Source organism: Callospermophilus lateralis, chromosome 13 (assembly GCF_048772815.1).
Source record: "Callospermophilus lateralis isolate mCalLat2 chromosome 13, mCalLat2.hap1, whole genome shotgun sequence".
Taxonomy (NCBI): domain Eukaryota; kingdom Metazoa; phylum Chordata; class Mammalia; order Rodentia; family Sciuridae; genus Callospermophilus; species Callospermophilus lateralis.
The window spans coordinates 31,017,497-31,540,803 of NC_135317.1; the positions used below are offsets into that span (position 1 = coordinate 31,017,497).

At 35.5% G+C, this 523,307-nt stretch overlaps 1 protein-coding gene and 2 pseudogenes across 1 annotated transcript; 1 reads left to right on the top strand and 2 right to left on the bottom strand.

Annotated features, from left to right (window-relative positions):
* Positions 1 to 10,470: 10,470 nt before the first annotated feature.
* On the bottom strand, positions 10,471 to 422,123 carry Gpr158 (G protein-coupled receptor 158). The gene is made up of 11 exons (XM_076832133.1): positions 421,222 to 422,123; positions 395,210 to 395,315; positions 208,529 to 208,631; positions 194,437 to 194,660; positions 156,648 to 156,716; positions 74,922 to 75,031; positions 41,763 to 42,001; positions 20,459 to 20,597; positions 16,183 to 16,288; positions 12,799 to 12,945; positions 10,471 to 11,943 (listed from the first exon to the last, which is right to left on the bottom strand). Exons 1-11 carry the CDS (start codon positions 422,121 to 422,123, stop codon positions 10,471 to 10,473), a joined length of 3,618 nt encoding a protein of 1,205 aa, XP_076688248.1.
* Positions 258,454 to 258,840, bottom strand: LOC143379374 (Golgi apparatus membrane protein TVP23 homolog B pseudogene; annotated as a pseudogene).
* Positions 350,863 to 351,635, top strand: LOC143379589 (WW domain-binding protein 2 pseudogene; annotated as a pseudogene).
* Positions 422,124 to 523,307: the final 101,184 nt, after the last annotated feature.

Consider the following 523,307-nt stretch of genomic DNA (forward strand, 5'->3'; position numbering starts at 1 on the left):
CTCCATTTTTTTCTGCTTAGAAAGCAGCCAATTTTTTTTCTGAGCTTATTAATTTCTTACAGTATTTTGTTAAATTCCCTGTCAGTGATTTACCAACTCATCATTCTAACCTTCCCTTTTCTCAGTTTGTCTTAAGACACCGCTCATTAAGGACATTGTTTACCTTCCAAATTTATTATAAACAACAGTTATTACTAAGTATTTTGCCACTAATAATGTCAACTTCTAGTTAGAATTTTCTTGATACCCATTGCTAGTGTTAAATGCTGCATTTTTCTTGTTGTTCTTATAGCAGTACCTCATTTCTTGGCACCAATTTCTGATTCAGTCAGCTTTCTTTAGGTGTAGTACAAATAACTCATGGATCTCAATCTCTTGCAATGAAAAAGGCTCATCTCTCATTCTTGTTACAGGATGCTTGCAATGTGCCAGCAACACTGTTTATCTCTGTTCCAAGTGTCATCTTGATTGGGATCCAGGCTAAAGGAGTATCCTCGACAAGGAACACAAATATCAGTGAACTCAGTTTGAACCCGTGTATGCCCTAGCCTTGGAGGAAAGCAAATATTCAGATGGTCTTTTCCCAATAGTTGATTTTCTAATTTCATAGATTTATATTGTGATGGAGAGAACAGAACTATCAAAGTTTTTGCTCAGAAAGACATAGTATATGTCACTTCTGATCACATTTCATTGTTTAAAGCAAGTTACATGGGCAATCCATGTGACAGGAAATATATCCACCATCAGTGAGGCACTGTAAGTCATGAAGCAATGGGAAGGCATAGGACTTCCAAGGAGGACAGCAGATAGTTGGGAACAATAATGCAATCTCCTATGACCATATATGGTCATACCCCCCATGAAATTTTTGATAAAATAGAAATTAGGAATTCAAACATTTTCTATTTAAATACAAAGGATGAGATTTAAAAGTAGGGTTTATTTTGTATTGGAGAAAACAATGCTGGTTCATTGGAAAAGAACCATCTGCAACACACAGTTCTAAAGAAAAAAGTCCCCTTAGATTTACTGAACAAAATAGTACAGAAATGTTACTTCACATGCACTATTCAAATTAAAATAAAATGAAAAATCTTTTTGATCATCTAGGAAACAAAGTATTGAAAGGAAGGATTTATGGCTGAGGGACCAGTAAATACTGGTGTGTTTATGAATTAGGATGAAGTTCTCCTTCAAGTGACAAAAGCCAAGTAAGTGGCTTTCAAAAGTACAGGCTTATATTTCTCTAATCAATTCAAAATATTCAGGAAAATGATTCAGGAGAGGTATGGTGATAAGGAACCGGGATCCTTCTATTTTGTTTTCTGTTATCCTCAATGAACACATTTCAGATCAGGTACAAGGTGCCTATGAGAACTCCACTGCAAGGAATAAAAATAGGCAGAATAATCGGCACGCTTGTTTACCATTAAGACACTTCTAAAGTCACATAAAACATTCTGCTTATACCTTATTAAGAGAACTTAGTCAATTGGCTATATCTAGCACAAAAAGAGGCTGTGAACCATAGAATTTATTCTAGGACACTCTTTGTTCTCCTTAATGTTCCAGGATTAAATTACCAAGAAGTTAAAATAATAATGGTAAAATCCACAGTCCCTGCCAACAAGTCCAATGGGAACATACAAAATATAATTTAAAACCCCCAAATCATTTAAAATTAAGAGGACTTGGTTGGTCTTTTCATTTTACAATGTTTTTTCCAGTTTGAGAGCAACGATTGTTTGAGGCTGAAAATATAGTTTCATGTCACTAGATTTACCCAGCTGCCTATAATATGGACTTGGAATGCAAGTCTCTTTCCTTCAGTGGAAGGCTACTCAAATCACGTTATATGTGGTAACACCTAAGCTGCTGTCTGAGATACACTGAACCCTTACTGACCTAGGATCAAGTTGGGTCCATTCATGTTTTTGTCACCTCTTTGCCTAATTTTATCCCTGCCCTCTTCCTTCTTTTGCCATTAGCTGTTCTTGTACAGTCTGCTAATACCATCCTTAGATATCCATTTCCTTTAAGACAAAGAGTGAACTTCCTGGGCACAACACTGCTCCTTCCAAACAGTCTATTGGAAGAGTTCATAAAGTTAAACCTCAGATCACTAGCATCTCTTTCAAATTCATGCCAATGTTGGCTGGGGTGGTGACTCAGTGGTAGAGTGCTTTGTTTAGCATGGGCAAGGCCCTGAGTTCAATCCCATTACTACAAAAAAAGTAACAAAAAATCAAAATTCATGCCAATGCTAATGCTGATATTATGTGTGTTCTGGTCCCGGGCCAAATAGTCTAGAAGCTTAAGTTTCATTACCTTCAACTGGAAACTAGGATGGAATTTCAAAACAAGAAAAAAACTTTCATTCTAATTTAATTTTCATATATCAGGTGGCTGCTACAAATATTTATAGAGAACAAAACTCACTACTTACACAAGGCAGGCTTTCAGCAGATCCATTCCCAATATTTTACCTATTCTTTGTGATCAAAGAATAAATAAAAATTTCTTAAGTTAAGCATAGTTTTAGGAAACAGCAGGTAATAACCACTTCAGAAATATAATACAAAGGGACCATGATGCATTTGTGTGAATAATTCAACTGGGGGAAAAGTTGTTCTTTTAATGTATAGAGAAGTAATGGTATGTAATGAATACCTGTAAAATGAGCTGAAACCTAGGAAAACTAAAGCATTTTTAAATTGGTACGCTCCTTTTCATGTTTAAATAAAGAAAGTTGCAAACAATAATGTGGAGAATACAAAATGTAGTACATTATTTGGGTTATTTAGGATATTTATGATTAGTCACAATGGTCTGTTCTCCAAATTACAATTAAGTACAACATCAAAGGAGAATATGATTGGGCAGGGTAGCATCTTTCATACAAAATTTACTTTCTCTAGATTAATTATCCATAAACTTTCCTACATAGTTAAACTTTATACTTATTATATTTGATTTCCTTAACTTTTAAGACTGAAAAAATTTTATTTAAAGGTTGGTCTTCCAAAAATATTTTGACCCAACTTTCAATATTATATGGAGTACTCTAAGACTGACTTCTGCTCGAAAAAGCAAAACTATTGATTCTTAGCAAAGACTAAGTCATAGTGAGAAATTCAGCAAAGAGGATCTGGAAAGCAAACTGCTGTCGGCTTCTGATTCAGGCCTGAGCCTGGCTTCATTTTGCTTCTGAAATACTTTCCCACAACTTTTTTTCCAGAACCTCAGGCAATTCTATATCTTAATAAAAATATATAAAATTCAACGGGGACTGAAGGCTATTCATCATTCTCTGCTCTTTTTCATGTGTGTGATATATTTCTTTAACTTATTTAAATTTTTCCAAATGTTTACTAGGTGTGAAGGAGTTGCTTAGCTGTATTCATTCTAGCAAAGCAATTTAACCTGAATTTCTCTCTTCTCTCTCTCTCTCTCTCTCTCTCACACACACACACTCACACACACACTCACACACACACACACACACACACACACACAAACACTCACACCTGCGCATGCACTTGTGATCTTAGTCATAGAACTACAAGGGTCCTGAGATGCCATCTCATTCAAACCTGATTGTTCAGGTAAAAAATGTAAAATGGGAAGTTAAGACTTTCTCAAACAAAATGCATCCCATTACTTCTCTATACATTACTCTTTGATATCAGCAGCAATTACCACAATTTTTACATATTATAAAATAGGTATGAAATACCTCCTAATATAACCTTTTAAGATTTGTTTTACAACTTGTTCCTATGTGAATTTAAATTTGTTTCATGTGTTTTTTAACTTAATCATTAAAATGTCTAGAAATATAACAAAAGCAAGTAGTTGCTAAAGAAAGAGAAGGCATGCTTTGTTTTGGCTTTTCCATGCTTCCTGGATCCCTAACCTTTTGGGAAGGTGCACAACTGCAGGTGACTGCAGAGGTAGGATTCTTTCAGAGTTGAGAAATAGATGTTTTCTTGCATCTTTACAAGGGGCTGTAAAAAGCGATGTTGCCTATGTGTATTTGAATAAAGCCTTAGTTTCCAGAAATTGGTTCTGAGACAGACTTGTTTGTATTCAAGTGGTTCTGAAGCTGAGGTTTGGAACTTGGGGTTCCTTAATAAACTTTTTTTCCCCCAGTTTTCTCATGTGCCAGGAACAAAAGGCTACTCTCCAACTTTGCTTCAATCCTTATTTATTTACATTTTTCTGATACAAGATTTGTCCTGAGAATAATAATAAATCCAATGTTCTTTATTTATTGTGTGTAACAAGTATTTTAAGAAGCAGAGGGATGAACTCATAAATTATTAATAATTTATGAATAAATAATTCGTAATAATTCATTAAATTATTCACCATACCTTTTTATAGCTACAAGTCTTAAGAAAATGTTTTTATAATATTTTAATATGTTATATGGTAAATTTTGATGTCTTTATATAATTTTCCAATTACCAACCAGTTGTATGTGTATATATATTTACATGTAACCTATATATTTCAGTCCCCCCATGGAATACATATAATATATGCATGCATATCATGACTACTTCTACATAACATTCTGTATAACAAAGTTATAAACATATTGATGAGAAATTCAAGTTAAATATATTATTTGTTCAAACTAAATGTCTCATTTTTTAGAAATATGTGACAGCCTAGCATGAGAATATATCTTTATGTAGACGTTTTATATAGTCCTAGTCAATGCTTTAGAAAATGCTTTAGTCAATTTTTCTAGAAAATGTTCTAATAACTAAGATCAAGTTCCTATAGCTTCAATAAATATTTCTTAGACATATGAAAATATATTTTATAGCTCTGAAAAACTAGGCTATGGCTTAAACCTTAGACTTCTCCCTTATGAAGGCAAATCAACACTTATAAAACAGGAGAGTTACAATTAATGTAGACATAATCTGTGGATTTTCCAGGAACTTCCAGAATTGATATGGAAGACCAGTTAATGTTCAACATTTTAGAAATGCTACAGTAAGAATCTCTTTCTCTTTAAGCATATTTTAAGAAATGAATAATAATCAATAATTGCAATTTAGAAAATATTTATTGAACTCATAGAAAAGCACACTACATGAGACTGGGGACATATCAATGAATGAGACAATTTCTTGCTGTCAAGGAGCTCTTGGTTTAGGAACTACTTGAGAGGAGTATGTAACTCAATTTCAAGCTAATGCAGTAATGGATTTTAAAGCAAGTTTCTGTGGTGTGCCCAATGGAATCCTTCTGAGTTGGGGCACTGGGAAAAGCTCCATAGAGGTAGCAGGGGCATTTGTGTTGCTCCATAAATATGGCAAACAAATAAACATCCCAGAGGTTGCTCAGGATCTGCTGTTGTCCAGATGTGATTTTTAATACTGCACTTTTACTCTCAACAGTTTTCTTTGTATGATAAAATATATGATCACTCTTGTATTGAAGTAGACATAGATGCTGATAGGGAGAGGAGGGGAGAGTTTCAAGTGAACCAAAGAGCAAATACAAAAGACATGGAAGGATGAAATCCCTGGGACTGTCTGGAGAAAGCTGTATAATCTTCTTCTTGTATGCATAAAAGAGGGCATCACCCCCCTTCCTGTTGCTGATTGTATTAAAATAGGAGTATGTTCTATGAGAACTCGCATGAACCTTTTATTTGTGCTTATTTTTCTTTCTAGGAAGATGACTACTGTGTAGTATAGATCTTTCCCATTTTTATATCTCATTTTCCATTTCTATTTAATCAGATAGTTTGTTTCTGGCAATCTATTATTTTTACATCACAAGAATAGAGAGGGAAATTATAAACCAATTCTTACATTTCATTATCTGCCTTCTAACCAGTTAACACTAAATTAGAACATTCAAATTGCTTGAACTTGGCCCTTATGCTTTCCTAGAAACAAATGTTTGAAGAGAAAATAGCCCAAATTGAACAAATATTATTTTTGTCTTCATAACTATTCAGGGAAAAAGAATATGGAATATGCTGAAATAAAGAAAATCTTAACTTTGCATTGTTTTGAACAGTAGGTTTACATTATTACTTTTTGTATGATAAAGTAAATTTCTGGTAGATTTATTTCTCTTAGGCATTTTTAACAAAAAGGTTCTAAATTTAGAACCAAGACAATGACTAGCACTATGAATATGTATGAAAAATACAGAGATCAACTGAACAATTCGACCAGTAACTGAAAATCCTGTATCTTCCTCCTCACAGAAGAACCTACAGCAGACTTAACTTTCATGCTTTGTTAATCCCCAAATAATTTTGTGTTAGCCCTTTCAGGGTGTTCAAAGAGCTGTAGCCACAGATTCTACAAGAGTTCTATTCATCGGGTGCACGCAATATAAACAGATGGGAAACAGCAATGGCTATGCTTCATTTAAGGAAACGGGTGCAGGGATTAGGTAGGGATGGCAGCTCCCTCCTCCTCCCTCTTTTCATTCCTGTTTCTGTTTCTGGAGATGCTTTGGAAAACTACCATTTCCAGATAGGCACTGAAGTCCATACTGCAACGCACCCTTGTGGCTCTTTCCTTTCCCAGCCCAGTTTAGTTTCAAGGCTTCCCCTAGCATGAACCTGGGCTCCTATTCTACATATTTCTCATAAGCAGATGGGATGAGGTATGTCTTCAGAGAGGGTTTTTAACTTTTGAAATAAGCCAAAATGTCAACAAACATGATAGTTGTCATTAATTATCTAAGTATTCTGATTTTTCTCACATCACAAAAGTATCACAAAATAGTAAACTTGTTAGAAGATGTGATTTTGAAGAAGTAAACAGCAATCTTTCCCTTTCGCCCTTAGGCTTCCTTACTGTGACTGTCATGCTAGTATTCTAACTAGCTGAGTTACTTCTAGTGTCTTTCCATTTCAATACATTTCTGGGATGCTCCCAAAATGATCCTTGTAATACACAACTTGATTATGCCTCTGTTGAAAGCTTTTTGATAGCGGCCAGTATGATGGCATGAAGTTTCAATTAACCGAAGCCTGGCAAGCAAGGCTGGGTACAGTCATCTTTAGCCTTATGTGCTCCCCTTCATACCTGATGCCTTTGCAGAATTTAATCCCAGTGAACATGAACTCCCTGACTCTTTGACTAACTCATGCTCATCTGTGTATTATCCTACCAGGTACTGGATACTTTTATGGGTCTGAATGTTCTTGGAGGTCTCATTTTTCTTTGTATCATCATTGCTTAACAGAATGCCTGCTATGTTTGCAGAATAAGCCACTACCACCACCACCAACAAAAAGTCAGCCGAATTAGTTCCTATTTGGGCAGAACTTTCTTAAATCAATACCACTAGTCCTAATGGATTTTAATGGTGCCAAATGATTACCTGTATGTTTGAGACCACATTTGGCTAATCACCTGTTTCTCTAGATAGGCAAGATAAGGCAATATGTGCCTCAGGGTACCCAAACCAAAGATCTATGTGGAATTCTTTCTAAAGTGAGTTGGGTAAAATAAATTTACTTTCTGACAGATGAACACACAAATCACCATAAATCACTTTCATATAAATATGTTTTATTGCAGAGAAGTTATAATTATTTACATGCTGCAACACATCACGACATAAATTTACCAAATATCTCATGGTGGGATGCTGTAGGTTTCAGATAATAGCTTCAGAAGAAAGAACCACAGATTAAGTGAAGAGACTTACAGCTTTGTTGACGCTACAACTCTCAGTTGCTAAATGCTAGAAGTCAAAGGCAGTGTTTTTTCAGTCCTACCTGTCATCACTTGCATGCAGAAACCTAGGAAGCAAATACAAGAGAACTGTCGAGTGTCAAATCCATATTGCCACCAAAGTTTACAATGGATTATAATTCATGTCGTAAAGCATTTAATTCTTGCATAAAATATACAGTTCTATTAAGATTGATATAAATCTACTTATTTATAAACCCTGGCATAAAAACAAGGACAGGATGCAGCCTGCACATGCATTGAGAAGGACAACCTAACAAATGTTTGTGAGACACTAATAGTGTTTATTCACTTTCTTATTGTAATCAGCCTGGGAAAATATCCTCCAGAATTGTAAATTTCAACTTCTCTTGGTGATTAATAATGGCAATGAAACTCTAGGAAAGACCCTAGGCATTTTCACCATTCTATGCTGGTAGAGAATAATCTATGGTCTGTAGAATGTCATTAAGGTATAATTTGGCAAGTTTTCATTAAGCCATGTGTCTAGCAGGATCATCCTGAAGTGCAATAAAAGTCACTGCTTAATTCTCAAAAGTGAATCAAATGCTAAGAAATCTCAGACGTAAGTGAAACATGTATGTGAGTCTAGAAACTCAAAACCAAGTTCACAAATAAACCTTAAAGTAGTATTCTAGGAACTTCAAGAAGGTAGGAAGATTGGGTGACTAAAAAGGAAGGGATGAAAGAAAGAAATGAAGGCAACACTTTAAAATAGAATTTCTATAGCTCTTCGTACCTACCCCACCAACCTGAGTATTGCACAAAGCAAGCAAATGGGTGAGGGAGATTCACACACAGCTTTGTAAAAGGGCCACGAGCTCGCATACTCTTGAATGAAATCACTGAGAAAATGTTGATGGTGGACACAGAGAATTCTGTTTTTACCTTCTGCTGCAGATAAAATTCTCTAAGAAAAGCCCTAAATCCACCTTCTGACTCCTTTTTCCCATCTTTTAACCTCCTAGCATGTTTCCCTTGCTGCTTATGATATGGAAAGCAATTATTTAGGTTGGAAATATCCTGGCCAAATAAGCAATTGATACTTCAGTGTTTAGAGTGAGAGAAAGCAAAGTCTGGGCTCTATTTTTAAGTGATTCACCTTTAAATAAAATGAGACTGAGCTTTGGAATCTCACTGCATGATCACATCAGTAGGGTGAAGTCAGCAGCTTAGGATTTTCATGCGAAGAGATCAGTGTGGAATGCAGTAAGTTTTGTAAGATATGCTTTGCAGGCTGTTTTGCCTTGCAAATAATATTAGGCTTTTCATTTTGAGTAAGGTGGCTTGCAAGGGCAATTTGCAGGACTCGAAGGTTTCTAGAATGAAGAATCCATACCACCTTATGATCTTTGAATAAATCAGGCTATAAAACCTCTTTGGGATTTGAGCCCAGCAAGTTCTACCTCTAGTTGAAGCAATGAATAAAATTTTATGAGAATAAATAGTTTAAGGTAATTTAAAATATATTTTCAGTATGCATAATAAAATATATCCATATAATGATATTGATGCTATCATTAATTTTTCTCTTTAAAAAAATAATCCCTTGAAAGTGCTATTAGGAGCTATCGTTCTGTCTTCACTTTGAAGGCAAATTTCCTGGATCTATGTGTATTAATGCTATAATTCTCATCATTCCTAGAGTCTTCCCTTTCCAGTGGTAATAATAATGCACAGTATATTTTTCTCACTCTTAGCTTCTTCCTTAGGAAATGTTGCTAAGTATGAAATACTGAAAGAGTAAAAAGGACAAGTAATTGGAATGACTCTGACTTTGAACAAACAATGGATAAGTTGTCCTTAACTTATTGAGACATGACTAAGTAGGACCACTTGATCTCCAATAATAATAAACCTTCTAAGTCCTAACAAGTGCAAAATAAGTAACTCAACTTGTATAAAAAACCCTGATTAAGACTATATAACAAACCATGATGTGAAATAATAGTCAAATCCAAATTCACAATATATAAACCACAGCCCAAACTAAAGGTTTTTATCATAACTCTTATGGCTTCTTAAGCCAGAGAAAGCTTACTGTACTTCAAGAATCAACTAAAGTTGATAGCAGGTATTCTGTAAGTTGCAATAACAATTGAGTAGCTGCAGATTGCATAAATGTGTTGTGTCACATAATATCAAAATTATTTGCAAAAATTATACAATCTGGAATGCTTGAATATGAGACACAACAATGTACTGAAACATACATTTTAATAAAATGAGAGCAATCATTAATATAAAAGGTATTTTTGGGATGCATTAAGTTAGCAGTGCTATCAAGGTTAAATAGGTAAAGTAAGGTCTTTTCAGTCAGCTACTTAGAATTTGACATATATATCTATCTAAAACTTTCTCCTCTTTGCCAAAATCATACATCTTCTGTCTCCTTGCTCATCTTGCTTAGGATCTTCAAAGTCCCATGAGGAAAGATGGATTGGAGTAGATGTTGAGGGCATTCCCTTAAACGTGCTGAAATGAAAAAATTTTCTTAGTTTACCAGGGGAGGACTCTCTTCTGCTGAAGGCTGACTTCTGCATTGTGACATTCTGGACCTGTCCTAGTCGTCTTCAGCCCTTGCCTTTCACCTCCCCTCAATATCTGTCATATTTCCCTTGACTGACAAAATACTCTGGGAATTTTTGATTCTTAGATCTTCTGTCTTATATCACATTGGGATTTACTTCTTTCTTTTCTTCCTGGGGATACTACCTCATTATTTTCGAGGCCCAGCTATCTTATTTGCACTCAAAGCAGAAGAGGCTGGTAAAGTTACACTTCTTTCAGTATTTAGTTGACTGGGGGCCTCAAACTCCCAAGGACACACCTCAGCTCGTGATGTTAACGGTTGTTGGGAGTTTTTACTTGAGTTACAGGAACCAGGTGCATTTTCCACAGAGAAAGATGTCTTTTCCTGGTCTCGCATTTGGTTGAGATTTTCATTCTCTATTTTTGAAGCCATGACTTTGGGGGGCAGTTCCTCGTATTGCCCAGCACGCACAGTGGCTGCATGGTGCTGACCTCCATTCTCATCTTTGGCTCTCCCTGGGAGAACCGTAGTCTTGGAAATCAAATGTTTTTCATCTTCAAAAAAAGACTGATCTTGGCTTTCCCAAGGGCACACCTCGGCCTTATCTATGCTCTTCTGACTTGATTGCTGACAGCCTTCAGCTGCCTTAGGCTTGTGGTGGGCTTTCTCCTTCAAGGAAAATGTTGGATTTTTTTCCATTTCAGAAGCCGCGATAGACACGTGTTTTTGAGCTTTTGTTTCTGAAGGCACAGGACCAGAGGTCAGGTCATAAATCTCCCACGGGCACACTTCCCCAATGTCAAAGTTGCCCTTCATCTGGGTGGTGCCTGGGCTCAGGTCAGAACTGGCAGTAGTGGGATTAATCCTTTGTTGTTTCATAATCCCAGATTTCTGAGGCTTTCTCGGTTCCTCCAAATGATTGGAGTTTGGGGGGACAGAATCTTTAGTCTCCATGTTATCTGAATTTGAGCACTTCCTGTTTGTCTCTTTATCTTTTGGCAGAGGTTTCTGAGATTTAGCACGTTCTTCTACACTTGATGTTTGGGTTTTCCCAGCTAATCCAAGAGTCTTCTCCTTGGCACTTGCTATGACACTAAGAGACTTTTGTAACATAGATGTTCGTGGGTGCCCAGGCTTCTTCTCTGAGCTGAGGTTGTGAGCACTTGCTGACTTACACACCAAAGGCACTGACTCTGTAGACTCGGCCTCACTGTCTTCTTTCAGTTTTTGTGTTAGTTTTTTACTTGAAAGAGATTCCAGTGTGGAATTTTCTGTAGCCTCCTCTTCTTGGTTTTCTGTTGGTAGGCTATTGGACTCTTCTGGTTGGTCTCTGACATGGTCATAAGTGCTGTGGGATTTCTTGAGTGAGAAGACTCTGTTTTTCAGGGACTCCTCCTTGGGTTTCCCTGTATTACCTGAAGGCTCTGGTGGGTTCTTCCTGACGAGGGCTGTACTTTTGGCCGTGCTGTGGTCTGCCATGTCCTTGTCCTCTTTGGAACACTGTCTGCTGACAGTCTCTGGAATCTCAGTGATGCGCCTCATGATGGAACGGCCTAAGCCCTTCTTCGAGCACCGCTTTTTCTGGAGGTGGGGATTATTTGTAATCATCTTCTTCCTTTTATATATTTCTAACTGGGCATATAGTTTCTTTAGCTCATCCTGCCAAAACAAGAGCAAATTCAAAAAAAGTATTCAATGGAGTGTTTTTGCCAATTTCACTGAATGGTATTAGAAGTCAATAAGCTTAAGTTCTTTAGGGAAATTGCTCTACAACTTTTGTTAACATCTGTGCTTATCAATTTTCTCCTCATTTCTACCTTCTAATTATTTTGTGTTTTGTTTTACATAAAATTTGAACTTTAAGACGTGAACTCATGAATTCTACCCTTGCTTCACAGAGCAAGGATTTTGAACTTTCAATTTGTGTGGACAAAGCTGAGCCAGGACCATAAGAAAATACAACATACTATCTACTACTGATGAGTCATACTCCAGAATAATATTGGAAGCACAATATTGCCATTTGATGAAGTTCTATGTGATGCTAGATTAGCTTTAAGGGTCAACAGTTCATAGACTGCTAAAGGGCACCTTCTTCCTTCAGATGCTGATATGTTATCACATATCATTTTAAATAATCCAGTTCAGTTTCTCTGGTCACAGGTATATCCTACTTTTCCATTAGCAGGTTGTTATAAACTAATATTATAGAACATGGATAATCAGTTCTTCATCATGACTGCCTATAAGTCACGTCAAAAATATAAAATTTTCCCAGGCTACTGTAAGAGTTGAAATAGCATATACTTTCCAATTATACATGTTATCACTGAATTACCTCTGCATTTGATGTCTTCAGTTCACAAATATGCATTCTTTCTCTCTAATGCTGTGTACACCAACATGAGCACAGGCACACATGTACAAGCACACACCAATCCACACACATTTGCCTGTATCAATGGGATTAAATGGGCCTACTCTGAAACAGGAAAGAAGATAGGCCAGCATTACCCGAATGTCCTCTGGATCCAAGCTGTGCTCACTCCAGGCTGAATTGATACTGCTGTTCAGGTAGGATCCAGATCGGCCCATGTCTAGCTCATCTTCATATGCTTCTGTAGCAATATCATCGCGTGGATTATTGCTTGAATGTGAAAACTGTAATAGATATTCAATATAAACTTTAGGCATTAACCCACTGTAGACATAGCACAATAATTGTCTAAAGGTACTAATATGAACAGCGTTTCTTCAGTTTGATAAATTCATTCACTAAACACTTTCCAATGATTTGCTGCTATATTTTGTTTTGCTTTCCATGTTACATGCTGGTGCTCTCAGTGAGGCAATATTAGCACTTGGCTCCCTCTCTTGACTCCAAGTTCCACCCTTGTTTATTTCCTAGGCTTCCAGTATTGACCTATATTATAAATAAAAATATAATAAGTAGAAGAAAATATAAATAAGTAGAAGAATCCAAAGAAATGTTGCCTAAGAGGAGAAATGTAGATTCACTAGCAGGTGGATGGCAGGGTTTTTTGGTTGATTTTTTGGGAATTTTTTTTTTTTTTTTTTTTTTGAGCAGTGAGGTCTCCTGTGTTTGTCATTTTGCTTCACTTAGGTGAGGATTTATTTCATCTATGGCCATAAATCATACTAGTAACAGGGATGTGACTTTCAGTATTCTACATATAGGCTCAAAAAAGTTACTTTCAAAATAAACAGGATATCTGACTCCAGTTTCAATTCTGTCATCAATGAAATGTAGAAGAAGACATGAGATCACTTTGGATCCTCTTGGCCTAAAGAGTTCTGGAGTGAATGGTATCTAAGTATAAATGCAAATATTCACTGAAATTAACACATTTTTCCTCAAGCTCACTATTATTCTCAAGTACCTCCTTCTTTGTATTTTAATTATTTTCATATGATTTTTTTTTTTTTTTACTTCATGTGCTTGTTTCTAAGTGCAAAAATCAGGAAGAATGAGTAGGGTAAAGGATGGAAAGAAGAAAGAAGAATCAAAGCAATGTAGCCACACATAAACAATATGTAAAATAAGGAACAGTTATGTAAAAACTATTTGCTGAAAATAAAATAATAGCTCAGAGAACATGAATTCTCTTCTAGCTTATTATTGGTTCAAATATTCTTTCCAAAAACTAACATTGGGGATATAGTGATAACTTAGTGTCAACTAGCATGGTGAAAATGTATCTGAAATACATGTGAAACAGCAATTGTTGGCTTAAGTCATAATTCAAGTTTTGTAACTGGAACTGACTCAGAAATGGAGACTTTCCTTCCCTCTTCTGTCTACCTTTGTGAGACTCACAGGCTTGATGAACTTGGGCTCTAAATGATGAATATGATGGCATCCAAAGTCTCATGGGATACTATCTAAACCAGCTGGAGACTGTTTATAAGAATGGACTGTTTTTTCTTGAGCAAAACCTTGGAGACAGTCATGAGTTCAAGAAACAGCACCAAGGGTTACAGAGGTTAGGGATGTAAATCGGTGGTAGAGGATATGCTTAGAATGTGCTAGGCCCCAGCACCTCCCCCGACCAAAAAATAGTTGTTTGTCAAATATATGCACTTCCTGCTGTGTATATTTTTTCCTTAGGACTTTATCCATTTATCTTGTTTGTTAATCTTGTCTGTCCCCCAATTCTGCCTCCTGAATATAAGTTCCATGAGAACACATACTTTTATCTGTTCATTATTCTTATTATAAGGATATAGAACAGTGCCTACCAAAGCCCCTCAATATATTAAATTTGTCTTTTTATTGATATATAATTCACATATTAAAGTTTACAATTTTAAAGTATATAATTGTTTGTTAGTGTGTTCACAGGTTGTACAACCATCATCAATCACTATTTAATCCCAGAATATTTTCAACACACCCAAAGAAGCCTTACACTCATTAAGTTATTACTCTATTCCCCTTCTCCCTGCTGTGGCCACCACTGGTCTACTTCTTGTCTCTACAGATTTTCCTATTCTGGACATTTAACATAAATGGGATCATATTATAGGTGGCTTTCTGAGTCTGGCTTATTAATCTGCCATAATGTTTTTAAGGTTTGTCAAAGTTGTAGCATGTGTCAGTATTTCATTTCATTTCTTTTTATTGATAAATAATATTCCATTGTATGGATATACCATATTTTACTTATACATTTATCAGTTGATGGAAATTTGGGTTGTTTCTATCTTTAGGGTTATGAATAATGCTGCTATAAACATTCATATGCAAGGTTCTTGTATGAACATATGTTTTCAATTCTCTTTCAAGTTCAATAACTATTTATTGAATGAATACTCTGAATATCCATCCATCTAATAGATATATAATAATATGCAAAGTATTGAAATGCTAATTTAACAATAACATTAAGATAAATTATAGTAGCAGACTAATACATGAAACTGTGTCTAGTTAATGTAAGTCAAGTAGGGAATAAAATAGGTATTTTGTTCTGTTTATAACTGGCCTTTGCAATGTGGCTAAATGTAACATTTTAGTTAATTGTGAGAACTGATAAAAAGTCTACAATGAAAGACAAACTACAACTCTGGTTTTAGCTGTGCTAATGTTATATTGTACATTACCGAGAAAACATATAATGTTCTATTATTGTGTTTCTATGTGCATAAAAGAGAAAAATAATGGTATTTCTCTAATTTTTATAATATATCTTCTCACAAAACTCCAAGATTTTATTTTATTCCAAGTAGCTTTACTGCTATCATGTCATAGATATGGAAACTGAAACAAAGAGATCAAAAGAAAATAAAAGAGATCTTGACTAGCATTATAACACACAGCTAGTTTATGGTGTAGTGTAAGTTCAGAATTCCTGTTGTCAGAGTTCTGGCCCATTTTTTCCCCCCACCTCATTATGCTGTCTGGATGAGATTTGTCAGAATCTATCATTATTGAGATTCTTCTATACATAATCTTATATTTATTTCCATTTAAACAAAATCTCTAAATGTTTTAAACACAATACTTCTCTGAATATGAATCTAAAGAGGAAGGATTCTTAGAATAGTTATTTAAAAATATGATCTTGATGTTATAGCTACAATGAAAGCCATTTAACCATAATAATTAAAACAAAAGTAGAAATCAAAATATTTGGAAAGGGATGATAAATTTTGGTATAAATTAAGGCATTTAAAATTACTTAAAATGTTTTATGACTCTAAAATGAAAACATACCCAGTTTCTAAAGGAGTTTAAAAAAAAAACTATTTTTACAGTACCCAGCAAATTTCCATGCTTCCCTTTGTCTGTGTGGTGAGATATTTTTAAAAGAAACAACAACTCCATGCTTTTTTAAAATAGTTGTCTTGCAAGAAAATAAAATGTTAGAAGAATACCTTTGGAATCAAAAGCAACCCGATGGTGACTGTCACAGTCAAATGAGTATGTGCAAAATATAGCATCAACATCCAATCAGACTGAAGTCTTGAGGCAAGAACAAATCTGAAATGATAATTATTCAAGTCAGCAATCCAAAATTAAGATTTCTCCTTAAAATACTAGGATATTTGCAAAATCTTTTGCTCAGTTTAGTTTTAAAAAGAAAATAAAACTGTGTTTTTTTACTGTTTCTTTAGCATTATCTTTTCATCAGAGGAAGAATAAAGGTTTGAGTAACCTTTACTGAATTAATAAGATATAAACACTATTTATTATTTGAAATTAATCAGAAAGAATATATACGTACATATGTGCTGCACATTTACCAAGATTATTATTGTATATGTAAGTTGACTCTGCAAAACTAGAACAATAAATAGACATGAATTGAAAAGAAGAGTAGGTTACAAACTGGAGGTTTCAAGCAAATTTGAGTTATAGCACACATTCCAAATAAGTCCTGATTCTAATATTATAAGTTAAAAACATTAACTAGCATTAAGGTAAAAAAGAGTGGATAGTTATGTGTCTTTGTGAGTGATCCCAAAAGTTTGAATAAGGCAATGAAAAATTAACATACTAATGGTAGGTAAGATAAACTTTTAAAGTAAAATTTTTAGTTGTTTTAAATTGTCATATTGTCCTAAATAATTTAAAGTGTATTATTTAATTATCATTTTACTGAGAAATTTGTAAAGCTATGTTCTGATTCAGAGAGGAGGAATTCAGTACCAAGGTCTACTCTAGTAATTTTAGATTATTTTTGTAAATTAATAGGTTCACCAAAGCTGTGTTTTAATGACTCATCCTTATGTAGAAACCAAGAGTTACTTTGTAAGTTTTTAAAAATTACATTCAAATGTTATACTATCTACTATTAATCCATGAAATCTAAACATGGGATTTTACTGCTTTGAATTTAGAGAATTAGAATTTTGTTTCAATGATATACATCATCAAATTTGAAAAGTAAAGAGCCTATGAAAATGCTCATGATATCATAACCACAAAAAAATTTATATGATTGGCAAAAAGGGGAAGAAACTAACTTTTATATCTGCATTATATCACACTCAGGACAATTTTATTAATTAAATTAATATTATTAATATTTAAAACAACATTGTTCTTAAGGGGATTTATTCCTTATTTTTACCTTCTCCTCACCTTTTAGAACATCATACTAAAATGGAAGTACAAAAATTATCCAAAATGAGGAGTTATTTTCCAAGGTTTTTGGAGATGTAAACAAAACAAACTTGTAATATATATAGAAGTGCAAAATGCTATGTTATCTCATATATCATTAGAAAATTTTTTCTTGATTACCACCTAATTCCTTTTTGAGACCAGTGGCCTTACATTACACATGCTTTCAATATGACTTAACATTCTCTTTGTTCATGGATGATATACTTTTTTCTTGGTTATTTTTACTTATACATGACATATTTTTGACACAGTTTGTTTTTATGGGTTATGTGAGTTTTTTATAAGCATTAAAATAGGGTCATCATACTTAGAAACAAGTCATACTCTCTGAAGCTTGTAAGAATATAAGATATATATATATACACACATATATACATATATATAAAATGATGATTGTATATATTTTAAGCTAAAATAGTGAATTTTCAAAAAAATAATTGAAATATACTGACAATAATTACCTTCAAATTAATCAGCTTTAAATTACTGCAGTTATAAGTAGAAATACCTTGAGAAAAATCAGGTTTTGCAGTAGTTAAAAATAAGCAAAGGAGTAGAATGTACTGGGAAAATGGTCTTCTGTACTTTTACACTTAGTTCTTTGACATTAGCCTCTTTTTGTGTAATTTGACAATTTAGTAAGAATGCAAGTAAATCTATATATAATATGTAGTTGTTTTATATATATATATATATATATATATATATATATATATATATATATACATACATACATACACACACACACATATACACACATATAATCTTATATTTTACACAGACAAGAAAGAAGACATATTAATAGAGAATATCTTTTCTGATGTTGGAAGCCTTATTTAATATTATTTCATTCAAGAAAATTAACAAAATAAAAAAAATTTACTGAAATAGGCCCAGTTGGTTTAAATTATTATTATGTTATTGCTTCTTACTTTTGTAACTATAGCATGTATGAATTAAATCCATGCGTAAATATGATAGTGTGCATACTGCATACTTGATTTCTTTAATTATCATTGCCTATTACTTGCTTCCTACCCACTTCACCCCAAATCAATGTTTTTCAGATTTACTGAGTTAAAATATGATTTAAATTCCTTGGTCCTTTATGGCTATAAAATACTACATTATTATAAATATAGGCATAAATATAAAAACATCTAAAATTTGCATACTAATATGTTAATAGTACATATCTGTAGATGGCCCAACTAAGAGGTTTACTTTTAAACTTTATTGTATGATTTTTTGTGTGTAATGACCATCTATTATCATTTTACTAAACTTAAAAAATATATATTTAAGGCATAATTTACCTTGCCTATTTTTGAAAGGACCTGGGCCAGTTTACAGTTTGACATTCACTGAAAAAAAAATTGATAGTGAAAACTGAATAGAGTACATCTAAAGTATAAAAGGATACCTATGTAACTGATTTGAACAAATTCAACTTGGGCAATTAATTTAATGTGGGGCAAAAGTGGAATACACTTTGTACTGCATAGTCACATGCTGATAGTAGAAGACATTTAAACTTATTGGGAATAATGTCTTCTCTCAGGTTTGTAAATATTCAGATGATGGTTAAATCTTGAAACATGTGCTTGACATTCTGGAAACAAAGTACAAAAAAACAGCTTCACTTGGAAAATAGTCTTTATCTTGGAGAAATGCAAAGTATATTGGAGATCTGGGGCTGTGACATGATGTCTTCTGGTGCTCCCTACATTCTGGACCAAGGGCATCCGTTTTCAGATGCTGAAACTCTAGGAAGACCATTCCTCCCATTGTGTCTTTATGATCTCATATTTTCATTCACATCCTTTTTCCATCTTCTAATCTCTTTCTCTCCTCTGTTTCTCTTTACTCTCTCTTGAGAGAGGTAAGTCAAAGCTAGGAACCCAGTTTCTCTGATTCCTGTTTCCAGGATAGTCAGATCACAGACATCTCTCTCTCTCTCTCTCTCTCTCTCTTTTTTTTACTGAAAATTTTAAGAAGCATAGCCTGTGCCTCCTGGCATCATGTATCCCTACAGGTGCTAGTTAGTATTTTTCTGACTGACTAAAGTGATAAATAAGCATTCTGGGAAATGCGCACAAGTCCACATCTCCTGCCCCCAACCTGACTCCCATTCTCACTGATTTCTAGGGACATCTGAATTCCATCAAAGGAGATGAAATCAAAGAAAAGGGATTTTTCTCTTTCCACTGAGGGCCAAGACATTCAAAGTTTCTAATAATTTTCTTAAGTGCATCCTAGCTTTCAATATCTGTCAGGCATTAATCTGAATGACATTTTTTTGTTGCTTTTCAAATAACAGGATTATTTTTGTTGTTGTTCCATCCTCAGATTTTCATTTCATTTTCAAACATAAAGTAAGGGAAAATTCTCAGAAGATAAGTCATTTTGCTCACTTCATTATATGCCATTTTCACCTTTCTTCATATTCATCTGCTATAGAGAATGCATAACAAAGAGAAGAGCCCTGGAGTATACACTTTTAACCAAGAAAGTCATGGCTAAAATGTGGTTATGACAGAACCCAAATTGCATACAATAACCCAGAGGATAGACAATTTTTTTCATTTGTTTTGAATTCAGTAGAATTCACACATAAATTGTCTATTTAACTGTTAGGATTTTGAGAATATAAACCATTATATGAAATATGAATAAAAACAGTTGGGTTATCCATATCTGCTTTATAATTATATGTTCATTGCTTTATATGTTCATAACAAATAATATTATATATACACAATATTCTATAAGTGGTTTAACATAATGCAATATCATTGAGTTAACCTTCAAAATAAACAAAGGGAAAAAAGCAATATCAGAGGGAATAGAGTAAAAACAAAACTATTCATTTGCCATTACAGGAACAAATTAGTCAACTTATAAAACACCACCCTTCCTAAATCTTTCCATTATTCATTTTATCCAATTTTTCTATTTAAATTAAACTGCAACATATCAGAAAAATAAAACAGTCATTTACTAGCTCTACAGATCACTTGCCTAATTGTATGGAATATAGCAGAGATAATGAGCTCATTGTGAACGGCAACAGCCATATAGCGTGGCTCATGAAATGCTGATGGGACTGTCCGCACTGCATAGCAGAGATAAACACCCCACAAGAGGAATAAAAATTCAGCTGTGAGAAGAACAAACAAACAATTTTCCATTAGTTTCACAGGTGAACAAAAATATAAGTTCTTTAGCATGCATTTTGTCTGTCACAAAAACATAAATTTAGAAATAGATGCTTGCAAAGTATCGTTTATATGTAAATACAGATACTATTTATTTACTTATAAATTTTATTTAATATACAGTTCTTTTCAAAGGTATACTTTGTCATTGTTATAACAGCATTTGAATTCTCAGTTTTGTTTTTGCTGATATCCGTATTTTTCCTAAAACATGTGTAAAATAATTTTTCTTATCCCCATCCTATGTTTAGGATGTTCATGGAGGATCTTGGTCTTAAGAAAATTATCAAGGCAAAAAAAAAAAAAACCCAAGAACAACAACAAAAAATCCTTTGTAATATGTTTATATAAAGCTCCTAGAAATTTAAGTTTTTATTGCACTGTGCCCAGTTCAGCAAGTAAAAATATCCATTGCCAGAAATGTGAGAACATAGGTTGCTAAACATTCAGTGGCATATTTTATAAATGAAACATTGTTTCTTTACATATGACAGAAATCATATCTTTTATGGGTGGAGTGCTGGAAGATTTAGTAAAATTCACAATCACCTTGTTTGATCACTGAAGCCAGAAGAAATAGGCAGAGGATGGCAGCTAAGAATAAGGACTTCAAAATCATACTAGATGTTATGTCTGAACCTAGCTCTACCCTAACTTAATTTGATTAATCCTAGGTGATTTACTTAACCTCTGTGGTCACAGTTACTTCATTGGAAAATGAAGAAAATAAAAGTAAGTACATACCTCCTAGGATTATTTGTTAATTAAATAAAAAAATTCAGATAAAGCAACATACTTTCTGACACATAGTAGTTGTTAAATGGTTCTTATTATTAAACTTCTCATTTGACTTTTTTTCAAACTAAGCATTGCAATAATTTTTAAAACCAGTAAGTTTTAAAACCTATTTTACCTCAGTGAAACAACCATGTTGGAAGATAAAATCTGAATACTAAGTTACGTTCTAATTTGGACAAAATATCTCACCAAAGACATTACTTACATGTAGCCTTCTTGCATACTAAAATTCTGATCAAAACACTGATTGTTCATCTAAAAACCAAGATTTTATCTGCCAACATTTCAACATGTTTCTACTATTATTTAAACATTAGGAAGTGTCCCAAGTATTGATAATCAAGCTACTCAAAACCAAAAGCCAAAGCAGGGGGTGGAGTGGACACTTCACTTGAAACTCTCCATGAGATGTAGCATCATTCCAAATAATTCACTATGGTGAGCACAGGCCATATGAGGTGAATGTTGTTTCCAGTTGAGCTCTAATGGGTTGAATGAAGAAAATCAGCAAATTGCATTCAGATACAATTTGCTTTTCCAACTCAGTCTGTGGCACCACTTTTGCCTTCTGTAACTAGGTTTGAAATCTCAGAGCTACCTTTCACTTCTATGTTTCTTTTGTTTCTCTCTCTCTCTCTCTTTGTCATTCTTCATATTTATTGATTTATCTCAAGGAATACAATTCTAATCTTTGTCTAAGTCCCTATCAGTTCACTTCTTATTTGTTGAAATTATTTTACAAGGGCCCTCTATAGCTGGCTTCACCCTGTACTAATCTGTTCATCATAATAACAACAAGTTCATTTTTCTTAAACTCCATTTTGATCATATCAGGGTTTCTCCAAATCTCTGACTATTCATTTGGGTTAACCCAATCTCCATTAGAAGGTTTATTCAGATGTCAGTACAAGGCTGGAAATAATTTCTCTCCCCAAAGAAAGACTCTAAGGGGGTTCCTGTTCAGGCATACATGTTGTTACTTATAAGACTTTCTTGCTACCCAGGGTTCATGTTAGTTCCTCATATTACTTGCCTTTATCCTTTTTTACTTATATATTTGTTAGATCCTGACTTCTTGTTTCTCTGAGCCTCAGCCTTTTGTGAGGCATCCATTACATCTTTATTCAGAAATCTTCAAAGGCTTGATATTATTGTTTTACAAATCCCTCATCCTGGCATTTGTAACTCTCCACATGACTTCACACTATATATTTAACATGATCTCCCAGTACTCCCCAACATAAACACTTTGAGCTAACCTATGATGTCTCATTGTTTGCTAAATACTCCAAAGATTGGTCTTACCTATGAGCCATGGCTCACACTACTTCTCCCCCTGAAAATTTTCTCTTAACTCCATTTCCAAATCTTAGTCAATTTTTTAATGTCCAAACTCAAGTTTTACCTCACAAGCTGCCTAGAATGGCTATAACCTACACTGAATTTTCTTTCCACTAATCTCTCTCTTTCTTTTTAACTATCTATACAACACAAAGCAGAGAATAAGGCCATATAATGTATAACTGGGAGAAAATTTTTCAGGGGTTGGGTCTTATTAGTCAACACCCTCCTTGAACCACCTCACCCAATTATGACCTCTTTCAGGGCAAGAACTGAGTTTCCAGTGATTTTTTTTTTCCTCCCTTGGCCTACACAGGTATAACATGGAGCCCAAATAGATAAGTCTTAATAACTGTTTGTTGAACTGAATGACTCTGATGTTAATTTCATGTTTGAATAACCAGAGATATAGATGTAATGTAACCTTGCCACTCCATATAACATTACAGGGCTGCTGAAGCAAAATAAGTAGGAAGCTGTTAGACTGAAGTCATTGCTTCACCTGGAAGGCTCATGGACCCTTACATAAGCAAACTGAAACAGTTTAGCAGCATTCCTTGTAGCTGATTAAATTTGAATTGAACTTCAGCCAATAACAGAGAGCTAATTAGCCGATTCATTCTATAATGTGGGCCCTCCTTTCCAACCATACCCAACACCTAGCTATAGCAAATAAAGTAGTTTTTAAAAAATTTGTTTCTGTGTTTTGTTCTATGCTCAGACTGCTGTTGTGAAACCCACAATGTCCTTTCAATTTGGGTACTTCCTGATTCATGAATCATTCTTTGCTCAAATAAATTCTTTAAATTTTATTTTTGTCTCTTATGTTTTGTGTAACCAGACTAAAAATGACCTAAAGATGATGCTGGCATTATTACTAACATGACAACCTCTATTTAATGACACACAATAAGTATGGGGTACTGTGTTTGGTAGAAAAGAATGATGAAGGCAAAAAACTATTAAGAAACAGTGCTGGGCCATACGGCCCACACCAGCCCCCGCGGGACCCAGGCTCACAGTAGGTGGGGAGACCACCCCTCCACTGGTGAGCCTAGCCTCTGGCACAGGACTATCCCTTCCGACCAGTGGACTATGGGGGGAGGTTGAGCCCTGTGGCCCAGATCCACCCAAACCAGCCTGTGTGGGGCCCAGGCTCACAGTAGGCTCAGGTCCACCCCTCTCTCCGGGAGAAAGACACCCCAGGGCCTAGCCTCAATAGAAAGCATAACCAACAGACTAGATCACTTGGAAGAAAGAATGTCAGATAATGAAGACAAAGTATACAATCTGGAAAATAAAGTTGATCACACAGTGAAGATGGTAAGAAACAATGAACAAAACATCCAAGAATTATGAAACAGCATCAAAAGACTAAATCTGAGTTATTGGGATAGAGGAAGGCACAGAGTTTCAAACCAAAGGAATTCACAATCTCGTCAATGAGATAATATAAAAAAAATTTCCCAAGCATGAAGAATGAATTGGAAAACCAAATACATGAGACTTACAGGACACCAGATGTACAACAGATCTACACCAAGGCACATTATAATGAAAATGCCTAGCATACAGAATAAAGATAGAATCTTAAAAGCCGCAAGAGAGAGGAATCAGATTGCATATAGGGGGAGACCAATTCGTATCTCAGCAGATTTTTCAACCCAGACCCTCAAAGCCAGGAGATCGTGGAACAATATATACCAAGCCTGAAAGAAAATGGATGCCAACCAAGAATCTTATATCCAACAAAACTAAGCTTTAGATTTGATGATGAAATAAAAACTTCCATGATAAATAAAAGTTAAAAGAATTTACAACTAGAAAGCCTGCACTAAAGAACATCCTCAGCAAAATATTCCAAGAAGAGGAAATGAAAAAAAATGATAAAAATCAACAGAGGGAGGGATTACACTAAAGGAAAATCTAATCAGAGTAGAAACAAAGTCACATTAAATACCAAAAATAAACAAAAATGTCTGGGAATACAAATCATGTCTCAGTAAGAGTATATGGTCTATTTTAGAGAAGGATCCATGTGCTGCTGAGAAGAAAGTATATTCTCTCACTTTTAGGCCTGAATCTTAATGGCCTAAACTCACCAATCAAAAGACATAGACTAGCAGATTGAATAAAAAATAAGATCCAACAATATGCTGCCTCCAAGAGACTCATCTCATAGAAAAAGACATCCACAGACTGAAGGTGAAAGGCTTGGAAAAATCATACCACTCACATGGACTGCAGAAGCAAGCAGGGATTTCCATCCTTATATCAGATAAAATAGACTTCAAGCTAAAGTCAATCAAAAAGGACAAAGAAGTACACTATACACTTTTCAAGGGAACCATACACCAACAAGATTTAACAATTATAAATATATATGCTACAAACAATGGAGTGTCTATGTTCATCAAACAAACTCTTCTCAAGTTCAAGAGTCAAATAGAACACAATAGAATAATTTTGGGTGACTTTAACACACCTCTTTCATCACTAGATAGATGTTCTAAACAAAAGCTGCACAAAGAAACTATAGAACTCAATAATACACTCAATAACTTAGACTTAACTGACATATATAGAATATTTCATCCTTCAAAGAGAGAATATACTTTCTTTTTAGCAGATAGATCCTTCTCTAAAATAGACCATATACTATGCCACAAAGCAACTTTTAGAAAATATAAAGAAGTAGAGATACTACCCTGCATTCTATCAGATCATAATGGAATGAAATTAGAAATCAATGATAAAATAAGAAATAAAAGCCACTCCAACACATGGATACTAAATAATATGCTATTGAATAAACAATGTGTTGCAGTAGACATCAAGAGGAGATTCAAAAATTTTTAGAGGTGAATGAGAACACAAATACAACATATTGAAATCTCTGGGACACTATAAAAGCAGTTCTAAGAGGAAAGTTCATTGCATGGAGTTCATTCCTTAAAAGAAGAAAAGTCAAAAAAATAAATGACTTAACATTACATCTCAAAGCCCTAGGAAAAAAAGAATAAATCAACACCAAAAGCAGAACTCAAAAAATAATTAAAATCAGAGCTGAAATCAATGAAATTGAAACAAAAGAAACAATTGAAAAAATTGACAGAACAAAAATTGGTTCTTTAAAAAAATAAATAAAATTGACAGACCCTTCGCCATGCTAATGAAGACAAGGAGAGAGAAAGCTCAAATTACTAAAATATGTGATGAAAAAGGAAATATCACAACAGATATTACAGAAATACAGAAGATAATTAGAAATTATTTTGAAAACTTGTACTCCAATAAAATAGAAAATATCCAAGGCATCGATAAATTTCTAGAGTCATATAATTTACCCAAATTGAATCAGGATGATATATATAAGTTAAACAGATCAATTTCAAATGACAAAATAGAAGATGCTATCAAAAGTCTACCGGATGGATACACAGCCAAGGCCTACAAGACCTTTAAAGAAGAACTAATACCAATACTCTTTAATTTATTTTAGGAAATAGAAAAAGAGGGAGCACTTCCAAACTCATTTTATGAGGCCAATATCCCCTGATTTCAAACCAGGCAAAGACATATCAAAAAAAAGAAAACCAATATCTCTAATGAACATAGATGCAAAAATTCTCAATAAAATTCTGACAAATTGAATACAAAAACATATCAAAAAGATCATGCACCATGATCAAGTGGGATTCATCCCAGTGATGCAAGGTTGGTTCAACATACGGAAATCAATAAATGTAATTCATCACATCAATAGACTTAAAGAGGGCTGGGGATGTGGCTCAAGCGGTAACGCGCTCGCATGGCATGTGCGGGGTGCTGGGTTCGATCCTCAGCACCACATAAAATAAAGATGTTGTGTCCGACGAAAACTGAAAAATAAATATCAAAAAAATTCTCTCTCTCTCTCTCTCTCTCTCTCAAAAATAGACTTAAAGATAAAAATCATATGATTATCTCAATAGATGCAGAAAAAGCATTTGACAAAACACAGCACCCCTTCATGTTCAAAACATTAGAAAAACTAGGGATAACAGGAACATATCTCAACATTATAAAGGCTATCTATGCTAAGCTCCAGGCTAATTTATCATTCTAAGTGGAGAAAAATTGAAAGCATTTCCTCTAAAAATTGGAACAAGACAGAGATGCTCTCTTTCACCACTTCAATTTAACATAGTTCTTGAAACACTGGCCAGAGCAATTGGACAGATGAAAGAAATTAAAGGGATACACACAGGAAAAGAAGAACTAAAATTGGCACCATTTGCTGATGATATGATTCTGTACCTAGAAGACCCTAAAAGTTCCACCAGAAAACTTTTAGAAATAGTAAATGAATTCAGCAAAGTAGCAGGATATAAAACCAACACCCATAAATCAAAGGCATTTCTGTATATCAGTGACAAATCCTCAGAAAGGGAAATGAGGAAAACTACCCCACTTACAATTGCCTCAAAAAATAAAATACTTTGGAATCAACTTAATGAAAGAGGTAAAAGATCTATATAAAGAAAATTACAGAACCCTAAAGAAAGAAGTCAAAGAAGATCTTAGAAGATGGAAAGATCTACCTTGCTCTTGGATAGGCAGAATTAATATTATCAAAATGACCATACTAACAAAAGCATTATACAGATTTAATGCAATTCCAATCAAAATCCCAATGACATTCCTCATAGAAATAGAAAAAGCAGTCATGAAATTCATCTGGAAAAATAATAGACCCAGAATAACTAAAGCAATCCTTAGCACAAAGAGTGAAGCAGGTGGCATCACTATACCAGATCTTAAGCTATACTGCAGAGGAAAAGTAATAAAAACAGCATGGCATTGGCACCAAAACAGAATGGTAGACCAATGGTACAAAATAGAGGACACATATATTAACCCCCCAAAATTACAATTATCTTATATTAGACAAAGGTGTCAAAAAATGCATTGGAGAAAGATAGCCTCTTCAACGAATTGTTCTGGGAAATTGGAAATCCACGTGCAACAAAATAAAATTAAACCTCTATCTCTCACCATGCACAAAACTCAACTCAAAATGAATCAAAGACTTAGGAATTAAACCAGAGACACTGTGTCTAATAGAAGAAAAAGTAGGTCCTAATCTCCATCGTGTGGGATGAGGCCCCAACCTCCTTAATAAGATTCCTTTGGCACAGGAATTAAAATCAAGAATCAATATATGGGATGGACTCAAACTAAAAAGTTTCTTCTCAGCAAGAGAAACAATCTGTGAGGTGAATAGAGAGCCTACATCTTGGGAACAAATCTTTACCCCTCACACATCAGATAGAGCTCTAATCTCTAGGGTATATAAAGAACTCAGAAAGCTAAACACCAAAAAATAAATAACCCAATTAATAAATGGGCCAAGGGCCTGAATAGACACTTCTCAGAAGATGATATACAATCAATCAATAAATATATGAAAAAATGTTTACCATCACTAGCAATTAGAGAAATGCAAATCAAAACTACTCTAAATTTCATCTCTCTCCAGTCACAATGGCAGCTGTTATGTATTATGTATGTGTTGGCGAGGATGTGGGGGAAAAGGTAGACTCATACACTGCTAATGGGACTGCAAATTGGTGCAGCCAATATGGAGAGTAGTATGGAGATTTCTTGGAAAATTGGGAATGGAACCACCATTTGACTCAGCTATCCCTCTCCTGGGTCTATACCCAAAGGACTTAAAAACAGCATACTATAGGGACACAGCCACATCAAATTTATAGCAGCACAATTCATAATAGCTAAACTGTGCAACCAACCTAGATGCCCTTCAGTAGATGAATGGATAAAAAAATGTGGCATATATACACAATGGAATATTACTCAGCAATAAAAGAGAATAATATCATGACATTTGCCAGTAAGTGGATGGAGTTAGAGAAGATAATGCTCAGTGAACTTAGCCAATCCCAAATAACCAAATGCTAAATGTTTTCTCTGATATAATGAGGCTGATTCATAGTGGGGTAGGGAGAGGGAGCATGGGAGGAATAGACTAACTTTAGATAGGGCAGAGGGGTTGGAGTGGAAGGGATGGGGCATAGGGTTAGAAATGATGGTGGAATGCAATGGACATCATTATCCAAAGTACATGTATAAAGACGCGAATTGGTGTGAATATACTTTGTATATAAGCGGAGATATGAAAATTCATTCTCTATATGTGTAATAAGAATTGTAATTCATTCTGCTGTCACATATAAATAAAAAAAGACTAATTATAAAAAAGTAAAAGAAACAGTGCTGGGGCCAGTCAAGGTGGTACACACCTGTAATTGCCAGTTCAAAGCCAGCCTCAGCAAAAGTAAGATGCTAAGCAACTCAGTGAGACCCTGTCTCTAAATAAAATACAAAACAGGGCTAGAGATATGACTCAATGGTCCAGTGCCACTGAGTTCAATCGTTGGTACTGCGCCCCTCAAAAAGAAACAGTACTGGGGAATGATATTGGCTAAATTATATTATTACATTGTGTGAATGTACAAATACCTAACAACAAATACCATCAATTTGTACAACTATAATGCACCAATAAAAAATGTGGAAAAAAAACCAATGGCACAAAACATATGCTGCAGTTAAAGGATTTACAAGTAGCTGCATTATAAGAACAGTATCTTCTACTAGTTATTGCAGTGTTTATATGTTACACCAAAGATTCAAAAAAGGAAAGTTGTTATCAGGTTAATCAGTGTGCCACAATGGGGGATTATATTTAAAACTATAAGACAAAATAATATTTCTCATAATAGCTAAGCTGAACATTAAAATCATTTCATTAACAATATCAATAATATGCTCTCACTGAAAAACAATTTATTATTCAAAGTACCAATTAAACTAAATATGATATATAAAATTGCTTAGAAAAAAATCAGTTTCATATAATTAACTTCAGACTAACACTGCAATTAGTAAAGAAAATATGTAGATGTTACCAAATTTTGCAGTGTTTTTATGTGGGAGTTGAAATATGTGTTATACTTCTGCTTTGTAAAACGATTTTGATGGGAGGCATGAGTATAGTTAAAAAGGGAATTGCATTTATATTTAAAGATTCAAATAAGGCTTTTAGAAAACCAAGGTATTTTATTTTTAATCTATAAGAGATATAAGTTTAAAAGTTAACTACCATAGCCTTTTAAAAATTAATATACCATAATGAAAGTAATTTCAAGTTATTTTTTCCAAAGGCCTGGGGCAAGCAAAGAAAATGACCCAGCTCTGTGATCTTAAACCACCCACAAGGGTCAAGATGAGAACAACTACAAAGTACAAAAGATGCTCAAACTGTGGAGACCTTGTTAAGCCATGTTGCACAACTACAAAGTACAAAAGATGCTCAAACTGTGGAGACCTTGTTAAGCCATGTTGCACAGGCATTTTGTATTAATAACAGTTTATCCTCTTTATCCTCTTAAAATTATTTTAAGATAGCATAAAAAATACATAATTGACAAAACATTCACATTTTATTTCCCTCTTCTTTTTTTCCCTCTAAATCCTATCAACTTAGAAAATTCATGAACAGAGTAAAACATTATTTATGATTCTGAAGCCAGATTTAAAGTTAGGTAGTCAATGTAGTTAGGTAAATCGGGTCTAATACTGAGTGAAATCTAAAATGGAGGCCATGCTGAGAATGATTCCAGGAAACACAGGACAACTCATGGAATGTTAATGAAGTCCTGAGAAAAGCCCTAGGCTCAAAGCCCATCCCAAAGAAGTATTAATAAACAGCCCCCAGCAAACTTGAAGGTGCTAACTCAGAAGTCCTTCCTGCTCAGACTACTTCTTTGGCCCACCTGTGTCCCAGCCCTCGGGCCCTCCAACCTACATTCCATCACCAAAACTATAAAAAGGGGAAACAACCGCACTTCCACGGATTCCACCTCTTGGGTCCCCTTCTTCCTCCGGGAGAAGTCTTTTCTGCTGTCCTTTAATAAACTTCTAATTTCTACTCTGACCTTGCCTCGGCGTGCTTCTTTGGTGTTATTCTTCAACATTGGGGAAGCAAGAACTCATCACCGGTCAACAGTGGTAACAATTCCACCCAAGATAGTCTATTTTCTTTTCATAGAGTGGACAGCTCAAAGGTTTTCATTAAGTATTAAATTGAATAACTTCAATACTCCTTGAGAAGATCTTGAATTCCAGACTTTTAGGACTAAATAGGTACATGGAAGCTTATATTCTGGCTGCCTATTTGCCTCTTCTTTGCTTAAAATAAGGACAATAATGAGGTTACATGAATTAAAAAATGTAAATGATATTTGATAGAATTTTAAAGTTAGAAGTGACTTCATTTGAGCATGTCATGAGGAGGACATTTTTGCAAATGTATATGGTGGGGAAAGGGGTGGTTAGTGAGATGCAGTTACTCTGCTGGCTGTTTATTCAGTTTTGGCATAGAGAAGTACATGGAAAAGGTGAACTTGCAATATATTTCACCACTAGGACAATGGTGGTCAAATATCTATTCATTTTTCAGCTTTTTGGAAGCAGGGAAACACAAGGGATGGTCAGAGTTGGGCTTCAAGACTTGCCTGTGGAGAAGCTCATCCCCTCCAGTTGGACTTGCTCAATGAGGAGCAGAACAGGGCCTAGAACCCTTGTCTCCTGGTTCTTGGCTAATGTTCCCTAAATTTGATGTCCTTGGGCTGAGGGCTTTTCTTTTCTTTTCCCTTCCCTTCTTCCCTCCCTTCCTTCCTTCCTTCCTTCCTTCCTTCCTTCCTTCCTTCCTTCCTTCCTTCCTTCCTTCCTTCCCACTCTTTCCCTCCCTCCATCCCTTCCTTCTTTCCTTCTTCCTTCTATTACTAACAGAGGCACAGATGAAACCTTGGGAGAATTTTTCCAAGCAGCAATTGTTTGTAATTTAAACTAATATGTTAATTAGAAGTGAATAGTCTGTGGTAGTAAGAGTTCTACTTGAAAGTGCTTTTTTGTCTCCTCAGTTGATTTGATTGCATAGTTAACATCTGTTAGATGTACCAGGAACTGTGCTAAATGTATTCTGTACATTATCAATATTTGTGAAGGTTTTATTATAGAACTTTTAACTGCTTTTAAAAGGAGGGAAATAGAATTCTGAATGCTAAAATTTCAAACTTGGATCAGAGAAATTTATGGGAATACTGAGACTGTAAATCAGATGGTGACCTGGCTATTCTATTCTCTTACCCACTCATTGCTAGATAACTCTCTGAGGCAAGACTGCTGTGAATAGGCACACATTTTTAGGTTCACTTTTCTTTGATGCTTCTCTTCACGTATTTCTATAACTTGGACCAAGTTTTTTCCCCACAGACACTACTGCATTTTAAGTAGTAAGTATAGAGAAAATAGGCTTTTATCTTTCTTTCTGACATATACATTTAGAATTTTAAAAGATTGATATGGGGTGACAGAACGTTCACAAAATCCAGAGACTTCAGTCTTAAAGAAGTGCCAAGCTCACAAAGACAAGGGAAATTGCATGGTAAAGGAAGGAGACCCTCATTGTTATACAAAATTACATATAAGAGGAAGTGAGGGGAAAGGGGAAAAAAACAAGAGAGAGAAATGAATTACAGTAGATGTAGTAAGGAGAGAAGATGGGAGGGGAGGGGAGGGGAGGGAAGCGGAGGAGAGGGAAAGGGAAGGGAGGGGGGATAGTAGAGGATAGGAAAGGCAGCAGAATACAACATACACTAGTATGGCAGTAGGTAAAAAAGTGGATGTGTAACCGATGTGAATCTGCAATATGTATATCGGGTAAAAATGGGAGTTCATAATCTGCTTTAATCAAATATATGAAATATGACATGTCAAGAACTTTGTAATGTTTTGAACAACTAATAATAAAAAAAAAATAAGATAACAGATCCTCAGGCAATAAGGTCAAGGTCTTTCATTTCCCCATCCCTGCTATGTACACAAACATTATTATTTGGGTAGGGAGCAAAATTTGGAATTACTTACTATGATTTACAAATGTACTTTAATTTCTGATCTTTTATGAAAGCCTAACAGCATTGACAATTTATTTGCCTTTGCCTGGATTATATCACTAAAAATTCACAAATAGCTTTTCAACAGTTAATTTGAGTATTTTTTGAATGACTGTAGTGAGGGTTGTTATTAATTTATTTATTTACATTCTAACTCTATAGGAAAATGTTTCATTTTTTTGAGATGGGGTTATTTGAATGATGCTAAAGGGCAAACAGAAAGAATAAATTAGTTTATTTTATACCTTAATTTTTTACCTCCAGCACCATCTTTTTCTCTTTTGGAAGTTAAAGAAAGTTTACCTTCCTTAGAAGTTAGCATAATTTTGCAGCTAAAATCGTTGAGACTATTTAGTGATTTAGGTTTGGATTAGGATATTGCTTGACTACTGAATAATTTTAATGAGGTCATTAAAAAAATCTGCTGTTTTTTTGGCCAATGGTTTCTTTCTTATTAAAGTTATCCCAAGGTTTGACTACTACTGGGAATGGTTTTGGTGAGCTGAAAAAGGGAAGACCTTCAAATCTTCTATTCCTACATATTAAACCTCTTCTCAAAGGAAATGATAGTGCCAGATTCTTCTCTTTAGTATTAGTGCAGAAATCAGAATGGGTAGGGATATAACACCACGTTGGAACTTACAGTAACTTGAATTAACACTTTGTTATTTCAACTGATATTTCTTTCAACACAAGGAAAAGGACCACTCAAATCTTTCTGACAACCATGTTAATATATGGGTTATCTCTGTTCAAGCAACAAAAGATTTCCTTCTTCTTCTTTTTCACCTTTAAAATCCTAGGGTTTCACAGGGATTTGTGCTATAGTATCGATCTAAAAGGTTGCCCAAAGGTCCTGAGTTCAAGGCTTGGTGGCCAGCCTGTGGCACTATTAGTAGGTGGTAGAATCTTTAAGGGGCAGGGTCTAGTGGGAGGATTTAGTCACTGTGCTCATGCCCTAGAAGGGAACTGTGGCACTGGAGTTATATCCCAAGACAATCTCAACAATTATGTCAGGATTTCATTAACTTCCAAAATTAAAGTAATTATAAATTATTCTTTCTTTCTGTACTTTAGTATTATATAACTGATTACTCCTTAAAGAAGTAGAATATTTTTCAGAAGAGGTGATATATAAGTAAAAAAATAACCCCCACATTGATTGTTTTGAAAGCAAATAAGCAAGCCCTTGATAGTTTCTAATTATGTAGCCCAAGCCAAAGCAAACTCTTAGAGAGGTCAGGCTTTCACCCTTTGAATGAAAATTTTTAAAGTATTTAAAAAATAGTAAAAGTAATGCAGCATAGATGAAGGCATAGGGTACATTAGAATACAATACAATAAAATGTATGCAATGAACCTTAATCAAGAGCATTAAGACAAATGAAGTCTAATATATTTTCCTCGATACTCATTAAATGGTACTTCTTTCACATCTCACCTGTCTTAATGTCACCTAATCTTCTAGATAATTAAGTGTTTAAATCCTTAGAAACAATAGCTATTTCAGAATTTCCCTCACAACACAGTAAAAGAGTTACTATAGTTGTCTCAGTTCCTTCTAAACATTGGCATATGGCTAATTAAATTACTGAATACCATGTCTGTGACATGTATTTAAAATATTATGCCAGGAGGGAGGAGTACAAAGAAGAACATGTCAATGAAAATGAAATAAAGATCATATTTTCTGTAGTGAAAAATATTCTATGTAAAATTCACAGTAACTAGTATTTTTGAACAGTGGGATAATCCATGTCAGAATTCACTAAGAGCACAAATATTTTAAAATTCTCAAATGAAATGTATATCCAAGCCTCTCACTCCTGTTCAATTATTGCTTAGATTTCTCTCTACATCTTTCTTTCCAACTTGGTGAAGACAATTTGTAACAAGGGTTGTCACACTCTAAGGAATTTCCAAGACTGTAAGACAGCTTAGGCATTGATGGAGTTAATTTATAACAGGGCCTTTGTCAGGGAATAATTATTATAACATAAAAATGCTGTTGAGAAGAGCTAGGCCATATTAGTGAGATGTAAAACTAGAATAACAGAAGATAGCAGATGATAAAGAGCAGCCTACACAGAGCATGCTGTCTATACTCTTGAGCTAGGTTAGAAAATCAGTAAAAACAGCTTTAGTCTCACTTATGTTCCATTTCATCGCATTTTATTATCATTACCTAACTTCCAGAAGAAACTGAAAACTTAGGCAAGTTCAGTGGCTGCGTAAATTTGCACTCAAGTCTGACAGATTTAGCCACGAAGTAGAAGTTATAAGTATTCTTGACATTATCATCTATTAGTCACTTTTTTTGCAGTTGATTTATTTATTATAGGTAAAGTAAAAATGTTCTCACTTATTCTAATTTTTCTTGGTTACTGGAACTATTTCAGATCTTCAATATGTTCTAAATGTGGAATAGAAATTGAGTGCCATCCAACTACATATACCAAAGTTTAAAGTCCATTATATTACCACCTCTGCTATTCATGTATCCAAGTCTGAAAGCATTGTATTGGAGGATAGTGCCCAGGATATCTAAATGTCAGTGTGAAAACATGCCTCTAGGAGGGAAATCATAAAGGTTAGTTCAGGCTCGAGAAGTCAATGCTACTCGCTTGTCTGTAGTAGTAGTTAGGAAACTCATAGGGAATAATGTTATGACTTCTTAATATGATGAATTTTAATGCTATTGTGAAAAATTCTGAACATGAACAATTGACTGTCAAGTTATTGCTATATTTAGAAAAATATCTGGCAATCCTACTAGCTACATTTTTCAAAATAAGTATAACTTGGGACTTTTTTTCATTAATTTAGGAAAACATTTCCAAGTTTCAGCTCCTTCATCTATGGCACAGCTCTTTCAACAGAAGCACATAAATTGTATTCTACTTCAATATTTGCAATTATACTTTATAATAATTTTCATATTATAACTTTCATTTACCATGCCAAGTTTGTATCAATCTATTATGTGGATTGTTATGGAAATCAAGGTAGAGTTTCAAAAAAATAGTTGGGGATTGCCAATTTATACAAATTGCTCAAAAATACCTCCCAAAATTTATCATTAAAATAAAATGGAGGACAATTGTCTTAACTTCTAAGTTTTTAGATTTAATGAATTTCTTTATCTTTGTCTAATTCTCACAATATAAAATACCTAAAGAGGAAGCTGAGCTCATTTTTTTGTTCTTCTAGTAAATATTTATCAAGAGTCTACAACTGACAGATAATGTGTTAGGTGTCAGGGATACAGAGTGAAGCATTTAACAATGAAATGTTCACATATCTAGGTTGGGAGAGGAAATAGGGATGAGCTAATGGAGGGATACTTTGTTTTGCCTTTAGTAGTACTCTACAGAAAATATATTTAAATGTACTTAAAAATCAAAGTCCTGAATCAAATAATAAGTACTACATTATTATTTGAGATACAAATAATTCTCAAAGAAGTATGCAGTTTAACTCTTAATAGAAATTCTAATTTGATCTAGAAATACTTTGGAACATACAAATTTTAAAATTCTCTTTCTACCATGTAAATATTTTTTAAAAATAAAACTGAGTACTTTAAAATGCTTCTCACATTGTCCAAGATCCATCTGTCTTCCACAGTTGCAGCATTTATATCCTTATTTGCTTTCCATTAAAGCTTATCTCACAAGTTTTTATACAGGACAATGATTTTTGAAAATTATAAACAGACATAAATAACAATAGGATTCTGAAAGTAATTTTTCCCTTCTATGTTTCTAATCACTTCCTCAAAGAGAAATTGAAGCTCATAGAGACTCAGAAAATTTTCCAAGTTGTTTCCTCTACCTCCCTATTTCTTTCTAAAATACTGTGGTAGGAAAATCATGCATATGAGCAGTTCTGGAATATCTGTATGCAATAAAGCAAAAACAGAAAGGACCATTCTTTATTTTTATGATCTACATTTTTTTTTTGTAGTGGGGATTGATCCTAGGACCACTTAAGCACTGATCTACATCTCGAGCCCTTTTAATATTTTTCTTTAGAGGCAGGGTCTTACTGAGTTGCCTAGGGCCTTACTAAATTGCCGGATCTGGCTATGAACTTGCGATCCTCCTGCTTCAGCCTCCTGAGCTACTGGGATTACAGGCATGCACCATTGTGTCAGGCTTATGATCTACATTTCTAACTAGAGCTCTACTTCAGTGGAAAAAGGAGCATTTTGCTCTTCCAGTCATTTATTTTGTACTAATAAATCACATCATTTTATATAGGTAAAGCTAACTCAAATGCAAGCTTGTTAATATATTTTCCTCCCCTCTCTCCTTCCTCCCTTCTCCCTTCCTTTCCCTCTTCAATTAACTCCTGAAACTAATGTGAGTCTACACAACTTCTTGGTGATGATTTCCCACAGCCTCAAGGTAAAACCCATCTCCTGCCTCTCCACAGCCCCTACTTTACATAAAAACATTTCTGCACAAAATTGGAGAAAAAAATTTATCTTTCAGTACAGATTTTCAAGCTGACTGAAGATATATAAATTTATTCTTATATGACAATCTCTGAATATTAAAAAAAATCTAATGGTAAACAGCTACTTTAAGAAACTGGTATGTAGAACTAAAAAAGAGGCTTTTGCTACACATTGGAAAACATCAAGTTAAGAGAGATTAGATGTAGAATATCATTATGTTACATGCTGAAAGAGAAATACATGAAAATTAATATAGGATAGTGTAAAAAAAACATAGCAGCCGGGTATGGTGGCACACACCTGTAATCCCAGTGGCTCAGGAGACCGGGGCAGGAGGATTGCAACTTCAAAGCCAGCCTCAGCAACTTAGTGAGGCTCTACGTAACTTAGCAAGACCCTGTCTCAAAATAAAAAATAAAAAGGACTGGGGATGTGGTTCAATGGTTAAGTGCCCTGGGTTCAATCCTCAGTACCAAAAAAAAAAAAAAAATTACAGCAACCTCCTGGCTCATATTTTCGACAGTCCTAAATCGACAGGACAAAGACATGATGGGGAGATAATGAAAACATCACTACCCCACAATTTAACTTCCTCTTGCTTCTAGGTCCCTGTACCCTTATCACTAAAGTCTTGTTTTTCTGAGATCCCAGTGTTATCACCTAACACCTTTGGGAGTACTGCTTGAATTCCTGTCTCTCAAGTCTTGCTACTTCTGCCTAATTCCTAAAGTCATGACCTATACTCTGGCTCCATCATTCATCTCTTTTAGTTTCTCTAACCTTCTTACCTGAATGGAGGCCTGGTTCTGGCTAAGGAGCTGAATTCACTGCAACCCTCTCAAGCTGTGCATCTTCATTCTGTCCTGAGTGACCTCCCTCAGGAATGGGAAGTAGGATCAGTCCCCCTTGCTCTCTAGGTATGCTTTCCCAGAATTATCCAGAATTAATGTATAAAAAAATACCCATTGCTTTTCTAGTTCCCTCCTCACTAGTGGAAAAAATTGCTACTTATTTAAGTTTTTTTCTCTGAAGGAGGGCAGAATTTAGTGGACATATACTTATGCACTGCTTAATGTTTGGGATGCATTCTGAGAAATGTGCTAGGCAATTCTGTCATTGTGTGAACATCATGAAGTGTACTTACACAAACCTACATGGATAGGTCAGTCACTTGATGTGGCATCAAGAGACTCAGTAAAAATGAGATGCATAGAACTGTTTCTCAAGCAACACAGCATACTGTTTTGCAATAAACTTTAAGTATAAGGAGCATATTCTAAAATAACAATGAAAAGTATTTTAAGTAAATACATAACACAGTAGCAGTCATTTATGATCACTATCAAATTTTAGCTTCTGTACATAGTGGTATATGGCAAATGACTGGCAGTAGATGATGTCTGTTCATACAAGCATCCCTATAAACACATGAGTCATGTGCTGAACCATGATGTATGATGGTTACTACATCAGTAGGTAATAAAATTTCAGCTCCATTATAATCTTATGGGATCACCATTGAATATACAGACTGCCATTAACCCAAACATTATTATGTGGCATGTGACTGTACAAATGAATTTGTTATGTGATACTGAATAGCTATTGTATGAGTGGTAGTTAAGCAAATGAGTTAGGAACATTGTGGTCAGAATGGAATTCTTCAGTGATTGTGGAAGTAGGAGAGCTTAAGATGGCAAAAAGGTTATATAAAGTAGGAGAGATCACTGGAAATCAAGGGATTAAAGTATTGGTTGAGAGTGGCACAGGTTTAGATGTCTACTAAGATCATGTGTGGGAGAAAAGATATGAGTAAGTATGGATATAGGAAAATTTCCAGATACATAGGCAAGAATTTTAAGATCTGATGGCTCTTTTTTATTTCTTTTTCAAGCAGAGGTCATCTGCAAAGAGAAAAAGAAACATGGACAATTTGGAGGAAAGACATGAGACGTGAAATAATAATTATAAGAATGTTCCAGTGGTCCTTCATCGGGGGATCTGTAAGAATGTTATGAAACAGCCAGAGTTGAACTGAGATTAGTGATCATTATATTCCATGAAGTTCATCTGATTACTTCCTTGGAGTAAGTGTTTCTATGTGTTAGAAAACTGTGAGATTCACCCGAGTGCTTATTTAGCACAGATTGCTGAGCTCTAGGTCCCAGAGCATCTGACTGAGAAAGTCTGGAATGTGGCCCCAAACTACATTTCTAGTAAGTTCCCAGGTGATGCTGCTCATGGGGCCATGCTTTCAGGATCAGTTTTTAAAGCTTTCTCCCTGTAATAATTCCATCCCACACTCTAGATTTGGTACATTTGTCTTTTTAAAAAAACACATTCTTAAAAAATAAAAAAAACAAAAACAAAAACAAAAAACACATTCTGAAAGCAATCAAGATTGAATTTACTGATACCTCATATCACTTTCCTGGTTTTCTAAATTCCTTTTAAATATTTTTAATAAACAGCCATCTAGCATTATTACAATGTATTTCAACTCTTTTCTACTAAGACATTTCCTTCATGTTTCATATAATTCCCACCCACCTCCATCTGCCACAATTCCTATCAAATGGAATGTTCTTTGCACCTCTTTATAATAGCCTAAATATTACCCATGGCTCAAGGAGCTTCTTTATAAAGATTCCTTGATTTTGGTCCAAACTCTTGCCTTCCTTAATTGAACTATTAATGCATCAAGAGTTTTTGACACCTAATTTTGCTTCTTAATAATTTGTAACAAACCTTATTTATTTACATTAACCAATGGTAAGTGACTTGATGAAAGAAAACATTGTATATTAACATTTAAACATTGTATATTTCCACAAAAGTGTTCAACACAGCACTAGAAGAACTATAGGTACTCAGTGAATCTTGTTAATGGTATATACTTCTTAATTTTCAATAAAGTTTATATAAGAGGAATTACAGAATGTTGTCAATTTTATATTCCTACATATGTCTACATATAGAAATATATACACTCTTCAGAGAGCAATATAAACTTTAAAAAGTTCTTGACATCTTAAAGCCAATGTGTAAAAAATGCTAGGTAGATAGGTCATACTATCTGCTTGTTTGTGTTATTTTGAGTTTTCTTTTTAATAAAATAGCAGAAACTAGTGGACTTATCTTTATAGCAATATAAGAAAATGACTTTTCTTACTTTGGCTAACTTGCACCAAAAAGTATAAAATAAGGAGTCAGAGGCTTCTACCAAGTAGAAATTTTATATTAATTGATTTATTTTCATGTTAAGACTAAACTCAAATCAGAATTGCTTCCTACCTTACTTTCTGCTTTATTTTCTGAAAGCCATATTGTTCAAGATACATTAATAAAGTAAATATATTGTAATTATAACCATTCCCTTTATATGCCCACATTACTAAATTATTAGAGATTCAGGTTCATAGAATCTATGAATAAAATATTCAAAATATTCTAAAATATTTTGCCCAGAAAAATATTCTACATTTGAATTGTAATCTAATAAATATATATTTTATTAGGTATGTTTGTTTCTAATGTTAGTATTTTCTAAGTGTTGATGGACCTTTATTTATTTTTATATGGTGCTAAGAATTGAGCTTAGTGCCTCACAAATGCTAGGCAAGCACTCTGCCACTGAACCACAACCCCAGCCCCTGTATTTTTTGTGTATTACCCTCAAAATTAAATACTGTTCTATGTTTATTGAGGGAACAACAACAAAATAATAAAGAATTTTCTTTTATTATTTGTTTTTTGTATCTCCGTATTGTATATCTCTGTATTGTATTTCTATTATTTTTTTAAAAATTGGAGTGCCAGAAAAGTAACCTGTATTTTTAACCTAAGTTTTGATGTGGTTCTTCTACATTCTCCAGTTTCTCTGCCACATACCACCGCCAACCCCACCCAGTAGCATGGCTTGATCTTTGTGTAATACTGAATCTCTAGAGAACAACTGATAAATTTTCTTTAGAGATAAACTTGGAAAGAATAATAAATCTGAAGTTTTGAAGAGGCAATCTCTTCACAAAAAGTACTCTATATACCAAATCTGATATAACACAGGACTAAAAGTATAGAAAAATATTGACATGCTTCTTATTTTTCCTTCCAACTAAACACATAAGTCAAGATAATAACAATTAGTAATCAAAATGGAGGCCAATTGATAAGATGGAAAACAGAAAATTTGTTTGCACACAAAAGTTGCCTTTATTCACAGTAGTTCTCAATTCTGATTTACCTGATTACTTTTTTTTTTCAACAAAGCTATATACCTTTGAAAAAGAATGGAAACTTCTGGAAAAAGTTTGTATTCCATAAGTCATCAGGCTCATTTTCATAATTTTGTTCAACCAAGACCATATTGGGTAAAATTTCTTTATGTTTCATGAAAATATTTGGCAAAGCTATAAAGAAGTCAATTTTAATCCTACTAAAAAAAAGGACAAGACAATCACATGGAACCAGTTATCACATACCAACTGCTGTCATGTAATCCCAGCGGTCAATGAGGCACATATTGAAGATGAGGTGATCAGATGTTTGCCCCTGGCCAATAAGTGAAATCTGCTTCTCCAAATTCTGGCATACTGATGAAGTCCAGCCAATGAGAAACCAGAATACTACCAAGAGTATTACTGCCAGCATCTTCATGACCCGGCCACCAGTCATGTATGGAATTCGTTGTGCAGTTCGTGAAAGAAACACCTTCAAAACCCTAGAAACACAGAAGATCAAATGTGAAAGTAAACCTAACAGAAAGTAAAACTCTAAAATAAAATATCTTATTTTTCTATCTAAAATTTAAAACCACCAAAACTAAAGTATACGAAGTTTAAACATGAGAAAAAACAGAAATACTTTGTTCATATTTTTATTTCATTTTAGTTTACCTTCCAATAGTTGAACAAATATATTCATTAGAAGCCATTGGTCAACAAATTCATATCTGATGGAATTCTTTTGAACTTGTCTTATTATTTCAAGAAAAATTCTGAAGACTTAGAAAAATCTGTAGAAAAACATTACCAAAATAACAGGGTTTCTGAAGGATCAAAAAATAGTTCTGAAAGTAAGTAGTTAGCTTTTAAATATTATATTAAGTCAAATTCTTCCTTGAACCAATTATTTGTTTTCATAAAAGAATATCATCATTTTTGATTACAAGATGGTGGATTAGAGGAGAACTCGTTACGTGACTCCCAGTTGGTGGACAGATGTTCCCCTTCATAGGAGCCCTCATCCATGAATTTAAACTTCATGGAGCTTGTGACAGGATTATAAACAGGGGCTGGTCACAAAAACAGTCCAGAATGTGAGAAACCCCGAGTTGCTCCATGAGTGGAAACCAGCCAGTGGAACTGAACGCTGCCAGCAGAATTAATGGAATTGAATTCTGAGGAGTGCTGGCAACTTAGAGACACAGAGTTTCGGATCCTTTGGAGATAGAATGCTCCAGACTCCCAGTCGCATCTCCATGGGACATTGGACCAAGGACTGAAGTTTGGACTTAGTGAAGAAACAACCCAGTTTCCTCCCCCTCACCGGACACCCGGTGTGGAAACGGGCAGTCGCCATCTTGGAAAATCTACCTCTTCAGCTTTGGGTGGATCTCACGGACAGCGAGATTAGCGACAGATCAACGGTGATGACTTGGTGAGTGCCCAACAAAGAGCGTTCAGCTGATCATGAGCACGGGGTGACCAGGGCGCCACACGCCCAGACTGAACCCAGGGCTGTGGAGAGGAGTCCCAGTGACTGGGGCCTGGCGAGCAGGAGAAGTGAGGGGGGATAGAGACCTGGAACAACCCAAAGAGATGGGGATTGGAGAGGGCCTGGCAGGGGAGGGAGAGCTGCCCCACATGGATTGCTTCCTACATCCTGAGGGCAGAGACTCAACCTGGAATGCACAATGCCATCTACTGGTAAAGAAGAAAACAAAACTCTAAGAGTACATTTTTTTTCTTTCACTTTCTTCTTCTTTTTACTTCTCTTCCCCCTTCTCTTCCCCTCCCAACCTTCCAAGCGTTACTATTTCAACTACATGTAATTTACTAAATGCAAAAAGGTGAACATTTATATGCTTCTTATAGTCCCCCCAAGTACTTAGATACCCCAAAATACTCCTGTCTATTCTTCTGTTAATAACCCCCTTCATTAGCACTCTACTCCAAAGTAGCAAAGATATATTAACCCCCATATCCTCACATCTTTCATCCTAAACATAAAGTCCTATGTCCAACCTTCAATTCTCTATACGCCACCAGAACCTGTATGCCTTTTATGAAGCTAATGAATTTACTTTAAATTACAATTGAACCCAACATCTATAGACATTATCTCCCATCACAAAGGAGAGACCTCAGAGCTATACAAAAACAACACAAATTTATAGGAGTAAATAATAACACAGCAGTCACACAGAGATGGAAAGAAACATGAGCATCATGAAAAAAAAAAAGGCGGGGGGAAAGGAACACAAACAATACAGGACAACTCAACAATAGAGGAGTTGTTAGCTCCAGCAGAAAAAATGTCAAATAAAGATTTCAAGATATACATGTTTCAGTTGATCTGGAGTCTCAAGGAAGACTTAGACAGCAAATGCAGACAATGAAAAATCACTTTGACAATGAATTTCATAAACAAATCCAAGAAGCAAATAAGATCAACTCTACAGAGAGATAGAGGTTATACAAAAATACCAACAGAAATCCTGGAAATGAAGGAAATTATAAACCAAATTAAAAACTCAAGTGAGAGTATCACCAATAGAGTAGAACAATTAGAAGTCAGATCAACAGACAATGAAGACAAAATATATCATCTCAAAAAGAGCCTAAACAACTCAAAAAAGCTGATAAGAAACCATGAGCAGAACATCCAAGAAATCTGGGATACCATATAAAGACCAAATTTAAGAGTCATTGGGATAGAGCAAGGTATAGAGGCCCAAACCAAAGAAATGAGCAATATATTCAATGAAATAATTTAGAAAACTTTCCAGACATGAAGAATGAAATGGAAATCCAAATCCTAGAATCCTACAGGATGCTGAATGTACAAAATCACAAGAGACCCACACCAAGACACATTATAATGAAAATGTCCAACATACAGAACACAGAGCGAATTTTAAAAGCTACAAGGGAAAGGAGGCAGATTACATTTAGGGGTAAACCAATTAGATTAACGGCTGATTTTTCATCACAGACACTGAAAGCTAGAAGATCCTGTTACAACGTATTTCAAATGCAAAAAGATAATGGGTTCCAACCAAGAATCTTGTATCCAGCAAAATTAAGCTTCAGTTTTGACAATGAAATAAAAACCTTCCACCATAAACAAAAGTTAAAAGAATTCGCAGCTAGAAAACCGGCTCTGCAAAGCATCTTGGGCAAAACATTACATGAAGAGGAAATGAAAAACAACAATGAAAATCAACAGTGGGAAGTAGTACAGTAAGGAGTAAAACTAATCAAAGAGGAAAAATAATCAAGTTAAATAACAAAAATAAACAAACATGGCTGGAAGTACAAACCATATCTCAAAAGTAACCCTAAATGTTAATGGCTTAATCTTGCCAATGAAAACACATAGGCTAATAGACTGGATTTTAAAAAAAGATCTAACAATATGCTGCCTACAGACTCATCTGTTAGGAAAAGACGTACACAGACTGAAGGTGAAAGTTGGGAAAAATCATACCACTCACATGGACCTCGGAAGCAAGCAGGGGTGTCCATAATCATATTAAAAAAAATACACTCAAGCCAAAGTTAATCCAAAGAGAAAAAGAAGGACACTACATACTGCTAAAAGGAACCATTCACCAACAAGATATAACAATCATTAATAAATATGCCCCAAACAATGGTGCAGCTATGTTTATCAAACAAACTCTTCTCAAGTTCAAGAGACAAATTGACCACAACACAATAATCATGGGTAACACACCTCTCTAACCACTGGACAGATCTTCCAAACAAAAGTTGAATAAAAAAAATATAGATCTCAATAACACAATTAATAACTTAGATTTAATTGACATATACAGAATATATCAACCAAAATCAAGTGGATATACTTTTTTCTCAGCAGCACATGGATCCTTCTCCAAAATAGACCATATATTATGTCATAGGGCAACTCTTAGCAAACATAAAGGAGTAGAGATATTACCATGCATTTTATCCAATAATAATGGAATGAAATTGGAAATCAATGATAAAATAAGGAAGAAAAATTCCTACATCACTTGGAGAATGAGAAATATGCTACTGAATGAACAATGGGTTACAAAAGACATCAAGGAGGAACACAGACACAACACATCAAAATCTATGGGACACTATGAAAGCTGTACTAAGAGGAAAATTCATTGCATGGAGTTCATTCTTCAAAAAAAAAAAAAAAGAAAGAAAGAAAGAAAGAAATAGCCAACAAATAAATGATCTCACACTACATCTCAAAGCCCTAGAAAAAGAAGAGCAAGTCAGCAGCAAATGCAGTAGAAGGTAAGAAATAACTAAAATCAGAGCTGAAATCAATGAAATTGAAAAAATTGATGAATCTAAAAGTTGGTTCTTTGAAAAAATAAATAAGATTGACAGACCCTTAGCCAAGCTAACGAGAAGAAGAAGAGAGAGAACCCAAATAACTAGCATATGGGATGAAAAAGGCAATATTACAACAGACACTACAGAAATACAGAAGATAATTAGAAATTATTTTGAAACCTTATACTCCAATATAATAGAAGATGGAGAAGGCATTGATAAATTCTTTAAGTCATATGATTTTCCCAGATTGAGTCAGGAAGATATACACAACTTAAACAGACCAACATCATGTGAGGAAACAGAAGAAGCAATCAAAAGATTATCAATCAAGAAAAGCCCAGGACCGGATGGATATTCAGCCAAGTTTTACAAGACCTTTAAAGAAAAACTAATATCAATACTCTTCAATCTATTTCAGGAAATAGAAAAAGAGGGAGTACTTCCAAATTCATTCTATGAGGCCAATATTACCCTGATTCCATAACCACACAAAGACTCTTCAAAGAAAAAAAATTTCAGACTAATATCTCTAATGAACATAGATGCAAAAATCCTCAATAAAATTCTGGCAAATAGGATGCAAAAGCATATCAAAAAGATCGTGCACCATGATCAAGCGGGTTTTATCCCTGGGATGCAAGGCTGGTTTAACATACAGAAATCAATAAATGTAATTCACCACATCAATAGACTTAAAGATAAGAACCATATGATCATCTCGATAGACGCAGAAAAAGCATTCGACAAAATACAGCATCCCTTTATGTTTAAAACACTAGAAAAACTAGGGATAAAAGGAACTTAATTCAACATTGTAAAAGCTATTTATGCTAAGCCTCAGGCCAGCATCATTCTAAATGGAGAAAAATTGAAGGCATTCCCTCTAAAATCTGGAAAAAGACAGGGATGTCCTCTCTTACCACTTCTATTCAACATAGTTCTTGAAACACTAGCCAGAACAATTAGACAGATGAAAGAAATTAAAGGCATAAATATAGGAAAAGAAGAACTTAAACTAGCACTATTTGTTGATGATATGATCCTATACCTAGCAGACCCAAAAAGTTCTACCAAGAAACTTCTAGAACTAGTAAACGAATTCAGCAAAGTGGCAGAATATAAAATCAACACCCATAAATCAAAGGCATTCTTGTATATCAGTGACAAATCCTCTGAAATGGAAATGAGGAAAACTACCCCATTCACAATATCCTCAAAAAATATAAAATACTTGGGTATCAATTTAACAAAAGAGGTGAAAGATCTATACAATGAAAACTATATAACCCTAAAGAGAGAAATAGAAGAAGACCTTAGAAGATGGAAAGATATACCTTACTCATGGATAGGCAGAATTAATATTATTAAAATGGCCATATTACCAAAAGCACTCTACAGATTCAATGCGATTCTGATCAAAATCCCAATGGCATTCCTCACAGAAATAGAAAAAGCAATTATGAAATTCATCTGTAAAATAAGAGGTCCAGAATAGCTAAAGCAATTCTAAGCAGGAAGAGTTAAACAGGTGGTATCATTAAACCAGATCTTAAACTATACATCAGAGCAATAGTAACAAAAACAGCATGGTACTGGCACCAAAACAGACTGGTAGACCAATGGTACAGAATAGAGGACACAGAGACTAACCCACAGAATTACAGCTACCTTATATTAGACAAAGGTGCTGAAACCATGCAATGGAGAAAGGATAGCATCTTCAACAAATGGTGCTGGGAGAACTGGAAATCCAAATGCAACAAAATGAAATTGAATCCCTATCTCTCACCATGCACAAAAGTTAACTCAAAATGGATCAAGGATCTAGTAATCAAACCAGAGACTCTGCATCTAATGGAAGAAAAAGTAGGCCCTAATCTCCAACACATGGGGTTAGGCCCCAAGTTCCTTAATAAGACGCTTAATTCTTATAGCATAAGAATTAAAACCAAGAGTCAACAAATGGGACGAATTCAAACTAAAATGTTTGTTTTTTTTTTTTTCTCAGCAAGAGAAATAAAATGTGAAGTGAATAGGGAGCCTACATCATGGGAACAAATTTTTACCCCTCACACATCAGATAGAGCTCTAATCTCTAGGATATACAAAGAACTCAAAAAGTTAAACAACAAAAAAACAAATAACCCAATCAACAAATGGGTCAAGGACCTGAACAGACACTTCTCAGAAGAGGATATACAATCAATCAACAAATACATGAAAAAATGCTCACCATCTCTAGCAATCAGAGAAATGCAAATTAAAACTACTCTAAGATACCATCTCACTCCAGTAAGAATGGCAGCCATTATGAAGTCAAACAAGTGCTAGCGAGGGAAAAAGGTACACTCATACATTGCTGGTGGGACTGCAAATTGGTGCAGCCAATTTGGAAAGCAGTATAGAGATTCCTTGGAAAACTGGGAATGGAACCACCATTTGACCCAGCTATTCCTCTTCTTGGACTATACTCAAAAGACCTAAAAACGGCATACTACAGGGACACAACCACATCAATGTTTATAGCAGCACAATTCACAATAGCTAGATTGTGGAGCCAGCCTAAATGTCCTTCAATGGATGAATAGACAAAAAAAATGTGGCATTTATACACAATGGAATATTACTCAGCACTAAAAAAATAACAAGATCATGGCATTTTCAGGGAAATGGATGGCATTAGAGCAGATTATGCTAAGTGAAGTTAGCCAATCCCCAAAAAAGCAAATGCTGAATGTCTTCTCTGATATAAGGGAGAGATAGGGAGGAAGAGCATGAGAAGAAAACTACCTCTAGATAGGGAAGAGAGGTGGGAGGAAAAAGGAGAGAGAAGGGGAATTGCATGGAAGAGGGAAGGAGACTCACTTCATTATACAGAATTCAGGTATGACGATGTGAGGGAAAAAAAAAGAAGTGGGTCACATTAGATTCGTATAGAGAAGTGATGGGAGGGGAGGGGAGGTGAAGGGTGGAATGGAAGGACAGCAGAATAAAATAGACATTATTATTGCTGTGGGTATATATGTGACTGCATGACCAATGTGATTCTGCAACCTGTACACTCAGAAAAATGAGAAATTATATCCCACCTGATTCAAATGTATGATATGTCAAGATCATTGTACTGTCATGTGTAACTAATTAAAACAAATAAAAAAAAGAAAAAGAAAAAAAGAAAATAAAGTTTTCCATAACTCTAAAAAAATAATATCATCAAAAGTATTTTCTGGACAAAATTCCACAGTCATTTTATCACATTACCAAAAATAATAATAAATAATTATAAAAACAATGAGGGATATTTAAACACTAGGTAAATTGCATAATATCATTACATTAATGAAGGAGATTTGGATGATATAAGAAATGTGATTTTTAAAAATTTGGAGTATTTTCTGTATATATGACTCAAACTGCCAGTGTTAAGAACTATTGGATTAAATGGTATGTTAGAATTGTTCCTCATTTAAATATTGTGGAAAGTAAAAATCCAACCTTATTATAGGAATCCTCTATCTAGTTCATTCTTCACTTTCATCCATAGAATATTCTCAGTTGATTTTAACTCTTTACCAGCATTCTGACATTTTTTTCACAAAATTTTGGTTTAACATAAATCAACATATAGGAATAGTCCATAAACTTATAAATCTAGGAAGATTTTACATTCAGATTTCTTCCAAAACAATTTTTAGATTCTTATTCCTATTTAAAGAACACACACATCAGGAATCCAATGTAACCACTACAACACAGTGTAGCAGATAATGCATTTTGGTGACTTAGGCTAAGAAAGAGAACAACAAAATCTAAATATCAGACCCATAGTCAAAGAAGAGGCCTTATTTCAAAAAGAGTGGTAAATTATTACATAATGCCTTTTTGTTTAACCAACCTTATAAATGACCAGATATTGACCAAATATTACTCCTAATTATTTTGGATAAGAAGTCTTTCATTGTAAATTAGCAGATCAAAAGACTCAAAAGAACTCCACAAAAAATGGCAGAAATAATTTGGAAAATTAATATTTTTGCAAGTTCCAGTATTATTTCTGCAGGAGCATGTTTCACCAGGCATGCATCACTGTGAACATATAATCATTTCTGGTTATAACTGGATGAGTTCTAAATTGGGAATGACTAGGGCTCTCAACAGAGAAAACCTGACCTATTTTTCTGGTCTTCTATAATTTATCTAGGGAAAAAATACTATTACAAATTCTATCTTTACCTTTAATTAGAATATCTATAGGATAATTATAATGAAGAAATAATAACAATCATGCATTAGCTATCTAGGCAACAAGGGAGGCATAAGATATGATTCTTATCTTCTAGAAGCTTAAAATCTAACTCAAAATAAGTCTGAAATTGCTAATATATGAAACAGCACATAGTACATGTTGTATGTAGCTAGTAAGTCTACTACCCTAATAGAACATGTGGTATTTCATCTGAACCTTGATAGACATCAATGCATAGAAATGGGAGAAAATAAACAAGGTAGGAGGTATTCTGGTTGAAGGCAATCACAAAGTATAAGCAGAAAAATATAAGTTTTCTTTGGGGATGGTGGGTAGAACTGCTTGGAAGGAGGAGTTTGATCCCTGATATATAGGAACTCTCAGGGAGTTTCAAGTTATACAAGGAATTTTTATAAGGTTGAAAAACCACTGCCTTAGGGAAAAGTAGTTATTATCTACATTTTATTTCTATGGCAAAATGTAAAAAATAAATCATTTTCTGGCACTTGAAGATTTTTATAATCCTCACTGAAACACTAAAACTCAGTTAGTAGTGAGTTCATTAAATAACTATTTCCTTAATCAAATGAACTTTGATTGCAGAGTGAATCTATAAGATCTAATTTTGGTAATCTTTAAATCAAGAAATTTCACTTCTAAATTATCAGAAATGTTGATGTTTCCCACATGACCCTTTGGGTATTTATTGTACATCCTGAGAATTCAAGATTGCCATATATCCTATAATCTCATCTCCAGAGATGTAAAAGCAAAGCTAAGCCCAAGCCATCATGAGTCTCCCATTATTGATTTTACTGGCTCTCAAATAATAGGAAGTATTATACAAGTATGTATTTAAACCTATGTATTTCAGTATATTGGTTTTTGTAACATGGCATAAGATGCACTTTTCTAGCACTACCTTAAAGTAAAATGAGAACCTTCTGCTATACCTTAAAATATATGAGCACTTGTTAGTTTATACAAGCTCACTCCTAGAATCCATATTCTAAAAAAGAATACTTATACATGTGTTTTTATGAACTACAGCTGTAAAAAGAAATACAGTCATTAAACTTCCAATGTAGATGACCTTTCCACTATTTTTTTCAAAGGTAAATCTTTAGGAAACCATCTGTTCAGAAGACTAACTATTTCTGAAGAAGCATATATGAGAAGACTGCTAGATAGTTCCAGAATTTATTATGAAGGCATATTTAAAGTATAATTTTAGCTGTCATTGTTAATAATAGATAAATTCATGGAAATCATGCTGAAATAATGAAGAAAATGGGCAATTCAAGAATTGTCTATCACTATACTTATCTGCCACTACTTTCTCACTTCTTACAAATTTCTGGTTTGAACTCATATGACTTCACTGTTAGAACTTGTACTAAGTTATTAATTAACTTATGAATATGCAATTGGTACTATTCACTCCTTATTTTATGTGATCTCTCTCCAGCTTTTGGCATGATTGAAGTGCACAGCTTCCTCTGTGTCACATTATCGTGAATTTCTTCCTGTCAGCTCTTTTTTAGTTTCTATTGCAGATTCCTCTTCCTCAGACTTCCCTTTAAATGGCAGTGTTTTTCAAGGATCTCCTAAATGTCACAATTTCTATTCTTATTCTCTATGTCACACCTAAACAACTCCATCTGTTACCACATTTCATTTGCTAACTATTTGTCAATAAGTCTCAAATCTATATCATCAGTTCAGATTAGTCTCCTGAGCCCAATATCTATATACTCAATGGTCTATTGGACATGAGCAGGCCCCCAAATAAAATCAGTCCTCTTTCCATTCTGCCCACTTTCAACCCATCTTGCTCTGTTACCCATCTTAGTGAACAATACTACCTAACTGCACAAAGTAAAAACCTAAGAATGAACTTTGATTTTTTTCCTCACCCACATTCCAGCAATAAAAAAAATCATCAATAATTTAATTTCTATGTCTTAATAATCTTTCAAATTCTATTTCTTCCATCCTCACTGTCACTATATAAATCCTGGCCACTACCTTTTTCCTATGGTACCACTTGCATATGCATAAGTTAATTAATAATCTAAGTACAAGTCCTAACAGTGAAGTCATATGAGTTCTAACCAGAAATGTGTAAGAAGTGAAAAAGCAGTAGCAGATTAGTATAGTGATAGACAATTCTTGGATTGCCCTTACTGGTCTTGCCTACCCACCTTTAGTGCATATTCTGTGCTGAAGCCACATGATCCTTCCATATTGTACTCTGATCATGTTGCTCCCATGTTTACAATTCTTCCATGTGTATTAACCCAAATCATAGGTGCCTCTGTCCTATGTAAAAGGCTTTTTAAGAATTTTTAATTGATTTTAAGAAAAAAAGAGAATGGAATGCATTATAATTCTTATTACACATATACAGCACAATTTTTCATATCTCTCGTTGTATACAAAGTATCTTGACACCAATTTGTGTCTTCATACATGTACTTTGGATAATAATGTCCATCACATTCCACCATCCTTGCTAACCCCCTGCCCCCGCTCTCCCCTCCCACCCTTCTTCCCTATCTAGAGTTTGTCTAGTCCTCCCATGCTCCCCCTCCCTCCCCACTATAGCCAACCCCCAAAAAACAAATGCCAAATGTTTTCTCTGATATAAGAAGGCTGACTCATGTAAAAGGCTTTTAAATGTGGGTTCTTATTCACCATGGTAGCCTCATCTCTCACTAATTTCTCCTTCCCATAGTCCTTCAGATCCCTCTGGATTACATGCAGGCATTGTCTATCTGAATCTTTGCTCCCATCTTCCTCACTGCTGCTCTTCCAAACAATACAAACATAAGGTTCAGCTATCTCCTATTTATCCCTTCATATCTCAGTTTAAATGTATTTGTTCTCTAACTCATGGTTCCCAAATCAGTAGCACCAATATCATTTGGAAACTTGTTAGAAATGAGAGTTCTTAGATCCCATAGAGATATACTGATTCAGAAAGTCGAGGGAGGACTAACCATCTATTTTAACAAACCCTCTAAGTAATTATGTCAAAGGTTTAAGTTTAATAATTGCTGCTGCAGACTGTTTTTTCCTAAAATAGGTATAGGTGCCTTTCCAATAGGCTGCTCTAGTCTGCTAGATAGGTTTTTGAGTTTTCATTATGTTGGCACCAGAATTTAAAGCTGCTAGTGAGTTTTCCATTTTCAGAAAATTTGCATTTGTTTGTAATTTTATAGCATCTCTTTTCTTTATAAAAAAGGAATGAATATATACATCTTTGAGTCATCCCATTTATTAATTTAATTGGAATAATCCTAACATTCTTTAGTTCTCTATTTGAGTCAAGTCTTATTTATCTTCCTACCTTCATAGAAACTCAATAAATTCTTGTTATAAAAGTTTTGAGGAGATAGGTACCTATTATGAATGTAAAGCCATCTGATTCTTGACAAAAAAAGCCTGGAGAGTAAACTGTACAAAAAGGGTTTCAGGTTGCTGCCTGTCATTCTGTTTTCAATAGTGACAAGTTCCCCCATACATCAACACTTTCATCAATTTTTCAAAATATTATTTTCAGAAGTAAACTAAAAATACTTTTTGGTCACTGAATGGATTTTAGGCAAGCATTACAAAGTATAGGCATCACCTGGACAGAAATAGATTTTAGACATTTTTCAGACATGTAGTTCAACAAGACTATTTTGATATACTGTTACTGCTATTATAAGAAAGAAAAGTCACAACTGGGTCTCTCAAATATGTATATTTTTACCAATTTTAGTGATCTACTCAAGTTTTCATATTACACATTGTTTTTCTTTTCTTCTCACCATATAGTAGGTAGATAGAATAAAAAGGAATGATGAAAAAGAAAGGAAAGAAGAAAGTAAGGAAGGGAGGGAGAGTTGGTTAAGTTGTAATACTGTTATAGGTTAAATCTTAGATGGTTAGACCTGGAAGAAATATTGGGAGTATCTGTTCTGATCCTATTTAAAAAAGGAAAGAACTATGAAGCTTAGCCGGGGGGTCATTTATCCAAAGTTATAGTCAGTGAGTAGCGGAATCACTACAAAATGATCCTCTTACTCTTATGTGAGTACTTTTTTCAATTATTTTACCAAAAGAGAAATATTAGCTGGTTTAGAAACATATTATCTTTTAAAAACACACAAATCTGCTTCTCCAAAATTGCCACATTTCCAATACTTTTCCAAGTACTTTTCTCTGTAATCCAGATGCTCAGTCTTGATTACCATCCCTTTTATCTAAACTGATTCAAACCTCACTTGTCTTTGTATATGGTTCAAGAATGCCACAAAATGGGAAATGAAAAAAAGAATGGAAAATCTGAATAAAGTTTAAGACACCTGTGGTATAGCATCAATCATACCAACATATGCACAATATAGGAGTCTCATGAATATAGAAGAAAGAAAAGGGTCTGGGAAAAAGTCTGAAAAAATAATGGCCAACACACACATCATCATCATCAACAACAAAATCCTAGCAATAAATCTAACCAAATAATTGAAGATTTCTATTGTTAAAATTATAAAACAATGGAGAAAGAAATTGAAGACACCAGAAGATGGAAAGACCTCCCATGTTCATGGATAGGCAGAATTAATATTGTATAAATGGAAATATTACAAAAGTAATCTACAAATTCAATACAATCCCCATTAAAATATCAATGACATTTTTCACAGAAATATAAAAAAATCTTAAAACTCATATGAAAGAATAAAACAACCCAGATTAGCAAAAACAATTTTGAGTAAAAAGACCAATACTGAAGGCATCACAATACTGAATTTCTGCCGCAGTCTGGCTGGGCACAATTCAGGAGCCACTTGTCAAAAGAAACTAACTTTATTTTTAGAACCACATACGCCAAACAAAACAGCTCCTCAGGAAAAAACCCTCAGAGCCCAACTGCCACCACCGGCTTCCCACAAGCCACTTCCTCCACCACCAGCCTCTCCACCTCCCACAATCCTCCTGCTCTTGAGGCCGATTGGCTGGGTCGCATGGGCAGAGCCAAAAAAGTCCCCCAATGAGCAGCTCCGTGGCCTCAAAGGGCAGGGAAACAGCCCAATGAGCATCATCGCAGAGGAGCCAATCAGCTAGACGTTGCTGGAGCCGCTGTGAGCCAATCATCAGCTGGCAGTCTGAAAGGGCGGGGAAACAGCTCTATGAGCATCTCCAATGAGCATCACCGCAAAGGAGCCAATCAGCTAGATGTTGCTGGGGCCGCTGTGAGTCAATCATCAGCTGCCAGTCTGAAAGTTTGCTGGGGCCCCTTTGGCTGTGGCTCTCAACATCTCCCCCTCTCTGTTTAAACAACAAGCATGTGGCTTAGGAACCGTGCCTGCCTTAGGTTGTCCAATAGTACATATGGTCCTTACCCGTTATCTTAGGTTGGTACCATTGTAATTGGATCTTACCCGTCACTGACTACTGGTCCAGTATACAGCCACACCTGTGTAGAGGTCTTTGTACCAGCGGGGGGGGGGGGTGAGGTTCTTTGCCTCACCTCTGTTGGCCCCCAAATTTTAGCTGAATGATCATGACAAGCAGAAGGGAGGAAGATACACCAAGCCAATTGACGGCTCCTTTTGGAGCTATAGTAACTGAAACAGCATGAACCTGGCATAAAAACAGACACATGGACCAGTGGAATATAAAACAGTGGCAAACCCACACAGACACAGTTATCTGCTCCTTTATAAAAGTTTCAAAAATATTTTTGAGAAAAGAGACTTTTTAACAAGTGATGAAGGGCAACTGTATATTCATATGTAGAAGAATGAAATTAGATCCCTATCTTTCATCCTGCACAAAAGTCAAATCAAAATGGATCAAAGACCTAGAATTTAGACCAAAAACTCTATAGCTGCTAGAATAAAGCATAGGGTCAACACTCGGGCATATAAGATCAGGCAACAACTTACTTGGAAGGACTCCTAAAGCTCAGGAAATAAAATCAAGAATTAATAAATGGGGGCTGGGATTGTGGCTCAGTGGTAGAGTGCTTGCCTAGCATGTGTGAGGCACTGGATTCGATCCTCACCAACACATAAATGTAAAATAAAGATATTGTGTCCACCCAAAACTAAAAAATAATTTTTAAAAAAGCAAATGGGACCATTTAAAAAAAGAATTAATAAATGGGATGGCATCAAATTAAGATGGTCTGAACAGCAAAAGAGTGTAAAGAGAGAACCTATAAATCTAAGAAAATTTTTGCCTGATATTCTTCTGAGAGAGGATTAACAAGCAGAATACATAAAGAATGCAAAGGGCTTAACCAACAAAAATGGGCAAAAAAGACATTTCTCAAAAGAAGAAATACAAATGATCAACACATATATGAAAAATGTTCAACATCTCTAGCGGTTAGGGAAATACAAATCAACACTGAGATTTCATTTTATTACAAATAATAAAAGCTGCTGAGGATGTGGTGAAAATGGAACTCTTACACATTATTGGTAGAATTGCAAGTTAGTATAACTGTGTAAATCAGTATGGAGATTCCTCAAAAGACTAGGAATGGAACCACCAAATGACCCAGCTATAACATTGCTTTGTATTTATCCAAAAGAATTCAAGTCAGCATATTGTAGAAATCCATGCATATCCATGTTTATAGCAGTTCATTTCAGAAAAGCCAATTTACAGAAACATCCAAGTTGTCCCATCAACAGATGAATGGATTAAAAAATGTGGTATGGGGTTTTATTCAGACATATAGAAGTATAAAATTATGTCCTCTTCAGGAAAATGGATGGAACTGGAGAACATCAGAACATCATGTTAAGTGAAATAAACCAGCCTCAGAAAGTCAAGGGTCATGTGTTTTTTCTCATTTATGGAAGCTGCAGCGAAAAAAGGAGACAAAAAGGGGACCTTGTGAAAATAGAAGGAAGTCCCCTACTGTAGAGGAAGGGAATTAAGGAAAGGGAGAAAAGAAATGGGTGTTATTGGGGAGTGATATTGAACAAATTATGTTATATGCATGTATAAATATCTCATAATGAATTCCACTATTACTAATAAATATAATGTGCCAATAAAATTTCTAAAAAATTTAAATTCCTTCTAAGAACACCACCACCACAAAACTAAAAAAATAATAAGAGAAAAAAAACAGTGGCTATAACAGCTTAAATTTGAGGATGGACATAAATCTACACAACAACCTAGAATCCCATAGGTGGTTAAAATTCTCCTTTAATTATGCAGAAGAAATTAACAGATTTTTAAAATTTGTTTAAATCGAAGGAGTTTGTCTCTAGTGAACATGCCCTCCAAGGAATGGTAAAGGGAATCCTTGAGGTTGAAATTAAAGACTACTACACAGAAAATCAAACTCACATGAATAAATGAAGATCACTGGTAAAGGTAACTCAGTAAATAGAAAAGTCAGTACTAACGTACTTGAGGTTTGTAATTCCTCTTCTTTCCTTTATCCAAGATAACTGCATAAAACAAGTATAAATTATACTGATAAGCACACAATACTTAAGAATATAATTTGCAATGTAAAAGGAGAGAACAGAGCTATTTTGGAGGAAAGTTTCTACATACTATTGAAATTGGTGTTAGCTTGAATTAGATTTTTATTCATTTAGGGTATTAATTGTAATTCCCAGGGCTACCACCAAGAAAATAACTAACACAAATAACAATAAAACAAAGAGAAGGGAACCAAAATTATATACTATACAATATTGATTTACCACAAATGTAGGCAGTAATAGAAGAACTGAGGAACAAAAAAATACAAGATTAAAAACAGATTACAAAATGGAAGAAGTCCTTCTTTGTGAGTAATTACATTAAATGTAAACTTATTAAACTCTCCAATTAAAATGTAGAGATGGCAGAATGAATTAAAAAATTCTACCATCTATTATATAAGAGAGTCACTTTAAATCCAAAGAAACAGGTTAAAAGTAAAAGAAAGGCAAAAAATATGCCATGCAAATAGTTACCAAAGAAGAGTAATTAGGATAGCTATATTATTAGACAAGATAAACTTATAGATAGTATTTGTTAAGAGAGACAAAGATTGATATTGTATAATTATAAGTGTCAATCCATCAAGAAGCCAAACAATTATATATACATATGCATCAAACATCAGAGATCCATAATATTTGAAGAAAATTCTAACAGAGTTGAAGAGAAAAATTGTTCAATTAAAACTGAAATTGGAGACTTCAATATTCTGCTTTCAATAATGGATTGAACATCTATACAGAGAATCAATAATAAAACAAAGGAGTTAGATGACATTATAAACCAACTAGATATGATATGTAGAACATTTCACTCGACTGTAGAATACAGTCTTAAGAGCACATGGAACTTTACCAAGAATACCTTAGGCCACCAGTCTGAATAAGTTTATAAACACTAAAATCATGTAAAGTACCTTATCTGATCACAGTGGACTGGATTCGAAATCAGTAACAAAAGAAGAGTGAAAAACTCATAAATATATGGAAATTGAACTAAACACCCTTAACCAGTGAGTTAAGGAAGAAGTAACAAGGGAAATTAGAAAATAATTTGAGATAAATAAAAATGAAAACAATATTTCAAAACTTAGGGCTTTCAGCAAATGCAGTAATGGGAAAATTTATAATTGCAAATACCTATATAAAATAATAAAAAAGAAATAAAATCAATAATCTAAGCTCCTACTGTAAGGAAATTTTAAAAAGTGAAGAGCAAACTAAACACAAAGCAAGGTAAAGGAAATAAATAATGTTAGAATGAAAAATGTAAAATAATACAATCAACAAATGTAAGTCAAAAGATCAACAAAACGGACAAACATTTAGTTGGAATGAACATTGTGTAATCCTGGAGGAAATTTGAAAGTATAAAAATGGCTTATTCCCTTAAATAGAGGTCAGTGATGCTAACTGACCTCAAATCAGAACAATTTTATTTTAACTCAGCATAAACACTTGTTTCTTAAATCACATCTTTGAAGATATATCCGTTGTCACAACATTGCAGATCATTGAGAGCATTTGGGTGCTTGTGCTGCAAACATGCTTAGTTTTGAAAAGTATGGCACCAAGTTTACTGATAAACAGATTTAAATGTAGAAACTACTGGTCCCTCCTCATTGCTCTTGCAGCTCTAACTTATTACAGAAAAATATTTCAAACAATATGCAGATGCTCAATTTTTCTGAAGATCAAGAAGAAATCTGATTAGGAATCATATGCTTGTTCCTTTTCTTATAAACAGAATAATTATGAATAGTAGAACCATTGTCTGCCAAGTACCTATCAGAATATGTTCGATCTTATATTTCAATTATTTAGCATTGTTTAACCAGAAGGAAGATATTAAATTACATTTTTATTCCAGGATTATATATTTTTAAAATTTAGCCTTTTTCTATTTAATATAATGTTTAGGTATATAGCAATGAGATTTCAGATGAAACTATAAAACAAACTCATTACAGATGCCTAATAGCATCATTATTTAAATAAACAATTTAATCACAAGTTCAAAAGAGAAGGATCACTAATTGCATGGCTTTGTAGACTGTGTTAAATGAAAAATTCCTTAGACCAACTAAATTTAGTCAAGTTTATTTGAATAAAACAAAAACAAAAAAAAGATTCGCAAATCGTGCAGCTCCCAGAACTAGAGCAGGTTTTGAAAACTTAAACCAACAAAGCAATCAGACAGCATTTATAGGAAAACAGAAGTGGGGCATAGAAAGCATCTTAATTGGCTACAGCTTAGTCAATCAGCCAGGTAACTGGTTACAGCTTACCCAGTTATTTACCGTTTACTTGGCTAACTGGCTACAAGTCCTTCTACAACCAGTCAAGCTCAGTTACTGTGATTAAATTCCATATTGGTTTGGTCTGTTGGGCCCAGTGAAGGTGCTCAGTCCAAACTCATGGCCTCCCACAAAATATTAAGCAATAAAGACACTTAAAATTACACCATTTTAATGCTAATAGTTAAATCTTGATTTATTACTTATAATTAAAGATTTAGTTTTGCAATGTGAAAAAAAGCCTTTTCCTAGAAATAGAAATTAATCACACATAGTATGTCCCGGGGATATCATAAAGGAAACCTTTTAAAATCTGTTTTCTTTTTAATCAAGATTGCCCAGATTAGGGTGTGTTAGAAATGATAATAGCAAAAGCTGTTTCTCTTTCCAAGAACAATTTAAACTTAATAAGACCTGTGGCTTTTCCTTTTCAGTCTTTTTTGACATACATTTATAGAAAAGGAATGGTGTCAGATGATAGGAGACTACAAAAAGATAACAAAATTCTTTGCAAATATGAGGTCACCATTTCTATTTTATTTTTTATTGATGCATTATAATCATAAGTAATAGGGAGATACATTATGCCACATTTGCACATGTATATAATTTGATTAATTACATTTCCCTATTGAACACGTGTGATCATTTACAAAAACTACTTTTTAAAGAATAGTTATACATTAGTATCTTTAACCTGTTTTTAGATGTTAGTCCTTTATAAAAGAAATGTTTAAAAGTAGTATTTTTAAAAACCCTAAAGAAATCTTTGTTTTCACGTTAACATTAACCCACAGTAAAATACACAATATTTATTAGCCAGCAAACAGAGCCTGCAACCACAGATATAGTTTAGAAGGTAACAGTGTTAATACATAACCATTGTTGGGTTATTAATGTTGCTAAAGAAGAACTTTCAGTTGTCAATAAAACTTGGAAATTAATTTAATGCTGTTGTGATTGCTCTTATGGTTGTTGTGCTATTTAATTTTTTATACTTTGTCTCACTACTAGATTTTATTAAATTTTATTTAAATTTCTTTGTAGATCCCAAAGTGCCTTCTACCTTACCTTGCCTATTATAAATCATTAGTGTTATAAATTAAAACAAAGATGAATCTATTTTTTACATGTAAATTGATTCCTCCATTAAAACTATATCATATGGTCAAAATATAAAATTAGAAAATCAGAAACAAAAAATGAAATGAAAAACACAGTTATATATAAACAGCATTTAGTTGAATTTTATTCTCTAGCATTTTTTCTATACAAATATAAAATATTTTATAATATTAGGATTATAGTATATAATCATATTTTGCTTTGTTCCATATGTGATATCTAAGCATTGTTGAATAAAATTCTGTATTTGTAAAGGTCATGATCTTTGATAGCACACAACCATTTAATCAAACGATTTCCATGTTTTATGCCACTTTTATGCTTTCTTTAGATTTGAGAAATTTAAAAAATTCAGTTTTTAAAAAGCTCTTAATACATTGTACTAAATATAGATAGAGTGCTGATTAACACTCCCTCCCCCAGGATACTATTAGTGTCTTACCTCACTGGATACTTACTAATATTGAAAATTATAATTTTTTTAAAAAATACTCTGTTTTAATTACTAGTTTCATTGGATATCTTTTCAATTTAGGCCATTTACATATTTTCTTTGGAAAACTGTCAATTCTAATTTTTAAAATTATTTTTTGTCCTTTAGTTGTTGAGTTATAATTCTTTATGTATTCTAGATGTCAGACCCTTTTTAGATACAATTTGCAGATATAGTCTTTCATTCTGTGAATTTTCTTTTTACTTTTTTGATAGTGTTTTTTGATGCACAAAATTTAAAATTTTGAAGGCCAATTTTTCCCTCATTGCTTGTGCTTTTGCTATCATCCCAAAGTTATGAATATTTATGCCTGTTTTCTTCCGAGAGTTTTACAGTTTTAGTTCTTACATTTAGTTCTTCTATTCATCTGGAATCAATTTTTGTATATGGTGTGAAGTAGAGGGACAACTTTGTTCTTTCATCTGGGCTATCTGGCTGCCCCTTTATGTGGATACCAAAATTTGCAATAGCATTACTGAAAAGACTATCTTTTCTTCACTGAATTTCTTAGCAGCCTTTTTATAAAAAAAGTCAGTTGACCATAAGCTTACAGGTTTAGTTCTTGATGCTCAATTCTATTCTATTGATTTGTATTTCTTTTCTTATTCCAATACCACACTCCCTTGCTTGTGGTAGCTTTGGAGCAAAATTTGAAATCAGGAAGTGTGAGCCCTCCAACTTTGTTCTTCTTTTTAAAGATTGTTTTAGCTATTTTAGGTTCAATTTCAGGTAAACTTGTTAATTTCTGCAAAAATGATAGCTATTTTTTAATAGTAATTATATTGAATCAATTTAGGTAGTATTGCAATCTTAACAATACTAAGTTTTCCAAACCACTAACAAGGATGTCTTTCCATTTATTTAGAACTTAATTTCTTTCAACAATATTTTATAGTTTTCGGTGTACCTGTCTCATAGTTCAGTGTTAATTTCTACAAATTTATTATTATACTATTCTAAATTTAATTTTTCTTTGAGTTTCAGTTTGTGTATTGCTAGTATAGAGAAATAGAATCGATTTTTATATATTGATCTTTTATAAGTTTGGTAAACTCATTTATTAGTGCTAGTAGTTTTTCAGTGCATTCTTTATGATTTTCTCTATAATAAGATCATGTCATCTGCAAATAGAGATAGGTTTACTTCTTCCTTCCATCTCTAATATTGGCTATTTCTTTTTTGTGGCCTAAATGCTCAAGCAAAATCTTTTAAGACAATGTTGAATGTTGAATAAAGTGGCAAGAACATTCTCATCTTGTTCCTGATCTTAAGGGATAAGACTCTGTCCTTCATTATTAAATATGATGTCAGCTATGGGGTTTTGTGTGGATGGGTTTTAGCAAGTGTTGTTAAGTTCCCTTACATTCCCAGTTTGTTGAATTTTTTTCAAATCATGAGAGTGTGTTGAAATTGTCAAATTCTTTTTATCCATCATATGGGATTTATCTTTTATTATATTCTCTATTACATTGATATTTTGAAAATTGGATCATTATTGCACTGCTGGGCTAAATCCTACTTAGTCATAATATATAATCCTTTTTAGAGGTTCCTGGGTTCTGTTTGCTAATTTTTTGTTGAAGTTTTATATCAACATTAATAAGGAATATGGGTTTATAGCTTTATTAAATTTTGATATATTTATCTGGTTTTGATTCATGAAGAACTGGTGTTAAGTCTTTGTTATAATGCATTGGTGAAGTTATTTAGTCTTTGGATTTTTTGGTGGTAAACTTTTTGATTACTAATTCAATGTCTTCTCTTATTACAGATGTTTAGTTTCTGTTTCTTCTTGAATCACTGTTCATAGTTTGTCTTTCCAGGAATATTTATAATAGTTGTACTTCCATTATTAAATTCTTTATCGATACAACTCTGATATTTTCCACTGGATATGTGCAGGTTCTGGGTGAAGGGCAGCAGAGTGGTCTGAGGCCAAGTGAACTGCTGCCACATTGGAAGGATCAATAATGTATCAATCCTCAAACATTATAAGGACCTGACTCTGGGTCTAGGTAATAGGACAGGTGGCAGCTGCCGGCTATTTAATCTTGGTTTTTATTTCATTTTTATTGGTACATTGTAATTATACTTAATAGTGGAACTCAAATATGTCATATTTGTACATGCACACAATATAATTTGATCAGTCTCATTCCCCAATACTTTCCTTTCCCTCCACTTCTCCCTTCTCCTGATTCAATTGCTGTAATCTACTTATCTCCTTTCTATTATTATTTTTTCAATTAACACATTATAATTATATATAAAGACAGGATTCATTATAGTTTATCTGCACATGGACAGAGCATAATTTGGTAGGTTTCATTCCCTAGTACTTCCCCATGCTCCCTCTTCCCCTTGATCTCCTTTTACTCTACTGGTCTCCCTCTATTTTCATGAGATCCCACTTTTTTAATTCATTTTTTCCCTTTCTTTCTCTCTCTAATTTCCACACATGAAAGAAAACATCCCACCCTTTACTTTATGAATCTGGATTATTTCACTTAGCATAAGTTCTCTAGTTCTATCCATTTTCCAGCAAATGATATAATTTCATTCTTTTTTATGGCTGAGTAAAACTCTACCATGTATATACACACCACATTTTATTTATCCATCTGTTGACAGGCACTTATGCTGGCTCCATAACTTGCCGCAGGGAATTATGCTGCTATAAACATTGGTATGAAGGAGTTAGTTTGATTGATTTTAATTGTTGATTTTAATTCTTTTGGATAAATACCAAGGAGAGGGAATACTGGGTCAAACATTGGTTCTAGTCCCAGTCTTTTGAGGAATGTCAATACCACTTTCCAACATGGTTGTACTAATTGCTGTCCAACCAACAATGTGTAAGTGTACATTTCCCCCTACATCCTTGTCAACAATTATTGTTATTTGTATACTCAATGATTGCCATTATAACTAGAGTGAGATAAAATCTCAGTTTAGTTTTGATTTACATTTCCCTGATTTTTGAGGATGTTGAACATTTTTTCATATATTTGTTGGCCATTTGAATATCTTCTTTTGAAAAATGTCTCTAGATCATTTGCCCATTTATTGATTGGGTTATTTGTTGCTGGGTTTTTTTTGGTATTAAGTTTTTTGAGTTCTTTATATATTCTGGATATTTATCCCCTGTCAGAAGAATATCTAGCAAGCTGGTGCAAGCCTATAATCCCAGCAACTCGGGAGACTAAGGCAGGAGGATCACAAGTTCAAAGCCAGTCTCTACAACTTAGTGAGACCCTGTCTCAAAATAAAAAATAAAAAGGACTGGTGATGTGGGTTTGTGGTAAAGTGTCCCTGGGTTCAATCCACAATAGAAAGAAAGAAAGAAAGAGAGAGAGAGAGAGAGAGAGGGAGGGAGGGAGGAAGGAAGGAAAAAAGAAGCTAGCAGAGATTTTCTCCCATTGTGTAGGTTCTTTTTCATCCTATTGTTTCCTTTGCTGTGCAGAAGCTTTTTAATTTGATACCAACCCACTTATTCATCTTTGATTTTTATTTTTACTTCCTGAGCTTTATGAGTCTTATTTAGGAAGTTGGTGCCTATGTTGGAGTGTTGAGTCTAAGTTTTCTTCTAGCAGTTGCAGTTTCTGATATAATTCCTAGGTCTTTGATCCACTTTGAGTTGATTTTTATGCTGGGTGAGAGATAGGGATCTTGTGTCATTCTTCTACATATAGACATCCAGTTTTCCCAGCACCATTTGTTAAAAATGCTATCTTTTCTCCAACATATATTTTGGCACCTTTGTTGAGGTAAACAAGATTGATAAACCCTTAGCCAAATTAACCACAAGAAGGAGAGAAAAGACCAAATCAACACAATTAGCGATGAAAAAGTGATACCACCAGACATTTCTCAAATTTGACTGGGGACTATTTTGAAATTTTATATTCAAGTAAATTGGAAAATTTAGATGATATTGACAGATTTCTAAATGCATGTGACCTGCCCAAATTGAAGCAAGAGAATACAGAAAATGTAAATAGACTAATATCAAGCAATAAGATTTAAGCAGCAATTAAAAAATAAAAAGAAAAGAGAAACCTTTCAACAAAGAAATGGCTAAGACTAGATGGATTCTCAACTGCCTTCTGCCAAATCTTTAAAGAACAACAAATGCCAATCCTCCTCAAATTATTCCATAAAATAGAAAGAGAGGAATTCCCAGATTTATTCTATGAAGCTAGTAGCATCCTGTTCCCCAAACCAGATAAAAACACAGCAAGGAAAGAAATAACCTTGGCTTTTAAAGAAGACTTGCTCCCCTTTTCTTTGCTGCATGAATGAATTAATCTTCATTTTCAATTATTCTCTTATCTTCTTCACATAAGGAAAATATTTTCACTATAGAACATACAAAATTTGGATATAGAGTTGCTAACAAAGAGTATCAGGACAATAAAAATTTTAAAGCTATAGTATGAGAAGTATGAATCCTGTATTACAGGATTTGTTTTCATTTTCAAGTTGGTTAGAATACACATACACACACAGTAAGTTAAAATCATAACCTAAGTAACAAAAATCTCATATTTCAAAATTTCATATTTCAAACATGATACATAGTCAATAAACTACATATTCTTTATATATATATATATATATACCTTTATTTTATTTATTTATTTTTATGTGGTGCTGAAGATCGAACCCAAGACCTCACATGTGCTAGACGAGTGCTCTACCACTGAGGCACAACTCCAGACCCTAAACTGCACATTCTAATGAAAGACTTTTTTCCTATACTTAGGAAATTACAGCATCTGTATAAACATTTTTAAAAATGGAAGCTCACAATTGAAAGACTGAGCATAGATGTTATAAAATAAAGTGCATAAAAAATCTAAGATACATGTTATATAACAAAGGAAGTAGGACATCTGAAATTAGACAGAATAAATAAAGTTTTAAGTCTCAGTTTTCTGGGTGAGTTACATTCCTATTTTATTCATATCTGATAGTAATTTGTCCTGAAAGAAAGAACAATTAAAATGAATTTTGCTTCCATTTTATTTTACTAAAAATTCTTAGTTTCTGAAAGTGACATAAGTAGAGTGACACAATTAATACTAGCATTAGATCATTCAGCTGGGGTCCTGCAACACTGTGGACAGACAGTGTGATAAGAAGTCACTGGAGGGAGCAGAATAGGGAGGAATGAGTAGAGGGAATTATCTTCTGACTGAAGTTTTTAAAATTAAAAACTCTTTGAAGCTTAGGAGGTTTCTTTCCATGGCTCCTGTGGGAACCATTCATAATAGCTAGCTGTGTACAGGTCCTCAGGGACACAGACTAAGGTAGCTCCAGATAGATTGCAAATATGCCACACAGAATAGATGAGTACAGAAAGAGGTGAGAGAGGCTTGCTTGCTTATTGCTCATGTCTTCATGGTCCTCACTTCTGTTACAAACTTTCAAACCTATGAGTGATGAGAATGACAAAACGTACGGTCTGAAAAGCTAAGGTATCTAACTACACAGAGTTTCTGAGAATTACCTAGAAACATGATAGCACATGAATAGTCTATGCACTAAGGTGAGTTTCTTTGATATATGCCACACCAATACTTCCTTAATTAATGAAATTACAAAGTAAATTTATATTTGTTAAGAACCAAATGACTTTTGATATTTCCTGTGTCATTAAATATGATTTAAAATAATAAAAGTGTCTCCAGTGAGGCTGTCTAAATCTTAACCTCAGAAAGTCCACAGTGGCACTTAATGAATTATTAAACAGGAAAAGAGAAAGTCAAGTCATTCACAAAATTGTTTTTTAAATATTTCTAAAATGCCAGTATCAGAGTTCTGAAACATCAATTTAATACTTTATTCTTTAAAAATCTGTATTAATCATGCCATTTTTTCCTAAGACATCTAGTAATTTTTTAGTATATGAGAAACACAGGTGCATGAGGAAAGTCTCAGGTATTTTCCAATTTGCCCCTGAAGCTAAGTAACTTTCTTTAGCTTTGGAACTTTGTCAACTTCCTGAGAAAGTTCAAACAGTGTACTCACTGACTGGAAGAAAGACCTTCCTCAGAAGCATGAATCCCTTTTCTCTCTCCCTCTCTTTCTCTCTCTCTCTCTCTTTAAATTTGTTGTTTTTACATATACTTGACAGTAGAGTGTATTTGACATATTATACATACATGGAGTATAACCATTCCAATTAGGATCCTCATTCTGTGGTTGTACATACACTGGTCATATATTCATATATTATTAGCAAAGGAAAGTTATGTCTGATTCATTCTGTTGTCTTTCCTATTCCCATCCCCCTTCCTTTTCCTTTATTCCACTTTGTCTGATGCTATGAACTTAATTCTTCCCCTCCCTACCTTCCCTTGTTGTAGGTTAACAACCACATATCAGAGAGAACATTTGGCCTTTGGTTTTTTGGGGACTGGCTTATTTTACTTAGCATATTATCCAATTCCATACATTTACATGCAATGAATCCCTATTCTCTAGTGAACAATGTGGCTCTTTAGAAAAGTCGCTATGAGTAATTTTACGTCTGAAGGTATTCTTCATCTCAGAGTAGGCAGCCAGTAAAGAAGAGAAACCACAGTGAGCTCAGCAAAATGGGTGGCCAGGAATCTACAATTTCTAGTCAAAATACAATGTCCATAGGTATGTGTCTGAAAGATAAATTATGTTGTACTGTTTTGGCTGAGGTTGGCAACTGCCAACCTTAGCAGAAAACTGCCCCTGGGTTCAATCCCCAGTACTCCCACAAAACAAAACAAAACAAAACAAATACTATGGGTCAAGACAGGTCATGATGGGTCATGACTTGGGACCTTGCTATGGTTTGAGTATTATTTGAGCATGTCCCCCAAAGTTTCATGTCTTGGAATCTAGGTCCCCAGTGAAGTTATGTGGAATATATGGAACCTAGTGGGAGTCCTAAGGTCATTGGGGTGCTGCCTTTAGGAAGTTTTAAAGAAGTTCTCATGGGACCCAGAGTTATTTCTGAGAGAGTGTTGTTATTAAAAGAATAAGTCTGGCCCCATGTAGCTCTCGGGTTTGAGATGTGATGTCCTATGCCCCGAGGCTCTTGCCAGTAGTGGCACTATGCTGTTTGAACTTTCATCCTCCAAAACTGTGAGACAAATTAATTCCTTTTCTATATAAAGTTAGCCTGCCCCAGATATTTTGTTACAGTAACAGACTAATAAAAATTTTAAACACCATTCATGTATGTGCAGGGGTAAATGTAAGCAGACTTTTAGAAGAGTGTTATGGATTCCCATAGGCATTTTCCTAGTCACCTAAGAATCAATGCTATTATTTTGCAGCTTTCATAAATGAGGGCTAACAATGGTCTGTAAAGGCAGATCAATCTATCCTTAGTCAATAAGGTAAAGTAATGGCACTTCTGGCATTTGCTAAAGCTTCATTTAAAATTCTCTGCCACCTATAGTTGTTACAAGTTAAGCTAAAAGAGACAATCTTTAATATATTACAAGCTCTTGCCTTTTCTAGATTGCTACACACTTGCCTTTTTAAAAATTTAAGTTATCTGACTATATTTCATGTGTCCTTAGAAGAATACATACAACAAATATAAATATCTTCCTTTCACTTTTTAAAATTTACTAGGAATGAAATAAAACATATAAAAAATAAGCCTTCCCACAAACTGTAAATATTTGGTGCTAATGAGCACAGCAGAGAAAACTGCTACGGGTTGTACCCAGAGCAAGGAGAGCTGAATAATGCATGAAGTGACAAATCCCAGTCCAGAGCCAGAAAAATGCTTTTCATAGCTTGCTTAAATATTCATCTTAAACACAGTACAACAACAACAAGAAAAGTCCTTTGTTTTCTCTTGACTAGCCTAAGAAAAAGGAAAAGCTAATGTGTTTTCAGAAACGTTATTATAGGGAAAAGAAAATATTTTTTTCCAGCATTGTTTTTAAATTTTCCCCATCCCCTTTCATTTAAATCATTTCCTTATGTTGCCTTCTGAAGGTATCCTGTCTTATTTGAGCCTAGACTGAGATTTTAAAAACAGAAAGACAAACAAAACAAAACAAACAAACAAACAAAACTCCACCACCACCAACAACAAAAACAAACTAGCTTAACAGGTATCCATGGACTGGACGTGTTAGATGTCTGTTTAGATGTTTAGACCCACCTGATATCATTCATGTACCAAATCAAATTTATCTCTGGTAACAGAAACAAACACCTTCTATAAATGAATCTTCTTTGTTTTTGCCTATTTCAGTTCTTTTTTCCCTCTTATTATTGATACTGAACTAGCAAAAACTAATTCCATTCTTCTCTCTTTCTTTCTCTAAAGAGGTACAGTTTCAGGTTCAAATAAACTGAATTGCATGGATGGCCTGCCAATAAGGGAGACTGTTGTCTAGAGAAAATGAAAGGGCATAATAAAAATAACTAAAAGTCCGTCTGGGGCTGGGGATGTGGCTCAGTGGTAGAGTGTGTGCTTGACCTGTGTAAGGCCCTGGATTCAATCCCCATAACTCTAAATAAATAAACCAATCAACAAATAAAATTTGGTTTGCTTTTGATCATCCCGAATACTGGTGATTCTAAATTATGTCAGTGCTAAAATACTCTTCCAAGAATGGACAGAACATTCCACCCCAACCTGACCTCAACTTTGCACACCTTTGTGTTGTATTGTATTAACATTCAGAGGGCTTTTTCCTTTGGATTGTTAGGACAGTCTTTGGCTGTATGGCCGCAAATGTGGGAAGAGACCACCAGAGGGAAAAATCAGATGTTTGATAAAAGTAAATGCTGGGGATATAGTTCAGTTGGTAGAGTGCTTGCCTTGTATACACAAGGCCCTGCGTTCAATTCCCAGCACCACCAAAATAAATAAATAAATAAATAATTAATTAATTAAAAAAGTAAATGCTTTTAAGTTTCCATTCCAGACTAAACATTACCATTTCCAAAGATACAACAAGATCCTATATCTTCTTCATGTTTGTTTTAGTTTTCAATGCTCTAGAAATTCTATGAACACTGTAATCGATCAGTGCCACACCAGGTGACAGAGAAAGAAATGTTCAAGATTTCCACTAATGCTTGAGAGAAATGCTGGAATAAAACAAAAATTCACACCTTTCTTGCCAATTTAAGGAACTCTAACAATTATTTTATATATTTATACTCATACTTTTCTTATAATTTTCTGTGTAGAGGGATATGACTTAATTTTACTTTTAAAAAATCTTGAAATGAAAAATGAAATTCCTGTGAAAATGGACTATGGCATTCAAGAGATATTACCCCTTAGCCAAGGCTACTTTGATAACTTACTGTGGATCAGGTCCTCCTACAACTTGATTCTGTAATTTTCCCTTTAATTCTCTGACCTTTCCCACATCCTTCCAGTAAATTCCTTTAATGTTTAATGTCAGTTCCTGTGGTTCGCAACCCTCAATTCCAAACTGATATATTTATGTACATTCAAGTTATATTTAATATTTCCAACTTTTCAAGTGAGATATTAAACCATTTTATAGATAAGAAGGCTAATTCTCAGACGTTAATTTATTCTTGCTAGTATAAATAGGTAATGATAGAAATGAAATTCAAATTTGGTTTGTCAAGATTTATCTATTTCTTCTTTATATTTATCTTCATCATCTTTAGATGTCCTTTATTCAGAAGGACTCCTCAGGAATACCAACCAAGAATATACCTTGTGGCTCCATTTACTAGAACCATCCACCCATTCGTTTATTAAAAAAAAAAAACCTGAATACATAATATGGGCAAAGTAAAGCCTAATACAAAGCTGGCTTAGCCAGTCCTTCCTTCAAGTTACTCATGTTTTTTTGGGATGCTGATTGTTCAGTTTACTGACAAACAATATTATAACCTGCTAAATTTAAGCAATGTGTAAAATAAAATCCAGAATATAATAGTAAAGCCATATGGTTCATAACAGGATAAGAATAATTCAGCTCATTAAATTAGAAATAGTTTCCAGGCAATTTAAGCCTTTAGTGGAGTAATTGTTCACTGCAATGACTTTTAGACCCACATAGAGAAAAAATAGTTTTAGTTCCAGTCTTTAAAATGAACAAAAAAGATGATGAAGTAATCCAGTTTCTCAAATTCCACCCTTAAAATTATCTGTGAACCAGTTAGTATTTTCTTTAAATCAGTTTCTATTTGTTTTAAAATATTTTTTAAAACTTTATATTATCTTAAAGAAAAAACAATAGATAACAATTTTTGTAAATGAAAAATAACTATAAAAATATAGAGAGTAAAACAAAAATAATGAATCTTAAAAAAAAAGCAAGTCACAATGAAAAGCTCTGAGCCTGAAGCCTGATCTGCTCTTTGTTCCAATATCAACTATCAGACAGGTATTAATATGTACTAGTTATGTCTTTCTCCTGGAAATAATAAAAATGATTGAAAGAGAATCAGAATAGAAGTAATTTTACCACTTTATCATTCAGTGGTATTTTATGCTGTGTTCAAATTCTACCAAATGTCCTTCACACAAAACAGAGTTATGTGTTCCAGACATTTGGGGACACAATGATGTAGCACACAGTAATTCAGGGAATATGAATATATTATGTGTGGTGAACACTATGAGAAGTGGTGCCAAGTTGCATCTGACATTTTCATTCATTCACCCATCCATTAATGTTTTTAAATTTGTTCTAATTAGTTATACATGACACAAGAATGCATTTTGACAAATCATACATAAATAGACTAACTTTTCATTCTTCTGATAGTACATGGTGTAGAGTTACACCAGTGGTGTAATCATGCATGCACATGGGTGATAATGTCTGATTAATTCTACAATCAATCCTTCCTACTTCTTTACCCTCTCCCCTCCCTTCACTCCCCTCTTTCTAATCAAAAGTAACCTCTATTCTTCCCTACCCACCCGCTTAGTGTGAATTAGTATCTGCCTGTCAGAGAAAACATTTGGCCTTGGTTCTTTGGGATTGGCTTATTTTGCTTAGCATGATGCTTTCTAGCTCCATCAATTTATCAGCAAATGCCATAATTTCATCCCTGTTTGAGGCTGAATAATATACCACTGTGTATATATACCACATTTTCTTTATCCAGTCCTCTCTTGAAGGGTACCTAGGTTGGTTCCATACTTCAGCTATTGTGAGTTGAGCTGCTATAAACATTGATGTGGCTGTGTCAATGTAATATGCTGATTTTAAATCCTTTGGATATATACTGAGGAAGTGCAATAGCTTGGTCAAATGGTGGTTCTATACCAAGTTTTCTGAGGAATCTCCATACTGTTTTCCACAATGATCATATCAATTTATAGTCCCACCAGCAGTGAATGTGTGTACCTTTTTCCTCACGTTCTTGCCAACATTTATTGTTGCTTGTATTCTTGATAATTGCCATTCTGACTGGGGTGAGATAAAATCTTATTGTATTTTCTATTTGCATTCTCTAATTGCTAGAGATGTTCAACAGTTTTTCATACATTTGTTGGCCATTTGTATTTCTTCTTCTGTGAAGTATATGTTCAGATCCTTAGCTCATTTGTTGACTGGGTTATTTGCTTTTTTGGTGTTAAGTGTTTTGAGTCCTTTATGTACCCTGGAGATTAATGCTCTGAGGTGCTTGTGGTAAAGATTTTCTCATATTCTGTAGGCACTCTCTTTACCTTGTTGATTGTTTCCTTTGCTGAGAAGCAGCTTTTTAGTTTTAAATACCTTTCATGTATCAGTCTGTCATTGTGCTGAGTGCTTGGAGTTCATTGGTAAGACTCTCAAGGAGAAGGTAAATTAGTGAAGAAGAGAAATAATTAAGAAAACTATAGAGCTGTAAAAAGTATTACAATAGACACTAAGCATTAGACTAGTAGGGTAAGAAGTAATTTTCAAAACACAGAAGTGTACCTATTCTTTCAGCATTTCTAGAAGGGTTACAGTATACTAAATGCTGTCATTGATTTCTTATCTTCTTTAGTGAGTATCAGTTGAAATAGCTATCATATAAAGAATGGGAAATCTGGAAGGCACTTGAAGTGCAGAAGGACATAGCAGCAAAGTATGCTGTAATGTGGAACAAATGAGGGAAAGCCAGAAAGAACATTTTAGATCATCCAAGCCTCTCCTTTATAAGATAGGCCTTGATTTCCTAGATATGAAGCCAAATTCAGATTTAAATTGGATCATCTCAAAGTCATTCCAATATTCTTTGCAATTTACCGTGTATATAACAAAGAAATTTTGAGTCAAGAATATTCATATTTGTTCCAAAAAGATAATTTGGAGTATTCCCAGTAATTAAGTATGGAAAAGAAGAAAAGGAAGGAAGGAAGGAAGGAAGGGAGGGAGGGAGGGGAAATAAAGAGAGAGAAGGAGAGAGGAGAAGAGGAAGGAGAGTTAGAAAGGGAAGGGAGGGAGAGAGAAAAAGGAAAGGAAAAGAAACAGATTCTTATGTGGTATAATTATCATATTTTTAAAGGTTGAAAGGGTAGACATTTAAAAACAAATGTGTTATGTTTATGAAGCATATTATGACATCTAAAATAAACCATTGTATAATACAGACTCATATTCGAAGACTTTTACTGAGAAACACTATTACCAAATTAGCATGAATGGCTTACTATGGTTACCAAAAAAGTTTAAAGATAATTCATACAAGAGTTTTCTCTATATGGTTACAGTTTATTCCTACTGAAGAATTCTTTCTCCTGTGTTTTTTGGCACAACATCACTAAGATTTTCTTTAAACTTGGAAACAGGAGGCAAGAAAAAAGTCTTCAATAATTTCAAGCCAACCCTTGCCACTGTGGACAGGTAGTTTGTTTTATTGCCTCATTCTTAGTATATTTAGTTTTGAAAACAAGTCTAAAGAAATTTATGGTATTCTTCATTGTCAAGGTTGATAATCACTGAAACATATTAGTTAAGGATGAAAACCAAGAAATTAACTTTGCTCATAGAATTGATCAGCAGGATTACCCTGGAACATGGAAATTGGGAATGGAGGACAATAGTTCTTGTCAAACAAGCATATAGCTCAATTCTCTCAAACAGGATTCCATGGTAACTCAGACATGAATCATCATTTCAGCTGTATTGTCTTTGTATTCCTTCCTGTTTTTAGCTAGTAAATACTATTTAACATTATAATTTTTTTAGAACTAACCCTTTCCATAATTGTTGACATTTTACTAAAGCATCAAAGAGTTCTGTTATATTAAAAATTTCCCTAGAGACTTTAAAGCAATTGCTTTGAAATTGAAAAATACATATCATCTTGCATATCTAAATTCTTGAAATTAAACCATCGAAGAGGCCAATCCAGCTATCATTACATGCAAAATCAAATAATCTGATCTTTCCATAGAAGTGAAAGACTAATAAAATATACCTGTGAAGCTTGAGAGTGACTGTTCCATAAACAGTGGCAAAACCAAGAAGACGGACCCATCTTAGGAGAATACAGCGAAATGTACTTGGCTCGAAATACAAAATAACAACCTGTAGGATAAGAACACAAAGAAAGAAAACTTCAGGATCAGCTGATGACCCACAGACTAAAGTAAGTATTTCATAACCTGATGTTTTGTATACCTGAAGTTTATATAAGCACACACTTATTTGAATAATTCTTTAAAATGATACTTTAATCACTCATTGTCTAGGTTGAAAGACTACAGTCTCTACTTCAAATTGTTTCTTTTTACCTTAAAATAAAATATAAATTCTTTATATGCAACACTGAGGAGTTTCTATTAACTATTTCTATGTCTCTAGTAGTCCAAACTTAACCCTTTTTACTTCCCAACATAGGCAAGCTAGGTGACCCCTATTGCCATTCTCCACCACAGCCTTGTTTATTCCCACCTACAATACCTTTCTGATCTCTGAGGTAGCCCTAAGATTCCTAAGATCACCCCAGACTGCACTCCCTATAAATAATCCCTCATTCCATTGTTACTTTTTTTCTTCTTCATTTGAACTCCTGGGGATCAAAACTAGGGCTTTGTGCATGCTAAGCAAGCACTACCAATGAGCTACATCCTCAGGCCTTATATTCATTTTATTTTGAGACAGGGTCTCACTAAATTGGTCAGGTGGGCCTTGAACTGCTCTTGCCTCAACTTTCTGGGTAGCTGGGATTACAGGAATAGCCAGCTCATTTTTACTTCATATTATTTTGGTCCATTAATTCACAAACTCCTTGCTTCTCTTACTCCAGAATTTTCATTCAACAAGTAATAATTAAACATTTTGAGCATTGTGGTATGTGTTGCTGACACAAGATCCAAAGGCTAATTAGGAGTGAAAAGAAATGTAAATAGGGATTTGAATTAAAGTAACATAGTTACTGTGGTAAATATCTGTACAGTTCCAGTAGGATTATTAAGGAGTGAGTGGCTCATTCTAAGTGATGGTGGGGCATGGGGCATCCAAAAGATATTTGCAAGGCATTCTATCACCTTTCATATACTGCTGTTTGATTTTCAGCAAGGTCTTGTAAACTAAGAATTGGTTTGACCATGCCTAAAGAGCTCTGTGTAGCATTAAAGGATTAATGCTGTTGAAAAATGCAGATTTGTGTTATTCTGGTAGAGCAGCTGGCCTGAACTGATTCTGTTGAAATCAAGACCATTACAACAGAAAATACAGCCACTGCCAAAACCCTATTGTTGTTGTTGTTGTTTGTACCAGAGACATGCATTCCTGGGGCCATACATACACACATATGTCTGTTATTGTTGTTTGTTTGTTTGTACCAGAGACATGCATTCCTGGGGCCATATATACACACATATATGTCTGCTGTTGTTGTTTGTTTGTACCAAAGACATGCATTCCTGAACACAGTACATTAATTTTCCAATTCACTAGTTATTGTAAAGATACAGATCAAGATTTGTCTTCAGAATTTTTCAGAAAAATGTTTAAATTTGGCAAAATTTCAAAAAATAATATAAACCCCCTTCTTTTATTATTTTCACAAAACAGGTTAAGTTTCTATAAATTTATATTCTGTTTTAGCTCATAGATTTCAGACTTGTCTCTATAAATTTGTATTATATTTTAGACTTATTTAATTAGCACAAGAATCTAACACTAATTATGAGTTCTGAAAAGCAAGCTCTATTATTTATTAAGGAACCAAAGCTGAAAAATGGAAAGAAAACTTAAGAGGAAAACAAATAGAGAAACCTTGGGGAGTATACATGTTCCTTTTTTATGCCTGGGAGAAATACAGATTAGAGTCTAGGAATCTAAAATATAGAACACATAAAATCTCAAAATTTTCATCTAGCTATGGCTTTAGAAATAATTCTAGAACAGAGGACTCCTGAGACTGCAAAAATCCTGGGAGTCATTGTAAAACTTACCATTATACAGTAAGCTAACTCTGAATGAGTAAATGAATGAGAAAAGGTGAATAATTATAATGCAGAATTCTGCATACTTTTTAAATTTAAATAAAGAATTACTCCTCTACTGTTTGGGAACTACTGATACACTTTCAAAATTTTACCTCAGAAATGAAGAACTTGAGGGCTTGTTACTATAAGGGAAGACTGAGTTAGAAATAAATGAAATAATGAGCCATTTTTTAAAGCATCCATGGATGAAGTATACATTTAAAAAGTCATAGGAAATGAAATCCTAGTGAACTTAACAAAATGTATTATTAAAAAGAATTCAGTAAATAATGAACAGGAATTTGTGCTTTGGGTGTACAGAGGCAATGTGGATGGTCTTAGTTCTATTCTTTATTAATTGTGTGACTTTCACAAATTACTTAACATTGCCTCAGATGACTCATTTGTAAGCAGACAAAAAATTAATAATACTACATTCTGGGATTGTTTATGTTTAAATGCAATCATGTGGGGTAAGAAAACAGTGCATGGTACTTTGAATATTCAATAGCATTGGCTAATGTTATTAAGAGGGTTGATATATTTATTCTTTGTTCCAAAGTTACCATATTGATTATAGTATAATTTTACCCCATTATTTTAATGAATTATTTTATTTTTTGTGGGGAGGACCAAGGATTGAACTCATGGGTGCTGAGCTACATCCCAAGCTCTTTTTTTTTCAATAGTCTAAAATAGTTTTAATGGTATTATTAGTTATGTTAAATATTCATACATATATTCACATTTTATAAATATAAATTTTTACAATTGTAAAATATTCCATTGATTAGACCAGCTATAATTAAGCAACATTCTATTAATGAACTTTTAAGCTCTTTGCTCTAGTAAATAATCCCTTTAATTAATACATTGTTGTATATGTTCATTTAAATACTTATAAATAGTTTGTTTTATATTTCCTATTGTTTAAAATGTGCAAAAATTTCATATTTCTTATCTTAGAGGTTTTGGTTATTGACATTTATTTCAATATAAACATCAGGTTTAAAATAATTTTCTTTGTTAATTCATTTCAGATTTGACATTTGTTATCTATTATTTTCCCATTAAATTCTTTTCCCATAGAATTATTTTTTATGGTTATTCTTCTTTATTCTTTTTTTTGGTTGTTCAAAACATTACAAAGCTCTTGACATATCATATTTCATACATTAGAGTCAAGTGGGTTATGAACTCCCATTTTTACCCCAAATACAGATTGCAGAATCACATCGGTTACACATCCACATTTTTACATAATGCCATATTAATAACTGTTGTATTCTGCTGCTGGGAGCCATCAGCCAAGTAGGTATGACAAATTCCTTGCCAGCTTACTCCCATGCTGTCTAGTGGAAGGACTTCTGAAAGGTGACCTTGCTCAAGGACCAGGGCAGGATCCGTGTTTAGGGTGTTCCCCCTTTACAATAGGGCAGTTTAGCATAATAGGAGATTAGGGTGTTCCCCCTTTAGAATAGGGCGTATCCTGCTGCTGAGTTCCTCTTGAGTGCTTAGGGTCAGACAGTATATTTTGGGAGACAGAAGCCCATGTGGAGTGGATTTGGGCAGAGAGTGGATTTGGGAGAGAGTGGATTTGAGCAGAGAATGTGGATTCCCCCAGAGCGTGTTTGTAGAAGGCCGGTGTGAGTTCGGGAATAAAGAATTGCTGTTTGAATCTACAAGCTGTGTGGAGACTCGTGATTTGTGCCCAGCCAGAGACTGCGGCATTCTGCTACCTTTCCTATCCTCTACTATCCCCAATCCCCTCCCCTCCCATCTTCTCTCTCTACCCCATCTATTGTAATTCATTTCTCTCCTTGTTTTTTTCCCCATTCCCCTCACAGCCTCTTATATGTAATTTTGTATAACAATGAGGGTCTCCTTCCATTTCCATGCAATTTCCCTTTTCTCTCCCTTTCCCTCCCACCTCATGTCTCTGTTAAATGTTAATCTTTTCCTCCTGCTCTTCCTCCCTGCTCTGTTCTTAGTTGCTCTCAATATATCAAAGAAGACATTTGGCATTTGATTTTTAGGGATTGGCTAGCTTCACTTAGCATAATCTGCTCTAGTGCCATCCATTTCCCTGCAAATTCCATGATTTTGTCATTTTTTAGTGCTGCGTAATACTCCATGGTGTATAAATGCCACATTTTTTTATCCATTCATCTATTGAAGGGCATCTGGGTTGGTTCCACATTCTAGCTATTGTGAATTATGCTGCTGTGAACATCGATGTGGCAGTATCCCTGTAGTACGCTCTTTTAAGGTCTTTAGGGAATAGTCCGAGAAGGGCAATAGATGGGTCAAATGGTGGTTCCATTCCCAGCTTTCCCAGGAATCTCCATACTGCTTTCCAAATTGGCCACATCAATTTGCAGTCCCACCAGAAATGTACAAGAGTACCTTTTTCCCCACATCCTTGCCAGCACTTGTTGTTGACTTCAGAATGGCTGCCAATCTTACTGAAGTGAGATGGTATCTTAGGGTGGTTTTGATTTGCAGTTCTCTGACTGCTAGAGATGGTGAGCATTTTTTCATGTACTTGTTGATTGATTGTATGTCCTCCTCTGAAAAGTGTCTGTTCAGGTCCTTGGCCCATTTGTTGATTGGGTTATTTGTTAACTTATTGTCTAATTTTTTGAGTTCTTTGTATACTCTGGATATTAGGGCTCTATCTGAAGTGTGAGGAGTAAAAATTTGTTCCCATGATGTAGGCTCCCTATTTACCTCTCTTATTGTTTCTCTTGCTGAGAAAAAACTTTTTAGTTTAAGTAAGTCCCATTTGTTGATTCTTGTTATTAACTCTTGTGCTATGGATGTTCTATTAAGGAATTTGGAGCCCGACCCCACAATATGTAGATCGGAGCCAACTTTTTCTTCTATCAGACCCAGAGTCTCTGATTTGATATCAAGCTCCTTGATCCATTTTGAGTTAACTTTTGTGCATGGTGAGAGGAGGGGATTCAGTTTCATTTTGTTGCATATGGATTTCCAGTTTTCCCAACACCATTTGTTGAAGATGCTATCCTTCCTCCATTGCATGCTTTTAGCCCCTTTATCAAATATAAGATAGTTGTAACTTTGTGGATTGGTCTCTGTGTCCTCTATTCTGTACCATTGGTCCACCCGCCTGTTTTGGTACCAGTACCATGCTGTTTTTGTTACTATTGCTCTGTAATAAAGTTTGAAATCTGTATCGCTATACCGCCTGAATCACACTTCCTGCTTAGAATTGCTTTTGCTATTCTGGGTCTTTTATTTTTCCATATGAATTTCATGAATGCTTTATCTATTTTTACAAGAAATGCTGTTGGGATTTTGATTGGCATTGCATTAAACCTATAGAGGACTTTTGGTAATATCGCCATTTTGATGATGTTAGTTCTGCCTATCCATGAACAGGGTATATTTTTCCATCTTCTAAGATCTTCTTCTATTTCTCTCTTTAGGGTTCTTTAGTTTTTATTGTATAAATCTTTCACCTCTTTTGTTAGGTTGATTCCCAAGTATTTTATTTTTTTTGAGGATATTGTGAATGGAGTGTTTTTCCTCATTTCCGTTCAGAAGTTTTGTCGCTGATATACAGAAATGCCTTTGATTTATGCGTGTTGATTTTATATCCTGCCACTTTGCTGAATTCATTTATTAGTTCTGGTAGTTTTTTTGTAGACGCTTTTGGGTCTTCTAGGTATAGAATCATGTCGTCCACAAATAGTGATAATTTAAGTTCTTCTTTTCTTATTTTTATGCCTTTAATTTCTTTTGTCTGTCTAATTGCTCTGGCCAGTGTTTCGAGAACTATATTGAATAGAAGTGGTGATAGAGGGCATCCCTGTCTTGTTCCAGATTTTAGAGGGAATGCCTTCAATTTTTCTCCATTCAGAATGATGCTAGCCTGAGGCTTAGCATAGATAGCTTTTACAATGTTGAGGTAAGTTCCTGTTATCCCTACTTTTTCTAATGTTTTGAACATAAATGGATGCTGTACTTTGTCAAATGCTGTTTCTGCATCTATTGAGATGATATTATGGTTCTTATCTTTAAGTCTATTGATGTGGTGAATAACATTTATTGATTTCCGTATATTGAACCAGCCTTGCATCCCAGGGATGAATCCTACTTGATCATGGTGCACAATTTTTTTGATGCGTTTTTGTATCCGATTCCCCAGAATTTTATTGAGGATTTTTGCATCTTGGTTCATTAGTGATGTTGGTCTGTAGTTTTCTTTCTTTGAGGTGTCTTTGTCTGATTTCGGAATCAGGTTGATGTTGGCCTCATAGAATGAATTTGGAAGAGCTCCCTCTTTTTCTATTTCCTGAAATAACTTGAAAAGTATTGGTACTAATTCTTCTTTAAAGGTTTTGTAAAACTCCGCTGTATACCCATCCGGTCCTGGGCTTTTCTTGGTTGGTAGTCTTTTGATTGTTTCTTCTATTTCATCCATTGATATTGGTCTGTTCAAATTGTGTCTATCCTCCTGACTCAGTCTGGGCAAATCATATGACTTAAGAAATTTATCAATGTCTTCACTATCTTCTATTTTATTGGAATATAGGTTTTCAAAATAATTTCTAATTGTCTTCTGTACTTCTGTAGCATCTGTTGTGATATTGCCTTTTTCATCCCGTATGTTAGTAATTTGAGTTCTCTCTCTTCTTCTCTTCGTTAGCATGGCTAAGGGTCTGTCAATCTTATTTATTTTTTCGAAGAACCAACTTTTAGTTTTGTTAATTTTTTCAATAGTTTCTTTTGTTTTAAAAAATTTCGTTGATTTCCGCTCTGATTTTAATTATTTCTTGCCTTCTGCTACATTTGCTGTTGTTTTGCTCTTCCTTTTCTAGGGCTTTGAGATGAAGTGTGAGCTCATTTATTTGTTGTTTTTTTCTTTTTCTGAGGAATGACCTCCAGGCGATGAATTTACCTCTTAAAACTGCTTTCATTGTGTCCCATAGATTCCGATATGTTGTGTCTGTATTTTCATTTATCTCTAAGAATTTTTTGATTTCCTCCTTTATGTCTTCTGTAACCCATTTATCATTCAATAACATATTGTTCATTTTCCATGTGATGTAGGATTTTTCCTTCCTTCTTTTATCATTGATTTCCAGTTTCATTCCATTATGATCAGATAAAATGCATGGTATTATCTCCACCCCTTTATATTTACTGAGGGTTGCCCTATGAAGTAATATATGGTCTGTTTTTGAGAAGAATCCATGTGCTGCTGAGAAAAAAGTATATCCACTTGATGATGGTTGATATATTCTATATATGTCAGTTAAGTCTAGGTTATTGATTGTGATATTGAGATCTATAGTTTCTTTATTCAACTTTTGTTTGGAGGATCTGTCCAATGGTGAGAGAAGTGTGTTGAAGTCACCCATAATTATTGTGTTGTGGTCTATTTGAATCTTGAACTTGAGGAGAATTTGTTTTATGAACGTCACAGCACCATTATTTGGTGCATAAATATTTATAATTGTTATGTCTTGTTGGTGAATGGTTCCTTTTAACAGTATATAATGTCCTTCCTTATCCCTTTTGATTAACTTAGTCTTGAAGTCTATTTTATTCGATATGAGGATAGCCACCCCTGCTTGCTTATGAGGACCGTGTGTGTGGTATATTTTTTCCCAATCTTTCACCTTCAGCCTGTGTATGTCTTTTCCAATCAGATGTGTCTCCTGGAGGCAGCATATTGTTGGATTTGTTTTTTTAATCCATGTTACCAGCCTATGTCGCTTTATTGGAGAGTTTAAGCCATTAACGTTTAGAGTTACTATTGATATATGGCTTGTACTTCCAGCCATGTTAGATTATATATATATATATATATATATATATATATATATATATATATATATATATATATTTTTTTTTTTTTAATTTAGTTTGTTTCTCCATGATTAGCTTTCCCCCACCCTCTGTCTTTACTGAGGCACTTCCCACTGATGGTTTTGGTTATTGTTTTTCATTTCTTCCTCATGTAGTGTTTTGCTCAAGATGCTTTGCAATGCTGGTTTTCTGACTGCAAATTCTTTTAACTTTTGTTTATCATGAAAGATTTTTATTTCGTTGTCATACCTGAAGCTTAATTTTGCTGGATACAGAATTCTTGGTTGGAATCCACTGTCTTTCAGTGTTTGAAATACGGTGTTCCAGGATCTTCTCGCTTTCAGCGTCTGTGATGAAAAATCCGTTGTTAACCTTATTGGTTTACCCCTGAATGTAATCTGCCTCCTTTCTCTTGTAGCTTTTAGTATTTTCTCTTTGTTCTGTATATTGGATATCTTCATAACAATGTGTCTTGGCATTGGTCTACTGTGATTTTGTATGCTCAGTGTCCTGTATGCATCTACAATTTGTATATCCGTTTCCTTTTTTATTTCTGGAAAGTTTTCTGTAATTATTTCATTCAGCAGGTTACTCATTCCCTTGGTTTGAACCTCTATACCTTCCTCTATCCCAATGACTCTTAAGTTTGTTTTTTTTTATGTTATCCCATATGTCTTGGATGCTTTTCTCGTGATTTTTTACCAGCCTTTCTGAGTTGGCTAGACTCTTTTCAAGATAATATATTTTGTCTTCATTATCTGATGTTCTGGCTTCCACTTGCTCCACTCTGTTAGTGATACTCTCATTTGAGTTTGTAAATTGGTTTATAGTTTCCTTCATTTCTAGAATTATTGTTTGATTTTTTTTATAATCTCTATCTCCTGATAAATATGCTTAACTTCTTCTTTTATCTGTTTATGTAATTCATTTTCAATGTGTTCTTTCACTGTTTGAATTTGATGTCTCATATCCTCTTTTTTTTAATTAATTTTTATTGTTGGTTGTTCAAACATTACATAGTTCTTGATACATCATATTCTCTTTAAGGTTCCATTCCATCTGTCTAAGGTATTCCTTGAGTTCTTTATTTGACCATTTTTTTTTTCTGATGACTCTAGGTCCTCCTGAATATTTAGGCTGTCCTGCATTGTTTGTACTCCTTTTCTTCCTTGCTTTTTCATGCTGCTCATGTTACTTCTTGTTCTGTTTGACTGCTGAGTTACTGTTTACTCCTATTAATGTATTTGATGCTTGGGAGGAAAGGTATTAGAAGGGAAGGGAAGAAGTCACTAAAGAGAATGAGAGTAAGCAGGTAGAATTCAAGGAAGGCGGAATAAGAAAATTGAAAAGAAATGAAAAGACAAAAGATTAAAAATAGAAAATAAAAAAAGAAAAAATAATAAAAAAATAAAAATTAAAGTTTAAAAAAAATTTTAAAAATTAAAAAAATTTAAAAAACAACAAAAAAATGAAAATGAAAAAAAAAACCCAAATTTTTTAAAAAAAATTAATAAATGCAGTCTTACAGTTTGATTAACTTCTCTTCCAGTAGGTGGAGCTGTGCCCACCGGGCCAAGTTTCTCCTCTCAATACGCGGGAACCAATCACTGTGCAGCAGCTCCTCCTTCCAGACTGGGCGGGTCTCCAATCCTGAGTGCCTAGGGCCTTCTCTTGTGTCTAGTCACTTCCCCACTTTTCCTCAAGCCAGGCCCCGCTCACCAGTGACGCTCATGACAATACTGGCTACACGCCAGGTCTGCTGCTCCTGGGAGCCCTGTTTTCATGAACTCCTGGGCACACTCTCACTATTTGCCATTCCCTCAGACCCTAAGTTTGTAGAGCTTGGGGCTGAGAACCCTTAGTGAATTTTGCTAGACCTCCGGTAGCCACGCCCCCAGTAGCTGGTGCAAGAGACCTCAGTTGTCAGCACTGGTGGGAGCGGTAGCTGGGAGTTACGCGCCGTGGTCCTGGGCCACTCCTGATTCCCTCGGTCTGGCTATTGCGCTCATGGGAGAGCTGGGAGGGGCCCTTAAGGTTTCCCCGCTGTGTGGTGAGGGAAGGCTAGGGGATTACACACCTGTCGCCACTGGTTTCAATGAAGTTATCTCCTCTGCCACATTCTGGTGACATCAGTTCTCTGCCATGGTGGTATTCCATGCAAATGGCGACAGTTCGTTCCCTTTGCCCGGTGACCAATGCAACGGGTGGGTCCTGACTGTCTCTCCCAAACCCCATTTCAATCCTGTGGCCTCTGCCTATGAAGGCTCAGTTGGCATTAACCTCTGTAGGTTCAGAAGGGCCGACCAGTTGTTTCAGCGGGTTCATTTAGTGCTGAGTCACAGCAGTTTGTCTGCGAGAAGTGGGCGAATGGGAGCTTGAATTCAGCCAATCCGGGCTCGGTGTGTGTTCTGAGAGGCTCAGACTGTTCGCCCCAGATCCACTTCAGCTCAGCATTGCCTAGTGATCCTGAGCAAACAACATTTAGACGGTTTACGATTCCCTATGCCCACGCAGCTGAAGAGGTCAGAGACTTGATCTCTCCGCGCCCGCCGCCATGTTGGATCTCCCCCTTGTTTTGTTTTTGACTTTGAGAGAGGGTCTCACTAAGTTGCACAGGAAAAACTGATTAGGGTTCACTAATCATTGTGATTCTAGTTCTAATTATAAGTTTTGATATTTACCTTGTGTAGGGAAGTAAAGGATTTGGAAGCCACAAAAAATATGATATGGATTAGATACTCAAATTAGTTATAATTTAGTAGAGTAGATATTACATGTAAATGATGAAAATAATGATATGATCATGCTAAATGTTTACATAGTATTTAATGTATGCTAGGCACAAAAAATTTTTACATATATGTAATCACTTCATCCTCACAACACTTATAAATTAGGGACATTTATTTTACAGAATTGAGGAATGAAAAATTTAAGAGATATCCCCAGGTCTCACAGCTAGGAAGTGTCAGAGACAGGATTTGAATGGAGGTGGTTTGACTCCAGAGTTCATTCTCTTAAGAAAACTAGGTGACTCTGTCTCTCAAAAGGGCTCTATTAGCAGGGAAGGTGACCAATGTCATTATCCTGTGAACAGTAGTGTAAGAATTTTAGAGGAGGGGAAAATTACTTTCAGAAAAAACTAATGAAGTTCTACTAGGAAGGATGACATCTGAGTAAGAACCTGAGGAGGAACAGATTTAAGTTTGTAGGTAAACAGGAAAGAAGGAGGGAATCCAAAACAAAATATGTTGTGGGACAGTTCCAGAGTGTGGAGAGTACGGTTACAGTCAGGACATAAAGAGGAATACTAGAAATAAAGCTATAAAATAGAGATGAGGCTAGATAAGTGTAAGCACTAATAGGGTGAGGAATTTATTTTATTCCATGAACATGAAATTTTATTTATTCCACGAGCAAAAGACACACCACTAAAATTTTTTGAATTAAGATCAGAAGTGTGCACCAAGGAATTCATCCATCAGTAGCATGTCAAAAAATTAGTTGGGCAATGGAAAAGGAAGAGACTGAATGTGAGAGAACAGATGCAGATGGGAGGAAAAAAACAAAAGGACGTGAGTTCATTATCTTCCTACCAAACTTTCTTTTCCCTATCTTATTGCAGTGTTCTTCATATTAGTCCCCAAATGTAAACTGATGGGACATTTCTGATTACCTCACTGTCCTGCTTAAAACCTTTCAGTGGCTCTCTGCATTCTTAGGGAAAAGTCAATATTATTTAAGATGGCTGGCAAGGCCCTTCACAATTGAATCCAGCTCATCTTAACTGCATCATTACTTTCCACCCATGCAAGCCCTCCAATTTTTCCATATGCAGTCTCTTTTGACTGTGTGTGTGCTTTATATAACTCTAGAAAGAGAAGGGCCTTTCCATGGCTTAGCATATAATCCCTACTTCTTAATCCTCTCTTCCCTCTGTCAGGTTGCAGGCTATGTGGCAGCCATATTCATCTTGTCCACTTCTGTGACACTGGTGCTAATGGAGTCCTCACATGCAGAAAAGTCTCAATAAATGTTTGTTGAGTGAAAGAAAAAAATATAAAGCTACAGGAAAAAGTACAGCTGGCTGTAACTAATGTTGTACAATTGGAAATTCAATCCTTCATGGGACCAGAAGAAAGAAAATGCTGACTGAAGATTACATTGGGCAGCTCATTATTTGTGGAGGCAAAAGAGAACCAAATGTCATAGATATGTGAAGAATTTTTAAGTCTGGGTGACTGAGAGGAGGATGGAAAAAGAAAGGAAGCATAAATCTGAGGAAATTATAATACTTCTACCTAGAAATTTCCCCACCTCATCCTTCCTATCTCACCTAGGGTTGGCATCTCAGCTCTCCTCACATCCCACAGACTTAAGTTAGATCTCTATCTTGTTTGCATGTTATTTACTCTCATTGAATACTAAGTTTGCTTTCATTGCACTCACCAACTCTATTTTGAAATAATTCTATCTGTAATTCATTTTTAACAGGTCTCCTGAGCTGGTTTATAAAAAACATAAGGGAAGGAACTATAACTATATTATTCAAAATTGCATGCCCATTCCCTCGTATAATACTTGGTAATGATAGATAACTAATATATGCATGCGGAAGCAATGAGATTTTTTTAAAAAACAAAAGAAAGAAAGGAGAAAGAAGCAAGAAGAGGAGAAAGATTAAGTTCACTTTTTGATATACTAATGATATAAATTACCTAGAGGATCCAATTCCTATTTATTTTATAGTGGTTAATATACTGTATAATTAGAAAAAACAAAGCCCAATGTGAAAATACAATGTTTCAGGTATTTCAAACCCTGATATTTAACTTCTCATTGTTCAACAACATATGTAAACATAGTCTAACAAGATTATTATAAAACACATAACCTTTCCCAAAACTCAAGTTAATAACATTTCATAACAGACTTTGGTAGGAGGAGAGATGGAGGAAAACTAAGCCACTAATTTGAAAAATCTTTGAATGATGATGATTCTATTGATATTATACTGATAACTGTTATTTTTATGTTACAATAATAATAGCTACTGCTATGGCTTTAATGTCCCCTCTAAAACTCATGTTGAAATTTAATTTTCATTGCAACAGTATTAAGATGTAGGGTCTTTAAAATGTGATAAGGGCTCTGCCCCATGATTGGATTAAGGCCATTATGGCAGGAGTGGAATAGTTATCAAGGAAGTTTTCTCCTGATTAACAGGACAAATTTGGTCTGAGTTTTCTCTGACTTGCCAATGCTTGCTTTCCTTTCAGCCTGGTATGACACAGCATGATGCCAGTGTTATGCTTTTGGCTTCCCAGCATCCAAAATTATGAGCCACATAAAATTCTACTGTTTATAAATAATCTAGTCTGTGGTATTCTATTACAGCATCAGAAAATGAATCCAGACATTTAATCACACTCATATTGATCACTAATCTAGACATGTTACTTATGTTTATGGTCTAAACGTACACTTATTACCTTTATCTTAAAGAAAAAGAAACCAAATTTTGATGGAGTTAACTAATTTTACCCTGATTGTTATTGTTAAAATAGTTTTAAAACCAGAATGCATAAAGTTTCTGTACTGGAAGTCCTGCTGAAGACATAATTTCAAATTATATAGTCCAAGGTAATACTATCTCCATATTCTTTCCAATACCAGGGACTAATGATAAATATAAAGACATTGTATCATATGTATAGAAAGCAGGATATGTGTACCACCCAGTTCATTGGGTAACTTAAGGACTGAAAAGCATGTATAACTACTGTTGGAAGACTGTACATAGAGTATAAATTATAGGTGCTGTAGAATAAGACATCCTAAATAAAGGAGATAGGTAAAAAAATAAAGAGATACATTCAGGGTCAGCAGCAGAAGTTGTCATATCAAATGCATCAATTTTTCTTGAATATAACTTCTTAGTAACTTGCTACAATTTCCCCAGAAGTTTGGTGCTTCTACTCTCTTTGAAAGTAAGGCTAAAGTGTGAAAGCCTAATGTAGCTCTTTGTAAGTACTTGGTTCTTAATTATAGCAATTGTTTTCAGATACTTACAAAATCAGTTGGCTGATTTTAGTGGTGGGTTACATTAGGCATTGAGTTTTTTCTTTCTTTTATTGATTCTTCTTAGTTATATATGACAGTAGAGTCCACTTTGATAAAATTATACAATAAGGAAAAATATCTTATTCTAATTAGGACCCCATTCTTGTTGGGTGGGCATGATGGTGAGATTCACTTGGGTGTTCATATGTGTACACAGGAATATTAAGTTAGATTTATTCTACTGTCTTTCTATTCCTATCCTCCTTCCTTCCTTTTAATCCTCTTTGTCTAATCTACTGAAATTCTCTTCTTCCCCTCCCCCCCTTTATTGTGGTTTAGCTTCCAAATATCAACAAAAACATTCAATCTTTTGGTTTGGGGGGGATTGGCTTATTTTACTTAGCATGAAAGTCTCCAGATCCATCTATTTACTGGCAAATGTCATAAACTCATTCTTAATTATGGCTGAGTAATATTCCATTGTCTATATATACCACAATTTCTTTATCCATTAATTTGTTGATAAGCATCTAGCTTGGCTCCATTGTTTAGCTATTGTGAACTGTGCTGCTATAAACATTGATATGGCTATGTACTGTAGTATGCTGATTAAATCTTTTGGCTATATGCTGAGGGATAATTGGGTCAAATGGTGTTTCCATTCCACATTTTCTTAGGAATCGCTATACTGCTTTCCAGAGGGATTGTACCAATATGCAGTTCCACCAGCAATGTACAAGTGTACCTTTCCCCCACACCCTCACCAACATTAATTGTTATTTGTATTCTTGATAATTGCCATTCTGACTGGAGCAAGATGAAATCTCTATGTAGTTTTGATTTGCAATTCTCTAATTGCTAGTGATGTTGAACATTTTTTTCATATATTTGTTGATCACTTGTATATATTATTTTGAGAAGTGTTTGTTAAGTTCCTTTATTTATTGATTGATTGAGCTATTTGGGTTTTTTGGTGATAAGGTTTTTGAGTTTTTAGGCATTAAGTTTTTAAAAGTATTACTGTGGTGGAGATGGCCTTCCAAGCTTTGCCCTCATGTACTAGCAGATCTGCATTGATTGTTTTCCTATTTCATCAAATGTAATTTTTCACGTTTCAAAGTCTGCTTGATTGCCTACTCTCTTTGGATACTGAACACAGCTAATGACTGCAGAGATAACCACAAAGGAAAATACTATTAAGTAGACTTCTCAAATATGCACAAAGTAGAATTTTTAAACAGAATAACGGTTTTTGAAAGTATAGACATAGCATCAGAGACAAAACTACTGTCTGCTCAGCACAAATAACTCAACACTCAAAACTTTAAAAAGAAGAATGCTTGGGAGGTTCAATGGTCAGAACAGCATAGTCCCAAGCTGTTCCCAAAGCTCTTGGAGTAAAAGGCTGAAGCTCTTGTTTTAGATCTGATATTTTAAGAATCTGAGCAAAAGTGTTGAACACAGCAATTCTACTTTTTTAACCTGGCTTCTCAAGTGCTATTTGCTTCAGTTCAGTGAAACTGGTTGTGAATTAAATCACTTTAACGGGTGAATGAGGTATTATATGCTTTGGAATTTCTGTTAGTGGGTTTGTGAGAACAGTTTTTATTTATTTAAAAAAACTACTGGGTAGTAGGACACACAGTATTGATGCAGGTGGCAGGATTTTCATTGATAAAGCTGTACTTTGGTATGGATTTGAAGGACTTCAGGTGCTTTAAGGACTCTTGTACCATATCTATAATCCCCTTCTGCTTCTATAAGGAAAAGGCCTGCTGGTCAAATATTTTCCACAACTGCTTATTCCTCTTAAGTTTGCTATGCTGCCCATAACCAATAATGAACAAGTAAAGAATTACACATTTAATCTTTGTGGAGTTCAATCTACAACGTAACACTTGGAAATATCTAAGATTAAAACCTTATTTTTAATCTATGCAGGTTGACTGTCTTCTGAAGTACAAGTTTGGAAATGAGTAATTTCAGCAGAACTATTACATTATATTTTTAGGTAAAAATGTTTTTAAAGGACCTTTATTCAAAGCCCTTCGGTATGTGTATTTTTTTCTATGAAACAATATAGCAGGGTGGAAAGAAAAGGTATGCTGGGAGGGTGATGAAAGAAAGCACGGGTCCCCTTCCTGTCTCAGTTTCCCCTCTTGCAACAAAGAAAGGCACTCCACAGAAATGGCCCTTCCTAACAAACAAAATAACATGACTATTTTTGTTTTAAACTTTTACAATTTCTCAGTTTACATGTTCAAAGGTAATAATACTTTGGTCAAGAATAAAGTATTATGTCATTCTTAACAAACAGGTCCTCAAAAATATGAATAAATATGAGAAAGTTCTTGAGGTTTACATTGAAAAACAAGGAACACATGAAAATATATAAAGTATATGGTGTGATATTTGTTATGCTTATATATACTCATACATACTCATATGTATATGTGAGTATACAGACACACCCACACACACACACACGTGCACATAAATGAAAGTACACATATACTCTGCTTATTATCCTTAACGCCCTTAATTTATTCCAGAAAACAAAGCAAGATGGGCTATATGTAAAGGCTTATAGGGAAAATATATTGTATTTTTTATTCCTCTTAAAAATTGCATACAAAAATTATGTTTTCCATAATTACCCAAAGAGTAAAACAACATAAATGTAAACTATGGCTCTGCTTCCTGTTGTTTCTTCTGATGCTCTTATGAGCAAATTGCATATTCCTCTGAAAGAGAAATACACATTAGTGAAGAGAATGGTGAATACTGTGATCCAAGAATAACACTTAAAACTACACTTTTTGTTTTGTCATTAAAATTGGTAGATACTTACTCAAAACTTTACTGTAAATGTATATTAAGAAAGTATTAACTTAGAATAATATAAACATAAATGTTATAAATGTAAGATATGTATAGATGTGTGTATATCTATGCATATCTCACTTTGTTGACAGTATTGACAATATCACTTTGGATACAATATTAGGTATGCACTCATGCCTATTTTACAACTTTCAATCAGAAAAAAAGGTAAACTTAAAAAAAAGAGAAACAACTTCAATTCCTATAACAAATGCCCAATAAATGGGAAGTAACATTTATATGATGATGCTGTCAAACAAGTATAAGATCTTAAACTTTAGGACATAGATGATTTTGTTAGGTACCACAAGTGAAGGCTGAAATAGCTAAATAAATTTAAAGGCCTTAGAAATAACAGAAATATGACTAGCATAATAGAATAATTCCTGGGAATTACTTCGTTTTTGGTTTGAAGGAATATGTAGTGAGGCAGCACCTCTGTATGTTATTGTACAGTATATGCATGGCACAATCAGAAAGGCTCCCTGAATACATTGTCTGCTTTAGATTCATTACAAGCATTTTTCTGATAAACGATAATAAAATAGTTTAAGGAAGGGGTGCAGTTTGGACTGGAAGTGGTGCTGCTGTGTGGCTATGGAGCTCTCATCTCTCTGCCATAAAAGGGCTTAGAACAGTGCTTCTAAAACATTCATGTACCAATGAATCACTTGGAAATCTCATTAGAATGCAAACTGTGTTTCAGTTGATTTGGCATGAAGCCTAAGATTCTGCATTTCTGACAACATATCAGAGGTTGCTGATCCTACTGGTCCTGGGACCATAGTTTCAATAGCAAAGGCTGGCTGGAGTAGGTAAAATAAAAAGAGTGAAGCCAGAAAAAAGCATAGTATAACTGAATCTTTCAGTTTGTTCTATGCAGATAATGGGAACATAAATTTAAACCTTTGAATCTCCTGAAATGCTAAAAATGGTATTAAGTCTTTAAGCTAAAATCATGGGAAGTTAGGTGAAAGATCTCTCTCTTGGGAAATGGACACATTCAGAAACAAATATGTTCTGAATATAATCAATGATTTTCTGTTTTTTTTTTTTTTTTTTTTTTTTGTAATGAACAAAAAGAAAACAACGAAACATTAGAAGGGAGTTGATCAATAAGAGTGGCAATGAAGGGCTATTAGAAACTAGGAGATTTTATAACACTTTGTTCAGAATACAAAATATTTGCAACACACATTTTTAAAAGCCTTGTTTTGATTGATGACAGAATGATATACCTGGTTTAGAGCTAAACAAATACAGAGAGAGAGAATGAATTAATTAGCTTAAGAAAAATAACTATAAAGGAGACAAAAGAAGAAATTTGATTCAAGAAAACTCAAAGAAAGTCAATCTATAAAATAATGCAAATATATGATTTATTTAGCAGTCAGGAGAAGGGGAAGGGGTCTACAGTCTAATGCAGTGGATGAAACAAGGAATTTGGAGTTAGTTGCCCAAAATTCTAGTCTAGACTCTACCACTAAAAGGACAGAGGAATGGGACAAATCCCTTAAGTTCTCTGGCCTTCAGTTTCTCCAACAATTTAATAAAGATACATTGTCTGTAGAAGCACTTAATAAACAATAGAACAATGGAGAAATGCAAGTTTTATTACTATCATATGAGAATTACTTTTGATATTTGTCACATTTGAACTAACAATCTATTTTGTCTTCTGCTGTATCCTCAAATACCAACAGAAAAGAAGATTCTGAATGTGGTAGAGCTGAGAATGGAGTGTATAGGGAAAGAAACAAACAAGGCAAACTGAGCTTCCTTAAATCAGAAGCAGAGCTATTAACATGATGGTAAAAGCAGGGGAACTGGGTGTGTTTTGTTATTCATACATAACAAATTACCATAAACTCAGTGGCTTAAAACAATACTATTTCTTATCACAATTTCAGTGGGTCTGTAGTCCAAGCAATGTCTGTCTCAGGGTGTCTCCTGAGACTGCAATCAAGCTATTGCTCCAGGCTGTGGTTTCATCCAATCTCCTTTCAGGATCATACATTTGTTTTGGGGGTTCCACTCCCTAAGAGCTGGGGAACCAAAGCCATTCATCCTTGCTGGTTGTTGGCTGGTGATTGCTCATAGTTCCTTGTCAGGTGGACCCTTCCAATATGACAGCTTGCTTCATCAAAGCCAGAGAGTCTGATAACAAAATGGAATTCATAATCTTTTACAACTTCACTGTGGAGGTAACAATTTTCTCAGTGTTGATATGTTTTATTGATTAGAAACTGGTACAGTCAATATGGAAAGCAGTATGGAGATTCCTGGAAATCTGGAAATGCAATCACCATTTGACCCAGCTATCCCTCTCCTCAGACTATATCCAAAAGACCTAAAAACAGCATACTACAGGGACACAGCCACATCAATGTTTATAGCAGCACAATTCACAATAGCTAAACTGTGGAGCCAACCTAGATGCCCTTCGGTGGATGAATGGATAAAAAAAATGTGACATATATACACAATGGAGTTTTACTCAGCAATAAAAGAGAATAAAATCATGGCATTTTCAGGTAAATAAATGGTGTTGGAGAAGATAATGATAAGTAAAGTTAGCCAATCCCCAAAAAACAAATGCCTAATGTTTTCTCTGATATAAGGAGGCTGACTCAGGAGTGGGGTAGGGAGGAGGAGCATGGGAGGATTAGATGAACTCTAGATAGGGAAGAGGGGTGGGAGGGGAAGGGAGGGTGAAGGGGATTAGCAAGAATGATGGAATGAGGTGCACATCATTATTTAAAGTACATGTATGAAGACTTTACATATTTTATATACAAACAGAGATATGAAAAATTATGGTATATATGTGTAATAAGAATTGTAATGCAAAAAAACAACCAAAGTACATGTATAAAGGCATAAATTGGCGTGAACATACTTTACATACAAAGATATGAGAAACTGTGCTCTATATGTGTAATAAGAATTGTAATGCATTCTGCTGTCATGTATTTAAAAAAATAAAATCAATAAAACTAAAAAAAAAAGAAAGAAAGAAACTGTTATGCCCAGGATTTAGTGTTTTCCCTATTGGGTTTCAGTCTTGCTTTGGTTCTGTCTCTCCTTATTATTTCCCTATTCATTTCTTTTGGAATGGAAATGTTTGCCCTGTGTCATAGTATCTTGGAAATATGTAAATTTTCTTTTGTTTTTTACAGGGGCTAGCAGGTGAGTTTGCCTAGAGTCTCAGAGGAGATTTTGTACTTGGACTTTTGAGCAATGCTGGAACACTTAAGACTCTGAAAACTCCTGGAGCTAAACTGAATGTATTTTTGCCTTATGAGATTGGTATGAATGAGCTTTGGAGGGTTCAAGGGTGTGATTCTATGGCTTGGATCTGAAATATCCCCCAGGAGCTCATGTGTTAAAGGCTTGATTCCCAACACTATTGGGAGATAGCAGAAACTTTAAGAGAAGATCCTAGTGGCAGGGCTCTTAGTCACTGAGGTCATGACTTTGAAAATTATAGTAGGACCCTAGAACCTTGTTTTCCTTTCTCTTTCAAACCCAAGCCATAAGGTATGCAGCTTTGCTACACTAGATGCTCTCCATCAGGGCATGCTGCCTCCTCACAGACCCAAAAGCAAAAGGGCCAAGTAACCATGGATTAAAATCTCCAGAATGGTAAGCCAAAATAAAACTTCCCTCTGTATAAGTTGATTACCTTGGGTATTTTGTTAAAGCAGTGAAAAGCATACTAACAAGTATTATTATCCCCATTTTACTTATAGGGAAACTGAGACATAGCTAAGTTCGGGAATTTATACAAGGTCACATGGCTAAAATATGGGAGAGCTGGGTTTTACACTTGGACTGAGTGTAGGGCCTGAGGTCATTATAACTTCACTTTATTGCCTATCATTATATACAAAAGGTAAAAATACAAAGGTAAATGTGGTGGTCTTGTTGGAGGCTGGATGTTCTAGAATGCCTGGTGCCTTAGAACTATGGCCAAAATGTTCAGTGTAGTGAGCAAGGAGGGGTTGACTGAATAATATGTAAAAAATAATATGTAGAATAATATGGTAAAAAATAATGTTCAAGTTAAAAGAAATGAAAAATATAATTAAAGAGTGAGTTTAACAAGTGGGTAAATGAATGCTTTTAAAAAGACTAAAAAGAAGAGAAAAATGTGAAAGGGAAGGGTGACATCTCAGAGACAGAACTACTGAGTCGGAAAGATGTAAAGATGCAGTCACAAACATGGAAAAAATAAAAGCCAGAAACCAATTCAGTGACATTCGACTCTGAACATCAGAACCACCTACGGCAGTTTTAAAATATACGGAAATCCAGGTTACACTCATGGAAACTCTGAATTTAGTAAGGCCAAGAGATTAACTGAATAATCAAAATCTGGGACTGGGGTTGTAGCTCAGTGGTAGAGTGCTCACCTTGCATGTGGAAGGCAAAGGGTTCAATCCTTAGCACCACATAAAAGTAAAGGTGTTGTGTCCACTACAACTAAAAACATTTAAAAAAAATTCTGTCTCTTTCTCTCACCCCACTCCCCACCTCTTCCTCCTCCTGCATCTTCTTGCTTCACTTACCCTCCTTCCCTCCCTCCCTTCTTTCCTCCTTCCTTTCCTGCTTCTAAGGATCCACAGGTGTTTTTAATTTAACAAGGGCTAAGGGCTGAAGTACCAACTTACAGCCCAGAAGCAAGTCATATGTGCAACTAGGATAGCTGGAGTTCAGACTAAGCCTAGGAAAGGGAAAGGAAAATGTCTGAGAACTACTAAACTGCAGCAGGAATTCTATTTCTAGAAAAATGTCTTAAATACACACTTATGCAAAATATACAAAGATGTACACCCAAAAATATTCACTAAAACACTTTGTAAGAGCATAAACAGTGAAATTATTTTCCACTAATAAGGGACAGTTTAAATATAGTAATTCATATTACATCCATAAAATGGAAAACCCTGAAATTTTAAATAATTAAGAAGATCTGATTCTGTTGTTGTGAAAACATCTTTAAGAGAAATAGTTAAATAATAATAAAATTGCAGAGAAATATTAAAATCTGACTGTATCAAAAGGAATTCCTGGAGAATATTCAATAGACTATTAAGACTGTTTATTCCTGGGTAGGTGAACTGGGGATTGAGGAGGCAGGCAGGGAGAAGATTTTTACTTTTTAACTAATGTGCTCTGGTACTAATTGATATTTTTAACATGAAAATATATCACTCTTATTATAAAGGAATTAAAATGCATGAAAGGATTTTCAATTGATTCATTGTTATCACTATAAATGCCTGGTTCTTAAAATGGGGTATGGAGGATGATTTCTAAGGATTGGGTAGGAGAGAGCAAAATGTAAAAAATACCATGGGTAATAATTATGAGGTGACATTATGTGGAGGGGGCAAGATACAGAAAATTACTCAAGAGAATCTAGAGAATCTCAAGAACTTTAGACCTCAATGAGCAACAGAATTCCTCAAAAGAGTTGAAGTACATAACAGTTAGAGAAGGAAGAAAAATGATGAACAGACACAATATACAAAAAATGATTATAGGAAAAAGCTCTTTTGAAGTCCAGAACAGAATACAAAAGGATTCTGACCCTTAGATCACTCCTGTCCCTAACAATGGACTCTGTTCAGCTTAGTATTATGGTCATTCTTTTCACTGATAGAAAACAACAACTATCTTTCCACTTAGAGTCCAAAGATTTATATCAATGCTCCTCATTCCCAATTCAGGTAAAGAAAATGTACAAAACATATAATACAATAGGTTCCATAAACTACAACTTAAACTAAAAATCTAAAATGTAATGCAAACTATAGTCACAACCTAGGCTAGAATTGGCCTGGTAGTCATATTTCTCCTTCTATGGAGAAGTTACCATTGCCGGTATTAACTATCAATACCATGGGCAAAAATAAGAATATACAGTTGACCCTCCTATCTGAGGCTTCCATATTGCAGATTCAATCAACTGCTGATCAAAAACATTTTCTAAAAAATTGCATCAGAGGCTGACAGGTATAGCTCAGTGATAGTGCTTGGTTAGCATCTGAATGGCCTGGTGTTTGATTCCCAGAATTAACAAAAATTACATCTGTAATGTTATATATATATCTTTTTCACTTACCATTATCACTAAACAATGCAGCATAACAAGTATTTATATTGTTATTAGATATTATAAGCAATCTAGTGATGATTTAAAGCATACAGGAGGATGTGCATAGGTTATGCAAATACTATACCATTTTATATAAGGGACTTGAGTATCTGCATCAACTTTTGGTATCCATGGGGGGTCATGGAATGAATCCCAGTAAATACATAGGTATGACTATACTTCTTGAGAAGCAAGATAGGATAGTGGAGAGATTATAGGATTTGTGGACACAAGGAACTGCTCTGCCATTTACTAAATGTGTGACTTTGAGCCATTCATTCTAGCTATCTCCTTCTACACCTAGAAAATTCAATTAATAATGCTCCCTTCTCTCCTTCCTCAAGATGAGTAAAAGAAGCACTAGTGTAATTAGAGTTGGTATAATCATTTATCCTCTATTCTTTAAATATCAACATAAAACCCCTTTTATTCTTGCTTAAAGTGAACATCAGATGATTCTATCAGACCCTCATAAATTCTCTCAGTGGCAAATTAACATAAATGATATAAAATTCCTGTGATGAGGGAGTTCTTTGCCAGCTCCCTCAGTCTAATTGTCTCATCCCTTGTAAGAGGACACATTCTTATTACTCAGCTAAAATAAAAGGGGCTCAAAATAATTGTCTAACTGTAGGTTGCCATAAATGCTCTTCAGAATTTCTCAGTAAGCTATAACAAATGGATTTTCTTTAATCCTCTATTTCTGGTTTTCAGAAGACAGTTCTTTTAACACATAAGAATGGCCAATAATAAAAAATAACATGTATGTAGGGTTTTTGTTGTTTATTACATATTTTATTTTCTTTTGTTCCTAAGCCGTGATGCTTAGGAGGTTAAGTGACTGATCCATGATGACATAGCTTAAAGATATAAAAGGTGGAATTATCATAAATTGTCAACATTTTCAGAGAAGGTTTTCTCTTTTTTAATAATGCATATTATTTGTTCACCATAAGTTGCATTGCCTTATTGGCAAAAGTCAAATTACTAATTGCTCCACAACCCAAGATTTTAAGATAAGCACGATTCATATAGTTAAACTATTTTTCTACACTTAGACAAAGATTTTCTTCCTTTAAAATTCACTCATTCAATAGGTCCCCCTCCCTTTCATGTCTCTATAAGCCAAATTCTAAGGGACTTCTTGTCCACAGAAGAATGTGCTTTCTGTCATCTTCTTTCTTTAATTCCTGCCACTCTCTTCTGCAATTCAATGCACCCTAACTTAATTTCTCTACTACTTTTATTCCATTGTCTTTCAACGTTGATTGTCCTCTGTGATTTATACCTTTGGTCATATCTTGGATCTTGATATTACCTGGAAAAGTGCTGCCCCATATGAACATATAATCTAGATAATTCTATGTCTATCTTTGTGCCATTATTCCTAGAGAATTCTCCCCCCACAACACACTTTTTTTCCCCCAGCAAATTCCCTGCTCATTATTCCAGAAGGTTGATCTAGGAAGTAGAACCAAAGTCCACTGCACAAACCAGGGAAACTATTGAAAGTGAAAGGTCAGGCCAAGTTCCTAATGGCTAAGAATGAAGAAGTCCATTTTAAGAGTGGCTTTTCTCCAAAAGGCAGTCAGTAAAACTAGCAACAATAAGATTCCTGCTTTTCCTTGAACTGCATATCAATCTTCACCAATAAGTTATGGTGGTATTAATATGCTTTACCACAATTTCTTCATATTGCATTTGTATTGGTAATCCTTCCTTGATGTTTTTATTTTCTATTTGTGCATGCTAGTAAAAGAACACAACACAGTTGAAGGCAACAGTTAAGTAGCCAGACAAAATTCCAGGATAGCTAGCTATCTTCCCCTCCCTGCAACCAAAGACTTTCTAAAGATGCCTTCTGATGAGCAGAAACCTTTAACTTCCATGAATTCAAAATTATTCACTTTATATTTTATGTTCAGTAATTTGTGTGTCTTCCCAAAGAAACTGTTGCCTAACCCCAAGGGGTCATCATTTTTCCCCACACTTTTATCCAGTTGTTTCATCACCATTTGTTAAAAAGACTTTCCTTGTTGAATTACTTTGAAGTCTGTCTAAAAAGTCAGTGGATTTTATATGTGTGGGTCTCTTTCAGGCTGCTTTATTTTGTCCCATTGATCTATTAATCTACCCTCAGAACAATTAACATTGTGTTGAATCCTGTAGCTTTAGAGTTACTCTTGAAATCTGACAATATACATTCTTTATCTGTGTTACTTTTTAAGTATTGATTTCGCTAGTCTAGATCCTTTTTCATACAAATTTTAGAATCAGTTTGTCAATTACTCCAGGTAAAGTCTATTGGGGTTTTGATTACAACTGTCATAATACCGATTTGGAAAGAATTGACATCTTTTAATTCATACCTATCATATGTTTCTCCATTTATTTAGATTTTCTCTATCTTTTCTCTGCAATATCTTTTTTTCAGTGTACATATTTTTCAGTGTACATATCTTGTAGTTTTCAGTGTACATATATTGCACATTTTTAACAACTTTATCTCCAAGTATTAGTGCTTTAAGATACTATATGTGTAATATTAAAGATATAACTTTCTATTAGTTTTCTACTGTCTATAGGAATACTTGATTTTTGTATGTTGACTTTGTATCTTACAACTTTGACAAATTCACTTATTCTATTGTAGATTTTTCAGATATTTTGTATAAACAATTATGTTGTCTGTAAATAAAAATATTTTAATAATTTTGGGGGTATACTAGGATTGAACTCAGGGGTGCTTTGCCACTGAGCTACATCCTTGGCCCTTTTTTATTTTTTTGAGACAGGGTCTCCTTAAATTTCTAAGGCTGGCCTGGAACTTGCAATCCTCCTGCCTCTGTCTCCCAAGTAACTGGGATTATAGGTGTGTGCCACCAGCTCAGGTTTTTGTATACTGTACTGGGGATTAAACCCAGGGACACTTCATTATTGAGCCAAATCCTCAGCACTTTTTTTTTTTTTTTTTTGAGACATAGACTCACCATGTTGCCCAGGCTGGCCCCAAAGGAGTGATCCTTCATCCCCAACATCCTCAGTCTCTGGGATTACAGGTATGTACCACTGTACCCAGTTATTTTAATACTTCTTTCTCAATTTGTAGTCTTTTATTTATTTTTCTTACCTTATTCCCCCAGTAAGACCTCCAGTATGATATTTAATAGAAATAGTTTGAACTAATATTCATTTATTTTCAATCTTAGGAAAAGTTTACGTTATATCACTATAAATGGATTTTAGATAAATGTTCTTTATCATACTGAGGAAGAGTCCTCCTGTTCCTTGTTAACTGAGAGGTGATTTTTAATTATAGATGGATTTTGAATTTAAACCAAATGCTTGTCTGTATCTATTAGAATAGTTATATGAATTTTCCCCCTTATCACTGTAGTGAATTATATTATTTACTTTTTAAAAATAATATTAATCTAACCTTAAATCACTGGGTAAATATCACTTGGCCACTTTGTGTTATCATCTTTATATACTTCTAGATCAAATTTGCTAAACATTTTGCTAAGAATTTTGAATCTCCATAAGGGATATTGTTTGTTAATTTTGTGTTCTTAAAATACATTGATCATGTTTTGGTGACAGAGTGTGGTGATATAAATTGATACTAGGATATGACAAACAATGAGTTGGAAATAGCTGCCTCTTCCTCTATTTTTTTGAGTTATACAACCGTGATAGTATTTCTTCCTTAAATGTAATTTAAATGGGCAAAGACAACTTAGTTTATATTTTTTTCTGGAAATTTTTTAATTTATAAATTTATTTATTTAATACAAATGTGCTTACTTAGATTTTAGAAAAAAAATCAACAAATAAATGACCTCACACTACATCTCAAAGCCCTAGAAAAAGAAGAACAAATCAGCAGTAAAAGCAGTAGAAGGCAAAAAATAATTAAAATTAGAGCTGAAATCAATGAAATCGAAACAAAAGAATCAATTGAAAAAATTGACAAAACAAAAAGTTGGTTTTTTGAAAAAATAAACAGAACTGACAGACCCTTAGCCACACTAATGAAGAGAAGGAGAGAACTCAAATTACCAGCATACATGACGAAAAAGATAATATCATAACAGAGACTACAGAAATACACAGGATAATTAGAAATTATTTTGAAAACTTATACTCCAATAAAATAGAAGACATTGAAGACATCAACAAATTTTTTAAGTCTCATGATTTGCCCAGATTGAATCAGGAAGATATACACAATTTAAACAGACTAATATAAAGTGATGAAATAGAAGACGCCATCAGAAGCTTACCAACCAAGAAAAGCCCAGGACTGGATGGATACAGAGCCACATTCTACAAGACCTTTAAAGAAGGACTAATAACAATACTCTACAATTTATTTCAGGAAATAGAAAAAGAGGCAGCACTTCCAAACTTATTCTATGAGGCCAATATCACGTTGATCCCCAAACCAGGCAAAGACATATCAAATAAAGAAAACTTCAGACCAATATCTCTAATGAACATAGATTTTTCTATCTCATCTTCTGTTAATTTTGGTAAATTGTATTTTTCAAAGAATTTGTACATTTCATCTAAGTTGTGTAACTTGGAATAAGGTTTTATTGTAAAGTTGCCTTATTATCCTTTCAATGTCTATAGTACCTCTAATGATAGCTTATTTTATTCCTGATATTATAATTTATATACCCTTTTTGTTATCTGTCAGTCTTGCTAGGGGATTAGCAATATTATAATTTTAAAAATACAAGTGTTTTTTAGTTTCTTTGTTGTTTCACTTCTAAGAGGTTCTTATCTTTATTATTCTCTTAGTTCTACTTTTGGACTTGATCTACTCTTTCTCTACATTTTTAAGGTAGAATCAGAATTCATACTTAACATTAGCATTTAATTCTATAAAATCCCTAGAAGCACTGTTTTGACTGAATCCTACTAATTTTGATATCATGTATTTTTCATTATCATTCTATTTGAAATATTTTTTAATCTCCATTATGATTCTCATGTTACCATCTTGCCACTATTTCATTTTTGTCCAGGGGCTGGCACTAGGCACAAGGAGCAGATGAATTAGCACAAGCATTCAGAATTATCTCACTGAATCAAGAGGCCTGAACAAAAGACCCCTGAAATTTTATAAACCAGTGGATAGGGGCAGGGCTAGGAATGGCACAGTACCAGTACTGAATCAGAGTAAATGAAATGTCTTCAAGTTTTTCTGATCAGGAGACATTATGGTTGTTTAGAAATTTTTAAATTTCCAATAATTTGATGCCTTTATAGCTAACATATTATTTGATGCCAATGTAATTCTAATTGAAATCATAGAATTAACTTATAATTTTCATTATAAGATTTATTGAGATTTATTTTGTGGCACACTATATGGTGATCTGGCTGAACATTTCATGTGTACTTTAAAAGAATGTGTGTTGTTCTGCTGTTGGGTATAATATGCTAAAAATGTCAGGTATGTAACTGGGCACAGTGGTGCATACCTGTAATCCCAGTGGCTCAAGAGGCTGAGGCAGGATGATCACAAGTTCAAAACCAGACTCAGCAACTTAGCAAGGTTTTGAGTGACTTAGTGAGACCCTGTTTCAAATAAAAAATTTAAAAAAGGGGGCTAGGGATGTTGCTAAGTGATTAGGAACCAATGGGTTCAATCTCCAGTATAATTATATACATATATATTTAAAGTATATCTATCAATCAATATATATATACACACATATATATCTCAGTTACATCAACTGTTTTCAAATCTTATACATCACTATTGTTTTTAGTATATTTGTATTTTTTGTATTATTTATTATTGAGATAGGGCTATAGAAATCTCTAACTTGGTTAAAAATCTATTGTTTAAAATTATCAATTTTTATTTTATGCATTTGAAGTTGTTATTATTTATAAAATATTTAGATTTATCATGGCTTCCTGATGATATTTCAAGTGTAACCACAGGCAATTAGAAAGGGTTTCTGGCAAACCTTGTGAGAGAAATGTGCCCTCCCTGCCCTAGACTTGATGCATACTCTTGATGGACTACAGACATAAAAGGACCAGCTCCATGGCCAGCTAACCTGTTAACATATTATTCTGAGCATAGATACCTCCCTCCTGAGGTCTCCTGATCAGAGAAACTTGAAGACATTTCCTTCACTCCAATTCTGTACTTGGTACTGTGCCATTCCTAGCCCTGCCCTTATCCACTGGGTGTACAAAATTTCAGGGGTCTTTTTGTTCAGGCCTCTTGATTCAGTGAGACAATTCCCCATGCTTGTGCTAATCCATCTGCTCCTTGTGCCTAGTGCCACCTTTGGACAAAAATGAAATAGTGGGAAGATGGTACTTTCCTGGTACTTTCTCTGTGTTGGCCTCTTGCTTATATTAAGTGATTAAAGGCTTGACTGTCATATTTTGTCTTGTTGCCTTAATAACCTACCCTGAACCCTGGAAGTTCCACTTGTCCATCCACTTCAACTCAGTTCTAAAGAGTCTTCTTCACTACCATTTTTTGAAATTAAAAAAATACAAAAATTTAATAGCCAATTTCTCACCATGCAAATTAACACTGTGTGTATGTGTGTGTGTGTGTGTGTGTGTGTATGGATTTAAATATATGTATATATACACAAATATATATATATATATATATATATATATATATATATATATTTATACACACACACACACACACACACACACACACACATATATATATATATATATATATTTTAAATTCATTATTACTTGGGATTTTAAAATAAAACTTTACAATTAATAAATAAATAAAACACAATTCCACTGTCTTCTACCCTCTCTAGAGGCAAGCACTAAAATGAATTTGATGTATAATATCCAAGACATGTCTTTCTACTCTTTTTCCATTTATATGAATCTATAAATAACATATAATCTTTATTTTGTAAGCTTTAGAGTTTATGTAGAAGAGTCAGGTGCCATAGTGCATGCCTGTAGTCCCAGCTATTTTGGAGGCAAAAGCATTAGGATAACCTGAGCCCAGGAGTTGGAGACTAGCCAGATTCCATTTCAAAATAAATAAAATAAAATATGTATATAAGTAGTAAATTGTGTATTAACCTTCTTCAATTTATTTTTCTATCTTTTTAGTGCATTAAATGAAATAGATCTAATTTCCTTCAAGACAGCATTTAACCTAGATCCCTTGTTTCATCATTCATTTCCTCCAACATTCAAAATTCATTAGTAAAGCCAAGGAGAACTTGATTAAAGTTGGCATTATTGTCAGCAGGGATACAAGGAAAAATGGACTGTTACTCTTGAATCTCTTTTTGAAAAAGCCTATAATTTCTTTGAAAACAACACTCAAATATATTTCTACATTTTTTCCTTTTCCTTTTCTTTCTTTCTTTTTTTTTTACATTTCTACATCTTGAATAGTGATGGATTTGTTACATATTTTGACCATGCCAAGCTCTGGCCTCCTACTTGAGGTAACAGTATTGACAGGAACTAATTGAAAGTATTCATTTGAATATATCTGGACATTTTCCTAAAACTGAAAGACATGAGAAGGGTTTCTGAAACTACCTATGCTAATTCTCTCATCTTATAAAGTTACTAATACCCCAAAGCCTAATTTATTAGGCTAATTTATTAGCTCTCTAAGAGATACATTTTCAATTCTCCTTTGAACTATTATATCAAATAATGGTGTATTCATAAATATAGTTGAGTTGATGGTCCCATTGAAATTCCTCTTCTTTATTACTAATAGAGCTCTGATGTTATTCAATTGGAAAGGCAGTTATCTGAAATAAAATGAAATGAAATCTAGTATCTAATTTTAAAAATTAAAGTGAAGTTGAAGACCAAAATGGTCACAAAAATACTACCTGTATTCCTTGTTTGACCCAGGAATTTGGGTCAAAATTTGTAACTGCAATTATCCTGTTTATTCATACTTTAAAAGAAGCTTACCTTATTAAGTTTCATATGAAGTATAAATTTAATATTTTAGGTCTTTTCTTACTAAATATTCAAATCAATGCCTTGAGTTACAGTATTCACATTGGAGTCCCAGATTGCTGAAATTATAAATATTTGAATACTTTAGTGAGTCAAAGAAACTTCAGAACTTCCCTCTTCCTCCTTTGCCATAAAGAGAAATTAACTGATGACTCTGGAGTTTTTCCTTAAAATAATGTCTCTGAGTGATTACTGTCATTTCAGATAATTATTGCAATATCATTAGAGTCATAAGAGATTTTCCCTGATAGAGCATATTTTTTCTTCTTTTATTATATATAAATTGCTTTGAAAAGTGCTATAAACCTATTTCCATAGACAGATGTATAATTTTTTTTGTAGAATCTGTGAAACACAAACATGGCATGGATTTCTTTGTTTAAATATTTGTTTAGTTGTAGGTGGACACAATACCTTTATTTTTATTTATACATATGTGGTGCTGAGGATCCAACCTAGCACCTCACATGTACTAGGCGTGCACTCTACAGCTGAGCCACAACCCCAGTCTGAATTTCTGGAATTATACAAAACATAACATGAAATTTACTATTTTGTAGCACATATTTTAGGCTGTCAGTTGCTTAGGTTCTATGGCTAGTATTAAAGAAATATAAATGGCCTTAAGTTTGTGCACTTTCTGGTTCTCTCTTCTTTCTGAATGATGAGACTTTTTAAAGGGTGCCTAAACAGTGTAGTTTTTATTAGAATCCTTTATAAATCTCTGTCTGTCTCTTTCCAGGCAATGGTAAAATTATCCATATATTCCCTCTTAATATTAGGAATGACCTTATGACTTTCAGTCAGAAGATATAAAAGCAAGTGTGTGCTTTGTCAAGTCTCCTTTCCATCTGTCCCCATAGCTAGCAATGTCCATTTATTTGCCTAGGTCCCAGAATGAGGACAGTAAGCATATAGATAAGAGCCAGGCTGACCTATAATGGATGCATGGCATGAACCAGAAACAAAAGTTCTTATTTTAAACCACTTGAGTTTTGTGCTGTTACCACATCCTCAAATAATAATACATAAAGTCTGAACTTTGAGTATTAGAGTACATAATTTTATGATAACCAATATGTAGCAAAAGTTAAGTTGAAAGAACTAATCATCCTGTATTTTTCTAGCTACTCCTAAGTAGCCCAATTGAGGCACACTATTAGAGTGCTACATGCTGCATTGATGGGACCCTTAGAGATTTTGCTGAATGGCATTTTAGTGGCATGTTTTCATCCCTCACTGATAACTGTTTTAGGAAACACCCCTAAGAAACTCATTTCTACATTTGTTGGAATAACATAAAAATCCAACAGAGCTGTCTCTTCACGAGAATCTCTGGGATTCAGTCTGGAGAACACATATGCTAAATGTGATTTGTTTTTATCTCAGGCAAGCTTTAAATCATGTAACTATGTTTCCACTTTGTGCTAGCTGTTATGAAGTTCCAAGTCAAATTTGTGGTTCATTTCTGGCCAAGTTATGAAACCATAAAACCATATGGGATACATTTAAGAGACTAACTAGTTATAATCATTTTTTCCTATAAAATTCCTTTTGATTTCTATACTTAATTGCTATGTTTTACTATCTGAACTACTTTTGCTATTTTTTCCAGAGAGGGAGAGGGAGAGGGAGAGGGAGAGGGAGAGAGAGAGAGAGAGAGAGAGAGAGAGAGAGAGAGAGAGAGAGAGAGAGAGAATTTTTTTAATATTTATTTTTTAGTTTTTGGTGGACACAACATCTTTATTTTATTTTTTATGTGGTGCTGAGGATCAAACCCAGCACTCCGTGCATGCCAGGTGAGCGCACTACTGCTTGAGCCACATCCCCAGTCCTGCTATTTTTTTCTGTAGTTATCTCTATGACCTGTTTGAAAATCCTTTTTTTTGCATTTTATAATTTCTGAATTATTTTAGTTTTGGGGGACAGATTTCAGTGTTTTTCAAAATGCTTGTTTTATGTATATCACAGAATAAAAATGAAATCAGTTAGTCATCAGTGTAACTCATTTTTGTTGATATACTTTCAGTGACACAGCATCACCTATATTTTAAAATGTCATAGAATAAACCATATTTTGAAAGTGATATACTATATACATAGCCTGTAAATTTCTATTGCTTCACAAAAATAGAATAGGATGTTTCAAAAATTACCTTCTTCCTTTATACGTTTATATACTTCTTTAAGTCATCCCACTGTTTGGTTAGATTATGACTCTATCAATGGATATCCACCACTTAAGAATGATTTGGAACCCACTTTATGGAGAGCAGTTTTTTGAATGTTGTCTGCTTGACTATAACTTCATGAGGCTTCATAAAATGTCACCTTTGAAGGCAATGCTAATGGAAGGCATAATTCCCTTAATGCTATTATTTAAAGCATAAGGCAAGTATAAATGGCTTATTTGTCAGAAGACAATTTGAGATTTGCCTGCAGTTTATGATGAGGAGTTATTCTACATGCTTAGAATGCTAGGCTTAGAAACAAAGTAGCAAGGACACTTGAATCTGGTTGAATCTGGAAGAATCTTTAGAACTTATCTCACATATTTCCTTTACTTAAAAATGAAAAGCAAAGAACAAATAAATACATAGAGGTGGGCTATAGATGTTATTGTCACCATCAAAATAAGCACAATTGTTGATACAATATCTATTATTTGTTAGCTTCACACATATCATTTAATCTTCATATAAATCCTATGATGTAGATACTATTACTATTCCCATTTTATCATTAAGAAAAGTGAGACATATAAAAATTAAATAATTTTCCTATGATTGTACAGTTAGTAAGTGGTGGGGTGGAATTTAGTTCTGAATTTAGTTTATTTTAGAGTTGATGCTCTCAACTCCACACTTAACCATCTGTAAATCACATAGATAATGGTTAACTGGAACCAAGACTCAGGTTTCCAATCCAGTGCACATATTACATGTGATAGTATAAAAACTTTCCCATTAAAGGATAAAATATTTGAATATTTTAGAGTTAGAATATTCAGCTATGATAACATGTTGAGTCAGTAAAAAAAATTCACACTCCTTTATGTAGGAAGTGATATGTTAAAGTACAAGGTCTTCAATGATGTGGTAACTCAGGGAAGACCTTTCTCAGGATGTCTCAGTGGGAAGGCCCTCTAAGGCAGCAGACTGGAGACCTACATTTGTTGGTCTTGGCTCTACAGGTGATAGGATAGCTAAAGATATCTCATAGATAATGTATTACAAAATAGTGTTCACCACATGGAAGCTGGTCAAGGTCTAAGAGGTAAGGAACCAAACAAGTAAGAGACTGGCTCCAAGCTTAGGCTACAGGTATATCCTTTAGAGATTAGTGAAGATCAGAGCAAGTTATATAGGAAGGCTCATGAGTTTTAGTAAAAGGCATGGGTATTTGGTCAGTAATTCTGTCATACTCTCATTATTCAGTCATTCACTCATTGATTTATTCTATAAGTATTTGAATTCATGGGATTGGCATTGTGCTAAACAAAGGATAATCAATTAATAAATAAATAATGTAGTCTCTGAACTCATGGAATTGAACCCAAATGAAGAAGAGAGGCCTTAATGGGAAGTACTAGATCACAGGGAGTATGCTCTGAAAGGGAACATCCTCTCTTCCTCAGCTCATGATCTGAGTGGTTTTGCTCCACCAGACATTCCCACCATGATGTGCTGTCTTGGCATAGGCCCAAAGCTACAGGACAATTAACCATGGACTGGAACTTCGAAAACCACAGCCAAAGTCAATCTTTTCATCTGATAAGTTAATTATCTTGGGTATTTTGTTAGTGATAAAACACTAATAAACATACAAATGTTCTTAGGAAACAATCTTATAAATACAATAGCACCTATGCGAAGGGGGTACATGCAAGAAATAGAAAATATAAATGTAACTCAAAGTCTTTCCTTGATTGAAATTTACAATCTATTTCCTTGGCAATAGAGGTGGTCTTGCCTATAGAACATGTCCTTGGAGGTTACTATCTCTTGGCTTCTTAGTTTGCCCACTGTACTTTTTTTGCAGGCTAGTTTGCCAATATTTAAAACCTACTAACTATAGGGCATCTCTGCTCAGCAAAGACAGTGAAAATAATCCAGCTTATTTCTAGTATACCAGACTTCACTGTGGCTCCACACTAACCATCAGTCACAGTGCTGGTACCAGGGCAACTCCCTATATATGGTTCTAAATTACTGCATCCCTCAGGGCTCTGGTTGAATCTTACAGTTACCTTGGTTCACTTTATTTAGGATAACCTACATAAAGGTTCTGACAAATGGTAGGGGCTCAATGCATAGTAGTTTTCTCTCCTAGCAAAGGTCCTGGGGACTCTAAATTATTGTGGAAACACCCTGGCTGAATCTAATCTGCTTTGCAATCAATCTAGGTAGTTACGACTGATATGAGGTTATATAAGCCTATCTCTGTCTCAGAGGAAGCTTAAAATAGTATCATATTCAGACATTCCTGGTTTGGGACTATCCTAGGCTGGATTGTCACACTTCAAGAACCAGGAATCAGAGCCAGTAATCTCCCCAGGAACAGGGCATGTTTCATAGCAGCAGATTTGCCTTGAGGCAGAAGCTTTCAAGAACTCAGGAATGACTGGTACTTGGGTGTATGCAGGGAGACATTGTTTACAAATGCTAGCAATGGCAAGTGTAGGGAGAGCAACGTCAAAATATGAGATGGAAAGAAGTCAGGAACTGATCTTGGAATTCAAATTCGGGTGTTGCTATTCATTAATCATGAAAACTGGGCAGTCTTATTTTATAGTATAGGTTCTGTCTACTAAAAACTAAAATAGGAAGAACTATGATTTCCCTATTTCAGAGGTTATTAGGAAAATTTATCAAGTACAATCACTGGCCTAATCTTCAGGTTCAAATCTGATATCCTAGGGCTACTGAATAGGGAACCTGCATTCATAAGTCTCTCAGTGCACCCTGACCAAAGCCACATTTCCAAGACTGTTCTACTTGGAGCGTGACCCAAACCACAACAGTTCTCAGACTGTTTCCCACCAGGCTCTGTATACTCATTCAACAAATAGATTCTACATGCCTACTATCTGCCAAGCCAGTATCTGGGACACTGATCAAGAAAGTATGACTCTGCCCTAGTGCAAATTGTGCTTAATTTAGTAAGTGAGATATAGTAAATAAATGAGTATAAAGATATTATTTCAAATGATCATAGGTTCAATAACAGGAAACAACAGCAGAGGTATTTGTAAGCTGGTCAGGAAAGGTCTGTTGGGAAAAGTATAAATGGCAGTTGCACCCCAGAGAAAAACCCCAACATGGCGCCTAATGACCTTCTCTTCCTACTTTCCCCTTTTTCTCATTGGCGCGAAAAGTTCCCGCAGTGTGAACTCTTCCTGCAGGCGCCAATTTCAAATCTTGCTGGCGGGGAACCTTAGCCCCAATAAGAACTAATTCCTGGGCTCCAGAGCTGATATCTGGAAGAACTTTCCAATAAATGGGTGGCCTGCCATTTATCTAAGCCCTGCCATCTCCCCTTAGATCTATACAAGCACACAGCCTTTTGCCATAAAATTGGAATTCTCCCGGCGAAGTGTCTTTACGTGGAGGATTCTTTCATTCTGGTGCCGTTTCTTGGATATGGGTGAGCTCTATCTAACAAGAACCCTATCCCCAGCTCCGTGGAGACACTCCGCCCTGGTCCGCTCTTTCAGATGCTGGCTCCCTGCACTCACCACTGATCTGGTTTAGGTAAGTTCCCCCTTCCCGGCTCACCAACTCCCTTCGGGATTATAGCAGGAACTGTGACTGTGATCGTCTGGCACACTCCTGACCCTCGGTAGGGAGGAGGGAACCCACCCCACTAAGACCTTCACTGGCTGCAGTGGACCCTCTGGCAATCTGCTTCCCTTTGGGGCGTGAGGCTTCTGGGTTTACGCGAGAGGCTCTCTGGTATTTTTTCCTCCTCCACAGGACCTGTGTCCTGCCAGAGTCACGTCCTGCGGGAGCTGCGTCCCGCCAAAGCTGTGTTCAGCCGGAGCTGCGCTCTGCCGGAGCTGGAGCTCTGTTCCTTTCATTCCTGACTCTTTTCACTGTAGTCAAAAACTTTCCTTACGTCAGGTTGCCCGTGGCTCCGACCCTATTGGGTCTCACAGATCGCACTTCACTGGTGACAATCGGGTAGTGCCCTCTGTATTTCCTCACAACAGCCGGTCATTTTGGGGACGCCCACTTGACCCCCGTTCACCCTGAGCTTCCAGGAAGCCATTCTGGCCCGGGTTTTCCCTTTGTCTCTCTCTCTTACTCTTATTCTCTCTCCCTCCCTCTCTCCCTCCCTCCCTCTCTCTCTCTCTCTCTCTCTCTGCCATCTCTCCCTGTGACTATGGATGCCTCTTCGTCTGTACCTGAAGCCTCACCTCTCAAATGTCTAATAAAAAATCTGGCCACACTCTCCCTCACACCAGACATTAAGCCCAAACTTCTGATCAAATTCTGTACCCAAGACTGGCCTACATATCCACTGGATAATGGCAATCATTGGCCTCCAGAAGGCTCATTAGATCCAAATCTCCTCCGGGACCTTTTTAACTATTGCCAGCACCTAAAAAAGTGGAGGGAGATTCCCTGCGTTGAAGGTTTTAGCCTTCTCGCACAGCACCCTGCTCTCTGCTCCTCCTGTTCTCCCTCTCAAGTCCTCCTTGCTTGAAAACCCCTCCCTTCCCCTACTTCTACTCCTGACTTCGCAGATTCTTCCTCATTCGAGCCAGCAGATGAACCCACACCTTATCCCCCAGCCCCATCTGCCCCTTCTCTCCCGCTATACCCTCCACTTCCTCCGCCTGATTCCATGGATCCTCAGCTTTCCGTTTCCTCTCCCTCCCCTCCGCCCTCTTCTGCCTGCTCCACCTCCTCCTCCGCAGAGACATCCTCTTCCCCTCCCTCTTCTTCCTGTCTGCCACCGACTGCCTCTTTCGGTCCTCCTGTTACCAGGTCTAAGGGACTTCTTCCCACCCCCAAGACAATCGCACCCCTTCGTGAAGTAGCTGGTCCCGAGGGTGTCATCAGAGTCCACGTGCCCTTCTCCATGTCGGACATTACTCAGCTAGAGAGGAAGTTAGGCTCATTCACCACTGACCCCACCACTTACATTCGGGAGTTTCAATGGGTCCTCCAAGCATATAGCCTCACTCATCATGACATCTACATGCTCTTGGCCAATACACTTCTCCTTGAGGAAAGGCGACGGTTCTGGGAGCTAGCCCAAGCCCATGCTGTTGAATCATAGGACAAATCCCAACCACCCCATAGGCCCTCATGCTGTCCCAGAGCAGGATCCTCTATGGGATTACAACACCCCTGGAGGCTTACAGTCTCATGACCTTTTTGTATCCTGCCTCTTGGCGGGCCTGTAGGAGGCTACCCACAAGGCCGTTAATTTTCAAAAGGTGCAGGAGGTCATTCAAAAGAAGGAAGAAACATCTTCAGAATTCCTGGATACACTAACCAAGGCCCTCCAACAGTACACAAACCTCGACCCAGAAACCCCTGATGGCCGTCATGTCTTAATGACATATTTCCTGGCCCAAAGCTACCCTGACATTAAAGCCAAGCTTAAGAAGCTTGAACAGGGCCCTGCTACTCCTCAGACCGAAATCCTCACAGTCGCTTTCAAGGTTTTCCATGGTAGAGAGGACGGAAGCGAATGCCGCAGGCAGAGGGCTGAAAACGCCAAATTCCAAATGTTGGCCCAGGTCATTTAGAGAAGGTCATCACCACACTGTCCTAATAAGACAGCTCCAGGAGCTTGCTTCAAATGTGGTAAGGAGGGACATTGGGCCAGGGCTTGTCCTTCGCCAAGGACACCCTCCACCCCGTGCCCAAAATGCCACCAAAGAGGGCACTGGGGGGAAGACTGCCCAACAACCCAGAGGGGAGGTTGGTCAGCCGCCCCGCAACCCCAGCCTCTCCTGGGCTTGGAGAGGAGGATTGACGGAGCCCTGGGCCTTCCCTCCCGAATATTACCATCAAGAAGCAAGAGCCTAGGGTCACCTTCCTGGTAGATGGACACTTCATTACCTTCCTCTTGGATACTGGTGCCGCTTTTTTGGTCTTGAGGGAGTATTGGGGTCCTACCACACCCTCAAAAACTCCTATTATCCGGGTAGAAGGTAAACAGATTTTCCCTCGAAACCCCCCCCGCCTTATCATGTTATATGCAGGGATCCCTTTTGTCCTTTATACACTCCTTCCTTGTTATGAGCCACTGCCCCATTCCCCTTCTGGGAAGGGACATACTCTCACTATTGAAGGTCACCATTCACATATCACCCTCCATCTCCCCGCCTCTCATTTCCTCATGATGATCCTAGGGACAAATACACCTCTATCATGCACCCTCCAACGACTATCTAAACCAGTTAATCCTGAGGTTTGGGACACAACTACACCCTCTATGGCTAAATGCAGTCCTATTCATATTGCCTTACGAGACCCTTCAAGATATATTAGTCAACCACAATATCCACTCACAACCACAGCCCTCCTCGGATTAGAACCCATCATCCAGGATATGTTAGGAAAGGGGTATCTTAGGCCTACACACTCTCCTTCCAACACCCCTATTCTGGCAGTTAAGAAACCTAACGGGTCCTACAGGCTGGTTCAAGACTTTCGCCTTGTCAACTCCTCTGTGGTCCCCATCCACCCGCTAGTGCCCAACCCCTACACCTCCTCTCTCAGATCCCTGCTACTACTACCCACTTCTCAGTTCTAGATTTAAAGGATGCCTTCTTTTCTATTCCCTTGTCCTCAGAATCTCAGGATATCTTTGCTTTTTCGCGGACTGATCCTCGCACCCGCCATTCTCGTCAGCTTACCTGTACCGTCCTCCCGCAGGGATGCAGGGATAGTCCCCGTTTCTTTGGCCAAGTTCTTGCCCAGGACCTCACATCCTTTCACCCCACCTGTCCTGACTCTACTCTCCTTCAATATGTTGATGGCCTTCTTCTATGTAGTCCCTCTTGGGAACACTCTCAATTCCACACCGCCCAGCTTCTTAATTTCCTAGTGGATAAGGGAATATAGGGTGTCTCCCCACAAGGCCCAGGTTTCCCAGTCTACTGTCACCTACCTTTGTTTTTGCCTTGCACTGGGGAAAAAGGAAATAAACTGGATAGGAGGCAACTCCTCTCTAATCTTCCAGTGCCTCATACGAAAGCCGAAATACTGTCATTCCTAAGACTAGCAGGTTATTTTATGGCCTGGATCCCAAATTATTCTCTTCTAGCCAAACCCCTGTATGACCTAGCAAAGGGAACCCCTGGTGAATCTCTTGCCTCCTCCCCCTGCTACACTTCCGCAGACTTCAGCAACTCCTCTTAAAGGCACCTGCCCTTCACCTTCCCGATCTTTCAAGACCATTTCATCTATATGTCCATGAAAAAAGGGGGCAAGCACTTGGGGTCTTAGGTCAAAACATTTGCACCTGTGGCATATTTGTTCAAGCAACTAGACCCTACCATCCATGGGTGGGCCCCTTGCTTAAGAGCTCTGGCTGCTGGACAAATTTTACACAAAGAAACCTCTAAGCTGACTTTCAGGGCCCTTTAGTTATCCACTCCCCACATCATTTGAAGGATCTTTTAACTTATAAGGGCCTTCAAACCCTTCCTCCATCCAGAGTCCTGTCGCTCCTCACTTCCTTTCTGGAAAACCCCAATATTACGTTCCTCCCCTGCCCTGCACTGAACCCTGCCTCACTGCTCCTAACGACCCCCACACCTGACACACTAGCTCATAATTGCTTGGAAACCTTGGATGATTTCCTCCCCTGTCATTCTTCCATTTCTGAGGGACCACTCACCAAGCCTGACCTTATCTGGTTCACTGACGGCAGTTCCTTTAGGCAGAATGGTACTCATTACTCTGGATATGCTGTAGTTTTGGCCACTGAGATTATAGAGGTCAAAGCTCTGCCTTCAGGAACTACCAACCAACAGGCCGAACTTGTAGCGGCCACTCGTGCCTGCCTTCTAGCACAGGGCAAATCCCTCACCCTTTATACTGACTCAAAATATGTCTTCCATACTCTATTATCCCACGCTGCAATATGGAAGGAGCGAGGCCTCCTTACCACCAAAGGTAATGCGGTCACTAATTCAGCTCTTATAACCAATTTGATAGAGGCCTCCCACTTACCCACCCAGTTGGGGGTTGTCCATTGTAGGTCCCATCAGAAGGATGGCTCTCTTATCACTGAGGGCAACACCAAAGCTGACCAGGTGGCAGGGATGGCTGTTACCACTTCCAATTATGATCCCCCTGGGGGACATATAATGGCCACTTTAGACTGTCCATCTGAAGCCCTTACTTCTTCCAGTAAGAACAAGGATCTTTTCGAGATCCTCCATACTCTATTCCATTCCAATTCTCAGTCTTTGATCCTCTTTTTACAGAGTTTCTTCTTCCTTACCCCCTCTGACAAAGTCATGCTACAGAATATAGTCTCTAATTGTCAGATCTGTCAGCAGACCAACCCTCATAGTCCTTTAAGGCCTAAACCATTTCCCTCCTACCAGGCCCAGGGACATATTCCTGCTGCTGACTGGCAGGTAGATTTCACCAACATGCCTGCAGTACGGCGCACTAAATACCTCCTTGTCTTTGTGGACACTTTCTCTGGTTGGGTTGAAGCATTTCCCACTTCCAATAAAAAGGCTTCCACTGTAGCTTCAATCTTACTGACAGATATATCCCCAGGTTTGGTATGCCCACTTCCCTACAATCCAACAGTGACCCTGAGTTTATTTCTAGGATCACACAAAAGGTCTCTCAAGCCCTCTCCTTCAAGTGTCATTTCCACTCTCCATATTGCCCCCAGGCTTCAGGGAAAGTGGAAAGGGTAAATCGGACTCTGAAGGAAGTCCTCACCAAATTGACAATGGAATTAAACTTAGACTGGGTCAAACTCCTTCCCTTGAATTTGCTTGGAATCAGAGCTCTCCCTAAGAAACCATCTTTACTGTCTCCCTTTGAGATAATGTATGGAAGACCTCTTATACCCCCTGGGTTGGTCGTTTCACAAGGGCCTCTCACCCGAGATTTGTCTTTGCCTCTCTTGTTTCACCTCCGCTCGGAACTCTGGAAATATCAGGACTGGCTTCTTGCGGACCCAGACTCCTCTCCAAACACTCCTTCCTTAACACCTGGGAGTTTAGTCTATTATAATACCCCAGAGGAGAAAAGGCCTCTTGCCCCAAAATGGGAAGGCCCTTATCCTGTCATTCTTTGTACCCCCACTGCCACCAAACTCTCCTTACCAGACAACCATCTCACCCCCTGGATTCACATTTCTAGGTTGAAGCCATATCACCAGGAGGCCCCACCTGCTGACGACAGGACCACCCCAGAGGAACTCCAAGAGTCACCTCCTGAACCTCCCCTTTACTCCTGCTCTCTACACCCATCTCACCCCTTTAAGTTGTGGCTCACACGGTGTTCCCCGCAGCCCAATTCCTCTTAAAGAAGGCACAATGAGCTTTCCCAACATCCTAGTCTTCTCTGTTTGTTTCTTGTGCTCTGCTTGTTTTCTGTGCTCTGTCAAGACTGGTCTTTACCCTCTTCTCCTACCATGTACCAATTCACTCTTCGGGAACGATACTCAAAACATGGCATGCAGAACGTCCGCATAGTGGATGTAAGTACTTGCTTCATCCACAACTGCACCTCTATTTCCCTAAAATTGTCACCTTCTAGGACCTTCATTCCTGGTAGCTAGAATTGGCCTTTCATTTGCTTCCTTTTTGATCAAACCAAAGACTATTGCCATTGGTGGCCTGAGATATATAATGGGTACCTCTATTGGTCATGCAGGCTCCATGATGAACGCGGTAGCTATTCTTACCACTCACTTGGCTGAAGTGTGGACTTCCAGTTACCTAAAATGGCATAAGGGCTCTTCATCCAATAACAATGGATGGTATACTTTAGATGTACCTGACCCCAAGGCCAAATGTTGGGACTATGTTGAGTTTGCTGTCTATGCTTGGACAACCTCAGCCAGACCCACAGGGTGGATGACTGTTGACTGCTCCCTGATAACGCCACCTAAGGCAACCATCCAGGTAATCAAACACATCAAGGAGTCAGAATCAAAACTTCAAGATCTTATCCATAGCCCATCCAAAGAGGATTCAGAGCCTTCAACCCCTTCAGGCCCCCCTCCCACATGGCTCAATTTGCTACACCAAACTCTTCGATTATTAAACTCCACCCCTCTTTCTGTGCCTACTTCTCAGTGCTTCCTCTGTGCTTCACTTAGTCGTCCACTTCTAGCAGCAGTCCCATTAGCGGCAGGAAATATTTCAGCAAAAACCTACAATTTCTCTAAGAAAGGACAACTCCTACATGTGGCACGTATCCCACTATGGGAAAGTTATTCCACCAATACTTCATTTCCTTTCATCTGTTTCCATCTGCCAACAATGAATCCTTTACCCATTTGTTCCTTGAGCTATAGCACCCCATCAAGCCCTGCATTTATGCAACCTAGACATTTCCTCTGGTGTAACGGGTCTTTAAGTACCTCAACGATCAATGTCTCTGGCACCTGTTTCTTGGTTACTGTAGTTCCTCAGCTGTCTTTGTATACTCCCACCGAATTCCGACAGTTGGCCCTACCTTCCTGCACCCGTAGGGCAGTCTTTCTGCCAGTTCTGGTAGGCCTCACGTTAACATCCTCAGTGGCGAGTCTTGGACTCTCTGATGGAGCTATAGGTCATACTCTATGGGCATCCAATGACCTTCAACAAAAACTGCAAGAAGCGCTCGGTACCACTGCTGAGTCTCTGGGCTCCTTGCAGTGGCAGGTTACTTCATTGGCACAAGTGGCTTTACAGAACCGAAGGGCTATTGATCTCCTCACTGCAGAAAAAGGGGGTACATGCCTGTTCCTCAGAAAGGAATGTTGCTATTATGTTAATGAGTCTGGGCTAATAGAAAAGAATGTTGTTAAATTGCAGGAATTATTGACCCAATAGCTCAAACCCACCTCCTCTAATCCCATAACGGGGTTCTTCCAATCCTCTCTCGCCACGTACTTGCTACCTCTCTTGGGGCCCCTTATTGGGATACTCCTTTTTTGCATTCTCTTGCCCTGCATAATGAAGTTCCTTCAAACCCAATTGCAGAAAATTTCTAATCAAACTTTCAACTAGCTTCTGCTTAGGCACTACCAGTCTCTGATGACCGATGAACCCCCAACATCTTCAAGAGAACAGCTCACTCAGTGCTGAAGTTCACTACGAGGCATGATGGAATGCAATGGACATCAGACAGTGGGAGACAACGAGCCCGGAGAACCTCTTAATCTGCCACCCTGGATTCATGAGTCTTTGTGTCCTTTTCAGCCCCCTCATGGTCCTTGGCCTCTTCTCTGTCAGTCCCCCAACATGGAACTTCTGCCCAAAACTGACCTTTGCTTTAATTTTTATCTTCATCCTGTTTTTGTTCGCTCTGATCTTATTCAGGTGCTGGTGACGCCATGTCAAGGCAACGCTTCCAGTATTTCCTAGAGTCTCTGTTACAGGACCAATGGCTGATACCAACAATCTCCTCCATCCAGGACTGGTTCTATGCCATTGACGACTTGTGGCTTCAGGGAACCTTCATAGACTTCACCCCTATGGAAGTAGCTGTCTATAGCCACTGGGTTTTATTTCTGGCTGCCATGATATCCTCAGACCTGGCCCCCAAACATTCCTCCACTTCCCTTTCTAGGCCCCACGCCGCCCCCACACAGCAGGAAGCAGCCGGATCTGACCAACTACGCCCCAATTCCTAAGAAAACAAAAAGGGAGGAATGTTGGGAAAAGTATAAACGGCAGCCGCACCCCAGAGAAAAACCCCAACATGGCGCCTAACGACCTTCTCTTCCTATTTTCCCCTTTTTCTCACTGGCGCGAAAAGTTCCCGCCATGTGAACTCTCTCCACCGGTGCCAATTTCAAATCTCACTGGCGGGGAACCTTAGCCCCAATAAGAACTAATTCCTGGGCTCCGGAGCTGATATCTGGAAGAACTTTCCAATAAATGGGTGGTCTGCCATTTATCTAAGCCCTGCCATCTCCCCTTAGATCTATATAAGCACACAGCCTTTTGCAATAAAATTGTCTTTGCATGGAGGATTCTTTCAAGGTCCCTCTAAAGAAAGTGGCATTTATACTATGACTTCAAGGATGAGCAAGAAGGACCCATTGCCTCTATAGTGAGTCTGTGTGATTCAGCATCCCTTTATTAGTTGGCATTGATCCCTAAATGCTTTCCCAACAATTCTCTACCCACAGCTGCCTTTGACTTTTTATGTTCCATGCTTTGATCTGTGGAACTTTTCCTGTCCAGCTTGGCCACAACAGGTCTGTGACCCTGCTCTTCCCTGTGCCCCTTTCTGGATTCTACTTCCTACCAGAAATTAACTTCATAAAGCATCCAGCCATTTATGAACATGTTAGATTGATAGCAATGCATATTGTATAATTTTCAATCTCAAAAGCACATTTCTCCAAAATGTAATTTGTTTGGATGCCAAACACAGCTGGAGACCTCCAAGAAAACTGTTTTCAGAGGAATAAAATGTCCAAATGATTCCCAAATTAATTTGATCTTACACAGCAGCCTATTTTTTTCTCTCGTTCTTATGTCTTGCAGCAGTTTAATTTATATGCCAGTAAGCTGCCATGTGCAAGAACTTTGCAACTGTAAATCCTGTTCAGTTATCAGTAACTTCATGAAGTCTAGACCTCACTTAAATTTAAATATAAACATTTTCCTCAAAATAAGCTCAACCAGTTCTACAGGTCAGCAAAGAAAAAACAAAATCTGCTAGAATGAATTGTTTAATTCCAAACAAATAAACAAACAGTTGATTATTTAGTTAATATTGCTCATATAAAATCAACGTGTAAAGGTTGTGTCACATTCCAGAGTAATTTAATAAAAGGACCTTCTTTCTTTAAGGATTTCAAAATGATAGAAATTCAATCCATGCTTTCATTTCCCTTTTATTTCTTTCTTTTTCTCTTCTTTTCTTTCTTTTTTTTTTTTGGTCAAGGGGCAGGTAGTGATTCCCACATGATTTGAAAAGTTGAAGTAAACCATCAAATTAAAAGCAAATATCATTCTAAAAGCCAATGAAGGTCTCACACCAGTGCTTTTTTCCATATTTACCTGCACTACATAGAGATACTAATTTTATAAAATAGAGGTTTTCCAAAGAAGTTCACAGCTCTCAGCAAACCAAATTCAATTAAAGTGATGATTGTCACAGACCATAAGCTCAATTATTATCCAGGTAAAGGGCAAGAATTCAAACACATGTCTCTCTCACATCTTCCTTTGATAACAACACGGTATTTGTCATCAAGTTATTATGTAATTAAAAAGAAAAATCACAAATGTTTAACCTGAGAATAATTGATTCTTTCTTTTAAGAAAAATCTGGTTAATCAAATCAGTGAAGGCAACATCTGTTGGGCTCAAAGGCTATTCCTTGTACTTAAAATAAAATCGAAATTCCTTTGTGTCCACCAAGGTCCTACATAATTTAGCTACTGTCTACCTCTCTAATCTCATTGCTGCAGCTCCAAGAACACTGGCCCTTTTGTCCATCCCCAAATATGTCAAAACCTACTCCAGCCTTGGGAAGTATTCTTTTTGCCTAGAATGCTGTTGCTATAAATGTTCACAAAAACAATTCCTTCTCTTCATTTATATCTCATATCACATGCCACCTCTGCAGAGTGGTTTTATTCATTTTTCCATGTTTTTACTGATGCACTATAGTTGTACATAATGATGGGATTTATTGTTACATATTTGTACATGTACACAATATAACAATATAATTTGGCCAATATCATTCCCTAGTATTTTTTGTTTCTCTCTCCTCCTCTCCCACTGATGGCTTTCTTCTACTCTATTGATTCCCCTTTGATTTTTATCAGACTCCCTCACAGACATTTCTTTTCCTTTTTTTCTCTCTAGCTTCCACATATAAAACACATGACTTTTGACTGAGTTTGTCTTATTTCACTTAACATAATATTCTCAAATTCCATCCATTTTCCTGCAAATGACATAATTTTATTTTTCTTTATGACTGAATAAAACTCAATTTTGTGTGATACCACATGTTCTTTATCCTTTCATCCATGGATGGACATCTAGGCTAGTTCCATAGTTTGTCTTTTACGGTTGCATCAATACACTGCCCCCCTCCTCCTCCATATGAATTATTCCTTTGTTACTTAATTTTGTTTCCTCTAATATAAGTTCCGTGAAAGCAGGAATCTCTAGCTAAATCTTCAAAAAGCAAATGGGTAATTAGTTTAGACTATAGGAAATACACAAAGGCAAGGAATAAATAACACATGATCTTCAAAGAACAAGAAGGAATACCCTGGGCTCTTGGATAACTGAGATCAACATATCATTTTTCATAGAAAGATATCCCAGGGTGGATGGATATCAGTTGTTCTTCTGAAAGGTGGGCTGAGAATTCATTGGGTGACATTACAAAGTGAATTGTAAGTCTTGGGTATTGAATATCTTAGCCTATCATACTTCAGTGAAACTCTCTTTTCACTGAATCATAATGAATTTCTTCCTACACCCTGAAATTGAATCTATCATTGGTTAAACAGAACTCTTCCAAATTTTACTAAAATCAGAAAACTTTGAGAAAAAGATAAATGAAATGCGTAACTTTTGTCAGATTGCTGCTAAATCAACATTCAGATTAGAATGAAAGTAATTTCATGTTTCTTCTCTCCACACTTAACCAGATTCCTCAAAATTCAACTATATTCTTTCAAGTACAAAAAAAAATCTTAGTCATCCTTGAAGGTCTTTTTAGATAATGAGAAGAAAATCATTCTCAGATTCTAGGGCCATCCTCAGGCCCTGCAAGTTTCCAGAGTTTCTAAAACCCTCAAACAAATGAATCATTGCTCTCCATCAGGATGTGATGCATTTTGACATGAATCTGACAATTCTGCCCACCAATACCTACCTGATAACATTTCCACCTTTCCCAAACAGTATCAGTTCTAAAGCAAGGCAACTCTATTTACTTCCCACATAGTTCCGAGTTCAAAATAGTTTACTTTCCAGATGAAAGATTGTGAGAGAGTTATTAGTCATATATAAAACTTAATTTTTGTCAAACTGTAACCTAAAATCTAGGCACAGAAAGCCCAGGTTTACTAATATTATAATATTAGAAGCTGGACATTGAGCTAGCCCCACTATTATGTAAATGCCTATGGCTTTACCTTCAACATATTACAGAAGTAGTTCTCAACTTTGGGTGCATGTTAGAATAGAATCATCTGGAGACATTTGTAAATGTGCATTCCCTGGTGAAATGTCTGACCAAGTTTGAGAATCACTGCTATACAGAAATATCTGTATTTAGAATGAAGCTTGTCTTATAGGCTTCCTTTGAAACTCTGTATATAATGAATGAGTACATTTATATACAACACACACACACACACACACACACACACACACACACACAGACACACACAAGCACATACATACACAGAGGAGAATCTATGCTGAAAGAAACCTGGGACAGTGGTTACTTTGGCTTGTTGCAACTGGAAGGGAATTGGGGGGATTTAAGGAAGTTGGTAGCATTCTAATTTGGTTACACAGGTGTGTTGTTCACATAAAAATTAATCAAGCTACACATTATAGTATGTGTACTTTCAACAAAATTAATTTTTTCAAGGGAAGAGTAAATGAAGTAGGATTTATTTAAGTGAGAAGAGAGAACCCTCACAATGTGGGAGGGGATCTGAAAAAGAGGAAAATCCTCAAAATAAATTTTTAAAGCAAAAATAGACTTCCTTTTTCTTTTTAAAACTTACTTCCTTTTCATTGTCCAAATCAATGTTTTAAAATACTGATTTTCAAAATGCTAAAATGGCTCAAGATTAAATAAAGTCACATTTAAACATTAAAAACCAGCAATGTTAAATTAATTGGACAGGGTTTAGTGATATTGCTAATATTAAAATGGTAATTTCTTTATGACATATTTAAGAGACATTAAAAAACTATCTTTTGGCATAATTGTTCATCAAAAAAATAGAAGTTAATGTTTTTTCCTTCCTTTTTTTATTTTCATAGTACTCATAAAAATATAATTTTACATGTTTATAGCCCCTCCCCATTTGGATCAAAACTCCATGAGGGCAGGGATATTTACCTATATAACATATAATATTTGTTCAGTAAGTATTTGGTGGATGAATAAAGGAATGAAAAAAATGACTGAATAACTAGTACAAAAGCTCTCTTCTTAAGGCTCTTGTTATGGCTTGGATTTAAGGTATCCCTCAAAAGTTATGTGTTGATGAAAAAGGTAAAACAATTATGAGAGCTATAACCTAATTTATAAATTAATCCATTTGATTGATTAGTGACTTGAAATGACTACTTAGAGAGTGGTAACTGTAGGCAAATAGGGTGTGGCTGGAGGAGGTAGGTCAATGGGATTATATCCTTGTGGATTGTATGTTGTCCCTGGCTCCTCAAGTACTTGAGAAAATTCATTCCCCTCCCACCAACTACATGAGTTGAGCATATTTTTCTACCAAACCATTCCACCATGATGTTCTGCCTCACCTTGAGTCTCAATGGAGTGAGACTTCTGAGATCATCAGCCCAAATACAACTTTTATGCCTATAAATTCTTCTTGTCAGGTATTTTGGTTACAGCAATAAAAAAATTGACTATAAGAAATTGGTATCAAGAAGTGGGGTCTTCATTGTGACTATGCTGATTGTGTGGTTTAGAAGCCTTTGGAACTGGTTTGCATGAGGAATTTGGAAAAGTTTTGAGATGTAGGCTGGAGAAGGTTATAATGTTGTATGCAGAACTTCATGGGAAATTTTGGTGGGAGGTCAGAAGAGCAGAATGCCAAAAGGAAGGCAGACAGTAAAGATTGAGCTTCTGAGGTTTTATAGTGTAATGAGGTCTTTATTGGAAATTAGACTAAAGGACATCTACGTTATACTCTGACAAAGAAGTTGTATATATTTTTCTCATATCCCAAGACTTTCTTAATTTAAAGAAATTAATTTAAAGGGCTTAGTTTAAAGATGATGGACTAATTTATCTGACAGAGGAAATTTCAAGGCAGTGCAGAATTGAGGTGATGGCATGGGTGTTGGGGGCAGGTTTTAGCCAGGTTTACTGTGAGAACCAGGGACAAAAAGTAGAGAAAAAGAAGTGAAAAACTTGCAATTTGGCCAGACTTCTCTACACCTAAATTTGGGGCCAAAAATTGTGGTTGTTGAAGAGATTATAACCACTAAGGAGATACACAGATACCATAGGAAAGTTTCCTGAAGGGTATTTTAGGAATCAGTAAGAACACATCCATGATAGACTCCAGGTTGTAACAACAAAACTCATTTTGAGAAGAGACCTTGGTAGCACTCTGCTCTCACAGGAGAACTTAGAAAGTTGCTTTCCTGGACTTTCATTCACCATACTCAGTTACTAAGGCACTCAGAGGCAGCTGCAGCTATAGCCATGTACTGAGGGGGCCCAGCTACTCTTTGAGGTGGTAGTTGACCCTGGTGTCATCTACATGGTGCTGGTTCTATAGGAATACAGGATGTTAGAGTTAAGAGGTCACAGAAGCTTCCACTGAGATTTCAAAGAAAGGCATGAGAAGCCAAGCAGAGTATAGCAGTGTCAGAATCCTTGCAGGTAGACCCTGAGTGAGTGATGAATGAAGCTATGAAAATGAAGCCAAAGCTGAAATGGAGACTCCCAAGTTTAAGAGATGCTAGTAACATGAGATATCTGCCAAGAAAAGCTGTTTGAGAGGTAGTTTGGGCTGCAACCAGAGAAGCTGAAGGGACAGGGAAGCCCAAATCCTTTGGAGAATACATCTTGCTGCTATGTGCTCTAGATGCTGAATGTAAAGCTATAGGACCTAATGTTTGCCCAGCTAGGTTTTGGTCTTGCTTTAATCTCATCCTTTTTTTCTATGCCCCCTTTTATTCCTGTTAGAATGCAAATTTTTACTCTGTACCATAATGTATTGTATCATTGCAGGGGTTCACAGCCAAGAATTTGCCCTGAATCTCAACGGAGATCTGGACTTGGACTTCCAACAATGCTGTAATTGTTAAGACTGGGGATTCCCAGAGATGGATGAAATGCATTTCCTACTGCGAGATGGACTTGAGTTCTTGGGGGCCAGAAGTAGAATGTTATGGTTTGAATATGAAGTGTCCCTAAAGGCTCCTATGTTAATGAGGAAGATGAAATGATCAGATTATAAGAATTCTAACCTAATCAGTTGACTGATTCATTTTACTAATGATTTGAAAGAACTACTGTACTGGGTGGTAACTGTAGGCATGTGGGGTATGGCTGGAGGAGGTGGGTTATAGGAGGCACGCCCTTGGGGGTTTTATCTTGTCCCCGGCTCCTCAAGTGCTCCCCCCTCAGTGCTTATGGTTTTTGACTTGTCTTATTTTTTCATTTGGTTGAATGTCCCTTTAGTGTAGATTCTCCCTTTATTGGTTTTCACTTTTTTTTCATTTCATCCTCATGGAATATTTTGTTGAGAATGCTCTGTAGTGTAGGCTTTATAGTTGTGAATCTTTTAATTTTTGTTTATCATGGAATGTTTTAATTTCATCTTCAAATCTGAAACTTAATTTTGCTGGATATAAAATTCATGGTTGGCATCTGTTTTCTTTCAGAGCTTGAAATACATTATTCTAGGACCTCCTAGTTTTGAGGGTCTGGGTTGAGAAATCAGTTGAGATCCAAATTGGTTTCCTCTATAAGTAATTTGAATTTTTTCTCTCAGAGCCTTTAAGATTTTATCTTTATTCTTTGTGTTAGTCATTCTTATTATAATGCGTCTTGGTATGGGTCTGCTGTAATTTTGTACATTTGGGGTCCTGGAAGACTCTTGTATTTGATTTTCCATTCCATCCTTTGGGTTTGGGAATTTTTCTGCTATTATATCATTGAAAAAAATGTGCATTCCTTTGGTTTGTATCTCTGCTCCTTCATCTATTCCAATAATTCTTAAATTTGGTCTTTTCATGTTATCTGATAATTTTTGGCTGTTCTGTTCATGGTTTCTTACCATCTTCTCTGCATGTTCAACTCTACTTTCAAGATTATGTATTTTGTCTTCATTGTCTGAGGTTCTATCTTCCAAGCTGTCTAGTCTATTGGTGGTACTTTCTATTGAATTTATAATTTGGTTTACTAATTCCTTCATTTCAAGGATTTTTGCTTTTTTTTTATGATCTCTCTTTATTGAAGTACTCTTTCATTTCCTGTATTTTTTCTTTGATTTCACTCCTTATACTATTCTTTACTTCACATATAAGTTTAACTACATACAATATTAGCTCCTTCTTGGACATTTCTTCTACTGTGTTATCAGTGCCTTCTGTTGTTGAAGCATCTTGGTTTGTTTGGGGCATTTAATTCCCTTGCTTTTTCTTGTTGTTAGTGTGTTTTCCTGTTTAAAAGTATGGCTCTAAGGCAGTATAAATTCTACCCTATACACCTACAGCATCCCTGAATGTTTCCAGCACTTCACCTTTACTGGTGAGACCAATATCAACAGCAACCAGTGTACACAATATAAAGCCTTAAACCTAATAGCTCCCACTAAGGCATCTACTGCTTTCTTGCATTAAACCAAAATGATGAATTCAATAACTGTCTATAGTACAAACAGAATATTTGTCAAAACTATTTGCAATTTCAAATGGTGGATGAGAGAACAGAGGTAATATAGTATGCAATATTTGCAAGGGAGGAAGAGAGAAGCTAGAAGTAAAAATTCACAGGAAGAGTAGAAGAGAAGCTGACAGAGATTGGCTGTTGACTGGAGAAAAGTTGGAAGAAAATCCAAGAAAATAGATGAGAGAGAGGAAGAATATGAACAAAGAGAAAAAATTAAAGACATAAGAACACAACAAAAATGCAAAACACCATTCATATATCATTGTCCTCCCCACACTGATACATAAAAAACATCCTGTTCCAAATATGATAGAGAGATTAGTAAATCAAAAAATAAAATAAAATAAATCTTGTTGGAAAGTTGAACTGTCTCTGTCTGTGTTCAACAGTTTCTCAGCCCTGTCTCTGACATCTCTAAGGCTCACCAAAACCAGATCAGTCCTTGAAAACCCAGTCTCTATCCCACTGATTTGGGCTTCAGATACCTCAGGCTCAGCCATTCCGCAGTCCCAAGATCCAATGATGCTCCTACTTGCAGAGAGAACACCAGGGATACACTCATGCAAAGGAGCAACCCTGATGAAGCAAGACAAGGACCACCAGCACTCTCAGCAGGAAGACCCCAGGCTCCTCCAAACTTTCAGGCACCCTCACACTGGACCTGCATGTCCCAGCTGGAGTCCACAGACAGAGGTGTTTGTGGTGGTAAACCTGCTGGCATCCAGGCCCTGGTTGGTGTCCCAAAATGGGTGCAGCCACATGCAACCAAACCTGGAGTCTCCCCTGAAGTAGTCCTCTAGGCTGTGGTAGCAGCAGTAGTGGCAGTGGTTGTTGGCAGCAGGCAACAAGTCAGTAGTAGCAATGGCTGCAGCGGCAGCTGCACCTGCAGCTGTGGGGACGGTGTTACCAGGAGATCTCTAGGGATAAGCAGTAGTATAGGCTTCAGTTCATCCAGGGCAGCAGTTTCTTCTGTGGCAGCAGAACCCAGAAAATAGACCTCCAGGCAATCTCAGGCTGGCAGCAGCAGAATCAGAGGAGCAGCAATGGCGGCAGCAGTGCAGCTATATCGGCTTTTGTGTTCATATATATAATATACATGTATAATATATATTCTTCTTTTTAACATTTATTTATACTAACTAGCTATATATGACAGCAGAATGCATTTGATTCAACACAATTGCAGCATGTTTTTATTTTTCTCTGATGACTTTACTTTTCTCTGGTTGACATGATGTAGTGTCACATCATATGTGCAATCATTCATGTACCTAGGGTAATGATATCCATCTCATTCCTCCATCTTTCCTGCCCCCATGTACCCTCCCTCCCCTCTCCTACTTTGCCCAATCAAAGTTCCTGCATTTTTTCCCATGCATTCCCCCTCCCCATTATGGATCAGCATCTACTTATCAGAAAGAACAATTGACCTTTGGTTTTTAGGAACTGGCTTACTTTGCTTAGCATCATATTCTCTTAACTCCCTTCATTTTCCTGCAAATGACATAATTTTATTAATGCTGAGTAATATTCCATTATGTATATGTACCACATACAAAAGTTATATTATATCTGCTTTTGTGGTATATTTTTAAAGGATTTAAATCTCATAGGTTGTAATTTACAATTAATGTAAACATCACAGGCAGTCATTTATGAACTTCTAAGAAAAAACTTTAGCACACAAGCAAAAAACTACAAAATTACCTCATCTATGTTGTTGACTCCAAATGATTCAGATCTGACTAAACTGTCACAAAATACATATTTTCACAGCCTTGAGATTCAGATAGTAAGTTTTATTACAGACATTTAATTCACTAGTTTAAATGGTTAACATTGAATAATACCTCAAAACAGATGACAAAAGTCTATGGCAGATGAGATCACCAAAAAATCTGCTCCATCAGATACTGCAAGAATGTCTAATTAAAACTATGACCTACTCTGTTATCCAGTCAATGAGGGTTGTCCCCAGATGTTCTGAAAGGTTAAGAACTTAATTTTTTAAAAAAATTTAAAGCCCCCTAACCAAACTGTCCTTTAGAGTGAATTCAGCCTCCAGCAAACTCTTTAAAAAATAATAATTATTTCAGAGAATAGCATATCTTCTAAGAGTAACATTTACAGAGAGTAGCATGAGCTTATTGGATAGGTTCAGAGATAAATTCAACTAGAAGAGAATGGTAATCCACCATATGAAAGGGAGACGGGATTGAATGAATAATGTTGAAATCAGACCAGAGAGGACCAGGCAGAATACAAGGCTCTTGTGGCAACTGTGCTTAAGGAGGCCCTATGTTAGGGGACCACTAGAAATTTAGCTCTTCAGCACTGATGGAACAAAGGCATTTATGATTCAACAATGAATTTGCCCCTGTCCTGTCCTGCCAACCTCTCTCTGTGTGAAAGCATTATGTATCAATAATGTTTTAAACATCTCATGGAAAATATGGCTTTCTCTTAAGCTACAGTTCTGTACACAAAGATTTCTCTTTGTGAATGCTATGTTTTACTAAAACTCAATTATTTTAAAATATTTTAAACAGGGAAATATTACAAAGCTCAGCTCTTCATGCTTTTCTTTGGTTTCCAAAATTTCTAAAGTGAACATATATTTACTTTATTGGTACATGAGGATCCCCCCTAAATTATTACTATGAACATAATAAAATGTGTCTATTTATAAAAAAACTGAGTCTTTCTCTAAAGTATATATTTTGGAGTTGCATGCTATATGTATTTTATGTATGTATGTGTGTGTATATATATATATATAATGTATTTTAATTAGTGTAAGTACAGATAATTTTCGTTAGAGAATGGCTCTGCATACACGCACAAATGAGAATTCCAATTCCGCTTTAGGTTTCCACACATCTCCAAAGTTGATACATTCATGTGAAATAGTATCTCCACTTAAATTTGTATTTCCTTACTTGCACTGAGGTTGAACATTTCTTATTTTTCATACTGCCCAATTGGGTTTCCTCTTCTGAAAATTTTTCTTTGATATATTTTGTATTTCTTCACATTAAAATTTTGCATTTTGAAAATAAAATCTTGCCTTTATGGGTTTTTTCTTTCCACATATTAGTTTAGAAATATGTTTAAGATCACAAAGATAGTCTTATATTTTCAACTAACAGTTTAATGTTTTTTATTAGCAGGGACTGAATTAAAGAACACTTAACCACTGAGCCAAATCCCCAGCCCTTTTTGCACTTTATTTGGAGACATGGTCTCACTGAGTTGCTTAGGACCTTACTAAGTTGCTGAGGCTGGCTTTGAACTTGCAATCCTCCTGCCTTAAACTCCCTAGCCACTGGGATTACAGGTGTGTACCACAATACCTGGCAATAGTTTATTTTTTAATTTTCATTTTGTAGCTCAGATTTATGTGTAATGTTTGTTTGTTGTGTGAGGTAAGATCTGATTTTATTTCTCCACATATAGGTCCTCGTTTCAACAGCATTCACTGAAGAATGTATCCTTTTTCCACTCTTATGTTACATTGTGAATATATCAAGATCCTATATAGCCATATGTTAAAGACAGAAGAAGAAAGAAAAGGTGTTGAAGGGAGCCACAGTCCAAGGAAATTTTCTCCAGGGAACATAAAGTTCAAAGCTAAGACCTTAAAGATATTAAGAAGTTCAACAGATGAAGAGGGTAGTGGGCAGATAGCAGTTAGGTAAAATGGATCATTATTCAAAGGGGAATTCTAGTATGAAACTCTTGTATTCTTTTGAAAACTCAATATTTCATTCATTGTTATATAATTATGAATATAATTTGTACATGAATTCTCAGAATACAAATATTCTCAATGCTCTTAAAATTCCTATCATCACTGTAGGCTCTGTGAAATGTGGCAGTACCAGTTCCTTTGCAGGTTGAAGGAAAGACTGAATGTAAATTGAAGGATGAACATATATGATAAGAACCATCACTTGCCAAAAGTCAGTCCTAGTCATGGTTTAGATGAGATTTCTATAGTTTTAGAAGGAAAACTTTCTTAAGTTTCTTTAGCAACTTCTCCTACTGCACACAGCTCTGATTTCTTGTAAGCAGAAGTTTCTTGTTCCATTTGAAAAATAATCTGGAAAAAATTTTTGTTCTACTATTTTCACTTCTAATTAGGATTTCAGGCACAAGGAAAGGTTTACTCTCTTTTCCCTCTTCTAAACATATTGTTATAAATTAAAATTAGCAATTTGTAAAAAATATTATCTTGAAATAAAACAAAATCCATGGCAAGGGGAATGAAGCACAAGTAAAACCGTTTTTTTAAACACAGATTTAGCATACTCTGCTTAGTGTGCCTACACTATAGCTTAAAATAACTTCTACAGGTTTTTAAGGCACTGAAATCACTGCACCCTAAAAGGAATTAGGCTGTCACCAGGAAAAAAAACCTACATAAGAAAATACATCTTAGGTGAGTTCCTCTTTAGTAGTTATCTAATAGCCTCATAGATTAAATAAAGCCTTTTCTTTTATGCCTGAATCACATCTATTGCATAATTACTTTCTTTCCAAGCAAGTGAAAGAAACAAGAAAGGAGAACTATATAAAGAATACAATTAATAATGATAGGCAGTTTTTCATGAAACAAAGTCTGTAATATGAGTTACATAATCAGTACCTCAGCAACCTTATTCCCCACCCCCCAAAAAAAGTAATGGCCAAGTAGAGGCAGAGATAGAACTTCTTTATCTTCTTTTCCTTTTTATAAAGATAACACATATGTATTATAGAAATACATGAAATACAAAAATTAGAAAAAAAATTTAAAAAACACTTGCATGGCAGAGATAGTTATCTAATAATATGCATAATTCTCACCTCTGTTATGAAAAGAATCCCAGTTTTTCAGGTGGGTGTACATACCTAGATATTTCCGGGTGGCGCTTTAAGCTAGGAGTGACCTTGTGATTAAATGCTAATGAGATTAAATGGAAGAGAAGTACAGTATTCACTCCACCTTTGACCCTTCTTCCTGCCTCTTCCTTGGAAAATGGGTGATTAAAGGGAAAATGGTTGGAGGGTTAAAGGGAATGGAAGTCATTCAACATTTCTGTCACTGTGAAGTAGGTAATCCACTTCCAGACTTCCTTTATTTTTTCTATTATTATTTTTTTAATTATTATTATTTTTATTTGTTCTACTTAGTTGTACATGACAGCAGAGTGCATTTCAATTCATCATACACAAATGGAGCACAACACTTCAGTTTTCTGGTAGTACACAGTGTAGAGATACACCATATGTACAATCATACATATACCTAGGGTAATGATGCCCACCTCATTCCACCATCTTTCCTACCTCCATAACCCCTCCCCACCCTTCCCTTTGCCCAATCCAAAGTTCCTCCATTCTTCCCATGCCCTCCCCACCCCATCACAGATCAACATCCACTAATCAGTGAAAACATTTGGCCTTTAGTTTTTTGGGATTCTCTTACTTTGCACAATATTCTCCAAATCAATCATTTACCTGCAAATGCCATTATTTTATTCTCTGTTAATGCCGAGAAGTATTCCATTGTGTATATATACCACAGTTTCTTAATCCATTCATCTATTGATGGGCATCTAGGTTGGTTCCACAGTTTAGCTATTGTGAATTCAGCTTCTATAAACATTGGTGTGGCTATGTCACTATAGTATGCTTATTTTAAGTCCTTTGGTTAGAGACGGAGGAGTAACATAGCTGGGTAAAATATGGTCCTATTCCAAGTTTTCTGAGGAATCTCCACATTGCTTTCCAAAGTGGTTGCACCAATTTGCAGTCCCACCAGCAATGTATGAGTGTACCTTTTCCCCCACATCTTCTTCCACACTTATTATTGCTTGTATTCTTGACTGGGGTGAGATGAAAATCTTAGAGTAGTTTTCATCTGCATTTCTCTAATTACTAACAATGTTGAACACTCTTTTTATATGTTTGCTGATTGCTTGTATATCTTCTTCTGAGAAGTGTCTATTAAGTTCCTTAGCCCATTTATTGATTGGTTTGTTTGTTTTTTTGGTATTAAGACTTTTGAGTTCTTGAAGATTAGTGCTCTATCTGATGTGTGTGTGGTGAAAATTTGCTCTCATACCATAGGCTCTCTCTTCACCTTAATGATTGTTTCCTTTGCTGAGAAGAAGCTTTTCAGTTTGAATCCATCTTATTTATTGATTCTTGATTTTATTTCTTGTGTTTTAGGAGTCTTGTTATGGAACTAGGGGCCTAATCTGACATGATGAAGATTTGGACCTACTTTTTCTTCTATCAGGCAAAGGGTCTCTGTTCTAATTCCTAGGGCTTTGATCTACTTTGAGTTGAGTTTTGTGCATAGTGAGAGACAGAGGTTTAATTTCATTTTGCTATATATGGATTTCCAGTTTATCCAGTACCTTGTTGAAGAGACTATCCTTTCTCCAATGTATATTTTTGGTGCCTTTGTCTAGTATGACATAACTGTATTCATGTGGTTTGGTCTCTGTGTCTTCTATTCTGTACCATTGGTCTACATGTCCAGACTTCCTTTTATGGAAAGAAAAGAAGGGAGGGGAGGGGAGTGGGGATAGTAGGGGATAGGAAAAGCAGCAGAATACAACAGTCACTAATATGGCATTATGTAAAATTGTGAATGTGTAACTGATGTGATTCTGCAATTTGTATTTGGGGTAAAAATGGGAGTTCATAACTCACTTTAATCAAATGTATGAAAGATGATATGTCATGAGCTTTGTAATGTTTTGAACAACCAATAAAAAAATTAAAATAAAAGTAAAAAAAAAAGAATTTTGGCTTCCATTCTTGGTACAAGCAAACAGTCCTAACTGTAATCTAATCCTAAACTACCATTTAATAATTATTTTTTATTTCTAATGTTTAAGGTTTTAAATAATCACAATGATGCACTTCCTCTTTAATTTGTTTTTAAAAATGTTAGTTCATTAATTTATTTATTTTATACTGGACTATACAAGAGGCTTCCTTAATTTAAAGGCTTCCTTAATTTAATTCTTTTGAATTAAGGTTATAACTAGGCATAAGAAGAAGGAAGCTTTCATTTTCCTTGTTAAAACTTTCAATATCAGAGGCAGAAAATCAAACCATGTACTGAAAGGCCAGGAAGTAGTTTCTATGAATAAACTGGGTCAGGTAGGCATATGAAAAATTACATGGAATATATATGCACATTCCTCATTGGGAGAGCCACTATGCTATTCTAACAGAGGATTGGCATCAAGGGACTGAGAGCCAGGTATTTATAGCCAATGAAGAAAGTGTTTTTTTTTATGTAACTTTTCCTAATGTTTACATGATATTGGCAAGTAATTAGGGAAAAATAATCCCTATATAGGATACAGAATTTCTCTGAAGCACTTATAAATATACTACAGTGAATCTCCATATAACATACAATCAAAATCACAAAACTCTAAAGCTTCATAAAATAGGTACTATAATCAAACTAAAAAGCTTCTTCACAGCAAATGAAACAATCAAAAACATGAAGAGAGAGCCTACAAAATGGGAGAAAATTTTTGCCACCTGCACTCAGATAGAGCATTAATATCTAAGATACATAAAGAACTAAAAAAGGGCTGGGGATGTGGCTCAAGTAGTAGCGCGCTTGCCTGGCATGCGTGCGGCCGGATTCGATCCTCAGCACCACATACAAACAAAGATGTTGTGTCTGCCGATAACTAAAAAAATAAATATTAAAAGATTCTTTCTCTCTCGCTCTCTCTCTCTCTCTTTAAAAAAAAAAAGAACTAAACACACACACACACACACACACACACACACACCAAAAAAGCCAAATATCCCAATTAATAAATGGGAAACAGAACTGAACAGAAACTTCACAAAAGAAGAAATACAAATGGTCAACAAAAATATGAAAAAATGTTCAACATCTCTAGCAATTAAAGAAATGCAAACTAAAACTACACTGAGATTTTTCATCTCACTCCTGTCAGAACTGAAATTATCAAGAACACAAGTAACAATAATGTTGGTGAGAATGTGGTGAAAATGTACAGTCCCATTGCTGGTGGGACTGCATATTGGTACAACCACTACGGAAAGCAGTATGAAGATTCCTCAGAAAACTTGGAATATAATCACCATTTGAAGGACACCTAGGTTGGTTCCACAGCTTCAGATATACCCAAGGGACTTAAAAACTGCATATTTCAGTGACACAGCCACATCAATATTTATAGCATCTCAATTCACAATAACTAAGCTATTGGGCCAATCCCTAAAATCAAAGGCCAAATGTTCTGATAAATGTGTGCTAATACATAACAAGGCAGGAAATGGAAGAACAGAAAAAAGTTCAGTAGATTTGATAAGTGGGAATCAAAGGAAGGGCAAGGGGACAGCAATAGGAAAAACAATGGAATGAATCTGACTTAATTTTCCTATGTACATATATAAATACAGCGAATCTCCACATCATGTACAAGCACAAGACAGGAATCCTAATTAGAATAAGATGTACTCCATGTTTGTATAAATATGTCTAAGTATATTGTCATGAGTAACTAAAAAGAACAAGTAAAAAAAAAATAGGTGCTATAAAACAGGAGTTGTTTGTTTTTATCTTAAAAGAAGATTATATTGAAAATGTAGCTTTGGCTATTAGAATGTCCTAGAGCTTTATGGTGGCTCTAGTTAAACTGGGAATGATCTAAACTATATGCTTAATTCAATTTTTTGATGATTGTTGTGATAGGCATAATAATAACATCCAAAGATATTTACATTTTAATCCCAGGAAGGTATGGATATATTATATCTTGATCCCTATTTTAAAAAGGGATTAAAAAGAAAAGATTGCTAACTATCAGAAAGAAATAGCCTAAAGATGAAGCCAAAGTGCTCAGATTCACTTCATTTGCTCTGAATTTTTTCCCTTTTCTAAGGTATGAATGGAAAATTTCCATTTATCTATTTTTTTCAATATGCTTTCCTGGTAATTTATATTTATAGTATAAAGACCCCAGACCTATGATACATTGAAATAAATTAATTAAACAAATAAAACAAACAACTGTTCCTTCTCCTCACATAATAAGAAAAGTGTTGCTCTTGGCAAAAAGGTTTTCAAAGTGGTTGCAGAACTATGGACCATGTGCATTAGTATCCCTTTGGAACTTCAAAGGAAAGCAAATTCTCCAATCTGTCCCAGACCCACTGAATCAGAAATTCAGGGCTAATTTCCAGAAAGCTCTGTGTTCTAAAACTCCTGGGTGATTCTGATGCTTTCTAGGGATGAAGAACTGCCACTTTAAGATATGCTACTTTATTAACACTTATACAAACTGTAAAATGTGTCAGGCAGTATTCTAAGCATTTTACATACACAAAATCATTTAATTGCCTATAATGTTTTATTATTGCCTATAAGCTTTTATTATTCCCAATTATGGACAAGGAAATGGAGTTTTAATGACTAACTTAAGCTAATAAATGGCAGTTGTAATCAATCTTTATAATCTAAATTTGTAACCTCTATACTATTAAACACAAGATTGATCAGTCAAGTAAATAACAGATTTTGTTCACTAGTAGTATCTTAAACTTCTCAGAAAACAATGGCTTGAGTACATTTTACTCATACATTTCTATAAATAATTAAGTAACAATTCTAGTTTTAATAGCCTATATTTAGTTATTTGATTCTGTCAGAGCCTTTTACATCATGAGACAGCAACCTTTTTATTTTATTAATGCTCTGCATTGTTGACACATATTCCTTACTTACAGGTACCTGGAAAAACATTGAATTCTTAATGATACACATCGGGGGGATCCAAGATATACAGACAATAACATCTACAATGAAATTAGGATATATAATGTGTTATTACTAGATGGAAACCCAATAAATGTCAGCCATAATTATCATAAAGCTAATTCCTATTGTTACTTGTAATGGTAGGATAAACATAAGATAAAATCCAGCAGAAGACAGTTAACACTGTAGCAGAGAAACAAAAGTTATACTACTTAGTTGTTCTGAAATACTTTCTCTCTAAATTTGTAACAGTGTTGATAGGGAGATCACCTCCTCCCTCCTCCACTTTATCTTCTCCTTCCTCCTCCATGAAGTTCAGCCCATTGAATGCATGACTTAATTTTTCAATGTTTTTACAAAGACACCATTAGAGTTTTTCTAGAACTGAATCATAGATTCATTTCTCTCAAATAGAAAGAGGAAGAAATAAAATCTACTTTCCTTAAGGAAGAAATGAGAAGAAACCTAAAGATAAATGCCCTTCCTCAAAACCAAGGTTTACAGAGTGAAAAAAATGCCATTTATACACTTACTTAATAATGGGATGCCTTGCCAACTTTTGGTGTTCAACTTTTACCTTAAACATTCTATTTAAAGAAGTGGAAGAAGAAAGTGAAATAAGAGAGCAAAAGGTCAACCAAGGGAAAAAAATATCTAGTACCACCCAGTAATATCAAGAGCAACCACAGAGACTGGGATATTATTTAATCCATTTCCACAAGTTAAACATTTAATATATATTTGTTCTTATTAGTTATACATAATAGTAAAATGTATTTTGACATATTACACATATATGAAATATAACTTCTCATTGTTCTGGTTGTATACAATGTAGAATTACATTGGTTGTGTAATCATATATGCACATAGGATAGTAATGTCTCATTCATTCTACTATTTTTCCTAATCCTATCTGCCTTCCCTTCCCTTCATTTCCCTTTGTCTAATCCAATGAACTTCTATTCTTCCTTACTCCCACCCCTTATTGTGAATTAGCATCCATGTATTAGCACAAACATTCGGCCTTTGGCTTTTTGGGACTGGCTTATTTCACTTAGTATGATATTCTCCAGCTCCATCCATTTACTGACAAATGCCATAATTTCATTCTTCTTTATGGCTGAGTAATATTCCATTATATATATCTATATTTTCTTTCTTTCTTTTCTTTATTTTTATATTTTATTTAGAGACAGGGTCTCACTGAGTTGCTTAGTACCTCACCATTGCTGAGGCTGGCTTTGAACTCATGATCCTCCTGCCTCAGCCTCCCGAGGAGGTGAGGATTACAGGTGTGTGCCCCCCTGCCCAGCTATGTACATTTTCTTTATCCATTCTTCTGTTGAAGGGCACCTAGGTTAGTTCCATAGCTTAGCTATTATGAATTGAGCTGCTATAACACTGATGTGGCTGCATGCCTTTAGAATGCTAATTTCAAGTCCTTTGGATATATACCAAGGAGTGAGACAACTGGGTCAAATAGTGGTTCCATTCCAAGTTTTCTGATGAATCTCCATACTGATTTCCAGAGGGGTTGCTCCAATTTGCAGTCCCATCAGCAATGTACCCTTTTCCCCACATTTTATATTCTGAATACAAGCAACAGTAAGTATTCTTGGTAATTGTCATTCTGATTGGAGTGAGATGGAATTTCAGTGTAGTTTCAATTTGCATTTATCTAATTGCTAGGAATGTTGAACATTTTTTTTCATATTTTTGTTGACCATTCATATTTCTTCTTCTGTGAAGTGTCTGTTCTGTTTCTTTGCCCATTTAATGATTAGATTATTTGCTTTTGGGGGTGTGTGTGTATGTGGGGAGGGAGTGTTAAGTTTTGTGAGTTATTTATATATCCTAGAGATTAATGCTCTGAGGTGCAGGTGGCAAAGATTTTCTCCCATTTTGTAGGCTCTCTCTTCACATTCTTGATTGTCTCCTTTACTGTAAAAAAGCTTTTTAGTTTGACACCATCTCATTTATTGATTCATGTTTTACTTCTTATACTCTTTTACTTCTTAAACTTATACTTTAGGAGTACTGTTGAGGAATTTGGTTCCTAAGCTGACATGATGGAGATTTTGGCCTACTTTTATTTTTTCTAGTAGGTGCAGGGACTCTGGTCTAATGCCTAGGTCCTTGATCCACTTTTGAGTTTTGTGCAATATGAGAGATAGGGGTCTAATTCCATTTTGCTATAAATGGATTTCCAGTTTTTCTGGCACCATTTGTTGAAGAAACTACCTTTTTACTCCAATATATGTTTATGGCACCTTTGTCTAATATTAAATAACTATTTATGTGAGTTTGTCTCTGTGTCTTATAGTCTGAACCACTGGTCTACATGTCTGCTTTGGTGCCAATACATGCTATTTTTGTTACTTTAGGTCTACAGTATAATTTAAAGTCTGGTATTGTGATGCCTGTTGCTTCACTTTTCTCCCTGAGGATGGCTTTGGCTATTCTGGCCCTCTTATATTTTTAAATGAATTTTATGACTGCTTTTTCAATTTCTATGAAGAACATCATTAGAGCCTTAATAGGAATTGCATTAAATCTGTATAGTGCTTTTGGTAGTAAGGCCATTTTGACAATATTAATTCTGCCTATCCAAGAATATGGGAGATCTTTCCATATTCCAAGTTCTTCTTCAATTTCTTTCTTTAGTGTTCTGTAGTTTTCATTGTAAAAGGTTTTTCAACCTCTTTTGTTACATTGATTCCCAAATATTTTATTTGGGGGGGCGCTATTATACATGCTATAGTTTTCCTAATTTCTCTTTCAGTTGATTCATCATTGATGTATAGGAATGAAATTGAGTTATGGGTGTTAATTTTATATTCTGATACTTTTCTGAATATATTTATGAGTTCTGGTGTAGTTTTTTTGTTTGGTTTTTCAATATGTAATCATGTTATAAGCAAATAGGGATAGTTTGAGCTATTCCTTTCCTATTTATATCTCTTTAATTTCTTTCTTCTAATTGCCCTGGATACTGTTTCCAGGATTATGTTGACTAGAAGTGGTAAAAGAGGGTATCCTTGTCTTGTTCCAGTTTTTAGAAAGAAAGTTCTCATTTTTTCTCCATTTAGAATGATGTTGGCCTTGGGTTTAACATATATAGCTTTTACAATGTTGAGGTATGTTCCTACTATCCCTGGTTTTTCTAGTGCTATGAACATAAAGGGTGTTGTAATTTGTCAAGTGCTTTTTCTGCTCTATTCAGATAATCATAGGATTCTTTTCCTTAGGTCAGCTGATATGATGAATTAAGTTTATTGATTTCTGTATGTTAAACCAACCTTGCATCCCTGGGATGAACCCACTTGTTCATGGTACACTACCTTTTTAATATGTTTTTGATGCAATTTGCCAGAATTTTATTCAGAATTTTTGCATCTATGTTCATCTGGGATATTGGTCTGGAGTTCTATTTTCTTGATGTGTGTTTATCCGGTTTTGGTATCAGATGATACTGGCTTCATATAATGAGTTTGGAAATGTTCCCTCCTTGTCTATTTCATGTAATAATTTAAGGAGCATTGGTGTTAATTATTGTTTGAAGGCATTGTAGAACATGGCTGAAAATCCAGCTGGTCCTGAGTTTTTCTTAGTGGGTAGGCTACTGATGGTTTCTTCAATTTCATTTCATTCAATTTCACATGTTTAAATTGTGTATGTCCTCCTGATCCAATATGGGTAGATCATATGTCTCTAAAAATTTGTCGATGTCATCAAGATTTTCTATTTTATTGGAGTATAAATTTTCAAAATAGTTTCTGGTTATCATATGTACTTCAGTAGTGTGTATCAAGATATTTCCTTTTTTTGAGATAATGCTTTCTTTTTTTATTTTTATTTAAAAAAATTTTTTATTAGTTACACATGACAGTACAATGATCTTGACATATCATACATTTGAATCAAATGGGGTAGAGTTAAAACCAAGAATCAACAAATGGGATGAATTCAAACTAAAAAGTTTTTTTATCAGCAAGAGAAATAATATGTGAGGTAAATAGGGAGCCTACGTCCTGGGAACAAATTTTTACCCCTCACACATCATTTGAGCTCTAATCTCTAGAGTATACAAAGAACTCAAAAAAGTTAAACAACAAAAATAAATAAATAACCCAATCAATAAATGGGCCAAGGACCTGAACAGACACTTCTCCGAAGAGCATATACAATCAATCAACAAATATACGAAAAAATGCTCATCATCTCTAGCAATCAGAGAAATGCAAATTAAAACTACTCTAAGATACCATCTCACTCCAGTAAGAATGACAGCCATTGTGAAGTCAAACAACAAGTGCTGGCAGGGATGTGGGAAAAAAAGTACACTCATGCATTGCTGGTGGGACTGCAAATTAGTGCAGCCAATTTGGAAAGCAGTATGGAGATTCCTTGGAAAGCTGGGAATGGAACCACCATTTGACCCAGTTATTCCCCTTCTCGGACTATACCCAAATTACCCAAAAAGAGCATACTACAGGGAAACAGCCACTCAATGTTTGTAGCAATACAATTCACAATAGCTAGACTGTGGAACCAACCTAGATATTTCCTTTTTTATCATGATTTTAGTCATTTGAGTAGTGTCTCTTTCTCTTCATTAGCTTGGCTAAGGGTTTATCTATTTTATTTATTTTTTCAAAGAATCAACATTTCTCTTTTGTCAATTTTTTGAATTGTTTCTTTTATTTATATTTCATTGATTCCAGTTCTGATTTTAATTATTTCATGTATTCTACTGCTTTTGGTGTTGATTTGTTCTTTTTCTAGGGCTTTGAGATGTAATATTAGGTCATTTATTCATTATTTTTCTCTTCTTTTAATGAATGATTTAAATGCAATAAACTTTTCTCTTAGCACTGCCTTCATAGTGTACCAGAGATTTTGATATGTTGTGTCACTATTTTCATTAACTTCTAAGTATTTTTTATTTCATCCTTGATTTCTTTTACTATCCATTCATCACTTAATAGCATATTATTTAGTCTCCAGGTATTAAGAGTAGCTTCTATTTTTTTATTTTATCATTGATTTCTAATTTAACTCAATTATAATCTAATAGAAAGCAAGGCATTTTACCTATTTTTTGTATTTGCTAAATTTGCTTTGTGGCATAAGATATGGTCTAATTTAGAGAAGGATCCATGTGCTGCTGAGAAGAAAGTGTATTGAATCTTTGATAAATGAAAATATTCCATTTATGTCTGTTAAATCTAGATATTTATTGTGTTATTTAGTTCTATAGTTTCTTTGTTTAATTTTTGTTTGGGGGGGTCTATCCAGTGGTGAGAGAGGTGTGTTAAAGCCACCCATTATTATTGTGTTGTGGTCTATTTGATTCTTGAACTTGGGAAGTTTATTTGATGTACATAGGTGCTACATTGTTCAGGGCACTAATATTTACAGTTGTTATGGCTTGTTGATATATAATTCCTTTAAGACAAATGAAATGCCCTTCATTTACCCTTATGATTAACATTGGTTTGACGTCTACTTTATCTGATATGAGGATAGAAACCCCTGCTTGTTTTGAGATCCATGTGAGCAATATGTTTTTTCCCCATCCTTTCACCTTCAATCTGTGGATGTTTTGCCTATGAGGTGAGTCTCGTGGAGACAGCATTTTGTTGGGTTTTGGTTTTGAATCCAACTTGCCAGTCTGTGTCTTTTGATTGATTTATGTCATTTATGTTCACAATTATTACTGAGGTCTAACTTTTATTCCCAGTCTTTTTGGTTTATTTATGATTTTAAGTTGAATTGTTTCCTCCTTTGATTGAATATTCCTTTATTGTATTTCCTCCATTTTCTAGTTTTCATTTTTATTTTCATTTCATCTTCATAGAATGTTTTGCTAAGAATGTTCTGTAGTACAGGCCTTCTAGTTGTGAATTCTCTTAACTTTATCATGGAAGGTTTTATTTCACCTTTAAATATGAAGCTTAATTTTGCTGGATATAATATTCTTGGTTTGCATGCAATTTTTTTTCAGAGCTTGGTATATATTATTCCAAGTCCTCCCTGCTTTGAGGGTCCAGGTTGAGAAATCAGTTGAGATCCGAATTGGTTTCCCTCTAAATATAATTTCACATTTTTCTCTGGCAGCCTTTAATATTCTATGTTTATTCTTTATTTTAGGTATTTTCCTTAATGCGAATATGTTATAATTTTGTATATCTGGGGTCCTGTTGGCCTCCTGCATTTAATTTTCCATTTCATTCTTCAGATTTGGAAAAATTTCTGATATTATTTCTCTGAATAAACTATGCATTTTTTTGGTTTGTATCTCTGTGCCTTCATCTATCCTGATAAATCTTAAATTTGATCTTTTCGTGGAGAAGATTATTTCTTGGAAGTTCTATTTATGGTCTCTTAATATCTTCTTTCCATGGTAAACTTTACTTTCAAGATTACATATTTTGTCATCATTGACTGAAACTCTGTCTTCTGAGTGGTCGTGTTTTCCACTGGATTTTTAATTGGTTTTATTGATTCCTTCATTTCAAAAATTTCTGCTTGATTTCTCTTCTGAATCTCTCTCTTTATTGAAGTGCTCTTTCACCTCCTGAATTTTCTCTGATCTCAGTCCTTACATCGTCCTTTACCTCACATATCAGTTTTACTATGTACATGGTAAACTCCTTCTCTGACATGTCTTCCACTGTGATATCAATGGATTTGATTATTGGAGAATCTTGGTTTGTTTGGGGTGATTTGTTCCCTTGTTTATTCATGTTGTGTTTCTACCCATCTAGCCATGTGCATCCAAGGCAGTACAGTTTCTACCCTGTAGACTTATTCTGTGCCTGGATGTTTCCAGCACCTGGCCATTAAGGGGAAGACAAGTAATAACAATAACCAATGCAAACAATATATAGCCTTAAACCAATAGCTCCCACTAAGGTGTCCTCAGTTGTTTATTTGTTGCAATAAACACAAATAATATGTTCAGTTATTACCTACAATAAAAACAATAAGTTTGCAAAAGAGTTTATAATATCAAATGGTGGACAAAGAACAGAAGTGGTGTTGGATTTGATGTTTATGAGTAAGGAGGAGAGAAAATAGAAGTCAAAAAGGAAGAGTGAAAGAGGGAATAATACAGGTTGGTTTTTAGCTGGAGAAAGAGAAAGAAAATTGAAGGAAACATAAGTGTGAAAAAAATAGATATAAAGTAAAAATTTTTTAAAAAAATAAAATAGAAAAAAGTAAAAATACAAGACAAAACTGAAATATACTAGTCAGACATCCTAGTCCTCAATAAATTGATGCATGAAAAAATAATTGGTTTCAAAAATGATAGAAATGTGAGAGAAAAAAAGAAAGGAAAAAGATCTTGAAGAAAAGTTGAACAATTGGGCTGGGGATGTGACTGAAGCGGTAGCGCGTTCGCCTAGCATGTGTGGAGCACTGGGTTCGATCCTCAGCACCACATAAAAATAAAAGATGTTGTGTCCACCGAGAACTAAAAATATAAATATTTTTTTAAAAATTCTCTCTCTCTCTTTAAAAAAAATTGAACAATTGTTTCAACTAGAGCTGAAAAGATTCTCAGCAGCTTGTGGGGTTTTCTGGAATCTGAGGCTTGCTCTACCCTCAGCATGGGGTTACTAGAGTGAGAGGGTTGATCCTGGAGGCAAAACTCATGGAGATGGGAGTTTAGGCTTAGGTATGCTCCAGTCTCTTTGCTAAATGCCGTTTGGTCTGAAGATTTTAAATTAGGGCTCCTCTAGGGCCTAGCAATTGCTGGTCCATGCTGGAAGACTACACCCCAGGAATCTCCCTGTATTCTACTTGTATGGTGTAGGAGCCATTTCTTAGCCTACTATGCCACCTGTGAACCCCATGATTCCTGGTCTCTAATTCAGTTTCCAAACTCAATCTCTCCCACCCCTGCCCATTTGATTTCCAAGTCTGGAACCTCTCTTCCAACCAGTCTGCAAGCAGTGGATTGGAGGGTGATGGGGAAGTCATGTGGGTTTCCTGTAATTACACAGTATTCCCCTGTGTACACTTCTCTCCATATTGATTTTCTTCTGATTACTTAGGTACATTCTCTATCATGAAGTGTGGATTTGTCCAGCTTGTTTTTTGAGCCAGACTTGGGTCTTCCAGAAATTGACTCTTCCAGATGCTGGACTCAGCACTGTGGCTGTAAAATGGTTTCTTTCACTGTCTTCTGCATGCAGGGAGAGATGGAGTCTTCTTTTCCATTCAAGAATATTGTGCAGTGAACATTACTGTTTCAGTTGACAGTGATTCTGATCTCTAGACTCTCCATACCTTGACATGCCTCAGTCCTCCCAATGATGGGGATTCCCTTAATTCCCTTTATGCTTTACTGTATTTATGGAGGGAATGTTCTAGCTCATTCACCCAGCCTCTGCCATAGCTGTCACACTGGGGATTTACTCCTTATTTTATTGTATTCAATCACCTGCCTCCCCAGTCTGTTTTGAGTGGCCAGTATTAAATTCCAGTAAGTGCCCCCTAATTGTTGTTAATTTACCCACCTTGTTGAAAAGCTGCCTGTTTGCTTTGCCATCTCTATTCAACCATCTTCTGGTCTCCTCAGATTAAAATTTTTAGTTAAAATTGTATCCGAATTCATGTCATAGATCAATTGAATTTCAGTCCTCAATATCTGCTCTGACTATTCACATAGATCAGAATAATTCAATAATGTCAAGGTTCAATTTGCTTTATTACAGTTTTACAATAGCCTACATAACTAACTAACTGTAACAGTGATTGCTTCTGAAGAGGACATGGGTCCAAACATATCTGAATAGGAACTGAATAAGACTTGACGAACAGTTCCATCATATGGAGCTACTCTTCTATTACAGATAGTCATTCTTCTATTCAGGGTATAATAGTTTAGGGAGAAATAGGAAGGCAAATATAATTTATAGCATAGAAACACAAAGTGTGGGAAATCACTGCCAAATATTAGAAAGTTGTAGTTTGCTCATAAGTGCTTCAAACCTCAACTACACTGAGATACCACCTGACTCTAATGTAAAACCCTAATAAAATAAAAAAATAAAAGAAATAGCCCCAAATTGTAATTTTTGGAGACATCCCAAGTTCTAACTTTTGCCTCATTCCAGGTTTTCACCTTATGTTTATGGAAGTGTCTTGGTAGATCTTTCATTCCTTTTACAATAAACAAACTGTTCTGATATAATTCACTTCCTATTCACTGGTCTCACATGCTTTTGACTATTTAGGGGCTTCCTTAAGGACAATATTCATTTCTCTCCTCCCCATCATAATTTTCCTTCTCTATGAGGCCATTCTATAGCTATGCAAACATGTTATTTTTCTCATCTTAAAAAACATTCCCAGTCCATATTTATTACAAAACCTCTGGAAAGATTTGTTTCTACTTGCTGTCTCCCTTTTTTATCTCCTCCAGTTCCTTGGAATCATAGTAAGACTTCCATCACGTATCACCATGACGAAACTGCTCTGGTCAGGGTCACCTCAACATTATCAAATTCAGTGAAAATTCTTATTGCCCATCTGACAAGATTAATCAGCAAGGCCTGAAGGAACTTACCACTCCCTCCTTCTTGAAACACACATGTACTTAAATTGGTCCTTCCACTTCCTTGACAGCACATTCCCAATTTCCTTTGCTGGATCCTTTTCACATTCTATGCCTCTAATAATTAGATAATCTCAGAATTTCAAATAATGGATTCATTAGTTGACCAATAGATAAAAGTTAGAAATGGAAATATTAATTCATTGTGATATACTAGTCTTCTACCTACCCGTCAGTTTAAGAATATTTGAGCCAATTAGGTAAAATTTCCCCTCATGTCCTTCTTTGATCTCATTCTCTTCTCTTCCTTCTTCATCCTTAATTTTGTTTGTCAACCACTTGCCTTCTTATAATTTACCTCAAAAGCTTATATTTTTCTTTTCCTCCTTCTCCCCTCTCTCTCTCTCTCTCTCTCTCTCTCTCTCTCTCACACACACACACACACACACACACACACACACAAATTTTACTCTATATAAATGAAATAATATATTACCTGAAATATTATGGGATTTTTAGAATGTATCCCTTAAGGCAAACATTATAGGTATATGTTATATTATCAAAGTCAAAGTTAAGTTGAAAGTAGGATTTGGATTAGGACAAGAATGTATATTTGAATTAACCATATTTATAGTATCCCTCTCTTAGTCCATTCAGGCTGCTATTACAAAATAATATAATTTGGGGGGAGGCTTATAAACTAAACAGTTGTCACAAATCAATAAACAGAATATTATTTCTCACAGTTCTGGAGATGTATAATTATTTATATGTCTTGGGCCTACATGGGAAAATTCAAGATGTATTTTTATCAGCAAGGGAAAAATATAACCATTGAAAAAAGAGACAAAAAGAGTACTTGCCATGTTTTGCCCATGAGCAAAGACATTAACTGAAAAACTATAGCAAGGGAATTAGAAATGAATGAATATTTTACTCTCTTCAGAATTTTTCATGAGAGCTAAAACATTCTGGTTATGACATTGCTGCAGAGACATCATTTATTTCAACAAAAACCATCTGACTGTCAAATTCTCTATCATTGCCAAGCCACCATATCTCCTCATTTGTTCCTAAGAAGACAATCTCAATATCATTCATGATGTTTTCAGTCTACTGCCAAATTGTGATATTTCTGCTTCCACATTATGGCTAAATCTGTCTCCATTTGGTCCTATTAGGAATTCTTTGCAATTGTGTAGTTTATTCTCACATTAATGTCACAAATATTGTTTATTTTAAAATAATGATTTTCTTAACTTCCTTTAAGTATAAAGTTGACATCTGAGCAAATATTTAAAGAAGATGAGAAAGTTAGTCATGGAGATGGATAGGTTAAGTCTACTTTCAGAAAAAGAAACAACCCATATCAAGGCCACAGGGTGGCAAGTTACAAATCTGTTGAAGGAAGAACAAGGACATAATGTGGCAGAATGAGCAAGACAAAGGGTGATGGTGTTGGAAGAGAAAGAGGCCAAGAAGGGCTAGATCATGCCGGATTTTATATAATATTTCAACAAAGACATAGAGAAGATGAGGAAGTTGTTACATAGATATAGAAAGAACAACGTAGGCAAGACAACAGTCTAGGCAAGGGTTTAACAGTGGGAGTGTGCCTTTTCTGATCAAGAACTGTGAAAAAGGTAAACAGGCCATGTAGCTCTTTTAGATCTTTAGATTTTATTCTGAATGAAATAAGGAGCTACTGAAGGGTATTGAGCAAGATTAACACTATCTGCCTTAAATTTTAAGAGAGATTTCTGACTGCTATATTGAGAAGAGCATTAAGAGGCCAAGAATGAAAAACAAGGAGACTAGTTAGAAGACTATTAATATTCAATGATGATGACTCACACCAGGGTGATAACAATGCAATGAGGTGGTAGGTTCTGGATATGTTTTGAAGGTAGAATCAACAGGATTCCCTAAGAGACTGAATATAAGATATAGTAGAGAGAAGGAAGTCTACAATGACTAATGATTTTGACCTGGACTGGAAGGATGCAATTACTACCAACTGGTACTAGATAGAGCAGGTTAGACAGTGGTAGTGGTAGTAGGTGGAATTAGTAGTTAAGTTTTAGATGTATTGAGTCTAAAATGTTTATAAGACTCCATGTAGATATTTTGAAGAGGTAGATGCACACATAAGTGTAAAATTGAGGCAAAATATTTGCACTGGAGATTTAATTTGGGTGTTGACATGAGAGAACATATTGAGCTATGAGAATGGATGAGATCACTAAGAGAAAAAGGACCAACACTGAATTGCAGTTGCACCAAAATGAAGGAAGAGGCTGAGAGATGTTACATTCTATTTCAAGAACTCAGCAAGAAGCATTGTTCCATCCCAGAAATGGTGACTTATTTGCTGAAAAACTAAATTTAGGGAATGGGAATTTAAAAGTAAACAAATGGATTTTCCTGTAGGAACACAGTGTCATCCCAGATTGACAAGAGATTTAGAGACATGTTACCTTTGTTGATGTACCTCAGTGGCACACTAGTCAAGAAGACAGTCAAAACTAAAGTGTGATGAAGGAGGAAGTCAAAACGCCAAATTATAATATGTCCCAAGAATCTGGGCTTCACATGATTTTGAAATGAAGAAGTAGACTATTTCAACCTATTTCTCCTACAGCTGTCCACACGATTTTTCATAAAATAGACACTCATTGAGATGGCTATATTTTTTTAAAAAAAATAGAAAATAACAAGTACTGTTGAAGAGGTAGAAAAGTAGAAAACTTTGTGTTGTTAGTGGAAATGTAAAATGGTGTGACCATTTTTGAAAACAGTTTGGCACTTTCTTAAAAAGTTAAACATAGAATTAACATATGAGCCAAGAATTCCCCTCCTAGGCATATACCAAAGCAGACACCAAAGCAGATACTTATATACCAATGTTTATAGCAGCATAGAGTGAATGCCTATAATTTTATATTACTTCATTATTCATATAGGCTTAACTTTCTTAAACCAGGCTTTCTGTCTTTTCTCAGTTCCCCCATGTGATCAGTCTAGGTATCAGTCTCATGTAACTGCCTTCTGATGATCACCTCCCTATGTAACTGGTAAATTCAATCTACTTGATTCACCTCACTGGTCCCATACCCCATGTAGAAAATACAGAGACTAGCAGAGGGCTGCAAAGTTCACTTTCAATCACAGCATGACACCATACAATGCATATGTGCATGCTCTATACCCAACAAACATAACTCCCAATTGGAAGCCTTCTTGGATAATTCCCAGGACCCCAATAAATGCTTTAGAACCCTAGGTGTATCTCAGGCACCCTGTGACAGTACCATCAGCCCTCAGCAGTATTTCTCTTCTCTTGTGTACCTGTGTAAAAAACTGCTTGTACTTCATGTTTTTATTATGCTTCCTTGGGTGTCACACCAAGTGGCACACCTTAAATTAATTTTATCCCCATGAAGAATTTTCAAGACAGTGGCTATTTTGTCAGGAATCAACTGCATATGGGTCAGAAAAGAACCACAAAGGTATCTTCCAATAAAAACAAACTTCATATGAGAAAGACATCCTGTCAGGCACATAGGCATTAGATGGTCCACCAGGGTAAAAGACTATCCCCTGCAAGACACAGTGTAAACATCCATGACCAATTATTCTGAAGTCCCATAAGGATAGGGCAGGGTTAAATTTCATATCCACTCTGTACAGAAAAATACAACACAGCATTATTCACAAAAGACAAAAGATAAAAAAAGCTCAAGTATTCATTAATGGATGAATCATAAACAAAATGTGGTTTATACAGTTATGAGCATCATAAAACTTTTTCAGTCAATGACAGATCATATAAACTATAGAGTTCCATTAGATTATATCATCTAGTGATATAATAGTTGTCTTTATTGATGTAAGTACACTCTGATTTATGTAACATGATAAATTTGCTAACAATGCATTTCTCAGAATGCATCCATTCCATCATTAAGCAACACATGATTGTACATATATAATGAAAAATTATTCAGGCATAAAAAGGAATGAAATTATGATGAATGGAAGCAACATGGATAAATCTTAAGAACATTACACCAAATGAAATAAGCCAGAGACAAAAACACAAATCTTGTATGATGCCACTCACATATGGTACCTGAAATAGGCAAATTCATGGAGGCATCAAAGATGGGGATAAGGAAGCAGAATAAGAAGTTACTGTGTAACGGATACAGAGTTTCAGTTCAGGATACTTTAAAAGTTCTGGAAATAGATAGTGGTGATGATTGTACAACATTGTCAATGTACCTAAGTCATAGAATTATACTTTTCAAAATTGTTAAAATGGTCAAGTTTTGTCTTATGTCTATTTTACCACAATAAAAAAATAAATAAAAATCAGAAAGGAAACAGTATAGACTCTGGTTAATACCAAGGGTGACGCAGTAGAAGAGCTTACAATAAAATATAATTATCCAGAAAAAAACAGATAAAGCCTCAAATAAATAATTCCCACAGTCCCAAAGACATTACAAAAAATATGTTCCCTCAGACAAAGAAGCACAAAGAAAGATATAATATAGAAGAGAGAAAGGAGAGAGGGGACAGTGGTGGTGGGGGGAGAAAGCAAAAAATAAATAAAGATAAGATTAGAAAAAGAGAAAGAGAAAAAATTGTGCCAAGAGGAGAAAATGAAAATAAATAAAAATATTAATGAGATTTTAAGAATATCAGAATCAACTCAAGCAGAATTAATACAACTGAAAATACTGTAAATGTCATGGAATAAAAACTTGAAGAAAACACACAAAACAAGATAGGAAAAAGACAAAGATATACAATAACCAGAAAGTTTCTTAACATCACACTCTTCAAACTCACTTGAAGGAGGTGGTCTAGATCTCTGATGTACTCTGTTTCCAATGTTTTATGTGGTATTGCTGAACTTCTCTAGCAATTTGGGAATTAAGACTCTCTTATTCTTACACTTTTCACACTATCTTGTCATAAAACAACTATCTCATACAATTGTGTTCACAACAGCATTGTTATGCTCATTAAGTTATTTAACTTTCCAATTTCTTTCTTTTTTTTTTTTTGCTCAGCATTGATTTAAATAGAGCTAAAAAGCACTAAGTTAGATGTATTCTACATCAGCTTAAAAACCTACCTATAAAAATAGGAATTTCCTACTCTATGATCATCAATCTCAGAACAGAATGGCTACCATTTTTCTCTAACAAGAAACAGGACTTTATGGAAAAAAGGCTGACTCCAAGACTGGGAGAAGGAAAGGATAAAATGAGTCTGTAATATCTCATTGCACTAGGAGGTGGGAAAGTGCTCAAAGAATGGTGGGATCATATGAAAAAGATTCAGGATGCAGTTTGAAGGGGCTATCATTGGCCAAATTTGGATACTTTAAATATCACAACAAACAATAATAGGAATGGATTAAACATTTAACTGTTAACTATGTTCTCATTTAACTACATTATCATGGTCTCATTCTCTTGTTCTCCTTATGAGTTATCAATTTTCTGTCCTTTCTTTTCTAAGCTTTATGCCTGGGAACAATATCCTCACATTTTTCCTTTGCATCTGGATGATATATTCTCCTCGGGATGGGCTTTCTTTATGCTGGAGATTTTTTATAAATCCTAGTTTTAGGCTTTGGGATCATCATAGAAAAAAGATGGTATCTTGACTGACTTAAGTTTCATGCTCCTGAAACCAAGTTGATAATACATTGAAACACTTTTTATAGGTAAAATAGTTGAACATTGAAAACTTCAGATAGTTCAACAACATGGTTCATCCAAGCTTATATGAATTTTACACTGGATTTTAGGGCTACTTTGAGTTATTATAAATTCCCCTGCTCCGTCTTCTGTACTTCTCATTTCCTTGGAGACCTAATGGGCAATGGTGACCAAGGGGCAGAACATAGGGCTCCCTGGTTCTCTGTTGATGCCATTTGAATCAATACTCTCTGTGCAAGGTATGACCACAGTGAAGACAGAAGTAGATGAGGAATTAAGAGACTAGATTCTATTCTTGGCTCTCTCATTACCTAACTGAGAAAAATTGGATGGATGGTAACTTCTTATAGCCTCTCTTCTTTCATTTGCAAAATACAGAATTTGAAAAAAAGATCACTGTGTTAGATGTCCCTTCTAGTTCTAATATTTTTCAGGGTTTTGTTTTTTTTTTAATAGTACCAGGGTTGGGGAGCAACCTGAAAATAAGTATTGTAGCCATTCAGTTCTAAGATAAATTTGCTTCCATTGTGAGATATAGATGTCCTTTATAGATAAGCACATCAATCAACCAAATAAGCAATGCTGCCAATAATTATGATACCAATAATTGTTTCATTAATTCATAAAAAGTCTTTTATATAATTTTATAAAAAATATACACTCTTTTTAAAGTTCTTTTTTTATAAATTATGCAGAAATTTTAGGTGATTGTGAATATTAACCACTAGTCCATAAATTTGTGGACTGTGAATCATGAGACTCATTTTGAGAATCTGTAAGAAAACATTTTAAATGCTTCAGCTTTCTGCTACCAATTATAACAATGCTAAATTTAGTCAGATTTTGGTTTGTCCTCATCTGCACAATGATGATAATCTCTAATTTGGACTTTCCAATATAAGAACTGTTATGAAATCATCTGTAGTCTAAGATTGCTTAGAAAAGGCAAAAATATCCTTAATTCTTGCAAATCTGAACAACAATATGCAGCATAAAAAGAATAAATAGTTCATTGCATAACAGTGGAACAGTGAATATTCCCAAAGCCTCCTTCCATGGAGTTACCCAGCCCTAAATAAAAAATCTATTTTATTCAATTATGCTTTATTTTGAAAAACTGTAATCCTTTCAGTAAGACCTTCATGAAAATTTCTGGGATTGTCCACAATAGGAACTCAGAAAATCAATAAGATTTTTAACAAATAAAAAAGTTATTGGTCACATTTATATGACCAAAGATTAGGCCTTTTGGTGATTCAGGTTGAGCAACTCTAATCCAAAAATCTGAAATCTGAAATGTTTTGAAATTAGTTTTGGATTTCAGAGCATTTCAGGTTTTGTATTTTCAGATTATAGATGTTCAGCTGGTGCAGTCTATTCAAATATTCCAAGATCAAAATCTCTGAAATCTGAAACACTTCTGACTTCAGGGTTACTCAACTTGTATTTGGTTTACTTGATCACCCTCCACATTTAACTAAATACTCTTCTTTCTTACAGCAACACTCTAGTCACAAGGTGTGAACTTCTTTTCTGCAAATCCAGGGAAGACAGTGTATCCTGATCCAATGACCAGATTAGTCTTGTCAACAATGCTTTCTATAAGTACACCCATGCATGTAGCCGAAGACTTCAATGTCAGTTACCAAAACAGCATTACCAATATCTCATGTAAAATAAAATCATTCTCCTTTTCAGACTCAATCAATACTACATTTAATCTCTCATCTCCCCGACCCATATTTTATGCTATATCCAAATCTTTCTTAAATAATTTGTTCTCTTCTGTCTTCAGAGCATGAATACTAACTTAATTATAAACAAGGGTATAGAGTATACACTTGGAAGCTATCCATTAGAATCTTAAGAAGTTAAAAAAAGAGTTTATTTTAGAAAAGATGAAATAGGTAGCTAATTAAACATGAAGTCAGCAGGATAAAATATCCTAATGTTCCTAGAAGCAGAATTTGTTTGGTAAGCCTCCTTCCCTGTTTTCTGAAGTTAGATAAGATCATCAAATGAAAGAAAATTAATAAAACTATAAGGATAGAGTCCTCAGGCACTCAAGTATTGAGGTAGGAAAGAAGATAATAATCAACAAAAAAGGCCAAGATGGAGGAGCAAGTGAAGTAAGTGGAAGAAGAACGTGATGTCCTGGCAGCCTTATCATTTCCTCTATACCACTCTTCTTTCTTCAACTGATGTCTTAATTCCTAGACTTGGTTAGGTGTCTTTCCTAAGTGCCTCTGCAGAATTCAGCTATGACTCTTAAAATTTGTCACATTGTATTATAATTGTACTGACTCATTTCTGCCTGTAAATTGTAAGCTTCTTGAAAGAAGAAATCAAGTTTATCTTGCTCAAAGAATATTCCCAGAAATTATCACAGTGCTTAGCCAACAGTAACTGCTGGACACAAGTTGGTTGAACTGAATTAGTAAAATCAGTACTTATCTTATGATTGCAGACAAGGTAATGCTGTGTTAAAATGTGTCTACTATGATACCTAAGGCACTAATAGCACACATTTATTTCATTATGTTCATTAAATTTTTATACTTGTTTTTCCATAGGGAATTTTCTAGCATTAACTAGTTGGTGTGTTTTAAAGTGTTGATTTAGATAAAGGGGAGGAAGAAGGAAATTGATACTTAGGACATGTGTGTGTGTGTGTGTGTGTGTGTGTGTGTTGGGAGTGGTTTCTTTTTTTGGTACCAGGGATAGAACCTGGGGGTACTCAACCACTGAGCTACATCCCCAGCCCTTTTTTGTATTTTATTTAGAGACAGGGACTCACTAAGTTGCTTAGGGCCTTGCTAAGTTGCTGAGGCTGGCTTTGAACTTCTGATCCTCCTGTCTCAATCTTCCAAGCTGCTGAGATTACAGGCATGCACAATCATGGAACTTATGGTACATATTAAGCCTTATACAAAATATGCCTTTCATATATTATCTTACTTAAACATTTAATTTTCCTCACAAACATGAAATAAAAGTATAAGTAGTTCCATTTTAGGAGAGGAAACTAAGCTTTATAAATGATAAGTGACTTGTCTAAGGTCACCCAAATGTTAAGTCAGGATATAAATATCTGTAAAGCTCTTAGTAATACGTATGGGTATCTGCATATAAATAAGGAATTTACAGCATATGTGTATATAAGTATATACATATGTGTGTGGACATATGCCAAAAATATTATTTATGTATAATATATGCATTATATATTATATATTTGTAGATATTTATGTATAATATATGCACATTTATACATAAACAATACACATATACATTTGTATGTGTGTGCATGTGTGAACACACATTGTTACAATTTGAATCTAAAATTGTTCACCCCAGAGCTCATATGTTAGGCACTATAGCAATTTCAAGAGTTAAAAGACTGGATTATCAGAGCTGTAACCTCATCAATGGGTTAATCCATTTTATAAATTAATAATGTGAATGGACTACTGAATTGTGACTGTAGGTAAGTAAGGCATGGATGTAGAAAGAAGGTCACTAGGTCCTTGGACCATATCTCTTCCTAGCTCATGCTTCTGCCTCCAAGCTGCCATGATTGAACAGCTTTCCTCTGCCATGCTCTTCCCTCCTGAGATTCTGCCTCATCTTGGGTTCAGAGTAATGGAATCAGCTAACAATGGACTGAGACTTCTGAAATCATGAGCTTCAAGTAATCTTTTCTTCCTGTAAGCCATTCTTTTTAGGTATATTGGTCACCACAATGAAAAGCTGAGTAATAAACACACATAAAATACCTGCACAAGAAAAAAATGGCTACTTTTAAAATATAATTGTTACTTACCGGAAAGTATAGAAGCAGAGACCCAAAAAGGATTGTTTCCAACAGGATAAGGCCCGATGCTCTGATGCTCTATAAAACATAATAAAAATGTCATTGTTAAGTTTTTAGACATGAAAAAATTTACTCTATTTTGAAAATGCCCCATCCATTAGAACAACATTTATGGGTGAAAATTATATAAATAAATGACAATTATCTAGCAGTCAAGTGGATAAATAATAGAAACATGCAAAACAACTATGAAAGTGATGATAGATTAATGATGCTGCCACTGACTTCATGGGATTTCATTCTATAAATTTGAATCACTGAATAGACTAATCAGCTTATAACACTGCTTTGATAATTATTTTAATCCAAGAAATTCATACACACAGATATTATCTATATTTCTGAAATATCAGCCACAAGTACATATCAACTGCCAACCCTGAACCACTTGAAAAATACCCACAGTATAGTTTTGGTGGATAAACAAGCACATACATAAGGTCTTAAAATCTAAATGGTACATCTCCCACAATGGTTAATATAGAATTCCCCCAAATCACTAGTATGGCTCCAATTTGAATAATATGAATCACATTAAATAACCTAAGTATCTCACATGGTGTACAAAATTCAAAAGACTTAATTTTCAAATAAACTCTCCTGAATTTTTGTTTAGTTTTCTAAACATAAATATGTATAATGACCTTAAGATACTTGTTAAATTCCTGTAACAAAATGCTTAGAATTGAAACAAGATATAAAATACCAAAGTTAATCTTATCTCTTAATAACAAATTTTGCTTCAATGAATTCAAGTATCAATACAGAGTAAATACATTGATTAAGAATATAAACACAATAACAGGTCATTCTGGGACCTGTTATTGTTTTCATTTAATGCAATATAAAAGGTATACACAAATGTCATCTCATACAAATATCTCAACAGGAAAATTACTTGAGGTAATAACAATTGATTTTGCAACAATAAAAATACTATAGAGTCAAAACATGAGAATATATTATATATTGAACAAACAACCTCTGATAGTGTGTTTTACCCATAAAAATGCTTCATGTAATCCCTCATAGGACTCAGAATTTTTACTATTTTAAAATTTGAGAGTGAGAAACTAGTTTAATCAGTGAACAGACTTGATTATTCAAGTGCTTATTGATATTAGTCACATTAGCTAGTAGATATTTCAATGAAAAGAAAATTTCTATCTATAAGTATTTAAGTGAGTTTTGACTGGCAGAATTTCTAAAATGGCAAATTGTGTTTGCAAAGTATATCTAATTATGAACACTCTATGGCTTGTGTTTTAAAGTTTCAAAACAATGATACTAAGACTGAAAATCCACAATATTATATAAAACTGCTTATAAAATATCCTATGCAATATTGATTAAACACAGGGTCATGAAAAAGAGCTGCAGGGTGTAGTGGAAAATATGGACTTTTGGAGTTAAATCCATCTCAGTATGAATTATGAAGCAACCACTTTAGGCAGCACTAAACTTCAATTGTCTTACCCATAGAATGAGTATTCTAATATTTACTTAATTAAATCTGACAGGATTATTAAGCACAAAGTATACAAAATGGCTACCATCATGCCTAGTTCTTAATAAGTACATATATATTCTTTAAGTCAGAAAGCAACATCAGGATGATGAATCTAAAAACTACAAAAGTCCATGTTGCTAGCTGTCAAAATGTTTCATGCTGGAATCCAAAATGACCAGAGAAGAGCCCAAAACCTGGAAGGGACCCAGCAGTTTCTTCTCTGAGTTATGGATGTGCTGTGTGATACAGTGGTTTCTTCCATCCTGCAGCAGTTTCTGATAGTTTCAGAGCCTGTAGGCTCTGTATCTGTGTTAACAGCCATCAATACCATATAACAACAGCACTAATAGTGCATGATTTTGTATATGTTCTCAGAGTAAATAACCTGTTCTCCTTTTCAACTGGAAATGTGGAGAACTCTTAACATTTGCTTAACCTTGCTCCTGGCTCAACAGAGCAGACCATAATTTCAGTTTATAAATTAGAACTCAGACAAGCTATTTCATAATCAAATGTAAGGTATATCATAAACCTATACTTTTTGCTTTCACAATATTCCTTGGCATAGCTGGCTTCATGGCCTCACAGATTGAGCAAGAAGCCTTTAATAAGTGGGACTCAAGGACACAGAAGAGGCCTCATGTTCTTCAAAATATTTTCACCACTGTCTCACCGGGTATTAGAAGTTCTTTTAACTATAACAAAGTCTTTTTTTTTATAGCTGGTGCCAAGGATTAATGTAAGTTGTTTTAAATTTAATTGAAGAAGAATAGAAAGAATAAGAAACACTAGCAGTGTGTATGGAAAAGAGGAAGAATTGGAATATGAAGAAGGATGAGGGAAATAATGAGCAAAAATAACAGAGGTCAAGAAAAAATGTCATTTTTTTCAGTTTGCTGAAATAGAAATGATGGCATGGAACTATTTTTAACTAGAGTTATTAAATGGGAAACACTTGAAAAACTTTCTTGAAAGATGATCAACAATATATACTATGATACTATTTATGTAAAATATACATAAAATTATACTATACATTGTGTGTGTGTGTGTGTGTGTGTGTGTGTGTGTGTGTGTGTAAACAAAGGTTTAGAGGACGTATACTAAGCTGATAATGGTTTCTTCTGGAGAAGAGAACATATTTGGGTTTTAGATCTTCTAAACCTAGAAATACTTTAATTTCTCTGAAACAGCTTATAGTTATACATTTTTGTTCAACATATTTTTAATAAATCAATTTTTAAAAACTAGAATGTGTAGGGGGGCCTGGGAGGGTTGTGGCTCAGCTGTACAGTGCTTACCTCGCACAGGTGAGGCACTGGGTTCGATCCTCAGCACCACATAAAAATAAACAAAGGTATTGTGTTCATCTACAACTAAAAAAACTTAAAATGTGTCAACTCAACTGTTAGAAAATTTTACCATTATGTACTATGGATGCAAAAAGTCTAAATCTTTCTTTCAAGTAATATTTTAATATCAAATTTTATTTGTTTTAATGAATAAAAATTATCAATTATTGTATTCCAATTCTGTCAGATGAATGTAAAACTGGGGAGTTAATGTTGAGTCTAACTCTCTGGTTTAGCATACACAGAACCTAATATAATTTCAGTTTTATGCTACAGGTGAGCATATTTTACCTCACTCCATTCCCACCCCACCTTCCCCACTTCTTAAACTTTCAGGGATGACTTATAAAGATTTATAAGACAGATGTCAAACCTGTAGAACAAAGAAAAGGTTAATCATAATATCCTAATTCTATCAAATTATGTCAAGGTCAATTTGTAAATTCCATAATCCTTTCATACAAACTATGGAAGAACAAGATGAAGCACAGATGTAGTTTCCATAAGATTTGCCCAGGATATTACCTCCCAAAGGAAGCTAAGTCACTGGAAGTAATAAAATGAGAATGCTGAAGGCTGAATTTTTTAAAATAATTAAAATGGTTTCTTATTATTTCCCTGATTCTAAAGGAACTAACTACTTCATTTATAACTATTAAGCATTTTTAATCTCTGGGGAAATTAATGTATATCTTGCTAAAGCATTGCAGCTGCTTTTGATTGTAGCTGACTTGACCTTGTAGCATTTTAACTTTATTTCTACTACAAAAGAAATCTCAAAGCATGAATACATTTTTACATAGTTGAAACTCAAAATCTAAAAGAAAATGTGAGAGCAATGGAATTTTATTTTGAAAGGGATAAACTATCATTGATTTAGGTGTTAAACAAAGACACTATCAATTTATATCATTTTCATAAAGAATAAGACACACTAGCAGGAAATGACTCATGAGGTATAGTTTTTATTTTAAATATTTCTATAAAGAAATCCATGGACAGAGAGATTTCTGATGAAACCTGATAAACACCTGGAAGTATATAATATAGATTAGAAACCGAGTGTAAAATGTGATGCTGAAGAGTTTCTTAACATTGAGAGGTATGGGGACACTGTTTTTCAATAATTTTAATAATTATATATAGATAGGAATAGACTACATCCAGTATGAAAGAATGCATGCAGTTCATTTATCTTACGAACTGTCATGAAAAAAAGAAAACTCAAAATTTAGAGAAATTTATCAAGGAACAATTGTCAAAAATGTGATCAGTTAAAGTCAGTTTTAGATTTTCAGAAAATTTTTCAAACATTAAAATGGGGGCTGTATAAAAAAAACAGAAAGATGTGGTCTGGACAGAAACTCTCCATGTGTAATATAAGTAATTCAGAGAACTATAAATTCATGGACTAAAACACACAGACTTTATATCTAGATGGTTTGTATTATGGTTTGCAGATGCGATGTCCCCTAAAAGCTAAGATATGAGACAATGAAAGAATTTTCAGTGGTAAAATGATTAGATTATGAGAGGTTTAGCTACTCAGTAGATTCATCCATTAATACAGATTAACTGGGAAACTGTATGTAGGTAGGTATAGTTTGTTCTCGGTGAGTAGAGCTCTCTCTGTTGCCATATACTGGCTGCTTGCCACCTCCAAAGGCTTCCTCCATGAGGTTCTGCCTCATCTACCTCATCTCTGGGACCAGAGCTACAGGTCAGCTCACCATGGACAGAACCTCTGAAATCATGAGCCAAAATAAGCTTTTCCTCTTCTTGACAGATCTTTTAGTAGCAGCAGCAACAACAACAACAAAAAGTTTGTAACCTCAGCATTAATCGTTCATTAGCTTCATGTCCTTGGGCAAGTTGCATAACTTTCTGAGATTTAGCTTCTTTGACAATAAAATGGGTATACGATGCCCAGCTTTGTAGTACTATTGTGAAGATTGATAAGAACAGACCATCAGTGTTAGTTTTGCATAAATTTTTCATGTGCAAATATAGAAAGTGAGGTCAACTGGGTATATAAGCTTAGTCAGCTGCAGAGTGACAGATTCCAGGAAAACTATTATCACAGCTGTTGATTCCCAATGCTGTTTCCTTGGAACATACAATTTGACCCTCAGTGGTTTTGTTCTTACCCAAAACAAACAAACAAACAAACAAACAAAACAGGACAATATGGAATTACATAATTACACAACCAGGTAACACTACTAAGCATTTAAAAAATAAACTACCAGTAAGGGTTTGATTTCAGATTCTATTAAAAATTTACTAAAATTGCTAATATTTTTAAGTAAAAGACACATTGCTTTAACTAAATATTCTTTCTCATTTCTAAGACTTTACCATAAAATCCATGTTTATGACATGATAATTTATTTATTATTGAGGAGTTTTAAGACCTTTTGAAAAGTTCACCCAAAAATACAGTCCAAAGTAACATATATATAGTTTCATGTTCTTGAAAACAGTTCAGGACACTAAATGAAGAGGAAAAACCAATGATTTTGTATACATGCGAAATTAGAAATAACAATCATTCATTGTTACTTATGATTTATCATACGGCTGGGAAAACACTTTTCATGGCAATAATTTTTTTTGCAGAATTAATATGAGATGTTTGCCAATCGGCTCTGCTTTGTTTCATATAATGTGAACACTTAAGATGCTCTCCCAGGTCTCACTTGATTTTAGAACTCAAAATTTATGACTCACTACAGTTTCAGAGATGCAGAATAACTCAGATGCATGAGAGGGAATGTTTTAGATAACTTTCATTCATCTATATCCCTAGTCTTCATGCCCAAAGCAACTAATCACCAAACAACAACTCTTATCCTTCTTAATTCTCAGCCTCTTTTCCCTTTTAATATGCCACTAGAATACCTTCTAAAACTGTGAAGGATCATGTCCTATTTGTCCTCATGTTTCCATGGGTTCTCTGCAAAAATATGCAGATTTAGCTGCTATTTTTCTAAAATTTATTTGGAATCTTCAATTCCCTTTTTCTTTCAATATAGCTAAATATAGCAACTCATTTTGCATAGACTGGAAATAAATTCTTTGAATGTCAAAAAAAACATACAGAAGTGAATGATGTAGACTAAAATACCACATAAAGCAATCTTGCCTTGGGAAAAATTACTTTATATCCTTAAAAAAGTGACATGAAATTACTGAAACACACTAAGTAATTAGCCTAGATTTCTATTATTCATTAAAAAACTGATATTAACTGATACATTTTTCAAATAAAAAGTATAAAATGACAAAAAAAAGAACCTTCCTCATAAAAAATCCTAACGGAATGAATGTAATCAAAATACAAAATAATATTATTTTAAAATTTGTCATTAATGAGATAAAATACTTTGATCACTTTTTCAAAATATCAATATTTGCTACATTGAGATAACTCAAATATTATTTAGTTGACATCATTCATTTTAAAAACTTAAATGTATTTTATATTAAAGAAATATAAGAAATTTCACAAAGTATTCATTTTCATGTATTTCTAAGTATTAATAGATTTATATAATTTTTCTTTATTAACATTGTTTAATTTCATATTTATTAAAATTTGGTATGCTGAATTTTTTAATTCCTGTATATAACTATTTTGAAATGCTATTGTTCATAAAGCTCACCAATTGTTTGTTGATCAGTATCAACATGTTCTTAGACTTCTTAAACAGGAAAAAAATTGTAAAAGTGGAAACAGAATTTCTTAGTACTGTTAAGCTTGTCTTTAACACATGATCCATCCTCTGCAGCATGTTTGGAAATGTATGGAATAACAGAAAAAGTACAAAACAGAAAAACGTTTCATATTTAAGATACTTGGAGATGGCCTAACTATTCTAGGACTTGTTTATTAATCTTACTTTAAGCTTTTATTATAATCCTTATTTTATACATGTAACAAAAAGTTTTATTCTATTAAGACATTTACAAATAATCAGACATGATAAGAACTTCAGTGACATAGTCAATAAATGATTCAATAAGGCATAGTAAATGCTCAACTATTGGCAAGAAGAGTAAACAGTTCAGAAACTTAAAATAGCATAATATCTGACAGGTAATCAACAAAGTTGGATTCTAAAGGGTGTGGGGGAAAAACTTTTTTAGACACAAAGGTGATGAACAAAGGATTTCAAAACTGAATCTTTGAAATAGTTTGAGAATTTCTAGATTACATGGAACAAGTTGGATACTGACTTGCCTCAAACTTAAGAGCATTAAGTACCATCAAGTGGGCATTATAGAATTTAGTCCATATTGAGTGTGTCATTCTTAAAATTGTTAATCAAAATACAAGTGAAAAAGAAATATTAATTAATTAACATCCTGTTTGTATCCTGTTAATATTTTTGTTGTCAACTCTAGCCATTTATTTCATTAAATCATTGTTTCAGATAGACTTTATGTTTATCATCAAATTATAATGTTTATAATTAGATTATTATCTTGATGATATTTTAAAGTTTTATTTCTTATATCCATGGAAATGGTTTAGGAAAGACTTTCAAATAATTAATTCATGAGTTTTAATTAAATAATAACTGCTACCCCTTCTCTACAGAATTGAAAAAGGTCACACTAGCTGATGGATGTTTTAATTCGTTTTCTTTCTTTGTCACGGATTCTTTGTTTTAATACTATTTTATTCATTAGGACAGATTATCAACTCAAAAAGACATAAGACATAAGTGAAATAATTGTGTGTAGAGAAATTAGACAGTAGAGAAATTTGACAATAGAGAATTAGGACAATGTATAAAAAACTAAAATTACAATGTAATCTAACTTCAGAAAACAGGGAAGGAGGCTTACCAAACAAATTCTGCTTCTAGGAACATTAGGATATTTTATCCTGCTGACTTCATGTTTAATTAGCTACCTATTTCATCTTTTCTAAAATAAACTCTTTTTTTAACTTCTTAAGATTCTAATGGATAGCTTCCAAGTGTATACTCTATACCCTTGTTTATAATTAAGTTAGTATTCATGCTCTGAAGACAGAAGAGAACAAATTATTTAAGAAAGATTTGGATATAGCATAAAATATGGGTCGGGGAGATGAGAGATTAAATGTAGTATTGATTGAGTCTGAAAAGGAGAATGATTTTATTTTACATGAGATATTGGTAATGCTGTTTTGGTAACTGACATTGAAGTCTTCGGCTACATGCATGGGTGTACTTATAGAAAGCATTGTTGACAAGACTAATCTGGTCATTGGATCAGGATACACTGTCTTCCCTGGATTTGCAGAAAAGAAGTTCACACCTTGTGACTAGAGTGTTGCTGTAAGAAAGAAGAGTATTTAGTTAAATGTGGAGGGTGATCAAGTAAACCAAATACAAGTTGAGTAACCCTGAAGTCAGAAGTGTTTCAGATTTCAGAGATTTTGATCTTGGAATATTTGAATAGACTTTACCAGCTGAACATCTATAATCTGAAAATACAAAACCTGAAATGCTCTGAAATCCAAAACTAATTTCAAAACATTTCAGATTTCAGATTTTTGGATTAGAGTTGCTCAACCTGAATCACCAAAAGGCCTAATCTTTGGTCATATAAATGTGACCAATAACTTTTTTATTTGTTAAAAATCTTATTGATTTTCTGAGTTCCTATTGTGGACAATCCCAGAAATTTTCATGAAGGTCTTACTGAAAGGATTACAGTTTTTCAAAATAAAGCATAATTGAATAAAATAGATTTTTTATTTAGGGCTGGGTAACTCCATGGAAGGAGGCTTTGGGGATATTCACTATTCCACTGTTATGCAATGAACTAGTTATTCTTTTTATGCTGCATATTTTTGTTCAGATTTGCAAGAATCTTTCTCATTTCTAAGACTTTACCATAAAATCCATGTTTATGACATGATAATTTATTTATTATTGAGGAGTTTTAAGATCTTTTGAAAAGTTCACCCAAAAATACAGTCCAAAGTAACATATATATAGTTTCATGTTCTTGAAAACAGTTCAGAACACTAAATGAAGAGGAAAAACCAATGATTTTGTATACATGTGAAATTAGAAATAACAATCATTCATTGTTACTTATGATTTATCATACGGCTGGGAAAACACTTTTCATGGCAATAATTTTTTTTGCAGAATTAATATGAGATGTTTGCCAATCGGCTCTGCTTTGTTTCATATAATGTGAACACTTAAGATGCTCTCCCAGGTCTCGCTTGATTTTAGAACTCAAAATTTATGACTCACTACAGTTTCAGAGATGCAGAATAACTCAGATGCATGAGAGGGAATGTTTTGGATAACTTTCATTCATCTATATCCCTAGTCTTCATGCTCAAAGCAACTAATCACCAAACAACAACTCTTATCCTTCTTAATCCTCAACCCTTTTTCCCTTTTAATATGCCACTAGAATACCTTCTAAAACTGTGAAGGATCATGTCCTATTTGTCCTCATGTTTCCATGGGTTATTTTACCTGTTGTTAAATAAAAGAACACAATAAGTCATACCCTTGTAACTAAAAGGTGTTAGTGATTGGCAATACCTAAATAGTTGTCCTCCCAGGTTGAACTTGGTAAACAAAATAGACAACATTTAAAATGTAAGAGTGACCATCTTTATCTCTTTTGATTAACTTTGGCTTGAATTCTACTTTATTTGATACGAGAATGGAAATCCCTCCTTGCTTCCGCAGTCCATGTGAGTGATATGATTTGTCCCAACATTTTACCTTCAGTCTGTGTATGTCTTTTCCTATCAGATAGTCTCTGGTAGGCAGCATATTATTGGGTCTTTTTTTTTAATCCAGTCTACTAGCCTATGTCTTTTGATTGGTGAGTTTAAGCCATTAACATTCAGGGTTATTATTGAGACTCATCAATGTATTTCCAGCCACATTTGTTTATTTTTGTTACTTAACTTGACTTGATTTTCTTCTTTGATTAGTTTTTCCTTTAGGGTACCTACCTCCCACTGCTGATTTTCATTGCTGTCTTTTATTTCCTCTTCATGGAATATTTTGCCAAGGATGTTTTGTAATCCTGGTTTTCTAGCTATAAATTCTTTTAACTTTCATATATCATGGAAGATTTTTATTTCATCTTCAAATATAAAGCTTAATTTTTATGGATACAAGATTCTTGGTTGGCACCCATTTTCTTTCAGAGCTTGATATATGTTGTTCCAGGATCTTCTAGCTTTCAGGGTCTATGTTGAAAACTCTACTGTTATCCTAATTGGTTTTCCCCTATATTTAGGCTGATTCCTTTCTCTCAATGCTTTTAAAATTCTCTCCTTATTCTGTATGTTGGGCATTTTTATTATAATGTGCCTTGGTACAGATCTGTTGTGATTTTGTACATTTGGTGTCCTTTAGGCATCTTGAATTTGGATTTCCAATTCATTCTTCATGTTTGGAAAGTTTTCTGATATTATTTCATTGAATAGATTGTTTATTCCTTGGTTTAGACCTCTATGCCTTCCTCTATCCCAATAACTCTTAAATTTGGTCTTTTTACGCTATCCCATATTTCTTAAATGTTCTGCTTGTTTGACCCAGCTATCCCTCTCCTCGGTCTATACCCAAAAGACTTAAAACCAGCATACTACAGGGACACAGCTACATCAATGTTTATAGCACCACAATTCACAATAGCTAAACGGTGGAGCCAACCTAGATGCCCTTCAGTGGATGAATGGATAAAAAAATGTAGCATATACACACAATGGAATTTTACTCAGCAATAAAATATAACAAAATCATGGCATTTGCAGGTAAATGGATGGCATTGGAGAAGACAATGCTAAGTGAAGTTAGCTAATCCCCAAAACACAAATGCTGAATGTTTTCTCTGATATAAGAAGGCTGACTGTATTGGGGTAGGGAGGGGAAGCATGGGAGGAATAGATGAATTCTAGATGAGGCAGAGGGGTAGGATACAAAATGAGTGGGCAGGGGATTAGCAAGGATGGTGGAATGTGATGAACATCATTATCCTAAGCACCTGTATGAAGACATGAATTGGTGTCAACATACTTTATATACAACCAGAGATATGAAAAATTGTGCTGCATATGTGTAATAAGAATTGTAATGCATTTTGCTGTCATTTATTTTTTAAAAAATCAATAAAAAATAAATAAAATGTAAGAGTGAGGAGAAGGATTCAAAATGGTGGATTAGAGAAGGTTGCTTCCCTGGTTGCTCTCAGCATGAAACCAAGTATTCAGACAGGCAAGAAGATCTGAAGGATGTCTGGATACAGAGAGATCACAGGCCCCACCCAACTAAACAGAAAGGTGTCCTGCACAACATTATTTTGTGGGAAAAAAAGCTCCATCTCTCTTGGCTACTAGGGAAATCAGAAGAAGGAACTATATTTTAGCTCCAGTGTCAGGGAACAGAAGCTGGGGAAAATGAATCCCGACAACTGTGCCTAAGCTGAAAAACAGTTTTGCAAACCCATACCACACAGAATAGTGTGTGCCTAAGTGATCAGGAAAAAATCAAGCATTGAAAGGGGTTTACAAAGGGAAAAACTGATGGAGGAAACATGCTTGGCTTCCCCCCTTTTGTTCCAGAATGACTCCTTGAAAGATTTACTGGGAGAGTCATGCCTGGCTGGGAAAGACAAGCTTGGCTAGAATTCAAAAGGGGAGCAGAGAAATTGATTGAGTACATAACCCGAACCCAAAAGTCTAAACACAAAGTTCAGAATGACTAAGGGGGAAAAGAATTGGACCCTCCACTTCATGAGTGAAACCTAGAGGTTTTTCTGGGGGATGGTCTCCCAGCCATGGTCCAGCAACAACCCAGCCTGGGAGGTATGCTGATTTAAAATGTTTAGACCAATATGCCACTCAAAGAAGTGCCTAAACTTTCCCCAGGAGTCTTGCCTACAGGATTTCCCTTCATACTTCAGCAATCCCACCTAACACATGTGAGAAGGGAAGCCAAAAATCTTTTAAAATTCAACAGAAACAATTATTTAACTTTTCATCAAGAACCTTTTTTTTCTTCTCCTTCTCCTTCTCCAACTCCATCACCATCTCCATCTGACTCTATGTTCAGTTGTGACCTTAATGGTTCATGGACAAGCATATTCATATCAGTTTCTTTTTTCTTCATTCCTAGCATTTTTTGAAGGCAGTTATTTCTCATCAATTAGTATTATGAAGACTAAGATGTTTGATTGGAATATTATCAGTTTTGTTCTTGTGCTCTTTTACTTGTTTTTTAAATTATTTTTTTAAAAATTTTATACACTTTTTTTCTCTCATATCTTTCCCTTGATTCTCTTTCTCTCTTTTCCTCTGTTAATAGCCAATCTTTATTGATTATAACTCTTCCTATTTTACTTTTATTTTCTCTTCTCTTTCCTCACAATCATCACATCCTACATTACTTATTTTCTATCCCTGTTCACAATTTAAAATGTAAACGCTTAAGTAAGCTTTCTGTTTTTATTATGGGCAATAACTGATCACATCCTTTGTTTATTGTGACAATTAACATAATAGATTCCAAAGCAGAAACTATTTGGTTTAATGCTGTAAAAATTGTTGTATTGGCTTTTGTTATTATCTGTCTCCCCTAAACTGTGAAGTACTGGAAACTTTCAGGAACACTGTAATTTCACAGGGAAAAAAACTCTACTCAAGTAGAGTCAAAACCATAATGTTAAATGAGAAGATACACAAACAACATGAAAAAAGCAAGGGAAAAAACTGCCCAAAACAAACCAATATAATTCAATAAAAGAATCCATTGAGACCATGGTAGAAGAAATATCATCAAAGGAGTATAGAATGTACATAGTTAAATTGATCTGCAAGGAAAGATGATGTAAGGAGTAACTTTGGGGAGAAAATACAGGCAGCAAAAGATCCCTTATTACAGAGAGAGAGATTCTGAAAAAAAAATACAGAAATACTCAAAACAAACAAACAAAAATTAATAAGCCAAATTAAAAATTCATTGAAAAGCATCTATACTAAATACAGACTAGAACACTTAAAAGACAAAAGATATAATTTTGAAAATAAAGTTGACCATGAAGAAAAGATACTAAGAGACCATGAACAAAACATCCAAGAAATATGGAACAACATGAAAAGACCAAACTTAGGAATTATTATGATAGAAAAAATCTTGGAGATACAAAACAAAGGAATGCATAATATTTTCAAAGAAATCATATCTGAAAATTTCCCAAATCTTAATAATGAAATGGAAAATCAAGTACAGGAGGCATACAGGGCCCCAAATATACAAAATTATAACAGACCCACACTAAGGTACATTATTATGAAAATGCCCAACATACAGAATAAGAATAGAATTTTAAAGCTTGCCAGAAAAACATGACCATTCACATTTATAGGGAAACCAATCAAGATCTCAGCCAATTTCTCAACTCAGACCCTCAAAGCTAGAGGTCTTGGAATAATATGTATATCAAGTTCTGAAAGAAAATGGTTGCCAAACAAGAATACAAAACAGCAAAACTAAGCTTCAGAATTGACAATGAAATAAAAACCTTTTGTGATAAGCAAAAAATAAAGAATTCACAAGAAAGCCTACACTAGAAAACATGCTCAATATTTCATGAAAAATAAAAGTGAGAACTAGCAAAGGAAGGAACTACACTTAGAAGAATAGTCAATTAAATGGGGAACTAATTCAAATTAAAAACCAGATATAAATCAAAATGACAGGAAATAAAATTCATATCTTAATAATAACATTGAATTTAAATGGCTTAAACTCATCAATCAAAAGACAAGGACTGGCAGATTGAATTAAAAAATAAGACCCGACAATATGCTGTCTCCAAGAGACTCACCTCAAAGGCAAAAACATCCACAGACTAAAGGTAAAAGAATGTGAAAAATCCTCAGAAAAGAAAAAAACTTTGGAATCAATCAAACAAAAGAAGTGAAAGACCTGTACAATGAAACGTACAGAACACTAAATAATGAAATAGAAGACAACATTAGGAGATGGAAAGTTCTCCCATGCCTTTATTGTTAGGTAGTATTAATAACATCAAAATGGCCATACCACCAGAAGTGCTATACAGATTTAATGCAATTCCTACTAAAATTCCAATGATGTTCTTCATAGAAATAGAAAAAGCAGTCATGAAATTCATTTGGGGAAAAAAAAGCCCAGAATAGCCAAAGCAATTCTCAGTGAGAAAAGTGAAGCAGAAGGTATAACAATACCAGACCTTAACTTATACTGTAGAGCTACAATAACAAAAACAGCATGATATAATACTGGCACCAAAGCAGACATGTAGACGAATGGTACAGAATAGAAGACACAAAGACAAACCCACATGACTACAGTTATCTCATCCTAGATAAAGGTGCCATAAACATACATTGGAGTAAGATAGCCTCTTCAACAAATGATACTGGGAAAACTGGAAATCCATATATGATAGAAAAAAATTTAATCCCTCTCTCTCACACTGCACAAAAATCAACGTAATGTGATTCAAGGACCTAGGCACTAGACCAGAGACCCTGTGCATACTAGAAGAAAATGTAGAACCAACTCTCCCTCATGTAGCCTTAGGAAAAGATCTCCTCAACAAGACTCCAAAAACCAAGAAGTAAAATCAAGAATCAATAAATTAGATGAATTCAAATTAAAAAGCTTCTTCACAGCAAAGGAAACAACCAAGAATATAAAGAGAGAATTTACAGAATTGGAGAAAATCTTTCCCATGTGTACTTCAGAGAGATTATTAATCTCCAAAGAACTCAAAAACTTAACACCAGAAAAAACAAAAATCCAATCAATATATGGGCTAAGGTACTGAACAGGAACTACTCAGAGGAAGAAATACAATCAATCAACAAATACATGAAAATATATTCAACATCTCTAACAATTAGAGAAATGCAAATTAAAACTGTACTGATAGAAGATGATCCATCTCACTCCAGTCAGAATGGCGATTATCAAGAATACAAGTAATAATAAATGTTGGTGAGGATGTAGGGGAAAAGGTTCACTCATACATTGCCAGTGGGAATGCAAATTGGTGTAGCCACTATGGAAAGCAGTATGGAGATTCCTCAGAAAAACTGGAATGGAACCACCATTTGACCCAGTTATCCCACTCCTTGGAATATATCCAAAGGACTTAAAATCAGCATTCAAAAGGCATGCAGTTGTATAAATGTTTACAGCAGCTCAATTAACAATAGCTAAGATATGAAACCAACCTAGGTGCACTTCAACAGAAGAATGGATAAAGAAAATGTACATTTACACAATGGAATATCACTCATCCATAAAGAACAATGAATATATGGCATTTACTGGTAAATGGATGAAACTGGAGACTATCATGCTAAGTGAAATAAGTCAATCCCAAAAAAACCAAAGGCTGAATGTTCTCTCTGATATGTGAATGCTGACACATAGTAAGGGGTGGGGAGAATGGAGAACAGAAGTTCATAGGATTAGACAAAGGGGAAAAAGGGAAGAGAGGGCATACGGGAATAGGAAAGATAGTAGAATGAATTGGACAGAATTTTTATGTACATATATGAATATATGAAACTTTTAATCATGTACAACCATAAGGATATGATACTAATTAAAATAAGTTATATCTTTAATTTACTCTCTATTTTTCTGTTATGGTTTCTTTTAAATTATCATTATTTTTCTAACTTTTACTTCATTTAAAAAACATTCTTCAGATTTTTTTTCTCTCAATTCTTTCTTCCTTTACCCTTTTTATTTCTATGTGTAGAATTTCTCCCTTCTTTGTCCACTTTTTAGTTTCTTATCTACTTTTATTATTCTCTCTCTCTCTCTCCACCCCTTCCCCCCTCTTCCTACCTGCCTCCTCCCTTCTCCCCTGCTCCACATTCTCTCTCTTCCTGAGCTGGGCATTAAATCCAGAATCTTATTTATGTACACTGGGCAGGTGGCTCTGTCTTTGAGCTACACTCCCAAGTTTGTTGAGAGAAATAAGCCCGCTCTTGCCACAACTCAATCTCACTCATTCCTGGAAGTCACTTCTACTTAAAGGAGGGCCATAAACTTGCAGGTGTTTCAGATCCTCCACCAGAGTTACAGCAGACAATATCAGAATCCTGAGTAACAACCAATTTCAACTGTGCCTGTGGAAACCACCACAACCTAATGCAGCTTCCACTCCCATTATAATAGTAACCACTGACACTACACCTCACATACTCTGCAGTCTACACCATCCCAACCTGGATTACCAGAGGGACTCCACTATTGTGAGACCTACAAAGAAAGTGAATACTCAGGCTCCAATACAGTACATTGTGTCAAAAAATACAAATCACAGTTAGAGAAGCCACAGAAAGATTACACTATAATGTTCAATTGGAGTTAAACTTCACCCTACATAACAAACCAATACCCAAAGTTATATCATCCAAAGAAGGCATCATTAAGAAGATTCTCATATTAAAATTGAGGCAAAATCTTCCCCCAAACATACACAAATCTCAGCATAGAAACATAAGCAATATTAAAAAACAAGGCAATTTGATGTTTTAAAAAATTAATAAATCTTTGTAACAGATTCCAAAGATACTTAAGAGAATGAAAGCTGAATAAAGAATTTAAAACAATAGTTTTTTAAAAATAATGAATTTAAAGAGAATACAGAAAAACAATTGAAGAATAAAGGAAGACAATGCAGGATATTAATAAGAAATTCAGTAAGGAGATGAAGAATTTGAAAAAGCAGAAATCTTGGGAATAAAATTCTCAATAAATCAGATTAAACAGCAACAACAGACTTGAAAGCCTTACTGACAGACTAGATCAAGTGGAAAAAGGAATATCAGGGTTTAAAGACAGGCTTATGAATTATCACATATATACAGTAATAAAGAAGAAAATAAGAAAAAATTGAACAGAACATATAAGAGCTGTGGGACTCTCTTATAAGAACAAACTTAAATATAATTGGAATATATGAGGGAGAAGAGCTACAAAGTAAAGGCATGGAAAACCTATTCAGTGAAATAATAGCAGAAAATTTTCCAAATCTTGGAAAAGACATGGACATCCAGGTACAGGAGGAATTTAAAAACCTCAAATAAACTTAATCAGAAAAGAACCTCTCCACAATAGATTTTAGTTAAATTGCCGACAAAGAAAGAATATTAAAAGCTGGAAGAGAGAAATGCCGAGTCACAGATAAAGGCAAATCCGTCAAAATAACAGCGGATCTGAAAAGAAATCCTGAAGGCCAGGAGGGCATCAAATGATACATTTAAAGTCCAAAAAGGAAATAAACACCAACCTGTATTACTATATCAAGTAAAGTTATCATTCAAAATTAAAGAAGAAATAAAGACCCTATAAGATAAGCATGAGTAAGGGAATTCATGACCACTACAGCAACATTACAAAAAATATTTTAGGAAATTCTATACCCAGAGGAAGAAAAATAAAAATTATACTCATGAGAGAACAAGAAAGAATAAATCTCATTAGCATAGTAAATAAGCAAATGAGAAGTAGGAAAAATTAAAACATCATTTATACAAAAAACTATCAAACCTCTACAATGAATAAGAGGGGGGAAATTAATAGAGTATTCAAAACAAGTAGAAGAAACACAAGAAAATGATGGGAAAAAGTACATATCTTTAGTAATAATACTGAATGTAAATGATCTTAATTCTCTAATTAAAAGATACAGATAGGCTGACTGGATTAAAAAACAGGACCCAACAATCACTGCTTATAAGAAACTTGCCTATTAGCAAAGACATACACAGACTGAAAGTGAAAGAATGGAAAAGGATATTCTAAGCAAGTGGAATTTAAAAGCAAGCATGAGTAGCTCTACTCATATTTGACAAAATTGTCATTGTGTCAAAATCAGAAGACACAAAGATGCTCACTACATATTGATAAAAGGAACAATTAATTATAAACATAAATGCAGCAACTGTGAGAGCACCCAATTTTATAAAACAAACACTACTAAACATTAAGGGATAGACAGACCCCAAGACAATGTGACTTCAATATCCCATTCTCATACAATTCATTCAGACCAAAAAAAATCAACAAAGAAAGATCAAACAGATCAAATGAGTTTAACAAACTTCTACAGAATATTTCATCCAATAGCTGAAGAATCTACATACTTCTCATCAACACATGGATCTTTTTTTTTTCAAAAAAGATCACATTAGACAATAAAGCAAGTTTTAACCAAAAAAAATTTTTAATGAAATAATTTCTTGCATCTTATTAGATTATGAAAGAATGGACTAGAAATCAACAGCAAGAAAAACTATAGAAATGATAAAATATCTGGAAATTGAAAAATATACTTTTTGAATAAATAGTAAGTCATTGAAAAATGGAGGGGGGATAAAATATTCCTAGAATAAAATAAAAATGGAAACACAATGTACCAGAACCTGTGAGATTCAGCAATAAAAAAGGCAATTCTAAGAGGGAATATATGAGTAGCTACATTAAAAAAAAACAGAGATAACAAATAAGTAACAATAACAATGCTTCATCTCAAGTCTCAGAAAACAAGAACAAACTAAATGCAAAATTATTAGAAGAAAATAAATGATAAGCATAAGGCAGAAATAAGTTAGAGAATAGAAACCAATATAAAAGACCAATTAAAAAAGGAGTTGGTTGTTTGAAAAGTTAAACAAAATTGACAAACCCTAGCTAAACTAACAGAGGGGTGGGGGTAGGGGTGGGGGATTGAAATAAATAAAATTAGAGGTTAAAGCAGGACACTATTTCAAAACAGATACCACTGAAATTCATAGGCTCATTAGAGAACACTTTGAAAAAATGATACGATAGGAAATTGGAAAATCTAGAAGAAATGAACAAATTTCTTTCTGCAAAGAAAAGAAAAAAGTCCAGGACTGTATGGATTCACTGCTGAATTTTACCAAATTTTTAAAAAGAAATAATACATGGTCTTTAAAACTTTCCCTAAAATAGAAAGGAAACAAACAATTCCAAACTCATTCTATGAAGCCAGTAATACCCTGCTACCAAAGTCTGGTAAGGATATGACAAAAAAGTAAACTATAGAACAATATTCTTGATGAACAACAAGACAAAAATCCTTGATGAAATACTTGAAAATCAAATTTAACAGAAAAGCCATATTAAAAAGATCACGTATCATGATCAAGTTGGTTGTATTCCATGGATGCAAGTATGATTTAACATGCCAATCAATAAATGGAATAGAGAACATAAATGGACTTAACAATAAAAATCATAGGATATATCAACAGATGTAGATAAATAATTGTACAAAATTCAATATTCCTTCTTGGTAAAATACCTGAATATATTAAGCACTGAAGAATCATACCTCAACATAAAAAGGTAAGCCCACAGGCAATATCATACTGAATATGTAGCGGGGAACCCTGAAAGCATTTCTGCTAAAATCAGGAACAAGACAAGGGTGTCCAATCTTTCAACTCCAATCCAACATAATTCTTGAAATTTTAGAGTTATCTGACAAGAGAAAGAAAGAAAATGATCCAAAAAGGAGAAGTCAAATTACCCCTGTTTTCAGATGAATTGATTTTTATTTTTTGCAGCCCTAGAAGGGAGACCAACCTAATTGTGCTTCAGTTCTACAAATGCACTGACAACTCAGTGTTGGGCTGCCCAACTCACCCTGTTCCTCACAGTTGCCTATTTCCATTTTCCTCCCCAACCTCATCTGGCTAACTTTAGCTTACTCAGGTTTCAGTTTCATTGACTTCTTACACAATCAAAGCTGTTTGTTTTTTGATTGCTCCCTATAATATCAGGCAAAGTGTCAGACACAGTTTTAAAAAAGACTGTGTGTGTGTGTGTGTGTGTGTGTGTGTGTGTGTGTGTGTGAGAGAGAGAGAGAGAGAGAGAGATTTTATTTGTTTTCTTTACTTATTCTCAGCCTATTTAGTTTTATTTCTTTTAGAAATTTAAGATTTTACTGATATTTATGAAAACATAAATCAGAGAACCACATATGCATAAAAAATCAAGAAATTAACAAAAATAAGCTCAGAGTATCCACAGTCTGTGAGAACCTAGGAGTACCATAAATACATAGCATTTTTTATGACCTTTCAGTTCATAAGTCACTCTCCCAACCACAGATAATGCCTTTAATCCAAAGGGCATCATAAAAACAAATAAACCAACAAAGAATCCATTTGCTATTATTAAAACTAACAAAATATTGTTGGATTAATCTTCTCTTAGATGCTGATTTAAATATCACTATAATACAAAAGGTTTGCACATGTCTTATGGCTGTTGTAGAAAAACTGTTGTATTCATTTGCTGTTGAATGTTCAAATCAATTCATGTCAGAATCTGTTCATATCACCTGGTTGTTTACAACTGCTTTTGGCAGACACAATTTTACAGTAACTTAATACAATAAGCAATAGTCTAGAATTTGATTTGAGTATTTCAACCATGGAATAATTAAATTGAATGTTTCTTGTTTAATTAAAATGAGCATAATTGTACATGTAGTCATTAATATGAATAGATCATATACTAGACAAATACAAGAAGTTCTATAATAAAAAGCTACAGATAAAATACAATCTGAAGAGGATAAAATAGAAAAGTCATTAAACAGACTGGATTCACTAATGTTGAATCAATTCATAACCTATCTAAATTATTTTCAAACTCTATTTTTACTCTGCTTTTACAAGACAAGAACTCTCCCATCATGGGCCTGTGGTCTGAAAAGTACATATTGGGAAGGCTGTTTTCAGACTTGTAAAATTTACAAAGATTTTGTGATTTCCTGACTCACATAGATCTATAAATAGAACTGAATACTTATTTCAGCATTAGTTCTGATACCAGCATAATAAATAAAATCAGCACAAATGGACATGAAAATTATTTGATTACTTTTTATTACCGAATCTTAAAATACAAATTCCTTAAGTAATACAAATTTTTCAATAAAATCTGAGTACAGGGTCTTACAGTTCACCCCTCTTCTCCACATCCATTCCCTGGGGCATGTTTTTCCTTTCCAATAGCATCAGTTAATACTCTGCCATGTAACTCAAATCTAACTCTAGTTCTGACCTCTCTTCTGAGTGCCAGTCCTAACTCCACAAACTAGAGGTCCATGAATGACATAAACTTAGCCTGTCTAAAATCAAATACATGTTTATTCATTGACATGTATTCCTTTCAAATACCCTCTCTTGGTTAATGGCTTCACAACTCATGTAGAAAATAATATTATAAACTTGATGGTCATCCTAGTCTCTCCTCATTCTCTGTCATCATCATTGCTAATATAATGTCATTTCCACTTCCTACTGGTCTTTGGAAATCATTTGCTTTCTTCTATTTCTAGTGTTGCTGCCTTAAATCATGTTTTTAATAAATTTTCTTGGAAATAATTCTAACAAATCTATAAGTGGTCTCTATACTTTTAGTTTCACACATTCTAAGCCATCTTCCACATTCAGTCAGAGAGATTTCTGCCAAATACAAATGTAACCACGTTGTTTCCCTTCATGAATCACTTGGATGTTCTCCTATATATAAATCCCAGTTTCATAGGTTAGCATTAAAGCTCTCCATATTCTATCCCTTACTAACCTTTACACCCTCATCAAGCAATCCACAGCTACATGCTGTGCTCCATCCACAGCCATTCTTTGAATATATTGTACTCTTTTTAATCCCAAGAACTTTATAAATGCTGTTATCTTATCTATAAAATTCCTACATATCTTTGAGAGTTTCAAAACTCACTTTTTCTGGAAGACATTCCTGATATTTCCATTTAGAATAAAAAGTTACTTTCTCTGTATATCCATTCCGATCTATTGTCTCACTTATTTTTAATGTGTTTATGTTTAACTCTTTCACGAGTCACCTGGAGCTGCTTGAAAATACCTCACAAAAAGTAGAGAATGGATTCCTGTTACATTTATAAAAGGTTTTGTATTCCATCTCAAGCTTGCACATTAGCTATGGTATAGATATAGGCTGCCTCCAAACAGTTATTAATACCAACATATCATAAACTGGATGAAGAATGTAAGAGGTTTTAGGGTGACTATTTAGATATAGTGAAGTGGAGGACCCCCCTTGAGAAGTTTAATGATCTGGAGCTTTTCAGTAGTGGACCAGAAGCATCCATTATGTTTTTCTAGGGAAATCTTTATCAACATCTCTAGCAATTAGAGAAATTCAAATTAAAACTGCACTGTGAAAATATCTCACTCCAGTCAGAGTGGCAATTATCAAAAATACAAGTAATAATAAATGTTATAAAGGATGTGGGGGAAAAGATTCACTGGTGGAAATACAAATTTGTACAACCACTATGGAAAGCAGTATGGATATTCCTAGGAAAACTTGCAATCAAACCACCATTTGACCCAGTTATCCCATTCCTTGCTATATTCCCAAAGAACTTAAAATGAACATACCACATTGACACAGCCATATCAATGTTTATAGCCGCTTAATTCACAATAGCTAAGCTATGGTACAAACTTAGGTGCCCTTCACAGAAGAATGTATAGAGAAAATGTGATATATACACACAATGGACTATTACTCCGCCATAAAGAATAATGAAATTATGGCACTTGATGGTAAATGGACAGAACTGGAAACTAATCATGCTAAGTGAAATAAGTCAATCCCCAAAAAACCAAAGGCCAAATGTTCTCCTTCATATGTGGATGCTAACATATAATAAGGGTGTTGGGAGGGAAGAATAGAAGTTCATTGGATTAGACAGAGGGATTAAGGGAAGAGAGAGGGGATGGGAATAGGAGAGACAGTAGAATGAATCAGATATAACTTTCCTATATTCATATATGAATACACAAGCAGTGTAACTCCATATCATGTACAACTGCAAGAATAGGGTCATAATTAGAATGAGTTCTGCTCCTTGAATGTATAATATGTCAAAATACACTCTATTGTCATGTTTATCTAAAAAGAACAAACAAAATTAATTAATTTAATTAAATTTTTTAAAAGTATGCTAGTGTAAAATTCAATAATTCAATTTCTTATAGAAGAAATTTCCTTCTGGACATAAAAGAAAGAATCAACTTTGGGAATTGGAATCAAGTGATGACATCATTCCCCATGAGGGGAATTTTTTCAATTCTTTTAAACACACACACACACACACACACACACACAGAGTTTTTGTACTCACAGAGCATTCAGTTTTGGGGGAAAGACATACATCATAGACTGAGATAGAGGAAGTTTTTCTAAATCTGTGGTTCTCAACCACTGGAAGTAATTTGTTCCCATCAAGAGATATTTGACAATGCATCTAGTGGATAGATTCTAAGTGGTTGAAGCCTGGAATACTACTTATATCTCTCCAGAACAAAGCTCTTCAGAGGACAGCTCTAGTCCACTGTGAATGGTGCAGATGTTTAAGAAACCTTGCTCTACAGGAAAACTCTCCAAAACTGCAATGGGACATAGAGAAGAAATCTGACCAGCACTGAGGGATTAGGACAGGCTTTATTGATGCTGGTAGATAAACTGAGATTTGGAATATGTAAAGGAGTAAAAGGAGGAGATGATTAGGTGGAATGGAAATAAGAAAAGCAACAACATTCCAAATAAAGAACTAGCAGATATCCAATCCCAGGATATCTTACAAGTAAAAGAAGGGCATAGCTGGAGTAAAAAGAAGAAAGGGGAAGGAAGTGAGAGTTGAAGTTGTAATGATAACCATTGCCAATCATGTTGGTTTTTTCTTCTAAATGTGGTTTTGGATACAGCAGTTAAAAATCATCATAGGGTTTTGGAAAAAAGGAACTGGTATTAAATGATGAAAACTGATTTTATAAAAGATCCAGGTGTGGGCTGGGATATGGCTCAAGTGGTAATGCACTCGCCTGGCATGGGTGGGGCACTGGGTTCTATCCTTAGCACCACATAAAAATAAAAAAAATAAAGATGTTGTGTCCACCGAAAACTAAAAAGTAAATATTAAAAATTCTCTCTCTCTCTCTCTCTAAAAAAAAAAAAGACCCAGTGTGGTAAAGGAGATGTGGATGAATACAGGAAGATACTATAACAATCTAGGAAAGAGCTCTTGGACTACAGTGATGGCAGAGGAGAGAGAGAGAAGTGGATCAATTTGAAAGTACAAAATTGACAGGACTTTGTGTTTGATTGGTTGTAGAGAATGAAGAAAGAGTAGAGTCAAAAATTATACTGTGGTTCTTACTCCCAGATATATGGTAAGGTGATCCCTGACTCACAAAAGAGTGAAAGCAGAGTAAATTTTACAAAAATCCACACACTAATTTTAAACATACTGATGTACTGATATACAAACAAAGATATCAATTAGGCAGTTGAGGATATGGGTCTGGAACACAGAGGTATCTGTGGTTGCCCAGGCAGAGAAAACAGAAGAAAGGGCATTGGGTTCAATTGAACTTGAGCAACCTCTATCATTTAGATGTGATTCTCATCTGCTTTTGTTATGTCATGTCTTTTTGTTATTTCCTGTATTTCTCTCACTGGTCAACCATTAGTGTTTGCCTTCTGCATTACTGGTTAATTTGTTACTGTCCATTACTGCTCATTTACTTTTAGTCAAATATTCCTCTGTTTGCTTATTTGTGTAAAATAAAAAATAAAAAGTCCACAAAAGTCCTTTCTGGCTTGTGCAGAGTTAACTGTTTCTCTTAGTCACTTCATACTGCTAACATCCAGAGCAGTTCAATAAAGGACTTTCTTCCACATTTGATTTCTTTTAGAAACAGATTTCACATTCCTGCCCTCTCTAAATTCATAGATATTTTAAAATAAATTTCCTTTATAGCTATTTTTTATGGTCTGAGTTAAACAGCTCACAAATTTAATTTCACCAAGGGAGTTCTGAACTGAATGGTGCCCCTTCTCTCTCCGTTCATGCTCCATTGTCCCTGAAATTCACAATCTTCAAGGAACATAACTTTCCTTGATTTTACTTCTCCCTGACCAGGAAAAGCCAAAAATATTCATTAACTATGATAGCCACAAGTTTTAGTATTTATATAACTGTGACAAGCACAAGATCAATAAAGAAAAGTCTCATTTCTGTTACCCTAGATAAGAAATACAGATTTGGGGGGTTTACATCCAGCCATAGAAAAGGACATAAAAGATTATTTTCAAGATTATAGATTAATGGTTACCAATCCTGGAGGTATTTCACAAATAACTGTGATAATTTAAAAATTACACAAGCATGGATATTGTATTTTGAAACTCATTTGTAAGGTTTGAGAAGGGTTCTACTCATCTTAATTTTAAAAAGATTCATCTGGAATTGATTGTCTATTAGATTTAACTAAGACCTACCCAACACAAGAATATGAGGAATAATTGTCACCTACCAGCAGTGAGTGTCTAATAATAGGGTCTAAATAGGCCAAGTAGTCTCTATCAGTCAGAAGGGTGTGGACCATGGAAAGAATTCAAAAGCAGAAGGGGAAAATTTCAAATCACAAGATCCCATAATAGAAAAACTGTTTATCTTGGCATTGCCAGCACATACTATTCTAATCACTAACTGAATCATGTAAAGAGATACTTTTAAATAGAAGCAGATAGCCAGGGTACAGCAACAGAACCATGACCTTAGTGAAGTATTTGTATATGCTCAGTTAAGGAGAGCACTGAGTAGGAAGAGAAAATTCTATAGAAGTCTAAAAAAGAGTCCTGAAGCTCAAACAAAAAGGTAAACAAATAGTAAATATGGATAATCATAGCCTTCATAGTAATTATGAATTAAATTTCTACTGCCATAAAACAATAAGGATTATGGCTTTTTAAATTGGTTTTAAGATTTTGCTATTACTAATCATCTTGCTTCCTATTCTTCTTACTTTTCATAAGGAAAATGGCTGAATAGTTTAGAAATGAGAATATGAATTCTCTAACCTATTTTAAATGTGGTCCTTACAATGGTTAATTTAAATTGTCAACTTTTGGATTAAGAGATGCCAAGGATTAAGAGAGTTATGGAAGTGTCAGTGAGGGTGTGTCCAGGAATGACTGGCATGTGGAATGGCCAACTGAAATGGAGATCCTCCCTAACCATGGGCATCACCAACCAATAGGATGATGGCTTGGATGGAATAAAAGTTGGAATAACAAAGAAGCAGTGGCAGATGGAAGCTCAATTCTCTTGATGGTTGTTGATTGCTGCTGTAATCATTGTTGGATTCTTGCTTCTTCAGTCTTCCAAAGCAGACTTTAACAGTGATTCTCCAGAAGACTAGGGTAGCACCGTTGGTCCCTCGTTTTCTGGAGCTTTAGTCTCTTAGACTGTGCAGCTACTGGTTCTCTCAGCTCTCCAGCCTGCACATGGTCATTGTGGACTATCCAGGTTCTGGTTTCATAAGTCAACCTAATAAGTCCCCTTTTTATAATTATACTTCCTGTTGATTCTGTTCCTCTAGAGAACCCTAATATTGTCCTAGAGCTAAAAAGTTACTGAATTACTATAATGTCAAAATAACCATATCTGAATATTATATTCTGAAGTAGAAAATAATATATTCTGTTTAAAATCTCTCAGCAGTATCAAAAATATTATTATAATTAAATTTAGAAATTTTTAAGGTGAAATGATTTAAAAAGTGGAAGATCATGAGAATGGGTAAATACACTTTAAAGAAATTTTAATTTCTCAAAAATTCTGCACTTTTCCAGGATGTTTGTAAATGAAAAATAGTCACTTTGCTAATTAGCATTACAAAGATAATTAAAGTTTCAGAGACTTTGCAAAGTAAGATTAAAAAGTCAGTGAGAATGCTCTTCTCTTGAACTCAAATTTTTTCATGTGAGCTTGGTCTTCTTCCAAATGAAACACTTATCCTACTATGGATAATTAAAAGGGAAAATGGAAACCCATGTTCAGCTTCCACAAATGTCAATTAGCAATCAATTAATGGAGCTATTGTTTGAGAAACTTGTTTTCTCTTTTACTGGCTATTTGGCTACTATAAAGGAACCCAGCTGAAGGCATGGTCAATACTATTTTTTCTTGAAATAACCTAACCATACATCTCAGAGTAAACCAGAGTTCAATTCAGTCTGAAGATGGTGGCTCAGGTTCATGTGCTCAGTCAGTGTTCAGTCCATTTCTTTTCTCTGATCTATGATGAAGAGATACCCAAGAGGTAATCTGGAGGAAGAGCTCGTATCTACAATTGAGGTGAAACCCCAGAGAAATCTCCCTCTTAAATATTGCAGAGAAGAAAACCCATCAAGAAGAGGCACAACTTTTGCACTCAGGAAATCAGATTATATAATTATAAGTATATAAAGCATGCTTTTTATGGACTTGGAAGGGAAGGGTAAGACAGATCCCTAGATTCATGACAGATATCACTAAAAATCTCCAACGGAAAGGAAGCCTTAGAGCCCTGTGATTTTAACTGGTTGAAGAGTGAAAGCTAGAAGACAAAAAACACTTCAGATCCCAAACAATCTTGGGAAACAGTATGAATGATCTCTTCAACCCTTCAAAGGATGGCTTATGACCAGTGTTTGAGAAACACTGATACAAGAAATTAGTAAGAGACTTCAGAATGCACATGGACAAAATGCACTGTATATCACCAGTGAATGCTTAGCACCAAGAAGCAAGGTACTGAGACCAACAGCTTAATGGTAGAACGCTTGCCTTGCATGTGTGTGGCAATGGGTTCAATCCTCAGCACACATAAAAATAAATAAATAAATAGATAAATAAAGAAGATGGAAATTGAACTAGGAAACTTATAGTATTTTCAGAGAGATGACACTTTTTTAGGCTTTCCAGGATGCTGTCTGAATTGTAACTATTCAACTCTATCATTTGAGTATGAACTCAGAGACAGAGAAAACATGCAGAAAAACACAGAGAAAAAGCAAGTGTGGTTGTATTGCAATTAAACTTTAGGAACACTGGCATTTGAATTTCATATCATTTTCACATGTCGTGAAACATTCTTCTTCTTTTCATGACTTTTCAAAATAGAAAGCAATACACAATTTGCTTATCTCTGCTATATTGGAAAATATGACTTAAGAAATAAAGCCCTGGCTTTACTTTTAATGAGGATGAACCTAAGTACAGCTATACTCTGAGCTCCTATGACAGCATTGGCTCAAGATGCCATGCAGTTATAATACTTGTACTGAAGAATTATAAAATATGCTCTTTTCATTGAATTTGCAGGATATTTTTTATTTAATTATGAGTAAATTGGTTAACAGACTGACCTCAGGAGTATTGTTAGGCATCAATTTTTTTCATTTTTAACTGAAGATGATAATTACTGTTATTTCTTTTCCTCCTAGGGATTCCTCTAAAATTAATTAATGGTCACACATTTTAATGCTGGAAATGTACTGAGCAAACTTGAAGAGTGAACATTTTCAAATTTGCTTTAAGAAAAAACATAGGGGCATAAAGCAAAATGCCACTTGCAAAATATTTGCAATTCCTTAGAGGATAACCATTTAGTTAATATAATTACCTATATTAATACTTTCTGTCTTTACTTCCTCTTAACAGAACTTACTTTCCTTCCTTTCCTCTGTGCTTTCCAACTTGCCCTGGGTCCTCAGCAATCCCTTTATGTGCACTTGGACTTCCCCTTTCCTTCCCACAGTGGCTATACCAAATTTTCAATAGTTTTCTCAAGTCTCTATCACACTTTAACCAAGAACACTCAGTAAATTACCTTGTGTCAAATTCCAGTCAAAAAATTTAAGCTCAAATTTCTTTTACTTTGTTGTTTCAACACAAAATTATGAGTATCTGCCCAATCAGCATCATTGCTTCTATAATCACAAATGAAGTACAGATCTTCTGTCCAAAATAAATAGCTTCACCTGTACTCAGAATAATATTCCCTTCTGCTGTTCATGGATCCTTGCTGTTTATTATTCCATGTTTCCCTTATATTTTTCAACCTGCTCTTCTCCTTTCCTAACAATTTATTATTATTATTTTCTATCTTTAAAGATAAACAAAACTCCGTGAACCCTCACTCTGTTGTTTGGCCCATTAGATCATGCCCTCTAGCTGCTTACCCTAGCAGATAGAGAGAAAGCATATATTTGCATTCTTTACCTTTCTATCTCCAATCTGCCTCTGAGTTCACTGAAATCAGACTTCTGCTCCTATTAGTGCTCAGAAATGGCTCAGACAAAAGTTTTCAATAACTCCATAATCAAACTAATAGATGCAATGCCATTTGGAATTTACTGTAAATTGTGTATAAGGGCATGACCTAATTTTTCTATATGAATAGGCAATTGCTTCTGCACTATTAAATGTGATCCAAATAAAAATCTCAATCTAATAGAATTCTAAATTTAACCTGTTTTTTTCCAAATATTATATGGAAAAGACTAAAAATATACAAGATATTTTTGAACATCAAGACTATGAGCTACCAAATACTTTAGTCCCAGTAACAACATAATAATTAAAACAGTGTGGTATGACCACAGCAATGCACTATTTTAGGCCTTGCTCTTCTTGATTGCTCTGCATCATCTGTTATGTTAACAACTCCCTCTGTTTTGGATCTCTTTCTCCTTCCTTGTCTTAGTAGGGTTGGCTCATACTTTTCATTCCTCCATCTCACTGGCCCTTATTTTCTTCTATCTATTCCAAAGATTACTTAAAATGTCCTTTTTATCCAAAAATTCCATCTGGTAAAGCTCAGAATTTTTTGTTTTTAACTACTATCACTGTCTAGTCAACATGCTATTTCTCTGCTTCTTCCCAAAAGGAAAGATTTGGGCACGTGTTTTTTCTACTTTCTCAAACATTATATAAAAATGCATGGCTAAGGTTAACAATAACCTCTATGTTGCCAAATCCACTGCATCTTTTCCACCTTCATTGTATTCCATCACTCAGTAGTAACCAGCACAGTTGGCTGTTCTCTACTTTTAAACACTCTCCTCTCCTAAATTTTGTAATAAAAAAATAATCCAGCTTCCCTGTCATCTCTTCGGCTACTCCTCAAATATTCAAAGGGTTCTTACATTCTACTTTACTTTAGAACATTAAAGAGTTCACTCCTATGTGTTTCTTCTAGTTTTCTCTTTTCTATATTTCCTCTGTGGATAATCTCATTCCCTATTACAGCTTAAATTCCTCTATTTAAAGTATTCTGACTTGTAATTTGTAGTTCTATCCCCTCCTCCACTGTGCACTGGCTTGTGTATCTAAACGGCATTCATTCCACTTTGATTTCTCATAGGCAGGTTAACCCTCAGGGTTCACAGATAAACTAGAGGAGGCTCAGGTAAGGGTAAATTTCAGATAAACAATAAATAATGCTTGAGTGTCAGCCCTGTGTAACATTTTGCACACATTTATACTAAAACTTTATTCATTGTTTATGTGAAATTTCAATATAACTTAGAATCTGGTATTTCCATTTGTGAAGTTTGTCAAGCTTAGCTAAACTTAAAATGCCTAAAATGGAACTTCTGATTTTTCCTTCTCCCATTCTTCAAACAACTCTCTTCCCTGTTTCCTATCTTCCTAATTTTACTAAATAATACTATTCTTCACCCAGTTCCCCACACTATAAACCTCGGGGAATCAAACTTGATCTTTCTTTTCTTCCTTACCTCCTACATCAAATTCATCACCAAATTTTGTCAGTTCTATCTTCAAGTCTACCTCAAATTTAGCCACTCTTCCCTATTCATATTGATGCCACTGCCTCCACCAAGACCTCTCCAAACTACCTCTCCAAACTCACTCCTAGCCAATCTCCCACTCTTCATCTCCTCTATCCATGATGGCCTCTAGAATTCTCCAAGCTTCTTCACATTTTGGCACCATCAGAGATGTGGCTTTCCCTTTCTGGAACACTAGTCTCCCACCACTATTATTCTCTCTCCCCAACCTGGTTATCCTTGAGAGCTCAGATTAAATTTTGTCACTCAGAGAAGTCCTTGGAAACAACCACACCTGAATAAATTTCCTCTTGCTCTATTATTCTCTCCAGTTCTACTGTGCTTTCTCTACTTTCATTATTTTCCTCACAGCACTTACCACTATATACATAAGTGGTAAGATATATATAGATCTATCTATCTATCTATCTATACACACATACACAGATATAAAAATGTATGTATGTATAAATATATATATATATATATACACACACATATATGTGTGTGTGTATGTGCGTGTGTATTCACATTTCCCTATTAGACTCTGAACTTCTCATTCGCAAGCCAGTATCTTTTTTGAAAATCTGCTAAATAATAATGAACAAATGTTTAATGAACACATTAATTGGTAATTGTGCAAAGTCCTTTGCTTACATAATATTTGATGGACTTAAAAAATCAACATGCTAGGAATTTGGAAAAAAACACCAATTATTTCTCATAATATTTTTTAAATAGCAGGCAAATTACTATAACTAGTACATTAATTTTTAAAGCTATTTTTAACCTACTTAATAAATAACTGGCTTTATAAATAAACATAAGTAAATGCAAGTGCCTCAAGAGAACCTGGTAATTGAGGTCTGGTAATAATTAAGTATTTTATATCTCTGAAGACATATACAAATATGTTACAATCACTTTAGATGCTCTTCATAATTCATAATTAGCATTGCTGCCACCAGATGGAGTAGAAGGTTATTTAAATGATGTTTCTTAGGCAGCACACAAAGAAAGAGGTTCCTTCTTGTATTTTTTCTATTCTTCTTCTTATCTTATTTACCCTTACTACCACTCTTACATTCAGATACTTAAACACACACACACACACACAAAAAAAAAATTATTATATAATTTGTTCCTTGGGTTAAGGGGTTAAGAATGCCATTAAATTAAAAAATGTGCAAAACAGAAATAAGCAGAGCCAATGAACTTATAAAGTCATAAGCTGGGAGTGTGGAAGAACTTAATTTATTTATTTTATTAGTGGGTATATTATGAATGAATTGGGACATTTAAGGATTTTTTAGTTATTAATATATAATTTTTATTTTTTCAACTTAGTTGTATATGACAGCAGAATGCATTTTAATTCATCGTACACAAATGGAATGCAACATTTCAATTCTCTGGTCATACTCAGTATAGATATGCACCAATTGTGCAATCATACATGTATCTAGGATAATGATGTCCATCTCATTTAAGTTTTGATGAGGCAGAATATAGAGAAAGAAGGAATCATGCCCATCTACAGTTTACATTACTATAATTGGGCAGGGTTGGCTGGGTCTATTTGCTTTAAAATTTAAGATCAAATGGCACTGTAACATATGAGAACATAGTACAGTACAGTAGCTAAAAGATATAATAAGTTGTAAAGTCAAACAAATTTGAGTGCCAATTCTAACTTCCCCAAGTAACATTGACCAGTTTCTTAAGATAATTTGCTTTGATTTATTCAAATGTAAAATGAGGATAATACCCAACTTAAATGGTGGCCATAAGAATTCCAGAACTTCAAAGTCATTCAATATCACATGATACTATTTCATTTTGATCATAGCCTGATATATTCTTCTTTATTGCCTGTTATCACTAGCCCCACATTGGAATAGAAACTCCTTAAGGGTCCAGCCCTTGTTTATCCTGTTCATTTTTGTATTCCAAATATAGGTAATTCTTCTAAAGCACTTAGTAGATGCTCAGAAGATGATGAATGGGAGGAAGATATGAAGGAAGGTAGGTGCCAGTCTGACTGGGCACAAATCACAAGCCACTCAAGCAGGAACAAACTTTATTTCCAGACTCCACCAGCACACTCCACATGCTCCCCGGGAACTCTCCCAACGCCACCCATGCGGCCCCCAGGAACACCACACACCATCTGGAACTCCCTCCACTGGGCTGCAAGCATTCACTCTCAGAACCCCCGAGAGAACTCAACGGGAACTCCAAAGTAGCTGGCGCCCAAGGCAGACAGTAAAGGTCTAATATACAATTGAATACACAGCCTGTTTCAATTCAGCATCATCTAGTCACAGCAATTATACACAGCTTAACTTAATATCATCATCTTAATGGCTGCCTCGCAACCAATACTTCTGGCAAAATGCCAGGGGCCATTCCAACTCGCTGTGGCTCTCAGCAGGTAGGCAGAAAGAGATGTAGGGAAAAGAATAAGAAAAGGGAAGGATAAAAACTAGAAAGTGTCATACACAATACCTAGAAAGTTAAATTTCAATAAGTGGTGGAAATGTTTTAGTGAAGTGGATGATTTAGTACTACTTTAAAACCATTTCACCCATCACTTAGTATTTTACAAGATCACATTTATGAGCTATATATTTAAATATATGAATGACCTAACACAGTTTTGAAGATGCAATTGTTCTCAGTTTGTACTATCAATAGTGCTACAATGAACATGTATGCATATATGTATATATTTGTAAGATTTTCTGCATATATATAATTTCTTCAGTGCAGACATCTGGTATTTTAGTAAAACTACTCTGAATTTTTAAACTTATTACTCATATGCCAAATTTCATCCAACCATTCTAGCCAATTTAAAACAACAATCAACAATGGATGGTAGTATCTACTTCCTAAAAACTTTATAAACATAGAAAATTATTTTTATAAAAATATATGTCATTTCTTAAATTTGGAATTCTTAATTATGCATGGAAATACAGAATTTTTATATTTCTTTTTTATAATTTTCTAAGTAATAATTTTACACATTTTTATTGGTTTTTTTTTATATAATTGATTCCTAAGAGGAGTTTTGTTGTTGTTGTTTTAGTTTGTTTTTAAATAAAGGATGATAATCCTTTACTATTACATGTCTCAAACAATTTATCCAATTTGCCTTTTAATTTTTTAAAGGTATAATTCTAAAGTTTACCATTTATAATTCAAATGCCCAGTGACCACAGAAAGCAGACATTCCTGATCACTAAAAAAGTACTTTAAAGGAAAGTTAACCTACAAATGAGCTAAATAATTTCTGCAACTCTGAAATGCGGCTGAAGAACTAAGCTCTATTTTAAACTCTTAAAATTTTTTCTTGTTGACTAAATACATCAAGGAGTACATATTGTAAGGGGGGATTAGAAACCATGTTTTTTTAAAGATAAATATGGGCAGTGGCAGTGGTTGCACAACATGGTTGCATTTAATGCCACTGAAGTATATAAATAAAAATGGTTAAAATGATAAAATTTAGATATTTTACCATAATTAAGAAGTGATCTATCTATATTTTATAAAAATAGGCATTAGGGCATCATAATTAGCCTAGTAGAATTTCATTAAAAAGTCAGTTAAAACATCTTATTTCTGACTCCCAAATTGTCATTGTTATTAACTCCCTTGTCAATTTCTAATTTAAAAAAAGAACTATTACATAAATATCATTGAAGATGTAGCATAGTGGTAGAACACACCTGAATTCAATTCCTTAAACCACCCCCTAAAAAAAAAGTTTGCTATACTACTGTACATTACTAGAAGAGGAATTGCTGAGTCATATCATAATACAACTTTTTGAGGGACTGCCAAAACTATTTTCCAAATGGCTGTACTATTTCACATGAAATGGCAATGAATGAAATTTTTAGTTTCTCCATATCCTCAACACTTGTTACCAGGATTTTTGTATTATTTATTTTGTGCTATGCTAGCTGGTATTATGGGCTTTATTTGCATATTATTAATGACTAATGCTGACCATCTTTTCATATGTACACTTACTTGTATTTTCTTAGTAGCAATATCTATTCATATTCTTTGCCCGTTTTTAAATTGGTTTTGCCTTTTTATTGTTTAGTTATAAACATTTTTCATATATTCTGGATACTATTATAAATATTTTCTGCCATTCTATGGATTACCTTTCTGCTTTCTTAATAGTGTCCTTTGATCCCCAAAGTTTTCAATTTTCATGAAGTTCAGTTTATCTATTGACTCTTTGGTCATTGTGCTTTTGATGTCATATCTAAAAATCACTACCTAGTTCAGGGTTCTGAAGATTTATGCCTATGTTTTCTTGGAAGAAAAGTTTATTAGTTTTGGCTCTTTCATTCAAGTCTATATTCCATTCCTACTTAATTTTTTTATATGGTGTGTTATCCTAATATTAGAGGCATGACAACTAGGCAAAGAGAGGCTAAGCAATTTTCTCAAAGCCTCACAAATGCAAGAGACTGAGACAGGATTCCAATCTAAATGATGTGGTGGCAGAGTCTACAAACTGACTCACAATTGCTATGTTAATATATTACAACCAGACCTTTGTTCTTTTGTCAAAATAGATGAGTTAATAAATTAAGCAGTGTTTGTTCTTTTACTTGTGAGTGAGAATGTAGTGGAAAATGCCTAGGGAGATATCAATACTACTCCAAAAAGGGTCCTTAGGTTTCTGCTTTAACCAAAGTAACATTGCAAAGACACATAAAAATTATAAAAGGCAAAACCAAAGTTTACATGCTATAAATCTACAAACTCTATACTAGAAATGTTTTATAGTTTTTACAATTAATCCATTGCTTTCAGTAAATTAAATTACAAGAGAAAATGGCATGAAACATTTCCTTTTCTCAATATACAAGATCTATGTTCATTGATTTTATTAACTTACTAATAAGTTACTAAACTTATTATATTACATTCTGTGAAACTGTGTCTTTAAAATGTGACCATCTTCAAACTATAATGTCTATCTATTCTTACTAGTTTGTATCTCTAGAAATTTCACTGAAATGGTTTATAAGGATATCTATTCTAATAATAGCTCTTGTTTGGTCAATAACCTGCCATTTCTCATGATGGTTCAGGGAATATTCAAATTATTAATAACTTTGGCAATGTTAACATAAACATAGATTAAGACTTGTTTTTTCCAGAATTTTCTATTACAGGTTTCTTTTTTTAATATTTATTTTTCAGTTTTAGGTGAACACAATATCTTTATTTCATTTTTATGTGGTGCTGAGAATCGAACCCAGTGCCTCACTCACACCAGGCGAGCGCACTACCACTTGAGTCATATCCCTAGCCCCACAGGTTTCTAATATTCAATATAAAATTCTATCTACCTTGTATCACTGATTCATTTAGCACAAGTCATTAATGATTAAAATCAACTAATATTCACAAAGAATTGTGTGTTATACACTATGTAAATGAATTCATTATGTCAGAGACATTTCAGAGCAGTTCATTAAATATATCTTCTCTGCCACCAACTGTTTTTTTAAACAATTTCATCTAGAATAGAGTATTTATATATTTCCTGATTCCATTTGCCTACTTTTTCATTATATATACAATTTAATAAGGTTTGTTGCAAAAGAAAAATATATTAGTTAAATGAAGACCAACTTGCCTATTTGCACTTTCTTGCTGACTCAAAACTAGATTTTAATTTGTGCTGCATGCTGCTGTTAATGAAACTGTCTATTTAAAATAACTCTTGAAGTCTATAACATTAACATGATGGATACATTCTCCTACAATCTTAACAGAGCCTTTTTTAAAAAAAAGTTAACTTGAGACTTTGTAACACCATTCTTAGAAGGTTGTTTTCTTTTTAAAATTTCTAACTGGAACATTTTATAATTTTGATAAACTCTATAATCTAAACCAATATGTACAACTTTGCCAACATAAAAAAGTCATTTGAGCTCAGAAAAGGCTGAAACTTCAAGCTTAATTTTCTTCCTAATAGCTCCTATAACTTTGTATTATCACCAGAACCACAAATTCTACAATACTGGCTACATATAATCTGTTGGTGACCATTGAGGAAAGCTCTCCAGAAACCTCTACCTTGAATATTTTATTATTTTATTTATTATAATAATAAATAATATTTATTACTTCATTCACCCCTAACTGAGAAGCACAGAATGCTTCTACTACTCTGACGTCTCAGAACAGGACCAAAGCAAGTCACTTGAATATGTACTTCATACAAATATGTACTTCATACAAATATGCAATTATTTGTATGATTCACACATTCTAAGGAATTAATAAAACTAATATTAGAAAGTTGAACAATAACCTTCTATCAAATTTGGTTGTCTTAATATAATCAAAGTATAAATATGTTCTAAAATACTGATATGTGAGTGTGTATTTTAAAAAATCATTTCAAAACATGTTAAATGATGATCATTTTAATGTTTTGTTTTGAATTGAAATTATTGAACGTAGACTATATATTCTGAAAATAAACACAAAGAAATGAAATTGTTTGTGTATCAAATAAATAAAATAATGTTACTGAAGAATAAGAAAAAAAAGTAAGTTCTTCCCAGGATCACTATTATCCTATAAACCAAATACAAGGTCATGAATACATTTTTCAGAGTATAATGTATTCAAAAATTGTTGAGTCCTTTACTATCTTAAAAAATGACTAAGAGAAATAAAAGAAATATTTAAAAAATAACAAGTCTTCTATATATGAAAAAAACTAACAATACATTGAGTATAGGTAGAACAAGTTCCCGTCAAGAACAAACAGAGATGTAAAGGAGAATGCTTCAATGCAATGAAGCACTAGAGCCACATGCTAAATGTTGGTGTTGGGAGCAGGAGGATGGGATGTCAATAAAACAAAATATTAAAGTACCATGTTATTAACCATTATTTTTCTTTGGGAGCTAAAGAATATACTTTTCATGCTCTAATTCAATCCTATTATAGAAACATTTTTCTGCTTAGCAGAGAAGTAACTGAGATTGGAAATTCAATTCGCAAAAAAATAGAAGTAACTTTGTACAAAGAAGGAAGATCATAACCAGGGTACCTGGGTTTACCTTTGCTTTGCGAAAGTGGTAGACCACCATCATGCTGATGAAGTCAAGCAGCATACACAGGGCTTGGAAGGAGATGATGGCAAGTCGCAAATACTTATCCTCCTGGACAAAGCATGGGCTGTCATCAGCACAGTAGGGGCAGCCCTCTCTGCAGGGTAAGCAGACATGGGCTTCTTCTGATACATCTTTTGTACTTCCTGAAAAATGATGATCTGGACCCCTTCCTGAAAGTTCCAAATAAAACCATAGTGTTATTTGCACCTCTGAGGTAGGTGAGACAGAGTACAATGTCAAAACACATCTTTGCCTCTTTATTCCTGTTACCATTTATTATAGACCTTTTGTCAACTCTCCTGCTGGGAGAGAGACTTATTTTGCTTTTGAACTCAAAATTCTTTTGATCCCTTTGATTTTAAAATTGTCATTCAGAGTAATTGAGAAAAATTAGCAAAAATGGGAACAAAACTCCTTGAGGGCAGAGAACTGTCTACTAAGTCTCTTATATCATCATCTACCACTCACCACATAATGATACTCCCTAAAGCACAAATCATATTCTATACATATTCATGAAAGAATTAACTAGAAGAATGACAAGAAAGTTGATGTATTTTATGTGCCAAATAAATATACTTAGCACTTTTTAAACTTTTTTACCTAGATGGCACAGAATCCAAATGAGGTTTTGATTGCATCTTAATTTGTCAGGGATCTAATCTACCAAGTTCATTAGATCTAAATTGAATAAAATTGTACTTAAACAACAGTTGTTGAGTGTGCAATTGCCTAATGATGGTTCATCCTTTGGACAGAATGCAATCCATACTTAAAAATTATCATGTTATTTCACACTTCCATAGGATATTTCCATGCTATGCACTAAGTGCAGCTTTTGAGCCTCCATTTAATTTTAGATTATTCGTAAGTTACTAAATGTAAGTTAACTCTGAAGGCCACTATCTAAATGTTATCTTTAATTACTGAATTGACTTTAGCACCAACAAATGTCCAACTAATAACACATACTAAAATACTCAACTATTTCCAACTAGGAACTCAACATAAAAGATGTTAGTGAACATGTACATAGTCCAGTATACAATACAACTCTGTTTACTTAGGAATTTGGGGGAAATGTTCTTCTGGTTAAGAGTGTTTTGATAACCAAGTTTAGCAGAAAGTTTTTATTTCTTTAAACCTTTTTTTTTGAGGGGGGCACATATTAGAGATTGAACCCAGAGTGATTAAACACTGAACCACATACCCAACCCCTTTTTACATTTTATTTTGAGACAAGATCTCACTAAGTTGCTTAGGACCTCGTTAAATTGCTAAGGCTGGCTTTGAACTTGTGATACTTCTCCCTCAGACTCCCAAGTCACTGTGATTACAGGATTCTATGCCTGGCCTATTTCTTTAAATTCTTGTTAAAGAAATCTTTCTAAAATATATTTGTCGGGCTGGGGATGTGGCTCAAGCGGTAGCGCGCTCATCTGGCATGCGTGCGGCCCGGGTTCGATCCTCAGCACCACATACAAAGATGTTGTGTCCGCCGAAGACTAGAAAATAAATATTGAAAAATTCTCTCTCTCTCTCTCTCTCTCTCCCTCCCTCCCTCCCTCCCACTCTCTCTTTAAAAAAAATAAAATAAAATATATTTGTCTATTTTTGATCAGTAAATACAGTTAAAAAAGTATAGTTGAATATTTCTTTGATGATTCAGAATATATTACTATTTAAGGCTCACTACTCTGTTACACAGTGAAAAGTCTAGGATTTTAGTGCCAAGTAGACATGGTTCCCATCCTTAGAGAACTCTGACATTAAACAACTCACTGGGCCACTTTGGATTTTAGTTAACTTATTGATGAAATATTAATTACTTTTGAGATTAAGTGAGATTATTTATGTAAATTGTAATGACTGGCTTTTTAGTCTCTTATCTAGAAAAGGTAGATACAAAGAGGAATTGGGAATTCAGCAATACCTTAAAGAAAGCTATTATTCAGAAAACAAGGAAAGTAGAAGAAAGAAGTAAGGTGTGGAAGGCTGAATGAGTATGCTAAATTCCATTTCAGACAAATTAAGTTTGAGGTCCAACTCATAGTCTAGTAGAAATAATTTAAAAAGTGAGAAATAATTCAAGACTGGATTGTAGGAACCAGATCAGTGACACAGAAAGAGCCTACAGAAAGATCCAGGAGTGGATGAGATAATGGTTGGGGAATGTGAAGAGGATGACACTTGAAATAAAAGTATTTACAATGTCAACACAGAAAACTGAGACTTCCTGGATAATGTTGGAATGCAATCAAATATGATGACTGGGAAAAGGCTAGTAGAGAGTTAAGGATCTTATCCTTTGTTGATCTTTAAGATGGTACATTCCAAAGACTGGTAGGGATTGTAATTAAATTTTCAGGGTTTAAAGAGTAAATAAGTAATAAGATAGACTATTATTTCAATAAATGCTCAATTGAATGAAAAAAAAATAAGAAAAGCTTGTGGTTACTAGGAATAAAGATGGTATAAAAATAGAGTTTGGCTTTTTTTTCCTAACCAAGTGAAATTTGAATACAATGGTAGTCAGCAAAAGAAACCATGACAAAGTTGGGGCAGATATGGGAAGACTACAAAGAAAGAACGTGAGATATTAAGATTGAATATAATCAAGAATACAATTGGAGAAATTAACTCAAATACTTTATCTCTTTTAAAACTGGATAGTATAGGTAAATTCATGATTTTCAGAAGTTTTTTCTTTATTTTTTAAGCTTTTATGCTTTCTGCATAGAGTGGAATTGGTTAGCAAACTATTTTGAAGTAGAGAAAAAATGTGGAAGTCATTCTTATAAAGTCTTATATTTCTCAACAGAGCATATAAGAATGTATTGAAAGTGAGGAAGACCAATTTTTAGGTTGAAGACATGAAAGTCTCAGGTAGCAATATAAGATTACTTGTTGGATAACTTGACAGGTAAAGAATCCAGTTAGGGTAAGAAGGTCTGACTTACAAGGAAACTTCATCAAGATAGTTATTGTAATTTATACAATGATAAGTAGCACAGAAACAAATGGAAAGTATAGAATCAACTGAAGAGAGAGAATAAAGAGGGCTGAACAATGACAGTGTACTAGGATTATTCTCATGTGACTGGAAAAAAAAGTGTTCAAAAGTATGAGTAAAAAAGAGAAGAAGGGAAATCCAACACAAGGCTAATGGAGCTGCAACCTTCACCCTCCTAGGGCAGCTGGTGCTCAAACCTCCAGAAGCCTTCTGAATCTGAGACATTCATTGGGATGAAGTGGATAATAGTTCTCTACCATCAACCTTGCTCATTAATTATGGATCCTGGAGTCATTAACTGCCCCCTCATTTCTAGTACTCATGAGTCTAGAGTACCTCCACGCATCCTATACCATGACTTCAGAAGTGCCACACAGCTGAAAACGAGAAGCATGTTTTGGGGTTCCAGTCTGAGAAATGGCACAAACAAGCACATTTAAAGTCATTCAAAAGTAAAGTAATGGCATTCAAAACATTCATGAAATAGTCATAGCAATGGTTAGAGTTAAAAGGAGAGCCAAACAAGATTCGAAGTGATGAAAAGCAGGTATCTAACGCTAGTATAAACTTGAGGAATAACAGGTCACACACATCTGAAGCTAAGACGTATGAGAGCCTGAGGTATTGAGAAAACATGGAGTTAACTTCGGTACCCACTGCATAACCATGGAGGTGAATACAGAGATTACTGTGCTAAACAAGACAGAGTGGTACTGGATTCACCCACTGAGTATCAGGAGGTACGGAGCAACAAGCAAGGTCAGAGATTAGGAGATGATAAAGTATGAACTCTGAGATGCAGATTTGGGAGGCAGAGGTTGGGATTTCCTCTTCTAGCTAAGATGAAAAAAAAAAGAAGATTAAATTTACCTTCCCATCAGAAACTACCAAAACCAATGAACAGAATATTGAAATGTGATGGCTTTTTCAGACACTGGACAACAGTATTAAAAGACAATGATTCCTAATGTGCAAACACACTTCAAACAATCCAGCTCCCAAAAGTGAAATCAGAAAAAGTTAAATTAATAAAGAAAAAGTATCTATCTATTGTTTGTGTAAGAACCTTTCTTAATCCAATCTTCAGTTTCTTTCTTCAGCTAACTAGAATAATATTTTCTCTTTGACTTAAGAACCTCCTGGCTACATTCAAGCCAAACATTTTATACTATTGACTTTTATTATAAATGAAACTGGAACTTAACCTAAAGTGGTAAACTCCCAGATGGGATAAGGAGAGACCATTTAGTACCTTGACTTGCTCAAACCTGAAAATTAGAGCAGGACATTAACTGATTAGCATATTTGAATTGTTAGTTTTATAGCATGACTACGGTATATTATCATAGTCTCATAACTACTTATGACAAGTCCTTCATCTCTGTAAAATTTTGTGATCATTTTTAGCCAATGAAAATTTGAAAGTTCCTTTTGGTTCAGTACCAAATTTGTGTTCTATTTCCAATAAATCTAAAAACATCTAATTTTCTCCAACTTTTTTCATAATCATTATTTTATTTTCCCTCAATTTCCTATCTTTGTTATTCTGCTGTACCATATATATTTTCATAAGGCACTTCAAAACATTTTTTGGAAGAGGTAGGAGATTAAATATTACCATAAACTGTGCAGTATTTGATAAAACAAAAATTCTTACTCAACAATTTTTTGAATGCTAGATTATATGTAAAGTACTGATTTAGTGAGCTAGATCAATGAGCAAAGAAAATTCTCTGCTTATATGGAATCTGTTTTAGTAGGAAAAAAACAGACACATGACATAGCAGTCCATAAAATAGGCAAAAAAAGATCATATGTCAAAACTCAGGTGTGTTGGAAGGAAAAAAAGGTGAGGTGAATCAAACATGCTAGCAGTGGGAGTCACAATTTTGAAGAAAGTGGGTAGGGTAGGTTCCATTCTAGAAGTGATATTTAGGCAAAGATTTAAAGAAAACAATGAAGTTAGCCACATTGTCTTGTAAGTGAAGAGAATCACAGCAAAGGAGTACAGGATAAACTAAGGTGGAAGCATACCTTACATGTGAAAGGATGTGCAGAGACTCGTGGAGTGAAAGCAGAGTACACGTGGGGTAGAGTAGTAGAAAATAAGGTCAGAGAAATAACAGAAACAGATTGTTCAGTGCACTGTGAACCACATAGGAACTTAGATTCTGCTCTCCGTAAAAAATAAAATAAAATAAAAGAGCTACAGCAGGATTTTGGATAGAGAAGTAAAATGACATGCTTTATGTTGTTTAAGGATTTCTTTGGTTGTATAGAGAATATACTACAGAGGGCAAGGTAGAAGCAGTAAGCTTCAAAACTTGATGATGATTCAGACCACAGTGTAGCAGTAAAAACAAAAACAAAAAAAAAAAAAGGCTGAATTCAGAAGTAGTTTTAAGGTGGAATCAACAAGAATTTCTGATGAATTGTCTACCGTGAAGAGTCAAAGATGAATGTAAGGTGTCCAATGAAAAAGTGTAGAGTGAAGTAATCATCAACCAAGATGGGGGAAATGCATATGAAGAAGGTTTTCTAGAAGATACTGGAAGACCATCTAAGTTCAATCTTAACATATCAGTTTAGGAATGTGTACTGGATATCCAAATTATGATGTCAAAAGGCATTTTGATATGCAAATTTGGGGCTGGGGAGAAAAGTCTGTATTGAAGATAAATATCTAAAGGTCAGAGCTATGAGACTGGATAAGATCACCAAGAGAATGAGTATAGATAGTAAAGACATAGGGCCCTCCAATTTTAATGCTAAACAAAATTTTCAACCAACCAAAACTGTTCCTAACCATACCTCATATTTTAAAAGAGGCATTGCAATATTCTATTGTAAACTGTAAATGCAAAAAGTGTTAACAGAACAAGGAATGTTCTCATAATTTAATTGTAATTTGCTACTAGCAAAGAGCTAAAACTGTTATCTTGATCAAGGTCCTGTGCAAAGGGGGCCTTCAATATGAACTCAGACATAGATATTTGATTTGGGAAGTGATACCTAACACAGAAGTAAAGGGTCAGATAGAGTGAGAGAGAATAAGGGAAGGCAATAAAAAGGGTAGATTATTGAGCTGAATATCACTGTGGTTAATGAGGGCTCAATCCTCCTGGGTCCCCTCTAAAAATGGCATACGATGCCCCTCAGATTTATCTCTCTAAAAACATCAACAAATTACTAGAAACATACAACCTATCCAAACTGAATCAGGAGGACACACACAATTTAAACACATCAATTTCAAGCAATGAAATCGAAGACACCATCAAAAGCCTACCAACTAAGAAAAGCCCAAAACTAGATGAATGCTCAACTGAGTTCCACAAGACCTTCAAAGAAGAATTAACACTAATACTCCTCAAATTATTCCATGAAATAGAAAAGGAGAGAACCCTTTCAAACTCATTCTATGAAGCTGTTATCATCCTGATGCCAAAATCAGACAAAGACACATCAAGGAAAGAAAACTTCAGACCACTATCCCTGATGAACATAGATGCAAAAATTCTCAAAAAAATCCTGGCAAATATCATACAAAAAATATTAAAAAGATAGTTCACCATGATCAAGTAGGACTCATCCCAAGGATGCAAGACTGATTCAACATACAGAAATCAATAAACGTAACTTTCACATCAACAGACTTACAGACAAGAATCATATAGGTGGATAAAAAACATTTGACAAAATAAAGCACCCCTTCATATTCAAAACACTATAAAACCTAGGGATAGTAGGAAATACCTCAACATTGTAAAAGATATATATGCTAAACCCAAGGCAAACATTATTCTAAATGGAGAAAAATTGAAAGCATTCCCTCTAAAAACTGGAACAAGACAATGTCCTCTTTCACCACTTCTATTCAACATTGTTCTTGAAACCTTAGCCAGAGCAATTAGAATAAATAAATTAAAGGAAAAATAGGAAAAGAAGAACTCAAACTCTCACTATTTGCTGATGACATAATCCTATATTTTGAAAATCCAAAAAATTGAACAAGAAAACTTCTAGAACTAATCATTGAATTCAGCAAAATAGCAGTATATAAAACAAACATCCATAAATCAAACATGTTCCTATACATGAGAAATGAATCTACTGAAGGAGAAATTGGGAAGATTTACCCCATTCACAATAGCCTCAAAAAAATACTTTAGACTCAGTCTAACAAAAGAGTGCAAGACCTCTACAATGAAAACTACAGCACACTAAAAAAAGAAATTGAAGAAGGCCTTAGAAGATGGAAAGATCTCCCATCTTTGAATATTGTCAAAATGGCTATATTACCAAAAGCATTATACAGATTTAATGCAATTCCTATTAAAATCCCAGTGACATTCTTCATTCATAGGAATAGAAAAAGCAGTCATAAAATTCATTTGGAAAAATAGGAGACCCAGAGTAGCCAAAGCAATCCTTAGCAAGAAGAGTGAAGCAGGTAGCATCAAAATACCAGAACTTAAACTATACTACAGAGCAATAGTAACAAAACAACATGATATTGGCACCAAAACAGACTGGTAGACCAATGGTATAAAATAGAAGACACAGAGACAAACCCACATAAATATAGTTATCCTATACTAGACCAAGGTGCTATAAACATACATTGGAGAAAAGATAGCCTCTTCAACATACGGTGCTGGGAAAACTGAAAACTCATACGTAGCAAAATGAAATTAGACCTCTATCTCTCACCCTGCACAAAACACAACTCACAATAGATCAAAGACTTAGCCACTAGAACAGAGACCTTACACCTAATAGAAGAAAAAGTAGGCCCAAATCTCCGCCAAGTCAGCTTAGGAACTGACTTTCTTAACAAGGCTACTAAAGCACAAGAAGTAAAATCAAGAACCAATAAATGGGATGGATTCAAACTAAAAAGCTTCTTCTTAGCAAAGGAAATAATCAATAATGTGATGAGAGAACCTACAAAATGGGAGAAAAATTTTACTATATGCACCTTATATAGAGCATTAATCTCCAATATATATACAACTCAAAACATTGAGTACCAAAAAAACACACAAACAAATAACCTAATCAATAAATGGGCTAAGGAACTGAACAGATATTTCACAGAAGAAGAAATATGAATGGGCAACAAAAATATGAAAAAAAAAAAACACTCAACCTCTCTGGCAATTAGAGAAATGCAAGCCAAAATTACTCTAAGATTTCATCTCACTCTGGTCATAATAGCAATTATCAAGAATACAAGCAACAAGACTCCTTTGGCACAAGAATTAAATCAAGAATTAATAAATAGGATGGACTCAAACTAAAAAGTTTCTTTTCAGCAAAAGAAACAATCTGTGAGGTGAACAGAGAGCCTACATCCTGGGAGGAAATTTTTACCCCTCACACATCAGATACAGCACTAATCTCTAGGGCATATAGAGAACTCAAAAAGCTAAACACCTCAAAAACAATAACCCAGTCAACAAATGGGCTAAGGACCTGAACAGTCACTTCTCAGAAGACGATATACAATCAATCAACAAATATATGAAAAAATGCTTATCATCATTAGTAATTAGAGAAATGCAAATCAAAACCACTCTAAGATTTCATCTCACTCCAGTCAGAATGGCAGTCATTATGCATACAAACAACAATAGTTGTTGTCGAGGATGTGAGGGAAAAAGGTACACTCATACACTGCTGGTGGGACTGCAAACTGGTGCAGCCAATTTGGAAGGCGGTATGGAGATTTCTTAGAAAATTAGGAATGGAACCACCATTTGACCCAGCTACCCCTCCCCTCAGTTTATACCCAAAGCATACTACAGGGACACAGCCACATCAATGTTTATAGCAGCACAATTCACAATAGCTAAACTGAACCAACCTAGATGCCCTTTAGTAGATAAATGGATAAAAAAAAAAGTGGCATATACACAATGGAATATTACTCAGCAATAAAAGAGAATAAAATCGTGCATTTGTGGGTAAATGGATGGAGTTAGAGAAGATAATGCTAAGTGAAATTAGCCAATCCAAAATAACCAAATGCCAAATGTTTTCTTTGATGTAAGGAATCTGATTCATAGTGCGACAGAGAGAGGAAGCATGGGAGGAATAGACAAACTCTAGATAGAACAGAGGGCTTGGAGGGGAAGTGAGGGGGCATGGAGTTATAAATGATGGTGGCATGTGATGATCATTATTATTCAAAGTACATGTATGAAGACACTAATTGGTGTGAATATAATTTGTATACAACCAGAAATATGTAAAATTGTGCTCTATATGTGTAATAAGAATTGTAATACATTCTGCTGTCATATGTAAATAAAAAAAGAATACAAGCAACAATAAATGTTGGCAAGGATGTTGGGAAAAAGGTACACTCATACATTGCTAGTGGAGCTGCAATTGGTGTAATCACTCTGGAAAGCAGTATGGAGATTCTTCAAAAAAATTGGAATGAAATCATTTGACCCAGCTATCGAACTCCTCCATATATACCCAAAGTCCTTAAAATCAACATTCTACAGTCACACTGCCACATCAATGTTTATAGCAGTTCAATTCATAGTAGCTAACCTAGGGAACCAACTAAGGTGCCCTTCAATGGATGAATGGATAAAGGAAATGTGATATATGTATGTATGTATGTGTATATATATATATATATATATATATATATATATATATATATACACTCAGCCTTAAAGAAGAATGAAATTGTGGCATTTACAGGTAAATGGATGGAGCTGGCATGCTAAACAAAATAAGTGAATCCTAAAGAACCAAAAGTTGAATATTTTCTGATATGTGGATGCTAATTCACGATAAAGGGACTTCTGGGGAAGAATAGAGGTACTTTGTATGAGACAGAGGGGAGTGAAGGAAAGGGAGGGGTCTGGGGGTAGGAAGGGTAGCAGAATGAATCAGACATTAATACCCTATGTGCATATATGACTACACAACCAGTATAATTCTACATCATGTACAGTCAGAAGAAATTATATTCCTTTTATATATAAAGTGTCAAAATGCATTCTATTGTCATGTAAACTATTTAAAAGAAATTAAAAATAAAAAATGAAATGTTTTTAAAATCTCTAATTAGATTTTTACTTTTTTCTTCTACCATATGACTTTTATCAATGGAAATGGAGTTGGTGAAGTAAAGATTGTCATTTTTAGCTATGGGTCCTTTGTAAGTTGGAATTTACCTGAAAATATATACAAGTTGAAGTCAACCCAAAAGACAAAAGAAATAAGACCAAAGTATTGGTAATATGTCCACAGAAAAGAGAAAAAAGTTTCACTGAATACAGAAATCATATTCAGATAGATGAATTTGGAAATTATGAGACTGTCACAAGCTTGTATTTTATCAATGTGAAAATAGACAAACTGGATTTGAAGAGACAGCTGTATATCAGTACTTGGTTATTTTGAAATCCTGCTACTTTCCAGGTGTCAGATTCTATTAACTCACATATGACTACCAGTTTCAAGAGAGATGTCAGGAACAGGGTCTCTGGGCTCTCAGCACAATTTCACATCATGTCACTTGAACATATCCCTGTTGGTCTTTATAAGCCCTTACTATGAGCCGAGATCTAAAATAAAGATTTTTTAAAATTGTTTCACATTTTAACAAGATTTTTAAAAAGCAAATTTACATATTCTCTTACAGACTTAGCTCCTCCTTCCAAAGGGGATACAAATTATTAAAGATATGAGACATTGGTCTTTTTCTAGATTTGCAACTATAAATTGAGTAAATTTAATCCTGTGTAGTCTGTTTTCTGTGACTAATTTCCTCCTGTTGCCTCTTAATTCCCAAACCTTCTTTCTTCCTCTTGCCCTTCTCAATATTTGAGATACAGTACCAATGACCAATAGGGCTTAACATTATCTTCACACATATCATTAATGTTTTATTACATGCATTTATTTATATGTTTATAGGTTATTGTTAAATATTCATTTATTTAACATCATCTATTGAATACTAATTATATGCCATGAACTGTGCTAGCAGTTGTCCACACGCTATCTTATATTTGGGTCTCCAATGCCTTCTTTACCTTTGGCCCCAGGGCTACATATGGTCATTCTTTACTTCATAATTATCTCCTCAAGAAAGTATGAAAGTAACTACCCATAAAATTTGCCTGGATATTATAATTAAAAGACTTAAATACAGGAACATGTAATAAACTGTAAGAATAAACTACAAACATAAAAAAGAATATTTGCATTGCTCTTGGTTGATGATCCTGGTGATTTTAAGGTCATCTTCCTGTATTCTTTCTTAAGGACAAGGAATGATTAATGTTGGATTTTCATGCAAACTGACAAGTCATCAGGAAAGATATATTTAGTCAAAGAGCATTTCACTGGCTTCAAATGATAACAATAGCTAGCTTCCTACTCTGTCACTGAGTAAGGTCAGTCGTGGTTAAGCAAGCACTGCAAAGCTAAATCAAAACTATCCTCATCTTCTGAAAACTAGCCTATTTCTCATGGCTGCAATATGTACAACTTGAGAGTTAGACTTAAGCAAAAAAGCAGCCTTTATTCTTAGAGAATGCGTCCAGTTTTAAAAAAACAAAACTGACTTTTAAAATAAGGAAGAAAGTAGGAGTGTGCAAATTAAATAAAGATAAGTTGTTAAAGGTTAACCAGTTTCTCCTGGCAGTGTTATAAGCAAATGATATAGTCATTCTCTAGTTCTACAATATTTAGATGTTTTATTTCAGTCACATAGTGGGAGCTGAGAACAAATGTGGGTAAACCAAACACAAAATACCTTCACAGAACATAAGCTAAAAATCTATTCCCTTAATCCTTCAGTGTTTAATCATGTTATATCTTGACCATAAATGTGAAGAATGTCAAAGTAAATCTGATATTTACATGGTTTGGTACACATACACAGAAAACAACCAATCAGAAAACACATAATCATGCCATTTGTGTGGTTCCTATGGCTTCATAATAAATTCCCAGAAATTTAGAAGATTAAAATATCTATTTGTTGTTTCCTAGTCTCTGTTTCTATAACTCTGGTCATAATGTAACTGGGTTCTCAGCTGAGAGTCTCACCAAGCTAGACTCAAGATTTTGGTTAGGCTGCATTCTCAAGGGGAGCTCAGGGTCTTCTTCCAAGTACATTCAGATAATTAAAACAATTTAGTTCCTTGTGATTGTGGAACTGAGGTTCTTCTTTCCTTGCTGACCATCATTGGGTTTTGCCACCCTCAAGTCCCCAGCCACACAGTCCCCTCACAGTAAGAAGCCATACTTCTTCAAAGCTAATAGGAAAAAAATCTTTTTTTTCCTTCTTTCCTTCCTCCCTCCAATTTTTCCTCCCTCATGAAACAATTGACTCTCATATGATACAGTGTAATCAATCATAAAAGCTACTGTACCTTGGCTTCTGCTCTATAACACAGCCCTCTGCCAGGAAGTGCTTATTCCATTGTACTCACAGGTCCCACCCACATTTAAAGAGAGGGGATTATGTATTGCATGTGGAAACAGAAATTTGAAGCCATCTTAAAGTTCTGCCTATAGTCACTACTCAGTCAAAAATCTAAAATACACAATTGAGGAAGAGAGAAAGATATCCCTTACCTCCAGAACCTAGAAGTTAATGTAAATAGTTTAAAGACCAAGAATAGTGTTTTCTAAGAGAGAGAAAGCAATCTATTAATAATCCTATAGTATTTACTAAAATTCCCAGAGGAAGATGCTCAGGGCTCAGACTCAATGGACCCTTTGAATTATGCCTAGTAGAGATGCATGTTCCTATGTATACTAATAATAGGGCTGGCAAAAATTAATGGATAACTGCATAAGAGATATGTCCCAGTTGTAGCAACCCCAAAACATAACTTCCCATGAAACCAGTCCCTTTTTACCACTAAACTCCTCTTTGCTAGTTATTATATCTAATATCTGGCTGCAAGCTAGTATAACAACATTCCATTTTCTACCAAAAAGAATAAAATTGAGTATTTAATTATAATACTGATGTCTTCTGGATTAGTAATAAAGTAATCAGATGACCATGCTTTGATTCTGCAGTTATCATCGCACTAGGAATGTGAATGGCCTATAAATGTGATGGAACATTTTCTCCTTTGGTTAGGTGACATTACATGGCAAAGTGATAGGGCAAGGATTCCCATGATTATAGTTTGGTCTCAGCAGGGAAGGTGACAATTCTTTTAGTAGCTTTGAAGAAGTAAGCAGCTACATTATAAGAAGTCCAGATGGCTAGGACTTATTGCAACTTTCAGGGGCTAAGACATACCCCAAGCAGATATTTAATCTGAAAGTTGGGACCGCTGACCTCAGGTCTACAGTAGCAAGGAACTTAATTCTTCCAACATCTGAAAGAGCCTCAGAGGAGTTCCTTTCCCAGGTGACACCTTCATTTTGGCCTGGTAAGCCTGAATAGAGGGTCTAGCTAACCCATGAGTAGGAACCTGAACCATGAAAACATGAGAAATGATACCCCATTTGATTCAAATGTATGAAATGCCAAGATCATTGTACTGTCATGTGTAACTAATAAAAATAAATAAATAAATAAAAAACAAACAAACAAACAAACAAAAAGGAACCAAGAAAACTGTAGGATACAAACAACTCGTGTTGCTTTAAGCTGCTTTACCATGTGGTAACTTTTCATGAGGTATAGAAAACTAACACATGAGCAAACAAATAAATAAACTGGCAAAATTAATTTTAGATAATCTCTGAAATAACACTTCTATAACTAAATCCCAATTGATTTTACCCAATAGATACATTATTTCCAGGCTTTTAAAATGTTTGGAAACTGAAATAAGGACCTATTTTTATGGTACTCCAAAACAAATGATAAGCCAAAGGTCAAACTCTTTAAGTGATGAGAAAAAACCAAATCAATTGGGGAACTAACATATAACTCCAACAAGGTTAAAAATAAATCTGAATAACCATGATATATGTTATGCATGTACTTATATATGCACAAAAACAAGGAGTACTTACTCTGAAAGTTGTTCACCGAGAAGATACGAGGATGATAGAATCCTGCTTTGCAAATGCACTGATAGGCTCCAAGGACAAATCCTAGGCCTTTAATTGGCATGCACTGTGAAAAAGAAAAGAAAGCAATGTAATTGAGCATAGTTTATTTCACAGATATCCATCATTCCAAATGCTAACAGAACTAACACATTTTCCAGACATTAAATATCTCTTTTTTGAACCTTTATTTTAGGTTTGTTTGCCAACAGACATGTTTTTTAGAAGTAGTGTAGCAAATTGAGTTTTCTTTCTAAATATACTCCATTACAGATGCAATTGCTATACATCTTTAACTTATTCAGTTGCCACAGAAATTACTAGACATAGTTTTTGTTTTTAATGCACCAATATCATCTTGTTGCTTTAAGAAATATTCACAAAACACATAAGAATATTTTAAGTAAATTCATACTAAACATTTCTGTCAAAGTAGACAGGAAGAGAGATAGGAGACATGGAAATTGCTTTTATGAATTAAATATTAATCAAATTTCATACTTAGATCAAAATAACACAAACTGATGAAACAAAACAAGTAAAATTTAAGTTGAAAATATAGAAAAGAAAAATACAGATAAATTAATGATCCTAATGGTTTGGGGTCCAAAATCTATTTCACAGATATATGTTCTACATTGATATAAAATAAGAAAAACCATGATAAACTTTGTCATACAAATAGACATTTCTCCAAAATGTAATCTTGTCTTCTTTCAAGAATTTCACTTAATCCAGGTACAATTGAGTTTAGCATACTCACTGTTGCTACACTCAATTACAGAAACAAGGAATAACCACTATTTAAATATAAAGACTACATCAGTAAAATGGGGGTTTCAAGAGTTTAATCAACATTCAATTAAAACTTCTTTCCTGATATTTCCCTTCCAACCCTTTTCCTTTATGCCATTATAATTTATTAAAGGAACTTAGAATATAATAGATTTAAAAGTTATAAAATAGTCCCAATACAGAGGCCCTTGAGACAAATGTTTTAATAAAATTTTTCTATATACTTGAACATTGTGTTTTCTAAGTTTTTTTTTTTTTTTTAACTACACGACAGCAGTGGAAACCATTACAATTCTTATTACACATATGGGCACTATTTTTCATATCTCTGTATATAAAGTATGTTCATGCCAATTTAAGCCTTTATATGTGTACTTTGCTTTTTTGGTATTACAAATATAAATACACATATATACCACAATTTTTGTACCTTTGTTTGTATATAAAGTATGTTGACACCCAATTCAGGTCTTCATACATGTACTTTGGATAATGATATCCATCACATTCCACCATCCTTGCTAATCCCCTGCCCCTCTCTTTCCCTCCCAGCCCTCTTCCCTATCTAGAATTCATCTAATCCTCCCATGCTCTCCCTCCCTACCCCACTATGAGTCAACCTCCTTATACCAAGAAAACATTTGGCATTTGTTTTTTTGGATTGCTTCACTTAGCATTATCTTCTTCCAACACCATCCATTTTGCAAATGCCATGATTTTGTTCTTTTTTTAATGATGATTAAAATTTCATGTGTATATATGCCACATTTTTTATCCATTCATCCAATGAAGGACATCTAAGTTGGCTCCACAATTTATTTATTGTGAATTGTGCTGCTATATACACTGATGTGGCTGTGTCCCTGTAGCATGCTGTTTTAAGTCCTTTGGGTATATATTCTGAGGACAGGAATAGCTGAGTCAAATGGTGGTTCCATTCACAGATTTCCAAGGAATCTCCAAACAGCTTTCCAAATTGGCTGCACCAATTTGCAGTCCCAACAGCAATGTATGAATGTACCTTTTCCCCCACATCCTCGCCAACACTTATTGTTGTTTGTCTTCATAATAGCTGCCATTCTGACTGTAGTAAGATGATATCTTAAGTGTGGTTTTGATTTGCATTTCTCTGATTGCTAGAAATGATGAGCATTTTATCATATATTTGTTGATTGATTGTATATCGTCTTCTGAGAAGTGTCTGTTTAGGTCCTTAGCCCATTTGTTGACTGGGTTATTGTTTTTGTGGTGTTTAGCTTTTTGAGTTCTTTATATACCTAGAGATTAGTGCTCTATCTGATGTGTTAGGGGTAAAAATTTGCTCCCAGGATGTAGGCTCTCTATTTACCTCACAGATTGTTTCTTTTGCTGAAAAGAAACTTTTTAGTTTGATTCCATCCCATTTATTGAGTCTTAGTTTTACTTCTTGTGCTATAGGAGTCTTATTAAGGAAGTTGGGGCCTAATCCCATATGATGAAGATAAGGGCCTACTTTTTCTTCTATTAGACACAGAGTCTCTGGTTTAATTCCTAGGTCCTTGATCCATTTTGAGTTAAGTTTATGCATGGTGGAGATAAGGGTTTAATTTCACTTTGTTGCATATGGATTTCCAGTTTTCCCAGCACCAGTTGTTGAAGATGCTATCTTTTCTTCAGTGCATGTTTTTGACACCTTTGTGTAATATAAGATAATTGAAATTTTGTGGGTTAATTTAAATAATAATTTTATAATGTAAGCTCAAATGATAAGCATTCAGGTTAATATCACATATCATGAAAACTCCAGCAAATAAAAAAAAATTTATACAAAGTAACTAGTTAATGCTTATTCTAAAATCAGAAGTGCAGCAAGAAATCTTGGAAAAAATAACTTTTTAAAGGACCTTCTTGAGTATCTTATTTCATGAATACTGTTTTTTTTAACCCAATACACACTTATATTCAATTACATCTTATATTTAAAAACATGGTTCTTGCCAGAGCAAAATGAAATGGCAGATGAGAACCTGTTAATTCAACTAACTTAGCAAGTATTTACAAAACAATTGCTGTATACCTAGAGCATTCCTGCACAATCTAATTGAAATACAAAACATTCTGTTTATAAAGATCAAGGTATACAAGAGGTCAAATCATATTTTTGAACTAAAAAATAAATAAAACGGCAGAGACAATTACAACATTTACTTTGGATAAGTACTAATATTATGGAAAAGCATATTATTTGTAGTCAGTAAGAAAAGGTAGATTTGAGTTCTGACTTTATCACTTTCTAAGCATGTAAATTTAGTAATTTAGGCTTGTTCTCTTTAATTTCTATGAGACTTTTTTTTAATTTGTAAGAATTTCTTAATCAGAGTCAAATATAGTTTGAAGGTAAAGCTATCAAGATATCCTAGGGTAGAAGAGGAATAGAAAAACAAAGGATGACACCAAGATTTTTACCCAGCACAACCATAAGAATGGAATTAACATAAACTGATCTGTGAAAGACTGCAAGTGGTATGGATTGGGGTAAAAATCAGAAGTTCAGTTTTGCAAATATGAAGGGTGAAGGTGTATATTTGAAATTTAATTCTAATCTCAGATATGGAGCTTGATAAACTGATATGACATTTAGGAGAGACATCTAGGCTGTATAATTTGGAAATCATTTGCATAAAATTGATAGATAAAACTGACATACTACAGGAAGTGAAGGAAATAGGACCAAAGATAGAAGAGAAATCCACCTGTGACACTGGTCAATTCCCTGGTCACCCAAGTTTGATTCATCTGATTGGGCTAATGAGGCATGTATCTACAACCACCCTCATCACTCCATGTATATCCCTCCTGAAGTTCCTTTCTAGGTCAAAGAAACAATCTTCCCCAATAGAGGAAAGCCATTCCATAGTCAAAGGTACACAAGTAGCTGTACTTCTCTATGAGAAGTATATCCAGGTATTCTAAGAGTTACTAAGGATACATTAGAGGACATTAAATATTTTGCTTCACTGGAATTTGGAAGTTAATATGCTTTCATTAAAATTGCACTAATTTCCTCATGATATGACTCAATGCAACAACAGTGACTCAGTCAAGAATTTTAAATGTTTAGGTAAAATCGACAGTTAATTGAAATTTAAACTGATTCTAGAGCTGACATAAAACTGAAGGTTAAAAAAACAATATAGTTGATTAGGTAAACATTGCCAAATAAAAAGTCCCTTGAAGTTAAAAAGAAAACTTTCCTAATTTTATTATGGAAAACAGCAAAATAGATATTCATTACGTTGAACTTTTTGTTTTAATCCTTTTTTTTCCCACAGTGCTGGGGACTACACAGGCTACACAAGCACTCCACCACTGAACTACAATCCCAGTCTTGTTTCATTCTTAAAATTATCTTAATCTCAAAGGAAAGAAAAAACTCTTAGTCAATTAAAATCAATAAAAGTGCATCATCCTTCTATTGTACTTCCTTTGCCTCTAAAATGGTGGGGTCTTCATGGAACCTGATGTCCTGTTGCTTACATACAGTTGCCTGGAATAGAAATTGACCTATGATTATAAATTTGGAATCAACTTTCTATGCTTTATATCTACAACCCCCATTCCTTACCATCAAATCCCTACTACCTCCCAACCAAAATTACACATTTTCAAGAATCGGAAATTAACATAGTCTAGCTTTTTAAAACTGTTTTAAAAGTCCCCTTTTGGGGCTGATTTTTATAATTTTTTCCTTTTTGGTTTTCTAATATAAACAGAGATCTTCAGTTAATACAAAAACTTCAGAATTTTATTCTAACATTCATTTAAGATCTTTAAATATTCATTATATTAATTATAGGCATTAAAGTCTAAAAATAAAAGTCAAAGGAAGCAGAGATGGAAAAGCAGCACTTCTTTCTCCACAAGGGTAGCTTTTACATAAGTGGCCTTTGATAAACATTGAAATTTCTATATTAAGAGTTATAGTACCCCCATGAGAGAGGAAGATGAATACAATATAAGACACCCTCTTTAATAACTCTTACCAAGCCATATGCAGAGATTTACTATACAGAATTCTTGAGAGTCCACCACCAAATTCAGGTTTCTAGAAGTAGACTAGATCCAAATGAATAAGAGATGATGGTCAAGAGATCAGATTAAAATGTATAAATTCCCAGAAAAATATAACTTACCAATATTCAATCATATAAAAATGAAAAATCTGAATAGACCTATAACTAGTAAAGAGATTGAATCAGTAATCAAAAACCTCCCAACCAAAAAAGTTCACAGAACCAGATGATTTCACATCAGAATTCTATAAAACACTTAAAGAATAAATATAAATTGGTTGTTTCTATACACTAACAAAGAACATTCTGAAGGGAAGGGAAATCTTTAAAACAATCCAATTTATAATAACCTCGAAAGTATAAAATACTTAGAAATAAAACTAACAAAGGAGATGAAGAATTATAAACTGAAAACTATAAAACATTGCTCTATGATCAAACGAGTATAGGACTGGCACAAAGATAAATATATAGTCCAGTGGAATAAAATAGAAGTCCAAAAAAAAACTTTTCACATATAATGTGATCTTTGGCAAGACCACGCAATGGAGACAGGACAGTCTCTTCAATAAATGGTACTGGGAAAACTGGATACTTACAAGCAAAAGAATGAAGTTGAACTTTTACCTAATGCCATATAAAAAACTTAACTCAAAATTAAAAGAAAACTGGGTGAATGGCAGAAAGAGAAATAGAGGGAAGAGAGCAGGTGGAAGGGAGAGAGAAGGAGCAGAGGTTCTGGGTCTGAATTAGAATAAGATATATTCCATGTTTGTATAATTATGTTAAAATAAATTCCACTGTCATATATAACTAAAAACAACCAATAAAAAAGGAGACCTAAACATAAGAACTAAAGCCACAAACTTCTGGAAGAAAACTACAGGAAAAGTTTCATGATATCAGATTTGAGAATGAGTATGTGTGTGTGTGTGTGTGTGTGTGTGTGTGTGTGTGTGTCTTGTGTATGTGTGTGTGTGTGTGTGTATCTCCAAAACTACAGCCAAAAAAAAAAGCCAAAAATAGACAATAGGACTACATCAAACTCAAAAACTTCTGTGCATCAAAGAAAACAATCAATAGAATGAAAAGGCAACCTACAGAATGACAAAATATTTGCAAGCTATCTATATTATAACAAATATCTAAAAGATATATAAAAACTCGGTATTAAAAATTAAATAATACAAATCTACAATTAAGTTAAAAAATGGGCAAAAACTTAGAAATTTCTCCAAAGAAGATAAACAAGTGGCCAACAAGCAGATGAAAAGATGTCTAACATCACCAATCATAAGAGAAATGCAAATCAAAATTACAAAGAGGTATCACTTCACATTGATCAGAAATGCTACTATCAAAAAATAAATGTTTTTGAAGATATGGATAAATTGGAACCCTTGTGAACTCTTGGCAGGAACATAAAATACTGTTACCACTATGGAAAACAGTAAAAATATTCCGTTCAATATTAAAAATAGAATTATCTTTGCAATATCATTTCTGGACCCAAAAGAATTCAAATAGAATCTTGAAGAGGTGTTTGCCAACCTATGCTCACAGAGATACTACTCACAATATCCATCAATAGGTGAACAGATAAATAAAATATAGTACATGGACACAATGAAATATTATTCAGGTTTTGAAGGAAGGCAAGATCCTATAATTTTCTACAACATGGAGGAAACTTGAGGACATTATGCTAAGTGAAATAAGCCTGTCATGAAAAAGACAAATACTGTCTGATTCCACTTATATGTATATCTAAAATAAACTCATCAATGGAAATTTTTTTTTAAAAAAAGTGGTTATCAGGGACCAAGAGGAAGGGAAATGAGGAGGTTTTCAATGGTTATAGAGCTTCAATTTTGTAAGATGAAAAATATCTAGAGTTTTGTTATACAATATTGTGAATACAGTTAATGCCAATTACTATACAGTTGAATAGATTAAGATTATGTGCTTTTTACCACAATTAAACATTTAAAAGAATAGTTTATAACAAAATGGGCCTTTCCCTCAACCATGTATATGTAATCATTACAGTTCATATTGTAATTGGCTGATATAACTCACCTCACATATTATAAACTGTCAACTCTTGGTTCTTAACAAAATTGCAGAGCAAAACCTGGCCAGCCTGTCACTCATAAAGATTTTTGCATGGATGTACTACTGAGCAATGGAATAGCTTAAAAAAAGATATATATATATAAAAATATAGGGGAAGTCAAGTTTAGCATTTAACATAAATAATACTTGTGCCTAAAAAATCACAAACTAATTTGGAGTAAAAGGAGAAGATAAAATGCAAATACAATAAAATTTTACATAATTAAAAATTCTCCAGAAATGGACCTTAAATGTGTTTTTTCTTAATGTTTTGTTTTGGAATCTTCCTAAAATATAAACACTATGCATAAAACTATTACACTGAATAGGTAGTAAATTATGCTGAAACAACTAATGCCCCCTGGGAGCTACAGAAGATTTACATCTATTTTCTTATACACTAACTAGCCCAGACTGTTGTACTTTGGGGGTTCTTATGTTGTTTTATTGCTTTTTCCTATTTATTTTGAGCTACTAACTGTCATATATGAATCCTAAAGCACGGATTTTTACCTCTGTAAGTGCTTTTCCCCTGCTTTTATTTAAAAAAAAAAAAGATTAGGAGTTGAGAGGCCAGGTCCTACTCCATTCCCCATACACACTGGCCTCAAACTTGTAATCCTCCCACTTTAGCTTTCAGAGTAGCTGGGATTACAGGCATGTAAGCAAAGATTATTAATTTAAGTACATATATATATGAGATGTAATTTAGGGAATATAATTAAGCCCTAAACCTGTTACAAACTGTTGCAAAATTTAAAAATAAAAATCTTCCTTTCGCGTGCAGATTTCTCCAACTTAGCGGGTAGAAAATGAATTTTTCTTTTGAGGCATAATAGTGGATTGTTTCTTTACCTGAATTTCCTGGAAATAGAACCCCTCTGAGTCTCAGGTGAAACATGAGACCTCTTTGCAGATGCATAGTCCCAAACCAAATCAATCAAAACAGCAAATAATGCCTTTGCTCTGCTTTGATAGAAGACTTATCTATCAAAGACTTATCTTATCTAACTCCACAAAATTTCCCGGTTGAATTTACTGAACCTTATTCTTAAAGCAGATGGCAATACCACAAAAGTATGAAGAAAGATATAAAGCTTGACATTGGCAAGATGAAGTAGTTACAAAGTTTTCTATATTTCAACAACAGCAGTTTTTATTTGTTTTTAGTCCTTTGTTAACTTCTGAAGAAATACTGTAAAATATTGAATCTGCCAACTTGGAAATGGGTTTGAGGGGACTTGTTACTAAAAAAGATCAATTATTATTAACATCCAGTGGCTTCCTACAACTATTGGAAAACTTATTAGAGCAAAAGGAAAACACCCAAACAGAAAAAATCTAAAAGGCCTTCAGGCAATGTTAAGGCACACATCACCCATATATTTCATCAAACCATCTTCCAGCAAAACAAGTACTCATGAATAACAAATAACACAGTATTTCACCAGGGAAGAAAGGACTACATTTAATCTTTATTATTCAGAAGCTGCAGAAACCCAGTTTAAAAGGTGTGATCAAGTGGGGCAGGGTTGGAGGGCAAAGGAAATATTTTCTTTTTTGATATAGTTCAACTTAAAAAAGAAACTGTTTTCTATTATTCATTTTTGAAATGTCCCTGTTACAGTCAGCTATCACAAAACAGGGTTCAAGGACAATAACAGAGCATCTGGCACAGACACATTACGCCTGCAAACTTCACCCTTACTGATGCAGCAAGATGCTTTGCGGGGGATTAAACCGACTCAGGAAAATGTCAAAATTGCATATCACAGTGAGGAAACCCAATTTTCTAGACCCTCCCACAGAAATTGTCGCAGAGATTCAATAGATGGAAATTCTTGATATATTTAATATTTTGAAAAGATGAAACACAACCCTCAACTGAAGTATAAACTTTCCATGATTCATCTATGCTCTACCTTAGACACCTCATACTCCCTTTGGTTGTATTTCATAAATACTGGGGACACCCTTGCGTTCTTGACTTAATTTAACTTTTGCTTACAGAACTCCATTGTACAACATTTGTAATGAAAACAAAGAACAAATTTATGGTCTGGCTCTCAGAGAGCATGTAATCTTTAAGCACAATAGCAAAATCAGAGGTGTTCTGGCTGTACTTCACCCTATTCATAACTAAAGCTTCAGGTAGACTAAGCAGTCAGTCTTTAAATACTTCTCTAGAATAAATTGTTTTTAAAATACAAAATGCTACAACTGACAATAATTTTCTATACATCATTAAGAGTGACCTTATTTTTCTTTTTTACTTACTCCTAATTCCATGTAAGACTACATGAGAAAGTTCTTATTACGAAAGTTCAAGTAATAAAGTTTAAGTCTGTGGTTCACACATATTGAAAAATGATTTGGTAGTGTTTAGATAGTTAAAATAAATATGTCTTATAACCATGAAACTCACTCTAAAACAGTCACAATGTCTGTTAACTGAAAAACTACATCAAATTGCAACATAACTTAAAGCATGAGAAAATAAATACACTATAGTTTAGGCATTAAATTTAGATGAATCCATGGAAACATCAAGAAAAAAAGGCAAATTGTCTAAGAATACAAATGATTTCAGTTTTATAATGCTCAACAATATGTAAAGCTTTTACAAAGGACTATTAAAGAAATATACATATGGGAAAATATAAAGAATGAAAATAACCAGCATATAATTTAGGGTAATGATTACCTTTTGGTTGGGAGACATAGGGGAAGAGTGAGGGTAAAATACAGAGTGGGTTTCTGAGGTACTTATAACAGTCTATTTCTTAAGTTGCATAGTAGGTACAATTTGGGCAATGTCCCCAAATCTCAGCACAGTCCCTACTATTTAATATGCAAAATTAGGAAGAAGGAAGGAAACTAAGTTTAGCTTCTGGCTATGACACAAAAGATTTCAGCAAGCTGAGGTTTCCACAAAAGAATGAGAAAAAAGGAGGAAGGAAGGGAGGGAGGGAGAGAGGGAGGGAGGGAGGAACAAAACAAATGACACCTATATAGAGGCATAAGAGAGATGTCAATGAAGCCAGAATTGAGGGATCAAAATCCAAGAAAGTAAAGCAGAACACAGAAGAGTTCTGCATTTTGTATTTCTATATCATATACTTAGGATTGTGTGCCTTTATGTAATGTTTTATATTTCAATAAGGACACTAAAATGAACTAACATTTTCTCCTGTCCCCCACCCCCCGAGTAAGTCCTTTATCTTTTGCCTATCATATAAATTCTGTTTTTTATTATTATGACTCATTTCAAAGAATCAAAACATTCTATTTTGGGTGAGAAAAATGAGATCTAGGTGCTGACATTGAAGGTGAAAATAATTGTATTAAAATTATGTAAAATTCAGAATATATTTGTATGCACTAAATATACTTGGCTGTCTCTCAAGTATTTAGAAACTGAATAAACATTTGCATTTCCCTAGTGAAACTTTGGAGAGGTTTTCAATAGTAATTAGCAAATCAGCTAAATAATATAGGGCATAGGGCTAACCCAAAAAGCAGGAACTACACTGCCTATTAAATGCTAAATCAAAACTAAATGCTATATTGCCAAACGATACAGAGATTTTCTTTAATTATGGGTAGAAAATAAAATATTTGGAAAGAAAATCATTTTAATTGGTATAATTGCTATCATTCTCAGATGAAAATATATGACTTTTTAAGAAAAAACAGTATATCTTGCTATTATAGAAAAAAATTCAGCATGCCTAAATGTCCTTAGTTCACTACCAAAATACCAAAAAAAAAATATAGAAAAAATAAAATTTAATATATGAAACTGTTTTCAAGTAGTTTAGGAAAATATGATTTTATGGAAACAGTTGAAATATCAGTTACAAGACTTTGTTACATGCTGTTCTAAATAATCTCTATGGCATAACACATTCAATGTCCTGCACACATTTTTTCAGTAATAGAATTTTAATATGCTCTGCCTTATCTGTTATTCTAAGCCTAATTCTGACCAACAAAACCAAATATACAAATGGAAGTATAATAAATTAAAGGGAAAGTAGGTGTCTTAGTGTTTATGATATCTGTAAGTGGTAAAATCACCTTAGACAGTTACCCTGGACTTTAAGAAGATAGACTTGTAAAGGCAGAAATAAATATTATCATGTTAAAATACATTATACAATTAAAATATATACAAACATTATCCAATTAAAATATATTTGAGTGTGGGAATTCACTCAAAAGTATCATTCAAGATACAGAATCATGAAAAAATCATTTTAAGTAACACGAAAGATAATAAGAATGAGCACTAATAGCCAAAAATTTTTATTCTCATTTCCTTTTAAGGATATCTATTGCTATGGTCAGAGATAGATAAAAATATAGATATTTAAGGATATTGCGAATGGAGTGGTTGTCCTCATTTCCATTTCAGAGGATTTGTCACTGATATACAGGAATGCCTTTGATTTATGCGTGTTGATTTTATATCCTGCCACTTTGCTGAATTCATTTACTAGCTCTAGAAGTTTCTCGGTAGAACCTTTTGGGTCTTCTAGGTATAGGATCATGTCATCCACAAATAGTGCTAATTTAAGTTCTTCTTTTCCTATCTTTATGCCTTTAATTTCTTTTGTCTGTCTAATTGCTCTGGCCAGTGTTTCCAGAACTATGTTGAACAGAAGTGGTGAGAGAGAGAGCAACCCTGTCTTGTTCCAGATTTTAGAGGGAATGCCTTCAGTTTTTCTCCATTTAGAATGATGCTAGCCTGAGGCTTAGCATAAATAGCTTTTACAATGTTGAGGTAAGTTCCTGTTATCCCTAGTTCTTCCAGTGTTTTAAACATAAAGGGATGCTGTACTTTGTTGAATGCTTTTTCTGCGTCTATCAAGATGATCATATGGTTCTTATCTTTAAGTCTATTGATGTGGTGAATTACGTTTATTGATTTCCGTATATTGAACCATCCTTGCATCCCAGGGATGAATCCTACTTGATCATGGTGCATGATCTTTTTGGTATGTTTTTGTGTCCGATTTGCCAGAATTTTATTGAGGATTTTTGCATATATGTTCATTAGAGATATTGGTCTGTAGTTTTCTTTCTTTGAAGTGTCTTTGTCTGGTTTAGGAATCAGGGCGATGTTGGCCTCGTAGAATAAACTTGGAAGTACTCCCTCTTTTTCTATTTCCTGAAATAGGTTGAACAATAAGTATTGGTATTAGTTCTTCTTTAAATGTTTTGCAAAACTCTGCTGTATCTGGTCCTGGGCTGAATAAGCACTAGCAGCCAAAAATTTTATTCTCATTTCCTTTTAAAGATGTCTGTTGCTATGGTCAGAGATAGATAAAAAGATAGAAGGCATACACTGCATTTCACCAAAGCATTTTACATGGTTTATTTTTAAATTTAAAAATTCATGTAGAAATAGATAAAACAATTTGAGGTTCAATGATGATACAATATAGTTCTGATTTGTTCTGGACATTCTTTTCTAATGTGTTTAGCAATGATTTATTTATTTATTTATTTATTTTTAAGAGAGAGAGAGAGAATTTTTTTAATATTTATTTTTTAGTTATCGGCAGACACAACATCTTTGTTTGTATGTGGTGCTGAGGATCGAACCCGGGCCGCACACATGCCAGGCGAGTGTGCTACCGCTTGAGCCACATCCCCAGTCCTAACAATGATTTAGATGAAGCATTGAGAGGATAGTTTTGGAGAATTAGTGATTAGGAGCATGAACTCTGGAATAATACATACTTACATTTAAGATCCAAAAATACTACTTAAAAATGGTATCTGGAAAAATTACTTAATCTTTTAAAAAATCCTAGTTTCCTTACCTATCATAAAACTTTTTCATTTTACAAAAAGAAAGGGAAAGAAAAGAAATTTATATATATTAGTGCTCATTATATGCTAGCCATTATATTAAGGACTTTACAAATATGAATTCATGTAATATTCATAGCAGTTCAGTAAGTATATGTTATTACTTATAATCATTCTCATTTAATAGATGAGGAAATAGAGAAGTAAGTTGTCGCAGGCCACACATCTAACAAGTAGTGAAGTAAGGTTTAATATAGATAAACAGAATGCCCAGGCATGAGTGCTCATCACAATTATCATTATTGGAGTTATAATGAAATATTAGATGAAAAAAAGCAGAATTTCAAAGGACTTCCACCAGTTAGTTAGAACAAGATACAATTTAACATAAAAGTATGAGTACTATGATTGGATCTGCAAAAACCAATCACATATGTTACAAAGTTATGGTATGGCTTGCTAAGAGCCACAGCCAATTAATATGATGCATGGCATTTTTGATTGAAAGGTGATGCCAGCTAGCCATTGAGATGATATGATTATGTTAAAAATTACATTCATATGGATACCAGACTCCTGCTGTTCACCTCGGCCTGCTGCGGGACTCCTAGAGAGTTCCCATTGGTTGGGAAAGTGCAGTAGGAGGGAATTCTGGGGGAGGAACTTGCTCTGGGGTTCCAGGAGGAGACCGGGAGAACGCCGCGTGTGTGGATCGGCAATCTTCCCAGGCGCGTACGGGGTATTGGCGGCTATTTCAAAAATAAAGTTTGTTCCTGCTTGAGTGGCTCGTGATCTTGTGCCCAGCCAGACTGCGGCAATTGGTGGCCCATACGAGGAACGCCTGAAGCTTGGAGGTGAGTAAAATTGCTCGCCCCTGAGGGAAGGCGACAGAATGGGTGACCATTTCAAAAAACAATGTGTTGTTGTTTTGATTTATTTTGTTTTTGTTTCAAGCTGCCTATCCCTATAATTTTCTCAGGCAAACTGGGAAAAATGGTTGGCTCAAGGTTTGAAGTTGTTCGGCCCTGAGAAAGAGAAAATTGATACAACTATTCTTTGCTCCATTTTTGTTTCATTTTGTTTTGGTTTTGTTTTACGTTATCTTATTGGGTTGCGTTACCTTTATAGTAGATTAGAAACTAGTAAAAAACAAACCGAAAAACTGTTAAGTAAATTATTAGAGGTCCAGACTGTGGTAGAAAACATGTCAGGTCAAGCAAAAGAAAAGGTCTCTCGAGCTAGTCAGACAGAGGAAAATTTGAAGAAAGCAAGCTTAGAGGAAAAACAATCACCAGGCAGGGAATTACAACAGGAGGCTGCTACTAACTCCGTTCTATCACCAGAGGGCGTAATTCAACCAACAGCTCCACCTACAGCTGAGCGGTCCTCAACTCCCATAGTTGATGAACAAAATCCTGAGGCAGGATCCCAAATATTAGCATGCCCTGTACTTGAGCAGGCAGGAGGGCAACAAATTCACCGTGCTTTAGATTTCAAAACAGTGAAGCAATTAAAGGAGGCTGTAACAACTTATGGCCCGCAAGCACCCTTCACCATAAGTATGGTCGAATCTATTACCAACTTGGACATGACACCAGCAGATTGGGCTAACATGTGTCGATCTGTGCTAAATGGAGGACAATATTTGTTATGGAAGGTTGCCAATGAGGAATTTTGCACGGAGACAGCTAGGCGAAATGCAGCAGCCGGTTACCTTCAAAGAAATCTAGAAATGTTGTTAGGAAAGGGACCTTATGAGGGTCAACAGCAACAAATTGAATATGATCCTGGTGTATACGCACAAATTGCTGTAGATGCAGTTAGGGCATGGAAAACTTTTCAGGGGCATGGATATTTACAAGGACAGTTATCTAAGGTAATACAAGGAACTAATGAACCTTACGCTGAATTTGTAGATAGGCTTATTCAGACAGCTTCTAGAATATTTGGAGATACAGAACAGGCAATGCCATTTATAAAACTGGCTTATGACCAAACAAATCGTTGGTGCAGAGAGGTCATTAGACCATGGAAACATGAAGATTTAAACACATATATTAAATTATGTAGAGACATAATGAACAAGGGCAAGTCTTAGCAGCAGTACAACAGGCTTTAGATGCCAGGCCAAAAACATGCTACAATTGTGATCAAACAGGACATTTTAAAAGGAGTTGCCCCATAGGAGGAGGGTTTAACAAAGCTAGGTATCAAAGGAATAGAATACCAGGTATTTGCCCACGATGCCATAGAGGGAGACATTGGGCTAATGAATGCCGTTCTCAAACCACCATAGAGGGCACTCCGTTATCAAAAAACGGACAAGGACCAAGTGTTTACCCATGATATTGTGGAGAAAGGCATCAGGCTCCACTGCCAAAAAACGGACTGGAGGGCCCAATGCTCCGGGGCCCAAAACCACAAATATACGGGGCAATGGAGGAACCCAGCAGCACCATCAAGCTAGTGCTCAGGACACATTATCCATTAAATCCCTCATCAGACAAACTAGTGGGAGCGCAGGGTTGGACATCTGTGCCTCTGCAAGAGCAGTACTAACTCCAGAGATGGGAGTTCAAATCATTCCCACAGGAGTAAAAGGACCTCTTCCCCAAGGAACAGTAGGCTTATTATTGGGACGCAGTTCTTCTACACTAAAAAGACTTATGATAAGTCCCGGGGTAATTGATCCCGATTATGAAGGTGAAATAAAAATTATAGCTAGTTCTCCAAGAGGTATATCAGTAATTTCACCAGGAGATAGAATAGCACAGTTATTAATAGTACTCAGCCTACATGATAAATTTTCCAGGCGTACTGTAGAAAGAGGTACCAGGGGATTGGGCTCCACAGGTGTAGACTGGGCTATGCTGTCTTTAAATTTAGATTCTCGCCCCATGCTAAAACTAAATATTCAAGGACATGAATTTAATGGGCTGCTGGACACAGGTGCTGACCTCAGCATCATATCTCGTGAAGAATGGCCAAAACATTGACCATTACAACAAGCCACTCAAACGCTTCGAGGCCTAGGAGTGGCGACTAATCCCCATAGAAGTGCAATGGTATTAGATTGGAAGGATCCTGAAGGATGTGAAGGAACTATACAGCCCTATGTATTGGATCATCTTCCTATAAATTTATGGGGACGAGATGTCCTAGATCAATTAGGTTTGACATTAACAAATAACATCAGTCCTAACGTGCCCACTACTAGGGCAAGACAAGGCTTAAGGAAAGAAAAAAAATTAAGAGAACAAGAACAAGGTATGACAGCACCAATTCAAATAGATCAAGAAATAAATAGACATGGATTGGGTTTTCAAAAAGGGCCACTGAGACAATCAAAATTACTTGGAAATCAGACAGACCAGTGTGGGTTCCTCAGTGGCCCCTGACTAAAGAAAAGATACAAGTAGCCCATGACCTGGTCAAACAACAATTAGCGGAGGACATATACAACCTTCCATATCTCCCCATAATACTCCCATTTTTGTCATTAAAAAGAAATCCAGTAAATGGAGATTATTAAAAGATGTAAGAGCCATTAATAATGAGATGGTTATTATGGGACCTGCTCAATCAGGGATTCCCCAATTGTCTGCTTTGCCAAAAACCTGGTATGTTTTAGCTATAGATATTAAAGATTGTTTTTTTTAATTCCAATTCATCCTGAGGATAGTCCACATTTTGCATTTACTATCCCTGCACTAAATCATGAAGGTCCTCATCAGAGATATGAATGGAAAGTACTCCCTCAGGGGATGGCTAATAGTCCAACTATGTGTCAAATTTATGTTAGCAAAGCAATCCAGCCACTTAGAAATCAAAATCCTGAACTACAAATATTTCACTATATGGATGATATGTTATTGGCACATAAAGATAAAAACACATTGCTAGAATGTTATGCCACACTTACAAATTTATTAAAAAGTTATAATCTAGAGATAGCAATAGATAAAGTACAATTAAATCTTCCAATTAATTATTTAGGAGTTCTGTTATCCTCAACCATGGTCCATCCACCAAAAATTCAAATACGAGTAGATCAACTCAAATCACTTAATGACTTTCAAAAGTTATTGGGAGACATAAATTGGATAAGGCCTTATCTAGGCATACCAATAGGAGAGCTAGGACCTTTATTTGATATCCTAAAAGGTCCATCAGATCCAAATTCACCCCGCATGTTAACGCCTGAAGCAATAAAGGCATCAAAAAGCATTGAAACATATATGGAAAATATGCACTTGGATAGAATTGATATAAGTTTGCCTTTATTATTTATTGTACTACCAACAAAAAATATTCCTACAGGAGTATTTTGGCAAGAAGGTCCATTATTGTGGATACATTTATCTTATTCTCCTAATACTATTCTTACTAGATATCCTGAGGCTGTAGGACAATTAATACTCAAAGGAATAAAAGCAGCAAAGGGAGTATTTGGGATTTCTGCCAATAAAATTATTACTCCATATACTATGGATCAAATTGATAAGTCAGCTAATCAGTTAAATACTTGGGCAATAATCATGTGTAAATCTAATGTTTCATTTGATAATCACTTACCATCTAATCCTTTGTTGTCTTTTTGGTCTAAGCATCCTGTAGTTTTTCCAAAAATGACAAGAAAGACCCCTATCATGAATGCTCCAAATATATTCACTGATGGGTCAAATAATGGTACAGCAGCAGTAGTTACCCCTGATCAAACTTTTACATTTTTAGTACCCAAACAATCAGCTCAAAAGGTAGAGCTTAATGCAGTATTACAAGCTTTTATGATGTTTAAAAATTCTGTATTTAATTTATTTTCTGATAGTCAGTATGTAGTTAATGCTATAGTATCCCTTGAAGATGCTGGTAGGATTTCCCCTTCTTCTACTGTTTTCTCTTTGTTTTCCACTATACAAAGTCTAATCTGGGACAGAAAAGATCCATTCATTATAGGACATATCAGGGCACATACAGGATTGCCTGGAGCCCTTAGTTTGGGCAATGAATTAGCAGATAAATCTACACATGATATACATATTTTCTCCACAATAGAAGAAGCTATAAATTTTCATAAAAGGTTCCATGTCAATGCTAATACTTTACAAAAGCATTTTAAAATAACTAAAGAACAAGCCAGACATATAATAAAACAATGTCAAAATTGTGTGACATTTTACCACAAGTTAATCTTGGAGTCAATCCTAGAGGACTGATACCTAACCATATTTGGCAGATGGACGTCACACACTTGCCAGAATTTGGAAAATTAAAATATTTGCATGTTACAGTTGATACTTCTTCCAGATTTTTGATGGGCTCCCTTCATGCCGGAGAAAAAACTAAAGATGTTATAGCTCATTGCTTACAAAATTTTGCCACTGTGGGCGTTCCAAAACAGTTAAAAACAGATAATGGTCCTGGTTATGCTTCTACCTCTTTTAAACAATTTTGCTCATCATTTGGCATTACTCACATAACAGGAATTCCATACAATCCACAGGGACAAGGCATAGTTGAAAGAGCTCATCAAACTATTAAAATGTACTTATTAAAACAAAAGGAGGGAATTGGAAAGGGGTATATATCCCCCAAAGATAAACTTAAAATAACCCTTTTTACTCTAAACTTTTTAAATTTGGATTCATCAGGGCTTAGTGCTGCGGAAAGACATTTGAATCCAAAAAATGTACATAAGCCTAAGGTACTTTGGAAGGATATTCTAACAGGACAATGGAAAGGTCCTGACCCAGTGATTGTCTGGAGTCGGGGCTCTGTTTGTGTTTTTCCACAGGGAGAAGAGCAGCCGATTTGGATTCCAGAGAGGTTAACTAAAACAATTTCTACAAACCAAAAAGAAGATGATTCGACTGAAATCCATAACAGCTGATATCCAGAACTCCAGCTTGGCTATTCTTACATCTGCGACAGTGATTAACCAGGATGCTTTTTTCAATATCTATTTTATTATTGCTTTTTCCCACATCATAAAGTTCTATTTTATTTTTGAGCTCATACAGACCTAGGTTAATGTTTTTCTGATCAGTTTTATTTTTTGACTGTGGAGTTTTTAACATTGCAATGGAGATTTCACCTAGATAAAGCTACAAGGCCTTTACTATTGTCTTATGTGTTGTATGTTACGTGTGCATACTTCTGTTTTGTGTTGTATGTCTGTATGTGCATATGTCCATATATCATACATGAGGAGCGCTCATGAATATGGATCCAAATTTTTTTATTATTCACGTGATTTTAATGGTTTAATTTAAATTGGGTAAACAGCTGGTGAAGATTGTTTTAATATGTGTACAAATAAGCCGGTTAACAGATCTGTTTGTTTACTTTCACCTTTCCTTTTCATTATATTTAATAATTCTGTTCAGGATAATGTAAATTGTTCTAAAAAATGTTTTCTTAGTACCTGTTGAAATGTTACATTTTTTTTAACATCATTGTCAGAATTCCTATTTTCATCCCAGTGCCGGTAAAGACAAAGATGAAACCAAACTACAACTTCTTCAATAATTATCACAACAAACTGTATAAACTGATACATCAATGAATAATAACTCAACAAGTAATGCTCAATCAATGAGTCGATTTATCTTGGGAGGAAATGGACATATTGATAGATTCCTCCGCTTTGAACTGCTTACAGAACTTGCCTGGACTATGTATCACTTGTATGCACTGTGATCTATCTGTTGATGCAGCGAATTATGGTAATGCTGGAGTATCTTTGCTGATGTGTCACCAGTGATACAATTTTTCCTAAGGAGCCGTCAATTGATTTGGTGTCGTGGCATTTCTGTATCCTCCTCCCTTCTACTAGTGATGGTCTAATTTTGGGGGCCAACAGTGGTGAGGCAAAGAACCTCACCCCCCCATTGGCACCAAGACCAAATCTGGGGGCCAACAGAGGTGAGGCAAAGAACCTCACCCCCCCACTGGTGCATAGGCCTGTACACAAGTATGGCTATATGCTGGACTGGTAGTCAGTGACGGGTATGATCCAATTGCAGTGGTATCAACCTAAGACAGGAGGCTGATGCTTAAAGGTCAGTTTTCCGATGACGGGTAAGAACCATATGTTGAATTGGACAAACCTAACAGGCACGGTCCCTAGCCACATTGCTTGTTGCTTAATTAAACAGAAGGGGGGAGATGCTAAGAGCCACAGCCAATTAATATGATGCATGGCATTTTTGATTGAAAGGTGATGCCAGCTAGCCATTGAGATGATATGATTATGTTAAAAATTACATTCATATGGATACCGGACTCCTGCTGTTCACCTCGGCCTGCTGCGGGACTCCTGGAGAGTTCCCATTGGTTGGGAAAGTGCAGTAGGAGGGAATTCCGGGGGAGGAACTTGCTCTGGGGTTCTGGGAGGAGACCGGGAGAATGCCGCATATGTGGATTGGCAATCTTCCAGGCGCGTACAGGGTATTGGTGGCTATTTCAAAAATAAAGTTTGTTCCTGCTTGAGTGGCTCGTGATCTTGTGCCCAGACAGACTGCGGGAATGGCTACCATAAAAAAAAGTAAAAGAAACTCTGGCTGTACTGATAGGAACAAAATAATACAGAATTAATAATCAATAACAAATTAATTCTTTATTTCAGCCTTCAGAACCTCAGTTTAAAGAGACTATAACCAGGCATAGTGGTGCATGTCTATAATCCCAGCAACTCAGAAGGATAAGATAGGAAATCTCAAATTTGAGGACAGCTTCAGTAAATTAGTAAGGCCCTCAGCAACATAGTGAGACCCTGTCTCAAAACAAACAAACAAAAGACTGGGGATGTAGCTCAGTGGCACACTGTCCCTGGGTTAAATCCCTATAAAAACATTAATTAATTCATTATAAAAATGCACAGCCTATAATCAAATGGAGGAGATACAAAAGAATAATTAAAAATATGATTCAATAATATGTTTAGACAATATATGTGCTCTAGATTTAAATAAAAATAGGTTGAAAGCAAAGGGACAGAAAAAAAAAAGTGTATCATTAAATTAGTAACCAAAAGAGAATTGGTATGGTTATACTAACAGACAACATATAACAACAAAAAAAAATTGTGACAAGAGACAAAGAAGGATAATTGACAAAGATTTTAGAAAGTTGATCTCATAAACTAATAAATTCAGCAGAATATAAAATCAACACAAAAATTTGTTGCTTTTCTATACACTAACAATGAGCAGAGATATAATTTTACAAAACATTTCATTGATAAGAACATCAGAAAGAGAAAAATACTAAGGAATAAATATAACCAAGTAGGTTAAAGATTTGTATGCTTAAAACAATAAAACTTTGCTGAAAGAAATGAAAGAGGATGCAAATAAAAGAAAAACCATTCCATGTACATGAATTAGAAAATCAAATTTGTTTAAATTCACATTATTATCCAAAGCAACCTATAGATTCAACACAATCCCTACTTTTTATTACAGAATAGAGTTATATATAGTAGTTATATATAGTAGTTGGGTTCATCTCAACAAATTCCTATATGCATGGAATTAAATTTCAGTTCATGTTCCTCCCTTTTCTTTCACTCCTTCCTCCACTGATCTTCCTTTTGCTTATCTATTTATTTATTTTTGTACAATCCCTATTTTTTAAATGAAAATTTATGCAGAAGCAGAAAAATTCATGCTAAAAATTTGCATGAAATCTCAAGGGAACCCAAATAGTCAAAAGAATTTTGAAAAAGAGCAAATCTGGAAGACTCCATCTTTCTAATTTCAAAATAAATCACAAAGTCTCAGTAATAAAAACAATGTGGTACTGGCATAAAGACAGACATACAGTCCAATGGGACAGACTGAGAGTCCAGAAATTAACTCTCACATAATGGATAAATATTCTTCAAAATGGGTTACAAAAACACAAATTGGAAAGGACAGTTTTACAATGAATGGCACTGGAAAAATTGAATTTCCATACACAAAAGAATGACATTGGACACTTACATATATGAAAGTTAACTTGAAGCTATTAAATATAAAACCTAACTCCTAACCGAAAGCATGAAAAAGCACTCTGACATTAGGCATCCAGAATTACAACAAATGAAACCAAAAATAGATAAATCGAACTGCACTGAACTTAATTTTTTTTTTTGTTTTTATTTTTGGTCCCGGGCATTGAATTTGACACACTCAACCACTGAACCACATCCACAGCCCTATTTTGTATTTTATTTAGAGGCAGGGAGGGTCTCACTGAGTTACTCAGAGCCTCAATAAGTTGCCGAGGCTGCCTTTGAACTTGCGATCCTCCTGCCTCAGCCTCCCAAGTCACTGTGATTACAGGCATGCACTACCACGCCCAGTTTGAACTTAAAATTTTTTATCAAAGAACATCATCAAGTTTTTTTTTCAAGATGATGGAATAGAGGAGGTAGTTTTCCTTGATGCTCAGTGGCATAAAACCAAGAAAGCAGACCAGTAGCTTCTCTGAAAGGTAGGTGAACAAAAAAAGTGTGTGTGGGGGTCTATACTTGAATTTAAAACTTCATATTCAAAGAAGTCTGGAGACACAGGAGATTGGATATGATATAAGGGGAAAACATTCCCAGCACAGCTGCTACCATAGCTGGGCTGGAAGCACCAGCCAGAGTGGTCTCTCCAAGTGGTCTCTCCCATAGTGGAGGGATAAGGGAATTAAAGAAACTTGCATTTTTCAGAGGCTCATGGTGTGTCTTGGTATGCAACATTTGGAGATCAAGGACATTTCCCAACAAACCTGAAAGATGTGCTGCATAATGGCTGCAGAGGGGGGTGGGGGTGGGGAATCAGGCGGAGAAGCCACCAGAAGTGCATGGAGGGCAAAGGAAGAAAGTATTTTGCAGCCGCAGCATAGAGGCTGGCAGCTGAGGGAGCACATTCCTGGAAAACCCAAGTTTGGCCAGAAATACAGACCCAGTAAACACACACAGCACAATAAATGTGTGTTTAAGTGGCCAAGAGAAAATCAAACATGGAGAGAGGTTTACACAGGGGACAATCAGTCATGGAAACCCACCAGGCTCTACCCTCCAATTCAGCTGCTTGCAGGACCAGCTGGGAGAGACACATCTGGCCTGGAACTCAGAAGAATGGGGACAGGAGATTGTTTGGAGAATGAATCTGATATCAGGAAACATGGGGGTCCACAGGTGATGTAGGGGACTAAGAATTTGGCTCCCCCACCACACAAGTGGAACCCAGAGAAGACCCCTGGGGTACAGTCTTCCAGAGTTGCCCACAAATACTGGGCACTAGAGGTATGCTGATTTAAATCTCCAAGGTTTCAGGGATAAGCTGGGCCCACCTAAGCCTAAACCCTTTCTCTAGGAATTCTACCAGATTACTGCTCTGGCTCCAACAATTCAGAGAATACAGCATCATGCTCCAGATACCACCACCTAAAACCACTGAGAAGAGCAGCTGAGATATATTCAACTCCAACAGAAAGAATTCTTTAATTCATGATCAAGATTTTTTTTCTTCCTCCCTCTCCCCCATTTTTTAAACTTTTTTCCTCTGTTTAACTGTGACCTTAAGAGTACGTGCACACTTATACATTTTCAAATGTTTTCTTTTTCTCATTTCTAGCATTTTTGAAGCAGGTTATTTTTCATGTATTAGGTTTTTTGTAAATTAGGATGTTTGATTAATATATTTTATTTTTGTCTTTTTTTGTGTTTTTTTTAATTTTTACTTCATATACATATTTTTTCTCCTACCTGTTTCCCTTGAGTCTCTCTTTTTTCTGCTAACACCAGTGTCTATTGTTCTTTCATACTTCCTTTATTTTTTTTATTTCTATCTTCTCTCCTCTTCCCTCATAATCGTCACATCCTATATCACTTCTGTTCTCTCTCTGTCCATCATTTGAAATTGTAAACCATTTTGCAAACTTGCTGTTTCTATTAAGGCAATAACTGAATATATAATTTCTGTTTATTGTAATAATTAACATTGTAGACATCACAGTAGAAACTTCTTGGTTTAATGATGTATATTGTTTGCATTGGGTTTTGTTATTATTTGTCTCCCCCTAAACAGTGAGATACTGGAAATCTTTAGGAACACAGTGAGTCCACAGAGTAGAAAAATCTTCTGCCTGAGATCCATATGGTTAGATGGGTAGACACAAAAACAACATGAAAAAGCAAGGTAACAAATCACCCCAAACAAACCAAAACTCTCCAATAACAGAATCCATCAATACCACAGTGGAGAGAATATCAAAGAAGGGGTTTCAAATGTGCATACTTAAAATGATCTGCAAAGGATGATATAAGGAATGAAATCAGAGAAAAAAACACAGGAAGGGAAAGATCACTTCAATAAAGAGGCAGAGATTCTGGAAAAAAAATCCTCAAAATGAAGAAAACAATAAACCAAATTAAAAATTCAATAGAAAGCATCACCAACAGAACAGACCACTTGGAAGATAGAACCTCACGTAATAAAGACAAAATATACACATTTGAAAACAGAGTTGACCATGGAAAGATGTTAAAAAGGCATGAGAAGAAAAAATACTTTTGAACTCATTTTATAAGGCCAATATTGTACTTATACCAAAAACAAAGACAACACAAGAAAAACACAGACCAATAGCCATTAATATTGCGACACAACAGTCCTCAATAAAATACACAAAATTAAATCTTGTAATACATAAAAAGATTTTATGCCATAAACATGTGCTATTTATCCAAGGAATATCAGGTGGGTTCAACTTATGAAAATCAACTGTGTAACACACCACAGTAATAAAAGCAGAGACCCCATGATCTTATCAATAGATATGGAAAAGGCATCTGACAAAATTCAATTTTATGATAAAAACAAAAAAAAAACACTCTAGAAATAGAAACTTTCTTAACCTGATAAAGGGCATCTACTATAAACCCCCATAATGTTTAATGATGATTTACATTTCCCCCTAAGATCAGAAACTATAAGGATTTCCACTATCACTACATCTATTGCACATTGTACTAAGTTCTACACATAGTTACTAGGAAAGAAAAGGAAAGAAAAAAGAAAAGTGACAGGAAAAAATGAGTCAGAGCAAGAGCAAGAGGAGAGGGAGGAGGGAGAGAAAGAGGGAATGAGAAAAGAAAGGAAAGGAAAGGAAAGGAAAGTCAGCATGACCAAAAAGGACATAATCCCCTATATAGAAAATCCTAGAGAAGCCACACAAGAAACTACTAGGAGATTTAAAACATAAAAATAAAAAAGAATCCACTACAATAGCATCAAAAAGAATAAAACACTGAGAAATAAATTTAGCAAAAGAAGTTCAAAACATGTACTCTGAAAAATCAGAATTCACAGTTGAAAAAAAATAGAAGACGTAAATGAATGGAATAGTTACTCAAGAACTGGAATATTTGACATCCTTTCTCTTCTTTGTTTTTCCTTTTCTTTTCTTCTCCCCACTCTCCACAATGCTGGTAATCAAGCCCAGCACTTTAGGCACTCTAGGCAAGTGTTCTATCCTTTGGCTACATCCTCAGCCCTGAAATACTCATTCTTACAATGGCAATACTACCCAAATTAATCTACAGAATAGATGCAATCCATATCAAAATCCCAACTAAACTTTTGCAGAACAAGCTAATTTTTTTAAAGATTTTTTTAAAGATGAACACAATATCTTTATTTATTTAATTTTTTAATGTGGTGCTGAGGATCAAGCCCAGTGCCTCACATGTGCAAGGCAAGCACTCTACTGCTGAGCTATAACCCCAGCCCCAGAACAAGCTAATTTTAAAATTCATAAGAAAGTGCAAATGAGCTTGAATTGTCAAAACAATACTGGAAAAGTGGAAGACTCATATGTCTAAATTTCAAAACTTACTACAAAGCTATAATAATTGAGATAGTGTGAAGTAGATACAGTGTCACAGCCTATAATCCCAGCATCTGGGGCTGAGGCAGGAGGATCGCAAATTCAAAGGCAACCTGGGCAATTTAGCAAGGCCCTAAGCAATTTAGCGAGGTGCTGTCTCAAAATAACAAATAAAAAGGGATAGGGATGTGGCTCAGTGATTGAGCACCCCTGGTTCAATCACCAGTATCAAAAATAAATAAAGAAATAAAAATAGTGTGGGACTAGCATATAAATAGATATATATGAGTCAATGGAATACAATTAAGAACCAAGAAATAATCCTTTATATTTTTAGTCAATTGATTTTTTTACTTGAGTGCCAAATAATTAAAAGAGAGAAAGGACAGTCTACCAACAAATGATTTCTGTGACAATTGTGTATCAACATACAAAAGAATGTATTATTCATACTACACGCCAGATACAAAAATTAATTAAAATTGAATCAAACACCTAATATAAGAGCTAGAACTGGAAATCTCTGAAGAAACCATGAGATTTTTTCATGACCTTGAATTTGGAAATGAGTTCTTCAATATACCACTAAAGCAATAAAGACCAAAAGAAAAAATATATTAGATTTCATCAAATGTAAAATTTTTGTAATTCAAAAACACCATCAAGAAAGTGAAAAGACATCTGAGCACAGTGGTGAATGCCTGTTATCCTAGTGACTCAGGAGGCTGAGGCAGGAGGATCGTGAATTCAAAGTCTGCCTCAGTAGAAGTGAGGCGCTAAGCAACCCAGTGAGACTGTCCCTAAATAAAAATACAAAATAGGGCTGGGGATGTGGCTCAGTGGTCAAGTGCCCCCCAAAAATGAAAAGACAGCTCAGACTGTGACCAAATATTTGCAAATCATATATATGACAAGGGAATTTTATCTAGAATATACAAAATTCTGGCAACCCAAAAACAATAAGAAAATAACTCAGTGCAAAGAATTGGCAAAAGATCTGAATAAGCATTCTCCAAAAGACATACAATGATCCAAAAATTACATGAAAAGATGCTAAACCTCAGCAGTCACTAGGAAAATTCAAATCAAAACCACAATAACATACCATATTGTATCTGCTAGGATTACTACAATCAAAGGCAAAGGCAATGAAAATGTTGGAAAGAATGTAGAAAAATTGATATCTTCATAAACTGATGGTAGGAAGGTAATAGATCCTCTGTGGAAAAAATTTTGAGAGTTATTCAAATAATTAAACATAGAGTTACCATATGATCAAGCAATTCCTCTACTCGGTACCTGCCTAACAGATCTGAAAGCACATATTTACACTAAAACTTTTACATGATTGTAAATAGTTGTATCATTCATATTAGCCAAAAGTAAAAACTGTCTAAATGTTTATTATCCTATAAGTTGGTAAGCAAAATAGGATGTAAATATGGCATATATATTATACAATACAATGGAACACAAATTGGCCATAAGAAGAAATGAAAATCTGATAACATTCTACAACATGGATACTTTCTAAATGAAATTAGCCAAATATAAAATACCATATATCCTATGATTCTGTTTACATGAAACACCTAAAATACATGAAACACATAAATCCCCAGAAACAGAAAGTAAAAAATTTCTTTCAGAATGCTAGGGAAAGGAGTCTGGGAAATGACTGTTAATGGATAAAGGATTTCCTTTGGAGGTTACGAGAATGTTTTGGAATTAGATAGTTGTAATGACTTTACAACTCTATAAATATACCAAAATCGTCTATTCAGTTGCATTCTTCTAAAAGATTTAAAAATAAATTCAAAGAAAAGAAATAAAAGAATAACCAAGATGATATCATACCAATTAGATTAGAAGAAACCAGAAATACTTTGGCCAGAGAAAAGCAAAGCCTCATTAAAGACATGAATGCTATCTAAATACTTTAAAACCATACTAAGATATGAGTATCTGAATTGTATAGATACAATAATATATTTTCAAATAATCCCCAACAATGTTATATAAATAAGCAAAAACAGTCCTATGTTATCTACTCTTTGGAACATCAGGCTGACCATTAGACCTAAACCCACCCACACTCAAATTCTGACATATCCAACTGCTTTAAATATTGCCCATATTTTAGAAGCTGCCTGCTTTTATACCCAGAAAAACTATACTAATACCTACTATCTATATATAAAACAACCACTCTTTCCATTTGGCAGAGACATTGTGTTCCACTTCCCCTCTCAGGCAATCTAAGAGTCATCCAAAGAAAACATGGGCATTCTCGCCACCTGTTGGTCATGGCTTTGATTGGTCCCTAAATCCTTCAACTTACCACAAAGACATTACTAATTTTGATTGAAACCACATTTTGAATCAAAAATAATTTCTAATAGTACAAGATAGCTGTGTTAGCTTTCTGTCATTGTGACAAATTCCTGAAATAAACTACTTAGCAGGAGAAAATATTTATTTTGGCTCATGGTTTCAGAGGTTTCAGTCCATGATCACCGGGCCCTGTTGCTTTGTGTGTGTGCTGAGGCAACATATCATGGTGGGTAGCACATGACAGAGGAAACTACTTACCTCTTGGTAGATAGGAAGCACAAGAGAGAGAAGAAAGGATCAGAGTCCTAATATCACTTTAAGAGCACACCCCCATGATCTAGTTTCATTAGGCCCTCCCTCTTAAAAGTTCCACCACCTCCCAATAATGTGGCTAGATGGCAATCATGCCTTTAATAATCTTTGGGGGACACTTCAGATCCAAACTATAACAAGGATCAAATATAAATATGCAGTGAATTCTCTGTCTTTGTAAGTATTATCCTTGAGTAGACAACAACTTCTCAAAGATGATCTAAAAAAGAGACAGAAACCAGATAAATGGTTGTAAACAGAAAAATGTTGGTATAGTGATCAATCTGATTTTTAAATTCTAGAAAATAATCCATGAGCAAATTATTTTACTGGTTTAGACCACTTATCTCCACAGTATATCCAAATAATTTAATATAATATTAAATTATTGAGTTAAATAATATTTAAATTATTTAACTCAATAATATAACTCAAGTCAACTTACTTTCCTATTGTAAAATTAGGGAGGAAGGTATAATATCTGAAAAATGATAATAACCTTCCTGACTTTTACCCTATTAGTTGTAAATTGCTGAATATTATTACATGTTGCTATAAAAATACTAAACTTTATATGGAAAATGTAGTGGTGATTTCTAAAAATTTTTATTAGGATTCCAATAGTAATAGGTAAATACTACTTTTGCTAGGAAAAGTATACTACAATCTTTTAAATAAACAAATGATAAGCTGTAAATGTTAAACAAATTTTTTTCTTTTTTTAGAGAAAAAGAGAGAGAGAATTTTAATATTTTATTTTTTAGTTTTCGGCAGACACAACATCTTTGTATGTGGTGCTGAGGATCAAACCTGGGTCACATGCATGCCAGGCGAGCGCGCTACCACTTGAGCCACATCCCCAGCCCAATTTTTTTCTTACTTAAAATGATGAATTAACAAAATTTAGGTTTAGGACCAGAAAACAAAAGTGATCATTATGATCATTTTTTTAAATTTTTTTTTTTTTTGAGAGAGAGAGAGAGAATTTTTTAATATTTATTTTTTAGTTTTCGGTGGATACAACATCTTTATTTTTTATTTTTATGTGGTGCTGAGGATCGAACCCAGTGCCCCGTGCATGCCAGGAGAATGTGCTACCGCTTAAGTCACATCCCCAGTCTCTAATTTCTTTTTAATATTTATTTTTTAGGTGTAGATGGACACAACACAATGCCTATATTTTTATGTGGAGCTGAGGATCGAACCCAAGTCCCGCCCGTGCTAGGCAAGCACGCCACCACTGAGCCACAATCCCAGCCCATGGTCATTTTTTTAAACAAAATAGCTGGTAAATATTTGCTGCAAATCTTAACATAAAAATAGCAAGATAAAGGAAACATTTATTTTCATAAAGATATATAACTAGCCTCCTAGAATAAAGCCTAGTTTCCTTTTGAAACTGATGCCAAATATTCAGATATTTCACAAGAAAAATTATTTTATTGACTTAAAATTTATTGCTTAATAGACCCCAAAAGATTAAGTGAACTCTCGTAAATGATTGCTTTAACTTTTTTTAAACCTTCTCTTGACTAGAAAATTCCATGGCTTAGTAGTGGTGAAGATAATTCACCTCCAATCTCACAATTTTATTAAAAATATATTTTTGAAAATCTAGTGATTTAAAGCAGAAAATATGGTCTCCACTTATGCTAGATTTATAATTCTAACTAGGTTAAATCTACCTTACAAAATTGAGATGTATGAAATAATCATTTTAAAGTACTTTTTAAATGCCAAGTGCTCCATAAATATTAAATACTAAGCTTAAGCACTACAAAAATTAACTATTTAATGAAAGATTGGATTTTCTTAGAAAACAAAGTATTCACAGCCAAAATCTATTTTCCCTAAATTACAGATAATTGTAGTTATTACTGTAGTGGGATAGCTTCATGACTGTGGCATGCTTGGTGGCTAGGAAGTTTCTGTGCAACAACACAGAATGTATGACTACTAGGAAGTTTCTATGTAAAACACAGAATGCCTGGCTGCTGGGAAAACTTCTGTGCAAAGAAACAGGATGCCTGGCTGCTGTAGCAATGTCCTTCATGAGGTGGCCCTGTGTTAGAGTCTTACCAGCCTCAACCTTGATCTCAGGCACACAGCTCCTGGCAATAAAGAAACTCTTGTTACACAACTACAATGTTTCCCTGAGCCTAAACCTGCCCACGTAACAGTAACTTTATATAATGGACTTTCTTGAGAGCTACATAAAGCTCCTAACATTGCATATTGCAACTTAGTATGTAACTAAGGAATAAGCTGCATAATGTTGCTAAGTCTGTAACCTGCCTAGTAATACAATGAAAAATCCGTACTAATGATGTCAATTACCTAAAGTAACCTATAGATATAAATAAAGCTTGGCAGCATGGCCCCTCTGCCATTCTTATTTTTAGGTCATTTTTAAAATTTATATATGATAGCAGAATGCATTATAATTCTTATTACATATATAGAGCACAGTTTTTCATATCTCTGGTTGTATACATAGTATATTCACACCAATTTGTGTCTTCATACATGTACTTTGGATAGTAATGATCGTCACATTCCACCATCATTAATTATCCCATGCTCCCTCCCTTCCCCTCCAACCCCTCTGCCCTATCTAGAGTTTGTCTATTATTCCCATGCTCTCACCCCCATCCCACTATGAATCAGCCTCCTTATATCAAAGAAAACATTCGGCATTTGGTTTTTTGGGATTGGCTAACTTCACTTAGCATTATCTTTTCCAACTGCATCAATTTACTTGCAAATGCCATGATTTTACTCTCTTTTATTGCTGAGTAATATTTCATTGTGTATATATGCCACATTTTTGATCCATTCATCCACTGAAGGGCATCTAGTTTGGTTCCACAGTTTAGCTATTGTGAATTGTGTTGCTATAAACATTAATGTAGTTGTATCCTTGTAGTATGCTATTTTAAGTCCTTTGGGGATAGACCCAGGAGAGGGATAGCTAGGTCAAATGGTGGTTCCATTCCCAATTTTCCAGGAAATCTCCATACTGCTTTCCATATTGGCTGCACCAATTTGCAGTCCCACCAGCAATGTATGAGTGTACCTTTTCCCCCACATCCTCGTCAACACTTATTGTTGTTTGTATGCATATTGGCTGCCATTCTGACTGGAGTGAGATGATATCTTAGAGTGGTTTTGATTTGCATTTCTCTAATTGCTAGTGATGATGAACATTTTTTCATGTATTTGTTGATTGATAGTACATCATCTTCTGTCATCTTTCTTTCCTGCCTCTGCATTTTGTCTCTGTGTCTCCTTTTTATTTTCTTTACATATTACCAGTCTTATATAATTTTAACAAGGTTGTTTAACTGTAGAACTAATAGGTATAATCATAGCAACATTCTAATATTAAGGATGTCAAGAAATTTAAGCAAAGTTGCAGAATATTAGCCTTAAAATAACCACTTCTATATGTCATCTCTTTTATATTTTTATGCATTTCTCTGAGTATATATTTAATTCTATTATATGCTTATGATAACCTTGCTAAATACCAAGAAACTAAGGGCAAAATTGGGGAAATAATATAGAATAATTGTTCAATGCATATCCTGATGCATATATCCCTAAAACAAGTTTAAGGAAAATAATAAGAGACACAGAATCAGCCAATTAGCAAAGCCACATTTGCCATTTATTCTTATAATTATAAATTTATTAAAATAATGTTAACATATTAAGTATTAAAATAATTAAATATTAGAATCTTACACTCTAAAAGACTCTAGAAATTGAGAAACTGCTTTAAAGTAAGAATGAATGCCAAGAATTATCCCATGATTTTGCAAGAATTTCTTTAACTGCTCATTTTTAATTACTACCTCAAAGATTATCTTTTTTATCTGAAATAATCTGAAAAGTGCTCTACTGAGTGTAGAATATTGCTGAGCTTGCTCTGAAGCTCATGTATTAATTTTCCATTTACAAAACTGATGGCTTTAACCTTACCCTATCAGTTCTACTGGAGTAGTATTCAAAATATTAACGACCAGTCTGGCATGGATAGCAAACTATCAGATTGATTGTTGGTCATAGTACTAGAAAACCCCTTCAGATTAAGTCCTCTTTTAGTTAAGGAGGTCCAGGATTTCTAATAGCACTGGGATTAGTGAAGCAGGTATTAGAACAGTTCTGAGCAGTAACCATGTACCTACATTTAAAATTATTGGTGTGGCAGCACTAATGTACCAAGGCTAAGATATCACCCTTAACACAAGAAATTCTCCATCTGATGCAGATGAAAAGTAGAAATTCAAATGCAAAAAGATAGCTACCTTTACTCCCACATCCCTGCCCATCCTTTTAAAGGATACTATTTGGTCCAAGTAGGGGAAACCTGACTCTTCTCACTTTTATTATATCCAGTATTGTCTGATTTCAGTGTTTTACCATATATCCCACAACAGGCATTCCCACCCTCCACTGAGGGCCCTAGAACAACTTAATATGAAAATGAAGTCATTTCCTTGCTACCACCACCACCCCACTGCCTTCTGCTGAAACTGTCACACATTTGACTTAACCCTCCCTCCCTAGGTCTGTCTGAGTTAAAGACTTCTTAAAGGGGGTCGTGTCTTCATTTCATGTTAGATTTCCTATTTACAAGAAAGAAAAGTAAATTTTAAACAAAATCCCAAGAATACCCACCCTTCACAGATATATCTTACATTTAAGAAAGACTGAAAGTGAGAAAACAGGTAGGAGGTCTGCTCTTCTCTGTAAACTAACAACTTCCTTCTCAGGTTAAAAACAATTGGCTATTTTCTTTTAGCATTTTTGCTGAATTTTCAATATAATCCTTATACTGATTTTAACTAATTTATAATATACGCATTTAGGCTGGGAATAACTGAGGACCAAACATCTTGTATAAATAAATGAATGGATCATTCAATTAATGAATGAATAAGAAAATTAAAGTTCAGGAAATAAAAATAATATGATGAGTGTGTGTGTGTATGTTTTTTTTTCATATAGGAGGTTGAGGAAAGAACAGGAGAAGAATTCTCACAAAGGTAGAAGGACTCACAAACTGATACCTTTATCTTTACTGTCCAACATAAAAGTCTGAGTCTAAAACAATCATCCTGTCTCCAAGGTAACTAAATATCAGAAAATACTTAAGAAATAGAAAGTACAACCTCCCTCCTTATGTACTTCTCCCTGGAGAATGAAGATAGGAAAAGCTCTATTTCCTTACCTTCTTCACCATCCCCACTAGTTCTGATCCTGGCCCTAATCCTTTTCAAATTAGTATACAAAATTGACTAATGGGCCAAGTCAAGAAAGTGGTGTTGTGGGGGGATCCAACATGGCGGCAGGCAGAGAGGCTGCACTTTTAATGCACTCCCAGTGATGGGGTCATAAAGTCACAAGGATAACTCTTGGATTCTACCAACGGAGATTCTCCTAGCAAAATTCCACTGAAGAGAGACCGCCCGGGAGCTACTAGGATTTTTTTGAAGCGTCTGTGTGACCCGGACGAGTGGGACCCTGCCACTAGACGCGGAGTTCCAGATCAACCAGCCACAGTCCGTGCACCGCAGGCACAGCTGCAGATCCGTCCACCCGCCCGCAGCCAAAGTGACTGGGTCCTGCAGACGCCAAGACACAGCTTGGCAGGAAGAAGTCTTTAGCCAAGCCTCCACGAGCCAGGAGCTGAGATGAACCGGGCCGGACCAGTCCCACCCCTCCCCTCGGACACTCCGGCAAGGAGCCTGGGGCCCGCCATAGCAGAGAGGTGACGTCATCGGAGTTCGGCCGGCGGAATTCCTTCCCAGCAGAATCCACTTTAGCAGGTGCGTGACTCCACATACTGATACAAGCAGCCAGGAAACTTCATTGACTTCTCAGGGGTCGTGTCCGTAAGGAAGCAGAGGAGATCCCAGACCCCAAGGCCCCGATATCACCAGCGGTGACCCCCAAGGTCTTAGCCGCCAGTTTACCACAGCACTGGGGCTTAATAGGGACACGCGGTGGGGCTGCAAGTGTAACTAGATCTCTGGAGAATCACTTCTGGGGAACAGGACCTGGATGGCAGGCTAACAGGAGGAAGGGGGTTAAGAGCTAGAGAAGTGAAATGGCTCTGGACTGACAAGTCTGAGAGACCCCCAGGAGATGCCCTACAGAGATAGCTCTCGGCAGGTAGAGAGCAGACGCTCCGCTTGGAGGGCACAGCTCCGCCTACTGGAAGAGAAGAAGGTGGATCTCTAAGACTTTAATTTTGTTGTTGTTGTTGTTGCTGTTGTCGATATTTTTTTTCTCTCCTTCTTCTCTCCCTGTTCCTTTCCCCCCTTTTCCTTCTCTCTTTCTATCCCATTTCAAGTTTTATTGTTCTTTTCATTCCCCTCTAATCTATCTCTCCCTCTATCCTTTTTTCTTTTTAACAGCACCTTCATTCCCCTACCCCCCAACTCTCATCCCAAGCATTACATCTTCCATTACGTATAATTGTCTAAATGCAAATAGGTGAATGTCTCGAGGCTGTCTATAAGACTCCTAAATACCTAGCTACTACCAACACCCTGATCCAATTGCCTGGTAGTATCCACCTTCAGTGGAGCAATCTTCTAAAGTAGCCAAGACATACTAACCATCGTACCACCAGAGCACCCAACCTAAACATATAGTCCTAAGAACAAACAGCAAATCATTATATGCATACAGAACCTAGAAGCCTTATATGAATTGAATGAATCAGCTTTAAAGTACAACAAAGCCCAACATTTCTAGGCATAATCTCCCACCACAAAAGAGAGACAACAGAGATATACAAAGCCAAAACAAATGTATAGGAGAAAGCAGTTACAAAGCAGTCAAACAGAGCTGGAAAGCAACGTGAACAATATGAAAAAACAAGGGAAAAAAGGGTTACAAACAATGCAGGACAATCTAAATATACAGGAGGACCTAGAAGAATCAGAAACATGGACAGGGAAAGAAATCAAGGCATACCTAATTCAGATGGAACGGAATATTAGAGAAGACATGAGACAAGCATTGAAAGTATATTTTGAAGAGGAACTAACCACACAAATTCAATCCGCAAAGAATGAGCTTTATCAGGAGATAGAGGTGTTAAAAAAAAATCAAGTTGTAATCATAGAAATGCAAGAAACCGTAAATCAGATTAAAAGCGCTAATGAGAATATTACAAACAGACTAGATCAAGTAGAAGTCAGAACATCAGATAATGAAGACAAAGTTTATCAACTTGACAAGAATATAGTCAACACAGAAAAGATGCTGAAATCTCACGAGCAATCTATCCAAGAGACATGGGATCTCATCAAAAGACCAAATTTGAGAGTCATTGGGATAGAAGAAGGCACAGAGAATCAGTCCAAAGGAATGGATAGCTTACTAAATGAGATAATACTAGAAAACCTCCCAGAGATGAAAGATGGAATGGATTGCCAAATCCTGGAAGCTTACAGGACCCCAAACATCTAAAACCATAATAGACCAACTCCAAGACACATAATTATGAAGATAGCTAACATACAGGACAAGGAGAGAATACTAAAAGCTACGAGAGAAAGGAGGCAGATTACATTTAGGGGTAAACCAATTAGGTTAATGACTGATTTTTCTTCACAGACTTTGAAAGCGAAAAGATCCTGGAACAATGTATTTCAAATACTGAAAAATAATGGATTCCAACCAAGAATACTGTATCCAGCAAAACTAAGCTTCAGATTTGACAACGAAATTAAAATATTTCACGATAAACAAAAGCTAAAAGAATTCACAGCCAGAAAACCAGCACTGCAAAGCACTTTGAGCAAAATATTACAAGAAGAGGAATTGAAAAATAGCGCCCAAAACTAACAGTGGGAGGTATCTCAGTAAAGGGGAAGAAAAATAACCAAAGAGGGAAAACTAGCCAATCTAAAATAAATAAATAAACAAACATGACTGGAAGTACAAACCATATTTCAATTGTAACCTTAAATGTTAATGGCTTAAATTCACCAATCAAGAGACATAGGCTAGTAACCTGGATTAAAAAAACAAATCCAACAATATGCTGCCTTCAGGAGACTCATATGATAGGAAAAGACATACACAGACTGAAGGTGAAAGGTTGGGAAAAATCATACCACTCACATGGCCATCGGAAGCAAGCAGGAGTGGCCACTCTCATATCGAATAAAGTCAACTTCAAACCTAAGGTAATCAAAAGGGATAAAGAAGGACACTATATACTGTTAAAAGGAACCATCCACCATCAAGACATAACAATTATCAATTTGTATGCACCAAACAATGGTGCTGCAACGTTCATAAAACAAACTCTCCTCAAGTTCAAGAGTCAAATAGACCACAACACAATAATTATGGGGGACTTCAACACACCACTCTCGCCATTGGACAGATCCTCTAGACAAAAGCTGAACAAAGAAACTATAAAACTCAATAACACAATCAATAACCGAGACTTAACCGACATATATAGAATATATCAACCATCATCAAGTGGATACACATTCTTCTCAGCAGCACATGGATCCTACTCAAAGATAGACCATATATTATGCCATAGGGCGACTCTCAGTAAATATAAAGGTGTGGAGATAATACCATGCACCATATCTGACCATAATGGAATGAAACTGGAAATCAATGATAAAAGAAGAAATGAAAAATCCTGCATCACCTGGAAAATGAACAATATGTTACTGAATGATCAATGGGTTACAGAAGATATAAAGGAGGAAATCAAAAAATTCCTAGAGATAAACAACAATACAGACACAACATACCGGAATCTATGGGACACAATGAAAGCAGTTTTAAGAGGGAAATTCATTTCCTGGAGTTCATTCCTCAAAAAAAGAAAAAACCAACAAATAAATGAACTCACACTACATCTTAAAACCTTAGAAAAGGAAGAGCAAAACAACAGCAAATATAGCAGAAGACAAGAAATAATTAAAATCAGAGCAGAAATCAACGAAATTGAAACAAAAAAAAACCATTGAAAAAATTGATAAAACTAAAAGTTGGTTCTTTGAAAAAATAAATAAGATCGACAGACCCTTAGCCATGCTAATGAAGAGAAGAAGAGAGAGAACGCAAATTACCAACATATGGAATGAAAAAGGCAATATCACAACAGACACTACAGAAATACAGAAGATAATTAAAAAGTATTTTGAAACCCTATATTCCAATAAAATAGAAGATAGTGAAGATATCGATAAATTTCTTAAGTCATATGATCAGCCCAGATTGAGTCAGGAAGACACACACAATTTAAACAGACCAATAACAAAAGAAGAAATTGAAGAGGCCATCAAAAGACTACCAACTAAGAAAAGCCCAGGACCAGATGGGTATACAGCAGAGTTTTACAAAACCTTCAAAGAAGAATTAATACCAATACTTTTCAAGCTATTTCAAGAAATAGAAAAAGAAGGAGCTCTTCCAAATTCATTCTATGAGGCCAACATAACCCTGATCCCAAAACCAGACAAAGACACTTCAAAGAAAGAAAACTATAGACCAAAATCTCTAATGAACTTAGATGCAAAAATTCTCAATAAAATCCTGGCGAATCGAATGCAAAAGCATATCAAAAAAATTGTGCACCATGATCAAGTAGGATTCATCCCTGGGATGCAAGGCTGGTTCAATATACGGAAATCAATAAATGTTATTCACCACATCAATAGACTTAAAGATAAGAACCATATGATCATCTCGATAGATGCAGAAAAAGCATTTGACAAAGTAGAGCATCCCTTTATGTTCAAAACACTAGAAAAACTAGGGATAACAGGAACTTACCTCAACATTGTAAAAGCTATATATGCTAAGCCTCAGGCTAACATCATTCTAAATGGAGAAAAACTGAAGGCATTCCCTCTAAAATCTGGAACTAGACACGGATGCCCTCTCTCACCACTTCTATTCAATTTAGTTCTTGAAGTACTAGCCAGAGCAATTAGACAGACAAAAGAAATTAAAGGCATAAAAATAGGAAAAGAAGAACTTAAATTATCGCTATTTGCGGATGACATGATAATATACTTAACAGACCCAAAAGGGTCTACAAAGAAACTGCTAGAGTTAATAAATGAATTCAGCAAAGTGGCAGGATACAAAATCAACACGCATAAATCAAAGGCATTCCTGTATATCAGCAACAAAACTTCTGAAATGGAAATGAGGAAAACCATTCCATTCACAATATTCTCAAAAAAAATAAAATACTTGGGAATCAACCTAACAAAAGAGGTGAAAGATTTATACAATGAAAACTAAAGAACCCTAAAGAGAGAGATAGAAGAAGATCTTAGAAGATGGAAAAATGTACCCTGTTCATGGATAGGCAGAACTAACATTATCAAAATGGCGATATTATCCAAAGTTCTCTACAGGTTTAATGCGATGCCAATCAAAATTCCAATGGCATTTCTTGTAGAAATAGATAAAGCAATCATGAAATTCATATGGAATAACAAAAGACCCAGAATAGCAAAAACAATTCTAAGCAGGAAGTGTGAATCTGGAGGTACAGCAATACCAGAGTTCAAACTGTACTACAAAGCAATAGTAACAAAAACAGCGTGGTACTGGTATCAAAACAGGCAGGTGGATCAATGGTACAGAATAGAGGACACAGAAACCAATCCACAAAATTACAAATTTCTTATATTTGATAAAGGGGCTAAAAACATGCAATGGAGGAAGGATAGCATCTTCAACAAATGGTGCTAGGAAAATTGGAAATCCATATGCAACAAAATGAAACTGAATCCCTTTCTCTCGCCATGCACAAAAGTTAACTCAAAATGGATCAAGGAGCTTGATATCAAAGCAGAGACCCTGCACCTGATAGAAGAAAAAGTTGGCTCCAATCTACATATTGTGGGGTCAGGCTCCAAATTCCTTAATAGGACGCCCATAGCCCAAGAGTTAATAACAAGAATAAACAAATGGGACTTACTTAAACTAAAAAGTTTTTTCTCAGCAAGAGAAACAATAAGAGAAGTAAATAGGGAGCCTGGGAACAAATCTTTACTCCTCACACTTCAGATAGACCCCTAATTTTCAGAATATACAAAGAACTCAAAAAATTAAACAATAAGATAACAAATAACCCAATCAACAAATGGGCCAAGGACCTGAACAGACACTTCTCAGAAGAGGACATACAATCAATTAATAAGTACATGAAAAAATGCTCACCATCTCTAGCAGTCAGAGAAATGCAAATCAAAACCACCCTAAGATACCATCTCACTCCAGTAAGATTGGCAGCCATTAGGAAGTCAAACAACAATAAGTGCTGGCGAGGATGTGGGGAAAAGGGTACACTTGTACATTGCTGGTGGGACTGCAAATTGGTGCGGCCAATATGGAAAGCAGTATGGAGATTCCTGGGAAAGCTGGGAATGGAACCACCATTTGACCCAGCTATCGCCCTCCTCGAACTATTCCCTGAGGACCTTAAAAGAGCATACTATAGGGATACTGCCACATCAATGATCATAGCAGCACAATTCACAATAGCTAGACTGTGGAACCAACCTAGATGCCCTTCAATAGATGAATGGATAAAAAAAAATGTGGCATCTATACACAATGGAGTATTATGCAGCACTAAAAAATGACAAAATCATGGAATTTGCAGGGAAATGGATGGCATTAGAGCAGATTATGCTAAGTGAAGCTAGCCAATCCTTAAAAAACAAATGCCAAATATCTTCTTTGATTTAAGGAGAGCAACTAAGAACTGAACAGGGGGAAAGAGCATGAGGAAATGATTAACATTAAACTGAGACGAGTGATGGGAGGGAAAGGGAGAGAGAAGGGAAATTGCATGGAAACGGAAGGAAACCCTCATCGTTATACGAAATCACATATATGAGGTTGTGAGGGGAAAGGGGGGGGAAGGGAGAGAACGAAACAACAACAGATGAGGTAGAGAGGGAAGATGGGAGGGGAGGGGAGGGGGTATAGTAGGGGATAGGAAAGTCAGCGGAATACAACAGTCACTAATATGGCATTATGTAAACATTGTGAATGTGTAACTGATGTGATTCTGCAATTTGTATTTGGGGTAAAAATGGAAATGCATAACTCACTTGAATCAAATGTATGAAAGATGAAAAAAATAAAAAAAATAAAAAATAAATAAAAAATAAAAAAAAGAAAGTGGTGTTGTCACCTTATATCAGAGAAAACATTTGGCATTTATTTTGGGGGGATTGGCTAACTTCACTTAGCATTATTTTCTCCAATGCCATTCATTTACCTACAAATGCCCTGATTTTATTCTCTTTTATTGCTGAGTAAATTCCATTGTGTATATATGCCACATTTTTTTAATCCATTCATCTACTGAGGGGCATCTAGATTGGTTCCACAGTTTAGCTATTGTGAATTGTGCTGCTATAAACATTGATGTGGCTGTATTCCTGTAATATGCTGTTCTTAAGTCCTTGGGGTGTAGACCGAGGAGAGGGATAGCTGGGTCAAATGGTGGTTCCATTCCCTATTTTCCAGGAAATCTCCATACTGCTTTCCATATTGGCTGCACCAATTTGCAGTCCCACCAGCAATGTATGAGAGTACATTTTCCCCCACATCCTCGCCAACACTTATTGTTGTTTGCATGCATAGTAGCTGACATTCTGACTGGAGTGAGATGAAATCTTAGAGTAATTTTGATTTGCATTTCTCTGATATAAGGTGACAGACCCATAATGGAATAGGGAGGAGGAGCATGGGAGGAATAGACAAACTTTAGATAGGGCAGAGGGATGGGAGGGGAAAGGAGGGGGCAGGGGGTTAATGATGGTAGAATGTGATAGACATCATTATCCAAAGTAAATGTAAGAAGACATAAATTGGTGTGAACATACTTTATATACAGAGATATGAAAAATTGTGCTCTATATGTGTAATAAGAATTATAATGCATTCCACTGTCATGTATTTAAAAAATAAAATCAATTAAATATAAAAAAATAAAAGTAAAAAAAGAATCATCAAAAAAACTGGGAAGTAAAGTGATATAGCCATAGCTATCAACCAAATCTTATCAAAGAGAAACATAATTGTTTTTGTAAAACAGAAAACATTTCTAGTTATACCTCTGAAAATAAATTGATTCCCATGTGACTTTTTCAATTTATTGATTTGTGACTATCAATCCGATAGAAACCTATTTTTAAGGTGAGGAAGGAGTGAGGGAAGAGGGTTTTCAGGTTAAAGTTTATTTTGTATACAACAATCCTTAACTTAAAAAAGTTTGTCAACAGGCTACCTAGGACTTTCAGACCTATTTTGCAAAGTATATGTTAAACTTGACACTATATCAATTATATTTAGTTATTATTTGCATATATATGTAAGTGGTATAATAAATTACAATAATTAAGTATGTTAAAAAAAAAGAAGTGGTATTGTATCTTTACAAATACACCTCCAATACTATGTTCACATGTAAAGAGCAGGTTTGAGAAAAATGCAGGGTCAGGAGAAGATAGCAATTCAGAGGAATTTTGACTAATCTAGATAAAGACTTTAACAATGTATGCTAGCTAGGAAACGAGGCCCAAGGGTCATTATAATCCATTTCTCTAGAAGGTTTCTTCTGATGATATATCTGCCAAAAAATCTTATAACTATTATTCCATTTTCTTTAAAAATATTTATTTTTATTAAAAAGTATGAACTTCTGAATATTCATCATGCATACATAGTCACTAAGAAAAAAAAAATCAGCTCTCTGTGACCTACTGGTCTAAGTTAGATAAACCCAACCCAATTAAAATATACCTATTCTAATCATTTTTTCATCAGCCAAGCCTAGATGTAGTTCACTAGTCAAAGATGGAAATTCAGTCCCTATCACCTTATTTCACCTCTTCATTTCATTATATTCAACTTTTTTTTGCCACCATGATAAGTCAAACTACTTCCACAGGGCAAGAGAGACAAATTTCCACCATGTTATTCCATTAACAGAATTTCCAAATGAGTTAGGCAAGTATAGCTTCCCTTTATTAAAAAATGTCACCATCTTGACTCCACTGAACACTGAGGTAGCTCCACTTACTGTAGGCTGAAAAATGCCATCCCTAAAGATTTCTATATCTTTATTTTGAAACCTTGGATATTTTACTTTACTTAGCAAAAGGGATTTCATGGATGTGATTGAGTTAAATATCTTGAGATGGGAAGTTTAACCTAAATTATCTACATGGGCCAAATATAATCACAACAGTCTTTTGAAGTGAGGCAGGAGGGTCAAAGACGGGGAAGAAAGTGTGACAAGAGTCAGAATGACACCAGCAAGTCAGTGAGCCAAGGAATGTGGGCAGCCCATAAAAGGTAGAAAAAGACAAGGCAACAGGTTCTTCCCAAGAATCTCCAGAAGTAACCAGTCCAACTATCACCTTGTCTTTACTCCAATAAGATGGATTGAAGAATTCTGATCTCCAGTACAGTAAGATAATAAGTACACGTTATCTTAAGTCTCCAAATTTGGATAATCAGTTAAAGCAGCCATAGTAACTATTTCTTCACAGACAATTAGAATTAGGTTGTAAATGGTAAAATAAACAACAGAGTTCAGATTATTAGATTTTCTTGACACTCTAAAAAAGAATTTAACATTCTGTAAATTAAACAACTGCCGGACTATAGTGAATCTTCAAAGCAAGTTTCTGGTGGCCTGAACAATTTGTTATTGAACCTTCTGCTTTTTTATAAATCACATGTGTTTTCCCAACTCTAACTTGAATCTCCTTCTGATAAGGAAAATGTACACTGGATTAAAGAATGGGAAACTTGGAAGCTATTATGTTGCTTTGATTTCCCAGCCTGTAAAATAAGGAAAGGCCTTATTAAGCTGTTTTATAAGCTGATGTGGAAACCATAGGGAAAGCCCATATTAGCAAATAAATTTCAATTTTCTACAAGAGAACCATTGCTAATAATGATGTTTTAAAAAGGAAAAATAAAAGAGAAGAAACAAGCAGATTTATAATATCATCAGAACATTTGCATTATACCTTCTTGAGCTGCTCTCTCTCTCCAGGCTTCATGGGCAAATCCTTTACTTCTTTACTTTGTAATATTTTAATATCAATCTGGCTTATGTTTAAACTTAATATTTATAAAAATACAAATGATTATATTATAGGATTAATAGGAATATGAATATTTTTCAGGCTTAGGTTTGGGGTTCCTATGGGTACTCTTATTACCTTTTTTGCAAGAGGTCAAAGTACTCCAAAGACTTGGTTAACTTTTGTTTTATTATTGATGTCATAAATCTTGTAGAGAATCTTGCTACTCAGTAAGATGGGCCAGAAAGGGGCCTCCATCAGAAGGAAGCTTAGAGCTCCCACTGGTCAACAAGTAGGAGGGTCCTTTTGTCTCTGTTGGCAGAATATTGCCTGAAAGGACCACTGAGGGAACAGATTAGATGTTCTACTGTAGCAATAAATGACAGATGCAATCTGTCCTTAGTTGGTAAATGAACTTCTCTGTTCTGAATGTTTGTGTCCCTTCAAATTCATACATTAAAAGTCTAAACCTCCAAGATGGTAATATTAAGAGGTGGGTCTCTTGGGAAGTGATTAGGTCACAGGGCAAAGTCTTCATGAATGGGAAAAGTATCCTTATAAAAGAGACTCCAAAATGCTGGGAATTTATCTCAGGGGTAGAGCACTTACCTAGCATGTACAAGGCCTTAGATTTAATCCCCAGCCCTACAAAAGAGGGAGACAGACAGAGAAAGACTCCAGAGAGCTGCCTTGCAACTTCTATCATGTGAGTTAGAGCAAGAAGTCACCAGAAAGTGGATCCTCACCAGACACTGAATCTTTTTGATCCTTGATCTTAAACTTCCTAGAATCCATAACTATGAGAAATAATTTTTATAAGCTACCCATTCTGTATATTTTATTATAGTAGCTTGAGTTGATTTGGGGACAGACACTGGCTTCCCTCTCAACATGGAGCCAAGTATAATAATGGCATTCATTTCAGAAAATACAGCTACATTACCTGGATATAATAGTTACAAATAAAAACAGCATTCTTGTGTTCGATAATGAAGCAAATGCATCATGTTTGGACATTTAATTTTTTTAATATAAAGAATTTGTACTGTTTTATTCAGGAATGAAACAAAACAGCAGATGGAGTCTGAGGTTCTTTAATGAGTTAAGATAAGTTCAAGAGATTTATTGTATCCCATGAAAACTAAACTTTAATATACTGTATACTTAAAATTTGCTAAGAGGTAAATTTTAAGTGTTCTTACCACAAAAAGACAAGTATGCAAAGTAACACATATGGTGATTAGCTAGATTTAGCCATTCACAATATGTACATACATCAAAACATCATGTGTACCATATAGTGCTTAATTAAAATTTTAGCACATGTGAGGCACTGAGTTCAAGCCTCAGCACCACATAAAAATAAATAAGATAAAAATATTGTATACATCCTTAAAAAATCTTTAAAAAATTTAATTTTAAAAAAATCAAGATAATAAGTTCTTAATATGATCATTAGCCCCAAACCAAAAAAAAATAAACATTGCTAGTGAATTTTTCATGTCCTCAGAATTTGGGATCTATTTGAATTTAATGTTGCATAATATGAAGAATGCACTCAGTTAACAGAAGCTTTAAAGCAGTGAATCCTGAGGAATGTCTCTTCTGAGACATCAAGCCAGAGATACAGAAAGTACTATTAACCCCAAATAGGATAAAAATAAATAAAACAACATGTATATGATATACATATGTATGTATTAGTACAATGTATTAAAGCCAAATTAAAAGACAAAACTTTTGAAGAGTCCAGAGAAAGGAGCACTATCTAAGATGTTACAGCAAGACTGAGAGTTTACTATTTTATTAGATAGCATGGAAGCCAGAAGATAACATAATGACATCTCAAAATGCCAAAAGAAAGTAAGTGCTGGCTTAGCATGTTATATCCTTCATAGTTCATTTGAAACAAACTCGTTTTCAGATAAGCAATGACAAAAAAATTTCTCAGCATCAGAGAAGTACTTTTAGAAAAATATTAGTGTGTATTTTTCAGGCCAAAGCTGAAGCTACAGGAAAAAACAAGGAATAGAAAGGTTAAATATGAGTAAATATAAATGGATATTGGCTATAAAAATCAATAATAATAATCATATTGTGTTAAAATATGCTAGAACATAAGTTGGTAGAGGAGTAGAGGAATTAATTATGTATTTTAATGTCTGTGTGTTGTCTGGGAATAGAATAATATTTCAATTTTGATAAGTGAACAATAAACAGTATCTCTAGGGAAATCTCTATGGAAACATCCAAAGTAATTGTAAAAGAATAAATAACTATGGAGTAAATAGATAGGAAAAATGAAATAGTAATAAATAATGAATCCAAAAAAAGGGAATCAAGGAAAGAAAGAAGAAGAAATATATATATATATATACACATATATGTATATATATACATATATATGTGTGTGTGTGTGTATGTGTGTGTATGTGTGTGTGTATGTATATATCTTTTAAGGATTTATGTGTTGTAGGACTGCCCATCACAGTGTCTGGGCCACCTTATTACCAGCATTAGAAATCGCTTTATTATCTTTCTTGGGCATACACCAACTGGTCATTTCCTCCCCCACTCGTAAGATATTATTTTTAGTATTTTTCCCCAAAGTCTTTTTAAGCCTGACACCACACTGAAAAGTCTGGGCCAGTCTTTCACAGCATTTATCCAAAGTTCAGTCCATTTTGAAAAAAAAAACAAGAACAAATAAAAATCCAAGAATATGAAGGAACCATTTTTCTGACCCACCCCCTAAGTGGCTTCACCTTTCTATTGCTTCACAATCAGCTGCACTGTATTGAAAGAGTTCCTGGCAATTATAGCTCTTAGTTTATTTTCCCTTCCAGCATCTCTGGAGATACAAATTAAGCATAGCTTTGTAAAACCAAGCATACACGTCTGTCTGAGAATGACTTATTTTATTCCTTAGGTAATAACCATATAATTTAGGGTGCTAAATTACTCACAAAATTCTTATTTCTTCCAGTTCACTTTTATCATTAAACCGTGACATTTGTATACTCTGTCTGGTTCTTTAAATTCAGAAAGGAGCATTTTTTTAAAGCTTAGATGCTAGGTAGCCATGATATTCCATGTTTGATGTCAATCCTGATTGTTTTGCATCATCGCCTGGCTATGCCCTACACCTTTTTCTCTTTATTTTTTTCTTTTTAGTTATACATGACAGTAGAGTATATTTTGACATATTAATAAAAACATGAAACATGTTGTTCTAACTAGAATTCCAGTCTTGTGGTTGTACATATGTGGAGATTCACTGTGATGTATTTATGTATGTACATAGGAAAGTTAAGTCAGATTCATTCCACTTCTTCCTCCCTTCCCTTCATTCCCTTTTGCCTAATCTACTGAATTTCTGTTCTTTCCCTTGCCAACCCTTTATTGTGAGTTACCTTCCACATATCAGGAAACCTTTGGTTTGGGGGGACTGGCTTATTCATTTAGCATAATAGTCTCCAGATCCATCCATTTCCTGGGAAATGTCATAAAGTCATTCTTAATGGCTGAGCAATACTCCATTGTGTATATACACCACATTTTCTTTACCATTCATCTGTTGAAGAGGCACCTAGATTATTCCATAGCTTAGCTATTATGAATTGAGCTGCTATAAACATTGTTGTGGCTGCATCATTGTAGTATGCAGTTTTTAAGTCCTTTTGGTATACTGAGGAGTAGGAAAACTGAGTTAAATGGTGATTCCATTCCAAGTTTTCTAAGGAATCTCCATACTGCTACCTAGATTGGTTGTATCAATTTACAGTCCTATCATCAATGTATGGGTATATCTTTTCCCCCACATCCTCACTGACACTGTTACTTTTATTCTTGATAATTGCCATTCTGACTGGAGTAAGATGAAATCTCAATGTAGTTTTAATTTGCATTTCTCAAGCTGCTAGCAGATTTTGAAATTTTTTTTCATATATTTGTTGACCATTGAACATTTGTGCTTCTTCTGTGAAGTGCTTGTTCAGCTCCTCTGCCCATTTATTAACTGGGTTATTCAAGGTTTTTGTTCTGTTTGTTTTTTGGTGTGTGTGTGTGTGTGTGTGTGTGTGTGTGTGTGTGTGTGTATTTTAGTTCTTTATATATCCTGGAAATCAATGCTTTATCTGAGGTGTAGGGAGCAAAGATTTTTCTCCTATACTGTAGGCTCTCTCTTCATGCTAGATTGTTTCCTTTTCTGTGAAGAAGCTTTCTTGTTTGATACCATCCAATTTATTGATTCTTGGCTTTATTTATAATTCTTGTTTTTAGCTCTGTCATCTCTTGCCTTCTTACTTTCTATCGGAATAACTTGATATTCTTTCTCTGTAATAACCCACAAATCTGTGTTTTTCTGACTGTCTTTTTGACTCTTACTTACCTCTACTGTTGTTTTTTAAAGGAAAAGTAATTTAGCTTTGCTGTAAAATTTTGGGAAAGCACAGAAAATTACTACAGAAAAAAGTACCTGAATCTTGAGAGAATCACTTAAAATTCTTGGTGTGTATATAGTCTTGGGGAAAATGTAATCCTTTCTTGTGCTTCAGACATTTATTCTGTTTCTGGAATGCATCCTTTTTTGCTTATAGTTATATAGGAATAATGATTACTACCTTTTTCTTTCAAGCCTGTGTTGTTCATAAATTATAATGCAAAACTGAAAACTTTTTTCCCAAAAAAACTCATATACTCTGTTACAAGACTGGTGATTTTGCATACATTTTGTTCTAATGCTTCACAGAAGCTCAATTCTTCCCATTAAGAGATATACCTGCTGCCATTGTCATCCATAGGGGGTTTACTGAGGATAAATGGGGTCTCCAGGATTCTTTACTAAAGGAATTGTATCTTGTTAGGTCTTCTGATAGATAAAACTTGTCAAATCAACTAAAGCAACAAATCCCTAACATGAGCCAATGAAACTTTGATCCAATGACTAGCAAACTTCCTGCTTCCTATTCCAGGAGTGTGAGATTTAGATCTTATTGTTATAGAAATGAATGTAAGATGTCTTGGCAGCTCCTCTTAATATGCTCAGGTATTAAAAATGAATACCGTTAGCCTCTTTAAGCCATCACTAAATATTCAAAATTTCCAAAATTTAATGTTCAGGGATTTTCAGAGGTAAAGAACATTTTTTCCCAACTAAAACAAAACATCTTTAAAAATATTTTAACGATGTACAAATATATTTACAACATAACCTGCTAGTTAAAAGACTCAAACAAAGTTGGCAGTTTCTACAACATAATTTATAGATACCTAAAATAGTTTGCACATTATTTTTGTTTACAGTTACATATATTGCTGTGTTTTATTAATATTGTCTGATTTACAATATCCCCATTATAGCAAGAAAAAATAAAGTCATAAAATAAAATGTCTTTTAGGCATTTATTATGCCAAGTATTTAAATGAATAATATTAATTTAATAATAAAAGGTAAATTGTATTAGCCCAAAGACCACTGAAGAGTTTCCAGGAAGTCCAAAATAAAATCTAGTTATCCTTTCTATGAAATAAATAGAATAGCAGCAATCCCTGGGTATCCCTTAAACATAAACTATGAAGATTCCATTTATATTAATTAGGCTTTATGTAAATGATTTGCTATAGTATAAAATAAATGACAATTTGAGAAACTAGTTAGCACTACCAGCCTGAATTTGGTTTTCACCTGGGCATGTCTAAGGTAAGCAATTTTAACATGAAGTGTATATTTAAAATTAACAATTTTTTCTAACTTGTCTAATGCATACACAAGTCAAGTACTTACTCTTAACCATGAACTCAAACTTGTTTCTGAAAATTATGTACAGAATTGGTATGTAAACACAAAGATCTTTGAGATACACTAAGAGTATCCTATGGGCTAGGATGTGGCTCAAGCGGTAGTGTGCTCGCCTGGCATGTGCGCAGCCAGGGGTTCGATCCTCAGCACCACATACAAACAAAGATGTTGTATCCGCCAAAAATAAATATTAAAATTCTCTCTCTCTCTCTCTCTCTCTCTCTTTTAAAAAAAGAGCATCCTATGTTCTGTGGATCAAAATGCAAACATCTCTGTGAAATATATATATATATATATATATATATATATATTCACACACACACACACATACACACACACATATATACATATACATATATACACACACACACATTTATATATATAACACATTATTTTGGAATATATTGATACATTACTATATATATACATACATATATCATAAAATAAATTCTGACAATGTTTCTAATGACATCATAATTCCCAGCCCCAACAACTAGAGAAAGAAAATAAAAACTTTGTTTAAAAAGAAAACAGTTTCATATTAAGTTTTTAAGTGAAAAAACAAAGACAACAATCCTCTTTGCAACTGGACTCAACTCTAACAGTTCATAATCAACAATCTCTTTAGCCATTCCCCAATGTCACAGAATACTCAAACTTTCTCTCTATTCAAGAAGTCTGATCATCTCCAGTGTTTTGTTTTAAAAACTGCTTTCCAGGATATAAAATAGCCATGCTGGTTAAATTCCTCTATCTGCCCACTTTGCACCTGATATAACCATACAGGTTGGCACCCTACAGCACCACACCCATGATAACCACAGCCAACCACTTCACTCTGAAGGAAAAGAGAGCATTAAAGGCAAATTTCACCCACAGTACTGGATAGGCAGTCAGTCCTAAAAAAAGGATTCTTGATTCAGCCTCTGAAACAGTTTTATTCTGCTAAGGAGTTGTCTTCCTGGACTCAAATACCCAATGACTCTTTCCAGCCTCATCAATATGATTCTACCACTGAAGGCCAACCATCAGTCTACCTGTGGCATTCTTCACTGCCCAAAATATGGTCTATTTTAGAAAATATTCCATGTGCAGCTAAGAATAAAGTGTATTTAGTCGCTGATTGATGAAATATTCTATATATTCTATTAAGTATAAATTCTTAATTGTATTTTTTTTAGTTCTGTAACTTCTTTATTTAATTTTCATTTGGATGATCTGTCCACTGAAAAAAGAGGCATGTTAAAATCACCCAATATTATTGTGTTGTAATCTATTTGATTCTGGATATTGAGAAGGGTTTGTTTGATGTACGTAGATGTTTCATTGTTTGGGGCACAGATATTTACAACTGTTATTTTGTTGTTGTTGTATGACTCCCTTAAGTAGTATGAAATGGCCTTATTTGTCTCTTCTGCTTCACTTTCACTTAAAGACCACTTTATCAGATACGAGAATAGAAACCCCTGCTTGTTTATGAGATCTATGTGAATGATAGGACTTTCCCCATCCTTTCACCTTCAGTTTGTGGATGTCTTTGCCCATGAGGTGAGTCTCTTGGAGATAGCAAATTGTTGGGTCTTGTTTATTAATCCAATCTGCCAGCCTGTCCTTTGAATGATGAGTTGAGTCCATTAACAGTGTTATTATTGAGAGATTATTTTTATTTCTTGTCATTTTTATTTATTAGATTCTCCTTCAATATACTATTCCTCTAGTGTAGTTTCACCATCTGCTAGTTTTCATTTGTTTTATCCATTTCTTCTTCATGAAATATTAATTGAGTATGTTTTGTAGTGCCAGCTTTCTAGTTGTGAATTCTTTTAACTTTTTTTAATTGTGAAAGGTTTTAATCTCATCTTCAAATCTAAAACTCAATTTTTCTGGATATAGTATTCTTAGTTAGCATCCATTTTCTTTCAGAGCTTGGTATATATTATTCTAAGATCTCCTAGCATTTAGGGTCTGAGGCAGAAAATCAGCTGAGATCCGACAGGCTTAATCTCTAAATATGACCCATCATTTTTCTCTAGCCACTTTTAAAATTCTGTCCTTATTCTGTATGTTAGGCATTTCCATAACAATGTGCCTAGGAGTGGGTCTGTTGTAATTTTGTATATTTGGAGAACTTTATGCTTCCTATATTTGATTTTCCATTTCATTCTTAATATTTGGGAAATTTTCTATTATTACATTATTGAAAATTTTGTATATTCCTCTAATTTGTACTTCAGAGCCTTAATCTACCCCTATGAATCTTATATTTGGCCTTTTAAATGTTACCCCATATTTCTTAAAAATTCTGTTCATTATCTCTTAACATATTTTCTCCATGATCAACTTTATTTTCAAGATTGTGTACTTTGTATTTGTTGCCTGAAAAATCTATCTTCCAAATGGTCTAGTGTATTGGGGATGCTTTCCACTGAAGTTTTAATTTTGTTATTGATTCCTTCATTTTGAGAATTTCTAATTGATTCTTCTTCAGAACTTCTATTTCCTTATTAAAGTGATCTTTCATTTCTTGTGTTTTTGCTCTAATTTCACTCTTTACATCACCTTTTATCTCATAGATGAGTTTAACTATAAACTTTCTACATTCCTCTTCTGACACTTCTTTCACTGAAGTATCACTGTAGTCTACTATGAAGTCATTCTTGTTTGTTTGGAATAGTTTGTTCCTTGCTTTTTGTTTTTTTGTACCAGCGATTGAACTCTGGGACACTCAACCACTGAACCACATCTCCAGCCCTATTTTGTATTTTATTTAGAGACAGGGTCTCACTGAGTTGCTTAGCTCCTCACTTTTGCTGAGGCTGGCTTTGAACTTGAAATTCTCCTGCTTCAGCCTCCTGAGCTGCTGGGATTACAGGCATGTGCCACCATACCTGGCCCCCTGCTTTTTTATATTGTTTGTGTGTCTACCCATCTATCAAAATGGATCTAAAGTAGCAGAGCTTCCATTCTGCAAGCTTTTTAGTAATCCTGTAGGTTTCATGTGCTTCACAGATTAGAGGATAGCCAAATAATTGCAACCAACTGTGCGTACAATATGTAGAACTAAATTACTTAATTCCTATTATGACACAGTGTTAATTGTCAAAATAAACAGAAATGGTAGGCTCAGCAGTTTCTATCAGTAAAGAGAATAGTAATTAATCATGAATTATGTGTGGCATAAAATCAAACAGTAGGTATTATCTGTGACCTTTCTTGTATTAATTGTTGCTATAGCATTAGTGATGGGGTCTGGCATTTTATAAACCAATTAGTGTTAAGAGAAGTTAAGAACAGAGTTAATTAAGAGGAAAGGAGAAGATATTGGAGGGTAGAAAATGGTTTATAGTTTTAAGAGGTGAATAGGCCAGATGCAGAGATGATGTGAGATGAGCTGTCTATGAAGCAAAAGGAGAAAAATAGAAGTAAAAGAATTAAAGGAAGAGTAAAAAAACAATAGAGTTTGGATATTAGTTGGAGAAAAAGGGGAAAGAGAAACAAGGGGAAACAGAGTCATAAAACAGGTTGAATACAATATCAATCCAATCCAACATATACTAATCAAAAATCCTAACCCTTGAAAACAGTGTAAGGAAAAATAATTACTTTCAAGAAATGCTAGACATTAGAAACCAGAAACAAATATAAAATATGTGTGTGTTTAAATGTCTATTATATATGAATCAGTACACATTTAAAAACAAAAAACACAGAATAGTAAGAATAGTCAATGAGAGAATATACTCAATGTCTGTGCCAAACTCCTTCTCTTTATCGGCTTCCCTTCTCAGCAGAATGGTAAGGGGGAGTGAAGAGAGTGCTGTCAGCTCCACTTCCAGGATACAGATGCCACTAGGTTATGTAAGATGAGTTTGTGGAAATGAAGCTCCCAGAGGTGGGGATTATTGCCCCAGGTGTTTTATTGCATGGGGAGTTATCAGGTGTTTTTTAATCAATGCACCTTTAGGACTGTACTCCCGGAGTCTCCCCAGGCTCAACTCATAGGAAGGATGAGCCATTTCTTTGCTACTTCTGTAGTTTGCAGAGAATGCCCTTTCTGGCATCCCCATGTCTGCTCCAATCTCTATTATTCCTCCCTGTTCAGATTCTCAAGCCACTGCCACTGGTCTTACACACTGCCAGATTCAAGGGAGGTGAGAGAAATGGGCTTCCTCCAGCCTATCCAACCTGTATTACCCATAGGCAAAATACTCTCCATAACAGAAATTGTCCTGATTTTCTAACTCAGATGAATTTTACTTACACCAATAAGAAACAGAAATTGTCCTGATCTAGATTCAATCTAGATCCCATGGCTGGAAACTACTGGATTCATGTATTGGACTCACTCCCAAATTCACAGACCTAAGTTCCTGGTCTGAGTTGGTGCCACTTTAGTGCACAAGTCCCCCAAAGGGATCCAGCTTCAGCTCCTTGTGCACAACTGGCAGACCTGGGGTCTTTTGTGCACCAGCTTAGTGAGCCAGCCCAGAGCACACTGCCCCTCTGATCTCAGGATTCTCTATGCCAAGACTGTCTGCAGCACTTTTCAGCCCTTTCTGATCCTCTGTATTAATTTCCCCTACTCTTAGCAGGAGCTCAGCTCCAATTTTGTTCCTTTTCTTTGTCTGATGCATCCCAAATTTACCAGTCTCCAAGGCTCTCTATCCAATATTGATTATCGGTGAAGTCCCTTTTCCACCCACCTCACAGAGAAGCAGTATTCCTACTGCTTGAGTCCTGTATCATGGAGCTGTGAGAAATGCCTCTTCCCACTATTCTGCCATCTTGTTCTCTACTATTTTTTTGGTGCAAATTAATAAGCTCATCTTATAATTTCTATTGAAATATAAAGTCCCAAGAATTATAAAAACAATTTTGAAAAGAACAAAATTGGAGAGGTTACATAACACATTGTTAAAACTGTGATGTATAATGACTGAAAAATAGACAAACTATACAATATAGAATTCAGACATCAATCAACAGATTAAATTTATAAAAAAGCTTCCCCAGTAAAATAGTGGTATTAATGCAATATGTGTAGAAATAATGTAGTTTTACCACCATTTCACACACATATAATAATCTATCCCAGGTGGATCAAATAATAAAGTTTCTAAAGATAAAAAATCTTTACAAACTTAGAGTAGGCAAAGACTTTTTAAGTCACAACACAAAAACAGTAATTATAAAGGAAAACACTAATAAGGTGGAGACCATTGAAATTAAAAGCTTTATTTTTCAACAAAAATCTTATAGAATGAGTAGATATTTCAATACATATATCTGACAGAGAATATATACCAGCATATATAATAAATGCCTATAAATCATAATAAAAATAAAAGATTTTTTTTTTAAAAATCAAGGCTTAAATATGCCCAAATGACTAACAAACATATAACAAATGTTTAAAAGTTATTAGGGAAACGCAAAATGAAATCAAAGTGAGATAACACTACACATCAGATAGGCCAAAGTTAAAATTAAAAATATTATGTTTTCATGATGTGGAACAAAATTTGCATTCGTATATTATTGACAGAAGTTTATATCAAATATTTTCCCACCTATGACTCAGCAATCCCATACTTAAGTATATATTTTAAAAAATATATAAATATAAAAATTAAAAGGCGTATGAAAATATTCATAGCTTTATTACTCATAGTAAAAACTCAAATGTCCTTTGTAAGGACTGGATAAATTCTGGTATATTTGTAAAAAATACTATATGTAAATGAAATAAACTAATATTGTTATGCACAGCATAAATGAATCTCATATTTCAAATTGTTAAGCATAAGAAGCCAGACACAAAGTGTGCATGTTATGTGACTCAAAAAGATAACATTCAAAAACAGAAAAGTTATTGTATGGTGTTAGAAAAGTGGTTACCCTGGAAGGAATCGTATAGACTGTGAGAAGCATAAGGAAGACTTCTGGAAACGCAACGATATTCTATATCATACACACATACACACACATACACACATATGTTATATATATGTAATGTATATATTCTATGTATATACATATATATATATATATAAATGATAGCTTACATAGATGTGCTCATGTTATAAAAGCTCGTCAAGTATCAACACAATTTATAACTGCATATGTCAGCTAAATTTATGTCAGTATATGTCATTCTTAAATTTTAAAAGTTAAAAAATGCTGTCAAAATTCCCCTAAGATAACACTATACAAAGTGGTTCTTTTTCTGTTTAAGAAATAATTGTCAAATGTTGCTATATCTTTAGAAAATATATTCTGTTTAAAAAATTTAAGCTGTAACAGAACCCTGAAGAGTTGGGAGTTACTTATTTTTCCATTTGCATAATTCTCAACATGATATAATAAGAACACAAAAAATGTACAGTGAATAATATCACTTAGGATTCTTTTAGCTGTATCAGAAAACCCTAACTCAGATGAATTACATACACCAATAAGGAGTTTATTCATCTTACAAAAGAATTCAAGAGGTTGGCATTTCCAAGGGTGATTAATTCAGTATCTTAGCACCATCTTCAAGGACCCAATTTTGTTTCATCTTACTGGTTTGCTATTTTCATCAGTAAGTTTTGTCTTGAAGCTTAATACTTAGTGAAAATGTCTTCAACAGTTCCCAGCATCACACTCTCACAATAGTGTCCATATGCAGAAAAGGAGGCCTTTTATATTATAGAGCAAATTCCCTTCAGCAGCCTTTCCCTCGTGCCTCATTAGCTACAGTTGTATAACATGTCCCTGCTCAAATCAATTATAGGCAAGGGGAATACTGCATCAAATTATATAAAATCTATCAGAATCTAACCCCAAGGTGCTAGGAAAAAGTAGATATCTGAATAGAATTAGAATTCCACTAACAAGAAAGAAGGGCAGAGAGATGGTTGTTGGAAAGGCAACCAAAGCTTGTGTTACCACAAACAAGTAAATCATAATAAAGGAAGCATAAATGGTTCTTTGCTATCATTCATAATATTTGCAATGCTATTAATTCTAAGATTTTTTTGTTCCATTATATGTGCATCTTACAAGAACTATATAGAATTTTTTAAATGTAAAATTTAAGAAAAAAGATTGGCTTTCCACATTTTTGTCTTATTGTTATAAGTAACAATTTAACCACAGAGATTCACTTTTCATTATGTTCTAAATACTTGCCAGTTTAAACTTTTAATTAAATACAACTCCATTATCTCTGTCTTGTACAATAATAGTACTCTGACAATTAAGATCTTCACATTTGATAATAATGATAACAATGGGAGCTATTTTCTATCAGGTGCTTACTGTATACTGACACTATTTTCAGCATTTAAAATGTAAAAAACTCTTTCTGAACTTTCATACTAAATATTTTAGGTGCTATTGTTGCCTCCCTTTGTATCAAAGATGAAATAGAAGCACAGAAAGGGTCTTTAAATTTCTCAAGGTCACACCACTAATAAATAGTGGAGTCATTGAACTATATTTGGGATTGGGGATTTTAAAAATTATTAAAAGGACATTCAATATGATCAAGTGGTTCCTGGTATATCTCACTAGGAATTTAGAATGCAATGACATAGTCACAGAGAAGCAAATATTACACAACGGAGGTACTAGATAATCATAAACTATAAGAAAATGATTACATTGTTCTATAAATGTCAAGAGAGAAAAACAAAATCTGCAACTCCCCTGGCAGCAAGAGAAAGGAATTATCTAGATAGGAGGGCTGGTAATGGACAAAGCACTAATAACAATAGTAAACTATGGCCTTTGGGAAAATTCCATGGGTCCATAAAGCAATTAGCAGAAGTAATATTTTTATATAACATATTAGTCATGGAGCATTAGTTACTGTGTTAAGATATGCTAGCTCTGATTCCTAAATAAAGTTTAAAAGTCAATATATTATTTATAAAAACAATATTCCATCTCTTGTAACAGCAACAAAAGGAACTGTTATTGCATCTCCTTATAACTCTAGAAATTCCTATGCAAAAAGCTATTATTAATGAAATATTAATAACAAGAATATAGTTGCATTTTTGGCATCTGACCAAGTTTAAGCCATTAGTAAATCACGTAGTTATGCCAAAAAATCCAAGTATAGCACCCATTTGTTCTCTCCCTTTTCAGTAACTCAAAAGTTTGTGTTGGATAATTCCAGAAACAAAGGACTCTGTAAACTACACTTATATCCTAAATATACACTTATATCCTAAATATACACTTAAATCCTAAATAAGTAAATTATTTGAAACACTTGAGTCTTCCCACTATCCTAAAGATATGTGCAATATTATTTCTAAAAGTAAATATAGAGAAAATTATTATAAGAAAAAAAGATTTGCCTTCACCTTTTCCCTTTAGCCAGCTGTTCACCAGGAGATCCTTCTGTCCTCACCTTTTCTTGAGACTGCATTGATTCTTGCCCATTCCTTGATTTGCACATTAACAATGAAAATACATTTGAAAGGACTTTGACTTTCTTTTTTTTAATGGGAAAAAAATAATTTTAGGATAGAAATATCAAACAGATAAATGCAATGAGATGAGTAAAAAATATTATTTTTATTTCTCTTGTACTTCCCTTTTCACATTTTGTATCACATTTTATTCTCACAAGAACTTTAAGAGGTAGTAAAGGAGGTAATATTTACAGTACTTTATAAGGATAACAAGATCACAGAGAAATTGAATGCCTGAGGTGACCAGGATACGTAGTGACAATCATAACTGAAATCTAGTCCTCAAGTTTTTCCCATTTAGACCTTGGTTCCTTCAGATATACTTTCTTTTTTGAGTGGTACTGGGGATTGAACTCAGGGGCACTCAACTTCTGAGCCACATCCCCAGCCCTATTTTGTATTTTTTTTTAATTTAGAGACAGTTCACTGGCTTTGAACTCACAATACTCCTATTTCAGCTTCCTGAGCCACTGGGATTACAAGTGTGTGACACCGTACCCAAAAAGATATCATACTTTCTAGCTTTGCTTGCATACTATGAAAGAAATTGGACTGCTTATTTAAAAATAAAACTGACCTGTTACAACAGTTCTTGACTTCTCTGGACTCCTCATGTCAATTCTGTTGCCAAATGCACTGAAGCTTCACAATGACAGAATACTGAGCAAAGTGGAATAGGGATAGGGTATGTTTCCAATAGGACAAAATTGATAATTATGGATTTTTGAGGAAATAATAATAGAATTACTTTCTGTTTGGGGTTTTTATCTTAATAACTCTTCTAAATTTGACTCATGATATAATATCTATTTAAACTCATAAAAGTGATTTGCTATCCACAAAGTGATTAGTTGAATACGTATCTCTTGGGGATTTTATTACAATTACTATATATGCCAAAAGTTGAAATAAGTCTTTCACTTCTTGTCATTTTATACAGGTTGCCTACTAATATTTCTAATAATTTCATCTTAGTTTTTTTATAAATTAAAATATTCTTTTGATTTTCAGTAGGAAACCACTCTTTTTCCAATTTTTCACAAATAGATTAATTACATTTTCTCTAAAAGAATCATATTTTTTCTTTTTTATTGTTTTTCTTTTTTTATACATGACAATAGATTTGATTTGGCACAATTATAAAAGTATAGAATATTATTTCTTCTAATTCAGTTCATAGTACTTCCCCTCCCCTTCCCTTCCCTCTACTCTACTGACCTTTCTGCTATTTACTTATGGTTATTTTTTTAATTAGTACCTTGTGTATATACATGATGGATAGATTCACTGTGGTACATTAATATGTCTGCATACATAGGAGTGTTAGGTCAGATTCATTCCATTGTGTTTTCCTATCCCATCCTTCCTCCCTTCCCTTCATTCCCCTTTGGCTTTAGGGACTGGTTTATTTCACTTAGCATGATAGCTTCTAGTTCCATAAAGGAATCATATTTAATCTATAATATATGGCCTTCAGAAATAAAGTAATACATGAAGAATTCTGACTAAATTAGAGTGGGGAGACTGCTTATGGATTGTCTATATTTGGCCTAGGACACTTGAAATTAAACTCAAATGAAATCAGAGAAGACGCTCTGATTTCCATCTATCAAAACTCCAGAAAATAATTTGACATTAGGATGACATGGTAGTATCTTCTCTCAGAAAAAATGAATCAATATATTCTTTAAGAATTAATAATCATATATATATATATGATTATTAATTCTTAAAGAATATATATATATATATCTTCTGTTTATATGTACAGCTGATATGTTTTTGGTGTCTTCTCATTTGGGCAGATATTTAGAAACTAGTGAACAATGGTTCTTTTTCTCTTGAATGAAAATCCATTTTGTCATCTGGTCTCCCTTTTCCATTATATCGTGTCCCATAACTTATTATAGTAGGACAAGTATTTTATTACAGCACTCACATTGAGGATGTGCTCTACAACTAAAATTAAGAAAAATCCCTTAAATCTACCTTAAAGTCATTGTATAGATATGTATATATCATACTGAATGGTTATTCTTTTTACATATTAAATCTGAGAACACTGAAAATACCTTAAAAATGAAGCAAGATAAAGGCCATCATATTTTTTTTAAAAAAATGTAGGCATTTGAATGTTTTGCTTTTAATATAACTACTAAATGCCTAATAGGCACTGGGTAGAAATTTCTAATTTTTTCTGCTTACCTGCAGTGTTTGTTTCATTCCCTTTGGATACTAGGCCTCTGTAACCTCAAATAATTTTTATTTTTATAGGAACCAAAAGAAAGGGAAAAGCCAAATACGGAAAATTTATGTGCTAATGCTTAGCTTAAAAATAAATGAAGCTCAATATTCTTTGCATGCCTCTTGGCTGTAATGGCCCTATGATCCTGTGGATCTTAAGAAAATGAAGTTTCTTTCCAGAAGCTTTCTCTAAACTTGGTCTTAAATGCTCAGTTCATCCTCTATAGACCAGCCAATTTCAAACAAAAATTAGAAACTCAGCTCTTCCATCTTCCCCCTGTTGCTCCGACTCATTTATTTCCTAATGCTGACACTGGGGGAACCTAAAATATATATGAATATTCTTGATAAGGAGAATAACTATTCTTCCTTCATGGTGAATAGATGTTGTTTCTAGGTTTAGCAATTGATATTTTAAGTTATAAGGAGAGATCCTAAATATTGTAAATGAAATTAACACAAACTTGGAATGTTCTCTTTGAAGTTAAGCAGGCTTATTATTTAACATTAAAGGAATCTGGCAAATAGCATACAAAAACGTATTTAAAAGATAGTGTACCATGACCAAGTAGGGTTCATCACAAGGATGCAAAGTTGGTTCAACATATGGAAATAAATAAATATCATTCATAACATCAACGGACTTAAAGACAAGAATCACATGATTATGTCAATAGATGCAGAAAAAGCATTTGAGAAAATATAGCATCCTTTCATGTTCAAAACACTAGAAAAACTAGATACAGTAGGAAAATACAGCAACATATATGCTAAACCCAAGGCCAACATCATTCCAAATGGAGAAAAATTGAAAGCATTCCCTCTAAAGACTGGAAGAAGACAACGATGCCCTCTTTCACCACTTCTATTTAACATCATCCTAAAAATTCTAGACAGAGCAATTAGATGAAAAAAATTTAAAGGGATATGAATAGGAAAAGAACTCAAACTATCCCTATTTGCTGATGACATAATTCTATATTTAAAAGACCAAATAAACTCCACCAGAAAACTTCTAGAATTCACAAATGAATTCAGCAAAGTAGTAGGATATAAAATTAACGCCCATAATTCCTATACATCAGTGATGAATCAACTGAGAAATTTTTTAAAAACTAGCCAATTCACAATAGCCTCAAAAAAAATAACATACTTGGGAATCAATCTAAAAAAGAGTAGAAAAACCTCTATTATGAAAACTACAGAACACTAAAGAAAGAAGTTGAAGACGACCTTGGAAGATGGAAAGATACCCCATGCTCTTGGATAGACAGAGTTAATATTGTCAAAATGGCCATACTACCAAAAGTGTTATACAGATTTAATGCAATTCCTACTAAAATTCCAATTATTTTCTTCATGGAAATAGAAAAGGCAGTCATAAAATTAATTTGAAAAAATAAGGCCCAGAATAGCCAAAATGATCTTCAACAAGAAAAGTGAAACAGGAAGCATGACAATACCAAAATTAAAATTATACTACCGAGCTGAAGTAACCAAAACACCATGGTATTGGCACCAAAACAGACATGAAGACCAATGGTACATAATAGAAGACACAGAGACAGACCCACATAAATAATTATCTCATCCTAGACAAAGGTACCATGAACATACATTGGAGTAAAGATAACCTCTTCAACAATTGGTGCTGGGAAAACTGGAAACCCATATGTAGCAAAATGAAATTAGACCCCTATCTCCCACCCTGCACAAAAATGATCTCATAGTGGATGAAGAACTTAGGCACTAGAACAGAGTTCCTGCACCTAACAGAAGACAAAGTAGGCCCAAATCTTCACCACATCAGCTTAGGAACCAAATTCCTCAACAAGACTCCTAAAGCACAGAAGTAAAATGAAGAATCATTACAAGGGATAGTATCAAACTAAAAAGTTTCTTTACAGCAAAGGAAACAAACAAGAACATGAAGAGAGAGGCCTACAGAATGGAAGAAAATCTTTTTCACCTGCACCTCAGAGCATTAATCTCCAGGGTATATAAAGAATTAAACACAATCTCTCTCTCCTCTCTCTCTCTCTCTCTCTCTCTCTCTCTCTCTCTCTCTCTCTCACACACACACACACACACACACACACACACACACCCCAATTAATAAATGTGCAAAGGAACTGAACAGACACTTCACAGAAAAGAAATATGAATGGTCAACAAATACATGAAAAATGTTCATATCCCTAGCATTTAGAGTAATGAAAATTAAAACTACACTGAGATTTCATCTCACTCCAGTCAGGATGGCAGTTATCAAGAATACAAGCAACAATAAGTGTTGGTGAGAATGTGGAGGGAAAGGTATATTCATACACTGTTGGGACTGCAAATTGGTCCAACCATTATGGAAAACAGTATGGAGATTCCTCAGAAAACTTGGAATGGAACCACCATTTAACCCAGCTATCCCACTCCCAGGTTTATAACCAAAGGACTTAAAATCAGCATACTATAGTGATGTAGCCACATCAATGTTTACAGCAGCTCAATTCACAATATCTAAACTATGGAACCAACCTGCATGCCCTTGAACAGATAAATTGATAAAGAGAATGTGGTATATATAAACAATGGAATATTTATCAGCCATAAAGAAGAATGAAATTATGGTATTTTCTGGCAAATGGATGGAGCTGGAGAATATCATGGTTAGCAAAATAAGCCAATCCCAAAGAACCAAAGGCCAAATGTTTTCTCTGATAGGTGGATGCTAATTCACAATAAAGGAGAAGGTGGCCAGGAAAGAAGAGAGGTACTTTGGGTTAGACAGAGGTGAGTGAAGGGAAGAGAGGCGGTCTGGGGGTTGGAATGGCAGTAGAATGAATCAGGCATTATTACCCTATGTGCATATATGATTGCACAACCTGTGTAACCTACACCATGTAAAACCTGAAGAATGAGAATTTACACTCCATTTATGTATGATGTGCCAAAATGCCACTAGAGTAGCAGCAATTTTCTGATTTATTTTAAGAAACCAGCCTTTGTGGACTATTCATTTCATTTAGGAAAGAAATAACAAGACTAAATTCAATGGGACATTCTATGATTTCCAACCCTATAGTGATGAGATAAAATGCATGGTTTTTATATAATATTAAGTAGCACTCAGATTTCAAAACACATAAGCCATAATTTTCTAATGTTCATATCTCAATTTGCAATTAAAATTTTTGCATATTCTCTTTTGAACAGGGTTATATTATGTGATAACATAATAGAAGTTGGGCCTAAAAGGGAATTTCATCTGTTAAATGTTGTGAAATTAGCTATTTTTTAATTAAAAAGTTTATGCATATACCTCCTCAGCCCAGCTCCTCAACATCTTTCAATTTATAGATCCTTTCAAAGTTGACTAAGCACACACAGAATATAACTACAAATGGGAATATGCTGTACATACTGTTCTGTATATTCCTTTTGTTGTTGTTGTTTTAAAAGTATATTTTGGAAGCTATTATTTTAAAAAATTAAGTTAAAGGAAAAATGAAAAAGAAAGAGCATAATATTACAGAAGAAACAATGAAATGAAAGTCAGAAGGCATGGCTAACTTTCTCCAGGTCAAGAACTACAATCCTTGGTAACTTCTGTGTCCCAAGTGCCTATCAAACACAATGCCTTGCTTCTATGGCTTTCCAATAAACATTTACTAAACTCAGATGAGTTTTGCGCCATTTTCCTCTCTAAGCCTCAATTTCTTTATAATAAAGAGACAGGACAGGGGGTATTTAAATAAATTTTCAGCTCTAATTTTTAGTAGATCTCATTCTAAGTAAATCAACATTGTAGGCTAAAAACTGAAAAAGTACCCTAATTCTATCTAGAGAAACACCATCCATTTCACCAAGTTGGTAGACTTCACCAGTTTTGTCATTTCCTGTCTTAAACAAATTCTGGTTTTGCTAAAGTTAATTCACCAACATAATCTGGTCAGTTAATGTAGGTCATGGCTCCCAAACCTGTCAGCAAATCGGAATCATTGGGAACCTATTTTCCTTCCAAAATTCACTGAATCAAAATATCCAGGGAAAGTTATCCAGAAATGTGTTTTCAAAAAGGCCCTCAGGTGATTCTGATAAATTCATTCTTTGAATATTTATGTTTAAAGCCACACAATTATATGGTATGGAGTCTTTTCTTCTTAGATGTCATATATTAACAAAATACTTTTTATTATTTATCATGTTTTTCCCTGTTGGACTCCACTTTTTATTTATTCTTCTGTTTTTCCTTTTCTTGGGTCATTGGTAATGTTTCAAACATACAAAATAGATCAAAATACTAAACTCCCATGTATCCTTCAACAAAAATTATATCTTTCCCAGTTTTAATCTATACTGTCACTCCTGCATGTTAGAAGGAACAATGAAATGAAAATCAGAAAGCATGGCTAAGTTTCTCCAGGTCAAGAACTATAATTCTTAGTAATTATTATTCATATGTAGAAGAATGAAACTAGATCTCTTTCACCCTGCACAAAAGTTAACACAGAATGAATTCAAAGACTTTTGTATCAAGTCTCAGAGCAAAGGATCTTCTTTGTCTCCTGATAAGATGAGTTATTTCCAAAATAATCTCATGTCCTAACACTGTGAAGAATGAAGCTTACATGATCCAAAACAAAACAAAACAGAGCCTAAGATGAGACAGGCCACATATACTAATGAAACCATAGATAGTTCTGGCAATTTCTCTTCACAGCCACTGATATCTTTTTTTTTTTTTTTTTTTTTTTTTGGTTGTTCAAAACCCTACAAAGCTCTTGACATATCATATTTCATACATTAGCATACATTAGCTTCAAGTGAGTTATGAACTCCCTTTTTTACCCCAAGTACAGATTGCAGAATCACATGGGTTACACATCCACATTTTTACATAATACCATAATAGTAACTGTTGTATTCTGCTACCTTTCCTATCCTCTACTATCCCCCCTCCCCTCCCCTCCCATCTTCTCTCTCTACCCCCTATACTGTAATTCATTTCTCACCTTGTTTATTTTTCTATTCCACTTACAACCTCTTATATGTAATTTAGTATAACAATGAGGGTCTCCCTCCGTTTCCATGCAATTCCCCTTTTCTCTCCCTTTCCCTCCCACCTCATGTCTCTGTTTAATGTTAATCTTTTCTTCCTGCTCTTCCTCCCTGTTTTATTCTTAGTTGCTCTCATTATATCAAAGATGACATTTGGTATTTGTTTTTTAGGGATTGGCTAGCTTCACTAAGCATAATCTGCTCTAGTGCCACCCATTTCCCTGCAAATTCCAAGATTTTGTCATTTTTTAGTGCTGCGTAATACTCCATGGTGTATAGATGCCACATTTTTTTAATCCATTCATCCATTGAAGGGCATCTGGGTTGGTTCCACAATCTAGCTATTGTAAATTGTGCTGCTATGAACATCGATGTGGCAGTATCCCTGTAATACGCTCTTTTAAGGTCTTCAGGGAATAGTCCGAGAAGGGCAATAGCTGGGTCAAATGGTGGTTCCATTCCCAGCTTTCCCAGGAATCTCCATACTGCTTTCCAAATTGGCCGCACCAATTTGCAGCCCCACCAGCAATGTACAAGAGAACCCTTTTCCCCACATCCTCGCCAGCACTTGTTGTTGTTTGATTTCATAATGGCTGCCAATCTTACTGGAGTGAGATGGTATCTTAGGGTGGTTTTGATTTGCATTTCTCTGACTGCTAGAGATGATGAGCACTTTTTCATGTACTTGTTGATTGATTGTATGTCCTCCTCTGAGAAGTTTCTGTTCAGGTCCTTGGCCCATTTGTTGACTGGGTTATTTGTTATCTTATTGTCTAATTTTTTGAGTTCTTTGTATATTCTGGATATTAGGGCTCTATCTGATGTGTGAGGAGTAAATATTTGTTCCCATGATGTAGGCTCCCTATTTACTTCTCTTATTGTTTCTCTTGCTGTGAAAAAACTTTTTAGTTTAAGTAAGTCCCATTTGTTGATTCTTGCTATTAACTCTTGTGCTATGGGTGTCCTATTAAGGAATTTGGAGCCCGACCCCTCAGTTTCATTTTGTTGCATATGGATTTCCAGTTTTCCCAACACCATTTGTTGAAGATGCTATCCTTCCTCCATTGCATGTTTTTAGCCCCTTTATCAAATATAAGATAGTTGTAACTTTGTGGATTGGTCTCTGTGTCCTCTATTCTGTACCATTGGTCCACCCGCCTGTTTTGGTACCAGTACCATGCTGTCTTTGTTACTATTGCTCTGTAATATAGTTTGAAATCTGGTATCGCTATACCGCCTGATTCGCACTTCCTGCTTAGAATTGCTTTTGCTATTCTGGGTCTTTTATTTTTCCATATGAATTTCATGATTGCTTTATCTATTTCTACAAGCAATGCCTTTGGGATTTTGATTGGCATTGCATTAAACCTATATAGAACTTTTGGTAATATCGCCATTTTGATGATGTTAGTTCTGCCTATCCATGAACAGGGTATATTTTTCCATCTTCTAAGATCTTCTTCTACTTCTCTCTTTAGGGTTCTGTAGTTTTCATTGTATAAATCTTTCACCTCTTTTGTTAGGTTGATTCCCAAGTATTTTATTTTTTTTGAGGATATTGTGAATGGAGTGGTTTTCCTCATTTCCATTTCAGAAGTTTTGTTGCTGATATACAGGAATACCTTTGATTTATGTGTGTTGATTTTATAACCTGCTACTTTGCTGAATTCATTTATTAGTTCTAGTAGTTTTTTTGTAGACCCTTTTGGGTCTTCTAGGTATAAAATCATGTCATCCGCAAATAATGATAATTTAAGTTCTTCTTTTCCAATTTTTATGCCTTTAATTTCTTTTGTCTGTCTAATTGCTCTGGCCAGTGTTTCAAGAACTATATTGAATAGAAGTGGTGATAGAGGGCATCCCTGTCTTGTTCCAGATTTTAGAGGGAATGCCTTCAATTTTTCTCCATTCAGAATGATGCTAGCCTGAGGCTTAGCATAGACAGCTTTTACAATGTCAAGGTAATTTCCTGTTATCCCTAGTTTTTCTAATGTTTTGAACATAAAGGGATGCTGTATTTTGTCGAATGCTTTTTCTGCGTCTATCGAGATGATCATATGGTTCTTATCTTTAAGTCTATTGATGTGGTGAATAACATTTATTGATTTCCATATATTGAACCATCCTTGCATCCCAGGGATGAATCCTACTTGATCATGGTGCACAATTTTTTTGATGTGCCTTTGTATCCGATTCGCCAGAATTTTATTGAGGATTTTTGCATCTAGGTTCATCAGGGATATTGGTCTGTAATTTTCTTTCTTTGAGGTGTCTTTGTCTGGTTTCGGAATCAACGTGATGTTGGCCTCATAGAATGAATTTGGAAGAGCTCCCTCTTTTTCTATTTCCTGAAATAACTTGAAAAGTATTGGTATTAATTCTTCTTTAAAAGTTTTGTAAAACTCCGCTGTATACCCATCCGGTCCTGGGCTTTTCTTGGTGGGTAGTCTCTTGATTGCTTCTTCAATTTCCTCCATTGATATTGGTCTGTTCAAATTGTGTGTATCCTCCTGACTCAGTCTGGGCAAATCATATGTCTTAAGAAATTTATCGATGTCTTCACTATCTTCTATTTTATTGGAATATAGGTTTTCAAAATAATTTCTAATTGTCTTCTGTATTTCTGTAGCATCTGTTGTGATATTGCCTTTTTCATCCCGTATGTTAGTAATTTGAGTTCTCTCTCTTCTTCTCTTCGTTAGCATGGCTAAGGGTCTGTCAATCTTGTTTATTTTTTCGAAGAACCAACTTTTAGTTTTGTTGATTTTTTCAATAGTTTCTTTTGTTTCAATTTCGTTGATTTCCGCTCTGATTTTAATTATTTCTTGCCTTCTTCTGCATTTGCTGTTGTTTTGTTCTTCCTTTTCCAGGGCTTTGAGATGAAGTGTGAGCTCATTTATTTGTTGGTTTTTCTTTTTTTTGAGGAATGACCTCCAGGCGATGAATTTCCCTCTTAAAACTGCTTTCATTGTGTCCCATAGATTCCTATAAGTTGTGTCTGTATTTTCATTTATCTCTAAGAATTTTTTGATTTCCTCCTTTATGTCTTCTGTAACCCATTGATCATTCAGTAACATATTGTTCATTTTCCATGTGATATAGGATTTTCCCATCCTTCTTTTATCATTGATTTCCAGTTTCATTCCATTATGATCAGATAAAATGCATGGTATTATCTCCACCCCTTTATATTTACTGAGGTTTGCCCTATGGCATAATATATGGTCTATTTTTGAGAAGGATCCATGTGCTGCTGAGAAAAAAGTATATCCACTTGATGATGGTTGATATATTCTATATACGTCAGTTAAGTCTAGGTTATTGATTGTGTTATTTAGATCTATAGTTTCTTTATTCAACTTTTGTTTGGAGGATCTGTCCAATGGTGAGAGAGGTGTGTTGAAGTCACCCATAATTATTGTATTGTGGTCTATTTGATTCTTGAACTTGAGGAGAATTTGTTTTATGAACGTCGCAGCACCATTATTTGGTGCATAAATATTGATAATTGTTATGTCTTGTTGGTGAATGGTACCTTTTAACAGTATATAATGGCCTTCCTTATCCCTTTGGATTAACTTAGTCTTGAAGTCGATTTTGTTCGATATGAGGATGGCCACACCTGCTTGTTTGCGAGGACCGTGTGCATGGTATATTTTTTCCCAACCTTTCACCTTCAGCCTGTGTATGTCTTTTCCTGTCAGATGTGTCTCCTGGAGGCAGCATATTGTTGGATTTGTTTTTTTAATCCATGCTACTAGTCTATGTCGCTTTATTGGAGAGTTTAAACCATTAATGTTTAGAGTTACTATTGCTATATGGTTTGTACTTCCATCCATGTTTGATTATTTGTCTCTCTCTTTTTTTTTTTTTGAAATTTAGTTTATTTCTCCATGATTAGCTTTCCCCCCTCCGTCAGTCTTTACTGGGGCACTTCCCACTGTTGGCTTTGGTTATTGTTTCTCATTTCTTCCTCGTGTAGTGTTTTGCCCAAGATATTCTGCAATGCTGGTTTTCTGGCTGCAAATTCTTTTAGCTTTTGTTTATCATGAAAGATTTTTATTTCGTTGTCGTACCTGAAGCTTAATTTTGCTGGATACAGAATTCTTGGTTGGCATCCATTGTCTTTCAGTGTTTGAAATACGTTGTTCCAGGATCTTCTCGCTTTCAGTGTCTGAGATGAAAAATCCGCTGTTAACCTTATTGGTTTACCCCTGAATGTAATCTGCCTCCTTTCTCTTGTAGCTTTTAATATTTTCTCTTTGTTCTGTATATTGGATATCTTCATAACAATGTGTCTTGGCGTTGGTCTACTTTGATTTTGTATGCTCGGTGTTCTGTATGCATCTACAATTTGTATATCTGTTTCCTTTTTTATTTCTGGAAAGTTTTCTGTAATTATTTCATGTAGTAGATTACACATTCCCTTGGTTTGAATCTCTGTGCCTTCCTCTATCCCAATCACTCTTAAATTTGGTTTTTTAATGTTATCACATATCTCTTGGATGCTTCTCTCGTGATTTTTAACCAGCCTATCAGAGTTGGCTAGACTCTTTTCAAGATGATATATTTTGTCTTCATTATCTGACGTTCTGGCTTCTACTTGCTCCACTCTGTTAGTGATACTCTCATTTGAGTTTTTAATTTGGTTTATAAGTTCCTTCATTTCTAAGATTATTGTCTGATTCTTTTTTATAATCTCTATCTCCTGATAAAGATGCTTAACTTCTTCTTTTATCTGTTTTTGTAATTCGTTCTCAATGTGTTCTTTTGCTGCTTGAATTTGCTGTCTCGTATCCTCTTTAAGGTTCCATTCCATCTGTCTAAGGTATTCCTTGAGGTCTTTATATGACCATTTTTCTGATGAATCTATATTCTCCTGGGTATTTAGGCCTTCCTGCATTGTTTGTACTCCTTTCCTTCCTTGCTTTTTCATATTGCTTCTTGTTCTGTTTGACTACTGAGTTGTTGATTACTCCTATAAATTTATTTGCTGCTTGGGAGGAAAGGTATTATAGGGGGAGGGAATAAGTCACCAAGGAGAATGAGAGTAAGCAGGCAGAATTCAAGGAAGGGGGAATATGAGAATTGAAAATAAATGCAAAGACAGAAGAAGAGAGAGAGAAAGGAATCAGAAAATTAAAAAGAATTAAAAAGAAATCATAATTGCAATAATAAAAATGAAAATTAGTATTAAAAAATAAGATAAAATGAATTAATAAAAATTTGGGGAAAACAACAACAAAAACAAAACAAAACCAATAAAAAAAAATTTAATACATGCAGTCTTTTAGACTCATCAATTCAGATTGTTAACTACAATTCTGGTATGAGAGAGATCATCCATAGTGTGAATAAAACAGGAGTCCAGAGAAAAGAAAAAAAAAAAAAAAATGCAGTCTTAGAGTTCGATTCACTATTCTTCCAGTAGGTGGAGCTGTGCCCACCGGGCCACGCTTCTCCTCTCAGTAGGCGGGAGCCAATTGCTGTGCATCAGCTCTTCCTCCTGGACTGGGCGGGTCTCTAATCCTGAGTGCACCGGTGAAGCTCACCACAATATTGGCTACACACAAGTCTGCTGTTCCTGTGAGCCCTGTTTTCAAGAGCGCCTGGGCACATTCTCCCTGTTTGCCATTCCCTTGGACCCTAAGTTTGTAGAGCTTGGGGCTGAGAACCCCCAGCGAATTTGCTTGCCCTCTGGTAGCCACGCCCCTGGAAGCTGGTGCAAGAGACCTCAGTTGTCAGCACTGGTGATAGCGGTAGCCGGAATTCCGCACAGCGGGTCACGCGCGCCACTCCTGATTCCCCGTGCAAGAGCCGGGCGGGCGGGGCCTTTAGCAGCGCCCGGCAGGGGTTGGGGGTTGGGGTGGTTGTTTCCAGTGCCGAACCGCCAAAGGCGGCTCACAGAGCTGGGAAGGCAGGACCCAGCCTTCCATATGCTCGCTGCAATGTGTGAGCAGCGGTTTTTCGGCTGAGCCGGCGGGACCGCGCCCCAGTGGGAGCTGTTTACACGAGTGCGGCGGGGCAGGGGTGGGGGGTGGGGGGTGGGGGTCGTTGTTCACAGCGCCGAGCCGGCGGGGTGGGGAGGGGGTGATCGGAGGGGGTGGTCGTTTGCAGCGCCGAACCGCCTCTGCGCTAGGCCGGCTGGGGCCCAAGCAGGCTGTGGCCTTTTGTAAGTACGCTGCAAAGTGTGGGCAGCAGCAGGGGTTCAGCGTTGGCCGTGAGTTTCTGCTGAGTTTCACTCGCTGAGATTCACTCGTCTGGGACAAAGTGACCCCTCTAATAGACTTACTAATTCCTGGCAGGTCTCCTTTCAGCGGAATTTTGCTAGAAGTCCCTCAGCAGGCCGCATGCAGGTGAATTAATGGTCCTCTCTGCTCCCGTTCCTGCGGAGGCATTGAAAGTGCTGCCTCCTTGCCGGCAGCCATGTTGGGTCCCCCGCCACTGATATCTTAAAGCAAAAGTTATTCCCTGCCACATCCTTTAAAAGATCTGAAAACAGTATTTTACTCAGAAGAGATAACATACTGTTTTTTAATGGCATTTATTATTCTATTTAGTATAATTTGGTCTATTTATTATAATAGGACCAAAAAATGTATGTGATAATTGTGATGTCCTTTTAATATGAAAGAACACTCCTTTTTATGCTTCTGGGTTCTCTTCTCTTTGATTAAAACAGTGGTGTTCTTTTAAAATACTAATGTTAATCCCCTGCCTTCTCCCTTCCCTTCCTCCCCTCTTCCCTTTCTAGAATTCATCACATCATCATCCAAAGTATATGTATGAAGTCATGAATTCAGTGTCAACCTACTTTATATACAGAGATATGAAAAATTGTGGTATATATGTTTAATAAGAATTATAATGCAAAAAAAACCAAAGTACATATATAAAGATGTGAATTGGCATGAACATACTTTATATACAAAGATATGAAAAATTGTGCTCTATATGTGTAAAAAGAATTGTAATGCATTCTGCTGTTGTATATTTAAAAAAATAAAATCAAAGATAAAAAAAGAAAGCTGAGTAACACATTTATAATACTTAATACAATGTAAATATTATTATATTATCCTATTTAAACAATGACAAGAAAAAGATGCTTGCATATGTTTTTACAGACACAATATGTTTCTGAATATTGTCCTTCTCCCAGTTGGTTGAATTCATGAATATGAAACCCCAAGGATGTAGAAACCATGGATATGGAAGGCAGACTATACTTCTTTTTGCTGAGTCTGTATGCACCAAACAACTTTCTGATAACTAGTCAGATTTCTTGGTATGTTGATTACAGGAAGGGAGTGACTTTGCTAGCGATCATTAGTATTTCAGTGAATGGAAAGGTATAATTTCTACCAGCACTTTTAAATATATATTTTACTGTGGTACAATTAACACAGAATGAAATACACATTATCTTAAATGTTCGTTTGATGAGTTTTGACAACTGTATTATACTAGGTAACCACCACTTGAAACAATATACAGAACCTTTTCTATCCTTAAGATCCCTTGAACTCTTATCTTGCTGTCTCTTATAATCACTTAAGTTTCTAAAACCTTAGTATTGTCTTAGATTTCATATAAATAAAATTGTACAGTATGTAAAAAAAACAAATCCTGTGACATTGAAAAATCAAAAATCAAAAAATAATGTTAAAAATGATGCTGGAAAAACTGAATACCCTATGTAGAAAAATGAAACTAGATCCCTATTTTTAACCCTGCACAAAAATCAACTCAAAATGTATAAAACACTAGATGTATTAGACCAGAAATGTTGTAACTGCTAAAAGAAACTAAAAAGGGTCAACACGCCATCATATTGGTGCAGGCACCAACTTTCTTAATAAGACCCCTAAAGCTCAAGGAATAAAATCAAGAATCAATAAGTAAGATCCCAACAAATTAAAAAGCTTCTTCATAGCAAAGGAAATCATTGAAGAGTGTGAAAAGAAAGCTTACAGAATAGGAAAATCTTGGCCAGCTGCTCCTCTGACAAGGAATTAATATCCAGAATATATAAGGAACACAAAAATTTAACACCAAAAAAAAACAAATATTCAATAAATGTGCAAAAGAACTAGGCAAACACTTCTTAAAAGAGGAAACACAAATGACTAGCAAATACATGAAAAAATGTCCAATATTTCTAGCAATAAGGGAAATGGAAATCTAAACTACACTAAGATTTCATCTCATTCCAATTTAAAAGGCAATCATCAAGAATACAATAATAATAAATGCTGACAAGGATGTAGGGGAAAATATACAATTATACATTGTTGGTGGGACTGCAAATTAGTACAACCACTCTGTAAAGCAAGGAAAACTAGGAATGCAACCACCATATGATCCAGTTATCCTACTCCTTGGTTATTAACCAAAAAAAAAAAAAAAAAAAACCAAATCAGCATAGAGCCACTTCAATACTTCAATGTTTATAGCAGCACAATTCATAATAGTCAAACTATAGAATCAGCCCAGATGCCCATAAATAGATGAATATATTAAGAAAATGTGTTCTTTATACACAGGGAAATTTTACTCAGTCATAAAGAATCAAATTAAGATATTTGCCAGTAAATGAATAGAAATGGAGAACATCATGCTAAATAAAATAAGTCAGACTAAGAAAATCAAGAATGTTTTCTCTCATAAATGGAAGCTACAGCAAAATAAGAGGAAGGAGTGGGATTAGATATCATAAAGATAGAGAAATAATCAATGGAGTAGAAAAGGACATTGAGAGGAAAGAGGAACGGAAAATGGGAGAAAATGTGAAATGAATTTTAAAAATCATGTTATATGCACATATAAATATACTACAGAGAATTTCATCTTTATGTACATGTATAAAATGTCAATAAAAAATAATTAACAAATAAATAAATAAAAGAAAGGAAGATCAGTAGAGTAGAGAAAGGAGAATGGAGTGGGGAGGAGGTGGGGGGAAAGAGGACTGAAATGGAGTAAATCAAATGCCTTGCATATATGATTTTGTCAAAATGAGTTCAACTACTATGTATAACTATATTGTCCTAATTTTAAAAGCTAATGTTAAATCCTGAACAATTCAGATACCAATTACTCAAACTGCAACAATTTGCCATTGCATCACTTTGTTTTCATCTATGAAGTGGAAAAGGTTTTCTTAATAAAGGGTCAAAAAGTAACACTGAACCCCCAATAACACAGACCATAGACTGTTTAGTAAACACTACTAAGTTCTAACTCCTAAAAACAATCAGATCAGTTTCAAAAAGCTACAAATACTATATGGTATCTGTAGAGTAGTCTAATATTCTTTGATTTGGATCTCTATCATATGGCTACTTATTAAACTGTCAAAAGAGCAGAAATACTGTTATACCTCCCGAAACTTATGACCCCTTATGATTAAATTTTAATATAGGTAACTTTGTTTCGGTGCTTTTCTGGAAACCATAAAAAATCTGGTCTCGATGAATGTGAGTCATTACTGTTAAGGACAATTATAAAAAGAGGTGAAGTGCTGAAAACTGAAAAAAAGAAGTAAAATGGTAATTTCTCTGAAAGAAAAATTAAGAAAGGTAAAGGGAATAAACAAACATGTTACACAACCTTACATGTGTTAGAAAAGAGACACAGTGGGATTTTGGGGCTATAATAACAAATTCAAAGCATAATCTTGAATTTTCTTTGGCAGGTAAGGCAATAGAAATAAAATGCATCTTAGTGAACACTACAGTGCATATTATCTACAACAAAGTAAAACAAATTTATAAGCATTTTAATCCAACTACCAAGCAGAATGATGCTAAAACATTTTCTATTTTTATTTTTATTTTTTATTTTTATTTTTTAAAGAGAGAGCGAGGAGAGAGAGAGAGAGAGAATTTTTTTTTAATATTTATTTTTTAGTTTTCGGCGGACACATCTTTGTTTGTATGTGGTGCTGAGGATCGAACCCGGGCCGCACACATGCCAGGTGAGCACGCTACTGCTTGAGCCACATCCCCAGCCCCCTAAAACATTTTCAGTAGCTAGAGATAGTAAGTAAAAAAAAAAATTGTCCCATGTGGAACTATTACGAAGATGTATAAAATGCCATACATGTTATTTTTCTTTTTTCTTTTTTTATTAGCTACACATGACATTACAGTGATCTTGGCAATTCATACATTTGAATCATTGGGATATAATTTCTCATTTTTCTGATTGTACAGATTGCAGAATCACACTGGTCATAGTCACCTATGTACATACAGCAATCATAATGTCTATTCTATTCTGCTGCCCTTCCTATCAACCCTACCTCTCCCCTCCCCTCCCATCATTTCTCTCTATCCAATCTAATGTGACACACTTTTTTTTCTTTTTCCCCTCACAACATAATACATGTATTCTGTATAACGATGAGGGTCTCCTTCCATCTTCCGTGCAACTCCCCCTCTCCCTCTTTTTCCCTCCCACCTCTCTTCCCTATTTAGTGGTAGTCTTCTTCTCATGCTCTTCCTCCATATCCCATTTTGAGTCACCCTCCTTATATCAGAGAAGACATTCAGCTTTTGTTTTTTAGGGATTGACTAACTTCACTTAGCATAATCTGCTCTAATGCCATCCATTTCCCTGCAAATGCCATGTATTTTTCTTTAGTGTAATACTGTAATTATTTCATTTCTGTTGACAAACTCAATATAAAGCTTTCACTGGCTTGCTGAAAACAGTGGTTCCTAAATCATTATTGATTATATTATCAATATATTCTTCAACGTTTCCAGAAAACTAAAGAAAATATTCCAACCAAAAAACATTAGATGATAAATATTTGCACAGTAGAACATATACTAATTGAGGTACTCTCTCTTTGGGACCTTCATTTCAATTACCAAGTACCAAGGGTTGTCACAGGTTTCTAGGATCATAAATTTGAAGGTTCTTTGGTATCAAACACCAATTCCTATCTATACATATTTCTCTTTTTTCATTGGTAAGACAGGAAATTGTACCTCCTTATTCAAGTAATTCCAAGTGACCTAATTCTCAGACCCAATACACTCACCAAATGATAGAAACAAATTGTGTCTACTTTAGCATTAATTTTAGGACATACTGTTAACACTGCCATTCTTGAAATCTTTGTTTTTACTATTAGAAAATAGCTTCCCTGGCAACCAAACTATTATTAGTTAAGTTAGAGCAGTATAATCACAACATGTATCCACAAGATTTTATGTAACAACTTCATATAAACTTCTAAAAATTTTTGAAAAGATTATAATCACTTTACTAAATGTAGTCATGATAAGATTTAATATTCTAAGTCAAATCATTTTGAAAGTTCAATGTGTTCTTCATTCTTACCTTGGCTTTGTTTTAATCATTTTGCCACTCTCAACTTTTTAGTTAAAAAAGTTAAACCCAGGGCTGGGGATGTGGCTCAAGCGGTAGTGCGCTCTCCTGGCATGTGTGTGACCCAGGTTCAATCCTCAGCACCACATACAAACAAAGATGTTGTGTCCGCTGAAAACTGGATGATAAGTATTAAAAATTCTCTCTCAAAAAAAAAAAGTTAAACCCAATAGTTAAAAATGAAGAACACAAATAATTAACTATCTCATCAATAATAATAATTACAAAAGTCAATGTGTTGATTTGAATTTGGCTAGTGACTCATTGCCCCTGCCTTCCATCTCTAAGAATTAGAAATCCCAAATACCCTTCTGAATGCAATTCTAGCCACAGATGGAAGGAGAGTTTTTATTTCACTTGGGAATTGAGAAAGTGAAGTCATTCCAAAATGGGAGCGAACAGAGCGAGTCCAGTGAGCAGCATTTAATTCAATGGTTCCCTTGGGAGGTACTTCATTTGCTGGTGCACTCCTACAGCAGAAATGCTGCTTAGTATAGCAATGTTTCAGCCATTTGTGAGGAATTATGTTAGCAAGTACTAAGGCCATGGGAAAACTGAAGAAGTCAATGGAGTCAGGTTTTTCAAGTGACCCCAAATACAGATTTCAGAATAACTGTTTTTAAAAATGTGCACAGGTTTGGGCTGGGGATGTGGCTCAAGCGGTAGCACACTCGTCTGGCATGCATGAGACCCGGGTTCGATCCTCAGCACCACATACAAACAAAGATGTAAACTAAAACTAAAAAATAAATTTTAAAATTCTCTCTCTCCTCTCTCTCCTCTCTCTCTTTCTCTCCTCTCTTTAAAAAGAAATGTGCACAGGTGAATAAGGTAGAATGGTATTAAGATACTTAGAGAGGTTTTTCTTCATACCACATTTGTTAAGGTATGAATGACAAATAAAAACTGTTTATGTTTACCGTATACAAAGTAATATTTTGATATACATTGTATAATTAGTTAATTGTAGAGATTGTAGAATCAGTCAAATTAACTAACAAATTCATTGCCTTACATACAAATTTTTGTGGTGAGAACAATTAAGATCTACTCTCTTAACAATTTTCAAGTATATAATACTATTAGCTACGGTCACCGTGATATACAGCAGACCTCTAAAATTTACTTATCCTGTGTAACTGAAACTTTACACACTGTTTTAGTCAGCTTTTTCACTGCCATGTCCAAAAGACTTGACAAGAAGAATTTTAGCAGTGGAAAGTTTATTTGGCACTCATGGCTGCAGAGGTCTCAGTCCACTGCTCTGGGCCAGAGGTGAGGCAGCCTGGCAGAAGAGTATGGTAGAGGAAAGCAGATATAGCCACCAGGAAACAGAGAGAGACTAAGCTTGGATCACCAGGGACAAATACATACCCTAAAGGTGTGCCCCAAATGATCTATGTCCTCCAGCCACACCCTACCTGCCTACAGTTACCACCCAGCTATGAGTGGATTATGGATAGATTCTCATAACCTAATCATTTCACCTCTAAACTTTTTTACATTGTCACACATGAACTTTTGAAGGACACCACATATCTAAACTATAACATTCATTTTGTCCAACATTTCTGCCATATCCCCAGCCCCTGGCAACTACCATTCTATTCTCTGTTAACTATGATTTCAACTTTTTAAAGATTCTACATATAAAGGAAATCATGAATAGGAGGGGAAACAATCAATGAAATGGGAAAAGATATTTACAAAACATATATCTGATAGGATATTAATATCCAAAATATATAAAGAACTCAACTCAGTGGAAAGAAAACAAGTGACTGATTAAAAGGTAAGCAAAAGACCTGAACAAATAATTCTCAAAAGGCAACATTAAAATGATCAATAGTATTTAAAAAAATGTTCAGCATCATTAATTATCTTGGAAATGTAAATTAAATCCAAAATAAGATATCCCAATTAAGATGACTATTTTTAAAGAAACAGATATGGGAGAAAAGGATCCCTGATACATTGTTGGTGCAAATGTGAATCAGAATAGACATTATAGAAAAAAACAGTTTGAAGGTTCCTCAAAAACCTAGAAATAGAATTAAAATATGATCCAGCAACTCCACTTTCCAAGGGAAACAAAATCAGTATGACAAAGAGAATTCTGTGTTGCCATGTTCACTACAACATTATTCTAAATAGCCAAGAAATTAAATCAATCATAAGTGTCCAATGGATTAATAATGTGGTTCTGTGTGTGTGTACACATGCATACATGTACATATATATGTAACTTACATGTATGTATATGCATATATATAAATGTATGTATATATGTATAGCATATATTTTATGCATACATAACATATATGTACAACATATGTATAAAGTGTATACATGTATACAAAAACACAAAAACAATAGTACAATACTATTCAGCTCAGCCTTAAGAAAGAAGAAAACTCTGTTATTTGTGACAACATGGATGATCTCAGAGTATATTATGCTAGGTGAAATTAAGTCAAACAAGGACTGTATTTCACATTTTTAATGAATAAAATAAATGTTAAATGTCCATTACAGTTAAGTTCTTTCCCTCTCCTCATCTCTTTCATTTTTGGCTTTTCCTCTGCTTATGCATACTTGCTACATGAAAATTACAGGAAAGAATAGAACAAAAATATATATAAATCAAACCCATCCTCGCCTGTACACTTATTGTCTGTCTCTATTTATTTTTCTCCATAGTACTTACCATCCTGTGACATATGATACATTTTATGTTATTTATTGTCTGTCTTTTCCTAAAATAAGATATATTCCAAGAGCAGGGGTTCTTTACTTCTTTTTTATGTTAGTTCAATGCCAGGATTAGAACAGTGCCTGGCACAAGTATGCACTAAATAGAAAACAGATGTGTTGACTAAACAAGCATTTGTTTACTGAAAGTGACATTATGGTGGAAGAAGAAAATTAAGATTTCAAGAGTATAAAAATAAGAGTGGGAAGTCCTGGCCATAATTAGCTCTAGGGAAGGCAATGAAATCTGTGAAAATGTATCTTTAGTATTCCTCCATTCTCTTATAGGCCATTACATTCCCTTCAGCTTTAGCTATTCCTTACCTAAGTGCCTAGTACCCAGGACCTACTCATGAGGTTGATGATGATCAATAGCATTTAATAAGTGCCCATTCTGTCCTGGCACTCCAATAAACATTTTATATATTTATATAATTGTCACAACAATCCTATATGGTCAGAATTTTATATTTGTATAAGAAAAGCCTGTATTTTGTATATAATTGTGTTAATGTGAAGAGTCATTGAGTTAATATATATTAAGTAATTAGAAGAGTAACTGAATATAAGTGCTATAGCAGTATTTGCTTCTTCAATCATTGCTATTATCATTATTTTATTTCCATTTTTGTGATGTGGAATTGAAACTCAGAGTGGTTGCTCAGTTGAAAAACAATACACAGTTTGGAATCAGAGAATCTGGATTATGACACATATCAGTATGGTTCCCTGTTCATAATTTCTTTACTATATGACATTTATGTTAGTTGACTGTTCAAACTATTGACCTAAGGTTACTATCAAGTCCACCCACTCACTGGAATAACCCATGTTCTAACATTATATAACCAGAACTACTCACATCAAAGTACACTAGCCCATGAATTTTCCTTCAAAATGCTGACCTTTGCTGATTAAAAAAAAAAAAAAAAACACCAATCTGAGTTAACGTTCTACATGTGATAATGTTTCATTTACATTCTTTTCTAATAAGGCACTTTGTCTTCATCTAGCCTTTCCAAAATTGTTTTCCATAAAACAGTACTTCTACAGGGCTCCTGGAAAAGTTGCCCTAGACAACTAACTTTGAAAAACAATGAGGTAAATATTTTTCTAAAAGAATCACAAAATATCCTTGTATTTTCAAGTTTGGAGAAGTCCAGGTAAAGAAATCAATCTTTGTTTAGACCGGTATTTTTCATGTATTTGACCAAAAAAAAAATCCTTAGAGAGAAAGACTTTTGCTACTCCAAAAGGACTTTTTATGAAATATCTTAATCTAATGAAATATATTTGATGATGAGAAAAATCAGACTATAAGGAGACATTTTGTTTGTAAGGAGTTTATTTTCATGGTATACCAGGTTTCAGTAAATCTACTCATGATCAAGGATGATACTACAATGTACTGTCACATACCTCATTCATTCATTGTAATAAGAGGAAACAGGACCAGTGTAGTTAAGTTACTTTCATGTAATTTTAAGTTACAAAATACTTTCAAGATGGTGTTTGAAAATTAGGAAACTGATATTTTGTTTCTGGTTTTAACATTATTTGAAGCAGAGAAAATCAAACTCCCTATTCTTCCATTTTTTTCCCTGAAGAGTGATTTATCTCCTGCTCTTTACACAGACTGTTTTTTTAATATTTATTTTTTTAGTTTTAGGTGAATACAATATTTTTATTTTACATTTATGTGGTGCTGAGGATCGAACCCAGTGCCTCATGCATGCTAGGTGAACACTCTACCACTGAGCCACAATCCCAGTCCCCACAGAATTGTTTTAAGTTTAAAACTTTTTAAATTAATCACAAATTAAAAGAAGATGTGCAAGTTCAATATACAAAATTTTATCCTGAACCATTTGAGCAAACCTTACCATTGAAATGCTCTATCATACCTGAATATTTTACTATATATCTTCTACAAAGAAGGACATTTTCCTGCGTAAATTCAATACAACCATAAAATCAGAAAACTACTATTGCTACCAAATAATACTTATACCCCATTAATTTCATCATTTGTCTCCATAATTTTTATCATAGCAAAATAAATTAGTTCAGAGTCACATGTTGCTATGTCTTACAGAACCACTTCATTCTGTAAGAGTTATTTAGTTTTTCTTTAACATTTATAAGATTTGACTTTTTTTGAAGACTATAGTTATTTTGGAGTATGTAACTCAATTTGGATTTATTTGATGTTTTCCTATGACAAATTCAGCTGTGCAGTGTTTTGCTTTAGATATGAGGTATCCCCCAAAAGCTCATGTGTGAAAAAATACAAAAACGTTCAGAGGTGCTCTGCTTCTGATCATCATGTGAACTGCTTCCCTCTGCCACACTCTTCCACCATAACTTACTACCTCACCTGGAGCCCCAAGGAATGGAGCTGTCTATGAAACCTTTGAAACCATGGTTGTTCTGTCACCAAATGAAAACTCAGAAGAATGTATGGCTTACTTTTGGGTTTCAGAGGGGCCCATGGAAACTATAAGACATAAAATATACTATTGATTCAAAATTAAAATGTCCAATTCCAATTCCTATCTATTCAGAAGATATAAGAAGTTGAAAAGAATGTTGCTCCCACTTTAACAGAAAAATCTTAAAAAGTAGAATTGTATACAACAGGATTTATCTTCAGCCTGTCAGAGAGCAGAGTCACAGAGCAATAAACTAGCCAAAAACTTAAGGGAAGACAGCATTTCAAGTAAAATTAAGAAGTTTTTTGAATCCAAAGATAACATCACTAATATGAAAAGACTCATGTATGAAAACATGAATGGTGTAACTCTATTTTGTGTACAACCAGAGACATGAAAAATTGTGCTCTACATGTGTACAATGACATTTATGTTAGTTGAAATGTATTCTGCTGTCATATATAACAAATTAGAATAAATTTTTAAAAAGAATATGAAAAGATAAGCCATTGACTAGGAGAAAAAAAACAACTTGTGTACAGAATATGTAAAGAATACACAAATAAATAAGAAAAAAAACAGATAACCCAGGTGGAAAATGGCAAAAGATTTAATCATACATTCTACAAAAGAAATAACCAACTGGATAATATATGAAAAGATGCACAAAGTCTTTAGTCTAAATGGAATGAAAACCATAATGAGTCACTAAATGATATAAAATTAAGAACTGTCAATGCCAATATTGGTGAAGACGTGAATCAAATGAAAGTGGTTGTGAATTTTTATAACCATTTTGGTAAAGTACTTTGACAATATTCTCCAAAGCTAAATACACTGGAACTTTATGATTCAGCAATTTTGCTCCTATCTACCCAATAGAAATTAGCACATAGGTTCACCAAAAGACAAGTTCAAGAATGTTCATAGCACTATTATCACAATAGAGAAAATCTATAAATAGTGAAAAATTTTACTAAGAGGAAAACATAAATAAACTGTGAAATATAATACAATGAAATACTAGATAAGAAAGAACAAATGATGGTAACATGAAACACATGATGAGCACAAGCATAAAGGCATGTATATTGTAGGATTTGATTTATATGAAGTTCTGGACCAGACAAAAATCTATGCTGATGAGGTCAGAAGGGTGGTTATAGGTGGGGATATTATTTACTGAGAAGGACCATGATGGAGACTTCTGACTGCAGGAAACATTCTGTATCTTAATCTTGGGTGTTTCTTTGGAGATATATGTAAATAAACTTCGAATAGCATAGTTAAGTACTACACACTTTTCCACATATATGTTTACCTCAATGCAAAATAATACAAAGAAAACATTACCTATAGAATATCTCTAGGGTTAATCATAATATGAGCAGAATGAAAACAAACAAGATTAAGAGGACTTGCCATGGCCCTTGATTCTGTGTGTTTCCCATCAGTCTACAACAGAGAAGATAATCACATTAGCTCTATGGCCTGTGGTAGATTAGCCTTGATGCAGCTTCTCCTCCTTTTAGGTCCCAAACTTATACAGTGTAAAAAGAAATATCTTTTTGTTATAAAAGCTGCAAAGCAAGCGTTTTTCTCAAATATTTAAAAAATAGAGATACTAGTTTTTATATACTATTAATTGTTATAGTGTCATGGATCTTTTCTATCAAGAGAATAAAGCTTCTTGTTGTGCCATCAAAAAAAAAAAAGAGAACATTCTGAGGTGAAATGATTAGATTATGAGACACATGACCTAATCAGTGAATGAATCCAGGTAATTAATTGTAGGCAGGGAGAGTTTAGCTAAAGGAAGTAGGTAACTGGGGATGTGTTGGGGTTTATATTTTGTTGTTGGTGACTAGAGTTCTCTCTGCTTCCTGAATGATGGCATCCTGAGTTACTTTCCTCTGCTACACTCTTCTGCCTTGATATTCAACCACACCTTGGGCCCAGAGGAATGGAGTCAGCTATCTATGAACTAAGACCTCTAAAAATATGAGTCCCAAATAAACTTTTCTCCTCTTAATTGCTCTTCTCAGGTATTTTGGTCATAGTGATGAAAAGCTGACTAACACAGGCAAGAATGCCACAAAAGTAATGTCAAGTGCTTCTCATTATATCCTATTAGGTAAGTAGCACACAGTTTCAAATTGTCCTATTATTGAGGATATTCACTATGATCACTTTATTAAGGTGACATTTTTAGGCTCTTTCTCCTTTGATATTTATAAATAGTTTTGGGAAACCACCATAAAGCAAATGGTACTATATCATTTTGTATCACAATTTTACATGTACCCACACAAGTACATATTTGTATGTACTCTCCATATCTGCAGATTCCACATCTATGAACTTAAGCAACAAAAGATCAAAAATATTTTAGGGGAAATTGCATCAGTACTAAACAGACTTTTTTCCCTTGTTGTTATTGGCTAAATAATATAATAACTATTTACATTGCATTTATATTAGGTGTTATAAGCAATTTAGAGATGATTTTAAAAATAATGAAAGATATATGAAGATTGTATGCAAATACTACAGACCATTACATGAGAAACTTGAGCATCTGTGGATTTTGGCATATTAGGGGTCCTGGAAGCAATCCTCCATGGATATCAAGGTACAGCTGTAAACATACACATACACATAAACATACATACACACATACACATACACACACACACTCACACACACACACACTCACATATTTCTCATTCAACCCCTGCTTTTCTATATAATTCAAAATTAGTATTATATTATTATGCAAATTAAACCAGAGAGTTGGGTTCTGTAAATTTTTAACATACCCCATCATTCTTTGAAAACTTCCTTGACTTTTGATATAAGCTATTCCAGGCTCATCTTGTACTTGCATTGACTCAGTTTTAGAACAGTCATTTTTCCAAGAAACCTGCTTCCTTTTAGTGAAAAATGATATTTAGAAGTGATGACCTAGAAGCTAGATGTTAATTGTTGATGGTATGTTGCTGTTCCCAGACTCTTTTAGTGGATATAACTAGGGAATATAAGTATAAACATACATACATGTAGACACATAAACACACACAAACATACACACATTTACCTCAACATGTATTTCTCTATTAAAATCATGAATTCCCAGTGATAATTTTAATTTTAATTCAATATCATAGACTTATTCTGGTATTCTTTCTAAATTGGTACCTCTTTAGAAAGTAAAAAGAACCTGAGTCTTGTTATCTTTAACTTATTTAATTATTTGATAAATCAAATCTTTCCTGTCTCAGATAACATCTTTCCCAAAGTCCATGCTCTCTTTACCACACTTGAGTTATACTAATATCCAAAATCTTAATTTCCAAAGCAAACAATATTAACAGTAACAAAAAAGTCACTTCATAATGATGAGGATTTCAATTCATTTAAAAAAAACACATAGCTTTCTTAAACATGTACTATTAAATCATGTTGTTAAGAAAATGAAAATATACGGTAAAGACAATGAGAAGATATTTATAAAACATAGATCTGAGTATGGGCTTGTATCTAGGTTATATAAATATCCCTCAAAACCTAACAATAACAAATAAAATATTTTTTTAAAAAAACTAACAATAAGCTAATCAGCAAACAACCCAATCTAAAATGTAAGCCAATTTAAAAAGAGATCCTTCATCAAAGATAAAAGGATAGAAAATAAATGCAATGAAAGATTCTCAATATCATTCATCATTGTGGTAATGAAAACTAAAACCACAGTGAGATACCACTAAGTATTTTTTGCCTGTAATCCCAGCTACTCAGGAGATTGAGGAGGGAAGAGGACTACAAGTCTGAGGCCAGCTTCAGCAACTTAGTGAGATCCTGTCTCAAAAGATAAAAGGACTGGAAATGTGGCTCAGTGTTAAAGCACCCTTGGGTTAAATCCCTTTGTACCACACACACAAAAATATTTTTAGAAAGTTGAAAATTATTTAAAAGGGAGGGTGGGGAGGGGAAGAATAGAAGTCCACTGAATTAGACAAAGGGGAATGAAGGAAAGGGAAAGGGGAATAGGAAGGACTGTAGAATTAATCGGACATAATTTTCCTTGCATTGTATTGGAATACACAACCAGGGTAACACCACATCAGGTACAACCACAAGAATAGGATCCTAATTAGAATAAGTTATACTCCATGTATGTATAGTATGCTGAAATACACTCTACTGTCATGTATAACTAAAAAGAACAAGTAAGAAATAAAATAAAAAATTAAAAACAAGACTGCTGCAAAGATTTTGTAGCAATAAGACCTCACTGACACTGCTATTAGGGATCCAAGTGGTACAACCACTTTGGGAACAGTTTGACAATTTCTAAAAAAGCTAAACATCCTCCTACCATAAGATTAAGTCACTCCACTCTTTGCTATTTATCCAAGTGAGATTGAATCATATTTCTATGCAATGACTGTGTTTGTAATAATAACTAAAAGCAACAAAACGTTCATCAATGCTCAATGGTTAAGTAAACTGCTACATTCATAAAATGTAATACTCCTCAGTCATACATATTCATGATTAACATAAATACATAGGATATGAATCATGTCTCATGGGAAAAAACAAACAGTTCGCATTTGTAAAATACATATCTCAGACTTGTGTGGATCTAGAACATACTGACAAATATATTCAGTTGCAATACACTTTCAGCATAAGACAGAGATCCCTACAAAAGTAAAATTCACTCTTGCTAGGAGGAAACAAACACATTTTCCAGTGGAACTGCTTTTTAACACTCTACTCAAGCATTTTCTGACAAAAGGCAAAGTCCACACAAAAACTGTATGGAAGAGAGAAGAATGGAATGGAAGGTGCATGATTGATTTCAATCAACTTCAGACAGAAAAGCCTACCATAGGTATAAAAACACTGGGGTAAAAGCCCTAATATGTCAAAGTATTACTTATAGGTAAAAGACTTAAAACTATGCAAAGGACTTTACAAAGTAGTCTTGACAAGATACAAGAGGAGCACCCATTGGAAATGCACCTGTTGGGACATCCACAAGGGAACCCATTGTACTGTCACTGGGGCTCTCAATGGAATTTCTCACTTCAAAGAGAGAAGCAACAAAAAGGTAACTTAAGAATGCTTCAAAATATGTGAATTTATTAAAAACTGAAGAAAATAATCTATCCCCTTTCCTCACTATCTCCCAAAGGAGCTATCCAGTAAATAAAGCATATATCATTTCACTAACAAAAAATTAATGGCTTTTGAACTGGAAATCCACAAGTTAAATCAAAACCACCAGCCATATTCAAGAAAGTAGAAGCACAATCAAAGCTACTTTAATAAGAAAAGAGAAATTTATAAAAGAATTCAGCTGATGGAAACTTAAATATAAAGCAAGACTACACTATCATCTTCCATACTAAACATTCTCTAACAAATATTTAAAAACAAATAATAAGCCAGAAATTCCAAAACTAACAAAAAAAATGATGAAGAAGGAAGAAGAAATAGTGCAACTAAGAATTTTTTAAACTCAGGAAAGAAACAAAGAAAAGACAAAAATAATAATAGAAATAAAAATTAAATTATGAGATGTCCAAGAAGGAATGAACTTGAAAAAAACTTAACATGAAATATTAAAGAAATAAAAGTGAGTTTCAAAATACATGAAAAACAATTAGAGAGTAATTAAAATAGACAAAAATGTATAATATGTACACAACTGGAGTCCTTAATTAAAGAAAATAAAACAGTGTAAAATAACTAATATTTAAGATTATGTACCCAAGAACTTTAGAGAAGTAAAAGATCATAAGCCAATGGTTCCCCAACTGCATGCTGAAGTATACCAGTATGATGAGTGAATTCACATGCATGGTATGAGATATTTTAAATTTCTGAGCAAACCACAGTAATATTTAACATGTGTTGCACATCACAGAAACAACTAGTTCATAATGATTCACAAACTCAAAATTACATAGTACTATATTTCTTTATACAACATATTAGTGAAGTTGTTGTGATTAAAATAAGCACACATGAATATCAATGTGAAATAAGCAGCATCCAATTTGATTCTAAGGTTTGAGAAATTATGAGTGATCAACAACAAGTTCATACATCCCAAAAGTATGTGATTTGAATAAGGAACAAATTGAAATGCTTTTTATTTTCTTTCAATAATTTTCAAATGGCCACCAAATTATAAATATTAAGTTGTTTTGACCAGACTACTTAATAAAGGGAACTGTTATGTATTTCTTTGGGCCTACAAGCTCCATGGAAATATTTTTGAGATTCTGTAGGTACCACAAACTGAGAGAGTTTAGAACTTCTGCTCCAGTCTACCAACTACCCAGGAAAATTGATCATCAATGATCAACTCCAAGATGTATCAAATTAAAATTATTAGAGATTAAAGATAAAGAAAAAATATTCAGGATCTCAAGGAAAAAAATTAAAATAATTTATAACAACAAAAGAATTAGACTGACATCAGACTTCTCAAAAGCAAAGCAAGACAACAACAGAATACCATTTTCAAGAATTCAAGCAAAGTAGATAATTAAACAATTTTATATCCAATCAAACTGTCCTTCAAATATCAAATCTATAAGAAAGTTTTAAATATGGAACAACGCATACAGTATACATGATCCCTTTTTGAGCAATCTGCCAGCAAATAAATGTCATCTAACCATAAGTAACTGAAGAAACTTCAGTTGTAGGTATAAGAGAAAAAATAGATTAGGACAAGAATATTTTAAGTAATATGTCTTATAAAAGTAGAAATACTTCCACTAAAAAAGCATCATGCCCTCCCTGGTAGTTTCCCTAGAGAATTCTACCAAAACTTTAAGGACCAGACTATCTCAATGTTGCATAAATTATTCCAGAGTACATAAAATTTTAAAAGCCTTCCAAATTTCCAAATTCTCTTGATAAAGCAAATATACCATTTAAATCTAATGCTTTAAAGACAGCACAATAAACAAAAATTATAGATCAATATCCTTATCAATATCAGTATGAAACTACTAAATAAAATATTCATATCAGTATGAAACTACTAAATAAAATATTTGTCAACTGAATCTAACTCTATATTAAGATATGTATACATCGTGACTAAGTAAAATTTATTTCAGGAACTATATTAATGGATTAAGAGATCATAATAAAATATCTATGGAGAAAAATGATATGATTACTGCCATAAATGGCACCAAAAAAGTTCCTTATGCAAAATTCACTATTTCTGATAAGAAAGTACTTAGGAAAACAATAATTAAAATACACTTTTTAACACTACACACACACACACACACACACACACACACACACAGAGAGCTTAGTCTTGAAGACCGAATTTTTAATAGGAAAATATAGGATATATTTTACTTATGATCAGGAATAAGTAAGAACATATGCTTTATCAGTACTATTTAAGATTATAGTGCCTGGGGCTGTAGCTCAGTGGTAGAGCGCTTGCCTAGCATGCATGAGGCACTGGGTTCGATCCTCAGCACCACATAAAAATAAATGAATAAAATAAAGATATTCTATGCATCTACAACTACAAAAAATTTTTTTTAAAAAAAAGATTATACTAAAGGCAACAGTAAACACAAATATAAATCTATGATTTTAGTGATTTTAGTGATTCTTAAAATGAAATCTGCAAATCCCAAGGTATCCCCAAGACATTGTAATGGATCTGCAATGCCAAAAGCTTCTTCCCAATAATACTGATTTTTCTACTGTATCTATGCTTTTTACTGACAGTGCAAAAACATGGGGGTTAAAACTTCAGGCATTTTAGTATGAATTAAGGCCCTGGCATCAAACTTGACTGATAACTATACTATTCTACTGTCAGTCGTCAAGAAGGAAAAAACATCTAATTTCACTTAAGAATGCCCTTGATCAAGTAGTAAAAACTACTAATATTTGAAAATTTCAATCCATGACTACCTTTCTTTTAATTAAATTAACATTATTATATATCAATCCTTGAGTACATTTTATATTCAATACAATGAAAGAGAAAGTATGCAGAAAGTACTTGTGCTGCATACCAAATTATGTTTGTCTCACAGAAAACCACTTGTATAATTGTTTCAGTTGTATGCTGAATTAGCACTTATTTATGGAACAACATTTTCCTTGAAAGGAAAACTGACAGATAAATTATGGCTATTCAGACTGGATATCTGGCAGACATTTTCCAGAAAATGAACAAAGTGACTCCACTTCAGGGAAAACAACTATTGAGACTTTCTGCCAATGGTAAAATTAAAGTTTTGGAAAATCTATATCTACTACCATAAGTTTGACAGCTTCCAACTATTAAAAATATTTATGATGAAATCAGTGGTAATTTTAACAAATGTGATCATTTATATTTTGTGATGAAATATGTAATCATTTGGGATATCTGCATAATTTAGTGAAACAATATCTCTAATACATGCTGTAACAAGATCACACATAGGTAAAAGACCCTTTCAAACTGCAGACACAGTAATGGCTTTCAACATAATATAGTGCAACAAGTACATTGTAATGGCTTCAGATTCTACATTACAAGTGCCATTTAGGAAATTCCATTTTAATTTTGGAGTGTAAAGGAGAATATCCACAATTCCTCAAAATTTTACTGCTTTGTTGTCCAACTACATATTATATGAGGCCACATAATCTTCTTAGAGTTCAACCAAAACACTGTAGCAGATTAAATGCAGAAACAATTATAAGTATCCATCTGTCTTTTATTTAGCAAGATCTTAAAGAGATTCAGAAAAATGGACAAAACATCAGAATTATCCATAGTTCTTTTATGTTTTATAAAATATAGCTATTTTCTTTTAGAAATCTCTGATAACATGCAGGAGATTACCACTATTTTTTTAAATGATATAATAAACATTTGTAATTTATCAAATCTTAATTTCAAATAAGGTAAATGTCAACAGATAAAACTAAAATGTCCTGAGAGTACTCAAAAACTTTTAAGAGTACAAAGGAAGTCTTGAACAAGTTTAAGAACTGGTGAATCAGAGTCTTAAATATCTCTAATGCAAATATTGTGATACTGACGAGTAAATAAACTAGAAAATGAATTCAATGGAATTTCAGTAAATTATGAAGATAACCTCTCAAATTACTGGAGCTAAAAGAAGAGACGTTAGTAAATTATTCTGGGACAACTGGATAGATATCTGGAAAAAAGATAAATTAAATCCATATCTCATGATATACATAATTTCAAGTGTCTTAGAGATCCAAATACACACATACATACACACATAATACAAGTAAGTTCTAGAGGAAAATACTGCTAAATGTTAGTTTAAACAAGCTATAGAAAAAGATTTATGACTCAAGATCTGAAAGAAAAACACTGAAATTTTTCACTACAAAATTAAAAATTCTTCATAGCAAAAAAAAAAAAATGCAATAAGCCAAGTCAAAAAACATATCTAACTGGGAGAAAAGGTTTGCAACATTTCTCCTGGGAACCAATCCTTTAACAAAAAGGCTTTTGGAGAACACTTCAGAAAGCAGTCTAAGGAAAAGATCAAAATTCAAAATTTGAAGTATGTTTTCTATTGAATGCATATAGCTTTAACACCAGTGTACAGCCAAAAAATAATAATAAGTTGAACTATCATAAGTCAGGGAACATCTGTACTAGTAACAGAAATGAAAGGGGGAACATCATTATAGATTCTGTGAATATTAGAAGGATATTAAAAGAATACTATTAAGAACTATGTGATCATAAATTTGACAACTCAAATGAAATGGACCAATTAATTAAAAGACACAATCTGCTAAAACTCACACAAAAACAAATACACGACCTGAATAGGCCTATATCTATTAAAGAAATTCATTCAATAACACAAGCAGGCTCACATGGCTTCACTGGTGAATTCCACCAAACATTTAAAAAAGAAAAAAAAATAACCAATTATCTATTTCAGAAAATAGAAGTATAGAGAATACTTTTTGACCTAGTCTATGAAGCCATCATCACCCTAATACCAAAACCAAGACATTACAAGAAAAATACAAACCAATAGTTCATGAATATACCCACAAAAATCCTTAACCAAATACAAGCAAACCAAATCCAAGAATGTATAAAAACAACTATACACCAAAACCAAGTGAGATTTATTCCAGGTGTGCAATGCTGGTTCAACATTCAAAAATCAACTAATGTAATCCATCAAATCACCAAGCTAGAAAAAAGAATCACATGATCACATCAATAGATGCAGAAAAAGTACTTAAAAACATCCAATACCAATTCATGATAAAATCTCTCAGTTAACTAGGAATAGAACAGAACTTCCTCAACTTGATAAAGAATATCTATAAAAATTTCTACATCTATGTATAAGATCTGTATGAGGAAAACTACAAAACTGTGGTGAAAGAAATTTAAGAAAAACTAAGAGCCAAATCCAATCAAAATCTTATTTATTTATTTATTTATTATGGTTCTGCACACATTTTTATTTGCCCAGTTAAGCTGACCTCTAGGGACACATGCATCATGGCTCTTAGAAGTTAGCTGTCTTCAAGACTTGTTTGCAAGAAGTTACTGGGGAAAACTGTTTAATAAGGGGTGTGTGGAGTAAGGCCCATTCAATTTCCTCATTATACATAGAAAGTAACTGCTCACAGCATAGCTTGTTACTTTGCTTCCAGTCTTTTACAGATGGATTTAAATCAAAGCCTGCACAAGAGAAAAGAAACCTTTGTGTTCTCTTTGCTAAGGGTAGCTTCAGCAAGCTATATTTTATATACACACACAAACACACACACACACGTGTGTGTGTATGTTATATTTATATCTATATTTAACAGATATCATCAAACTTATTCTAAAGTTTATGTGGAGAGGCAAAGGACTCAGAATAGCCAATGTAAAGGCTAAAGAAAAACAGCGAACTAGATATTATTCAACTTTAAGACTTATTCGAAATCTACAGTAATCAAGATGGTATGGTATTGACAAAAGAATAGACAGTCTAATACAACACAATAGAAACTCAAGACATATGCCCATATTAATAGAGCCAACTGATCTTTGAAAATGAGGCAAATTTATAATTGATGTACAAAGACAGACTTTTCAACAAGTAGTGCTGGAACAACTAGACATCCATGTGGGGGGAAAAAGGAGTGTATCTAAATATATACATTATACCTTTCATAAAAATAAACTTGAAATGAACCACAGACCTAAATATAAAATATATAAAATATATAAATATGTAAAATATATAAAATATAAAAATTCTTATAATAGATAACATAGGACAAAATCTAGATGCCTTTGTTTGATGATAACTTTTTAGATATGACACCAAAAACACAATGCACAAATAAAAAGAACTGATTAATTGGACTTCATTAAAAAAACAAATTTAAAAAAATATATATTTTTACTCTGTAAAAGACATTTTGAAATAAGAATTGTAATTCATTCTGCTGTCCTATATAAATTTTTTTAAAAAGACATTTTGAGAGAATTTAAAAAACAACTAATTAAAATTTCTCTAAAAATTAAAGCCTATAAATTGTGTAGAGGGTTATGAATCATATTTTTCTCAGAATATCTTTTTTATAATATTTTTGCTTTTTAATCACAGTATTTTAAGATTCAAAAAATGAAAATATCAATGAGAATATGGAGAAAACTATAAAATAAAAGCTTTAAAATTAATAACAAACTCACAATATTTTGAGTATTCTCAGATTAAAAACTACCAAAAGAGCTATAAACAAATATTGAACTTAGTAGTGGGTTTACTTATTGCAGTGACGTAGCTGAGTGGTTTTGTTATATTCTAGGATTGAGTATGAGGAAAGGTAGGTTTCTCATTGTCAGAGAGAGTTACAAATGTGGTAAGTAAAAAGACTAGAATGAATCCTGTGGAAGAATCAGTAACAATATGTATTCATGTGTATGTATGCATTTACATAAAGACAGAGACTGAAAAGTCAGAAGGATACATATAGCTTTCTGGAGAGATCCTAGAATCACACTACTCTAGTAGCAATGAGCTCACACAGCACCCAGATCATTATTTCTAAATGTCATTCTTCACTCAAAGGAACCAAGTCTTCATAGAAAAAGGCCTGAGTCCAGGGCCACCATATAGAAAGCACAAGATGAATATATCTTATTGTGCCAGAAAATACTCATGGAATAATGGGGACATATCAAAAGGGCACCAAAGGCAGATTAAAGAGATTCCCACTAGAAAAATCTAGGTCAATCTGAGTATCAAACTACATTATGAGAGTAACAGATTATGTATTATTGGTTTCACCGAAAGTCTGTCAGACCTGGTAGATTAAACTACAGACATTTATTTTTTCACAGTTCTAGAGGATAGATGTTTGAGATAAGGTGTTGCAGAGTTGATTTCTTCTAAGGCATCTCTTCTTGACTTGTAGTTAACTATCTTCCTCCAATGTCATCAAATGGCCTTCCCTTTGTGCATGGCTATACCCCAATCTCTTCTTATAAAAAAACTTGGGATGTAATTCCACCATAGAGTAGAAGAATTTTGGAGGACTAATTATAAAGTAGAAAGAATATAAGTTAAAAATAAATAAATAAAATATATTTGATGAAAATGATGAGGATCTAAGGAAATTTTAAAAAGAGGTAAAATTTATTTGATTGTGTCTGAGGGATAAAAAAAGAAAAAAATCAAGGATGACTCCCAGTACCCTGGCATGAGTGACACATCACTAGTTGATAAAAGTAGTTTAGGATAATCTCCAGTTTTAACATTTTGTAGTTAATCTCTAACTAGTGGAGATTTAAATATCCAGCTAGAACTGCTAATCGCATAATAGAATGTGTGTAACTTGTATCTAGACAGAAAAACAAAGGTTAAGTTAGATTATTTAGATGTCACTGACTCAGACGTGGTGTTTAAAAATCATATGAGTAAATTAGGTTGCCCATGGTGAATGTGAATAGAGCAAGTAAAAGTAAGAAGATGGGTCCTTAGAAAGAATAATAACCTCTATAATACAAGCTATAGAAAAGGAAGACATAAAGGAAACTTAAAAGGAACAGGCAGAGATAGAACTAGGACCTATTTCATGAAGAAAACTAAAAATATATACAATCAATCAACAAATATATGAAAAATTGCTCATCATCTCTAGCAATCAAGAGAAATGTAAATCAAAACTACTCTAAGATATCATCTCACTCCAGTAGGAATGGCAATTATTATGAAGACAACAACAAGTGTTGGCAAGGATGTGGAGAAAAAGGTACACTCATACATTGTTGGTGGGACTGAAAATTTGTGCAGCCAATTGGAAAGCAGTTTGGAGATTCCTTGGAAATCTGGGAATGGAACCACCATTTGACCCAGCTATTACTCTCCTCAGACTATACTCAAAGGACTTAAAAACAGCATACTACAGGGACACAGCCACATCAGTGTTTATAGCAGCACAATTCACAATAGCTAAACTGTGGAGCCAACCCAGATGTCCTTCATTGGATGAATGGATAAAAAAAATGTGGCATATATACACAATGGAATTTTACTCAGCATTAAAAAAGAACAAAATCATGGCATTTGCAGGTAAATGGATGGCGTTGGAGAAGACAACGCTAAGTGAAGTTAGCCAATCCCAAAAAACAAATGCCAGATGTTTTCTCTGATATAAGGAGGTTGACTCATAGTGGGGTAGGGATGGAGAGCATGGGAGGATTAGATGAATTCTAGATAGGGAAGAGAGTTGGGAGGGAAAGGGAGGGGGCAGGGGATTAGAAAGGATGGTGGAATGTGATGGTCATCATTATACAAAGTACATGTATAAAGACTTGAATTGGGTGTCAACATACTTCATATACAAGCAGTGATACAAAAATTGTGGTATATATGTGTATTAAGAATAGTAATGCAAAAAAGTACACGTATAAAGGCAAAATTAAAAAAAATAATAAAGTTTTAAGGAGGAGCCACAATGCCAGATGCCATAAATAGAAGCCCTGCAATTAGAAATGACTTTCTAATTCTGGTTAATTGTTGAATGAATAAGGAAGAATGGTGGGGAAAAGAATGCAAACTACTTCAAGTTATCTAGAGCAAGAAAACAAAGGAAAAGCACTTGTAGGGTAGCAAGGATGGTTAGCTGGTTTTAAGATTATACATATTTCCAAAATAAATAAAAATAGCAGTGGAAAAAAAATTAGTTAAAAGAGAGGTGATATCTAGTAGAAAAAGGACTAAGAGGAGTCCAAGGGAAAGATGAGAAGCATTAATAACTATGTAAATGGCTTCAATTTGGGAGGACATAATAGAAAATAAAATAATCCTGACAGTATGAAAGGTAAAGTTGGGTTAATGGTTTGAGAATAAAGGAAAATGTTTGAAATGAATGTTGAGAGAAATCAGAAAAGTTAACACAGTAGTAAGGACACTGTTGAGATTAATATTCATAAATTTACATTGTCATTATTAGATTATTTTCTCCAGCAACATGAAACCTCCAAAGTGTGGAAGCCAAAAAGTTCACTTATATGATGGGCACAAAGGATCTCAGAGTAAGTTCAGAGGTCAGTGGAGCAAGAAGGCTGAGAGTACTCATGAAAATGTAGTTCATAAAGTTAATTCTGAGGATCAGTCTATTCAGGAGGGAGAAATCATAATGGGGTTAACAATACTGAGACAAAATGAAAGGACCCAGGAACTATATCCTAGGGGCAATGGACTACCAAGATTAGAAGTAACAAAGTAGGATGACATAAGGAGACAGGGGCAGGGGCAGGAAGAAAGAAAAGGAGAAAAAGAAGAGAGGGATGAAGAAAAGAGATTTATAGGAGAATTTGTTTTACATTCTATATTTGTCAAGTGTGATGTCAGGCAATATGATCTCAAATGCCAGCTCAAAGAAAATGTTGTTCCAACTTTTCACCATGACCTGTCTGATGTCTACCATTCTGGGTTAGACATAAATTCTTCATGTAATTTATTAAAATAAAGTCATCATTTTCAAATGACAAAAAGGTTTTTGGTGATGTCAATGTGAAATTGTCAAAAACAATAACAAACTTTTTTTTTCAATTTCAACTGGTACCATTCCAAAACATGTATTTGAAAACTCACCTAAGTAAACAGTAATAAAAATTTTATATCTTGCATCTGCATGTTTCTTTCATAAATAAAAAATATTGCAAAGTACTTTTAACCAGTCCATTGTTGTCAGAACTGATTGTGTTGAGCATCACTATCTTGATAAAGTCTAAAAATTCAGTAAAGCAAATATAAGTGCCTATTGGACAATTTTTCAAAATCTTGATTTTTAGATCAATGTAGTAACTTAACTAAAGAGGAATCATGAATATTGTTCTAAAAGTCTTGCAACATATTTACAGATGCAGAAAAAGAAGGTAACTGACTCAGTATATGTAAAGATATAAAAATAAGAGAAAGCTGTGTAGCATGTGCATACATGCATGTATGTGTACATGCACAAACATGTGTGTACTATAAAAAGTAGGAAAACATTAATCTATGGCCCTATACTTTTTCTTAGTTTTTCCATTAATTCTTGTATTCTCACCATACTCTATACATCATGGCAATGGCGGCCACGTCTCTTGTTCACAGTTGTATCCACAATATCTTTACAAGAATTTATGAAATAATGAATGACAATATGGAGGTCAGTCTGACAAAAGATGAAACTCAGTAAGAGATAAGTAGTTCTAACTAAAAACTAAGGTTGGAAGAGCCCAGTATAGTCAAATCATGGGGCATTTTAAAAGACAAACAAGAAACCAAATGAAAGCAATAAGGAAAGTGGACAATAAAGAGTCATTGTACATCCTTAATCGGGAAAATGATCTTGTGAAAATGGCATCCTAGGGAAATGGTAGAAATATAAAAGATTAGCAGTAAAGAAAAACTGATGACAAGAAAATAAGTTGGGAGCAGTCCAAGTATCAAGTGATAAGCCTAATTTAGGGTGATAATTATGGGAGTAGAAAGAAAGGACAATCTCAAAGTTGCATTTCAAATAAAGAAAGAAAAAATAATGAACCATTTATTTTCAAATCACTTAATAATAATTTAAATTAAGTTTTCTGGGAATGAGCCAAAAAGATAAATGAAGAATAAAGGTTCAACTCCTCAAATAACTCTTCTCCTCCATGATTAATTTGCCTCCACTTCTACCTCTAGCACATTAATGGTTTGAGGAGACTTGACCTATGACAAACTCTATTTTTTATTTAATTCCATGATGTCATAAGAATGCCTCATAAATTGTTGCTAGTTGAACTGTTTTAGTCCCACTCTGTACAAAATCATCTTACTAATGGAAAAGTTAAAAAACACAACCAAAGAAGTTCACAAAGGGAAGTAGTTCCCCAATTGTCAGAATACCCCTCTCTCCTTTATCACCTTCAACTCATCCTAAGCACAACACAGGCATCTCTTTTTAAAAAACACATTTTGTGATCTCTCCAAACTGGATGAAACATTTCTCTCTATCCTCAAGAATTCTGGGTCCATGAATATCATAATTTTATTACATTATAATGTAACTATTTATTATAATTATGGACACATTTATACTTTGAGTTCCCTGAAAACAGCGATTCCGTTTACTTGTCACTATATCCCTATTACTTAGCACATCCCTGAAATATACACTAAAAGCTTAAGAAATATTTGATAATGAATGAACTACTGAATGGACGTGATTTAAACATGCAATGCTAGGTACCTGGAAAGAGCTTGGAAAACGAAATGCTACAAAAAAGTGAAACATATTTTTCCATCATGTTACTTCTGAAGCATAAGAAACAGATCCCATTAATTAATTCTATCTTACTTGACCTTCCCAAGTTCTATAGGGAAATAGGGTCAAAAAGCCAACAAAGTGTGGATGTATTTCATGAAGAGTTTTCAGGAGCATCATCAAAGGTGTGGGAGAATCTGCACAGCTGGAGCCCTAGAAGTTCTCAGAATTTTCTGAGTCAGGGGCTATACAACACTAGAATGTCATCTCTGCAACAACAATGAGCTCTTCAAAGAGACTTCATAACCAGTATTGAATTGTTATAGAAGCTCTTCAGGAATCTCAGGGTTTCTGGATAATCATACCAGTATTTTTCATTATAAGACTGAGACTTATAAGGCTATTTACAATATTTTCATTCTCTCACATTCAGAAAGGCAATATCAAAGAGGAGTGATCTATAATCCACTTTACCACTTATTAGCCTACTAGACCACATGACTTTAGACAAAGGCTTAAGTTCCTATGTCCTCATTATGGTTTAGATGTTACCCAAAAGCTCATATGTGAGGCAATGCAAGAAGGTTTAGAGATGAAATGATTGGGTTATGAGAGTCAACCTAATCAGTGCATTCATTAATCCCCTGATAGAGATTAACTGGTTGGTAACTGTAGGCAGATGGGGTGTGGCTGGAGGAGGTGGGTCATTGAGGAGATGTCTATGGAGTATATATTTTGTCCTTGGCAAGTGGAGGCTCTCTGTTTCCTGGTGCAATGTTCCCAAGCTGCTTTCCTCCTCCACGTCCTTCTGCCATGATATTCTGCCTCATCTCAGGCCCCACGGAATAGAGTCAGCTATCTATGGACTGAAACCTCTGAAACCATAAGCCCCAAAATAAACTTTTCGTCCTCTATTTGTTCTTGTCAGGTCTTTTGGTTGCAGCAGTGAAAAAGCTGACTAAAAGAGTCCTCATTTATAAAATGCAAACAATACTTTGCAGAGTTGTTTTGACACTTTGTAGAAACAGACACATAGATAACAGGTAAAAATAGATAATAAATCTTCACAACACTTCATGAGGTAAGTTCTATTATTATCCCTCTATAAAGGAGAAAACCTGGGCACAGAGAGGCTAGGTAGCATGCTCAAGAAAAAGAGTGGTAAATCTAGGACTTGAATCTAGAGCCTTTTGGAACCAGTTATCTGAAATGCTATGTTAGTTAGAGATTAAGATATCTTACTCTCTTCAAATTCCCATTGTGGCTGCCTCAGTTTTATATAAGAATAAACTTTTATGCCTCACATAACCCCTTTAGTCATCTTGAGTTTAGACATCCATGTGAATAATACCACAAACAGTACCAAATATTGTTATAGTTGAGGAAACTGAGACTAGGGGGCAAGGACACTTGCTAAGGTAATATAACTTAAGTGAACTGTGAATTTGCCAAGCTCTCTCAGCCACATAGTGCCTGTTGAAACAATTTTTGGCCATACCCATGCTTTTTTTTTCATTTTATAGCATTTATTGAACAGTTAGTTCTTATACATGTATAATGAATGACTTCAAAGTTAGTAGTTTCAACCAAGTGGAAAGAAACACCATAACTGAAAGGGAACAAATGGAGAGGGATAGGTTTTTTTAGGCCAATGAGTTTAATTCCAAATGTATATAGTGGGTGCCTGTGAAGTTTAGTGAAGGATTGATAGTAAGTTTAAAGCTCAGAAAAAGGTAGGGGGCTAGGAAAAAAGTAAATAAATATACTCATGATTTTAATAAAAGCTTTCATAGAGTTCATGTTTATAAAGGATAAATATGAAACTTCTTAGAAAGTTTCAACACAGCCGGGCATGGTGTTGTACATGTAATCCCAGCGGCTCAGGAGGCTGAGGCTGGAGGATTGCAAATTGAAAGCCAGCCTCAGCAACAGTGAGGTGCTAAGCAACTTTGTGAGACCCTGTCTCTAAATAAAATACAAAACAGGGCTGGAAATGTGGCTCAGTGGTCAAATGCCCCTGAGTTCAATCCCCAGTTACCCGCTCCCACCAAAAAAAAAGTTTCAACATAGTATTCACAGTGAACTTCAATAATGTATTATCACCTTTTCATATACAAGCAGTACACATATATGAAGCTAGCCTAAATCACAATAGTTTCTTGCTAGGGATGGTGGCAGGAGTTTATATTACTGAAGGCAGTGGATATAATTAGTAAAACCCCCAAACTCTTTATCTGCATGCTACCCATAAGCCACATCTCACTAATTCTTGCATTTTGTAAATAAAATGAAAACTTAAAAGGCAGTGATTTCCTTTTATCTTTGTTAAATTTTATCTTGTTAGATCTAATTCATCTTTCTAGGCAAAATATAACATATTGCCTTATTTCAGGATTTTACAGAACACTTAACATAGTGATATGTATTCTGACTCACTATGGGTTTATTAGAAACAAATGACATTTTCAATTAATATATATTAACTTACTAACATTATTACTATTTCAAAGATGCTGTCATCTTTCAGAAAGATCTGATTTAGTCATTTTTACATATTTCCTTTCTAGCTTTATCTTATCTACATATTGAATAATCATATTCTCTTTATCTGTGTAATCCTTATCTAAATCCTAGAAAACATGTTTGACAGTACACAGAGTAGGACAGAGTTCTTCATCATGTTCCTGGTAGTGATGAAGTCTAGAGGAAATCTCTAATAGAGATATTCCATACATGTACTGTCCAACACAACAGCCATAAGATATTGTAGCTTCATAGCATTTGAAATGTTGCTAATACAGCTGAGAAACAAAAGCTTTAATTAAGTTAAATTTAAATTTATATAGTTACATGTGATGAGTGGTTACTTATGGGACAGCACAGCAATTAACAACAAATCATATACTGGCATTCATAGTACCAATACTTGAACCTAATTATGATAACCATTTACCAATTAAGAATCTTAACTGTCCTCAAATCCAATTCATCCATCTTGACATGAGGTACCATAAAAAAACTTTATTAAAGGTCATGTATTATAAGTACTGTATTTTATTGATCTCTCAAACTAGGAACTCAGTCCAAGAAGTAAATTATAGGAGCCTATATAGTTTGTTCAGAACCTATTCTGGTATCATCTGATTGCTATGTCCTTCTTATGTTCCTTCTCTGTCCCTAAAGATGAAGAAAGGCAATAAAAGTCAAGGAATATAAGTGATAGAAGATCCAAAAGACAAAATACTCTTCCCTACAACTCCCAGAAAGGAATATGGCCCTGCTGATACCGTTGATGTTAGCCCAGTGAGACCTGTGTCAATACTTCTAAGCTACAGAAACATAATGGCTTAAAATATGTGAATAGTTTTAAGTCTTAAGTGTAGTATTTGTTAGGGCAGCAATACAACACTGATACAGAATGCTTCTAACATGTAATAAAGTAAAACTCTTCATTCAAAATTTGTACTGAAATAAAAGTAATTTGTGTCAGCTGAAGAGAAACATGACTGCAAAGATAATCTGTATTCCAGGTTCACTGCAGCATTATTCACAATAGCCAAGATACAGAAACAAAACACCAGTACAGAATGCTTCTAACATAATAAAACTCTTCATTTAAAATTGTACTGAAGTAAAATGCAAACAAATTGTGTGATCTGAAGAAAAACATGACTGCAAAGATATCTGCACTCCCATATTCATTGCATTATTCACAATAGCCAAGATATAGAAACAACCTATCTGCTAACAGATGAATGGATAAAGGGTGGGAGAGGAAGTGGAGAAGGAGGAGGAGAAAGAGAAAAATAAAAAAGAACAAAACCTCTGAGAAAAACACTAACCATGATGTTTAAGATTATGATTCATCCAGAGGTGAAACCCCCTCTTAATTCAAAACAAGGATTCTTGCTGAGCTAACAAAATTTTTTAAAAGGAAAAAAAATTAATGGGAAGATAAAAATAGATCTTAAGCTGCTTAAAAAAATAAACTTTTACTGTATTTTTCAGAGAATTAGAAGGACCATTTTAGATTTAAATTCAACATTGGTATGTTAGTTTATAATAAATTTCTTTACTTTTACTTTAATAAAGTAAATTTTCTAAAAGGTAGTTTGTTAGTTTAATGTCAAAATCCATTCCTTATAAAATAATAAGGGAACTTTATATCTGTTTTTTCCTTTCCACATTTTTTATTTTTCATGTATTTGTTGGCCATTTATATTACATTATATTTGTACATAATGATGGAATTTGTTGTTACACATTCATATATGCACACAATGTAACAATATGATTTGACCAATAGCACACCCACCACCCTTCCTCCTTCCCTCCTCCTACTCCAATCCCTTTATTGATTTCTCTTTCATTTTCATTAGATCCCCCACCCCTTGCACCTTTTTTCTTTTTTTTCCTCTCTACCTTTCACATGAGAGAAAACATATGACCCTTGACCTTCTGAGTTTGACTTATTTTGCTTAACATAATGGTTTGAAGTTCCACCCATTTTCTTGAAAATGACATAATTTGATTTTTCCTTACAGCTAAAAAAACCCTCCATTCTCTGTGTGTGTATATATGTATGTGTGTATGTATGTGTATGTATGTGTGTGTGTGTGTGTGTGTGTGTGTGTGTGTGTGAATTTTCTTAATTCATTCATCTGCTGATGGACACATGGGTGGTTTCAATTTGCTATTGTGAATTGTGCTGCTACATGAGTATATATGTATCACATAGTATGATGACTTTAATTCTTTAGGAAAATACCAAGGAGTGGTATAGCTGGATCTTATGGTGGTTCATGCCTAATTTTTGAGGCACCTTCATTCTGATTTCCATAGTAGTTGTACTAATTTATAATCCTACAACCAGTATGAAAATGTTCCCTTTCCTCCATATCCTCTCTGACATTTATTATTGTTTGTATTATTGATGACTGCTATTCTAACTAGTGTAAGATGAAATCTCAGTGTTGTATTGATTTGCATTTTCCTAATTGCTAATGATGTTAAACATTTTTTTCATGTATTTGTTGGCCACTTATATTTCTTCTTTTGAGAAGAGTCTGTTCAACTCATTTTCCTATTTATTAATTGGGTTATTTGGTTTTTTGGTGTTTAGTTTTTTGAGTTCTTTATAATATTCTAGATATTAATCCTCTTTCCGAAGAGTAAATAGCAAAAATTTTCTCTCATTCTGTAAATTCTCTCATCACATTCCTAATTGTTTCCCTTGTTATGCAGAAGCTTTTTCATTTGATGCCATCCTGTTTATTGACATTTGGCATTATTTCCTATAGGGATCCTAAATCTGTTTTATTAAGACATGTTTTAAAAGATTGTTCTGAGTTAGTGACTCAGGGACTCGAGAGGCTGAGATAGGAAGATCTCAAGATCAAAGCCAGTAAGTGCAACTTAGCAAGGCCCTAACTCAAAATAAAAATTCAAAAGTAATGGGGATGGAGCTCAGTGGTAGAGGTCTCCTGGGTTCAATCCTCAGTATCACATATACATGAAAAAAGATTGCTCTGAATTTTTTCTATTTTATTGGGTAGTATCATTTAATGTCAGATCTTGCAAAAATTAAAAAACCAAATAATTAGTAATAAAATAAGATAGGAAAAATAAAATCAAACCAAATAAATTGAAGCAAAGACTATAATATTTGGAACATTAAGCCTTATCATACAACGCAGCCAAGGTGTAGGAACATGTCCATACAGAAGTAACCTATTAACATTATAGAACATAGTCTAATTATTATTATTAGCTTGTATTTACTGAATGTCTATATGTCTCATCAAGCATTCTGTTAAGAATAAGCCTCACAATATTTACTCCTTTTACACAGAAGTAACCTGAAGCTCAGAATTGTTACATGCCAAACCCAGATGTCACTGACTCCCAAGTCTAAGCATGCTCTTTTCAATTTACAACACAGCATATATTATATAAAAACTTCTCAGACTTTACTTGTTATTGCAGGGACATTCCAGCTCATCAGAAGGAATCTCAAAACAATTCATATCTACTAATACAAGGAGAAACTTAACTCTAGGGTGTTGTCCTAAAATATAGTTTGTATTTTTGTCTATCTATCTATATGTACATATATATATATATATATATATATATATATATATATATATATATATGTATATGTATATATGTATATATACACATATATATATGTCAACAAATACATATTATGGTTTATAAGTAACTGATATCTATATTAATTGATGATTAAACTGATTAACCCCAACATCTTTAATCTCCATGTGAATTTAAATAAGCTTAAATGTATATAGAATCTGGGGGTCTGAAAAAAAAAGAGCACTTTTCCTGGTTTCTGAAATGATGACACCCAGATGATAGGACTGAAACAGATGGCATGTATTGAGCAAAATGTAAAATACCATATGCTTCTGGTTAGACCTAAATCTTCCTATGCTTTCTAGCTTCCTGGACCAAACAGTTAATGCAACACAACACAATTCCTCAGAATCCTGAGTGATGCTTGTATATTTGTTTCACTCATTTACTTATATATTGATTCATTCATACAATATTCCTTTAGAACTGATACCAAACATTTCTACATCTCAAGCCCATAAGTTTATTCATCTACTCCAAGCATTTCACTTTGAAATTCAAGACACTGAGTCTCAGAGACACTAAGAATATTGCCCTAGTCCACAAAGATAATGGTGTCAGACCTAGAGTAGAACCTAGATTTGGTAAAGTTTGTGTCGTATAGAGTGCATCATACAATAATAACTAAGTCATGGAGAACTAATTAAAATAGAGGTCAAGGTCACAAGCAATGGGGAGAGAGAGGAGAGTGCCAGCCTTTTGCTACCTAAGTCTCTGCTCAGGACACAGGCCCAGAAAAACACCAAAGAGTAAATTTTACTGACTTTCCATTTCATTACTGAAACAGGATAACAGAAATGTAGAACTACCTAGAAAATGTTTGGTAAATATAATTCAGTTGACTTTTTCCTTCAACACTCCACAAATATTTGTGGAGAGGCAGGAGACTCAGCCTACAGCTAAATTCTAAACCACAATTGCCTAAATGTGAAACTTGTGTCAAGTTACTTAGCTTTTGTCTCAGTTTATTATCTTAATATGGAGATTATTTCATGGTATCTTTCACAAAAAAACTTTTATGAAAAGTAGATGAAGTAATTCATGTAAAATCCTTCCCAGCATGTTGCAAGCACTTAATAAATGTTAATCATGATTATACTTATTTGATACTTTAAATATATCAGGTATTTTTCTGGATAAAACAAGACAAAATCCCCTTTCTAATTTTAATCTTAGAAGGAAAATAGTAGATAGACAAGTAGATGGTAGATAGAATAAATGCCTAATAGAAAGTTTAAAAGGGTGCATAATTGGGGAGGCTGTTTAGAGTGAATGGTGTTAATGCCCCAGACAGATTCCCCTTCATTAGGTGTCACTCCTACTACTGACTGTTACAAGCACACCACTGCCCTTTTCTCTAGAGAAATTCCCTTAACTGAATGGAAGCTGCTTTACCCAGAAGACTGCATTCCATTACAATATGAGGGGAATACCAATGATTGACTATGGTATCAAAAAGCTACTCTCAAGATGGAACTAAGCCCATGATGTGATTTATGTTCTAGACTGTCCCTGTAACCAGGCAGAAGTCTGTTTCAAGCTCAGTTTAACCTAGTTTTCTGCCCTGGCTCTTTCTTTAATATTTTTCTAATTTCTCATCTCCTTATTTTACTCTTTCAATAAATGATTTTCACAAGGATTGATGACCCTTGCTTCTGAGATCCCTGACCTAAGACATTCTTTTTTAAAGGGAAGTCAAGGAAAGGTCTCTTTGTTCAGGTGATATTTGAACAGAGATCTAGAGAAGAGAGCTTTGTAAAGGTCTGGAGGCGGGGAAGTATATTGGACAAAGAAAATGCCCTCAGTCTAGAGACAATTTGGTTCATTCAAAGGATAAAAATGTCACAATTGACCATAAAGAATCTTTTCAGATTTTGTTTGAAGGATAAAGGGAAATAAATCCACCCTTTCCCCCATTATGAGCAGGGGAGAGACATGATCTGATTTGTCTTTTTAATCAAATACTCTGGTTAATGGGTGAATAGACTTTAGAGAGGGCAAACAAGTAAGTCAAACTACCAGGTAAGAAACTACCATAGAGAAACACATAAGACACTATGATGGTTTGAAGTATGGATTTAACAGTGAAATTGATAAGAAGTACATGGATACAGGATGTATTCTGAACAGAGAATTCAACAATAGAATTAACATAGGTCATAGGAAACAAGCGTGATGGATAACTCAGGGTTTGGACTATAGGTGAAGGAGACAGAGATACTGATAGAAAGAAAACTAGGGAAAGGAACATTTTGGGAAAGGGAAAAAAAGAATATCTCCAAATGAAATATTGACAAAGCAGTCAATTTTTATGTCTTCTTCTAAGTATTGATCAGTAGAAGTTAGAATATTGTCAGTAGTTAATGATTCTTCTCATTTTGTTTTCAGTTTCTATTCATTGCATACTTCCATATATTTACATGACAAGCTAGATAACCTGGATCAAGAAAATGACCTTTTATGAATCAAGATAGGACAATATTTTCCCCATTTTAACCTTATGTTTTAAATGACAAAGAAAATGTCAATCCCTATGGAGAATTCTGCTTCTGTATTCGGAGGCAAAGAGGAAGTTCTTGACAATACTAGAACACTGCTAGAATAGTATCTCTTTACTGCACAAATCATTCACCCTTTACCAATTAGAAGTCTTACATTCAAATCATAGGCTTTTCTTTCCATATTGTGCTTGCTATCTCTTTTCTTTCCATATTCCACTCTAATCGTTATCTACTTTCTCTACTGATTACAAACCAAAGACAAAGCCATGGTGGTCAAATAGTCTTAATCACAGAAACCCTGAAATGACTCATCATCATCAAAGTCAGTCCGGTGAGTCACAAGCAAGACTCATAAAACTGAGCAAGAAGATGTCTTTACAAACTGAAAGTGTCTCATTGAGCAAACTAAGTTGATATAAAAAAGGATTTCTACTCCTCTTAATTATAAGGTTATTAAATATGATTTTTTTATTCCTTAAAAATTCTGTTAAATAATGGTGACTCCCAAAGTTTTTCCCAGTTATCCCCCTTCTTAAGATGTGTGTTTGTTTACTTTTCATCAGCAGTCCTTCCTTGGTTCAAATAACTAGAATCTCATTCATCTTTTAATAGTTGATTGATTATACAATAGCAATACAAATGCAGTTGATTAACAATAGCAATATGAAAGAAAATTAATTTATTTGTAAATAAATCTACATCATCTAAGGCATATGAAGTGAGACTTTCAGAACTTTTTAAAAATCCCCAAACCAGGGTCAAGGAGACAGAATGACATAGGAGCAAGTACACAACTTTTTATGAAGAAATATGTTCTGGCATCCTCTGTCTTCCAGTACTAACCAGTTACCTAGAAAAAATGGTGCCAACAAGAAAAAGCTTGCAAGAAAATAAATAGTCACTACTCTTACATATTTGCATCCAAAATATACCACCACCAAGAGAGACAAATTTTGCTAGCTATTGTGTTATCTTCTAAACAAAGATTAACCTGAGTGTAAAAATTATCCCATTTAAAGGATACTGAGCCTACCTAGTGTGTAAGACTACATCTGCCATGAACACAGGAGGGTCAGGAAACAAGGGTCATGGTCAAACATCTCTTCTGACTTCAAATACTAGTAATGTTATAAGTTTTTCCTATTATTAGAGAGTTAATAATGTAGTGAAAATTCCTCTGTTCTCTGTAAGAAAGGGTTATATACTTTACAGTTAATCTACAAAGGAAAAACTGTGAAACCTCAAAAGGTAATTTAGAAATCAATAACCTTGTGTCCTTGATCAAAAAAAAGGGTTGAAGAAAACTTTTTAACAATAACAAAATATACCTTTTGTATACTATCTTTCTTCGTAATTGATCAAAAATTATATTTTTATAGTATAATTTTATAATAGGGGAAATCACATACGACTCACTGACTGATTTCTCCTGCCATCATCTTATAACTTTTGTGTTTTTAACATCATTCATCTGTGTTTGCTTTCTTAATGAACCACATATTTCCGAACAAATAGGTATCTTTTGCTTTAAGCAAAGCAAAAATCCTTGGGAGAAGTAAGTCTAACCAAGAATGCTGGATTTCATAAAGAACACTGAATTTTGTCTATTTTATCTAGGGAATAAATTTCTCTCTTACCATGTGTGAGGTGGGTGGATATAAAGCAACTCTACATGATACAGGACTCATATTTGTGTAATTTAATATCTTTAAAATCCATTCTTTCATCTGTTGGCTTCAAATTTTATACTCTTCTCATAAGTCATTTTACTAAATGTAGTTCTATTTATTTCCCATTCTCAAATTCTGCACTCCCTCACTCAATAATTCTGCTATATAGAAGCTAATACTGAGTGATAAAAAGAGAGGCTGGACAGTTGCATTGAAAACCTTAACCAGATCAATGAAATATTGTTAATAGTTTACTTATCATAGGAAGATTTATCCAAAGGGAAAGAATAAAAAGAAGTGTACAAAGTAATCTTGAAAATTTATTTTTAAGACAAGAAAGAACAAGTTCATTCCAGAGAGATTTTCTGACTTCTAAAGAAAACAGAATTATTAATTAAAATGATTCTTTTAAATGCTTCATGGTATGTTAACTTTAGTTGAATTTACCAACAACTAAGAACATAAAAATGGATGTTATGAGAAGCACTCACATGAAACTCATGGGTATATTTGATACCAGAATGATGTTGAAGCCACTGTAGCTTCCTCATGATGAAATACAAAAGAAATGTCTCTATGGACTCAGAATTAATATTTGTTGCTTCTCCTAAACAACTGGTATTTTTTAATCTACTAAATGTTATAAACCAGGCATTGATCCCATTTCCCTCTTACTGTGTTGCTAAAAAATAAATTTGTGGCCTACATTTAGCATCTTATGACATTGTTTCAATATTACTTCACACATCTTCTTTTTTTCCTAACCTTTTTCTTTCTCTTGAATTTTTTCTTTACCTACTGATTTTTTAATATTACCTTGTTATTTGTTCATATCTTTGTAAGCTGACTTAAATATCTTTTTCTAACAAGCTAAAAATGGCAATTCACAATACAAATAGGTGCATATTATGATTCCATTTATGTTAAAATACAGCATGCAGAAAACAATGTGCAAATATTAAAACAACTGCATGAAAATGTAGTATTATAAACTCTCTACTTTCTAATTATGCCAATTGTTCTCATTAAATTTTTAAATAATTTGGTTAAATTTTTGTTACAGTACAATTTTGTTTTTAATGTATAGTACCTTGGGGTTTCTTGGGCAATTAAAAAAAAATATGTTACATTTGATCCAATTCAGATTTAGTGATAATTACACATATCAAAGAGCAATTTTTATGCAACATATAGTTATTTGAAAGAACTGACTTAAACACAAATTATCCTTAGCACTTAGGTACAAAATGGAAGAATACATAATAATATAGATAAATACAAGGAAATACTGCATCAAATCCTTTGCCTGATAAGCATGAACAATTCATACACATGAACACAAGTCATTTATGACCCGAATGCCTAGCATATTTCTATTTTGGGGGGAAAAAGCTATAATTTCAGATTATTATTTTATCTAAGTATTGATGTATTTCCTCCTTGGATATTTTCTACTGTCTCTGCCTTTCCTTTTGAAAACATTCTCTTTCCCCTTGCCCTGACAAATTATTTTAAGGTTTTACCATCATTTGAATTATCCTCTTTTGTCTTATGAATGAATTCTAGACTGTCAGTATTATTTATACACTGTATTATGTATCATCATTATCTAATTTACCTGATATTTTTCAACTTATATTCTAACCTGTAGATGGAAATTTTTCCAGAATATTCCAAATGGCAATATACAAGAAGGTAGGAGTAACAGGAATTCAGTCACATGAAAAATCAGAATACAGGAAATGGAATTATTTCAAGTGCAAAGTTATAAAATGACTTTGGCATAAGGGTAAGAAGAACCATAACAAATCTATAGTTTGTTGTTCTTTCTGCACTGTACAAGTTTTGACTATGCCACACTATTACTTTGTGTTTGCTGTGCTATTGTGACCTCATAGGTTAAACAGATGTTTGATGATTTTATTGTCAAGGCGATTTAAAAAAATGCTAATTAATGGTTCATGGTAAAGAAAATTTCTTTGACACAATTACTTATAAGTACAGTATTAGCTTGTCACCCTATCTTCATATTGCATTTGAGAATTTAAAACTAGCATTTTTCTAAAATATCCACAAAACATATCACAGAATGAGAAGGTTTTCAAATTCATTGTAATCTTCATAATCACTTCTTAAGTATTTTCTTTAAAATTATGACAATCACTCGTGTGTGGGCCTTGACTGGTTCCTTTTTAAAAAATTTGTTCTTTTTAGTTATACATGACAGTAGAATGTATTTGAAATAGCAGGCGTACATGAAGTATAACTTCCCATTGTTGTGGTTGTACATGATGTAGAGTTACTTGTTATATATTCATATATAAACATAGGAAAGTTATGTCTGATTTGATCTCCTGTCTTTCCCATGACCATCCCCCTTTACTCCACCCACTTCCCACTGTTCAATCCAGTGAGCCTCCCCTCCTCTCTCAATTCCACCTATCGTGAGTCCTCATCCACATGTCAGAGAGAACATTTAGCCATTCGTTTTTAGGGCTTGGCTTATTTACTTAGCATGATAACCTCCAGTTCCATCCATTTACCAGAAAATGCCATAATTTCATTCTTTTTATGGCTGAGTAATAATAATACCTGTGTGTATGTACCACAATTTCTTTATCCAATCATCTGTTGAAGGACACCTAGGTTGGTTCCAGCTACTGTGAATTGAGCTGCTATAAACATGGCTGAGGAATGGATAACTGGGTCAAATGGTGGTTCCATTCCAACTTTTCTGAGGAATCTACATACTGCTTTCTAGAATGGTTGCACCAATTTGCAGTCCCATCAGCAATGTATGAGTGTAACTTTTCCCCAACATTCTCACCAACATTTATTGTTACTTATATTCTTGATAATTGCCATTCTGACTAGAGTGAGTTGAGATCTCAGTGCAGTTTTTGTTTTAAATACACGACAGTGGAATACATTATAATTCTTATTAAACATATAGAGCACAATTTTTCATATTTTGTGTATAAAGTACGTTCACACCAATTCATGTCTTTATACATATACTTTGGGGTTTTTTTTGCATTACAATTCTTATTAAACATATATACCACAATTTTTCATATCTCTGTATATAAAGTAGGTTGTTTTAATTTGCATTTCTCTAATGGCTAGAGATGTGGGACATTTTTTCACATACTTGTAGACTGATCATATTTCTTCTGTTAATTGCCTGTTCAGTTCCTTAGTCTATTTATTGATTGGGTTATTTGTTTTTTGGTGTTAAATTTTTTGAGTTTTTTATATATCCTGAATATTAATGCTCTGAGGTACAGATAGCAAAGATTTTTCACCCATTCTGTAGGCTATTTTTCATGTTATTGTTTCCTTTTCTGTGAAAAAGCTTTTTAGTTTGAAACCATTCCATTTATTGATTTTTTAATTTTACTTCTTGCACTTTAGGAATCTTGTTGAGGAATCCAGTTCCTAAGCCAACATGATGGAGATCTGGGCCAACTTTTTTTTTAGTTAGGTGCAGTGTCTGTGGTCTAATGCATAGGCCCTTGATTCACTTTGAGTTTTGTGCAAGGTAAGAGATCCAGGTCTAACTTCATTTTGCATTTTGCTACGTATGAATTTCCAGTTTTCCCAGCACCATTTGTTAAAGAGGCTATATTTTCTCCAATGTATGTTTATGGTACCTTTGTCTAGTATGAGATAACTTTTTTATGTGGGTTTGTCTCTATGTCTTCTATTCTGTGCCATTGGTCTGCATGTCTGTTTTGGTGCCAATACCATGCTGTTTTTGTTACTTTAGCTCTAAAGTATAATATTCAGTCTGGTACTGTGATGCTTCTTGATTCATTTTTCTCGCTGAGGATTGTTTTGGCTATTTCTGTGTCTCTTACTTTTCCAAATGAATTTCATGACTGCTTTTTCTATTTCTAAGAACATCATCATTGGAATTTTAATAAGAATTGCATTAAATCTGTATAGTGCTTTTAATATTTAAAAATATTAATTCTATCTATCCAAGAACATAGGAGATCTTTCCATCTTCTAAAGTCTTCTTCAACTTCATTCTTTAGAGTTCTGTAGTTTTCAATGTAGAGATCATACACCACTTAGACTGCTTCTGAAGGTTTTGTTTTGTTTGAGGCTCTTATGAATGGGATAGTTTTCCTAATTTCTCTTTAAGTTGATTCATCACTGATGTATAGGAATGAAACTGAGTTATGGGTGTTATCCTGCTACTTTGCTCAATTAATTTATGAGTTCTAGAAGGTTTCTGGTGGGGGTTTTGGGGGGTCTTCTAAATATAGAATCATGTTGTTGGCAAATAGGGATAATTTGAGTTCTTCTTCTCCTATTCTCATCTCTTCAAGAGATAATACATTTTTCTGTCTAATGGCTCTAAGTAGAATTTCAAGGATAATGTTAAATAAAAGTGGTGAAAAAGGGCATCCTTGTCTTGTTCCAGTTTTTAGGGGAAATGCTTTCATTTTTTCTCCATTTAGAATGATGTTAGCCTTCAGTTTAGCATATATAGCTTTCACAATATTAAGGTAGATTCCTATTATCCCCAGTATTTCTAGTGTTTTGAACACAAATGGATGCTGTATTTTGTCAAATGATTTTTGTACATATAGTGAGATAACCATGTAATTCGTGTCTTTAAGTTCATTGATTTGGTATGTTAATCCAATCTTGCATCCCTGGGATGAACCCCAATTGATCATGGTGCACTATCTTTTTAGTATGTTTTTGTATGATATATTCCAAAATTATTGAGAATTTTTGCATCTATGCTCATCAGGGATATTGGTCTGAAATTTTCTTTCATTGATGTGTCTTTGTCTAGTTTTGGTATCAGGATGATACTAGCTCACAGAACTGAGTTTAGAAGGGTTCCCTCCTCTTTAAGTTCACAGAATAATTGAGGAGAATTGATTTTAGCTTTTCTTTGAAGGTCTGGTAGAACTCAGCTGAGAATCCATATGGGTTTTGGCTATTCTTTCAAAGTAGGCTTTTGATGGTGTTTTCAATATAATTGCTTGAAAATGATTGGTTTAAATTTCTATGTCCGCCTGATTCAATGTGGGTAGGTCATATGTCTCTAGAAATTTGTCAGTATCATCAAGATTTTGTATTTTATTACAGTATAATTTTCAAAAGTTTCTGATTATCATCTATATTTTGGTACTGTCCATTGTGATATTTCCTTTTTCATTATGAATTTTAGTAATTTGAGTTTTCTCTCTCTTTCTCTTCATTAGCTTGGCTAAGGGCTTATCAGTTTTATTTAATTTTTTCAAAGAACCAACTTTTTGTTTTGTCATTTTTTGGATGGTTTCTTTTGTTTCAATTTCATTAATTTCAGCTCTGATTTTAATTATTTCCTGTCTTCTACTGCTTTTGGTTTTGGTCTGTTCTTCTTTGGAGGGGGGGCTTTGAAATGTAATGTTAGGTTACTTTGAATTAGTCTCTCCTTTGATTGACTATTCTTCCAGTGTAGTCCTCCCTTTGCTGGTTTTTAGTGTTCTTTTCATTTCTTCTTCCTGTAATATTGAGTATGTTTTGTTGAGCAAGCTTTCTAGTTGCAAATTCTTTTAACTTTTGCCTATCATGAAAGGTTTAATTTCATCATAAATTTTGAAGCTTTATTTTGTTGGGTATTCTTGTTTGGCATCCATTTTCTTTTTCAAAGCTTCATATGTATTAGTCTAAGACCTTCTAGCTTTGAGGGTCTGGGTTAAAAAATCAACTGAAATCTGAACTGGTTTCCCTCTAAAGGTGACTTGTCATTTTTCTCTGTCAGCCTTTGTAATTCTATGCTTATTCCCAATGTTAAACATTTTCATAATAATGTGCCTTGGTGTGAGTCTACTGTAATTTTGTATATTTGGGGTCCTGTAAGCCTGTATTTGATTTTCCATTTCATCGTTAGGTTTGGAAATTTTTCTATTTTATTTCATTGAAAACATTGGGCATTTCTTTGGTTTGTATCTCTGAGCTTTTGTCTATCCCAGTAAATCTTAAGTTTGGTCTTTTCAGGTTATCATATATTTCCTGGTCTCTTAAAATCTTTTCTCCATGGTCAACTTTATTTTCAAGATTGTATATTTTCATTGCCTGAAACTCTGTCTTCCAAGAGGTCTAGTCTGATGGTGATGCTTTCATTGAATTTTTAATTTGGTTTGTTGATTCCTTCATTTCAAAGATTTGTTTAATTATTTTCAGAATCTCTTTCTTTATTGAAATGATATTTCACTTCTTGTATTTTCTCTCTGATATAACTCCTTACATTATCCTTTACCTCACAGATTAGTTTAACTATGTACATTCAAAACTCCTTCTCTAATGTGGTTTTCACTGTGGTGGCAGTGGATTCTTTTATTGACAGATCTTAGTTTGTTTGAAGTGATTTGTTCCCTTGCATTTTCATGTTATTTTGTGTCTACCCATCTATCAGTATGGATCTGTAGTAGTAGAATTTCTACCCTGTAAAATTATTATAGTTTCCCTGAAGGTTTCCAATACCTCATCATTTAGGGGGAGACAAATAATAACAATAACCAATGCAAATAATATACAGCATTAAACCAAATAGTTTCTGTTATAACATCTACAATGTTGTCACAGTAAACAGAAATGTTATGATCAATTATTGCCTATAATACAAATAGTAAGTTTGCAAAAGGGTTTACAATTTTGAATGATGGACAGGGAGAGAAGAGAAGTGATGTAGGATGTGATGATTATGATGGATAAAAGGAAGAAATTTCACTGAAAACGTGCAATTCTAGAAGTAAAAATTAAATGAAGAGGAGCTGTGGTTGTGGCTCAGCGGTAGAGCACTCACCTAGCATGTGCAGGGTTCTGGGTTTGGTCCTTAGCACCACATAAAAATAAATAAATAAATAAAGGTATTGTGTCCAACTACAACTTAAAAAATTAAATGAAGATAGAATTTAAAAAAATAAATGAAGAGTGGAAGAGAGCAATAGAGACTGGCTGTTAGTAGAAGAAAAGAGAAAAATTCAAGGGAAACGGTGATAGAAAAAATATAAAGTATTTAAAAATTTTTAAAATAGAAGAATAAAAAACAAAACTAAAATTTAGTAATCAAATGTCCTACTTCTCAAAAAACTGATCCATGAAAAATAACTTATTTCAAAAATGCTAGAAATGAGGAAAAATTCATATGAATATATATAAATGTCCATGAACCATTAAAGTCAAAATTAAGCAGAGGGAAAGAAAAAATGAGAAAAAAATTGCAATGAAAACTTAAAAAACTGTTTCTGTTGAAGTTCAAAACATTCTCAGTTTCTCTTCTCAGCAGTTAGATGGGCTTATCTGGAGTATGATGCTTGCTCCACCCCTAATCCCATAGGCAGAACCCCTGTCTTAGATAGGCTCCAGGCTCTTCACTGGATGCCAATTGGTCTGAAGATTTTAAATCAGCACATCTTTAGGGCTCAGCAATTGCTGGTCCATGCTGGAAGACTGCACCCCAGAGATCTCCCCTGGGTTCCACTTGTGTGGTAGAGGAGCCACTTCTTATTCCACTAGGTCACCTGCAGACCCCATATTTTCTGGTCTCATTTCCAATCCCCAAACTCAATCTCTCCACCCCAACCCTTTCAACTTCCCCTCCAGAAGCATCTGTCCCAGCTCGTCCTGCAAGCAGCCATATTGGAGAGGGAGGGCAAGAGTCAGATGGGTTTCCACAACCAATTGTCCCCTGTGTAAACCTCTCTTGACATCTTATTTTCTCCTGGTCTCTTAGGCACACTTTATGTCATGTAATGGTGATTTGCAGGCTTGTATTTCAGGCCAGACTCAGGTTTGTCAGGAATCAATTCCATCAGTTGTCAGTCCCCACACCATAGCTGCAAAATGTTTCTTTCCTCTGTCCTACACAGACCACAGGGAGAGATGCAGTTTCTTTCCCATACAAGGCTATTGTGCATGGAGCCTTTCAGTTTAGTCAGGCAGTGTCTTTGATCTCTAAACTCTCCATACTCAAGACATTCCTCAGTCCTCCTAAAAATATAGGTTCATTTAATTCCCTTATCACTCCACTGTGCTTGCAGAGGGACCAGTCTGGCTGGCCACTGCTGTGGTACTGGAGTTTCTTCCTTATTTTATCATATCCAACCTCCTCAGTCCCCAATCTGCTTTGAGTGTCCAGTACTAAATGCTAGTAAAGTACCTCCCCGCTTTTTTTCCTCTTTAACTCACCTTGCTGAGAAGCTGCCTGTCTACTTTCTTAGATTCATGACATGGAGCAGCCAGGAAAGCAACTTGCTCTATTCCATCTTGAAACTTCCCCTTTGACCAGTTCTTGATGCACACAGAAAATGTGTAAGCGCTTTTTACTTTGCCTGGAATGTCTTCTCCTTACCTATTCTTAGTGAAAACTTATTCTTTTATTAATAGCTATAATTTTTCAGATATGCCTTCCTATATTAAACATTTATATATTTCACCATACGTCATAATTATTAACACATCAGTCACCTTACTAAACCATACACTCATTAGGAAGTAGCAACTATGTTCTCCTCTTCATATATGTGGCCCCAGTGCCCATCATTGGGCCTGGGGGTAATAGGAGTTCAAAAAATTCTCAGAGATTAATGAATAATAGAATTTGATCCTTATATAACATTCAGTGTAGGAGTGAAAATAGACACTCAAAATCAATAAAACATTACCTAGAGGCCAAATTGCTTGTAAGTCACAGAATTTTTCTGACTCTTGGCCCACTATAATCTCCTACATGTAGGTAACCATTATGTAAAGGCAAAGAAAAAAGATATAAGATAGAGACTCTGTCCTTAAAAAATATACAAATTTCCATAAGAATTGTATTAAATAGAAGATAAGAGCTCAGAATAGTGTTGTGATAATGAATGAACTATATGTTTCAGATGCAGTCTTTCAGAGAACTAACAAGTCAGTTAGCGTTGATGAAGCCTGAGTGAAATGAATGTCTTCTACAATCAAATATACTGATGAATAAACAATGTAAAGAGTCTTTTGATAGAAAATTTCCAGCTCTAAGTATTTAATTTTTTCCCTGCCTGAACAAAGATGGATGTTTTAACTTTTGATGTGTTCTGTTCTTGGGCATATATAAATGGATGTGATATAATTAAATGATGATCTGAAAATTACCCGCATCTCCATCATTCTAGCTGGACCTATAAATAAATGATAATCCAAATGAGAAATAATTTAAAAATCAATCTCTAGGCTTAGATCACTGGAAGTATACTTGCCTCTGTAATCAGATGTTATTATTAAATAAAAATAGGATGAGAAATGGAGAATCTTAGTTCTATATTGAATCAGTCACAAACTATGTGGTTAGTCCTAGATAAGTCATTTAACTCATCTGCTTAAGATTTTTAAAATAAAAAAGCAGGCCTACATGCTCTTCAGAATGCTAATTATCCTGATTCATCATCCCTGTATAATTTTGTTTAAGAAGCAATAAAGTTTAGTGCTTGAAAACACTTGGGTTCCAACTCTAAATCTACTATTCAGAAATTGTGTTGTCTCTGACAAGTGATTAACCTCATCATGTCGAATTTTCTTTACAAATATCATAAAACTTGTGAGGATTAAATGAGTTAATATATGAAATGTGCTTAACACGGTGTTTGGTACACAGAACACACCGTATATGCTTTAGTTATTATTTTTGCTATTCCATCTTTCACTAATGGTGCAAAATCAGATAAAGGAATATAAAAATTGTTGCAATAGGAGTTCTGCATGAGTGGAAATGAATCCAAGAACTTGGTTATTTGTGAATATATTCTAGGAATACATATTTCAAATTTTCATATTTTCTCATTAAAAGAATGGATAGCCTGGAGATGTAGCTCTTGCTTAGCATGTGTGAGGCCTAGGGTTTGATCCCTAGCACTACAAAAAGAAACACAATGGATGGATATTGCCAACTTCTATTGATGGACAAAGTTGGAAAGACCATCATTCCCACTCTTAATATAATAAAAGTATTTTAGAAAAAGTTGGACTACCTGAAAGCCCCCCAACTTTTCCTGAACTCATTAGAGACCTGAGGTACCAGGGCAACAAACTCTAACCCCATATAAAGAAAGACAGGTATCTATAAGGAGAGACCAGCTGCAAGCATTTACTTACCTAACACATACTCTCATACAACAGTAAGAATTCAGCTAAATTTATCTGTCCTTCCTACCTTCCTTCCTTGCTTTCTTCCATTTTTTCTTTTTTCTTTTTGTGGCACTAAGAACTGAACCCAGGCCTCATGCATGCTAGGTGAGTGTTCTACCAGAGACATATCCCAAGCCAATTTTTTTTCCATTTTTTTTTCATACAGTCTCGCTAAATTGGAAAACCACAGTAGCAAAAATTAAGAATGTCTTTGACATTCAGTAGACTTGACAAAACCAAAGAGAATTGGTGAACTTAAATATAAGTCAATAAAAGTACACAAACTAATAAAATAAAAAGTCAAAATAGAGCATCCAAGACTTGTGAGGACAATAAATTTAATGAAACATACCATACCACTGATCAAAAATTTTAGATAACCCAATTAGAATATATTCTAAAACAAAAGAAAACACACATGTGCATGTGCATGCATATATACACATAATCACACATAGGCATATCAGGTTCAAATAGCTGACAACCAAAAAGTAAAAAATCATGAAGGCTATCAGACAAAAAAGAAATATTACATAGACCTGAAGAAAGATAAAAATTATAGTAAACTTTTTAAAATTTTTTTTTAGTTACAGATGGACACAATACCCTTATTTTATCTGTTTATTTTTATGTGGTGCCAAGGATTGAACCCAGTGCCTCACATATGCTAGGCAAGTGCTCTACTGCTGAGCTGGGGAGCCCCTAGAGTAGATCTTAAAAAAAAAAAAAAAAAAAAAAAAACAACTCTGTAAGTCAAACTACAATGAACTGCCATCTTTAAAGGACTAACAGAAGAAACACAACGTTATAGCCAGTGAAATTACCTTTCAAGAATAAATAAGAAAAACTATTTGTCTTACATAAACCAAACAATTTTTGTCAGTATGTCTATACTGAAAGAAATATTAAAAGAATTTTTCAGGCAGAAAGAATATACCAAACAGAAATTTGAGTATACACACACACACATACACACACACATACACACACACACACACACACACACACACACACAACTGAAAAGTGGTGAGAATGGAAACAATGACATAAAATATTATATTAATTTTTACTTTCAAATATTATAGAAGAAAAGTGACAATCTCAATTAAAACAACAGAAACATATTGCGTGTTTGTGATATGTAGAAAAATTAAATACTACAATAGCACAGAAATAACATGAAGATGAAAGGAAGGAATCAGGAAACAAAGTTGTACAGTATTTATCCTACATGAGAAATAATATATTAATATGAAGGTAGACTCTCTGTAAATAAGATATATAGAATAAACCATATAGCAATCATTAAAATATTTTTTTTAAAGTGTAAGTGAAGAACCAATATTGGAGATAAAATAGAATCATAAATAATATCCAAAGGCTAAGAACAACACAGGGAAAAAAGAAATAAAATTACACTATTATATTATTTTATATAAAATCTTGTATATTATACTAATATACAAAAATTCAAATAGAAAATTTATAGCAAAACATTGTATTTTACTCCAAACATCACTAATTATAATAAATGTCCATTATCTAAACATCTGAACTAAAAGAAAGATTGTCAAATTTGATTAAATAGTAAGACTCAAATATATTCTATGTAAAAAACTCATCCAAAAATAAAAACAGGTTAAAATAAAGACATAGAGAAAGATTATTATTAAATTATTATTAAATATTATTATTCAAACATGAATTCAAACAAAGCTAAAATAGCTATATTAGTATCAGAAAAAAGTAGACTTCATAATAAGGAATAACATCAGAGGTAAATATCAGAGGTACATAATTAAAGATAAAGAAAATATTCCTCAAGAAGACTAAAAATTCTAAATATACATGTAACTAACAAAAGAGCTTCAGATAAGTGAAACAAAAACTTATGGAACTAAAAGAAGGAATAGACAAATCCACAACTGATAAGTGGTGACTTTAACATTCCTCACTAAGAAACTGACAGAATAAATAACTATACAGAAAAGCAATTAGGCTATAACAGATTTGAAAAACACTATCAATCAGTTTGATCCACTTGACAAAGAAAAGACTTCCCAACAACAGCAGAATGTATCTTATGTGCAAGTGTTTATGGAATATTTACTAGGACAAACCATACTTTGGGCCACAAATTTCCTCAATATATTTAAAAGATGACATCATACAAAGTATGGTTTGTGACCTTAAAGAAATTAAACTAGCAATAAAAAATGGAAAAATATAAGGAATATCTCCAAATATTTAAAATAAAATAAATAACCCATAGCCCAAACAAAGAAGTTTTGAAGAGAAACTGAAATATATTTTGAACTAAATAAAAATGAAAATACATGTCAATTTATTGGATTCAGCTACAGTAATGCATAATGGGAAATTAACAGAATTAAGTGATAGCATTAGAAAAGAATATTTTCACCTTATTAAATACTATGTAATTATACATATTGACCTATTGTATCTGACTTATTATATAAGTGACATTCTTTATGACCAACAGTACATTTTCCTTTAAGTCTATTTTATCTGACAATACTCTATAGGTTGAATATCTCTTACTCAAAATGCTTGGGACCAGAAGTGTTTCAGATGTTGGATATTCTTTTTTTTTTTCCAGATTTTTGGCATCCAATTGTAAACATGGATGTCATTTATGTTTTATACAAATGTTACACATAGCGCTAAGGTAATTTCGTACAATGTTTAATATAACTTTAAGCATGAAACTAAATTTAATGATGTGCCATATTGTCAGTTAAAATTTTGGAGCTTTTGAGATTTTTAGATTTTCAGATTAGAGAAATTCAACCTTTTCTATCTTATTTTGTACTTACCAATTGTTCTAATACCTCTATGCTTCTTTAGAATTGCTAACAGTTTTTCTTCCCTTGTTCCATTTTTCATATCTAATACACAGTTACACACTATTTTCTTTTTAGTAAATACTATTAAACATTACCATGAATAAATGTATAAAATCAATTGCCAGCAGTACAGCCTAGTAATGAGGATCATGGATTAGAACCAGATCATCTAAATTCAAATCTGGTCTCACGTGTGTTGCTCTTGGTTTTCTCATCTGTAAAATGTATACAACAACACTAATTACTAATTACAATACTGTCATGTAATTATCAATTACATTAGTAACCACAGTACTGTTATGTGATTAGTAATTATATTACTAATATCATAAGGTTATTGTGGACCCTAATGTAGGTTAATATACATGTAATAGAACATGGTTGGCATAAATTTATATATGCTAGTAGTATTATTATTTATCCTCCTCCAAAACTATACAATGAGTTTAGACCTGATCAGCCAGAAGGATGGCTTATGTACTAATTTGTTCACTATTTTAATGATATCATGTGGTTTCTCTAAAGATGTAATTAAAGTTTCATACTTATGTAATTGCATAGATTTATTCACCATTGTTTTAAATCTAAATTATGTTTCTGGGATCATTTTCCTTTTTCTATTTTCCACTAAGAAGTTCCTTTGTTGAAGGTCTGCTAATGGTAAGCACTCTCAGCTTTTTATGTAGTTAATTCTCATTCTTGAAATATAGATCAGCTGAGTACTTGATTCTAAACAAATTTTTTCTCCCAGTACTTGAAACGTATTAAGTTTCTAAATATTATTCCTTTGTATTCTTAGTCATTTTTCACTTAGGCTACTTTTAATATTTTATCTTTGTTTTTATTATTTTAGAGTTTTACAATGGGATGTTGCCATGTAAATTTCTTTCCATTTATTATAAATGAGATACACTTGAGTTTTCTTAGATTAAGCCTTTTTATATTTTCATTAGTCCTGGAAAATTCTAGGGCATTATTTCTTTGACTATTGCCTCTTCCTCTTTCTATTCTATTAACCTACTACTCTGCTAGCTATATGTTAGTGTTTCTTATTTAATTTTCCATGTGTCTCAATCTTTCATATTTTTCTTCTGTTCCTCCATGTTTGAACTCTGCATAACTTCCCTATATCAATCTTCCAGTTCTTCAGTTCTCTCTTCATCTGGATCTAATATATATGACTTTGAAATTTATTAATTTCATTTCATTTCTATATGTTTGTTTTTACATCTGTGTGCCATATTTGATAATATCTCATTTATTGTTCACTTTTTCCTTTCTATATTATTATTTCATTGGTAATCCCAAAATCTTAAGTATCTAAAAATCCAAATTCTCTTACTTTTATTAATTTCCTTGTGATGGTATGTTTTTGCACTATTTGGTTTAACTCGGTCTGTGGGAATTTTTTAGGGACAGTCTACACACGCTTTGGCTAGGCAACATAGAGGAGTCTCCAAACAATTATTTTTAAATCATATCTTTGTTTAAATGTCTCCTACTAAGCAATTATTTAAACTCCAGATCCAGATGTGGTCAGGCCTGAGGCCTGAAGCTGCAAATTCTCAAGAAAGCTCTTCCCTCTTCAAAACCAGAGTCACAGTGTCTGAAGGACTTCATTGTTCAAATATGCCAGCCAAATGAAGTCTTTTTCCTAGGCTACTCTACTCTAAAGAGTGTTGAACCTTTGAAAGTCCAGACTTAGCCCCTTTTTGATAGACTTAGGTTTGGTCTCCACAGAGTTCCATGACAGAAAGAAAATAATCTCCAAGACCACCTCATGCTAGCATTTGTTCTCATAGCAGTCCAAGTTTCCAAAGTTAATTAGATCTCTGATTTCATTTCCTTATGCGGGGAAAAGAGGTCTTCTTTGAATGATGTACTTTTATATTTTGTTCTATTTTTACAAAGTCAGCTATTCAATTAAAATTGTGGGACTTTTTATTCAGTTTTTTGAAATATAATTTCCATCATTCTACCAGAAAAATAAGTTTTTGTATGGATTATTATCCCCACAGGAGCTAACAGTGCGATCCTATTCATTGTAACTACCCCTGAAAACTCCTGTTACTTTTTAGTTTTCTCTGAAAAACCTTAATGAAAATTAAATTAATAAGTTAATGCTTTTGTAATACTCTGGGTTTAAAAAAAAATCTCTAGGATATATGTCCACTGCTCTTGTGTTTATGTCCTTACTGCTTTTGTAACAAATCTAATGCTAATGCATTTTATGAGCCTTTTGTTTACTTGATTCAAAATCTCTGGAATTGATTCAGTTGTTTCTTGCTTAGTTTTTCTATAGACAAAGCATTACTCTTGATTAAAAATCAATTTATCAGCTCCCCAGACTCTGTTCTCTAGGACTACTATTTTTCATGCACAGAATGTGATCTCTCTCCCATTCAATTTATGGTATTACTCTTGTCTTGTCACTTTCCAGATGTGGTCCAAATACAAGAATTTCAACAGATCTGCTTGAATTAATATTTGTGTTTCTTGGCCCTCCATCTAGATTTTATCACCATAGTATACATTCAAATTTGAAGAAATCCTCAATTGAGTTATTACAGAATCAGGGAGGCAAAAGACTACATTCTTATACCAGTTCCCCTAGATATTTTGACCATGTCTATCAACTAAACATAATCCAAATAAAATAAAGAGAAAGTAGTTTTTGTTTTTCTAAATCAAAACTGATGGCCAGGCACAGTGGCACAGGCCTGTAATCCCAGTGACTCAGGAGGCTGAGGCAAATTCAAAGGCAGCCTCAGCAACTCAGCAAGACCGTGTCTAAAAATAAGCAACTTAGTGAGACTCTGCCTCAAAATAAAAAATAAAAATAAAAATAAAAAAGGACTGGGAATGTGGCTTATTGGTTAAGCAACTCTGGCTTCAATTCCTGGTACCAAAAATAAAACTGAACAAGAGACCAGTGAGCATAACAGCAAATGAGTAGATTCTGCTCAGGTACAGTAATACTACTGTCCACATTTAATCAACAGAATTCACACTGATCAGTGTTATTACAGGGAATGCTAATTAAATGTACGTGTCTTGAAACCTCAAATAAAGTGTTACCAAATTCAACCTCAAGCAGCAGGGATCCAATTCTTCTGAAAAATACAATCTGCACAAAAGCTTACTCAATACAGAAATGTTTTTCAGCTGTTTTCCCCACAACATAACAATAAATAGAAACAGACCTAGGGAAATGGTAAGACTATTAAGAATAACAACACAAAGATGATGTCTTGGCTATAAAATGAATTGTTCTTAAAATAAATAATTCCATACACCTTTATATATTTTGCATGCCCAGAATGTGATACCTCTCACATTTAATTTATGGTATCACTCTTACCTTGTCACTTTTCAAATGTGATCCAACAGATCCCCACAAAAATCAATGATATGGGAGTCAGGATAGGTGAGTCCTATACCAGCTCTGCCAGCAATTAGGAATGTGATCTTGATCAATTCGTAAAACCTAACTAAGCACCATTTTCTTCACATGTAAAATGACAGAATATGACAGCACAATCCAAATTTCCTTCTAACTAGTTTTAAGAATTGAAAAAAAATACATAAGTGCTTTGTCACTAGAAGGTCATTATCATGATCAATCTTTGGTGCAATGTCTGAATTAATGCAATAAAATGAATAAAAAGACCTGGAAACATTCAAGTTTCAAGCATTCATATCTCAATTTCCTTTTTGAAAATCTTCCAAAATCTTTATTTCTGGCAGCATGTAAAGAAAGGGTATTGTTATTAATGTGACAGTCATTTGTCTCCTCAGTTATTTTATTTGTTAATACAGAATAAGGATAGAGAAAAGGTTTTATGTGTTTAATGGGAAGTGTATATAAAAGGAAAAGGATTACTACTCAATAAACCAGTGGTTCTCAATGCTTTGGGGGTTATTTGAATTAATCACATGGGATTCTTTTTTTGGTGGGGGGTGTACTCAAGGGTTCACTACACCAAAGATATCTGTTTCATTTTCATAACATTTGATAATGATTAAAATATTGGATAATAGCTCATCTGTGCCTAATAGTTAAATGGCTTTAATGGTTAGTGGCATCAAGCAAAGTTAATTTTCAATACATATGCATTAATAGGTTTTTAGATGTATCAGGCAAGTCACATCACTACCTCAAAAATATCTTTTCATCTCAGAAATGTTTAAAGTAAGGCAAATGCTATCTTCTCTATATATATATTAGGAAAATAGAACCAAAATTCCTGCTTAATATATGTGGGGGGAAAAGTTACAGTATCCATTAAGAAAGTCCTAGAATATTCTTAGGATGAATATTTAAATGTAACCCATTTTTCAAATACACAACTTCTCCCTCAGTGAAAATGACAATACCCTAGTTAAATTGCACAATGTAACTGTGTTGTCATTCTTTACGAGATACTGCTATTGACAATGAGGTTGCCAGTGCTGGAGACAAGACTAGAATGATGCCAATGACTAAATTCCATACAACAAACTCAAGAGGTAAGGTAGAACAGGTGATTAAGAGATAAATCTCTAAGGACCACAAATCAATTACAGTTTTTGTAAGCAGTGACATAAAAAATTATGGGGGTAATTACATTAGGATCAGAACATCTGAATTACAGTCCCAGTTTTTGTTTATGAGCTTTTTGTTTTTGTTATTGTGTTTTTGTTGTTGTTGTTGTTGTTGTTGTGTGTATGCATGAGTGGTGGTACAGAGAATTCAATCAGGAGCACTCTGCCACTAAGTTACATTCCCAGCCCTTTTTTCTATTTTTTATTTTAAGACAGTGTCTTGCTAAGTTGCCCAAGCTGACGTCAAAGTTGTACTCCTCAGTCATCCAAATACCTAGTATTACAGGCACATGCCACTGCACCCAGTGTTCTCTAGCATTTATGATCAAAATCCCATGAAATAATGATGTGATGTTGACATATGTATGTACCTCACACATAATTATAGAGTGCAGACTTGATTCAAAGCAGTCCTAGATAAAATTTTTAAAAGACTAGCATATCCCTGGATAACATTTCTCTCTTGCTGCAATTAAAAGGAACATTTGCTGTTTCTATTTCTTTGCCTCACAAGCAGCCAACATTTTTCCTCCAAATTAGACTTCCCTTCCCCACCCAATCTCTGATTGCTGTGTTTATCCTAGTATATTTTGACTGTTTCTATTTCCATTCCATTTTGTACAGGAGGACCAAATTCTGCCTTGATGAATGAATATCCTGAGAGAAGTAATCCATTTTTATAAACATTCTAAGAAGGTAATTTCCTGCTCAAAATAGAAAGCTGACATTTCTGTCTTTCTATAGTTATAGATTCATTTAAACATGAAAGCATGTAAATAAGAGATGGAATCTTGAGTAAGGGTAAAGAAAAAAAATGGGCTAGAGAGAGAAGGGTGAAGCAGGATAAAAAAGCAGAGGAGGGGAAATAGAAAATATGGAAACTAAATAACCTATCAGAGCAAAGAATACATTATATAACCTCTATTATCTGAATAATCTTCAATAAAAAATTCTCATTAATAAAAAGTGGCAAAGAATTTTAAAAGTAAATAACCAAAAAATATATTCCTAAAAATAATACTTAAAATGCTTAGCAAAAAATTTTAGAGCTAAAGCCTAAATGATTTTAACTGTTTAACAACACTACATTAATATCACTGGACTAAAGGGCTACATTATGCTAAAGCTCAGTAATGTTTCTTTGGCCTGAAAATGAGATGCCTTCACTTACTGCTGTTGATGTGGATTTCAGACAGCTACCCTGAGTCTTCTATGGCAAGAAGGATGTAAGCTGGTTTAAAATGACCAGGAGGAATTCATAATCACTACAGAACCAATCAGGGACACTACTGAGCATTTTTGTCCACAAAGAAACTTATTATGATAATGTAATATTATGTTTCTAACTTATACACTCAAATAAACCTGTGTACAGACAACAAAGTCCTTGGTATCTGCTGCCACATTCTCAGCCCTTAAATTTACCTACCATATGATAAATATGTGATAAGACTGGATGGAATAGAGTATGTCCATTACTACTTACAGAAACACAATTTGAAACAGACAACCCTTTAAGCATCAAGCAATGTGTAAATAAGATGGCTTCCTGTAACATCAATTCTTGCGTGCATTCAGTATTTGAATTACTGTTATGTTAACATTGTACTAGGAATTAAAAATTGGGAGTCGAACAAACGTAGTTTTAAGTCTAATGGAAGAAGCAGACATAAATAAAATCACCATATAAATAAATAAATACATAATTAGAAACTATTATAAGTGCTATGACAAAACAAAATAGGATGCCATGAAAACAAGTAACTGGGCAATCAAACCTATATTGAAGCCAGAATAAGCTTCTCTAAGAAAATGCTATTTGAGAAGGTTACTGAAGAAGAGAATAAACTAACTACATAAAAATGGGAGAAAGAGAGATCCAAGCAGTTAAGTGGGCACTCAAATGTCTCAAAGTTGAAAGGGGCATGGGACACTGGAGGAGCTAAAAGAAAACTCAGCCATTGTCACTAGGGCAAGAAGAGAATAAATATGTAACATAGGATCATGTGAGCACTGGAAGGTTCTTGTCTCATGCACCTGAAGAATGAAATACACAGATGATGGAAAGTGAGAATTCAGTAGTATATTTATTAAAAAGTAGCAGATTTATTAGAAGAAAACAAGGAAAGTTTCCACAGCATGGTAGGGGTACCAAAGAGGGTACCATTGGAGGCTTTCTGTCTAGGGGTTTTTATACTGTTTTCATTGGAGAGTCTTCCTTGATTGTTCTCTTAGTTGAAAGTGTACAATTTTAATTTCTTTTTCCCATAACGGGATTATCTAATGTGTTTGTTAACCTGAGTTTGTCTTGTATTTGTTCCTTAAAACAAAAGAATTACTTGGGTTCAAAACAACTTGATGGGGTTGACTAGTGTTAGGGTACTTAAGGAAATCTGGGACAACAAAAGGATGTCTGGACATCCAAGCATGAGTAGGGTCTTTCAATTAGGCAGCCAAAAACAAACAAAAGAAACAAGCTTTAGTCTAGGATTTAAATATGAAGTGGTAGTCCTGCCTCAATGATAGAGGAGTAGTCAGAGACAGAGCATGCAGAACATTACTGGTTAAGATAAAAACTTAGGACTTTATCCTAAAGGCAGTGATATACATTAAAAAAAAAAAAACTAAGCATATCAGTCTCTTAACTGCAGTTAGAAAAACAAAGCATCAAAGACAACAATGAATTGAAAAGATCTATCAGAAAGTTGAGTTTGGGTTAGTTTCAACTGAGGTATTATTAAATAGAAATTTAAAAAAGTAAGAACCAGGTGTGGTGGCACACACCCGTAATCCCAGCTAATCAGGAGGCTACAAAAACAGAAAGATAATAAGTTCAAGGATGGCCTGAGAAACTTAGTGAAAACCTGTCTCTAAATACACTTTAAAAAGAAAAAAAGGGCTACAGATCTAACTCAGTGGTAGAGTGTTTGTCCACCATGTGTGAGGCCATGGGTTCAATTTCCAGTACCACAAAAAAGCAAAGCAGACAAAATTATTTATAAGACAAAACCAATAGGATTTGCATTCAGTGATGGGAAAGGAGATGTCAAAGACAACTTGCAGATTTCTAGTTTGTGGAAATGGAAGATGGTGTCATTCACTGGGATAGGGAGCATGGAGGAGAGCAGGGTTGGAGCTGAGTGTCATTCAACAGGTCAGAGTAGACAGTGTTGGGTCTGGAGTGCCTTAGGGACATCCAAAAGTAGATAGTTTGTAGGCACAAACCACTTGTTTTGTTGCCTGGTTTTTCTCATTTCTCCTCCTCCTCATTTCAAGCATGCCTTCCAGGAATTCCAAATCCTCCTTGCTCTATTTTACAGAAAATTCCAAGTGTACCAGCTCTACTTCCAAATTCAGTTTCAAGTTTTCCCCTACAAATAGAAAGAAGCCACTTGAGTAAACAGAAGACTATGTATTCTGCAGTAACACGAATAATATATGGTGTTCCTCAGGCAGAATAACCTTCCTGGAAAGGCTCATATGGTTTTAAATAACAATTCTTCCCTCTTACTGTAAGTATGTTACAATGGGTAATAAAATTACCTTTCTGAAGCTACCTGGGTTCAATCCTCGGCACCACATAAAAATAAATTATTTAATTAAAGATATTGTATCCAACTACAACTAAAAAATATATATTTAAAGAAAAAGTTGTAATCAAGAATTTGGGCCTATCATTAAACATGTAAAAAATTAGATGTTACTCCTAAATAAAACAATTGGTTTAACCATAGTACCAAAATAAAAGGTAGGTTTTGCCAGGAAGAAGTTTGTCAAGTTAAAAAGCACATTTATAGGGAGTGAGAATGAAATTATAATGAAATTATGAACTTCTTCATATACAGTTGCAAAGAAATTTCATGCAATCATAATATACAGTCTTTATAAATATATAGATGTCATTTGTTTGACTGTTTTTAAGACCCTATTATTTCATGTAATCCCTTTTGTTTCCATGTTGTAATGCTAAATTACAAGTCTAAATGCCAAATTCAAGTCTACAATAGAGGTGTGAGTTACATTTGATTGAAATTTAAAGATGAATAAAGAATGCAAAGATTAAGCCTAGAAGAGAAATAACATCTCTCTTAAGTGTATTTTCTTAAATAACCAAATGAAAGGTAACGGCAATTGTAATTTCACCTGAGTAAATAAAGTAACCTGGAGTAAAATTAAGATAATCAGTGAATATGAATTAAAAACTTTGAAGGAGATGCCAGATTAAAATTTTTACTACCATCTTCAGAGACAAAAAGAAATTCACCAATAACATAATTCCTTCTAGGATCATTCTCACACTCATTATCCAAAAATATTTATGAGGTTGTAAACTATTTATAGCATTTTCTAAAATATTTTCATTCACTTATTCAACACATAATTACTGAAAGGAGTTATTACTTATAGTTTATTTGCAAGGCTACATGCTACCCTTGTCTTTTACCTTTGTAGCAAGAAAAGAAATAGGGCCCTCTGGAAGTTTAATATATAAAATAGACAATTAAAACCACACTCTATTTTTGTGTGAATTCATCAATCCCAATTAGTTTTCTTTCCATTAAAATGAATCTAATCCCATTATAAAAGAAAATTCAGTGATAACATTATGGGATTGCCAGAAAAGTACTCCAGATCACTTCTTCCCTTCTGATCTTCAGATCCACTTGAATTTCTTGGTCTTTCACAGTAAAGGGCTCACAAAAATTATTCATTCCACCTTCTGGACACTGGGGGGAAAATGGTGAAGAAACATAAACAAGGTCCTATCCTAATGAAGAACAAAACAACTATCCATTGAATAATTGTACTTAAACACACAAATTACAGACCTAAGATGACTGTCTGAAGGAAAGAAACACAGTTCTATGAAAACCTCCCCACAAAGAAACTCAAATGGTTATAGTAAGATTCCTGAATGTGAATAGTGACCTGAGATCTAAAGACTCAATGGGATCAACCAGGAGAATGACAGGAGGTTAGAAGAATGGGGAGTGAAGAAAAAGTTTCAACAAAGAAAGAACATGCCTTCAGAAACCCAGTATTCTAAGTCAGAGAAACTGAAGAGAATTGTGTTAAATCACAATTTACAACTGGATCACACCAATCCAAGAATATTGATCTTAATCCAATCAGCAGTGTAAAACCACTGAAACATTTTAAGCAGAGGGGTGATGATAAGGTTTTCATTTTAAAAATATCATTCAAGCATCCAAGTGGAAACTAGATTATTGAAGAACAACAAAAAGATGAACAGTTCTGAACAAAACCAGAAAGGAAAGGGTATTTTTCAGAGCCTAACACTCTGCCAGACAATTCCATCTAGGATTACATTCCATAGGAAACTAGTTTTACAACCTGCCCCTTCTCCTTTGCAGCCAAGTGAAAGTTTTTGCATTTTCTCAGTGCCTTGCTATGTGCTTTCTACAATTAATGAATCAGAGCTTGGTGCTTACAAATCAGTGAAGTACACCATCACTCCCACTGGTGCTATAGGTCATTATTTTAAGAGAGGGGAAATACCTTAATTAGTAGCTTCTGTATTAAAATAGGTTAGCTTAAGCTACATTTTGAAAATTCATCCTGAAATCTTAGTGAATTTACACAACAGAAAATATTATGTGCTCAACTTAAGGTGGACTCTGCTCTACATCGCCACTTACGAATCCAGGATATCAACATTCCTCCTTAAAACTGCACTTTGAAACATATGATCTTCTTGCTTACTGCAACAGAGAATAAGAGTGCAATGTTTTCCACCAACAATAAAACACTTCGGTTCAAAAATAACACATATCTGTTCAAAGACCACTGTTCATTGACCAGAACCAGCCACATGGCTCAGCCCACAGGTAAAGGGCTTAGAAAGTGCAATCTGCTGTGGGCTTGGAAAGGAAGAAGAACTAGATATTGGGAAATATTAATAAAGTCTAGCATACACTAATAAATCTTTTTTTTCTCCTTAGAAGAATTCCATACTTTAAGTAAAATATTCTGTCATCCATAAAAACAATACAGCTAAAAATAAAAAGTCTGCATTTAAGTATAATTCATTTCAGTGAGATTCAGTAACAGATTGATATACACCTAGCCAAAAGCAAAGAAATATTCTGAGTAAACTGCACAGCCTTACTTATCTTGATTAACATACCATCTTGGTTAGCCTTCTTGAAATATTAAAAAAAAAAAAAAAAAAAAAAAAAAAACAGTCCACAAAGTCTCAATTCCACTTTCAAGCAAGCAAGACCTTTACAGTTTCCAATGCTTCTGTACATACCTTTTAGGTATCATTGTGACAAGTTTAAAGAATATTTTCATGGTCTAGATGTGAGGTGTCCTCCAAAAGCTCACATATGAGATAATGCAAGAAGGTTGAGAGGAGAAATGATTAGGTTTAAGAGTCTTAACTAAATCAGTAATTAATCCCCTCATGGGGATTAACAGAGTGGTAACTGAAGTGATATGGTGTGGCTGGAAGAGGTGGGAATTGGGGGCATGGTTTTGGGGTATATGTTTTGTATCTGGAGAGCAGAGTATGTCTGTCTGTCTCTCTCTCTCTCTCTCTCTCCCCCCTCCCGCCCCCCTCCCTTCCCCCTCTCTATTTCTCTTTCTGATCATGATGTGAGCTGCTTCCCTCTACCACACTCTCCTGCCATGATATTTAGCCTCACCAAGACCTCTGAAACCGTGAGCTCTCAAATAAACTTTTTCCTCCTCTACAATTGTTCTGGTCAGATTTTTCAGTCATAGGAGCAAAAAAGCTGACTAAAACAGAAATCAGCTTGGGCTGGACAGCCTGTAATCCCAGCAATTTGTGAGATCCTATCTCAAAAATAAAAATGATAATAATAATAATGTCTTGGTATATATATGAAGGATCTGCATAGTACTATCAACAAAGGTAATCAAAATGAAGAAACACTATGATAACTTAGCAGTTGGTGTCTAAGTCTTCATTGTCCCCTTATTCTGGTTCTCTTTGCTATGTAACAAACCATTTCAAAACTTAGAAACTTAATACACAATTTTTATTATCTTACAGTTGTATTATGCATTGGTTTCACCTAAGCATCTCTTGCTTAGGTTATTTAACGAAATTGCAATGAGTTGACAACAAGGCCTAGAATCATATGATAGCTTGTCTGGTCTAGACAACCAAAATATTTCTTCATTCACACATGTGGCATTTTACTTGGGACAACTAAAACAGCTCTGGATTGATCAATTCTCCCTCTTGCCACATGACCTCTTTACATGCTTTGTTTGAGCATCATGTAGCATGAAACTCTCAGGTGAGTAGAACTTCTTTCATATCAACTGGCTTCTCCCAGAGTAAGCATTCCAAGGAAACATAATTGAAGCTATAAGGGTGTCTTATGGCCTAGCTGTGTAAGATGTACTATATCAATCTGAAGCATTCTGTTGGTTACATGGAGAAGTGTATATTCAATGTGTAAAAAAAACTAGACGGATGCATAAATACCAACAGGTGCAATTCACTAAGAGGAAGATATCATTGAAAACTAGTTACCACACCGCTGATTTGGGAAATAAGGGTCATAGTCAAAAACACCTGAGAAGGAAAGACTTTTTTTGAAACACAGCCCTATGTATCCATGAGGGTAGAAATGTCTCGAAATATCAAAAGATAGCATCTCTATAAAATTTACCATGCATTTATGGTTATCACAAAGCAGCAGAATTTTTGTACAATAGTGAGAAACAAAAACTTTAGATATGAGATAAAATTATAATAGCATCTTTACAGAGAAACTAAACATTACCGAAAATGTCAGAAAAAAAATATATCACAAAATTTGGAAATAAGCCAGGTGACGTGGCACATACCTATAATCCCAGTGGCTCAGAAAACTGAGGTAGGATGATTGCAAGTTCAAAGCTAGCCTCAGCAACTTGGTGAGGCACTAAGCAACTCAGAAAGACCCTGTCTCTAAATAAAATATAAAAAGAGAGCTGGAGATGTGGCTCAGTAGATAAGCACACCTGGGTTCAATCCTCAGTACCTTAATTAATTAATTAAATTTGGGAATAAAAACTGTTTCCATCTTTTTCCATATTCATTCTCTTCAGCTATGCAAATTCAAAATATTAAGTTACTCAGAATCTCTTCCAAAATGCATTGTAATCATTAATTAATTATTCCACACAATGTTTTCCTGAGGAAAACAATGATAATAATCCACTACTACAGAAAGCAATGACAGACTTCTAAAGATCAACTTGCCCAATTGCATACCCAAAGAATGTTATTTCTCTCACTATTAAATCATGAGAAGTCTGCCATTCCTGGTTAAACCATCTGTTCACTTTGTGAAATAGCTTTTATCTTGTAGACAGTAAAACTAATGTGTTAAGCTCAGTATTTGCTAATATTGTAGCTTTTAGGGCTTGGGACTGAATATTTTTGTATTCAGTCCCAAGCCCTAAAAGAAAGCTCCAGAAAATAAAAAGGACTTGTTTTAATTTCAAGAAATAGTCATTATTTCCTCATAAGAAATAATTATGAATTTATAATCATGTTACATCTTTTAGATGCTCTGAGCATTTTATTAAACACAGTCATAAGACAGTATTTTAATAATGTGTTACAGTCAATTAACATACTGTGATCTAGAACAAAGTATGATGGCAGAACCTTACCTCTCTGTTTTGCTACATCTGACCTAACTCTGCAAAAGGAAAAATGCTATGGCAGTCATAATAGTTAAAAGCAGGGATCATTTTATAAATAAAACAGAGAGCTTTTCTAAACAAATTTGCATTATTCAAAAAGACAACTAACTGCCATGTTAATTGGCTCTAATTTGTCCCACTGAAATTACATCATTTTCTGTGCTAAGCTATTCATAACCTAAGCATATCACACACTGATTTTCTAAGACTCTGAAAATAGTCTATCAGAATTAATTAGCAAATTAATATACTTTGCACTAAAAATTTCTTGTAAAGGAAAAACATTGCAGACAGTGAAAGACAATTAAAACAATGTTTTGTAAAGTAAAAACAAGCCAAATATGTTGCTATTCAATTGACCATAGGTATAACAGACAGTTTCTTAGAAATCATATTAATGTGAAGAAGTAGGTCAGGAGTATCAGGAACTTGGTGTTTCATGTGAGTGTGGACACCTAGCTTTAGAGGGGAGCTACTTGGCTGAGTAAAGTGAAATAAAAGGCAGGTGAACTGGAATAGACATGAATCAAAATGAACAGCTGAATTTTAAACAATTGTTCTTAACCTTGGCTGCACAATGGAATTCTGTGGGGAGCTTCAAAAATTAGTAATGCCTGAGATACTCCAATCTAATTAATCTTGAGTGTAGCCTGAGCACCAGAACTTTTAAAATCTTTCCAGGTGATTGTAACGTGCAGCAAGGCTAGAGAACCACTGATATAAAGTGGAGCTGTGGTCAAGTAGGCTAGTTTGGCAAAACTCTATGATTATGAGCAAAGTCAAATGGGAAACACTGGTTTTGGCAGTATAGAAAAATACATGTTCACATAATCTCCAGGCAGACCACAACAAAAAAAAATGTTAATTAAAATATTTTTATATTTTTTTCTTATGCCTTGCTCAGTTGACAAGAAATTAAGAGAACTCTAGAGTCCCAAATTAAGCACAAATCCACAATAATAAATAGCAGGGGAACTAGGAGTTGCTTTGGGGACCTAGCAATTGTTTCAAACCTAGATCCTGAGTTTTAATCAGCTACATAGGATAACACAAGACAAAGCCTACATCTCTTTTAGAGGGTATCAGATTAAAGATGTTCCTTTAATAATTTTTGTCCTGTCCTTTACAAAAAGTGTGCTTACCTTTAGTTTAATTGACAAAAATTAGATGAATTTCTCTATTCTGTTATAACAAATCAATTCTGAATGGATAAAGAACTTAAATGTGAAAGTTAAACTTCAAACTCATAAAAGTAATTATGAAAATGTTTCAATTGGGGGCTGGGGATATAACTCAGTTGGTAGAGTTCTCATTTTGCATGCACAAAGCCATGAGTTCAATCCCCTGCACCACCACCAACAACAACAACAATAATAATAATAATAATAATAATAATAATAATAATAAAATTTTAAAAAGAAAATGTTTCTATTATTTTGAGATAAGAACAGATTTGTTAAATAAGATACAAAAAGCACAGATCATAAAGGAAATACTTTATAAGACTATAATCACAAAATTTAGTTCCTCAAAGACACTATAAAAAGAATCAAAACAAGTCATAATAAAAGGTGAAAATATTTACATTATATTAAGTCATCAAAGAATTCAAATATAATAAAATCTCACAAATCAATGGGCTAAGCAACACAAAAGAAACAAATAAAACAAAATAGGTATTTCACATAGCAGAAACATTAAAGATAAATAATCATACACATAAAAACTTTATCTCGTTAGCAATTTCATTTCAACAAATAAAACTTAAACCCCCATAAAATGTTACTTTACAACCCGCCACTGCTATGGTCTAAATGTTTGTGCCTCCCTAAAATTCATATGTTGAAACCTATATTCCTAATGTGATTGTATCAAGAGACAAAGCCTTTGGGAGGTTACTAGTCATAAAAGTGGAGCCCTCTTGAATGAGATTAGTGCCCTTAACAGAGGCCCTTTTTAAGGAAATTTGTTTGCCTTCTACCACATGAAGACAAGGGTGAAGGTACCATCTGTGAACCAGAAGAGGGAGCCCTCATCAAACACGGAAACTGCTAATACCTTGATCTTGTGTATCTCAACCTCTAGAAATGCAAGAAATACATTTCTGTTGATCATAAACCACTCAGTTTATGGCAAATTATACAGCGGCCCAAACAGACTAACATTTCCTTGTCAATCAAAGAGTTAGTACCAAGGGCTGCAGGTAAGGTTAAGCGCTGGAACTCTCATAAAATTTCTGGTAGGAGTGCAAATTGGTACAGAAACTTTATGAAACAATTTAGCACTAGATGATAGAGTAGATCATATCTACCTTCTATGGCCAAGAAATTCTATTCCTTAGAATTCTTCAGACATGCACCAGTGAGACATGTTCAAGGATGTTTATTGAATCTATGCTACTGACCAAAAAAAAAAAAAAACAGAAAATGGAAAACTGAAAAGTCTAAGCATTCATTGACCACAGAATTAAAAATTAAAGTGTATATAGTCAAACAATAGTATGCAACACTAAAATAGAATAAATAAAAATAGCCAAGAATATCCAATGTAATATCAAAAACTTTACATTAAGTAAAACAAATATAAATTTGCATTTATAAAATATTTGAAACATTAAAACTAAAACTTTTGTTACTTAGAGATGTAAATACATATAGTAAAACTATAACAAATGGCAAATAAATTATTTTTTAAAGATTATATTATGAATGTAATGCACTCCACATGAATGTAAGAAATAATTTTAAAAATAAAAGATTATAAAAGTTCTTTAAAAATAGAGTAGTTTTCTTGGTAGAGACAAGATGTATTTTGGGAAATACCCATAAGAGACTTCAAACATTTATTTTAGAAGCTGAATTGTATTTACACAGGTCTTCATTTTATTACTATTTTATTATTATTATTTATCCTATTAACATATACTATATACATTCATTTGTATGTATGCTATATTTCTTGATAAAAACAGGAATGAAGGAAGGGAGAAAGAAATCATTCTAACAGCCAAATTTAAAAGCTAAAAGAGGTCCCTGGTTCAATGAACATTGATTGTAATGAAGCATTTTTATTTTTAAGCTAAATAACAAATATAAGAATCTTTATGGTGCCTATAATGCAATTAAGTTCTATATTAAATGTATGTTGGATGCATAAATGAATAAGTGAATGCTTTATCTAGGGGTGATGAAGTGACCTGAATGGCCACTTTCTTACACAGTTCTCTCTCAAATGGCTTATACCTTTCCATCTGATTCTGAGCACAACATGTTCTGGTAGTTAGATGTACCTCATAGAATTAGTTTTCTAAAGGGGAAAAAAACATAGAACAATATCTCTGATGAACATAGATACAAAAAAATCATTAATAAAATATTAGCAAGCCACATTCAAAAACATATTAAGATAATAAATATGACCAAGTGGGCTTCATCCCAGTGACACAAGGTTGGTTCAACATACACAAATCAATAATTGCAATGCACCGTATAAACAGAATTAAGAACAAGAACTATATGGCCATCTCAAAAGATGCAGGAGTCTTTGATTTTAAAAAAAAAAAAGTTAAATATTCATGTTAAAAACAATGGAGAAACTAGGCATAAAAGAACTTACCTATACATTACAAAGGCAGACTTACCTAAACATTATATGACAGACTCAAAGCCAATATCATACTGAATTTTAGAAAAAAAAACTTTCAGTTTTTTCTAAAATCAGGGACAAGACAAGGGTGTAAGGATGTCCACTCTCACCACTTCTATTCAGTATAATTCTTGAAACTCTAGCCAGAGGAATCAGGCCAGCAAGTCAACACCTCAATTCTGAACCAATGCTGAAAACAGAAACCCATTCTGAAAAGACATGGAATATGTAGGAAAAAAAGTAATTCTAAGCTGGTCCTCAAAATTCCTGCCCCCTATTTCAAATACCCTTTATAATGCCCTCTCCTTGAGTGCAGACAGGACTGTGAAAATGATAAATTTTACTCCCATGATTAAGTTATGTAACATGACTAAGATAATAACTTTTTTAGATGCAATCCCCAGTAAATTGATATTTTTAGTCAAAAGAGAAATAATACTGGATAGTTCTGACTTAATCTGGTGAAGAGTTATTCAAAAGGGGAAGAGATTCACCCACTACCTTAGAGGAGACAAGCCTCTAGGTTGTAAGAGAAATACATAGGACCTGAGTACAGCCTCTAGAAGCTAAGCCTAACCCCTGGCTGACATCCAGCAAGAAAACAGGTACCTCAGTCATATAACCACAAGGAAGTGATTTCTGCCAATAGCCACCATGAACTTTGAAGAGGACTCCAAGCTCCTGAAATAAACCACAGCCCTAACTGAAATCTTTAGATCTCAAGAGACCTTAAGCCAAAGACTCTCCATCTGACTTAATAAACTCTGAGATAATAAAATTATTTTTAGCAATTAACTTTGAGATAATTTGTCATGTGGCAAAATAAAACTAATAACAACATTTAAGAAATAAAACAGCCATTCTAATCTTCCATCCATCAGGTACATGGTGATTTGATGGACAAAGATGAACTCAGATATACTGAAAGCTGTAAGAGAATATGAGAGAAAAAAAGACACCCTTGTCAAAATTATCTACTTGGAGCAGTTAGTGCTAAAATTGCTCTCAGTAAAAGAACAAGAGGTAGGGAGAAGTGGGGCAGAGAGAGAGAATGAATATGAGTCATTTACATAACTGGAAAGACTGATGAAAATAGCATCCAGAATTGCAGGAATCCAAAGACAGAACACCTGATGTCATTACCTTACAAATATCTTTTCCACAGTGGGCTTGTAAAAATCACATACTTTCTATAATTATATTCTGACTATGTCAAAGAAGATTCTGAGCGAAATTATCACCTGAGAATCAATTTCCTTCCAATCTCTTTAAAGTTGAAGGTGCATTCGCAGATTTAGAGTTCCCCTTATCCAAGCTTTCTATAAATTTGAAAATTATTTTTCATATCTTTTATGAGCATAAATGCAATACATCTTAGGATTAGGTCCAATAAGTAATAGGCTCAAAGAGAGACCTCTTCTCTATTCTAAAGAAGAAATTAAATTACATTCTTAAAAAAGAAATTTCACTATAACTTGTTAAAGAAATTATTTTTGTTCAAAACTAAGTTCAGTGTTCAAAGGTATTTAAAGAAATAATTTAATAATATAGTTGACATACCACCAAGTTTTAATTCAATAAAAAACAAATTGTCATCTGAAGTTAGAGTGCAAATAACATTCCTAAGAAGAGGAGAATGATATCATTTAATGCTAGAAACAATGTTAGAGAAAAACAAATCAGATCTTTTCTGTTAATATTGTTGCACATTCCCAAAAATCTCCAAGTTGGCTAAAAGACAACACCAGCCCTCAATAAAGTATCTGAGTCTTCCAATGGAATGATTTCAGAATAACCAGTTCATTTGGAGGCCACTCTTCAACACTTATTAACAAATGTATACAATTCCTTCATACTGACCGGAATGCCTATTCTATAACATCTAAGAGCATAATGGAAAGTACAATGGAAAGGCACAATGGAAAGTATCCCATGCTTGCCAAAGTGTTGCATCCAAAAATCCTCATTTATAAAAAATATGCATGAAGAAGTAACCATTTAACTTTTATAAAAATTACTTTGTTTATGTAGGAGTCACCATTAATTGCTTTAAAAGTTAGATCTCCTAGTATCTAATCATTAATTGCCTAAGTGCTATTTGCTCCATGTATACTCCCTTAACCCCACACCCAACATGATGTTAAGCTCCTTAAGGGCAGGTTCCAAGTTTTTATTGTTCTATCCACCATAATGGCCAGTTAGCTCATAGTTTAACTCAACAAATATGTGAAAGACTAACAGTAAATATTAGAGCTTTAGTGGTTTTTCAGTTGATAGTGTCTCAGTCAGAAATTCTAATTGAATATTTGAAAAATAATTTTTTTTGTTTTTTAAATAATTTTTATTTTTAAAAGTAAATTGGGGGGATAAAAATAGACACTAGTATTGCTAATAGAATAAAATAACTACTAGTATTGCTGTATGTATATACGTGTCTGTATAACAATGTGATTCTGCAACCTGTACACTTAGAAAAATGAGAAATTATACCCCATTTGATTCGAATGTATATGTCAAGATCACTGTATTGTCATGTGAAACTAATAAAAAATAAATTAAATAAATAAAAAAGTAAATTGTACATTGAATTGGGGTTGGGATTGTGGCTCAGTGGTAGAGCACTTGCCTGACATACATGAAGCCCTGAGTTCAATCCTCAGCACCACATAAAAATAAATACAGTAAAAAATCCATTGACAACTAAAAAATATTTTTAAAAAAATTTTAAATTTGAACTGAACTGGTGGCTGAGGTGTGCACGCTCAGCGGTAAAGTGCTTGCCTCCACATGTGAGGCACTGGTTCGATCCTCAGCACCACATAAAAGTAAATAAACAAAATAAAGATACTGCATTCATGAACAACTAAAAAATATCTTTAAAAAATTGAACTAAACCAATTTAAAAAAATTTATTTTATACAAACCAAGAAATGGTAATGAAATATTATTTGTTGGATTCTACTACATAGTTAATTCTCTCTCCCTGCCTCTTTGCCAAAGTGACATCACCTTGAAAGATAACATTTATATTTTTATGATTTGTGTTCTACAATACCAAACTTGATATTTCCACTAACTCAGAAAGAACAAGCCCTTAGAAATTACTGTAAATGAGCTTTTCCAATGGACAGAGGAGGTTAAAGCCTTTAATGGGGTTAAGGGCACTCATTCACCATTTCTGTTAAAGGAATAATCCTCCAAAAATTTAGAGTAGGTTTCTACCAGCAACAGCCCTGTCTGATCCTAATGGGAAGAACTGAAACAGAAACAAATATCTACATTAAAATACAGGTTCTAATTAGCTTTGGAATATCTTTCTTCTATAATAACAATTATATAATGCTAATCAAATGATGCCTAACTTAATGTAAAATTAACTATTATAAAACATTTCATAATTTTAGCTATATCTGAAAGAGTTCTTTGATGTTTTCAAGATTCAGACTTGATTTCACCATCAGCTTCACTTCCCATCCTTCTCAGTATTCTTAATAAAATTACAAAAAAAAAAAATAGATCTGCTGACTATGTTGGAAACATAATTTCCAATACCTCAGTAAAAAGTATTCTCTATGGTGGGACCAATTCAAAGCACCTTTCCTACTCTTTAAAAAAAAAAAAAAAAAGGTCTCATGGGAGAAACTATGGCACTCAACAAGAACAACTTAGAGGGCAGTAGAGTGATAGTCAACAATACTGAGAGCATCCTAATGTCCTACGATCATGTGGAACTTCCATTTAATTACATGAAAAATGTTCCAGAGGCCTCCATAGGAACCAAGAAGTGCACTATCTACCTTACCCCTTTACCAGGTCATCTTTCTACCCAAGGGGAAGGATGCCATGCAGTCCTTCATGATGCCATTTTATCTCATGAAGGACTATAAGCTCAAGCAGCCTGCATTTGGTGCGAACTATGTCCAAAAAATAGTGGAGGCTGAAGGAGGAGGCAGCTGGAAAGGCTCTGCTTTATACAGTTGATCTTCACAGCAGGGGGCACACCAGGTTTGGTCAGGGAATGCTCCAGATGGTATCTCAAGCCTTCCCCAATGGAGCCTATGGGTACCCTTACATTCCCAGTGGGGCCTATGTCTTTTCCCACCAGTGACCAATGGAATGTACACCCTGCAAATGGAATGTACCCCTATCCACCATCCCCACTTGAGTTCTATCCAAAATCTCCCATGATGCATGGCACCATGGGATATATGCAGTCCCTGCCACCACCATATCTGGGACCCATGCTCCAGTCAGTGGCCCTAATGTCCCTTCCACTCTTGCAACTGAGGCCAAGGCCACAGAAGGAGCTGCTATCACCTATTACAACCCAGGCAACCCACACAATGTCTACGTGCCCACAAGCTAGCCTCCACCATCTCCCTACTACTCTTCAGAATACAAGAAGACTCAGTAGACCCTGCCCACTTCCCTGCCCCCACCCTCATGGGCCTTTCTTACTCCCTTGTGGTGTAAGGGTAAAAGAAATTGAAGTTAAAGTGTAAAAGTTAAAGTGTAAAAGACCGGGCATTGTAAAGTTTCTAAGCTGCAAGGCCTGAGTTAAAAAGTAAAGGACCAGGTATTGTTAAGTTCCTCTGCTACCCACAAAACCTGAAATTCCTGTAGCTGTTAGGACAATACCCGGAACTGCCCAGTAAATATTCCCCCTGACCCTCTGGTTGTTTAATAACCTAGGACCCTGTGTAGCCTGGCACGTAGGCATTCAGGGCCCAAAACCAATCAGTTTGAATGTGTACCCCGCTTAGGAGTGACCAATCACCCCCGCCCAACCTGTTCCTGCCAATGAATGTACTAAGCATGTCTAAGAATTGTTGTTTGATTTTCCCGCAGTGTATGATGATTTGTTAAAGGAGACTGTGATGTATGCAAAGCCCCCGCCCTCCCCAAAAAGTGTACTTAAACACTGCTCAAGCCCTGCTCGGGGCTCTGGGCTGCTCTCCCTTCTTGAGTGAGCACGGAGCCCCAGCGCACTGGATTGGATCCTCAATAAACCCCTTTTGCTATTGCATGAGTTGGTCACTTGGTGGTCTCTTCCTCCGACGTTCACCGGACCCTTACATTTGGTGCGTTGGCCGGGAATCCCGCAGCGCCGGACAAGGAGACCCCAACGGACTCCTCTGGGGGTAAGTAGGGAGCCTTTTTCCTTTTTCTTGCGATCGCTCAGGTCAGGTCAGGTTCAGGTTAAGGGTTGGCAAAGTGGCTGCCGGCGGAGAGCGTGAGCTCCCCCTGGCAGTGGTGGACAGATGTGTCCTGAAGCCACAGGCCATGTCCCCAAGGGACGCCTTGGAGGACTCGGGAAACTGGGGGACGGAAACTGGGCGCCCTCAACTCGGAGGTGTATTCAGTGATTCTACTGCCAACCCATCAGGTTCTGCCGGCTACTTTAGTCTTGTTCATTGTCTCGTGTTAAGTTTACTGTCTGCCTTTAGGGTACTCGTGTTAAACGTTTACTGTTTGTCCTTGTCTCTGTGTCACGTTTGTATTGTCCCTGTCTTTGCCTGAGTAACTCCCAGTATGGGTCAAAGCCATTCCACGCCTCTGTCCCTGACCCTTGATCCCACTCAAGGGCCCAGAATCTTTCTTTTTCAGTGAAACGCCGGACCTGGCAGACTCTCTGCACTCCAGAATGGCCCACCCTCAAAGTTGAATGGCCCCCCCAGCAGGATCCTTCCACCTCCCTCTAATCCGCAAAGTCAGAAATATTGTCTTTCAGGCCTTTCCTTGTCCCTGCCCCAACTCCGGCCCCTTCCCCCCCACGATCCTATCACTCAAACCTTCTGTTCCACCCCTCTTCCCTCCATTCTCCCTGAGTCACAAGATTGTAAATCTTGGGGTTGTGAAGGGAAGACCCCAGTTGGCTTGGGGCCAGCACCCACTCTCATTTTTTGACAATTTGAAAAGGGAATCTATGTCTTTGTGTGTCTTTGTGTGTCTATTTGTCCGTGTCTGTGTTAAGCGTGATGGCATTGTTTTACTTTGGACCGATGCAGAGTCTCAAATTCCAATCTGCCTTAGATGTGTGGAGATAACTTTAGCTAAATTTTAACCTAAATTGCTTAAACTCTTCTCAAAGCCCTGTCCTCATTATTAAATTGGCATTAATTGGCTTTGGGGACGGGGACCAAACTTTCAGTCATAAATTTTGGCGATCACGAAGGGACTTTAGAGGAGTCCCCACTCTGCCTTCTTGGGGAACCTAGCACTCTGAACAACTGCAAGCAGAGGATTAACTTTTTGGGAGCTGACTACTGAAAAGTTAGGAGATATAGAGAATGCCTGGTGCCTGGGGTCAGACCAAACCAGAAGAACTAATCCTGTAAGTAAAAGGTGGAAAGGGACTCCCAGCAGCTGCCAAAGCCATTTTGCTTTGGGGAACTCCCTCTTCCTTACCTGCACTTTAAGGATTACTCCACCTCTGTCTACTTAAAAAAAAAGGGGGGGTGGGGACAATGAATGCAGTAATGTGTTGATATTATAGATTGTTTCTTGGGGATGATCTTGGCTAAATGTGTATCTAAAAGATTATTTTTTATTGTAACAATCTGGTATCTCAATGGGTTTCTAAAGCATTGCACTATCTTGCAGTTAAAAGTTGGGTTTAAGCAATTGTTTAGTTTGATTTCAGATAAGTATTTAAGTTTTCTAGCATGAACTTAGGATAAAAAAATTAAAGAGTTTCAATTTTGAACTGGGTAGCCTGAGAAAATTTCACTAGGTATTCCAGTGCATCAACTTGGGCAAAGATAGTAAATTATGATATGGTATCTGTTCCCCTCAGTGTGTAAGATTCAGGAAAAGAAAGTGTTGGACTGGGACGTTGGCCTGGTTTATTAAAATGACATTAATTAGCTAGCAACAGTCTTGAAAATTTTTAAAGCTTAATTTCGGATACACATGGTAGTATGTGATTCTTTTTAAAATTTTTCAGGTAATTTAATGTAACTTAATACTACTTTAGGAACTTCAGAACAAAGAAAGTGGCTTAATGATCCTAAAGAAATTTCTCCTGATGGTAGAGATCCTATTTTCAGTTTTGTGTGAGCAAGTTTTTCTAGTGTAAAAAAATGTAAAGATATAAAATTTTGTAAATTATATCCTAAACTTGCATCATAATTTTCAACAACCAAACCTGGAAATTATGACTTATGGTTAAAATGCCTTAGGCATGAGGTTTCTGCTCAGAATTCCAGTCTTTCCAGTTTTCCAGACCTCAGCCAGAACTTATATGCAAATAAAAGAAGCCTGCAGCACTCAGCAGGGGACAGATCTCAGGCCCAAGAAAAAAAAAGAGTAAAAGTGTCTTTTTATCTGAACTCAAACTAGACCAAACCAAAAAGTAAACTGTATGGTATTTACTAATTACTGGCCAGTCATCTTTTTTAGGACTCTTGCTTTTTCTTAGATTCTGTATTTTTTTGAGCTCATGATTTTGATCCTACAGGCAAGTTAATGTTTTCTGGTCAGTTCTATTTTTGATCAACTGTGGAGTTTTTAAACATTGCAATGGAGATTTCACCTAAAAAAAAAAAAAAAAAAAAAACAGCTACAAGGCCTTGTGTATGTGTGCACACTTATGTTATGTGTTGTAGGTCAGTATATCTATATGTGTATATGCCCATAGACCCCAATAACATGTTGTAATGTTTATAAAATAATCTGCTTAAATTCAAAAATTTACAAGTATTTTTTCAAAATGTGAACAGAAGGAGGTTAACAGATGGAAAAGAGAAACTAAAAGGTTCTAGATATTAATTTAATAGAGAGAACATGTGTTTCTGGATAAGAGAGTCTATATGATTAAGTAATTAAGAAAAAGGTTTGTGTAAGTTGGTTATATGTGTAAGTTTTTGAACAAGTAATCTTAAAAAAAATTAAAAATTATACAACTATGGTTAAACAATAACTGTTATTTTTCAATATTGTAATGTTATTTGTTTAAAAGCTAAATTTGGTTAACATAAAATCATCAATGTAATTGTGGTGTTATTAATGTGTTCATATTTTCCAGGTATACAAGTCTATAAGGTAAAAGCTTCAAAAGAACATTGTGTCAAGCTGGTGTTCTAAAGTTGTATGGTAATTTTAGGCTTAAAAGAAAAACATGTTGGAGATTTATTTATATCATTTGTGTTCTATAACTGGACTTGTTATCAATAAGTCATGTAAAGTTCCATGTTACTTTTTACGCTGAGCTACAATTTAAATGTATTTTTAAGCTAATGAGAGCTAATCTGTGTGAAGGTTTTGTTGTAAAACACAAAAGTACTTTGCTACTTTTCTACAAAAGGTTAAAAGCTTTTAGCCTTTCTTTAATTCATGTTTTAGATGTGATATTATGTTGTGTAGCTAATGTTCATGTAAACTTGAGCAACAATTTATGTAGGCTTTGCAAAATGATGTCTTAAAAAAAAAAAAACAAAGATCAGCTTCAGAACTATAGTATTTAAGATTTATAAAGAACACCGCCTTACTTGAGATAAGGCTCTATGTCCCACCTCATGTGAAAGAGACTATGAAAAAAGTAAGCCAGATTTCAGTACAGTTAAAGTTGTGTCCAAAAGTTGGTTTTTGTCACGATTGCCAGGATCTCAAACAAGGGATGTATTCTGACGAAATTCAAGGTAGCTATTATATGAACTAAATGTTTTTACCCTAGTTAATTTTAGTTTATAGTTTGCTTATAGATGGTCTAAGCATTGCCTGTTAATGTTTTGTAGAGGTACTGATTTAAGAACTCACAACCTGGGTTAACTTAAGATAAGGAGTTATCACCTACAGGATAGATAGACATTAAAGTTCAGTGCTCTTAATATAAGGCTGTTAAAACTTATTTGCTAGATGTTTAAGATTAAGTTTTAAAATTAAAGTTAAATTAAAGGGCCAAGAAAACCAATATTTGGCTCTTGCCCTCTGAGTCAGTCTGAGTCAGGGAATAGGGGACTTCTCCAAAGAGCTTTGCAACTCTGGGCCACATAACTTCCCGATCAGGGAGATTAATGAGACCAGTGGAGGACAGAAAGCCAATCAGTGCATTTGCTGTAAAGAGGAGGGTCATCAGAAAAGGGAGACATCCCTGATGCTTCCGAGGGAAGCCACATGGTCAAGCAAGGCCTGGACCCATCCTAGCGCAAACGGCACTAGCAGCGCAAATGGCACTAGCAGAACTGAGAAGCTGCTGTAAGTTCCCCTAGAACTCCCAGGGAAACTCAGCTGACTGTTAACAATAGATAGAAACAAAAGTCAGTTTGACTTGCTTCATCTTAAACACTTAGCAAAGACAGTCAAAGCCAAAACAGAGCTATTCCTGGACATTTTAAATAATAATAATAGTTAAATGTAACTTCCAAAAATAAGTAAACTGGAGGCTACAAAAGAGATTCTCAGACAGGAATGCCTGATAACTATCAAAAGGAACTTCCAGAGTAGTTTTTAGCTTAAGGCCTTTATTTCTAACCTACACAGGTAGGCTTAATGTTTGCTAGTATGGTTATCCAGCCCTAAGTAACTGAATTAAAGATTTCTCTATTAGACACAGAGGTCATACTAGTAAAAGGATTTTGCAAGATCAAATGACATTAAATTATTAAACTATATCTTAAGGGAAAGGACATCTGTAAACCTAAATGTTAGTTGTTGTGTTTACACCCCTGACATTTCTGGCAATGTGACAAATATCCTTAAAGATTTACATGCTCAGAGAGAAGCCATGTCCTCAGCAACTTGGTCATGGAAACCATATCTTAGCTCCTGGTTCTTGGTACTTCCTGGTAGAAAACATTGTTAGTCTCTGTCTTTGTCATCATACTCAATAATTCTGTGCTATGGCATTTATTGCTCCATCAATCTGGTTCCAGTACTAATGAATTCTTGTTTCTCTTATAGACCACCCATCACTCAAATGGCCTTCCAGTCTATTACTTCTCAATTGGACTTTTATCATGGACCACTCGATAGACCCGATTTTTAAAGGGGGACTCCAAACTGCTTGCCCCACACCGTCCCTTTTCAGCCTGAAGAAGCCAGAAAGATCATCTTCGCCCCCCTTCCTTACAGCAGTAAGGAGTTCCCAAATTAGAGGGGGGAAATAAAGCCAGATTTAAAGTTAGGTAGTCAGTGTAGTTAAATTCAGTCTAATATCGAGTGAAATCTAAAATGGAGGCCATGCTGAAAATGATTCCAGGGAACACAAAACAACTCATGAAATGTGAAACCCTTCAATAATTATGATTCATTACTTTTAAGATTAAAAGTAGTCAGAAAAAGGAGTGGGGAATGTAAGGGTAAAAGAATTAAAGTTAAAGTGTAGAAGACCGGGCATTGTAAAGTTTCTAAGCTGCAAGGCCTGAGTTAAAAGTAAAGGACCAGGTATTGTTAAGTTCCTCTGCTACCCACAAAACCTGAAATTCCTGTAGCTGTTAGGACAATACCCGGAACTGCCCAGTAAATATTCCCCCTGACCCTCTGGTTGTTTAATAACCTAGGACCCTGTGTAGCCTGGCACGTAGGCATTCAGGGCCCAAAACCAATCAGTTTGAATGTGTACCCCACTTAGGAGTGACCAATCACCCCCGTCCAACCTGTTCCTGCCAATGAATGTACTAATCATGTCTAAGAATTGTTGTTTGATTTTCCCGCAGTGTATGATGATTTGTTAAAGGAGACTGTGATGTATGCAAAGCCCCCGCCCTCCCCAAAAAGTGTACTTAAACACTGCTCAAGCCCTGCTCGGGGCTCTGGGCTGCTCTCCCTTCTTGAATGAGCACAGAGCCCCAGCACGCTGGATTGGATCCTCAATAAACCCCTTTTGCTATTGCATGAGTTGGTCACTTGGTGGTCTCTTCCTCTGACGTTCACCGGACCCTTACAGTGGGACTGCATCTGGCTGGGGGAGGCCTGTTCTTCCCCAGGTCCTATTGTAAAAAGTTACCAGGAACTAATGTTGTGGGAAGGCAAGGCCCCTGGCTTCTGTAGAGGTGTCCTTCCAGCTTCCCAGCTAAATCAGCCCATAGTGCCCCTCTTACCATTTCTGGGGCTGTGCTTGGGAGAATGGGATATTCCCTTTGTTCCTGTTTCACTATCTGGCCACCTCCTTTATTTCAGTCCAGCCCCTACCAGTCTGGTAGCCATTCTGCATTCAGCTTTGTGAGCTCCATCAAACCAGCCTTGTCTTCCTCATAGCCAAAAGGCCCTACCACACCCTGCTTACATTCCTTCCACTGGTCTGTGCTGGAAGGTCACTGTCCCTCCTGACTGTCAGCCCACATTCCACTCAGCCAGGCTTGCCTTCTCTGTCCTTCGTCATTCTGTTGCCACTTCTGACTTCAGGAGCTTTACAACAAGCCTCCAGGGTTTTGTGGCTTTGGGAAGCCCACTGGGGGCTGGAAAAGAAGTCCTTCAGTTTCCTTGCTAGTGTTACTGGAATTTCTTTTCCTTCTAATCTCTCTTCCCCCAATAAGGGCTTCTCACCTGGAGTCATAAAGCACATGTCCACCTCATCATGCCATTTGGAGGCTACAGGGTAGGCTGAGAAAGAATGGCCCCCAATCCAGTGTGCTGATCGTAGCCTGCTGCCAGCTCCTAAGCCTACCCCCTCCCTTTTAAGCATCATGCCCACTGGACACTCGAAGATTTGCTCATTTGTTCCTGGACCAGACACCAAGGGAGGAGAGGTGGTTATTTAAAGAGAATTCCCTATTTGACCAAAAAAAATCCAGTTAAAATATTAATGTGAAATAAACCCTGTTTGCACTTTGGGGAAGAAACAAAGTTTCATGCCACCAGGCAGGGTGGCGTGCACATAAAATTCCAGCTACTTGGGAAGGTAAGGAAAGAGGATCATAAATTCAAGGCTAGTTTCAGCAATTTAGCAAGACCCTCAGTAACTTAGTAAGACCCTGTCTCAAAATAATAAAAAGAACTGGGATGTAGCTCAGTGGTAAAGCACCCATGGTTTCAATTCCCAGTACTAAAAAATTAAAATAAGATATTCAGTGGCAAGTGTTTAGTAAGCATTTTTTTAATTTATAGGTTTAAAAACAAAATTTACCACAACCTGGGAGATTGTCCAAGCTATCACAAACCATGATTGATAATCACAGTCTTACACTCCACCTCCCACCCAACATAAATGAAAAAAATCAACTGGAATTCAGTTTTATTTGAAGAGTGGGTCATACTCCAGAAATATGTTAATAGGTTCTAAGTTACAGTTTATGCAGCTTTTTTAAAAAAAAAAATCCTCTCTTCTTCATTGAACACTGCATTTCATATGCTAATAGAAATAATCAGATCTCATGATCCTCATGAGATTTTATTTTTTTAGTACTGGGGATTGAAACCATGGATGCTTTACCACTGTTCTTTTTATTATTTTGAGACAGGGTCTTACTAAGTTACTAGGGTCTTGCTAAATTGCTGAAACTAGCCTTGAATTTATGATCCTCCTTCCTTACCTTCCCAAGTAGCTGGAATTTTATGTGTATGCCACCCTGTCTGGTGGCATGAAACTTTGTTTCTCCCCCAAGGTACAAACAGAGTTTATTTCACATTAATATTTTAACAGGATTTTTTTTTTGTTCAATTCATGATTCATTCACACACAGAAGTGATGAGCAGGGCCATCCTTGAAAATCAGACCTATAATGATCCCTTCAGTGTGGGGGACAAGTTGTTTGATAACCAATACACTGATTCCCCCCTTGGGCTCTTCCCTTACTTCCCTAAGCACCCCAATACCTAAAGATGATTTTGAAGATACTTCTATATTCTCTAGGAACAATGGACAGAACTACTATTTGGAACAAAGAACGGTTTAGGATGATGAAGAAATACAAAACAGTGACTATGATATGCCGCAGTCTGGCTGGACACAAATAACCGAGCCGCCACAAAGACTTGTAGATTCAATTAGCAACTCTTTATTCCCCAACTCTCATGGGCACTGCATACACCACCCGGGAACACACTCCCCCCACCGGGCTCCGTCCAATCTCTCCGAACCCCCTCACAGGAACTCCAAAGTAGCAGGGGCAGGAGGCAGCAAGAGCCACCCTACTGCCCGACAGTAAAGGTCAAATATACAATACAATCAATACAGCATCACAGCAATTATATACAGCTTAACTCAAGTCATCATCTCAATGGTTCGCTGGCAGCACCTTTCAACCATTCCCTCTGACAAATGCCAGGCATCATTCTGACTGGGCTGTGGCTCTCAACAATGATAGGCAATGCCCAAAGAGCCAACAAATACAGAGTGTACTGAAGTTTTTCTGAGAATTGTAGCATTAATGAAATCAAGTGTCAAGAGCAAGCCCAAAAGAAATATGCAGGTCTGGTTAAATAAACCAGAAATCCAGGAGAAATAAGGTTAAGTATCAATTAATTGGTTTTAGGATAAGAAAACATTCAAGTATTCAGAGGTAAGGACACTGGCTTGTGTTATAGCTCAGTTGTAGAGTGCTTGCCTAGCATGTATGAGGCACTAGGTTTGATCCTCAGCACCACATAAAAATAAAAGTATTGTGTCCATCCACAACTGAAGAAATATTTTTTTAAAAAGAGATAAGAACCCAAGATGGCAACTATTTACACTCTGAGGAGCATCAAATTATCTTCACTGATCTTTTTTTAAAATATCTTTTCAGTTGTAGATGGACACAATAGCTTTATTCATTTATTTATTTTTATGTGGTGCTGAGGATCAAATCCAGTGCCTCACACCTGCGAGGCAAGTGCTCTACCACTGAGCTACAGCCCCAGTCCCATTGATCATTTTTTGTCCATGATCTTCCAACATTTATCCAGGATGATGTTGGAATCATGAGTATCCCTACTTCTCAAACGCTTCACTGTTTCAGAACTGAAGACAGAGCTGTCTGACATACCAAAGCCAAGCTTGAAATATAGAATAAGGACTCAGATCTCCTTTGGGAATTGAACAATCCCCAAAGCAGACATAAAATAAGGAGGTATTTAACAGTGGATTCATCTAGATTCCTCTGGATTTCTGCACACCTTCCCTGATCCTGTTGAATGTCACCATTTTATTCTAAAATATGAATTATACTCAGATAGGTAGTACTATAGAATTTCAATTCTAGCATATGTAGGATGCTCCTGTCTTAAAATATGATGGGCAAAAGAAAATACATAAAGAAAAATAGTGGCTCCTGCCCTGACAGATCTCTGATATTACTCGAGAACTGGAGCACAAAATCCCATGAAATCACTGAGAAATAAAGAAAGATATGAAGCAGCTACCAAATGTATGAACCATAAGAGAGTAGTGATAATAGCAGAGTGGAGAAATTCATTAGAGTCTTTGCTTGTGAGATTAGCAACTGCGTTTATTTATTTTTTCAATCCAGATAACTATACCATGAAATGTCTATGATTATGTGAATAGAATAAAAGACTCCTGTTCTAAATGGGTGGGGTGAGACTAAAATTATTGGACTTGGGGAAGGAAAATCAGTCCCCCAAAAGCTTATGAACATTTATTGTCCATCAAGTCTCCTCCAATGTTCCTTTTATTTCCCCTACTAAACTAGAGTCACATAGGAACAGGTAACATATAATTATTACATTTTCTTTATATAGTAATAACATAAAAGCCACATAAAAGAAACCTTTAAATAACTTAATCTTACTGGATATGAAGGATTCAGTTTTGAACATTCGTTAAACAATTTATTCATTAACCATTTTGTGTCAGGCACCAAATCTGTGTCTGGCACTGGGGACACATGATAAAAAGTCATATAGTCTACTTAGATGAGCATGATTTTAAAAAAGGATTACAGACACAAACTTGTGGTATGAAAAAGTGCTATGAAGTGCTATGACAACTTATGTTAAAGTAATATTCCTTCGGGATCAAACTGTTTTCACAGAGTAATTGATATCTAAACTAGCTTGGAAGAATGAGCAGAAGTTGAGAATGACATAGAATCATAGGCATTTGACTAAATTGGACTTTTTTGCTCAAGAACTTCAAAACAAGGGATAGGTCATTTAGGAAAGGTCTTCCAAAAACATCCATTTGAGATGGACTTTGAAACACATGCAGTAAGTTACAAAAAAATGCATGATTAAAGAGTAAAGTGAGCAGCATAATATAGAATATTCCCTCCACTTTAGAGCAAAATATAGTTTGCTCCTATTAATCATTGAGGTAATAGGTTTTTGAAGAACTGGTAAATTTAACCAGAATGAGGAAACATTCTAGGCAAGTTGAACACAATAAGTAAAAGGATCTAGAAAAAGGAATAGTGGGACATATTAGAGAAACAGTGTATCTTGAGAAGAAGGTATAGGAAGGGAGGTTAGTTAGCTAAATTGGATAAAATAAATATGGATGTCCTTGAGGGTATAATGAAAACATTATACTTGATATAACAGTAACAGTAACTCATTGATACTCTGTCTTCTGTCTCAACTTCAGTTTTACGAACTATGGCCTGGAACCTGCCATGTTACCAGGACAGTGAATTCCAGATTTGGTGTGGCCAAGAACTAGGTATCTAGTGGATTAAAAAGTTGGATACTAACTAATTTCTGGGGAATACAATGAAGAAAACATGTATACTTATTGAATTTATTTCTATTTTAATAAGTCTTAAAACAGACCACACAATATACGTTCTCTGAGATTCCCTGAATATAGCAGCAAGACTCCAATGACTCATATTTCATTGACAAAAATGATCAAAATAAAAAAAGAGAGAGTATATTCAAAAGTTATCAATAGAATAATTTTTCTTGTATACATTATTCTGTTATTAATCTTAAGTAAAGGAAAATTCAGTCTAAATCTAAAATGTTTCCAACCAAGTGAACAAAGATACCTGATAAGGAGAATGCGTGAAAGTTTATCCAAAAATGTTTCTGTTAACAGTTCTAATAAATGTGTCTTTTTCCCTAGTTGACCTTCACATACTGCTTTCATTCATCTATCAGTAGAGTAAAAGGAAATCAAGAATTGTAGAGACAAACCTTACAACCAAATTAGTTTTTTCCAAGGAATTAAATCACTCAGAAAATATTGAAGCTTTTGTTTATCTGTATAAATTCATTTCTATTTGTAAGCTTTTTAAAGTCTATGATTCTAATTAATGGTTACATATTTTCCATAAAATTAATGACCAGCTTTTCTACTGTCCAGATTTTGAAATTTTATTCTATATCAGCATCTGGTACACTCCATCCATCTAGCTTCTGATAATATTTAATGTAATGAAGATTCACCTACTACTGCCAAGTTTTTCTACATCTGTGGATTAATTACCATAAGTGTGTCCTAGGTTGTTTTATGTTATCAACAGCTGCTGCTTGCTTTTTGTGTGTGTGTTTCCCTTCAAATTCCACAAACCCATATGGCCAGTGAGAAATCTTTTGAATTGGTAATTTGCTCAGAAAAAATGCCATGTAGTCTATATAAACATTTCACTTATTCAAATCATTCATGTACTCATTTATCAGCATTGTTAAGGATATACTGAGGATAGATACTTTACTATTTATTAAGTGCAAAATGCCTAAAAATGCTTCCCTTGGTTTGTCTGTCTCAATGAGTCTAGGTACAGAAAAGTTTATTTTAATCAGCCAGCAACTATCCCAGTGCCATAAGAATTCAGTTGTATCAAAGTGAAAAATTAGTTGTACATTCTGTTTACTGAAGTCCAGTAAACCATATAACAAGATTTTAAAAAGCAGAAGAGTATCATTATTTTATTCAATATAAAAGTAAAAATTCAGCTCTGAATAATAGATTAGTTAAAAATTATATAGAAAAACAAACACTCCTCTGGAAATGTCCTTAGCATCAAAAGTAGTCATAATCCAATTATTCTCAGAACTCATCACTTTCTCCACATTCTTATTAAGAATAAAAAGGATCAATTTTAAGGAAATATGACCACTTAATCAACATACTAGCAACAAGTAGTAAGAAAATAAACTATTGAGAAAGTTTGTCCAAATGGCTGGGTGTCCTCATCAATGTAAACTTTGGCTCAAAAGTAAAGAATTTTAAGAAATTTCATCTGAAAGACAGCTCTACTCACAATTAGTAAATATTTACTGATTTATCATTTCTTGGTACTAAATTTTGGTTTGGATATCTGAAAAGTTCCTAAGTCTTACCGCGTATAAATCTAGCACAAAGTACAAGATATAAACGTCTGCTTATTTCTTTCACCCTAATTTCATAAACCATCCATTCACTCTTTCAGCAGACAGTGCACCAGGCACACTAGGTACTAAGTACATAAGGAATAAATGTAGTTACAGTGAGAGTGTGATATTTATTTCAATAGGTTGTTATGAAGCAAGTTTGGCTTCCTCAGCTTGGTCTCTTGCTTCCTTTCTCACAATGTGATTTCTTCCACAGACACTCACTTTCCTTCCCATTTTTGCATCATGCATGGAACAGTACTTGCCTCTCACCAAAAGCAAAAGATGTCAGTGCCATGTTCTTGTACTTAGCATGCGCTAAGTAAGCCTCTGTTATTTATAAACTATGCAGCCTCAGAAAATTTGTTTTAGCAACAGAAAGCGGACTAAAACACATACATTTCTAATCAAAATTCTTCCTTTTCTTAAAGAACTAAGTCCTGAGGTCTTTCCTAAGCACCTCAGTCAAAAGTGAACACTTTAATCTTTGAACACTGAGAGCACTTATTTGACACTTATGATATCAATTCATTTGAATGGAATAATATAATCTTCACTTAGATATAAAATACTCTATTAGTAATTTCAATCCCAAGTGACTAATTGATGCCCTTGGAAATCTGTAGTAATTTTTTTTTTGCTTTTTATCTTGTATTATCAAAATAGATGTTCTATTTCCACCAGATTGTGAACCTTAGAAGATATAAACTGTGTATTACACTAACTTTTTAAATCTCTATAGTTCTGATATTTTATATGCTATCAAAAGTCAGTATTCAACAGATGATAATGATAATTAAAATTAAAAATATATCAAATGCTAATTATTATAGTTTTAAGTGCCTGACATATATTATTGGATTTTTTTGTTTAACACAGTATTTTCAATGTCTTAAACCAGAACCAAGCAATTAATAAATACCAATATGTCAGCATGTGCAATAGAACTTTCCCCAATAAAGGAAATGTCCATTTCTATTCTGTCCCATACATTAGAAACTCACTAACTATACGTGGCCATAACACACGTGAAATAAACCACCACAGCTTAGAATTAAATTTTAATTTTATTTTATCTGAATTAATTTTAAACTTAGTCACATGTAACTAGTGGAAAATAAATAAACATCTATCATTGAATAAATGATCTTCTTAAAACTATGAAGTAGATACTATTATATATTATATACATAGGTGGAAAGATAGAGGAATGTTAAAAATAATCTATGTATATTAGTTTGGATCATGGATATCTCCCAAAAGTCCATAAAACATTTTACTGAGTTGGTAAAGCAGGGGAGTAACAAAGACCTAGCAGTTCTTGGCTTTAGGAAAACATTTGGCAAAATCGAATATGTCAAGACATCACTATAAAAAAATAGAGCAAATACACATGGTATGACAGTATTCTTGGATGACTGGATCTGTCTGGAGTACTGTGCCCAGAATGGAAGAAAATAAATTCAGTTCACAATGACATTTGGTGAAGGCCCATGTTGCCATTTATAAATTCTTATTAGAGGGTCCTGAAGACAGAAGACAACTAAAATTAGAACTGACCACCACATTAGTGCTAGCATCAATGAAGGGATTTCAACTAAGTTTAAAACTGACGGATATGACAATCAGCAATCTATAAATGATTGCTCAAACATCTTTTTACTCCTTTAGTTTAGTCCCTGTCTTAGAAACAAGGAATATATACAAACTAGGAAAGTGTATATCTACTTACTTTGCATTGGAACAAATCCTCTAATTCACCAGAACAGCCAAATATTGAAATAAATGTATCAAGTAAATTACAATAATTTTCTGAATGATGTAAAAGTATATGAATATGTGGAGAACCCTGTTCCTGGATCAAAAGACTAAACATTGTAAATAAATTTTATTTTTCAGTTTCTCAAAGATTCATAAGGATATACTTAAAATTAAAGCCACTAAGATGACTGTAAAAGACAATAGCAAGGATTGAAGAGAATGTAGCCATCTAGAACCTTATACATGGCTGGTGGAAATGTTAAATGATACATCCACTGTGAAAACAAGTTTGGTAATTTCTTTTTTGTTCCAATATTTTTTATTTGTGCACTACAGTTTCACATATGAGATAAAACATATGATCCTGACTCTCTGAGTTTGGCTTATTTCACTTAACCATAATGTTCTCAAGTTGCATCCATTATCCTGCAATGATATAATTTCATTTTTTATGGCTGAATGAAGCTGCTATATATGACATTTTCTTTATCAATTCATCCACTGACAGATATGTAGGCTAGTACATAGTTTGGCTCTTGTGAATTGTACTGTTATAAACACGGGTATGTATGTATTGCTATAGTATGATTGCTTCAATTCTTTATGATAAATACTGAGGAACAGTATATCGAGGTCCTGGTTCAACTCCTAGGATTTTGAGGAACACACTTAATTCCTTAATTCCCATAGTGATGTACCAATTTAAAATCCCACCAACAGTGTAAAAGTGTTCCTTTCCTTCCACATCCTCTCCAGCATTTATTGTTTGTATTCTTGATTGCTGCCATTCTGATTGCAGTGAGATGAATTTTCAGGTAGTTTTGATTTACATTTCCCTAATTGCTAATGATGTTGAACATTTTTTCAAGTATCTGTTGGCCATTTGTATTTCTTCATTTGAGAAGTGTCTATTTAGTTCCTTTGCCCCTTTATTAATTGGGTGGGTTTTATTTGGGGTTTGTTTGTTTTTGCTTTTGTTTTGGTGTAAAGTATTTTTGAGTTCTTTATTGTGGATATTAATCCTCTGTCAGAAGATTTTCTCCCATTCTGTAAATTCTTTCTTCACACTGTTTCCTTTGCATGTAAAAGCCTTTTAATTTGATACCATTCCATTTATTAGCTCTTGGCATTATTTCCTGAGCTTTAGGGGTTCTATTGAGGAGTTCATTGCCTGCACCTATATGTTGGAGTATTAACTCTAGATTTTCTTCTAGGAGTTTCATAGTTTCTGGTCTAATTCCTAGATCTTTGATCACTTGGAGTTGATTTTTATGCAGGGATAAGAGATAAAAATCTTTCTTTTACATATGGATAGTCAGCTTTCCCAGTACCATTTATTAGAGGCTTTTATTCACTATATGTTTTTGGCATCTCTTCAAAGATTGGGTAACTGCAGATATGTGGATTTGACTTTGCATCTTCTATTCTACACCAGTAGTCTGTTGGTCTGTTTTCATGGCAATATCAATGCAGTTTTTGTTACTGAAGCGCTGCAGTACAATTTAAAGTCAGATATTGTAATGCTTTATTTGCATTGCTTTATTTGGCTTAGAATTGCTTTGACTAGTTTTGTGAAGAAAGTCTTTGGTATTTTGATGGAGATTGCATTGAATCTTTGTATTTCTTTGGTAGTATGGCCATTTTAACAATATTAGTTCTGCTTATTCATGATCATGAGAGGCCCTTCCATCTTCTTGTGTCTTCTTTGATTTTTTCTCAATGTCCTATATTTTTCATTGTAGCAGTCTTTCACCTCCTTGGTTAGGTTTATTCTTAGGTTTCTTTTTTTTAAGGCTATTCTGAATGGGATTTTTTTTCTGATTTCCTCAAGAGATTCATTGCTAATGTAAGGGAAAGCTATTAATTTTCATATGTTGATTTTGTAATCTGCTACTTGGCTTAATTTTGTATTAGCTTTAACAGTCTTCCGGTTGAGCTTTTTGTATCTTCTAAGTAGAGGATCACAGCATCTACAAGCAGTGATAATTTGACTTCTTCTTTTCCAGAGAAGTCTTTTCCAGTTTAATATGGTGAAAAAAAGTGGTAAGCAGATGCAATGGCATAAACATGTATGCTAGTGTGCATAGCACTTTTAAAAAATATCAATTAACATAAATGCTGTTTAATTGGTTATTTAAAAGAACAGAAATAGACTTCCACTCCAACCCTGATGGAGTAACAAAGACCAGATTTGCTGTACTTTGTTAAATAAAAAACACTTGGGGAAAAGTGGGGGGGTGGGGAATGTAAAATATTTGAATGCAGAAAATCAGAAGACTAATCTCTGGGAGAAGGAGAAAAGGGTGAAGACCTATGATTTCCCTAGTTCACTGCCTGCAGAGACTTTTCAGGCCTAAGCACAGAGAAGATAAATCACACAATTTCCCTGAATTGAAAAGATGGAACTGAGAATTCAGGAAGGCCAAAGTCACTGTAATTCCAAGAAATTACAGAGTTGATATAATTCATAGAAGGGAATGTTAAATGAGCTATGACAAAGAAAAACTTCATCTGTTCAAGAAAGAAAATACTACAAAATACACAAAGAAGAGAGAAGAGGTCTTTGGGAATGTTGGTGAAACTCTCTATAAGGTAAGTCCACTGTCTGCCCCAGTTGCCCATGAGTGCCTTCAAAACCCATAGGAAGGAGTGAGTTACTATCTCACATGCCACAGGCTGCAACTCATCATCAGAAAAAGAATGAAAAAACATTTTGGAAAATCCTCTTCTTCAAGAAGTATCTCTTTAAACATCATCTACTTGAAAGCTTATCATATCCCAGCTGGCAAAAGGGAAATGTTTACAGGGCTCAGCTCCAATATCACAAGAAAGGACAAAGGGGTATAAATTTGAACTGTGAGGAAATAAATTTATAACTGGTACAAGAAGTATCTAAAATATTTAAATCTCTTGATATCCACCTTTGGCTGCAAAGATTCAAGTAATGGTGTTCACCAGTGAAAAAAACAGATCTCTATTAGCCTCAGATAATAGGAAAATGAAAATATAGCCAAATGAATAGGAGTCCAACCTGCTTTAGATTTTGCTAGCACACCATTTCATTTCCATTCCTCTGTTTCTCCAAACTTAATTTCCAGACTTAGAGACACCATGACTGGGGCTGGGAATGTTGGCACATGCCTATAATCCCAGCAGGTTGGGAGGCTGAGGCAAGAGGATCATGAGTTTAAAGCCAGGCTCAGCAATTTAGTGAGGCCTAAGCAACTCAGTGAAGCCCTATCTCTAAATAAAATATTTTTTAAAAGGGTTGGGAGTGTGGGTCAGTGGTTAAGGTCCCTGGTTTCAATCCCCAGTACAAAAAAAAAAAAGGGTGCTATCATAACTGGGAAATTTTAGTAAGATATATATTTGTAATCCTATCCAGATATGCTTTCATTATATTCAAAGAGTTGCTTATTTAGTATAATGTAAATTATACTTATTATTTATTGGAGAAACCAAAACTGAATCAATAATTGAGTACATATTTTACCCATCAAATTGAAAAACAAAGCTTCTCATCCAATATTAGGTTGTGGAAATGGTGAAATTTGAGACTAATGGGGGAAATCAGAAAATGTGTAAGATAACTTTTTATTTTCTTTTGTTTTTCATCTTTGTATTTTTAAAAAATGATAATTAATTAGTGTCAATTTTGCAACTTTGAAAGAACTTTGTAAAAGTAAAATTTTAAGTTACGCAATCAACTATGAAAAGACCGTACTGAATTGGTAGATTTATTTTCAAGCCACACACTCCACTGAAACTTGAAGTTGGAAAAATAATACAAAATTAAGTGGAAGAGGAAGAACATTTAAATATTCCTTTCTCCAATTAGAAATAAAATTTTATTATAGCTGAGTATAATATGCCCAGTATTTAAAACTCTAGAAAAATATTTTATAATTTATTGGCACATAGACATGAGCAAGATGATTGAGCTCTACAAATTATTCGTTTACATCTTCTCTAGTAGAGAAAATATAGGGCAGTATATACCAACCAGGAAAAGTTAATCATAACAACTTATCAGGTTTCTTTAATCTTCATGCAAATAATGCCTATAAAATATGTGATGCTAAATTTGTTCAGAAATTTAGTAGAATATATTCTAATAATGGGATACTGAAGAACAGACCTAAATGTGATCATTTCTTAGGGCAGATTACTAGGTTTAAGGAAGATTCTTTGCATTGGCATTTGGTATGGCTTCCATGGAAATAAATCCTATTTTCTAATCCATTCATAATTTTGTTTGATTGGTTGAAGTCTTACATGTCATTTTTAAAGCAGAACTAGATCAGCCACAAAGTAAATCACAAACTCTCTGGAAATAGTGCATAATTCACAGTTCATAATCCTCCATGGAGTCATGCAGCTGTCATAAACTATCAAAAAAAAACCTCAAGAAACCAAACAAAGTAATAATTTTAGTTCAAATTTTAAAATATTGACCATTTATGTCTTATTTTTCAAGTGTATATAAAACTGCTGTGATTAGTTATATGCAATTGGGAATTTATTGTTATTCTATCCATTAACAGATATTAAAAGTACAATCATTCTTTTAAAAAAATTCAACCATTATTTCAGGAATGCTTGGTATTCCTAGGATCTTGGTCCAAATTGTGCCATTTCACAGTTCAGCACTTAGTGGAAATTAGAGCATCTAGTTTTCATTTCTCTTTCTGGAAAGCAGTAAAGATAAAGATTTTTTAAAAAACAGAAAGAAAGACGAGATAGAAAAGCAAAAAAGGAAGAAATCAGAAGAGAGGAGAGGGAAAGGAAGAAAATAGAAGAGACAAGGAAATTTTAAAAGTAAGGGAAAGGAAAGAAAAGGAAGGAGAGGAGTAAAGAAAAGGAGAGAAAGAAACAGAAGGCTGAAATTTATGAAGGTAAGGTTTTCCAGGTACACACTTATGTACACTTCAAAACCTGATGTCAAGAACATAAGCTAATTTTTTAATTTGGTAGTTTGGTTGTGGAGGAGGATTTAGATGGATTTAGATAAATAGTATTTGTAAAGCTCATCATTTACAAGTCAAAAAGAGAGATGCAGTATTTTAAAGTATCATTCATTCTTTCAAATCTAGATAAATGACAAAAACACTTGACAATGATGAATTGAGAATAATCACTAATTTATATAGCCACCTACTCTAAATTCTTTATTCCTTTTTTACAAAATGCATCTCTCACAAAAACAAGAGAAACTAAAGCATATAACTAAGTCATTATGGCATATTCAGAGTTTTTATGTGATTCTAAAATAACAGTAGTTGATTATAGTATTATGATAATAGAAGTTTCCTAATAAGAATTATAACCATTAATTTTAATTGAACTTCTATTCATCTTTAATTGGAGCTGCTTTCAATGACTTAAATGAAGTAAAACACAAAGAAAATTAAAATCAGACTTAGAATCTAAATATCCAAGAAGGTTTTCAGATACTAGGAATCTTCAAGAGTAAAAAGGCTTTACTTAGAATCTTCCATTCCTGAAAGAAGATGGGAGTACCTGGTAGACCAAGGTCAATTCACCTAAACCTCTGATGGGTGTGAAATAGTGATGAAACCAGTGAGAATAAAAGATATTCTATTGCATGAATATGATATTACACAAGAACTTAAACCACAAGAACAGCCTTTCCCATGAGATGTATGATTAGGTCACAGCCTTGCCTCAGGGTACTCTGGTACCAGCAACTGATCAAAATTCTTATTTGATATGTAATCTATATTAATTTCTTAATTTTTATGAACCCCAGATTCCTCAGATGTAAAACTGGAATAACTACAGGTATTTTCTAGGACTGGTTTGAGGAATAAATACAACTCTACACATATATGTGTTCATGAGTATGTACACATAGGCCTACACATAACACAAAATGAAAGGGAAAACATCCAATAAATGAAGTTATTGTGATTAATTATGATAAAAAAAATTTAGTACAGTATTATAGGTGTTACAATAAAACATGTAAGCAATGTATAATTGTGGCAAACAATAAAATGATTGTGGAAACAACCATTTGTTTGTCTCAAGCAATAAACTGGCCACCAAGAGGTCACAGAAGTGTACCTTCTACAGAGGGTAAGCAGGAACCTATCAGGTGGCCGAAGTGGGAAATAATGTGTTATTCCAAAGGAAGAGCATGTTCAAATAAATGTATAAAGACAAGAGAGTGCATGGTAGAATCATGGAAAGTAGGTAGCTTGGTACACAGAGTTGGAATTTAGATTTAGAAAACCAAAACAAATATCTCTGAAGCATTATTATAGACATTGTTATAGCACCTGAATTCAGTGGTAGAAATAAAGATGTGGTTTCTGCCTTTATGGAGATTATAGTCCAGTATATAAGATCAATACAAACAATTATAAATAAGTACTAGTTTTAAGCTCACAAAGTGCTGTGGAGAATAGCTAACATTTATAAAGAAAGTACCACACAAAGCATTTTACATTCATCATAAAGTTGTCCCTAATTACAGAAAATTGAGGCACAGGAAGGCTAAAAAACATGGGCAGTGTGAACACACACTAGCACTTTTAACTGCATTAAGCAATACTTTATCAAGAAAAATATCAGCATGATACAATCATCATCAGTGTTTTTAAAATTTTTTTCACTGGCAGCAATACAAGTAATGAATTAAAGAGGAATAAAACTGAAGACAGAGAATACTGCACGAATTCAAACAATCTAAGAGTAGACTGTAGGTGCTCTTTCCACAAGAAAAATAAATAAATATGTTGTTTTGTTTGACTACAGTAACCACTTCATAAGATACAACTCTGTCAACACATTATGCTATAAAAAGTTATACATAATTTTTTAACTCTTTAAATTTATGAAAGAAAAAAAATGTCCAAGCAAAAAAATGATTTGGTTGAGAACCAAGTCAGCTATAGTATGAATAAGAAGAAAATGGATTCAGAAAATATTGGTAAACTCAGCAAGAACACTGGATATGGGGAGCAAGAGAGAAGCTAACACTGCCATCAGAGAGACCATGCTACCACACACTTTTATAGTTCAAGACCTAATTAACTCTGACCAAGGAGAAAAGGTGCAGCATTTTATTTCTACTCATCCCTATCCCTAATCCACCCTTAGCTCCAACATATACCTCATTTGGCAGGGGCAAATACCAGGGTGCAGCTACCAATCAGTTATTACAACTATTTAAAGAAAACACTGTGATGTCTTTCACTTAAATTAAAAAAAAATGCCTGAATCTGTAGACTATTTCAACAAGGGAATAAAAAACTTATTTTCATTTCTGCACATATGCATAGTATTCATTTGGTCCCAAGAATGTCTTGACTGTATACCAACAACAACAAAAAACCCACTAAATTCACAATTGCTTGTTAAAAACAAAAATTTATTAGCTGCTGACCAGATTACCAAATGAAAGGTGTAAAATTTCAGACCAATCTTCACAACACTTTTGAGGCATTACCTGAATAGGCCATCTGACTAGTAATCAAATGTTCAAATTATTAATAAACAGCACTAGCTTAACAGATACATTGTTCTTTACACATATTTAAGGTGACAGAATATTCCATACAGTTTTACATGCCTTAGAATGTAAGAGATTTTCAATATACATATAAGATCCAATATGAAAAATTTAAAGAGTAAAATACAGTAATATTCTATCCTCTAGTATTTTCATCAAATTTATTTAAAACATGAAGTCAAAATAAAAATCCTAAACTGGATGTGTTGGTACATACCTGTAATACCAAGCATCTCAGGAGACTGGGGCAGAAGGATCTCAAGTTCAAGGCAACTGCAACAATTTAGCAAGACCCTGGGCAACTCAATGAGACCCTGTCTCAAAAAATAAAAAAGAGCTGGGGATGTGACTAAGTAGTAATACACCTTTGGGTTCAATCCCTAGTGCAGATTAAATAAATGAATATACTAAAAAGTATCTTTTTCATTCAAACTACATAGTAACTGAAATAACACAGGAATATTTTTATCTGTAATGGGTCCACTGCAGTAAAAAAACACATCAAACTACATTTACTTTAGATTGTTATTTTAACTAATGTGATTATTGTTCTTATGTCACCCACCAATTCCAATGACACTGCCCTGAGTGGGGTCTGAGACTGGAATGATTGGGAGAGAAGATCGGTAGTAAAGATCTTTTTTGCAAAATAATCAAAGTAAGGAAAAGAGAGAAAGCACAGAAGACAGGATATAGAATAAATGTCAGAAACATCAGCTGAAGAGCTCACTAGCTCAGATCTTGCAAACATAATGGTCTTGAAACTCCTTTAGGTTCTTAAAAATCATTGAGTATTCCAAAGCTTTGATTTATGTGGCTCATACTACTAATATTTACCATCTTATGTATTAAAATATTAAATTTCAAAAATATCAATTAGTTTGAATAAAGCTATTTTCAAAAAAAAAACAGCTAGCAAGAAGAGTAGCATTGTTTTACATTTCTGCAAATCTCTTTAATGTCTCTTGTAATTAACAAGACTGCCAGATTCTCCTCTCTTTCTGTATTCAATCTGTTTCTCTATCACACCTTATGTAACCTCTGTACACCCAGAAGAGATAGAAGAGTTCAAAAGGCAAATAAAATGCCTTTGAATTATTGTGAAAATCATTTTAACTTCACAGATTCACTTGACAGCATCTTGAAGACTCCCAGGGGTCCCGGGACCATGCTTTGAAAATGACTACATTAGACAAATATATTTTAAAAGGTAGCAGATGAAGGTGATTTTCAGACAAGCAAAAGAACAGTTATAAATAGGGTTGTTTAGTTTGTAAATCTATGAATTCTGGGCTTCAACAGAACCAGAATTATAATGGAGCCAAGCCTGTGAGATAATTATCCATTATCCTATTTCCAATGTAAATAAAAAATCAACTCTACAGAATTTCCTCCAGGTGATAATGGAATTAAAAGCACCAGCAGAGAAAAACTGCTTTGCATGTACAAAACAGATTGTACTGACAAGCCAATAGTAAAATCTACTGAAATAATTACATAATCAAGATTAGGTCATGGCTTCACTTCATTACAATAATTATGGTGAGATAATAGAAAGCATTGCTGAGGGAGAGTTCTCTTTCCTGAAGAGCTATAAAAATAAAGTGGATATCCACATATTTAGAACAGTGTAAAGATAATCCTTCCTAAAGACAGGGCATGAATCAAAAGCCTCTAAGAGGCCCCATTCTTAGGAGTCCTTCTGTGTTTTCACCCCATTGAAATAGTCTGACTATCAAACATTTTTCTCTTTATACACTTTTCTACCTCACATGAAATAATTACTGTAAATTTTCTCCATTTATTATTCTTTTTGTTTTTTCTTACAATCCCTCTATTTTCAAAGGCTTTCTGTTCTAGTTCCAACCCTACTCTTATTCCTGTTTCTTCAATTAAATTCACTGTTCTCTATACCTCTCCATATACCTATATATGAGTTTGATTTTGAAATATTAAAATATTATAGATTTAATTATTATCTTGTCCACTCTGTACACAATAGCAACTCAAACTATGATCAGCTAAAGGTGAAGGGAAAATACAACAACTTAAAACAACCAAAAAATAAAAACTGATATAGGCATTGCACATTATTTTGATTGCAAAAGAATTTTCAAGCTATATCAATACTTTATGTTCTGCTTGTATTATAAACCACCCACTTGTTTCCTCAAGTGTATAAGTGTATAAGCCCTGGGGAGGGAAGAACAATGATAATTCGAAACCTGGTCTAGATTAATACACATAAATGCCCTAGTAAAGATATTTTTAAAAATCATGGTGGTAAATAAGGCTTCTTTGAGTGGGAAAAGGATATCAAGGAATGGAGTTTAACTCTTGTATAATACAGTCAGTTAAAGCTTTCTAAATCAGCCAAAGGCTGTAGCTAAGCAACATGATTTTTCAGTGTGCTCAAAAGGGGGCTGCCAAGCATCAGTAGCCTCATTTCTCACTGAAAGCTTTGACAAGTTTCCACCATATTTTATATAATTGTAGCAAGGGAGTGCCAGATTAGATCCGATTTGCTGTCATAATGGGATTTTTTTCCCACATAAGCTAATGATGCAAAGTTATATTTAACCCCAAAAAAAGGCACCCTCAGGCACTCACTGTATATTCTGATTGCCTCTCATATCTAGAATTGGACAAGTAGCAATTTTTCTGCTACTGAATATGACAAAAGCAAAGGTTTAATAGGTAGGTTTTTTCCTCCTGATTGGCTCCATTATAAATTTAGTTACATATTCCAAATCTGTTCACTAACTTCATATTTCATCAGATGTTCTCTCACCAGAATTGAAAAAATCAAGATAGTCTGGTACTTCAAGTTCATATTCAATGTTATATAAAAAGTCAATCTCTTCCCAGCTTATCCTTATGCCCCCTACATAACCTATAGATCTCCAACAACCTTCAAACTGAGCTCCATACTGGTTCCTAAGTCACAGAAAACCTTGGCAGCATTTGGGGTGTTTTTTCTTCAGCAATGGTTAAAAACCAAAAATTACTTATATAGTGGTTCCCCTTGACATCCCTGCACATAGTAGCTGAAATATTCCATATTCACACTGTTTTATTCTAGCATTCTGGTTTGTATTCTAATTCTCTACAAGGAATAGGTCCCTTCTCTTAATACCAGCCTTCTACCTGATGCCCAGACAAATATGTACAGCCTTCATCAACTCCTACCCAAGAAGATGGATCCTATTTTAATTAGCTTTTTTTCCACTGTGACCAAAAGACCTGACAAGAACAATGTAGAGGAAGAAAAGCTTATCTGGGGCTCACAGCTTTAAAAGCCTACAGAAGGCCAACTCCATTGCTCTGGTCCCAAGATGATTGAGAACATTAAGGCAGAAGGGCACCGTGTTGGAAAGCAGCTCAGAACATGACAACCAGGAAGCAGAAAGAGACTAAGCTTGGCTCACTGTGGACAAAATATATACCCAAAAAGCACACCTCTGGGAACCCACCTTCTCCAGCCACACACTACGTGCCTTGAGTTACCACTCAGCTAATCCCTCTCAGTGGATTAAGGCACTGATTAAGGTTCTTATAACCCAATCATTCTACCTCTGAACATTCTTGCATTGTCTCACGCATGAGCTTCTGGGGGATACCTCATATCTAGCCAAAACATATCCTATCCCTTGGATCCTATTTCAAACTGGACAGTATTACCATCCAAGTCACATTCATAAATTGAAACAGGAGTATGACAGCAAAAAACTCACACTGCCACCACTCATACACCTAAAAGATGGTATCTCTTACATATTTATCCTAATATGTCTTAATATACTTTATCATTATCACAGAGGAAAATGAGCAAACATTCGGGTTAGCAAAATAAAAGCTCATAAAATTGGAGAATTCAAGGTATTGATAATATTACTAATGCAAGGATGAGAGTGTTCTTTTGATGGAAAAACCGTTTAGTAGTTGCCTTTATAGTATAATATAAGGATAAAATTTTAGGGTTGCAAAGAAACTCAAAGAGATATCTAGTCCACTTACACAGTCAATATTGCATGAAACATTTATAAGCCCCACAAAACTGTCATGTGGTATCTTTCACTGTTGAAATACTAACTGCCTCCTCAGCAAGTGATTATCTTGGCTATGTGTGGTTGAATAACTGAAAAATTCACAAACTCCTTTTTTAACAATTCTGATTGCTAAAAATTTCCACTAATGTTATGCTAAACAGAGACTTCTATGGTTTGCTAAGTAAGTCAGAACATAGCTTCTGGTCCCTTGAGAAAAAATATAAGTAAACACAATAGTAAGTACTTTAATATCTGAAGATATCAAATCATACATAGATCTTTTCTTCCCTAGCAAAATATCCCCTATTTCTTTGATTCTTCCAAAAATAAGCTTTCAAAGTCCTTAGTAATACTAATGATTTTCTGTTCTGAAAGGGTCCCACTTTGTCTATACACATTTTAATATGTGAGAAAGGAAAATTGACACATTATTTCAGGCATTTTCTGCTATATTTAGAATACAGTGAGACATAACCTCCCCAGGTCTAGATAACAACCTAAGTCTATGTGGACATTTGTTTTTGTTTTGCAGCCATACCATATACCGTCTCATACTGAACTTCTGATTTTTCTCCCAAATATTGTTCACATAGGCAGTAACCAAACTATGTCATTCTTCCTATACTCAAAAAGATAAAAAAAACTATCAAGATTTTTGCCTTTGTTTCTATTAAGGTTCATTCTGATCTAGTTCTCCAACCAAGAAATATAATTTTCATTTCTGATTTCAACTTATAGTGAATATGTTATTCTTAACTATTTGTTTCCTATATCATTATTCAAATAATTGAATATTCTGGCCAATTAAAAAAAACAAATAAAGACCTATAACAAATTACTATAACCTTCACTTAATGTTAACATTGAATGCATTCAATCCCTTTCCTTACAACCTTAGACTTAAGCACAAATTTACAATTTACAAGAATTTTAATTCCTCTCCTCAATAAGAGAGATGCTGGATTTTCATAGCCATTACTTTATGTAATACCTATGCACCATATCTAAAATGACATCTAACTTTGTTTTTTGTGTTTTTCAGCAATCTTCATTGTAAGCCAAAAAGGAAAATCTCTAAATGTAAATCTGCTACTCCTCACAGTCTCAAAGTTCTTCAAATTCACCTTCCATCCTTCCTTGCAACTTCATATAAGGTCTAGATATAGGCACCTAACATTTAAAAGATTGATTTTTCTTTTGAGACTGCATATGCCCTCTTGCCTTTAATTGTGAGCTGGCTTATACAAATCACCCAGCACATATTTCCATAAAATTGGAAGGTTCAATTCCACATTTCTCAAAATTAAAAGGACTCACTTTTAAGGAAAATAACAAGTTGTCTGCTTATTACCAGGTACCTATTCATCAACTAAATACATTCCAGAAAGATTTTCTCATATATCATCACTTTTCTCTATGTTCCAAAATTCTCATTAATTCTTAAGCTACACTGGAGAACCTGCTTCTTTCATCATTTCATGTCAAAGAATAAAGTGATATTCATTTTAAATACAGTATGGATTTTCAATGCATCAGAATCTATTTGACCAATTTTTGTTGTTGTTCACTTAAAATTGTTTCCAAATTTTTGCTACAATGCATAGTACTGTGATGAGGAGTCTAGTGCATATACATTTATAATTTCAGAATATTTTTTAAATAAATTGTTTATAGAAGTAGAAAATATACAGGTGTAACAAAGAAGTACATACTTTTGAATGCCAATACATTTTCATCATATTGCCAGAAAGTTAAATAACAATTTGCATTCCTACCAATAATATACGAAAATATCCTCACCAATATTTAGTAAATAAGGCTTTTTTACTATGTACCAAATACAATAGACAAATTCTTGCCCTTCCAGAAGCAGTGTGAAAACTTTTCTTTTAGATAGGGCTTATCCATTCCTGTGCCTCAAAAATTAACATCTGACATTTTAGGCCCTTAGCATATTAAGTACTTAAAAAAAGTTAAAAGTCAACTGATAATTTTTCAATTTCTTTGGTTCCCTTTAGAATGAAATTATTTATTTTAAATTATAAATCCCTCTGTTTTACTCACTACTGTATACTCAACCGCTAAAATAGTACCTGGTATATAGCAGGTACTAATAAATATATTATTGCTTGATTAAAAACAATCAGTTTGAATTAATCTGCTGGAAAGGTATCTCACAGAAAATAAAACCTATAATTTGTTGATTATAATAATAATATGAAAAATTACTAAGAATAATGGGGCAAACATTTTAAATAGTTCTCAAAAACACCTTGTATACCTAATTAGATATGAGTAGTTTTAAGTCAGAAATGGGTTACATTAAAAAGTGATAGGAACAGTGGTCTGGGATTTAACCAGAACACAACACACAAAGCAGCTTGCAACTGCACATCTAGACAACCAAGAAATAGCTAAATGTCACTTAGTTTCCTACTACAGATTTTCTCTCTCCCGGCCCCATTCCCTGCTCAATCACAAGATGGTAACAGGCACTGGTGAACTCTTGGTTTGGTTGTTGAAAATATCTGAAATTGAGAGCCTGCTTTCATTAAACAACTTATCTGATTCTAACTTTAGCTTGGAAAACATTCTAGAATCTCTAGTCCAATTCAGAAGCATAACCAAAAAAAAAAGGAAAGAAACAAACAAAGAAAAGGGGGGGGATAAATTCTACTAATTCTAGAAAGATTATGTAACAAATCAAACAAGTTGGTGCTTCATAGTTTCAAAAACAAATGGAGATCCATAGAGATGCACTATGGCCTATTTTGGCTAAGCACGAGAAAGCAAGGTATCTGATTGAACCACAGGATATTTAGCTTAGAAGAAAGACGACTTAAAAGGTAATTAGAAACAGTCTTTGAGTATCTGAATGGATACTACAATGAAGAAAAAAAAGTTCAATTCTATATGGAGCAACTAGACTGGAAGAAGTCAAAAATAATGGCTGAAGATCATAAGAAGGCCATCTGACAACAGAGTAGGTTGTCTCCATTATTTCAACACAGTGTCAAACACTGTGCTAGGCACCAATGAACACCTGATCATTGTCCTTCATTCTAACAGAACAGTATAAATAACCACATTTTGTATTGGTAATGAACAAAAAGAGCAGTTTTACTACAAATACAATGGGAATTTAAATGTCTAGGCGACTGATATTTACTAGAAGATTGTTATACATTCCAATGTGAAATAATGGAGATCATTACAGTTCTAATGTGAAATAATGGCATGTAAAAATGTGTGTAAGGTTCTCATTATTTATTTACAATTAAGTCAGTACAGTAGATCATGAGAAGATTTCATAAGCCAAAATTCACTTCAAGTTTGTCCTTAAATGTCCCTTGGTGAATTAAAAGTAATACTCCTGATTCAACTATACAAAGAAATTAAGGGATGTTAAAGCTGTTTAATCTGTGTGGTTTGACTACACTATTAGCTATACCATCTTCTAGGATAGAACTGTCCACTCCTCTGTTCAATATGGTAGCCATTAGCTACAAGTAGCTATTAAACACTTGAAATCCTGTCAGTGAGGTCAGGGATCAGAATTTTTCATTATGTTCAATTTTAACTTATTTAAATTTCATATGGCTAATGGCAATTGCATTGGACAGCACCATTATAGAGATATATGAATAATATTCATAAAATAAATCATTCATTTTTTATTAGCACATTATAGTTAACATTGGAGTTCATAATTATACAATAATGGCATAGAATTTGCTCCAATTCAGTCCCCAGTACTTCCTCTCTCCCTCCCTTCCCATTCCCTTTCCTCTACTGTGCTGATCTCTCTTCTATTTATTTATAGATTTTTTAAAAAAAAAATTAGTGATTTATAGGTATACATAAAGGTGAAATTCTTTGGTATATTCATATATGTACATAGGAAAGTTTGGTCAGACCCAGATTCCTTTCACTGTTTCTTTCTTTTTCCTCTCCCTCCACCCTCCCTCACAATCCATTTCCCTACTCTACTGATTTCTATTTTCAATGGATCCCTTCCCTCTTTTTCTTTTTCCTTATCTTGGTCTACCTTCCACAAATGAAAGAAAACATTCAACTCTTGTCTTTCTGGGTCTGTCTTATTTCACTTTGCATGACATTCTCCAGTTCCATCCATTTCCCAGCAAATTCCATAATTTCATTCTTCTTTATGACCAAGTAAAACTCCTTTGTGTATATATACCAAATTTACTTTATCCATTCATCTGTTGTTGAGCACCTGGGCTGGTTCCATAGCTTAGCAATTGTGAATAACGCTGTCATAAACAATGATGTGCCTGTATCCCTGTAGTATGCTGATTTTAGAGGTTTGAGACAAGAAGAGAAATAACTAGGTAATGTGGCAGTTCCATTCCCAGCTTTGTAAGGAATCTCCATACTGCCTTTCAGGTTGTTGAACAAATTTGCAGTCTCATCAACAAAAGTAAGGGGGAGACTTGAGTACACAGGGAGAAACTAAATTACTGGAACCTTCTGTAATGGCAAAAAAAAAAAAAAATCTAGGCCTAGGGATAGGGAAGCATAATGGAAAGATCTCATATAAAATCTTCTTTTCCTTTGAAGAACCCTAAGCAGAAAAAATAAACAGTGGTGACAGTGGTAGTAAATCTGACCCCAAGGAGGGCATCCACCAAGGCTGACAGTCTATTTCTAATGTTCCCACCTGCATAGGTGCTTTTCAGGTCTGTTCATACTATTAAAATCTGTGACAGGCTCTATTTTAACCTGTGTATAATACATCACATCTATATATGTGCTTTTATCTATATCATGTACCTTATATCAATACTGGCTTATAGATAAATGAGTACACATAAGTTTAATGAATGGATCCAAGTGTCTTTCAGTTCACATGACTAAAATAAAAATTTTTTATTTGGTAGAAATAACTGACTTAAAGTGTTAACTGCACTTTTTTGATATCTTGGTTTACATGGGCAATCTAAGGTAGAAATGGACAAATTAGTTTCAACTTAAATGGGATTAATCCTTATAAATATGTTTTCGAGAGGGGACATCTGATTAATTTGCAAAGTTAAAACACTAAAATATCAACTAAGTATAAATTCAATTACTCTTGGCTTCTTGAATTCCATAAGATAATATGTATTGGGGTCTATTAAATGTGTTTTTATAAATTGGTAACTAAGAAAAAAAAGGTTTAAGAGTGCTCGTTTCTGGGTCTTAACCTAAAAGCAAGGTTACTAAGGGTTAAAATTCTAACAGGTATAATTCTATATGCACAGAAAAAGTTTTAGCAGTGTATTTATTAAAGTATTGTAAAAAGAGTAAAGTATTTCATCTATTAAAAAGGAGTAATATTTGTTTGAGAGAAGATTAAAGTCCTGTGATGTGAAGGGGAACCTAACAAGCGGTTTCATGGCTTCTGGACACAGAAATTGATCAGAGTCCATGCTAAACAGATATTAAGAAAACATTGGAGCTAATGGTCGGAATCTATGTTGCACAAGCATTGGGAGGGTTCCAAGGCTGTTGGCTTGGCCCATAACAGTCTAATCGACAATGCCCTTTTAGTCTTGAGTCTGAATTTTCTGTAACCTCCATTTAGTTCCACCCCAACTTCCATTTTCCCACCAATCTGGAACAAAGGAATTAACTGAAAATATCTAACCTCACAGGGTGGCCTTTACATTTGAAAAAAAATTGGGGCTCATTATCCTGAGTGCCTAGTGATTAACTATGCTATCATATTCAGGGGGGCAAAAACTGCCAGTCACAAAAGACAGATCTATATATTCCAGCACTATTAGATTATAACATGGGGACAAAAATGGTGTCCCCTTTTTAAGAGATGGCAGGATGCCCCATTTGGCCAGGGGACACTTCTTGGTGGAGTCCTGCCTCTTGCCCATAGAGCTAAAATACAAGGGCCTCCTGGAGTCCCCATGTATGCAGGCATCTATGTCTTGGCCATGCTGATTTCAGTATAAAGGTCCCTAACAGTCTCTTTATGGTCAATGTGACCTTCCTTGGACAGAAGTGCCCTCACAACCAGTTGATGGTGCTTTTACAGTATATAATGCCTGTGAGGAACACAAACCAGCATATGTTTTCTGGCAGCCTTTGCAAAGGAATCATCAGGAAGTGTAAAGAAAAGAATGGAAAGGGCCTCCTCCATTGAATATTAATATGCCTAGTGAAAAAAAAATGGCCCAAAAGGGTAAAATTGACAGTGGGGAACTCACTTAAAGTTGATGACATTACAATATCCTATGCTCCAACCCCTTGAATGCAACATGGGGGGGGAGGGATTGATGCATGGTTTTTTTGTTTGTTTTTGTGGTGTTGGGGATTGAACCCAGGGTCTTGTACATGTGAGTTATGCACTCTACCAACTGAGCTATATCCCCAGCCCTAAGGCATGGTTTTGTTCTTTGTTTTCTTTTGTTCTTGTAAATGCCAGATTGTCCATCCCTCTCCTGGGGTAAGCTCTGTTATGCAAACTAAATGTACAGATAATATTAACACCCAAAGAGCAACAATTTCACTTGCAAGTGCCTCCAGGAAAAGAAAACAAAGCCTGCTCCACTGCAAGAATACTAAAAGTGAGTAAGGTCATTTGGGCTAAAGGGATCGTGAGAAAAGTGATCAATGTTATCTTAACCAAAATCTTGTTTAAAGAGGAAATAACTTGTCCCAGGAAGGGGAAAACAAACAAATAAAAAAATACACACACACACCAATATATGCATATATATATAATACATAAATATATGTATGTGTGTATATATTGGTGTGTGTGTGTGTGATATATACATACATACATATATGTATGTGTATGTGTGTATATATTGGTGTGTGTGTCTGTAATTCTATATATATTATATATATGAGAGAGAGAGAGAGAGAGAGAGAGAGTATTCCCCTTAAAGGAGAGGCATTAATGGTGATCCATTCTCTTCTGCACAATTTTTCAGAACATGATTTGAGTCGGCTTTGTCAGATATCCTAAATACATATGACTAGAGAGATATATAGACATCTAAAAGCCTAGGAAAATCACTTTACAAAACTGGCATTCTCCAAACTTAAGTGGTCTGTAGTGGTAATCTCCTTCAAATTTATATAGAAATAGAAAACTTAATTAGGCATTTATTTATGTCATTTAATGTTCTGTAACTGGATAAAGGTAACCTGTTATCAATAATACATGTATATAAAAGTTTGTTACTTTTTACACTGGGGTGAAATTTAAATGTATTTTAAAAGATAATAGTAGCCTGATTTGTTTAAAGGTTGACATTATAAAACATGAAGGCCTTTTGCCACTTCTTCTACAAAAAAGAAAATTAGGAGCTCCCTTAGTTTTTATTTGATTCATGTTTCAGATTCAATGTTATATTGTATTATTTGCAAGAATCCGGTCTTACCTGAGATAAGGTTCTGCCTCTCACCCTACTCCACATTAGGACGACTCCAGAGTAGGCTAGACTTAAGTTTACTTAAAGTTATGTACAAAAGATAGATTTTTTTTGTAAAGATTATTGTGATCTCAAAATAAATAGGGGATACAGTACAAAACTAAGTAAAGATGTAGGTGAATTATGAAAGATATATAAGGTTGTAGAGAGTTTTAAAAGAAAGTAAAATTGTAAAGTATCTCATATATGATTGAGTTGATAAATTTATAGGTCTTTATGGAGGCAAAATAGACACCAAACATATATTAGTGTTATCACAGAAATTATGTTTCTTGGTTCAAAGCTATTATGCAAACTAAATGTTTTTGGTCTTGTTAATTTATTTTGTATTTTCCTTATAGAACTGTATTACTTTTGTCTGATAGTGTTTTAAAGAAATACTCCTTTTAACAGAAAAAACTGAATTAGTTTGAGATAATACGCCATCATCTATATGACAGAATAGGATATAAGGCTGGCTTTCAGTACTAATACTAACCCCAGTTAAATGAAAGGGGTAACTATAAAGTTATAGACTTTAAAGTTACCAGTAAACCTGACCTGCTTATGTTTTTTTAATGTATTTTTTTTTAGTTGTAGGTAGACACAATATCTTTTATTTTATTTTTATGTGGTACTGAGGATCGAACCCAGTGCCTCACATGTGCCAGGTAAGCACTCTACCACTACACAGCCCAAGCCCCTGACCTGCTTATGTTTAAAACCAAAGCTTGGAAACCAAAGAGAAAGAAGTAAAAGGGCCAAGGAAAAATAGCCAACAGTTTGGCCCTTCCTCTTAGGTCAGCCAATAATCAGAGAATAAAGGGACTTCTCTAAGGGCCTGGTAACTCTGGTGAGTCACCTGACCTCCCAACAGGGGGATCAAGAGGACCCTTGAGAACAGGAAGCCAACCAGTGTACATTCAAAAAGAGGAGGGTCATTGGAAAGGGAAATGTCCCTGATGCTTCCAAGGGAAGCCAACTGTGGTCAGCAAGTTTCTGACCCATACTGGCAGATGGCACAACTGGTAGAGTAAAATCTGAAGAAGCCAAGAGACTTTTCATAAGTTCACAAGATTATCCCTAACAAATATCAGCTGACTCTAACAGTAGATAGAAAAAAACTCAATTTTGACCAACTTGGTCTTAAACACATATCAAGAGAGTATAACAAATGCACAGCCACACATGGACATTTAAAAGATAAAGACAATGGTTCCTTTACTTGAGATGTACATTTGTGTCAGTTCTCCAAAAAAGCAAAACCTGGGAGGTCATAAAGGAATAGGTTTTATACAGAAGTGCCTAATAAATATCACAAAAGTTCTATCAGAGTCACAAGTTTTTTCCTGAGTCAACTTAAGGCCTAACTGTGCTTCTTTACTTTTGCTGATATAATTATTATTAACTGCTGCTCAGACTCCTCTTCTGGAGTTTGCAATTCATCTCTTCCAGCATGTCAACTTGATTTCAATCAAGACCTAAAAGAATACAAGCTTCAACCCAGCTGGGAAGGACCTTACTAACTGCTCCTAATAACTAGCATGGCTATCTGAACTGCTAAAAAGGGAAGTACTCATTACCGTGGTGATTCCCACCTCAAAAAGTAATATATCTAGGATAGATGGCAATACCAAAGGGTACACAAACAAAAAAAATGAAACCAAAAGGTAAAAAAAAGGTGGAAACTTGTAAAAAATATAAAGTTTGGAGGTCCATTGTCAGAATATAGTATTTAACCTTTTGGGGGATGTCAGATCCAATTGTAGCAATTTTAAGTATAGCCCTTCCCTTTGCCCACCCCAATTTTAAATTAGCTAATCATATAGAGTGTAATCCCAAGCTCCTCTCATCAGATCAAGGGGGAGTAGTGTGTTAGGGACAAAAGCAGGTGCACTGCCCACCCAGGTGCATTTGCTAATCAGGCTTGGTAACACACCTTTCTGGCAGAAGTACAGTTTGCCTTGCCCACCCACTTCTGAGCATGTTTAATTTCTGTGGCACCTCAGTATTTCTATCAATGGCAATCCCATGCTGTTTTTGTTATTGTTTTGTTTTGCTTTTTACTATATAACTCTATAGTATAATTTGAGGTCCAGTATTGTGATGCCTTCAATATTCCTCTTCTTGCTCAGGAATATTTTGGCAATTCTGGATCTCTTTCTCTTCCAAATAATTTCTTATTCTACTTCTGTGAACAATGTAAAATGGTATTTTGATGGAGACTGCATTAAATCTGTATAAAGCTTTCAGTAGTGTGGGCATTTTGAGGTTAATTTTGCCTATCTAAGAACATGGAAGGTCTTTCCACCTTCTAAGTTCTTCTTCAATTTCTTTCTTCAGTGTTCTGTAATTTTTATTGCTGTGGCCTTTTACCTCCTTGGTTAGAATTATTCCTAAATTTTTTTAGGTTATTGTGAATGGTATAGCTTTCCTAATTTCTTTTTTGAGAATATTCATTATTAGAGCATAAGAAATTTACTGATTTATGTATGTTGATCTTGTATCCTGTGATTTTGCTAAATTTGTTTATCAGCTCTAGAAGTATTTTTTGGTGGGGGAGAGGTCATCTAAATAAAGAATCATGTCATCAGCAAATAAAGATTATTTGACTTCTTTTTTTCCTATTTGTATCCCTTTAATTTTTTCTCTTGCTTGATTGCTCTGTCTAGAGTTTCAATAAGCATGTTGACTAGGAATAGTAAGAGTGGACATTCTTGTCTTGCTCCTGTTTTTTTGAGGAAATGGCTTCAGTTTTCTCCATTCAGTATGATATTGGCCCTGGTTATTGTATACAGCTTTTATGATGTTCAGGTAAGTTCCTTCTATCCCTAGTTTCTCTAATGCTTTGAACATGAATGGGTGCTGGACTTTGTAAAATGCTTTTCTGTTGAGACAATCATGTGATTTCCTGTCCTTAATTCTATTTATGTGGTGAATTACATTTATTGACTTGAGTAAGTTAAAAATCACCTTGTATCCCTGGAATGAAGCCCACTTGATCGTGGTGCATTGTCTTCTCACTGTATTTCTGAATGCAATTAACCATTATTTTATTAAAAAATTTGCATCTATGTTAATCAGAGATATTGGTCTGAAGTTTTCTTTCCCTGATGTGTCATTGTCTGGTTTCAATATCAGGGTAATACTGGCTTCATAGAATGAATTTGGCAGTGTTCCTTCCTTTTCTATTTCATGGAAAAATTCAAAAAGTATTGGCATTATCTTCTTTAAAGATCTGGTAGAACTCAGCTGAGAATCCACCTGGTCTCGGGATTTTCTTTTTGGAAGGCTTTTTAAACTATTTCAATTTAATCACTTGAAATTGTCCTAAGCTTTCTATATCATCATTCAATCTGGGTAGGTCACACATATCTAGAAATTTGTCAACTTGTCAAAATAGTTTCTTCTGACCCTCTGAATTTCAGTAGTATCTGTGGTGATATTTTCTTTTTCATCTCTAATTTTGTTAATTTGGATCATTTCATTCTTTTGGTAAGTTTGGCTAAGAGTTTGTCAATCTTATTAATCTTTTCAAAGAATCAACTCTCTGTTTTATTGATCCTTTGTAATTTTTTTATTCTCAATTTCATTAATTTCAGTTCTAATTTTAAATATTTCCTGTCTTCTACTGATTTTGGTATTAATTTCTTCATCTTTTTCTAGGGCCTTGAGGTATAACTTCAGATTACTTATTTAATATCTTTTTTTTATGTTGGAACTTGGTGCTATAAACTTTCCTCTTAGCACTACTTTTGTACTACCCCAGAGAAAATAAATCATTTCTAAGAGAAAATAGCAATGGTGAGGACAAAGACACAAGAGAAGAACTAACATATAGCTATTAAAGTCATCTAAAGAATTAAAGTCATCTAACTACAGTGATACATGCATACCCATGTTTGGAGCAGGAGAATTCACAACAACCAAACTATGGAACCAGCCTGGGTGTCCATTAATGGATAAATGGAAAGTAAATGTGGCCTATGTACACAATGAAGTTTTATTCAATCATAAAGAAAAATAAAATCATGGTATTTTCAGGACAATGGATGGAACTAGAGACTACCATGTTAAGTGAAATTAGTCAAAATCAGAAGGTTTTCTCTCATGTGCAGAAGCTATAGAAGAAAAAGGAAAACAAAGGTGGGGGTAAATAGCCTAAAAATTAAACAGAGTTCAGCAGAAGAAGGGGGGGACCAAAGGGTAAGAGGTAGAAGGTAAGGAGATAGGAGAGAAATGGCCAAACTACGTTGTTATATCATATGCATGTATGAATATATAAAAATAAATGCTATCAATATGTACAACTATAATGCACCAATTTAAAAATGAGGGGTAAATGCTCTTTAAAAGTTAGTGTAAAATAGATTCTTACTCAACATATTCCATAGGAAAGAAAAGATAGGAGGGAACTCTTTTAAAACAATATAAAGATCGTCAACAAATAGTCTGTCTAATTGCTCTGGCCTTTGTTTCAAGAACTATGTTAAATAGAAGTGGTGAAAAAGAACATCCCTGTCTTGGTGAACCCAATATGGAAAGCAGTATGGAGATTCCTTGGAAAAGTTGGAATGGAACCACCATTTGACCCAGCTATCCCTCTCCTCGGTCTATACCCAAAGGACTTACAAACAGCATACTACAGGGACACAGCCATGTCAATATTTATAGAAGCACAATTCACAATAGCTAAAATTTGGAACCAACCTAGATGCCCTTCAGTAGATAAATGGGTTAAAAAATGTGGCATATATACATAATGCAATTTTACTCAGCAATAAAAGAGAATAAAATCATGGCATTTGCAGGTAAATTGATGCAGTTGAAAAAGATAATGCTAAGTGAAGTTAGCCAATCCCCAAAAAACAAATGTTTTCTCTGATATAAGGTGACTGACTCATAGTGGGGTAGGGAGAGGGAGCATGGGAGGAATAGACGAACTCTAGATAGGGCAGAAGAGTGGGAGGGGAAGAGAGGAGGCAGGGGGTTAGCAATGATGGTGGAATGTGATGGACATCATTATCCAAAGTACAAATAGGAAGACATGAATTGGTGTGAACATACTTTATATACAAAAACAGAGATATGAAAAATTGTGTTCTATATGTGTAATAAGAATTGTGATGCATTCCGCTGTCATGTATTTAAAAAATAAAAGCAATTTTAAAAACACAATATAAAGATAATGACTGAGTTGACAACACAACTATTCCAGGGATTCTGGGTAGAACAGTGAATATGATAACCTCAAAAACTAGTTTTCAAAGCAGGAATACTTATGATAATTGGCATGTAAGAAGAAAATATTAGAATTCCTGTTTATGTTTAAATTTTATTTAAAGAAAAAATAAATCAGGTAAGCTTTGCTAATATTTGAGACTTGGATTAACATAGATGCCCTGAGTCCATACTTCAGATGACTCAAATCTGATAAAACACTTGAGATATCCTAAAGAAAAAATGGGAGTTTCAAGAAGGAAATACTGACCATTGTTACTTGGTTCTTTTGTTTTGCTTTCAAATTTTGATTATTACCATCTATACTTGGCCATTTAGACAGATTTACAGAGCATATTATTTTGAATTGTGCAATATTTACAATTCTTCATGACCCAGATAATCTTCCCACACAAATATTGTCTGATTATCTCAAAGTGCTTGTCTTTGAGCTTAAATATTGATCATGTATTATGCCTTTCTAAAAGGCAAATGTTCTAAATTTGCTGACCTCATCTGTGATAAGTAATTGTCAATAGTGTCTATGTACAAGACATTTTCAAAAAGCACATAAACCATTCCTTCAAAGTGAAAGTAACATTTTAACAATAATGAGAAAGTCTCTTAAAGTGAGCATATTGAAAACAGACATTTGAAAATGTTTCCAGTGTTATGTTGCCAAAATCTATAAGTATTCAGAGTCCTATGGCTTAAACTTGAAAATAAAATTCCCTAATCAGTTTTTTTAATATTCCACATAAAAAGATTCAGATACTGTTTAACCTATTCCTTCAAAATATTAAAACACTCAGTTTCCAACTAGTTAGCAGAGACAAATTAGTATCAGGTAAGACAAAAAAATGGCCAGCTATGTGCAGAAATCTTTGCAAAAACTGGTAGATAAAACTTAAAAAAATTAACATTATAATTTAGCAAACACAGTAAATAATTTGTTCCTTCAGTCTAGATTGATATGTGCTTGTGAGGCATCTTTTCAACTATGACAGATATTAAATATAAGTATAAAAATACACTGAAGTTAGAAACCTTTGAATCATTGCATTAATAAGTGTTAAACTGAGACTTTCAAAAATAATGACACACAATTATAACATTCTTGTTAAAAGATTTGCAAAAAGTATGAGTCGATAATTTTGCTCTTAAAGACATTATTTTTACAAAATAATCTAATTTACATTAAAATATTTCATCTTTATGCCAACCTTATTTTTTCGAATTTATAAATATAATAAAAGATGCATATATTGCATAAATTTAAATATACATATACCAGATGTGATGAAAACGTTTTTACTTTAGAAATATGATTATCAAGCTTTGAGGCCATTATCCTAATATTTTCTACTTCAAATAATGATTTTAAAATTATTATAGTGGAGAAAAAGCAAAAGAAAATCTCTAAAACAAAAATTAATACAATTCATTTTATGTTTTTAATAAACTATTCTGTAGGAGATGATTTTATGTACTCAAACACTGATATGAAAATAGATTAGGAATTAAGTAGATACTGAAAATGCGATCAAGTCTAGCTGCAGTGATCTAGAGCTTCATAACTGTGAAGACAGCCAAGTCAGTGCAATCCTTAAATCCAGTTCAGAGTGGTTCAGATATTGTTTTAATATGTCCTTCAAAAAGCACTGTCAGGTACACTTAGTGCATGCCTATTATCCCAACTCCTAGGGAGAATGAGGCAGAAGGATCATTAAGTTCCAGGCCAACCTCAATACAAGTAGCAAGGCCCTAAGCAACTAAATGAGACGTCTCCTCAAAATGAGAAATAAAAATGTCTGGGATGTAGAGCAGCACCTCTGAGTTCAAGCCTCCAGTACAAAAAAAAAAACAACAAAAAAAAAAAAAAAAAAAAAACTTGCTATCCTCCTAGAACTTGTACCTATCTACAGTCATTGAGAAATAATTTTTTCACAAACCATTCCAGGCCTAGGCCTTTTGTCATTAGGTCCCACACCACTTATTTATTTCCAACATCAGACTAGCTAAACAGTGAAGCTGAATAGCCAACACTGAAGAGAAAATTTAAAATGAAAAACGAAAAGCTCAACCTCACTTAAAACTTTGAAATTTGTGAGTTCTTCTATTACTTACAAGAGAAGAATTTAAACATGGGCAAGATATACAACCCACTGTGAGCCATGACAGATGCATCTATTTCTAATGATACAGACAGTCATAAAGACAGGACCCTGTTTCCTAAAATGTGAAATCATGTTAAGTACTTCCCCCAGTAGACCAATTAACATAGTGATCTGTGATGTTGGTAATCACAGATTAGGAGGACAAAGCAGAGTTAAAGCTAATAAAAAATGCTCCAGCTGGGCACATGCCTATAATCCCCAGCAGCTCAGGAGGCTGAGACAGGAGGACTGCAAATTCAAAGCCAGTCTCAGCAAAAAACAAGGCACTAAGCAACTCAGTGAGACCTGGTCTCTAAACAAAAATACAAAATGAGGCTGGGGATATGACTCACCCCCCGAGTTCAATCCCTAGTACCCAAAACACACACACACACACACACACACACACACACACACAAATAAATGCTCCAGAAAGAGAATTTCCTTTGGGTTTTCCCAAAAATGTCAAGAGAAGTAAAAATGTCAAGAGAAGTCAGCTTATGATGTGATTCATATCAATCCAGGAAAGGAAGTGAAAGTCTATACCTGGTAACTAGACTGAGGATGAGATATGGAGCTGTTGCAGGTGCCTAGAGTAACCAGCACCAATGACAGGACCTTAGAGAAGCCCAATAGCAACAATAAAATAGTGTGAAGAGTTCCACGACAGTCCTGTGTAAGGTATAACATCCCACAAGGACTTCATAGGCCCATCCCAGGACACGAAAATCCCCTAATTCAATGTCTAGTTTCTGGGCAAGGAAAAAGGAGGGAGATGCAGATTCCAAGTCAAAATGTACATTCAGTAAATCCAGTGTTTTGATATTACTTTTTGATAACTGAACCTCTTCCTCCAACATTTTCAAGTAAAATTAACTGAACTGTCAATTGTCTTATAGGATATATATTTCCAGTTTTTCCAATAGGAAAAAAATAAATACAATGCTCCCATAAATAATCCTAAAATGTACATATTTCAATCTAATCTTTACTAATCAGAAGAGGATAATATTTTATCTTGAAAATGCACAGAACCTAAAAAAATAATATTCCTGATGCAATGAAAATAAATCAATTTCCCAAAAGCAGAAAGAGGTTCTTGAAATATGACCATCTAGACAAATAAATAAGTGTGCTATGAAGACACCTAAACCATACCAAAATCATTACAAGGAAGTGGCAATCATTAAAAAAAAATGAAAAGTAACTGTCTCCCTGTTTGTAGATTGACTACTTATTGAATCACCCAAGAGCACCACTAAAACAAGGTTATACAGAAATGAGTACAATATCCACAAATTGAGACTCATGCAGCAAAACACTCACTCTGGCTAAAGACCATGCTTAAGTGTCTATATGCCCTTGGCATGGAGACAATAATCAATCAGACCAATAATATTCATCAAATTAATGATTGAAATTCACATCTTTAGAAATGCCAGAATCACCCAGATGAAATTGGGGGCTCAAAAAATGTTCAAAACCACAAGAAAAAAAATAGGGAAAAGAGGCAAAAAGACATCTTAATGTCTGTGAGTTAACAAGACACTCACATATATCATTGAGTCCCAGTAGGTCATAGGTGGGGGGAGGCAAGTATAACATTGGTTATATAGAGGTATGTGGAGATGCAGGAGGAGAAGTGGGGCTGTGTAGGATATTGAGGAAGTTAAAGGGGATCAGAGGGGTAAGGTGGAAATGTGACAGATTTAAGGTATAAGTTCTTCATGGTAAATTTCCTTCCAATTTAAAATTTCTTACCTTAAAACCACATTATGTACTTCATACAACTACAATTCACAAACGGCAAAAAATCAAATTAAAGATGTAATTGCCATATTTGTGGAAATATCCTATTTTAAATGAGTTAAACTGACTTTCATCACAAATTCATGGGATCAATATTGGAATAGTACAAATATTTAAGATCAGAGACTTTATTATATACTTGTTTCATAGCGTATTTGTATATTACTGAAAATGAAATCATTAGTATGCCATCAAATTTCTTCTCTAAACTTAAGGTAAATGACAGTCACGTTTCCAGAATCCTTATCTCTGTTCCATATCAACCAGAATCCCATTGAATCAAGTATGGAAAGGAGTTTTTAAAAAACTAGAAAAACACATACAAATATATACACCTTTCTGGGTTCCTGCATATAGTTTTCTCCTTGTTTTTTTTTTTTTTTTTTTTTTTGCCCTGCCATATCTTTTCTATTGCATTGTAACAGATGGCAGTGTATCTGAATGAATACCATCTATGTCTCAATAAGCATCATATTCCATAAAAATGTGCATAATCTGGTTGATATTCCTTGGAGTGTTTTCTCTCCTCATGGTTCTTTTCAATTTCCAACCCATTCTGAAGAATAGGGTAGTTTTAACTAACATCAAACTTCAGGCATAATCTTACTTTGGGCTTTCTCTTAAGAGAATACCCAAGTGAAAGGTTACTCTGCACAAACTTATTTTCTCCCCATCTTTCAGCTCACTTGGCGATACTGAGATCAGCGTAGATTTTTTTCCTCAGTAGGATGCCTTTTGTTTAGTGACTCACACAAATACAACACATACAAATGTAATACATTTTTCAGTTCTAATGTCAGAGAATTTTATTTTCATATTCTTACCTCTGAATTGTTCAGGTGGCATTTGTGAGTTCCTGAAAACCAGCCATCACTTGAACACTGGTCAATGTCCACTTTCTGAAGATTTATATCAACTTTCATGACACCCCTAAAAACAGAAAAAGACAAAATGACCAAATTCATTTGAGCCCTTAACAACTCCAAACTCTTTGAAAATCAGAAAAATCAGCAAAATCTACTAAAATATTTCAAACTGCCCACTCATATTTAACTACAGTGTACCAAATAAAAAATAAATAAAAATTAGTTCTACCTAGATCCCAAAGGCAAGAACCGTGTATTGTTCCTTCTTTGGTTTCTCATATAATGCCTAACACATACCATATACTCAGTAAATATGTGCTAATTGACTTGACTCTCAGACAACTATACTGAACATGGTAGAAACCTTGACTCAGAAACACCGGCTCAAAAAAAAAATAAAAATAAAAAGCTCTCTCATTAAAGTAAATCACACCCACACCCTCATCTCATTTCTTTCAATTCCTATTTCCCATTGTAAGACCCAAAACAGAGAGATTGAAAGAATTAATGGGGAGGACAGTATCATAAAATTAAGCTTCTCCGTTCCTCTGATCTTCTATCACAAGACTTTAAACAGTTCTTTAGGGCACCCAATATCCTACATCAAGCATAGAGATTCACAAAAATAAAGACTACACTTCACTGAGCCATCTGAAGAGTCAGAAAGAGAACCCACAAATTCAGAACCAAAAGCTAATTACAAAGAGTCCCAAGTTTATCTAAAATTCCACTATTTTCTTCAAGCAATTCTCTACATTTTCCTACTATTCTTTCCTTATATTTTTTAAAATATTTTTTAATTGTTGATAGACCTTTGTTTTATTCATTTATACACAGTGCTGGGAATCGAACTCAGTGCCTCACACATGCCAGGCAAGCGCGCTACCAGTGAGCCACAGTGCCAGCTCCCTTATATTTTTTAGTATCACAAGTACCACTAACAGCAGCTGCTGCAGAAATATCTGTCCTACATGGAATTGTCACACCTAGACTTTACTGAAATAAACATTCTGTGCTCTGGTTCCTGAAACCTATTACTTTATAATGTAGATCTTCACAAACTTGAGTAAAGAATAAACATCCCACTAAAAACTGATATATAAAAATATATGTTCAAGGTCCAAAACCAATTTGAAATATTCCTATATTAAATATCTAAAACAAAAATATGCTCAAATTCCTCATTTTCTAGCTTTTATAGCCATAAAAAACAAAAATTACAAATAATGTATATAAAACAAAAAATAAATTTAGTTTAAATTTAATATTAATTAAATTAAAATATTAAGAAAATTGGTGATGATGTTTTGCTAATATTAAATCCCCTTTCAAAACAAGAACATGTAACTTCTGTTTTATATCTTGTGCTTCATTTCTCTCATTTCCTTTCTCCTTTTAAACTACTGGGAAATTTTCCAACAGAGAGGCTTACTGTCATTTGGGCTTCAGTTATGGTGAATAAATCATTCACTTTTTTCTTCTGTTCTTTTCTTTAACTTGTGAGAAAGCACTAGTTTTAACATGCCCAAAATAGACACTAAAACAAAGGATACTAAAGCCTCCTGCCAGTTTTTGGCATCTAGATAACCCAGAGTATATTTAATTTTTCAAATGAACATTAAAATAAAAACTCATAAATTATCATAGAAAATACGGAAATCTTTCATAACATCCTACTCCAGTTTGCAGAACATTATGTCTGTGGACCATAACACTATAAAACAAATGTTCATGTGACAAATAACTGGATTCCCAGTAACCTAATATTTTCATCTAGTTCAATCCTTCACTCTTTCAACAAATATTTACTGTTTGTGCATTCAATATGCAATGAAGGACACAAAAATAAAACAATAGGTCGGGCTGGGATTGTGGCTCAGCAGTAGAGTGCTTGCCAAGCAAGGGAGAGACCCAGGCTCAATCCTCAGTACCACATAAAAATAAAAGCATTGATATATACACAATGGAATATTACTCAGCAATTAAAAAAAAAACAACAAAATCATGGCACTTGCAGGGAAATGGATGGCATTAGAGCAGATTATGCTAAGTGAAGTCAGCCAATCCCTTAAAAGCAAATGTCCAATGTCTTCTTTGATATAAGGGGTGCAGACTCAAAACAGAGCAGGGAGGAAGAGCATGAGAAGAAGATTACCATCAAACAGGGAGGAGAGGTGGGAGGGAATGGGAGAGAGAGGGGGGAATTGCCCAGAAGAGGGAAGGAGACCCGCATTGTTATACAAAAATACATATAAGAGGATGTAATGCGAAGGGGAGAGAAATAAATAAATAAGAGAGAGTGAGAGAAATGAGTTATGGTAGATGGGGTAGAGGGAGGGAAGGGGAGGGGAGGGCAGGCGGGACAGGAAGGAGATAGGAAGGGCAGCAGAATACAACAGACACTTGTTTGGCAGTATGTATAAATGTGGCTTTATAATCAACGGTGATTCTGCAATCTGTACATGAGGGAATAATAAGAATTCATACCCCATTTGAAACAAATGTATGATATATGATATGTCAAGATCAATGTAATGTTTTGAGCAACCAATAAATTTCTGATGCTTAAAAAATAAAATAAAATATATCATGAAACGTTAAAAAAAAAAAAAAAAAAAAAAGAACATCAAGGCTGAGTATTAAGAGCTATAATTGGTGAGCTGCCTTATATAATGTTGGGCTGTCAAAGTCAAGGATTTGACCAGTATGAAAGCTTTTAAAAGTTAAAAAATAATCTTAATTCTGTTATATATTAGAGTGACATAATAGACCCAGTGTCCCAACCATGACTTTGAAGATCCTTAGTTACATGTAAGCTGCCTAGGCATTTTATTGTTGGCTACGGTGTACTTTCATAGGCAGATTATATTCATTTAACTCATAGTTAAATATTTTTCCTTATACTTCAGCCTCTAGGTTATGTTGCAAATGAAAGCAGAGAATGACCTGACAGCCTCATCTTAGAGTCACAGATAGCACTGACCAACGTATTTAAATGGCATCCCTCCCTGCTCAGATGAGTACTTGCTTTGTAATGAGGCGCCAGGAATGTAAAGAGGCAGTGTTTTAAAAGATGTCAAGATATGTTATGGCTTCATATTTGCAAATAAAAACAGGATGAATTTTAAAAAAATTTTAAAAATAAAGACATTGTGTTGTGTCCATCTATACCTAAAAAAAATAAATATTTTTTAAAAATAAATAAATAAAACAATAGGTCCAGCCCCAAAGCAACATCAAAAAGCATGACACTTTAAATATCAAAATATAATGGAAAATGGATGCTAAATTCAGGAACTATGTAAAGCTATCACATTCACAGAGCTTAATTCTAGTATGGGATAGACAGATAAAAAATATTGACTGTAATAAATGAGTAAATTATACCACGTGTTACAGAAGAAATGGTACTAAAGGGTGGGTAAATAGGAAGGGAGTAGAAACACAGGCTAAATTTTTTTAAAATAGGTGGTCAGAAAAAGGCTTGATGAGAAGACATTTCTAACCATGTTGTTCAGGGGATAACTGCACGGGTTCATATTCACACTCTCAATTACCACTGTCATTAAATTTTCCACTGAATCACTACTGTCCACTATATTTGGGGTATTATTCTTTTGAATATCATGTTCAGAAAGTATTTATAATTAGTAAGCAAATCAAAATTTGCATTTCTATTTGTACCACAACTGTTAGCAATAATGAAGTTAAGTTTTCCTCTAACATCCTCAACAGTAGCAGAGCTTGGCCACAAAGATAGTGGAAATAAGCTCTCTAGAACAGGATTTCAAGAGGCTGCAATGATTCTGATCTCTCCCCCGGAGAAAACTGGCTTCAAAAATAGGTATCTTAATCCCTGGGAGCTTTCTCCTTCAATTCCAAATTCATATATGAAAACCAAAAGGTCACCGAGGACTTTAAACCCAACTCCTGAAGCACTCTCGGCCTTGCCTTGTGCAAACCACCAGAGGTAATGAGCCCTGTGTTTACCATCTGGGAAATCAGTGCTGACTCATCATTAGCGCCTCGCCTTAGCACCTGGAGACCAAAAAGCCCTGGAGAAGGCTAGCAGACTTCCTGCGGAGGGAGACATGGTTTGCGGGATTAAGTGACAAGAAAACTCTCTTCCTGCTGAAGACTATTCAGCAAAAGAAGAGGAAGAGCCCCAAACACTTAAAAGCCCTCAGGCACCACAGGCACAGGTTTAAGTGAGGCCTGGTTGGGAAGCCGGGCTGGGAGCCCGCGCCTGCGCCCTGTGTCCCTGGGGCCTGCGCCACTGGGGCGGAAGTGCTGCTCCCACATCCGGTGAACAGAGCAGCTGGGAAGCTTTCAGGGCCCGGAAGTGCTGCTGGTTCTGAGCTTCGTGTCCAGAAAGCAAGGACTGAAAAAAAAAAAAAAAAATCTGGTAAGTGAACCCCAGGGAATGCTAAATATAACAGATGGTATTCCTCCAGCACCTGGGTGCCCATCCTGTGCTGCGGCCCATCATGTTCCTTTTCTTTGTCCATCAGATGCAGGAAACCTACAAGCCTCTGTGATTCCTCTAATGTCCTTTCTCACTGAGAACAGCAGCCAAGCACCTTCAGTTGGACTGCCTTGTGGTTTTGACCCTCCGCTCATTTTCCACACCCTCTGCCTGGATTCAGACCTTCATCTCTCACAGGACTAACGTTTTTAATAATAGCAATTTGGTTCTGTCTGCTGTTGCACCAGTTGAAGATTCCGATTTGGTGGTTCTGAATTTTATACCATACAGGGTCTTTCCTTCAGAAAGAATGGCTGGATATATTAGAATCACAATATGACCTTTGACTCTACATCATTGTGTTAGAACTCCTGGAAGGGTAAGCACTATGGGCAGTCACAGTATTAACAGTAGCCAAGCATATATCTGAATGGCACCAACAGTTTACCTATTACATAGAAGTGTCTGCAGGCTACTTTAAGCTGTTACTAAATCCAGACTAAACAATCCTGAACTACCCATTAGTGGGTTTCCAGAAATGCCCACAATCTAATGAAAGTATAATGGAGACATAATATAGTAGAAAAAGACATAGTGGTTAAATCTGCAAATTTTACAAAAACAATTGACCACAAAATTCATTACTAGTGCCTATTCCAGGACTTTAGAAAGTTTCCATTCAAGGTTGGAATATCATAAACTATAGCTTAAATATTCTACACTGCTATCTGTGTAATTTTTGCAAGCTGTAAATCTGATCCTGCACTTTTTCTGCTCAAGATCAATATTCTCACTTTCCTAAGGAATAAAATCCAAACCAACCTAGGCACCCTTCAACAGATGAATAGATAAAGAAAATGTGGTATGTATACAAAATGGAATATTCTTCATCCATAAAGAAGACTGGAATTATGGCACTTCCTGGAAAATGGATGGAACTGGAGAATATCATGCTAAGTGAAAAAGCCAATCTCAAAAAAACCCAAAGGCCAAACCTTCTCTCTGATATGCAGATGCTAATACACAATAAGGGGGAGAGGGGGTAAGAATAGATGTTCATTGGATTAGACAAAGGAGAATGAAGAGAAGGGAGGAGGGATAGGAACAGGAAAGACAGTAGAACAAATCAGATATAACTTTTCTATGTTCATATAAGAATACATAACCAGTGTAATTCCACATCATGTACAACCACAAGAATGGGAAATTATACTTCATGTATGCATAATATGTCAAATTACATTGTACTGTCATATATAACTAAAAAGAATAAATACAAAATATTTTTTAAAAATCCAAGCTTCTCAGTCTAACATTATTGGCTCCTCCTACTTCTGACTACTCTGATCACTCATGCATACATTTTTTGTTCTAGATAAATCAGAATTACATTTGGAATCCAAAAGAATTCATGCTCTCACAAAGGCCATTCCTTTTTTAGATGGCTTTCTAACTGGAGTCCCTTTGCCTAAACCATGCTTGACATTTTATCTTCTCTTTAGTCCTTTTTTAAAGCCCTTGATGAACTCCAAGTATAATTTAGAAGCCACTTTCCTTTATCCCAGAATACACTGTTTCCCTTCTTCAGATCACTTAGCACACTTTATTATTTTAGTCTATTGCTTCCACCCTAGACTAAAATTTCCATGGTCCACATCTTTTTTGCAGTTCTAGTGCCTCATGCATGCTAGACAAACACTCTACAACTGCACTTTTTAAAAAAAAATTGAGACAGAGTCTAGCTACTAAGTTGCCCTGGCTGGCTTCCAACTTGCAATCTTCCTGCCTCAACCTACTGAGTAGCTGGGACTACAGGTGTAAGCCACCATATATAGTTTAGTGTATTTTTTTTTACATTTTTCCCTCAGCTCCTAAGTCAGTCCACTACCTAATATAACATTGGAGAAAACATCAGATGCTAAAAGGAAGCAAGGAGTAAATAAAATAACAATGATCAAAAAGAGAGAGAGAAAAAGAGAAAATCAAAGCAAACAAACAGAAAATGTCTTTAACTACAGTCTATGAAAGGATGAAGAGATAATGAATAAGCTGAAGGAAAGCTTTGAGATTCTACTTTTCCTTCTTCCCCAAATTACCTCAGATGGTAATTCCTTGTTCCAGTTCTGCCAAAAAAAAAATTGGCAATCCATTCAGTCAACACTGATGGAATACCGGGGCAGAAGTTATGCTGAAATACAGTTGATGAAAACAGGTGCTGCTAGACCAGCTGCCATCAGTCATTCACTTCTAACAATAAATAGAACAGAATCTGGTACCTGGATTTGGGTTGCTCCCATTTAAAAAAAAAATCTTAAAATGTGTTGCACTAGCTTTTGGATCATGCAGAGGAAAAAAAGGGCCTCAGCTATATTTAAAATACTTGGGAATCAACCTAATAAAAGAGGTGAAAGATTTATACAATGAAAACTACAGAAACCTAAAGAGAGAAATAGAAGAAGATCTTAGAAGATGGAAAAATATACCTTGTTCATGGATAGGCAGAACTATCATCATCAAAATGGCGATATTACAAAAGTTCTCTATAGGTTTAATGCAATGCCAATCAAAATCCCAATGGCATTTCTTGTAGAAATAGATAAAGCAATCATGAAATTCATATGGAAAAATAAAAGACCCAGAATAGCAAAAGCAATGCTAAGCAGGAAGAGTGAATCAGGTGGTATAGCGATACCAGACTTCAAAGTATACTACAGAGCAATAGTAACAAAAACAGCATGGTACTGGTACCAAAACAGGCGGGTGGACCAATGGTACAGAATAGAGGACACAGAGACAAATCCACAAAATTATAACTATCTTATATTTGACAAAATGGCTAAAAGCATACAATGGAGAAAGGATAGCATCTTCAACAAATGGTGCTGGGAAAACTGGAAATCCATATGCAACAAAAAGAATCTGAATCCCTTTCTTTCGCCATGCACAAAAGTTAACTCAAAATGGATCAAGGAGCTTGATATCAAAACAGAGACTCTGCATCTGATAGAAGAAAAGTTGGCTCCAATCTACATATTGTGGGGTTGGGCTCCAAATTCCTTACTCAAACTAAAAAGTTTTTTCTCAGCAAGAGAAACAATAAGAGAGGTAAATAGGGAGCCTATATCCTGGGAACAAATCTTTACTCCTCACACTTCAGATAGAGCCCTAATATCCAGAGTATACAAAGAACTCAAAAAAATAAACAATAAGAAAACAAATAACCCAATCAACAAATGGGCCAAGGACCTGAACAGACACTTCTCAGAGGAGGACATACAATCAATCAACAAGTACATGAAAAAATGCTCACCATCCCTAGCAGTCAGAGAAATGCAAATTAAAACCACCCTAAGATACCATCTCACTCCAGTAAGATTGGCAGCCATTATGAAGTCAAACAACAATAAGTGCTGGCAAGGATGTGGGGAAAAGGGTACTCTTGTACATTGCTGGTGGGACTGCAAATTGGTGCGGCCAATTTGGAAAGCAGTTTGGAGATTCCTGGGAAAGCTGGGAATGGAACCACCATTTGACCCAGCTATTCCCCTTCTCAGACTATTCCCTAAAGACCTTAAAAGAGCGTACTATAGGGATACTGCTACATCAATGTTCATAGCAGCACAATACACAATAGCTAGACTGTGGAACCAACCTAGATGCCCTTCAATAGATGAATGGATAAAAAAATGTGGCATTTATACACAATGGAGTATTACTCAGCACTAAAAAATGACAAAATCATGGCATTTGCAAGGAAATGGATGGTATTAGAGCAGATTATGCCAAGTGAAGCTAGCCAATCCCTAAAAAACAAATGCCAAATATCTTGTTTGATATAAGGAGAGCAACTAAGAACAGAGCAGGGAGGAAGAGCATGAGAAGAAGATTAACATTAAACAGGGACGAGAGGTGGGAGGGAAAGGGAGAGAAAAGGGAAATTGCATGGAAATGGAAGGAGACCCTCATTGTTATACAAAATTACATATAAGAGGAAGTGAGGGGAAAGGGAAAAAACAGGGGAGAGAAATGAATTACAGTAGATAGGGTAGAAAGAGAAGATGGGAGAGGAGGGGAGAGGAGGGGGGATAGTAGAGGATAGGAAAGGCAGCAGAATACAACAGACACTCGTATGGCAGTATGTAAAAACGTGGATGTGTAACCGATGTGATTCTGCAATCTGTATACAGGGTAAAAATGGGAGTTCATAATCCACTTGAATCAAATGTATGAAATATGATATGTCAAGAGCTTTGTAATGTTTTGAAGAACTAATAAAAAACAAAAATAAACAGGAAAATTAATAAAAATTGTTTTTTAAAGGATAATGGTAATAAAAACAAAAAAGGTAGAATTTATTCATTCACACAAAATGCTTTGAGCATTGACTATGTTAGATTAAGTGTTAGCAATTAAGTAGGGCAAATAATCAATGTAGTATTGTGGACTTTAGTCAGCCCAATAACTATTACCTAATGCATGGTTCTTTGTATTCTTTTCAGCTCTCTGATGGCATTATGCCACAACTTGAGGTGTTTAGGATGGTCAATGTAGTAAGTAGATGAAGAGTTTGCCTTATAAGAGGAAGAAATGGAGTGATGCACAAATCTAACAATAGTTAACATTAGTAACCCAAATAGAAGACCAGAGAAGATCAGAACACAATATTCCACAAAATTTACTCATATGCACAAAAAGAGAGCTTCCCAAAAGAAAAAAAAAAAGAAGAAGTGATCTTCTCTCCTACCCCATATTCCTCAAGCAGTTCCAAAATAGACAGACTCTGATGAATTTGCAGTTTACTTCAAGTAAAAGTAGGTTTTGGACCTGCTAATTTAACAATCTGTAGAGGCCACTGTGTGGAAAATGTTATGTTATTCTTATTGCCTGAGCTTGTTACACAGTTGCAACACTTCCCTCTTTTACTTCTCACTTCTAACACACATATACAGTTTCACATAGGACAAAAGAATATCCTAAAAACCAATACTGATGGTGAGACAGCTGACACAAGAATGTTGTGAATACCAATATAGGATATACAGAATGTGAATTTTGCTTGCTGTTTTGCAAAAGCCTGTTGAATACAACCATTTCTTTACTGGTCAATTAACTTTTGGAGATTCTGTTTTCCAGCTTCTCTCCCTCTTAAAATTATAACAGTAATTAGGAGACAAAGTTTGTCTTTTTCAAATTTTTCCATCTCTAATGATGACATCTGCTAATATTAAAGCAAAAGTAGGAAAAATAACCCCTGAACATTCACCAGAAATACACAATTGTCATTGCTATCTTGGTATACCAGAAAGTAAAAAATCAATTAAGATAATAATAATTGCTAAACCTGGCCAATATTAAGTTATGTGGTTAGTGAGCAACATAAACATTCTATAAACCCTGCTCTGCACAATTGAATAAATATGTAGAAAACATTGTATTTTAAGTTCTCATAATCATTTAGCTCTTTCCAGTTTTCAAAAAATGATTACCACACAGTATTTCATTTAATCTTTACTAAAGTTCTATGCATAAAATATAGCTGTCTTACTCATAGCTTAAAAAGGATTAAGCAAGTAAAATAATGTCAAAAACAGCTAACTGACATTCAGATAGTATTAGGAATCCTTTCACATTTACATTGTTATCTGAATCTGTAAAAGTCTTGTAAGTGAAGCCCACTCACCCCAAAAATCTGCTTTTTCTGCCAACCATACCTTTATTATTCCTTAAATAGAATCATATAAATTCAAACTAGTAGTCATATAAACTTATACTCAAAATCTTACAATTTTGTTTAAAAAAAAAAGTTAGGAATAGAACCTCAGCAAGGCAAGCATCTGTCTAGAAGTAACCCTCAGAAATCTATATAGTACAAGGAACCTATTGGGTAAAGCACTGTCCTGGTGCTTCCCTAGATCTTGTTAGATAAAAGGTCCTAACTTCTCCAGTTAGACCATTTCTAGAGTTGTGTTTTGTAGTGAGCAACTTGCAAGAGGTAATGTCTCCCACCAGACAAAAGGCAGCTTTCTTCTGCTTACTAAAAAATGATGAATTCCTAAATTTAGAATTTACCTCCTACAATGAAATCTATTACATGTGCAGGTATGAATCACAAGCCCTTTGTACCACCCCCAAGAGCAGAAGTGGAAACTGGGAAACTCTACAGTAATTAAGTCCTTTTCTCTGATCCAGAAGTCTTTTGTCTTCTGACATCAGCTATAAAACAGTAGCTTTTTACCTAGCAAGTGAAATCTGGATAGGAAATAGCACCTTTATAAATCAATTATTAATTGCTCTGTCTTCTGGTAAGTAAATTGTTTAATAAGAAATCAAGTCTACATTTTTAGTAAATCTTGGGAATATACAATATATAGCCATTAACAGTAGTGTTGTAGAAGACTAATTAATTCTGAAATATAAATCAAAACACACTGACAATTGGTATATATTTTTAGAAAACATGAAGAATATTTTAATACATATGTTTTAGAACAAAAAAGTATCAAATGTTATCAATGATATCTGAGCATAAAGATTGTAATTAATTTTTTTCCTTCAGATCATTATTTTCCACAATTTCTAAGTGAATACATATTTCATAATAGAAAAAAATGATACTTTAAAACTAGAAAATAGTTATTTCACTCCTTAAAATTTCTCTGGAGTAAAAAATTTCAAAGTCTTCCAAACTTTTTCTCTTCTGCCAATAAAATGGTTTCTTGCCTTAAATCAACTGTTTATCAAGACCCTAAATATGTAAGAATCTGTATTTGGGCCCAACGTAGACCTCTTTCATCTATTCAAATAAGTTTGTTTGATACAGGTCAGGGAAGGAAAGTAAATAATTTATTTCTAAAACCTAAAGCTAAACCTCTAAATCTCAGCAAACTGATTAGAAATATTTTTAGCATGGTCTCTTTAAAACAAGCAAGGATGAAAACATCAATGTACAATCATAGAAGCTGCTTTGTCATCATGATGTCAGACTTCATCCAAACTCTTTAATAGGAACTATGTGAATGACATCCATCACCAGAGTGTGAGTTAATAATGTGCTATGATTGTAGAACATCTGACACTAAATGTAGTTGGCCCATTTATAACTGAACACAATTTCATGGTAAATACTCACATTTCCCCCCTCATTGCTGTATGGCAACCCACTGTGAAGCCTTAAGAAAAGTAGTTTGTTTTTACCCCTTACATCTACAAAACAATTAACTTTAGTTATATAAGCATATTATTATCAAATGATATTCTGCTTGTTTAGAAGACCAAATTTAAGGAGTATTTTTAGCAGTCTTTTTTCTCTAGTGCCATTATGTAATAATAATCTTCCCAAAATATTGCCAGGAATTAATTTAAGTCTATTTTCAACCATATAACTACCTATTTTCAATCACGACCTGATATTCCTGTGATAACATGATTGGTAAGGCCTGATCTCCTCTAAAACATCTAAAAGAATTAGACAGCAGTCTGTCTTAAAGAAAATGTTCTCCTCCCCCATACCACTTTGCAGCAGACATGTCCAGAAAAGCTTGCCAAAACTTTACATAGTACACGCATCTTCCATCTGTCTGGCTTCTTGTTCTGAGAAGTCTTTTTGGCAATCAGGTCAAACCTGCCTTCAGAAGGTCCGTACATTTTGTGTGTTAAAAATAACTCTATTTGATTTTTAAAAAGAATCAATAAATATAAAATGAAGGTCAATCAGGATGGGACATCGACCCCCCATCTACAAATTCAATCTTTGAATTTTAGGACTCCTGTGGGTGACACTTTTTCAAAGTTAAATGTAGAACATCTTTTAAAATTGCTAAGGTTCAGAGTTTGATCATAGATGATTGTCTCCCTGAAAAATATATTTCACATCTGAGGCTCTAGCAGAGGGAGATGACAAATGTTTCATTTTGTGCGGTTTTTTTTCTTTGCTGAAATAATTTCAAGCTACAATTTATTTTATCAAAGACATCTACGTTGTTTCTTGTAGTACCTCTTTGGATATGATCATTTCTGAATGGAATAAGACAATCCCTTGTCAGGGAGCCCAAAGCAAAGAAGTCACTTCTGTGACTTTAATTTAGACAGTCCTATAAAAGAGAAAATACTATAGATAAGAAGGTCCAGAGAAACTAATAATATATCCAAAGCTATAATTTTTTTAATTGCAAGGGGAAAAGTAAGAATAAATCATATTCTGCCAGAAAAAATAAATGTCTAATGCAAATACTGTAATCTGTCTTAAAGTATATAATAGATGTCTTGTATCTTTAGAATTACCAGTGATATAACATACCATTTATGTTAGTATTTGCAATATTTAAGCAAAGATATATCTTTTGTTAACAATTTCTTCCATTTAGTTTCACTGTGAATACTAAGGCTCAGTCTCTCTCTCTCTCTCTCTCTCTCTCTCTCTCTCTCTCTCTCTCTAGGTGGGAGTAGAGAGAGAGAGAGAGATATTAAAGTCATACAACTGATAATCTGTACAGGTTTTTAAATTCTAAATAATGTTTTTTCTAAACATTAATATTAGATATGAAGCTGTACAGGGTAATCTTTCAGAGTAAGATAATAGAGTATACCAATACTTCTAATGCAGAAATAATAACAGAAAATAAGGCCAATGAAAATATTTCTCATTGGATTTCAAAATGAATTTTAATTAGATACTCACAGATATCAACTACATGTACAGTTTGTCTACTTTGAACCTAAATTTTTAGTTATCATTTATTGGGTGCCTATTATGTGTCAGACATCCTCATTTAAACTATATTTGGTATTATTCTCCCCAATTTATGTTGCAGCTACATATGGCTGATATTATTCTCCCTCAAAAAAGAAATTTGGTACAAAAAGAGGTGAAATGGTTTGCCTAAGGACACAAAGCTAATAAGTAAAACCAAGCTGAATATGAATAGATGTAAGAATAAGCTGACTGATCAGAAGACTTAAGTTCTTGTTCAAGATCATCAATTGAGCCTGTGTTTTTCTATCACCTCCTCTCCACGTCCAACTGTAATGATAGCAAATAAGTACAGTGGGAATAAGTACAATGAGGAAAGGAAGCTGACCAGGAATTTGACAATAATCGTACTGATGATAAACCTGGGTGGTAGCAGTTAAGCTCAGAATAGGTTCAGAAGAAGACTGGAGCAGAGGTGGGAAATACTCATTCAACAGAGCTTCCAGAAAGATTTTAAGCTCAAAGTCAGCAAATACAAAGAGTGAAAGTAGGAACTGAGACAAACTTCAGGGTAATTCAAAAACTTCATTGTAAGCAGTTAATGAGTTGACACATTCCCCTCCTTATGTGCAATGATGGTATTTATTCCAAAGCTAAAAACCCCAAAACTATTCTGTACATATATTGAAAGAAATGCCTGAGAAGAACTAAAGCTCCTAGAATGATTATTAGCTCTTCCAGAGTCCCTTAGAGTAAAGGTCTAGGTAGGAGTAGAGACTGCCAACTTCCTTCTCAGACAGCCTAAAGTAAATGAAGCCTGACAGAGAGAGAGAGATCTACTCAGCAACAAAATCTACCCATATGCCACAAGAATCTATGCCAGCTAATGATATAAATTAACCTACTCATTCAGTCATAAAATGAATGATCAACTAAGGACTGCATTTTAGGAGAACTGATGGCATAGAGAAAAAGAATAGTCGGAACAACCTAAATGACTGAACCTTGAATCAACAGTGATGGTTCAGACAACAGAAGATGATTTATACATAAACCAAAAGGTCAATAATTTAAAAAGATTTCCATGATAATTGTTCTGCAGAGTATCTAAAGCAACTTCTAGAAATCATGGGATGCCAAGAAGAATGTCTCCAATAAAAATATGAGTTTTCTTCAAAAAATAGAATGATTGATTAAAGAAGTTAAATGGTTTTAGAAACGAGTAAGTTGCTTGGTTCCTTTTTATCTCTTTAATATTAAAAAGACATGAATTCTAGATAGGGAAGAGGGGTGGGGTGGAAAGGGAGGGGCAGGGGATTAGCAAGGATGGTGGAATGTGATGGACATCATTATACAAAGTACATGTATGAAGACCTGAATTGGGCGTCAACATACTTTATATACAAACAGAGATACAAAAACTGTGGTATATATGTGTATTAAGAATTGTAATGCAGGGCTGGGGATGTGGCTCAAGCAGTAGCACGCTCGCCTGGCATGTGTGAGGCCCGGGTTCAATCCTCAGCACCACATACAAACAGAGATGTTGTGTCCACCGAAAACTAAAAAATAAATATTAAAAATTCTCTCTCTCTCTCTCTCTCTCTCTCTCTCTCTTTAAAAAAAAAAGAATTGTAACGCAAAAAAAAAGTACATGCAAGCTCTTTATCAGATATATAATTTACAAATATTTTCTCCTATTCTGTTATCTTTACACTTTTTGTTGGTGTCCTTTGAAGCACAAAAGTTCAATTTTAATAAAGTCTAATTAATCAATAAAAAAAAGTACATGTATAAAGGCAAAAAAAAAAAAAGAATAGCGTTACCTTAGATTACGTAGAAGGAAGTGAAAGAAGGGGAAGGCAGGGGATAAGAAAGATAGTAGAATGAAACAGACATTATTACTATATGTATATATGTGACCGTATGACCAATATGATTCTACAATATGTATACTCAGAAAAATGAAAAATTATATCCCATCTATGTATGATATATCAAAGTATATAAGTGCATTCTACTGTCATGTATAACTAATTAAAACAAATAAAACAATTTTTAAAAAAGACAAGCAATTAGCAATTCCAAAGAGTAGGAAGGAATACACTAAAATTTCTGATGCAAACAAACTAAATGTAGCATGGTTTTGAGCAAATGATCAGACAGAGATGATCTGCTGAACAGTGAAGTTTATCCAAGTTTCAGCCTTAGAGACAACTAATAGACAAAGCACAGAATTTTTTACTATAAAATATTAATTGCATCATTTTTAATTATCTAAAAATATTGGAATAGATTATAAGAATAGAAGGGGAAAGGTAGAAAGGTAAAGAATAGGCTATCTAAAGTTTATAGGTACAAACTCAAAGTAACCAATAAAAAATGAAAATACAGTTAATACAACAATATAAGGATGGCTAAAGAAAAAAGAATATAAAGTTATACAGTTGTCATATTGGAGAAGATAATGTTTTTTTTTTTTTTTACCTAAAATCCATAATCCCAATTTCTGACGTTTGTACCTATGAGAGATACTCCTTGCCAATATTTCTTTTTTGTCGTGTGCAGTCAGCCCCCTCAAAATTCATGTCTCAGACCTTTGTGGTCTTTTTCTGGCTCTTCCAGTCTCACTTCTGTGCCTGTGTCTCTTACCTGCAATTCTTCACGTAGCCCCTGACCTTGGTATCTTAGACTGTACCATAAAAGGTGATCAAGTATGTGTCAGGAAATGCCAAATGACAGAACTTGCCAGCCACAAGCTTGGAAGAAGTCAAGGACCTGTAGGATGTCATCCTAGACATGTTGATAAGAAAAGGAATTGCTTTGCCAGGTGTTTGCTTACTGTGCCTTGCCTTTTATTCTCTTGATAATTGTGTCTGGGAAGCAATTCACTTTGCAGGTTTAAGCCTGGGAGCACGAAAAGTACCAAACTGATTTTTGCAAATAAGTAGGATTTTCAGTTTCTACATCCCTTACATTTCAAATATCCCAGTGTATCCATTCACATTCAAGAAAGGAACATTTAGAAACAGCTCATTCTTTGACCGAAATCTCATCAGAGAAGCTGGAAAATCCAAACTCCCAGAGCTAAGAAAAGCAATGGGCAGGAAAAAGACTAAAAGAAGAAGAAAAAAGAGACATGCAGCCAAAATAAAACAAGAACACTACAATAAAACAAGATGTCACTAGAACAGGATCCTGAGGAGGTCCCCCAAAAGGGTGGCAGACCTCATTCAGAGCCTGGGTCCTTGACATCATGACAGAAAGAAATTTAAGGATGGGTCAAAGTGAGATACAGAATGAATTTATCGAGAGAAGGAAAGACACACTCTGAGAGGCAGGGATCAGTACAGGTATTGGAGAAGAACTCACTAGCTACATCTTAGCTAGGGATATTTTACATATAAGATCAATAGTACAGAGACATGCTCTAAGAGAGTGTGTTAGTTCTCCTTTGGGTTGTAAGTAGACATGTTGATCATTACTTCAATGGGGGTCATTTACTGACACGTTAACCATTACCAGGACTGAGGGGTGATTCATTTCTTCTTTCATGTATTTATGCATTCTGTTTTGTGAATTTCAATAGTATTACTTTGTTGAACCTATGGATAAGGTCCAATAATTGATTTAATAGTGCTGCTTGTGATAAAGAATTGGAAAAGTGACTTTTGAATCTGGATTTTAAATGCATGTGAAAGTGAAAGGGAAAAAACCTGAAAATGTATTCACAATTTAAATATAAATATAAGTTAATGTTCCATTGGTTCATCAAATTTTCCATTCATTTGGGTTTTATATACACAATGAGCTTATATTCTAAATAAATAAATAGAAATGTGATGTTACAAATTCATCTATATATAAGTGCACATGTACACATAAATACATGTGTATATAGTTATATATAAATACACACACTTACACATGCATGCAAAACCCTTGAAATAAGGATAGCCTCAGAATAGTATATTATGTCTGTGGTGTGTCATATATATTCATTTACACCAGTGGCTTTCAAACAGGCAGTTTTGCCCGCAGGGTATATTTCACAATATCTATAGACATATTTAGTTATCACACTGAGGGGAAGGGGACATTGCCATTGATATCTAGCAGAGATGGGTAGAAACCAGAGGTGCTGTAAAATATTAAAAAATGAACAAGATATCCTCATCAAAAAGAATAACCTAGCTCAAAACGTCAGTAGTGCCAAGAATAAGAAACCCTGCTCTACTCAGTTATCTGAGGCATAAAACAAGGGGAAAAGTGAACTCTATTCCAAACAACTGACTGAGAAAAATAAAAAATGCCCATCTCTACCACAAGTCTGTGACCAAAACTAGTTACATGGCTACAAAACATGTTTTTATTTCTAATCTGAAAATTTTAAGAACTTTAGAAAGGAAAGGCATATCTACTCCATCCTATTCCTAGTTATCAGTGATCTTTTATTCTCTACATGTTAGTCATTTTCCCACAGTATGAGTTAAATACTTTGCCAGATGGGATGAGGAAGATTTTTATGATCCCTGACTAGCCTATTCTGAAAATAAAAGTTTCTGTAATACAAATAGTCAACAAATATATGAAAACTGTTCAACATTGCTAGCAATTAGAGAAATGCAAATTAAAACTACACTGCAATTTCATCTCACTCTAGCCAGAATGGCAATTATCAAGAGTACAAGTAACAATAAATGTTGGCAAAGATGTAGAAAAAAGGGTACACTCATACATTGCTGGTAATATTGCAAATTGGTGCAACCACTATGGAAAGGAATATGGAGATTCCTCAGAAAACTAGGAATGGAACCACCATTTGACCCAGTTACACCACTCCTTGTTACATACCCAAAGGACTTAAAATCAGCATACTACAATGATGCAGCCACATAACTGTTTATAGTAGTTCAATTCACAACAGCTAAACTATGGAACCCAACCTAGGTACCTTCCAACAGATAAATGGATAAAAAAAATGTGGTATATATACATAAAGGAATATCATTCAGCCATAAAAAGAATGGCTTTATGACTTTTGCCAGTAAGTAGGTGTATCTGGAGACTATTATGCTAAGCAAAATAAACTAATCCCAAAAACCAAAGTCAGATATTCTTTCTGAAATGTGGGTGCTAACACACAACAAGGGGGAAGGGGAAGAATAGAAGTTCAGTGCATTAGATGAAGGGAAGGGAGGGCAGACAGGATAGGAAAGAGTGGAATGTATCAGACATAACTTCCCTATGTATGTATATGAATACACCACAGTGAATGTCCACATCATGTACAGCCACAAGACTAGAATCCCAATTAGAATAACATATACTTTATGCTTGTAAAAATATGTCAAATATACTCTACAGTCATTTATAATAACTAAAAACCAAATAAAATACAAATAAATTTAAAAATTAAAGTTTCTATAGTTTCTAGTTCAATGTTTTGTGTATTTCACATACATTAAAAAAGAAAATGTAAACTGGGTACATGACTGAATCCCAGCTATGTGGGAGCTGAGGTAGGAGGATTACAAGTTTAAGGATAGCCTAGGCAATTTAGTGAGACCCTTTCGCAAAACAAAAATTCAAAAGGGCTGTGCCAAGCACAGACTGCATGCCTATAATCCCAGTTGCTTGGGAGGATGAGGCAGGAGAATTACAGATTCAAGGCCAGACCCAGCAACTTAACAAAACACTGTCTCAAAATTTAAAAAGTCTTGTAATGCAACTCATTGGTTAAAGTTCCCCTCAGTTCAATCCTCAGTACCAAAAAGTAGGGGGTGGGGATGCTGCAAATATAGTTCATGGTAGAGTGCTTGCTTAGCATGTACAAGGCCCTGGGTTCAATCTCCAGTACCAAAAATAATATATGGTCATATGTTTTAATATAGCTCATCTTTTTAAACAAAATTATTTTGAAAACTAGCAATCTAATACACATATAGCAGTAAGGTAGAACTACATTTCAGGTTTCCATCTATACATACTTTGCTGCATTTTGGATAAGTTATAGATAATAATAGAATTTTGTAGTTGAAGAAAACTCATTTTCCCATTTCCTAATGTCATATTTCATCAAATATAAGATGCCATTAATTGAAAGATGCACTGTGATACTGTGTACCACTAAAAGAAAACAAAGCCAATTGAAAATGACATGCCCTCCATAAGACATAGTTCAATATGAGACATCAAAATATGAATAAAGCATGTCTTAGAATTGATAAAATACATTTTTCTTTACTGTCATGCCTTTTTCCCCTTCTCAGATAAAAGCCATGTGTCGTATTATTACATACAAGTCCTTCCATAATGATGTAGCAAAGCATACACATTGAAGAGAAAGCATAAAAGGTGAGAAAACTGGGTTAAAGCAATACCCAAAATCTTATGTAACTCTAGGTTTCTCTTTTCAAGTTTTTCTTTTCAGGTTATACTTGGCTAATTTGACAGGCTAAGAAAATATTCTACATTGTCATCTTTTATTAACATTTTTTAAATGGAGAAAGTTATAACAAACCAATGTGATCCTGCAATATGTACACGTGAAAAAATAAAAATTCATACCCCATTTGAATCAAATGTATGATATGTCAAAATCTTTGTAATGTTTTGAGCAACTAATAAAAAAATAAATAAAATAAAAAATTAACTAGATCTCAATTAACTAGAGGGATTAGTAACTCCAATGTAAATGAATGTGAAAGAAAGAGATTCTTCTTGGACAAAAGATAGGTAACAGGGCTTTATTTTGGAAAAATAAATTTTCCAATCTTGGGGTTGGATTACAGTAAAGCTAATCTGTATTTTCTATAAATTCTACCTATAATGAAGGTAATAAAGTTAGATGTAACCTGTAATTGCTTTGAGGCACTGTAACATTCTTAGGTATAACAAAGAAATTCAGTCCTGATTGCTATTCTAGACTTAGCATTGTAGGAAAGGGAGAAGGAAAAAAAAAACCTCTGAAAGACTTTTAAACAAGAGGATTAATCTTTTAAACTGAATAAAGTATTTCATGGAATAGCTATTTACCTTAATATTTTTATAGATAAAGATTTTTCCTATGGGAAGAAAGATTTGTTGGATGAACAAATGCCTGGCCCAGATGGAAATTGCACATAGAAATGAATTGTTACTAAAAGCAGAAAAGCAGATAAGGCTAAAAAACCAGCAAAACAAGCCCCACCGATGCATATGACATTACTGTGCTGGGAAACAGTTTAATAATGCTGTTGGCTGAACCCTCCGAAGCGTCACCCCAGTACCAGTGAAAAGCCTATTTGCATATAATAACCATCAAAAAATCCCAATGTGTTCTATTAGTAATTCAGCTTAAATAATCCTTCAAACATCAAACCATAACTGAAAAAAAAGATAGATAGAGCCCTAATGCTGCTGTAAGAACCAAGAGCAAAATAACATCAACAACATACTTCTTGACATCCCAGTATATTAAAATAGAATCGTAAAATGCTATTGAATTCAATAGCACACTAAAGAATGCGAAAGGCCTTAAAACCTTGACAGTGTTTTAGCAAAATGATGACTTTCTCAAGTTGAAAGTAATATTTGATTTATTCACAAGTTTAGGCTGTAAAGTTGAACTAGTGAGGGCATCACTTCATTTTCTAGAGAGTAGGTATACACTCTTTATTTAGAAGTTTGGGAAATCCCATATCGGCTTCCAAATGCATATTCTACAAAATAGCAAGATAATTCTTTGCTGTTGCTACACCACAATAAATGGCTCTTTTGATATTTTAAAGTCAACAAGAGAGGCAAATTGAAAATGGATTGTTTTTAAAAGTAAGGAGTTCCAAAATACCCAAACATTGATCATCTTCAGGGAATTTACAAAGGTATACTGAGGTCCTTGGTTTAAATAAAATCTGTGAATAATCTGTAAACTCATATTGAGTTTAAAGAAATTTCAGGTAGTCTTTCAAAATCTAGAAACTCAGATCAAATTTATTCTTATTTTGAGCTGGAGTTCTCATTTTCATTAATTTACAAACTTAACTCAGTATACTTTGATTGGGTTTTCTGTAAAGCATTATAAAGTCAAATACCAGGTCTGACATTCCTCCTCCATCAATATCATTTAACAACATACTGGATTTACATAAACTAGCCCTTTTTCCAAAACTGCTTGTTGATCATTTGGATAGGGCACTTAAGAACTTACAGAATAAAGTTAAAAGACAAGAAAAGTTTATCAATCCTATTTCCACATTTTAATTATGCAGCCACAGATTTCCAAACAGATAATATAGCAAGCCAGAGACAAAATGGGCACATGAGGCAAAGTGGTTAACTCAAATCTAATATTATTCTCACTATACAATATAATATATCTGATTGTATCGTTGACCAAAAACAAATAAGTAAATATCACTTATTTAGGCCAAATATACTAATTGACTCCAGCCAATACCATCTTATATTTTTAAATAGAAAGGTCAAAACAAAATTGGGAATTAAAAAGTAAAAAGCAGCGTGTAGTAATGGAACATTATAGCGTTTTCATAGCTAGGTAGATGTAAATTTGATTTTGACTCCATGATTTACTAGCTTTATTACCTTGAGCAGATTGCTCAACTTTTCTGGGGTTGTAACTACCTGAGAGATCTAAGAATGAAATGCAGTGGTACAGGTAAAACATCAATCATAAAGTAGGTGCTCAATGAATATTGGTTCCCATTAATTCTAACCTGAGAAAAAAAGAGCTGTGCCATTTCTAGCAATTTCCTTTAGCTCTTTGGATCTCAGTTTTCTCAACTACAAAATGAAAAGATGGAACCAAACAAATTCACAATTTTTTTCAGCTCACCAAGAAAGGAATAATTCCCTAAAGAATTCAACTTTCATTTAAATTTAACAAACACTTAAGTATATTCTACCCATCCAAAGCACTTTAACAGTTCAGGCACCACAAGAAAGATATTTATGAATTCAGCAAAATGGAATCCAACTTTAAGGCACTGTAAGTTCCAAAAAGAAAAATTACTATGCAAACCAAAGAACTCTAATTTCAAGAAAAACTCTACAAGGACATCACAAATTTAATGTCATAAGCAGATATTTTAGAGTATACCTTCAATTATTACTTTCTCTTTTTTGCTAGAATAGAAAATGAGATATTAAATGTTTATACTATCAGTCTATAACAAAAGACTCAAGAAACATTTAATTAAGAGAAATGAATGCCACTTTTGAAAAGAGAAAAGGGATGAACAATAGACTTCTCTTCCTATGTGTGTCTTATGCAAGGTTTTACATTTCATTCTGAAACAGAGGGTAATAAATTTTATTCCAAGCTATTTTTATAGTGATAAACAGTAATATAAAAATGTTCTCCACCTTATTTGTGAACTTCATGTTTTTGGATTTACATTTTTTAAAATAAAATATAATATGATTGAAATGCCCAAAGCTTATAGATGAGATATGGGGAAATATTAGCTGATCTTAAATGAAGATATTAACAACAATGTTTTTTCTCCTTTTCTCTTTCATAAGTAAATCATTCTCAGTGGATCTTTTTCATTATAGATAAGACTATTTGCAAGTAACTCTTTAACATGTTCAAAATACTATTTAAAATTATGATTAGGGGTTCTAATCACAGTTTTCCAAAAATTCACTTCAGGTTTATGCACTTACTTTACCTATAACTTACTTGAAATATAGAATTTTAGAATACACATCCTAGATGATACAACATCAAGAACAAAAAAAAAAAAAAAAAAAAAAAAAACAAAAAAAAACCTTCCCTCTGGTAAGTGTGAAGAGATAGGAAAATTCCATTTAAATATTATTTCAAATATGTAAAATAAACAATATAATCCTTTTTCTAAATTGACATCTATGTTACATGGGTTATTCGGGGTGGGGGTCCAAAAAGATGATAGAGAATAAAGCACGTCCCCAATGTAGGTTGTGTGCAGAGGTCCAGAGAGCCACAGAGACATGCTTCAGGTATACATTTACCAAGTATAGGATAAACCAGAGGCAAAAGGCCTATGTTCCATTTCTGCTGTTACTACAAACTTGATATGTAATTTCTTTCACTTTACCATGATTTACTAGCTGTATTACCTTGGGCAGATTGCTCAACTTTTCTGAGGTGGTAACTACCTGAGAGATCTAAGAATGGAATTAGTTGTTTCTTCATGAAACATAGGGTGGAACCATATGATCCTCTTAAGGTTTCTTCTAGGTAAAGTCTGTGCATAACTTTAATACAGTATTTGAAAGGCATACAACACAAGGCAGAAGCACTCACAGGAGCCCTTATTTTGCTCTTTGTGAGGCTAGCAAGACTAGCCGTCTTCTGTAGTCAGCTAGACATAAATGGCCAGGATTTGAGGTTGGCTGAAGAACACACTGATGGCTAAGGAAGCACGTAAAGAGAAAAAAAAACAAACTGTTTTCTCAATATAGTAAAAAGAAAATGTGTAGGAGGTATGTGAGTTCTCACAACCTCAGACCCTTTGTGTCAGACTTTCACCTTGGCTGGCAGGAGGCCAGCCTCTGCCCTTCAGATTCCTTTTCTGTAAAACAGGGAAAACAATAAAACCTAACTCATAGGATCATGATGAGAATCAATCAAGATAGTCCTTGCAACACAGCAAAAAGACTGATATAGAATGACTGTTAGAATAGAATAGGGTAGATGGATAGACAGAGAGGCATAGATTGATAGATCTGAAACTCCCTGAAAAGTCCCAGCTGAAGATCATTTAGGTAACCAATGCTTTCTGATCTGTAAGAGAAACAGTTCTGAAAATGAATGGTTTTCATCCCCATTCTCCACATCTGACCCTTGAAAGTACACTTATTTTTATGCAGCAGTTACATTGTATGCAATGATCCAAGACCACCTTCATAGAATAGAGTTTACCATAATATTTAAAAGTACAAAGTGAAATTTAAATCCTGGCTCTACTATTTAACTGCTGTGCAGTCCTAGGCATGAAGTTTAATGCCTCTGCCCTTCAGATTCCTTTTCTGTAAGACAGAGAAAACAGTAAAACCTAAACCATAGAATCATGGCGAGAATCAATCAAGATAGTCCCTGCAAAATAGCAAAGAGCCTGATATAGAGTGAATATTAGAATAGAATAGGGTAGATTGATAGATCTGAAACTCCCTGAAAAGGCCCAGCTGAAGACCATAAACAGTTTACTGGCAGTGAATTGCATCTGCTGATCTTTCTTCTTCTGAGCATATAATATGGCAAAGATTCAAAGCTGGGCTCAGCTCTTACTAATAGGATCCTACAGGAATCAAGAGGAAATGAGATTATCCTGAAAGTAAGTTACTGCTTTAAGATAGATCTTTAAAAGACTCATAAACATAAACACACACACACACACACACACACACACACACACACATACATCATATGAAATCAAAGAAAGGGAGTTGTTTCTCATTTATGTCTTCTCAAGTGTTATCAGCACTAAAAGCTACAGAATTTTATAACTCTGTGAATCCGTAGAGACTATTCTAGTTCAACTCTTTCATTTGATTGAAAAGTAGCCTACAGCCAGAGAGGTTAAGCAACTTGTTTGGGGCCATTCAGCAGTAAATGCAATACCAAGACAAGTCTTATTTTCTCACTTACCCACCCAGTACTTGACCTAATATCTTTCAGCAGGTCAGCATCCCATTCTTGCTAGGCCAGCGGAATTTAAAAAAAAAAAAAAAAACATAGAAAGTTTTCTCCCTTCTTCCCAGGTTTCTAAAAAGTAGAGAAGCAACCTCAGCCCCTCAAGACCTTCTTTCCTGAGCCTCCTACCTTGGGAACTGAGGAGGATCCCAGTGAATCTGTTGCTCTCTCCCAACCCACCTCCAGAGTTTCTACTCTTTCCTTGCATTCATAAAGGCTGCTTCTACAACTTCTCACCACAAAGGTCAGCACTTCTCAGGGTTGAAGTTAAAACCTGCTAATTTGCAAATTCTCAGCTCACTCTACTTTCAGACAGTAAATATAGAACTGTTTCAGCTTCCTGAGTGAATTCAGTTAGAGCTGACTCCTCCATCCCTAACATAATGCAGTTAGATTCATTTATAAAGTGTGTGGGGGTATGAAGGGCTCTGAGAACCTTAGGTATGCCTAACACAGGGAACAAGAGAAAAAACGCACCAGGAAGAAAAGATCGATTGGGAAGAGGGGGAAGATGGGTAGAAAGAGTACACTGAATAAATTGCCAAATGTAGATCCTGGAAACAGCTCTGCTGCTGAGAGTGACTCACTGCTGAGTCGCCAGAACCACCCAGGGGATAGCACAGGTTTAATTATACGCTCTGGTAACTGACTGACAACAGGCTGGTCCCCCAAACCGTGCACACAGAAAACAGAGGCTAACTCAAAGTGGCAGACACAAAGAACTCTATCTCCAGCTCCCTTTCTTAGTCTGATGCTTACCATTCTGCCTGCTGGGTGCACCCCACACTCCCCAAATCTTGCAGCACCACTTCTATTAGAGAACTCTCCTCCTTGCAATCCTGAAAGTTGGAGGGAGGCATAGAGCTGCCAAGGAGTCTCTCAACTCTACCAAGTGCTTCCCCTTCCCTGACTGCTTGCAGGGAAACGGATCCTTTCACTGGGTGCCTCAAGCTCACAGAAGTGGGGGCTTCTCACCACTGAACACATGAACTCGCTTGAGGCATCCTTCTGCCCAAGTCTTTGCTCTGAGGGTAGGAAACATAAGTGTCACAGAGAGTTAAGCGTTCTTCCCCCACGTAGGTACCCATCCGCAAAAACGGAAGGACGACTTTACTTTTGCCCTTTTCTCTCCCTACCTGAATTCTGGGACCAGGTTAGGCTGCAATCCATAGAAGGCAGCAGAAAGAGTAACCAGCCATCCTGGCTTGTAACTCCCGTTCTCGCACTCCAGATAAGGCGGAGACCACTTGACATGGCTCTTGTCCCCGCCAAGTCCGTCCCTGCGCCGCCAGCTATGGCCCAGGCCCCGGGGCCCCTGATTGGAACCGCGGCGGTGTAAGTGGGGCCTCCACTTGCGCTGGAGGCCGTGGAACCACTCGGTTTCCAGAGTGGCGTTGGCCAGGTGGTGTGCGGAAGAGGACAGGTCCTGGAGCAGGATGCGACTCTCATCACGAGTGGCCTGGAGGAAGACTTGCGGGGCCGGCGCGGACAGAGACTCGGTGGTGAAGGTGATGGCCGCCCGAAAGATGCTGGGCTCGCCCTCTAAGAGGCTCCGTACCAGCGCCTGGTACCACTCCAGGTCATCCTGCAAGTTCTGCTCCCGAGACTTATTGCTCTGCAGCATCATGTTGAGGAAGTTGGTGGCGTGTGTCAGCGTGTCCAGCGCCCCGTGCAAGGAGGGATGGGAACTAGCTAGGGCTGGCGACTTCCCCGGCAGGCCTGCCAACTCGTAGCGGCCGGAGCAGTTGGCTCGCTTCAGCTGGTGGGAGTCCCCGGTGTAGAGGTAAGAGGCCACGTCCATGGGCACCTCCTCGGCGAGTTTCTGCGCCAAGATGGTGCCGTCGGTGGAGCGGCTCCAGGGAGCCGAGGGGTCCGAGGCAGAGGCTCGAGCCAGCTGCTGCGCGTGCTGCTTCCCCCTCAGGGTCTTCTCTCGAGGGGAATCCGGCCGTCCCGGAGGGTCGCGGCTGGCGCCAACAGCTCCCAGTCCCAGATGAGCGAGCAGGAGGCAGAGGAGTAAGGGGTGAGCCATGGCTCCCATCTGTCTCGCAGAGAGGAAAGGAGGTAACGAGAGGAGTCACTTTTTTGAATTTCGATCGTCAATTTATCAACAGTAAGACTTTTAATAGGGGGTCTTCCCTCTTCTCCAGACGGCTCCCAGTCCAAAAGGACTTTCAAATAAAAATGCTTCGAAATTGGCCCAGCTGGCTAAACCGCGGTTACAGGAAATCAAGTCACCTGTGGCAATGCTGGCTGCACCCGCTCCACACTGGGTCGGCTCGGGATTACGCACCTCGCAGCCTGGAGCAGAACAGGTTACATCCCCTCGCGCTCCGGGCAGCTATAGTTAGCCTGCTTACGTCTTTCTGCTCAGCCGCTGCCACCGCCGCTCTCATTGAGGTGTGTTCAAGAGCTGCTGCTGTTGCTGCTGCTGCTGCTGCTGCTGTTGCTGCTGCTGCCACCGCGGCCGCCGAAGACGCTGCTCCATCATCTCACCCGTGGCAGGTCGTTCCCGCCTCCCTGCTCTGGCTCCTCCCGACCCCCTCGCCCCGAGGCACGGAGCGCGCACACAGAACTGCACGGCGAGCGTAGGAGAGAGTCCCACGGAGCGGAGATTTCTTTTAAGATGTCTGTTTCTCTGGAGTCGGGAGGGCCAGGCAGCTGGTTAATTGGAGCCTTTAGGTTTGGCCACAAACCACACTGCCGCCTCTCCCTGCTCTCGGGAGGAAAGCCAGTTTAAAGAGGCAGCTTGGCCGCAACCAAACCCTTGGAGGGCGGCTTCAAGCCGTCTTGCTCCCTGTTTGGTCGGCTCTGCTGTCAATCAGCTGACTGCCATTGGTTGGGCTTGGGCGGGAGCTGTCCAGTGCTGAACCCGAGGCGGCACGGAGGAGGCGGAGGAGCAGGCGGCGGCGCGGGAGGCAGCCTCGCAGAGTCCTTTCACCCACTCGCGTACACCGATGACTCGGAAACCCGCAGGGGTGGGATAGGGAAGGGTGGGCAGGAGTGAGGGAGAAGCAAGCTTTGGGTGGCTCAGAGCGAAGGAAACTTGGACATAATGAGGAGGAGGGTGTTGGTGTCTTGAATTCTTAGTTAAATCAGCCTTTCCTTTTGCCTGGAAAAGAGGGAGAAGGGAGTAGTTTTCATTTTTGACTGAAACTGGGAGGGAAGAACGTAGGGTGGAGATGTGTCCTCCTGAGAATCTGCTCATTTTTAGGCAAATTATCAAATCTTCTTCCTTGTTGTCGGTTAAAGAAATGATTAAAACCTACTTGCTGAGGCTGGTCTCAGCTTTGGGAGAGTAATGGAGACATCTACTGGCTGAGCTTTAAGAACAAAACAATACTATAAGAAATCTCTTCTTGGCATCTAGGATTGGGGATCCTATGAAAAATGTAGGAACATAAAGATGTGTAAGGGAGGAATAAGTCAAAGGGGCATAACATGTGACTGTGAGAGAATGAGAATGAGAAAAAGTGCATCTGTGTTGGGTGAGAAGGGAAATCCTTCTGACTGAGGTTTCCTAGAATTGATAGGTAAGAACTGAGACTTCTGATTAGCTATAAGGTTGAGATGTCCCAGGAGAAAAAAGAACTGCATTTCCCTAAATTGTTGGGAAATCATTTAACACAGTCTAATTGTTTTATTTGAATCTTGTTAATAGATTAATAGAGTAGACATTTAACGCTTATGCACTTCTATTTTCAAGTTTCCCAACAAAGACAAAAAAAAAAAAAAGAAAGAAAAAAAAGACAAATAGAACATCCTAAATTCACTTTTAATTCCCAACCAACAAAAATGTTACTCCTGGCATTCCAAGATAGCTCTTCTTAGATTTAGTGTACCATTTCATTTCACTCTGTTGTTGAAATACTTGTCTTAGTCTGTTTTGTGTTACTATAACAAAATAACTGACACTGGATAATATATAAAGAAAGGATACTTATTTAGCTCATAGTTTTGAAGACTAAAAGTTCAAGATCAGGCATCATCATCATTTTGTCCCCTGGTGAAGGCCTTCTGGCTACATCAGAATATGGAAAATGGTATCATATTTGAGACAATGAGGAATAGGGAGAGGGAGTGCACATAACAGAATAGGAAGCAAGAGATTAAACTGATTCTTTTATAACAACCCACTCTTGTAGGAACTAATCCAATCCCATGCAACCTGACCCACTTTCAAGAAGGTTTTAATCCCTTCATGAGGGTAGAATCCCAATGAACTAATTAATTTGACTAGGCACTACCTCTTAAAAGTTTCCACCACCACCACACTGAGGACCAAGCTTCCAGTGCATGAGCCTTTGGGGACAAATTTTATACAGACCATAACAATACTTAGGCACTGAAATGTAAATTTCAAAGGAGCAAAAATCTTTTTCAACCTTGGTCACTCTAGTATATTGAGCACCTGGATCATAGTAGCTTCTCACTAAATATTTGCCAAATTGATGAATGAACCAGAAGGTCATGATGATGAAGCCAATTATTTAAAACTTCATTTCCTTACCTCAAGAGAAGTCTGCCTCATATGCCAGCAATGAGTGTTTTAGGAATACCTTATAACAACCAGTTTTTCCAAACTGCAATTCGTGGTCTCCAAGCAGGTTTTATAGCTATGTAAAGAATGGTTATTAGACTTGTATTTACTTACAAATAGATTTCATGTTCATATCCTACTTTTTGTTTAAATTTTGCTTTGCAATGTATGCTCCTATGATAAGTAAAGTTCATTTCAGTTTAATGCTTTACTATAGCATTTATAGCAATAATTACAGAATTAGTTTCTGTTTGTTTAATTTACTACAGTATACACTATGATTTTTCTTTTATTCAACCATCTGAAAACTGAGGTATAATTTCCTCATTAACTGATTTTTTAGAAAACCTACAAAACTTATTAATAATTCTTTCAATTTTTCTAGTATCTAAGTTAAAAAGGAAGATATTCTTTTATTTAGAGGTCCCCCTAGAAGTAATTTAATCAAAAGACCTGTGTTCTAATCCCTCTATTGTTTTGTAGCACTGATAAGACAGTTAAACTTTCTGTGTCTTGATACACAAAAGAGCCTCAGGATTTGGCATTCAGGTAGTAAGGGAGCACCTCATGAGCCAATATCCAGGGATGCCAGTCCTCCTTCTAGAGCACATCTGTTATAATTTAAATCTGAAATGTCCATCAAAGGTTCATGTGTGTAAGGCTTGGTCCCCAATGCAATGATGTTCAAATGATGGGGTTTTCGGGAAGTGATTTGTTCATGAGGGCTCTGACCTCAGCAGTGGATTAATACATTGAATAATCCCATAGCATTAATGGGAGGTGATGAAAACTGTAGGCGGTAGGGCCTAATTTGAGAAAGTGCATCATGGGGCATGGCCTAGAAGGCTATATCTTATCTTCAGCCTCTCCTCTCCACCTCCAGCTTCCTGGCTGCCATGAGGTGAGCAGTTTTCCTCTGCCATCCCCTTCAACTGTGATATTCTGCCTTGCCTCAGGCCCAAAGGAATGGAGCCAGCTGACCATGAACTGAAACTTCTGAAACATGTGCCAAAGTGACTCTTTCCTCCTTGAAGTTGTTTTTCTCCAGTATTTTGTCCCAGAAATCAAAAAACTAACACAACATCTAACAAGAGAGGAGCAGACGATGAGAGGCTTATGCAACAACATAATCCCCTTCAGTGGATAGCTGTCAGGCTTCATTGTCAAACAACTGGAGTGAGCTACATGGATCTAGAAATTCCCAATGGAAATGCAATCTGAGCCACAAATTAAATGTGTGTTAAATAATTTTAAATGTTCCAATAGTGTATTTTAAAAGTTTAAAGAAAAAAATGAAATTAATTTAATGTTTGATTTTGCTCAACATATCCAAATGATTATCATTTTAATAAGTAAATAACATAATTATTAATGCTCTATTTATATTCTTATACTAAGTTTTCTGAATCTGGTGTGTGTTTTGTTCTTACAACTCCTGACACTTCACACTGGCCACATTTTAAGAGCTCAATAACCACCTGAGGCCAGAAGCTATCATAAAGCACAAGCTCTGAAAGACAGTGCATTGTGGTCCAGAAAGTTGTAGAACATCAAGGTCCAAACAAGATAAGGCACCCAGGTTCAATACTTTTCACAATCTGGTCCACTTAATAGGTTCAAGTCAGGAAGCTGAGGTAAACTATTCGTGTCTGAGTTAGTAGTCATCAATTAAGGAAATAATCCTAAAAAAAAAAAAAAAAAAGATTATAATTAGCAATCAAGATTTAACATACACACACATATCCCTCAAAGAAGACTACAAAATTCCACTCCAACTTACATAAGACATCACTCATTTGATAAATGTTTGTTGAAACTCTACTGTGTATCAGGCATTGGGCCTTGTACTGGGGTGACACAGGTATCTCATGTGCCTACCTGGCTTTTATGTTCAAATGGGTTGAGACATAAAAAGGCAATGAAATAAACAAGATAATTACACATTATAATAAATACCATCAAGAAATACACACTGTGAAGTGATAAAGAGAGCAAGGTATGGGTTCAGGGAGCTTTTTATATAAAGAAATAAAAGGAGAGAAAGACCATGAGGAGGTAACAAACTGAAACCTAAAGAATGAGGAGTAATTTGTTAGATAGTAGGTAGTAATGACCTGGCTAAACATAACAGGGAGAAAAATTTACTTTCGATAGAGGGAGTATATATGAATGCATCTAGTCTACAAATATTCTATCCTTAGCAGGAAAGAGAAATGGAAGAAGGTAACTATGATAAGCTGAAGTGATACAAAAGTACTAACAATAGACACAAAAGGCAAATCATTTTATAAGATAATCAAGATAAGAAATAAGCCTGGGATAAATATCCTCCTCCCTCAAGCATATGAATATAATTTGTAGATAAATATTCCTGTGCACGTCTCAGAATTAAGAACTAAATTGTCTAACTGCACATTTATACTGTGCAGGAGCTTGACTGTAATTGAACAATGGATAAAAGACTTATAGGATCTGTGTGAAAAGGCCTAAGGCTTTTACATCACAACCTGAAAAGTCAATCTAATTGCTTTAGAACAAATCTGCACTGATGAAAAAGCAACCTGTGCTGGGCACAGTGGTGCACACCTAATCCCAGCAACTCAGGAAGCTGAGACAGAAGGATCTTAAGTTCAAGGCCAACCTCAGCAATTTAGCAAGGACCTCTCTCAAAACTAAATTAAAAAGTAACTGAGGATGAATTAAGTAGTAAAGTACCCTTGGGTTCAGTTCCCAGTACCACTCACAAGAAAAAACAATATGTAGCAGAGTGTGGTGGCATAGGCCTGTAATCCCAGCTGAGACAGGAGGATCACAAGTTCAAAGCCAGCCTCAGCAACTTAGAAAGGCCCTACGCAATTTAGCCAGTAAATAACATAATTATTAATGCTCTATTTATATTCTTATACTAAGTTTTCTGAAACTTAGTATAAAAAATAAAATAAAATTAAAAAAATAAAAATAAAAAGGTGGGGATGTGGCTTAGTGGTAAAGTGCCCTTGGGTTCAATTCCTGATACAAAAAAAAAAAAAAAAAACCACTATGTAATAGAGTTATGAGTTGTCATCATATGATTGATTTACTCTGTTATAAAAAGGAAGATATGAAATTAACAACACTAAGTAAAAAGAATCAAAGGAGACCAAAAACTACCAAGGATAGATGGTATATGAACAATATAGGTGTATTGTTTTAATAAATTTTTAAATATCTGAAGTCAGTTTTTGTAGGTTGTAATTTTCAATAAACGGCTTAAGAGTTGTTTATTATATTCCATATAAAATTATATATATATCAATAAATGTATCAATGTATTTCTCTCTGCATATCATAATCTATGATAATTTTCAATATTCTTCCAGCATGACTGTCTTCATGTTTTTAATGCTATACCATACAAGTAGAAAGAAATTTAAGTCATTTTTTTAAAGCAAAAATTAGGCAAGGTGTGGTAGCACATGCCTATAATCCCACTGACTGCTGGAGGCTGAGGTAGGAGAATCACAAATTCAAGGCCAGCTTCAGCAATTTAGTGAGGCTCTAAGCGATTTAGTAAGAACCTGGCTCAAAATGTTTAAAAAGTGTTTTAAAGGCTAGGCATGTAGCTTAGTTGTAAAGCACCCTGAGTTAAATCCCTGGTACCAAAAATCAAAATAAATAAAAACAAGAATTAGGACAGTGGGATGTAGGAAAAGGAAACCAGACAGGCAGTTGAGAGACTTGGTTCTAATTGCTTCTGCCATTATCTAATCAAGTGACTTTTGACAGTCTCTGAGCCCTTTTGGTTAATCTGTAAAATAAGAGTGATGTATTAGATATATAACCTACATTGGAACAATTGCAGCTGTGATGAATAATACTCTAGGTATATTTTCCAAGAACTCATTGTTCTTAGTACTCCTAGGCTTACAAGGTAAATGTTATTCTTAGATTAAATAATGCTGAATCTCAGGAAACAAAGTGGCACAAACCCCAATCAAATTCCTGATAAAGCAAATAAAAGTGCAGAGACACAGCGTAATCTTTCAATATAAACAAATACAAAACCAGAAATCCAGTTATTATTCCTGGTCTTACTGAAATTCTGGGTTTCCTGAAACATATGCCATTCCTGGGTCTCATGGCCCATTTGCAAAATGAAGATTATTGTCTTTTTTATCCAAGAAGAGTGGTTTTGAAATTTCAGCATGCAGAAGTAGCACTAGAGAATTCTGATCTTGTGGATCCAATAGAACTTTAAAATCTGCGTTTTAATAAGCACCTCAGTTGATTTTGATGCAAATGATTAAAGGAGCACATGCTGAGAAATACTGCCATGGAAAATAATTCTAAGATATTAGAAGAAAAGATTTGGTGAACACAAAGCCTTGCTTTGAATTGCGAAACTGGTTTGTGGTGGGGCAGGATGGGGGTGGGGGGACAGTGAAGAGTACTATTACTGTTATTATTACTATACTTAGGCATCACTTAGAATGGCCCAAAACTGTTCTAAGAATTTTCATATTTTAGCTCATTTAATCTTCATTACAACACTATGAATTTGGTGCTATTAAAATTTTACAGGAAAGAAACAATAAAAAAAAAATGAAGTAGCCTAAGAAATACAACCATCTGGTTCCAAATGCCATTCTCTTAATTACGATACCAGTGGTTCTCAAATGTTGGTACATATTGGATTCACCTGAAGAGCTTTTATCAAAGCACGGGTTAGTGATCCCACTCCCCAAATCATGGATTTACTAGGTCTGGAACACAGAAGAGATGTTCTGCATTCTTTCTTTTCTTTTTTCTTTCTTTCTTTTTTCTTATTCTTTCTTTCTTTCTTTCTTTCTTTCTTTCTTTCTTTCTTTCTTTCTTTCTTTCTTTCTTTCTTTCTTTCTTTCTTTTTTTTTGAGGCAGAGATTGAACCTAGAGGCACCTAAACACTGAGCCACATCCCAGTCCTTGTTTTCTATATTTTATTTAAAAACAGGGTCTTCCTAAGTTGCTTAGGGCCTTGCTAAATTACTGAGGCTGGCTTTGAACTTGAAATCCCCCTGCCTCAGTCTCCCAAGTGGCTGGAATTACAGGCTCCACCACCCAGGGATGGTCTGCATTCTTAACAATTTCCCTGCTGGTCCTGGGATCTCACTTTGAATACCACAGATTGAATAATTTACGAAGAAGAAAGGTTTATTCTGCTTATAGTTCTGAATGTGAAATTCAAAAATTGTGAGGCAGCATCTGGTGAGGTCCTTCTTGCTGGTAGGACTCTACCTATAGCATGATAATCTGTTGCCTTTATAAACTTAACACTTTTCCATGTACTTTACATGGAAAGAGGAGAAAGTCAATATCAATAGATGAAAAGATACTGTGAATATTCTAAGAAAAAAAAATGTCTTTAGTTCATCTATTTTCAACCTAGAAAGCTTACCCAAGATGCCTATGTTTTTTACTTAGCAGTTTATTCTCATCTGCCTCCAGTTTACCCTAAAACACTTACTCCCTCTCAGCATCATTTCTAACAACACTCAAACTCTTTCCAGAGTCCTCTCCTCTGCTTTTCACTGTGAAGGCATGACTCGGGCTATTCTTAAATTCCCACTGAAGTGCTTTCTAAAAAAGTACTAAGCACAGTATCAACTATATAATCACTACACTTTGACCCGAATTGCTAGTTTCTCTCTTTCTCCCCACCCCACACAAAATAGTTCTGTAAACCCAAAGATGCTTAATGAACTTCCCAACCCCAAGGGAAGAAAACGCCAGGAAAGTACATTTATGTTGAAAAATCCTGAATGTGTTAAGGCAAAGTGCTTACCCAGATGACTTTCCATGACACTGATCTGACATCCAGCAGCACAGGAAGGGACCAGTATAGCACATATTAAAAAATCTAACCAAATTATGGAAAACCCAACTCAAGTCAATCATTAATGGACTCCCTTTCTCATTTAGAACTAAAAATGACTGAAAAATTTTTGAAACAATATCTGATAAAGGGCTGGGGTTGTGGCTCAGGGTAGAGTGCTTGCCTAGCACGTGCAAGGCCTTGGGTTCAATCCTCAGCACCACATAAAAATAAACAATATAAAGATTTTGTGTCCAACTACAACTAAAAACTAAATACTAAAAAACAAAATTGATGAAGAAAAGGGACTTTGTGGATAGAAAAAGATGAGTAATGGATTATTTTTTTCTTTGGTGAATTTCATTTGTTTCACTTGCTGGAGGGAAGCATTTCATGCTATATATATCCATCTGTTGTTAGAAATCATAATGATTGTTGTTTTTTTTTTTTTGTCAGCATATTACCTTGAGAACAATGGGGGTCTACTTCATGATCAATTTAGGATTTGGCTTTCCATCTTAACACAGGAGTCTTTGAAAGTTGAAAACTTCAAGTGTCCAAGACCACATCCACATGATGGTACGCATCATGCACACACAGAACACATAAAATTATTATTGGCAGTTCCTTCTTAATGAAAGCAGAAACTGTGAGATAACATGAATGAACTTGGGAGGGCATTATGTTAAGATGAAATAAGCCAGACACAGAAAGACAAATACCACATAATCTCACATAATGGTGTTTAGACGTGACACCTTTGGAAGTCATTAGATTTAGGTGGGGTCATGGGGGAGTGAGGATCTCATATTTGCATTGGTGGCTTTCTAAGAGGAAAAGAGATTCAGTGAGCAAGCTTATTTCTTTCCAGGTGATGCCCTTGGAAGTCTGTAGAGTCCTACCAGCAAGAAGGACCCCACCAGATGCTGCCACATAATTTTGAATTTCACATTCAGAACTATAAGCAGAATAAACCTTTCTTCTTCATAAATTATTCAATCTATAGTATTTAGTTATAGCAATAAAAAATCTAAGATACATATTTAACCCAAATACTTGTTTTAGTCATCAAAATCTAGGCTCCCTTGAGTACCAATTCTTTCAAGCCAGATTATTAACGAGTTTGCACTCTTCCTTTATAAGTAATTTGCACTCTCCAGTCCAAAGTCCAACTTTGTAGAAGCTAATTTTATCTGTTGAAAAAACCACAAATACATGTTTCCCTTCCCTTAAAACCTTCAAACACTACCAATTCTCTTAACAGATATTTCTCAAAGAAATGGCTAATAAGCACATGAAAAGAAGCTCAACTTCATTAGCCATTAGGGAAATGAAAATAAAAACCACAATGAGATACCACTTCACACCCATATGAAGGGCTATAATAAATAAGACAGACAACAACAAACGTTAATGGGGATGTGGTGAATCATGAACCTTCATACAGTGGATAGGAATGGAAAGTGACACATCAGCTCTGGGAAACAGTAAGTCTAGAATTGGAGGGGAATTGTACACATAGGATTCAGGGAGATGGTTAAACTCCTTGGGTGAGGTGAGGTATTAGGATAGGGTGGGAAAGGACCATAGAATTAAATGTAAATATTATCAACGCCCAAGTTTTTGTACTAGGTGGTAGACTCACAGGTGCTTATTTTAAAATAACTAAATTAAACTAGATAATAAATTCACCAATGGTGGAAATGTATTGAACCAAGGATTGTGGTTAATCAAAGGTTGTGGAATCAGTTAGAAAAGCTAAAGAAGAAAAAAGAAAAAAAGGAATAGAAAAGGAAGAGAAGGGAAGGAAAGGACTTAGTATCAATTTTCATTGTTTCCATGGACTTGGCCCCAAATGAATGATCCTCACATGCTCTATGACCACCCCTCACCTTTTGCAATTCACAGGTCTGACACATCCAACAAGCCAGTGGTTTAAGTGTACCCACAGGTGCCACCATATTTTCTCTTCCCAAGTAATATAGTGAACCTTTTTCACTGACCTTGGCCTGCTACTGACCCAGCAATATACCTGTGTTGCGCAGACAGGTCTCTGGGGGAGGTTCTTGAAATTAGGAAGGATTTTTCTTCAGTGCCTTCCTTCAGTCAGATCTTTGTGCAAAGAACAGTGGCAAATCCTTTACCCTATGCCAAGCCCATTGCTGAGCCTTCATCTTCGACAGCAGTTCACCCCAGGCTGAAGTTTAATTTCACTTTCTGAGGGTCGAGTCCTTCTTCTTTTCATTTTCGGTCTCTAAATGTAGATAGTCTGCATCTAAAGCACTATTTCTGGGTCTCCATGTGTCTCCTCAAAGACTGGCTGACCCACTTTCCAGATGGAGCAAACATCATCCTCTATCTGATCCATAAGTCATGAACAGAAGGCCGAGGAAATGAGAAGCTGTGTCCCCACCAGGAGGGGAGCTAAGCTTCCAGCAGGGGGTACACAGCGAGATCACAGAGGCCCTGCATAATTTTTCAGAAAGCCAGTTGTGATCAATGACAGAACAGCTTGGTCCCAGACAAAATTTTCCTGGATTTTTAAACACAAATAGCAATAATAAAATCAGGTAAGATTTACCCTAAGTTTAATCCAAAATACTTAATAATGTATATTATGATGATTATGACACCAATGATAACCGTCTCTGGGATTCTCTCAGACAAATGTGAAAAAGAAAAGACAATGTCTATGAGCTTCTCCCCATCTAGAAGGGCATCTTTCCCTAAAAAAGATTTAAGGCATGAATTCAGGGAAGAAGGATGGCATCCCAAAGTACCTTCATTAAGTCCTCTTGGAAGAAGAAAATAGCTAGACATCCCAGAGAAGCAGATTACAGTGTTCATCTAGAAGTCAAAGGTACCAGAAGTATCAAATCAAACCCCTTTCTGATAGTAAGAGAAACTCTCCCTGCAGGGCTGTTTTTTTAAACATTAAGAAACTGTGAAAGTGAACATTTATTTACTAAGAAATGTTAGGAAGGAAAGTTAGATGTTTAAGCAAGCTAGAAATATAGCCATATTTTTAGAACCCCAGAATAATAAAATGTCTTTCATGTATTTGCATAAAATTAAGCTTTTTGCCCCATTACTTATTCCAAGTAAGTTAAAAATTTTCTCCTCCAGTTTATTGGTTATGTATTACAATGTCTAAGGAAGAAGCTGGGTTTCCCCACCGTCACATCTAATCCCATCTAGGATGAGGGCAAATTTGGGACAAAGACCAGGAGAAGACAGTTCTGCAGTAGCAAGATGTAGATTTTAAGGCATTAAGAGTAGAGAGGATACAATTTTTTTAAAATAAGAATTCTTCCCTAACTCTCTGTAGTTTACCCATGTGAATTCCTCTTTTTGAAATACTGTCCTTATTCAAACTTGTGGTTTGAGCAGTTGAAAAATATGGACCCAGGATCTCCCTTTTAGTGAGAAAAGCATCTCCCACATCTTCCCCTGCAGCATCCTCCACAAAACAAATCAATACAAACAACCTCCAAATGTCAGAGGAAACCAGAGGGAAGATAGTGGAAAGGCAGCACTGTGTAGGTGGTCCAGCTCAGCCATTGTAGATCTTCTAAGGTCTCTCAGTTATGCTTCATAAACCACTTTTCCTGATTAGGTTTGAATTTTGTGGGCTTTTTTTTTTTTCTTGCCATAAGAATGATAAAGCGTTAAAGACCAAGTTCAGGATATGAGCCTAGGAAAAAACAGCCCCCCCCCCCAAAAAAAAACTAGTTACTATAAGGGTAAACACTAATCCGTGCCTAGGGAAGCTTTTCATTCCAGGTGGTAGAGGGCCCCTGAAAAATATGATAATGGAGGAAACAAAGAGGAAAACTGGCCACTTCCCTTCTCTCCAATCTTTAGGTGAGGCTCAAAGCTCTTGGTTGTAAAGTTAAAAAAAAAAAAAAATCATAAAATATCTGCAGAAATCCTTCTGTGCAGTGGGAATGCAACCCATCCCAGGTATTCCCCCAGCTTGTAGACATGGTGCGGCCCTCCATTTTACTCCCACCTATAGCCACTGAAGAGCATGTAATAAAATGTCCAAACCCTCTCTGTTGAGTCTTCCAAGTTCTTTCTTTGGGATTGAAAACAGTATACCAGGTCTTTTGCAGCCCTGGGGTTGAACAGTGACCTATAAGCTATGCTTCTAAGTTTTGAGGACAAAAGAAGTCCTTGCTCATGGTCCAGCTGAACTCGCCAGGGACAGAGAAACCACATGCAGGTTGGAGTCAAAGTTCTAGAGGAATGAACAATACATATGGCATGGAAGATATTTTTACCTCCTACACACATAGCTGAATGGGGATCCCATTCAGATGAGCTGAATTTGAAGATTCTGGTCCTAGCCACATTCTGTATGACCAAGAATGACTAATACCTCCCACTGTTATCATACAGCTCTGGAGGGGCAGGCAGGGGTGCTGCTTATGACTAAGCAGGGTAAGCCAGGCAAGTGCATGCCTTGCAGATCTGAGCTAGGCAGATTTTCCATACCAACTACTCTGCAATTCAGAGGCTCCTCAGGGAAAGTAGAGAAACAATATGAGGACATATTCAGATGCAAGAGTCTACAGCTGTCACCACATGTCCATCCTAAATCACGAGTTTGGCTCCTCTTCAACACAAAGCCTTTTCTTGAGATCTGATCACTAAGAAACAAGAGTCAAGCTGTGAATCACCCCGATTTTGAATCTCCAAACATTCCTTCATTTTTGTTTTTGAATCATTCCAACTAAGGATCTCAGTTAACCAACTCAAATGTAAAGGGAATATGGCTTTTAAATATTCTAGAAACCAAATATAATTCTACTTTAATATATCATCTCAATGAGCAAATCACAAATTCAATCTCAATCAGAGCCTCACATGATGACATGGCTCAGTAATTTGGATCTGTCCACACTATTTACCAGTATTTACTGGCTCTGATTATCAGACCCAGAGCCAGTGCTTACATGATATGTGCCAGGCCATATATGGTCCACAGGAATCTCAGTCCATGCAAAGATGAATTCTGATGAATTCTGATCTAAGGTGTCCAGATTTAGCAAAAAAACAGTCAAATAAAAAACGAAGACATCCAATTAACTTTTAATTTCAGATAAATAAATAAATTCTTTGGCATAAGTTATTCTCCATGCAATGTCTGAGTCATACTTTTAGTAAAAAAAAAAAAAAAAAAAAAAAAACAAAAAAAAACATGAATTTCAAATTTCACTGAGCATCCTCTGTTTTATCCGACAACCCTGCTAAGATCCCACCTGAGATGGCAGGTTAGCAACTCTGAGATTTGCTTACTCCCTGGGGCACCACTAACAAACAGGACATGGATCACAGTCACTCTGGGATATGACCCTCTTCTACCAGACCAAGGGAACAAATATGGGGAATTATGCTGTCATTGAAATTAGACTTTGGGAGAAAAAGCCAGGAAGGTTCTCCAGACAATGAAACAAAAGAGAGTGGAGGAAAGGAGGTCTCATAGCATTTATCTACACTTTCATTTTTCCCTTTGGTTCTCTCCCCATTACTTACTTCTCTCTTTCCCCTTTCCCTTCTTTCTGCTTTCTTTTTTTTCAATATTGAAAGAAAACAGGACAAATGCATTTTTCTCCAGGTCAAGAGATCAGGCAGTTCTGAAACAATGAAAGATATTTTATAAAAATACAATATGACCACTAGAATCCCAGGAAGTCAGGGGTACATTAGTGCAGTAATACAAAGAGGTAGATATTCTTAGATCTCTCTCTCTCTCTCTCTCTCTCTCTCTCTCTCTCTCTCTCACACACACACACACACACACCAAAAAAAAACCACTCTTTTAACTACATTCATATTTCAAGAGTGTAGATTTTTCCATATAATTATGATCCCATTATAACTGAAAAAAAAGAAATTTCTAAGAAAATGCATTGTTTTCTGACAGTTACATCTGCTTGTTTAAAAAAAATATATGCTTTATTTACTTTCATGCATTTAATTGACTGGAGTATTTCAACAAATTCTGGAATACATTCTAAGAACTGAATGACACAACTGCACACAATTGGATATGAAAAGATGCTCCCCACAGCACTGTTTTGGAAAAGAGACAGAACTAATTTAAATGTCCTTTGATTAAATATTGGGCTAAATAAATTTTATTTTAATTTCCCAATACAGCAATTAAATTTAATATTTTATTCATCATTGTATAAAAGTTCTGACATTAAGAAAAACAAATTAAAAGATATGAGGAGACAAAAAGAATATAAAAAACTTTCATCATTCAATGACAATATAATTTGGCTTATATAAAACCAAAATAATCTATAGATTAATTAGTATTTGAATTAATAGATAAGTTTAAAAAAGTTGTCAGGTGCCAGGACAATGTATAAACTTGGTCTCATTTTAATACTGATATAAATAGTTTTAAAGTGCAATATTTGTAAAAAAAATTTAGAGTATTTTCAATAAAAGAGGAAGATTTGCAAGGAGTCCACAAAAAAACTACAAAATATTTTTAAAAGCCAAAATAGGAGAAAGACAGATGATGTTAATTCAATAGAAAACTCAATATTAAAAAATGTCAACTTTCCTCTAACTGAAACACTTTCCTCTAACTGAAACTGTAGATTCTATACAAGCCCAACTGAAAACCCAGCAGATATTGTATGTGTGTTTTAGTTGCTGACTTACAACTTAAATGAAAATTCAAAGGGCCAAGCATAGCTAAGATTAACTTGAAAACCAGAATGTCGTAAACTCCAGATATCAAAATTTATCATAAAGTAATAGTAATTAAGACACTGTAGGGCTGGGAGTGTAGCTCAGCTGTGGAGTGCTTGCCTGGCATGCATTAGGCCAGGGTTTTGATCCTCAGCATCACAAAAAGAATTGCTTGACAGTCTAAAAAAAATTAACCATGTATATATATTGTTACCAATTGAATGTTGTGTCCCTCCAAAACCCACATGTCCAGTCGGTGTGGTATTTATTAAGATATGGGAATCTTTAGGGAGGTGATTAGGTCATGAGTGAAGAGCCCTTGTGAATGGATTAGTGCCTCTACAAAAGAGGCCCCAGAGAGCTTCCTTGCACCTTTCACCATAAGAGGTTATGGTGAACAAACTCCATGAACTAGGAACTGGGCCTTCACCAGACACCAAATCTGCTAGGTCTCAGTCTTGGACTTCCTAGACTTAATATATAAAAAGTAATCAGAATATACCTGAAAATCCATAAGATGTACAGGCAGAGAATTTAGAAATTGAGACTGCCTTGAATGGTACAGGTTGAGGAAATTACAGTTAGATATGCAATCTCAAACAATTAAAAAGTCATTAAGTGTGGGGCATGTAGTTCAATGATAGAGCTTGGCGTACCATGAATGAGGCCCTGGGTTTGTCCTGAGTTCTGTGAAAGCAAGAAACCTAGCAAGGAAGTAAATAATTAGTACTTGATTTATATGTACAAATTCATATAATTCATTCCTTTTCTTTAGAGTAGTAGATAATTTATAAGATCTGGTCCTCTGCTGTGCTAGTGTGTCTGCTCTGCCATTTGGATCTCTTCTGGGTAGGCTTGCTTTCACTTGAGGGTCCTCGGACACTCTGTAGTTTCTTCAGGATCCTTTTGGTTCTTTTCAACAGATTGAAACTCTCCATACCTTATGCCCTTCTCTTTAATATCAAGGTACTGCAGATTTCAACTTTTTTTTTTAATAGAACCACATTCCCCAAGGTCCGTCTTGCTCAGTTCTGCTACTGAACAAGACTGATACCCTAAGGTTACAGTTTCTTCCCTCTGGCTAATACCAAGAATTCTTTTCCAGTACTAAGGCGGATTCACTACTCAATCATTCTCTAGCTCGGAATCACCCAATGGGTTTATAGAAACATAGATGGCTAGTCTGTATTCCCAGAGTTCATGTGTTAGGTCTAGGGTGAAGCCTGGGAATTTTCGTTTCTATCAAGGCCCCAGGAGATGCTATGCTGTGGGTCTAAGGGCAATGCTTGACGAATGCTTGCTCTGCTCTGGTTCCTGAATTAATCTCTCCTATTTTTGTTCCTTCATTGATTCCCTTTTGTCCCTAACTCTTTTAAAGTTATGTTTTGGCTGGTCTAAGGTGAAACTCAGAGGGAAATGGAATGGCAGCACTAATATAGCCTTCTGCAAGAGATAGGCAAAGAAAGAGGAAATTCAAGTCAAAATCACAACCACTTTTTTTTATGATTAGCATGTTATAAAGTACTGGGGAGAAAAGGTTAGAAAGATAAATAAGTTCCCCCTCTCAAGAAACTTGGCATTTAGCTGGATGTGGTGGCACATACCTGTAATACCAGCAATTTGAGAGGCTGAAGCAGGAGGATTGCAAGTTCAAGGTCAGCCTGAGCAATTTAGAGAGAACTTTGGCACCTTAGCAAGAACTTGTCTTGAGATAAAATATAAAAAGGACCAGTATGTAGCTTAGTGGTAGAGTGCCCCTGGATTCAATCAAAAAAAAAAGGAAGAAAGAAAGATGCTTAGGATATAAAAAGGAGAAAGGTCTGCACATAACTCAAACTAAGTATAATATAAGGCAGAGTGCATTGCATTATATTATAATAAATGTCAAAGAAGACACTGGATGATAGCAGACATTATTAGTGCCCCAAACTTATTCCTGAAGCCAACCCAGAGGTCAAGGACTGAACTTGCTCCAAGGTCATGCAAGTGCAGGCTCAGCATGTTCACAATTCTGAGAGTGTGCATCTCCTTAAATTTTGGACGTTAAGCCCCTCACTTGTCTCCCCCTAATCACTGCCCTGCCAGAAATTCTAGTATTTTCTGATGGATTCCAGCATTTTCCTTAATAAGGGTGCTCTCTGCTACAATACAAAGGTTGGCCTGAATGCCTGGCAGATCTGAAGTGCTTGCAGAGTTGATGTCCCTGGTACAGTTCTCAACCAATATTGACGTGGAAATATAATACAAAGAGTGCAGAGCAAGAAGAGTAGAGAGCCTAAGAGCAAGATTTGAGGACTGCCACCAATAAAGGACAGGATCTGGAAAGAGAAGTCTGCAAATCACTGAGAATAGATTAAGTAGAAAGTACCAGTACAGTTTTGACTATCCAAACAAAGTACTTGTCTTCAGGAAGCCTCCAGTCTAGTAGAGAACACTGACTCCATGCTTACAAACATAAGTAAGCACCAAGTGAGCGTTGAGGATAGAACGAGACAGGAAAAATAAGGTCAGACTTGCCTTAATTTGAACAATATAAGCCTAGCATTATGGTGATAATACTGTTGATTTTACAGGGTCTTGGTGAAAATTAAAATAATTCAAGTTCTTAGCACAATTACTGGCTTACACTAACCACTCAGCAAATTTTCATTTTTATTGCAATTTCCATTGTGATGCTGTTGCTATTGCTGACTGCTTAGAAGAGAGAGAGAGGCAGCTGTGGGATGTAGTGGGGACTTAAGGAACAATGAGGAATAGGAGTGATTATTGGTAGAGTAGGATTATTCATTCTACATTCTGAAACAAAACTTCTGAACTAGGTGACTTGTTCAGTGACTGTGGAAGTACAGGGTAAGTCAGGAGGACAGTGTACACAGTTTGAGTTTAGAGATATTAAGGGTAGTTATAGTCACACTGTGAATTTAGGGGTAAAAATCAGGCTTTGCACAATAGTTAATCTGGGACCTCTGCAGATTTATAACAGAAGCTAACATAAATAAAAACAATCCACTGGTGAGATTGATTTATAAGTTGAGAGTGGTAGTAGGGAAAATGGTACCAGGTAGCTCTGTATCTCAAATATGAGTAACTGCTAGGGCAGTTGTGAAAATGGAAAAGAGAACACTCAAGATGTTTTAAGAAGAAGCAGGCGGAGGCTTATTCAATTTGGATAGAAAGGCATGGATGGGAGTGGGGCAACCCTGTTCTTCATACCTGGTTTCAAGTCTGGGTTTCTTAAAAAGCAGTTATATTGGTAAGTTACCATAACAAAATACCAGCGGTTGGGTAGCTTAAAGAAGAGAAATTTATTTTCTTATAGTGCTAGAAACTATAAGTCCAAGATCAAGGTGCCAGTAGGGCTGTCTTTGACAAGCCTTCTCTTCCAATGAGATGCCTTCTCACTGGGTCCTCACATGACCTTTCCTTTGTAATGAGAGTGAAATCTCTGGTGTAAATTCCTCTTCTTATAAGGAAACAAGACCTATCAGATTAGGGCCGCATTCTTATGACCTCTTTTAATCTGTACTTTAAGAGTTCTTTAATCTACAGGATCTATCTCCAACTGGAATCACATGGGGAGTTAGGGCTTCACCACATGACTCAGGGAGGACACAATTCAGTCCCTCACAATGATGTTGTATGCTACTATTAGACATAGGGAATGTAACATTTGAACTAATGGGAAGTCTTAAACATGATGGTTTTATTCATTTTGGCTTTGGACATGACGGTTGGTTAAGTAATAACTATCCAACAGAACATTCAACGTAGAGTCACAGATAGCACCAAATCCTATATATACTATGTTCTTTCCTATACGTGTTCTATGTAGCATTATTCATTATGATGGCCACTAGTCATATGTGGCAACTGAGCATTTTAATGTGACTTGTGAGACTGACAAAGGAAATTTAAAATTTTGTGTAGTTATGGTTAATATAAATTTAGATTTAAACTGGATTGAATTGAGCTATAACTACAAGAACTTTCTGTCAAGAACTAGAGGCCTAAGGCTCCTTTTAGAATACAGAAGAGTCTGGGTGGACCAGAGCAAAGCACTTCACTTCTCTGGGCTTTAGTTTCCTCCTTTGTAAAATAAGGATGATGACAGGATCTATCTCAGAAAGCTGTGGAGAAGGTTAAAGGAGACAACATATAGATGACCAGCACAGCCCTGGAGCATAATACATGTTCTTAAACTCTATATAAAAAAGTAGAACTTCTCTTGCTTCCAATCTTGCTCCTCTACCTGTGTTCCTGATCTGGTTCTGGTAGTGCAGATTTTTACCTAGTCACTTTTTCAGAAGCCCTGAATCATACTTTATTCCTTCTTCTTCATTCTCCAGATCCAACAATTCACCAAGTGTTTTCAATTCTAGCTCTGCATCATCTTTCAAATACAAGCACCTCTTGCTGTGTGTTACTCAGGTTTCATATTATGACAAATATTTGAGATAATCAACTTAATAACAACTTTTATTTATTTAATTATTTATTTTTACTCCTTCATGTACATGATATTTTTTTAATTTATTTATATATAACAGTGGAAGGCATTACAATTCTTATTACATATATAGAGCTCAGTTTTTCATATCTCTGGTGGTATACATAGTACACTCATACCAATTCATGTCTTCATACATGTACTTTGGATAATAATGATCTTCACATTCAACATCATTAATTACCTTCAGTTTATTTTGGCTCACAGTTTTAGTTAGATTGGTTGGCCCCATTGTTTTGGGTCTCCAGTGGCACCTCCTGGTGGTGTGTGGTCAAGCAAAACTGCTCACCTTAGGGAGCAAAGAAAAGAAGGGACAGGTCTCACAGTCCTCTCCAGGGGCATACCTCCAATGACCTGAAGACCTCACACTAGGCTCCACCTCTTAAAGGTTCTACCACCTTCCAGTAGCACAGCTCTGGAGAACAAGCCTTTTAACACACAGGCCTTAGAGGGACAGTCAAGATCCAATCTGTGACTTCCTTTACTGATCACTTCCTTTCCCCTCAGCTCCTCAACACTTTCATGGTCATGGTGAGCTTTCTGTAAAAAATATTTCCCCTTCCAATGTTTATGCTAAACCTGCTCATTCTCTGGGGTGGTACAGTAGTTCCCTTTGACCCAAGGGGACCCACAGTGGATGCCTGAAACCTAAGATAGTACCAGACCCTACATATACAACATTTTCTACCATGCATACAAACCCATGATGAAATTAATTTGTATATTGGGCCCAGTAAGAGATTATTAGCAATAATTAATAATAAAATAGAATAATTATGATAATATACTACAGTTAAAGTATCTTACTGTATTGTATTTACCTTTCTTGAGATGATGTGAGGTGATACAATGCCTAAGTGATAAGTGATAAAAGGAAGTGAGGTGAATGACATAGGCATTGTATCATAGTATTAAGCTATTGTTGACCTTCTCCATTGATCCCCAGGAAGCTCTCTGAATAGTGTGATAAAATCTCTCACCATCCCACTCCATCCCACTCAGGACATGAATCATCCACTCTGTGTATACTACCCACCATAAGTCACTTAACAGCCACCAAGGTCATCAGATTGATTGTCATGATAGCCTAGTGCTTGTGCTCAAGTAACCCTTAGAATGACACCCAGTGTAAAATTTATGAATTGTTTTTTTTCTGGAATTTTCCATTAAATATTTTTGAACCAGAGTCAACCGTGCAACCACAGAAAACAAAACAACACTTAAGAGAAGGGGCTAGTATTTGTAAACTATAGGTCATTTTGCATCCTTCGCCTGGCAGTTTCTTTCTGCAGACAGGATTAAGTTGATATTCCTCAGCCTGAAGTTCAAGGCTGTTCACAATAGGGTCCCAACTTACCTCTCCACGTGGAATCTGTTTTCATATTTCACTTTGCACTTTCAACCAAGAATACACAAATACGAATCAATGCATTTAAAAGTTTCAAATGAACCAATTATCATATAATGTGTGTGAGGACATAGTAGATGGAAGGAAATTTTTCATTTGGTTCCTAGGGAAAAAAATGGAAAACTATCAAGCTTTGCAGAAAGACACCTCAGTGGTCCCTCCAGTGATTAGGAGGAACTTGCATCTCCATTTGCCCAGAATAATCCTTATTTATACTTGTTGATTCTGCATCATTTGTAAGAGTTCTGCATTTCACTCTCATAAGTGCCCTAATTCAGACACTAAGTCACTTGGTTGTAACCCTGCATGCGCCCACTGCCATATCACCCAGTCTGAAGAGATGAAGATGGCAGCAAAATGATCGTCCTCTGTTCTTTCCACCCAGGTTGGCAGGTGGTTAGCTCTTGGAGTCACTCTTCCCTTGTCAGCATCTTCTCCTTCCAAAAGGAACAACTCCAGAGCTGCTACTCCTTACTGAAGCATCTCTTCCAAGGTATTGCTGCATATTTCCCCAGCCACTTTATTAAAAATCACTCCATGGCCTTGTTCTCTGAACCTAGTTGATTAAACAAACTAATAGCTAAAAAGTGGCTAGATGTGCCACCTTCTCAGAGAGCATTTAAGAATTTTAAAAGGACCTGAAGAGCCCTGACCAAAGGAATGACTAATGGAGGAATTTTAGGAGAACTGTGTAGGTGTCAGCAGTGTCATTAAAGCGATGCATCAGAGGCCAGGGATGGCGTGAGGGACCAGGGATGACGTGAGCCATTGCTCACACCTCTGACCGACAAGAGCAGAATGAGAGTGAAAGAAATAGGGGAGGTGGAAGGTGGGAGGGAAGCACATAAGTAATGGATGACCTTGGAGAATAAGAGCAATGTGGAAATTAAAGAATGATTCAGGGAAATTACAGCTGGGGACTCTCTTGGCATGCATTTGAAAGCGAATACAGAAAAAAAAAAAAAAAAAACACCAGGAGAGGCAGAGAATACACTGGCTATTACAGAGAGCTAGCAGTATTCCAGAAAGTCTAGCCAGTCAATCTCAGCGTAGGATGCAGAGGGCAGCTGCCTAGGGCTCCCAGACTCACCTATCTCTGCTCAGGACTGAGGGATGCTCCAGAAACAGAGTAAAACTTTCAGCTTCCTAGGCAACTCTGGACAGGAGAAATAGAAAGAAAAACCTCAGGTGAAAAAATGCAGAGCTGACTTTAGTCAAGAAAGTATTTAAAAAGTTCCAGAAAGGGGGACAAGAAGACAGGATAAAACCTATCTTGGGAAGACTTTACAGAATGAGTTAAGATAAGAAAACAAGACATCTCAAGAGTCTGGGAAGGAGGAGAAGCCTAAAGGGAGAAATGGAATTGTTTCTAGGAAGAAATTGTATAGGACTGTGATCTCTTCCTTCAAAGAGAGAATCTCAGCTGTAAGCAAGACAGTAAAATAAAACAAGAATAAATGCCATTTTTGAATTTTGTATTGACAAAGACAAAATCAAAGAGAAAATACTAAGGTTTGTGAGGAAGGGGTAAAATAGATAATCATGTTGTACATATGGGCTTATAAATAGAAGTGAGATTGGACAATAAGTATCGAAAACGTAGAAGTTGATATAAAAAGAAGAAATCAAAAATATGCAAAAATAGTCTTCTACAAAGATATTTATTTTGGCATTATTTACAATGGTAAAAATAAGAACAGCACTAAATATGCAATATTAAAGAGTTTATTTAATAAATATGGAGCATACAATAAAATATCCTACTATTAAAAGTCACAAGAAACATGAACATGAAGAATGTTCACATTGTATTTAAATTTTAAAGAACTTTATAAGGACTTTATAGCAAGCTCAATGCAAGGTCCTAGGCAAAAAAAAAAGGAAAAAAATATAGAATAATACTTACATATGATTTTACTTCTCATATTATGCATGCATAGAGAAATGATAAGGTTTTATATAAACTATATGGATAAAACGTGTGTATATATACATATATAGAGATAGACACAGAAAACTTTGGTTCAGTTATTTTTTCCTTTTTTCTATTCTGTTTTGTTTTGTGTTCATTTTGAGACAGGGTCTCCCTAAGTTTCCTAGGTTGGTCTCAAATTGCATTTGACCTGCCTCAGCCTCATGAGTAGGACGCTAAGTCACTTGGTTGTAATCCTGCACGCGCCCACTGCCATATCACCCAGTCTAAAGAGATTCAGTTTGGGATTCAGTTTGGCTTGGTTTTAAGCTGAGCTTGCTCACTATGGACAAGTTTACCACTGTAGGTCTTGATGTGCTGAGGTCCCTTGTGGCTCAGGAATTGGACATGCTGTTCCCTCAGCCTCAACTGCTCTCCCCACCCAAACCACACTCTGTCTCCTGGGTAAACTCCAATCATTCTTCAGAGGTCATCAAAACAACACCTTCTTTCTGGAAGCCTCTCCTGACCCCTGCCCTGGACTGCTTCCTCCATCATGAGATCACTTGGACAATTTTCTCTTTCTTTAGAACATCTCCGTTTTCAGTAATTCACATGTTCATCAATATAATTCTTTTTTACAATTTGACATTCTCACTTGAAGTTAAGCTACACCAGAGCCCAGACCATATTTCATTTTGTTCATTATCATATCATTGTACTGGTACCTGGCAGATAGTTTGGGTTAAAAAATATTTGTTGAATGAATGAATGAATATTTGAATATTCATAACATAATGAATATATAAATAAATGAGCATCAAGTTTTACCATAACTTGATATCTTTGAAATCTTCCAGATTTATCCTTTTGATTTGTTGTGGTCTGGATCAAATAGGCTTCACCATCCAGGAGCATACATACCTGACAGGCAACACACATCTACTCTTTACCCATAATGTAAAGTTAAGATCATAGGTTTTAGAGCCAGCGGCCTGGTCAATATCTGCTAACAAAGACATAGGTTCTCCTCAACATCAGCTAGCCAGTGGACATACATATCAGTTAATGAGCAGCTCTGTTTACCTATCAGATAACATAACCTTTTAAAAATATTTTTTAGTTGTCAATGGACCTTTATTTTATTTATTTATATGTGATGCTGAGAATCAAACCCACTGTCTCACACATGCTAGGCAAGCGCTCTACCACTGAGCCACAACCTCAGCCCTCAGATAACATAACTTTTTTTAAGTTATTTTTTATTTGTTTTATTAGTTATACATGACAGTAGAATGCACTTATATACTTTGATGTATCATACATAGATGGGATATAATTTCTCATTTTTCTGAGTATACATATTGTAGAATCACATTGGTCATACAGTCACATACACACATTTAGTAATAATGTCTGTTAATAGCACATATTTCAATAAGTTATTGGGAGAATTAATACAAATAACTCACAGAGCTTGATACATGGCCACAGTGTATGGGATCAATGAATATTAATTATTATCATTACTATCAATGTTTGTTTAGGAAAGCCATGATAACCATAGAGTACAGAGGATGCAATGATAAATAAGACAAGGTATTTTCCTTCAAGAGCCTATAGTCAAGTAGGTATATTTAATGGTTAATATTATATGTCAGTTTGGGACACAGACTAAACATTAATTATGAGTATGCTTTTGAATCAGTTTTCAGATGAGATCTTAATCTCAGTAAAGTAGATCCTCCCTACTGTGGGTGGGCATAATTCAATCTGTTGAGGTCCTGAATAGAACAAAATCCTAGAGGAAGAAAGAATTTGACCCCCTCTTTTTTTCTGCCTCACCATTTGAGCTGGGACCTCTTATTTTCTATTGCCCTCTGTCTTTAATATATACCATCAGTTCCCCCTGATTCTCAGGGCTTTGGTCCTGGACTGATTACTCCATTGACTTTTCTGGGTCTCCAGCTTGAAGATGGCAGTCCTTGGGACTTCTCAGCCTCCATAAAAATCTGAGCAATTTCTTGTTAATAAATAAATATATCTCCTCTTGGTTCGGTTTCTGGAAGACCCTGCCTAATACAGTAGGATACAGAATGTAACAGTGGAATGAATACAGGTGAAACAAGAGTGCTACAGATAACAGAGGATTCAGAGGAGGGATGGAGGTGCAACCTACCATAGATTCTTCTCTGGGCATTGGACCAAAGATATACTCCCATGTGGTTTCATCAGAAAGATACATTTTATTATATTTTAATCTCAAATATTTTGATCTCTATTTTATCTCAAATAAATGCTCTTAACCAAATTAGACAAACCGTCTACCAACCTGGTTAGCCACAGCAGCTCTTTGAGATGTAGTCACAGCAGGAGGGAGCCACAGTTTTGTGCACATTTTTGAAAGGATTCACATAAAGCAAAAACATGTCCATACAGGCTCTCCTCAACATCAGCTAGCCAACGGACATAAATTCCAGACTCAGAATACGCTTCCAGCTGGCCAACCCTCGTTCACACTTATATGGAAAACTTTCTTGTTGTTTTTCTAAAATGTCTTGAAAAGGGAGCATTCCTTATACTCCTGTTATCGTGTTTTCAACCTAAAAGAAATTAGAGACTGCTTCTTATTTTGCTTATCAATGGCAATCATTTGCCAAGATGAGTTCCCACAAGAAAAGATGATTATTGCCCAACTCCATATTCATCATGACTGAGTAATTTTGTGAATGACTTACAGAAGTATCCCTTCCTACACACCAGTGGGAGTCTATGTATACTTTTTTTCTTTTAGCATAATAATCAGCAACAATTGGGGCTGGGGTTGTGGCTCTGTGGTAGAGCGCTTGCACAGCATACGTACGGCACTGGGTTCAATCCCTGGTGCCATATAAAAATAAAAACAAATAAAATAATTAAAGGTATTGTGTCCATCTACAACTAAAAAAATTAAATATATTTAAAAATAATAATAATCAGCAACAATCAACAAAGGACCATTTTCATGCAATATTGCAGATAGTCCCACCAAAACTTTCTCTAAATACCCACCACTATCCCATGACCCACCACCACCACCCCACTCCCATCCCTCTCCATTCTAGAAAACCCATTCATCAGGCTCCAAAAGTTTAGCACATCAGTTCTCAGAGTGAAACAACAGAGCAGCATGTGTCAGCTGGTGGACAGAAAGGACAGTCAAATACAAACACAACGCATTTTGGAGTTTAAATAGATTTGATCCACAGTATCTGAAATAGGCATAAACGAATAGATGCAGTTTTAATATCCATCAAATTCTTGATAGATAGACTGATAGGCTGATTGACCATCTTAAAAGAGAGACTTAGGATACTTTTCCATAGTTCTGAGGCTTAGCAGAGAGCATATAAGAAGAGAGAGAGAGAAAGAGAGAGAGAATTCTTGACTAATGCATTGATGAGCTACTTCCCTGGCAGCCAGTGACTCATTCTTGTACCTAGTCATTCATTTATCAAGATTGTTTGGAGGCCCTGCTTGCACTGGGTAGTGTTTAGACACAGGGGATTAGCAGTCATCCAGACAGACACATTCCCTCATTTATGGGAAAGGACTTGGACAAGAAACAAGCCAACAAATAACCATGGCATTTGCAGGAATTCTAAGTGTTATAAATGTTATTAAAAAAGAAATGGATTGAAATAAAAACAATAAGCTAGGAAAGGAACACAGGGTAATAGATGGGAGAGCTAGAAGAGAAAGAGTAGCCAAATCAAGTCTCTGTAAGAACATGATATTTGAGCTGAAACCTGAAGGACAGGCATGAACCACCCATGCAAAGAATTACCTAGACAGAATAAATATGAAGGCTCAGACAAAGACAAAAGCTTAATGTGCTAAAAACACAGAAAGGGGACCATCATGGGTGTTGTGACATGGGGTGGGGAGGTTGGAATGCTGAGATAAAGTCGAAATATGCTAGATCCTGTTTGGGTTTTATTTTTAAAGTTCTTGAAGCACCATATACAAAAATTAACTCAAAATAGACCAAAGACCTAAATGCAGGAACTAGAACTATAAAACTATTAAAAGGAAACATTGGAGAAAAGTTTCATGACATTGGATTTTGCAGTGGTTTCTTGGATATAACATCAAAAACACTGGCAACAAAAGAGAAACTAGACGAACTGAACTTCATCAAAATTTGAGACTTTGGGGCATTGAAGGACACTACCAACAAAGCAAAAAAGGTAACTCACATAACGGAAGAAAATATTCATGAATCATATATCTGATAAAAAGTTAATATCCATAATACACAATGAACTGGTGCAACTCAACAACTAAATAAACAATTCAAAAATGGACAAAGGACTAAGTAGACATTTCTCTGAAGAAAACCTATAAATGGCCAATAACTACATGAAAAATTGCTCAACATCATTAGCACTATGGAAATGCAAATAATAACTTCAATGAGATGCCACACCATACTCATTAAAATACTACTGTTTAAAAATAAGCAAGCAGAAAATAACAATTGTTGATGATGTTATAGAGAAATTGAAACACTTGTGCATTGCTGGTAAAGATAAAATGTAGTATGGCTACTGTGGAAAACAATATGATTGTTTCTCAAAAATTAAAAATAAATTTGATCCATCAATTCTACTTTTATATATGTCTGAAAGAGTTGAAAACAGAGATTGGATCAGATCCTTGTCCATCAATATTCTACCAGAACTGATCACAAGAGCCAAAAAGTAAAGACAATCCAAATGTCCATCAACAGATAATTAGATAGACAAAATATGATATATACATACAATGGGATATTATTCAACCTTTAAAAAGAATAAAATTTTGATTTTTGATAAAATATGGCTGAAACTGGAAACATTATAGTAAGTGAAATAATAGACAATGGTATTTGATTCCACTTCCAGTTATGTAAGTTACCTAGGATATTCAAATTCATAGAGATAGAAATTACAGTAGTAATTTCAAGGCCTGCAGAAAGGGGGAAGTTGGAAGTCATTGTTTAATTAGTATGCATTTCAGTTTGTGATGATGGAAAATGGATGCCCATGGTGGATGCATAATAATGTGAACCTACTTAATGCCACTGAAATGCACACTGTACATTTATGTTATATGTACTTTGGTATAATGCAGAAGTTATTGGAAAATATTGAGTTGTAAGCGGGGACTTCTCATGATCTGACTTACTTTTTTGTTTTTGGAGACCATTTATTTTTTTTAGAGAAAGACAGTTTTTTTTCCCCACAGTTCCCAGGAAAAAGGACAGAAACAGAAAGACAAGCTGGTCAATGTGAGATGTGAAGGGTTAGTGGCAAAAGAAATAGAGTAAAAGGGACAAAGTTGAGATTTTGGAGGTAGACACACAAAACTTGGTGATGAACTGAAGGTGGGGAGTAAGAAAAAGAATGAATCAAGTGTGAGACTCCAGTTCTTAGCTTGAACAACCCAGTGGTGTGTGCCATTAAGAGAGAGGAAACTTCAGGAAGCACATGTCTGGAATGAGGTTAATTCTGAGATGCTTATTTTTTTTCATCAAAGTAGGGATGTAAAATAGAAAGCTAAATACAGTATGTAAATCTAGGCTGTCCCCTGCCAGTGACTACACTGATGATATTTAAAGGTATGGGTCTGGATGAAATCAGAGGGGAGGGGGCAGGAAAGAGAGCAACAGAGAAGGAGAGGAAAGAACAGGAAGAGAGGGGAGAAGAGGGAAGGGAAGGGAAGGGAAGAGGTCCAAGGAGTGAGCTCTTGTCCACTCTGGGATTAAGAGGTACAATAAAAAAAAAAGGAGTCAACAAAGACAAATGGTGAGGAAAAAACAGGCAGCCACTGATGGCACAGATGCCAACAAAAGAGAATGCTTCAAGTGGGAGGGAACCCTCCATTGTCCTGTGAAAGGAAAGTAGAGGAGATGGGTCATCTCCCCTATAGGGTGCATCGCCTGCCCAATCTGTGGACCTCTGCCCCTACTGCTCCTCTCACTGTGCTCCATCCAGTCTCCTTGGTATTCCCAGAACAAATCCCTTCTATTCTGCCTCAGGTGCTTTGTTTTTTGCTATTTCCTCTGTCTGGGATTTTCTTCCTATGAATCTTAATATGGTGTTTTAGTCAGTTATTTCACTGCTGTGACTAAAAGATCTGATAGAACAATTTTAGGGAAGAAAAGTTTATTTGAAGGTTCACGGTTTCAGAGGTCTTAGTCCATAGAAGCCCAGCTCCATTCCTTGGGGCTCCCAGTGAGGCTGAACATCATGGTGGAAGAGTGGGGCAGAGAGAAGCAGTTCACGTGATGACCACAAAGCAGAGAAAGAGAGGTCTCCACTTGATAGGTACAAATATATACCCCAAAGCCACGCCCTCAATTCCCACCTCCTCCAGCCACACCTCACCACTTCGGCTACCACTCAGGTAACCCCATCAGGGGATTGATTAATGGATTGGGTTAAGCCTCTTACAATCCAATGATTTCTCCTCTGAACCTTCTTGCATTGTCTCACATGTGAGACAACCATAACATATGGCTTTCTCTTTGTTATTTAGGGCTTTGTTCAAATATTACTTGTTTAAAGAGCTCTTCCTTGACTATTTCATCCCTCGTTTCTATGTAGCTTGTACCCTGTTACAGTTTCTTCAGAGCACAAAAATCACTAGATGAAAGTATGCTTTATATTGCTTTGTTCCACTAATTGTTTGTATCTACTCTCCCACTAAAATTCACAAGGGAAGAGACTTCATCTATCTTTTTTATCTCTGTATACACAGAGCCTGGCTGAAGTAAATGTCCAATAAATATCTATTACATGAATGAATAAATGTGTGCAGATGGAAGGAGACATAAGAATCTGCTAGTGGAGATATAAAGAAGGCCCAGTCGTTCCTTGTTCACCTTTGACCCCAAATTATTGGCTGAGAATAAGTTTTTGTCTTCTTTACTGTAAATTGGCAATTTATAATTGTATATATTAACGAGATACAAAGTGATTTTATGACTTATAAATTCAATATGAAATAATTAAATATAATTGATTAGCATATGTGTCATCTCAAATACTTTATAATTTTTTGTGCTGAGAGCATTTGAGATTTACCCTCTTAGCAATTTAGAAGTGTGCAATGCTCTGTTGTTAACTATATTCTTCATGCAATGCAATAGATCTCCAAAGACAGAGAGAGATAATCAAGGTTTTTGGACCCTTTGACTATTATCTCCCATTTCCCCCAGCCCTCAGCCTCTGTAACCTCCATTCTATAGTTGAGAATCAGTTTTCAAGAGAGGATATTAAGAGAAAGGTGAAAATAGAACAGAATTTTTGAAGAAAGAAAAAAAGAGAATTGTGTGAGATTAAGGGACAACTTGAGTTTGTGGTTCCAAATACAAAATGAATTTATTCACAAATATTTGAGTGTTTACTCCAGGCCAGTCCCTGCACTAGTTGCTGGTGACTTAACAGGAGAGAACTCTAGTCACAGGAGTTTGTTTCATATCCCAAAGCTTGGCAGTGGCAAGGGGAACTCCCTTTCTTCTCAACCTCTAGAAGATGTGCTGAAGGCAAAGATAGGAACTGACTTTACTTGGGTTCAACTCTCATTTTCTAAGCACTTACATGATGCAAAACATTTATTCAGCACTGTAAGGTTACACCTAAGCCATGTATGTGATTTATTTCCCTTGTTCTCACAAATACAAACTAACTTAGGGAAACTCAATATTTGGGCAAGTCAATACACATCACCTCTAATTAGAGGCCTTGAGCGTCAGGTTAAGCTGCATCAAAACTGCATAAAATCCATCCTGGATGCTCTTTGAGTTAATATTCTGACTTCCTTTTGGCGAGAGTTTTGTTTTCTGTTTGGAATTGCTCTTCCTGAAGTTATGACTAGGACTATCCAGGAAGGAGTCCCATGTGAAAGAAGTGGCCTTTCAGAAATCCATGCAGTGACATGTGTTTGATTGCAAGAAACAGAAAATCCAATTCAAACTGTACCAAAAAAAAGATACAGCATACTTAAGTGAAAAACACAGAGGAAGGGGAGGGTCAGGTGCTATTTGATCAGGACTCACAGTCTTGGCAATTGTCTTCACTCTGCCTTCCTCTATGTCTTAGCTTCATCTTAAGGCCAGGCTCCTTTAAGACAGGATGAATAGATGGATACATCAGTCCCACACCCCCGTAGCTCCACATCTTTCCATTTAAGAGAAGGGAAAACTTTCATTTCTCCAACCATCAACCTTTCCACTCTGATCCAATGTATTCTCGCTCTGACCTGAAACTAATCACTGAGCCGAGGGCATTGTTTCAGGGGCTGTCATAAGAAGGTAATCTCTGAGACAGTCACCATGGCAACATGGGTGGGAGTAGCTGATTGGTTTAGGTCATTCAGGACCCAAACCTTCTCTTTTGGCTGAGGTTGAGGGTGTCAGGAGTCAATTCCACCCACGAACATTGTGTTAGGAATCAGCGAAGGGGAATTTTCTAGAAAGGAAAGTAACAATGTGCAAGCACCACGGGATACTCGAACTGAAAAGCTTCAGAACCAGTTCCTAAAAGAAGGCAATAATACAGTGAGTGGTGTTGGGGGAAATGAATCAGTGTCTGTAAAACATTTTGTAAGAATAACCAACCAAACAATAAGAGTGTAATCATCGGGATGCCTGTACACACAGTAACTCTGCGGATTGTCTGAGCTCAGGGTGACTTTACTGCTGTTACTGTAGCAGCTGTCCTTCTTGCCAAAATTGTTATTATGGGGCCAGCTGAGCTATCCAAGCCCAGAGGGTTCTTCAGCTCCTCATTCATCTCTACGTTTATTATCTACTTCATAACACAGCCCCATCACATCAAAAGAAAAAAAAACCTGGAGGAAGATCAGCACCCATGGGACCATGCACCCATGCAGCCCCTTCTCAACACAAATCTAACAGGTTTGCAGAAATGGGGTAGGCCCTTCAGTGGTTCCGTCATTCTAATCACTCCTTCTTTGAAGAGAGCAAATCACTTTCCAACCAGCTGTCCGCTGCCTGTTTCTCATCATGGAGATATCAGACAGGACAGGACTTGGGAGTCATTCCACCTGGGTTCCAGGCCTGACTGGACTGGAGCATCTGCTTCATGGCCTCAGTCCTCTAATCTCTCTGGGTTTCAGTCCTCTCTAAAATCTCAGCTACCATTGCCCTCTCACATGTTAAGATTCTGGGTTTCTATCATCCAGGGTAAACATTGCTGGTAAAAAGTCTCAATATTAGTTCAAAATTTAAAAGTTGTTCTGTCCAAGTTTGGGTGACTCCACGTTGGAGATCTGTGTGAGGAAGTTTGTGGGGAGTACTCTTAGGATCAATGCTCATGAGGGACAGAAGACAACATTTTTGAGAAAGGACAAGCAGAACTGTGGTGCCATCTTAAGGAAGGTCTCAGTTGCCATCTCACAGGGAGCAGTAGAGCTAGGGTGGCCCTTCAGCACCCAAGTTGTAGAAGGACCTGGGTTTTGATTCCTCCCTGACCCCCACCATCAACAAGTCACTGAGAGGCTGCTCCCTGCAGAGAGCGGGCCTGAGCTTAGGCAAGGCAGGTCTCTTCAGTGGTTGGCAATTGCCTGGGAAGGACTTAGTAGTGAATTTTCAATAGCCAGCACTTCCCAGAAACTAGAAAATCGAATGCCTCAGTCCTGAAGGGGGACTTAGGAGCAGAGTGATAGACCTCTTTATGCCCTACTCCCACATCCTCTGAACATGGAACAAAGCAACTGGGGCCATGTTGCTTCTCTCCAAGTCACTGTCTCCATCCAATGACCCAAAGTACCCAACTTTCCCTCTAGTGATTTCTTGAAGGAAAAAATAATCCTGGAGTCCTCCTCACGTAGCTTTCATCTGAGTATATAACTGAGCACAACTCAATTCTGCAAATAGCCCTGAGTGGAAAGCCAGGCTCCTTGGCATTACAAAGGGTGTTCCTTTGACCCTTGTAAGCTAATGTGCTGCCGTTTAAAGGGCATTTTCATTTATCCACCAGAAAAAGGAATTTGATGCATTGAATGTTACCTTTGAGAATAACTCTACCCTGACATATCCCTGTGACAGTTGATAAAACCTTGTGAGATATTAATATTTCCTTAACTTATACCTGAGGAAACTAGAGATAAGCAACCTTTCTCTGGAAGGGACTTAAGGCTGGAGAAAACTCTCCTTTCCATTGCAGAGAGGAGAAAATTAAAAAAAAAAAAAAAAAAAAAAACCTTTTTGGCAAACTGAGATAACCTAGCTAATTTTAACATTTATTTTCTTTTACCTGCTGTTTTTCTGTGACTCAACTATTTTGGTGTATGCTTTTCTTATTTTCTGTCCTTTGGTTTTGAGTAAAAGGCACATCTTAAAAATATCCAATCAATAAGGAAGATGCAATTCCATTATGCATCACTTCCTTTAATAGGACCTATTTTAAACCTGGTCTTCCTGGAACTAAGATATCCAGTGGTTTATCAGAAATAATTAGGCATTTTGAATAAAGTATATTTACAGGTCCTGTCTCTTTGAGTGTAAATTTATACAAAGCCATCCTAAGAATTATCTTCAAGCTATCTCACTTGAAATGACATCCTCATTGAAATAGAATCATTCTACTGTGGTTATTCAAGAGGAAGTATATGGAGACAGAATCCTCAAAATAGTTGTTGTTAGAATCAATCAGGAGTTTAGGAGAATTCAACCTTCCAAATGTAACTCCATGTGTTAGAAGGCATTTCCTGGTTGAAGAAATTCTGCCCATTATTAATCAATTGTAAAAATTTTACTGAGAGTTCGTTTTATGCCACACACCCCTGCTATTAAAAAAAAAAAAAGAAAAAGAAAATCCTTCCCTCAAGAAAATTTACAATCTCATTGGGGAGAACAGACTAGCACATGAAATAATTAAAGCACAATTAAATCTGAAATGCTGTAAGTTTAGTGGTAGTTCCGGGAGGGGAGGGTTCAGTCACCGCAGGCTGATGTAGTTATGAAAGCTTTCACAAGGGGTTAGGAGCGAAGCCTTTGAAAGCCCCAGTTGAAATGCAAAAATATTTTCTGGGAGGGGCAGTGTTTTAAGTGTTCATTACTTTTTAATGCCTTATCTATAAATTATTGATTAAGCTGCTGAAGGCTGAGCTATACTTGAAAGGAATCGCCTGTGGTGGGTCAGGTGAGCCAGGAGGAAGGGAGGACACTGAGAAGGTCTGAGAGCCCATGGCACCTCTTGAGAGGCTTCGGGCTGGGTGAGAGTTCTAAGGGTATCACTGAGGGGGTCCTGACTCTTGGTTGAGGTGGACAGAAGGACACAAAGAAGAAGAGGCAACAAAAAGAAGTTATGCCAAACAATAGTTCCTTGCTCCAAAACTCAGGGCAAAGTTGCTGAACTATGATGGAGTTTCAAGGGGTTTTGAAAGAATTTTTTTTTCCTGGTCCTGGGGCATAGTCACTAGCTGCAGGGGGAATTTTTTGGTTCTGCCTTATTTCTCTAAGTCTCAGCCTTTTAGACTAGGAGAGAACACTAAGATTCAGGCCCCAGTCACAGCTACTCACTCACTCAAGCCTCCAGAGGACACATCTGTGAGAAAATATAGTAGGCAATCAATAATGATGATTCCCATTAATTGAGCAGGTACTCTCTGCCTGTGACTGCTCTATCTCATTTAATCTCCAAAAGTCACATTTTGAAACTGGTGTTATCCTACTGTAGAAAGTGATACCGCTGCAGGTTGTAAAAACTACGTGAAGGGAAGGATTAAAATGAGCTTCATACTCATTCATTGAATGACTAACCAAATCAATCCATCAATTAAGAGTTCTCCATGGGGATGAAAATTACCAAGTGTCTGGGTACTGACAAAACACTTTCATGTGTATTATCTCTCTTGAGTCTCACCACAACTTCTTGAGGCAGGCATTTTACATTCTCCTTCTAAAGATAAGAGAGACCAAGAAGGAGCATGTAACTCACATGTGGTCTCTCCGCTGGTAAGAATATATTAGAACAAGATTCAATCCCAGATGTTGAAACACCACAGCCATCTTTATTCCTATTCATTCCAAATCCAGAAACAAGAAGAAGGTTTGCGTGTTAAAGAGAAAGGATGCCCTTACAATCATAACTTACAGAATTGGCTCTGCATTTGCACGAGCAATTAGTCTCGTGATTCTCCTTTATCCTCATTATCTTGCCTACAAAATTTCATTTTTCAAAGGGGATTTTTCCAAAGCAATACTAAGCCAAGAAAGCAACACTGGAGTTACCAGAATACATGTCTTCAAATTATATTACAGAGCTAGAGTAATACAAACTGCATGGTACTGGCATAAAAACAGATGCATAGACCAATGAAACAGAATAAAAGACAGAGGAAACCCACACAGATACAGTCAACTGATCCTTGACAGAGGTGCTAAAAACATGTTGGAGAAAAGACAGCCTTTTTAACAAATGGTTCTGGGAAAAACTGGATATCCATATCTAAAAGAATAAGATAAGACCCTTATGTCTCACCCTCCACAAAAGTAACTCAAAGTCATAGGAATTAGACCACAAACTATTCAGCTCCTGGAAGAAAATGTAGGGGCAACACTCCAGCAGATAGGCATAGAGAATCAACACCAAGAGTTAATAAAAGGGATGGCATCAAATTAAAAAGCTTCTACAGAGCAAAGAAAACAAGAATGCAAAGAGAATCTACAGAATGGGAGAAAATATTTGCTAGCTAATCTTCTGGCACAGGATTACAATCCAGAATATAAAAAGAATTCAAAAAACTTAACACCAAAATAACTTGCAATTCATAAATGGGTAAATGAACTAAACAGGCACTTTTCAAAAGAAGAAATACAAATAGCCAATAAATAGATTTTAAAAAACTGTTCAACATCTTTATCGGTTAAAGAAATGCAAATCAAAACTACACTATGATTTTATCACACTCCAGTTACAATGGTAGTCATCAAAAATACAAATAATAAATCTGGCGAGAATGGGGAGGGAAAGGAACTCTTTTACATTGTTGGTGGGATTCTAAACTAGTACAACCACTATGGAAATCAGTATGGAGTTTCCTCAAAAGACTAGGAATGGAACCACCATATGACCCAGCTATGCCACTCCTCAGTATTTATCCAAAAGAATGAAAAAGTCATCATTCTACAGCAATCCATGCATACCAGGTTTAGAGCAGCACAATTTACAATAGCCAAACATAGAACCAGCTTAGGTGTCTGTCGATGGATAAACAATTTTTTTAAATGTGGTAAATATGCAAAATGAAGCTTTATTCAGCCATAAAGAAGAATAAAATTGTCATTTGTAGGAAAACAAATGTTACTTGAGAATATTATGTTAAACAAAATAAACCAAACTCAAAAAGTCATGGGTTGTGTCTTACATGTGGAAGTTAGAGAGTAAATAGTTAAAAAAAAAAAAAAAAAGGTGGAGGGTATCTCATGAAAATAAAAGGGAGATCATTAGAGTACAGGAAAGGGTCCCGAGGGAAGGGAAAGGGGAAATGCTGGAGAATGATATTGACCAAATTATATCGTTCTGTCATGTGCATGTATAAATATGTAACAGCGAATCCCACCATTATATGTAAATATAATGCACCAATGAAAACATTGTGACAAAAGAAGGGGGGGGAATGTGGAACGCTAGTGAACAGTAGGGAAGGTGAACACAGGGGAAGACAACATCCTATCCTAAAATGAATCTCAAGTAGGGGAAAGGTTTTGACACATTGATTGCAAAAATATTAGGAAAGAAGATGCCAGTAGAATTCCTGTGGTTTGATAAAAAGAAGGAAGGGAACATGGTGGAACAAGAACAGACCTAAAAGGCAGCCCTGGGGCCTAGCTGGTGAGAGGCCTGCCCGGTCCCTGCCACTGGGAATGTTACCATGGCAGTGAGATCCCTGGGAAGAGAGCCTCTCCAGCCAAACTCCCTGCCCAGCCTCCAACCGCCACCCCACAAAGCCAATCCTTCTCTTGGAAAGATGGTGTGGAAGCCATTATGATAATGCAGTTCCTTGCCGACTTTGCCGTTGGGAGCACCAGGCAGATCCCTTGAGTCAGACTTTGTTCAAATGGAAGAACTAGAGGAGTTGCTGCCATGGCAACACAGTTCCCCTGCCCATTTATACCATCCGTGAGCTGGGGGAGATCCCTGGAGGAAGTGGTTCCCCACCTACTTCACCAAGGCAGGGAAATCGCCAAGGACACACAGATGGAGAGGAGCCTTAGGGAATGTTCCCTCCAGCCTGAAATGGCTGCTGAAGTTGCCATGGCAACCAGATTCCTGGCCCACCAAACCATGAAGGAGGGAGATCTAAAGGGCTGCCAGGGAGCCAGCCTGTGCCAGCACAGCTCAGGGCTCCCACTCAGGCAGGCTCTGGAGGAGGATCCACCTCAGGTCAGGGACAACCCTGGGAGCCCATTCCTGCAGTAGCTGGAAGGACTATTAACCATCTTCCATGAAAGGGCAGTACCAAGGCAGTGCAGGAAGAAGTAAAGAAATGGCTAGAGAAGACACATGGATGGATGGTTGCTTTCAGTCTCAACAGTGATTTATCATTAGGAAGCACTTGAATTGCATGTGTCAAAAATTCTCTTATTTTGTCTCTGTTCTTGAGTTCCCGTGGGTAAATCCCTTAACTAACAATTATATATCTAATATTCAGACACGTGGGTTTTGCCTCTTGAGGGTGGAAAGAATAGAAAGGGGGAGCTGGGAGAAAAATATCCTATCCTTCTAATATCACATTTTAATATCTAAGTAATACATGTGTGTATGATGTATGTTATTAAAATGGAGTTTAAACCATGAAATAAATGAAAAATGAATAGAAATAAAGCTGTTCTACGAGCCAGAGGCAGGAGTTCAAGAGTCCCAATGCTATTGACAACAAGAAATATGGGGCTCAATTAAAGCACAGACTTTGGAATCAGAAACCTCCGGGTCCTTCGTCCCTGTCCATTATCCTATTCCATTTTCATACCCAGAGACTAATATGAGTTAAGGGTGAGTAAAACACCCTGATATATACTTGATTGGGTTTTTTTTTAAATTGCATTTCCTTAAGTAGGGTCATTTTTCTTCCCATTTGGGTTCAGAAAAAAACATCACTTGACACATGATGGGGATGGGTGGTAAAATAAACCAGGGAACAGGCCACATAGTTAAATTGGTATTAATGAGAAGAAGGAATTTAATTTATTTCACCATCACTTTCCTATCCAAAAATGACACAGAGACACGGTACAGTGAGCTTAGCACAAGCTACTGGCTGCAGATGACCCTTCCTGATCCTGGGTGATCACAATTACAGCTACCATTTATTGGGTTCCTACAGTGTATCAGACACTATGCTACAGACTTATATAAATCCTTTCTTTTCACCCTCATGACACACAGTGAAGTAGGTATTATTATCCCCATGTTGCAGTTAATAGCACTGAGACTAAGAAAAGATTAAATTTTGACTAAGGTCGCTTGAAACCTAAATGTAAAATGCTTGGCTCAAACCCAGTGCCGGTACAGAGCAAATGCTCTTTACGACATGTTCTGAGCTTTCCAGGTGTTTATGTACCTAGAAGCTGCCCCCTCGCTAATGACACAAGGACTCACTGGAATAGGAGAGCACAAATGAAATTGAGGGAACTGTTATTAATTTCCTTCTCACGTTTTTTATTTAGTCTCAAATTCTCCAACAATACCACATTTGCTATGCCAGCTTCTGACTATCCCCTGCCTCTCCTTCTGCTGCGATGTGCTCTGCTTTTATGATCTGATTTGTTCTGAAATGTCACAATCATTCTATGATTGACATTTCATTTCAATACATATGGAGTGCCTAGTCCTAAATGTACAAAGCTAGTTTTAGTTTTCAGCTCCTATGATAAGAAAGAATATGCAGGAAGGAAAAAAAAAGATACATCTCTTAACAGCCTTTACAAATCCACTAGGGAAATGAATATAATTCAGGCCAATAGCTAATCATTAAGATACTCACTTCACTAGTTATAAAACATGCAAGTTATAAACAGGCAACATCTCTTCTTATCTATCCCATTTTATCCATTTGAAAAGGTATATTTACATGCATGCAAATACATACATAAACACACAAATAGTGCTTATAAAATTACAGAAGGACTGAGACTCTCTTCCACTGAGGATGGAATTTTAAATTGCAACCACCTTACTCAAGGCAACTGGGCAGTATACTCAGAAGTTCTCCTACCACATGGCCCATGGATTATTCATCTGGAAATCTACCCTAAGGAATGAAACTAAGAACACAATATGTATCATTGCTTTATAACAGTAAAATAACTGAAATGTTAAATATTGGGAGACTAGTTGTATTAACCTTGTTACAGTCACCTTAACAACTCACATGTGAATTATTGTTCAGCTATTAAAAAGTATATCTTTGATGGGCTGGGATTGTGGCTCAGAGGTAGAGTACTCTCCTACCGTGCGTGAGGCACTGGGTTCCATCCTCAGCACCACATAAAAATAAAATAAGGATATTGTGTCCACCTATAGCTAAAAAAAAAAAGTGTGTCTTTGAGAACAATCTAAAAACATTAGGAAATGGACACCATATAATGCTAAGGAGAAAAAAACAGGATACAAAATTGTATGTAGAACACAATTCCAGTCTTGTAAAAGAAATCATAGATAGATAGATAGATAGATAGATAGATAGATAAGTAGATAGATAGACAGACAGATGAAGGTGTGTGTGCATGTAGATATATACATGTATATAGATACAGGTATTTGGTCAAGTGTTTATATTTTCCTTTTCCCAAAATGTGATATGGAAGGAAAGACATGAAAATTTAATAGCACTGTCATTTGGTGGGTTTTTAATTTTATTCTTTATATTTTACCTGAAATTTTATAGTCCGAACTTACCACTTCTACAGCTAGAAAAAAATAAATAATAATAGTTTTTAAAAATGCAAAGCATATTTGTGAGGTTGTCTATAACAATTCATTGCCAGACGTCCCACCTCCCCTCATTCCCCATAAAGGGGCTAAATGAGGCTTGGAAGAACAACCCCAACTTGGAGTACCCAGTGTCCTATGAAATGGAATGACTTTTCCACTGGGCTCAGTGACATAGGTTTTTTGCGTTAGAATCTAGAAAAGGAAGACCACTGGTGACTTGCACAGAATATCAAGGCCTAGTATAAGCTGTCTGGAATAAAGCCATTACCATAACCTTCAAAGGAGGAGGAAATCTGAGCCACGCCCTGAAATCCCCCCTTCTAGCACTTCCCTTTATATAAGCAAAGTATGACTAGATTATCAGGGGGAAAAAAATCTTAGGAAAAGGCCCTACTAACAAGGAGTCAGTCATGTGGAAGAATCAGAGGAAGAGATGTCAAGAAAGCAGTGTGGGAGGGAGGTGGCGACACCCTGCACAACTGATGGATAACAGGCACCAATGTATCAACTGTAGTCTCCACCGTCATGGGGAGTAACTCATATCCTGTGACATTGCTTTCTGTCCTTGATTATCCAAAATACATAAAAATATTATCAATCAGCCTTTCAGAAAAATACCAACTAATGAGCGACATTTCCTTTTCCTTCATTTGTCTATGCTAGCAATGTCAACAGAAACCTTCTGAAATAGAAGCCAGCAAATTTCTTAAAACATTTTTTGATGAGCAACCCTCTCCACTTTCCCATTCCCATTATTTTCTGTGTTTCACAGAAGAAAAATAAAAGAATTTATCAAAATCCTTTTCCAATTGATTATATTTCAGTTAGGCTTTCTTTTTCTTTTCCTTTTTTTTTTTTTTTAAGTGACCTTTCCCAATTGAAGCTATTTCCTTAGCAAACTAAAAATAGCTGTTTTGTCAATATGAGTAGGAACTGAGATTAAAAAAAATATGCTCGATACATTTTGATAATCTATTCATAAGCATAAAGAAATATTCAAAGAGGTTCATCATTGTCATGAGAAAATCAGAAAAACGATCATTTTCCAAGGCAATATTTATTAAATGCTTCCATGCATTTAATCATTCCTCCAGCATTCTCACATGAGCCACTTTCAATTTAGTCAGTTGGAGAATTTGTGAAGCACCACAGGCAAAGCCTAAAAGATACAGAAAGGGAATGCAATAAAGGAGTTAGGCCGCTCCGTGGAAAATGCGTATGAGGAGACAGTGGAAAATTCCTTGGTCCTGAAATCCCAGGGCACACAAAGGGAGTTTGCAGATGCACAATAAGGAAAGTTACATAAGTATGGCAAAGAAAGAATTTTAGAACCCATACCCCAAAAACTAGGTCTAGGGAATGAGCCTTTGCAGAATAGCAGAATGCATGCCTTAATTGGTAAGGTGAATTGTTTCCAGAGACTGAAGGATCTTTGTAAAGTGTAGATGATTCCTACGTTTCTTTTTGGGAGACCCTCACCCTCAGCAGGCTGCTAACCATCACAGCTGACTCAAGCACAGATGTATACCGAAGGGAGACATCAGGGAGCCTAGATCTGTGTCTTTAATGAGAAAAACATCATGCAGAGAGAATCTGGGGGATAAAGCAACAGATTCACAGATACCAAAATAATACAAAAGACAAATTTTGTTTAAAACATACAACTGTAGGAAACTATCCATGTCTTTCAGATCCTCACAAAGCCATTTATTTCAAAAAAGATTCTAAAAACATTCCAGTTCTATAGAGGAACTCAGGAAAAGTCCTTAATTAAGTGCTGGGATTTAAACGATGAGAGAATGCAGAACAAAGAAAGAGCTGCAGGGTTGATCAGGTACAGCCATATGGTGGGTGATATGGAGAAAGTTATTTTCAATGTGTTTGAAACACGGCGGCAGAAAGGGATAAAAGACCATGTGAATGTCTGTAGCAGGCAGGGCCTGGAAAAACCACATGCAGCTAATGAGTCCTTTTCACCCACAAACATGGAAAGGACCATCTCTGTCTCGGTGTCCTGGTCCAGGGATTCCTGCCTGCTCCATGTCAGATTAAGTGTTCTAGATTGTTCTGGATACTACTGATCTTTTTTTCTAAAGCAGAGTCTACCCTCCTCTAAGAATCGAGGGACCCTCAGAGACGCAGTTGCTCAGGATACACAGTTGCGTCCTGGAGATTCCCAGGATTTATGCATTTGGTCAATGGACCTCAATCTTTAAAATCATATTTGGACTGGGAATGAAGCTTGTCAGAAAATTGGGGATCAGCAGTTGGAGGACAAATGAACGGATCTGCAATGCCCATAAAAGGACAGTAGGGAGAGGGAAGCAAGCAAGAGGAAGAGAAAAGCATTCAAATTGATAGATAAAATAGATTAAGATAACATAATAGGATTTGGATTGAAAGCAATCAACTAGAAAAGAAAGGTAGATTTTTATAGTCCGTTTTACTCATATACATTCAAAAGACGTAACCAAAAATGCATGATATATTCTCTGTTACAGTTATCAGAAAGAACCAACTCTCACATGAAAAATCTGAATGAAGAAAAAATGCAGGCCCTGTACAAAAGTGGGGAAGAGGAGGAAAGGTTGATGATTGGAAGGATGTGGTCATCTTCCTGTTCCAGTAAAGCAGCTTTGCCACAGCCCATAATTCAAGATAAAGACAAAAGGAGTTGAATTCCAATAGAACAACATCTAGTGAGATGGCAAGCCTGAGAGTCAGAGCTATGGGAAATGGAAATTTGGGTAAGATGTGGCTCCTCCCTCCTAGAATTCTCAACAATCTGGTGGCAACCAGATTAGAATAAGATACAAGTAAGTCCAGTTTTTAGGATTTTAATAAGTCAATATTAAGATGCCAAACCGTTTATTCAGCAGCAGAAGAAGAATCTATTCTAATGTATATCAGGGGTCAATAGCTCTCAGTCATGGCCAGCCTGCCAAGTAGACATCGCTTGGAGACTCTCATTAAAACTATGAAATCACGACCCCATTTTGCCCCCTAGGAAGCCACAGTCCAGTATTTCAGATCTCTGAAGGCTTTTTAGTACCTGAAGCAACATATATGGATTCAGAGTATACGTTCTGGGATATGGACTCTTCTGGAATCAAATGGTGGCTCTACCACCTACTGTGGGAATCTTGGGCAATTTTCTTAACCTCTCTGTGCCTTAATGAACTTATGTGTACAATAGATACCTTCTGCACCATATGGCTGAGAGAATTAATTGAGTCAATACTTGCAAAGCACTCACAAGAGTGCCTGACACAGTAATCTCTGAATAAATGTTAGCTACTTTTATTCGAAATGCCCTATTAATTAGGAAATCCATATTATTCCTTATCAACCAATGCTTTAACAAAAATGAACAAGAAGATATATGGGTTTAGAAGGGCAAAGGTGGAGGGATGTGAAGTGAGATGTTAAAAAAGCAGCAGACCCAGGCAAGGAGGCACACGACTATAATGCCAGCGGCTCCAGAGGTTGAGGCAGGAAAAGTGTGAGCTCAAAGCCAGTCTCAGCATTGGGCAAGGTGCCAAGCAATTCAGTGAGACCCTGTCTCTAAATCAAATACAAAATAGGGCTAGGGGTGTGGCTCAATTGTAGAGAGCCCCGAGTTCAATCCCTGGTACCAAAGAGAGAGAGAGAGAGAGAGAGAGAGAGAGAGAGAGAGAGAGAGAAGCACCAGCAGAAAACAAAACAATGTTTTTCAAAGCTCCTGGGTATCTAACACAATGGCAAGTCAGGGATGAAATTAAGAGGATCCAAGATAGATGCCTTGGGCATAAAATGAAAGTCAATTGTCACTCTCTGGGTCCCACAAATGCCGGCCTCTGTGTCTCACCCTAGTACTGGCTCAGTTTCTCATTTTCCAGAAGGGCTGTACTTTGGGTTTACCTGACATCCTGTTTGATGGAACAGGAAAGGACATGGACAAATATATGAGACAGATCCAGACTATGTCAAGCAGGAATTGGATCATTGTCTTCCTCTAACTCCCCTTGGAGCCGCCTATCTAAGGATGTGTCTGGGTGCTGGGTTGGGAGACTCTGCTCGGTGAGCCACTGGGAGAGGGAAGGCATCGCTACAGGATTGCTGAATCTCTCAGAATGGTTGAAGCTGACTTCATTCCATCCTATACCAGCATTTCCCCCACATTTATGCTCAGGACAGCTGGAAAGGTCATATACTGAAAGGACTGCTTGCCTGGTAGCCATCTGAAATGTCTAGGCACCCCCTAGTGGTGAAGTGTTGTGCTATGGCTCTAGAGAGGACTCACCACCACCTGGAACACAAGATCCTGAAAGGTAACAGGAAGACAGTTTGGATTTGCGCCCTCTCCCCTTTCCAGTGTGAGTGGGCTTGCCAAACACCTGCTATACCACAAGCCACATTATCTCATGCGATGCTCACTGGGCAAAGAGGACAAACTTAGTTTTCTGCTTTTTTTTTTTTTTTTGTAAGTTGACTTTCTATCTTTTTAATTGATTCTTTAAAATAAATGACAGTGGAATGCATTGCAATTCTTGTTACACATATAGAGCACAGTTTTTCATATCTCTGGCTGTATATAACGTATGTTCACACCAATCCATGTCTTCATACGTGCACTTTGGATAATGATGTCCATCACATTCCACCATCCTTGTAACCCCCTGCCCCCTCCCTTTACTTTCCACCCCTCTGCCCTATCTAAAGTTCGTCTATTCCTCCCATGCTCCCTCTCCCTACCCCACTAAGTTGACTTTCTATTCCTTGTCAAATATCCTTCTTAAGCAGTTTCTATGTCAGGGTAATGGGCACAACCTTTGTAGATGCTAAGCTTTTTAATTTCTTGCTTGTTTGGAAACAAATGGGAACCTTTGTGAAGATGGAAAGAGGCTTCCTTTGCCTTTGTCCTGGTCTATGTGTGAGGAAAGGGACTGGAGGTAGGCCTCAGGCTTAGCTCTGACCATTAAAGCTGACCAGGTACACAATTCCCTGTGGATTGACCCAGTGGCCCTTGGCTACCAGGCTGAGATTGGTTCATAAATTTTACTCACATTTATGCTGAATAATAATTCAAATATACTGATCACTCGAATGGTATGGGCTCTGGTATAGGACTGCCTAGATTCAAATTTCATCTTTATCATTTACAAACTATATGACCTTGGGGAAATTACTCAACATCAGTTTTCTAATCTGTAAATAGGTATAGTAATAGTAACTACCTAATAGGGTTACACAGAAGATCAATGGGGTAAATATGTAAATCCCTTAGGCTAGAACCCAACATATTAGAAGTGCTGCATTAGTAATTATGTTGGCTGATACAAAAGTTGTTGTCATGTACCACACATATCAATCATTCTGTTTATTCCTATGCATTATTATATGCAGCACCTCTTTTATCTCCTCTATAATCCTATTAATATCCTTATTTCATAGGTGAAGAAACTAAGGCAGAAAGACGTTGGAGTCTTGCCAAAAGTCATACTGTATCTGTGCCAGATCAGGGTTAGGCACTAGGGCCTTTCTATCTGCAGTCACAGGTGTTCAAAGATCCACAGGGTAAACTAGTCATCTATGGAGGAATTTGTGAGACAGTGTTATCAGCACTCAGACACAATGGCGAAGAGGGCATCGTCTGATGAGTAATAATGGGTGATGACGGGGGAAGGTGTCAGGAAATCCTTCATTGAAGAGGAGGGACTTGAGCTGGGTCATAAAAGATGGACAAAGGGAGAAGGCCAGTGTGACTGAAAGGACATCTGAAGCCAACACAAATATGTGTGAGGCTGCAAGGCACGTTCTGCAGCCATGGCAAGTGTTGATTGTGATGAAGAACAAGCTGAGACATGGACTGGAGAGAAGGGGAATCCGACAGATGGGCCCCAGACAACAGAGAACCATCACAGGGTCTTATGTGGGTGGATATGTGAGTAGTGCCAGGGATCGAACCCAGGGCCTCGCACATGCTAGGTGAGCACTCTACCACTGAGCTACATCCCAGCACTTCATAGGATCTTAAATAAAGAAATAAAAGAAAGACCAGAAAATCCATTTGTCTATCCTCTTTTTTTGTAAAAAAAAAAAAAAAAAAAAAAAAATCCAATATTAACTAGTTGTTTTGCATCCCTTTTTAGAATATACTGGCCCTGAGACTTAGAAGCTTGGTGGTGAACACTCTTCTTGCTCCACTGACCAATTTTCTTGTTGGTTCTTACCAATTCTAGCCTGGTTGGAGATAAAAGTAGAAAAAAAATAGAAAGAAAAACCAAATTCATACTTCCCTACTATACCTGTCCTCACCAGCCTGAATGAAAGTTACAGAATTCGATTTTCTCTTAAAATTACTACTGGTTCTAAGCTAATGGCTCCCGGTCTCTGTCATGTTTTCTGTTCCACATTATTGCATCTTCTATGATTTGGATATGTTTAAGTGTGTCTCCCTGTGGTTCATGTGCCGGATGGACTCTAGCATGGGGGTAAGGGGTATGACCTTTAAGAGGTGAGACGCAATAGAAAATTGTTAGGCCATTAGGGGCATAATCCTTGGAGGGAATTAATATAGTTCTTGAAGGGTCCTATTTGTTCCTGAAAAAGCAAGTTGTTATAAAAAGAAAAACAACACACTTGGTTTATGAATCCCTGTTATCCCTGTCTTATCTTGTGACAGTTCTCTCCTCTCACCATGATGCCGTCTGCCGTGCTATGACGTAGACAGAAGTCTTTAATCAGAGGCTGAACATGAGGCTCCCTAATCTCAGACTTTCAATCTCTAAAAACATGAACTAAACCAACCTTTTTATATGCATTAGCCAGTCTCAGGTATTTTGTTATAGTAAAATAAGATGGACTAAAACAGCAACCTAATTCATTCACTGTTATAATTGGAGAGAATAGTTCTAAGATTAAGTAGTCTGCCCTTAGTGAGTTTATAAACTCATCTGCCAAAGTCAAAACTGGGAATAGAAAAGACTGGGACATCCATAGCACTCCACTGGAAGCAGCAAACCATTATCATAAGGAAGAGAACTTTTCCCATAGTAATCTTCAAAAGAGACCTAAACATCAGTTAGAAAGACTTTCCTCAGCTGAGCACTGTGGTCACCAGCAAAATAATGGAGGTACAAATAATGGGGGCACTTAAAAGGTTCCAGACTGAACCCCTCATGCCACATCAAAAGAGAAAGCCTTATAAATAGCCAGGGAAGACAACAGGTAGCACCATTGTCTCCCTCCATAAGTTAGGATCCATGGCAAAGTTTAAGTATAAATATGAAGGAAATTGTGGTTAAAATAAGAAACATCACAAAAGGGCCCTTCCCTTGACCTGATCCATTGCGTATGATTGATAACAAAGGTAGTCCTAAGAGTGATGAGCACCACACAGGAAGCCCTGGGAATCCTGGATCAGATGGACTCCAAGATAGTTGGTGACAATGAGTTTTTTCTCATTTCTGACATCCTACAATAACTCCCAATGTTTGAATTATGTAAAGAGCTTTTGAAAACCTTCCCTGGCTACCAACCCAGGCCAATCAAATCAGAATATATATCTATCGGAAGGACATGAGTTTCAGTATTTTAGAAGAAATCAATGTTACAAAACATCCCTATAAAAACTGAAGGCAAATATCTGGAAAGACTCAAGGCCATTGGATAGTGAACCACAGTATCATTTCCTTGAGAACAGGAGGGACAAGGGGAAGACCTCATATTTTCAAGCCAGCTCTTTTAGATTCAAGTCACTGATCTTTCACTTACCAGTTCCATGAAAACGTTACTTAACCTAATTGTGTTGTGGTCTTCATTTGTAAAATGAAGATAATGTGACCCATTTAGGGGGATGTGGTAGGAAATAAATGCAGGTATTGCCCTGCACACACAGTATTAGGTACTGCACTAAAACAAGCTGTTACAGTGCTGTTACAGAGCTGGGGCCTTCTGAGAAACTGAGGCAGCTTGAAGACCGCCCCTTTAAATCCCAATTCTTGCAATAAAATAAGAAAGATTTTAGATATGTCACTTAGAATAACAGAAGGGGTTTATTGAAGGGACAAGAAAAGGGAAAGGGGACACTGAAAAAGAGAGTGGGTCCTCTCAGAGAGGAGAGAGACAATTTACCTCTCCTGCATTCCAGTCTTACTGGGGATCCCAAAGAAATTTCCAGACAGTACCACCCAGGTCCACCTTTTGACTTTTAACTGACAGCAGGGTGACATCAGATTTTCAAGTCCCCACTGCCATGGCAATTCTAGGTCACCTTGGCCCATTCTGACCAGTTCTAATTGGATACTATACCATGCATTCTTACAGATTTTATTGTTAGGAGGAATTATCCTTATCTCCCCAAGTTTCAGGATCTGGTCACCAGAATCTCCTGGGTTCCTCCCATTAACATTATCTGTGGTTTGCATTTCTCCTGCAGATAACAGGTAGTTTGCTGAGGAATGTGACCTATCCTGTCCAGTTAGGCCAGGCAAGGTTGCAGGTAAATTGCTTCTTGGAAAGAAAGCATTTGAGGATCAGTACAGTGGGCCCAGTCTATAGAATTATTCTCTTAACCTCTTGTTGCCACCATCCTCATCTATCTGTCCCCTAACACATCTGTCTAATATTCTGTTGTATTCAGAAATCAGTAAAAGGCTGAGAAGGATAAAACTCTGATTAGAAACTTAGTGAACAGTGTTGTCTGTGACTGACAGAAAGAATTGAGAAAGGAAAGAAGATACCTGAAGACTAGGCTCGTTGGCTGGAGCTGCCCTTCCCTGACAGCATCTGAGAGAGAGGTCTACATCCCTTCTCCAGCTCCAGCAGATCTATGTGATCAGCACAGTCAGTGTTATGGCTTCCCTAACTAGTGATCTAGGTAGGAAGATATTTTCAAAAATTCACTGACTAGAAATCAGGGGATGGATTCTGCCAGCTGCTCCAAGGCCAACATTTCTCTGTACTTCCATTTCCCCACTCCAAAGTGAGAGTGACAATATCTACCTTTTACATACCATTTCAGTTAGGTGGGTTGTTTGGTTTTTTGGTTTTGCTTTTGTTTTTTTATTTATTTTGTTTGTTTGTTTTTGCCACTGTAACCAAAAAGACCTGGTAAGAATATAATTAGAGAAGGAAAGGTTTACTCTGGGACTAACCATTTCAGAGGTCCCAGTCCACAGACAGCTGGCTCCATTCCTTGAAGGTGGAAGTGAGGCCAAACATCATGGTGGAAGACTTGGTGGAGGAAAGCGGTTCAGGGTTTTGCACCAGGAAGCAGAGAGGGTGCATCACTGTTCAGGTACAAAATATATACCCCAAAGGCATGCCCCCCAATGACCCACCTCTCCCAGTCACACCCTACCTGACTACAGTTACCATTTAATTAATCCCTATCAGGGGATTAATTCACTGATTAAGTGAAGGCTGTCAAAACTCAATCATCTCACCTCTAAACCTCCTTGCATTGTCTCACACACACACAAGCTTTTGGGAAACTCCAAATCTAAACCCTAACACACATTTTCCGACAATCTTGGGAAGGTGAATGATTCCAACTTAATACAATGAACTTTGTAATATCCAAGAGAAGAAAATTGCTCTAAATTAACTCCAGTCAGGCTTTTAAAGACCAGAAATGTATATCATTTCATTTTTAAAAAGATCTTCAATTTAAAAAAAAAAAATTACCATTGCAAGCTAGAGGTGGCCTCAGAAAGCTAACAATGGGCAGAACTGCAACAATAGGATCAGTTGTCCTTCCCCCTCCCCCAAAAGACAGAATTAACCTCATGTACAGTCAAGTTTCAGACTTCATCCCTGGGTTCTCCAGCTTTCCCTGTATTCAGTTGGCCCTCATGTCCACAAGAGTCTAGAGGAGTGTATTGCCTGTGAATTTGCATACATTAGCATCCACAAGACTAAAAAATGGTATTATTATTATGTAAGCAGCCTCAGTTTAAACAGGCTGTCAGTCAACTGCCTCCAGGCTTGGCAGCATCTAGTTTGTTGGCAGATAGAATATTCCAACCTGCTTTTTCCTGTCTTGTATTTGACAAACATTATCATAAGCCAGGTGCCTTTATGAGCTGTCACCTCGTCCTGGGGCATCTGCCTTATCCATCAAGTAGAGGGCCCATTAAGAAGCAGGGACATTATTTCAGCAGTTAATTAGTCAAGCTAAATGAATACATAAATTCATTTTCAATTCAACTTTCCATTTCTTTCTCCAGCTGCTAATAAGGGCAGCAGAGTCAGTAATGTGTTATGAATGGATGATGTATGAGGTTATATCTTAATAAAAAACACATGTCCACACAGATTTTTATAGCCAACAATTATGAAAGCTCTGACAATTTTACCATCCACAACACATCTTAAAAAAAAAAAAAAGGCTATTGTGTTACATAATTCCCAGAGACTGTTTATAAATATGAAGAGCTTTGTTTGTTTTGTTTTGTTTTTTTTTTAAGGAAACTTTAAAAATACATTTGTAATCAGAACCAAATACACTTGAAAAAATCACAGGATGGGTCTCCTTCTAACTCAGTGTGAATTTCAGCACCTGACAATGATCTCATCTTCCTTAAGTGCCCCAAATCAGGACATTCTCCAGGAGGATAAATAAAGAATCCAAGTAAATACTTTGCTTTATTTCAGAATGAAGAGGAATAAGAACAATGTCTATAAATTGGGGTTTATTTGTTGGTTCTTATTTTTTTATTTTTATTTATTTATTTATCTATTTATTTATTTATTTATTTGGTACCAAGGATTGAATCCAGGGGTGCTTAACCATTGAACCACATACCAGCCCTTTTTTATATTTTATTTTGAGACAGGGTCTCACTAAATTATAGAGGCTGGTTTTGAACTGGAGATCCTCCTGCCTCAGCCTCCAAACCACTGGGATTACATGCGAGTGCCACCATACCCTGCTGATTTATTTGGTTTTTAAATCAAGGGGAATTTTGGTATTGTAATCTATTAAAAAAAACTGTTATCCAAACTTCAGTAAATGAATCATAATATTATACTTAAGGCAATGAGTTAAAAAGTTGCTTTCAAGGAACTGAAATGAGTTTTCCCTCAGATAAGAAAAAACTGCAACTGGGGAGACCAACTCCCCAGATAAGATGAGAGAAAAGAATTTGGTACTCAGCCTTCCGCTGTGGCATTTATAGATGTCTATTCCATTAGAATGACAACTTTCTGTAAACAGAGTCTCCAGTAAGCATGGGGAAGGGTGGGTAGCTGTTAAATGGTTAGTGGTTGACACCCCTGAATGGGGACAGAACCCTGCCTCAAAAGATAACTCCTCCCACTGGTGTCAAGCTCCTTCATGAGTGCAAAGTGATCCTGAAACTGGGCTTAGGGAAGGCCAAGAGTAAAATCTGTGATGTGGAAGGATCAGCAAAGGTTGAGATGTTCCTGTCAAAGTAGAAGCCAAGTGTCACTTCTTAGGCAACCCACACAGGACATTTTACAAAGCAGGCACAAGATGGACAGTTTGGCAAATACTCCAACTGTTCTGATTCTGCAGGCCCCAGCCAACTCATCTGCTGAAGAAGAACAGTGTTAATTAATAGGAAATGTGTGTGAAGAAAATTAGTTTCATACAGCAGATTTGGGTATTCTGAGGGGCTAAGGAGAGACAGAGCACCACGGATAAAGTCTCATTCTATGCCTTTCTTGACTTCCCTATTTTCTGCCCCCTCTTTGTTGCAGATGACCCTGAGTGACAACTCATTCACTGCCTTCATTTACAAAGGTTTATGGAATATCAGAAATATCCCATGTTTCATGACCATGTCTGGGATGCAGAACCACTGGGATGTGGCTCTTGTCCTCAGGAATTCACCAGTCAACCCAGGTTAGCAGGAGAGGAGACTACTTTGTACAGAAGTAATTAAAAAATCAGACATACTCTGATAGCAGCAGGAATGTTGCAGAGATTTCTTGGAGGAAAAATTCTGTCCTGCACTCCCTTCTCTGAAAACTGGCCATTCCCCATACACCTGGTGGAGGAATAGGCCTTCTTGGGTCATAGCTGATGAGATCCAAGCTAGACAGATACCGAGATGTTGTCTTGAGAATTAGAATGATAACCCAGTGTCCCAAGCACTGGAGATGAGATTTCACGGGGCTGAAATAGCAGATGGGCCTGATAAGATGGCCATGGGGAAGGAGTAAAAAGAAGCAGTTATCCAGGGAGGCAGAGATGCAGGGTTGCTTCTGTGTTCCTGTAGAGATGGGGGAGTGACTCCAGGGTCAACTTGCCAGCAATGTTCAGTCCCTGTGGACAGGAACTGCACTTCCTGCACCTTCTTTATTGGGGCTCTTTACTGAGCCAAGCTGTGGGAGGTGGGAAGAACTGGTCCTGTGAGCAGATGTATGGGCCCCAAGAGGAGCGCACTGATCTAGCAACTCTTGCAATTTAGTTCCCTTCATTGTAACACACAGCCTTGGAGGGGCTGCCCGTGGGTCTGCTGGCAACCTATCTTAGAGGGCACAGTATGTAGCTAAGGAACAATTTTTTTCCCCATCTTTGTTCTAAGACATAGCCCCCTATAACCTTAGCTTTATTCATTCCAGTTTTCAAACTCCTGCCACTTCTATTTTCCCCAAAAGAGCTCTAGAAATGTTAGCTGGTAGTATGTTTCTGGTGCAATGAATCAGCACACTATGATCAGTCACTCTGTGAATTCTGAGAACCTATTCTCCCCAACATTCAGCGAACGCCTCTTCATGTGATGCTTTCCTGTGAGGGTACTGAGGCTGCACTTTATTTAATCCTGAGTTGCTTTTCACTTATCATCTATATGGATATGTCTCGAGAGCAAGGGCCATACATTGGTCTTCTTAAAGACCCAATATGTGATTGCTTGAATGTAAGATGTAAAAATAAGCCCTTTCTGAACAAGTGACAGCCAATGCCCCTCATGCTCACCAGCTCTCATAATATATGCAGATGAGAGCTCTCTACATATCAGCTGGTCTAGTCTTTTGCCCACTACATCCTCCTTATCTCCCACCCAGGGCAGAACTGAACTTTAAAGCCATAGTCTCAGCACAAGGAGGGAGACCTTACAGATCAAAAAGACCCATCAGTATTTCAGAAGAGGAAACTGAGGTCCAGAAAGGTGAATTTTCTCCATATCATGTAGTTCACAAGTGGCATTATCCGCCTCTGTTGCCTCAACTGACATTTATCAAGTAGTTGTGCTTCATGATGAGAAGGAGGTAGAATGATGGCTAGTTACTCTACTTTGACTTCTCTTTTCCAACTGGTGGAGCTGTGGGGAGCCTGCCTGTGCTCCATTTCAGGTCACTTCTTTCAGATGCTGATTAGCCTGATCGGCTGTCTTTGGCCATGCTCCTTGTCAAAGAGGCTGTCCCCAACACTGACTTGAAATGACTGGGCACAGGGCTTCTCAAGACTTGCCTAATTTAAACTACTTTCCTTGGCCTCTCCCTCCTCCCCAGGCTCCAGAGAAAACAGTTCCAAGATGCATGAAACAAAGGCGAGCTCAGTTCATCCAGCTCCCAGCCTTACCCTATTGGAATTTGTTCTGGCTCCCTGGCAGCAACCATTCACATACCGCAGCTTACAAAATCTTCTCCTCCGGGGAGGGTGTCCCAGAACCAGTTGCTCTACCCAAGTCCAACCTCAGACAAGGCACATTATGCAAAGCAGGTGCAAGACAGACAGTTTGGCAGGAGTTCAGTTACCTCGGATCATGGAAACTCTTGCCAGCGTCTAGGCAGAGAGGAAGTAGTGTGCTAATTAATAGGAAATTCATGCGAAGGAGATTCATGCTGCATTTCCTATCAAAGCCGCTCTCAGGAAGCAGGACTCTGAAGAGAGTCACCGCACGGGGTGGGGGTGGGGGCGTTTAGTAAGGAAGAGTGGTTCTGCCTTTGCTGCAGAGGATCTCTCATCTCCCCATTGCTCCTCTCCCCGCTGGTGAGCCACTTTCCTCTATATTGTCTCCCACGGCATCGGAAATGAGTCTTTGAATTCGGAGTAACCGGCGCCGGTGGAACCCACCTGCGTGGTGAAGCCGCGCAGAGCCTTGGCCGTGAACACGCAGGCTCTCAGACGCGTGATCCACAGCCCCCTCGTCCCCAGCGTGTCGCCTCCAGCGCCCCATCCACCAGCCCCTCGCAGAGCTGCGGTGCCCTGGGAATAACCGACCAGTCCTCACCATGCCGCCTGTCAATTGCTGCTCCACCCTGCCACCTTTATTGGCCCACATTGTGGGGTTTTTAAACATGTTGCATCAATGAATGGAAGAATGGATGTCTATATTCCCAGGCTAGGCTCGGATTAAGTCTTTCAGATTAAAGTATAAACCAACACTAGGGTGATTAAAATATAAGCTATCACTAGGGTGACGCCCTCCTGTTAATAGCTGAGGCAGAAGGATCACAAGTTCCAGGCTAGTCTCGGCTAAGGAGCAAGACTCATCTCAAAACACACACACACACACACACACACACACACACACACACACACACACACACACACACACACAAATCAATCAATCAATCAATCAATCCCACACACAGACCAAAAAACCTCTGGGATGGGGAGCCGGAAGAATGTAGATCGGTGGAAGAGCGCCCCCTGGGTTCAATCCCCAACGCAGCAAGAAAAATAAATTATATATAATTACCAGGGCCATGACCTACAACTCCAGGTGTGTGCCCTCCGACAGTCTTTCATCACGGTGAAATAAACTAGAGAATTTTAGGTGCCAGGTAGATGGGAATGAGAGCTTAGGAAAAATTATAGCAAGGACAGAAGAGCAACTGAAGTCCTTAAGCTCAGAGTGCCAATGATAAAGGGGACATTATCCCCCTGGGAATTAAAAAAAAAAAAAAAGCAGAAAGAGATCTAATCAATCCTAAGCAATGAAGGATGCCTGTAACCCCAGCGACTATGGAGGCTGAGGCAGGAGGATCACAAGTTTGAGTCCAGTCTCTGAAATTTAGGGAGACCCTGTTTCAAAAAGTAAAAAAAAAAAAAAAAAAAGGGTTGGGGATGTGGCTCGGTGGCAAAGTATACCTGCTTTCAACCCCCTAGTACCACGAAAGAAAGAAAGAAAGAAAGAAAGAAAGAAAGAAAGAAAGAAAGAAAGAAAGAAAGAAAGAAAGAAAGAAAGAAAAATTAACAAAAATCAGTTTGTATTTTATTATTGCCTTCACCAGCAAGTTTAAGTAGTGTCAATAATAAAGTAACACTCTCTCCAAAAGGGTCTCAGCTCTTTTAAGTTTTGAGCAATTGCTGCAACTTATTGTTGGGTATTAATAATATATATGTCACAGAGCATGGGCTCATACCTATAATCCCTGTTACTAAGGAGGCCAAGGCAGGTTGATTGCAAGTTCAAAGCAGTCTGAGCAATTTAGCAAGACCTGGTTTTGAGATATAAATAAATAAAGAGGGCTGGGTACACAGCTCAGTGGTAGAAGATCTGCTGGGTTCAATCCCAAAACTGTGTGTGTGTGTGTGTGTGTGTGTGTGTGTGTGTGTGCGCGCGCGCAGTCAAGTATCAAATTATCACATTTTTATACCTTGTCCTTGAATACACATTGTATTTCCCATGGAATTGAATTTGCATAAATCCCAGTTACACAACTAGCCCCCAACACAGACACATTCAGGCTGAGCTACACTTTTTCCTTCAGACAGTAAGTTTTTGCCACTCTAAAATCTTCTGAGCTCAGTTTAAGTGAAATGCATGTCTTTAATCTCTATGTACCATATGTTCTTGCATTTAAACAGTAGATTTTAAATAAGCAAAAATAGCACAATGCTTATAAGAATGAATTTTTAGTTTCAAGTCTGTCATTTGATGTGACTACTTGTGGAGTTTTGTTTTCTTTTTAGTATTTAAATTATAAAACAACGAGCTGGGCAGAGTGGCACACCCCTGTGAGGCTGAAGCAGGATTGTGAGTTAATAGGCAGCCTCAGCAATTTATCAAGGCCCTGTCTCAAAATAAAAAATAAAGGCCAGGGATGTGGCTCAGTGGTTAAGCACCCCTGGGTTCAATCTCTGATACGTAATAATAATAATAATAAAATTACAAAACAATAAAACAACTATCAGCTAAAATGCAGTGTTTTGGGTAGATGCAAATTTTAATGCATACATGAACTAAATACTTCACACATGATGTACTTTACTAAATTTTAATGATATCTTTTTACTTGAAATTTGTTCATTTTAATTGATAACTATTTTGAAACTAAAGAATGAATTCAGAAAAAAAATTTCATAGTTCCCTAAATTTTACTTTTTAAAAAATTTGTTCTGATTAGTTATACATGATAATAGAATGCATTTTGATATGTCATACATAAATGGAGTACAACTTCTCACTCTTCTGATTGTATATGATGTAGAATAACAATGGTCATGTAAACATATATGTACATAGGGTAATAATGTCAGATTCATCCTGTTATTGTTCTTACCCCCAGACTCCCTCCCTTCTGCCTAATCCAAAGAGCCTCTATTTTTCCCTGGCCACTTCCCTAATTGTGATTAGCATCTGCATATTAGAGAAAATATTCAGCCTTTGGTTTTGAGGGATTGGCTTATTTCCCTTAGCCTGATATTCTCCAGCTCCATCCATTTACCTAAAAAATGTCATAATTTTATTCTTCTTTAAGGCTAGGTAATATTCCCTGTGTATATACTACATTTTCTTCATCCACTCATCTGTTGAAGGGCACCTAGGTTGGTTCCATAGTTTGGCTATTGTGAATTGAGCTGCTATAAACATTAATGCTGTGTGTCACATGCACCTCAGATAGAACATTATTTCCAGGATATGTAAAGAACTCAAAACACAAAACACCAAAAATAAATAAATAAATAACCCAATCAATACCTGGGCTTAGGAACTGAACACACACTTCACAGAAGAAGAAATAGAATTGACCAACAAATATATGAAAAAATGTTCAACATCTCTAACAATTGGAGAAATGCAAATTAAAACTACACTGAGATTCCATCTCACTCCAGTCAGATTGGCAATTATCAAGAATACAAACAACGATAAAATGTTGGTGAGGATGTCAGGGGAAAGGTACACTCATATATTGCTGGTGGGACCATAAATTGGTGCAACCGCTGTGGAAAGCAGTATGGAGTTTTCTCAAAAAACTTGGAATGGAACCACCATTTGACCCAGCTATCCCACTCCTCGTTTTGTGTCCAAAGGACCTAAAATTTACTTTTTGTAGATCTTTCCATTGTACAAATATTCATTTTAATAATTACTAGAAAATTGATCAGATTATAACTAAAGGATTGAAGTTCAAACTCTAGGAAGATATAAAAGCTACTGAATAGCTATACTTTTTTCCTTCTATGTACTGAAATATTTATTTTAGGATTTATTAAAAATTTTTGATAGGCCTGCATATGTAAACAAAGTGCAAGAAAAGAAAAGGGGTTTCTTTTCTTGTTATTATGATTTTTCTTTTAATTCTACAAATCTTAGGAAAAAGGCATGTTGGATACAGGAAATGGTTGCTGAAGTGTGATCCACTGCAGATGTCACATATGACTGGGCCATTCAAGTCACTAAAATTCTGCTAGGAGCAGTGCCCTCACTTTATACTGCCTCTGTCCCCACCAGTCACTGCCTACTCCTTTACTTTGTTTTTTGTTATCCTTCTACATAACATGTCTTACTGTCTGAAATTATCTTTCCTCCTTCTCTGCCTCTTCTTGCATCTGCTTGTCTCTCTTTTCCCTCTCTCTCTCTCTCTCTCTCTCTCTCTCTCTCTCTCTCTATCTCTCTCTCTCTCTTTTCCTGTCCTCTCCTCTCCTCTTCTCTCCTCTCCTCCAACTAAAACAAGAACTTCAGAGAATCAAAACATTTGCTTTTGCTTGTACTGTCCAAAGAACATTTGTTGGATTAATCAAACCACCTACACCTAAGGCAAATTTCTATTCCAGTTCTGAAATGTTGACCCTCTGTGTGGTTCTTGGAGTGGGTTGACCTTCCCCTGCTGGCTGGCAAAGTTCCATAGTGCTGTATTCTTTAATTAAGTTGCTATTTTTGCTTAGTGATGCTGTGATAGCTCAAGTCAAGTTGCTAGGGGAAACATTCCTTTGGTTTTATATCCTCATCTCCTCCTCTCAAAAAAAGAAAAAGTACAAAAAGATTCATTTTTTTTTAAAGTTTCAACTGTGGAAAAGCTCCAGAGGAAGAAAAATGCCCTCAAACTATGCACTTAGATAATCCAATTGTGATCAATAAAAACCTCTGCTCAACAATTTTAACATTTTTTTCCAGCTAACACATTAGCAGGTTTTAAAGGTCTTTGCTTCTTAATCACTTTTACATTTTATTATAGGGTTCTTGGTTGGGGGTGGGGTAAGAGGAATCTTTAAGAAATGAAGAAATAAAAAAGACACAATTCCAGGCATGGGGTTTTCAATCCAAGGTATTTGGAGCAACAGAAGGGACCACAGGTAGCTTATCACAATGTGCATGTTAGTGTTACTCCTAAAATGAGATTGGATGTGAGACATGTTTTGACAATCAGCATTACTCCCTCTCTCTCATCCTCACATTCAATCTCCAGGTTGTACTGATTCACACTATTTCTCAAATCTTACCCTTGCTATCCACTTATTAATTAACAACCTCAGTTTTGTCCTCAACCCCCGCCAATCCATTTTACACAAGGGTACCAATCTGGTCATGCCCCTCACCGTACTCCAATAACTCCTCTTTTCCTGGAGAAAAAAAGTTCATCCTCCTTCATTGAGTCAAAAGATTCTCCAGGATAGCACCTCTGTGTCTCAGGCCTCAGCTTGCACCTTAGTGATCTAACAAACCCCGTTCTCGCAGTTCTCCAAAATGAAGTTTTTTTTGGTTTCTCGCTTCTGTGTCTATACATAAGTTGGCCTAAGACCTATAATGCCCCTACTCAACCTCTAGTCTTGGGACCCAAAACGTGCCTGAAGTCTTTGATTCTAGCTTGAGGTGAAGTCACTTTTGTCAGTATACATCCCACTCCTTCTGACCCAAATCCCAGGGATCCCTGGTCTTGCTGCCACACAGGACCCTGCTTCTGTCAATAAGTCCCCAATAAATTCCACTCTACATAATCCTGGATCATCCATCTGCCTAGTTCTTCTGTTGGGGCATTTTGGAGCCAGCTCTCATAGGCTAGAACAGGATTTTTCCAGAATAAGCCTTCTCTGAAGTACCCTTCAACCCAATCACAATTAGGCTCTTTATTTTGTGTTCCCCACCCCTCCCCCACCAGCATTCTGTGCCTATTGTCAGATTGTGGTTATGACCATATGAGTTCATTAACGCATCAGACAGTGAACTTCCTCAGGTCAGAGACTATATCGTGTCATCATTTTTTAAAACTTTCTTTCTGTGGAAAAAGCAGCAAAATGCTTCCATGTTTAACAATGTCACCATTAAACAGATCGGGCTCTCCTTATTACCTTCCAAAATACATTTAAATTCCAATTTCAATGTGAAGAGCAACACAAATAACTTATTGACTACAGGTTACTTTACCCAGCTATAAAACATCAAATGACATGAATAAATACCAACCAAATTTGTTATGTCTATACAATCTGAGGCTACTCAACAGATAATTTTAGTTTGGAGGACATCAACTTGATAAAATGTTCTATACTAAGCTTTACATTTAACTAAGTTTAACTTTTAAAGTAAAATTTAGAATCCATACCTTACAGTAACAATAATCACAGGTCTGCATGGGTAAGTAATACCAGCAAAAATCAAAAGATAGCCTTAAAGCTCTTATACATTTAGGAAACAGTGTTAATGATCACAAATTGACTTAGTCAAAGCAAACAGATATAAGACAGGTCTTCAAATGACAGTGTGGCCCTTCTATGTCAGATAGAATGCATAAAAGAGAGTACTTATTAGTTATCTTGCCTGCGAACTTACTAAACTTTCATTTTATAAACTTTTTATATAACTCTTAGACAAGGCTTAGACAGATGTAGCTCTCAGATGCATACACATACCTAGTCACATATATCTTGGGTGTCAACTATATTGTTATAAATTAAGTAACAGTTGTTTGTTTAACCAGTTACAAAGTAAACATTTAAGACATTAAAACAGGTACAAACCATAATTCCTTTAAGACTTAGTTTCCCAAATAATAAAACCTAACAAATACAAGAAAATTATCTTGATAGATAAAAGCAGATCAATGTTTCAGTCTTTACTTCATATCAGTACATTAAAGTTCAAATAACTTCAACTGAGCATGCTAGTTATAGCCAATTTAGTCATGAACACAAACTTTTTGAGACTTACTTTCTGCAAATCTCTGCGACTTACTTAAACATTCACAACTTCTCTACATTCTTAGTTTTGTCCTCTTTCATCTTGGACTTTAGCCCAAGATACTTTACCAGACAAAATACTTTCTCATCCAGAAACATTTATTTTACCTTCTAACTTTCTATTCTGAAATATTTCCATATTTTATCTATATTTTCCAATATTTCTATAACTTTATTTTATCTTTTATTTAGTTTCAAACCCTTTCTTAAATTCCTATTCTGAAACAATCCTTATGAAGGTTGTCTGTTCACGTAATTTACACAACAAATTTCATCCAGGAGAGGGATCAGAAAATCTGGCATATGCAAAAACTGTGACTTAATCTTTTCTCTCCCACGTGGCATTCAGGGAGGTGGAGCACAGGATATTTTTGAGCCTAACATGTCCACTTATCATTATCATGATGTTATCAACTTTAAGTGAGTTCCCCACTGTCAATTGTACCCAGGGGCTCCTTTTGGCCTTTTTTCTTATGCTAGGCATGTTGACATGCAGTGGAGGCGGCCCTTTCCATCTTTTCTTTAGGCTTCCTTGAAGATCTCTTTGCAGGGGCTGCCTACAAAACATGGGTTGGCCTTAGTTTCTGTCTTTTACTTTTCTAGGTGCAATTATTCATTCTGCCACTCTCCCCAGGCATTTAGTTTGATGGGCTACTATTATAGCAAGAACTGCTTTGCCCCAGTGATGGATATCCCCTGGCCAAATGGGGTGTCCTGTCAGATCTTAAAAGGGGAGACTATCCCCGTCTCCAGGTCATGAACTAACAGTGCTGAAACCTACTGCCACATCTTTTGTGGCCAGCAGCCTCCACCCTCTGTGGACAATTAGGGGCTGGAAGGCAGGGCGGACACCATGTTTTCTTTGACTATTTGCTTATAGCCCAAGCAGCTTTCCTGGAATTTTTTTTCCCTAGTGTTCTTGACCACAGTGAGATGATCTTGGCTGCCTGGGGCCAGGCTGAGAAAGTGCTGGGAATACCAGCCCTGGGTTTAAAAGATTTAAATCTTTTTAACCCTTTCTTCTGGTGTCCTGCTCTCTTGCACACCAGAGGCAGTGCTGTTTGGAACCTTCAACTTAGTCCCCGATGGTTCAGACCCTTATCATGCAGCTGCATAAATGCCTGTACATACAGCATCTCTATCATATACTTTACCCCTGACAGACCAACTTCAATGTCAAGATTGTATAATAATCCAGAAAAAAACATTCAAAGGCCACATTGTGTTACAGTAAACGTCTTTCTCTTAGACAGGCTTATCCCTATAGGTGGCCCCTGCAGCCAACATCTCTCTGCTCAAGACACTACTGGTAGGATCCACATGGCTTGGCCCATCTCTTAAAGGGCCAGTAACAGACACAAAAACACAGATGAGAAAGGATCACTGAAACCAGGACTGACAGGTGGGAATCTTTAAAACAAACAGAACTGCACATACAAATTTCTTCCACTTACTTTACCTTTGACAGACCAACTCCAACTGAAAGATTGTATAATAATCCTGAAAGCTATTCAAAGGCCAGATCATTAGAGTAAAACATTATCTTAGACAGCCTTATACCTATTGGTGGCCATTTCTTCAACTTACTTTACCTCTGACAGATAACCTCCAATTGCAAGACTGTACAAAAAATAAACACAGAGAGAGACAATCAGAGAGGAGCCCCCAAGCCATGGCTGACAGATGGGAACCTTTAAATTGACCAGGCAAGATATTTCACAGGAGACGACCTATAGGATCGATGCAACATTGGCCATGTCTTAAAAGGGGCAGTACAGATACAAACAGAACAAAAACACAGAAAACCAGAGGGAATTCCCAAACTCCAGGCCAAACAAACAGATGAGAACCTAGGACAGAAGCATCCCTAGATTCTTGAGTCCCGCTTAACCATGACTCCTACACCAGTGGTGCCACAGATGTTCCTACACAAAAGGACCAGATGCTCCCACAAGTAGGAACCAGATGTGTGGAATCAAGGGTCTCAGCGTGCACACTGAGGTACTCATCAAATGGCCAAGGTTGTCGAGACTTTCCTGAGTTTCCTTTTTCTCAAAGTGGACCATGATGGAGCAACCTGTACCATTCAGGAAGAAAAGGCAGGAGTTCCCCAAAGCAGAAGGAGCTTTGGCAGCTGCTGGGATGGTCCTTCAGTTCCTCCTTTACTCACAGGAACAGCCCCTCTGGCCCCACCCAAGGCAAACTCACATGTCTCCTTCCTCTCCTGTAATTGGCTTTCAACAAGTTCACCAGCACCACAAATCCTCAGCAGGGAAGTGGGATTCCTTAGAGAGCCAGGCCTGCCCATAAGAGCTGGAGCAGGGGCTGCTCTCGGGTCTCACCTGGAGTACCAAATTTGTTGCCAAAAGCTTAATCCTTATCCCCAATGCCAATTCAATAATGAGGACACGGTGTTGATAAAAAAAAAAAAAAGGAAAACAAAGTTTTATTGCTTTCCTAGCAAAGGAGAAACACAGCGGACTCCTATCCCAGTAGCTGTGATTCTCTAGATCTTATCATCTTTATCTTAGTACCTACAACAGTGTCTGGCACACAATGAACACTATAAAGTGCTTGTTGAATTAATTAAATGAATAAATATATGAATGACATTTTTTTTTAGTTATGCATATGAAAGTTCTTGGGAAAAGCCTAAAAGTAAAATTACATATTTGATGAACTGCTTTTATGTAAAACAAAATCATACGAACATGAGACCACCTCAGCCATTCTAGGAAAAGTTTATTCAATAACCAATCCAATCCTTCCTTGCCTAAATTTCCCAAGTTGCAGGAAGAGGATTAGAGCTTCGTTTTGTGCACAGTGAATGTCATTTTCCAAAGTTGTTTATTTAGTGTTTCTCACAGGTACTAAAATAACATTTTTATTGGGTCTAGCTGTACCTTAGTTCAGAGCAGAAACAGAGACATAATGAACTAGAGAAGGGATTATATGCCAATTCTTGAATTTACTGAGATCATAGTTTTAATCAGGAAGCTTCTAGAAACACCCAATTCATTCCCTAAAGTTAAATCTGTATTTGGGGGGAGAGTTTTTCCAACCTACACATATCCCAGGTCCTCCTCCAGTCCCATTAACTACTCACCCCCTTGCTATACTCATTTCATACCAACCAGCTCTTAGTGATAGGAATTATTGATATACAATATTATATCTGACTTTAACCAAAAGATTGAAGTCTGTACTGCTAGATAGATAGAAAAATCTATTGAATAGTTGTACTTCTTTTCCTTTTATGTACTGAAATATTTTTTTTAGGATTTATTCCAGAAATGTTTTTGATGGGCCTGAATATATAAACCAAGTTCAAGAAAAGAGACTTTACTGTGATTCTTTTCTGGTCATTATGATTCTTCTTTTATTTTCTGGGACCACACACTTTACTTTTCCTCTTATCACAGTTTCAGCTCCAGCTTGTCTGTAATGACTCAATAGAGGACAATAAGAATCAGGAAGAAACCACATTCTGGATCATTAGATAGGACATAATCAATGCTGGAAGAAAAATGTAAATTAAAGAATCCCAGGGGAAAGAGCACAGATTGGTCTTCTGAAATTGAAACACTCCAAATCACATTTTTGCTGTCCAGTACCAGGCCAACAGAGTATGCCATTGTAGTCACCAAGCCTGTGACCTTGTGAGAGGAGCATACTTTAACCCTTACTGAAGGTCACCAAAGGCAGAGGGGGAAAAAATAACAGGTAATAATAAAGTAACAGCCACCTACACTCATTCAATATAATTGGGATTAGACGAAGATTGTGCAAACACCCTAATAGAACAAGGCTATTATAGGAAGAAAAACACTTGCTAGCCATTCTTTTATTTGTTAAAGATTTGTTGAGTTCCCTTTTGCCAAACACCTGGTTAGATCATAAACTAAAGGGCCACGTCCTCTTTCCTCTCTGCTGTATTCCCAATACTTACTACAGTATACCTGGTATATGGTAGGTGCTCAGTAAAATGTGCAAATAAATTAATATGAAGAACAACTTCAAGCATTATAGTATGGAAGCTCTGTAGACCTCATCCCAGTGAAATCTGAGATAATTAATTTTAAAAAGCCTGATGGCATACAGAAAATGAAGAACCATCTATTCAAGAAAAATCTGCGAAAACTCAGGGAGAAAAAGGATAGTGTGTTATCTAAGCCCTTCCCAGTTGAGCAAGGCAGAAACTCCACTCTAGGCTGGTGGAACCAAGAACGCAGGAATCCCTGACTAGCTACTCCCACTTGAGGCCTTTCTTCCTAGGAGGAACAGGACATCAGCACTTCTGCATCCTGTTTCTGAGGTCACTGGAGAACTGGGGGTTCCCTTCAGCCCCCACTTCATGGAAGGCAGGATTTATCTTCGGTGCAATGCTGCTAAAAATAATGAAGCTCCTGTCACTCCTGGAGTGGCCTGTGAGGTTCCATGCTCAGAGAAGGAAGCTGAGAAGACCTCGAGATGCTGCCCCGCTCCCACATACCACCCAATGCTCAACTCCTAAAGCAGAGTTCTCAGGTACACAGGAGGTTGTGATGGGGGCAACTGGGAGGTGATTTGTGGTTTCAGTGAAGACACAGTTAAAGGGTAGACAGGCGAATTTTCCGTAGAGCTGGGAAAGGAGATGGCAGGACAGACACCTCCTGGGAGCTAAATAATATCAAACAGTGACCTCAGGAATTGTTTCTTCTAGGGAACTTGAAATGATTTCATCTTTATCTATAGAGCAATTGAGGTTCTGAAGGCATTGTTAAAACAATAGTGCTGCTGGGCATAATGACGCACACCTGTAATCCCAGCAGTTTCAGAGGCTAAGGCAGGAGAATCGAGAGATCAAAGCCAGCCTTAGTAATTTAGCAAGGCCCTAAGCAACTCAGTGAGACCCTGTCTCTAAATAAAATATATGTATATAAAAAAAATGCAGGGGTTGTGGCTCAGTGGTTAAATGCCCCTGGGTTCAATTCCCAGTCCTCCACCCACCTTCAAAAAAAGAAAAAAAAGAAAGAAACAATAGTACAATCAGTGGTAATTGGTTGAGGCCAACAATTATGAGTGGTCAAGGAAAGGGAAGAGGACAGCCTTATATAGGTACTTATGATGTACTGCGATCCCAGAGTGATTATAGACATCCCAAAGCTATGCTTCCCTGAGAAGCAAAATCAGAAACTTAACAATGTGTGTATTGGTGGAGGGGTGATGAGGGGGTGGGGTGCCTTCATTAAGATGATCCAGTCAGACATTAAACAAATAAACAAGCAAATAGCAATAGCAAGCGCTAGGACAGAGCCAGTACTGCATTTGCTGTATGTTCAGTTTCCAACAACAACAACAACAAAATTACAAGACATGCAAAAAGAACCAACCAACAAACAACAACAACAAAAACAGATAAGTATGAACAATGTACTAGATAAGCAACAGAAAAAGACTTTAAATTAGCCATTATAAACTTGTTCAAAGAACTGAAAGGAGTCATGATTTAAAAAATAAAGAAAGGTATAATGATAATGATGCATCAAATAGTATCAATAAAAAGACACCAAATAAATTAATATACAAATGAGCAAACAAATGAAACAAATAACACAGACTTTTAGCAGCAGGCCCACCTCTAATATTTACAGAGACCAGGACGGGACTAAAAATGGAGGCCTGTACACTATATGCCTAAATATTTAAAAATTAAATCAAACTAACAAACTTGAGTTATATTCCTCATACTTTGAACAATATACTTTGATAATTACCCAGATATACCAGATATGATTGTAAACCACCAATTCAAGCTCTGACTAGCTCTCAACATTCCTGGGAGAGTTGCTTTTGGCCACTGGAATTACATCTCTCTTCAGACCTAGGAAAGAGGCCTTGCAAACCGTGGAGGTGGGCTCACAGACATTTAACAGGTTATTCCTGGGTGTTAGGAGTCCCAGAGCATGGTGCAGATTCAGACAATAGATCTTAAACTTGAGCAAGCATCAATATCTCCAAGAGAACTACTCAAACTCTGATTGTTAGGTGCATCCTTCAGATTTTTTGATTCAGCAGTCCTGAGTTAAGGTCCAAGAATTTGCTTTTCTAGCAAATTCCTAAAGTGATGCTGCTGCTGTTTGAGATCCCACATTCTGAGCACCAATAGTTTAGGAAGGAGAAGGGCCACAGGCTCTGAGTAGGCATTACTTTGTTTCTCTTTGGGGAGTGCATCTGATGGAGGAGAGCCAGAGCAGGGCCCTCCTTTCCAGTAAGACTTAGCAGCAGCAGAAAGTATACCAGGCAGTCTGGGAAACGGCTGAGGTTAAAGCACAAGGAGCTGCCTGCACCTCTGAATGCAGCCCTTCTTCAACACTGGCATCTCATCATTTGAACCAGAGGCACATACTCCCTAGCAACAGACCAGCAACTTTACTCTGATCAAGTCCAAGTGCCAGGGGGCACAAGGATGCTCTCATTCCTTCTATCACTGGTCATGGGATGAGACAGCAGCAGGGTCAGCCGAGGTTTCAGTGAAAACAGGGAGTACTTTGTTCTCTTTGAGAAATGCTAACGAAATTCTTTCGAGCACAAAACCTTTTTCTGGAACATCTTTTATTAACATCATGTGCAAGTATTTTGGGAACCATGGTACAGCCCTGTTCTAGCGGGAGGGTTAACCACCTCCTTCATTAAACTTTTAAAAGGGTAACCAGCTACTTAAATAAAAGATACGTGTTTTTTTTTATGTTCCCTAACCCAGGCTTACAAGGTGTCAAATGACTAAGTTTGAAGAGCAGAACAAAATCAAATGAAAATGACATCGTGACATCAGTGTTCATTATCTGCACCTAAGGAGGGAAAGAGGTGATTCCGCAAGCATTCAAATAAGCACTACCTACTAATTACAGTTTTATCCAACAAATTGTTTTTAATTTTAAAATCTACAGCTGTAGTTTTACTTAACATTGGGCATTGCCAACACAGCAACCATCCACTTTATTTCCAAAATAATAACAGTAATAATAATTCACATGCATTCTTTTCCCATGACTAAATTCTGGAAACACCAAGTCTTGAATGAGATCAAATAACCTAGGCAGCACAAATACGCCCCCACCCAAAAGGACTTGCTCATCTTGAACTTCTTTTCCTTTCTTGTTTGTCAAGAGGTCACCATCAGCCAGGGTAAGAGCCAGCACACTGAAGAAGCAACTTACTCAAGACCATGCAAGTGAGTACAGGAAGTGAAGGGTTAATGTGCAGTTTAGCCTCTTGAAATACAACCCCCCAGAATTCATTCGATTAAGAACATCCTTTAAATTCCTTTCCTCCAGCACTTTGTTTGCAAGCCCATAAATAGCTCTCCTTCAAATACAGACTGAAAGTCCAACCTAATAAAAAAAAAAAAAAAAAAGGTGAAACTGTCTCTGGACTGAAGTGCTTATTTGCACAGGTCAGAACTATAGTGTGCTCTATCATCTTCGTGTCAATAAAAGGCAAAGAATTTGAATCCAGCCATCTCATTCTTGAGATCACCATAAGATGAGCACATTTGTCTTCACCCATTGCAGCTGCACATCAAGTCCCGGAAGCCTGTTTTTTTGTTTTTTTCTTTTTTGACAAGTGCGGACTGAGATGCTCAGATGCCCTATTTGAAACAATGGTAGAACAATTAGGGGACACTTGATTCAGAAATTAGGAAAAAGGAAACATTTCCTTTTCCATTGGTAGAATTTGCTTGAGATCTTGAGCTGGTAGTGATGATGGTATACAATGGAGAAAAGAGAATGATCTTCCTTTAGATTGTTCTCTAAAAAGCAGCTAAATGCTGTTTTTAGAACTGGAAGAGCTGGTTCAATCTTCTAACTTAATGAAGAAGAAAACCTAGACCCAGAGTTTTCCAGAAGTTTGTGTTAGATAGGTAGGTAGATAGGTAGAAAGTAGGAAGGCAGTTACTCTGCCAGGAAGCAGTTTGCCTCACCTGCTATAGTAGACTTCTATATAAGTACATGAAGAGATCAATAAAAGATTTAGACAATTGATGCATAAAGGCTTCCCAATTCATTCTTAAAATAGCAGTAGAGCTATCTGAAGCAATTGGCTAACCTGAAAGAAGAATACAATAGAGAATTTGGACATAGTCTTAAACAAGCAGTTTTCTAGTAACGCTTGTAGTATTCTTTTCTTTATTTCTCAATGTTACTAACATTCTGTATTTACAAAGAGCGTGAGCATTTCAGGCTTTTCTCCATTGATTACGTGAGCATTGTCAGGCTCCCAGCTGGTTTATTCTATGCACTGTTTGTTTTAGCAATGCTTCTTGCCCACGACACAACATAAAGTAAATCTGGACATAACAAGTCCCAAACCCTGGTGAAAACAAGACATAACTCAGTAGATTATTGAATTAACTAAAAGAAAAAAAGCCAGGGTGCTGCCCTGGAGAAAAACAAAATCCTGCCCTGATGTCTTGTCTGATGGTAGCAATAGCCACAGATGGTTTGCTAAAGACAAAAACTTCTGTGGAGGAAGAGGGGCTCCTGCAGAAACACAGTTTTCATTATTTCAGGAGGGCATTTAAGGACACAGACTCTGGACTTCCCTGGACAGAATCATCCCATTTGCCTGGTGGTGCTGACCACTAGAGGGAGGCAGGGTCCTTCCATTGATCTCTGCAGGGAAGAACTTTAAAAAAAAAAAAAAAATGCTGTCATCTGAAATACCAAGGGAACCTGGAAGCTGGGAGGATTCACTTCTGCCTCAGACACATCTCTCTTGGGAGAAAACTTAATTCTTGGATTGACTCCTTTCTTTTTTTTTTTTTTAATTTTTATTTTTTAGTTGTAATTGAACACAATACCTTTATTTCACTTATTTATTTTTATGTGGAGCTGAGGATCGAACCCAGTGCTCACGCATGCCAGGCGAGTGCACTACCACTTGAGCCACATCCCGAGCCCAACTCCTTTCTTAAAAAAAAAAAAAAAGAAAAGAAAGAAAGAAAATCAGTGAGAGGCCATGCTCTGTATGTTTAATTTTGACAGGAGGGAACACTGCATCAACATGCATAGAAGGGACAGGCTTGCTTCCATTTTAGAATGATGTAATGATGTATGCAAAGTAAAAGCTAGGAAGCAGGTAATCTCGATTTACTAGTTGAAAACTGGTCACCTTTCACCACACTTTTATCTTACCTAACTGGTACTTTGCTTCATCTGTTGTTGGCTCTGAACATACTCAAAGGTACTTGACATTTTTAGCAAGCAAATAAAGCAAGAGCCTTTTTCTCCTTCAAAATTATATCAATTGTCTTTAGCCAGTTCCTGCAATTTAGTGTTAAAAAGAGACTTCTTCACATCTTCAAAAATCCCCTATTATAGTTTTGGGAGGCTGAGGAAGGAGGATCCCAAGTTCAAAGCCAGCCTCAGCAACTTTGCAAGGCCCTAAGCAACTTAGTGAGACTCTGTCTCAAAATTAAAAATAAATAAATAAATAAATAAGAAAGGCTGAGGATTTGGCTCAGTGGCTTACTGTCCCTGGGTTCAATCCCAGGTACCAAAAAAACAAAAAATCCCCTGTTAAAAATGAAGATGGAGGGAAAAGTATTTGATATAATACTATTTACAATAGCAAAAGTGGAATGAGACTAGATGCTCTCTACCAAGGGAATGATAGAATAAATTATGATGAAGCCACAGGATGTATTATAATGAGTTCTTTAAAATCATGCTTTACTCATAATTCTAATGACTTGGAAAATGATTACAAATGGCATTAAGTGAAAAATAGCATAGTGGAGAACTAATATACAAAATGATCTCAACTATTTTAACTAGGAAAAAAAACAGTAAAGGCACAGAAATCCTAAATAGCTCTGAATGATAGAGTTAAAATTCCTTAATATTTTTTTATTTTCAAAAAAAACTATTTGAATGAGTATTTATTGATTTTATAATCAGAGGGAAGTAAGTTTATATTGAGATCCTATTACTTCTGAGAAGAAAGGCAGCTTAATTTTTGTAATTGTCTAAAAAGGAGATTGCAACCACTAACCAAGAAGAGGGGATGGCTGATAGGAGGACCCACTGGCAGGCAGGAGTGGGAGGGAACAGAGGTGGCACTGGGCCTAGCCAATCACTGTTCTACAGGAACAAAAATCAGGAAAAAAGTGACAATGCTACCAAAGACATTGCCTAATAAAAACAAGCTTTTCCAATAAAAGCCAAACTAATATGTGGACTTTGGAATATTTGTTTCAATGATTTTGTAAGACACACACACACAAAAAAAAAAAAAAAAAAAAAAAAAGAATTGCCATTTTATCAAGTTTTATTTTTATTCTCCTTAGTTCATCTTACATTGATTACAAACAACCCAAATAATTTTTAGTTAAATTATAAATGGAATGGTATTCTGTACCTCATAAAATTTATTTAGTCATTTGCAGGTGTCTATAAATGGATGTGTTTCACACATAGAAAGATATTTGCATTTTATACCATGGAAAATATATTTGTCATATGAGGAAGGGAACATTAATTGCTAATATTAATAAGAAATAACTACCTGGATGAGGAAATGTTTCAAGAATACATTAAACTTTGAAAGAAAACTTAGAGGTGTGTATTCCAGGTGCAGAACAAGTACCTCTTTGAACTTATGTTCTTTCCAAGACTCATATGAGGCTGAGGGATCCATAAGGCAGTGTTTGTGGGGAGAATAATCTGGGGAGAGAAAGGCAAGAAGCCTAGAATGATTGAGACTATCTGGAAACATGCAAATTAATATCTAGAATTTTGTTAGTGAGCCACATAAATCTACACAACAATTAGGCCAGCCCCTGGTACAATACCGATTTCCAGTGACATCATAACTCACATAGAAAAAGGCTATATGGAAAAGGAGAAAGGTAAGTAGTTAGGGTCTGTATAAGATGAATGGAGAAGGGAAAGTTATGATGATTTGAGGAACAATGTCGAGATTTCTCAATGGGCAGACATAGGAAGCTAAAGAAATTAAGTAGTCAAAGATATTCAGTCAAGAGCTAAACACACTCAAATGGGGTTGGGGTTGGGGTTGGGGTGGCAGGAGGCAGGAACAAAGAACTCTCTTAAATAAGTGTCAGGAAGTCTCCACAGCTTAGTAAGAACCTAGTGATGGATCTTGGAGCCACTTTCCCATTATTCTCTAAGCCTCAGCCCACACTAGGGGCTGGTGGGGGAGGAGGACATGGAATGGAAACCCTGAAATTGATTGCATTGCCCATGTGGACTGATCTGTAGACTTTAAACCTGTAAATGTTCCTACAAAGCTTTTCTTTCTTTCTTTTTTTTTTAAAAAAATCTTTTTGTGGTAGACTTTGTTTACCTGCCTAGACTGAAAACTGTAAATGATTAACTGGTGGAAACTAAATGTGTAATCCTTTTGACAGTTTCCCTCAAACACTTTCCCTCAACAGCCAATAATGTGTGAATTTTTTGGAGCAACAATTCTTCCCAATTTTAAGTTTGGTTCCCTTTGGGAAAAAACAATTTTATACTCTTTCTTTCTTTCTTTCTTGAGCAATAGTTGTGTTATTGCTTCAGAGTGACACAGAATGGCCTAATCACAGGGCCTCAGTGCAATCATCGCAGTCTCCTTTGGAGGCTGATTTAAGAACCAGCATGTTGCTGAGCCAAAGAGAAAACCAGAGAAGATACTTTCTCTTGGAGAAGAAAAATGACATTCTAGATACTATGAGAGTGAAAGAAACAGCCATCATCCATGTGCTTGGGAACCTTGGGGACATAGAGCTATAATGATCATGGGACACCAAATAGGACCTTCCAGGCAGGTTCTTGAAGATCAACATGTTTGTAAGTGCCTGGCAAAAAACAGAGACCCTGATGATGGCATTAAGCCATTTACTATGTCAGTAATTAGACAGCAGGAACAACCTTTTTTGAAGCTACTCCCAGATTATGACAAGTGTTTAAAACAACACCTTCACTCTAAGGTGATCTGTCTCCTACATGAAAGGGAAGAAACCAGGATTAATTCTAAACAAACAAACAAAAAATCTAGGGCTGGGGTTGTGGCTCAGTGGTAGAGAGCTCACCTAGCATGTGCAAGGCGCTGGGTTTGATCCTCAGCACCATATAAAAATAAATAACTAAAATAAAGGTATTGTGTCTAACTACAACATATATATATATATATATATATATATATATATATATATATATATATATATATATGACACATAAATTGACATAAATTTTCTCAGGGAGAAAGTGTATTGAAGCTTTAGGAGGCAAAACATTCTATCAATTGAAGTGAAGTACTACAGCATAGAAACTCAACAGTGCCCAAGTGGCTCAGTTTAGGCTTCTTTGAAGCACAGCCTGAGATGAGGATTCTCATTTAAGAGAGCTTTAGCTTAAGAGGGCAAAAACAGGATGGGGGAATAAGAGGAAAGAGTAGATATGGAGCCAAGGGAAGATCAACAAGACTGTAGTGTCCCATGGAGTCTAGCTTCAGTCTGGCTCCCACTGAGAAACCCTGGAGCCCAAACTATATCAGAATTCACTCCCACCTAGAGCTGAAGGGTCTTATTGACCCCACCCTACAGAGAGGAAACAAAAGACCACTCAGAAGGTATATCAGGCAAAGGCTGGAGGGTTCTTGCAGATCTCTTTCTTGATGTGTTTGAAGTTTCATCAATTCCCAGGGGACAGATATGTCAACTTTCCCAAGGGGTTAACATCCCAATTTCATGTTGAAAACTACTAGTTAGTATTTTATCTTGGGGTGAAATATCATGGAATTACACGGGTGTATCACATGTTCAATGATTTCCCAGGGGGTTTAAATGATTTCTTTTTGTTACTGATGCAGCTCATTGCCGACCCTTACCCATATATACTTAATGCATGGACTGGAAACAACTGTACTTTTTTAGTCTGAGAACCAGGATCCATCATCCAAAAGCAGCAAGAGGCAGCAGGAGATTCAACCTGGATAACTTCCACTCATTCTTCCAACTCAGACGTTGGTCAAAAGGAGTGAGGAAAAAAAAAAAAGTATGAGCTCCTGTTGCTTTCCAAGGTGCCACTGATGTCAAAGCACAGTCGTTTGGAAAAAGTGAAGCAGTTCCTGGTTTCCTTTTCATATAACTAGTTCAAAAGCAAGAAAGTTTTTCTTTTTTCTTTTTTTTTTAAATTTTTTTTATTTTTAAGACTACATGATAATAAACAGTAATTTCAGGCTTTTTCTTATGTAATGACTTTTTAAATTGTCATGTAGTCATTTATGACTAATATTATTATTAGCTACAATAGGCAGTACACTTTGGTCTACTTCCTCAAATTTCTCCCAGTTAACCCAAATAATCACAAATTCCTAATTTCTTTATCTCCTCCCATCTGTTATTATTTACATGTAGGTCATACCCATTGCTTCCAAAATTTTAAATGGTTCTGAGATCATTTGACCTAGGACTTGGGTTGTCCTTTCAAGTTCTTGGTCAAAGACCCTCCACGAAGAATGTGATTCACTTGGGCAGCAACCACCTAGAATATCTGGAGATCCCAATCTCTGCTGAGTTAAGACTGGGAGTGGAGGAAGACAGATACCATTTTGAATCTCAGTTAGTTCTTCAATTTAGTAGTTGTTCATACATAGGCAATAACTAACGCCTCTGTGTTTATGAAATTAGGCTAATAATTGTCACTAATTCATAAAATTCTGAAGATAAAAATGAGACAAAAGTATGATAACATGCACTCAAAAATAATAATAGTTAAAAATTAGTTCTTGCTATTGTTTTGCATTTATCAGCGATTAACCTGCCTTCTATTGGTGAAAGAAACAATATATTTTAAATTCATTCAGAACCCTTCCTTACCTTTTATTTTTCTCTTTTATGTGTGTTAATGTAATGAATGACATTGACATTGATGTTGAAATTGTACGCTGTCTGCCTTGAGAACATCTGGCTAGATCACACCTAGTCTGGGGTATCTGGGTAGCACACTTGTGGTTTTAGAATGGGTAGGAGACAAAGTCAGTTCTTTAAGCAAGTTGCTCTTCTGACAACCATTGACACCTGCCCAGAATTCTGAAAGAAATGAAGAGTTCAGAGGGAAATTCAGCACAGAGCATGCATGCATTATTTATGTTTCACAAAATAGAATCACCCAACTTTATGGTAGATGGAATCTCAGAGACCATCTCCCCACCTGGTGCACAAGTCCTCTTCACGGTGCCCTAGAAAAGTGATGTTTCAGTTCAGTCCATTTCTGGCAGCTTGATGTAGCAGGAAGTCCTTCTATATTTTGAGATAAAGTATTCTTCACTATGACTTCTACACATTGGTTCTCACTCTTTTCTTAACAACTTACATCTGCCTCACATAACCTCTCGGAATCAAATTTCTCTGCCATGGGACAAATCTTTCACATTGAAAACATCTTTCTGGTCTCTTCTACTCCCTCCTCGCCACCCTCCACATGATCATTTTTTTTTTCAAAGTAAATATCCTCAATTCTTTTATTAAAATGAAAAAAATTACCTTTCATTTAAAGTAATTGCTGAGAGTGCCATTGTAAGCAAAGAAGGGGTTGTTAAGAATCTGATCTTGTGTATATATATGTGTGTGTGCGTGTATACATACTACATAATATTTGTCTATATAACATATGATTATATACACATGTGATTATACACACACATGCATATACACACACACACAACACACACAGTTTTTGACCACAACCACTGCTTTGTAACAGAGATCTTATTGTGGGTTCTTCTGTTTTTGTTTTGTTTTGTTATGTTTTGTTTTGCTTCCTTACCCATAAGTACTTTTACTAAAAGAAAACTCAGATATTGAAGGACAAAAAATATGAGCATGCATCAAATATTGCCATTCTATAAGTATCTTTCTATGAGTTGTGTGTCCAGTGGAGGTCACTAGGCCATGGTCAAAAATTCAACATTCTCCATTCTCACCTCCTCCCTCCAACCCTATTTAAAGCACATAACCACATAAGTAACTTAGGAGGCCATTATGGTTTCCTATAATTACAGAGAGGTATTTTGGCTGTGTACCTTCCTTAGCTTGACAAATGTTACTGGTTTTAGGAGAGAAATTATTCCATGGGAAGAAATGATTGAGGTATCCACTTTAAACATTTAGATACCACATCAATATAGATAAACATATTTAAGAAAAAATGTAAAGAGAGTTCTTTTCTAGCTGTGGTGGTATTGGTGGTAGGACTCAGAGAACAACCACAGGGTAAAGTGTTTCTCAGCAGTAGAATGAGGTTCATCAAGTCGTTTTCAATACTCAGACTGTATTTAAGAAACAACAAATAAACTGAGAGGACCCAAGTGGCAAATGTGTCACTTCCCTAGCATCCTGAATGGGCAGAGAATGTAATGCATGCCCTATAAAACAGGACTCAAACAGAGTTGGTTCATTTTTAATATATCTGGGCTTTAAAACATCAATGTACTTCTTCCCAAAATGTCACATGGACTGAAGGTTTCGAAGAAGGTGGGTCTGTGTTAACGTCCCTGCAGGCAGGTAGACCTTGGTTTACTAGAACTCTGTGACTGTGGAAAGATGGAATGTTGTAGGTCAAGAGCCAAAATTATCTTAGACTATCTTGTGCCCTTTAATAGCCATTTGCTTTAACTTTTGTATCTGACTTAAATTTCTCCTAATAGATAATCTTCTCAGAATGTATCACTGAGCTTAACAGACCTCTAGCCTCTACCAGCCCTAAAGCCAAGAATGCTATAAGATAACACTTAAAAGTACAGAAGGAATTTCCCTTCCTTGCTATGGCCAACCTGTACCCAATGCTCCCACCAATAAATTGGTAAACGTATTGACTGATGACTTTTGTCCTGTGACTACAACGTTCATGTAATTTCTTCCATGGTGGAACATGTCATTCAGGGTAACTTGAATCCATGTACCCAGGCCAAGGTCACCCATATTTGGCTTAAAATGAACTATTTTCTTGTTTCCTATAAAGTATAGTTGGACTTTTCCATCAACAGTTGGAAAATGTTGATATGTAGAATACCTACTTAAAGCTCAAGGCTATTTTGATATCAGTATTTAAGATAAGAAATAAATAATTCAAATACTTGACTTTCTCATAGCCACCAATATTTTATTTTTATGAGATGGCTTAATATAAGAAAATTCCAGAATCCAGAATATTATTTCTAGGGAACTTGACATTATAAGGTCCTTGCTTAGCATCTGGATGGCCATCTTAAATAATATTCCCCAGAATATTATTTCTAGGGAACTTGACATTATAAGGTCCTTGCTTAGACAGTTGCTATTTTAAGGAAAAAATTTCAGTTTCCTGCCCTACGACCTTTCTGAGAAAGGCTCACCACTGCCAGCATTAGGACCGGCTGGGCTTTGATTCCTGAGTCTGTCCTATAAAAAAATCCCAGAACCCAAGCCTGTTTTGTCTCTTTCCTATACAGAGATGGCCTTTATTTGTCAGTTCTGACAAACTCTCGTATGTATCTCTGCCTGGTCTCTGTCTTTCATTTCTTGCTTACCCTTCTTTTGTTCTTACTTTCCCTTATAAATTCAAATATAAGTACTATTCTTCAGAAAGAAATATAGACTCTTTAGGCAAATTTTCAGCCAGACTGTTGTTGAAATTCTCTTTCTTTTCTTCCTGTTTTCCTCCTTTCTAAATAAGGAACCTTTTAAACAGGATGAAATTCTAAGTCTATCAAATGCTAAAAAGGCAAGAATTGAAACAACATAGTTGTGCTAATTTGTTTTCTAAACTCCAATATATTTCTCTGGTTAAAAACATCCTTACCCTGACATTCCCTTTGATTCCTTAGAATTTTTCCATTAAAAAGGCATATGAGAGAAGCAGTCCTCTAAGATTAATGTAACTATCCAGCTGTTGATATTCTTTGTTATTTTATTCCCTATATTGTTGGCATGGCATATTAGAAAAGAAAATAAAAAAGAAATCTTGGTATAATCAGATTGGGAATGTTATTATCTTATCAATTTTATACAACATGAAATCTGTTGAGAAACCTAATGGAGTTTATCATGAGCCTGTCCTAAGCACCATATGGTGTCAATTTTCAAATAATAAAATACCTGCAGAAACAATATAATGGCTTGTTTTTGTCCTTGGCTCTGAAGCCTCTTAGTTATGCATAGGCTTTTGCTAAGAATTTTGGTCCTCTTAATGTAATCTGCAAAGTGTGACTAGTTGTCACATTTATTCTGAAGAACAACAGCATACTTACCTTTTGTCAAAGCCAAGGAAAATTCTTAAGTTGAATGTCAATAAATCTTGTCTTCCTGGGATTATGTGGAGTCAAGATATAGCCCAATGTTTTGTTTATATAACCTAGATAGGGAGTCAAGTTTGATAATTCTCAAAATGATTCAAATCTATTTTACTGAGCTATCATATTTTAGCTTCCTATCTTGGTCTTCACTCTACATGGTGCCGAAAAGAGGCATCTATAGGCATATTTTTTGCCCTATCTTAGATACTTTCCCAGTTGATACAGAGAAAAAGCAATGAAGAAAGAAAAATGTTTACAGAAAATAAATATTTAGAATGATCAGCTTTTTTCTAAAGAAATTTCAGGGGAAAATTTGCTAAACTATCTAAAAGTGCTGCCATTATCTTATTTTGATAACAAGTATTGGAAAGATCATTCCTGCTGAATAGATTATATATATATATATACATGCATACATACATATATATATATTTTATTTTACCTATTCCCAAGATAAAAAGTCTGTCTGCTTAGTGCAAAGCTCCTTCCTATCTCCCTCAGTAAATAGAAAAACTTGCCTCAGAGGCAACATGGGTAGTTTCCTGGTTATGGGGCTGGAACACAAGCTACAATTTGAGAATGTTCCCCATTTAATTGACAGCTGCCATTGGGAAAAAGAGTTTGGATGTTGGATTTATTTTGAGTTTGACTATCCTCTGGAGGCTTTTAAAATTTTTCAGCATATAATGGCACTGTAAAGTTAAAGTTTTAGTTCAACTTAGGATAGACCTAATTTTTGGTTTTAAAGCCAGTAGGGGTTCAAAACATTCTTATAACAGGAGTTCACTTGATGCTTTGACTATGTCCCTGTGGCTCTGAAACTTTTTCCCAATCTTCTTTTCCTTAAACTTTTCCTTCCTGATCTTCTTTTCCCTGACCTTCTCCTTCCTGATCTCTCCTTCTTAATCTCATTTTCTCTGAATCACTTCTATAAAAGCCCCCTGATCCTGCAGATGGGCAGAATCACAGTCTTTGAGACAGGAGTCCCCTGTGTTTCTCCTTTTCTAGCAAAGCAATAAACCTTCTTTTTCCTTTTTCTCAAAACTGTGTCCTCCTCAATGGATTAGCAATGGGGACAAGGACGGAGCTTTTGGCAACATTCTGATTTGAAAACAAAAACATCTTCTCCAGCCATTCTTGTGCTTTCAGTAAGTAGCCCCAATTCCAACAATTTTATATGAATAATTTACAACAACATTTCCCAACAACCAGGCAGAAATCTCACAGACTATATTATTTTGTCAATAAAACTACCTTATATATTAGCTACATACAGGATAAGTACATATAAACATAACAAAATTGATTTTAAAAGAAAAACAGATCATTCAAAAGCCAAAAGTGTACTTAGGAGAAGAGAGAGGATATTAAAATACAGAATCAATATGCAACAAAGTCTAAATATTCACTTGAGACTATGTTCACAAAACTTTACTTCTCATGTGGAATTGTCATGGAATGTTAGAGATGGCAAATCCCTTATCCAGGAGATGAATTCAATATTACTAACTTTTGTTAATCTTTGAAGAAAACAAAAATATCCCATGGGAGTGCCATTTTGTTTTTAGTAGTCACAGAAATGTTTCCAGTTATTGAGCCAAATTCTATCTGTGATTTCCAACTCACACTTGGCTTCCTCCTTTTCTTCTCCACCACCACTCAACCTTATCATAGCTACTCTCAAAGTCCCCTCCCAGGTATCTGTTCATGGAACCAGGCATTCCCAATTAGCTGATGCACTTGTTCATTTATTTAGTAAATACCTATTAAATATTTATTATATATTGGGCACTAGGGACATAAGACAAGGCATAGTTCCTGTCCTTGAGGAGCTATTAGTTTTTAGGTAAATGTTAATGCATAGAAAGAAATTTACTGTGGAGTAAGGTGCACACTTCCATAGAAGTTGGCCGGAATTTGTGGGAGCATAAAGCGGGACAGGACAGGACATCCAGCCTTGGTTTGGGGGTTGGGAGGGTGACCAGAGAAACTTCCTAGAAAAGAATGCTCTTGAGATAGTTTTTGTGAAGTTAGTATTACCTAGGTGACCAACTATAAAAATAAGGATCGCGATTTCTGTTTGAGGTACCAAGCCTCCTCTTAGTTATCTTGTGGGGATTCATTAATTCCTGCCCCCATTTTACAGATGAGAAAAACTGGTACTTAGAAATGGTAAGTGGCTTAGCAAAATTCACACAGTTATCAAGTAGTAGAGCAGTAGGTGTGGGAATGTTTTTGGCCAAGAAAATAGCATATGTGTCGGTCCCAAGGAAAGAAATAAACATGGCTTCTTTGGGCCATGTATGTGGAGTATGTACATGAATCAGAACAAAACAACATGTTATTTGGGGGAAGTGATGGTTACTGATGCACTGAAGTAGCTATAGCAACAGGGTGCAGCTTTGCTAAATTAAATATTTAACACCATAGCCATGAAAACTCTTGAAGGATCCCAAACAGGACAGGAGAAATTTGATTTATGTGTATATGCCGCGGTTTTAGTTTGTTTATCTTTTCTTTTCTTTGAGACCTAGTGTTGCCCACGTGATCACTTCCTGGAACAATGGATAAGTAAAGCAGTTGTTGACAGGTGGAGCCCCCCTGCATCCCTTCTTCTCTCCCTACATCACTAGCTAGTTGACACAGAAACTGTCCTTTCACCTCTTGGTGTTTAGTTCTTCTCTGTCCCTGGACACTCTGATAAGCACCATGTGGTAAAAGCACTGTGATGGAATGTCACCATATTCTAAAGATGAAACACAGAGTCTTGCATAAATTGTGGGAGCAGAGGTGCCAAAATTTCAGGTGGCCTGGAGCCCTGGACCTCCAATCTGTCTGTAGAAGCCTTATCTTAGACTTGCTGCATTCTTAAACCTTGTTCAAGCCAGAATGGCAGGAAACACAATCTTTCCAACCAACTGCATCATTTGAATACCACCTATTTCCCCCAATGAAATTTTCACTTCCAACATCTCATATGCTAATGAACATCTCCTTTGTGTAGATTTCAGTAACAATATTTGAAGTGCTAAGTAACCGCCTCTGAAGTTTTGATCCCTAATTAGGGTATTTTAGATGCTAACTAACCACTTTGGAATGTGGATGCCTGATTAGGGTACTTCAAATGCCTCTTCACTCTTCCTAGGGTGTAGATTATACGGAAGTATTTTAAGGTAAATCAACACAGAGATGATGTAACCCCTACATAGGCTTGCAGCTAAAAACAAGAGGGAAAAGTGTCCCTTTCTGGTTTTTTTTTTTTTTTTTTGCACTCTCCCCAAGGACGAGGAGAGACACCCTCTGAGGGATGCGCCCCAGTCATTTCCTCTTCCTGAACCGGTGTGCAGGATGATGACTTAGTCATGCATGAGATTCTGCCACCCCTTTGTCTGAAAACCCGAGTGACACACTCCAACTTTACACACACCACCATTATCTCCGTGCCTTTGCCCCAGTGGGGCGGTGCTGACGTAACGGAGTCAGGGCGCAGACAGGCTGACCGCCTGAGAAAGGAGAGCTGGAGCTGAAACAAAAGCCCAATGCCACCAGGTTTCCGCGTGGCTGGCCTCGAGACAGATTGCACATTCGTTGAGCTTGGGAACAGGGACTTATTCTGAGTGAAAGACAAAGCCTTGGCACTCTGGACAAGTGACCAGGCAGGGAACAAGTGCGTCTCCCTCTGAGCAAGGTCCCATCTATGCTCCGTTTCAGCCTGACGTCCTCAACTCAACACAGCTCTTCAGGGATGCCACCAAGCCAGTTGGGACTTAGAGGATCTCATAAAAGCTCTGATCCCTATTTCCAGAATGAAAAATATTAAAGAGCAAATGATTTTGTATATAATTTCCAGAGGAGCATGAGCCCTCTGCCTCTTCCCTAAAATAGTATGTACATTTCAGTGCAGTCTAAAACAGAATTATATTCAAGGGTAAAAGTTTCACTATAAAGTAAATCCATTTTTCATAATGTCACTTCCTTTTAAATTAGATTTTAGCTTAGAGAAATTTCTGGCCTTTGAAGTGTACAACAGTGGTTGGTATAAACAGTCCTGATGTCCTGATTTCCTTATCCCTGGTAATGGTGGGCAGAAGTTGGTGCTCTCTCTCAGCGATAATAGAAAGGGTATTCTTGTACTTGATGAGAGTTTAAACAAGATGCCATACCTTTCAATTCTTAAGAGTCTATGATCAAAAAAAAAAAAAAAAAAAGGCTGAGGCAGAAGGATTATGAGTTCAAAACCAGCCTCAGCAACCTAGTGAGACCCTAAGCAACTTAGCGAGACCCTGCTCAAAATAAAACATAAAAAGGGCTAGGGATGTAATTCAGTGGTTAAGTGCCCCTGGTTCAATCTCCAGTACCCTCCCCCAAAAAAACAAAAAGAATCTATAAGGTCCCACTTTGAAGAACCAGAGAAGGAAAGTGCTGGAGACTCTTCAGGAAATATGGAGAATAGGAATACATTTCCTCAAGGGTGAGTCAAAAGTTCTCTGTCCTAACATGGATGAGTCCAGAAGCCACTTCCCATGGAGCTTCTCACTGTCAACACTCCCAAACTCACACAATAGGGAGTGAGGATAGGTCTTGATCTAGTCAGCTTTCCATTACTATAACAAAATTACTGAGATAATCAACTTTAAAAAAAGGAAAGGCTTATTTTGGTTCGCGGTTCTGTAATTGTCCCATGGTCAGTTGTCCCATTGCTTTTGTGTCTGTGGAAGTACATCCTGGTGGAAGCACACGGTAGAGGTCACCTCATGGTGGCTGAGAAGAAAAAAAACAGGAAGGGGCTGGCATCCCAATATCCCCTCCCACGGCATGCACTCTATGACCCCACTTCCTTCTGATAGGCCCTAACTTTGAAAGATATGGCATCTTGTTTAAACTCTCATCTGCCACCTCCCCACAGGCTGGGGACCAAGCCTTCACGGGGGCATTTGGGGGACATTCAAGATCCAAACTTTATTAGGATCAAATGGCAGGAAGAGAGAAAGTAGGCCTGGGGAATCAAATTTCCTCCAGGACTAAGAAGATAGAGATATGCATTAGAGGCACTTGAGGTCTAGCCTAGTTCAATTTTCCCATGGAATTTCTTCCATTTTTACCTCCAGCCCCAGGCAAAGAGGGAATCAGGGTAAAAAGATCATCATTTTGGTATGATTCTTTGAATGTATTACCCATGTTTTCTCCAGGAGGATATATGATTATCGTAGGAAAAAAAAAAAAAAACGCATTAACAATAGTCTTGAATAAAATTTCTTATTTGGAAATAAAACCCATCATTGTTGCTAGAGGCAGGCCTGGTGGGACAACTCAAGATGAGATTAAATAATTCTGGGAAGTAGGGGCTCATGATTTCTTTGGATGCCTTGAGATCATCGCCAAGGCCACGAAGCGTAAGTGATACAGCAATTCAACTTATCATTCAAGAAATTAAATATTGCCGGGGGAATCTAAACACAATCTAAGCGCATTATGCTCCCAAATATAATAGCAGCCCTCGATGACGGAAAATTTCTCTTGGAGTTGTTTCTTTGGATAGTCTCTGTCTTGGCACAATTCTAATCTTTGCTCCTCTTTTGAGCATTAAAAATGGACTTACAAAGGACTGGAAAGAGCCTTTTTGGACAATCCCTCCCATTTCTCTCACATTGGCAGCCTAGCCTAACCCCCTGTGGCCTTCTTGCCTGACATACTACAAGAATCTCCTGGCCATTCTCTGTGTCCACTTTATCCTTCTGTGTCCACTTTATCCTTCCCACTTGGCCAAAATCAGAGTGCTTCCTCCCTGCCCCATGAATGAACACCTCAATCTGAAATTCAATAGCTGGTTCGCTTCACTGCAAGCACTGATTTTTCAGTCACAGTATTTCTAACATATGATCTTAAAGGTTCCAGGAAAATTAATAATTGACATAGTGCAAGCACAGTGATCAATGAAATCTGCCACTCTCCAGGGGGTGGGTCTCCTTTAAACAACAATCACTGTGCTTGGGGACCAGCAAAAAGATCACTCCTAACACCAAATATGCATCAAGGCTCTTTCTCTGGGAAGAGCTGAACAGATTGTGCGGGGGCTCTTGAAGATGGAAAACTCTTCAGCATTACAGCTGTTGCACCCCAGTCATCTGCGCAGGTTTGATCTCTTGAGTCAGTGTCATTTGTTTCCTGACACTGTAGGCCTGCTCCATCCCGCAATCAGCTCATGTCCACTTACGAGTATGTTACATGCCAGCCCTTGGTTAGGCAAAGTAGACGCGAAGGTGGACGTATTGCTAGACAATGAGGGAAACTGTAGTACAATATGGCCTCTGGCATGTGGCTTTACGCAAACTGCTTCCTCAGAGCACAGGGAAGCAGGGGAAATTTTCAAAGAAGAGAAAATGTTTGAATCGGGCTTTGAAGCGTGAATAAGACCAAATCAATATAGACTTGAGAGGATAAGCATAAGGAATGAGATGTAAAAGCACCAAGGAGTGAGAAGAAAGTGACAGAGAGAGGCACGTCACCCCGTGTGGCTGGAGCATATGTTGAGGAGGGAGGCAGCAGGGGAGTGACTTCAGGGAGAGGGCATGCGTGGCAAGGCTGTAGGACAGACGGGATGGAGGACAGGGAAGACAGGGAGTGGGCAGCTGTCTGCTCCTGGCTCTGCCTTTCATGTCATTTTTGAGCAGCCCAGGTGACGGGGCTCTCTTCCGACCTGTGAGTCACCACCCATCTTCTCTGCCCAGGCCTCAGCGTGGCCTGACAAGGTGTGTGCTGTTACTAACATGTCCCTCCCTAAACAAGTGTCAACAATTAGTAATGGATGAGGCCAGACCTGCTGTGTCACCGGCTGCCAGAAAGTCAGCTCCAGAGACACCATCAGCCCAAGCACTTGGCCAGAGCTTCCTTCCCAGCTGTGCCTGCAGACAAGCTCCTGCCTCAGGAAACAGGACAAGCACTCAGGAGGGACACATGAAGAGGAAAAGCAGAAGGGACAGACTGCAAGAGGGGGACCCACCACCTCCCAGACAGGGAGTGGCTCAAGGTTTTCCTCAAACATTCCATGAGTCAGTCTCTCTCTCTCTCTCTCTCTCTCTCTCTCTCTCTCTCTCTCTTAAAACTAACAGTCACATTACTTGTATTCCCTCTGTCTTAATGAAGGAATATCAGCGGGAAGCAGGAAAGAACAAAAACATGTCACTCAAGAGGGGAGTGATTACATGTGCAGATATGGCTTATTTGCAAGCAAAAAAGGAGGTTCTCAAAATGGTGTCATTTGTGGGGTTCCAGAGAGATTTCTGTACAAAAACACATCAAACATGAGGCCATCAAGCTGTTGGAAGTACACATGTCCTTTCCTGAGACTTTGTGGAGTAACCTATAAGCTGCAGTTAACTAGTACTGGTATAGTGGTCACTGTTATATGATTCGGTTGCACAAATACTCTGAGGAAGTTAAGCTGCTAGGGTCCTATTATTATTCCATGATTTTGCATCCTTTCATCCAGCACATGTTTATTGAGTGCCTACTGTGTGCCATGAGCCATTCTAAATACTCAGGCAACAGCAGTGAACAGCTGGAGTTTATACCCAATCACACCTTGGCTGGCCGGGGTGTATTTCAGTGGTATAGCCTTTGCTTTGTGTGCTTGAGGTACTGGGTTCGATTCTCCAGCACTGCAAATATAAATAAATAAAGTGAACAATCACACCTTGTACTCAATTTCTCAGACCAAAGAGACAGGGATGAAAGAAAAGAGGAATGGACAGACCTAGGTTTTAGGACGGAGCAGTACCTTGGGTGGTTGAAAGTCACTGGCTATGGGGATGTCAGGTGAACAAGGGAAATTTGTAGATTGGAGAGAGGAGAAGAAAGAAGTAGTTAGAAAATCTGGAGAAACTTGATTTTACTATGTTTTTGAGAATGGTCTTAACTGTGGCCAGAATTTAGAAAACAACCAAGCTGTTTTGGCCGTTCTGTGCAAAAACAAGTCACCCAAAGCTTAAAGACCACCTGACCTTTTTCTTCTCTCTTCTCTTTTCTCATCTCCTCTGCTCTCCTCTCTTCTCTCAAATTGGAAATGAGTGAGGAACACCAGGGTCAGCCAGGCAATGAAAAGCAGAGGGAGGCACAGAGAGCCAATTTAGGCCGGAAGGGTTCTGCATTGCCAATTGCTGCACTGCTCTGTCTCCTCCAGAGGCCGGGTATGGAGGAAGCAAAAACCAGAAGAAGGGACTACCCCCCACCACACACACACACACACACACACACACACACACACACATATACACGGACAGTGGCAGAGAAAGAGGCACAGGATTTACTCTTAATGCTGCCATGGGATAAAGTTTAGTTCCCTCACCCGAATGTGTCTGGCAGCAACCAGCCATATACCTGCAAACAAGGACCCATCTCAGTGATCAGGCCCTTGCCACAGGTGGCTGGCACCTTGACCTTCCCATGAAGACTGGTTGCCATGGAGCATGAAAACACAGTGATCCCTGGAGGTGGCTCTCCACATAACACTGACATTGTTATGCCCAAAGTGTTGCATCTGGGCAACCAGCCTATCAAGGGACTTTAGAGACTTTCTCTTCTCATTTAAGACATATGAGGGTTTTCCGTCATCCCTCCCCTTGCACTGCTAGGCTGGAGTCTACCCTGCTAACAGAGTGGATGAACTACCGTGCAGTTGAGATTCAACCTCCAAAGTTTTATGATGTCAGATGACAAAAACTGGAACTGTTACCAGGCACAGTGGTACACAGCTGTAACACTAGCACCTTGGAGGGTTGAGGCAGGAGGATTTCAAGTTTGAGGCCAGCCTGAGCAACTTAGTGAAGCCAGGTCTTAAAATAAAAACTAAAGAAAGGATTGGGGATGTGCAGCTCAGAGGTAAAGCACCCCTGTGTCCTATCTCCAGTGACCACCACAAACAACAAAAAATTGCAACTGTTCCTTCTGGGCAAGGAACAATTGTATTTTAATTTTGTCAAATACTGTAATTTTATTATGCACAAAAAAAATTCGAATTATTGGATTCCCGTTCTCAAGCATCTTAAAACACAGGAACTTGTTTGGGGAAAAGAAATGTAACTTCTGCTTTGCCTGAGAAGTTCTCATTAAATTACCTGCTTTATTTAAAATTGAACAATAGAGGACAAGAGGAGGAGAGAAAGGTAAAAAGTTTGGGCACATTACATCTAAACATATTTTAGTGAAGAACTGTCAGAAGAAACATCAACCTCTTCATTCCTATTCACTTCTGCCTTTCCCAAAGTTCAATTTCAAGTCAATTTTGAATGTAGGTTCCATTTTCTATGGAGTCCATATTAGCATTAGGTGATACAGAGTTATCTTTTGAGAGAAATGATCCTTTGTGGGGTTTTTGTGTGTTCTTTCTTGGGTGGGGAGGGTTATAGTTCTTTTCTATAATTGGATAGGAATATGAGACTTCCTATGCTTTGGCTATTTGTATTTCTTCAGGCTTGTATTTTTGGTGCAGTGTGTGCGCCTACATGGAAAATACGTGGAGAGGTGGGTAACAGACTTTTTTCCATTCATCTGTGACTAAGGCTTCTGAGTATTATTTTTTCTCACTAGGCTTTACTTGTTGAGAATGAGAAGTGTGTTTTCTGCTCATGATCTATTTGAGAAATTAAAGCAGTCTGGACTGATTTCTACTTGAGGTATTCTTTGGCTCCTTGGAGGAGCTGTATTATGAGAATGGAGAACTGCATTCCTCAACTGGAGCCTGTTCCAGCCCAATTACCCAGGAGACTGGCACCCGTTCTGTTTGCACAAAACATTTTTAGACTCTGAGTCACCTTTAGGTTCTCTCCTGGTAGGATTAAACTCCATAGCATCCTATTACCTTGGCTTCCTTGTGCAGACAGGTTTGCTGTGCAAGCTTCCCAGGCACCCTGCCTTCAGGAAGGAGGAAAGCCCAGGCAGATGAAAGCCTTGCATATATTAGACACCCACTCACCTAGGACAAGCAGGTATTGATAACAGGGCTTTATCACTTCCTGCCCTACAAAACTCACACAAGGCTGCTCTAGGCAAAGTGGTGAAACAGGTCCAGTTCATCCGGGATTTTTTCAGTCCTGTTCTTATGTCCACACTGGCTAGTATATCCTCCTATTCCCAGTAGACTGTAGTTTCATGCAACAAGTGTTTCTTGGCATTTATTGTTCCTGGTAGCGTGTGCTCCAGACACTGGTCTAAGGCCCTGGAGATACAACAGAGAAGGAAACAGACAAGTCTCTTCCCTCATGAAGGGGTGGAGAGCTGCCAGGAAGGTGGTTATTTCTGCAATATAAATTTTTCTTATAAAACTATACTGAGAAAGCAGGACAAAATGAATGGCAATCAAGTGTCCTTGTAAATATAAATTTAAGGTAAAAAGGGGAACACCAAAATCTGAAGCAGGGACTGGTGAGGAGAGAAGTGAGCCCTGCTTGGCTTCCTAGAGCATTTGGTTTGTATATGAGTCTCCTGATGGTCCCTCCAGGTCCCCATTGACCTTCAATCTTTGGTCTTCTTTCCTGCTGGCTACCTTCTAAGTCATGAATCAGCTCTCTCATTTCTAATCAGCATAGAGTTGGGCCAAAGGTAAGAGCCAATCCCTGCTTTATTTAAAATTGAACAATAGAGAACAAGAGGAGGAGAGAAAGGTGAAAATAACCATAAAGTATTTCTGAATGAGAAAGGAAGTAGATAAACTGTTGGTCCTGGGTGTGAACTGCTCCAACCCAAGTGGCATGCATTAGAGGATTTCTGGCTTCCTGCCAGGCCTACTCTTGGGGCTTGGCATTACTGAGCTCACATAATGCAAGAGAGATTTGTGGATCTAACTTCAGGCTAGAAAGAGACAGGCTCTGTTTTAGCATGAGTGTGTGTGTGTGTGTGTGTGTGTGTAAGAGAGAGAGAGAGAGAGAGAGAGATTTTTTCCTTTTGCCATTCTGAGAGTTGAACCCCTGGCCTTGTACATGCTAGGCAAAAGCTCTATCACTAAGCTATATCTGCAGCCCTATATGTGTGTGCATGTGTATATGTCAGGAGGAAACATTTGCATCATTATATTTCTGCTGATCTGAAATAAATGCCTAACTTCACATTCTCCAGGATTCAGTGGGCAGGGTCACTCAAAGACATGTGCAAGGTGTATCCTGGATAAGAATGCATGTCAGGATGGGAGGAGAAGAGATACTGAAAATCTATCCACCATCACTGTCCTGAGGCAGTGGCTTTTCTCTGTGTCTATAGCCATACCACCCTGAACGCGCCCGATCTTGTCTGTGTGTGCTTGACTTCTAAAAGTTAAGACCATTTCATTGTCCCACAAAGGGAATAACATAAGAGTTTTAATTTTGATATAATAAATTTAGTAGCAGCATCCTGATATTGATTTTTCCAGAATCTAGAAGTCTAGAATCATTATATAGCCAATGTATTTGTTCACTTTATTGTTTCCAAAATGGGCCACAAGATAAAGCTGGTGTCCTTAATCTTCCTAGAGCTTGGAGGCAAGAACTGAAAAGCAATTTAAGGGCATTGTATGTATGTGCATTGTATGTGTGTGTGTGTGTGTGTGTGTGTGTGTATACATGCTCAAACAGTAATTTGGATCATAGGTGCAGAGGGTTGAACTACTTATCTATCTGTTGCTGACAGAGTATTAGTTCTGAACTGTGCAAGCCTTGACTGTTTTTTCAAAACTTCTGAAAAGCCACCACTCTATCCCCCACTTCCCTCCCCTTCCCCAATCTGCCATTCTGGTGAGTTTAGTCTGTCTCTTTGTGGATGTACATGATCTTGTGAAAGCATGCATTGCTTTGGATAAATAGATTTTAAGTTTATGTAAATATTGTATTATATACCTCATTTTGTCTTTTACTTTTTTATCAAGTACTATTAATTATAGTATTTAAGCTTTTGGGAAAATTTATTTCCAAGTAAAGTGTGTCTTCCTAAACTTGGAAAAGTGCTCCTTTTTTTTTACCCCCCTCCCCTAGGTTCATTGTAAAGTTTTATTCAGGAAAAATGCTCCTTGACAGTGAACTTGATTTGGAGAGAATGAGACCAAGCCCACGCCACGTGTTGAGTATTCATCTTCAGGTGCCCCATATAGGTTGACTGCAGGACTTACCTGGATTATTTCCATAGTGGCCATTCTTGGCAACCATCATTGCTGCAGATGCCTTGCTTCAGTAAGAGCAGGTCCTGGACCTGATTTTTGAGGTGACAGAGTTTGTCACTGAGCCATTAATACACAGAACAAATACCTCTATACTGACATTCCACCTCTATACTGACATCCCAAATACCTCTATACTGACACAAGGGCCACTAGCCACTTGGGACACAAGTCACTTCCTCAAAGTCCATCTGCACTAACATTTCACTAAGTCTTACAGCCCTGGACTCTTTGTCAGAATTCCAGTCCTTCCACAAAGTGACCTCTGGCTTTCCTGGTATTTCTCCCTCTAAACAACACCCCTCAGACAAATCACTGGATCTTCTTACCTACTTAACAATGATGTAAACACCAACTTCATCTTTCTAGCCTAAGACTTAAATTTTATGTTCTCTTTATGAAACTAATCCATAACAATAGCTGATGAAGTCTATCTTTTCAAGGCCCTCTTAGATCCCTAGTTTCCCCCAAAATATGAATTCATCTTCTCCAGGTTCACATGACTTGTTGCTAGCCCCGGGTCAGCATAACTAACACTGCACTGGAAGTTTTCTTGTGATGTGTTTTTCCTTCTCTTTGAACGGGGTCCTCTTGGAGTATTAGGCAGATATTGACATCTCTGAATGGCCTGTGGTTCATGGCACATACCTGATTCACAAATGCACTACTCTTTCATGAATACAGACTTTGATTTGCAACAGACCTGGATTCAAATTCTGATTCTGTCTCTCACTATCAAGGTGAACTCAGGCCATGCGACTCACCTTGCTAAGCCTTAATCTCCTCGGTTGTAAAGTGGAAATAATAGTATCTATGTTGAAGGAATCTAAAGATGGTGCCAGGGTTATATCCATACCCTATATGACTCTTTCTGTAATAATGATGATGAAATGATCATGATGCATCTTCCTCACCAACATGTATGTATAAGCAATATAATGCAACTGACACCAGAAGAAAACAATGTAAAAATAAAGAACGTCAGAGTCTTCTTCACACCTGAAGTGCCAGAGCTGCTTCAGTTGGTGGCTTGAATTCCCCTAATGAAAATTTAGAGGGTGGATGACACGGCAGGAATAGACAGATGAATCATAATATTTTGAGACAATCTCAGTGAAAGGGAAAAGGAGAGCAACTGAGGATACAAAGAAAAAAAAGCTCCCTCATGTCCTTTAATCAGCCAATCAAAAAGAAATATAGAGTACCAAATTTAAAAAAATTTTCCCTGTTGACTCCTATGATTGTTAAATTGATGTCATTCCAACAGAGATCAAATCTAGAGAATCATCTTAAGAAAAGTCCCTTTTTTGCCAGTTTATTTGCTTCCTGAATGCAATGTCATTCCTATGGACAGAGGTCATATTATATGGGATCAGTTCAAGCACAATTTTGATGCACAGATCTCTCAGAGAGCATTGGGTTAAGCTTGACAAGAAAGGGAGGCAGGTAATAACCCTGAAGGCTAAAAACCACAACCACCATTTTTCGATGGGCATCTAATAAACTACATTGTATTGCTTCTCCCTACACAACTTTGGCACACAACAAAAATCTATATAAAATAAACATGAAATTTGGCATTTAAATTGAAAAAGAAGTCCTATGGGGGCAAGGAGAGGAGTGAGAAACAAGAGCTGTCCTTGACTAGGGATTTTAATAAGGGAGAATGGTGGCACCACAGCAGGGTAAATTAACAAAAAGACCACAGAACTTGGAATCAAGGAATCCAGATGGGAGCTCTGGTTCCTGTCCTTGCTAACCAGGAGACAAGAAGATCTTTACTCATTTCTCAGCACCTCTGTTCCTCATCTCTAAAATGGGGAAAGGGAAGCAATGTAACTAAATGAGGTGAAAAAACAAGAAAGTACTTTGCAAATATAAAAACACCTTTCAGTTTAAGACAATTATTACCAACCCTCCAACAATGAGCATGCATTCTATTGGTAAACTGAAAAAGTTATATTAAATGGTTACTATATATAAAGCTTAGAGCTGCACACCATGTAGCAAAGGGATAAGGGTCAAATGACAAACACTGATGTCAGGAAAAGATTAGAGCTGGAGTAAGAAATCAAGAAGGATGCATGCGGGCTCCAACCGTATTGGTAAAGTTTAATTTCTTAAGGTAGGCAGTGAGTACACAAGTATTTTTAGTATGATTTATGCTTTTTTGTGTGTCTTAACTATTTCCTTATAATTTTTTAAATCTGTGTTGTGTATAAAGGTTTATGTGCAAGGAGGCTCACTGAAGGGTTATTTGCATCAGTCAAAATATTTTAAATTTCCAGGTGCTGTGGCGCACACTTTTAATCCCAGAAATTGGGGAGGCTGAGGCAGGAGGATCATGAGTTCAAAGCCAGCTCAGCAACTTAGTAAGGTCCTAAGTTACTTGAGACAACTTTGTCTTTAAGTAAAATACAAAAAGAGGGCTGAGGATGTGTCTCAGTGGTTAAGCACCCCTGGGTTCAATCTCCAGTATATATATATATATATATATATATATATATATATTCTGTTACTATGCCATAATTTAATCAATCAATTTTCTATTTTGGTCATTTAAGTAGTTTAAAAAATACATGTGTATATATAAAATAATATGTATATGTGTATATATAAATATATGTATATGTGTATATATAAAATATATGTATATGTGTATATATAAAATATGTATATATAAAATATATGTATATGTGTATATATAAAATATATGTATATGTGTATATATAAAATATATGTATATGTGTATATATAAAATATGCATATATAAAATATATGTATATGTGTATTTTTTAAACTACTTAAATGACCAAAAATAGAAAATTGATTGATTAAATTATGGCATAGTAACAGAACAGTGTGACATTGTTGATATTACTGCTGTCCTATGAACCTTAAATCATCTATTTCCATTGAGCTGTTTCATCTACCTTGTTGATAGTGGAAGAAGTTTGAAAATTGGTGCTACAAAAAGACAAATACTATATGATTTCACTTACATATGGAATCTAACAAACTCACAGAAGCAGAGAGTAGAAGAGTGGCTACCAGAGGCTGGGGAAGAGGGAAAAGGGGGAGACATTGGTCAAAGGGTAAAGTTTCACTTAGACAGGAGGAATCCATTTTTGATATCTATTACACCGCAGCGCAACTACAATTAACAATGTATAGCATATTTCAAAATTGCTAAGAAAGTAATTTTCAAATGTCCTTACCCCCCCCACACACACACAAACAAACAATAAGTATTTGAGGTGATGGATATGTGATATGTGAATTAGCTTGACTTAATCATTCCACATCATATACATATATCATGGTATTACTTGGTCCTCCATAAGTATACACAATTGCAATTTTTCAATTTATAACAAAAATTTTAAAAAAGATAATTGGTGCCTGATTGAAAATTAGATTTCTCACATTTTATTTTCTCCATTACTTTATTAAACACATGACTGATATAGATGGATTCACTAGGTAAGTACTGAGAACTTAGAAATGTTCAGTCAACATTGTATGTCTTATAATAATGGGTAAAAATCTTCAATTCTTATAAAAAAAAAAAAACATGATAAAGGAAAATTTGGAAGGCCCAAATGAGGCCACCTCCTATCAAGATCTGTAAAACTAAATTTTTAGCATATTTGTCTCTACTTTCCAAGTGGAGATGGCTTGATTTCGGTACATTTTTTTGTTTGCTTTTTCTTATCAAACTGTTAAACTAAGGTAACCATTTCTCACATTTTATCATATTCTTCCATTTTATTATAGTCTACCATAAGAGATCTTGCCTGTCCATCCTCTTTGTACATCATACCCAAGAATTCTCAGGAATATAGCTTTCAAGTTTATATTAAATGACCGTTACCTTTCTGATCTGTTCTCTGGAACTAAAGCTGGGATTTTGTAGCCAGTGTAAAATTTTTCCCGTTTAAAAAAATCAAAACCAACATTATTTTATAAAGATATATCTTGTGGATGCAGATATGGCTACAAGCCACTAGGTGTCCTAACAATGAAACAGCATCATTTCAGAGATCAGGGAAGAGGCCTTGAGAATGGCCAACTGGTGAAACCAGATTTGTCTGGGGCCCCTGTAGACTCCTGCTTCTGCCCTGTTTGTTTCAGTGGCTTGGTGACCTCTCTCCTGAACCTTCACCAAACATAGTTTCGTGGGAATATGAGTATCTTTAGTGATTCTCCCTGGAATATTTGCATCTCAAATTTTATCTCGAATTGTGGAAATGTTTATTAAGAAACCAGAAGCAGAAGGAGTAGGCATATTTCAGGAATTGAAAAAACTATGAAGCCCTGAGATCATTTGTTTTGGGGGCAAGATTTACAACTACATTTAGCTTTATACTTTTGTTTATATAGCATTTGTGTCACTGTTTTGAAGTGTCGAAACTTGTAAATTCTATAGACAAATAAAATGTCTGATTTTCAAAGCTGGTGCCTCTAAGGCATATGCAGGAAGGTAAATCATCAGTTAAAAGCAAGTGTGAACTTTGAATTACAAAGAAATTTACTATACCAAATTCACCAGTGCAAAGATGACATTTATGCCAATTTTAATGACAGGCCACCATCATAAAATGCCCTTCAACTTTTCAAAACTTAAGTACGTATATAACATTTGATAATTTGACTTGTGATCTTTATTCTACATTAAGTGGTTTGTTTCTTGTCTTACTTACTATTACTAGGGAAAGAATTATAAATGAGAGCATTCTAAATCTATGCCATATATGTTCCTTATTCCCTAGTACACATATATGCTCACTGTGTGGGTCTGCATCTGCTTTCACTTCCTTGTAGTTCATAATATCAATGCATTAGTCATCTTTTCTCTTTTTAAGTTGCTTATCTCAAGTATTTTGGTACAGTAATGAAAAGCTGACCAACACATGTCTAAGGAGAAATGTGTAAAATTAAAAAAAAAAAAAAAAAAAAAGATATCCAAGGTGATCTGAATAAATAGAGATGCATTCTATGTCCTTGGAAAGGGCAACTTATTATTATAAAGAAGTCAATTCCCCCAAATTAATTTATTTAATGGAATCAAAATTCTGACTAGATTTTTTTAAGGAATTAACAAATATCCCCTGAAATTTCTATGGAAGAAGTAAGGCCTATGGACAGCAAAACCTACATTGAGTATCTCAAATGAAAACCTGGAATACTTACCAGGGACTCTCTTCCTTGGATCTCTAAACTTCACCCCACAGATTTGTTTTCCCAATATCTGTTCCTTCATTCCACAAAACAGTCCAAAGCTTTGCTCTCTCAACTCTGGCTTCCACAATCAGAAAGCCTTGAGGGGTAACAATGATACCAATGATTTCATCTCTCTGAGGCCCCTTCTCTCTTGGAGTTTGGCCCAGGAAATCCTCCCTGTCATGATAGCTCTCCAGTCAAACAGATTTTTAATACTTTGTCCAATTCTCAGAGGGAGTGTTAGTTTTTACAAAGTCCCTTTGTTCTTTTTGACACCATTACATCATTTTAAGACACTCTCCGTAAACCCAAGTATGTAATCCTAGGTCTCAGTGTCTCCTATGTACATTCCTGTCACCACTTGCTCCTTGTCATCACAATAATATGGTCCTCATGACCACATGGTTTCTCTTATTGGTCTCTCCAAGAGACCCTCACTCTATTTCCACAACTTAACTAGTAGAATGATTATTTCCTGTCACCTCATGTCACTCAATGGCATTTTTTGCCTTCCATGAATTTTGATTTACAGACCCCTTCTAAATTCCTAAATTCTGTTTAATTATTACTTTCTATGTGTATTTTGTTTACCATAGTTTTCCCAGCACCTAAAAAAAAAGGTGGATCAATAACTGATGTTGATAATAACTACCTACAAGAATATGTTCCTAGAGAACAAAATAACAACTAGAATGTAGGGAGTAACTATTTTGTGCAACACACCCCTCCTAAGCAATTCAGAGTAAATCCTTCCAATAACTTTTTTAAATTTTATTTATTTATTTTGGTACCACGAATTAAACCCAGGAGTGCTTAACTACTGAGCTACATTCCCAGCCCTATATTTGTAATTTATTTAGAGACAGGGTCTCACTGAGTTGCTTAGCACCTTCCTTTTGCTGAGTCTGGCTTTGAACTGTGATCCTCCCGTCTCAGCCTCTGGAGACACTGGGATTATAGGCCTGCGCCACCATGTCCATCTTATTTTTTATTTTGAGACAGGGTCTTTCCAAGTTGCTCAGAGCCTCACTAAGTTGCTGAGACTGGCTTTGAATTTGCAATCTTTCTGCCTCAGCCTCCCAACCTGTTGGGATTACAGGCATGAGCCACTACCCAGCTCCAATAACCATTTGAAGAAGGATACTTTCATTATCTCATTATCTCCACTTTACAGGTGAGACATAAAAAGGTTTGGAAACTTGCCCTAGTCGTTCAGCTAGTAAATGGTAGAAATGACATTTAAATAAAGACATTGATAATAAAACCAGCATTCTTAATCACTGTATCTGCCTTTAAGAAAAAAAATAAAGTTTTACCTTTATCCCAAATCACTGGGGTGAGAACATACAAAAAAAAAAAAAAAACCTCTACCACAAAATCCTGTAACATCTAAGAATGGCTTTGGAAGAACCCCTGCTCTCCTTGATTCCCGGCATGTTGTGAAACCCTAGCCTGATCACACCCCTCCACCAGCCATAAAATCAGGGCTGAGAACAGCTATCTGAGACTTTGGCTCATGAGTAGAATCTAATTTGCTTTGGCTGTTGGTTTGGACCATTGCCTGTGCAGGACTCTGCTTCTCATCAGCATCTTCTACTTGGTGTGAATTCCCTGACTGGGGCCTGGGCTTGTTTTTCTTTCTGCTTAATTGTTCTTCCTCATAGAGTCCTGGACCTGCTGATTTTCTTGTCCCCGCTTGCCTTGGAATGCTCAGATTCCAAACCCAGTTTTGCTTTCAGAAACTGATAAGACGTAGATATGCTTTTTATACTTGTGAACATCCTGAACTTGAATTTAGATATCATCTCCAGGTAGTGTGGAGATAGACTCCCAGTGCTGGTCCTCTAAGGTACTTCTTTGGGCTGTCCCTATAACTTGAAGTTGACATTTGTACCTTAGGTGTTTATTTTCCCACTTATCAACCGAAAGTCCTCTGTATCTCAATTCTTTCCTTTCTTCCTCTTCTTGTTAATCCTCCTTGGCTTACTTCCACCCCATGACCTGTGGTTTTGTGAGAGAACCAGATGCAGATGTGGGACTTTCCTAATTGCTCCCACGGAAGATCTCCAGAAGACCTGTGGGGAAGCCATTTGTGCTACCAGTATGATACCATTTTCTTTGTGGTGTAGAGTTTGGGGTAAAGGAGGTACAGGGTCTTGACCTTGAAGAATGTTTCAGAAGGGATCATGGAGATGAAAGACAAAACTGCAACACAGAAATTATGGCCAGAAAAATATTTAGTGGAAAGTAAAACAAATTAAAATAAGGTCTAACCAACTCCATTTTATATGCTTTTCTTTTGTGCTATGTGTGTGTTACAAAAACTGCTGAGTCCATCTGTTAAACATTTATTTCCATTGGTACTTCTGAGGTGCAAAAAAAAAAAAAAAAAAAATCATCATATCATAGGACCAAGCAAGGAATAGTCTTTAAGACTGTAGGAAAGTGATCAAGAAAAGGAAAAGCCAGTAGCCAAACTCAAACTCAAGGTCTGTCTCCCTTCTTATAACCAGAAAGTTCTAGAACAGACCTGTTTACATTATTCAGGGAATTATTACCTAAATCCCTGATTTTTTTCCCCATGGTTGCTACTGCTTCTTATGGCAGAGGAAACAAGGAACTCGGGAAGGCGATGTCTTATAATTTGTCAATACTTCTTTGAAAGGACAGAGGAAATAGAGGACAGAAAAAATGATAATTCTGCTTTACTTTTTAGCTCTTCTAGGGGGGAAAAAAAACTGTTAAGAAGAGTGAGGTCTTCAGCCAAAATAAGATACAAGAGTTTGTCTGTACAATTCAATTATTCATGCTTTCCCTGCCCACAATTAGTCTGGATAATCAAGAACTGAGTGACCCAGAAAGAATGAGAGACAATGGAGCATTTTCCAGTGGCCTCACATGCTCCTGAGGTTTAATCCTACTGCTGACATCCAATAATAGCCTCATCATGGAAAAATTGAAGAGAATAATTAGCATCTGTGAACAAACCTTGAAAGTTTCTGTTTACATTGGATTAAATTTACAAAATAAAAAATGGGTTTTTCGGTTCTTCAAGCTTTAAGAATTTGGATAGACAGTACTTAAACTGCTTGCAGATTCAGTGGATCACCCCAAGTCCTGTTGCCAAAAGTATATTTTATTTGTGAAAAGCAAAGTTAAGCGTCTACTGGTTTGTCTCAAATCACAAATTAGCTTGCAAATGGCAAATTCTCACTTTTCCCACTTAAAAAAAAATAAATTTTCTACTAATGCCTTGAATTTCTAGGAGATGGAAAATAACATATAGGACTTACATTCAAGGACAGAAACCTTTTAACAAAGTCTTTGAGCATTTTAATAAATGAACTATTTGGGATACAACAGAATAGAGTTCAGTTAAAAAAGAAAAAGTCAATCTGTTCATGGAAAGGTATAATGAAATTTTAATGTTTTATGGAACAAGATTATTTTAAATTCATCCCGTGAAAAAGCCATCCATGTTTGTTCAGAGATCAAAGGATTATATTGCTTTCTATTTACTATCTCATGTCATCCTCACAACCCAATAAGACAATTATTTTCATATGTGCATTTTCTAAATGAAGAAACCAAGGCACATAGAGTTTTAAGTCCCAAAGCTGGTGTTAGAGCCAGGATTTAGATGTAGATGATATAGCTTCAATGTTGCTTCTATAAAGTACATAGGAAAAAAAATTCTTATATATCAAGGATATCATACAGTTTGTTGTTTTACTATGATAATAAAATACCTCAGATAACTAACTTTACAAAAGAAAGGGATATTTGGGCTCACAGTTTGGGAGGTTTCAGTGTGGGATCAGCTGGCCCCATTGTTTTGGGCCTGTGACAAGATACCACACTGTGGTGGGAGTGTGTGGAGGAACAAAAGTGCTCAACTCATGGTCACAAAGCAAAGTAAAGGAAGAGGCAGATCCAGGCCCATAATCCCTATCAAGGACACACCACCAATGACCTAAAGACCTTCCACTAAGCTCCACTTCTGGAAGGTTTCACCTCCTCCCAATAGTACCACCTTCAAACCAAGTCTTTTTTTTTTTTTAATTATTCAAAAGTATTTTTTTTTAATTCTGATTTGTTACATATGACAACGAAATGCATTATAATTTATATTACATATATAGAGCACAATTTTTCATCTCTGGTTTTATACAAAGTATATTCACACCATTCGTGTCTTCATACATGTACTTTGGATAATCATGTCCATCTCCTTCCACCATCATACTAAACCCATGCCCCCTCAATTCCTCTCCCACCCCTTTGCCCTATCTAGAGTTTGTCTATTCCTCCCATGCTCCCCCTTCCTACCCCACTCTGAAACAGCTTGATGCTGGTTGTTTTAATGAATCATGATAATAGCCATTATTTATCAGGTGGTTAGTATGTGCCAAATACTATTAAAAACACTTCATGAACTAGATCTCTTTTAAAAGTCATGTTTGTTGAAATATAATTTAGATATGGTACAATTTACCACATTTAGTTTTATAGTTATATGAATTTTTATAACACAAATATAAAACATGACAACATATATAGATAGATAGATAGATATAGATATATAGTACTACCATCAAGATACGAATATTACTTTGTTCTCCTTTACTTCTTTTTTTAAAACAAATAGAGAAATTAATTTTAATATATTTTCATTTAACCCAATGGATTGTCAACATAATTTGCAAAGAAAATAATTGTTAGTAATATATTTCATGTTCATTTTCTTTGTCCTAGTAATTCTTTGGAATCTAATGTCTATTTAACACATAGCACACCTCAATTCAGACTAGACACATTTCAAATACCCTATAGCCTCATGTAACCAATGGCTCCCATATTGGCTCCTTTCTCCATCTTTCACCTCTTGGTGAGACATATGCTGAAGGCTGCATGATAAGTCCCCTTGTTTTGTGGGTTTCTTGTTGAGTTCCAACAGAAAGGGACACTAAAGAGATGAACTTAGAATATACAAGAGTAGAGTGAGGTGCTTTATTCCTCCCTATAAGACTCTATTAGACTGTGAGTTGGTTTCTAAATACCTTATTAAACAATTTTTACTCTGATTGAACTTTTTTCACCCTTGAATCTTGAATAATGGATTTTAAATTAGAGTAAAATATACCTCATCTCATATCACAGGCCATGTATATACACATACCAGATTAATTACATATTAAAATATAACATAAAATGCTAATACTTTTAAAGGACATATTTGTATAACTTTATGAAGAGAAATGGAAAACAAAAAATATATAAAATAGGGCTGGGGATGTGGCTCAAGTGGTAGTGCACTCGCATGGCATGCATGCGGCCCGGGTTCAATCCTCAGCACCACATACAAAGATATTGTGTCCGCCGAAAACTAAAAAATAAATATTAAAATTCTCTCTCTCTCTCTCTCTCTTAAAAAAAAATTATATATATATATATATATATATATATATATATATATATATATATACACAAAATAAACAAAAACCTGAAAAATTAGATGATAATGTAGTTTAAATTTTTATGTGTAAAAATTTATCAAAAAGAGTTAAAGAGACATGAATTGTATTACAGGTCATTTTTGTTTATTTTTGATATTTAGTTTGACGTGGTTTCTCCTTTGGTTAGCTTTTCCTTTATTGTAGTTCTTCCCTTTGCAGATTTTCATTGTTGTTTTTTATTTCTTCCTCATGGAATATTCTGCCAAGAATGTGCTGTAGTGCAGGCTTTCTTGCTGTAAATTCTTTTAATTTTGGTTTATCATGGAAGGTTTTTATTTCATCATCAAATTTGAAGTTTAATTTTGCTGGATATAAATTCTTGGTTGGCATCCATTATCTTTTAGAGCTTGATATATGTTGTTCCAGTCTGGGTTGAAAAATCTGCTGAAATCTGAATTGGTCTTCCCTTATAGGTAATCTGATTTTTCTCTCTTGCGGCCATTAAAATTCTATCCTTATTCTGTATGCTAGGCATTTTCATTATAATGTGTCTTGATGTAGATCTGTTGTAATTTTGTACATTTGGTGTCCGATAGGCCTCTTGTATTTGATTTTCTAGTTCATTCTTCATGCTTGGGAAATTTTCTGCTATTATTTCATTGAAGAGATTGTGTATTCCTTTGGTTTGAATCTCTGAACCTTCCTCTATCCCAATAATTCTTTAAATTTGGTCTTTTGATGGTATCCCATAATTCTTGGATATTCTGCTCATGGTTTCTTAC

Bases quoted from the DNA above. Each gene is read 5' to 3' on its own strand.
- Gpr158 (XM_076832133.1), bottom strand. From the start codon at position 422,123: ATGGGAGCCATGGCTCACCCCTTACTCCTCTGCCTCCTGCTCGCTCAT. The intron at 194,661-208,528 runs GTAAGTACTCCT...TGGAACTTTCAG, and splicing joins CTCGGTGAACAACTTTCAGA to GAAGGGGTCCAGATCATCAT. The intron at 75,032-156,647 runs GTAAGTAACAAT...CTTATCCTACAG, and splicing joins CTCTGCTTCTATACTTTCCG to GTTGTTATTTTGTATTTCGA.